Source organism: Anticarsia gemmatalis, chromosome 9 (genome assembly GCF_050436995.1).
Source record: "Anticarsia gemmatalis isolate Benzon Research Colony breed Stoneville strain chromosome 9, ilAntGemm2 primary, whole genome shotgun sequence".
In the NCBI taxonomy this organism is placed as follows: domain Eukaryota; kingdom Metazoa; phylum Arthropoda; class Insecta; order Lepidoptera; family Erebidae; genus Anticarsia; species Anticarsia gemmatalis.
In genome coordinates, this window is record NC_134753.1 from 1,919,136 (window position 1) to 2,369,779 (window position 450,644).

Sequence of the window (450,644 nt, forward strand, 5' to 3'; positions counted from 1 at the left end):
ATATTGAAATTGTTTACATTATAACGTTACTTCAAAACAAGTTTATTTAAACACAAGTTTCTCCTCGCGAATTCACGACTAAAAACATCTTCTTGGTGTAAAAAGTATGTCTCGTGCTTAAGCTTTTGTGTTAATTCAGGTTCGAGATACTATAAGTGTATCAAATTTCATTAAAATTTAGTAGGTTTGGCATAATATTTACCATATTTGGCATAATATGATAACAAACTTCTAAACATTAAACCCATTTGCATGAAGTTTAATAAAGCAAAAAGTATAAGACTTAAAAGATAGGACTAACTCTAAAAATAGTGAAACGTTGACGTATTTCATACACCTCTTCTCAAATCTGTGGGTATAATGGTCGTAATATTGTAATATGTACCTCTAGATACTGTTGATACTGTTTTTCTGATACCCTTCGACACAGACTTCTACCCAAAACATTCCACTAGTGTTCAAGTTCGGCGTTTTCTACAATTAAAATAATTTTCACAAAGACTTTAAAAAAAAGTACCCAAAACACGTAAATTTTCTGAATATAGGTTAATAAGATACATTACGAACATTTAACTCAAAATAACAATAAAAATGTCAACATTGACTTTTAATTTCAGTATTATTATAATAATAACACGTAATTAAGTTCATTACCTTTTGTTTATATGCGCTGTATAATTTTGCATTAATACACGAACTTGCAGTAATTTATAACGAGAGTGTTGATCCAGAAGGACACGCATAAATAAATATATTAAATGCAAATGCAAATTTGCAAAATATAGGACAATTAAAAACGTTTTTTTTAATTATGTATAAATGTATTACTATCCCAGTGCTAGACATAGGATTCAGGCGCTCTTATCCAGTTGCGCTCACTGATCGGTAAACGGTCAGTCGGTTTAAGCAACCCTTGGCGCGGTTATTCTATAGGTGGGTGGCCGCATCGTCTCATTTGAACTGAGCGTCTCTGTACTTCAGAGGGCTCGTTAAACGTCGGTCCAGGGGGGCTATCACGTATCTCAGTTGACAGCCATTTGAAAGCCACTATGCTGTCCATTGTTTTCTCCCTAAGATTATAGTGATTAGTACGTTACGTCTAAGCAGCAATGTACTGAATAGTGACCATAGATTTGACGTATACTAGCTGTCAACTGAGATACGTGATAAGCCTGCTGGTCGTTTTCTGCAAAAATATTGGTCGTTAAGCCATACAAAAAGATGCTTTCGATCACTGTTAGAATAGGCCAAAAACTTGCATTTCTAATTAATACATAATTTTGAAAAGTCTTGAAAAACCTTGAAGATCAATGTTACCACCTGGATATCACTGCTCGACAAATCAATTTGTTCTTCTAGGAATTATGACAATGTCCTGGCTTCCTCTCACACAGCGACTCAGCCTCAGGACTTGTATTCAAATTTATAGACTCATAACAATCATGTAGTTTTTGTCGTTTTAAAACGGATGCATTCATAAAATGTAATAATATATTAACATTTTTGACATGTTATTATTATAAAGAGACGGTGTGATTCATTTAAATAAGTATATTATATTTATAATACTTATAAAGGGCCAGTTTTAAACTTTATAAAGTCACATATAACGTGTATTCTAGATAGTGATAAATGTATGAAGAAATCTGTCAAAATTATATGTGACTAGTGGACCCTCACAGCTCGCGTAAAAGTTAAGAAAAAATAATAAGATCCTTTTTAAGGGGTGCCTATATCATATGATAGTTATCCAAAAGTTGTGAAGATGTTAAATCTAAACTTAATTAATATTGCTACTACGATATTTTAAGTGGGTTTGTTTGTCCTTATTACATATCTTAATGTATTTCAGAATCGATTTAAATAAAATTGGGAAGGGATATTATGTTTGCCATAGCCATAGCCTACTATTATAAAATATTTAATATGAAATTGGATAGAACTTTTCATTTGTAGTAATAAAATATAACCAACATATTGTATACTCGTTTAATTTCATAAAATAGTACATTTAAATATTAATTTCTCCTAAAAATCTAAACCTAATTCAAAATACTAATATTGCCAAATAAAGTTGACTTATATCTACTTATTTTATTATTTTCATAATTATTATAACTCAATCAATATACAATTATATAATACATTCCATAGTCAATAACCATTAGCCTTTTGACTACACATGATTACTATAAAATATCGTACATTGGTGACCCCGAATTGTTTACAAAGACGTCTGCGAAAAGCAGTTCAGTCGTATCTTACTGCCATCTCATAACAGCTCTACGTGAGTGATAGACGCGACGCGAACTTTTGCGACGCGACGCGTGATAACATAATGCTACGATTCTTCTTCTTTTTCTTCATCTCGACGCGGGATCGCCTTAAGCAACATCCGTTGCGACGCGTCGTCTGACCCGAGCCGATACAAAGGATATTAATAGCACTCTTATGTCGCAGACATAAAGGCTTTTTTAACCAGCGTTAACCGATTCCGCGTCGATAAATGTGGAGAAACCCTTACTGACGCCATAGGAAGTAAGTAAAATTAATTCTTTAAAAAAACGTCTTCCAAGCTAAATGTCACCTTATTCGCATTCTGATGCGGCCATCGATCCATTTTTCGGGATATCTCAAACACAACTCGTCTACCCCGAATTAAATGGAACCACTTGGAGAGCATGATCTTTAAAAAAAAGCCGTACAATACAGTCGGTCTAAAAAATCAAAAGTAATGAGGAAAAACAATACAAACAATAATAATAATCATCATCATCATCATCATCATCATCATCATTTCTGCCGGGAATCGTCCACTGCTGGACAAAGGCCTCCCCCATCGAGCGCCAATAGGACCGGTCCTGGGCCGCCCTCATCCATCGGACTCCGGCAACCCTTACCAGGTCGTCGGTCCATCTTGTGGGGGGCCTGCCAACACTACGTTTCCCGGTTCGTGGTCGCCACTCCAGAACCTTTCTGCCCCAACGGCCGTCGGAACCAAAGTAACCGATATAGCCCTAAGAGTTGCGAACCTCAAGTGGCAGTGGGCAGGGCATATAGCTCGCAGAACAAACAATAATAAGAAACAAAAATTGAAATTAGAGAACCTTCTTTTTTTTGAAGTCGGTTAAAAAGGTAAGTCATTGTCAGTCATTATATGATCGAGTTTGTCGTTGATGCCAATTGCATCAGAAAACGCGACAAGATTAAAACAATAGCTTATAATAAAACCTGCTTCCTACGCAATCAAAAGACGTAAGGAAAGAGAGCGTATGATGGAATGTAAGGACAATGCCATAGTTCTTCGAATACACTTTTAGTATTTATTTTTTTGCCCTTTCCATAAATACTTGTTGCTATTTTAAGATAAGTACTTCTAGTGAATTGTCATGGACTATGACGTCAGTAAAGAGACTGCATTTTTACGTATGACGTCACGTCGTATTCGTCGTGCGTCACATTCATCAATCACTTTTATTACAATAACTTAACATAAGTAGTAATATAAGTAGTTTAGTAATAATAATAATAAACTACATAATTATATACATACATAAAAAAGTTATACCCGAAGATACAGGCAGCGGTGTTTGAAATACACCCATGTTTCGCCAAAAACAATGTTAGTCCCATGTAGGACTCTTCCATAAATTACGTGAACTGTTTTTTTAATTTTCAGCTAACACGCCACGTAATTTATGGACGACCTCTAATAGGGGCTGAGCCTGCTGCCAGCTAAATTACTACATCATATTCTTCAATTATTTTCTTCTCTCCAAGAACTTTCTGACTCCCCAAGAGTAATCTCTAAGGTATTCGCTCCAGTCAATAGTGGCTGGGTCGAAGGGGAACTGCTTCTTGTCTTGAAGGGAGAGAGAAGAGAACAGCTCCCTGGTGCGATCTGCCTTCATGATCCAGGAGTGTGTGGTGAAGTATTTCAATGCTACTCGCGTTTGTATGGCACGGGATTGAAGTTTCACGTAGCTGTGGAAGATTCAGTTATTATAGAATGGACATATATCACCTTCCTTTTTTTTTGCTTGCTTCTACAGATGATCGGAGATTTTTTGCAACCTCTAGGCGAGTACCCAATAACAAAAGATGAATATGTAACGAAATATTCCCACTTTTAACATTGAATCCATTTAGAGGGCGAGCCTACCGCTATATACTTTGCATGTAATCAACCTTGGACTAAATACTGAAACCATACCCAAATTAAATGAATGCTTGTTCTTTTTTCCAGTCGAAAACGTTAACGGTTGGTACTATTTTCATAAAATACATGCTGATCAAAATAATACGTTTAATCGACAATTTACTTAAGTGTTTATACTTATCCAAATAATTTAAATAGAAAGAGTTTACGATTAGAACTTATTTTCAAACAGTAAAGATATACTCACATAGCATGTTTTCCAATAACCCTACGAATGATATCGACAATGTATGCCGGTATAATTTGAAACAGAAATGTGACTATAGACACAATCCAATCGTATCTTGTAAAGATGTACCATTTGGGGAACGGCATGTGCACTGAAATGGACAATTTTGTTATTATTTGTTATAAAAAGTAATAAATTTAACCCATTAATGTCTCACTGCTGGGCAAGGGTCTCCTCCCGTAATGATTGGGTTAGGCCTTGAGTCCGCCACGCTGGCCAAGTGCGAGCTTTGCATACCTTCAAAAACTGTTCTAAAGAACTCTCAGGCAGGCAAAGTTGCATCACGATGTTTTCCATCACCGTTCGAGCAAGTGATCATTATTTCTAATACATAATTAACTTTGAAAAGTCAGTGGTGTGCTGCCTTGGGTTCGAACCTGCAACCACTTGCGTGGGAGATACCAAGTTATATCAGTCGGCTATCACTGCTCGTTTGGTTATATACTTAATACTTTTATTTTTTTGCCTTATCGTTATTTCCTAATATAATTGTTCTAAAATATAATTGTTATATCAACTTACAAATTTTTTGCTTGACATCGTCCTGTCCGAACAATGTGATGAGTCTACCCAATGGAAGAGGATTACATCCACTGCTGCAGCAGTTGTAGATCTTTAGATCTCTGGACCTAGAAGAAAGATATGTACTTAGCTTATATTGGTTAAAAAGTTGTATGACATAATGATAAAGTATAACACCAAAATGTAAACCTTTTTTTCTATTCTGAAAATTTGTGTGAATGAACAGTACTATCGATGTTAAAAGAATCATTCATTGGTATTTATATACAATAATTTTAACGATAGTGTTTTGTAACTGAAAAATAAAGGCCGACGCATATTTATGGAGTCACTGCAAAATATAAATTATAAACTTAAAAAAAAATTAACAACCTATTTATAAGTACCTGCTATTCTTCGCACCAGCAGCTATAACCAGGTTAGCGACATAGTCTACTGGAATCAGGTCTACTCTGTTGCTGTCGCGGCCGTAGACCACTCGGTTGAACCCTCTGGCGGTACATGTGACTAGTCCTGTAGCGCCGTACCAGTTCTGCAGCCAGCCTTTGATGGGGTCGTTCTTTATGGCAGCCACTGAATATTTGGGAATTTATAAGAGCAGTGATAACTTAGTATACGATACGTAAACGAAAGACAACAAATTCCAAAACCACTATTTGCATTTGTCTTTGTAATGCATCATCTATAAATTCTTTAAACAGTTCTTTATGAAAGGCTGAAGTTAGTCTCAATTCCCACGTCAGAAGTGCCTAAACCACCTACTGAACATGTTACCAAGCTCCATTTTGCTATTAAAATTGCATAATTAGATAAGTATGGCCAATTCTTTTCTTAATAATTTTTTTTATTTTATTCCGTATTTATTTCTTTGCCACAACATTTTACACTTCTTCCATGAGCTTTTCATGATCATAAATTTTGCAGGCTGATCGGCAAAAATGTAACACTATAATTACCAACGGAAGGTCTGATGATCACTGTAGGCATGTACGCTTTGTTCGCTGCAACTAAATGTTCCGTCAGCGCCTTCGTGAATGTGTATGTGTTGGGATGTTTGTCTGCAAGGCAAATAAAAGTCATTAGTATCACATAATTTGTATGTTTCCTGCTACTAAATCACTAAAATAGTTTTTTTCACGGATGCGCTCAAAGTAAAGACATTTTGAAGTTGTATATCGGATTATTCAACATTTAGGTTATAACGTGTTTAATGCTTATGAGGTGGAATTTGTCGGGTATTTTCATGCATTTACTGTTTTCGTTCTCACACTTCCATGCATAAGCTATGAAAATGGCCGATTGTCGTCTATATAGTCAGGATCTCGTTAACATTTTATTATCAAACAATGATATCAAAACAACATATAAACATTAAATACTGACGTTTACCTTAGTACTTATTTGTGGCATGGCTTAAAAGAAAAACTAGACGATGAATGTAGATACGAATATCATTGGGTAATAAAAATACACAACAAGTTACGGTCAGAAGACTTTGCCTAGAATTTGTGACATCTAACTTACTAATAATTTTCAAAGTTTCATCTTCAGTTAGATCTTGTTTGACGAGTTGATGAACATCTTCAATATTCGCCGGTGGTGGGTATAACATTTCTTCGATCACTTCTCGATCAGAATTGGAGTAAGCTGTTGATATGTGTAGGAGTACCTGTGTGAGTATAGTTTAATGCTTAAATATCATTATAAAAATAAGTAATAAATTAAAGATATTTTATATCTTTTACCCACGGTTTCTGAGGTACATTTAGCGGTAGTTTATGTATTCAATAGCGTTTCGCGTCGTTTTATATGAGAAAAACGCTATTTAGATATATATTAACTACCGCTAAATGTGTTTCAGAAACCGGACATTAGATAGTCTACATTTAATCGGTTCATAATTCGGAAATATGAAAAAATATAATAATATGTACAATGTGCTAACATGAAAAAGGGAGGAATTTGAAAAATAAACATATTAATTTGCTGAAATAATTAGTTAAGTCAGTTGTTATCTGTTGAGATGTAGCCCACTGGTACTTATGATCAAAACATAGCCACACTTGACTATCAATAAAAAATCAGTTCTAATAGAGACTACGGTTTAGCGGGGATTACTTCAATATCCACTATGTATACTGGTAATCCCAAAATAGCATCCAACTTAGTCCAATTTTAAAAATACTAATCCCTAATCTATACTAATATTATAAAGCTGAAGAGTTTGTTTGTTTGTTTGTTTGAACGCGCTAATCTCAGGAACTACTGGTCCGATTTGAAAAATTCTTTCAGTGTTAGATAGTCCATTTATTTGAAGGCTGTAGGCTATATTTCATCACGCTACGACCAAAAGGAGCGGAGTAGCAACGAAAAATGTTACAAAAACGGGGAAAAATTGGACCCATTCTCTCTAATGTGACGCAAGCGAAGTTGCGCGGGTCAGCTAGTAACTATGATAAAGCCACTTAAGCCCGGTTTCTGAGTACAGTTAGCGGTAGTTTATCTATTTAATAGCGTTTAAAGTCATATAAAAAACGCTAATGAATAGATAAACTACCGCTAAATGTACGCAGAAACCGGACATAAACGGGTTTATCATAGTTTCTGCAACAGAATTTGGCATAGCAATCAATCGCATCAACGCGTCAGCAAGCAGTTCTATACCGACATGTTCAAACACAGAAAAAAAACGGATTTTAAAGAGTGTGATCATTACATTTCTAATTCCTTATCCCGCTTACACATTACGGGTCTTCTAACACCAGCAATGTAATGTAATATTTGCGTCACTCTGCATAGTAACGACACGATAATGCTCCCTGTGATCTCGGATAGCGCGTTATGGCTTATTTGTTCAGCCTTTTGTGGCCTTTTGCAGGCCATTGATTTTCTTCTTGCGAGGTGATAATCGTTATCGCTGGGTTTATCGGAATTTCCTATATATTATGTCGATGATATTTTTTTTCTGGTAGGTATATATACGTAGATATATGGAAGGTTTGTCTAAAGATTATTTTCATATTGCATATACATATAACAGTCTTAACGTACTAGACCAATCAGACAATTGTTGTATATTGATACCACCGATACAGGCTGCGCCTAGTGGCAATTCCCAAGCACTCTAAAATAAGGTTTCCAACATGGTTACCACATATTTCTTCCTACCGAAACTGTTTAACCGACTTCGAAAAGGAGGAGGTTCTATTTTCAATTGTATTTTATTTATGTCGCTTTTTAAATAATGTTTTTCTTACTTCTATACGTTGCATTCTTCGAGTCAGTTCCAAGATTATTCTGGTGCCTTCGACATTGGTTCTCCATGCTTCTTTTAAAGGCATATTGAACTTAATAGTTGCAGCTGAGTGAATTACTACCGAAACCTGGAAATTTTCAAAACTATTAGACTGAGTACCTACTCATTGAAAAATATTCAATGTCATCTATTCTATTGGTAAGTTATAAATCTTATTGTGAGTCCTGTGCTTATATTCTATTAAAGTATTAAGTAAAGAAACAAATATAAGTTGGTATGTCATGTCTCACAGACAAAACTGCTGACTATTAAATAAAATGAAATAAATAAATAATATTGGACAACTCACACACGGTCATTTAATTTCAAACAAAGCAGAGCTTGTACTAAATACATACTTATATAGATACATTAACATCCAGGCTCAGAACAAATACTCGTGCTCATCACACAGGGATGTGTCCCGGGTGGGATTCGAACCCACCACACGCGGCGCTACGGTTGTTGGGGCGAGGTGACCGCTTAACCACTGCGCCAAACGTGCATTTCTAGTTATTCTTTCTACTAACTCAAAACTTTCCAAAGGTATGAGTGTATTTGAAAAAAAATAATATGATATGTGTTGCTACGCATTCGGTCCCTCTACTACTTGAGTAAGAAGCGAATGTTGTACTACTCGGCTATCGCTGCTTTTAAAGTAATCATGAATCATAGTCTAGGTAATTATTATAATAATCAACGTATAAATTCTAAAACTCATTGGTGTGGCTTGGTATCGAAACCTCGACCACTTACGTAGTTATAAGGCAAATTATAAAATTTAATTTAAATAAGACTGTAAATTATATTATTAGGTACTTACACTTAATAAAACATTATTTAGTTACAAATGCATTTGTTTTTATGCGTCATTCGCCATGAGAATGATTCATTCAGTTACCAACAAACTTATACTATAACGTCAAAGTACGAAAGAAAATAGGAAAAAAAAATATATATTTAATTATTGGTACATGTACAAGCGTGAGAGTTTTGTAAAATAAGGACAATAACCAGAATTTTGTTTTCGTTTCATCAGAGGCAACCGTTGATAAATAAACAATGAGTCAAGCAACCTTAGCGCGAAAATATGCGCAGTGGTTATCGATAACCTCCGTGGCGCAGTGGTTAAGGTGGTCGCGACGCCATTACCACTGCATCGGGAGGTCGTGGGTTCGATTCTCACACGGAACAATTATTTGAACTATGCACAAATAGTTGTTTCGGGTCTGTTTGTGCTTTGTGTCCCTTTTTGTATGTTTGTATAAGTTCCCGCGACACAAGAGCAAATTAGGCTTAGGCTCGTAAAATTTCGGTCTAGGATGTTGTCAGGATATCAAAGGCTGTCGGAGGGCTTGAACAACTGAATTGACACTGCTGGTATTTGCGGGTATTTTAATAAGACAACTCCCGTGCTAAGAATTGCTTTTGTATCGCGGGGACTTTTACAAACATACAAAAAAGGGACACAAAGTACAACAAGACCCGAAACAACTATTTGTGGATAGCACAAATAATTGTTCCGTGTGGGAATCGAACCCACGACCTCTCGACGCAATGGTAGCGGCGTGGCGACCTAAACCACTGCGCCACGGTACACGGCCACACAGGGCTGACCACAGTCACTAATTCTGAATGAATGATCGGAGCATCAAATCATAATGACGTAGTTTAATCATTACGTCATTTGAAATCATCATCACTGATTTTTATTCGATTTTATTTCTAAACCAATTTTATACAAAACAGTTTTATTCAAAAATCTATCGAAACTAACAATAATCTGTGCGTTACCTTTTCAATCAATGTTTGTTCATTTTCATATGATATTCCTAAATTAGGACTGTTGATGTCTCCCGGAATTGGTACTAGTTTTTCCATGTTTAAGGGTCTTTTCTCTTTTAGTCTTTCGAAGAGCTGAGGAAATAAAAAAACAATAAGTATCCAATAATAACAAAACAATACGCAATATAGTATGAAATGGTGAAATCATAAGAATAATAATTATGGTGCAATTTGGATTACGCTGTATAGTTTTAAAACGTTCTTGTTTGAACCTAAACCTATCCCAAAAAATGTCTGTAAAATCGTCCTTCAGAAAAGATCTCCGATATCTGAGTACGATTTGGTAAATAACAAACCTAATTATAGTTTTTCAGTCATTAATTACTACCGTGATAAACAAAACACTTTAAAAATATAATTAGGTACTTCAAAACAGAAAAATAATCTGCCGAAAACACCAAACATATTTGATATAAGCACTTACGGTATCATCAAAGAACGTCCTAATTCTTTGACTGATTGTTTCACCTTTTTTCTCACGGACTAGCATATAAATTTTATCTATATCTGGGCAACTGAATAGAAGCTTTTCTATAAAAACCTGCAATAACAAAGAACAGTTAGTTAAACCCACACATGAATCGTGGTGGGCTCGAGACCTCACCCTTCCCCTATTCCGGAAAGGATGATGCCAATCAATGACGCTTCCAGTTAATTAAAATTAATTGCCATAAAAACAAAAAGGAATATCATTGTTATTTATATCTTTACCTTCTATAAAAAAGCACGTGTTTCTTAGATAAATAGAAAAAAAGTGAAAGTAAAAATGACGTACTGCATCACCCTTTGTGATGTCGAGGAGTCCTCACACACGGCAAGGCATAGTTTTTTACAGTGTACACTTGCTTGTACGGATATCGAAGGATTATTTTTCTTGCTGATGCCGATAATGACTGTTAGGCCTTAGGATGCGCAAGATAGGAGCCTTCGGCTTGACAGCAAATCTTAGGTATTGGGTTACAGGCATTTTGAAAAAATAAGTAAATTGAAACCGACCTTTCCAAGAAATCCAGTACCACCAGTAATAAAAATGGATTTTCCCGCGTAAAAATCCGCAACATTTCCATGAGTTGCGACCACCATCCTGACCACAGCACTCAGTTGAGACACAGGATAAAATAAAAATTAAATTAATAAACTAACTCGTAACTGAACAAACGACAATGGCTTATTGACTGAAGTTTATTAAAGCAAAACATTCAGAAAAATGACCACTTTATATATGTGTCGCGGTAAAAGTGTTGATGCAGACATTTTGGTATATTACTGTTTTTGTATTCATCACTATGTTATTACTACATGTTGTACCTTAAAATTTAAGGATAAGTCCTTTGCATGGAACTTAAGGAAGTTAGAAAATTATCCAAAGGAAGAATATAGGTATACCTAATAATATAAGCCTATAGTTTGTTAGAGTGCGCTGAAGTATTGAATTAAATAATAAAAACAAAATGAGTTGAATAGTCCACATATTGAGTCACACCACGTCATGACAAATATGTATGTATTATGTAAATATCATTATTTTTTGTGAAAACGGGAAACTGACCTCCAAGCAGATGAACCACTTGACGATTATTGTCGGCTTATTAATATTTTACCATGATTTTTTTAACATACCATTAACATAATATTTATCTCTTGTTCAGCACATTTGATATTTGTTTTGCGTCAATATTAAATGCCGTAATTTTTAATGCCATTAAAATCACAGTGATTGCCCGACGTTGAGTTTAAGGTCATTGACCTTCGTACCTTGAGAGAGATCGGGGTTACACACATCTCACAATGAGAGGAGACCCATGTCCATTAAGAAAGTAATATATTTAATTACATAATGATAACAGTGATTGCCCGACGTTGAATTTAAAGTCATTGACCTTCGTGCCTTGAAAGAGGTCGGGGTTACACACATCTTACAATGAGAGGAGACCCATGTCCAATAAGAAAGTAGTATATTTAATTTTAATTACATATTATTTGCATGTAAAACACAGTCGAAACAACTTAATTTACTTTATTGCAAGGTCCAATAAAACTTAATTAGTTACTTTTTGATAAGTACAGTCAATTACCAAAATCGCTGAGCAACTCATTATATTCAAAACTTTTTTATTATGTACTTAACAAAGGAGCTTTAATTAGTCGTAATCAATATTAAATTTAATCAATTAATTTAGGTTGCTTTCCTGAAAGAGTAATACGCTTGCATAAGAGTAAAAGGTATGGAAAAGTTCAATTTGCTAAGCGATTTTTGTGGCTGACTGTATCTCAATATTTTGTGCCTTATAAGGATATATATGATACGAATGTAATTATAATTTCATAACCAGTCTTAAAGCGGTGTAAAGAGGGGATAATTATTCGTGAATATTCAGAACAGGTTAGCATCAATGAAATGACAAGTTTTATTATCAAAATAATGCGCGGCGTATTTCGAAGAGTTTGTCAAATTTTAGTGGTTTTAAATTCTCACGACTTGTAGCTCGATTCTCTACTACCATCGACTATCGACAACCGGCTTGTCATCGAGTTTTGTATGAAACTCTGACGGGCGTCGTAGGAATTATTTTGGCAGTACAATGTAAATGTCAAACTTCTAAAAGTCAATGTTGGCACATTTTTATAAAGAACCTACTTAATTATTTAGTTGTAACATACAGCCAAAGATGACAATAGGATTTATCTAAACAATGCGACAAAACAAAAACTGTAGGTGATCTAGACCTAAGACAAATGGCATTCTTAAAATCGTGGCGTCATAATATAAATAAATTATTATTTTATTATGATTCATCCATTATTTAAAGAGGAATTCTTCAGAAACAGTAATTTATTGTGATGTTTTCAACTTTATTCATATTAAATGTTCTGAATTGCGTATTTATAATACAAGGTATATCTAAATGTAATTTTAATATAATTAGTGTAATTTTTTTATCAATTATAATATATTCTACGTATTCTGTGAAGAATATTCACAGTAGGTATATAATATATAATATTAGCTACATTTTTCAAATTATGCTTCAATTTTTTTATGTCAATGTTTGATTTTCAGTATGTATGTAAATATATTTTCATGAAAAAACAACATTTTTGATTCTCATTAGTGTTTCATGTCGGCACATTGTATGCTTATAAAACTTGTTTGCAGTAATATAATATAATATTTTACTGCCAAAACGTCTATTCGAATATAAAACTCACTACAGAATTAACATAAAAAAATAATCTCAAATTAGCCTGCCTGTCTCAAGCTAGCCAATTTGAAAACTACCAATTTTTATTTTATTTACCGCAACATATACTCCTATTTTGAACATCAAGGTTTAAAATAAGGCCAAAATTATAAAAATAACAAAACCAATGACGAGTAAAAGTAGGCCACCATTAAACTCGAGTCAATAATTTAAAATTTTAATTACTTTTTGAGAAAGTTATAAATAAACTTCAAAGAGACTTTAAGTCTAAGGGTCTGTCAAAGGTCTTCAAAATCGATATGATTGAACAAACTTTGATTTCTGTTAACTTAATAATACCGGTCGGTGAGGATCTGCGTTAAGCAACCTTTAGTCCGGACGTCCCGTGGATGGGTGGCCAGTTAGGTAGTGGAACTCTTTTTGATCTGAGCGTCTCTTTCCAGTTACGTGGTTATTTATTCATATTTTCCTTCACGTATTAATATATAGACTAGTGGTCGCCCAGTAGTCGAAATTCGATTGTTCTTGAACTGAGCGTCTCCGTTCTTCGAAAGCACGAAAAATGCGGTCCATCTTGTTGCCAAAACACATACCTAACAGTTGTTGTGTAATATCCAAGGCCTTTGAGCGGCTGGACTGAACCACTTTAGCACTATTTTGACTATACCTGTTAGAAATAGTCATAGAAAAATTACAACATCACTCCTTTTATAGCCGAAAGTGTGGGCAGAGGAATATTAGTATGTTTCGCAACTGATATTGTTGGTCTCGTATAACTGTAATAACTGGAATTTTATTACGTACATGTTCCGTAGGAATCAAACCCACAAACAATGGTGCAGATATCAAAGTAATCTCGTAATCACTGTTCCACGTAAACTGTTATTGATTTTTTTTAATCACAATTCCATTGACAGTAATTATTGAATCGATTACTGCTTATCACGCAAAATGAGTTTATAGTACGCATATCCATATCACGTAAGTGTTACGACACACCAGTCGGTCGAACCTTTGCCGCCAAACGCTACAATGAGCGTGACATAATTACACAGGTAACTTAAATTTCACAAGGAGCGTGTGGAATGAAATGTTCGAACGAACATAGCGCAGGTGTGTCACTACACTTACTTGCAAATACTTCGTAATAGGTTACAATGTTCGCATAAACGATTCCCATGAACAATTTACTGTTTTTGTGGTCATTAAAAGAACTAACCCGGATAAATATTACATAGAACAAAAGCCAATAAAAATGAGTATCTTACAATCTATGTCTTGTTTATTGTACGAAAGTATCAAAGTATCAAGTATCAAAGTTTCTCAAGCCGCCTGAACGCCTTTGAAGTGACTTAACGACTATACTATCTTACAACCGGGAACAAAAAAATATTTGTGTAATCCGAAATTTGCTTTCATGGATGCCAATCTTTATTCATCTTTATGAATCGAATAATAAAACAGTTCTTTATTATATTATATTATTTTTACATATATTTTATTTATTTATTTAACTACCATAAATATTAACAGTAAAATGCGCTGCTGGTGCGACACTGAGCGTGACTGTACCGCTAGTACAAGTTCCTGCGACACGACGAACTACGCCTGCTGTTTCTGACTGTACCGTTACACATTGCATGCCGGGAAGGGAGAAGCCGATCTGAAAGAAAAACAATAAAATTACTATTGAATAACACTAAAACAATAATATCTCAACTAAAAACGATTTATTTAAAAACAGTAAGACGCAAATTGGAAAAACAGTTCATATGGGACTAACGTGATAAAAATGAGAAAAACATTGCTGCACTTTCAGAAAAAGGCTTTTCCCGTTTTTACCCCCTTCGGGCATTTCCGGGAATCTTCTCTTAGTGCCCCTCTACACTTCCTAAAGAATCTTCATACCGAATGGCATCTTTCTACGCTTAGTAGTTTCGGCAACGCATCAATTAGTCAGTCAGTAACGGAAGAGTTATATATATGTATATTGATTGATTCACTAAACAAATAGTATACTTCTTTCAGATTTCTCCCTCCCGCGTCTACTTCATTTAATTATATTTTAAACTGTACATACCTGTATATCCACAGATGTATCAGTAATCATGTTGTCATCTACTTCATTTACTTCAGTATATATCAGCTTGCTAGCGTCTATATTGTTGCAGTCGCCACACTTCCAAATACCACCAGATAGTACAGGTTCTTTACCTAGATGGAACAATTGAGTGTTAAAACTAAGAATGAAACGCATCATTATCGGTCCACTCGTTTAGAAGCTACAATTCCATGAACAGACATACAGATACGTCAAACTTATAGGACTAATCCCTGGTTTCTGAGGAACATTAAGCAGTAGTTTATCTATTCAATAGCGTTTATACTCGTACTAGCTGTGCCCGCCCAACTTCGCTTGCGTCACATAAGAGAGAATAAGTCAAAATTTTCCTCGTTTTTTTACATTGTTTACTGGTACTCTGCCTATACCCTTCCTCGATAAATTGGCTATCTAACACTGAAATAATTTCAAATCGGGCCAGTAGTTCCTGAGATTAGCGCGTTCAAACAAACAAACAAACAATCAAACAAACAAACTCTTCAGCTTTATAATATTAGTATAGTTAATATTAGTATAGATATTAGTATAGATAAAAAAAAGGTATTGTACGCAGAAACCGGGGGCTAGTGGTGACTCAGGTGACTCAAGACCTAGCCCCACCCTTATTACGGGAGGAAACCCTTGCATGGGACAGCAAAGGGTTGAACTTATTTATTATTTACCATCATCAACTTCATCGGAGTCTTCCAACTTACTGCTGTCACCATTCAACAACAAATCCATGATGATCGAATCAAATTCTTCATCACTTGTATCACAATCACCCAAACTAACCACCACTAACACGCACAATAATTTTAACAACATTATTATATTTTGTACAACATATTTTGCAGTGATTTTTGGCTGAGATCTTTAATATAATTAAACAAAGTAATTTATAGTTTATTTTGTTTAAGACCATGAATGCTAACATTTGTTAGGGATCGGCCATAAGATACGTGAGTAAACCGCGCGTAGTGGCGGTTGGTTGGTCGTAAAACGATTCTGATGATATTACCGACCGTTATGTTTACTTTGAAATTAATAAACGAAAGAATGAACACTTTTATCCAAAGTTATTTAAAAAACGTTTTATTAGATCTCGCTCATCGCGGCATCGCTGCATTGTTTCAAAAGATACATTTCATTATACGTTAATTGTACAAAAGTGACTGAAGATAACTAATTATATTAAATAAATAGAGCTTTAACCGTAGTCGGAAGCCAAAAAACGTTCTAGTCTCTATCTAAAACTAAAAGAACGTTAAAGGAAACAAAATTGAAGAAAGTGATTAATAAAATTTACTACTACATAAAATCAGAGTAAAGTAATTGCTAAACTAACACCGTCATACAATATTTAGTGGCCGCACCTCGAGAATGTTTTATCAAAATCATTGACCCCTCAGATAAGTAGCGTCCGCGCACTCCCGGGTTCAAGTCTGTGTTGTGTAATGTTATACAATATGCGTTGTAATGACGTGACGTGGGTATTATTGTTTATATAATTTTGTATATTGCCGTCCTATTGCTGGGCGTGGGATATAACTTTAAATAATATTAAAGGGGAAAATTATGGTTATTATTATGAATTGTACGTAGCTGCCACGCTGAGGTCTTGGGTTAGATTCCTGGACTGGGTAAAGTGTTACTGACCTTTTGAAATGTATATAAAAATATTTCTCAATAGAAGCTCGAAGATTTGTATAATTATTACATGCAGCTGACATTATAAATGGCGAAACGTGAGTGTGTTTGGTTCACCTCAGCTTACACCTTTGGTTAAAACGGGCATAATAATATGTGTAAACATTAAGAAGCATGGTCAAACAAACTAAATCCGGAACTTAAGACTTTGCTCTAAAAATACATCATGATTAAATTGTAACCCAATTAAAATAGTTTATCAATAGAATTGGGATCAAATAAAAACTTAGTTCCCTTACAAATAGTTGTAAACTTGTAACAACAAAAGATTTAGTTAAAGTTGAAAAACACAAATTGGCAAAGTTTTCACAAGATGAACTGATTTCTTTGGATACTAATGTTAACAATGTTGGGAAAGCAATCTGAGCAACAGTTATTTGCCACGATTTCTTGTGTTCAATACTCTGCGGCTTAAGAAATATTATTGTCAATATATTTTCTCCATAAGCTATCTGCAGCTATCATATGCTATCTATTATTAGCTATTTTTATTTCGTTTTTCTTTTTTGTTTAACCGTATATATTTGTGTATGCTGAAAACTTATGTTTTAAACTAATGCAGTCAATACCGTGCACATAACTGTTTTGTACCAAATCTTTTGTGTTGAAATAAATACATTTTTATTTTATTTTTTATTTATTTTATCTAAATGTATAAAATTTTATACACAGATAGTTAATAACCTAATTGACTCGTAGAATACTTTTTACCACGGGACATCTTTTCACGCGGACGCTAAGCTAGTTCATATATAATATCGTGTCATACAGGACCTTCGGTTACAAATACAATGCATCTGACCTTTTCCAATGACTTATGTTACTCGGGTTAAATATTATGACCCAAATACAAAATCCATACTTTAATTGCAAAAGAGTGTTTGTTTGTCCTTCTTTTGCGTCTAAACAGCACAACTATTATTATACGACATTTTACAGGGCGGTATATTATACTGTAAGAAAGAACGTACGCTACATTTTTCAGAATAATAACATATGGGTATTACTGCAGCCAAAAAAACTTATACAAAATAATTTCATAGCAACAGTTCCTTCAGTTCTAAGTAACTTCAATCTGTATACATTAATAATGAAGTCTACATATTAATATACTAACGGTGATGGATCACGAATATTTACGAACATACGCCATCCATCACAATATCCGAGCCTTAATCTTATTCAAATAGGCGTAGGAAACATATTTGATTTTATTTCTCTACAGCATATAAATATAGAAGTGTTTTTGTACTATAATGTCGGGGCAAAAGTCTTTTCGCATTATAGTATGTATATTGTATAAACTTGTAATAAAATCTCTTTAGCTTCAAGAATCACAAATAAGTACACGGGACATTGGGTTTCTTTCAGTGAGCTCGTGTGGTACCCAAATATCGAGCTTTTTTGTGTAGAGAAAAGATTTTATTACAAGTTCATACATAATATAATGAGAAAATACTTTTTCGCCGACCTAATATTTAGTACTACCGTTCAACTGTACCATACCGTATTACTGTTCCTGTAATTCGGACATCTACCTTAATGTGATTAATATAGCTTTAAAATCTATACTAATATTATAAAGCTGAAGAGTTTGTTTGTTTGTTTGTTTGTTTGATCGCACTAATCTCAGGAACTACTGGTCCGATATGAAAAAATATTTCAGTGTTAGATAGTCCATTTATCGAGGAAGGCTATAGGCTAAATATCATCACGCTACGACTAATAGAAGCAGAGTACCAATAAAAAATGTTACAAAAACGGTGAAAATTTTGACCCATTCTCTCTTATGTGACGCAAGCGAAGTTGCGCGAGTCAGCTAGTATTTTCTATGACGCGTTACTCAGTTCAAACTTCTAAAATAATTCATTTTGCGTCGATATTTACAATCGTGTAAATATCATAAAATATGGCACCCAATTGTTTCGCTATTTATCAACGCATTATCGAAACTGCTTAACCATTTTCTTAATGTTACTGTTTAATAAAGATACTGTACTTAGTATGATTTATGTTATTCATAACAATATGAAAATGTTCTTCTAAGTATAATGTTAGTAATAACTTTATATTATTTACACATGATCATTTACAATTTACAAGGCATTGTGACTAAACTAAACTTATAAATATACTAGCTGACCCGCGCAACTTCGCCTGCGTCACATAAGAAAGAATGACAACATATTTTTTTTTACTGCTGCTCTGCTCCTATTGGTCGTAGCGTGATGATATATAGCTTATAGCCTTCCTCGATAAATGGGCTATCTATCACTGAATTTTTCAAATCGGACGAGTAGTTCCTGAGATTAGCGCGTTCAAAAAAACAAACTCTTCGGCTTTATAATATTAGTATAAATACGTAACTAGCTTTTGCCTGCGATTTCGTCCGCGTGGTTTGTGACTTAGGACAGAATTTTCATGCAAACTTTCATTCCTTATTTTATCCCGTTAGGGATGAATTGTATCAAAATCCTTTCTTAGCTTACATTTATTTATCTGCATGCCAAATTTCAGCTCGATCTGTGTTGTGGTTTGGGCTATGCGTAGATAGATCACTATGTCAGTGAGTCAGTCACCTTTGAGTTTTATATGTAGGTATATGTATATATGTAGATTCATATATGCAAAACATAAAATAACTTGGAAAATTGTACAGCTCCTTTATTTCTACGAATAAAGCAAATAAAGGCCTAAGTAAAAGTTAATTTACTTAATCTACTTAAATCTAGTTTTACTAAAACTTCTCGAATAACTTTTATTAGATGCAGTGGGACTATTTTGAGTACTCATTAACTCTATCGTCATTGAGATTGCCTTTCTACAACTCAGAATGAAGCACTCAAAGTAAAATGAAAATTTAAATTGGCTTTCTTTGGAAAACAGATTTAAGTTAATGTTCAATTGTAATAATGATTGCCCTGAGTCTGATGAAATGTGTACTTTGAAATCGTAGATTTTTTTTATTTCAAGAACCGTTTATAATTATATTCTAACTAGCTGACCCGCGCAACTTCGCTTGCGTCACATAAGAGAGAATAGGTCATAATTTTCCCTGTTTTTATAACATTTTTCGTTGCTACTCCGCTCCTAATATCCGTAGCGTGATGATACATAGCCTATAACCTTCCTCGATAGATGGGCTATCTAACACTGAAATAATTTTTCGTATCGGACCAGTAGTTCCTGAAATTAGCGCGTTCAAACAAACAAACAAACAAACTCTTCAGCTTTATAATATTATTAGTATTAGTATAGATTTCTAACCTCTTATTATATGGCACTAACATTGTTAATGGCGAAACGTGAGTGTATTTCTTACACCTATGTCTGTTTACTGTACATTGGGCTAACATTGTTAATTGCGAAGCGTGAGTGTATTTCACAATTCACATACTTGTGTCTATTATAAGAGACTTACATTGTTATTGGCAGACCTGGGTGTATTTTTTACATCCGCTTACTCCTGAGGGCATAACAGGCGTGATGTTATGTTTGTATGAAACGCTTAAGTAATAGTCAGTCTTGTATGTTTTTCTCACGATATTTTCCTTTACCAATAAAGCAAGTGATGCAATTTCTAATAACCACATAATATGCAAAGTTTCCTGAATTATGCATCTTAATATTGTGTGGTGTAATAAAATTGTAAAGAAGGGAAAAGTTACGCAATCACGCAGCACTCAGTCTGTGATTCAGCTATATTATGTCTAACTAACTTTCAACCTTGACTTTGACGTAGAAGTTCACTTATTTGCATCATTCTCATCCTCTCTTACAGCATATATTACACTCTCTAAGGTACATACATGCCAAATAGTAGCTTTTTTTAGGTTCAATAGTTTCGGCTGTGCTGTCTTCTAGTCAGCCACTCAGTAATGAATTTTTTTGAACAGTTTTTTTTAACATATTTTTTTTAGACATCTCCCACACTAAGAATCGCTCTTGTGTCGCGGGGACTTTTACAAACATACAAACAACGGACACAAAGCACAACCAGACCCGAAGCAATTATTTGTGGATCGCACAAATAATTGCTCCGTGTGGGAATCGAACCCACGACCTCCCGTTGCAGTGGTATCGGCGTGGCGACCTAAACCACTGCGCCACGGAAGCAGACATACATTGTTATTGGCAAAACCTGGGTGTATTTTTAATATCTGCCTACTCCTGAGGGCATAACAGGCGTGATGTTATGTTTGTATGAAACGCTTAAGTAATAGTCAGTCTTGTATGTTTTTCTCACGATATTTTCCTTCACCGATAAAGCAAGTGATGCAATTTCTAATAACCACATAATATGAAAAGTTTCCTGTATTATGCATCTTAATACTGTGTGGTGTAATAAAATTGTATAGAAGGGAAAAGTTACGCAATCACGCAGCACTCAGTCTGTGATTCAACTATGTTATGTCCAACTAGCTTTCAACCTTGACTTTGCCCGCGTAGAAGTTCACTTAGTTGCATCATTCTGATTCTCTCTTACAGCACTATTACACTCTCTAAGAAACATACATGCCAAATTGCAGCTTTTTGCGTTCAATAGTTTCAGCTGTGCTGTCTTCTATCAGTCACTCACTAACGGAAGAGTTTTATTTAACTGCATAAATGACTTGGTTTGTACGAATTTGCCGATAAGTATCCGTTTTTAAGATAGTCTACAAATAAATAAATAAATAAATATTATTGGACAACTCACACACGGTCATTTGATTCCAAACTAAGCAGAGCTTTTACTATGGCAACCAAATAACTGATAAACATTTTTTTTTTTTTTTAAATACAACTCCCGCACTAAGAATTGCTCTTGTGTCGCGGGGACTTTTACAAACATACAAGCAACGGACACAAAGCACAACCAGACCCGAAACAATTATTTGTGGATCGCACAAATAATTGTCCCGTGTGGGAATCGAACCCCCGACCTCCCGACGCAATGGTTGCGGCGGCGTGGTGACCTAAACCACTGCGCCACGGAGGCAGTCAAAACAAAAAAACATACTTATATACTTCTAAATACATACTTAAATAGATACATTAACATCCAGGCTCAGAGCAAATACCCGTGCTCATCACACAAAGATTTGTCCCGGGTGGGTTTCGAACCCACCACACGCGGCGCTACGGTTGTTGCAGCGAGGTGACCGCTTAAACCACTGCGCCAAACTTGCAGTTAATCACCCACTCCTTTGAAATAGCAAAAGAGGGGGTGATACTAATAACCAAAAGTGGTCGAAGTGACAGCTAACAACTAGCCAGCACCTCCTACTCTAAGATAAGATGAGATAAGATACTCTATCCGTAAGAAATCAAGAACAGAAACAGGTCTTCCTAAATCATAAGAATATATCCCATGCATATTCAAATCAAAACTTTTTTTATACTTAAGATGAAATGAATAATTCAAACTAGGGTCCTGATATTCGCTCAAGTTTGTCGCAAAACTATTCTCTAGGGTCCTATAATGCCCTAGTACTATGAAGGTCGGATATAGCAGTATTTTATATGAAACAGTTTTATATGAGCAGGAACATAGTAATAAAGTTGATATTGAATTTGACATGTTTGTATGGGATTTATGTAAAGTGATTTTAAGAATTGATTTGTGGAAACTTTTGGGCTTATTTAGAACAATTTCTTGAAGATGTTTAACTACTGAAGTAATGAGCTTTATCAAATCTATACTAATTTACAGTATTTAAATATCATCGCCAAACGTGGTGCACCAGTGCCACGCACAGGCAAAAAAACAAAAAACAAAACAAACAAAACAATGGCAGCGCAGCTAGTCTAAGAAATTGATTTACCTATGTTTGGCGATATTTCTTTGTATCAAATAAAATGGGAACCTGTCGACAAGATAATAAGTAACTGCTGAAAGTTGTTAATGTAAACGAAGTTTATTTATAAAAGTGTCGAGTTATAGCCAGTACAGGATATTTTTATAGCAAAGCGTTTGACATAGTTCTCAAAGTTTGTACACAAAGTCATCCCATATTTACATATTTATAGGATACCCCTACATAAAAAAAACTAAAACAAAAGTAGGTTAACGATGATGAAACCTTCCTACAACCTCTTAAGCTTATGATAGAATACAACGATTACATAAAATTTGGTTTCCCACAAAATATAAAAGTAGAACATTTCAGAGTAAAACGTTCATAAAAACAAGGGATCATCCTAAAAGAATATTCCTTATAAAACAGGTTATAACCTAATGTCTGAAATGAGATCCACTGAATCACCAACAAACAGCCATTTGATTTTGAACCTTAAGCTTCCGTGTTAAGGTTCCCACCGACTGAATTTGTATCGTGGAATTTATGATTTTAATACAGATTGGTATTCTAAACAAATCTTTTAATTCCGTATAAAACGTTTTACCATTTTAATACGAGGGCTTTTAACCGATATTTGGAATCTTCTTGCTTCTTTATCTTAAATGAGATGAGAAAATCTACAAAGGGGATTCGAACCTGCTAATAGTATTGCTTTAAATCAGATTACTGCGTTTTAAGCTTATTGAGTTCTATTGGACTAGTGGATCGATTGAAGTAATCTATTAGAAATATTTGACTGTTCAAACAATTGGAATAAGCCCCTGAGGGCAATTTTCTGATAATATAAATTGGAGTTATTGAAATAGTCGGCAAGATATTATTATTGTATTTCGGTTATAAGCCTGAAATAGATCTTTATATTACTAAAGCTAAAAGTTTAATTCTGAGCCTAATTTGTCGAAGCTACATTTACATCTTCTCAAACGAACTACGCGCGATCTTTTCTTAAGTAATAATGTTGTAGAGTTATTTCTTGTTTCTTGGTTTTGATGCGCCGATCTTTGAATCTATTTATAATCATAGAGAGACTCTTCAAACCTTCCTGTTTAATTTAGTAACGTGGCCGGTATGGGGCAATAGGCTCGCCTTTCTATTACTTACATGAGACTATAATATTGTAAATGACGAAACGTGGTTATATTTTAAACACCCTTGACTACACCTTAAGCGGGAGCTGAGAATAATAGGTGTGATATTATGTATGCATCATGTAGGTACGTATATATGAAAAAGTAAGAACATAACGATTCCTAAATTACAATACGAATGAAAAAATCAGAATAATCACACCCACATTTTTCGGTGACTGCCAGTTTTATCACAAAATCAAACCCAAAACTTTCAGGAAAAGGAATTATTCAAACAAAATAAATTGAATTTGAATTGAGGAAGGTTTGAACCTTACATTACGTTGGGGTTGGCTGCACCTTTGTGCTGTAACTGACAGTTTTCTACCACAAAAACTTAATTACTTTGCCTTTTCCTTCACTATTCTAACTAAGATGAGCTGAGAATAAAGCTGCTTGGTTTTTATAAGAAGTTAAAAGAAAATGTAATCCTGGGATTTTGTCTAGATTATTCTTACAAGTATTTTTCTTTCACTGGAAGTTTGCAATGAACACCCAACGGTTACTAGAGCTTAGATAACAAATTTATCTTTTTTAATTACAAAAATGCCAAACAAATGTGTTCATATCAATACAATAAGATGTATGGATGTGAATAAAGCAAATTAAGTTCGTATGGATCGTAACTAGAGGCGTTGTCTTGTCTCTGCCTACCCCTATGTGAAGAAGGCATGATTTATGTCTTCCTTTGAATCTAATACAATAATATTTAGTATTAGCAGATGTATTAATTTCATACATCCATAAATTCACGCCTTTTTCCAATAGGGATAGGCAGAGACCGCCACTTGGTACGATCCCTACAAACTTACGATGCTTCATTCACACCCCTACAACTTGTCATAGGTACTTTATCATCTGTATTAGACAATAAATTATACATTTCAGAACTTTAACTATTGCAAATGCGTAATTTATTGCACTCAACTTAACCTGCATTGCTGATTTTAAGGTCTCAAATATACCTACATAAATATTTTTTCAAGCCTCTCATGATGAATAAACATCAAAATAACTGAATACTGGCATTTACTCTGCACAAAGGTTAAGCTTGCCATTCAACGTGGCAAAGCTGTCAGCATGCGAACGTTCCCGCTATGTACAAGAATATTACAACATATAGAGCACTACGTTTTGTTGAAACGTTTTATACAGTTTTTATTTTTACTAGCGGTCCTTCCCGGTTTAAAACAGTTATTTTACCATAAATATCCTTACATTTTACACATAAACAGTCCTCTTGAATGAACCCTATCTATTAAAAAAACCGCATCTAAATCCGTTGCGTAGTTTTAAAGACCTAAGCATAAATTGATACAGGTATAGAAATAGGCGCTTTTGCTTTATACTATGTAGTGATTAATTTTAAAAAAATACATATTGATATCGAGGATATGAGGCGCTCGTACCTAGTAGCGCTCACCGGTCGGTAAACGATCTGTGGATTCAAACAAGCTTTGGTGTTTCCAGGTTTCCATAGATGAGTGAACGCTAACTGAGCGTCTCCGTGCATCGGAGAGCCATAAAAAGTCAAGCCTGGTTGTTATCAATTAAGATAATAGTCGTTAAGCTATTTCAGAGGCTTTTCCGGTGGCTTGCTACTAGATTGATCACTAATCATATATACGAAAAGTTAAGTAGAAAGAGTTCGTTTTTGTTTTTATTTTATAAACAGTTTCATTCACAAACTTGCAGTAGCATCATTTAAGTCCGTAACGTTATAAAATACTAGCTGACCCGCGCAACTTCGGATGCGTTATATAAGAGAATGGGTTAAAATTTTCCCCGTTTTTGTAACATTTTTTACTGGTATTCTGCTCCTATTAGTCGTAGCGTGATGATATATAGCCTATAACCTTCCTCGATAAATGGACTATCTTGTCTGTGTTGTAACACTGAAATAATTTTTCAAATCGTATCAGTAGTTCCTGAGATTAGCGCGTTCAAACAAACAAACAAACTATTCAGCTTTATAATATTAGTATAGATACGGTCAAAAGCAAAATAAGTGTCTTTTTCGTACAAAAAAGTGCCAAGAGAAAACCAATCTTTCTAACTTCCCTTAATGTAATATTACACCGTTCTTTATCTTGGAACGAATCCAAATATCTATTAACATCTTAGTATATTTTGGCTTCATATTTAGCTCCTATTTTTACCCGACAGATGTCACCACCATCGGTTAAAGGTCGGAGTAAGTGACCTGTTTCTAAAACCACTTGTGTTTAAGAAAAATGGAGCGCCTTAATTGCTGTTAAATGTATTGATTTTTTTACTGGTGACGTTTTTTTGTTTATTAAAAGTTTGGTAATATGAGTACTTTTGCGTTTTTTAAAGTAAGGAAAATATTCTCTTAGCCTGAAGACATTTTTTGACAATTTTGAAACTGTGTTCGCGAATTCATTCACGTGGGTTCTATTAGATTCAATTGAGACTTAGTTCGACTTTTGATCTTAAACTATATCTATGCTTAATTTTATTAAAATCGGATCAGCGGTTTTAGCAGTGTAGGTAACTGTCAGACTTTTATATGTATGTATAATATGAATGATATAGTTGTATGCATCATAACTCGAAAAATTATTCGAATAAGAAATATGTGTCGTTTTGGTATCTACATTTAAAAAATGACCATTCACTTTTCAAACAAAAAAAATATTTTTTTAAACTTTTCTTCATAAAAAGATTGTCGCTAGATTCTTTACAGCATTTTTCAATACTTCTAACAAAGAAAGTCTATAAATAAAAATCACTCCTTAAAACCTATTTTTCAGCATTAAATCGTCTGAAATATACCCTAAAAAGTATAATAAACATTATCTTCTAAAAGAAGTGTGTTGCTACATTTATACTAAAATATTCATTAGTGCGAGATATTTATTCCATTTATACGTTTATTTGGACGTCAGACCTTCGTCTGAGGAGACAGCTAATATGTCGGGGTGTCCTTATTCTGTGTGATGTTTTTATTTGACGAACAATTTTTCTGAATATTACTGTAAAAAAATACTGGCATAGAATTTGAAATACATGCTGACAGAAGGAAATAATTTATTGATATTAATGTATAATAGAATACGGGAATTAACGCGAACACGCATTTTACCTTAAAATGCCTAACGTTTCGGCGCAGGTTGCACTCGCCGAAACGTTAGGCATTTTAAGGTAAAATGCGTGTTCGCGTTAATTCCCGTATTCTATTATACATTAAACATGCAACGCGAGAGTTTAAAAGTTATTATTGATATTATAATATATGATCGGTATGATGATTAAAGTTGGCACCTCTCACAAAAGTGGTCGACGGTTCGAACCCGAGGCAAAAAAATATTTAATATTTTCAACCTTACACTGTTGTTGTTGAACTTTTGTTACCTATTCCCATTGCAAAAGCGAAAAATGTGTAAGTATAATAATATTAAAAAGAAAATAATTTTAATGATGCACTTAAAATATCATTTTGTAGAGATCGTATTAACTGTCGTTCGCTTTTACATACCCTTGTAGAAAAAAGGCGATTTTATGTATGTCTGTATGTGTGTTTTGACTATCACAATCCACAATCACCCCCATATTCAACTAGATAACAAAAAGATTATCGTATTAACAGAATAGGGGTGTCCTGTCCGCCCTTCGACAGTCTATTACGACGCTTAGTTAAGGGTGCATTCACATGTAACTGTAGACGTGTTTCTATTTTATTCAATTAGAAGATTTGGCTATTATTTTATGTTTTGCTTTGGTATAAATATTTATTTTATTGGCCTTATATAGGCAGTGTACTTGCCCGCCTTGTTTTCGCCCGGCTTAATAAGTTATTTTACAAAAAAAAATATACAATTTTTACACATAAACCTACGCCTTGGATAATTTTGTCTATTTAAAAACCGCACCTATTCCGTTGCGCTGTTTTAAATATCTAAGCATACATAGGGACAGACAGTGGAAAGCTACTTTGTTTTATACTAAGTATGTAGTGATTTCATTATAGATAATTATCACTTGTTCTAATGGTGAAGGACAACATCGTGATGAAACCTATAAGCCTAAAAAGTGTTTAATACATTTCTTGAGGGCATGGAAAGTTCTGAACCAGCACTTGGCTCGAAACCTAAGTTACCTAACCCCACCACATACCGGTAGGGGAATTGCCAAGCGGTGGGAAGTAACGGGTTTTATAACTTAATTTTAGATATACAACGCTTGCCACTAATAGGACCAGACCAGTGTAGAAAATCGCTCTGTAGAAAATTACATAGTTCTAAAACACTCCTACTTTTCTTTAGAAGTCTTATATCACATAATATTATAGCACCTCAAGATTGACAGTATAATACATGTCAGAGATGTCATAGTAAATGTACTGATGGCCGCTAATGGGTCCAACGTGTGACGCCATAATGTGACGTCATTGGCGCCGAGGTGACCTGACAAAATATTGTATGGAATTTGAGAAAAAATAAGTGGCTATTTATGTGGTTTTATTAAATAGAATGAGGGGTTAAAATAAAATGTTATGGGGTAAAGATAGATTAAAGGTAATAGTAGATAGTCACCAGCTACATCAGTCAGCCCATGACTAGAGTTGACGCAGTTCCATTTTACAATGGAACTGCGGTAGGTACCTTTTTGTTGCCCGACGTCAACAAAAAGGTATCGTTACCTTATAATTCTCATCGCGTTCAAGATATGTTCAGCAATATAGTATTACGTGTACAGACCGTATCAATTCAAGAATTTAGATAATTTCTATGTTTTTCAGCTAAGGCATTATTGTCCTCTAATGTAAAATACCACTATCTATAACGCGTGCAAGTGTTAGCTTTCCATCCTGACACATTTTTAATTAAACTTAATCCACGATTTATTTTATTTCAACGCATTTTGTAATTTTATGTGGGTACGTTATTATGACTGAAATATACAGCTATAGTTAACTATAATAAATAAATCGTCGAGCCGAAGCCCGCAGATTCAGTAGCGAGCGGCTTGAGTTGGACTGAACTTGACAAAATTACAGACACAACCAAAAGAAAACCTATGAAAAAATTACCCAATCCAACCTCCAAAACAAAAGAACGATCTCCAAATAAAAGCAATATCCAACCAATTTGTTCAATATAACCATGAGTACGACCAATCCACTCGTCTCCAAGTGAAACATTTCCATAAGAGTACTTTATTTATTCACAAATACATTTCAGTTGCGCAGTTAACATGAAGATTGTTCAAAGAACATTACTGGCTTTGCGTTCGAGCCGCTTTGTTTTATTTTGAGGCCTACAACTGGTTTTAGAGAGTCGATTCCGAATGAGTTACGACAAGATTTTGATCGTACGCTAGGTGAAGTATACCTACTTTGGATAAGTCTCTTACCAATTCCTGCAAAAAATGTCAAGACTTTGATTCGAAACAGTACAGCTGCAGTTTGACTGCTACAAGAGATAAATGAGGACAAAAATATGATAATGAAGAATTTGAGAAAAGACTTAGTTTACCAGGCTCTTCAACGAGTTTTTTAATTATTTTAACTGTGATTTTCTATGTAGATAACTTTATCTTGTGTTACGTAAGAACTCTTTTATTTTTACCTTTTACCTGTAGTTTCATGAAACGAAAGCAACACAATATTTAACTCTATCTCTACGTCAGTGAAAAATTATTCTGTTTTTTTTTAGATTCTTTTCATCGTAGTAGTCCTCTTACCTCAATTCAATTGATGTTCGCAAATTCTTATAAAGGTTACGGATTTACTTTATATTGCTTCAATTATATGGAAAATGTACGCTAATTTTTTGGTGACAAAAAGGCTTGTAGTGCCTTCGTTTTTTCGTCAAACACAAAAGAGAATTCTTGAATAAAACATAAAAAGAGTTGTTAAGTACAGCACGAGGTAATTTAAGTCAACCAGGGAATTTTATTGAAGGGTTTTTGGAAAAAGATATCATTACAATAATTAGTATTTTACATCTCCATAAAATACTGGAATTGTCAAGCCAATTCTTTAGTTTCAAGTTTGTTATCCTGTGGCTTACAGGCTTATTTCTAAATTAATTATCTGGTCTCTGACTATCTCTATGGGAAGAGGCATGTGCGATTAATTCTATTAGGACACAAAAGATTTTTCCAGTTCGAAGCAACACAGTAAAAATCTACCTGGGATCCATGTAGATTTTTATTCCATATCACAATATTAGTTTGACAAAAAAATATTTCGTATCATTATTTTCCCAACCGTCCCCTTTAACCCAAAATAACTCGATTCAATTCTTCATTAACCCAAGTTAAGGCAAGTGGACTTCCAACATTCATTCCCAAAATTAAAGCAAGCGTAAAGATTAGTCCCGAATTCGAATCCATTGAAACGCTAATTTGATTTGAATTGGAACTCACTCGGCTGGTTTTAAGTAGCCACTAGTAGTGAACTCCTAATAGGTTTTCATTGCAAATGGAATGTCACGAACATTTTGTACCAACTGAAGCGATGTCCAACGCATTCGTTTGAAAATTTTGCAGCGTTATTCTGTAAATGTTATTTAATAAAGAAATACTTTTTCTAGTAAGCCGTGAGTTTCGTGCCGTTTCTTCTCACGAGCAACAGCTTTTCCGAAACGGTAGTAGATAAAAAATATTTTGACGATTTCAAATACTTGTTAAAGTTTGTGAAATAAAGAATATTTGACTTTGACTATTTTTATTTTATTTTTAATGGTGTGTTGTGATCTCAGACATATCTAAAACTACATTATCATAATAATATGCTAACTAATTGAAAGTGTACAATTATGCCACTTACTGGTACATTTTCTTAGCCTAGATCACATTTTTTGCATTTGAAATTAAACTTTAATTTTATATAAACTTAGAAGGAACCAAAAAAAAAGAAGCCACCAAACATTACACATTGGTCCAGGATGGATTGATGCTTAGATTAGTCAAAGATCTGTGTGTGTCTTTTCTTTGTCCAGTTTGAGAATAGCTCATTTTCTATGCTAATAGAGAATGAACAATAATTTACATTGGATAATTTGTATAATAAAAACTATCGGAATAAGCCTGGATTACTGTCGCCCTAAATTTCACCTATTCAGAGCTCGCTAAGGACTGTTTTGTGGGTTAAGCGTTCAGTTACTATTCAATCCTCTTGATTATGTGTTATGGCTCTTTGCAATTTGATAATTGCAAAATAGATAATATATTTTTTGGTGTTGAGTAATTTGCAGCTTTAGTGGCCAAAGCCATTCTAGATGTCTCTGGTTCGATCCAATATTTAAAGTTTACTTTATTTGTAAAACTCAATAGCAGGAAATTATTCTGTATTGATCTTGAAAGATTTTTTCGGATCTTTATTCGAAAACCAACACAACAAAAAAGAAAATTATTTTTAGGGAAAATCCTCCTAAATCATTTTATTTCTTCCCTAAGAATTCTGCATTTGATTTAATTCTGTGCATGCTGTTATGGAAACTAAGTATCGTGCCGAAATTCATTCCATAACTTTTTAGTTCCCACAGGAAATTAATTAACATTAAATTATTCAATTGTAAGTACCTGAATTGAATAAAACCAAAACTATTAATCCGGTTTCAATGGAACTGGTACGTTTGAATACTAATACGGGATTCGATTCCGACCACAATCGGACCCAACTTGTTGGAATGGGAACATAATATTTGACGAACGTGATTACACGGTCCATTTTGAAGTTATAATTTAAATGTTTTGATTTAATACGCTGAATTTATTGTTTTGAGAAAAGATATGGCGGAAGTATAAAAGGAGGTTTTTGACCTTTTACTGTCGCATAGATTAAGGCAAAGTTTCATCCTTTTTTCGATATCTAAAATAATAATTTACTAGCTTCTATCTATCTTTACTTGCATTGCTTATGAAAATATTCTGTAGGCGACTTTTAAGCGCCTTAACGACGAAAGATGTCTAGTCTTATCTTATTGATGGGGCCAGGACCCATAATACTGTAAGTATGATACTTATTAGTTTCGATTAGCTCTCCTATGATAGTATCGTGCGAAAGCTTGACATACAGACATACCGAGAGTCTATCTGTTTTTAATATTAGTATATATAAAACTGCCTCTGTGATGCGGTCGGTTTGGTAGTGTGTCCGATTGCTGATCATGAGGTCCCGGGTTAGATTCCCGAGTCGGTCAAAGTGCTATTAGTATTATCTAGTTTACGTATATTAGAATATTCTTATCAGTGACCCAGAGTTTGGTAACGTGCCCCTAAAATGACAAAAATCTTGCCCCCTATTAATGGCAAAAATAGGAGTATTTCATACAGTCCTGCCTATAACTTAGGATACAACAATATTATTTCTTCATCAAATTCAATATCAATAATTTACAAAGGTCTGCCATTTCTATTGATCTTCTAACGAATTGTCCAAAATTAATTATGTTCAAATTACAAATTGATTTCAAATTATATCGGTGTCTATTGTCAATCAATCGGGAAATCTAATTACTAAGGATAATTACTTGGCACTGTTAGTAAATTTAAATTATATTGCTTATTGATTTTCCTTGAGAAATTCAATTACGCGACTACCACAATACTACCATTGCGCATTGCGTCGGGAGGTCGTGGGTTCGATTACCAAAAGGAAGAACTATTTTGTAAGATCCACAAATAGTTGTTTCGGACCTGGTTGAACGTTGTGCCCGTTTTTTGTATGTTTAGAAACCGCGTCCCTGCGACACAAGAACAATATGAAAAATGAAATAAATAAAAGGCAAAAATTCTTTCAGCATTCTGGGATCGCTGCCGTTTGACAGCGATGTGGAAGAGTACTACGACGCGTAGAGCGCTTCCGATACTTAGTTCTTTTTATCTACTTTTATATATAGTGTAAATTTAGTTTAATGTTGCTGTAAAAAATATATCATTGTAAATATTCACGAGAAGTAAATAAATATATATTATTTTTAGAATTGAACAACAGATTTTATTACTAGTGAGAACAAAACAGTTACTTTTATTGCTATATACATTATACATTGAATGATTCACGGTGCGAATATAAAAGCAACGACGTACAATAATTACGAACGTTCACACATTGTTCTAGCTCGAATTCAGTAGTTTTTTGTATTGTTCACATTTACAATGCTACTTTCGTATGCATTTTGAATTGAAATGCTGAATAAAGTAATTTTGTACCTTTATCATTTCTATTTAAATTTCAGATTTTTTGCTCTTATAGATAAAATCTGTCAAAGATTTATATTTCATCTCAAACAAAGCTAATTTGCTTAGAATCGTAATGTTTAGTCTTACTTGTAAGTATATAAGATTAAGGTAAAGATAAAGTGTTTGAATAAAGAAATTTAAATCTAATCAAAATTAATTATTTAAATTTAATTAAATTTTAAACTTCAATTACTTGCGTTAGGCAAGTAGGTATACTTTAGATTGATAAATATTGTTGGAGTACTCACACGCGACTATCTGATTCGAAATAAGCAGAGCTTCTACTATGACAAACAAACAACTGATAAACATACTTATGTACTTCTAAATGGATTGTATAAATAAAAAATTACCGCCAAACGTGTTGAATTAGAATTCGACATATTATTTTTGTAAAATATACTTTCAGACACGAGAAGGGTTTAAAATTTGTGTACGGAGGTGCGCGGGTCAGCTAATACTTACATAGATTGACAACAAGCTACTTAGACTTTTACTGCAAATAATTAGGTTAATTATAACGATAGAACTTTCGAGCCCTCCAAAAGAAAATGCCTTTTTGTTTACTAATTGTTTGGTTCTACAACAAACCGTAGCCTAAATTATTATTATTGATCAAACATTCAATCACAAAGCAAATACGTTTCAAAAACTAAAAAATACAACAAAAAATAAAATTGAGAAGCGTAAATATCAACATGAAAAAACACTAGTGTATTACTCGACCACAAAAGAAAAGTTGTTCTAAAAATACAATGCCTTGTCGACAATGGAGAGCCACTCGTATGAGCCATTGTTCTGTATGTATGAAGCATACATGTATGGAGTGAAGTGTATGGAATAGTGTGAAGTAAGCTTTAAAGATTAGAGGGATTAATGGATTGTAGTACCTTTTGAAGAAGCAGTGTTTTCAGAAAAATGTGTGTGGTTGTATTTTAAGTAACATTTCATAAGACATCAAACAAAATGGTATCATACACAATAGTACCATGTAAGCTAGAAATTACTCATAGTGTCCTAACTTTCGTCATTGAAAATCACATGCGTGCATTTCATTTTCAAAGGCGAAAAAAAGGCTTCTTCTATTAGGTTTCAAATTGTGCTTTCGCAAATTCTACAGTTATAAAGTCTGTTTTGTACCTATTAGTATAATATGTCTTAGCTGAGCACAAACTATTTAATGCAATAATTTGAAGCCAATCTTATAATTAAACAATTACATAGCTACTATCGATTAAACAAAATTTCATAGAACCCTCATCAAAATTACACAAATTATTAATATCTCGTTGAAAATAATTAATTACTTCACAATTAAGTAGTCATCAGCCGTGATACAGATAAGGCGCACCTTTATCTCAAATTTCACGCTCCGCAGCATCCCTTATCGTGAACAAGCTCATTCGAGATTATTATCTCAGATTATATACTTGAGTGGGAATGACGTGTTGTGAAGGCTGGTCGATATTCGCAACTATTTTAAAGACTGGTAATAGAGTATTCTGACATTATAGTTACTCACATTCAAATTCATACCTATTATAATCGCGACGGTTTGTCTGTTTGTTCACATGAAGACTACTGAAAATCTATGATCCTGTATCTTTAACCGTGTCCCTGGTTAAAGATTTTCAGTGATTTCAAACTTCATAGTCTTGCTAACTAATTATTAAAAATAATTGGTATTTTTTTTTACTTATGTTGGGTTCCGTCAAAGCCATATAGGCTCTAAGCTATAAAGCCTTAAAAAGTTAACAACCATTTTAACCATTCTAACTGTCGCCCATAGCCAGTTGCGCTCACCTGTCGGTAAACTGGGCGTCTCCGTGCTTCGGAGGGCACGTAAATAGTCGGTCCCGGTTGTTGTTAATTAAAATAACAGTCGTTAAGCCACGTCAAAGGCCTTCGGGCGGCTTGAACAACTTTAGCACTAGGTTGACCACTCACCATACTATAAAAAGAAGAAGTCCATTCTAACAATCTTAACTTTTCAAAGGTTTCAGCGTAATGACATTACATTATAATTTTATTAGAAGTGTGTACGTCTACGCAAATGTGTTAGCTCATGCACTCAAAGTAATTGAACCTTAATTTGGATAAACTCAAGTGAGTAAGTCCTTTAAAAACATTGGTTTATTTGTAGGTTGAGTTAACAAGCATCTTTTCAATATTATAGGCTTTGCAATAAAAATTTTCGTTGATAAAAGATATATACATTTGATATAAATCTTTGACTGTCTCCGTGGCGCAGTGGTTTAGGTCCCCACGCCGATACCACTGGGTCGGGAGGACGTGGGTTCGATTCCCACACGGAACAATTATTTGTGCGATAAAATTCCCGCGACACAAGAGCAATTCTTAGTACGGGAGTTATCTTTAAAAAGAAAAGAAAAAATAACTATAACACTATTCATAACTTTTACACTTATTCTTAAATGCGTGTTCGCGTTGTTTACCGTATTCTTGTTAATCTATACTTACTAATGTTATAAAGCTGAAGAGTTTGTTTGTTTGTTTGTTTGTTTGTTTGTTTGTTTGAACGCGCTAATCTCAGGAACTACTGGTCCGATTTGAAATATATCATCACGCTACGACCAATAGGAGCAGAGCACCAGTAAAAAATGTTACAAAAACGGGAAAAATCATGGCTCTCTTAAAGTCTCTTATGTGACGCAAGCGAAGTTGCGCGGGTCAGCTAGTACACACATAAACATACATAGTGTCATGCCTGCTGTACCCGAAGGTATAAAGAACGTACAAAGGTATATATATAACAATGTTGATGGCAAAACATGGATGTATTTCATAACACACCCATGTTTTGCCATCAACAAAGTTATTATTCAATTAGAAATCCTAAAGTACATAATAATATGTCTGGTTGTTACGCATTCACAGCCAAACTCCATATCTAATTTCGCTGAAATTGATCACATGAACTTTCGGCTATCGCAACTTGAAATGTGAAAGGTTAAAGTATAATCTCAATCCAATAAATCAAGGCTCAGTCTTCAAATAGTCGGCCATTTTCCAACTATTTTAAGCTAAGACATATTATTCTCATTATCCCCTCACTGAAGTGATGAGGGTAATATTTTTACTTTTCTATTCGTAATGAGAGCCGCGATAATAAGGGTCTATTGTATGCCCTATTTCTTTCAAATAATAAGGCTAAATATTGAATGTTGTTTTAAGCACTAAATGATTTTGTATGTTTGTGGAAGGAGCAATATTTTTCTTGTCCTACCCAAGTTAGTGTGAAATATTATTTTTATGTGGTGAAAATACGGAAAACAAAATTGGAGGCCTATTAAAGTCAAGGTTCTCACATCTATTCCACCTTATATTTATGGTTTTGTAATCTACCAAATTGGCATTGAGATAGTCGTTAAAAAAACAGTTCTGTAAAAATCCGATAGGGGCGCTGATCTATATTTATCAATCATAATAAATTGTCCAAAGCTGGATAAGTTTTCTGTTTATACTCTAGCTATGGCACACTAACGGACAAGATCTTAAGCCAGGATAGTCGAAGCAGAGACGCCGATATTTTGACGAAAAGGGGCTATTGCACGCGCCTATCTAACAGACAAAAAGTATTGGCTTAGTTTTTGTTAAAACAGGCAGAGGCCTCTTTCTTACCACTATAAAGTGTAAATATTATTTCCTAAATGCAGAACTTTCAACGTGTATTAGAATCCCCGTCAGTTTCAATTCACGTAGTAACATCTCAGGAAGTAAAGCAGTTAAATGTATCACGAGTGTTCTGTATCCAGCGGCAAGTTGTAACTCTGTTAACGCTCAGAACAGACAGTACTGATGAATAGCGTGTGATACAAGCTCTTGTTAGCGGGAGTAGGGCTGAGGCTTAGTTGAGAAGCTGTTTAATGTCAGGGTTTTTGTAACATTTAACACTGGTACTCTGCTCCTATTGGTCCTAGCGTGATGATATATAACCTATAGCCTTCCGCGATAAATGGGCTATCTAACACTGAAAAAAAATTCAAATCGGACCAGTGGCTCCTGAGATTAGCGCGTTCAAACAAACAAACAAAGAAACAAACAAACAAACTCTTCAGCTTTATCATATTAGTATAGATTTCCTAAATGCAGAACTTTCAACGTGTATTAGAATCCCCGTCAGTTTCAATTCACGTAGTAACATCTCAGGAAGTAAAGCAGTTAAATGTATCACGAGTGTTCTGTACCCAGCGGCAAGTTGTAACTCTGTTAACGCTCAGAACAGACAGTACTGATGAATAGCGTGTGACACAAGCTCTTGTTAGCGGGAGTAGGGTTGAGGCTTAGTTGAGAAGCTGTTTAATGTCAGGGTTTTTGTAACATTTTTCACTGGTACTCTGCTCCTATTGGTCGTAGCGTGATGATATATAACCTATAGCCTTCCGCGATAAATGGGCTATCTAACACTGAGAAAAACCTTCAAATCGGACCAGTGGTTCCTGAGATTAGCGCGTTCAAACAAACAAACAAAGAAACAAACAAACAAACTCTTCAGCTTTATTATATTAGTATAGATTTCCTAAATGCAGAACATTCAACGTGTATTACAATCCCCGTCAGTTTCAATTCACGTATGAACATCTCAGGAAGTAAAGCAGTTAAATGTATCACAGTGTTCTGTATCCAGCGGCAAGTTGTAACTCTGTTAACGCTCAGAACAGACAGTACTGATGAATAGCGTGTGATACAAGCTCTTGTTAGCGGGAGTAGGGCTGAGGCTTAGTTGAGCGCCGATTAATGTCAGGGTTTTTGTAACATTTTTCACTGGTACTCTGCTCCTATTGGTCCTAGCGTGATGATATATAACCTATAGCCTTTCGCGATAAATGGGCTATCTAACACTGAAAAAAATTTTCAAATCGGACCAGTGGCTCCTGAGATTAGCGCGTTCAAACAATCAAACAAACAAACAATCAAACAAACAAACTCTTCAGCTTTATAATATTAGTCTTGTATAGATTAGTATAGATATAGTATAGATTTCCTAAATGCAGAACTTTCAACGTCTATTAGAATCCCCGTCAGTTTCAATTCACGTATGAACATCTCAGGAAGTAAAGCAGTTAAATGTATCACAGTGTTCTGTATCCAGCGGCAAGTTGTAACTCTGTTAACGCTCAGAACAGACAGTACTGATGAATAGCGTGTGATACAAGCTCTTGTTAGCGGGAGTAGGGTTGAGGCTTAGTTGAGAAGCTATTTAAAAGGATAAATAAAAATTCTCTGGTCTCTGCGTACGCGTATGGAAAGAAGACGTGATTTTATGTATGTAAGTTTGTATGTATGAATAGAATAGTAGATTGGTTGAAATATTGCTGACGTATTCGAACACAAAAACAATTAGTAATTTAACGATTAAAAAATAACGATTAGTTATTTTAAGCCAACTTTAAAGGAGAAGAAGGTTCTATATACCTTTACACAATTATTAATTGCTATTAAACTTACGTATCTTGTGCTATTCTGAAATTATAGGTAACTTTAAGTTTATCAATAGAATTAGCCAATAAAACATAATTGTTGAATCTTAAAATTATAAATTGGTTCTCAAATTATTTTTCTAATAGAAACACAGGATTATTATCAGTCTTATTGACCCTATTTTTGCTCATTCATCACCCGAGGTCATTGACCCCAAAAGCCTTACAACCATCCCAAATATTTCTTCGCCCTAACAAAATATTATCCCACACCCTGTGTACACATCCCAAGTACAATCGAGTTAGTTCCCCGATAGGTTCGTATAAAGGCTCGGTATTAAACTACGAACAACCGGCGGTAAATAACTTACTGTACTCAGATGAAGGTACGTTCGAGTTGAAATCGAGTTTGAAATGCGTTTTACGAACGTTTTGGCTTCGAGATTGTGATTATAGTATATAGAGTAACAGTCTACTGTTACTCTATATATATTGCTGATTTGTAAAAAAATACATAGCGTAAATATTTTTCAAAGTGCGTTAGGGCTAGTTTTGACAATTTGTAATTTCGCACATTATACGGTTTATTAAAATGGTTTAGTCTACAAACATGCAAACAACGAACACAAAGTACACCAGATCGGAAACAATTATTTGTAGATCGCATAAATAATTGTGCCGTGTAGGAATCAAACCCACGGCCTCCCGGCACAATGGTAGCGGCGTGGCGACTTAAACCACTGCACCACGGCAGTCAAAACCAAACAATTCTTTCTTCAAATTTAAATTCCAACCAATAATTAATTCAAAATTGCAGCTTCATCATTCAATGCTCAAAAACTTTAGTTCCCAACTTCACCGCCAGATGGCGCTGCAACAGTTTCAAGAGGAGTCGCGTGCAAATGCTAGTGGCACAATAATACTTGGTACATAATCCTCTCTAAGATGGCAATAACCGGCGGTAGTACGTACTAAACCCGGATAATCCGTGTACGACGGATATTTAGTGCAGCCAGCCAACTGTAATTAGCTGAAAGTAAATAGTGCAAGTATTGGAAATGGAACAATAGGTTGGAATTGTCTGGAAATAGTTGGAAATGGTTGGAATTAAACCGTTTTGTGGTCTTGTTGTATGTCACTGTGTATTGGTATTGTAGTTTGTATTTGTTGATGGGTTGTGGAGTTATATTGAAATACACGTAATTTTTCCAGTGCTATTGCAATCTAAGGGCTGCGAATATTAATCTGACGATGTAGTTAATGTTTTCTTATACTTATCTGTTTTTAAAATTTATTTTTTAAGTTAACAAGATTGTTATACCCGAAAATATAGGCAGAAGTGTAGAAGATATCTACATTTTTAGCAATGAATATTGTTGACCACGTGTGATAAAGCCTATTGCTGTAAACCCAAGCAAGCTACCCAACTCTGGGCAGTTGAGTTTTTTTTTTCGATTTATTTTATTATTTTAATAGAAATTAGTAATGCCCAAAAGCACTTTGCCTGATCAAGGAACTCGAATCCAAGACCTCGCGATCAGCAGTTACACTTATTGTTACTCTTACAAAAAAATACATACGAGCAGAGCTGCAGACATAAGCTAGTCTTGAATAAAACATCAATTTAGATGTATAGAAACGTCGAATCTAGTTCACGGATGAATCTAAATTGCGAGCTAGCTCTTATCTCAGCGAGGTGGGATCTGGAGTCTGTGCCAAAACGGATGCTGCACCCTCAAATACCCGGATTCACGGTAGATATGTAAATCACATATTGAACTAATAACGTCCCGGTTTGAATCTAGTCTGACATACATTTTAGTAGTATTGGCTAGGAGTATTTTGGTTAATAAGATCTTTTTTTGTTACTACCTTAGTTAGCAATGTGATACAAATTTCCAGTAATTATAAATTATTGTACAGTAAAATACTTTAATTCTTAATGTATAATAGAATACGGGAATTAACGCGAACACGCATTTTACCTTAAAATGCCTAACGATTCGGCGCAAGTTGCACTCGCCGTGGTCGCAGGCTGACAGACTTTAATTCTTGTGTACTGTTTTTTTTTCTGTTTATAGCCTGATTTGCATTAGATATTACCTGTTTGAGAAATTCATCGCATTCAGGGGGTTTTAGGGTCGGTTCATATCTGACGAAACATACGTCGCGTGTGGTCACGTTACACCAACACACAAATATGTGGAAAAGCACACGACGGTTTACACTCAACGGATGATGCGTCGGCGTCGGCGCGAAGCCCATACTAATTATAAATAAATAAATATCATTGGACAATTCACACGGTCATTTGATTCCAAACTAAGCAGAGCTTGTACTATGGTAACCAAATAACTGATAAACATACTTATATACTTCTAAATACATACTTATATAGATACATTAACATCCAATTATGTTACACCCGCCGCATATTTCGTCAGATGTAAATCGACCCTTAGCTTTTACATTAATTTTTACTGTTAATTTACTTAGGAGACAAAAAAGATATTAAAAACTACGCAATAATTTAATATTACTATTTATGTTTTCTAGTTATATAGTACCTAATACATAAAACTATATTTCAAAATACATACTTACATCTAGATTTTCTTATCGCAATTACATGATATGAGATCAATAATTTTAAAGATAAATAAATGTTCCGTAATAATATAAATAATATTTCATCTATAAATACTTTCATATTTACTATTTAGGAGAAAGAACAGTAACATAATCTACATAAAATAATAATAAATTTAACCCATTAATGTCCCACTGCTGGGTAAGAGAATCCTCCCATAATGAGGGAGGGGTTAGGCCTCAAGTCGACCACGCTAGCCAACTGTGGGTAAGGATAATCTACATATCACCATCAAAGTATTTTTTATATATTTCTACTACCTATCTAATAATTTGGTACATTAAATTTTAATCTTTATATACCTATAATTCTTCTGTAAGTGTGTATGTCACTGAACTTTTCTTAAACAACTGGACCGATTTTGATGAAAATTTTTGTGTGTGTTCAAGGGGATCTGAGAGTTTAGATTCACAAATTCGTCCGCTGGACAATGTTTTTTTTAATTGACTTTTAATTTATTAGTAATTGTTGATTTTGGAATGTTATACATTGAATCCGACAGACGGCGTGTAGACAGGACAACGTCTGTCGGGTCCGCTAGTGCCTATATAAAAGGAAAATTCTCATTCTCCATTAATTTCTACCGTCTCACTGTTATATTCTTCATCAGTCATATCTTTACATCTTCAGTCTACATCATTAGACCCAAGTTCTTCATACACATCTTCGTCATCGGATGGCAAAACGTCAGATTCTTGCAGTAAGTCATTATCTTTCTCTCTTTGAAGCATCTCGTGGCGTTTCCTTAAGAAGAATCCTCGCTGTGAAGTAATAGTAATATAGACTTTAATTATCTGACCATGTTTTAAACATAGTTGAGCAAAAATATATGTCTTTTAAATTATGCTAGAAATGTGCATGCATTTTTATCATTTATTATATTATTATTATTATATTGCCCCTGGATTTTGTCTAAGAAATAAATAGATGGTATTACTATAAAGTGTAATCTATACTAATATTATAAAGCTGAAGAGTTTGTTTGTTTGTTTGAACGCGCTAATCTCAGGAACTACTGGGCCGATTTGAAAAATGATTTCAGTGTTAGATAGTCCATTTATTGAGGAAGGCTTTAGACTATATAACATCACGCTACGGCCATTAGGAGCGGAGTAGCAACGAAAAATGTTACAGAAACGGGGATAATTATGACCCATTAGTATAGATTCTCTCTTATGTGACGCAAGCGAAGTTGCGCGGGTCATAAAGAAATATAGTTTAATAGTAATATAATAATATTGTCTTTCAACGATTCTTTATGTCATAGTTCGGCCATATAACTTACTTTATGAAGAATCCACACAATGATTGATAGAAGCAGTAGTCCTATGAATATACACGGTACGACTATGTACCAAATAATACATGGTGGCTCCAGAAACATTGCTGTAGTCACTTCAAATGACCTGTAAAATTATGTAAAAAATGTTGATCAGATTTCCAAGTTCATAAAATAGCTTAATACACAAATGAAATGAAAGTGAAAGCATACTTGAAAACAAAAAAAAAATTCAACCGCTCATCCCCGAACCAATAAAGTACTTAAAAGTGGGATACAACATTAAACAAAAATATTTCCGACCCTAAGAATCTATTTATTATCGAAAAGGTACACGCGAGCCAGGCAACACGCCTGGCTCGCGTGTACCTAGCTAGAGTTGACTCATGAGTATTTTAAAATCGCGTGATGAATTACTTACGTTTGGTTATATCCATAGCTAGATTCAATCAGTATAGTAGAGGTAGCATTATACGTCATATTCCGTAATAAATATTCTCCTGTAACAACAACATATTATATAATATTCAAGACTGCCGAAATAAAACTTATATAAAGCAATCCCAGACGATTGGATTGTTTTTAATATAATAATATTAGTGGAATGTTTTAATGCTGCTCTTTCTAAAAAAGCTTTTTCCCGTTTTTACCTCCTCGAGGGCATTTCCGCAAATGCTCCCTTAGTGCCCCTCTACACTAAGACTTACTAAGAAATCATCATACCAAACAGTTTGCGTTTCAATTCAGTTGCGCTGGCCAGCCATTTCCTTTGCTTGAACAGTGCTCAACACGCTACCACGTGTCTAGATAAATTTCGTACTTTTACGCTGAGTGGTAAATATCTTTGCTTACTAACCTTCGATGCTCAGATCCATCAAGAGAGGAATTGACACTGGGAAGGAAACCTTTGCTGGTACAGACCAGACGCATTTGTATCCAAAATCTGTAATTATACAGCCTGCGATGTCGGCTGAAATATTAGTCTGAAAATAACAATACATATTACTTTATTAAAATACTAGCCATTTGCCCAGGCTTCACCCGGATTCGCTTTTGAACACACATACGATATGATAAAAGCCTTGGTGTCAAGAACCTTTCAAATGTGGAAAGATTTTGTTAAATTCATTGGTCCTTATATTTTTTTATCCAAGATTTGAACGTGAGTACCAACACCACCTACTAGTTAAATACGAAACAATGAATTATATTGAAATAATTAGAAGTAATAGTAAATATATACCTTATCAGGAATCCGTATGTGAACAACTAATGATGGACAATCCGAAGGTCCCAGATTAGTTATCTGAAATAATAACCATACATTAGATGAAAGCTCATGCATAGAGGAATTCATTTACAAATTTACAAATCATCATCATCAGCTTAAACTTTCTTTCAACTATAATTGGCTTCTGCCTCCAGTATCTTATATGAAGCCACTGCCTATCGGACCTCCACAGTCCAGTCAGAAACTTCTAATAACGTATGAAATAATAGTCGGACTTACTTCAAAATCATGTTTAAATACAACATTGGTTCCCGCGAATAAATTGTCTCTTAAAACCATCATAGTTGCATTTGGCATTGATTTTCTGAAATAAGTAAATAACATAACTTTAGCTTTTTAGATACGGGTTCTAAACAAAATTTTAGTCTTTTTGATACTTTAGTAACAATATTAAATAGTTATGAATTTTGTGGAAATGAAAATCTAGTACAATGATACGTTTTTCATAATAATATGAATATCAAGACAAATTACAGAATTTCCCGCAAAATAAAACAATTGCACATAAAAACAAACTATTAAAATCGTGAACCTCGTAACTCAAAGCAAAAACAATTTTGATCAAAAATATTTATTTTGTTTATTTGTAAACCATAGACATCTGTATAAACTTACCCACTAATACTTAAACTAGATTCAGGCGTAACTTGTATACTCAACTCCTTATAATTCTCATCTGTTATTTTCCTATTAAACCGATCACTAAGTTCTGCACTCACAACCAAGTCTTTATCAGTGACATTCATATTATACTCCAAGTCTACCTCCCATAAAATTTTCTCGTTCCTTGAGAATGGTTGAGGGAAGTCGCAGGACATCAGAAGGTCTTGGAACGAACAATCACTTGGTATTCTTTTGGGGTGCATGGGTAAAGAGATGTTGACTTTGATGCCATAACCTGGTTCTTCTTTATTGAGCACTGTGAGTCTGAATCCAAGGCTTTGATTACTTCCCGGTATGTAGGGGCTGAAACAAAAGATATTGGCTATTTTAAAAGTGGCTTCATTTTACTATCAAATTGTTAACCATATAAAAAAGTGTGTGTACTTATAATGAAACATAAATTGAATAATGATAAAATTTGAATGTTGTGTAGTGGAGACTTTTACAAAATAAAACAACAAACAGATAAAATATTTGTTAATTAAACGAATATCTCATCCATGTACAAATCAAAAGTATATGACACGGCAGCAACATGGTGGCCTCGACTGCATAAAAATCTTCAATACCTTACTACTAGAAATTGGCCCAAAGGCACAATTTTCTACAGTACTATCGATTATCGAGAAAAAAATTTGAACTATTTTTGCAAAAATAGTTCCAACGGCGCCCGCTAGTGGCGCTTATCAAATTTTTGAACAAAATGTCTTAATGGCTAGCCATAATTTGTCGATAGTTTGAGAATCGAATCAAAGTATAATGTTCAAAGATGACGGTATATTATATTCAATAGAATAATTACTTACTTATCCAAAGCCTCTAAAGTCATATGTAACCATGGATTACAGAACAGGTCTTCACCACAATCCCTCATCAGCTGTACTGGTACTTCAGTCTTCAGCAACGAATCATGAGACATTCTTGCAGCGTTCATTAGAAATGTTGATGAGCTTTCTAAAACATGAAACAACAGCTTTAGCCCACGACGTCATCCGCGTGAAAATACTCATTTATTTATTAGATTCACCAACGGTTTAAACAATAATACAAACAATATGAACTTAGCCTAGGGAACTTATCTAATTGCTTAACCAATTACAGGTGAATACAACATGCACATCATATATTATAATACATAATAACGAAAACAAAAAATATTATAAAATCTGTTGGAAAACTATTTAAATCTATTAAAAGTGTACGATAATATTAAATTATTTTCGCAATAAAATACATTTTTGACTATTTAAAGATATGTACATAAATACATACCTACGTAATTCACGCGTCTTAAACCCGAAGAAGTAGGCAGAAGTGAATGGAATATACCCAAGTATACCAAGACTTGTAATAGGGGGCGACCACGCTACCTAATTCCAAACTACTATCGAGGATAATATAAATAAGAAAAATACCCATAGCACTTTGTCCGACCTGGGAATCGAACCCGGGACTTCGTGTTCAGCGGACGGGTACACTAACAACCGCGCACAGTGTTTCAAACAGGAATAGAATATAAGTATTAATTTATTATATTGTTGAATTTACCTTTCATCAGTTCATCGGCTTCAAGTTCAAATATTAAAAGTATTGGCTTCAGTAGATCTGCAGTTTGCTAAAAAGATAAATAAATATTTTATTTAATACATCAAGTAAGCATAAAGAGATTTTACAAGCTAAATAATTTATCTATCAGCCTTGCCTGTCTTCTTGTTACATGGAGCGATTGATATAACGTTGAAATTCAGACAACCAGTCAGATTTCAAGCTTCTGACCCACCACACCCACACACACCACATTCGGACTTTCGGCAAGCGTAGCTTGACCTGGGAGATCGATGTTTTGATATAGCCGAGCTCTTTTATAAGCCAAATTATTTGTCGACTAGCTGACCCGCGCAACTTCGCTTGCGTCACTGAAGAGAATGGGTCAAAATTTTCCCCGTTTTCTTAACATTTTTCGTTGCTACTCCGCTCCTAATGACCGTAGCGTGATGTTATATAGCCTATAGCCTTCCTCGATAAATAGGCTATCTAACACTGAAATAATTTTTCAAATCGGACCAGTAGTTCCTGAGATTAGCGCGTTCAAACAAACAAACAAACAAACAAACAAACAAACAAACAAACAAACTCTTCAGCTTTATAATATTAGTATAGATTGGAAGAATTTATCTCTTATCTTTTACTTACGTTGACATAAATAGTTTTTTGGTCACATATTTCGTTGTCAGGTGAAGCTGTTATTGTGTACTGTGGATCACTGAGCATCACGGCTCGGTTGTCAGCAGGGTCGGTTTTTATATTTCCAATTAAATCTGAAACAAGTATTTCAATCAAATAAAATAATAGTATTTCGAATAATATTTTTGAGAGCTTGAAAAAGTCCGCAACCCGCACTTGGCCAGCGTAGTGTACTAATACTTATCATTTGACTAGCTTCTGTCTGTATTTTTGCCTGTATCTAAAAACTTCTCTTTTTGTAATTCAAATAATAAGTTAGACGTATATGTCGGCCAAAATTTATCAAAAACCATTCATCGATTCCTGTATATAAGAGTAAAAGCAAAGATATAACAAAAATTCGTGTTTATCATATTAGAAGAATACTTACTTAATTCAACATCAGATCGAAATTTAATAAAAGGTGCAGACACACAGAACATAGCAGTGAATGTTGTCTCATTGTGAGGTATGTTCACCGCGTTTGGTACCCGTATGAAAGCGGTCACACGCATGGTAGGAATACACCTGTATAGGTATGATGAGGCACTGTTAAATGCACCTATAGCCAGATCTGAAAGCAAGAAATAAAGAGGATTAATGGTATCGACTGAAAAAACATCTTTGAAAATGACAGGAAATATTTAAAATTTACGTTTTGTCATAGGTAAATTACATAAATAAGTCGAAAACGAATTAAATCTATTACAGTTCCACCGATATCCAAGAAAGAGAGAGAGAGCAAATGATGCGTTAAAATACCAATAGCAAGATGAGTAAAAAAATAACAAAGTCTTGGACACGAGCGGCATAGAACGGGGAAGATTGGCGAAAGCGGGAAACATAAATATGCATATTAATGATTATCTCACTGCTTGGCCCGAGTCAGGCTCCGGTAATAAAAGGAAGATTAAGCCTCGGTCTATCACGTTGACCCACGTGGAGGATGGGGACGTAAATATGATGATTAATGTAACTATTTCAAAAGATTAAAGTAATTTGGATTGCATAAGACGTCCTTAGTGCGGAAATTGTTGATTAAAATTCACCAGGGCACCATCGTTGTCAATACACAAAAAAAACATACAGAGTATTATTAAAATTCTTACCATTGCATTGATTATTATCTACATCGAAACCTTTAGCTATCGACCAGCCAAAGCCTCTTGCATCAGATGGCTGGATTCTTTGAACATTGTCTTTCTTAAAGCCTCCAGCGTAACCCATGTAAATGTAAACTGCTCCAACACCATCGTCTTCCCAAGGTGCTCCTATAGCTATGTCTGGAATAAGATCGTCAACAATTATTTTATTGAATTAATACAAAAGACCCCGAAAATATTAATTTTGTTGTAATTTTTATAACTCCACTACTAGACCATCGATAGGATCTCATAGTTTGTATTTTTGTTTTTAATATTTGTGCGATCCACAAATAGTTGTTTCTGGTCTGATTGTAATTTGTGATAGTTTGTATGTCTGTAAAAGTACTCGCGACAGGAAAAAAGTCTTAAATTCTTAGTACGGGAGTTGTCTTAAAGAAAACAAAACAAGTTAACTTTCCATTTTAGTACGACAAGAGACTATATAGTATTTACCTCGGAATCCATCACCGTTGACATCACCAAGATCTGCTATCGCTGTTCCAAATCTTGCACCATCAGCCTCAGAGCCTGTTACAAACCCAGAATCTTCTAAAACGAAACCAGATGAGGTCTAGGGAGAAAATAAAAAAATTGCCCAATTATATTAATATTGTCGCTACTAAAAACACGGCCATTTTTTCGCAAAAGCTTCTGTCAGCAATGTTAAGAATACTTTGTTTCAAATTTTTATTTAATAAGGTCTTTTGACTCCTTGAGTTTAAGTGAGCCCCATAACAAATTTTACGTACTTACGAAAAGATAAAACCATTCATATTATTATGTAAGTTTTTGAGTACAAGATTTATCCATTCATACTATCCATTATTATATCCATCCAAATAATCATACTATCTCTAGCGTATTTTTTTGAAGTTAAGCTTTGTTAAACTTTAAAACTAACTTACCGGCTTAGTAATATAAATGAACACAGCTCCTTGATCGTATGGAAGAGCCCCATCATTTTTGACGAAAGTCGGAGCTCCTACAAGTAGATCATCCAGTCCATCATTATTGATATCCGTGCGACAAAGTGTTGCTCCAAAATATGATCCTGTTTGAGGTCCAATAAGCTTGGCTTTTATATCCAATGGATCCGTTTCTCCAATAGGTGGTTTGAATAGCAAAACCTGGGGAAATAAGATGAGTAATTTTTATTTGAAGTTGTAATTATGCCACCATCAAGTTAATTCTGCGGGCTTATCATGTATCTCAGTCGATAGCTAGTGTACATCAAATTGATGGATTCAGTACATTGCTGCTTTGACTTTTATTTTGAGAAGGCAATGTAAAGCATAGTAGCTTAAAATAGTTATCAACTGAGATACTTAATGGCTCCCCGGCGAGTTTTGATTCGTTTCGAAAAATACTGTGAGTAGATAGATTTCTAAAGCCTCATATAAACATTTCATCGTGGTTTGTATCTTACTATAAGAATGTTTGATTTAAAGTAAAATTACCCCGTAAAAATGGGACACACATGAAGGAAATAACATCGATTGGGATAACAGTAAGGTGCAACTGATAATAAAAGATATTCGGAAATTTACCTTTCCACGAGCTAAACTAGACCGAGGAGCACCTGCAATATAAAGTACGCCACCATTTTTCTCAAAAGTGCCAGATTCAACGCTGTATCCTGAAATAACCATTATCAATCAATGTATAGAAGATATAGGTTTGATATAAAATATAAACCTCAACCATTTGGGTTTAAGAAAATGTATTAAAATAATAGCGTCCATATTAAGAATTACCTATGTGTCGCAACTTTTACTATCGTGCAAACATCATACACAAAGCAAAGATCCGAAACAGGGAACGCGCAAATATTTGTTTTGCGTGGAATCGAACCCACGAACGCCCAATGCGTGACGGCCACTGAGTATTGCGCTAAGTTAGCTAGTCAAATTCAAAATATTCACATTTTTATGCAACATTCCTGTTCATACAATGACAAGGCAATACCTTTGCCGAAAGAGTGAAAAACAACCATTATGAAAAGGAAATATGCCTAAAATATGGTTTACTAGAGGCCGCCCGCGACTTCGTCGCTTCCCGTGTGAATTCCGACCCCTCGGGAACTCCGAGATAAAAAGTATCTTATGTGTTATTATGAATTTCATCTGAATTTCATCGTAATCGGTTCAGTAGTATTTGCGTGAAAGAGTAACAAACATCCATACATACTCACAAACTTTCGCATTTATAATATTAGTAGGATTGTTTTGCATTTATTTGTTTTTTTTATAGCAAAATTTTGCAAACCGTTTGTGCTGTTTTATTATCAAGGATCATTTTATATGATAATATAAGTCATATACTTGAAATCTTACCAAAATAATCATCTGGTTCCAATTCCCTTGTATAGTAAGGATTTGCTATCGGTTGTGGAGTTGTAAATGGAAGGGTGTCATTTGGATTAAACGTATAAGTCACGATACCTCCTGAAAATAAAAACATAAAAATAATTACAACTGTAGGCGTATAAGATAAAACAATCTTACTGATCGTGTCGGTTTGGGCGTCCTTAGGGTTATGAGAGAATAGCGGTACTTTATCAATTCAATAGCTTTTTTTTTTAATGAGTTTGAACGCTATCAATTAAATGAATACCGCTAAATATACTTAAGAAACCGGGGGTTAAACACTTTAAGCAAACTCCTGCACAATTGACTGGTTTCAATGAAACTGGCCGCCGTAGCCAAATATCAGTGTGAAAGAGATAATAGCGTAGGTGTTTGTATATTTGTAGACGTTGTACAAGTAAAGATATTACTGTGTGCGAAAAAGTCCTTTCAAAATCTTTTCGTGATTGATAAATAATATATGCGTTACGCCTGTACGCGGTTGTACTGTGTGCATTGTAGTAACAGTACGAATTCGTGCGAATCGTGCTACTTACAATCAAATAGCACAGAAGTCTTGAAACAGAAACTGGTGAAGAACCAGCCCCTTTTCACTAACCTGTCCACTGCAATAATCCTGGAGCTCCCATGACCACGGTGTTCATCTTAGTAACGGCCATGGAGAAACCAACTTGTCCATGAGCGTAGTAGTACAGGTGCGTTTTACCAGATCCATATTCTGGTCTTAGACCATCTGTCACGAATGCTTGGTGACTGCTTCTACCTTCTGGTGTAAAGAGAAATGGTTTAGTTTTAACGATATTCTGATAAAATATGTCATATAAAATCTATTTTCTTTTAACTTTGTAGGGTTGTTCATTTGTTCTCTTTGTTCGATTCACTTTTCTCAGTTTTTTTATAAGACAAATCCTTCACAAAAAAATTCTCTCGTGTCCCGGGGACTTTATGAAACTTACAATCAAAGGACCCAAAGAACAATCAGATCCGAAAAAAATATTTTTAGATCGCACTAATATTATGGGATTCAATCGAACCTACGACCTTCCGACGCACAGATGGGACGAATATCCAGAAAGAGAAGAAGAGAGAGAGAGAGAGAGAAATAGAAAAAGATAAAAGAGAGTTACTTACCATCAGCCAAAGGGTTCAATATTCGATTCCTTCTTGGTGACAAAAGATAGGTCGCTCCATGCATTAGTAAGTTCTTTGAATCGTATTGTGTTTTTGATCTTGGTGCCGATACCTAAAAAAAACAATGCTCTTTTTCAAATAATAAACTAATTGGTAATAAAACTATCCTATACAGTCTTACACTTAAGTAAATTTTCAGACATCACAATTTATATCAAAAGTACGTGTATAAATTAGGTGCTTAGCAAAAAATAAAAAAGCTCGGCACCAATTAAGGAACATGATAATCAGTAAACGTACTTGTCTCTTCTCTTTAACCCATGACTGTCCCACTGCTGAGCAAGGGTTAACATTACTGTCCCACAGAAATATTATTTTGTTTTGTTTTAAAAAAGATAACTCCTTAGCTAAGAATTTCTCTTGAGTCGCTGGGACAAACAAACGAACAACGAACACAAAGTGCAACCTGACCCGAAACCGTTATTTTTGAATCGCACAAATATTTGTTCCGCGGGAGATGCAATGGTACCGGCATGGCGACCTAAGCCACGGAATCAGTCAAAATTAGGGATTGCAATCCGGTCCACCGGATCCGGTGTTTGTATTTGAAATATTTTCGTTAAGTGAGATAATAATTAGTATGCTCTCCTCTAGTAGGTAGGTACTTACAAATAATTACATTAATAACTGAGACCGATTATTTGAATACTTAAAATTATTATATCTTAATTTCATTTTAATTTCGTCGGACCGGATTGCAATCCCTAGTCAAAATATTCTACTTACCAATAACCGATCATTTGAAACAGATTCCATGGATGCACCAAACCACATGTCTCTCCTCAAGTCGTAAGGGGTCATTAACCTGCTTTTCTGAAACCTGGAGCCTAAATGCTGGCACGATACATTTCTGACGGCCAGTTCTTGAAGGGAACATATAAATACCAGTCCAGTCGGTTCCTTTACTCTATTGGTTGCTTTCGGTGCACCGACGTACAGCCTGTTTGATTAAAAGGTTTGATAAAAGGTCAATGTTTTTAACAAATGATAATTATTGTATCGTGAAAATGTGGTGTCGCGTGCGATAAATATGGACGTTATATAATTTGTGGATTTTGGCATAAATTTAAGGATGTGTCTCTGAAATATTTCTGTTGGACTTTAGGACAAAAAGAACATACACAGAATTGAAAACTTCCTCTTTTTTTTGTAGTCGGCAAATTAATTGAAGGTTACAACGTAAACTTTTAAATTAACAGAGTATTAATATATAAGCTCAAATGGGGCTGAGAACGAGCTGATTTTTACTTGAGTTAAATGTTGACTAAAATTAACTCTTTAAGTTAACCTCACATTAAAAAACTACATAAATAAAAATAATGTAAAAAATAAATCTCTTTTAAAACAATATAACGTTAGTACTGTTACTCTAGTCTCTGCCTACCCTAAAAGGAAGAAGTCGTGATTTTATGTATGTATGTTATATAAAGTAAATAGTACTATACCCCTCCGGTCTTAGTAATGTTGAAAATCCAAAATATTCATTCGACAGTCCATTTTTTTCCGGAATAAATTTTATATTTGTATTTTCGTGAAATACAAAACTTTGAAAAGAATACCGTACAACAAAGCATAAAAAATATAATATTGTATCTCTGGCCATTGTATTTTTGTTGAATTAGTGTGTTTTTGTTACTAATACCTGAAAAAAAAATACTTAACTTAATTTCATTATACTTAATTTATTTAAACTATAAAACTATCATCTAAATAAAATTGGTGGTTTGCTTTTTACGTTATCAAAAAATGCCTGAACACTTAAACTTTATCACATATCATATCTATGACATATGGCTTATGTTAAACTATGATTTTAACAAAGTAATTGTCATTTGCAGTAACAGTAAGTGGAATTATTTTGAGGAAATCTACATACTACTTACTACTACTACTACTACATACTACTTTTTCATTCAATGTATTTTCGAGAGTCCCTTATTATTGTTCCGGCGTTATAAGTGCCTACTTCATTTGAATTAGGTATCCTCGACAGTATATTATTATAAGAATTTAAATCTAAGTCTAGCTTTAGTTATAGATCAATCTCTGTCTTTTCTTTTGAGAATGGTTTCTTAACAGCATTATAGCCTAGCATAAGTTTTCTATTGTAAGACCTAGACCTAAGTACCTATTGTGGAGAGAAAATAAATATATTATTGACTAGCTGACCCGCGCAACTTCGCTTGCATCACATAAGAGAGAATGGGTCAAAATTTTCCCCGTTGTTGTAATTTTTTATACTGGTACTCTGCTCCTATTGGTCGTAGCGTAGCGCATATATAGCCTATAACCTTCCTCGATAAATGGGCTATCTAACACTGAAATAATTTTTCAAATCGGACCAGTAGTTCTTGAGATTAGCGCGTTCAAAAAAAACAAACAAACAATCAAACAAACAAACTCTTTAGCTTTATAATATTAGTATAGATTATAACAATGACTAAAAAAATAAATACATACATGCACTTAGTTCACTTCATTGAAAATTGTCTTTTAATCAAACATTAATAATTTTACTGTAAAAATAAATCACTTAAACATTACTTTCCTTTGCACAGTCAGGCTTAAACTGTCATCACTGTTATTAAAAAAAATATTTACTTAAACTTAACTTTAAAATTTTAAAATGCCTATTAAATGTATCCCAAGACACTGTTTTTTCAACTAAATTTGTACAGTAGCAAGTCAAACTGCATTGTACGAATGCATTACATTACTGCAGCCCAACTTTAATATTAGTTTATATTTACAATGCATTAACAAATGAGTGGACAGATAATTAACTCCTTCCATATTACTCATCTCTCTCGCACCTATTGTTTTAAACATAAGTGCGAGAGAGAAAGAGTATCTCTCCCGTTATCTACTCACTTTCCTGGATACAATTGGGGTTAATGAAGCTTTCTATTATTAAAATAACACTTAAAATGGGTTAACTGTTCGACATATTAACAGAAATTTGGGCTTTCCTACAATTCTTACAATTATTGGCACTTAGAAGTTTTTTTTTGCAAAATGTTAAACTACGAAACTACTTTTTTTAAGCTTTTGTTTTTTTTTTGTATCTTATTAATATTCGTTCAAGTTTAAAAAGCGCATTTTTTTCATAAAATTTTCAAATATTGGGTTAGCTTATCGCATGTCACCTAACTAAAGTCTGCAACTGAGTATATCCCAAAAAAAATTAAAACACCTTTTATCACTTTGGTTGAGCTGGGTATCGAACCTACGACATGATCACTTGACAACCACCGGGATCGACTCTTTACGTGCCCTCTGAAGCTATCACGGTCACCCATCTATAATAATGACCGCGTCAGGAGTTGCTTTACCCTCAGATGCACGTCTCAATATGACTAATAGAGTATAAAACAAATTGTTATATTTTTTAATACAAATGCTCATTATATTATAATATTGTAAGTAATGGAAGCTGTGAATGACTCATGTTATCTCACTTCCCGCGCGAGATAATGATTTAAATATCATTGAGTCTTTGTTGCTGTGTTTACAATACATTGTTTTTAATAAAACCATTCTTTAGACTATTATCTTTGTCAAAAAATATCTTCTATCTGACATTTAAAATTACTCGACTTTGTGTAAAAACTATCATATATTTTAGTTCTTGTAAAATACGCTAGGGACGCTGATCGACTTCAAAAATAAACGAAAAGGTTGTCAGTTCGTTTTTCTCACGTTTGTTGCCTCCAAATTTCTTACTGGTTGAATAGTTTGGTATGAAAGGATCGTTACATACATATATGCAGGTCATTATTACAAGTGCATTGTAATCTATGTATACTTATTATAAAATTTTAGAGTTTGTTTGCTTGGTTGAACGCGCTATTCTCAGCAACTACGGGTGCGAATTGAAAAATATGTTAGTCTTAGATAGCCTATTTATTGAGGAATGCTTTAGGCTATCTAACATCACGCTACGACCAAAAGAAGCAGAGAACCAGTAAAAAATGTTTCGAAAACGGGGGCAATTATGATTCTCATTCTCTGTTCTGTGATGCAAGCAAAGTTGCGCGGATCAGTTAGTTTAAGTATATTAATTTACATATACTTGCCTACTCGGGATAATTTTAATCCTAACGAGAACACATTAGATTTTATTGTTATTTTGATTTAACATTTAGAACGATAACAATAGGATTAAACTTTTGTACAAAGAATTTGAACCCATTAGTTAATTAACTTTTTAGAGACTAATAGAGTCTTTGTTTGAATATTTATTTAAATTAATTACCTTCTTTGTTACGTTTCAGTTTCCACAAAAATATGTATTTAAGCTACCTGACATTTATCATTAAATGCACGTTTGACGCAGTGGTTAACGTGGTCACCTCGCCGCAATAACCGTAGCGCCGCGTGTGGTTCGAATCCCACCCGGGACAAATATTTGTGTGATGAGCACGGGTATTTGTTCTGAGCCTGGTTGATAATGTGACCTATATGAATAATTATATATTTTACAGTATAGGATTTTTTATCTATTATATGGTTACCATAGTGCAAGCTCTGCTTGGGGCCATATCTATATAATAAGTTAAATAAGGAACTACACATTTATAACTTTACATCTAAAAAAGTTAGAAAAATTTTGTCTGAATACTTAGGACAATACGACTACTCAGATACAAAAAAATTACTAGACATTGTACAGTAAAACCATTGAATACTGTTAGTTTTAAAATCTACACCTAGTTTATAGTTTACCACTGTATATAACTAACTTTTTGTATTGTAATCTAGGCAAATAACCAAAATAATGTCGAATAAAATTTCTTTCAAAGTCGCGTCAAGTGAAGTCCTGTAACACAGGTTTTTTTTAAAACCTAGCTCAGGTCGGTCACAATTAATTATATTTAGAATTAATAATATTGTATCTCTAGCGCATGTTATAAGTATAATTATTCCGTTCACTAACAATTAAAATAGTCTTTCTTACTAACTCTCTTATATACTGTATAAAACTCAAATGTAACATTATACTATGTAACATTATAATAAGTTTGGAGCCAATAAATAAATATATTTATTTAACAAAAAAAAAAAAAAAAAAAATTTACAAAAAAAGTTTGGATCAACTGACCGTGGGCCAATAGTATTTATTTATTTATCCGCCGCCGTCCGCCACCTGAATTTTCCCATGGAAATGCGTTATTTTCCCGGAGTAAAAAGTAGCCTATGTCCTTTTTCGGGTATCGAAATATCTACATACCAAATTTTATGCAAATTGGTTGAGTAGTTTAGGCGTGATTGAGTAACAGACAGACAGACAGAGTTACTTTCGCATTTATAATATTAGTATGGATTATGTATGATTCTATTCAACTGTTCCATACAGTTGAATTTTGTGGAATGTAAAAATAATAAAGTCCTCAATCTGCGCTTAGCCAGCGTGGTGGACCCAATTCCTTATTCATCCTTAAATTTGGGAGGAGACCCTTACTCAGCAGTGGGACAGCAATGAAAATACATATATAGATATGTCCCAAAACAATTGAAAGTAATAAAACTGCATTTATATATTCATTTAATATTTATTCTTGATTAATACTGATAATGAATGATTGATACTTAAGTTAAACGCTAAAAATACTGTACAAATAATACAACCAGAATAAAATAAAGAACTATAACTACTAACTATAGTCGATCTACATGATTGTAATAAACGAGTTATAAGCTCTGATTAGTTAAACAGTGTTTTGTATTTTCCACTCATATACAGTTTTAAAATTGATTGAAAGTGTCACAACATTGCATAACTAATCAGAGGGACTATCACTCAGTTGTGAACTATTTGAAAGCCACTATGTAATACATTGTTTTCTCTATTCGAGTATAGTGATTAGCATATTATGTCAAAGCAGTAATGTACTGAATAGTGACTATCAATTTGGCATACACTAGCCGTCAACTGAGATACATGATACGCATACAGAGTTTAAACGACGTTTTTAAGTAGACATTAAATATTTTAGTCTTTAATCTCCGCGTAAGTTTCCTCTTCGTTCAGTTTTTCTTCTTCGGATTCAGAAGATTGCAAAGGGTCTGTTTCTGATACATCTTGTAAAGGAATATTCTGTATCTTTTGATACCTCACACGAATGAAAAAACCCGTCTGGAACAAGAATAAATTATTTATTTTTGGGTACTTAAATAACACGTGTCAATTCAATATCTCGGTCATTTAAAGCTGTAATTGCAGTTTAAGTTGCCTGATAGTCAATTTGTCACCATGGCCAATGTAACCTGTACCAAAACTTCCAGTAAAAAGTCAAGAAAAGATCAGAAATTTAAAGTTATCTATGGTATTGTTTGAACGCGCTAATCTCAGGAACTACTGGTCCGATTTGAAAAATTTTTTCAGTGTTAGATAGCCCATTTATCGAGGAAGGCTATAGGCTATATATCACGCTACGACCAATAGGAGCAGAGTACCAGTGAAAAATGTTACAAAAACGGGGAAAATTATGATTCTCTTATGTGACGCAAGCGAAGTTGCGCGGGTCAGCTAGTGATTTGATAATCTTAGGTAGTCAGTTGATTTTTTTTAGGATATAAATTCCTACGAAATCATAAATAAAATATACTTACACTGTGCAAAATAATGACGATTATAGCTAATATTAGAAGACCTATGATCACGCAGCCTCCAATGATGCACCAATAATTAATCATTGGTTCTAGAATCAATTTCGTTGTCACTTCACAAGTGCTGTAACAAAATATAGTAATTAAATTAGATTTGATTAAACCCGTAGCTATCCCACTGCTGGGCAGGGATTTCCTCCAAAAGGAGATGCTAGAGGGCCTTGAATCATCACGCTGGCCAAGTGCGGAGTAGGGTCTTTTTGTTGCAAGAAATGTGTCAAACAATTTTTAGGCCCACTAGGTTTCATTTTCAGGGCTCTTAGCCAGCATTGTGGACTCAAGGTCTAACCTCTCCTCCGTTTGGAAGGAGACTCTTTACGAGAAGTAAAACAGTAGTGGATTGAAAAAAAATGTTTTGAAATTCTGGATGCTTCAGTGAAAGACCTGATATAATTTTAGCCTGCATGTTAAACTCAATGCTTTAAACCCTTTTTAGGACTCACGTCCAGCACTTGCAGAAGCTTCATTTGTTTATTCTATTACAATTATAAACAATATAAATGTTTGAGACATAAAAGATTTGTTTGTTATTTAGTTTATTCATTGTTAAATATTGGGAACCATCATGCTTTTTACTTACGTGTATTCGACAGATCCGTAATGATTCCGAGTCCGAAGAGTGTATAATAATGAAGTAGCGTTGTATGTTTTATTTTGCTTTAGAAAATCTCCTGAAAAATCAAATTATACTGATATGAAGTTGTCGCATCTACACAACACTTCTGCTCAAAAAATCCGGGTTAAAAAACTTATGATTTAATTCGTTTATTTATGTTTATGCATATTGGGAAATATTCTTTGCCCTACTTATATCAAAACCAGCTGACACGCGCAACTTCGCTCGCGACACATAAGAGAGAATGGGTCAAGATTTTCCCCGGTTTTGTAACATTTTTCGTTGCTACTCCGCTCCTAATGGTCGGAGCGTGATGTTATATAGCCTATAGCCTTCCTCGATAAATGGGCTATCTAACATTGAAATAATTTTTCAAAACAGACTCGTAGTTCCTGAGATTAGCGCGTTCAAACAAACAAACAAACAAACTCTTCAGCTTTATAATATTAGTAAAGATTCATTTGACACAGTTTGGAGAGCCAGTTGAACTAACCTTCGACTCCTAAATCTATTTGCAACGGTAAAGAGACTACCAACGAAGTCTTGGCTGGGATTGACCACACGCAATCCAGGAAAATATCGTATTTTGGAGGCCCGCAACCTTGGATAGGAGATGTTAAATTAGTCTGAAAAGAAAATTTTCAAAGATAAAAAAAAAACATTTGTATCACCATTTATTGTTCCAATGTTTAGAAAATTAAATCAAAATAAGAGATTACTCTGAATATTGTTTGGAAAATTTGGAAAAGAGGAAGATCTGTTCCCTGCATTGATAGACAAAAAATATTAAGGACAACGTACCTTACTGGGTATCCTAATAGAAACGTCAAGAGCTGGCCAGTCCAAAGGTCCAAGATTCCTTATCTGAAAATATATAAATACATTTTTTACAATAAATCACATTTTCCCACTAAAATATTTGAGCCATCAAATCCAAAATTATCGGGAAGAAACATCTCTTTCTCAGGTTTCGGCTTGAATTCCTACACCATAATATTGTTATTTTAATTTACCTCAAACGTATGCTTGAATGACACAATATCACCAGCAGCTAAACTTTGTCCTAATATTGTCATAGAAGAATTTGGCATGGAGTTTCTGAAATCAAAAGATTATGTCAATTTTTTGGTCAAAATTATGAATATATAAGGTTTGTGCAATGTGTGTAAGCTGGTGTTTTGTTCGCGGACAAATCCCCACAGAACGCAAACGAACGTAATGCTAGCAAGTGTTTATAAATTATACGTTCTTAGGTTAAGGTATTTATAAATCTATGCTCAATAGTCGTAAATAAAGGATGAATTTGAAAACAGTAGCTCGATTTTCTACTACTATCGACTACCGACAACCGAACTGTCATCGAGAAATGTTGTATGAAAATCTGATCAGCGCCTCTGACGGGTGTCGTAGGAAGTGTTTTGGCAGTACATTCTAAATGTCAAAATTTCAATAGCTAGCCGGTTGTCGGTAGTCGATAGTGGTACAGAATCGAGGTACTGAAGGTTGTTGTTAAGTGACGTCCTTTTGGTCACTTCTTACTGTTACGACAAAACACAATTCTATAAAACATGTTTTATTGCAAAATAAACTTACCCACTAATTTTGAATTCAACAACAGGCTGAACCTCAACAACCAATTTCATTTCATATGCTTCAGTTATGATTTGTTTAACAGGATCATTTGTTATCAATTCTGCAGTTACATTCAAATCAACGCGTTCTTGCACTATCATATCATTTTCCAGTTGCACTTCCAATAACAAATCTTGGTTTCTCAAAAACGGTTGGGGGATACTACAGTTCATTGTCAGATCTTCAAGGTCACAGGCCCTAGGGATCCTTTTTGGGTGCAAAGGAAGTGTAAACCGCACTTTTAAGCCGTAAGCCGTTTCACCTACATTTTTGATGGTGAATCTTAATCCTAGGGTTTTATTTGTGCCTGGTATATATGGACTGAAAAGGAAATAAATGTAAAAAAATACAACATATATCTATACTAATATTATAAAGCTGAAGAGTTTGTTTGTTTGTTTGAACGCGCTAATCTCAGGAACTACTAGTCCGATTTGAAAAATTCTTTCAGTGATAGATAGCCCATTTATCGAGAAAGGCTATAGGCTATATATCATCATGCTACGACCAATAGGAGCAGAGTAGCAATAAAAAATGTTACAAAAACGGGGAAAATTTTTACTCATTCTCTTATGTGACGCAAGCGAAGGTGCGCGGGTCAGCTAGTACGTTATAATATCACTCCCATTACGTGATACCTGAAGGTGTATGGAAAGGTATATGAGATACAACCCCGTCTCTATTATATGTCTCTCTGTATGTATTATATGAATATCTTTTAAATGTTAGTCCCCGCGACACAAGAGCAATTCTCGCAGCCTCCGGTAGCGGTATCCTGTCTCAATCACAGCACGAACCCCCGTCTTAACGTAAGAAATACTTAAGAGGAAGTAAAAGTAACGGTTGTTGTACAACTTACTTTTCATTCAGAGCCTCCAGATTCATGACTAACCAAGGATCGCAAACAAGATCTATTCCACAATCTTTCATTACACTCTTAATTACGGATGTATTTAATATTGAATCATCAGACAGTCTTGCAGCCTGAATGAAAAAAGTTGTTGAGTTGTCTGAAAATAAACATTGTTTAAAAATTAATATTACTTTTAAGTCAACTCACTCTTGACTAGACTGGATTTCCCCATTTCAGAAGACCCATGTCTAAAAATAGGACAGAAATCGGAGAGAAACATGATAAGTAAAAAAACACATTGTTCAATACGGCACTTTAAAAATGTATGATTAAACAGAACGATGAAGATGTGATGTGTGACTTATCAAAAAATTACCAGAAATTTGATATACTTTTTATCTTACTATCTTCTTCTTCTTCTTCTTCTTATCGTATGGTTAGTGGTCAACCTAGTGTCAAAGTTGTTCCAGCCGCCCGAAGGCCTTTGACATGGCTTAACGACTGTTATCTTAGTAGACAACAGCCGGGACCGACTTTTTACGTGCCCTCCGAAGCACGGAGACGCCCACTTCAAATACCACTATGCGGTCACCCATCTATAGAGTGACCGCGCCAAGGGTTGCTTAACCCACAGATCGTTTACCGACCGGTGAGCGCAACTGGCTATGGGCGCCTACTACTAATCTTACTATTAAGTAATAGCATATTAAGTTGTTTTATTATATTTGGACAAATTTCAATTCACAAGCCAGTAGCTGTAGCCAGCTGTAGCTGTAGCCAGTAGGTTTTTGTGCGTGTACAACATACTAAAGAACCAGCTACAAAATCAATATTTCGGGGCAGGGAATCACAATTTTCGAGTGTTATTTTTTAAATAATTAATTACTTACTTTTGTTACTATAATAATATATTATGTAAGTGTGTGAAAAATAAGTAAATTAATTATATTATTATTACTAAAAACCTTACCTTTCATAACTTCGTCAGGTTCAAGTTCAAATTCAAAGAGCATCGGTTCTAATAAATTGGCTGATTCCTGAAAAAATATAAAATCAGTTTTATTTCTGTCAAGTTCTTTATTTTGTTTTGTATGAAAGTATAGGTTTATTTACTTACATTAACATGTATTGTAACAGTATTACATAGTTCTTGGTCTGGTGATACAAGCGTTCTGTACGACGAATCTTCAATAATCGCCCGACCATATTTGACATCTGCTCTTACTTTTGCAGTTACATCTGAGAAAGAAAATACCTGTCAGATTTTTGTTTGATAGTCTAAGACTCAATGTACGGAATTAAAATCGTTAGAAAATATTTCGGTCTTAATGTATACCAGAAAAACTTAAATTGTCTAGTATAATTGCGTTTGTAATATGCATTTTGAAAATAGTTGCCTATTTTGATCCGGATCTTCGGCAATAACCGTGTCAAATTTAATGACAGTCTGCGGGCTTATCACGTATCTCATTTGACAGCTAGTATACGTCAAATCTATGGTCACTATTCAGTACATTGCTGCTTTGACGTAACGTATTAATCACTATAATCTAAGGGGGAAAACAATGGACAGCATAGTGGTTTTCAAATGACTGTCAACTAAGATACGTGATAGCCCCCAGATCAGCATCAAAGCATGACAGGCAGACAAGTAAACGTTAGCGTGTACATAAAAACTGTAAGATAAGAATTGTAAGAATATAGATCAACTTACACATCGCTACATTTGTATGAAACTTAATCGGTGGTGCGGACACACAGAATTGTGCCTCAAATGTCGTCTCATTGTGTGACAAATTGATAGCGTACGGCATCTTTATGACAGCGCGCACTGACATTGTTGGAATACACCGGTACAAGTAAGATGTTCCGCTTACGTATGCACCAATGGCTAAATCTGAAAAACAAACCAAATCGTTATATCAACGATAGATACTTCACAATAGTGGTCAAATTTTCGAACCTAGTGCTACGCATTTAAGAAAGGCAAAAGTAACACATAAGAAATTAAGTATCACTTGTTCTGACGGTGCCAGAAAACATCGTGATAATTAACCTTGTACACCTAAGGGTTACTTTGCAAACTGAGATATAATATCTTTAATCTAAATTTTGTCTTCGTGGTGGATTCTAGGTCTAAATCTGGATGGGCCTTTGGGATATAAGTAGATTTTTTTTTAATTATCATATTTTGAAGCATGGATGGGTGATGGTATGAAATTTGGGTCTCTTACCATTGCAGTCGTTTTTATCAATATCAAATCCTTTAGCTATGGACCAGCCGAAACCTTTGGCATCAGATGGTTGTATTCGTTGCAAGTATTTGTCATTCAAGCCATTGGCTTTGCCGCTGTAAATGTATACTGCTCCCATACCGTCGTCTTCATAAGGTGCTCCTATTGCTATATCTGGAATATGATTACTTTTGTAAGTTTTAAGTCATTTGAGTTTTGTCAAATTTGAATTGAAATTCAAATAAAAAAAACCATCAAAAACAGTATTCGGAAGTTAAATAAAGAATTAGACGTTTTGATTGGTTTGGAAACCCTTTGATTTGCTTATAATAATCAGCAACTTCTCTTTGAAAAACTAAATACCAAAACAAAACAACCCGTGCCCGCTTAGTTGTGTTTCTAACTATATCATTAAATCATTTACATAACATATATTCCAAAAATATGGTTCAGTTCTTTACCTCGATATCCATCACCGTTGATATCTCCAAGATCAGCGATAGCGGTTCCGAATCGAGCTCCAGTTTTGGCTGATCCAATCACATAACCAGATTCTTCAAGGACAAAACTCGAGCCGTTCTAAAAGCAATTAATATTATAATATAAAGTCAATTATAATAATATGTACATTGTACACTATATACAACAGAAAATACCTAATTGGGAAGGAATAGAAGAAGCATTTCAAGCCGCGAGACATTTAAGGCTCAATGTGTAGAATTACAAAATGTACAAAATTATACTCCTATAGTTTGCTTCCACAAACAATAATAAAAATAAATTTATTTCTGGTTCAACAATAACTTCTTTGTTTACAAAGGCGTTAAGACTATCAATATAGTTAAAGTGTTACTAATTTAAATATCTGAGGTTTACGCGACGAACAGATCACAAAGTTTTTGATTTTCAAGGGATTTGATTCTCGAGTCACTAGAATTGCTATTATAACACGGGATCAATAGTTATGCACTATTACGAGGGACCGATATTGTAAATGGAAATATTATGTATACATACACATGAATAAAGGTGGATATTTTAATTGTACCTTACCATTCTTGTCATAAAAACATACACAGCCCCTTCATCATAAGAAAGACCTCCTTTGCTCGTGTAAGTCGGTGCTCCCACAAGCAAGTCATGAATACCATCTTCATTGATGTCTGCACAGCAAAGAGTAGCCCCGAAGTAAGACCCGTACTGAGGGCCCATGAGCTTAGCTTTTATCTTCAGCGACTGCCAGAAATAAGTCGATGGTTCGTATACCAATACCTGAAAACAATTGATAAAATTGTATTGATAAATACGTGAATTATTTGTGTCGCAAGGTTGACACCAATCTACGTGGACTGAGTATTATATGCTTTTGATTATGAAGTCTCGGATTCGATTTATGAGTCTCTAGTAAAGATTGGGACCAATAAATAATGAACCTTGAATGCGTTACATAATAATATTCCTTTTCTGAGATATATAATGATTACAATAATATTAAAACCCGGCCAAGTGCGAAACGGACAAAAGGTATTTGTATGAAACCCACCTTGATTTTTAAAATTATTTTTAGCATTTTTTGTTATAACGGCGACAGAAATCTGGGGGCACGGAAGTGCCCCCGCAAGTCGAGCAAAAAAAAGCGGCACGGCCGTAACATCCTTTTCTCGAAGCAATTCGGGCTATTTTTGACACCCCTATAATTTCGTTGTGGATAAAACAAGAAGCCTGGATTTTCAGCAACTAATCAGTCATTGTATAAACACGGTATGTTTAAAATTTCAGTCAATTTGAACCAGTAGTTTAAGAATGACAACTTGTTAAAATTTTGAATTTTGTCACTCACTGATTCACTGACTCACTGACTCACTGACTCACCGATCATCAAAAGTCTAAGGTACTTCTAGCAGACTTAGAAGCTTAACATTTAGAATACAAATAGGGTTTAGTGTCTTAATCATGGGAAAATTTTATTTTTTTCTAATTTCGGTCCAGTTTTCTAAATACACCAACTGTAACAATAACTTTGTAATCCCATATAAATGTATAAGATTACAAGGTTACATTTGCAGTTAATGAATTTTTATTACTGTATAAAATAAAATAAATAGGTACCTACTATATGAGGCATAACGGGAGGGGGTATAGGGTGGGTAAGGGTGTTTAGCCCATGAAACTGAACAACATTCCCATAGGAAAATATGTTGAATTATGAAAAAAAAACGTCTTTCCATACAAATTGGACTTATGTTCGCTCTACAAAAAGAAGTGAGATCCCATCAAAAACATTCTGTAAAAACCTCAAGTCTCGCCGTAAAAAGTTGTGAGATCTATATAATACCAAGTCGATTAATCTATTTAGTCTCTACTTAAAGGACCTTCTGTCTTAAGTTATTACGTATGTTATTATCATGCCAATTTAAAAAAAAACCTTTAAAACAAATAGATCGACTTGGTCATCGCAAGAAAACACAAATTCGCCATTAACATTTCAGAAGCATTAACTTCTCGTCGAACTGTGTAGTGTGATACATACTAATAATCAAATCATGCGATGGCCAGGTCGGTCTATTTGTTTTAAAGGTTTTTTTTTAAATTGGCATGATAATAACATACGTAATAACTTAAGACAGAAGGTCCTTTAAGTAGAGACTAAATAGATTAATCGACTTGGTATTATATAGATCTCACAACTTTTTACGGCGAGACTTGAGGTTTTTACAGAATGTTTTTGATGGGATATATAATTTGTGAAAATTTCAACTTCTTTGCTATTACGGTTTATGAGATACAGCCTGGTGACAGACAGTCAAACATGAAGGCTTAGTAATAGGGTTCCGTAGCGTATTTACCCTTTGGGTACGGAACTTTAAAAATATTCAACAATTCCTTAAGTATCCTTAAACTAAAATTATAGATTACCATTCCTCGTCCTTCCGACCTAGGTGCACCTCCAACATAATGCATTTTACCGCTTCCATCGAAAATCCCAGTCTCCACACTATAACCTATAAACAATAAGAAACATTTTAATTATTTATTTCAAACTTTATATACAGGGCTGTATAAAGGCGGACTTAATGCCAGGGGCATTTTCTGCCAGTCTACCTTGGGATGATGCAGAGATTTTTATGTAGGTGTTAAAAAGAGGAAGGAGAGTGAGTTGAGAAAGGGTGTACAAATAAAGAATAATAGGTGTTGACAATATGAGGTGTAAATAAATAATAATATGAAGTATATATGTTACTGTAAAAGCCCGAACTGTGGTAAATCCTAAGATTTTCCGGTAAAACCTAAGATTTACCAACTCTCAATGGTAAAAGTCCGAACAAGCCAGAGTTTAAAAACTATGTTACGATATATAAAAAAATCCTCCTTCATAACTATGTTTATAACTATTTCACGGTATAATTATATACTGTGACATTGTTATAAAGAAGGAGTTTTGGGCATAGCGACATGGGTAGGTTAGGTTAGAAGGCTAAGGTGGGAGCGAGCGAAGCGAAGCTCCCACCTTAACATTCGTGGTTTTTTTTTTTTAACCACCCACAAGGATGAGCCCCGCGAAGCGGGGCTCCGGCGACATCTCGACATCATCAAGTGAATATAGGTAAAAGTTCGAAATAAAAGAATTGTTCGGACTTTTACCATTGCGAGTTGGTAAATCTTTACAGTAACATATACACACAAAATAAAAAACTTATTATTATTCATTTTATTTTGTCGTATAATAATTACCAATTATTATTATAATTATCTAGTAGTACTTGAAGAAATTATGTGTGTATAAGAAATAATTATCACTCGTCCTAACGGTGAAGGAAACTATTGAGATGAAACGTTGCATACCTAAAGTTTGTTTAACACATATAGGGCATGAGACAAAGTACCCAACTCGCACTTGGCCAGCGTGGTGAAATCAAGCCCGATAGGTGGTAGTTCCTCTACGTAAAATACTGGTATTCAGCTGTATCCGGTGAGACTCAAAGCCAAGCCAACATAGTTGGAAGAAAGCCTAGGCTGATTGAATTATAGATGATAGTCATACAACACGAATTCGAAAGCTATGTTTTAATTTATACCTACCGAAATAGTCGTCTGGATGTAAATCCCGTGTGTAGTAAGTGTTGACTATCGGTGACAAGTTTGTAGAGCCGTCCAAAGGTTTGTATCTATAACTGAGGAATCCTCCTGAAATATATTCAATGAAAATAAAAAATATAAAATAACTAATAAAAAACACCTCAAGATGTATTTTTGTTGAGTTCGTATCAATTCCTTCAAAAGTTTAGGCAGTCAAAAAATATTTGTTGCGACTATCTGCACTACTGAGCCGCGGAAACGGTGACATCGACTATATTACGAATTAAGTATTTTTTTGTCGACTATACCAAATCCATCAAATATTAAAGGCACTACTGATTTTATACCTGAAAGAAATAATTCACGACTGATTGACTGACAAATCTCACAGCAAACTACAAGGATTAGTAACTAAAAATCTAGCATCAAGCCTCATTTTCATCAGCCCAAACTGCATGCAAGCGGCTACGCTTGCTGTATCGCGATTCTGTACAGTCGGTACTGTCGAGTATCAAAATTTTGACACTTAGAATGTACTGCCAAAATATTTCCTACGACGCCCGTCAGAGGCGCTGATTAGATATTCATACAAAATTTCTCGATGACATGTCGGTTGTCGGTAGTCGATAGTAGTAGAGAATCGAGCTACTGGTTGTATAGCTTAAGATAAAAGTCAGATACTATTTACATACCTGTCCATCCGAGCATTCCTGGCGCTCCGAAGACCATAGTGTTATTTCTTGTAGCCATTGAAAACCCAAACTGTCCTATAGCGTAGTTATAAATTCTATCCCCCTTATTCCCATATTCTTTTCTGAGTCCATCTAAAGTAAAAGCCTGGTTTTCTGCTACCCTGCCTGTAAAATACATTATTTTTGTTTGTAAATATTAAAAATTCTTGAACATATTACGTTAGAACATGTTACGTTACTGTACGTTACGAAACATGATGGAAATACAGGAAAAGTCCAAATATGAAATTTTGTGTTATTTATAATTTAGTCAGATTTTTGTTTAAAATTAGACATCCCGCAATGAGTAATTGCAAAAAATATATTATTATGTTGATTCAAAAGCTAACGCCAACAGTGTAAGGTACGAGTTATTTTTTTAGGTACAATAGGGACTAAATGCTCATCGGGTAAGTCCTAATGAACATTAAATAAGTCTTGAATACACACGCTGATATAAGCATTTAATTTAAATAAAATAAATACAGTCAACCACAAATGCCGGTTAGCAACTCAATATTTTTAAAACCTCTTTACATCGTGGTTTTACTATAAAATTGAAAAAATATAGTTACCTAAAATCTGCAATTTAAACCAATCTAATTTTTCTCCTAGAGGATCAGTATACATGCTGTAGAATAAAGGGTATTAAAAAGTTCCATATGACAATACTTACGGTCTGCCAAGGGTTCCAAGATCCTGTTCAATCTCGGTCCAATGTAATAGCTGGCTCCTTGCATGACGTTATCAAATCCTCTGTTATGATACCGAGTTGTGAATCTAGGAGCTGTTACCTAAAATAAAAGGCAGAAAAAATTCAATCAGATTATCAGGTGCCGTGGCACACTTTGGTAATTTATGATTTCACCGTTATAAAAGTGTGTCTGAAACTTCTTACGAAATTGGGCTACCATCTGGTAAACCAAAGCCTATACTTCGATCTCTTTTCTTCTTATCGTATGGTTAGTGGTCAACCTAGGGTCAAAGTTAATCAAGCCGCTCGAAAGCCTTTGACAAGGCTTAATAACTGTTACCTTAATTGACAACAACCGGGACCGACCTTTTGCGTGCTTTTCGAAGTAAGGAGACGCCAAGTTCAAATATGCGATCACCCATCTATGAAATGACTGCGCCAAGACTTGCTTAACTCACAAATCGTTTACCGGACGGTGAGCGCAACTGGCTATGTGCTTCGATTATAGCAAGGGTAACTAGGCAATTCGCAACAGTGCTACCCGTATCCAACGATAGAAAACCGAAGCGTGTATGTGTCACTTGATTTACGCAAAGGAAATCTTCTTACCAAGAGTTTCTGGTCTTCAAGAACAGCCAAAGAAGCCCCAAACCAGCTATCAGCGTATAAATTCTTTGCCATGTACAATTTGGTATCAACTGGCTTTGCGCCAAGCCGGTGACAAGAATTGTTGGAGTCACTCAAATCGTGTAAATCACAAAAGTACACGTAACCAGTTCTTTGTATCCTTTCCACAGCTTTTGGAGCTCCTACGTAAAGCCTGAAGATAGAATAATAATTAATAATAAATGATAAATTTAACCCATTAATGTCCCACTGCTAGGCAAGGGTCTCTTCCCGTAATGAGGGAAGGGATAGATCTTGAGTCCACCGTTACCGTTTACCGTTGGAACAAGCTACGATTTCTATAGCATATCTTATATCTTAACATTATAAATGCGATTTTGATGGAATGTATGTAGTTTGGAGTTAAAGACTGAATGTCAAACAGAGGTTACTTTCATGCGTAATAGAATATGGGAATTAGCGTGAACACGCATTTTACCTTAAAATGCCTAACGTTTTGGCGCAGGTTGCACTCGCCGCGGTTACGAAACGTTAGGCATTTTAAGGTAAAATGCGTGTTCGCGTTAATTCCCTTATTCTGTTATTATATACGTTAAACATGCAACACGAGAGTTCAAAAGTTATGAAAGGTTACTTTTGTTTTGACAAACAACTCATAAGTGGTAGATAAAAATACTAAAAACGGGTCTTAAACCCGACATTGCGATCGAAATTCATCGACCGTGGTCACGGGGTGACTGATCGAAACATCGGGTAAACAAATAAGGTATTCTAACCCTTAATTTTCAATCGCGTTTAAGACCCGTTTCATTATAATATTATGGGTACAAGTCGCGAGAGTTGAAAATCGTTGATAAACCATATTTGACTTTAACTAAACATAAACCAAAGTACGGGATAAAACTAGTATCTAATGGATTTACTCCTAACTGCGATCTATTCGACTGCGTTGACTATTTCCCGTGATAAAGGTGTTATCATAATTCAGTAGTCAAGGTCATGAACTATCTGAGTTGTCATATATATGTCGATCCTTTTAGCTATTTATTTATTGACTTTACATACAAAAACTTAACAGGCTGACTTAATATTTTTTTTTAAACCATTACTGTCCCACTGCAAAGCAAGGTTCTTCTACGACGGAGGGGTTAGGCCGTGAGTCTAACACGCTGGCCAAGTGCAGTTTGGGGATTTGGAAGCCCGAAAAAAATATTCATCAAGAACTGACTCTATTAATGAGCATATAGTAGTGTAGCCTTTCTTCCGAACTATCTTGGAATCGGCTTCTAGTCTCACTCGATGCAGCTGAATATCATTGTTTTACATGGAGCGACTGCCTATCTGACCTCCACAACCCGATATTTATAGCACGATACCCTTCGGTAAAATTGGTCGATGTCAGACTTTCAAGTTTTTGACTACTGTTAACCACTGTCAGAGATCTTTAAAAATGACAGCCGGGACCCGCAATTTAACGTGCCTTCCGAAACATGGAGGAACTCGATATGTATAAGATGGTCACCCATCCACAACAAGCTGTTGTTAAGCCACACTTTATAAATGAGTAGTATTATTTAAATTATAAACTTACCCATCGTTCGTTAAAACATTAGAATATCCAAAATAATCGTTAGAAATCCTGTGGTCTTCTCTCGGTGTGAAAGATATGCGCGTATTTTCATGGAACACGCGACTACATACTGATAAACGCATACAAAGCGTATACATTAAACATATCACTACTCTTTGAAACATTGTGCAACAGTTACGTAATGATATTTCATCTGTAATTAAAAAAGATATTTTTTTAGTAATAATATAGTGTACTTTCAAAGGCCTATTTTATTTTGCAGACTAATCTAACAGCCCCTATAGAAGGCTGTTTGGAAACCAATTCTGACTTCGAAGGTATTTGGACTATCAAAGCTAAGGCTTCCGTTCTTGTGTCACTTTCATTGAAGTTGGATATCAGTCTTCATGGATTGTTTTTTTTTAAGATAACTCCGCACTAAGAATTGCTCGTGACGCGGGGACTTTTACAAACATACAAACAACTGACACAAAGAACAACCAGACTTGAAACAACTATTTGTGGATCGTACAAGTAAATTTTTAATGTGGAAATCGAACCCACGACCTCCCGACGCAATAGTAGCAGCGTGGCGACCTTAACCACTGCGCCACGAAGACATTCAAAAATTATTTTTACTTCCATTAAAGAACTCGCACATAATATTGCGCCTGTCATACTCGACGGTGCAGACAGTGATGTAATACACAAGTAAAAGATTATAAATCAAATTACAAATGTCCAATTAATAGTACTTTCCCCACCTAGGATTCGAACCTGGGACTTCGTATTTAACAATAAAACTCCACTCTTATAATATATTACCGTGTATTTGTAGAAAGTTTGTAAAATTATCACTAAAATAAATATTTTATTCTCACACGAACATACTTACATTATTCCTTGTAGGAATCGAACCTACAACCATAGCGAACAGTAACAATAGGTATTAATAACTTAATGAGTTTTTTTTATTACTGAGCCATTTATTTTATTAATAAATTTAACCCATAACATCCCACTGGGCAAAGGTCCCCTCCCGTAATGAGGGAGGGCTGAAACTTTAAGTCCACCACGCTGGCCAACTGCGGGTTAAAGACTTTACATACTTTCAAGAACTGTTTTCTAAAGAACTTTCAGGCATGTAAGGTTACATCACGATGCTTGTTTCATCGTTGGAGCAAGAGATAATTATTCTTATACCTTTATAAAAACAAATAAGTATAACTTACCCACATCAAAAAAATAATATTCAAAAGTTAACAAGAATTGTATAATCTCACATTCTATATAGTACTGCTTGCAAAACTTTACTGAAAATTACTTAGAATCACTTTATCAACAATAAGAACTTGTTTAACACATTTCTAAAGAGCCCTTTGGCAATAAGACATTAGACACTTGCACAGTATAAAATATTAAAAAAATACGATACAAAATCAAGTAACAATTATAGCGAAAGTAAAAAACCATAAACGATTTCTTCAAATACTTTGTACGAAGTTTACGAAATAAAGGTTATTTCTAATTTAATAACCCACTAACAACATGTGTGTCAGGTCGCAGCCGAACACCATAATAAAATAAATGTCACTAAACTATAGAAAACCTCTCATAAAGAATGATAATACAATATTCAAAGGAAAATAGTCCTTATGGCATGTATTTTATGGTTTAATTTCGCAATTTCCATCAATAGTTGCTCATATGAAAGATAAAACGACTTAGTTTATTTATGGAAAATAATTGCTAATTCTTTGTTATTCCCCTGAATTTATTTTGAGCATAAATACTCCAAAGGCCTTCGGGCGGCTTGAACAACTTGACGTTGACCACTAACCATGCGATAAGAAGAAGACTTGCTACATTTACGCGCGTTTGGCGCAGTGAGTAACGGTGGCCACCTCGCCGCAATAACCGTAGCGCCACGTATGGTAGGTTCGAATCGTACCCGGGACAAATATTTGTGTGATAAGCACGAGCAACCAAGCTACGTGGGAGATATCCACTTATACCACCCGGCTATCACTACACTATTTAAAAATACGAGACTGTAAGAAAACAAATCAATTCTTAGATAGGAATTAATTAAATAGAAGAGCTTATAAAGATAAAAATTGTATTATTAAAATTGTAGTTAAATCATCATTGCCTTTTATCAGTGCGATGGCATGAATAGTACGATAACTGATTCAAAAAATTATTTACATGAATCATTTCGAGGTATAACTATTGGTTACTAAGAATAAAGCTCATGGTTATAAACCCATGTACAAAAGGGAGAGGTGTCACCCTGGAGTCAAACCCGGGACCTCATGATAAGTACCTCGATTCTGTACAACTATCGACTACCGTCAACCAGCTAGCTATCGAAATTTTGACATTTAGAATGTACTGCCAAAATGTTTCCTACGACACCCGTCAGAGGCGCTGATCAGATTTTCATACAAAATTTCTCGATGACAGTTCGGTTGTCGGTAGTCGATAGTAGTAGAGAATTGAGGCACAGTTGACGGTTATTTAGTCTTTTGTTTAAGTGTTTTCGTGCGATAGTGATTCGCGCGGTCGGTAGTATATGCGACTGACTCTCAAAAGGTCTCGGGTTCGGATCCTGGGTCGGGCCAAAAACCGTTTTCTGAGTTTTTCTGTCAAGATTTTCTATGAGGTTAGACTATCTTGCGTCTTGTTACTAGTCGTGTCGGTTATCCGTCCCACCAAATTATCTGCACTGTTGGGGAGTTTCAACGAAATTGCCCCGCGAGCCAGCCTTTGGCTAGGAGTTTACAAACTTACAAACACAGGCAATAAGGACAAAAAGTATAATAATATGCAATTAACAATAACTTTCTGAACATTCCAAATTCCCTATGAATCATTAAGACTTTGATAAGGTTATCTTCTCGTATTTAATTCTTATTTTTATTAAACAAAATGGTAAATAACCACTGGGATCTTAGGCGATAAGGTGACCTAGACGACATTGTCACCTCTGTGGGAATACCCAACAAAATACTGGCCGATAATTCTTATCGGGAACATAAGGCACCCCGTGTATATATATACCAATCGTAGCTCTAATTTCAGCACAGTTGTTGTTCGTGCACTCCAGCATCATGTTCAGTAAAAGTTTTATCTTGTTCATCGCTCTGATTGGAACCTCATGTAAGTATACGTTTTGACAATTATCTGAAAAGTGCTACCTAATGGCTTGTAGCTCTAATTTTGTACAAATTCTTATACACATAGGGGTAATCAAATTATGATTATCCATAATTATGTAGTGATCGGTAGTATATCCGACTGGCGAAGTCCGATTCTCTAACACTTTCTATCGAGCCTCCTCAACCAAGTTGGGTTATAATCCTGTTGAAAGGGCTGCTACACACAGTGCCGGCGGCCTTATCGCTACGGGTACCGGCGGGATACGCTGCTTGACGGCGTCATTTGTTCCTAACATTCGAGCGACCGATTCGATCATTTGACAACTCAGCGCGGCATGTGCCGCCGGCATGTGTGTAGCAGCAATTAGACTGGTTGTTAGACCTTCTGACAACTCGTATAGTTTATGTTAAATTTTATCTTTTCAGTGGTTCAATCGTATCCATCTGATGGTTCTTACTACAACACTGCGTCAACGGGATTCCCCTGCGGTATTGTAACTGAGGGAAGTGTTGTGCTCAGAGACCAAGTATATTCAGAAATATCAAAGTCTTGTAAGATAAAAGCAGAGAGCCTTATACTGATCAACAACAATATTTCGGTTATAGATGGAAAATTAGAATTGGAAGCCAAGAATATTACACTAAGAGGTAATACATTCACTGGATCTCATCATAGTCAAAAGCTTGTGGGAAATGAAATAATTTTATATGACAATACTTATCGTGTAGTTCAACTACATCAGAAGGTCATTGGGAAAGATATAGATTTTGTGCATAATTCTTTTTTGGGTGGTCAACAAAACCAGGAAATAGTAGGAGCCGATATAGGACTACAACGAAACACTTATGAGGGAGAACAACAGAATCACGAGATCAAAGCAGTTACTAGCAGGAAGCTTCGAGATCAATACATTCCAGATTTACCACAAGAAGAACTCGTTGCAGATGAATCTATCGTCCTCGTAGAAGCTAATAAATACAGAGGCAATCAACAAAGTCACAACATGGAAGGTATTAGCGTTGTGCAGAAACAAAACACTTACGATAGTTCTCGTCAAAATCACGTTACGACAGGAGTGCTTATACTACAGGAATCTAATACTTATCGCGGTGAACAGCAAAGTCATACGACAACAGGAACTTTGGTCATACAGAACACATGCACCTTTGCCGGTTCTCAACAGAATCAAGAAATAACGGCCACAACTTACCTACGATCCGGAAACATTTATAACGGAAACCCACATTTTAGTGTAATGCAGTTAATTCCATCATACGTTAAGAATTTGTGAGTCATTGAATATAACCAATAAGTTTAAAATGCTTTGCATTTTACTTAACAATAATCTACTAACAGATCTTATAAGAAAATAGTTCCATGCATTTGTTTTTATTCGGTTGGACACCAAGAGTTGGCTTACAGTCTCACCGGATGTAGCTGAATATCAGTATTTTACATGGAGTGACTACCTATCGGACCTCCACACTCACACGATACCTTTTGGTAAGACTGGCTGTCAGGCTTTCCAGCTTCTGACTACTGTTAACGACTGTCAAAGATCTTTAAACATGACAGCCGGGGCCAGCCACAACGTAACGTGCCTTCCAAATACGGAGGAACTTGATATATTATTATGTTTAGGATGGCCACGCAACCACAGAACAACCCCGGCAAGAGTAGCTTAACCTCAGAGATTGAGCGCGGCTGTTGTTAACTAAGCCACTGTTGTTGCGCGGCTGTTGTTCCTAGATCGCGCTATCGAAGTTTGCACTGCCACTGACTATATATACAAGTTCCCGACTACAACAGTCGGGCAGCCTAGGCCCACCAGGCACGATCACCTCGCCTGGTCGGAGGATCCTCCCTTTGGTTGGAGGAACATGAGCACCTCGTTCCTCCACAGTGGTGACCCCGACGTGATTAGAAGCAGCCTTCACGAAGATCAGACCAGCAGCAGCAAACCTTCACACCCTCATCACTCCTCACTCCTATAGCAGCAGTCGAACAACTCCAGCCAGCATCTTCGGCTACACCAGGGCACTCCACGAACATGTCGCTTACGCACATGACTGGCATACCCTACGTCCTCACCGGCATCCAACCTGGGCATCATAGTCACGCTACTCTGACGCACCCAGGGCACCGCAACGCTTCGTCTCGACTCACCGCAGACAACAAGCACCTCGCCCCGACTCACTGGGGACACTTCACCGCACACCGCACCTCTCCGACTCACTGGAGTTAGCGGCATACAGTTCCGACTCACTGGGACTAGCGGCATACAGTTTCGACTTACTGGAACTCATCAATGCATGGCACTGGAGAGACTGACTGACATGAAGAGAAGATCGACCTACGGTCTGAGGGGGAGTGATGTAGCGGCTCGCTACATACAGCGACATCTACTGGGACCAGCGCGTAACCAACCACCACGCGCAGTGTGACTGACGTCACAAGTCCTAGATCGCGCTATCGAAGTTTGCACTGCCACTGACTATATATTATACAAGTTCCCGACTACAACAGTCGGGCAGCCTAGGCCCACCAGGCACGATCACCTCGCCTGGTCGGAGGATCCTCCCTTTGGTTGGAGGAACATGATCACCTCGTAACTCCACAATACCACTAATTATTATTTACTTGTATAGTTTTTAAACAATAATACCTAAACAGAGTTGCATAAGTTATCTTATTATTTACTAATAAATAATAAGTTATTATTATATTACAATTTAATAATATACAAACAAAGGATTTAAATTGTGGTCAAGTTTACCTATTTATGTAAACCACATAAATGTGCAAAACATATTGTAATAAATCAGTCTATTGTATACTAATATAATATATTATAAAGCTGAAGAGGTTTTTTTTTTGTTCCTTTGAACGAGTTTATCTCATGAGCTACTGGTTCGATTTGAAAAAAAATTGTGTACCTACCTCTATAATATTAGGTCGGGAAAAAGTCTTTTCGCATTTTACTATCTATGAACTTGTAATAAAATCTCTTTGGCTTCAAGAATCACAACAAGACTTTCTCCCCGACCTAATATTTATTACAGCAATTGGGTGACTGGGTTCACAAACAAATATTGACCTTGCACTCTTAAAAGGTTTACCCAAAATGCTGACGCCGTGCAGATTTTTTCGTAAATAATATTGAAATTGTAATTCTGGCACACTGAAACATTTTATTAGGCACTCATTTGATTTTAACGAAAATAAAGCACTGTGACGTCACTATGTCATATTTCATTACTAAAATGTGTTGTTGGCAATTTTGACATTTCATAAAGAGTAACTGATTTGATCGGTTGTCAACCATCGTTTTCAACTAATTTCATTTTTTAACTTAATACAAAGTGCAGTGACAGCCGAGTGGTATAAGTTGACACCTCCTACGCAAGTGGTCGCAGGTTCGAAGGGAACACACCAATGGCTTTTCGAAGTTATGTGTGTATTAGAAATTATTATCACATGCTCCAACGGTAAAGGAAAACATCGTGAGGAAACCTTGCATGCCTAAAATTTGTTAAAAACATTTATTGAGGGCATGCAAAGTCCCCAACCCGCACTTGGCCCGCGTGGTGGACTCAAGGCCTAACCCCTCCCTCATTACGGGAGGAGACCCTTGCCCAGCAGTGGGACATTAATGGGTTAAATTTATTTTATATTTAAACTTAAAACAAAAAGTCACGGCACGCGTCGTAGTATTTCTCCTCATCATCGTCGACTGGTAACGTACCCAGAATGTTGGCAGCATTCCCATGTTGGATCGCAATATATATATATATATATAAATATATATATACTAGCTGACCCGCGCAACTTCGTTTGCGTGTATCCCGCTACTTCGACAAATACAGTCAACGCACCAACACATATTGGATACTAATTTTCAATTCACAATAACTTCTCTTTCCCTTAACCGCGTTTAAAATATTAAAATGTTTTTTGGTTTCTGTGACTCTTCTTTGATCGCCCCCCCCTATCAGTTTTTGGAAAAAATATTTAAGTAATGTACAGATTTTTTTTTGTCTTATATGTATAGATCAAAGTCGTAGTACCTACTTTTAAATATTATTTATTTTTTATGTACCGTTTTTTTATATTTTTTGTTTTTTTTCATGTACTTACCTACTTTTGTTATATACATCTAACTATTATTTTCTTGTTTACTTTTTAAATTATTTACATTTTACATTTTATTACTTTTACTTATTTTTTATTTACATTTATTTTTAGAAGATTAACTTTGTCTTCATTTTTTGAAATATAATATAAGGTATACATACATTTTCATTTTAACGATGAGAAAGGTTTCCCATATATTTAAAATTAAAGACTATCTACAATTAAACCCGCCGCCGCGGCCGGCCCGTACCGTGCCGCAATACTAATATCGTGATATCTCCTAAACTATATGTCTAAATAACACACTGTAAACTGCAAAAATAATCTAAATTAAATGCTCGTGATGATGAACTTACTTATTTTGATAAGGATATATGTATTATTGGTTATATCACCAGTTAAACATCACCCAACGAATTAAATGTTTTTTTAATACAGAAAAGTAGTTTTTGTGACTTAAATAAAAAAGCTGGATATATGTCATCGCGGACTTTTTTGTAGAACTAATAAAGACCAATGTTTTTGCTATACATTGTTCTTACTTGTATCCAACGGTATAAGCGGCGCACGCACAAATGCAATCTTCAATTAGATTTTTTTTCTGACTTCTTGGACATAAATCGCTATATACTCAGCTAATATAGTTTCAATGTATTTCAATTATATATAAAAACCTGTCGGAGAAAATACTCTTTCTATTAATGAAAACCGCATCAAAATCCGTTGCGTAGTTTTAGAGTTTTATGCATACGAAGGGACTACAGACAAAATGGGCGACTTTGTTTTATACTATGTAGTGATATATCCTTTGGCCTACGTTAAGGCCAGCACCCTGGTCATATGATTTTTTGTTGTGTTGAATAGTCTATTTACCGAGGAAGGCTTTAGGTTAAAATCACTCTATGACCAATAGAAGCAGCAATAAAAATAGTGTTGAGGAAACTCGCAAATAATTAATTTTAATTGTAATTGCTCGTTGCTAGATTATTGTTTGCCATTAATAAATAAACATTGATTTATTATAATTTCGAGGTTCAATTAAGTATCTTGTTCATAAATATATTCGTATTGTAAACAAGCGATGGGTTTCTGAAAGATTAATTGCTTATACAAAACAGATGAGTTTCTTAGTGTTTTAACTTACGCAGTTCTTACACAAAGTACAAAATTGCTAACGGGTCTTAAATACGATGAGAATTTTAAGGTTTTTTTGATGAAAGGCAACTCCCGCACTAAGAATTACTCTTGTGTCGAAGGGAATTTTACAAACTTACAAACAACAGACACAAAGTAAAATCAGACCGAAACAATTATTTGTGGATTGTATGAATAATTGTTCCGTGTGGGAATCGAATTCATGACCTCCTGGCGCAATGGTACCAGCGTGGCGACCTAAACCACTGCGCCACCGAGGCAGTTAATAATGTGACAAATAATGTGTAAAAAATGTATAGACATTAACCTATATTTTATACTAGCTGACCCGCGCAACTTAGCTTGCGTCAAAATTTTCCCCGTTTTTGTAACATTTCTTACTGCTGCTCTGTTCTTATTGGTCGTAGCGTGATGATATACAGCCTATAGCCTTCTACGATAAATGGGCTATTCAACAGTAAAATATTTTTTCAAGTCGGACTAGTAGTTTCTGAGATTATCGCGTACAAACATACAAACAAACAAACTCTTCAGCTTTATAATATAAGTATAGATATATAAAGTAAACCCATTAGTTTTGTTAGGTAGTTCGGAAGTTATCTGCATTGAAAAAAATTGAGGAAAATGATGATATAATTAAGCATTTAAAAATACAAAGTGTCGAAAAAAAAACCATGGTTCGAAAATATATTTATTTTTGTAGTAAGTGCAAGATAAATAAGCTCTATATAATAAAAGTGAAATTTATCATTAAATACCTATATATAAAAAAAATAAGATAACGAAACCTTCATCACACAAAAATTACACAATTGGAAATCAAAAATGTACTTATTGTCTTTCCACAAGGAGCATGAGCTTCGCGTGTATTTTGGACGCGATGTGTGGGTGCCTCGATAACGCGCGAACGATTCGCAGCGAATTCGCCCCTTCTAGACACGTTCTTAGTAATCTGACACATGTCTCAAATCTATACTAATATTATACAGTTGAAGAGTTTGTTTGTTTGTTTGAACGTGCTAATCTCATGAACTACGGGTCCGATTTGAAAAAATCAGTGTTAGATAGTCCATTTATCGGGGAAGGCTATGAGGCTATGTATCATCACACTACGAACAAGGGGTAGAGGTACCAGTAAAAAATGTTACATAAAGAGGTAAATTATGACCCATTCTCTCTTATGTAACGCAAGCGGGATATCTGGAGTCTGGATCTACTGTGGAGCCCACTAAAAACCTGACAAGTGTCCAACCGCTTCCGCAAAGACGTGCGCCGGGATAACCGCTATAAGCTAGTACCGCAAGACGCACGCCATGCGCGGTTCGCCCTCCTGCAAGGGGCTCCTAGTGCGGAACCCTAGCGCTACTTTATTATGATCAGTAGACCTATTAACAATACAAAAAATCGGTCACATACTTTAAGATGCAAACAGCTCTATGGATATATTTTATTTACATAAATATTTTTAAATGCGGTGGTTATTTGCGCCGCCAGGTTTTGTTTCGTTACATGTTTCTATGAAACGCTCAACCGCGCGGCGTAACTTTCATTTTATCTCCAGACCCCCTGAGATAGGACCCAAGGTCTTGCTATTTAGCGCTCATAGCCGGGTACGCTCACCGGTCGGTACGTTTACCGACCGGTGAGCGCCAAGGGTTGCTTAACCCACTGACCGTTGTCTGTGGGTTAAGCAACCCTACACCCTAGGGACACTCTACAGATAGGTGACCACATAGTATTATTTGAACTGGGCGTCTCCGTGCTTCGGAGGGCACGTTAGAAGTCGGTTCCGGTTGTTATCTACTACGATAACAGTCGTTAAGTCAGTCAAAGGCCTTCGGGCGGCTTGAACAACTTTGACATTAGGTTGACCACTAACCATACGATAAGAAGAAGACTTGCTATTTTTACGCGCTTCGTGCGCAGTGAATAACGTCGGCCACCTCGCCGCAATAACCGTATCGCCACGTATGGTAGGTTCGAATCTTACCCGGGACAAATATTTGTGTGATAAGCACGAGCAACCAAGTTGCGTGTGAGTTACCCACTTATACCACCAGGCTAACACTGCTCTACTTTAAAAAGAAAATATATATATTATATACGATTCTGTTATGAAACAAATCAATTCTCAGGTAAGAATTAGTAAATGAAAGAGCTTATAATGTAAGAAACAATTCAATTGTATTATTAATATTGTAGTTAAATCATCATTGCCTTTATCGGTGCGATAATGTCCTCCTAGCCGATATACGGCTACGGCGGTCAGTTTAATTGAAATTGGCCATCTGTGCAGGACTTTGTTTATAGTGTCCAAGTGTGTGCACAATACACAGGTACACTCTCTATTCCATCACTCTCATAGTTTGGTGGGACGGATAACCGACATGACCAGTGAGAGGTCAGGCGCAGGACCGACGGCTTTACGCGCTCTCCGAGGCACGGAGGTCTTCGACCTCAACTTCCTAACTCCGGGCAATCTCTAAGAAATTCTTAACAGAAAATCTCAGAAAATACTTTTTGGCCCGACCCAGGATTCGAACCCGAGACCTCTCGCACCGCAGTCGCATATACTACCGACCACGCCACAGAGGCAGAGAAAAAAATCGGTGCGATAACATTAATATTATAGTATGATAACTGATTTACAAAATAAGGTTTTACATAAATTATTTAGAGGTATTTAAACTATTGATAACTAAGAATAATCTCATGGTTATAAACCCACGTACAAAAGGAGTGTCACCCCGGAGTCAAACCCGGGACCTCATGATCAGTTGATGGTTATTTAGTCTTATATTTAAGTGTTTTCGTGCGATAGTGATTTTCGCGGTCGCGATTCGCAAAAGGTCTCGGGTTCGAATCCTGGGTCGGGCCAAAAACCGTTTTCTGAGTTTTTCTGCCAAGAATTTCTCTGAGGTTCGACTATCTTGCGTCTTCTCATTAGTCGTGACGATTATCCGTCCCACCAAATTATCTGCACCGTTGGGAAGTTTCAACAAATACGCCGCGCGAGCCAGCCTTTGGCTAGGAGCTTACAAACTTACAAACACAGGCAATAAGGACAAAAAGTATAATAATATACAATTAACAATAACTTTCTGAACATTCAAAATTCCCTATGAATCATTACGACTTTGATAAGCTGGTTATTTTCTCGTAATTAATTCTTATTTTTATTAAACAAAATGGTAAATAACCACTGGGATCTTAGGCGATAAGGTGACCTACACAACATTGTCACCTCTGTGGGAATACCCAACAAAATACTGGCCGATAATTCTTATCGGGAACATGAGGCACCCCGTATATATATATACCAGTCGTAGCTCTAATTTCAGCACAGTTGTTGTTCGTGCACTCCAGCATCATGTTCAGTAAAAGTTTTATCTTGTTCATCGCTCTGATTGGAACCTCATGTAAGTATACGTTTTGACAATTATCTGAAAAATGCTACCTAATGGCTTGTAGCTCTAATTTTGTACAAATTCTTATACACATAGGGGTAATCAAATAATGATTATCCATATGTAGCGATCGGTAGTATATCCGACTGGGGTAGTCCGATTCTCTAACACTTTCTATCGAGCCTCCACAACCAAGTTGGGTTATAATCCCGTTGAAAGGGCTGCTACACACAGTGCCGGCGGCATTATCGCTACGGGTACCGGCGGGATACGCTGCTTGACGGCGTCATTTGTTCATAACATTCGAGCGACCGATTCGATCATTTGACAGCTCAGCGCGGCATGTGCCGCCGGCATGTGTGTAGCAGCAATTAGACTGGTTGTTAGACCTTCTGACAACTCGTATAGTTTATGTTAAATTTCATCTTTTCAGTGGTTCAATCGTATCCATCTGATGGTTCTTACTACAACACTACGTCAACGGGATTCCCCTGCGGTATTGTAACTGAGGGAAGTGTTGTGCTCAGAAACCAAGCATATTCAGAAATATCAAAGTCTTGTAAGATAAAAGCAGAGAGCATTATACTGATCAACAACAATATTTCGGTTATAGATGGAAAATTTGAATTGGAAGCCAAGAATATAACACTAAGAGGTAATACATTCACTGGATCTTATCATAATCAAAAGTTTGTTGGATATGGAATAGTTGTATATGACAATATTTATCGTGTAGCTCAACTACATCAGAAGCTCATTGGGAAAGATATAGATTTTGTGCATAATTCTTTTTCGGGTGGTCAACAAAACCAGGGTAGTAATAGCAGGACAGTAAAAGTAGGAGTCAATATAAGAGAACAACGAAACACTTATGAAGGAGAACAACAGAATCACGAGATCAAAGCAGTTACTACCAGGAAGCTTCGAGATCAATACATTCCAGATTTACCACAAGAAGAACTCGCTGCAGATGAATGTAACGTCCTCGTAGAAGCTAATACTTACATAGGTAATCAACAAAGTCACAACACGGAAGGTATTAACATTGTGCAGCAACAAAACACTTACGATAGTTCTCATCAAATTCACGTTACGACAGGAGAGCTTTTACTACAGGAATCTAATACGTATCGTGGTGAACAGCAAAGTCATACGACAACAGGAGTTCTTGTCGAGCAGAAAACATCCACCTATGACGGTTCTCAACAGCATCATGTAATAACGGCCACAAGTTACCTACGAGCCGGAAACGTTTATAACGGAAACCTACATTTTAGTGTGACTGCAGCTAATTCCATCGTACATTAAGGAGTTGTCAGTCATTGAATATAACCAATAAGTTTAAAATGCTTTGTATTTTACTTAACAATAATCTACTAACAGATCTTATAAGAAAATAGTTCCATGCATTTGTTTTTATTCCTTTGGACACCAATAGTTAATTAAATCCATTAATGTCTGACTGCTGGGCAAGGGACTTCTCCCGTAATGAGGGTGGGGTTTGGCTTTGAGTTTACTACGCAGGCTAACTGCGGGTTGGGGACTTAGCATACCTTCAAGAACTGTTCTATACAACTCTCAGACATGCAAGGTCGCATCACGATGTTTACCTTAGATAAAATTTAGAACTCTATTGAGATCGAAAATAAACATAAATACGGGCATCAGCTTTCCAACAAAAAATGAACCGCCAAAACCAATCAACTCAATAAAAGGCAGACATACAGACGACCTGAGCACATTCTTTGGAAGTTGGTCATATCACATCGGCCTAGCCTTTTTTCCAACTATGTTGGAGTTGGCTTCCAGTCTTACTGTATGTAGATTATGAATATCAGTATTTTACATAGAGTGACTACCTATTGGACCTCCACAGTCCAGCTACTGGGTAATAACACGATCTTGGAGCATGACAGCCGGGACCCACAGCGTAAAGTGCCTTCCGAATACAAAGGAACTCGATTTATGTTTAGGATGGTCACCTACCACAGAAAAACCCTGGCAAGAGTTGCTTAACCTCAGAGATCGAGCGCGGCTGTTGTTAACTAAGCCACGGGCGCGATAATGAAATATAATGTAATAAAATTTATGTCTTTAATTTATTATTACGACAATATTAAATCACTAATTATTTACTTGTATAGTTTTTGAAGAACAATACCTAAACAGAGTTGCATAAGTTATCTATTTAGTAATAAATAATAAGTTATTATTATATTACAATTTAATAACATACAAACAAAGGATTTAAATTGTGGTCAAATGTACCTAATAATGTATACCTACCACATAAATGTGCGAAATATGTAAAAAATCAGTCTATTATATACTAATATAATACGTTATAAAGCTGAAGAGGTTTTTTTGTTCCTTTGAACGATTTTATCTTATGAACTACTGGTTCGATTCGAAAAAATAATTTTGAGTTAGTACCTATATAATATATTATTACGCACTGAAACATTATATTAGGCACTCATTTGATTTTAACCAAAATAAAACACTGTGACGTCACTATGTCGTATTTCATTACTAAAATGCGTTGATGGCAATGTTGACATTTCATAAAGAGGGACTGGTGGTCAAACATCGTATTCAACTTATTTCTTTTTTAAACTTAATACAAAAAAGTCACGTCACGCGTCATAGTATTTCTCCTCATCATCGTCGACCGGTAGTGTTCTCAGAATGCTGGCAGCATTGCCACGTTGGATCGCAATGTTTATCCTTTGGCCTACGTAAAGGCCAGCACCCTCATATTATTATGATTTTTTGTGTTAAATAGTATATTTACCAAAGAAGGCTCAAGATTATATCACATCAATAGAAGCAGCATTAAAAATAGTGTTGAGGAAACTCTCGCAAATAATAAATTTTAATTGTAATTGTTGGTTGCTAGATTATTGTTTGCCATAAATAAATAAACATTGATTTGTTATAAGTTCGAGGTTCATTAAAATATCTTGTTCAAAAATAAATTCGTATTGTAAACAAGCGATGGGTTTCTGAAAGATTAATTGCTATACAAAACAGATGAGTTTCTTAGTGTTTAAATTTTTACAGTGTTTAAGTTTGTACACAAAGTACAAAATTGCTAACGGATCTTAAATGCGATGAGGATTTTAAGGTTTTTTTTTGTGAAAGACAACTCACATACTAAGAATTACTCTTGTGTCGCGGGGAATTTTACAAACTTACAAACAACAGACACAAAGTACAACCAGACCCGAAGCAATTATTTGTGGATTGCATAAATAATTGCTCCGTTTGGGAATCGAATTCATGACCTCCCGGCGCAATGGTACCGGCGTGACGACCTAAACCACTGCGCCACCGAGGCAGTTAAGAATGTGTAAAAAATGTATAGACGTTAACCTATATTTTATATATATATAAAGTAAACCCTTAGTTTTGTTAGGTAGTTCGGAAGTTATCTGCATTGAAAAAGATAGAGGAAAATGATGATATAATGAAGCATTTAAAAATACAAGGTGTCAAAGAAAACAATTATGGTTCGAAAATATATTTATTTTTGTAGTACTTAGCTATAAGATAAATAAGCTCAATATTATAAAAGTTAAATTTATCATTAAATACCTATACCTATCTATTGTAAAAAAATAAGATTACGAAACCTTCATCACGTAAAAATTACACAATTGGAAATTAAAAATGTATTCCAATTTTTCTTAAGGAGAATTTTGGTTTCAAATTATGCAAAATACTAAGCTAATTTATAGCTGTAATCTCGTGTGTACCCAGTTTGATAAACGTATGTAAAGAAAACCATTGCACGCGAGTTTACACGAGGTTATCAACGATGTAGATATATCTTAAGATATGCAAATACACTCTCTATTCTCCTCTTCTATCCCGGTGGGATGGCTAAGCCCGACTCGACTTCGTAACTCCGGGCTATTTCTGAGAAATGGTTAAAACTCAGAAAATACTTTTTGGCCCGACCCGGAATTCGAACCCGAGACCTCTGGCGCGACAGCCGCTCTCACAAGATATTATCATGTATAGCACTAACCTTTATTGCAAAATCACATTGTCATATTCTAAATGCTACACTAACTCATATTTATTTTTGGTATATACTAGGAACATTACTTTTTCTTTAAGCTTACAAAAAGTAGATAAACTAAATCTTATCGAAATAATGTTTAATTTGAACAAATTTTATTGTATTAATTACTAAACTATAGAATCTAATACTAAGAAGACTATGGTCTGCCACTTTCCACAACTTTTAGTAATATTAACGCAAAATCTTTGGGCTTGCTATAAACATATTAGGTCGGGGAAAAAGTCTTTTCGCATTATAGTATGTATGAACCTGTAATAACATCTCTTTGGCTTCAAGAATCACAAATGAGAACACGGTTCATTAGGTTTCTTTCAGTGAGCTCGTGAGGTACCCAAATATCGAGCTTTTTTGTGTAGAGAAAAGATTTTATTACAAGTTAATATATGCGAAAAGACTTTTTCCCCGACCTAATATATATAAGTTCGGCAATATTTATCGAACAACAAAACCGACTCGACTCACTGGTTCGATTTAGCTGAACGGGTTTAACTACATTCATATTAAGTTTTGCCGAACCTTCCTTTTTAGATAATACTAGCGCAAATGTATCCAGTAGTTTTTGAGTTCATCGTATACATACAAACACGGTGGGTACTTCTTATAAAGGGATTAAAACTACTATTTCCTCGAAATATATTAGAATAGTAGATACATGTATGATTTTAATTTTTTACCATCTACCAGACGGACAAAAATATTAAAAATAGTCGTCGTCCTTCTTCATCAACATTTGTTTGTTTATTTTATTTCCCGATTATGTGTTTTAGGTACATTATTATTTAGAGTATTTCATTTTCACTATCTTCTTCAAGAGGTGCTGAAGGTACTATTTTTAATGGCGCTGATAATTTTCTGTTCCTCTTGCTCATTTTAAGTCGGTTGTGTTTTGTTCTCGCAAAGAAACCGCTCTGTAATAAAATTTATATCTAAATAAATAATTTGCATCATATGTCACAGTCTGAATTAAAGACTGATAGATGTGTATTTTTTGTGATGTCTTTAAGAACTAATACTTAATCAAAAAGAGAAAACAGATATAATGGAATTTTCTATTTCTATTGATATTATTTATTGATATAACTGCATGAGAATGTTTTCCTCTTTTTTGAGTTTGTCCCAAACAAAAAAGCAGTCAGAGGCGGTCGAGGATATACTCGTAGCTAAACATGATCATTATCCACATGTAGCCTTTCTTCCAACCATGCTGGAGTCGGTTTCCAGTCTCACCGGATGCAGCAGAATACGAGCATTTTGCACTAAGCGACTGCCCAGTGGCGTAACGATACCGTTCGAGGCCCACTTGCCACACTGTAGTTACGCCACTGTGACTGCCTATCAGACCTTCATTGCCTAGTTGCGTAGGTAATAACACGATACCCTCGGTCTAAAAGTATTGCCTTTGGTAAATAGGTAGTAATTATTATCTCTTATGAGGTACTTACTTTGTATAACATAACTGCAATGATCACTAGGACAAATATTCCTATGAGTATACATGCTCCGATGATACACCAAACAAGGTTTAGTGGTTGTAGAATCAATATTGTGCCAACTCTGAAGGTTCTGTAAAAACCAAATAAATGTATATTTTTTAATAAGACAATTTTAACCAACAAAAGCACTTATCTTCTTAAGGATTTTTTTAAATGTATGTATGATGTATATATTCAACTGTCTCTTTGCAAAATTTCTTTATAATAGGTTCAGCAGTTTAACCGTGAAAGCGTTACAGACTTTACAATAAGCAAACACTTCACAAATCTTACCTAAATTGTGATGTGTATCCCTTCTTACTCTGTAGTATATAAATAGATGATGTTGCATTATACGCCATGATATCCTTTAGAAAATATTCTGAAAATAACAATTAATACATAAAACTGTTATTTTGAAAACCTCGCACAAATTGGACGAATCGAACTTGATTAATTATCAGCAAATTATGTATTTATGACATAATTTGCAGATAGTATCATTCGTAGAGCTGCTGAGTAGACTAGAATGAAGCGGACCGCGAAAAGCAAATGTACAGTGTCTTAAAACGCTAATTAATAATGTCACTTAGCCGATATCTGTCTACGGCGGCTAATTTCATTGGAATCGGCCAACGGTGCAGGACATTGTGTTCAACACTATAAACAAACTTTCTGCTTATAGTTTCATTGTCGTTGGGCGTGTGCACAGTACATAGTATGTGTGCCTGACATAAGCAATCGCAGTGGTTTAGTTCGCCACGCCGATACGCGTCGGGAGGTCGTGGGTTCGATTCTCAAACGGAGCAATTATTTGTGCGATCCACAAACAATTGTTTCGAGTCTGGTTGCGCTTTGTGTCCGTTGTTTGTGAAAAATAAATAAATATAAATTTAACCCATTACTGTCCCACTGCTGGGCAAGGGTCTCCTCCCGTAATGAGGGAGGGATTAGGCCTTGAGCCCACCACGCTGGCCAAGTGCGGGTTGAGGACTTTGCATGTCCTCAATAAATGTATTAAACAAATTTTAGGCATGCAAGGTTTCCTCACGATGTTTTCCTTCACCGTTGGAGCACGTGATAATTATTCCTAATACACACATAACTTCGAAAAGTCATTGGTGTGTTGCCTCGGGTTCGAACCTACGACCACTTGAGTAGGAGGTGTCAACGTATACCACTCGGCTATCACGTTGTTTGTATGTTTGTAAAAGTCCCTGCGACACAAGAGAAATTCTAAGCACAGGAGTTGTCTATGAAAAAAAAAACAAACCATGGAGACTGATATTCAACTTCAATGAAAGTGACACAAGAACGGAAGCCTTAGCTTTGATAGTCCAAATACATTCGAAGTCAGAATTGGTTTCCAAACAGCCTTCTATAGGGGCTGTTAGATTAGTCTGCAAAATAAAATAGGGCTTTAATGTACACCATAAAACTTAATTTATCATAACGTATTTAATTAAGGAGGTTCAGATCTCCCGTGCAAACTGTGAAATCGACCTTAAGCAAATTTATTAATGTTTACCTTATCAGGAATTTTTATAATTGCAGTGAGTGTGTGGAAATCTGATGGCCCTAAATTCGTGATCTGAAATTGAAATAATTAAACATTATAGTAAATCAACTCAAAATAAACCAAGGCAATATCTTGAAAGTTTCCAAATACACGCTATAAGGAAAGACGATGCATGACACATTGTCAGGAATATGCTTAGGTAAAGCAGTGGACGTGGTGATGGCGATGGTGATGATGATGATGATGATGATGATGATGATGATGATGATGATGATGATGATGATGATGATGATGATCATGATGATGATTGCAGCATAGGATTTTGTGTTATGTATTTTACAATAATAACTTTATGAACAATTTTATATATAAGCTACATTATGTTTACAATCAAGATTCATAATAAAACTTACCTCAAAATAATGTGTAAATGCTATTTTACTACCGGCCGCGAGCGCATCCCTTGAGATAGAAATAGAATCATTGGGCGCAGACTTTCTAAAAAACAATATTAATTGGAATGTAAGTATTATATAACAATATTTTCTTATTGTCTTGATGACAACAGCTGTCGATCGTGACGCTTAGGTCTGACGCCTATTATATTATCGGCAACCAAAAGGATTCTAAGACCTCAAGCATACATAAATGGTAGTTTGTTACCATGACTATAGTATTTTAAAATGTATTTATTAAAAAAAATTCTTTATTTATTTATTTTTAAGTATGTATTAAAAAAGACAACTCCCTTACTTAGAATTGATCTTGTCTCGCGGGGACTTTAAAAACATGCAAACAACGGACAACGGCTTCACATTTTGGAATTAGGCGGTTAGAACTATTAATCAGCTTACCCTCTGACTTTAAAACTCGCTTCAGGCGACACTTGCAGTTTCATTGTTTTAACATATTCGCTGGTCACATTACTATAATTTTCATCTAACACTTCAGTCATGACAAGCAAATCAATGTCTCTGGTTACTTTCAAACCATATTCCAGTTGTATTTCCCATAACATTTCCTCCTTTTTAAAAGGTTGTGGGAAACTACAGATCATTATCAGGTCTTCATGGGAACAGGTACTCGGGACCCTTTTTGGAGGTAGTGGTAAAGATATTTTGATTTTAAGACCGTAAGCTGGTTCCGCTGTGTTCTTGACTGACAGTCTTATTCCTAATGATTGGTTTGTGCCCGGAGTGTATGGACTGAAAACAAATGTTTTAGACAAATTAATATCATTGGACAACTTACATCTGATTCCAAACTAAACCGAGCTTGTACTATGGTAAGCAGATAACTGATAAACATACTTATATACTTCTAAATACACACTTACATACATACGTTTACAAACAGGCACAGAACAAATATTCGTATTTTTTTTTGCCAACGTAATACACATAGTGACGTTACTATGTCGTATTTTCTTAAACAAAATTAGTTTCCAAATTTCTTAAAGAGTAAATGACTTGACGGGTAGTTAACTTTGCTATTTAAATTTCTCAAAGCAGTCCTTAAATTTTTATTTAGCCTGAACTTGAAATGCGTAGAATACTACATTACAGTGTTTTCATTTAAAGTTTCTTTATTTATTACATGTTTTCCGATACTTATCCGGGAACTAAGCTAGAATAAAACTTATACTTACTTATCCATAGGATTCAATGTTATATGTAACCAAGGACTGCAAATAAGATCATCGCCACAATCTTTAACAACGTGTACTGTAGCCGAAGCCTTCAATGTGGAATCTTCCGACAATCTTGCAGCTCCGGGCAAAAATGTCGTGGCATTTTCTAGAACGAGAGTATTTTGTATCAGATCACTTTTAATAATGTATAATAGAATACAGGAATTAACGCGAACACGCATTTTACCTTAAAATGCCTAACGTTTCGGCCACTCGCCGTGGTCGCAGGCTGACTCAGCCTTACATTAAACATGCAACGCGAGAGTTTAAAAACTTTTAATAATATTACGATAGGTTGCGCTTGAAATTATTTTCTGGACTTATCAATATATTTATAAGTGAAGCAAAAACTTTGGGCCCTTTTTATGAAAAACGTGCGGACGCAGAAGTATGAAATTTGGCACATTTACAGTATATGTAATAGGATAGGTAGGATATTATTTATTAACAATGCTTATAAAGTACATTCAATCAATAAAACATTACACACACTACACTACCACGCATTTGACATTAATTGTCGATATATACATATGTATATAAAGCACTGACATAGACATAGAGTACAGTCATATGTTTCCTGAGGTCTTACTGATTGTCATAGATTTTGATATTAAATAACTTATAATTTAAATTAATTATAGTCGAATTTCGACTACTAGGCGACCACTCGTCATAATAATGTCCTCCTGAGGGGCTATCACGTATTAAAGTTGACAACAATTTGAAGGTCACTATGCTGTACATTGCTTTCTCCCTTAGGAAATAGTGTGTAACATGTGATGTCGAAGCAGCAATGTACTGAATAATGCCAATCAATTTGACGTGCACTAGTTGTCAACTGAGATGAGTGATAGCCCCCCTGGCCGATATTCGGCTACGGCAGCCAGTAAAATTGAAACTGAAAGACTGTGGCGCGCTCAGTAGTGTTTGTGACTACCGCCCAAGAGGTCTCGGGTCTACATTATTATTACTCGAATATGAGAATTGAAAATACTCACCTGTCATAAGTTCGAAAGGCTCCAATTCAAACGATATAATCATTGGCTTCAAGAAATCATGCGTAAACTGTCAAAAGAGAAGAAGAAAGAATTATTATATTTTTTCCATTTTTTTTTTCATCAAATTATATTAAGTAAGTGATGGCATGCTCAAGAAACAAGTGTTTCTCCAATGCAATCGGTTTAAGCAGCAAACCTGAATTATCAATGGCTTTTCTGTAACATACACAATTATTTTAAGTTTGTAAAAGTTCGATTTGATATTAGATTCTGACAAAAGTAAGCCAGTAGATCTAGAAAAATACAGTCTCCAATCTACAATGAGACTCAAAGCCAAACCCTTTCTACATTAAAATTTTAGAAGCACACGTCTTATAAGCTTCTAGGTTAAATAAAATACTTACAGTCACATTAATGGTCTTTTCAGTAAACTCTTCTTTGCCAGGTACAGCAATTATATTGAAAACCGCGTCTTTTGTTATAACGGCTCGATTGTATTTTGAATCTACTATTATCCGTCCCGTGAGTTCTGAAATTCAAAACAAATATGTAGGAAAATCATTTTAGGCTTTTACAACTTTTAAGCGCAATTCAATACTTCAAGATGGTCGGCGGCGACATGGAAAGCAAAAAACGGAGATGGTGGGATGACCTGGTCGCGTTTCTGGATGGATGACTGGACGCAATGATTGGCCGAGGGGACTGGAAATTCGCGCCAAAACATAGAATACACCGAGGCTGTGCATGATCACATTGGACATATTACATATGTTAATAATGTAAAATGTTGATGTCCAAAAATACGTAAGACTTGACACACCTATTTGTTTCGGCTGAACGACTGATTCTTCTTTTAAGAAATAAATACAATACTTACCTATCTTAACATCAGTTTTAAACTTAATAGGCGGTGAAGAAACGTTGAAAAATGCAGTGAAAGTAGTAGCGTTACGTTGCAGATTCACTGTGCTAGCAACTCCTATTGTAGCGTGTACCGACATCGTTGGAACACAACGGTAAACGTATGATGTCCCTGTGACGTACGCGCCAACAGCTAGATCTAGAATCAATCAGAAATACGATCAAACAATAAATTTTACTATAATAATGCCCTCCTAGTCGATAAGAGTTGCAGTCTAAGTGACAGTCAACTTAATTCAAACTGGTCATAGGTGCAGGACTTTGTTTAAATTGGCCACGTTTGTACACAATTCACAGGTACTCTCTCAATTCCTTTAGTTTCATAGTCCGGTGAAACATCTAAACTGGCACGACCAGGGAGAGCCACGGAGCCACGTGCGGTTGAGTGCTTCCTGAGGCACGAAGTTCTATGACCTCGTCTTTTTAATTCGGAGTCGGATCTCGGGTTTGATACCCAAGATCTCTTGCGTGACAATCGCATACTCTACCGCGCCACAGAGGCTAATCCGACGGCTAATACCTATAATGAACGATTCTCACCAAACGGGTCGCGCTAGAGGGCAACGTACCGCATTGCAGCGGATGTGCGAACACGCGCTAGTAGCTGACGTCGTCCAAATCAGCTGGAACCCGCGCACAAGCGCTAATGCTCGCAAATGCACTAGTATACCAGCAGGCACTAGTGATGTTTTAGTAAATACCATGCAAACATGAGACGCTATAAACAAAGTCCACAGAAACTGGCCGCCGTAGCCGAAATCGATCAAAACACCTTTCGGGCGGCTTGAACAACTTTGACACTATGTTGACCACTAACCATACGATAAGAAGAAGATTAGTAGTAGGATTATCAACGAATAATATCTCACCATTACAATCATTTTTATCTACATCAACTCCTTTAGCTATAGACCAGCCGAAACCTCGAGCATCAGAAGGCTGTATACGTTGCAGGTAATTGTCGTTTAAACCGTTAGTGTTTCCTTTGTAAATGTACACTGCTCCGATACCATCGTCTTCATATGGTGCACCTATTGCTATATCTGCAAAATATTTAGAATTTGTTAAGGTTTTGCTGGCCTATACCATCCTACTGATAAGTAAAGACCTTTGTCATCTCTTGCCACGTCATATTGTCGGAGCTCGAAGTTACTTCAACCATACTACCCTATCTATCACGTATCTTAGTGGACAACTATGTATTTGAAAGCCACTATGCTGATCATTGTTTCTTCCTTAGATAGTAGTAATTTACACGTTACGTCAAAGAAGTAATGTATTGAATAGTGACCATCAATTTGACATAATAATATGTAGATTAGTTGTCAACTGAGATAAGTTATAAACCCACTGGTCGTTATTTCAGGAATTCATGGGACTCCTCAAATGGCTACATAAATAGGGTAGTTTACTCTGTTTTTGATATTTTAACAAATCTGGATGTTGGGTATCAATTTTGAGAAGCCTATTTCGTCTCTTACTGCAGCAAATTATTATAAAGCTCTATATTAAACTTTACCTCTAAATCCGTCACCATCGATGTCACCAAGATCAGCAATAGAAGATCCAAACTTTGCAGCAGACTTTTGTGATCCCAAAATGTGCCCTGACTCTTCGAAAATAAAGTCGGAATTTGACTGAAAATGTGAATTAATGTAGATAGCCTTTATTTCAAGATATTAATTTATATGCACCGCAATTCTCTACCACCTACCACTATCGACTACTGGCTAGCAATAGAAAATAATTGTGTGACATTCGTTTCAGCGCCTCTAGCGGGCATAGTAGAAACTATTTTGGCAGCACATTTCGTATGTCAAATTCTCGATACTCGATGGTTCTAATTGGAGAGAATCGACACTAATCGTCAGTCGTAAATATTTTTTAAACACAAACTCATTCACAATTTCCTGCTTTGAACGGTAAAGAAAAACATCGTGATGCAACCTTGCATGCCTTATAGATGTTTAGAACAGTTCTTGAAAGCATGCAAATTCCCCAAGCCGCAATTTGCAAGCATCTCCTATACTGGGAGGTGACCCTTGCCCACCAGTGACATTAATGGGTTAAACGTATTTATTTTATTACCTCTCTCGTCATAAAAATAAATACAGCTCCTTCGTCATGTGACGATCGGTCTAAATTTTCGACATAAGTTGGAGCTCCCACAAGTAAATCATCCAGCCCATCCTGATCGATGTCCACGGTACAAAGAGTGGCTCCAAAATATGATCCCACTTGAGGACCTATGATTTTAGCTTGTATATCTAAAGATTCTGATTCGTTTTTAGGTGGCTTGAATATTAAGACCTGAAAAATGATAAAATAAATTATTTTTTTAAAGGTCGTAAGGACTCCAAGTGAACTTTATGATAAATTTTATCAGCTTATTCTCTCTAAAACAGTTTCTACTAAATTATTATAATGTTAGTTAATTAAAAGGTGATTAGCTTTCTTTTGATTACATGAAACAATTACAGGAAAACTAGACATTTAATTGATTTAATTCTATATTTCTAGCTTCTATAATTCTAAAACTGTCGATTACGCGGTTTTACAAAATACTATAAGGCCTTTTACGCACTAGCGGTTAATCGCGGGAGCGGCGGTACTGTTGCCAGTGGATAAGAGAGCTGAAATGGGATGTTATACAATTTTTTAAAGTCAATTCGAAAAACGAGTTACTGAGATTAAATCATCGGCATTAATTAGTTGGAGGGTTAAATTAAATGAAAATTTTGTACCTGTCCTTTCCCAAGTCCGTATCGTGGAGCTCCGCCAATATACAAAACGCTACCGTTCTTGATAAAAATACCAGACTCGACACTATATCCTTTAAGCAAGAAAACAAGTTATTCATTTTCAAATCCACGATTGCCGATCGCAGGTAATAACTACTAAATCAGCTCGCAAACATTATGCAATGGAGCCGCCATTCATAAAAATACGAGTGAAAAAAAAGTATTTTTAAAAAGTCTTCTTGAGTGTCAAAAATTATGCAACATACTAAAAAAATGGCTGCACGCGCCTAAATTGTACACGAACCTTGGTATGTCACAGATGCACAAATATCACAATTATGTATAAAATAAAGTAAATTAACATAGTATCAGTAGACTAATATTGTCATAAAATAACCATTAATCATAGCGATAGCTCTATTACTGAAAATATGAAATTAATCAATATGTTTTACCGAAATAATCGTAAGGTTCCAAATCCATTGTTTTATAGCTGTTTGTGATTGGTTGCATTTCTGTCTCAACTGCACTCGTGTTGCTGTTAACAGTATATGGCACCATTCCTCCTAAAAGTATACAATATAATTAAAAACCCTTGAACCCTTGAGCCTTGCCCAGTTGTGGGATAGCCATGGGTTAAATAAAAACATATTAAAACCGCATACGCACTCAGTTCCTCATAAAGATAATTAAATATCAAACTTATAACTTTATCAAAATTGATGATTATCGAAACCGGTCTATAAATCGGTTACGATTTTAGACTTGCTATTTTCATATTCTTAAAAACCGAATAAGTGTAGATGAACTCGATCGGCACAAACCAAAAGCAGTGAGTTTAGTTGGTTTTGTAGTTCAGTAATTTTGTCGAACTGTAGCACGATTCACTACAATTGGAACCATCGAGTATGGAGAGTTGGATATTTGAAATGTAGGTACTGCCAAAATAGTTTCTTTGACGTCTGCTAAAGGCGCTAATCAATTTTCATACAACATTTTACTATAGCTACCCAGTTGTCGATACTTGATAGTAGTAGAGAATCGGGCTGCCGAACGTGCCGAATATATTTGCATCAAGCCTTACGCACAGCGCCGACAACGTTTCAGCAACTTTTTTAAACTTTAGAAGGGCGTATTACCTGTCCATGCTAGCATTCCTGGGGCCCCAAACACCACAGTGTTCATTTTAGACACAGTCAAAGAGAAGCCAGCTTGCCCATGCGCATAGTAAAATGCACCAGATTCATTCCCATACTCTTTTCTGCTCCCATCAATTTTTATGTATGGATGCAATCTGCTTGCATCTGCAATCCAAATTAAGATGAAATTAGACTAAAGTAAAAAACTAACTAGTGAAGAACAGTAAAAAAAATATTTTGTACTAGAAGAAAAAATACGTGTATGATATTTTTTTTAATCTACCAAACGGGCAAGAAAAGTCTGTTGATCTCCGATAAATATTCGGCGAATAGTCGTCGTCCCTGTTGTTAACAACCAGAACCGACTTTCAAGGTGAATGTTTATATACAGACAGGCTCAGCTCAAATACTACTAAATGACGATCCATCGCCGGAATGACTGCGTCACAGTTTATTCAACCTACTATATATAGCGCGATTATCTACGGTCAGTATGAGCGAGTATCGCGAATTTGACAATTAAAATATACTGAACTATTAGTATTAGTGGTATAAGCTGATTTTGTGGCGCGGTCGGTAGTATATGCGACTGCGGTGCAAGAGGTCTCGGGTTCGAATTCTGGGTCGGGCCAAAAAGTCTTTTCTGAGATTTTCTGTTAAGAATTTCTTAGAGATTGCCCGGAGTTAGGAAGTTGAGGTCGAGGACCTCCGTGCCTCGGAGAGCACGTAAAGCTGTCGGTCCTGCGCCTGACCTCTCACTGGTCGTGTCGGTTATCCGTCCCACCAAACTATGAGAGTGATGGAATAGAGAGTGTACCTGTGTATTGTGCACACACTTGGACACTATAAACAAAGTCCTGCACAGATGGCCAGTTTCAATGAAACTGACCGCCGTAGCCGTATATCGGCTAGGAGGACATTATAAGCTGATACCTCCCACGCAAGTGGCTGCAGGTTCGAACCCAAGGCAACACACCAATGACTTTTCGAAGTTATGTGTGTATTAGAAATAATTATCACATGCTCCAACGGAGAAGGAAAACATCGTGAGGAAACCTTGCATGCCTAAAATTTGTTTAATACATTTATCTAGGGCATGCAAAGTCCCCAACCCGCACTTGGCCAGCGTGGTGGACTCAAGGCCTGACCCCTCCCTCATTACGGGAGGAGACCCACGCCCAGCAGTGGGACATTAATGAGTTTTTATTATTAGTTCATACGGCAATCGTTAGGGGCGCTTATCTGGATTTCATACAATATTTCTCGATAGCTAGCCGGTTGTCGACAGTACACATAGCAGAAGAGAATCATGCTACTGATAGCTGATCGACTTTGAGCACTAATGGAAGAAAGTCAAACTGAGTACATACCTTTAAAAGGGTACATTTCCCTGTTTCTGTTACGGGTTGCTAAATACCCAGATCCTTGAATATGATACTCTCCTCCAACTTCAACTACTTGTCTGGGGGCAGTAATCTAAGAAGTAAACCGAAAATACTTTCAATATCAAATTTTATATCTCCAACGAAAGCAGAAACAACTGTCTGTATTACATTGGTAGTATCATTACATAGTATAAAGCACAGTCGTTTTCCGCGTATGTGCCTATGTTTGTATGTATGTATGCTTAAATCTTTTAAAACTACGCAACAGATTTTGATGCGTTTATATAGATATGGTGATTCAAGAAGAAGGTTTATATGTAAAAGTGTAAGGTTTTTTGTAAAATTATTGTTTTAAATGAGGGAAGGCGGGGTGGGCCGTTAGTAGATATATAAATTATAACTGCCGCGTGGAATTCGGCCCAAGTAGTAATCCCCAACTTTTACTTGGAAAATTTATCAGTGATCCCGCAACCCGCACTAGGGCAGGGTGCTGGACCCAAAGCCTAAACCCTCCTTTATTCCAAGGAGAGACCTTAGCCCAGCAGTGGCGGATTAACGTGTTAAATTTATCCCTCTCTCGTTCCAAGAGGAGAACCTTGCCAGGGAATATAAATGTGTGGCGTGCGGCTTGTGGTACATGCTTCGGCAGTTAAACCGCCGCACGTGGTCACCAACGGCCGTGAGGACACACGTGGCGGTTTAGTGGGTATGCCTACCCTTCTGGCGGGAGAGCCCCACATAACCCTGCACTCCACCCAGGGTGCAGGTGAATGCTTAATGCATTAGCCACGTTAAAAAAAGGGTCATAAATGTGTAAAAAAAATTAGCATTCCTCACCAGCAATTTATCTTTGGCAAGTAAAGCCATTGAAGCACCAAACCACGCATCATTCCTAACATCAGGGAATTCTATATACAAATGATCTTCTGCTTTCTCACACTTTACTTCTCTTTCATCAAATTCTGTAACAGGACAGATGAACACATTTCCTGTTCTTATATCTACATCTGATTCACCACTTTTTGGAGCACCGACGTAAAGCCTGAAAATTACCAAGAATCACATCTTAATTCTGTAGCGCGATTCTTTACAGTCAATATTACTATGCGGTCACCCATTATGGAATGACCGCGTCAAAGTTTGCTTAACCTATCGTTTACCGAATTAGTTATATCATCAGCCAGACGGACATATCCCAAAATGAATTAAGGCACGCATTTTTCTATTTCAATTGATTGAATCCCCTTTGATTTGTTTGAGATAATAAGGAAAAATACAAAAATTATATTTTCAATATTTTGCTAACCGAACCTCAATTATAAAATTAGTCATCGTTACTATTAATTAATTTAACTATGATAAAATAACAATAACACGAGACAATACAGTAATAATGAACAATACCAAATTATTTTTACGATAACACATTCAATTACAGCTTGACGCAAAATTTATGTTTGATTTGATAAAATCAGAAATTAAAATCTAATTATTTATTTATTTATTTCAAGTACAGACACATATTACTCCGTTTCCGAGCTAGTGGTAGACTCATTTTATTGTATCGACTATCATAATTGACAGCGTTTGACCTAAATTAATATAATGCACTGGCACATAATATATTAATTTAAATGGAATAGTTATAATGGAGTTAATGAAATTTTCGCCAGTTCAAATAGGGCGGAATAAGAAGACAAAAAAAGGTTAAAAATTTTCAATAATTTTTATTACAAGCTTTCATTTTCCTATACATTATGGAAGTACTGATTACTTAACATTTATAATGGCAAAACGTGAGTGTGTTTTATACACCCCTGCCTACCCGTTCGGATATAGCAAGCGTGATATTATATACATACTACGTATAACTTACCCGTCAGTAGTCAGTATAACAGAATATCCAAAATAATCGTTTGAAACTTTTAAATCATCTTGCGGTGTGAACATTATATTCGTATTTTCATGAAACACGAAACTTGCACACGAGATTTTGATGGTGAACAGCAAATACCATAGTATTGACAGTTTATACATTTTCATACATTTAATCTGAAATCAAAACAGGTATTTTATTGCTTAACATAATAAGTTCTACTTTTAAGTGGATATGCAACTGTCGCGCAGAGGTCACGGTTACGAATCCCAAGTCGGGCCAAAAACTTCATCATTCTATCTGTCTATTAAGCCTATTTCCACCCACTGTTGGGAATAGGCCTCCCCCTCAGTAGCTCAATTTTTTACTACTATCGACTACCGACAACCGACCTGTCATCGAGAAATTTTGTATGAAAATCTGATCAGCGCCTCTGACGGGCGTCGTAGAAACTTTTTTGGCAGTACATTCTAAATGTCAAAATTTCGATAGCTAGCCGGTTGTTGGTAGTCGATAGTGGTAGAAAATCGAGGTACAGTACGTATTATTTAGCGATCCTGCGATTGTCTCATCCATTGCAGTCCTACAATTTCACGATATCATCCAAACATCAGCTAGTCAAAGGCCTTCTTTGCCATTTTCTGTTCCATGTTCCATCCTAAGCTTTTCTATTATCATGGATGGCCATTTGGAATTGTACAGTGTTTAATGATAAATAAAGTTTCAAAATAAAAGAATAAGTTCCTAATAAAGTTATATTTTATCAAAAATCAAACAAAAGATAGTGTTGATAATCTTACCTTTATTTAATAACTAAAGAATTCAATAAAATCCAAATTATTTATAAAAGTGATAAAAAATTTGGTGCGTATGTAATTAATATTTTAACGGCTGTAAATTCACCATCACCTTTCTAGTTAACATTATACTAGCTGACCCGATTAGGTTGTTTTGCCATATAAATAAAAAAAAAATAGTGTCACTAAGGGGTATGAAAAATAGATGTTGGCCGATTCTCAGACCTACTCAATATGCTCACAAAATTTCATAAGAATCGGTCAAGCCGTTTCGGAGGAGTATGGCAACGAAAACTGTGACGCGAGAATTTTATATATTAGATTATGTAAGTATTAATGATCAGCTTATCTTAGAGATAAAATAACTGATGTGTGAATCACTTAAAATTCAAATTACTAGTCTATCTGACTGTCAGATGAGAAGTGTCACACTTAACACATAAATCACTAGTTAGTCAATATCGAATAAATGTCACCTCACGACTTCAAATCTCATACTGGGGGGTTTTTGCGAAATAAAGCTTTTATATACTAGGAAAACATAGTTATTTAGTGCATGAAATACAGATTTAATAATCGCGCACTTCACTACACATTTCGAGTGCTGTGATTGGTCGATTTACGGTTCGAATTCGATGCCGAACTTCAATTTCGTGGAAACACCCTGAAATTTCTTCAATGTTCATAATTTTATATCTTTTTTTTATTAGCTCCTTATGTGTCCCACTACTGGGCAAGGCCTCCCCTCTTTCCTCCCAAATCGGTCAGTAATTTAATCTGACGTCTTAATTTTAATGTCATCATCAGCCTAGTCTTTTTTGCAACTATGTTGAAGTCGGCTTCCAGTCTCATCGGATGCAATTGAGTACCAATATTTTACATGAAGCGGCTGAATATGCTCATGATCTATGTTTTTTTAGGCTCAGAATCGAACCTACACTGTGCTACGGCTCATATTTGAGCTTTGTTTGAACATTGCGCCATAATAGGATACGTATATCATACATCTATGTGCATTATTGTATGTCAACTGAGGGGACATTAGGGTTATTCTCTACCATTTTTGTCGTTACTGTGACAGTATTTGTAAGAATATTCAATCATGCATTGAATATTTTTACAAACAAACTATTGCAGGAAATGCACGGTCTCGTTATGCCCTTAAATTTTGCTTATAACATGCACGTGGATAATAGTTATATGGTTAATTACCGGAAAAATTAATTAGTACTGTTACCTTCCTTGGATTTTCCGGATAAAAACCATCGTATTTCCCGGATACTGTGTACAAATATTTCATCCAAATCGGTTTGGTGTTTATCGGTTGTTTACTTAAGAAGAGGAAGTTGCAATATAATTTTGATACCGTGATGGAAGATCACGAAAAATACAACGTAAGAAACGTTTTGTGTCAAAAAATTGCAGAATAACCAAACACGTTTGGTCCCCCAATAACAAAATTGTGCAACTCGTAACAGTTCGTAACATCCAACCGAATTAAACACACTTTCAAAAATGGAACGAAAAAAAAAACAAATTCGATGAAATAAAATAACAGTGACCATTATTTATTAAAAAAAAAGTTTGTGTAAAAGGAAGCTGTCATATTTTAAAATTAGAATGAGTTATAACAAAGCTAATGATTTTGTTTCAAAATGGTGGATTTAAATTTTTAAAACTGGTTTTTGCTTGTGTTAATTAATATTATTACACAAATGTGATCATTTTAGAGGTAAGGATGCTTATTTTATTGCTATTTTTAGATGCTAATTGACAAAATACGTAATAATATATGAGTAGCATGTAATAATAATAAACACTTTAAATTACAATACTATATTATCATAAGGATAAATTCCTTTATATTTCGAAGGGAATTTACTCGCATCTGCAATTCTTTGTTAGATGTATGACGGAATTGCATTTTTTATCCGACTTCATGAAACAGGAGTGAGACTTAATGCATCTGTACTTTTTTTGTAAAACATATGAGTTAAAAATGCATATATTTAATAAAATATGGGAGTCTCTCTTAAAACGTGAGCATTTTATCAATGGAAAAATATCTGTATATAACTCTATCACGGTTAAACCACTGGAACGATTTTGATGAAAATAAGCAAAATTATAAGTTGCATGTTTTTTCTTTCTTCTTCTTCTTAAAAAAGACAATTCTAATAATATCGCGGGGACTTTTACAAGCATACAAACAACGAACACAAAGTACTACCAGCCCTGGACCAATTATTTTGTGGATCGTACACATAATTGTCCCTGTTGGAATCGAACCCACGACGTCCCGAGGCAATGGTAGTGGCGTGGCGACCTAAACCTAAATGTACGGTCTTTGTATGAATCGGTCTAAATAAAATAAAGCAAGGCTATATGAAAGCATAAAATAATTCATGAGACATCAAAGAGCGTTTTCAGTTTCAGTATAAAGCTGTAAAGGCAAAAATTTCCACTAACGGCTAACAACCTGAAAATCGCTGAAATCCAAAAGCGATTATGTATGTGAGATACGGACTATTAGAATTTCATTCATGTTGGCCAACTTGTTGGCAAATAATTGTTAAAAATTGTATTTTTATTTTTTTCCGTGTCAAGGCAAAACCGCAATATAATCGCACTTCCTCCGCATAACTTTGACAATAGAACTTTATATTGTTCTTACATCAAGGGGGTTCCATAAAAATAAACTTGTTGATTAACCCCCGGTTTCTGAGTACATTTAACGATAGTTTATCTATTCAATAGCGTAAAAACTCATATAAAGAAAACGCCATTGAATAGATAAACTACCGTTAAATGTACTCAAAGACCGGGCATTAGTTAGAAGACCGATTCCCATAATTTTGAACCCACAATGATATTGTACTGGATGAAATTGGAATGAGTACATAATTTATTTAACATATTTTCAAGACGCGGATCAAATCGGCACTAGCTTGATTATCTATAGTTAGTTTTACCGATAATGCCTTTTTCTTCTTCCATGGGAATAGGGAAGACATTTATTACGCCAAATATAAACAGTATCACGAAATCATATTATTATGATTTACTGTCCTTCATAATAGAAAAGAGGAGATTAATTACCAAAGTAGCTAAGAACTTGTTTATAAACATATAGTAAAACCTAATTACGCGTACCTAATAAATTATTTGTATTATTAAATATTAATGCATAGGAAGTTAATATAAATATTATTAATAATATTAAATTGATGATGAATAATGTAACTGCTTCGGTGACGCGGCCAACAGTGTATGTGAAATGCTAGAAAATAGTTTATAAGTTTTTCTATTAATAGTTTCTCAGTCTTGTATGACAAGATGTATGGATGTGAATGAAGCAAAAACAGTTTGGAATGATCGTACCAAGTGGCGTTCTATGGTCTCTGCCTACCCCTATCGAACGAAGTTATTTGTATGTTTGTAAAAGTCCCCGCGACACAAGAACAATTCTTAGAGGGAAATGTCTTAAAAAAATGTTGTTCTTTGTTCTTTTCGTCCGTGTGTAACATCCGTTGTTAGCACGGCAAATGCATTTCGGCGGTGTCTGGCAAGTCCCGCAATTTTAGGGATTTTCGAACTAGAGCGGAGAGATTCCCGGGATTTAAATGTTATATGAATGTTATTTGTTGTTATTGTGTTAGCCGTAATATCGCGGGATTGTTTTTGTTTACTTTTTGAGAGGGCTGAGTGTGGTACAGTTTCATGGCAGTTTTTATGAAAGTTATTGAAGTGTACTGCAATTTTATTGTGATACTGAAGCACAATTCTGTACAGTCGGTACTGTCGAGTATCTAGAATCATTCTTACGGCTTAGACTTAGAGCGCTGATCAGATTTTCATACAAAATTACTCGATAGCTAGCCGGTTGTCGATAGTGGTAGATAATTGCGTTACTGGTGTCGCGTCGGGGGAAATATTTAATTGGGAAATAAAATAATGGTGAAAGTAATTCTGTCTGTCTGTCTCTTATTATGGCAACGAATAGACTTGGATGAAATTTTGCACACCATATCTTGAGACCCGAGAAAGGACAGAAAAATCCATCTATTACATTTCAACGAAATAAACATTTTTAGTCGCCCAGAAAAAAAATAAGCAGCAATTCAGTAGGCTGAAGTTTTGAATGATTAAAGAATAGGTACTCACGATTATTGCCTATATTATTCTTCAGGCGTGTGACGTCATAAATGTCCCATAGATGCGGTTTTCCTTGTTGATTGCCTTTAAAACACGAGCAGTAGACGATTTTGCCTCCTCACGCCGAAAGTATCAATTCATAAGAGACTTTCCCAATAACATTTTGTTAGAAAAATCTTCGTAAAACACATCTATTATCGCAATCTTTGAACAACAATTTAAATTGTACTTTCAATTATTACTACCAAAATAATTTCAGTTAATTACTTTTAGTTAAATTCTGGATTGAACTGTCCTGATTTTGAATTACTTTTTATTAAGGTCTTGATTTTCTGACCCTTTATCTGATAAGACCACCAAACATGTGTCAACTGGCAGACTAAACAATACTGTTTACGGAACAGACAGACGGCTAAAACTAGAAGGGTCTACGAATGCCTACAGTGACCTGAATTATCATTGTATTCAACTATTATTATAAACATATATACCATTGTTAGACAACAATAACAAATTGTTATTTGATTACAATTTATAAACATACTAACAACGCCCGGCTTTGCTTGCGGTTGACTAATTAATACATAGACATCTGGACTTGTCAAATTTTCAACATCATCATGCTAAACCCAATTCTACCCACCACAGAGTACAAGCCTCCCTTTGTTAAATTTGAATTTCTTTTCAGTAAGTAATCACTTTCTGAAAATAAATTTTTAACACAAATATGATAAGTACTTTTGAAATTGCCCTTTATAACAAACAAATTAAAAAAGCCTTTCTTTCTCTACCATGTTTTACCCGATACCTACTTCCTTTCCAGAAATAATCATAATATTTATTATATTTGACAGAATTCACATCTTTGACAATTGTTTTGGAGTCTATAATCTTTTCCGTTCGACTAATATCCTAATTGTTGGTTTTTCTTAGTAATCTTTCTACCAAAAATTAAAGCAATGTAAAGATGATTATTCGAAGTATAAAAAATCTAGAATATATCTATAAAAGTCCAGCCGTGAAAGCGAATCATACAGACAGACTGACATAATTATATTGATAAGAATTTATAACATCAGTATTAACATATTAGTTTATTTTAAATTAATTCCTAATACATTATAGCTATTTTCCTCATAGATTTATATAATAATATCAGTGGACAATAATATTAGCTAATTAGATTGATAACATTACAATGATTGCCTTTGTTAATATATCATAGTTTAATGCATATATGGGTTATTTAATTTTAATAAAACAGCCCAATGTTATCCTTAATATGTAACAGATTGGTTTGACCTGCATTTAAATTACAAAGTTGGTTTCATCTACAATAAGGGTAGAGCAATTTAGCATTGAAAGTACTTAGCACACCTAAGTACTTCCACAGTCCTCGAGTAGTACTATAAAATCCTTCAGTTGCCTCTATATGCAACGTGCCTCAATAAAGCTGTGACCAGTAGCTCAGTAGCAATTCTCTACCACTATTAACTATGGATAACCGGCTAGCTATCGAGAAATCTAATATATAAAATTCTCGCGTCACAGTTTTCGTTGCCATACTCCTCCGAAACGGCTTTACCGAATCTCATCAAATTTTGTAAGCATATTGAGTAGGTCAGAGAATCGGCCAACATCTATTTTTCATAGCCCTAAGTGACACAATTTTTTTTTTATTTATATGGCAAAACAAGGTTTGGCGGGTCGGCTAGTATCGTATGAAAATCTGATCAGTGCCTCTAACGGGCGTCGTACGAACTATTTTGGCAGTACATTTTAAATGTCAAATTTCGATACTAGACAGTACCGACTGTAGAGTATTTAATATTTATTTTACCGTTGGTTTCAACACCAGTAAGAGTAGCATTTAAGCACTAATAGTATATAGGAGGGCCCACGATCCACAAAGCTCTAGGACTTACAAATCCCTCAGGTGTCCCCTCCGTCTGTCCCATTAGTCCCGTGATTTTCTGCAACGGGACAACTGGCACCAAAACAGTGTCACTTGTCCCGCCACGGGACTACTGGGACAAAATAATGCCAGTTGTCCCGTCACGGGACAACTCAACGGGACTAGTGGGATAGACCCAGGCATTTTCTGCCAGTCTATTTTGGGGTGAGGCAGAGATTAATTGAAGTAGGTGTTTAAATAATAAAGGAGGAAAATTAGGTTGAGAAAAAGGTTTACAAATAAATAACAATGTGGTCATGTGAGTGTACATAAATATAGATGAGTAAGTATATACACATAAATAACTATCAAAATATTAAATACAAATAAGTCAATATAAATAAATAGATGATATTAAAAACATACTATAAACTATGCATCGTGCCTTTTTGAAGCTGTTACCAGGAGGCTTTATGCCACTCTCTTTTATTCCTTATTCGTATAGTATGAATGTGTTGCTAAACTTGAAACTCGAGAGTTACTGTATCGATTTTGCTTATCTTTAGAATATTTCTTGAAGTACGGGGATAGTTCTTATGGAGAAAAAGATTATGAATATTAGAAAAAGAAATGAAAAAAAAGAATTACAGTCAGTTTAGCTCGCTCTCTTGCAACCTTTGTGTGTTTTTAGTTAGAACAGTAACTAAGATGTTTATTTAAAAAAAAAACAATTTCAAAGTGTTCTTATTTAAAAATTTGTTGTGCCTAATAATATACTAATTTACGACTCATAACAAAACTATGTTTTTTTTTGTTTGGCCTTGTTTAAAATGGTTTTTTACAAACATATAATTGTTATTTTATATAAGTAGCTTTTTCTTTTCAGCATGTTTAATAAAACTAACTAAGTTCCACTTGTTATAAATGCAAATAATTTACTGTGTGCAGTGACATCTATGTAAGGCAGCCTAAACCTGCTTCAATAACATGACTAACGGTTAACTATACCATAATGTTAGTTCAATTTTGCAATAGATGGCGCTTTACTAAAAATTCCAATATTGTGTTCAGTAGCAAAATAAAACACTTTGGTGGTATCAGTATGTATTTTAAAAACGATAGCAGTACTTTATTATTAATTCAGAAAAAAGTATTTATATACAAAATATACAACAGCTAAAAATGTAAACTGTTAAGCTTTTCTAAAACGTTTTCTGCAAGTTATAAGATGTGAGTACCTGCAACAAAATAATTTTTTTTGCATAAAAATAGTGGGAGTCTACATTTTCTACGGACCCATAAATCAGATTCACACATTCCTAAAATTACGTAACTATTACGCGACCCATAGTTCAAACGAGCCAATAATTGTCCCTACAATAAAAGTTCAATAAGTGCTAGCAGTCGATTAAAATAACCTTGGTGCAGATGCATCGTTAGTTGCCAAGAAAAGTCAGAACGCAGCACTGCTTTGTATTAGATTTAACACCCATGTCTATTCAGCCAACTGCATAAAATATTTTTAAATTAAAAATAAACCAGTGTAAAATAAATCCGAATTATTTTGGCATCGGCTGTACAATACGTTGCCTTTGCCTGATTGAAAAATTCTTCAACAATTCACATTCCTTATTTAAAAGATTTTTTTTATCTGTTCTGTTTTTCTTTAACGTTCGTTTTGGCGGGAAGGAGTGAAAAGCTGCCATTTTTGTTTAGTTAGTGATTTGAATCAGTCAAAATTAAGCAAATAAAAGGTGAGTTTTTTTGTTTTCTGTTGTCACTCAATTATTTATTCCTGCCCAATAAATTTAACATCCAGTAAAACTTAATTTCTTCCCAAATAAATTACGGTCGATTGCAATAAGCTACTTAACTATGTATTTTTAATAATAATAACTATGTATGCCGTTTATTTAGAAAAATATCTCTCTCTCTCGATAACAAAAAAAAAACTAACGCGTGCGTCCATAGAGTTTACAAAATATTAAGCTTGAAAAGTTTCGTGAAACAAACTATTATAGGTGAAAATAAATCCCTGATTATAATTGCTGTAAGTTTATAGATTGTGTTTATGCGTTTTGCGTTTTTGCGGCTCATGGCTCCCAAAACGAGTTTCCGTCAGGCAACCGAATGCGGTTCGATTACCAGTCGAGACATTCATGAGATCGGTTTTTTTGTGTAAATGTAGTTTTAGACTATATTCGTGTTAGTTAGTTAACTTCTTGACAGAAGACAGAAGAAAATCTGATACCAACGACTAAAATGATTGTCCGAAAAATTTATCGTGATAAATAAAAATGTTTTTATAGAAAACTTTTCTTCGCATCGGCACTGCCTTCTAAACTGGTGGTGAATTCACTAACTGTAACTTTTACTATCATAACGACCAGTTTCATCGCTGTCTGACGAATTCTTGTTGAATTTGTATGTCAGACATTCCTTACAAATTTTCTTCAAATAAATAAAAAATATATCCAGAAGTGGCGAAACCTGACCAAAGTGTCAGTATTTGGATGGATTTAGATATATCAGGTACCTATATAAATAAATAACTTAACTTTTGATTTTTGAATCCATAGCGGCGCCTAACTATTTTTTAATCCCAAGCTACTAGAAGACCGGCACGCTATCGTCACAAGTTTACCCCTACATAATACCTAACTTACCCTTTCCACTATCTATATTTAGTTCCCATTTTACGACTAAACATTTGTTAAACTACCCATCAACTGCGGAATCGCTTGCAATCAATTTGTTATGTAATAATAAGGTTCGCGTGCGTGCCATCGTTATGACCTGATCGATCGGCTTCATGTCTTTGAAATCAAGGTTGAACAGCTGATGATAAAGTATTGAAACAAAGAATTTAATGAAAAGTTTCATGTCTGGGCTTTTTCAGTTATCAAGCTCATTAGGAGGTCTCACTGCTGCGTATTTTTTACCTACGTCCCTTTCCCATGGGTGTGACTGTGACCTTCCTGAAATCAAATATGTAGACGTAGTAACAATTACTTTTTACTTAATACTTCATTGATAAACGGACCTTATCACTGCCACGATGGGTATAGTTCGATAGAAACGTCGGGTATCAACTAAGGTATACCTTTTAAATTCTCTTTACGTTTATGACCCGTTAATCAATTTAGTATTATGATACTAACAACGATAATATAATTAAAATATTTTTTCTTCATATTTGAATTTGATTTTGAAGAATCTATTGAGATTGAGTTTGGATTAAGTCTATTTCTAGGAAAAATCATGTTAAATTCGATTTCCGGGTAGAGCCAAATGCTAAGTATTCGTCGAAACTTTTTCTGTGAGTAGCTGTCCAAAAATAGCATTTATATTGTGTTCTTTGAATATTTAACTATATACCTCCTGAGCTATTCGACACCTATAGACACAGGACATATTATCTATACTAATATTATATCTATATCTATACTAATATTATAAAGCTGAAGAGTTTGTTTGTTTGAACGCGCTAATCTCGGGAACTACTGATCCGATTTGAAAAATTCTTTCAGTGTTAGATAGCCCATTTATCGAGAAAGGCTATAGGCTATATATCATCACGCTACGACTAATAGGAGCAGAGCAGCAGTAAAAAATGTTACAAAAACGGGGACAATTTTGACCCATTCTCTCTTATGTGACGCAAGCGAAGTTGCGCGGGTCAGCTAGTTTAACTATATACCTCCTGAGCTATTCGACACTTTTAGACACAGGATATATTATAACGTCAGTTAAAAAACAAAACAAACATTTTAAAACTTTTTAATCCATTTTCAACCACTTTGAACATCACTACGATACCGTAGGTGATGAATCAGTTCCTAATGATGTAAATATCAAGAATAGTTGTTTAATTTATCACGTGTGCTACTCAGATACAATTAGCGACTCATAATTCAGATAGTTGAGCCACACGTGATATGTTTAGAGACGTTTTAGGAGCAGCTGTGGCTATAAATATTTTGCGGAACAAAGCTAGCAAGTGGAAGAATTGGTGTATAGGAATGCCTACATGCCTTATTATAGACGTCATTTATGCCTAGAGATTAATTTAGAGCACTTTTTGGAAGCAAATAATATTCCATCATATTCTTATTTACTTAGATTTTAATCGTCAAATATCCACTAACCTAACGTTGTCCTGGTTCATGTAATTAATGGATTACATGAACCAGGACAACGATTTAATATGGTTTAGTTTTTTTTATTTGCTATGTGACTCTAGCTTGGATTGATGACATATTGGCATTAACGGTTAAGGATCGATTATTGAAATATTTAAATGTCAAAATTAATACTCATATTATCAAATAATAGAAAATCTGACAACGTTGCGATGCCATGAAAAATTAAAAAAAAAGTACTTATTTTATTTTGAAAGAAGAAGCTAAAACAGTTTTTCACAATACTTACATAATATAATTCAACGTTAAGACAATATTTTTACAAAATTTGACAGGTGTTTCAAACACCCCACTTTGGCAATCTGACATAGAACTCTGTAGAACAAATTGCTAATTTAAAAAGCATTTGCATTCTTCTCATTAACACTTTCACCTTTTATAAACATTTTACCTACATTGTATTCTTTTATCTCTCTTACTTTGTTGCTATCCTCTTCTCTTTGTCTATTCTACATATGTATTGCGAAGTATTCTGAAGCAGTTTGCCAATAGTTCACACTGTCATGGCTAACTTTTTTTTCTAACCAGCTCTTGATTGAATCGTTTGGTTTATTTTAAGATGGCTTGAGACTTCCATTTCAAATCTATCTTCGTACGTGCTTTAGTAGAAAGAGTGATAATAAGAAAATTTCTATGGTTGTTCATTGTACATTAGTGTCGGTTTCCTAGCAAAATTCTTATGAGAAATCAATGACTAAGTTTTGAAACAAACGTTAAATAGAACCTATTTTCTTACCCATTTAATATTGATTTTCGTAACCGGCTTAGTTAAGTCACGTTCTTTGTCTCTGTTTTTAATATTTTCTCGATTTTTTCTGGGTATTTTCGTTCCATTTAAACTGTTCTTAGACTTCTACAAATCTTTTTTGCACCTTAATAATTAAATTAGAACTGTTACATAAATCGAATTGATAAAAATCTTTTAACGTGTTTACATATTTGGAAACTCCAGTCATGGGTTACATGTATAATTAATTATTCTCTGTAGCTCATTCCCGAAACTTACAGAGTACTCATTATGTCTAGAATAAGGCAGGTGTCTAAACACCATTAAATTACAACTTATTTCATTCATCCTCACTTAACATTAACATTGATGATAAAAATCGGATCATTGATCCGTAAATGAGTATCAACCTGGCATACACCGATCTCAATATTGGCACGATCAAATCTTGGCACGTGCTTTTAATTATAGACTAGTCTTATACAGTATTTTCATATAATACAATGAGGTTTTACATAATGAGATTGGAGAGGAACGATAATGGTCTCGTGAGAAAACATTTCCGTGATTTTTTGTTCAGTATATTTTGATTGGTGAAAATGTGTGTATGGATCCATGTTGTGTGACTGTTTTGGTAGTTGCAGTAAGTGTATGGGTTTTTTACCTATTTTTTTTCATTTCATTCGACTATCAACATGTTTTGTACGGAGGGTATAATTACTAGGTATTTACTCATTTTTTTCCGGGTTTGGTAATGACATTCAAAGGTTTACTGCAAACTCAGTCATATTGAAAATTTGAAATATTGTATTTTCAAAAACAGTATGTGATATTCTTTATCATGTAGCATTCACAACTAAGATAACATTGTTGGTTTTCAATACCGACACAAGTGAAAAGAGTGTTATAAGTTGGAGTTTTATCAGTGTTTTATTGTTCCGGTCTTTCCCACTTGGAGCTCCTAAACAAATTGACGGAATTCGAAGCGTTTTTTGGAATATCTACTTACGTAGTAGCAGTATTCATGCATCTTCTCCAATCATTACCATATTCTTAAAGTTAACTATCAGTATTTTACTGATCTATTTCAAAATATCGAATCGGTGTGTCCCAGAAAAATACGTTTCCTATAGACAATTGAATAATTATAACAATTCAGTAGCCTTAAAATTTCGTTCTACATTATCATAATAATATGAATACAATCTTCTATACAAATGCGTCAATGCCGTTAACACTCGCGCAAACATTGTTAATTTTATACAGTTGTTTGATTTGGTACAAGTTATGTTCAGTTTAGTTTGTATATGAATCTGAAGAGACTTGTTCTGAGTGTTATTTCTATATAATAATGAAGAGCTGCTTTCTTCGTAAGTATTTTATTAATTTTGTTTATGGTTAAACGTAAAGTACCTAAGGATCGTCCCAAGTAGCGATTTTGGAATCTGCTTATGGTAAAGAAGCGCGATTTTATGTTTATGTGTATGTTATTTAAAGGCTTACAGAGCAAAATTTCAAAAATTCTGTTTTTGGTAATTGGTAATGTAATAGCTATAAAGATAGACATATAACTATAATAAGATGTAAATGATTTGAGTATTTTAACAGCAGCATCACAGCTACGAAGAGACAGACAGACAAACATACTTTAAAATGTATATTGAAGGAATATTTTTTTATCAAACACAAATATTGTTCTAAAAAAATGATGTGTCATCATTTGCACATGGTTTAACCTTCTGATAGTCTATCTTGATATAATGCAATTAACAACGGTTGCAGTTTTTAAGAACAAAAAATATATTTTACTCTTTGCCCAGTTTGCCCAGCAGTTGAACGTATGAACTGGACGTTAGTAGAATAAAACTGATTTATTAAAATTTCTGTGAAAAGTATTTTTAAATTCACGTTTTTATTTAGTTGTTAATCTGAAGATTCTGACGTGAAATATGACGACACGATCAAAAAGTTTCAGTGAGTAATATCTTCTCTTCAATTATAAATTTTAGTGGTCGGATAACTAATATTCTTATTTTTATAATAGTGCTTTTAATAATAAGTATATTTACAGTAAGGAATTACTATTGATTAGATTAGAATTAATTAGATAGAGATTAGAATTGGAACAGTTATAGAGAATAATAATATTACACTTCTAATTACTTGAAATAAACAATAATTGTAATGTTCATATGTACAAAATAAAAAAAAAAAAAAAAAAAAATAAGAATTGTGGTATCTGGGGGCACGGAAGTGCCCCCGCAAGTCGAGCAAAAAAAAGCGGCACGGCCGTAACATCCTTTTCTCGAAGCAATTCGGGCTATTTTTAACACCCCTATAATTTCGTTGTGGATAAAACAAGAAGCCTGGATTTTCAGCAACTAATCAGTCATTGTATAAACACGGTATGTTTAAAATTTCAGTCAATTTGAACCAGTAGTTTCAGAATGACAACTTGTCAAAATTTTGAATTTTGTCACTCACTGATTCACTGACTCACTGACTCACCGATCATCAAAAGTCTAAGGTACTTCTAGCAGACTTAGAAGCTTAAAATTTAGAATACAAATAGGGTTTAGTGTCTTAATCATGGGAAAAATTTAATATTTTCTAATTTCGGTCCAGTTTTCTAAATACACTAACTGCAACAATAACTTTGTAATTCCATATAAATGTATAAGATTACAAGGTTATATTTGCAGTTAATGAATTATTATTACTGTAGAAAATAAAAAAATAAATAGGTGTAAATAGGTTCCTACTATATGAGGCACAACGGGAGGGGGTAAAGGGTAGGTAAGGGTGTTCAGCCCATGAAACTGAACAACATTCCCATAAGAAAATATGTTGAATTATGAAAAAAAAACGTCTTTCCATACAAATTGGACTTATGTTCGCTCTACAAAAAGAAGTGAGATGCCATCAAAAACATTCTGTAAAAACCTCAAGTCTCGCCGTTAAAAGTTGTGAGATCTATATAATACCAAGTCGATTAATCTATTTAGTCTCTACTTAAAGGACCTTCTGTCTTAAGTTATTACGTATTTTATTATCATGCCAATTTAAAAATAAATACCGTTAAAACAAATAGATCGACTTGGTCATCGCAAGAAAACACAAATTCGCCATTATTAACATTTCAGGAGCATTAACTTCTTGTCGTGCTGTGTAGTGTGTGTGATACATACTAATCATCAAATCATGCGATGGCCAGGTCGGTCTATTTGTTTTAAAGGTATTTTTTTTTAAATTGGCATGATAATAAAATACGTTATAACTTAAGACAGAAGGTCCTTTAAGTAGAGACTAAATAGATTAATCGACTTGGTATTATATAGATCTCACAACTTTTTACGGCGAGACTTGAGGTTTTTACAGAATGTTTTTGATGGCATTCATTTTAGTAGAAACAATAGTTTTCTTAACAAGACCAAGAATTTATTTTAGGCAAAGGTAATTTGTTAGACATTTAAAGCTTATCATAAATAGACTCGTTAATAGTCCTTATTGATCTCAAAAATAATATTTAATTATAGAATTATAATTAAATTCAAACGCGACCTGACTATACTTAGGCCTGAACTATTCCTATATTCAGAAATAGTAACAAAGGGAAATTGACAAGCTATTTATAGCATGGTCGTAGGTGGGAAAACAGAACATCCTAGATATACACAGATCTGGTAGTAACTTCCCGTAAAATAGATGTAGTTTAAGGTACCTACTGTTAACGTAGGCTGAACTTGAATAACATAGCTTACGTTTTTGAAACAGCGAAATGTTAGTACTACTGTTCTTTTAGTCATTAAACGTATAAACAATCGTTTCAGAGCTAAGGCAATTTACTATCGTGTTTTTTTATTTATTTTTTACAAAATTAAATATAATATACGTAAGCATGAAATCTGCCTTTTCTATAGAAGTGGGTAGAGAGCAGATAACGCCAATTGCTACGATCTCTAATTATTTTGTACTATAAATAAATTGAGATGCTAAAATCATACTTATCATTCTTCTAATTCCAATTATATTTTCATAACTTACATAAAACTGAAAAAAAAACATAGTACAAAATAAAAACATTGGGTAGCCAGTATTGGTATCAAAGTTCAAAAAACCAGGGGCTAGTGAGCGTGGAACGAGTCTTAAATAATATTATAACGTACTTTTAAGATCACTGAAAGAACTCTCAACTGAAAAATTGAGATTGCATTCCTCTTTATTAACAAACATTTATAATATCGATCACAAAGGAATCTTGTCTTATTTTATTGCGTGCATTATTGTTCTCAATTGTCCAATTATTGCCGTCGCCGTCAATTGCAACACTACTTAACTATCTACTTGTTGATGCAATACTCTTAATAGTTTTTATTAGGCCCTATATTTGGGTATCGGTTTGAAAAGGTCATTGACCGAAATGAAGTTAAAATTTTCATGGTGAAATAATTTTGGTACTTTTTAGGAATGGTTAGGTTTCTGGGCAGAAGATTATTATAAGCTTACTAAAACTTATTTCTAACTTCAATATACTCAAAAAATAATGCATAAGACAAAAGTCTAATCATCATCATCAGTCTAGCCTTTTTGCTGACTATGTTCTCACCGGATGCAACTGAATACCAATATTTTATATGCGACTGGTTACCGGACCCAGTTACTTGTGTTATTGCACAAAAGTGGGTATATTAGGCTGTGACTACATTTAAAAAAAAATATTATTATACATTATACGGCAATTTATTAAATACGATCATAATTATTTCCAGAGTTTGCTTGACGTTTCAGCCATTTTGTACTCATTTGGTCTCAAGCTTAATGCAACTAGAGACGAAATACATACATACATTTAGCCGGGGCAATAAGTACTTTTGAACTTTTTAGGGGGAATTATGACGGTTATTTTTATCCATAAATAGGTTAAAGTTTTACGTCACTAATCCATAAGCTGTTAAACTGGCCTTTAGATAAGCTGACTTATAATATTTTGTATAGGAATTGAACCAACGACACTGTATGAAATATGACGTGGGACATTTAATCCGTTACACGCGCCATCTTAGCTCTGTAGTTATGCAGTTTTGATTTTAGATGACTAGACGGAATATTGTACAAACTAGCTCATGTTAATATAGCTACGTTTTTGCGTATTACGTAATAGGAAGTGTGAAAGAATTATAACAATATGCACTTTGAATTCACTTTTTACTAAAAATATTCAGACGAAAATCATTTTGTGTATGAAATTTTAGCCGTATTTTTAGTATATTTTTTTACAAATAATATGTTTCGAAATAAGTTATTCTTAGTTTATTTACTTACCAAAGTTTGTAAGTAAACAAATACTTATTCGAACTTTTATATGTGAGGCATTGTTTCTATCGAAAGTCCCCACCCCTCGAACAAAGGGAACTCCTTTAACCCTCTTAAAATAACCCCTAGTGACGCGAGCATAATTTTTATGGAAAATTACTTAAAGTGTCCATCGTTCATAGATAATACCTTAGCAAAACTATAATGCCCGCAATTTAATAATCTATTTATAGATATTTAATATAACTAAGTGAATGGAAGACCAATCGATGGGTGCGCGCGCATCGGTAAACATGGCTTCTTGCGTCACTTGAGTTGACACGACTCCTTTACGAATGCGATATACACCGCTGCTTTAGTAAGCGTAACAAAAATGTCGCCTGAACTAGAACAGCAATGGTTGCTTTATCGTTCGATGCGTCCGACGTCGGGTTCGGTGCAGTTGCCGTATAGTAGAGGACGAAAGATATACTGTGGGTTAGTGTACCATCGGAGTTAGTTGATCGCGGAACAAAAGCAAATGAAAGCGTATCTCTAAGAATTATTCTCTCAAAAAACATGTATGGAACATCATAACTGAAGAATAAAACGTTACATTTCCATACAAATAAAGTCACATGAATAATTCATAGCATCAGATAACCGGTACAAAATGAAAAACTAAGCTGTATTCGCTCGCGTTCGGTAGATAAGAATTTAAAAAAATAGTTTTTGTAAAATCAGTGACAGTAAAACGGAGTGCTAGACCATCACCAGGTCTCAGGATCTGGGCTGTGAAGTCCAATTTCGCCTGTAATGGAGAAAAGTGAACGCTTTTCAGAATATTTGTTTGCGAAGATGGGCCCCGGCGACAGGGGGCCAAAGACCACGGAAGACCGGTCAGCACCAGTCGAACCGACTGGTCTCAGGAAGTTCCTCGTCGAAAATGTGATGCTGGTCGTGACATTAGTTGGAGTGCTAACGGGAATCGGTGTTGGTAAGTGCTTTTCTCTTGTTATGTAGCTGTGCACTGAACCGTTCTATGGACTTGACCTATTTCGTGGTGCATTCATGGGTTTTATGTGATAGTTATATGTTCAGTACATTTATAGAAAAGAGAACATATATTTCTGTAATAGACAGTTCATAAATCAAATTGTGCAGCTAATTTAATAATGAAATTGTTCCATTTTCTTAATACAATAAACGAGAGAATGACTTGCATGAATGAAAAATCCATTATGCACTAAAAAATCCTAGACCCAATATTAGCATTTGTGGATAGACGAAAAAAATTAACAGTTTTTCATGACAGGTGCCCGTGGCTTCCTTAAATTCTCCCTTTTTTCTAGGTCTCGGACTTCGACCGTACCATTTAGGCCCAGATGCGTTGATGATCATATCATATCCTGGAGAATTGTTCATGAGGCTACTGAAACTTATGATTCTGCCCCTGATCATCGCCAGTCTGATTGCTGGATCTGCGAGTCTTAATGCAAAGATGAGTGGAAAAATTGCAGTGAGGACATTACTATACTTTATCCTGACGTCCATGTTTAACGCATTCCTTGGGATTCTGTTGGCTATGCTGATTCATCCCGGGCAGCCGGAGATGAGGGAGGAGTATGGATCGACTGTTGAAGGGAGAAGGGATCACAGTATATTGGATAGTATTCTGGATATTGGCAGGTATGTTTTTCGTTCCCTACTTCTTTATTAAGTTAAAATGAATACGGATGCAACTGAAATGCAACGATTTAAAAATTACTTCATATCAAAGCAAATGAAATAAGCTTATTATTTTAAAATATAATTATTCGCAGCGATTTTGTTTGTCCACCACGTGTTTCAGTAATTCTGTGATTTCTTTAAAATAATGAGGTTACATTTGGTCAAACAAAACAATTCGTTCACAAATTCGTAATACATTTTAACAAGGTTTATTGAATTCATAACCTAATTATTATGTACAGAGCTGTTATATAAATTTTGACAAAATAATATCAGCTATCACTTAAATGCGATCTAAATGGCGTCCATTTACAATAATACCATAAAATCCATCATTATCTCATTCCTGTACAAAGATCATACAATCCCATAATCTCTACGTAGTCCCGTTTAAGTTACCAATCTATCAGAGTAATCCTTAGGGGTTAGAACATTCCCGACAACTATTTACTTTATTCAAGGTTGTTGTTAAATCCAGACACGAGTAAAAGCCTTAAACAAAACTACCCACTCTTATTTGATTGTGGTTTGTGGTTTAAACTGCCGAAAGGTATTAAGCTTAGCAATGATTAATGGTAGCGATTCATATGGTATTCAAAAGCACCTTCAACCACCTTCCAAGCAAACAATGGTAATTTTTTAAACTATCGTTAAACATAGGTTCATATTGTATTGTCAGGATTATCACAAATCTTTTTCTTCTTATCGTATGGTTAGTGATCAACCTAGTGTCAAAGATTTTCAAGCCGTCCAATTCAAATACCACTATGCGGTCACCCATTATATGGAATGACCGCACTAGGGTTTGCTTAACCCACAGATCGTTTATCGACCAATGAGCGCAACTAGCTATGCTATTACTAATGATCAATGATCATATATTGTAATATACATGTGTTTCTCATGCTCTGCTTAAAAGATTAATGGTAACCATAGCAAAAGATCTGCTAAATTTGGTATTAGACCATGTGTGACGGATTCAAAACAGTTTTTTGTTCCTCCTCAAGTCCGCCAACTAAAATAATACTTTCCTTATCATACATACATAAAATCACGCCTCCTTACCACCGGAGAAGACAAAGATCAAAGAACTTCCATAACATATCTTTCGCTTAAATTGAACTTGTCCTACAGCACCTTAAAAAGCCTTCTAATATTACATAATCACTTCAAATCAATATTTCTTCCGTGTTTTACAACCACAATCAGCCGACGGCGTAGTTCACCGATTACTTCGTTTCTCCCCAAAAGGGTCGTAAAAACTCGTAATTTATTTTGACATGAAAACATCGTCTATTTCTGTTAAACCACTTTCCTTTTATAGCAGTTCGATTCTATTTTGAAGGTTACAGCTTGCGAACTGAAAGGGCTGTAAAGTTGTAGATATATTGAATACCTTAGCTTGATTTTGGCAATAATATTAAAGATTTGTTTTCTATTAGTAGCCGTTTTATTACTATGGTTGTGATAGATAAAAACTTAGGTATCTCCCCAAATCTTAAAGTTATTTCTATTAATAATCAGAATCACAGTCTAAAAAATATCTTTTTGCTCTTTCCTTGAAATAAAAATTAGCAAATCCTTTTTCCTCACAATCTTAAACCGTTGCTTGGTTTTTGATATAAAGTTGAAGGTATTTTTTGTATTTGTTTGTAAAGCATTTATAACAAAAAGTTAATAACTGTGGTATACTTTTATTAAATTAGTACAACTGTATTCATTTCATTACTAAATTGAAATAATAATATCGTCTAGTCACTAAAAGATATTGTATTTTAATTTTATTTCCGTCTGACATGCAATACATCTTTTAGTATATTTATATTCTCTTTTTTTGCAGAAACATATTCCCGGACAACATAGTACAGGCAGCATTCCAACAAGCTCACACGGTCTACGCTGAACCTCCGACAATGTTCGCCAGGAATGTCTCTGAAAATGACACAATGCCTACCTTGGTACGAGTTGTGGCTTATAGGTAAGTGTTTTAAACATGAAGACAAACTATATTAATTTTCAGGATCAATCGTGAACTTGAGTTTTTAAAAAGCTTAAGCTACTGAAATCACGCAGACCTATAATGAATAGACTGAATAGATAAGTTTCGCTCCTACTAAAGCTTTGGAAAGTAATGTAAATTTTAATTAGGTAGATAGTAGAATTTTGGGTACCATGGTTTATTTTTCTTCCAAGTAAAATTACTTAAACAGTTTTGTTACAAAATTGTCGGTTGAAAGAGTAAGACACAGGCTCCTTATACAAATTAATAGAATGAAACCACGAGTGAATATTTTGTTTAAACGTTTCCAGACTTCCATAACGATAATTAAAAAAGGGACATTATAAATACCAGCTCAAAACATCAGTTATTTCAGCAGTCAAAGTTTAAAGCGACCTGACTGACAGACTATTTTATATTTCTACAAAAGAATCAAAAGATTGTTCTTGACAGAACATTTCAACCCGTTTCAAAGCTTGTAATTTATTAAAGAATGTCTAATGACGAAAATCGAAACGGTCCTTTGTCAAGTGGCCAATTATGGGACCGACTGACCGCACTGAATGTTTAATGTACTCATTTTAAAGTCTGTAATGTTACATATCGGCTTGAAACCAAAGGACCTCGTTTGTTTGGTATGGTTTCTGTCTATTTAGCTAACTTGTACTTACTATTGAGTAGGCCTTTATGTAGGTAAACTGTTTTATAAGATCCTGCGCTGTCTTAACCATGTATTAATTACTCATAGATATACAATCCAACAATTGTATTGGTTAAATATTGACTTGCCTGCGAATAATATGTTAAATTTCATTACTTTTTTTATAATTTTAAACTGTTAAAGCATAGGCACAAGCTTTAATAACTAGAAAATAGGAACAAAACTATTCCCATGTTTCCTTTTTCCTCTTCAAATTACAAACGAGAACGTTTATCAACTTGTATGTCTGAATCTTTTAAGCAAAAGATTTTGATGAAGTCTAGTCGGTAGGGGTAGCCTGGACTAGATAGCATGATACTTTTTTTGTAAAATATTTCCATTTAGACGAAGAGAAGGTCAAAAGCTAGCTAGTTTTATATTCTAGTCAAAATGCTGCACTAATATAACACAAACCACAGTCATACCTACGATTGCACTGAAACACCGTAATCAGCATTTCCATCTAACCTATTGCGTCAGCACTGAATGTGTTGATATGGCAGAGATACTATAATATGCTTACAGTACAGTATATTGTACTGATTATACGAATGTTAGCATTCTAAGTATAGGCGTTGTTAATATTCTATTTCCTTTACAGCAAGATTACGAGTATTGTGTTGATTTGACATGAAAGTCTTGCATCAATAGAAAATACCGTTTTCTGAATCTTAAACATATCTAACACATAGAATAAAAATTTGGGCCTTACTGTCGATTGATACACATACATACATAGATAAAATTACGCTTTCTTCCCATACGGGTAGACAAAGACTTGAGAATGATTGATAGATTTATTGTTGATTGTTAACGCAAAAATTAATGAGACAATTTAATAAAGAAACTTCATCGTGATTTTGTGGAAGTAGCCGCCAGAATTAGGTACTTAGTTATACTTACTTCTCCAATTGAGAAGGTAGTTAATACTTCTGAAATATTTGATAACAAAACTTTAATTTCTTTGAAGGCAAATTTTTAGTTTGTATCTTTGAAAAGGTTCTATAGCTAAAAACATTCCATGCTTTTCACCGAAAACCTAATACACTCAATGGCTATTTGTCAAGTACACAACTTCTTATGGCTTTTAGTTGATGATACACCATCAAAGTAATTACTTGGTAATGAAAAGGCAACGTTTACTGTATGTGTTTGTATCTAATATGATTATAGAAGTTACGTCAGTGGATATAATAGGATCGAGATTTTCTTTCACATCATAGCGTCTCTTGACTTAAAGTGATAGGTAGAGTTATAACCCTCAGCTAGACATGCTTTTTAAACTTCTAGCTACTACTTAGGTTCTCTTACCCCCGGTTTCTGAGTACATTCAGCGGTAGTTTATTTATTTAATAGCGCTTAAACTCATATAGAAAAAACACTGTTGAATAAATACTGAACCCAAAGTTAGAACCAACTTGCCGTCGATGACACTTAAATGCGAAGCTTGCTCAAGAACAAATTAAGATTTGGAGATTTTTAGATTTATTATTTGATATTTTTAACAAACTGTCCAATCAACATATCCAGATGCATTTTTTTCTATTCGATTAGTTTTAACATTTTTGTTTTGACATAAAGGCTATCCCTAATTGTGCTAGACCAACTACAACTTGAAAAATTATCTTCTAGTGACATCAGTTTAATGCATTTCAATATTACTTTAGATAGTTTGTAAGGATCGTACCAAGAGTGGCGTTCTCTGGTCTCGGCCTACCCTTATGGGAGGAGCGCGGGATTTTATGTATGTTTTTATGTATACATGCTTTAGGCGTCTACAGATGTGTATGTCGTTGAATATTAATAAAATTATTTTATTGCTTCTTTCAGATCTGGCACCAACACCTTAGGCCTGGTATTCTTCTGCCTCGTGTTTGGCAGTCTTCTCGGCACCCTAGGACCTAAAGGCCAGGTGGTGATAGACTTCTTCCAGGCCATCTTCGAGGTCATCATGAAGATGGTGACAGGGGTCATGTGGTTCACGCCTGTGGGAGTCAGCAGTGTTATCGCTGGCAAGATATTGGGAGTCAATGATGTTGGTGAGAATTCATTCAAATTATATTTCTTTAAATTTTGTTTTTTAATGGGTAATAAATATGTTATTTAAATCTGCGAATTCTCGATATGCTTCTAACTTTGCTTCTTGTATCTAAAAAAATATTTCTAAAATTACAATTAATTCGGGTTTCAAAATATAGTATGTCATTTAAACCAGCAAATTTTCAATATGCGTCTAACTTTGCTTCGAATCTAAAAATACATTTCGAAATTTACATTTACTTCGGGTTTTGAAGTCGATAACAGGGGTTTAATAGGCCATTTTGAATGCCAAATATCATTGAACAATATTATTATAGTGTCATTTTCATATCGCTCTCTATAATTTTATATCACTTGATGAATAGCTAATCTATAGACAAGTGGTAAATCGATTTATCTTATCGGAAAATAAAACAAGCTGCGATATTAAACAACAGAATCACATCACTTCTATTCAAACTACTTTATTTCTTTCTATTTATATGGTAAGCTCGTTTAATTCTCACCCTTAACGACAATTGTCTTTATTGCTAATACCCAGGAGCCTTAGAGCCATATCCTCCGAATACTTTTCGCAAATTTGGACCAATTTACCAGAAATAAATTGAATATTCTCAATTCCTGTAACACCCCGTTTCTAGTTCTAGCGTTCTAATTAATGAAAAAAAAAATGCTATTGAATAGATAGACCCAAGAAGCGCTGGCGTGACGATCTAGACGCCTTTTATATTCATTTGACACGAATAGCAGGGCATAGAGGACATAGAGAAGAAAATGGGGGAGGCCTTTGCCCAGCAGTGGGACAGGACGGGTTAACAACAAAAAAAAATTGAATAGATATGCCACCGCTAAATGTACTCAGAAACCAGGCATTATTCGTTCATCTATCTATTCAATGACCTTGCCTTACTAGTTTAAAGTGCTTATCAAAAATACTAATATAATTTAATTGATACTCACATGATACGACATTGTGAGTCCCGTGACCGCGGTGTTTAAGATGTGTTTGTTAATCTTCTTGCCAATTGATTGCAGTAATTGAAACAATACGCGTTGATTGAGGGTCTGAGAGAGGTCTCAGTTTAATTATGGCATGTTTGATTGATTTCGTTTAAACGCTACGTTAAATGGATGCTATAGAAGTAAAGAAGTGAGTTTTCCATTTTGTGTAGGAAGGTCGTAATCACCAAACGTTAAAGAAAACAGTATTATTTTTGCTTGTGTCAACAATTTGTCGTAGAAAAGCTTTATAGTTTCTAAATACTAAGGAGAATTTCTATATCGGAGATATTTGTGGCAAATTTAGTCTATTTAGATTGGTAGCTAACAATTCTTGTATTAATAATATAATAAGCCGTTCTAAATGCTATAATCAAACAAGTACCTAAGCCATGACTGATAAAACAGTATTTTTTTTACTCTTCATAGTACATGGACATTTGTTTTCATTTTGTGAGTAGGTTTCATAAAATCACCAAAACAAATTTGACTCAACAGTATGTGACTTGCCACGTGGAAATGTAACTAGCGTTCAATTCTTATGCACCAAGTGGACTTTTATTACAACATGGTTGCTTAGCAGACGCAGTACTTTAAAATATTTTTGACATATTTAATTTCATACTTTAATATTAGCGGAATAAAGCACAAAGGGATCACACCAAGATCGGTACGAAACTAAACAATAATTTTAACCAAGTTTTTCATCAGTCTCCTGTCTCCATTTCAGCTCAAGTAATGTCCCAGCTAGCGTGGTTCATAGCAACGGTCGCAGTGGGCGTGTTCTTCTACCAGCTGATCGTGATGCAACTTATATACTTCTTGTTCTTGAGGCGGAACCCTTACAAGTTCTACTGGGGACTATCGCATGCTATGCTTACGGCGTCTGCTACTGCCTCCACGTAAGTTACACACCCATAGCCAGTTGCGCTCACCGGTCGGTAAACGATCTGTGGGTGAAGCAACCTTTGGCGCGGTCATTCCGTAGATGGGTGACCGCATAGTGGTATTTTAAACTGGGCGTCTCCGTGCTTCAGAGGGCACGTAAAAAGTCGGTCCCGGTTGTTGTCGATTAAGATAACAGTCGTTAAGCCATGTCAAAGGCCTTCGGGCGGCTTGAACAACTTTGACACTAGGTTGACCACTAACCATACGATAAGAAGAAGAAGTTACACACCAATACCTATTTAGTAAAGATTTATATAGTGAATGAGTAATTTTATATACCTACCCGAAGAGTTCTGATTTGGGTGGAATTTTTGTTTTGATAGTCGGTCCCGATGTTGCTCGTTGTCAATTGATTAGTTTAATTTACGCAGAGTAGCTTCTTCTCTATTAATTTAGTAAGTGATAATGAACAGAAATGATTTTGACCCTGGAAGCCCACTTTTGTCTTGCTTGATAGCACGATTTGGACCTGAATTATGTTTACAAAATTTACCTTAAAGTCACATATCCGCTAGCTAACATTTTCATAAAAAACGTTGAATACCACGCCAGGCTTTGAGGTTTAACAACCTAGAAAAAGATTTATCAACGTTGTTTAATGTGGGTCTGATACCGTGCCTATTAGGCTACTTTTACTACCACTTGCATGTTCTAAGCAAATATTTGTTTATTTCTACTTAATACTAATGGGTAATCGTTTCTCTTCTCCAGTGCAGCAGCCCTCCCAGTAACATTCAGAGCAATGGAAGGTCCACTACAGATAGACCCTCGCATCACTCGGTTCGTGCTGCCCATCGGCTGCAACATCAACATGGACGGCACCGCGCTGTTCCTAGCTGTGGCGAGCGTGTTCGTCTGTCAGATGAACAACTTGCATCTTGGCTTTGCTCAACTTGCTACTATATTGTGAGTATTACCTAGTGTTTTTTGTGGTCATTTTATGCCACTTGTAATATGCTTAGATTAATAATGAAAGAACTTTAGTAACGAGGAGCTAAAAAAAACAAAACTAAAAACTCTCGCATTTAGACTAGGAGTCTTCATTATCTTGAGACAACGATTCATTCCTTGAAACGGTCATTATGTTTTTTATAATAACGCAAGTCATTTATAACTATCTGATTTATGAAGTCGTTTATATCTTTGGCAAACTTCTGAAATAAAAGCATTACAGTCAAATATACCTTTAGTTTCCTAAAATTCTTTGAGCACATTCTGCACGAGGAGTTTAAATGCTTACAAAAATGTATTAGGCACCATTAGAACACTTGAAACACCTGTTAAATTTTTATAGAAAATGTGTTTTAATATGTTTAATTTTTAAATTGAAATTAACCATTTTATTTGTATGTTTCCAGTCTAACATCAACAGCAGCATCGGTATCGTCGGCGTCAGTACCATCGGCTGCTATGGTGTTACTACTGGTAGTGTTAGCAGCCGTCGATGCTCCTACACATGATGTTTCACTGCTCTTCGCTGTTGACTGGCTTGTGTAAGTACTGTACTGTACTGCCTTGCTCATCGTATAAATTGTTTGAACTATTTATGAAAACCTCAAAATTACTTGACCAGTGCGCTGGATTCAAGACTTAGCCAAGCTCGGTGTGGGAAAACGTTTGTCATTTTTTTTCTCAATGTATCATATGTTCCAGTGACCGTATTCGTACTACCAACAACATGTTGGGTGACTGCTACGCCGCGGCTGTGGTCGAGCACATGTCTAAGAACGAACTCATGGCTTGTGATGCACTTACACAGGTATTTATGTACTAAATTACATGTGTATTACAAGATTTGTTTTAGAATATAGTTTCGTCAGTTCTTGACCGATACGGTGTTCTCGTTATCGAAGTTTTACAAGAAGATATCTTTATTGCCCGCTTTTTCCTCTTTCATTGAAAATTATAAAGAGCTCCTACGGGTTAATAAAAGCAACGTCCCAAAACGCAATTGACTAACACGTGGCTATCAAATCTTTGTTGGGACTTCAATCCATCTTCTTGGTATATATCTTTTCACACCAAATTTCTTGAGGGCACGCAAAGTCTCAAACCTGCACTTGGCTGGTCTAGCAACTGGGCAAACACAGATTTTAAAAATAAATATTATAAAAAGCATTTGCTTATTGTGCCCACTCAATCTGAAACTGGACTATCTATGTTGTAATCCGTTAAGAACAGGATATCCTAGATCAAGCTTATTATTTTTTTATGCAGATCTAAAATGTATGTTGTCCATTTTACAAAGTGAATCCTTCCTATCTTATAATATAATTATGACACTAGCCCTCAAAATATAATTTCACAAAATATTACTCCACTCTTCCAGGACCCCATAAACGGCTTAACCCCAAACACGGACGTGGACATCGGCATCGTGACTCCAAGTAAAAAGTCTATCGGATCAGACGAGGTGATCATTGACATGCATTTACACAACAATCACACCAACCATATTGATTCTATCAAACGGATTTAGTTATGCAGCCGATTGCAGAGTTTGTTTAGCGAAATCTAGAAGGAGAGAAGTGTATTAGGCTAAGAGTTTGTGACTGACTGTAAGTAGCTGGCTGAGGTATTCTAAATGTGAAAGAAACTACTGCTGACCATAACTAAGTAATGGTTTCCTAATCAAAGAAAGAACTACTAATTTCAACTGCACTTATTTATGTCTCATAAATCAATGTTTAATATTATATTTATTGGAAGGAACTTTTATCAAGTTTTTATTGACCTCCTGATTTTCGTAATAAATAAAACTGACTGGCCTTTTTATATGACAAGGGGACAATTTCGATTAAACGATGGTTGATGAATTTTATTTAATCTTTGATATTTCTTACAGCAATTAAAAGAAGTTAAACATTGTACCACATAGAGTCATGATTTAACAACATCCATAAATGGCTACTTAAAGACGATAATAAAATATGATAAGAAAGTCAGCCACAAACCATCTGCCTAATATGAACGCCTAACACAAACACACATGCAATCAACACTAGTGCGACTAAAGTAGTCTACACTTGCCGATTTGTACCGCGTCGCACTTTACATATAATACGTAGATACACTACGCCGAATTGTTACATAGATTTCGCTGAATAGACGGTTTACACAGCGTTTGCGGTGGGCAATCTGTTTGCTAGCTAACTAACAGCATATGGCTGACTTAAATATATCATAATAATGTTCTACCTACTTCTTAATATATTCAAAAATGGATAGCCATTCAGCTGAAAATTTGCCACTTATTGTAAGCATCGGCGAACTGTTTGCTGCAAATAGATGGCCTGTTGTTTTTTGCTGTTTTAGGTGCATACCTTATCATAGCATTATTTTAACCGTATATTAAGTAGTTCGTAAGTACGTAGAAGGACAGGGTCAACCGGAGATGGCCTTACCTTTTGGTTTAACGCATAGGAATTGGTTTAGCGGTTTTGGAGTTTCGGATAGACATACATACATACACTAGTAATCTAATGTTATAATTGATGTGGAGTATTATTAGGATTTATTAGATACTTTTAATACACAATTATTAGAACTAATCGTAAGATTGGATATACCAGTTTTCGACTGCAAAAAACTTGATTAAAAATGACAATAATATAAGATCGAAAAATATGACTGTCTCATCAAAAATGAAATAATCAAATATGTGATTTCCACAACATTACTAGCATTTTCTAAATTATTATTAGTATTGGTTATACTCTGGTGTTTAATACCTGTCTTTCTAAGAGTTGTGTGTGAAAAGTTATTGCAATGAATTGATGAGACAAAATATCGAGTTGTACAATCTAATACTGGTGTACCAATCTACTAATAAATGTAAAATGTTTGGAAAATAATTGCTCAGATTTGAATACAAGATAAAAAGGGCTTGAAATAGTTCTTACAGAGAAATAACTTGCTTATTTTTAAAGTTATTTCTAAAAAACCTACTATCTACCTAACCTCACATATTATTATCAAGTTTATCTAAGTTTTATAATAAATTGTAATGGATTTATTATAATATTATTATTTAAAAATATCTCTGTTGTAATACGGATTCTGGTAACGTACTCGGTATGTATATAAGGGAACACCTACCTTCTATTAGGGCTCCTACACATAGTGCCGAGCAGGTCCAGCGGGTGTGCCGGCTTACGGCACGCTTCTTGCAGAGTCATTTGTTCCTAACCTTCGAGCGATAACGCTGGGTATTGATAGCACGGCGCGGCTTATGTGTAGTAGCCATTTTTTTTTTTAAAGACAACTCCCGCACTTAGAATTGCTCTTGTGTCGCGGGGACTTTTACAAACATGCAAATAATGGACACAAAGTACAACCAGACCTGAAACAATTATTTGTGGATCGCACAAATAATTGTCCCGTGTGGGAATTGAACCCACAACCTCCCGACGCAATGGTAGCGGCGTGGTGGCCTAAACCACTGCGCCACGGAGACAGTCGAATACATTACACGGGTCTAACATTATAAACACCAAAACATAGGTGTATTTTATACACCTCTGCCTAAACCATCGGGTATAACAGGCGTAATGTTATGTATGTATTATTTGAAATTGAGCAAGTATTTTTCAATAATATTGGTTATTAATCGTAAGCCCTATATCCTTGGCCACTATTATATCGACTGAACACCATTTTGACGATTATACCAAAACAACATTGGTCTAAAGTATTATAACACCTAACTATAATATTCCTAATATAATAATTATTATATTATATATTTTATATAATTTTCTTATCCTGTATTATCACTTTGTATTTATTTTATTGCGGGTTCACATTAAATAATATATTAATAATACTATTTAATAATACGTTTTCTGTAATAATATTTTCAAAAATATAATAATTTTGAGAATTTATTGCATTATAAGTACACTTTACGTGTTCATTTTATATCGAATGAAATTATACTTAAATAATATTATTTAATGTGGATTCGCAAATATTAATAAAGTTTTATAACGTAGAATTGCTATTGTAATTGCGGTTTGGGTAATAATGGGATTGAGAACCACAATTTTGATAAATATATTATGTTATAGTACTTATCACTTTTTTGAAAAACGTAAGTACCACCTATTGAAGACATTATTAAAGTAATCTTATTTGTAGTTGGTTGGTTACCTTTTTAACACACAATTTTAAAATAGTCATAATATTATTAAATATAAATTACATTAACATAATCAATTCTAAATAATTCTTTTGATAATTATATCCGCGTACTACTTAAATCAGTTGTATATCAATATTACCGTATTATTATTATACTATATTATAAACTTTACTGTTTCATAATTATATTTATACCAATCCCATTATTATTATAACCGCTAGTACCTAAAAAGTGTTTCAAGTAGATCCGCCACTAATATAATATTCTAAGCCATAGGTAAGCTATACAATTTTCCTTCATATCTCGATTACTATAGTAAGTAATCAATAATATTATTATTAGTAGTTTAGCTCCAACTGTGATAATAATATTTAATTTATCATTTTGTTGTATTTGTAATTATTGCTGAAAAATAAGTGATTTTGTAAAAATACTACAAAAATTTGCTATTCGATTTATATATTTCGGTTTGTCTTAATATCACTTTTCTGGTATATTATTACAATAATAATATCGTGTATTCTATTTGTGGTCCATTCAAAGATTTTTCAAAATCACTTATCAACTTATTATTTAGTTGGTATATAATTATTATTTCTTTGTGAAATAATCAATAAAACGTATCTTTCAATAATTCATCGTCTGGTGATTTTAGATTTAGAATACCTGGACTATCAATCTTAAAGCTTTAAACGTAATTATCACTCCTAACGGTGAAGGAAAATATTGTAATGCAACCTTGCATGCGTAAAAGTTTTTGAAGGAATGCAAAATCTCCAAACGGCACCTGTCCAGCGTGGTGGACTCAAGGCCTAACCCCTGCCTCGTTTAGGGGAGACTCTTGTCCAGCAGTGGAAGAACAATGTGTTAAAATTAACTTAAGATCACCACCTATACGAAAACTACAAAAGCTCCGATCATATCTTTTTGCGACTTTGAATAATTATTGTTAATCTATTGCATCTATCGCATTTGTTTACGATTGTACCCATTCGCAAAATTGGTCTGTAAGTAGGTACTTTCAGTTTCTTTATACTAACGTTTTTATTTTCAGAATATTTTTATGTTGTTTGTTCTTGTTTGTGAGTGTTTCAAGTGTAAGGGTATATGGGTATTTCAAGAAAAACTAAAATGTTTTTTAAATTTCATTTTTATTTCCACCTAAACAATATTCATACAGTCGGTGGAGTCTATAACTAAATATTAACATGTAGTTACATACTAGATATGTACAAGAATTTATATACTAGTTTAATTTGGAGTTTTTGTTACCACTTACTTTGACGTATACGAAACATGATTTTGGGGATAATAGCAAAAATAATTTTGATATAATGGGCCAATAAGATAAAATTGTATGAGGAATTTATCTTATAGTTAACAATTATTGTCATTATATTTAACTGTAAAATAGGAAGACGGTTTTCTGATATTTACAATGTTTATAATATCACGAAGAGAGTAACTGTATAGATGGCAAAATATTCGTCTGTAATAGTTCAGTAATAGTCAATTAAGAATTAAACTAAAGTAGTAACAAAAACACGAAACTATTTTTAGGCATTCCTTCAAATCACAGAGAAACGAAACTTCAACGTTCAATTCACTGACAACTAACATTACATTATATTTGCAATTGAATTTTACATAGTGAAGAATTACATACATCGGTGTAGTAGTCAAAGTACATTTTAATTTAAAAACTCTACTACAATCAATTTGAGACATCACTACTAATCGCAGTTCCTAAAAATAATACTTATAGCTTAATGTAAAGCTGTATTTTTGCTAAAAATAAAAAAATGGCAGTCTTTATATATTTTTTACAATGAGTAAGTAAGTATTTACACTTAAGAGTACACCCGATTTTTTTATTTATATACATTTACCGCAAAAATCGGTAATAAGCGCTTAATTATCACTTTGAGCATATCTGTCGAGTTTTTAAATAGTAATATGCGCAAAATGAGTTAAGCCGATCAAATCGGCCGAATAAATATTACTAACTACACTATAGGCAAAACAGTCGTTCATATATACAGTATTGAATATACTACGATTACAAAAATTTCATATCCTCATTGTGGAATGTGGTGGTTTCCTATTGGCTGGTGCTGGGGGTAAGCCGGGGCCTACCAATGGAGACATAGATGGTGATCTAGTAGCTAATGGTGATAAAGAAGGCGAGAACGAAGGCGACATGGCTGCTGCGGCAGAGAATCCGCCAGGAACATCGTGACTGATCGGCGACCTCGGTAATAACAACTGAGGTTGTCTACATGACAATGACGGTGCCGGACAACTTCTAGGAGCTACAGTAGTCAACAAAGGCGGTGGCACGCTCTTCCCTCCAGATATTGACGTCCCTTTACTCTTTGCACTCGAAGCTCCACTGTTACCACTTTGTAGAGATACTGCATCGTCTTTTAAACGGGCTATTTCTGAGAATACGTGAGCTAAGGGTTGGTATTGCGGGCCCCAGTCGAGTAAGTAATCCCAGTTGTAGCTACCTGTTAATTCTTCTTCTGAATGTACAATAGAGCTGAGACTACCAGTCATTGAAGGTCCAGCCGTTGGAACAGCGGTATTATCTCCTGGAGTACTCGAGAAAGCTCCTAAAGCCATAGCTCTGTCGACAGCCGCACTCGCTTCATCAGCGCTACTTGCTCTTTCACTGCCAGTAACTTCATTCAATTTGGCGTAAATTAAATTAGTTATATCATTCTCATGCGCTCCATCTTCGTCAAACATGTGCATAGAATCTATAGGTGCGTGATGTAACATAGTGTCTTTATTTCCTACATTTTCTGAACATCTTCTCGAAGACGTAGAAGCACCACCTCCAGTGCCAGTATCCACAATACCTAATCTTGCAAGGTATTCTTGAGTATTGTGTACAGATACATCAGAAAGATTGTCATCATCGGGACCTCTATGTATACCAGATTCTCTTTGCAAAGGACCTTCATTAATCATTCTGATTTCCTCATCCTCTCCATCTTCTCCGTCTTCAGCAGACCCTCGCCCACTGGATCCCGATTGGTCAGACCCAGACAGTTCCGAGGTTGTTGCTGCTCCGGAGTTAGAACTGGCTGTATGAGGTCCATATGGCGGTATTTCATCGTACTTAGGCGGAGCAAATTGATTCCCAGGATTCACAGCTCCAGTATTTCTTATAGGAATCGTATCAAAAGCACTTGGATCTACATAACTATTAGTAGCGCCAACGCCTTCGGAACTTAATCCAGGTTTGTTGACTTTCTTGTGTCTCTTATTTTTCATATGTAAGAATAGGAATGCTGCTGCAAATATGATGATAATGAATATAAAAACGATTAGCAAACCTAATGCCCAGTCAGATAAGCCTCCACTAGCGACAGCTGACGCATCATTGATTTGGTTTGCATCCGATGCCAATGCTACATCATTCATGCCAATTTCTACAGCAGTCTTATTCGTTAGTGATCCTTGCATTCCAGAACTGGCTGTGACGACCAAGCTTATAGATTTATCGGAGCCGAAAAGATTCTGTACAGAATCGACTTTCTTCTTCAATATTATAACGCCAGTAGTTCTGTTTATCTTGAAGTAAGAATGCGAAGTGGATAGCTGATAGACTATTCTGCCATCGATTCCTTTGTCTCTGTCCGTAGCTGTTGCTTGTCCCACAACATACCCAGCCGGTATAGACCCAGATTTAGGCACGCGGAATTTGTATGTCTTCTGTGTGAACTGAGGGTAGAACTCATCACGGCTTTCAATATCAATTCTTACTTTAACTGTTGAGCTTCTTCCACCCAAATCGGAAGCTTTGATCGAAAATTCATATTTGTTTTTCACTTCATAGTCAAATACAGCATTTGAATTCACTAAACCAGATGATGAATCGATGAGGAACATTTTATAGGAATCATCGTTTCTATTGTAGTTATTCGCTGATGGTACTATAGAGTAATTTAGTTTGCCGTATCGTCCTTTGTCCAAATCAGTTGCTCTGGCTGTGAATATCGAAGTGCCTACTCTTTCATTCTCTCCGATAGTTTCGAAGTATTCGTTGACAGGGAACGTGGGAGCGTTGTCGTTCTCATCAAGTATACCGACGCTGATGTACACTGCATTGCATAGTGAAGGTACTCCTTGATCACAAGCGACCACAACTAGTTTATATTCGGTATTACCGGTATCGTAATCTAGGCTTTTGTTTACAGTTAGAATACCAGTAGTTGGGTGAATATAGAACAATTTTGCATCGTCTCCAGAAGTAATATTATAAGTGATAGCGGCATTAGGAGTTCCATACAAATCGGCATCAGTTGCAGCTAATTGAGTAAGTGTGTAGCCAATTTTCACATCTTCGCTGATAGTCAGTTCGAAATCATTGGTCGAAAATATAGGAGAGTTATCATTAGCGTCTGCTACCGTGATGTAAACGGTAATAGAAGTTTTGTTTTGACTGTGTGTGAGTAACTTTCCTTGTTCAACAGCTGCTAAGCCAAGGACGTATGAATCTTGAGTTTCTCGATCTAATTTGTTCAGTAAAATGAGTGCCCCTTCGAGTGTGACGTCAAACGAGTTTCCTTCGTTGCCTGATATGATGTGAATGTCCAAGTTGTATTTCTTGAGTACGTCGTTGATTCCACCTATTTGAAGAAGAGATGAACCTTTCTCGGTATCTTCGTTCACAGTGATCCTGGAAAAAGAAAAGAAAACGCGTTATCAATATTGCTTTCGCTGAGATGATACAATTCAATTAGCTATAACCGCGGAAATAGTAAATTTAGAAGTTGGCGTTTTGTAAAACAAATAATGTGATATCATAGGTATTATCTCAGTAATTTGGACATTTTCCTGTAAAGGGCTTGATTAGATTCGTCTACAAGAACTTTACATAATTATTTGTATAAAATTTTACGTTGTTATGTACGATCTATAAAACTATAATTACCTGTAAGTATCCTGCCCAATAAACGGCTTAATTTCAGAAGACGCTCCGGTGCTGATTCTCACAGACGCTACCGCACTTCTATTAGGTTTCCCATGATCAGTAGCGACCACAGCCAGTTGCGTGTCCCTCTGATTAGCGGGCAAAGCGCTGTAGTTCACAAAGATGGCCCCAGATACCGCGTCGATGTAGTACCCTTTAGTTGGACGGAGTATTGAATACGCGATCTTCCCATTGTCCCCGTCGTCGCGGTCTTTTGCACTGACGGAGCCGATTTCGAGTGTATCTGTGCCTTCTGGAATTGAGAAATGTTTTGATTAGTATGTTTATGTCTTAGTTACAATTGTTATTACTGCCATATTTGAGTTATTACGCATAATAAGAAGAAAACCATTATGAATATACTGTGTTATACTAGTAGTAGCACTTTCTGTTTGTTATGAATAAAATGTTTACAATACAATAAAATGTTTACAAATAAAATGTTGACTAAGAGAGAGTATATCTTACCGGGCAGAATCCTGTTGTATGAAATATCATCAAATATCGGAGAGTTGTCATTGACATCTGTGATTTTGATCGTCAAAGTGGTCTTGGCGACATGCTCGCTGTCTGATGCCGTCACGTTCACTTTGTACATCTTCTTCGTTTCGAAGTCAAGAGGTCTGTTTAACACAATCTTCCCACTATATCGATCTATAGAAAAACTGTTGTCCCCTTGCATTATCGAGTATTTCAGAGCCGGATATGTATCAACGTCGTTCGCAGTAACAGATGTGAGCACTGTCCCAACTTCCGTTCCTAAAAAAAGAAACAAAATATACTGACGGGTCTCGTTTGACTGCCGTTTTAACGATCCGCCAAAATAAAAATTCTCTAAAACAAAACCTCTGTCGACTTACAATGATATAAAAAACGAATAAAAAGCGACGCGGACGCCGCGGACCGTCGGTGAACCGCTAAAACATGCACTCGGAAAAAATGTAATACCATCCAATAAATATTGATCCTAAAGGAGTCCCTTTTATTTAATCTCGGCGTCGGAATCGAAAAGTCGCAATGTTACCGAGTCGAGAATACAAATTATGTAAAATGCCTCCCTCTCCGTGGTACGCTTTTTGTTCTACCAATTTATTTCGAAAAGTCGATAGGCCGACCAACGGCAATTTAAAACCCGAATGCGAATACGGAGTAAACGAGTAAAAACCTACCTTCCGATACTGAGATGACGTTTGGCGGTGGGAATGTCGGCTGATTGTCATTCACATCCACGACGTTGATCCTCAGCGTGGCCGTTCCAGTCATCTGTGGATCGCCCTCATCCGTGGCTATAACCGTCAATTTGTAAGTCTCTCTTATCTCTCGATCGAGCACAATGTTCGTCTTCACCGATCCGGAGAAAGCAGGTTCAATAATGAACGCGTTGTCATGATTTCCGTCAACAATGTGGTATAATATGCGCGCGTTCACACCGCGGTCTCCATCCTTAGCTGCGAGTTGCACGACGAATTCGCCCTTAGTGTTCCCTTCAAGGACATTCGCGATGTACTGTTGTTGCGTAAACCTGGGAGCGTGGTCGTTCTGATCGATCAGATTTATTATAACGTCGCAGTAGCCGTATAGGACCGGCGAGCCTTCTGTGCGCGCGACTACAACGAGCTGGCGGCGCGGGCCCGGGTACGACTCATAGTCGAGATTGGCGGAGTTATTCACCCTTATTACACCGGAGTTAGAGTCTATTTCGAAAGCGTACTGATCGTTGCCGTTGCCGATTTCATAAATTATTCTCTGTCGCCGCCCGTCGCTCCGGACTGCGGTCACTTGGAGCACGTCCTTTCCGTACGACATATTTTCTTCGATAGTTACATTATACGTTGCATTTTGGAAGTTTAGTGTTGGCGTTTGATCTGAGAAGTCACCGACTCGTATTTCTATCAGTCCTATGGAACTTTGAGGAGGGTTGCCTTTGTCTTTCGCCATTACTTTCAAGTGAATTAATTTTCCATTTTCGCTTGCCAAACTTTGTGTGGCAGTTAGTACGCCAGTTGTAGGGTTGATACGGAACTTGTGATTGGATGTATCTAGGAGCTCGTATATAATTTCAGCGTTAGTTCCGATATCGTTATCATTTGCTGAAACCCTTAGCAAGCTTTGACCTGGTGGACTAAGTGTTGCTACTTGTTCTTTGAAGGGATATTTTGTGAAAATTGGTTTGTTGTCGTTCACATCATTGATGGTAACTTCGACAGAAACTCTTTGAGATCTAGTAATGTACCGCCCCTCATCGGTAGCAACTGCTTCAAAATGGTAGACACTTGTCTTTTCTCTATCAAACGTTCTGTAACAGAAATACATAGAAAATTATTGATTGTTTTATTCAGGTTATATTAAATACAAAATTATGAGGCTTTATATGTATCTGATATGTATTTGCCACTTACCCAGTAGTAAATATGATTCCAGTCTTATTATCAATCCTGAACAGTCCTTGACTCTCATTGGCCAATGAATATACAATTCTTTTATTGAAACCTAGATCAGCATCAGTCGCTCTTACTTTGATAACAGAAGTATCAATCATTGCATCTTCTGGGATCGCAGCAGAATAGTGACCAGTATCAAAAACTGGATCATTGTCATTCTGATCTTCAACTATAATAGTTATATTACAAGCTCCTTGCAAAGCTAGAGGCGACCCATGATCAAATGCTGTTATAGTCAAATGATACTTCGACTGCGTTTCACGATCCAAAGTTCTGGCAGTCAATCTTCCTGTAGTAGAATCTATAGAGAACTTATTTCCATTATTACCAGAAGTTATACTGTAAGTAATAACTCCATTTGCACCAATATCTTTGTCGGTAGCTGCTACAGTATGAATTACTTCTGGGTCATTGTTCTCTGGTACAGCTAAAGGATAACAAGATCCTGTTTTGAAACTTGGTGGGTTGTCATTCACATCCATTACACTGATTGTAACTGTTGCCACATCAAAATTGCTTGTGGATTGGAATGTACTAGAATCTGTAACGTAAACTGGGAATATATATTGATCTCGCTCTTCCCTGTCGATTTTAGTTTTGACTGTGATTGTTCCCAGACGTTCATCGATTGCAAATTTGTCATCAGCTACTCCAGCTGGTATCATGTAAGTTAGATTGCCTGAAACAGAACATAGAGTTTATTAGAAATGTTACATTTAAATACCATCTTATACAGTTGTTTATTGAAGTACATTTGCGATACTTACTTGCATTGCCTCTTGAAGATTTTGCAGACAGTCTTGTAACAAAACTACCTGGTCTAATATCTTCGCTTATATTTGCTCTGTAGAAAGAATCAGTGAATCTAGGAGGCACATTAGTCGATTCTTGTAAAATAAGATTCAACGTCATATGACTCTGCCTTGGGAATGGCACACCATGATCTGAAGCTGTCAGATTTAGTTTGTATTGCCCTGGTCTTACTCTAGAAATATCTTGAGCGTATTTATTAGAAAGAGTTAGTTTCCCAACGTCGTATTCCATAGCAAAGTATGCGTGGTCGTTTCCACCTGATATGTAGTAGGAAATTCTTCCATTATCTCCTGAATCTGTATCGACTGCTAACGCTTGGTATAAAGTGCCAGATAAAGTGTTCAAAGATACAGTAGCCTTTGTAGCTGAGACAAAAGTAGGTGTGTTATCGTTTGCATCAGTGACCGAAATATGCACGGTTGCCGATGTAGCCATTCTTTCAGTAGCGTTCACCGCTAAATCGGTCGCTTCTACGATCAGCCAATACTCTTTTAGAGTTTCATAGTCGAGCGTAGAAGTCAAAGTTAGAGATCCAGTGAGCGGGTCTAAGTTGAACACGTTTTTAGTAGGAGGCAAAGATGATACGACTCGAAAATTCAATTCTCCATTCGATCCCGAATCGGCATCTTTTGCTGTGAAGTTGTAGACTATCATTCCGATTGGTGTGAGTTCTGATATTTCAATATTTATAGGGTCTTGAGGCCATTGTGGTGCGTTATCGTTCACATCAACGATTTCAATCTTTACAGTCACTGCACTGCTTTGTGGATTGTTGGTTGCTGAAGTGTCTAATGCCCTTACTTCTAAACGGTACTCGTCTTGTATTTCTCTGTCTAATTGTCTCGCTACAACCAAGGATCCTGTTCGTCTGTCTATTTCAAATGTACCGGGAGAATGATCAGCTGTCAGAGGCATCAGCAAGTACGATATTTGTTTCTCATCTTCGTCATTGACTGAGTTTTCTGTGATGTCGCTGTCGCAGCAAGCTACTGTGCCTACAACGTGGCCTATTTTGGCATCTTCTTTTACCTGAAAAATAGAACGATTTCTTAGAAACTTGTATACTGCAGCTATGAACGTTAAAACCGTTTACATCTTTATCTTTATTAACATTGTAGCAATTAGTATAACAACTTACTTTGAATGATAAACTGGAGCTAGTGAACGTAGGTCTATTATCATTGAGATCCAAGACTTCCACTTTCAGCTGTCGTACAGTTTGCTTCGGTGGTGTACCTCCATCGGTTGCGGCAACAGTCAGACGGTAGATTGAACGCTCTTCGTGATCCAAGACTAAAAACAAAATAGAAGATACGTTAGTCTCAAATCAAATCACAATACTAAACGGTTCGAAAATCTTCTCTTGCTTTTGTTAAGTTTCTGTATCCTTTAAAAACTTACCAGTACTAGTTTTGATAACACCAGTATTAGCGTCAATAACAAATACACCAACACCATCCATGTCTCGTTCACTCAATATAGAGTAAGTAATACTAGAGTTGACACCATTATCTCTATCAATAGCTTTGACTCTTGCGACTTCTGCGCCAGGCTGCTGTTCTTCTCTAACGCTTACTACGTCTTCTCTGGGGTCAATGATTTCTGGTGGATTGTCATTTACATCAGTAATTTTGATAGAAACAGGCACTCTGCTAGATCTTGGTAGAGTGCCCTGGTCTTTGGCTTCGGCGAAGAGCGAGTAGGAAGATTTGAATTCCCTGTCTAGGTTTTCTTTGGTTGTTATTATTCCTGAAACAAACGAAACGTAGATAAGTATAGGAAAGTAACAAAAAAATATATCTTAATTCGTTTAAAGAACCTTTCTTGACTAAATAAAGGGAAAATAAATACAGTTCTGTTTTGCAAGCTACTTAAAATTTCTTCTAACCAATTTTACTCTACATACTTTTACATAAAACTGAAATACCCTATAACACATGACTTAAGAATTTTGTCAATTTCAAATCGATTATTTTGAAATCTCAAACCTAAAATTAGGAATACATAAAAAAGATCGCTTCGGGGCAGAATAACTATGATTATCCAACCTCCGAATCGGGAACCTAAAAATTGAGATTACAGTAGCGAGGAACGAAATGAACATCGATTCATAACTAGAGATCAAAGCATAATAAACTTAATTGTGATGATATTAAAGATGAATTTCGCATGAAATGTAAAGTCATAGGATGATAATAAGATGTGCCAGGAACCGCTGTAATGAGCGACGAGAATCAAGCTATAGGAAAAAATATTCATCGTTATATTCACCGCAAATATTGGACAGTCTTATGTTTAACGTTTGCGGTAAAACGGTAATATTCTTTACACTGCATGATGATTTATGTTTTTGTACAAAACAGAGATTATATCTTCTGTGGTGTAAGGTTCACCTCTATAGGCCAAAGATTATGATGGCACAGTCGTAAATTCTAGTATCTAGAAGTACTTGTATTACGCTGATCCAATCGATCTTTTGATTTTAGTAGCCTATCTAGTGATGTTAAAAGTGATGCCAAAGCTTTATTACCCAGAATTAAATTAGGTACATCAGTATTAAACTCTTTTATGGGTTTACCGTTCTAACTAATTACAATAGCAAAGGACACGTCGTTCCCATCACAGGAGTTACATTGCCATCTGGTGTGCAGTAAAAAGCTCATTTTAAAACGCAATTTCGTCTCTCCCAAACATTCCTTACTTTGTTAAGACAACGGAATCATTTACAATCGCGTCATCTCTGATCACAATTACCTTTTTTGTTCCACCCTGTTTGTTATTGCAGCAATTTATAGCACTCTGTCCAAAGAAAGATTCCAGCTACATTTTACACCTATAATTCATTTGAGAACATATGAAAATAAAAGATATCTGTCAACGAAACGAGTTGTAGAGCCAGTGCGTCCTACACGTACATTTGTAACGTACGAGCTTTAAATAGTCGACGACAGTATCTAGTACTGGTAAGACTTGTAATAAAACATGGGAGAGAATAGCGAGGCTCCTACATAGCAATATTTTAATAATAGTTAATGGTGGGTCACGGTGCATGCGAGAGCGTCGACGTTTATAACTCGCAATTGACGCGCATAAATTCATTGTGTGCTGCCTCCCGTTGTGGTCGGCCCGGACGGCGGGTGGTGACCTTTCAAATATATTTGTCGCCGACGTGATTGATCGCCGATATAATAATATGTACGACTATACGTAGAAATTTGAAACCTTTCTTCAGTGCCTCTAGAATTCTGTTAAGGTAACGGTTTGCCTTAACAAGAATTAGTGGGTTCTTTCGTAATTTTCAATAACATAACTACCATTTCATTAATAATGAATCACCTCATTATCTATCGTTAGATTTATGATGAATTGAAACCGGCAGAATAAGGAAATCTATTTCAGGGGTGATCGACCTCAAATTCAATGACTCAAACGCATCACTTATCCTTGCATAGGCAGATATTTGCTGCGCACTGTGTACAGTGTAGTAACTTGCATAAAAAAACTGGACTCAATATAGTAATTACTCAACTTTAACCCAGAAGGAAAGGATATATTATATAACATAGTAAGATGATCCGAGCTTATTTCATGAATGTTAAAATTGAGTAGTTTTTTGAAAAAAAAAGGTACTTCTGTAAAAGTTAGAACGTTGTGCTTTAAGGAATCATCTAGATTACAAATTGTATAAAGTTCATATACGTATATAATTTAAATATAACTACCATTAGCCTTATCAAGTCACGAAATTTTAAGCACAAAAATAACTTTTACTTTATGGACAAGAGAGCATAAAAGTTGATAAAATCACTTAAATATATTTCAGTATTGATGATTTCGTTAACAACATACTAGCTTATTCACAAGTGGTTTATGTTATTACATTGAAGACATTTAGCTTGGCCATTCATTCAACCATTCAATGTTCATTGATATTTTATAGTCCTGACATTATGTTACTTTTTATTAATGTTTATGTTTTCTTATTGTGTTGCTGTAATCTATCATGTTGTACTTATTAGTGGTAGGTAAAGAAACGAAACATCAAACGGAGATATTTTTAATCGTTGATTTTGTTTCATTCACGGATTGTCTAACGTATTTGGCAATAGAATAAATAGATCTTACGGGATGAATTACTAAGTTTACAAAGATAAACTTTACCATCCGACGTTGATTAGAAAATGTATTAACTTTTATTGAAAAGCGTTTTCTTCGGCTTACTTTGCCATTTATAACCATACGCGCCTGTATTTCTGTCGTAATGTTAGTATCTTTTATTCCGTAACAATTAGAATACTGTAGTTATGAAACAAAGTAAAGGTACTGTAATTTTCAATTTAAAACTAATTCACGAATAATGTTAAAACCTAAAAGCCAAACTCGGCATTAAATTAGCAGGCATCGATTTCAAAGATACGCAACGTAAATTCGCTGATTCAATCCATCGATGTCCACCCACAAATGTGTTGAGGCTTTTTATACGGACACAAGTTGAACTTTTGTCCCATGTCAGAATAAAAACATTTGTAATACTGTGACTCATTGAATCGCCAGCTGGAAGTTCACAGAAAGAAATGAATGCGAAAGAATACGAGTACTGATGTATCGTAAGGAAATTTTACACGATTAAGCACTTTTGCTGACATTGAAGAGAGTGAATTTCTGTAAAAACTTACTTTATTAGGTACTGTTTTGATAGTATAGAATTTACATGTAGTGTTTTAGTGGCTACATTAATGAAGATTAATCATTTCACTTCAAATCCGTGGAAAATTATTAACTTTACTACGAATGAAATACTCAAGAGAGAGGTACCTCTATACGCCTGTACATACATCTCAATAAATACGTTTTCTAAAGCGTCATTATGACAAGACTTAAAGCTACCTAATAACCAAATCTTCACCCTCTACCCTCAATTACCTCTAAATAATCCCTCTATACCGATCTTCGGTCGATCACAAACGGGCCGACGGCTATCGATGTTCATAAAAGGTAAACTTTTTGCCCCCGAACACATTGTAAGCACCTGCTGAAGAGTGCAATCTCCCAATCAGGACCACATACACATGTCGCAAATGATTTACGAATTTAGCTCTCGCGCTTTACCGCTTAGGGTCCGCACGAATGCTTCCGGCTATCGACCAGATGATTTGGAAAATATAAATATATATAACTCGATGGTGACTGACTGACAGAGTGATCTATCAACGCACAGTCCAAACTACTTGTCGAATCGGGTTGAAATTGGGCATGCAGGTAGATTATATTATTACGTACGCTTCCGGTAAAAAAGGATTTTGATACATTTTCCCCCCAACAGGATTAAAGTGTGTATAAAAATTCAGTCCTACGTCACAAACCACTCGGCGGAAGTTTCGTATATAAGAAGTTAGAAAAATCATACTAAGTGGAGACTTTTAGCCAGATGTAGGACAGTGATGAGTTATTTATTTTTATAAATACAGGCCGTATGTTTCTAGTTTCTACATGACAGCTGCTGTCTAAAAATAACTATATTTGTGCAAAACTTGAAGATGTTTATATATGCGTAATGTGAAGACAACACCTGCACACACAATAAATTTAATTATTAGCAGGCTTTTATACACAAACAATAGATCGAGAAAAATATGGAAACAATCAGAAACGTCATAGAATTTATGACGTAAATCATAATTTCACTACGCCTTAGACGCAATCCAGTAGCAAGACTTTCTGAAGCTAAATATTTAAGGCACTAAAGTAGTGAGTTAACTATAGTATTATTACCTTATTATTTCTGCTTGTAGATAGGATTACAAATAAATCTGTGCATAATTTACGCTATATTTATACATGTGATCAAACACCGGTCGCTAAAAGTCCGCAGCCCTACAGCCGCTAACTAGCTCGGGAGTGTTCGGGTGCGATCGCTGATAAGCCGAATTGAGACGAAAAGCTTTACCATTCATCAGTCAGTTATTGAGAATAACGAAGTGTCTACCACCCTTTTTATGCCATGTTCAATACTCACACGAATTCGACGATAAACATCGTTTTAGATAAGCATCAGGTATTTGCATATCTTATTAAATGCGATTTAAAAAGCTTAATATGGATGGCTTTTGCTAAATCGTACTTGTTTTTTATTTAATGTGGTTTAAGTGGTATATTATTAAGGAGTAAGAACGTAAAATAATTTGTTTCATTGGTTAACATGAATCTTGTGTCGGATTATGAAGAATTACAGTGATTCACAGGGATTAAAAGAATCATAAAAATGTTAAATATCCATTACGTTTATAAAAATCGCAGGTGTTGGTATTCAAAGTTACTACAGTAACTTCAGTGCCATTTATTACATGACACTAATGTTACAAAACTAATGGTCTCCTTTAAAAAGAATCACGGAATGAAACGCCGAGAATTTTCCAAACGTATCTTCCACCAAAACAGACAAAACTCGAAATAATTCCATAATTACACACCGGTCCATGGGAAGGTCCAAAACAAACAAAGCCATCGGATCTGCTCCCTATACTTTCAAATTGTGCAGGTATTAAAATGGCTCTATTTATCCAAACTGTTTACTCAATCAATGAGTTTGAAGGGACTTACATACTTTGGGTTTTAGCTTTCAAAAGAGCCGGCAAAGCAAACATGGGACAAGTGGCTTGCAGTTAAGTTCTCAGTGATCAAATATAAGAAGTATTTGGTATTACGGTAAAATTTCATTGTTCTTAGTTAGGACTGTACACGATGTAATGATGCATGTAGCGCCGGTGCTGTTTGTGAAAACGGATTACGATGATTTCGTCATTTGAAAAGCCAAAACTACAAAATCGTACGGAGCAATTTAGGTAATAAATATAGCCAATGAAAACGATCTTTGACCATTTTCTACGACTTATATAAAATCAAAAAGTAATTAAAAATTCTGTTGCAGTCGTCTAAAGGTCGATACGCGAAATAATTATATTTTTTCTACTAAAAACTCCACGCATCTCAAATCACAACGAAATATTAATACTTATAGCAAGTTAAAATACGTTACCAAAATGTACCTTACACGAGTTTGACCTTGGTTATATCAGAAGCTATTGTTGTCGGGTCAACAGTCGGAAGTTCTTAGTCGGATTAAAATGACAAATGGAGGCTTGACATCCACCCATGAAGGGTAAACAAAGTAATGTACATCATTAATCAAATATTATGATTCTGATTTAAAATGTCCATTGAACGCAAAAACTTGTAAGTTATTTAAGCAGTTCAAAGTGCAAGCTTTAGAAACAAGGTTTAGTCTGATTGATGGGAAATAATTTCTAATCACTTGTCGTAATTGTGGTTTTTGTTGTTTGACTGATGCATTTAATTTTTTATACGAATAGATATGGAATATCTACGCTCGATTTTCTTATACCTGCTATATGTCTATCAAGACTAAGGGCTAGTTTCATGGCCCGTGAATATACGCTACATAATCTCTCTGATAGATAAACTGGCAACAGTGTATTAAAACATCTGTCAATATTGCGACTGATAAGATAACTGATAATTATTGAAATTGGTTAAACATTACCAGGCTACAAAAAAAAAAAATCTTCGACATTTAAACTGCATTGAGTCAACTTAATCTCTTAATAAATTGTTAGTACTAAATTAGGTCTATTAATATTAAAATGCTACTCACCAGTAACAGGATTAACATTGAAGCTCGTATTCGAAGGGAACAGGCTGTACCTAACAACAGCATTATCACCTAAATCGGCATCCTTAGCAGCAATCTTCCCAACAAACGCTCCAGCCTTCTGATTCTCTTCAACTTGAAACTCATACGCCGTTTTACTGAACACGGGATCATTATCATTTGCGTCTATTACATTGACTACTAAGTTCGCTGTAGCAGAAAGCGGCGGTATACCGTTGTCGACAGCTATTATGAGCATTTTGTGTTTTGCTGTCGTTTCTCTATCGAGTTGTTTAGCGAGGTACACCCAGCCAGTACTTGGTTGTACTTTGAAGTACTCTTCAGTAGTATTAGTGGTTTCCGGTGCTATTTTGTACGTGATGCGAGCGTTGTTGCCTGTGTCTTTGTCTATCGCTTGGATTTCTAGTATCTGTGGAGGATAACAAGATAGTTTTAGTATATACAAGATACTTAAGTATTAAAGTAGATTTAAAATGTTACGTGGGATTGGAAATTTTAACCTTTTTAATAAAACGTTCATTTTTAGGACCTACTTTTTTAAAGAACAACTTGTTATTCAATAAATTATTTATACTTAATTGGTTTAGAAAGGTTCTTAGTAATAAAAGTTACAAAGATTTATGACAATTTTTAATTGCAATTAGTAATGAAATATTTTCGTGTATATTTTACTCCAATAATACTAAATGTTGTTAAAAATGTCACTTCATCAGATTTCGATTACATTGATATCAGTCATGGTTTAACTTTGCAGAATTTATCACATAAATCTGATTAAAGGACTAATCTTACCTTAGCATTCAAAGCTTCGGACTCCATCACATTAGCGCTATAAGACTCATGCTCGAACACAGGAGGGTTATCGTTGACATCTTGGACATCCACCACGAGAGTCAAGTTAGCAGCCAACGATGGTACACCGCTGTCTTTAGCTGAGATGATGAGCGTGTGACGAACTAAGTTCTCGTAGTCTAGGGACCTGGAAAATGTTTATGTTTGAAATTGCATAATTTTACTTCTAGTAGTTATGTCTTTCTACAGGATATTATCAATCATTGCGTTATGTTTTTAGCAAATTGGTACTCCCATTTAAAAAAAGACACGCAAACAATTATTAGTAAAAAACAGCCTAGTTAGTTCATTTATTTTTCTATCTATAGTTAAGCTTGTAATGTTATAGGCTCTAATGGTTTGTTTTAAAAACTGCACTGCATTCATAACGGTAAGTACAATGCCGCAGCAGCGATTAATTATTATCTTGTCGAATATTAAAACAGTCGTAAGGTTTTACGATAAACGATAGTTTAAAACCCTAAGAAAGATTTAGGATATAATTAAGAATGACCTATCCCAAATTGCAGTCTCAAGAATGAATCCTACACATACCTTAACAGCGTAACTAATCCATGTTGATGGTTCACAGCAAAAGTGTTAGAAGGTCCTGTCGCAGACACGAGGTGGTACGTAATCTGTCCGTTCTTTCCGAAGTCTTCATCAGTGGCTTTAGCTGCGTAGACTATGGAACCTATGGCTGCTGACTCCGCGACAGACACTCGAACTGATGATGTGCCGAATTCTGGCGCGTTGTCGTTCACGTCTTCTAGAGTTATTTGGACCTGTGGGTAAAATTAAGTTATGTTTAGTATGAATATATAGCTTTGTGGCAATTCTGGTTTCATGCCTAATTCCGCCAAACACAAAAACACAGTATTAAATTAAAAAAAATAAAGTCATATTATTCCGACTTCTAAGCAACCATGTTGAAATAAAAGTCCTATAAATTTATCAGATGTGGGTAAATTGAAAGTTTTTGACAACATGATTTACAGGTTACCAAATTAAAAATGTATTAAGTAAGTTAGTAAATTCAAAGTTGAATGTTTTGTTCAGCTTCGCCTTAGATAGCTAAGGCTATTTTATTCTACTTTTCGGATAGCCGAAAACTAGAATAAAATAATTTATAAATATTGTTGCACATATATGTAAATGTGCTGACTAGTTTCTTAGTTTTGTATTTTTTATGATCCTTTATGTGGTACAGAAATAAATGGTTTAAAAAGCATTGATTCTAATCTAATACATTCTGGTTATTAAAACCACATGAAATATCAAAAAATAATAAAGACTTTCGTCAATTTGCGCTTGTTATTCTACTATTACTATATTCTTACCTGTGTCTGATCAAAACTCGATGGATTGCCATTAGCAGCTCGAACATTCAACAAATACGAGGAGCTGGTCTCCCGGTCCAGTTGTCCAGCGGTTCTGATGGCTCCTGACATCGGCTCGATGGTGAAGCGGTGGTCTGGATCTCCGGAGACGATGCTGTAGCGGACTGGTGGTTGACCTGATGAAAATGAGGAAACTGTATAAGTATTTTTATTTAGTTATCTTCTGATATTGGCACTCTTCATGACGCATTCAAATGATGGAACTGTATAAGTGATTTTATTTAGACATCTTCTGATGGTGTCCGCTGGTCCGTGGTAAAGGTAGGCTTCATGTTTTTACCAAAGCGTTGGGAGGTTATGGGTTTTGTTTCCACAGAATACAAATAGTTGTGCGTAATTTGAATGTGCCCAAGACACAAGAAAGATTTTATTAGTGTGAAAATTGTCTTATAAAATCTTTTGAAAGTATGTAGATACACAGAAGTCTAAGTATTTCAACTTCGTTAACAACTTTTAGGTATAATTTTCTAAAATATTAAACTAAAAGGAATTCCGATTCTAAAATACAGTTGTAATGGTTCTATTATCTAAATCAGCCCATCGTGTAACATTAGAGCAACAATGTTGGCACGAATACGAAATAGGCTTGAATCATCCAAGCACCTTTGAATATCCTTATGATCTGTAATACTCGTACTAACCACTAAATGGAAGAGGGGAGGAATAAAATAGCATCGAGACTTTGAAATAAAATCCCTCACAGGCGAAACAGTAAGTAAAGGCTAGTCTCACGGCTATAAGGTAAGTGTTGGATAGTTTATGTGATAGATACATTAACAGTAACTTAAAAATAAGTGTCAAAATTTCACCTAACCTAAAAAGAAGTTGTGGAATTGGGGTTAAATATTAGGCCGGGAAAAAGTCTTTTCGCATTATAGTATGTATGAACTTAAGCTCGATATTTGGGTACCTCACGAGCTCACTGAAAGAAACCTAATAAACCGTGCACTCATTGGTGATTCTTGAAGCCAAAGAGATTTTAATAGAAGTTCATTCATACTATAATGAAAAAAGACTTTTTCCTCGATCTAATAGTATAGTATTAAATATTGCTAGCCTTATATTTTATTGGCAACGTTCAAAGTATTAGTAAGTTATTAATTATATAGTTTTATAACTATTGTACGACTTAAATTTTGAAACAAAACGGATCTTTTGTAAGTCCTCTACCTTCTATAACTATTGTACGATTTTTTTTAAAGAAACTATCTTTCTGAGAGTTACAATTGAGAAATAAATAGCCTTTTAATAAAGTCTTTAACTCCTAAATAACATAAAAGGACAGCCGATCATGCGACACATCCCACTAAAACAACTATCAATCTTTTATATTATAGCAATAACATTTTATCTATAACCGTTACACGTTACTTGAGCTATGACATCGCTTCCTTGGCCGTTCCATAAATCTTCGAAGCATCTTTATATCATAGTTTCACGACTGCTCCTATCCCGTTGTAGCTCTTTCGTCTCAATTTTCCCAGATTGTATGCATCTAAGCGAAATTGACCGCACCAATATTGATGACCCTATAAATATTTATGCTACGGTATCACTTTACTATTGCAGTTGTATTGTTCTTAATATATTTCTGTGTTTTTGTTGTATTTTATTGTTACTGTATGAATGAAATCACGATTTTTATAGTCAAAAATAACGAGTCACTTGGTTGAAATAAAATAAATAGGTAATTGGCTGGGAAAATCGTTGCTGTTGGATTATTATTGAAAACAATTTTTTTATCAGTCAACTGGCAACTATCGCAAGAAGGTATAGCCTGCGCCGAAACGTCAAGGATTTAAAGGTAAAATGCATACTCGATAATTCCGTTACAATAAACATGTTAAGAGCACAAACAATTTTTTTGTCAAAATTATCAAACAATTTTACACCTAAAATCACTTTTATTAAATACCATACTATCTTTCATCTTATCTTTAAAGAATTTAACAAAAATATACCTATTTATCAAATTATAAATCTTTCTTTTGATTATATTATACCAACATCACTATAATTTACCAGTAATTATTGTTATGCGAATACTTTTTGCCGTTCATCAAAATAGCTTCCTAATTTCGTGACCAGACCCAAACTAGAAACTCAAGCAATTTATATGCAAATGTAAAATATTAATTATTTAAAATCGTATCTGGTTCAGGCGTTCGTTGCGCTTTTTGTGGGTAGGTACTGAATGTAATTAAACATTATTCTCTATGTACAAAATGTACGAAATATTTTAGTTAGGTACTTAGTTATATGACCGTGTCTGAGTAATATTTCCTCATTATTACAGTCTATAATTTATCGTTTCATACCTCCGTTACTAACATTTTTATATTTCTATTTTAAACGTAAATAAAGTCTACGTTTATCATAAACCACTGATTGTCTTAAATACCAAAGATTTCTTTTTCTGAGAAGTATTTCTAACTTTACCCATGTTTGTATAAAAATGTGGTATACTAATTATACTATGCATAGGTATAGATTAGTCTATATAAAATTGTCGTTCAACAATAAAACATATCTTGACCTTTAACTCCACCTTACAAACTAACAATAATAATCATATAAGTCTATAATACCTAGGTTATTCTACTTTTTGTGTTCCTCTAACGATACAGACATTCGCATATCAGAATTCCTAGTCGTAACGATAAGAAAGATGCTCTGACGCGTATGGTCAACTGCCTATGGCTGTCATTACTATTTATTGTATTGTAAATTGAGCAACATAATATAGATATATTTTTCTAACGAAAGTACGTAAAATCAAAGTTGAAGTTACTTTTAGGATGACATTCCGTAAAAAAAATATTCACAACAGTCCTTTTGTAAAACTATATAACTAAATAAGGAATTTCAAAGGCTTATACTGATAGGTTAAGCTTAAATCCTTATACCATAGCACGTCATATCAAAAATATTCAAAATATGTATGAAAAAACAACGGAAAGCATTTGCTACGTATTGTTGCGTAAACATAGCAATACAAATGCTTTTTCTAAAACTGGCATTATTACTACCTTCTTCTAATGTTAATTTACTTTCAACGACGAACATAAAAATTGTATATACTGTGTATAATCTATATACATATTCAAATCTCTAAAGTATTCTTCAATAATAAATAAGAATGCAACAAACTCCGTGATCTATTTTCGTCACTCTAAGCTAATTATGCAGGTTAAATTAATGTCTGGATGTCTTGCCGCTCCTTGCAGTGTATTGTATTGTCCCTCAATAACCCTTTTAGGTTTATTTTCCAAAGCTTTTTATTGCTAATTGTCTGTTGTTATGTTTGTAACATTAACATACAAAAGTTAGTTGTGCGTAGGAGTAGGCAGTAACTCGTAATTATGTAAAACGTTGAATATTGTTTTGCGTCTGCTGATTGTTTTGTTAATACAAATTGGTATTTAGATAAGATTTTTTTAAATACATTTATTTTTAAAGCTTTGGGAAGTTCTAAATCGAACATGTTTTATAGTAAAAAAAAATTACCAATGCATTTTTGAGGATAATTTAAGATTTTACTAGAAATATTTCTTAGCCTACATTTAAATTAGAAAGTACACTTTAACATCATAGAGATAACATTTTTTTTTCACAAAGACTAAAATATTTAATATCTATAACAAAATCAATTATTAAAATAACAATATAATCACACATCAGTCACCATTTAATCACCCAACCACTGACAACGTAAAATTTTTCCCAAAATAAATAATCCACCGAAAACGGTTTTGTATCTATCAATTTTTAATTGGCAGCTCTCACAACAATTTAAAGGGGTTCGCTGTTGAAAAAATTTTTTTCCGGCGTTTCTTATTTTTTGCGCGGGCGGCGCGCTTTTTTTATGCCAGTCGTTTTGGGCAGGTATCCTGACATGAGATTGATATACAGTCGTATACGCGGACATGCTCTCCAGTCTTTGTTCAACTGGTCCGTATGCCGTCCCTCGGTCCTGGTCACCCCCGCGACGTCCCTTTGTCTCTCCTCTTTATACAGTTGCCGATGCGCAAACGCAGACTTATTTTCGGTTGGATTCACAGGATTTGGCGTAACTGTTGTTTTTGTGTGAATTGTCGTTATTTGCGCTGGTTTTTCGGTTCACTTTGATTTGTTTGACTAGCTCGTGATGGTGGTTTTTCGTTGTGGTAGTTTTGGTACATTATTTTAAGTTTTAGAAGGAATATAAATTACATTTAACTTGCTATAACTAGTTATTATTTAAGCTGCAAAATAAACTGGTCTACATCATCTTAAAAAAATGTTATAAACGCACCTCATAATTCCTAAGCTCAGACAAATCTGTAGGTACAAATACAAACAAAAAATACAACAATGAGAATCCTCATAATTTTACGGCCAACATCAAACTTTATTTAATCCATCCGTATCTAAAAGCTAAAATTCATGGCTTCTTTAAATTATCATAAGGACGGATTTGAATTGGCAAAAACATGTATATCAAAATTACGAGTAAAGGCTTTAGTCCTAACTCTCATAAAGTTATATCAAGCGCTTAAAACCTGAGTGTTTAGTCAATTCATTAGGGATCAGAATTGTGGGCAGGGTTGTTGTTTTTTGAACCCGTTTTGGGATCCTTTAATCCCTTTAGATCTAGAATTTTAAATTTGACTTCATTATTGTCTGTATTTAAAAGTTTTAATGTCAAAGTTTTAATTTGAAATCATCTCAAAAATGTTTAAAATAATTTTAATGCGAACGACAAACACATAATTACATTTATATTGCGGTTCTATTACATATGACAAATTACAAATATCTATGACAAAATGTTACAGTTCCTTCGATTGATACCATATTATATCAAAATCATCAAGATTTTTTTTTATTTGCTTATATACTTTGTTCTATATTTAGAAGCGTCACGTTATCACTAAATCCGATCCCAAATTAGTTCGTCTCAGCCCTGAGTGTCGTGGCATACCGGGCCACTCCGCATTACAAAATAAATTTGCATCTTAGCCCTTCTAAATTGAAATCATTAACGGCCAAACTGATTATCAGGCTCACGCGCAAGCCGCTTGGTTCAATTAAGCTTTGTTAATCTCCACCTATGAGAATAGTAGATTTTAATTCGACTGAATTAATTTATCTAACGTGATTATCTTTAGTTTTGAATAATACCTCCACGATTTTGATGTGCTGTTAATTGGCAATGCTGTAAATGAGGATTTTAATCTAAATAAATTATAGACTACGCGAATACCATTTAGAGTTGAAGTAATTAAATTAGGAATATCAGAAGAGCTTTAGATCTTAAAATTTGATTATAGTGTTTGGTTGTCTGCATATTTTGACATCATTCTTATAAACATCTTCGGGAAAAAAACGCATATTAGAAATTAAATACATTGCGAATAATGACGTCTCAAATAAGATTGATAATTAACTAACGATTGCAATTAAAACTTTGAATGTAATTTATCACCGTCCTACTTTTGGGCACGGGTCCTGAATCAGTGTCCAATATAAGATAGTCAATTAAACAGATTAAATGTAACAACTGTAAAGTAAAGAATTCATTAAAATCCGCACTTACAGCAGCCAAAATAAACAAGAAACTTGAGCAAAAACGAAATGTTAACACTCAAACGGATCTTACACATCATTTGACGTATAACATTGTCCCAAACAAAATTACACCTATTAAACACCTACATGAGAAAATAAGGCGAATCAAACGCGAACTCGAAATAACGCGGGTGTAAAAAGTCGAAAATAATTGAGGTACCTACAGAACCTTTAAAAAAGGAGGTCTAAAAATTTCCACAACAAAAACTGTCGCCGCAGTGAGGGGTCGCCGACCTGACTGGATTTATTTGGGTGTGCCAGAGGTAGGTACACCAACGATTTTGAGTTTTGTAAAGATACCTTGCAATAAAAACTCGTTTTACTAGAATGAAGAACTTCATAATCCAGTTTAAGAGATAAACCATCATCCCAAATTCAAGATCTATCAATATTTGATGTTACAAAATTTTATCATCGCCAACTTGTCTAACCAAAAGGTAACCTATTAGTTAGCAGCTAGAAAGCAAAGCCTCCTGGACTACATATTTCACAAAATATTTCTATTTGTTAATGACTTTGTTTAATTGACGAGTGTTTATTCTGAGCATGGTTGTTAATGTGTCTATATGTGTATTTGGAAGTATATAAGTATGTTTATCAGTTATTTGGTTACCATATTACAAGCTGCTTAGTCTGGAATCAAATGACCGTGTGTGAGTTGTCCAATAATATTTGATAATAACATCTTCTTCATTTAGTACAAGAATACTAAAAAATGTTGTATCAAAAATTCTACATACATTGTCACCCTACCTGTCGCTGCGCCAGCGCACACAGATCCGAACGTATCCTTGGATTTCTCCAGATTCGAATTTCAAATTTTCAGTCACTGTTCGATTGCGCGGGAGCGTGAAATTTTTTAACTTTTTTTGTTTAAGACCTATCATAAAGCAAGATCAGACTTGCTTTAATCCTTTAGTTAATAAACTATAGGTTTATGTTCACAGATTAGGACTTGAAGATCCTAAATTATTATAATTAGTTCGAGTAGGTTACCTGCGAAAAAATATCTTATATTGTCAATTTTGTCATTTATTACTTCAAAAATCATGGTATATTATTATTTTGATGTCTGATCTTTCCATTGTAACAATTATTTATTGTATATTCGTACACTGCGAATGTCACAAAACCCTTGTCTGTCCCATTCTTATCGTTGTCTTTATGTTCAAGCTATTTTAAATCACTATAGCTTATGTCTAAAGAACTAAGACAGTACCTGTCTACACAAAAGGCTCTGGGTCCTGCTATCGTCCCTAATTTGCGTAATGCTATTCATATTATTGCGCGGCCATGTTCCTCCATTTGTTTTTGTTTTTTTATACTGAACACTTTTTTATTTTCTATAAAATGCACATCGTGTTTTAGAATTGAAACTGTGTAAAAGGCTTTTGTTTGGTTCGGACCTATAAATGTTCCTTGCATGCCTCCAACTGTCAAATTTAAGGTGTGAGCATTTTTATTGTCTAACAAAGCGTGGGATACTGTAATATCTGATTGTAAATTCCCTTTAATTTTAATTAAGTAGTGATTAATCAAATTGAGGCTGTCCGCACCTTAAATATTATAAAGCCAAAGTGCACTGGCGTCTTTAAAAGTCGCTTGAAGCTATATATCTACCTTCGGCTGCCGTCAAATTACGACCAAATAATTCTTAGCAGAAGCGCACAGTAACGGCGAGGGAATTATTCAGAAGATTAACTGTCACATATGATAAATTAATATAATATGTACCTACGCATGTGTGGTCTAACGGTGATGCGAGTCAAATCGATATTTGATTAGACGGCAATCGAATGCTAATTATAGGATCGATAATCGTTACAGAATTTTCGATTGTTGAAGGTGAAAATTTCGGCACTTAATGTGTTAAAAGAAAGTTGTAAGAACATTAATTCTATACGAACTTAAATGCCTTTTTTTAACACCTTTAAGCAAATCATATTTATAGAACCAATTAAAACGGAATTCATTTAATACTGACCATTGATACAGTTCACTCATAAGATATTTTTTTACAATAATATCTATTGTTAACTACATTATTTCAACTCTATCATTCATTACTGTAAGCAGATGTGCAAGTAACATAACTTTAACTGAACATTCTATATTAAAAAATAATAATCACCTCTCATTTTTCTTCAAGTTATTACCTACAGTTATCACAGCATCGCGATATTTGGCGACTACATTTAAAAACTCGCTCCATCCATCCGTAAAGTTCAATATATAATATTTTTTTAATTAATGGATGTTTATCTGCGAGCCAGCAGCTATAAATCTGTGGGGGCGTGTGTCTGTATTGAACGTAAGCGTTATGGACCTCTTTCTAATTAAACTCAAAGCGAGTTCGGCTTGGGACTAAGTTGATAGTTGAAGCGATTGTAAAACAGAAGTAATTATAACGTAAGTGGAATTGTGTTATACATTATTTGTCACAACCAATGCTTATTCCTTTTTGAGTAGCCTACTTTTGTTTTGAGAAGAGTTTTGCCCTGACATAAAAATGATGAGTCAGTTTAGATGAATTGAAGCCTGAAATTGGAACAGCAAATTCACTTGACGGCTATTAATATTAGCTTAATGAATCTTGACCAATACAAGAAAGTATTCGTTAGTCTTCTTCTTGTGAATTCGTAATGAATCAATGAAGATGCCACATACTTTAAAACTATGGGAGTAGATAATTTTAACTTTTATTTAGTCTAATAATTGTTATCATTGGATCAATTTCCGTGCCTCGGAGAGCACGTAAAGCCGTCGGTCCTGCGCCTGACCTCTCACTGGTCGTGTCGGTTATCCGTCCCACCAAACTATGAGAGTGATGGAATAGAGAGTGTACCTGTGTATTGTGCACACACTTGGACACTATAAACAAAGTCCTGCACAGATGGCCAGTTTCAATGAAACTGACCGCCGTAGCCGTATATCGGCTAGGAGGACATTATTATTATTATCATTGTCTTGTAACTTGCACCAAACAACAAAAATACAATGTGATTTTTAAGATAAAATCAAACTCCATCTTCTGATTTGATTTGCAATACGTGTATGTTTGATACGAGCAGTGTGATTTAGCTAATTAGTTTAGAATTTATTAATATTACCACTGAGATGTTACCTCCCACCAAAATTATGGTTCACACGAAACTTATAACACATTTCAAATGGAAAATTGTATATCATAGAAAGTAATAGTTTCTATATTAGAATGTATTAGAAAACCGGTCCGTGTAGAAGAAATTCTTTCACTTAAATAGTACAAATATAGAAATTATTTTATGACGTTACGTTTACCGGAAAACGATTTTTCGATAACTTTTCTTACGATAAAAGTAAGTAAACTAGTAAAAAAATGAAAACTAGTTTGTTCAGCTACTCATAAATTATTTCGTGCCGAATTTACGAGTAGTTTAACAACATAGTAGGTACTTTTTGACTTTTTGTGACCTAGTTCATACATAGATATTTCTTTTTCTAAATATTCCTTTATATCTACCCATTAAACCGAGATTCACTAACAAATTTTTACCCACACAAATGTTTCAATTACGAATTCTCCGTCTTAAAACTTTCGCAATTCAGAAAATTTTCCATTATAACCTTTGCTCTGATTCTATTCTCGTTTTAAAACAGAACCGTGCCTAGGAGCGGAACACACAAAAGTTCCTATTAATTTCCAAAGCCTAATAAATCGGCAATATCTACTACAACATTGTTGCATTCACCAAATCAAAGCCATCACTACCTTATAATTTCCATTTAAATATATCCATAATAATATAAGTATAGAGTATTGAGACCCCATGAATCCTAAGCGGCCGCTATCTATGTCCTAACAATGGCGGACTCATGGAGTAGAATTTCTCAAAGACAAGTGCACAACGTACTATAACGGTGAAGTTTGCAATTCAGTGATTTACAGAGCTTGGCTTACAACAGAATACGTGGGTTCGTGTTGTGGATTACTGTTACACCGTCACGCAATGGACTTTGTTTTAATGACGATAAATCGCATTGAAAATGGAAGATAAAATCTTGTACTGATTGTATAAATGCAGACGTATGTATGTATTTCTTAATGTTGCTAATATATTTTTGTAAGGTAACTTAAATTATGTCTGAGTTGCAAAATAATTGAATAATTTTCAAGTCGTAATAGCTCATGATTGAATGTAAAGTGAAGTGAAACTACACCACACATGAATAACATAGCAATTTTTTTAAATCTTTATCAAAAATAAGTTAAGCTATAAGTTAATTTCAGCTTTTCTTTAAACATATATTCAAATATTTTAAAGTAAAGGCAGAAGGCCGTCTCTTACTAATTGTTAGTTGCGGTGATCAGGCTTGCGCAGCGAATTGTTTAGTAGATTTAAATATCAAATTCTTCATATTCGTTAATAACGAATGAAGAAAGTAGTGCTACAGTTCTCATTAAAAACATTCGTTTGATTTAATTTAAAATTGAGCATTCATCATAAAATTCGTATCGGTGTAACAACAACCCAAGAAACTTCACCAAGCTGTACGTATATAAATATTATCAAAACGCACTCGTCGCTAGTGAGATACCGAACATGTTTTATAGTCCATAGACTCCATGGCCGCTGTTATATACGATATAACAATGATACTACAAATTATATACCGTTTACTGTTATTCCCTCAGTATTTATGTATTTGGTGTTGTCGGTGATTTATGATTGTTGCGACTAGAACAGTTCGTTTTTATGTTAAATGTACATTTACAAGATGTGACGACAAAACTTACAATTTTGCATTTAGCAAAATTGTAAGTTTTGTCGTCACTTGTGGTAGTAGGTACTAACAGTAATAGTAAGGTCACTAGTGCGTTAATGGAAAGCCGTAAAATTGTTTTTAATCTGATTTAAAAACTCACAGACACAGCTTAGGTGCTGGTTCCTTACATTTTCTTTTCTTTTCAAGATTATGTCAGTATTGTGTTCATAGTTTTTGCGATACGTTATCCCGTTTTTAGGCTTTTTTTAGATATATCGCTTTGTGCAGTTTTGTGCAGTGCAGATATTACAGATTTTTTTGCTCCTCTTCAAATTATGGAGCAAATAATGGATTCAAAATTATGGAAAATTGACAAATATTATACGAGTACATTAGATGATAAATACATCATTGGTATTGTGGATTAATTGAAAAAAAAACTAGCAACTTTTTCCCGATATATCAACTCGTATTATTGTCCCAAGAATTCTGTTGCCACAGAAACCTACAGAGGAGATAGACCATTTTGTTCAGAGGAAGCCCGTGCCCAGCATTCAGACAGTAATGGGTTATAAAAATATATTAATAGTATCATCTTTACTAATAGAATTCTTAATAGCCACATAAAAGACTCAATTAGCAATGATTATATTTTTATGAGTTTAATTTGCAAGTAATTTTTTATTTTGCTAATTATGTTAGATTGCTGTATCAGATCACTTGATCCCATGGGTGGGAATCTATGGACATAAAAAAGTTCTCAAAATATTCACGTCGAAAACTGGAATTTGATGAGGAGCCTAAAAAAACAACAAAAATCTCAATCATCAAAGCCCTGAATTTTAAAATATATTGAAATTTTGACTCCACTTATATCGTAACTTTCGCTTACACTGACTGTTAACTTATCAACGCAAAAAAGAGATTAAACAAGTAAACAAAACCTTAAGGAACATAGGCGTGTAAATTAACTTAATTCTTCTTTCAAGTTCACATTTCAAAGGCATACTAAATTACTATTAATCTTCAATTCCCATAGCAACAAAATTCATCTTTTACATCCCATGACCTTGGTCATAACCTTCACACATAATAACTGTACCTAAGCATTATAACACGAGGCATCTACGTAAATAAACCAATAAAAAAACTATTTGAAGCATACATAATACTGTCATTTGCACTCACTTAGAAATTTTACGACCATTTAATGTACCATTAAAAGTAAAAAAGACACTAAAAATCTCCCTAATTAATTAAATTCTTTAAACTTTATGACGATTTTGAGTGACGACTGTCGAGAAAAAAAATGGCGATAATTTTTTTCTCATGTTTCGTTTCCGTATTAAGTTTGTAGTCGTGAGAAATATTAAAGGAAGTGAGATGAGGTTGCGGTACTGGTGCGATTGGTAATCAATCAACGATTACTGTGGCTTAGATTTAATTAGAATATACTAGTACATATTACTCTATGGGTGGCAGTGTATGCGACTTCTCGATACCTAGGGTTTTAGTCCCGCTTCGTCAAAAGTCTATCCTAAGGTAGACTGGTAAATAATACCTTAGATTACTATAAGTTAAGTCTGCCTATATACTGTTTAGTATATAAAGACGTATATGAAGCACTCAGCCTACACCTTTACGCATAACGGGCGTGATGATATAAATCAACTTAACTCTAACTGTATGTTTTTAGATAGTAATTGCGCAGTTTAATAAATATTTGTAAGATTAGTCATCTACTTTTAAAGGCCTTGAATCAGATGCCAAACAATTTGTTTACTTCACCGCCGTAAGTAAATCAATCGACGTCTGGTTCTTAGATTAAGTATCGATTATATTATTACCGTTTATATGCTAATTAACCATTCACTAAATCAGTTTTTGTATACAAAAGTTGAGAATCTATTTCAAGGTGGATCAACTTGTCACAAATTCTAAAGACTTCTGAATATATTAGGGGGAACACCTATTAAAAAAAATTATAAGCTATTTTAGCATCAAGTCAGATATTGTATGCAAACTTTTATCAGAAATTAATAGAATTAATTTTAAAAAAAAGTATCCTTTTGATATCCTTATTTCAATTAAGTATACTTAATATTCAAACATCAGAATCTAACCGAAATAAAATTTATACGAGCGCAACTTAAGATGATTTTTTCTCTAAGATCTTAATATGATTGACTCCAGACCAAAATATAAAGAATTCAACAAAAATTTGCTTTCAGAACTCAACACAAACTGGAATTTGATGAATAGCGTAATAAAATAACAATAATCTCAATCATTAAAGTCCTGGATTTCAAAATATATCGAAATGTTTACTCCACTTATGTCGTAACTTTCGCTTATACTGACTGCTAACTTATCAACAAAAAAGTTAACAAAATCTTAAAGAATATTAATTTATTTTATTCGTCTTTCAAGTCCATATTTTAAAGTCATACTAAATCAAAAGCGATCGTCATTTCCCATAGTAACAAAATTGATATTTTACATCTACCTTCCAAAATCCCATGACCTTCCCATCCCATCCAATCCCATGATTGACTCCAGACCAAAATATAAAGAATTCAACAAAAATTTGCTTTCAGAACTGTTCAATCTTTCACCGCGGAACAAAAAAACAAACCTTCCTCAAACTGCATATATTCCTTAGTGTAAATTATTAGTCTTGCTTAAGCATCAGCAATTCAAACCCGTTCATAAAAGTCGCCAAGTGGATGCACTGAGCACCAGCTCGTGATCTTCTAAGACAATGGGCGATTACGTATTGTTGTATCGGAATCCTGCCGTATGAGGGTGCAGTACAAGGTATGGACTGATGATGTAGCGAGTATAGGGAATATTGTATGAGGTGATATTGTTTGAAGTGTACGTAACGATAGAAGTACGAAATTTAGTGATGATGTTTGGAAATCGTTTTGTTCTGTGTAGTATATATTTTTGATAAAGAAGTAAGTTAAAGTTGAATATTTTGGAATATATAATATGTATTATTTTATTTTGTAGGGATAAAAATTACTGGAACTATAAAATTTAGATTTAGTCCAGCTTCATATTATCAAAGAACGCTTGCAGTGTTTAGAAAACTTTGAGGTTCTAATACAAAATCGCTTCGCCTCGGAATAACAGTAAAATCAAAATTTAGACCCACAACCTTTTCGAATGTAGCACACGTTAATCGCTAAACGCTTTTAATTTGAATAGAAACAACTTGGGCACGATTTCAATAAATTTGTTAAAGCAAAATGAAGTCATAGGGCGATAGCGGTCAACAGTAGTCTTAGCATTGAGTCGTTAGTAGGTTCCACGTACATTTCCGGCATCCATTAATGCGGGACATTTTCTTTTAAAACGATCTATGAGAATAGGCTATCGTCTTGCATGTATTGAAAGACTCTTCGTTATTGAGTACCGTTTTGTTATCTGCTAGCGGTTGCCTGCGACTTCGTTCACGTGGCCTTTTGATTTCTGTTCCACTGCTAGCCATAACGTTATGTTATATAGCCAACTTTTAGGCTACATAACATCACATTATGGCTAACAGGAGGCTATGTATAGCCTCAATAAATGGAGTATTTAAAACAATAATATTTTTTAAATTTGAACTACTAGTTCCTAAGATTATCGCATTCTAAGAAACAAACAAACTCTTCATCTTTGTATTATTAGGTGTAGATTAGTATATATTGACTAACAAAGCTCTAATGCGATAGTGAGAATAAATGCTACCGTCGATACCTACTTACAGTAATTCTTATTTAATTGCAACACAAACACTTGTGATAATTATCTACAGGGTTTAAGTGCGATTATAATTTGTTCAGCAAAATGTTCAGAAGAGAACTTTAAATAGAAACTTGTAAAATCTCGTTTTAGATAATTATATTTCTGGTATTGTAGATGGTGAAGATACAGTATTGTATATTTTTAAAGCACCACCATTCCTATTTATTTTAATAAATATTGGATTAAACTAGATTTGAAAAAACGTTTAGTTGACTAATTAATGTAATGTGTAAATAATTGACATTCAGAAGATAAGCTACTTTTCAGATCGCAGAAGACTTATATAAAAAGAAATCATAATCTTTCTTACAATTTTATTCTACTTTACACGAAGTAGTAGAAAAATATGTTTAAATATATTAGAATGGTTTCTAAGCGTCATAATATAATCTGAGTTATGTCGTTAGTGACCCGTTAGTAGTTCATGGTTCATTTTACAAACAAAACAAGAAAGCAATACTTTCTTTCCCGGAATTTTAATGAGCTGTTGACATGAAAATTGATCATGTTTTTGTTTGAACAACAATAGAACTTTCGGTTGAAAGTTTGTTTTTCTCTCATATATTTTTGTGTATGTAATTATACTCGCAGAGACTCTTGTTTTGCTAACTAGTGTGTGAAATCAAGTAAAATTGAAATTATTTAACCTATCTATGTATCTATTCAGTTGAGTATAGGCCTCCCCCTCTTTCCGATCATCATCACGTACGCCATTTTATACAATCTTGCGCTTGCAAAGATTTTTAATAGGTGCTTGGATAATTCGCAATAAAAACTAAAAAAATAAAATCAAAATTTTCACTTACCTCTATCACTAACTGTCGCCTTCAAATTTCCAACAATAGTCCCGATCCTCACATCTTCTTTGACCTTGAAATTGTATCTTGGTTTATCAAACAGCGCAGAACCAACTCCAGCAGGCATAACAGTAACATGTACTACAGCATTTTGAGGAGCTGATAAACCTCCACCATCAGTAGCGGAAATCTCCAAATCAAATTTCCCATTAGCCTGTACCAACGCTGGCTTTGTGACTAAAATCTCTCCCGTACTTCTATCAATCCGGAATACATCGTTCTCATTACCGCTGACAATTCTATAAGTGATGGTACCGAATCTTCCCGAATCAGAATCAGTTGCGGATACAGCAATAATCGGCTCAGTTGATATCCGTCCCTCTTTCAAAGACACGTTGTAATCCTTAACAGTGAAGGCTGGGACATTGTCGTTTATATCAAGCAGTTGGATCTTCACCATAGCGGTCGTCGACAGGCCTCCTGCGAATAAATAATTGGTATTGATTGTTCGTATTGTTTGTAATACTATGTCTAATTGGCAGGCACTTGATTTATGTGTTTGACAGTACTTAGCGACTATTGTAGTCTTAAGTTGGGAGTTTTATTGAAATTTAAGAGCTTTTGATGTTGTCGTTTTCAGTATGTAATGAAATATTGTTATGCCTACAAGAGGTATTGTTACTTGAAATTAGTGTTCTTTCATTTAGCATTGTTAATTTATTAATAACGAAGTTTTTAGTAAAACTACTGTTTTATACTTCTAAATGTTTTAATCAATTAAATTACTGACGCGAAGGCATAAGATATCTATTAAATTGCTTCGGCATTCGAGCATTAAACACATGCCTTCATAACAATAAAACAGAATTGCGTAATTGATTATACAATAACTAGGAGGTAATTAAAAAATAGTTAACTTGAAGATACTTTTACAAGAAATATCTCTAAAGATCTATTATTAATATATCTTTAAAGTACAGCTAGGTTTTACAGTAAGTAATTATTTTGTGTGACCACAAGTCAACTGTAGTGAGTAGTAAAACTAGAGAGGAGTGTCGTAAAGAATCAATATTCTTAAGGAATAAAGATGCAGGTATGGGGAAGGACATAATAAATGATAATAACATCATAGAAATGTTGCTGATTGCAGCCAGTGCAGTATTTACGAAACGTCTGGCAAAAGGTAAAAGTGCATGATTGTATTCATCTCTGAGTGAGTAGGTAATAACAGTTGATTTGTGTTGATAATTAGTTCCAAACCACATGTGGATACAGCAGGGAACTTAGAACTAGCCACTCTCTTCATCACTGTGATAGAAGACCAATGTAAAGTATTGGGATAGTGGTTGTTTAACATAATAGATCCAGGATTTAATTCTACAAATTCAAAACTTTCACATTCGACACCAAAACACAGTCGTCAGTATCTCGAAAAGTGGAAAAAAATTCGCCAAAATTCCATTTGGAGAGACAAAGTCGCCGCTCGGTTGAACGAAATAAAACGACGCGATAGTTGCACAGCTCCCTCTCCATAAATCAGGGGGGGGGGATGACTTTTGGACCGAGACGAACATCATCGGAATTTATTTCGGGACTCACCGATGTGACGGCTTCGAAATCTTTGGGAATACTCGATTTTTGGATTTTATTTTGATTGTAGTACTTTAATGAGTAAACAATTTTCTCATAAAAATATTCAGCAGTAATATTCTCTATCTAAAATATATGGGATACATAAACGTTTATAGTTTAGAGTTTGAATAATACAGCCTTTCCAAATTTAATATTGAATCCTTCAATGTCTACTTCTACACCTTTAAAATGTACAACGCAATACGATATTTCAATTTAGTCTGTTGCCCGAAATAATTGGCGCTTTAATAAATAATCAACAAATTGCGTTTGCCTATAAATCGATACAAAATATTCCTTAATTATTTACAAGCCTCTCTGATCGAGTGTCTCGACCTTTATATACGGGTTAAAGTGACAGAGTCAATCTATAACCATTTAATAAATGGCGAATACCTACTGTAATAGCTAAAATTTTAATTAAATATTCTACTACATAGAATATACTTCGTGACAACGCTGATATTAATATTAGCTGGAGGTAATTAATCTGTGGCACTGAATAACTTAATAATAGGCAAATAAACTGCCAGATTTTATTGTATATAAATACAAAGTGCTGAATTCATCACGATTTATCAAAATGACAACAAGGGTATGAAAAAAGGAATTTCACTTTTAATGTTAACTAAACATAAACTAAAAAGGGAGAAACTGACACTCAGAAACTTTTTTTTGATTAAAATGATTGTTTTTATTATCAAGTTTCTTACTCGCACTCAGCCAACGTGGTTGATTCAAGGCCTAACCCTCAGTTCAGGAGACCCTTGCCCAGCAGTGGGTTCGTAAAGGGTTGAAAAAAAAAACAAAATCAGGATTGAAAATGAGATACAAATTAGTACCTATTTATATTTTTAAGTGATCGTTGTAAATGAGAGTAGTTGCAATTTTAAGCTGGGAGGCGACGGAAATTACAACATTATTATAAGACAAAGTCCAAACAATTTCCGTAAACCGAAACTACACATATCATTGAAACAAACGATGTGAACCAGAAATCACTGAAACAAAATTAAATAAAGATGAAGCGAACAACTTGTTTGAAACGCGATACAATAGTTTATAACGACATGCTCATACATTTTCTATTTCCAACTGTCGTTTAATTCGTACAAGTTTATTGAAATGTTAAAATTCAGATACAGTTTCTAATAAATTACTTTGTTGTATACAAACATTCCAATTATGAAGCAAATTTATGAAAAGATTTGATTAAATATGACTTTGGTATAGAATTTCATAATTCTAACAATCAAACTATGCGCGGTATTTATATAATTTGGGTTAAATAAAATGAAGAAAAACGTGATAAAACCTCACATGCCTAAAAATGTTTGATCACATTCCTTAAGGGCATGCACAGTCCTCAACCCACAAATAGCCGGTGTGGTGGACTCAGGGTCTACCTAACCCTTCACTAGTTCGGAAGGAGACCCTTCCCTAGCAATGGGACAGTAAATGGCAACAAAAAAATGAGAATGAACATAAGTATGAAGTTTTCAAAAGTGAAGGGTTCATGTAACCAATCCGCCTATAAATTGCATGAAATAGGGCCGCATTATAATTTAGCGTCAGACAATTTAAACTCACAATATTGGATCTTGGAGCTAATTATCAGAAAATTAATAAAGCTACTCTCAGGGAATGTTGTTAACCTAGTTTTGAGGTAAATGTGCGTAATGTTAATACTAAGATTGTAGTACAAGCTTTAGTAAGTTTCTAGGGAGGAGGAAGTTTTAATCGATGGCTTAGATCTTGCGTAGCGATTCTTTATAATCGAAACTATCGAGTATCGAGAGTTTGACATACAAAATTTACTAGAAAATAGTTTCTATAACATCCGCTAGAGGCGTTAATCAGATTTTGATTCAAAATTTTTCAATCTAAAAGTCAATGTTGGTTGTCGATACTCGATAGTAGTAGAAAATTGCCCTACAGTTTAGGTAATACAAAATTAATTTCTATTATTAAAGGCAGCCCTAACCTTTGGTGAGGACAACAACATTACCTCTCACTTCAAAAGTAGCTAATTTTAAACGCATATAAATTAATGTAGATTAGAATCTGAACTTAAGACCTGAGTAGTCTCAGAATTGCGACATACCTCTATCAGTAGCTAGGACTGGGAACTCAAAGTCGCTATGGACTTCATAGTCCAATGGAGCTGATACGCAGAGCTCGCCGGTGTCTGGTTTGACGGAGAACTGAGGCTTGACGAAGCTCTCGCCGAGGGTGTAGTTGACGATGGCGTTCACTCCGCAGTCAGGGTCGATTGCTGACATCTGTGGATGAAAAAGAATAAATTAGTTAAATTATATTTTCCTAAAATAATGAGCGTTGGTAATTTAACGCGTAAATTGAAAAAAATCTGCACTTAAGATACATTATAAATAAAAAATGGAGGCGGCTCGACACCTCTAAATAAGTTATCGTTAGTTTAATTATAGATGACGTGACAACCTAGATACCTTTGATAGGGATTGAACACGGAAATCAAGGGACAGGGATGACTGAAAAAAAATGGGGGAGGCCCTAGCCCAGCAGTGGGACTGTACAGGATAACAAAACCAAAGTTTAACTATTGTGTCAACATTATCGTTATATATAGAACTTTTTAATTTATTCGCACAACATATTTCCAGTTATAATTTCTCTTGTCACATGTTAAAACATCATAACATTTGTACGAATTATCTAGAATAACAACTTATCTGTTCAGGATTCATGCTTTACTCCAATGATTAGTAAACATGATAAACAAGACTAATAGGATACAGTACGAGAAATCAATTAACGACCGTTAACCCATCTTTCATCATAAAGATAACTTACTAAGTAAAGTATCTATAACATTACTAAGTTGAAATGAACCAGGTCTGCGAAACACGGCCATATTTCAACCAGCAGTCAGACAGGTGGCCAGCTCTTCGCCTACATATTGCTTGTTTTAGGAAATGTAACTCGTAACCGATATTTTAAAATTAATATCAACGATTATTCACTACTGTTATGGTGTACAATTTCCTGCTATAAATGCGAATACCAGAGAAAGCTGTCAGGAAACTATCGATACATTTAACGCCAATTATAACACCTTTAGAATTTGTTGTAGTCTTTACAAACAAGCAAATTAATTGAAACTTGATTTTAAAGTTAATGTTGTGAAGTGTAGAGTCGTTTAAACAAAAACCTGGTCAGATCATCTAAACAGCATTCACTGCTTGTAATCTTAGACGATAGCTAAACCAGGAAGTCTATAGCCTTCAAGTGACATCTAACAAAGGATGCCTGCTACGACTAATTGCCATCCACAATCCTAGTCGAGATAGCCATCGTAATTAATTAAAGGTATTTAATTCGATGAATTGATCAGAGTTCTGTGAGGTCCAGCTATTATGGGAAGTTACGGGACATTCGATTTGAATATACCGGTATGCGCTTCCAACCTCCGAAGTTATTGTTGAAAGGAACTAAGTTCGAGGAATTTTCTCAACAGAATTTATATGAAATCTTATGCAGCTTAATGTAATCGCAGTAGAAACTAAATAAATGACAAAGGTCCCATATTTATTATTCATCGAAAGCAATGAATAAATAAAACTATTCATATACCAAGCCACGTTTATTTCATCTACATAGTATGCAATTTAAATTGGAAGTGAATGAAACAAAGATATAACATAGCCCTTCATTAATTATTTCGCAGCACACCCCGTATAACGAGAACACGGCAACTGATCTTAAAAGTATTTAAGAAATAAACGCAGCCCAAAAAAGAAGAGTTAACACAAAATTGACCTTTTCGAGAGCTCATTATAAAAATAAACAGTCTAAATACAAGCGAACGATGATAAATGAGAGCTGGGAGACGTGTGAGAAATAAATCAACTGACTTTACATACGGTAGTCACACAATGCGAGACTCAACCCAAAAATTCAATACTATAAGGTAACAAGCGACAAATTGCCTCAGTAGGTGTTAAGTGGCAAAATAAAAGTGTAACAACATCAAAGATAATTAGCCTGAAATCATCTTTTTCTCTTTTACCTCAGTTATATTACGTACGTGACATCGGTTCTTGATTAATTGCATCCACGTCGTGAGCTAAGATAAATTGTTCGTACACCCGTTGTTGAATTCTCAATTCTGACAAGTTAATGGTAAGGCTCAAATTGGTTTGTAATTTATGAGATCGCGAAACGGTGTTAGTTTTAGCGATTCCACTAATGGCTTCATTCTTGTATCTTGTCTTATTAACATTGTTGGTCGATCATTGATATAAATTGCTTTAGTATTGAGACGTTTAGATTATCATTTTAATGTTGCGTAACAGGTCATTTTGAAATTAAAATCGTGTGTAAAAAAATAATCTCTCAGCCTTTTAGGCCACTTAATCTGAAATCCATACATCTTTATAGCTCTTACATGTTCTGTGGTTGAACAGTAAATCATTTTGCAATAAAAAATCTTCACCATTGATCATTTATAAAATATTATCTTTTTTATGTGAGTATTTATCATGTTTACACGTTGTTTTATGTAGCTATTAATAAATCTCACTGATAAATTTATTGTTATCCTTAAACCTGTATGTCTTCAGAGAAAATTTACATACACCCTAATCCATTTGCAAGATTCTGATAGCAAGACTTTTTCTTTTTCCCATTTCTGTCCCACTGCTGGGCAAGAGTCTCCTCCCAAACAAGGAGAGATAACGCCTTGAGTCCACTACGCTGGTTAGGTTACTTTTACGTTTAAGCAAAAGACATACTTTGTATTACAATAAATAGGTGACTACATCGAGCATTCAATTCAAAAAATACGGTCGTCAAGTCACAAATAAAATATTTAATTTCAAATACAGGTAGTCACAATAAAACCTTCAAAATATCGTGTCCCATCATCCGAATTCCCCACGATTCCCGACTTTCACCCGATACAACCTAATTAAGCTTTAGATAGCTTTTGTTTAAAACATTTACTTTTATTCAGACCATTAAGAGGACACGCAATGTTCTGAGAAACATTTGTTGCGATCCCCGAAACAGATGGGCTTACTTTATTATTATTGAGAATACGATTCAGTTGCTGATTGATTTGAACGAAGTTGCATGCAAACTCAGGTTTCAGGCTTTGAAAAGATCAACGGGATTGTTCTCAGCTTTGTTTTCACGTTTATTTTGTGTTCGTATGAATTTATTAAGCAATACATTGTTGGATTTAAGAGGTAAATTATATTTGATTGTGATGAAATGTTTCCTTATTCCTTTTTTGCTTCTGTTGTGAATCTTCGCCTTCTTCCATCCTTTCGTGTCCGATTCTCTTTAATTTAAAACATTCATGCCTATTATTTAATGTACATCTAAATTCACGTTTTGTAAAATGTATAAATGTATGTTTTTGGTCAGGTTTGTAGTACTTATAACCGGCAATCCTGTATGACAAGATGAATGATCGTACCAAGTGGCGTTCTTAGGTCTTTACCTACATTTAAATGAAAATGGCGTGTTTATAAGTATGTATGTGTAAATGTTTGTATTGTATTCGTGCAAATTCCAAACAATGCCTCAACAAATCAAGTTATTCGGATCACTAAATTAATTGCCGCTAACATTTATAGCTTTGGAACTGACATTTCAGTTTTAATGAAGAGATCATTGATAAGTATTCACTTACCACACACGTTGATTTCTTTCTCAACTAAAGTCATTTCGTAATCTTTTCTATCTTCATTTAAATCGCTTTTGACATTGATAACTTGTTTTATGTGATATAAAAGTGACATTTTTGGAATTCAGTCAATGTCAGTGTTTATTTTTATCTTGATTTGGTTAGAGTTATGGATGTACGGAGTTGAGGAAAAGATAGCTTGATTGAGGAAGTTGGTACAAAATCGATGGATCTTCGGTTCCATAGTAACTTACTGATTTTTAGAGTTTCCTGATTTTAATAGACCACCATGTCTTTACCGAAAACTACATATTATAAACTTACTCAATTCTTCAATTCGAATTTTGGTTTTCATTTAACTTATCAAAATGGTGAACAGTAAAAGAATCTTGCGGACCAATAACACGGTCTTAAAATGACAACATAAAATAACCAACAAAGTATCTTCCTTATTGACCGCACCAATATTGATATGACCCAGTGATGTCTTTATTTCTTCTAAAGTATTAAAGTGTTAAAACACTGACCCAGCATCTGTTCCATCCACGAAGCCCCACATACTTCAAAATATGAACGTCCCGATAAGGACTCGTGATCGTTTCGCGACACTACGTTTTATATTTAAATTTTCTTACAACGCCATATCGGCTACCTCAGTGAGGGTGCCAACAATGAGATTTATTGCACACTCCAGCCACTACTTAACACTTTAAAAACTCAGAGTTGAAATGGTAAGGATATCTCAATTAGTGACTTTTATGTGCCGCTAATGTTCAGATTATTGATCGAAGGTCCTCTGTCGGTGAGTGTAACTGGAATAAAAGGTGATTCCACTAAATATACGACCGTAGATATCAAAACGAACAAACATTTTTCAATAAATTCCTCCAATAAATATGTACGAGAACTGAATATAATCGCATGATACGCACATGTCCGTAAAGGGCAACGCAGACATAAAGTATTCACTTCCTAGAATCTCTAAAGTAAACTTGTCAAAACTAAAGACACATAAATTCCCGCAAAAAGGAGAAAAATAAAGCAAGAAGCACAATTTTCCATGTCCCCAACCATCCGTAAATTCAAACACGAGTTATTTAAATTCAACTTACGCATTCGACTGGCTCATCTAAATAAAGCGAACATCTGCCTTGTTTACTTTAAAACTAAAAAAGGCATAAAATAAAATGATTTGTAACAAAAATAATAAAGAAATTCTTACTCAGTTCGGCCGTTGGTAAAGGACATTGTAATTCAACCTGATTGGCACACAATAATGGTATCAAACATAAACCATTTAAAAATTGTCTGAGATAAAAGTAAAAAGGCGATCGGACGACAGTGGTGTAAGGAGCAAATAAACTTTTCAGGGGACAATACCTGGCCTGGACTGCCGAGGATTTGTAGTGCCATTAGTTCAACAGCAGGAGCGAGATGCCATTTCGAATTGAGCTTTAAATCAAAGGGTTAAAGTCGAAATTTCTTATAAAGAAGAAGGTGGATAATTAAAAAATGAATCAGAAGTTGTGACCTGCATACTTGGGCGACTATCACTTTCTTTTGTAATTGGTTTTAATTGATGATATTTGGAGCGAGCCTTAAAATGTGTAATTTCAACGACCTTAACTTTCTTTGTGAAATAAATGGACAAGTTTCGCTTGAACACGTTAGGACGACAATTTCTCGACCAATTTTATATTTGCGCTCCATCGATTAACTTCTGTATACGTATTTAAACGCAAATCCTGTTTATCTTTATTAAAAGCCACAGACCAATCATTTTCTATAATAAAACTCAAAAGTTCACATTATGATACAGTTTTATTGTAATCTCAGAAAACATTTACGATCAATCAAACAGGTGATTTGCATTTAAACTTTCAACACACGTCGTCATATTATTATCAAGTCAATAATCTCCTAGTATATCATCATTGAAAGCATCGATAAATAAGAATACCAGATCGAGACCAGAAATGTCTTTAAAAATAACATTTCTTAACTCATCGGTTATTTCTTTAATTGAAGGTGCAGACTTGCTGACCTTTTCCTCGGTTTCATTAAACATTTCATTGTGTTGCCCATCGCAAGTTATATGGGGCCTTTATTTTAAAGAATTAAAAGGATTAATATTGTTTTAAGCAACGCTGTTTCTGTATCTGTTTGGTAATCTGATTCTTTTCGTATCTTATTGTTTTGTTTAAATAGATTGGATTTTTCAGTTTTATCTGTAATGAGATCCGTTTTATGTAACCTTTGCTTGCATATGTTTGGTATTTCTGAATCACCATCCAATGCTCGCTATAATCCACGTATTTTTTTAGACGCACTAAGCTTATCCCAGCTTTACCAACTTGTTTTTTTTATGCAGTTACAGCACCTACATCTTTTTTTAGAGTACCACCCTATTTTAACGAAACAAAAATCAGTTTAAATATTCAGTTCTGTTCGTAACGTAGACAAACAGACAGAGCAATTTCCTTACCATTTGATAATAGACTAGTAAAGTAAGTATAGATAAATAATAATCCTAGCATGTTCTATCGTAGCTTATTAACAAACAGCCCTTTTATACCGAAGGGAATCGATAGTCTATAACGGTACAGTAATGGGCAAAATCTGTCATAAAACTACAGAGCCAGCACGATTTTCCACACCTCATAAACATAGATATTATGCTTAAATAAAGCCATTGATCTATGAATTGGCAACGGTTATTTCATAAATTATGTGCTATTTTAATAGGCAGGACGTTATAGGTTTCCTTCTTTTATTATATATTTAAAACCTTTTTCCTGTGCCTTTATCCTTGGTAACTGACTAAAATCTAAATCGATTTTATTTTCAAAGAAGGCTTGCCATTTTCAAAGAAGGCGTATGTAGCTATGGTTGTGAGCGCAAGTTATCTCAGCAAAGTCAAATGTAACCTGCGTCGAATCATCAACTGATTGGTAATATTAGAAGATATTCAAGCAACGCGAAAGGTTCAAAATACACACTATTAGAACTACAGTAGCGGGATATTCTACAGTGGGTACTATCGACTATTGAGACTTTAAAATTCAAAATGGAGTAGATTTTTTTTATGACGCTGATTAAATTTTTATACAAAATTTGTCGATAGTTAGTCAATAGTGGATAGTCGATAGTAAAAGCAAATTGTCTGTCAGTATAGTAGCACTATAAATACGTACGGTAAGCACAATTTTATGTATGGTATGACCATAAAGCGATATAAAAGGTCCAGTAGGTATTGTGGGTGACAATGAAGGTTGCAAATAAAATCGTTGAAGCATTCGAAGGTAATATTGTCATCGTGTTTCTTGACCATTTTGGTAATGTATTGTTATTTTTTTGGGTTTGTATTTTGGGTGGATTATTTTTATTTTAGAAGGTGGATGTATTTCATTAATATATTTGGTTATTTAGTGAATAAAGGAACTGTAGCGATTAACTACCACTATCGAGAAATTTTGCATAGAAATCTGATCAGCGCCTCTAGCGGGCGCCTTAAAACTTATTTCCATTTCAAATGTCAAACTCTCGATACTCGGTAGTACCGATTGCAGAGAATAGCGCTACTGGTGATTTTTAGAAGAAAAGCAAAGAATAAAATTCACGAAAATAACGATAGAAATTTCAAAAATATATCAAAGGATTGTATGTTACACTTGTCAATTTAATTAAAAGAACAAGTTTATCAATGGCATTTCGTAAAAGCGTCTTTAAAGTGTAATTTCACACATTTTTTGTTCATTCATTATGCAATAGCGCAACACTCGATGCTCATAACAAGTTGATTAGAAAAAAAACTTTACAGCCTTCTCAAGTTCATGACATTGACACCGAACAACCACAGACCACCTCAAGAGGGGAAAAATTGTTGAATGCTCAGAAAAGTATTAAAAGCGCGCGTGGGAGATGAAATGATAAACATATGGTTTTTATTGTGAATACGGTCATGTTCGCGAGTCGTTTGCAAAATGTTCATACGGAAACGATTTCGTACTTTAATTTTATTATCCAGATTTTTTGTGAATACCTTTTTTTTAGTTAAGTTTATAGTTGAGATTCTTAATGTTTTATTATTGATGTTTGCTAAAATACGGCTTTTCGTCCAATCGAGGGACAGTGTGATTAGTTAAACTCAAAAACTTTAAGGTAGATTTTCATGTAGTTTTCGTAAATGGACAAAGCAATACATAATACAAGATTTATAAAAATAGTAAATTTAACCCATCAATGTCCCAATGCTGGGCAAGGGTCTCCTCTCGTAATGAGGGAGGGGTTAGGCCTTGAGTCCACCACGCTGGCCAAGTATGAGTGAAGATTTATGTGAAGGTATAAATATAAATAATTAAAAACTTATGTAGAGTGTCTAAAATATCATAAGAATAACTTGCTAAAATGTGATGGTAACTGCCAAAAATTTTAGACCATAACAATGTCTCCTTGTTCTTCTTATAACATAACAAAATCACTCTAATTAGAGATCCTATCATGATACGAAGTGTCGATGCACGTCAACGGGCGGTGTGTGAACGCATTGCGGAAGGCGTTACTCGATACGCTTCATATAGACGTATAGGCGTATCAATACAGTGTGCGACCCGTGTCACTACGCTGCGGTCACAACGTGATTATCTGTGAGCTTTCACAGGTTAATGCTGTTTTAAGGTTGCTTGATGTTTTTTGAAATATTGTATTCACTACTGCTGTTAAAGATTGATGTTTTAGTATGTGATGCAGTATACAGTCAGGTCCAAATGTTAGAGCAGTCGTTTTATAGAGCTTTTAGATCTGACTATACTTTGCTTTTTTATATCTTCACGCTTTAAACATCTGTAGGGCAATTAAAATGCGTCGTCTATAGTGTGTTTGTTTTTGTTTTAGGTGTGAACTTACCTGTATATATGTTTCACATTACTGCGGATTTTGAGTTTAATAGAAATTAGAAAATCACATCTGACACTTCTTCCTCTCTCTCTCTCTCTCTTCCCGACCCCTCATTGGCTTTGGCAAGGAAAGTTAGTACTTTTCTTTTAGTGTCAATTTGAATAATAAAAGTGAGGTCGAGGTTATTGAAGACAAAAATTGCACTGCAATTTTGCAATTTGAAATTTATCTTTCGTTCTTTGCTTTGTTGAGTAACCAGTCATCACTTCTGGTTTTAAATCAAATACAACTTATGTGTACAAAATATTTGCTGCTTAAGTACTTTTATACACAAAAGTGCCTTCAAATATCACCCGACGGTGTATCTTTTGTTCGCGTTAGTTAAATTATTTACATTTCCAAATCCAAGTGTAAAAATCGTTGAGTGAATACAATATTTTTAAAAGAATATCCAGTTTCATTTGCTTTTTGGCGTCGATTGGTGACATTGTAATGTGTTAAATGCTAAATATATTGTGACACTAATTTGTTTCGTAAAGCTTAGGCAGGTAAATTATATTTTAAGAATAAAATATTCGAAGCAAAAATATCTGAAGTCCTTAGAAGATTTTTCTAAAAAATATTGATTATAATTGATCACTAATTCTCTTACATACATATTTTATAAAATCACGTTTACTTAGGGGTAGGCAGATTCACTAACCATAGTATAATATATGTTTCTTTTTTATTATATAAACGTACGTTTTTTTGAAACGTAATAGAAGAGCATTTCAATATTTCAGGTAAATAGTCCTATATAATATGAAAAGTGCTAAGTTCTTCTTAATTGGTAAATCTATACTAATATTATAAAGCTGAAGAGTTTGTTTGTTTGTTTGTTTGTTTGTTTGAACGCGCTAATCTCAGGAACTACTGGTCCGATTTGAAAAATTCTTTCAGTGTTAAATAGCCCATTTATCGAGGAAGGTTATAGGCTATATAACATCACGCTACTGTCATTAGTAGCGGAGTAGCAACGAAAAATGTTATAAAAACGGGGAACAGTGACGCAAGCGAAGTTGCGCGGGTCAGCTAGTTACTTATAAAATTAGGCAGTGAGATCTCAGCTTTATTTTTTTAAACGTTTTTGTTTCTGGCTATGTGTGTAGGTGTTTGAATTATATTAATTTTAATTACTTTTATAATACAAATAAATATCCTCGTATTATTTAAGTGTGTATGCAAAATTAACAACATTAATATGTATTTATTATGATTTAGATGAACATAAAAGATTATTGTTTTACGTGGAATTTAAAAATTAATTTGCAATAAATCTAACAATAACGATTTTTAAGCAAAACAATATTTTTTAAACTAGACACTTTTAATAACTATAGAAACAGAACTACTAATATGTTAGAAAAAAAATGGATGCTGTTGAATCTAAGTGAAATAGAAAAAAAATATCTAAAAAAGATTTAAAATATTAGCTGTAAGCAGTAGCGCGATTCTGTACAATAGGTACTGTCGAGTATCGATATTTTGACATTACGACACCCGTCAGTGGCGCTGATCAGATTTTCTAATAAAATTTCTCAATGACGGGTCGGTAGTCGATAGTAGTAGAGAATCCAGCTACAGAGAATACAACAAAGGTTAAGAATATCAAAATATACCATACACTTGTTTTGAGATTATATCATAAAAAATATCATTATGCAAAGTCCTGTAAGGTCAACCAAGGTGTAAGGACATTTACAAATCATTGAACTTCTCAATTTCACAAACTACACGAGGCCTATTCCGATAAAAAATATTACTACCCGACACTTAACAATAGCAATCCGTTACAAGGAATATTTTTAGGACATTATATCATAAATATATGACAATATATTACCAATAATATAACGAAAATATGCTTAATGATACCTTTTGACATTAGACGTCCCGCCGCGCATCTATTCACGTCAAACCAAATATCAAAATGGCGGCCGTTATTTTTTTTACAATTAAAAAGACTTTTACAGCCAATATTTTAGCCCGAATGATTCAATATTGTGAATTTTTACGACTATATTCGTGTGAAATTGTTATTAAATGGGTATTGCAGAAATATGGTTTTATTATAAAAATGTCTGACCTTGAGTTTTTGTTGAGATGCCAATATATTGCGAGGATACCTGACAATATTACATTTTATATCTTCTTTATGTCAATTTATCAGAAGATTTAAGTGTCTTCTTGCCCTACAATTGTAATATCAGTAAAATATGAACTAGCCTTGACTGTACTACACACACACACACACACATACTACACTACATATAAAATAACCATATAATTTTCTAACTATAAGTTTTGCTAAAGCTTTACTAACTATGATTGTAGACAAGTGATAGCTAGTTGTTTATCCTAGGGTAGATATTTTTTTGAACAACTTACACATGGCCGTCCAATTCTAAACTAAGCAGAGCTTGTAATATGGCAACCAGACAACTAATAAACATACTCATATACTTCTAAATACATACTTTTAATTATAATATCAGTAGTTATCTTTGGCAGGGATAACTGGAGCAATAAAATTGAAATATTTCTAAATATAGATAGGTATTATTAAAATCTAGACCACACAATGCCATACCAAAAACTTGTTAGCTCTAGGTCATGTGTGACTTAACGAAGACATTTAATTAAAAGAAAAATAATAAATATATTATGATTTTATAGATTTATACTGCAATCAAAATGGTTTTATAATAATAGATTTACAACAGATTTACATATTTTTATGTAATAAATAATATTTTGACATTTTGCAAATTAAGCAATTATTTGCATGTTTGATGTCGAATTTATTAGATCATTGGAAAACTATAAAATAAGATTTTATGTCGAAAACAGTGATCAATAAATATGCCTATGATATTTCGTTAGTCCGAATTTTTGTTTCAATTTCGATATTTGATAACTATCTCCCTCTTCCTGGCTATTCTTCCCATATGTTGGTGGGGTCAGCCCTCCTTACACTCTTCCTCCACTTCGCCTATAGCCTTCTTTGATAAATGGGCTATCTAACACCGAAAGAATTCTTCAAATCGGACCCGTAGTTCCTGAGATTAGCGTGTTCAAACAAACAAACTCTTCAGCTTTATATTATTAGTAATTATTAGTAATTAGTAATAGTATAGATTATAATACTTACTCAAATTCTTCAAACGAAGTTTAAAAGTGACTGAAATCATGGTAAAAATCACCAGGAATTTTGTTTGCGAAGTTTTATTGTCGTTAAATTATAGTAGGCGGTATTTATAGACATTTTGTGGTATTAGAAAATTGTTATTTTGCAAAGGTACCGCGGATTTCATGGCCCCACTTAATGTTACATCAAACGTGAAGTAACGAGGCTGTAAAGTCAGCGAGTATTAACACTTAGAACGGTGAAGGGAATTATGTTGATGCGGTTCAAAATGTTTGATAGTGAGATATATACCGCTAATTGACATTGTGTAGCTACGTTTTAGATATTAGAATTATGGGATAAGTTATGAGCGAAAACTAATTTATCAAATGTATCGATTGATGATACTGAAGTCTAGCTTGTAATGTTTTCCCATTGGTCCGTTAACTTAAGCTTGCTTTTAAATATTGCAAGTTTTATTTTTTAAATAGTCGACATTTCTCTTTGCTTTTGTTTCTTTTTAAAGACGGTGGTCTTTCGGTCCGCACTAATAATTGCTTTTGTGTCGCGACAATAGTTTAGGACTTACAAAAACGTATTTTTTATAATGCTCACTGTAGACTTTAACTTTTATGTTTTAGGAGGCAAAATAGGATATCTGCTACAAAAAATACATGTTTTTAAGCAATCCTTGTAATAAATAAACTGATGACTTTGCTTTGAGACTTTTACTCGTTACCTTAATAGGTTTGCTGTTTATCAACCCGCTCTCGCTACACTTTTACACCTTATTCCACAATATTTAATAGCAATGAGTTTCAACTGTACATCGCCACTAACTTAATTCTTTGAACTTCAAACGGTTCATACTGAAGGTCATTCATATCGTAAACATGATACAATGGATTGTCAAACAATCGTGTGGTTTTAAATGATACATATTTTCTATTTTTTCCATTCTTTGTACATGTTTCATGATTATTTTAACACACAAGTTGAACATTTACTCTGGAGTAAAGTCTGATCTCATCTTTTCACTGAACTTGCATAGTTCCCTTACATAGAATAACTTCGTTATAGCTTGCTTTTAAAATGTTGCTTCGATGAACTTGTTTCATTTCTCTTTCATGAGTTTAACCAAACTTTTATTTGCTCTCTTGTATTTTATTCAACCTTATCATCAAATAAGGACACTTATAATAACCACATATTTTAATACTTGGCGATAATACTCTACATGTTCAATCAACACATATTTTAAATATTAAAATCGCTAATACTCTACTCGTATAAGTAACACGGCGATTCCCACAAAAGCACTCAAGAACAAAAGGTACATAAGTCCATAATCCAATATTTCGTGGTAGCAAACGTACACTGCACCGACCCACACGTTGCAAAATGTTCATTTTCATAACAGGTCGCGCCGGTAGTTTTTCTTGTCGGTCTCATTTTGTACGTTTCGATATATACGTTTTTTGTTACGAATTTTGAACGAAGAAGTATCAAGTGGAATGAGGAGGTTGAATGTTTGCGAATTTGTTATATTGTGAAGTTATTTGAAACCACTACTTTATAAGATTCACCAGTAATTCTAAGATAATATTTTTGAAATTATGACCAATAAAATTTGCTTAGCAACAATTTATGAATCATTTCTAAATTGTGTTCTAATACCCAATCATCAAATTGCCTTTTAATTTCATGTTGTCAATATAAAAGAAAATTTAAACTGATTTTAAAACAATTTCTTTAAATTGAAATAATGCCGCTGCACTTATATTACTCGAAAATTTTATAACAACAGTAGCTCAAGCCCCTTTAAGTTTTTACCTCTTTTCCAACAGTCAACCATTTGTTTAAGTGATATCATTCTAAACTATCATCGCCTATTAAACATGAAATACCGAATCATTTTTCAAACTAACCTATCTAATCAGATCACTTTAACGTTATTTAAATTTGAGAGAGATCTCAAGTTCGTGTTCAAACCGGCGCTTACGCAATCTTTCGATAATACGACACTAATGCGATAGAGATTATTTGTTAATCGTCCGATTTAACTGTACTTTGAGATTAGTTTTTGTGAGAATTATTTACTTTTTTGTTTGTAATGTTGCAATTTGTAGGATTACTTACATACGTTATTTGTAGTGTGGGTAGAATGTATGAAATACACTCACGTTTTGCCATGAACAATGTTAGTCTCATGTAATAAGGCGAGTCTATTGGTAGTCTATATGAGGCGCCCGTAGCCAGTTGCGCTCACCGGTCGTTTAACGATCTGTGGGTTAAGCAAACCTTGGCGCTGTCATTCCATAGATGGGTGACCGCATAGTGGTATTTGAACTGGGCGTCTCCGTGCTTCGGAGACGAGGGGTACGTAAAAATTCGGTCCCGGTTGTTGTCAATTAAGATAACAGTCAGTAAGCCACGTCAAAGGCCTTTCGGGCGGCTTGAACAACTTTGACACTAGGTTGACCACTAACTATACGAATAGTAGTATTGGTATTCACCCGGTATATGGAGAATTACCCAGCTTGTTGCTAAACTCCAGGCTACTATTGAGGAATATTCTAACACTTTTTCCAACCCAGGAGTCGAACTCTAAACCTTACGATACGCAGTGAGATACATTACTATCGCGCCATGGTTATTTGAAGGATTAAAGAATTAAATAGAATTTGGTTCGCTGTTAATCGGTGTGAGAAAATTTGTTGACAGCTTGTTGATTAGCGTTAAGACTTGTTTCCGGTAACGCAATGTTGCTTGCTCAATTCACGGCTTTAAATTTGATATATTTGTTTATATAGCGCAAAATTAGCTTTGTTATTTAAACTAATATATTAAACAATTTAGCGAATCATGCAAACATAGTTTTCTTTTTGCAAAGCGTATACTAGCATTTCACAATGTCGGTGACATCTGTCAATTTTAAGATTTTTTTCAAAAATTAAGTTGGAAACTCGTCTGTCGTCCGTTTTTAAAACACACAGAAAAGCCTTCAAGATTAGACACAGTTCTTCAAAATTTTCATCAAAATTTTAAAAATAAAAAACGTCCCACAAACAAAATATCAACATCCGCATAGATTACTAAAAGAATTTCATAGCAAAACACGTGAGCGGGCACACGGCGCGCCATTAGTGTTATCTCATTATTCAGTACTAGGTATAAATCTCCCTAATGCCTCCATATCTTATAAATCTTTAGCTTGCTGCTTAATTAGAATGGACCGCCGAGCGTACGTCAATGGATGTGCTATGATTTTATTATATTTTATACTTATGCAATTTTCCCACCTAGTTGAACTTATATATTTATATGTATGATGAATTGGGGTGTGTGGAAATTATTTATTGGCTACTGGAATATTCCAGTTTACGCTACATAAGTATATAATACGTTAAATAAGTGTATGTCTGTAAGTAAGTAGTAATAAGCTTATTCGTTGTCTCAAGTTAGGGTTTGATAAACTATATTTTTACTTAATGGCAAAACTTGGTTATCGGCGGACGATTCAATTGATATTTAACTCAGTTCCGTAAAATGTTTCTCACTTTAATAACTTTTTCATAAATGTCGATCAAATCAAAATTGAGCTTTGACCAAAGAACACGGCTTATAGATAAGTATCGAATAGATTTTCCGAAAGATAAATAAGTACCAGCATAAATTTGACAATATTAACCAATATTCCATTTAATAAACTAACCAATACTTATCTGGAATTAGTAAAACCAGCTTTTATAATTCTTTAAAATAAATTGTCAACGTATCAAAGATTGCTAAAAGTCTACGATAGTTTAAACGTTAATTAGTACATCAAACTCTTAAAGCCTATTTTTTGCTATAAAAGATTATAATTAAGTACATGTATTTGTAGGTGTTGTAACAAAAAATCTTTGCATATTAAATAGAAATTAATCTGGTTATCTACATTTTAATTCGACGGTTGTCAGTTTTTAACAGTTGTAGAAAAAAATGTCACACTGTCGCCTTTAAAACAAAAAAGATTTAGATATTTTTATTGTGCAATTTATCAACAGAAAACTTGGAGTTATTACTTATTCTTAATTTATACCTTGAAACACTTTTATTGGAGAGTTAAATCTTGCTTTATCTTACAGTATTTGAAAAGAAAATCAAATTTTCAGTTTAATTCTTATAGAAAAACTTCATCTGTATAACAATTAGATCACAATTTCTTCAAAACATTGTTGTATGATAAAGTGTAATACAATTTACAGACACCTTTAATTTCTAGTATCCGATAAATGTTTGGGAAATGGGGACTGTATTTTTTATGTTCTCACATAAGATCGTTTCATACCATCTCTTTCACTATTACTAAATAAACTGCCTTTCAACCTAAAACACAAAAAATCAACAAAAAAACATATATCATCGAAGAACAAATCTACTCAAAAACCACATCAAATCTTCTCACTTCTCAGTCTACCCTACAATGAAACATTACGCAGTCGTATGAGCGATGGTGCGCGGCCACCATGCGGAAAGTCACCATTACTACTACCTGTATAAAGCCTCCCGCACATTTATACATACATAACATATCTACTACATCAATATCTAAACGTTAGACAGAAGATTGATATTCTTTTCCTTTGAAAGTAGACGCAGCAAATCATTATAAGTCAGGCTTTCGGTACTTAGAATAACGTACTTTACAAAAGTTGAGAGTGATTTTGAGTGCTACTATGTTACATGCGAGACAATTGATACAATGTTGTTAAAGTTTAACTATTGTATCTACGATGCAAAAGAATGATTCCTTAACTTAAAGGTGCTTATTGTTTAATCGATTGAGCAAAAACAAAACTGAATTCGAGTTAAATCAAATAAAATTGTAAGTCTATCTAATGGACTGGAAAAATAGAGGCTACATGCCTCTATTTTACGAACAATCTAAAAACACATCTAGGAAATAAAACGTTTCTATTCCAAGATTTACTACATAATAACAGTTACTTGTAGTTTTACCATTTTCGTAATTATTTCTAGTGCCATTCATCAAAAGTTTTTCATACACCGTTCTCTATTCGCAATCGAGAAAAGGGATTTTCATCTACATTGAAATCTTTATAATTCAATTAAATCCTTAAACTTTTTATATCTCAGGGCTCATATTTCATGCTTATAGCAAATGACATTACCGTTCTTAGTTATATTACGCACCTGTTAGGCCTTAATATCATTCTCTATTTACATCTGCTAAGCAATTACTTAGCTGAGCTGCCGATTGTAAAGCCATTAATCGTCTGCCAGTAGAAATAGCTTAGATTTTTGAGAGAAAATACCGCTTTTTGTTCAGAATAACTGTGTAAGTTGGAGTATGTCGGTATTCATTCTATTTTCTGTTGTAGGAAATGGTAATGTAAATAATGTATGATATAAACAAGAAAAAGCTGTTTATACATACTTACAAAGTAAATCGCCCTTCTAACACAGGGTAGGTAGAGACCAAGGAACGCCACTTGGTATAATACTTAAAAACTTCTATTGCCTCATTCACATTAAAATATCTTATGAAATTTAATGCTGTTTGAAAAACGAGTATTTTAGTACAATTGAACAATATTTGAACGAAGCAAGGTAAATTGTAAGGATCGTACCAAGTCGCATTCTTTAGTCTCTGCCTACCCCTAACGGAAGAACTTGTGATGTTATGTATGTATATTTGGCTTGTCTGCCCAAAATTGATTGACCCGTGGGGGTATAATAAGCTTTTTTCATTTAATATTTTTTATTTTCAATTATTTCACTCAAAATTAGTTATTATACTCTAAGCGCTATTCATATTACTTCTTCAAAGGTAGCTAAATATAGAACTAATACAAGTATCCTGTGGGTGTAAGGCGATACGTCAGGCGAGTGGACATCTGCGATGATTTATAACACTAGACTCTAATCACTGAACCCAACGGTAAAAATCTTGGATAAGCGAACTAGATGAAAGTTTATCAGCAAATGTATTGAAAAAGCGGTTTAGAAGGCTTTGCTTACTACTGAAATTAAGCTGCTGAAGTAAATTATTCTTATTAAAGCAATTTAAGTGGCTGCAATTTATGCTTATGAGTGAATAGACGTTAAAAATCTATGTCATCATCAAATCAGTCTGTAGACAAAAAATATAAAGATATTAATATGAAATCCTACAGAGATTTATTTTAACAGCCAGTTAAATACATTTGGCTACAATAAAATGGAATGCTGGCTTATTTTTGTAATGAGAAAAGAAAAACAAAGCATTATTTTATTTTTTGATGTGAAACAACATTGACTGAAATCTAGAATGCAAATAAAGAGAGCGGTTTAATACAGAAAGCAATGGATTAAAAAAAATTGCAAATTAGTCCAGCCGTTTCTCCTCCTCCTCCTTCTTTGAAAATTTAAATTAGCACTTCAATTTAGTCTCACATAACATCTGGCTAGATTTAAATCACTAGTAGTTTATGATTGGGTATAATTGACCGTTCGAATACCTTGCACTTATGAACTGCAATAATCTATACCTATTAATTATTCAAATATTTCACAAATTAATACGTGATTTACTACCAATTATATTGAACAAATAATAATTATTATTAACGCAATTTATTGCACATAATATAATTTGATATTTCGCAAAACAATTTCTTGAAACAATTAATTATATTAAAGTGCCAAATGTCAATCAAAATATAAGACAATGGTCATAACAATGAAATCGCAATCAGGACTACTATCAATCTTTACACGCCCATAAGGTGTAGCCACACTTATGCACTATGATCTAAAAATATATTTATCACATTAAGAGTGATAGCATAGTTAATACACAACATTTAAAAGCATAGCGCAATAAAGCTAAATATAACGCGCAATTATTTTATTCAAAGACTTCTGTAATTGTATCAAAGTAATTGAGTCAATCGCAAACTATATTTCAAAGTTAATCAAATAACAATAAATATACCAAAGTAAATCTAAGTTTTATCAATTTTTTTTTACGATTATTGCTATGACAAAGAGAGCTTATATAACAATTATATAACATGAGGATAGTTTACCAGGTTTATGAAGGTTCCAGGTTAGTGTCATGTCTTCTATTCAATATTTTTATCAAGCCCAAGCGCATGCTTAGTAGTAGCTGTAATTAACAAAAAACTACAAACTTTCATTACTTGATATCAATCAAAGTTTCCAAGCGTTTTTCACCTCAATCTCCGCTGCACACAGTACTTAAACTTTACGATTCAAATCGCACTAGTGTGAACGTTACAAAGGTTACATCACAAAAATCAACACACACTGACATTTGCAAGTGATCGCATCTTGTTTGTACAGATCACTGATAGTTAGACAATGTTCATTCATTGTAAATTGAGTTGCTTAAGTGGTAATCATTGTTTTAAGAAGAGTCTGTATCACGACTTTATAGCATGTGGGTTGCGAATAGCTAAACATTTCTTTGTTGTAGTATCCTGCTTTTCTTTTAGGGATAGGCAGAGTTTTATAACATAATTTAATATTATTAATAATATTATAAAAATCTATAGTTTTAAGGATGTATGTATCTCGGTTACTATATCACGCAAAAAATACTGAAAGGATTTTGATGAAATTTTATTTGATTATCAACCGAGATAATCGTCTTTGCGTTACTTAAATCACGCTTTTCCCAATAGAAATAAACAAAAACCTAAGATCGCCATTTATTACGACCGATATCAGTATAAATTAGGCTTACGTCTCTGTAAATGATATCTCAATATACAAAACTAATATTAATTGAATTAAATTCTCAACAGATTACTTAGTTCGTACTTAATAACTAACACTCACTATCACTTCTGATATATTACGCGGAAACCAAACTATCAACACATTTGATCTAAAATGATTGATTAGCTGAGTAACTAACGGCATATACTGAGACACTCGATAAAGATGAAGAGATTTTCTGTTTGTTTGTTTGAATGCATACATACATACAAACAGACATACAGACATACGGACAGATATACATACATACTTACATACATACATACATACATACTTACATACATACTTACATACATACTTACATACATACTTACATACATACTTACATACATTTTTCTCAAGGGGTAAGCAGAGACCAATGAACAGCACTATGTATGACCCTTAAAAACTCATATGTCATACAGGACCACCGGTTTTGTGTACTATACTGTACATATATCGCACCTAATCTTTTTACAAGACATTGCCAAATGCATATCTATGGAATTATAACAGCGAAACTTTGTTATATTTAAACTGTTAAGTTTGTTACATTTTCACACCAAAACGACCGAATGTAATTTGGTAAACATTGTCATGCAAATAGTGTATAATCTGGATAATTACATAGGATAATTGTTTTAACTCCGATTAAAAATATTTTACGTGGACAAAGTCACAAGTAGAAGCTAGTGTAATAATATGGCTGACTACTTTCCAGAACAGATACTAACGTCTAGGAAATTTCATTGATATCTTAGTTTCAGTTTATTTAATTAGGTTCACGTTAATAGATGTTGTATTGACTTCTGGTTCAACGGGTTTAAGGTATGTTTGATTTATTACAACATTCTAGGAAGTACGACTTTGTACCATTTCTTATACTAATGTTTTAAATGTCAATACTAGATAAAACTTATCATAATAACAACAAAACTGACATATTTTTTAAGTCACTAGCATAAGAGGAAGTGTTTCTAATTGACTTTTACAAGGAAGCCAATATTTCTTCATTAAGCAATACAAAATCTTGTAAAATTGATTTCGTTTCACGTAAAATGCATGCTCCTTCCTAGTAATTCATCATAATTAAATTGAGGTAGAGTAATATGTATGAGTAAGTAGGTAATGTGATTTCATACTTTCACATCGCAATCTCAAGCTCTCAAGCCTATCCCTCGACACAAAGACAGACAGGAAGGCAATCGCTATATTTAATTAATGTTGCACAATATCTAGTAATACTAGGAAATGTAGATGCATACTATCGGCATCGCAATAAATTATTGACAAGCAAAGACAGGAGTAAACCTCGATTTAATTTGTCGTTATATTCAATGAAGATTTACTTATGTAACAGTAATTGCTCAGTTCTTCCTGAATCTCTATTGAATTGTTACGTAAGTCACAATCTAAATGCTATTGGTTTAATTTGTCTGATTCAAATGATTTGCAATCATTTGTTGCATACAAGTTTAGTGTTTGCTACATAATGACTTGTTACAAAGTTGCATACTACATTTATTGGTTGCTGCATAAAGACTTACAAAAGTATATTCAACTTTTTTCTATATGGAAACTGTGTTTTGTTTTACATTTTATTTATTGATTGAATATCCAGTACATTTAAATAGGTACTTAATTTTGTAGCAAACTTGCGACATACCCACTTACACACTTCTGTTTCTTGTTATAATCACGTACATATATTTTCTTTTATAATACGCAAGATTTTTTATCGTCAACATTGCCTCAAATACTCTTATTTGAGGCAATGTTGACGATAAAAAATCTTGCGTATTTCTGTGTAATTATATTGATTGTTGATTCTCTATCAACAATCAAAATAATTACACAGAAAATACTATAATAAACCTTTTATCAACCAATTAACTTCCGTGTATTCACACTTATAAACACACAAATCAACCACACCCAAAGAAGCAGGAACCATAATCTTATAGAAAGTTTCCACCATTAGATTTTCAGGTAAGTCTACCGTTCACTTAAGAGGCCCCTCCATCACGGTATCTCTACTGTCATTTATAGATTCGCACCTCATTTGTTTTACTGTTGCCCGATGCCCTTAATATAGCTGCATTATTTTCTTCTTGTCGCAAGTTTGCGACACGTAGGTTTTGATTAATTAAAAGCCATTTTTTTCATCAACTTTGAAAAGTATGTTATGTTGTTTCTGCATAATGGAGTTTCATCTACATTGGCTAAAGAAGAAAAATGTTGGCACTTGAATTTTTATCATAATCTTTTCTTTTGAATAGCTTTTTTGTCAAAATTTATCATATTTTAATGCTTTATATGCCAGTAACGTTACCTATACGACAGAAATATTTTAACTTGATTTGATGATCCTAAAAACGGTTTTTTTCTCTTTACACAAATATGATTTTCAGCCTAAATAATAACAAGGAAGAGGCGGGAAGAATTAACAGTAAATAATGAAAGTAGTTTAGCTACTTGTGACACAGGCCTATGTACTTCAGGCGACAGTTACGCGTGCCCTAAATGCCTAAGAATTATGAGTACATTTGAGAAAGTGTACATTTATCTAGCGATATCCGTTATTTTGTATTTGATATGCGGTTTCCTTTAGTTTATTTGCTGTTGATTTAATAGATTTTATACGTGATGAATTGTTCGTGTAAGGATTAGATAGAGGTGGTAAGTAGAAATACTTTATTATTTGTCAGTATTTAAGATTAGTAAATTGGTTTAGCACTTTTCCAGTAGTTTGAATAAATGTGTCCGTGCGTGCGTGGTTACGGAGTTTTTGGTATGAATGTATGATATTCGGATGTGTAAAATACTGGTATTTTACTGCATCCGGTGAGACTGGACACCGACTACAACATAGTTAGGAAAAAGCTAGGCTGATGATGATATTGGAGCATAGAACAAAAAGTTTGTAAACTTAGTAAGGTTCGAATCAAAGGGCGTTCTTGGCCGAGCCATATGGAAAAAGGCGTGATTTAATGTTTTATTAACTATTAAATCTCTAAAAATTGAATCATCAGTCATTAGCGTCTACGTTACCCTAAAAAAAGGGGAAAAGAATACGGTTTATAGTATGCAAGTATATTATAAGTATAAAAGTAGTTTATCAATACATAGTCAAACCATAGATCTTCCAAGAGTAATCGCAAAAATGTCCATTAAACCAACGGTCTGAATTCTTCACGATCGTTGAAGATATATTCGCAGTACTTCCGCACTTAGCCTTTAGCGATGGATGAGCGTTTATATAAAATAAATGCTGGGATTTTATCCTACACTGTGATGCTAAATGGTGTATATTAGCACCGTTATAAACCTATTAAGGTATTCGTTTTGCTACTTATTTGTAAAAGATAGATAGCATTTAAGCATTTATAATTATTTAAATTTGTGTGTTAAGGTAACTATTTTGTTAAAAAGAAGTATTTACATATACATACATACACACATACAAAATATATGTACATACGTAAATTCCCGCCTTTTTTCCCTATGGGAAACCAAATGAAACCAGGAAGAGGCAGAGACCAAAGAGCGTCATTTGTGAGAAGATAATAAGTTTTTTATTTGGTAATAAATAGTGACAACGTATGTCACGCGGTGATTAAGTTAGTCAGCAGAGCATGGGGTTAACATAGTGCGGGGTTGATTCCCTTGTGTGTGAATAATTCTGTGATACTGTTGTTATCGTTCAAATTTAACATCACTAGCTAGAAATGATGTCTATCCTACGAATCAATCACGATTAGAAACTATCTGTGTATCTATGACGTCATCCCGTTCAGTAAGTACTTTTGGCGTAACAAACAAACATACAAACTTTCCTAATTACAATATTAGTACATTAATCAACTAATACAAAGCACATCTAATAAATACAAACAATAACAGATTCAATATTCAGTTCCGTTAAGTTATTAATGTTTCAGTTGCGACTTGCATCGCTGAATGGTTCGGCCCACAAACCTTTATAGAGTTAAGCCGAAGGCGCCGAGCTAACCCGGTCGGAGCGACTTTCAATAGATTAGAGATGGGGTAGCACGGGATTTTTGCGGGATCAGGCAGATTTTTTAAAGATATTTGTTGGATTTATAACCTGCTTCTATGTTCAAGATGTTCAAAGATCTCATTACCCACATATTGCTATGTATATATTGTTATATACACAGATGTCACATTTCTATGTAGCATCGTTATATTTTGATCTTTGGTTAAATTTGGAACGATAATATGAGCTAATTAATGCATAAGAAGCTTTGTCGTTGCTTGTTTCAGTAATTCAAGTTTCAGATTTTTTTTACCTTTGGCTGTCCCACTGCTGGACAAGGGTTTCGTCCCGAACGAGGGAGGGGCTAAATCATCAAATCATAAAGTTTATGTTTTTTTTTAACTTTGAAGAAAGCAATGTAAAAAGAGTTCTAAAGCAAAAATTTATGCGGTTAATTACATCTAGTCTATATTAAGCTTATCTAATCGATATTCATTGGATATCATCAACAATAATTTAATTGCAAAATACGAAAGCGGGAAACTAATATTTTCCCATCACTAGTCCATACCCACGATGTACAGCAAATTAATAACGCCGAAGGTGTTAGCAGATCTGGGACAGTAGTGTTGTAGCTAAATAAGGATGGATCACACTTGGCATAAACGGACCGTGAAATTTATGAAGAGTATGTTGCTGTCTGAAGTATTCTTCATATTATTATTAATATTAGAAATTCGAAAGTTATTCTATCTGATTCTGTAAACTGTCTACGATAACACTTTTACCAAAGTTGCATTATGCATTAAATTACGTTAATTTACCGACCTCACTATCAAAAAGTTTCATAAAATGCAATCAAAAATGCTACCTAAAACTTACATTTGTTACAATGAATGTGTACGAAGTTAATTTGTATAGAAAAAAATATCACTTTTAATCAAAATCAAATCCCTATTTAATCTATTACTATGAAGTACCCTTACTACATATATCATGCCTATTTCCTAAAAATGTGGGCAGAGACGTAAGAACAAACCATTTATTCTAATTCATTTCAAACTGTATCACACTAAAACACATCGCAAATCAAACAGAAATCAGATTCAATAGCAATAGCAAAGCGGCAGAATTAAAAGCCCTTTATAACAGTCGGTACAGTTATTTGTAACATAAAGTAAAATCTTATTAGCGAAAGTGTTAATTGATTAAAACCAGATATTCAGTACATTGGTAGATACTTTATTCAATCGGCAACCGTATTTATATAGAGGTAGAGTCTATGGAAATGGCTTGCAAGTGGAGCGTAGAAATCGGATAATGGTGAGCGTAGTTTGTAAAGTGATGACAAGTACGATTAATATTTGTGACAGTGGAAATCGTTTTATTGATACTGGTTAATAGAAACAATAAAAGTGGTCTAGAAATGGGGTAAACGTTTTTCAAAGCTTAAATTGTCGTTAATCCTAATGGATTTGATTATTTTTTGATTGTTTTAAGTATTTCGAAAATAGGTCACTTAACTGATAAATAAATAAAATAATGTTATGTGACCCTACTTATTATAATTTCATTCATCATTCTACATTGGCTAAAAGCTCATTGTCAGTTTTTAAAAGCTACGTTTTTTGAGCATCTTTATTTCACTGAACTATAGCTTAAATATCACGTATCGCCTCTTTTTATATTAAAAAACAGTATAACATTTATAAATATATATTTTCTTTATTATATTTCTATATCATATCTAGTATTTCAATACCCATGTACCAAAGCAGCCGTAGGTGGTTCAATTCTATGCCCAGGCCATGCTATTAACAACCAATGATTAATGCCGCAAATGCATTGGGATGCTTAATTGAAATCCAATTTTGATTTACAACTACAACTTTAATTGAAAATATTTGCCGTACCATTTAATTGGTAGGTTTTGTTCGCTTGCCGTTTGTATGTATGTTTGCTAACCTAGTTTAGTTGCGATTTGTTTGTTCCGTTTTGTTGTTAAAGGAAAATTGTAGGGTTTGGAATTTTTTTATTTGAGATTATGATTTATTAAACAACGTGTTCTTTGATCTCTGCCTACCCCTATGGGTAAAAAGCATGCTATGTATACATGTATGTATTATGTATGTAGATGTTTTGAAGACGTTTTACTTAACAACATTTTATAAGTTTTTCAGTTTGTGAATGTCTATTCTAAGAGCCAGTTTCACAGTTTATGATTAAGTGTCATATAACTGCTAGATAAAGTGACGGCAAACGCATGAAAAAATACTATTATTAAATTTATGTTCTTTAAAAGATATTCTCTTTATTTTTCCAAAGTATTTTAAGTTTTAGACGAGAAAAGCTGCCTTGTTCCTTGTAGTCTGCGATAAATTCATGTTAAATGATAAAAATTAATATGCCACATACTTTTACACAACCTAAGAATGATACTTAACTAAAACTACACATAAAACTTCTATCTAACAAAGACATCAAACTAACCCGATTTCTAAGTCAGGAACTAATCGAAACTACCAATCCGTACACATAGTTACAAAATAAAGTATCCACCTCACGTCCACATTATTTAGTTAGACATCGCAAAAAAGGGCTCGCTTGGATCATTAGTGACCGAAACCTGTATTGGATAGACAGATACGTCTTATTCAGGCTAGCCTGCATAAATGAGATGCCCAACAGTAAAATATTAGATGCAAAAGGGAAGCAAAAATGTCGTTGGATTTACATAAAGAAATGGACTCGCGGCACTGATGCCTTGAGGCCTGATGCGTACTGAATACGCTTTCGTTTTGCTTTTCAGGGTGTAATTTTTGTAAGGAATGTGAGAAATATTAGTTGGACTTTGTGGGAAGATTTTCTTGTATGCAGTGGTAGGGAATATGGTGAACTTAGATGTTTTGTTACTTGAAATTATACAATATGATCAGAATGGTATATGTTAAAATTTATTGTTGAAGTGCGTTAGTTTAATGCTTGAAGGTCCTTGTCTGAAATAGAGTGATGATTTCTTATACCTAATTCCTATCGACGCATTTTGTCGACATATCCACGCGATGATTGCAGTTTGTCTCATTAAAATAAATTTGCATTTAGGTATATTCTTTCATTAGTTTTATAATCTGTGTCTGTTATTCCAGTAGCGATATATAATCTCAAAATAACAACATTTAAGGAAGTCAAGCAGAGAAGGAATAATGTTACGTCATATCAGACTAAAGACTGTAAGTCACACAACTTTGTCCCAAGAAACCGGGAGGCATCTATTTCTTCCATAAATTACCAATATTAACGTCTTTTATCAACATTGTAACCGACTTATAAGAAAAAGGTCGTATAAATTATGAAAAAGTGCTTATTATATGACTCATTAAAGTTCGTTTGATTATACTTAGTGAGTTAATGTTATTTTAACGATTATTATTGGTTTTAACATTAATAGTGGAATAAATTTTGTATGAACATTACACATTTTAATGGCGGTGGGACAGAGCTTCGTTGTGTAACGGAAGACTGTGTACTTTGTAAAACATTTTTATGTACAGAGTGTTTGATTTTCACAGGCTTAGTGAAAATCAAAACACTCTGTACATAAAAATGTTGTTTAGCAAACATTTTTGATAAAAAATATGGTTTTCTTTATTTTATTTATAAGCCATGACACAGCCTCTTAACGACTGCGACAACTTTAACAAGTTATACCAAAATATAATTTTATTAAACCACAATTATAATCAAGCGAATATTACAAATTCCTGAATAAATCTAAGGCGTTTTCAAGTCCTTTAGCCTTCATAGTTTTTCTCACCAAAGTTTTACAGTCAGTTATCACTATCTATACTAAAAATAAATATTTCTACATTCCAAAATAAAATACTGCGCACTTTAAAGTAGCCGAACGCGTAAACTACAGAAGACAGAACATAAAAATTGTGCAGAAATACGTCTAGTCCTTGCTCAGAAACATCTGTTTTACATATAAAAGGCCTGGATTTATGAATAGAGTACGTCTACGCAATGAAATTTAATGGCAGTCGGCACAAGTTAATGTTTTGTTCAGATGTCTGTGCTAGTATAAAATGGGTACGGAAAATCTTGGCGATATTTTCCTTTTTGATTTACTTTGATAGGTGCTTGATCGAATGTTACGTTTGAGTTTATTTGTGATGGAAAATTACTGTGGTTATTTGATGGTTTCATGGATAAGTACTTATGTGTATTCAAAATCGTTTTACTCGGAACTCTAAAATTAATTTAGAATCATTCATCATTATTTTGTCATTGCTAAGCAAGAGTCTTAGAAAAAGCTCGCTCCTTGCTCCTCACTTTTTGGCAATTTAAGATATATCTTAAAACTATTTTGTTCACGGTGAGTGTTTTAAAAGATAGTGCATTTGCGTCTTTAAATCACAGTCTCAAGTTCAAATCCTGGGTCAGGTAAGTTGCATTCTCCAATTTCTATTGGAATGTCTAAATCTGCGTTACAACTCCCTAAAACTGTTTTACGACTTTTAAATCGTTTACTCAAACATTAACTTCACCAAGAGCGCCTATAAACGGAATCCAGATACAATTTTGTTTACGACCATCCTCGCGGTTATCTAGAAATTGAACGGGAACACCGCAGTGTGGAGAAAGTAAACATATGGTCACTATTAAACATTGACAATTATGTCTTAACAGCACAAAAGCATTTACATGTACTGTGATTATTGTGGCCATGGGTTCGGGAGAGATGAGGACATGTTGATTTCTTGAAAAATATTTTTGGAAAAAAAATTTTTTTACTGGCAACTAGCTACAATTTGTTTTAGGAGATATTTCAACCACTATCGGTCATCAACAACCGGCTAGTTACCGTCAAATTTTATATGAAATCTTGATCAGAACCCCTAGTGGGTGCCATAGAAAATAAATTCCAGGTATATTTTAAATGTTTAAATCTCGATACTCGATAGTATCGACTTTAGAAAATTGCGCTACTACGATTAAACATCAAAATTAAATAAATAAATGTGAGCTACATTAAGATTTTAGTAAAAGCTAAATTTGATTCATTGGTATTTTGTTTCGCATAGTGCCAATGACTTAAGTGATTAAAGTTTAGGTGCGACTCCTAGTTCAAGTGAAAAATTATTTTGAGTTTATATAAAACACTCAATGACGATGAGAAGAGCCGCTAATGTATCAAATACGATTCCCGATTTAGCTCAAAACAGATCCTATGCATAAAGAAATTGTAATCAGTCATGTCTTATAGTCGTTATAGAGCTTCGATGATATTAATTTCCTCGGACAGGCACCTGAAAGCACCAGTCATATCTGCCCACCGTAATAGCCATCAATATTAACTATTTGATTACTACCTATACCTTAAATAGAGCAAGAAATAACTGGAAATAATAAAAGGATGTTTTATTATTCAGTTTATATTTAAATGGCGGAAATCGATCAGTAACTGACTGACCCTGTTATGTTTATACTCCGTGATCATAAATATTAAAAAGGATATGTGTACTCTGGTTTTGTCTATGACTTGTCACGTTTTGCTTTGGAGAATACCGTTAGTTTGATTGTTAGGTACTTGTGTATCAAATTTCAAGTTATTGTTAAGCTACAATATGAAATATTATTTAAATTCATGTTTTTGTTATGATTCCTCACTACAACAAAGTCAAAAAATAACCGTATCAATACCACGATTCTACTACATACAACCGGCTAGCTATCTAAAAATTTTATACGACAATCGGTTCAGCGCCTCTATCTGGCGTCGTAGAAACTATTTTAGCAGTACATTTTAAATGTCAAACTCTCGATACTCGGCGGTTCCAATCGTGCTACAGTTCTATTATTATTATGGTTTAACCACCTTTGTGCAATATAATATATTGAAAAGACAATAAATGGTACACATATTTTTGACAATAGGAGGAGCTCGTGGCTTAGTTAACAACAGCCGCGCGGATCGATCTCTGAGGTTAAGCCATGCTTGCCGAGGTTGATTTGTGGATGGGTGACCATCTTATTCATATCGAGTTCCTCCGTGTTTCGGAAGGCACGTTAAATTGTGGGTCCCGGCTGTCATTTTCGAAGATCTTTGACAGTCGTTACCAGTAGTCAGAAGCTTGAAAGTCTGACAACCAGTCTTACCGAAGGATATCGTGTTATCCCAGGTAACTGGGTTGCGGAGGTCAGATAGGCAGTCGCTCCATGTAAAACACTGGTATTCAGCTGCATCCGGTGAGACTGGAAGCCGACTTCAACATAGCTTGGAAGAATGGCTAAGCTGATATATATATTTTTGACAATAACATTATTAAAAGTTCCAAGCACATTTTTGTATAAACTCTATCCGAAGTGATTTCGAAATCATTGCGCCCGTGCATCTAATGCGAGGCCGACCAACTACCGTGGCACCGCTTTCTACACTACAAAATAATGACCAACAATTAATATTGGGTCTCTTTCAGAATTGACATAAAGATAGGACTAACCCCAATCCCACGAACCAAACAACAAACCTTATTCCAAAGAGAATACAGTCGAAATTTGAACGTTCCAAGCTATCGCGTGAAAGAATCACACGTTGTTATCAACCTGCAATCAGAATTCAACCATATCTAAAAGATGTAAAGTCTGATATCCCATAACTGTTCTCAATAGACTTTTGCATCCGTTGATTCAGTGTGAAATACACTTCGATACTATAAACAAGAACCAGTTTAAATAGATCTTTAGATTAAGGAGGACGCGGAACTGGCCTCGTTCAGAATACGATGGTGAACGGTTTAGCCTTAATGGCGTATTTTTAATGATTCATAAGGGAAAATGGATGTAAATAATAGTGTAGATAGGAGCTGCGAATGTGAGTATTCAAACTGGTGGAATATTTAATGGTTGAACATCACAATTACAAATGACGACAAGTTCTAAATACGTTTAGACACAGACATACTTTCACAGTGATACGGAAGGCAATAAAATTATTAAACTCTAGTTTAGTTTCTAGAAGTGGTACAGAGGATATTTGACTACTGCTTTTTAAAATTATTTCTGGTAAAACAAACACAAATTGAAGGATAAGTCTATTGGCTATTTAATAGTATGTGTTTAAGCTAAAATTGTTCAGATATATATGTACGTGATTAAAATTTACATTTATTTCACTTGACATTTCGGCACAAGTTACAGCTGTCGTTGTCTTAAACTAACAAAAACTATTTACAAATTGCACTTCAAATATTGATGTAATGGTTGACGTCAGCCAAATAGACCAAAAACAAAAAGTAATTGGTAAAAAGAACTGTAGCGCGATTAACCTACCACTATCAACAACCGGCTAGCTATTATCGACAATTTTCGTATGAAAATCTGAACAGCACCTCTAGCGGATGTTTTAAGAACTATTTATGCAGTACATTGCACATTTCAAACTGTCTGTAGAGAAATACTGTAGACTAGAAAATCGCGATACTGGTCATAAGTGTCTTCGGCCATGGTGACCATTAACTATTGAGTTTACCACCACACTATGTAAGGTTATCTAAAACTTTTATTTATTTCCGTGCTAATTAAAACAAGACTAGTAATTCGTAGGCGTTATTATTCCGCTGATACACCAATGTGGGTTAATGAGGTATGAACGTGGGCGTATGGAGGCGACGTGTAAGCTATTATTTATGTTCCGAGTTGATATTGATACGGTATTTTGTATGGTGTGAGAAATATTGATTAATAAGTTGTGTTACTACTGTTATATTAAAAGTTTTTAGATGTAGGTATGAGGTAAGATGTAGTTGATGGCGTAGAGGTTAGAAGGTAATTGTTTGAGAATTGCGTAGTAGGCATTTTATGGTTTTTGTTTGAAATACAAAGGTGGAAAACTAAAAAATACTATTAATGACTTCGTCGAGAAATTACCAGTATTTACTATTTACTAGTAGTTTCTTAGCTCATAACATACCCGTACTTCATTTCAGTCATAAATACAATATAAACGGTACATTAGATGCAATTTTACAAGTTAATAATGCACACAAAATATCACGCCTTTTTCCCACAGGGATAGGCAGAACTTAAAGAACGCAACTTGGTACGATCCATTACATACACATTCTCATCCATACATCCCGTAATACAGGATCACCGGTTACGACTACGCACCTTACCTCTTTGTAAGACATCACCATTAGGATCCGTGTATGTCTTTCTAGGGCGTTAATAATGCAATAGTTGAAATATGACTAATGTAGCTAAATAATATTAAAATAGTGCTAGTTAATTGTACAAGGTGTGTTCATACAACTACACAAATACACTAGTCTTCGTAAATTACTTACGTTCTATAGTACGTCATAAAGTGCAACTCTTAACAAGCTAGAGAAACATTATTAGTGTGGCCATAAACAGTAAAAAATACATAATAATTCTCTCTTTTATAATTAAATTACTGTTTGTCGTATAAAGTTCAAAGAAACCAGTAATTAATTCTCACAGTAGTTAATTATTAATTATAATAAAACCTAATTATCGCCTGTCGTTACTCTTGTATTGTTTAATTACCGACTGTTCGCGTGTAATTGTTTAAATAATTAGATATTTTCTTGTATTTTGGCACTGATTGTAATCTAACGTTATAATCGTGGGACTGGGGTTATGAACTCTGGGAAGCTTGATAAAAAATATAATAAAAAATATGTATGTATGAAGTGTTTGTTATCTTTACCGATAGATGGCACTAGATTTTATTCTTAGTCAAATGGCTAGAAAAATGTTTCTTTTGTAACGTCTAAAGGTCCTCTTAAAGAAAACCCTTTTCAGTTAAGAACACAGTACTGTTAAGTTTTACAGTAATTTTGTATATTTTACGAAGGAATTAAACCGCTAAGAAACAAGATAAGAGTCCGTGTCGTAGACGAAGACTGTACTCAGCAGCAGTGGGTAAAATTGACCTTTAATTTATAAACAATTAAAAAATATATCAATACATTTACTATACTAATTGATAACATCGAAGTTCATAACTTTTCTAATCAGAGGTCACTAGGCGTCTCCTACCTATCAATAACAACACTAAATACTTGTCTAATTCCAAAACCCATTCCCTCATCAGTAGTTCATTACAACCTGCTTGTTATATACAAAACCTGCTATCAACAAACTAAGTAGCTACTTAGTATTTAATACGTTAGCGACATCAACTTAATATCATAACGGGTCTGCTAGCGGCTATACAGATGCCACACAACTTTCTTTGGTCTACCGAAGTAGGTTTTAATCACAGTTGTAAAATATAACTTTATTTAACTAGTAATGTTGAAAGGAAGTGTTATTGCTGTATTGGTTTTGCATGAATATTGAGATGTTATGGAAGGAAGCATTGACATACTCAATAGATGGTCGATAGATGATCGAGAGGAGAATCAACTTGTAATAAACAGTCGTTGGTTGGCTGGTTAGTTTCTAATTTGCACAAAACATGTTGTGTTAGAGTGGCCATTGTTTTTATTACAAGGAACACGGGGCTTTTGAAAAAAAAAACTGTAATGAATTTTTTATTTTTTTTGATACCTGAGCCAGTATTTCAGCTTCAAAAAAGTCATGAACATATATATAGAGATATTTCCTAATCACAAACCAATTTTTCGAATCCTCGGAGTGTAATTTTTTTATCAAATCGACACCGTTGAATATCTAATTTTTAAAATTGTGTTACAGTCTACTATTAAATGCAATTCAAAAGAATTATTTCCAACTAAACGAAAGATCAGTTATAAATAACAAAATCAAGTCCAAACAGATACCAAACTCTTTCTTTGAAGATACAAAAAAGCTGAACGTTATTCTTTAGCTACTTATAATTTTGATATTCAATTTGCATTACAACTGCCATTTAACATAGTTCAAATGATTGAGGACTGTAATTTGAGATCATTATTAGGTAATTAGAGTTTTAAAGTTTCCTCATGCGGTCGTGAACTGCGGGTAGAGTGGCTGTGATGTACGATTAGAAAGTACGGACAGATTTAAAAGGTCATATTTAATTCGAATTATTTGCAATTGATAAAACTTTTATTAGAGGATCAAATACACAAAAAATATTAAGTTTTAGCGAAAATTTTGAGAGAGCAAGCCTAGGCAATGATAAAATTACATTATACATACAAACATACAACGGCAATTAAATAACATTGGTTTTAGGTGATTTTAGACCCCCCATTTTATTGTAATAGTTTTAATACCATGTTAATATTTGCAAAATACTTGTTAACTGTAGGTTACCATACATACACTTAGTTGTTTTTTTAACATATTAAATAATTTATTAAAATTATTTCAATTTTATATCCGGGTTCGTCCCAGTATTTCAAGCTTTATGGTTACCCTAAACACCAAGTCCAAATGAGGTCACTTAATTCGATTGCTTAGAAATATTTGAATGAGTGTTAATTCTATATTATTTATGGTGCACGGTGGGAACTTTGAAGGCTCTGATTGAAACGAATGTACTGTGCCATGTAGGTGTAGTATTAAAGCCTTAATAGAGGTACGTTGGTAAGGTGACTTTTGTCTAAAGTGGGACTAAAAAGGGCGGTATTTTATCTAAAAAGTATAAGAATTATATAAAATACGCAAGACTCATTATGTTGTCAAACTTACAAAAAAAAATAATAGTTTCTTAAGTATAACGAATAATAAAGGCATAAAAATGTATTTGACCGATTATTCCAAACTTCTGCTAAGTATGATTTGGAATAATCAACAATATTTTTTAGCAACTGAAGTGGGAACGTTCTTTACTACCTGTATAAACAAGAGCATTGCAATTATAAGAGAGCAATTATCCCAATTAAATCTTAGGTGTTATTGCAAAAACAGTTTACAAGGTAGTATTAAAAGTTAATACCCCGTATATCCCAGGATAAAATCTTTATTCAAGTTTCAACGTGGGAAGTCATCTAATATTCAATAATCCACATAAAAAATAAGAAAATAATAGCCCCTGTGGGAGGACACGTTCTACTTACAAGGAGTAAGATCTATAGCGAGCGTATCCGAGTGAAGCCACTAGTTATTCCGTTTAGATCAATGTAGATAGAGACTTCGTCACGCCCGCGCATTTCTGTACGAAGTAGTGATGGGAAAGGTTTGGTATAAAGCTTGTAATTTTCGAATAAAGTTGGCAGTTTTATGCGAATTTTATAAATGTGTGGTAGCTTTTAGGAAGCAATTTTTATAAAGCACTTACAAAGTTTATAAAGCACTTTAAGTTTTAGTAAGCTTTTGTGTGGTGTATTGTTAAATAAATTACTTTATTCAAATTTTTATATATTTTATAATATCTTAACTTGATGTCATAAAATTATATTAAAAAACTATTTAAAGCATTTAACAAATAGAATTAATAAAGTTCATTTTTATTTAAATTTATTACTTATGACTAAAACTTAAGTATAAATTATTTATATAATAATATCATCAGTCACTTTTGTTATTCCTCACAAGAAAAAATCGCTAAAAACTCAAATTAAAATTCCACCTAATTTCGAAAACAAATTAAAAGATCCATTAACACTTGTCCAAGATTAAATCTACATAAATAATATTATCTACACTGCAATCTTTATCCACCCTCCATACGCCAACAAATTATGCCAAACTATTTTCAACTTTATTCCAAACATATAAAGGTATTATTTAAATAAGCTTGCGACCTTAACATATGGTAAAACTTCATACCATATTATTATAGTTTGACTGTATAATTTTATGCATCAAAATTATAAGTCTTATTAATAACTTTTCGACTGATTATAATTATTTATAAAAAAATGTGAGCGCATCCTCCGTATTGGCAACGCCATCTAAAAATATCAATTAGTAAGCGAATATTACTAATTTTATTATTAACTTCATCGATAACTGTGCTTTTTTATCTTTTAGAACTTACTTTTCTATGTATTTTTTGCTTCATACATAAATTAGAGAATGAGTAGAAGTTCCATTTAAACAAGCAACTTTATTAGCGCGATCCTCTCCAGTCGGTACTGTCGAGTATCGAAAGATGGACCTTTAAAGTTTTCGGCCAAAATAGTTCCTACGACTTCCGTTAGAGGCGCTTATCAGATTTTCATACAAAATTTCTCGATACTAGCCGGTTATCGATAGCCAATAATGGTAAAGAATCGAGCTATATAGCCCTTATCATTGCAATAATTAATTTACCAACCGTATAAAATTTGAAAAAATATGCCAGATTATAAACGTTAGAAATCGTGCAATTAAAACTTGTGCCACATAGTCCCATCTCTACAGGTTTAGTCTATGCAAGCGATGACAGGTCCACTGTGGCCCAGAATTATGACCAGAAAGCGGATTCAATTACCTTGCAGTACTTACTACTAAATTATAGCCTGCTTCTGTTATTATACTAGCGATTCCCTTTTGATTCTATGTTGTATTTTGTTAAAAATATTTTCTTGTGTTTTTTTTTTCTTCTTAAAAAAAGACAACATTCGTCGCGAGGACTTTTGCAAACGTACTAACAACGGATACAAGGTACAACTAGACCCGAAAAAACTATTTATAGATAGCGCAAATAATTGTTTCGTGTGGAACACAAAGTACAAACAGACTCGAAAAAGCTTTTTATGACTTGAACACATAATTGTCCCGTGTGGGAATCGAACTCTCCCGTGCCAAAAGAAGTAGCGTGGCGATTGCCGTAACCACTGCCCCACGGAGACCGTATACTTATAAAGAAAACTAAATACAATAAATCCAGACATATTAACATTTTCTTTCAACTTATATAACAAACGACAAACGCGTCAAATTCCTAATTAAAAACATGAACATCCAGTATATAGTAATAAATAAGTATTTTATCAAAGCCATGCTGCAACAGTGCTGTGACGTTGACTAATATCGCAAATCGACTTCTCCACAGCACCCACTTATTAGAATTTATCAAAACCTATTCTATTGACAGTAACTATAGCTAAATGTCTTTTTAAAAAATGAAACCAGGATATATGCGAAGAAATACCAGTATTGGTTTATGATTTAGTATCAAAGACTTGAGATTAATTCTCTTAGAAGTCCTTATTCATTTAGTTGTAAGGAAGACGCGAGTCGTACTGACTGGATATTTATTATTTAATAATCAATTTCCTTCATTTCATTCAGAATAATAGATTGCTCGTGCAAATTGTTTAATAGAGGTTGAGTAATAGGTTTCGATAGAAAAGTGTACAGTTATTTAAAAAGTTGAAAACTAAAGACTGAAAACAAATAATAATGAAATCAAATATGAAGACTGTTGCAATTTGAAATCAAAGATAGGCACGCTTTTTGAAAATAATAAAAACTGATAAAGTCCCAGTAGCGTTTTCCGTGAGAACCAATTTTTCAAGTAGATTTTAAACCTTGATTCCTTTTTAGTTAATACCGAATGACGGAAACCGAGCTATATCTAGATTTTTGGTCTTTTTATGCTTCATATTATTTACTACATACGTTACATCACGCATGATATACTCTGAGGTGTAAGCAGAAGTATGAAATACCCACGTTTATAACGTTAGTCTCATGCAATAAAATTGCCACTGCCAAAATCACTATAAGTGTCTTCAATTCAGTTGGTTTTATTAGTTTTAGTACTTTTATCGTATTCTTGATAAACATCGATTAATCTACAAACATTTTTCTGTCAAACATCGATATAAATACTTGTATCTCCATTTCTGTCTAGACTGAGATTATCAGCTATGATACTATAATTATAACTAGATTAAAATAATGCCACCAGATGATTTCATATCTACTATTAAGTTTCATTCAGCGGCAACTCAGTTATTAAGGAATGGCATAAATTTACATACATTTTGATACAATCGTGAGTTATAACGAACAGTCAAGTTGTCGGCAAATCAACTATACTCGTAATAATAAGTTGTTAGAACAAATTGTATATCATTTCGGTTTTCAACATGAATTTGGTTGAGCGTTAGTTTCTTGTACGATTTGTTGATTCATTTATCGCAGATTATTTGTAGTAGCAGTACTATGCTGTGGCTACTTCCAAGTATTGATATAAGCTAACAAATTTTATAGCATCACCAATTTATGTAAGTAAGTCTAGCCTAATTTCAAAGGATTTTTAAAGAGTGGGTACCGGAGAACTACCTTGTGAGACACCTAAAAGATGTAATCCGGATGATACGATCGAGGGGTATTTATTATTGACAAACTCGGACGGTGTAATAAAATAAATATGGTTTTTAAAATCATATGTTTTCGTATATTGTTGGGACAAATTCACAAGCAAATAATCTCACACACAAGCCGTCAAAGCCTTCTTAAAGCAATCCCATTTGAACATTGTCAATGATTCAAGCATAATCCCTTAACCGAATAAGGATTTAAACTCAAACCATTCGCTATCAAAGTCGGCCGAAAGCATTCCAGGTTTCGGCGATTGAGTAATTATGCGTAATGGCTGACGGCTGTTCGGGTAACATCGCCGACGCTCGGGCATCCTCGGAGCGAGATCGTCGTCGTTTTTTGTGCGCGAGCGATGCAGCGCAAGTGATTTTTAATTAAAATTTAGCGCTTTATTATGAAAACTATGCGGGGAAGCGAGTGGGGAAATGTGGACATTCTGTTTTTTCGTACGCATATTTCTTTTGGACATGCATTTTTGTGTTTTTATCGTGTTTATTAATAACAGATCTCTCTCGATTTTGTCAACACCTTTGATTCTTTTAGCAAAATTCACACAGCTTTTTATTTCCTGTTTCATTATTGACCACATGCATTGGTATACAATACAAAACTCAACCTTCCAATTTACATAGGATAATATAAATTGACACTACAAGAACAACAAAAGCGACCCAAAAAAGGGTAAAACATGCAACATTACCATACTTTATTCGAAAAACCCGTTACATCATCATTTAATAAAATTGAACTCTTGAATGACAACATTCATTGTTGGATTTTTTAACTTGGAAGAGCGTTGATCGATCAGGGGCCGTTCGTTGAGATAACGTTACAAGGTCCGAGCGACACCTTTAGGGTCTGAGAGACCTCTTTTTTTTATTTTGTTTACTTGCCGTTGTCACCACCCCACGCGAGTCTTATCGAGATTTTTCAACTTTTTTTTCTTAGAGTTCCTTACTTCATTGATGTTTTAATGGCGTGATTATTTTAATTATTTTCTTCTTTATTGGATCAGTATTTTTTGTGTTTTCTGCAGACGTTCGATGTATTTTACTGGATTATGATTATGAATAATAATCGCCTTGCAAAGCTAAATGATTTTTGTATGACACTGGACTTGTATTCAGGATATTGACGATAAACTATCTTACGTTTCTCAAGTTTTTATGATATTTTAATGACTGTTTAACGTTAGCCATTACTTTGGAACGTCTTCTTTTCCATCAAAAACCAAAATTCCATCAATAATAAAAACTGTACCTTCATCTTATCCAATCACAGAGATTTTATCCTTAACATTGACATTTGAAACATTTCAGTTCTTACACGTACGGGGCCCAAACGACCCTGTGTGTATTTTCGTTTCATTTTCGATACAATGCCGGCAAGACGTTTATGTGGAGTAATTGCACGAAGTTATTTCAACTGGATTATTGTGGAATTCGCGGGAAGCTTCGTACACGCCTATAAGAACGTGTTGAATAAAGTCTGTAACTTTCGACCGCTGTGTAGAAGAAATTAAAAGCTTATTTTTTTCTTGAGATTTATCTGATTCTGATAATAATGACAAATAAAGTTATCTTGATCGCACTTTATTTGCTTACCATGTAACGAATAAGGACAGGCTCTTTTTAAGACTTGAAAATGGATTTTGTGAGTTGTTAAATTAAGTCTCCTTGGGAACGTGTCTGTACCACATAAAAAGTCAGGGTAAATAAGAAGGAATATCAATAACAACATGATATAAAATTTCTCATAAGTTTTAGTATTACAATTTATTGAACTATATCCTGATTTAACAAATAATACTGAAGCGTTTAATAAAAAATCAGCTTTTCTTTTACTTTGATGGACAATCCTGTGTAGTATTAGCCAATTCCATCCATTACATACAAATTAAAGTCTGTCTGTTATACGATAACGGCTCAACTACTAAACAAAATTCGATTCATTTTATAAAGATATAGAAAAGACTGCAAAACCAAACAAAAAAGTTACAAATGAGCTCACGCTAGTCTGTTGAAGTCAGCCAGTTAACTACGTTAGTTAGTTAACATTATACTAACTAAAGTACTTAGCAAAAGAAATCACCCTTTCACGGAACCGGTGAATCCCAATATCACTTAAATCAACTATTAGCGTACGCAATTTTCACAAATGTTCACCAAACAGCTATGCTAATGAGGTTTTTAACCTATAAAATGTAATGTCTAAATCAAACTGTAGGCTAGCTTTCTAGGCTTTGCTGGACCGTTAGACTAGATAAGGAATCATAAATAGCTAATGTTATGCTGAGAAATGGCCGAGCCTGACCGTGTTCTCGTAACAATGAGTTGAGATACACTAGATCCGTATTGTATGAAGGATATTTTAGTTTTGCTTGTTATTTGTGTGGCTACGCGTGTGGCCATAAAATTTTTAGGTGTTGAATAGCAAACTAAGTAATATGCAGTAGACTGACTTTGAAATCCATCTAACACTATCACTATCTATATGTATTTAGTATAAATAAATATAAACAAATATCCGTATGTGAGTAATCCAATATAACTCACACACAGTCATTTGATCTTAAACTAAGCCGAGCTTGAACTACTTAAACTTCGAAATACAGACTTATATAGATAAATTTACAACCAAGCATAGATCACATGCTCATGCTCATCACTTAAATATTTGTCACGGGTGAGTTTCGAACTCACTCAAACACACGAGGCACTACCTTGAGTCTTGTATTCATGTTAATGTTTTTTTACATACCTAAAATTCTTCCAAATATGGAAAACTATTATCAAACGGTAAATTATGAAATTAATTTTCATGTATCGATTCAATTTCACCTTGTATATTTGATACAAACGTCTTGTTTTACAGTAACAAAATATAATCTTGAAAACTTATTAAACCGCTACATACGTAATCGTTTTAATTAAAAACATTTTAAAATATGATAATGCAGACAATTTGTGGCTCCCAAGATGGTTCATCAGCATAATATTACAAGATGCGAGGGAAAATTGAATTATACTTTCTCGCAAAATGTACCGAAATAATCACGCCTAAAATAAATTTTACACTTTATTTTGGCAGTCGATTTCATTATTTTTTTAGTAACGTAATTTTCTAAACTATAGAGTATCGAAAGTTCCATATGAATTAAAAATTGTGTCGCTGAAAGGTTGTCATATATTTTTTTCGATTTCTTGCTGGTTGTTGATACTTGCACTGCCTACGATAGACAACTAGGAGGTAACTGAAAATTGTAGTAAATGTAAATCTATCCGTCTAATCTATTTAAGTTTTTTTGGTTGACTATTTTATTGTAATGTGTCACATATTGGTTTGCCTTTTAAGTGCTGTATTATTATTTCTAAATAGACTTGAAGCGAAGAAAGCTGAACCTAGTCATTCCTTGTTATCATAGTTATAATTTGATCTTTTATTACTCATACGTATTGACAATATCAGTGGCAGCCATCAAAGACTTAAAATGAGACGCGTCTCAATCGCTTGGAAATCGAACCCGACAACGAAAACTATCAATTGAACTTCCTAGGTCTTAAAAAAACATTTAATTACCCTTTTAATTAGCATTAACAAAATCAGTCATACGATTTAAAAATCGGCCACCAACTTCCCAATGTGGACATAACCTAACATTGTTTACAATATGTGCAGAAACTATCTTGGCCGGAGTATGGGCATTTAAAATGTAGTATTTGAGTGGTGTGCATATAAGAATAGCTGCAAACGTCCTGATGGCATCCTCCATTCTGTATTTACGTTGTAAACGTGCGTTTTTATGGGTCCTCTTACTTCGCTGCTGTTGTGGCCCACCTGAGGCATAAGCGGTAGCGATTTTAGAATTAAAAAATATGGGAGTTAGTTTTTGAAATAAAGATTTCGTAACCGTTATTATTTTTACGGATTACTGACTTATTTTCTCTTCTCTTTTTATTGTAAACATAATTGGATTTTAAGTTGGGCGTTAGTAATAATTTTTATAGATATTTGATTTCAATATTTACCTTAAAATTGCTATCGGTAAACACTACACCAACTATAAATACAAATCAAATTGTCTTATTATGAACAAGGTCAAATACCCTCTTGCACATTTTAAAACGAATTCAAGCAACATGTTTCAAATTATTCCCTTTTTACCCAACTGCGTAAAACAGAAGAGAATAAAGTGTTTGTCACTAGACCTTAAATCTTGTTTCACTTTGTATCTTAGTTAAAACAGGTAGTTTAAATGTTCACGAAATTAAGCGGTTTTGTTAATTTATAGGTCAACAATTACTCACCGTGATATTTATTACTTAGTCGTAAGAAACAATAGAATTCCTGAAAGCTTATTAGCATTGTTAAATGTTAATAATTTGAATTTGCATACTTAAATATTGGTCATGCATAACAATTAAATTTTGGCGTACTAATTCAACAAGTGCTTGAAGGCAATAGATATGTAACGGTTATAATACGTTGTTTAATTCTTAGTATTAGCGAGTTTGTACCTACAACCTTAAACATAATTTATTCGCACAGGTGCAAGAAATACACTGGCCTTTTGCCGTCGTTAGTTGCATGTGGACTGTGAAAATCTATCTCGAAATAGGTACGAAATGCTAAAATACAGCAACTCTAAACTAATAAAAAAAATGCTTAACCGTTTCTCCTGAATATAAAAACTAAAAAAGCAATTAAGAATTTCAAGCTAACAAAGTTGAAAATAGTTAAAAATTGCATTTTTTTATTCTTTACCCGCTACTTCTTATGCCAAACACCTCACCACACAAGCCAACTACATTGACATTGTAAAATGGATGTTTAAAAGTCTTTATTCCGGTTGCGTACAAACCGAACTACGCATAAATATAATACACGTATATTTTATATAATAAATAACATTTTCAATTCCTTATTCATAAAGATTTTCGTTTCGAAAAGTGAATGTTCGCGTCTCGTAAAATTGAACATAAATCGCTGTTTTATAAACTGTGTGTGTGTTTGTTAGTCCTGCTCTCACGTCTCTATGGCTGAACCGATTTTGATAAAACTTAGTAACATGATATTCTATAATGCGAGAGAAGGCAAGGGTTACTATTCTCACAAAATAGACAAGTGAATAGAGCCATGAGCAGAAATTAGTAGATTAGTTTCAAGTGCATTATTAAACCCTACAAACTATTAAAAAAAGATAACTCAAAGTTTTTCATTTCTGTGCAATATTTATATGCAAAAAAGCCACAATGTTTCAAGCCTCACTAAAAGTTCCATGTAACTAAAAGCCAAAAATATTTTTTTTAAAACATATTCACTACAAGAATAACAAATACAAAAAAGTCACATTACGTACAAAAACTTAAGTCCAAAAACCCTACCACACGGCAAACTTCAACACCATAAAAGTATCGACAGATGATATTAATAACATCCTTTTATCGTACACTCAGACATCCGCGATCTTGTATCTAATTAATCTTATTTAACTAATTAACATATGTACATACATACATACACACATACATACGTACATACATACATACATAAATACATACATACATACACACATACATACGTACATACATACATACATACATACATACATACATACACCCACGTTTTGCTATCAACAATGTTAGTCCCATGTTGTTGAAATTGGCTTCCAGTCTCACCGAATGCAGCTGAATACCAGTATTTTACGTGGAGTGACTGCCTATCGGACCTCCACAATCCGGTTACTATAACACGATACTCTTCGGTAAGACTGGATGTCAGACTTTCAAGCTTCTGACTATTGTTAACGACTGTCAAAGATCTTTTAAAATTCACGGGACCAACAATTTAACGTGTCTTCCGAAACACGGAGGAACTCGATATGTATAACATGGTCACCCATCCACAGAACAACCTCGGCAAACGTAGCTTAACCTCAGAGATCGATCCGCGCAACTGTTGTTAACTAAGCCACGAGCTCTTACTTAGCTCAACTGTTAATTAAGACATTGTGTATAAATCTTGCGGTGAGTTTTTAAGACGTGTTGAGATAAGGCTCAGTGTTAAGGTGACGTATTTATCTTGACTGTCAAATATGAAATATAGATAAGGCTTTTTCATGTTATGTGGTCATCCGGTGCGAAGGTTAACATGTTAGTATACTTTTAATATAATTAAGTAAGTGACAAGTAAGTTTCAAAAAAATATTGGAATAGCAATTTTTCATTACTTGTTGTGAGTTTTTTTTATGCTGTGTCTGTTAGAAAATGATGTTTAAGCAAGGATGATTTTCGATTTCTGTACTTACTTAAGTCTGGCTTTTACCTGACTGTGTAAAGTGAAGAATAGTAATGTGTTTATTTCGCGCATACCTGTAACAAAAAATAAACATTAATCAGCATTCTTGGCATGGCAACATTAAGCAACATTACTTAAGAATTTCTTATTAAATAAAATTAAATATTTTACAAATTTACCAAATCACAAGAAAAATCTCTTAAGGTCTTCATCAAATTTGATATCGACGATTTTTATAACATAACCTAACCCCCTTTGTTAAGCATAACATAACAGAATAGTGAGAACCACATCATCACACAAATTATTTAACACTAGCTGACTCGCGCAACTTCGCTTGCGTCACATAAGAGAGAATGGTTGAAATTTTCCCCGATTTGTAAAAAAAAATACTGGTACTCTGCTCCTAATGGTCGTAGCGTGATGATATATAGCCTATAGCCTTCCTCAATAAATGGGCTATCAAACACTGAAAGAATTTTTCAAATCGGACCAGTAGTTCCTCTCAGCAGTAGTAATTTAACTCTTTAGCTTTATAATATTAGTATAGATTCTATGGATATTAGTTTTCATATCGCAATAGTAGTCATAATTCTCAATCTGTAAGCGTGTCTAAATATTCCTAATGCCTATCATTCGCATTCAGTTATCATTAGAAGCCTTCAGTTAGTTCTATTAATCGTGATAGGTCAATTATTAGTACTAGCTATATGCCTAAAGCTTAAGTTTAGCTGATATACGTCAAATTACTTGTATTGGTAGCAAATATGTAATTACTATTGAAATTACTTATATAAGATAGGTCTAAACTTGAGAATTCTATGAAAAACTGCACAGTTTTGACACTAATACTAAGTTATTAAATCCAACTTCCGCTACAATGCAACTTTATTCGTAATGTAAAGAATATAAAGCATTTTATAGCATTAACTAATAGTTTTCCAACCCTTAAAATTTGTAAATAAACTACATTTGTTTTTAAATATTAGAATTTATTTTAGTCTCACAGAAAATCGAAAAACTAAGCCACTTTTTATTGATTAAGTTAAGTGATGGCATAATATTATATAGGAATCTATTATATGTACATATACGTTACTACATTAAATGTTCAACCAACACAGGAGATTAAAATGTAAAAAATCCTAATTTAATAAAATATGTTCGTAAACAAAGTAATGTAAGTTTATCATTTAAATATCTTTATGTGATGATTATGTTGATAAGAGATATTCTCATCATGCCTCATACATGCATATGCGCATATTATAAGCTGTATGTCATGGGATGACGTCATTGTAGGCTTGTAGGCATAAGCCTAAGGTCGGTACTGGGGTTTGTCATTTGTATATTATGAATATATTCAGAAACGTGATCAGTCGATATAGCGAAAGCTAGGTATAAAAAAATATTTGTAAGCAAAGTTCTTGGGGAATACTTTCCTTCTTAAAAGTTCCTGGGCTTTTGTATCAGTTTTTTTATATAGAACTAGAGGCCGCCTTCCCGTGTTAATCCCGATCCCTCGAAAACTCTGGGATAAAAAGTATTTGTTTTATTTTGGGTCTAGGTATTTGTATGTCTAGGTCAAATTTCATCGTAATCGGTTCAGTAGTATTTGCGTCAAAAAGTAACAAACATCCATACATACATTCTCATAAACTTTCGCATTTAAAATATTAGCCGGATATTTTTTAGCTAAACGGTAGTCATAGTACCTAGGTACGCGTTGATAGTGGTGCAAAACGTTCGCTATGTATTGCGATTCCCTATATCCGAACCTAGGTGGCCTTAGTAGACGGTTATTAGCAATCGAAAAAACCAATAAGTGCCTTTTACAAATTCCAAAATGCCGAAGCTTATCATAAAGATCAGTATAATGTAACTTATTTCCAATGAAATGATATCAAGGACACAATTATTACTTTTTTCAATAAAAAATACACTGGAGTCCAAATTAAGTATGCATCCGTCGTAAAATCCCTTAACCGTTTGATGTGCCGCCTCGTGATGCTCTTATCTTGGACAAAACGTGCTTCAAATAAATTGGCCGAAAGTGTACCTATACGTAAAAGTATGTACAACTTATATCCTTAAGCCTGAGAAAAATTACTATATGAAAATAAATATGTACTTTATTACGTTATTATGTGATGAGCTCATAGCTTTAACAGAGGCTTAGCTACAACAACAAAGGATCGATCTCCGAGGTTAAGCTACGCTTGCCGTGGTTGATCTGTAGATGGGTGACCATATAATACATTCCATGATCATCACAATACATCATCATATTTCAATCATCTTCGACAGTCGTTATCAGAAATCAGAAGCTTGAAAGTCTGACAACCAGTCTCACCAAGGGGTATCGTGTTATAACCCAGGTAACTGGATTGAGGAGGCCCGATAGGCAGTTGCTCTATGTAAAATACTGGTCAGAAACATATTTTACTTAATTGAAACCACTTTATAAAAACAGAAACATTTAACTATAACCTAGTACTATATTGAAACAAGCTTTATAATATAATTCAAACATGCATCTATTTAAATCAAATTTCAAATATTGCAATAAAATAAAGTGTGTATTGAATAAAACTGTAGTGTATTCACACGCCCGCTACTAACGAATAGGTCAAGAGTTTGTACGGATAAGGATAACTGCACACTTAGTTACATATAGCTATTCGATTTGAAGTAGAGGGAGTTCTTGTTCTTGTTTCTTTCTTGTTGTGTTTGATCAACATTAAAATAAGATATTCTGTTTTTCTTTCATACCTGATGATGCAACGGACTTAAGGACTATTTTTCCTAAGTACTTTATTACTTTACATTGAAAGATGGAACGAAAGAGCGTAACTTTTTTTTAATGACAACTCCCACTATAAGAATTTCTCTTGTATAGCGGGGAATTTTACAAACATACAAACAACGGTCACAAATTACAACTGCGGCTTATAGACAAATAACAAAATGGCTATCATTCGACACCTACTACGCAACTAAAAAGTTGTGATTATTACACACATGTTGCCTAGTGCACAAAGAGCCTTAATCGAAGTCAAGACCTCCAATGAGCGAGCAGATTTCACGCCAATAAGCCCACGGCGTAAACAATATCGTTATAAAACGTAAGCAAACCTGCAAACAGTATTATATCAATTTTTATTAGATTCATGAACTTAGTTTATTTTGCATATGAATAAATTTTATTTTGTACAATACCCGTGACGTTTGTGCGAACATATTCGTGTTCAAAAAGGTATATTTTGTAAAGCAATTCTTCCTATGTTTGTTTCTCAAAACTAAGTTTTATTTTGTAATTTTACATTTTCTATCATCGATTAACTTTATTCCAGTAATAGTTTTAACGTATTGGCAGATAGTTAATTTGACAAACATTATATAAATATGATTGTGACAAACAATGACAATAAACTGCCAAAATGTACTTCCATTTTGTTAAGTATAACTACCAACTTTTCATAGTCCTATGTTCTAAGCAACATAGACATTTACATCAAAATATTTAGCAAATCAACTCACAAAATGTCTTGAAATTGAAACAGAACGCTTTTAAATTTATTCGTTTCAACAGATTAAATTATTGTCACCGACTAGTGTCTTATCGTGACGTTTGTACAACCGTTTTAAAATAAATCTAGCTAGTGTTGTCACGCTAGAGGAAAATATATCTTAAGTCGATTATGTAGAGTGAAATAATCGCCTATATCAATCGATTTCATAAAGAATCGAAATCTAAATTAGTAAAAATCTTGGAAAAAACAGCAGTTAAATTAAACATGTCGAATTTATTTATCAATTATTTAAAATATGAATAGCTATTTATAAACGGTTGGCCAAACACGATATTAACAATAATAACCAATGCCTCAATAATAAAAGTTCCTAACCATTTCATACCCTATCCCCATTTAAAATAGATTTCTCAACTTAAAACTTTATTTATGTAGAAAGGTCCTACTAAAACCCAACGATAAATTTTATTAGTTCACACATTAAGTGTTATCGAGTGGAAATCTTTATTACTAATGTGATATACTATTTAGGTACTCGACTAAACGTGGTACATCTCTAGCGCGAATACCGTAGTGCGGGACAAGTAAATGAGTGTAGTATTTCTAATGCGCCTTTAGTGTCGTACGGGTCGCGCTGGCCATCAATATCGATAGATCGAGTTACTCGATTTTATTATCGATATAATTTTTAGGTGTACTCGGTGCTAGGAGTTTATTTGAGATTTTTGTAGCGTTTTTATTGCGGTTGTGTTGTTTTTCTTAAATTTGCTCTGTGTGCAGTCGTCTCTATAAAATTGGCTATATTAATATTATACTATTACGATAAATTATATCTATAGTACTCATATTATAACAACTTTATTGCAGATCAGGTGACGACTGCTAAACCAATTGACGCTCTTTGAAAATATCTCCCAGCATCAATTTAAATATTTATTTAAAGGATGTTTTATTTTGATAACAAAATTATATTAGTATGTTTTCAATACCATAAATATTTGGTTAAAATCTATAACACTGATCTCAACTTTTGCCCTACCAATATTATAAATGTGAAATTGTGTTTGAATGTGTCTTCCTTTACAACATTTTGCAGCGAGGCGGGTATCCTTGGAAAGAATTTGGTCTGAATATTTTTTGCGGATATAGACGCAAGTATAATGTATAAGAAATATAAACAAATTATTCAATGATTCACTCTCAAACGCCTTAAGACGTAATATATTAGAGAATTGTTATTTTAACTCATATTTGCCCTATGTATGAGGCACGGAGCGTAAAGGGCGCCCTCTTTCGTTGGCAATCAAAATGAAATAGCATTGTATATTGTGGGGTGCTAGTGATAGCGATTCATCGTGCAGTTATGAAGGGAAGAGTCATTTGGTTTCTGTACTGTTAAAAAAAGATTGACAAATGAAATCGTTAGTAAACTTAAGAATTAGTTATCAAAAGAGATGATGTTATACAGAGATTTTGAGTCCTTTAACAATAATTCATGATTTTCATGATATTTCGGTACATAAGAAATTTAATAAAAACATGTCTTTTGTTCGTCTGAAACGTAATTTTGTTAGGTGATAAGTAAAGTATGTAATAAAAAAATCTTTAAACCATCGACAAAGCAAATAAATTTATGACCACTTACGTAGCGCAGTGGAGGTGGAGTGGAGGTCGTGGATTCGATCCCCACACGAAAAAAATATTTGTGCGATCCACAACTAACGGTTTCGGGTCTGGTTTTACTTTATGTCTGTTGTTTGTATGTTTATAAAAGTCCCCGCGACACAACAGCAATTGGTAATGCGGGAGTTGCCTAAAAAAATAGGTATTGTTTGAGAAAAAAAATAATTTTTAAAGGTTCATTACTCGCTGTAACTGAGACCGTACACCCAACACCAAAATACCGTCATCGTGCTTTCTGCAAATGCCGCCGAACAACCAATCTCGATGTGTTAATAATATTTACTGCACTTTCAACATCCTCTGTACAACCAAGTTCCTTGTTCACAAATACTTGGATCGTGTTTATTATAAGTTTATTCTATGTATATATACATATTGGAAATGTTTATGCATCATATTATAAGAGGATCTTATAGCGATATACGCTCACTGGTAATCTATTGTTGTGTTAAGCAACCCTTGGTGCGGTCATTCCGTAGATCGGTGACCGCATCAGTTTGTTTGTTTGAACGCGCTAATCTCAAGAACTACTGGTCCGATTTGAAAAACTCTACTCTCTCTCTCAGCGTTATATAGCCCATTTATCGAGGAAGGCTATAGGCTGTATATCATCACGATACAACCAAAAGGAGCAGAGTTAAGTAAAAAAAATTACAAATACGGGGAAAATTATAACCCATTCAGTCTTACGTGACGCAAGCGAAGTTGCGCGGGTCAGCTAGTGTTCAATAATATGAACCCTACCAATTCCCACCTCCAATATTAACCTTAAACTGACTCCACCTCCCTTTCTAACAAGCGGAATCATAACTATCATCAGATATAACCAATAGGCTCTTCCTAACACAATAATTGGCAACGTTAGTCCCATTGTTTCGCAGTACATTGTCTATACAGATCGATACAACGGGCTGAGTTCTATCTTATTATGGAGAATGGGAGCGAGTGTATGGAAACTTTCTCTAGCGCTTGTTATGAGATCATTTTAATGTTTGAGTGTGGGATTTGAGTTTAGGGTGTACTGTACTAAAACTTTGCTATATACAATATGTATTTAAGCGTATAAGAATCGTACTAAGTGGCGTTCTCTGGTTTCTGCCTACTCTTTAGGGGTAAAGGCGTGATTTTACGTATGTTATTAATGTCAGGCTGCTGGACAAAGTTTTCCTAATTTGAGATAGGGGTTTGGCATGTTCGTCATGCGGACAAGTGCAGGTTTAAGACTTTGCACTAATATGAGTCCTAATATGTGTTCATAATGAATATGTCTTACTAATATTTGTATTTGTATTTATTGGGCATAAATACAAAAATAACAAAATTGCAAGAAATAAATAATTGTTTAGGTTCATCATTGTTTAAACAACTAACTTACCACAATCCTAGAATTCCAACAAACGCAGTGACGCACGTAAAGTGGCAACACTCAATAAATCCTTACACAAACTATCCGCTTTCAGTGTTGCCAATTAAATTCAGCAATAAATTCAACGTCCCGCTACGTCCAGAGATCAAACAAGGAAAGGGCTGTACCACTAGAAACACCGATAATTATCTAGTATCGATTTGCAGGTGCATCACTATAGCGTAAATTTTACGGTACTATACGGTACGCCCCTCACTTGGGTGGTATTTTGGCCATATAATAGGCTCTAGATTTACAACTGTTGACAGATGTTTATTTGTATGCCCGATAGATGGCAGTGGGATTGCCTATATGAAAATTAACGAGACTGTAAATACGACTTAGGACTCTCAACAGTTTATAAACATTAGTATCTAGTTTATTGCTATCATTTCTGTATCGCATTATATATTTAAAAAGGGTAAGAAAGTTATTTTTAATTTATCAGTAGTCATCAATTTAACTATATTTTAGTATACAATATTATCGATTTAATAACATAAATCTGTATACGAAAAAATCTTCAAGTAAAACGACTTCATAACAACTCTTATATTTTGTATTAATGAAAGCTTTATTTCAAAAATTAATACCTGTCTCTTGAAAGCTGTTCACACGAGGCGTCAAAACATTTATATCTTGTTAAGTGGTTGTAATACCTACCCTTACTCGCGATACATTGAAACCCTCCCACAAGATAATTGCAAGCGATAGTCATCCGGCTTCCACCAGAGTATTATTCTAACGGTAACTGCGGATATCAAATAAAATTACATGCACCGACAATTAAATCGAAACTGGGGATGTTACAGAGCAACCGTAACCGAAACTTTTGAGTATCCGAAATAAAATTATATCCGAAAGTGTCCAAAAATTTAAACAAAATTTTACTTCACACTTTAACCGTAGTCAATATACATGTTTGGGACATATTTGAATATTACCAGGCTGAATTGTTAACCTAAAAATAAAATTTAATCATTACTATCAATTAGTTTTATTCGAGTACTAATAACCGTAAACAGATTATTTTTAATCGAAAATAACCTACAGCTAACCCTTTCTACAATTATGTATAAGTAAACGAAACTAATTTATAATCCGAAATATTATATCCGAAACCGTAATAATATTCAAACTATATCCGTACCGTATCCGAAACTGACTATAGTTAACGTATCCGTATACGGAATTGAATATCCACAACATCTCTAATCGGAACCAACGATTACGGCACAAACAAACTTCATAACAAGACGTGACATTAGTTAATACTAGGAACATTACTCATCCGACATTGTCTAAGGCCGGCTACAGTGGTACGATTAAAGATTAAAATATCCTTAACGGTACAGCGAGCCCACACGGAACCTTTAGGCCGGTTAATAAGGCCGTTTGTAGTGATGCGAATAAGGTTTTACGAAATTGATTTGCGTTGATGTCTTTTGTATTGAGATACATACAATTTAATATTATGTCAGCGATTTCGGGTGGCTCGATATTATTGACATTAAATTGATGATAAGCCTTACGAAAAAGAATAATTTAATTTCAGTAAGAGTTTCCTGTGGAGGTTTATTTTCATGATTTTTTTTTCACAAAATACTAATGATACTAATGAACGGATTTTGATGAATTTGGTACACATACATACATACAGTTTATGAACTTGGATTATTTCATGTGCGTAAAGTCGCGTACAGCAGCTAGTTTATTATACCTAGCACCTAGTATATAAATATTACCGATTTGCATATTTTTACATTACAATCATTACACCTAAATTAATCTCATTGTCATACTACACAACTACACAAAAAACACTTATTTAAGCTGCTCTCTCATAGTCCAACGACAAAAAGTCTAAAAGTCGCAAATCTACACAGTCCTTTAACTAAATGTGCGGGCGAGCGGCGCACTGTCGCCGTCTGTCGCCCGCAATCGCACGCGCGTAGTCATTTGTGTTTTATTATCAACACTCCGGGCTCCCATCTGCTTTGCTATTATTTACTGCTATGACGTTCAACAACATTTTGTGAATGTTGCTGTGAAATGCGACAAATTAATCTTGGGACTGTAATCTAGGAGATATGTGAAGAGTTGTATGTGATTCTTTAAATTAGCGTAGATGATAGAAAATATACTCTTTTAGCCTTTTTAAATACATAACTCGTAAGGTCTTCCATACGCGTAATGTATTACGCGTTAAATGCAAAAAGATATGGCATGATTTGCGTTCATAGGATTTCATTTTATAGGAAACAAAAATAGGGAAAAAAAGGCGATGTTTTATCACTTGACGGTTAAAAGTAGAAAGTAAGTAGTCAAGGGATGTCTTGACTTTTCTTCATATTTAGAACTAAAAAATACCCAGATGTGTCGTTGTTACAAAATACAGGAAAAAATTGTTTCTTAATGTTGTCGATCTCTAAGCTTTTTCTTCAACTATTCTAAATATAACCGAAAGTTTTTTTAGTAGTACACAAGCTTTTTTTTCTTTTATTCTAAAGAACGAAAGAAAAAAATATAGTAGTACATCATTCTTTTAATAGCAACCTTGAATCAAATATCAGTTAAGGACATAACTATTTAAAATAATTTACACCCTTTGAAGCACCGCGTTCAACACATGAACATTTAATTCGAGACTTCCTTCTCTTAATCGCGTTAATTAAGTTTGATAGAATCGTAATTTACTTCGAGAGAAACGTTACTGTGAAGGTAGATACACATTAGAGTGACGAATGTGTAACACGTGTAACATGTGGTAGAAACTGTAGAAAGAATGGTACGAGGGCAATGGTGGCTTTGTGTCTGTTGTTTGTATGTTTGTTAAAATCCACACGACACGAATGTATGCGTAAGAGCGATTACTTTACGGATAATTAAAAAAATGCAAAATGTTTCTCACTAAGCTTGAAGGTTGTTGAAGGCTTAGGTCCTTATATAAGAAATAGTAAATAGTGGTGGATGTTTTGTTGTAAATGAAAATATTTGTGATTGAAAATTGTGGGTACTATTTTTACCCACACAAAGCTGTAGTAAAGTTAAAAAGAAAGCAAGCATTAATTTTAAACTTTTGTGTAACGCCTGAAAAGTTTAGCATATTAATTTTGCATTGAGTTGTTTTCTTATTTAAAAAAATAGTAAATTTGTAGCTCAATAATTAGTCCGACCGATGGCTAAGACTTAATACTAAATGGAGCATCGTATATCGTGAATCTAATGTATCTTTGAACCAGTTCACAACTTCCGTTGCGTTCTCATTGCGCTTATGTATCTCTGCCTTTACCGTCGGCATTTGATTTGTGTATTAGTATAGAGTATGTGAAATTTGAAACAGGTTCGATTTAAACGGATATGGGACGTTTGACCTGTGTTATAAGTCTTTATGGAATTATTTATTGAATCGGGTCATATTAGAGACTAGTTTGGACATGTGAATGCGTTTTAGTTGGAGTTATAGACTACTAACTAAAATTATTCAAGGAGCTGACGGTTAGAGTCAAAATAAATCGTGTAGTGAATAGATTTAGATAGATTTTCTGTCGATTTCATCTGGTGTCACAATAATACTCAAAATAAAATAAAAAAAATATTGGATATATTATTTTTTTTTTTTGTGCGTGTCTTGTGTACTCGTTAGTTAGATTAGATATTTAATTTACGCTTAGATCACTAGATACAACTTTTGTCTAAGCTTTGACACGGCTCACACAAAGAGTTTTTTACTTCCTATTTCGACAAGTAATAAAACACCTAGCAGTGAAGCACTACAAAATAAATCTATGAACGCAACCCATCTAACGCCAGTCCTTTTCAACGTCACTTACCAGAAATCGATCAATAGCTCGAACATTTCTTTATCTACACCTCAAAAAGTACATTACACATCAAAGAACTGCTCAATATGACAAGACTCACGCCTCGGAACATTCATAGACCATATTACTATTAAACACAATACAGAAACAAAATCTCAAAAGAAAATGAACTCTATTTCGTAAGTAATAAAGGTCATATAGAAATTCTAGTGATGTAAAACGTCGATATTAAAATTGTTGATGCAAGATTGACGGCTGTAACCGTTATTCGAGGTCGTGGCACTACACTGGCCGAAAGCGTTATCGATAATGTGCACATCACTACTTATAGGCACGTTAATGGAATGCGGTACGAAAGAATTGATGTGATATCTGGTTTGGAAGTAAAATTGTTGCTTTTGTTCTATACAAAGGTTGAATTTGAAACTTTGTAAAGGATTTTTAAAAAAATCTTCATAGTCAATCGACATCGCTTATTAGTAGTTACTTATCAATCAAGTTATGAGGGACGTACTTGCGATTTTCGGCAGGTCAATGAGTCAAGCAATTTCAGCGCGGACAATCTATAGATTGGTGGACGCACAGTGGTACTTAAAAAGGCACTCCCGGTAGTTGCCCATTAAGGTAGCAGTCGTTAAGTCATGTCAAAAGCTTTGGGGGCAGTATTGAATATTTTTGATATTCAGTTGACAAATAACTATACGATGAAAAAATCTTAACAATCAAAGAGGAATCAATTTAAATTCTAGATAGTCTCATAGAAATTAGATTTTCAAGCTATGTGAAATAAATAGATTTTGTATTGGCTACTAGCATACGAATTATACGAAAACCTCTATCATAATCTAACCAGCAAAGGTCACCAAAATGCAGGGTCTACTGCGAAACGAAATGGGCGTAGGTGTCAAACATTTTTATGGCCTTGCATTCCTTGCAAAACTTATATCAGATTTGAGCTTAAAGGGTTTTATTGTCATGTAGGAAGGCAGTACTGTTGTCGATTTAGATAACTTTTTGTGTACATTTCTGAAAAAGTGCGGTAGTTTTATGAATGAAGATACCAACTTGGATGTAACGGGGCTTTTAATAGAGAGACTGAGATTATTATTTAATAGTAAAGCCTTCAGAGTAATAATTAGGCGCATATGATATTTTTTACTTTCATTTCTGGCGACTTTACGGTTCAGTTTAGTTACAGTATTTTTTGAATTTCGGGTATTAGATAATTATGCAGCAATAACAATAATTTCAGTCACAACTATAATAGTTCAAAATTCTAGGGAGAAAGATTTGGAAGGCTGACCCCACTACCATATGGGATTTAAAGAGTGAAAAACATTTCTCTCTGTCGAGAGAGAGGCAATTAATGTGATGGTAGAGGTGTATAGTCCATCAACTTGTAATTGAAAAACGTTTTCGTTTATTTAATACCTTACAAATATACTAAGTAGGTCCATCTGATAAAGATAATCCAATTTTAATAATAACTGTACAACAAAAGGGAACAAAACAAGATTAGTAACATTTTCTAATGTAGCGCGAATCACAAAACGTGTTCAAACCGATACTCTCATAATAGATAACAAAAACATTCAAAAATCATTTCTAAGCGCTTCCTTCCATCTCATTAAGTTTTCTCACAGCTTTTTATATTCGCACATAACGAAATTTCTTTGCAACACCAACTTGTTTATCACACTTATAATAAACCTTACTGCTTTGTAAATAAGGTTGGTTTTTCAGTGGGAGAGACAAAGGTTGATACGAATCTGTGGTAAGCACTGCGGTTATTGAATAGATATGGATTGTAGTCGACTCATAGTCAATTGGCTAGCTCATATTGACACGGCGGGGTGGCCGAGTGATGGGAATATCGATATGTCGAGTGAAACTTTGTTTTATTGTATCTTATAGTTATTAGTTATAATTCAGAGTTTTCTTAGGGATTTGTTGCCCATTGTATCAATGTGAGATATACTTTTGCAGACAGAAAATGAGTTTCTTATAAGTTTCCTGACACCCGGTTTCTGAGGCTCATTTAGCGGTGGTTTATCTATTCAATAGTGCTTTTTTACCGCTACCGTTTATGCTAAATGTTCTCAATGGGTAGTCAAGAGCTTGGTGATGTTTCCGGTATATAGCTATAGACTTACCCCCTATCACATACGACGAATTTGTAAACGGTGAAATGTTGGCTGTATATAAGCACTTCAGTCTACATTCCCCAGTATAACCAGCTTAAATTAAATGTATGAAAATACTAGGAATATTCGTACCATTGCAGTCACCTATTATTATACAGTAGAGAGATGAATATTGCAAAATAATATGGCAGAATACAGTCATGGTATTCATAGAGTCATAGTTCAAAAGTCAGACAAGCTGTCGGAATATTTTTGGTTCCACTTGAATATTCATCACAGCATGTCTAGGAAATAATAACTTGTTAGAAGCTTCATTCGCCTTCGGTGTGGTATGTCAGGACATACGACCGTATACATAGCACAGCTGGTGCTATGTTGGGTATCCATACTTAAAAATGTTAATGCAACAGTCTGACAGTTTGTCTGATACTTAAAAAATCAACAAAAAATGGTAAACTGGTAACCATGAAATTTTGATTACTGAAAACCAGGATGAAATGAAAGAGCTATACTGTTCTCCAAAAAATTGCGTTAGAAAGCTAAATAGAAGATGAACATTTTGACAGTGTTATATGAACGAAACAGCCTATTTTAAAATAATAAGTAATATAAAATGTTTTTTTTTATTGTTAAGGTATTCCTGGGATTAAGGTAATCGTCATCTATAATACCGGTTTGTACCTTAATCACACGACAGTAAAATAATTCTTAATACACAAAATAATTTAGTAACTTCTTTACTTAATTATCAAGACTGAACAAATATACATATTGTATCAAAATACTAACATTACTTCTATCATCTTTGTTCCAGTGATCTATTTCTTCCTACGCCCATCCCTAGCTCTGAATACGATAAGGTTGGTGTCAATGACCTCGGCCGCGGTGCCGTCTCATCATTTCGCTACAGATCATATCTATAACCTTTAGATGTGGTCCAACATATGCCACCTTTTGTGTTGTTTTGTATGGAATCATGTTAGGACATAGAGAGATGAGTGGATGAAATAATATTGTTATTTAAATATCAAAATTCTTGAATAAACAGGCCTATATTGTATATTTTTTTAACTTCCGCGTGAAAACAAATCCAGTAATATAGTAAATTTATCGAAAAATGGATATGTACATAATATATTATACACTTTTATATAAAATCATTTAATTCTACTTCTTTGAGCTGACAGCTCTTAGCCCCCAGTTTATATGACACCAAATAAAGCTATTAATTATAGACACAAACATCATTATTATAATCACAAATAATTACTTTATTACAGGGCAGGAGGAAAAAAATATCATTCTTTCATCTCTGAACAAAGTTTATCTACTTAAAACTAAGTTTCATCCCCTATAAGATTGAGTTTTAAAAAACCTCATTTAACTTATGAGTCTTTTGGAAAATTTAATTAAAATCCGTTTAATGTTTTAGTCGTGACAACGTAATAGACAGTCTTTCGCATTTATAATAATAAGCAGAGATAACTGTCACTTTCATCTTCAACAAAATTTCATCACCTATAGCTTAGTCTCATACAATTCTTTTATATTATTCATCTTGAGAGACCCATGCATATTTTTCATACAAAAATATACATACAAACGACCCTTTGGATGTAGGACATGACCATTTTGAATTCAATTTGAATAATTTAAAAACTTCATGGATAATAAAGTTTGTAATTCTCTTGTCTACGCTTTTTTGGCGTTATTCGTGTAAGTTTAAAGTTATCTTGTTAATATTAACATTATTATGCTTTATAAGGGCTATTGTGTTAATTAATTGGGTTAGTTTTTAGAAGAAAATGACTATTTCAGGTATTAACTACCTAAAGATTTAGGCTTCACTCATCATAGACACAGACAGTTAGCGTATGTTACCCTTATTAATGGATAGGTTATCTGGTAGATAAATTGAAAAAGAATTAACTATTTAGTCATAGTGACAGCTTATTCAGTTTCTAAGTTTTTAAATAAGTAACATACAATCCATCTACTAGACGAAGTGACTTCAAATATAACTCCAACAATAAATAAAAACAACAACAAAACGACAACAAACTTTCAAACTTCCAGCTGATAAGCTATCTACTACTTATCTAGAAGTGGTGAAACTGGGTCAAATATTATATCAAATTCTCTATGTTGTCTCACCTTGTATTAAAATGTCTCTGTCTCTACATTATATATAATATATAGAAAAAATATAAACTCTGTATAAGTATTTTTACCTAGTAAAATTTCGTGATCAAAAGAAAGTTTCAGAAAAACACTCTTCTAGGAACAAGACCCATTTTGATCTTAACAGCAGATAAGACTCTCAAGTAATTTGAATAAAGCTACCTTATGACATTCCTAAGTGTAACAAAGGGAACAACGTGACATCGATCCGAAAACCTTTATAAAACCAATCAGTTCCCTAACAGCTGAACACTTTACTAACACAATACTGATTGAAATTTTCTCATCGTACTCTCAAAGGAATGCTTCACTATTGTTATATACTTTCACCAAATTAGTACCTACAGTTAAATTCGTCATCATGATACTGTTTTCGAAGATATTGCTCGCGTTACCTGCCCTGGTTTTAGCAATTTAAGGGAAGAATTTTGAAAAAAAATTGGCTTGTGTTTGTTCGTACTTTTAAATTAATATTTTTTTAAATAATAAGTAATTTTTTTTTATCATAATTGGTGCAATGGTTAAGTATAATTAAAAGTATAAGTACAGTTGTGATAAAGTAATAGAAAAATATGATATTATTATTATAGAAGTGAGGAAGGCTCTTGCTTAAATATACTGTTTTTCTAACGAAGAGTTGAGTACGAAAGAACAGTTTTTCCAAAATTTGACCCTAACCTGAACCTTGCAGAGTAATTGATGCTCATTAGTCAAAAGTTGAAGTGCAATTAAAATAAATCTTAATACATTTATGGCTATCGTAGAACAAATTAAGATGTTTTTGCCACTCAAACTTATTTAAATAAACATTTTCACATGTTCCTCGTCAAATTAACTCATGAAGATAACAGGAGAGAAACTGCCAAATAAAATAAATTACACCACTAACAATAATGTTATTTCATTAGTCATTCCTAAATTAGCACTCGGGCACTCATTATTTAAAAAGCCACATTTATAAAACTAGTATTTTATAAAAAAGCAACACTTAAGCACATCTTTCCACATTGGTGCTATTACAATCAAAAGACGCCGCCGCCATGGAACATAACCAGTGTATAATTACTCAGAGTCAAGTCGCTATCAGCTGACGTCACAATTCCCACCATTCACATACACCGATACTCACTTCATAATAAAAGTTCAACGACCTCTCGCTAATCAAAGAATTCGAATGTATCGGAGTGCGACCGAATTCATATTCGCTATTTTTTGGTCTCATCAACGCTCCGTAATGCGAAACGCCATCAAGTTTTTTACTCCCCAACATCATTTTGAAAACAATTTTCTATCCCATATGATTATGGGTCATTTTCTGTAAGTATAAAACTATTATTAATGTATTACAAAGCGTAACCTCGTGCGGTCATTATTTTTGTGGTTTTTTAATACTTTTTAAGGATTCGACGTTTTTAATGTTTGCTGGGCCCTCGGATTTTGGGATGTGTGTAATTATTTTGACATTTTCGTTATTAATCCACGTTTGGAATCAAAGTCTGAGCGGAATGGTAACATTTTGGATTTGATTATGGAGGATAATGTGTCGAAATTATGGTATGTGACTTTATAATTCTAATGTATGTACGTAAAGAAATAATTTCTGTAGAAAAAGAGTCCATTACGGATGAGTAAGACGAAATAACTTTCCATAAAAAGCGCGCAGTCTCCTGCTACTTTGACATGAATTTAAATTGAATGAACACAAAAATTACAGCCGACAAGACAGATTTTAATTCTGCAAACAATTCATAATCCAATCTTATTTTTAACAGTACCGGTATCGTTCGCAAATTGATTAACTTAGTGAGGCCCAAAAAGGTCGGGTTCAAAATTTGGTAACATAAAGATAATTGTTTTGATCCCGAGCTCAACACGCCAGCGTCAGTAAGGATACACATATTTCTTATCGATACTTTTTGTCGATGAAAAATTGGTATCGGTATCCGAGATTTATGACTGTCCCATCACTACTGACGTCACTTTAGTGCTGCGAAATTATCGACATTTTTAATTAACTGTATATATTTTCATGATTTTAAATCCTTCTTCAAACACGGCAAGCACACCAAATTACATTTTTTTTCGCAAACCATTTTTACGATTTACCAATCACTTAACAGTTAAAACATACATTAAGTTTGAAACGATTCGTTTTAATTGAAACTGAGACTACCGTTTAAAATTAAAATAAAATCAATAACTAACGGTGAGGGAACTATCGACAAAAAATTATCGATATATTAGTGTTGGGACGTTTGATAAATGGGTATCCGAAAATTGCATGTCAAAAGGCAACAAGCTGTCTTGTTCGGACTTACGTTTTAATATAACGTGTCAAGCTCCGAAAGTAAGGATGCCTGTTAGTGCCATCACCTCGAGGCATTTTGAAAAAAAGGAATAACATTTTTTGGTATTCAATTATTTTCTTAAATAGATTTTGATTTGATCTGACAATTGAAGTTTGAAGTGCTTTTTAGAATTGAGTACGTGAGTTACAAAATATTCATGCGTTTTTTAAAGAAATTAGAAGTTTAATATTTGTGAAACACATAACTATTAGAGTTATTTTAACTCGTGTTTGTAGCACAGAAACAAAATACACAATTTTTCTATACAATTACATTCAAATAACATTAACTTCGGTAAACTTAACGGTAGCTATTACGACTAAACCACAACCCTTCAACCACGAAACCAATTCAAACTTATTACAAACTAAAAAAATATATACCTAAGTATTATTTTAGCTGGAATTCCGAGAACCATCACGTTGGGGAAGAGGAACCGCAATTTACCTGCCCTCCCCTCCTCTTACCTCCCACCTCCCCCCTCCTCTAGAAGTTAATACTTTACGACGCCTGCGCCCGCGCATCCGTGGCGTCCATGTTTAATTAAAAACGGGATCCGAAAAGCTGCGAGCTTTATTTGTAAAAGTTTAATTTTGTACAATTGTGGTTTAAGATAAAGGGGACTTCTTGAATGTATTGAGTTTTTTAAGTTATGGCCGAGGTTATTCATAAAAAATGTTTTTTTTTCTTTTCCTTTTATAATTACTCATGTTTATCTCGGTAAATGACTATATACTTTAGTACTATTCTACTGTACTCCAAAACAATCGTGAATTTAAAAAGCAGTGTAAAGTCGTCAAGTTTTTTACATTTTACTCAAAAAACACAGAATCACGACATTTTTGCCTTTCTAGAATCCAGATACGATCTTGCATACATTTGGCACAGAATCTAACTAGTTTCTTTTTGTCAAGCGAGATCTGATAATGTGACGTCACGACTCCAGACTTTGTATGGTAATAGTTTTGATAAAACCCCGTACTAGATGTGGGCTTGGCCGTGCGAAAATTTTCTACTTATTTTAAACTGCTTTTGGTGAAAACAGTAGCGAAGGTATTTTTGCTGACATAGAATCAAGATTCTCCCACTCAAGTATCTAATAAGGGACTTTGACGTACAATAGAAGCACGTTTTAAAACTCTAGAAATAAATTTAAACGAATATCATATAGTGAAATTATATTAAAATTAACGCATTATTTTGAATTGTAAATTACATAGTTACAAGAATTCCTAAAATCCTTGCAAAAGTACTTTTGTGTATCGAGAGTTTGACATTTAAAATGAACTGTAATAATCTCTACAACGCCCGCTAGAGGTGGCAAACCGATTGTCATACAAAATTTTTCGATGACTAGCTTGCCGGTGGTCGATTATGGTAGAGAATCGCGGTAATGTTCAACAAAATATTTGCTAAGTGGCCGTTATTATTCGTAAGAGCTTCTTCGTAATTATGTATAGACGTATAGTGTATTTCATTCAATTGTACTTTCCAGTGCTACAGTAATCATAACAGTCAACTACAGTTAAACAATAAAAGGTTATGGACGGAAATTCGATCATGACTGCCTTTAGCCGTCGTAGATTTTTACGACTACAACTAAATTATATTGTTGTTTCAAGTGTTTGGAATTCCTCATTTTTCTAATGGAAATTTTTTGAAAATTGTATGTCGTTTCGAGGTAGGTGGGCTTGAGTTAACTGTAACGTAGTAAGATGTATTTCCTGTATGAGATAACGTATAGTTTTGAATGAACCAAGAGAAATTTGCAAGGCTCTGCTTACCCCTATAGGAAGAAGGCGTGATTTTATTTATATATGTATAATTTAGGGGATAACAAGTTATTTGATTGCGTTCAAACGTATGCAGGATCATCTGCACTGAAGCACAAATAAACTTAACAATTTCAAAACATATCTTTATATTTCTACTACAACTATTATAACACATAAGTGCTGAAACGATACTTCCTTTAAATATAAATATCACTTCGAGATAGTTTAAAACAAACAAACACTATGGAAATACTAAGTATTCTAAACGCAGTTGTGATCTAGATTAACAATCATTAAGATATATTAAACTAAGAATTTCTTCACCAAACATTGTCTTGACCTTTCAATAAACAAAGAGCAGGAAACCTCACAGTTCTTAATTCTAATAAATCAGGCACCCTTCGAATTTAATATCTATAGTCCGACAACTTAGTAGGAACCAAATGCACGATTTATCTTTAATTTATAATTCGGTGTATTTCTAGAACATAGCAGCTGTATCACCAAGCCGCTCTCAGCTGCATAAGTCTACAGGGCACTGATGTCCTAAACTCTGAGTTTTGTATACCTTCACCAAGAGCAAATCTTGCTTACAAGGCTTTGTACTAATTCATGGACTATAGTAATCTGCGAATCTTGGTATCTGAGGTACCTACATTTAGCGATAGTTTATCTATTCAATAGCGTTTAAACTCATAATAAAAAAAAACAGTTTAGATACATAAACTACCGCTAAATGTGCCTCAGAAACCGGCGGTAAATCTAGAACAGTTGCAATAAACCGCCGATAGATGGCGTTGTACCGTCGAAACATCAATTACTTGATAACGAGTCGGCTTCCAACACCTGCCACTTTATTGATCTTAGTTACTTTTGATTGTGGTATGCCTACAGTTATTATACCTATGTATAATCGTTTAATAATTTATAATTGTAGGAAAACTTTTATTGGAATTTTGAATTTGATTTGATTTGACGTCAGTTGGGATCAAAGAATGACGTCAAGTTGATTTAAACTGATTTGATTGTGAAGTATTTTAAGCTCTTAAAATAAATATAAAAAAAAAATGGCGGACTCAACGACTAACTCCTCCCTAATTCGGGAGGAGACCTTTGCCAAGAAGTGGGACAGTAACAAATAGAGAGAGTATCTTTCAATGTGATTGTTGTACCAATAAATAAATCTTTAATTTATACAGAAACAGTACTAATCCGTAACACAACAAACCTATAATTTTTGTTCTAAGTTCGGAATGCGGCCCAACACAGAACACATCAATCGAAACCGATCGATAGAAAATTTATTCAAAACAAAATACATTGTGTTTGTGATTTTAAATCACAGTAACACTTAAGGCAACCGTTTACCAATAATTTAGCCCAACTTCATTATATTTCAATCAATTTCAAACCATTCACTCTTGAACCTTGAATTCTCTCAGCGGCCGATTAATTGCGTAGTGTCAAATCATTCGATATCATTCATTCATTGGCCAATCTTGCCAGTTCTCATAGCGCGAAATAGTTTTCAAGCTAAATGATCCAGTTTAATCGAATTAACGCTTAGAATTCACGATAACGTTAAAGATTGAAATTCAACTGGATTTTGCTGTAATTAGCTTAGTTTGTTGAAGATAAATTACATCTTATGTACCTCTGGATTTAGCTACAGAGTTATAGTATAGTATAAAATATCTTGAAACACAATCAATAATTTACGTGCAATATAAACTGCATTATTTTTAATCAAGCATTTTTATGATACCCCAATACGAAAGCAATGCGCACACTTCTACTTCCTATAGAATATTGCAGTATCATAATAAGTTTTTGAAATTTTACATAAGAAATACTACTTACACCTAATAAGGTTTTGGAAGTAATTATCTGACATGTAGTATAACCTAATTAATGTGAACATGCATTATACTTAGACCGTAGCGTTAAGCAATGCAAAGTAAAATGCATGTTCGCGTTAATTCCCGTATATGTCATAATAATAAACATGCCACGCGAAAGTTGAAAAATTACAATGTAAGTCAAAAGTAGAACAGATGAAATACTCAATTTAAAACCAAGATAAATGGCGTCTCACACCAACAAATTATAGAACACGTTTCTAATAAAATTAAGTACAGAATAAGTGCGAGCCTTAACCGTACAAGCTTAAAAGGAAGCTTGATAATGCTAATAGTCTGTGTAAACTTATCTATGAACTAGGCTTTTAAAGTAGACTAGTTTACGTCCGTGGACCTGTTTGTTGTAATATTTCCTTTAGAAGATAATTAATTTTGACAATATCCTTGCTTTTGTGGAAATATATACAGAAATAAAATCATGTCGTGCTTACGTAAAGATCTGCAGAGAATGCAGAGAAAAGAGAATACTTATGTGCCACACTGTTTATAAACACCGTGGTGAATTTATTATAAGATAAGATATTTTTATTATATTATAAAATATTTGTGCTAAGAACTTTTTATGCAATGTATGTATAAATGAAATCAGATTTAATATGGTATAAATTTCATAAAAATTGGAAGCTAATTTTTATTTTTTTAAATAGCCTAAATCTTATGAATAATTCGCCTTCCATGGCAAAATACAAATGCAAGTAAGTATATCCATGAACACACTTATCAAAACTTGTAGAACAGTTTAACAACAACAACATACCAGACAGATAGACAATCTTTCACAGTAACACAAAACCAGAAAACGTATCAATGCAATCAATATACAGCGTACCGAATATGGTGTTTGTAAATAAAATCACTCATTGGCTCTCAATAGAATCGTGATTAAGTAAAACATATAAATATTTATTTGTGTCTGATTCAATTACTTAGCTTTGGTAAGAGGTATTTGTAAATTTGTGGTAAATGACAGTTTGTGATTGGGCAATCTTAAGACGTGTTTTGAAGGTAGAGTGTGGTGTAGGTTCATTAAAATAGTTTCATACCAACACATAGTTTAATATCAATTAACGAAATTTGATTCTAATAGGATATTATCAAAGCAAAACTAATTTGTATGTCTGTTGTTTATGAAACTTGCATATAAACAGCTAATCTGATTGAGATGTACAGTAAGCATAAACTAGGATATTTCTATGTATTTTATCATCCTGTTTCCACCCTCTGTTTTGTATAGGCCTCCCCCTCAGTACGCCACTTTATACAGTCCTGCGCTTGTCTCATACATTGCAGCCCTACACATTTAACGATGTCGTCCGACCATCTAGTAGAGGGCCTTCCTTGACTAATGAACTACTAACATTTAAAAATAAATAAAAATTGTTAACCTTATTATTAGTTAATTCACGAAACTGCAAAAATTTTACCAACCAATTTAATCAATAATTATAATCACAGCAATAAAACGACCAATAAGCTTAAGTTTACCTAATATCGTAATAAACTTATATAATCAGTAATCAGGTCAATCATTATGAGTGTACATAAAGCAACAGTTTCCTAGTATTCGCTGGTGTACATAAAACGGCTCAGCGCATATAAATCTATGTGGAATGTAGGCCGACGTCAAGTGCCGGGATAGATAGTGGGACGATAGTTTTGCAATCTTTTTTGTTCAATCGTAGCTTCGTAGGTGTGAACAGAAGTATATAATTATGGAAAATTTTATTCTAATCGTTTCAACAATCCGTGGCGCAGTGGTTTAGGTCACCACGCCGCTAACATTGCGTCGGGAAGTCGTGGGTTCGATTCCCACACGGGACAATTATTTGTGCGATCCACAAATAATTGTTTCGGGTCTGGTTGTACTTTGTGTCCGTTGTTGGTATGTTTGTAAAAGTCCCCGCGACACAAGAGAAATTCTTAGTGCGGGAGTAGTCTTTAATAAAAAAGAAAAAATACTTTACAACTTTCACTTGCACATTTATAATTTGATGTTGATCGGGGATATTCGCGAACATGCATTTTTCATGCACTGACCAGTGGCTACATCGTGCCGAAACGTCAGGATATTCAAGGTAAAATGCGTTTACGCAATTAAAAGGAAAAACTTTTTGTTTGTAAAATCTTATTTATTCCTATAATATTATATAATTGGCTCGGAATATTCTTTGTCGAATAAAAACACCTGTGTAAAGAAAAATTATATCATAGTTAGTAATAACATATTCTGCAATAACTTGCGGATAATTAGTTCAGTACAAACATATAGACTGCGCAAGATTTAAATAATATCATAAATGTATCAAGATTATTTTCTCACGGGAAACGATCTCATTCCAAGACGCTTCAAGGAAATTAATTTTAGTAATTAATTGGTATTCATTATATATTTCTTAAAAGCATGTTAAGTCCCCAACCCGCACTTAGCTAGCGTGGTGGACTCAAGTCCTAACCCCTTCCCCGTTCGGGAGGAAAGCTATGCCCAGCAGTGGTACAGCAAAAATCTATCAGCCTAGCCTTTCTTCCAACTATGTTGGAGTCGACTTCCATTCTCACCGGATGCAGCTAGACACCAGTATTTTACATGGAGCGACTACCTATCGGACCTTCACAACCCAGTTACCTGGGTTATAATACAATGCCACTCAGTAACACCGGATGTCAAAACTTCAAGCGTCTGACCACTGGTACCTACTGACTATCAAGATCTTCGAAAAAGACTGTCGGGACCCATAATTTGACGTGCCTTACGAAACACGGGATAAAAAAAACATTATTTCTTTCCTTACTGAGCATAGTGGTTTAACCTCTTCACTCCAGTATATAACAGCTAGTTCTCTGTTCTAAAAACACGGAAACCTGTCAACTTTCTTACAAAGTGTCTGTAAGGCTCTTGTTAAAATAATAACAGCCGTGGTACATCTGAGCACCTGTTAGTCATCTCGTTTGTAAATCAGCTGTTAATTGTATAGGATTATGATCTCTCTTAAGTGCTTGACCTTGTTGATAAGTATGGAGACGTTTATAGGTGAGGATAAGCAGTGTTGTCGAGGATTAGTTGTCCTGACAACTAATCCTCGGACAAGGACAAAACGTTGTCCTGAAAAAATAAATCCTCGGTATTTCCTGATTATTCAGGACAACGTTTTAAGGACAAAACGTTGTCCTGAAAAAATAAATCCTCAGTATTTCCTGATTATTGTTCACGGCCAGGACAAATGAAACATTTCCCAGACGCTTAGCATCATGACATGTTGCTAATAAAATCGTGTTAACCCGTTAAATACAAAATTATAGTCATGTCGCGAAAGTTGTTGTCAACAAGCTTTTAAAAGAACCGTAATTGAATTTAACTACCACTGAAGTAACGCATCGCGTGTTTAAATCATACAATTTCCATACAAACAAGCATCAACTAGTTTTCTATCCGTTGCTCGTTGCACGATAATCCTACAATCTTAGTGACAGGTGATCATCAATGTATAACGTACAACGATATGCTGGATTTATGGGTTTTCCACTACCCTACTTCGGGCCCTCGTTTCACTATTTATCAGTAGTTGACAGATTTATTTATTCATTCGATAATTGGCTTCAATAGTTAGGTATTGGTGTTAGTGGGAGCGTGGAGCGGGGTAGTGTTATCCCGCTACAATCACTTTTGTGGTCCAAACGGTAATCTATGAGATAGTAGACTACGAAGTCTCTGTTTTGATTTATGGGCTTGCCAAAGATTAACAAATATACGTCTCTTGAATGTCTCAGAAACTATATTTGCGTGATGAGCATGAGTATCTGTTCTGAACCTGAATATGCTAAAGCTACTATTTGTATATAGGTACAAAAAGATACAAAAAATGCACAAGGGAAGCGCGCTACGCGTTGTAGTACTCCTCCACTCCAGAATGCTGGTATCATTTAAAAAACTAACCTATATTAAAAATTACGTTTATCAAAATGTATAGCTCTATCTGTTTATAGTGCAGTGCCTCGATTCTCTACTACTATCGACTACCGACAACCGAACTGTCATCGAGCAATTTTGTATGAAAATCTGATCAGCGCCTCTGACGGGTGTCGTAGGAAACATTTTGGCAGTACATTCTAAATGTCAAAATTTCGATAGCTAGCCGGTTGTCGGTAGTCGATAGTGGTAGAGAATCGAGGTACAGTCTATTGTTATTTACCCGCTACCGCTTATACATAGACCAAAGCTCTAGGCTTTCAGTAAAGCCTCGCAATGTGAAAGTTTAAGTGATTCCGTTGGTTATTTACTAGTGATTTGTTTTAAGACTGGTCGTTGTATCGCATTATTGTTTACGCTAGAACACTAACTGCTAGTTAGTATTTGAATAACTAGTTACTTCATTTGTATATTTCACATTTGTTTATTAAATTATGAACATGTTTTCTGAACTTATACGTTCTACGAAGTGACATGTTTATGCCATAAATATAAGTAAAAAATAAAACTATTTTCTGCAAAATCTTTCATGGAAACTCACAAACAATAGAAAAGACGACAGAATAAAAGACAATCAGACTAAAAAACTATTTTTTGGGGCTCTACAAAATTTGCCGGACAGATATCGAACCCCTACCGCGTAGCAAAGGGTAGCGTTAGCGACATTCTAAGTACGTCTCTCACTACGCCACCAGTAGTTTCTATAATATAAAAAAAAACTGTGCTTCTGTTGGGCAAAGGTATTTTCCCAGAATTAGTGTAAGATTAAGCCTTCAGTCCACTACGCCAGCCAAGTGCGGCTTTTCCATACTATATTAAGTAATTACAGTTTTGAAGACTGGTTGTATTACCATACAAGTTCACAACAAATTAACATATCCGTGCCATCCTCATATCAAATGATATCTTAATCACTTAATTACTCTGTGTATAACTAGACATCGCCTAGACAAGACCTAGGCAGCCTAGATCATCGCAAAACAGATAGTCTTTTATGTATATGTTGGAAAATAGAACAATTTTCTATGAAACTAGCTGACCCGGCAAACGTTTTTTAGACGTAGAAGTTTAGTCAATCGTCTCTTTCGTAATTTATTTGTTGAAATACGTATTAATTATCAGAAAATATATGTATTTGAGATACAGATATTTAAGTCTGGAATACTAATTCGGGTCGACCTATAATTCTAGCTGTCTAAGTAATAACTAATATGACCTAAGTTATACTACATGTGCAATAAATGGCACTAGGCTCACACGCTCTATGTAAAATAGTATTACTGAAATCAATATACGTATAGCATATTAAAACAAACGTGAAATTCCGCCTGTCTGCGGGCTTATTATATATCTCAGTTGACAACTACTTTACGTCAAAGTTACGGTCACTATTCAGTACATTGCTGCTTTGACATAAATTGTTAATCACTATAATCTAAGGGAGAAAACAATGTACCGCATAGTAGCTTTCAAATTGTTGTCAACTTAGATACGTGATAACCCTCTGGTACGCTTTCATTGCTAAACTACTTAACCATTAATCAAAATTGTTATAACGATAGAGATTAATATTTGGAAAAAATAAGGACACAGGTTAATAATTTTTCCAAAAATGTATCCCTATCATTATAAAAAGTTTCATCAAAACTTCTATTCAATTTAGCGGCGTATGACAGTTTGTAATTCTTGAAATGCAAGTCTAACATGGTTATATTTCATTGACAAGTTAGTATCGACGGATATGCTCTAAATTGAGTGTCAACCATCTTGAAAAATTCAACATATTCGCCATATATCACTCACTTAATAAGTATAAGGTTGATCACACATTGAATGGTACCGTTGAGACTATTACAGTTCAATTATTAAGTAATTTGAACATTCTTCAGACTCAGAAGTAGGTCGACACAACCAGTAGGAAGTCAGAAACATAGTTGATTTAAGGGCTTAGTATTTTGGATAGAGGATCAATCATCATAATTTGTGATTATTTATTTATTAAAAACATACACATAACATGACAGCTCTTAAACTACCTATCACTGATAATAAGACAAGAAATCAAAGTACCAATTTTTGTACAACACGGGACTTGAACCCTAGACTATATGTACGACCTGAGGATTTCAAATTTTTTTATAGACTTACGTTCAATTTATAATAGTAAAATATCTTGAATAAATATGACACAATTTCACCTCTTTCCCAACAAAACATAAGCACTCAAAGTCTCAGGAAAACATAGATTTTATTAATTACCCCCATATTTCTCGGCTGAGTTTCTCGCTAGAATTATAGCGTTACTTAAAAGTGTCAATGTGCAACCAGCTTTATATAACTCCTTATATATTTATGGGCACAATTATCCGCTATGCGTCTCATAGTCCAAATACCAAACGGTATTACTTCGTTAAAACACAATTTATTGACAATTACCACTTCCACGCAACTTTTTACATGCATGTTACGTATTAATTAACAAATGTTTGTCACCAATGTTGGATCAAACATTTGGGCCAATGTTGTTAAGTGATATTTTGTTTAGTTTGGAATAAAATTGCTTATTTGGAGCAAATTTTTAAGACAGATGCAAGATAAATTAATTGGATTTTTTAACCAATGATTATTTTCATTGAGATAAATATCGCACATAAATATTTTTACACCTGGCCAATATTTTGCTACTATTGTAATTATTAGCTACCAGTCTGCATAGCAAGGATTATAATTGCTTTTTGAAGCATTTTATTGTAGGGGCGGATTAAAACAATAATTAGTTATACACCTTTCAGAGTTCGAACTCATGAAGATCAGAGAGATATAAGTTTCAACCGGTAACTTACTACTTGCTTTAATAGTAAATAAGGAATATTAACGTTTATCTATATTTACTACTACTCAACATACTGATACCGTGATAGCCGAATGCTACCTCCCACGCAAGTGGTTGCAAATTCGGTGCCGAGGCAACACACCAATGACTTTTCCAAGTTAAGTGTGTATTAGAAATAATTATCACTTGTTCCAACAGTGAAGGAAAACATTGTGATGCAACCTTGCAAATATACCTGAGAGTTCTTTAAAAACATTCGTTAAAGGTATGCAAAAGTCCCCAACCCAATTTGGCTAGCGTGGTGGACTCAAGACCTAACCCCTCGCTCATTACGGGAAGAGACCCTTGCCCATCAGTGGGACAGTAATGGGTTAAATTCAACATTATATTCACTACTCAAGTATCGAACCTAAAAATTTACAGGAGACTAAATCATTAACTTTTATGTATCCAATCTTATGTATATTTTAATCACTGAATAAAACATCGTTTTATAATCTTTTGCAAGACAATGCTTTAATAGGGTTGTTCCCATCAAGTGACTCTAAGGTTCACATCATTCCCTTATTGTATGAAATAATCGATGGACTTCAAGGAATACTTGCTATTACGTACTTGGAGTAATTATGTAAAGGTGGAGTCTTAATTGTACAGATTTAGTCGCGAACGTTCGTTGTAACACTATTTTGTAGATGCGGCGTTTTTTATTAGAAACTTTACTATTTCAAAATTATTGTACTATTTGCCATATCAATAAACATAATATAATATGAAAATTGGACGTATTTTCTTGTGATAAAACTATCCTAAACCTAGCCTTTTATTTTTAATCATTAATTTAGTATCATGTACAATCTTGAAGAGCATTTTTTTACTAATTTCTTCCTGCAGTTGATACATACACACAATTTTATGCATGCAAAAGTCCTGACTGTCTAGAAAGCGTTAATTGCTGTCTAATATGAAATTTGTAAGTGTCATAGACATTACATGGACAAAACTAATATGGTAAATACGAAAATTATTAAAGTGTGACGGTTAAACTCTTAAACGAATGCAACTGTAAGATAAACTTACTCAAATTATTTTCAATTTGTAAACAAACTATTAACACAACAACAATGTTTCAGATTTCAAAGTGTTACAAGCCGTTCTGTGTTCTGTTACAAATAAACGCGCATAATTATATGCGTACCCACCTTTAGGCACAGCCCTGATTGCGTGTGACCGCGTTATGTGAAGTGCCTAGATGCAATCTAAATTGCTTAGGTATGTCAGATAGGGCTGGCAGTGAAGTGTTACAATCGTAATTGAAATAACTGGTACTTGGTGAGTGTTAAAATAATTGTTTTTACAATTTTTTATTGTTTTATATTTCTGAATAGCTTTCAATACAAAAGTAATTGCTCGTTATGCGAGAGCTTTTTATTTGAAATACGGATAAGTAAGGTAGTTTAAACGAACTAACCAATATTACCAATATAAATTAAACTTCGAAGTGGTTGAAAAAAGATAAAGTAAAAAATTATTTATTAAATTAATAGCACAAATATTTAGTAATATAATATGTGAGTGATCGTAAGTTTCGTGAAAAAATGTGCAAACAAGTCAAAGTTTCAAGCAAACCAAACTATATAATGCATGATCACAACTTTCTAATGACACAAATTAGGACGCAATGTTTATAATTACTATCAATTAAATTACCACCATTACCAAACCAGGAAAAAGTCAAATTGCTATTCTATTATTCTTCTTCATTATTCACTGGCAATACATACACGCTTACTACGCAATTTTAAATCCTGTAATAAAACTATAGGACCCAAAACTAACCAAAAAAAGGCATAAATGATTTGACATCAACATAATTAAAACAAACAAAATGACTAATGCCATTTCTGAGTATATTTAGCGGTAGTTTATCTATTCAATAGCGTTTTTTATATGAGTTTAAACACTATTGCATAGATAAACTACCGCTAAATGTACCACAGTAACCGGGGGTAAACCATTCACACCATCTTCAACATTGTAGACCTTCTATACCAACTAGTAAACCGATCAAACACTACATATTGCCATACAAAAACCCAACAGAGTTATTTTAACGAGTAACTTTAGCAAAAAATATATCAAGACATAATCGTACTAGTTTCCTATGAATGGATTTCCTCTGCAGTAGCGAGAAAAATCAACGGTATATCTTTTAATGACTTGTTTCTATGTTGTCATTCTATAATTATGTTCTTTACGCCTCATTGGACGTTTTCTAATTGAGTAGGATTAGTTAGAATTGTGTAATAGGATTATGAAGAGAGGTTTTTAACATTAATAAAAATTAAACATCATAATAATAAGTAACTTTTTAAATGCAAGATGAGTTTAGTCTTTACCTATTAAAGTTAAAGTGATTAGTGTTATTTTGTTACTTAACATATTATATTATATTCTTAAATACTTACAGATTGAAATTATATATTAATTATAGTAGAATGATAAAATAATGTGAAATCTTAAAATATACAAATTAACCAATGAATTTAAAATCTGTACGAGATTTCATATTAATAATACTTGCACTCTGCAGTAATTAGATTTTCCAGTCTAAGTGATATACAGCAATAGATTAGCAAATATCAGTCTCACTCTAAAAATTACAGGGATAGCTCAAAGATTGTATCTGTTTATACGTTTACAAAACAAATCTTTTCTATAAATTTGCCCCGAAATAGAAAGTAACACCACCATTTTCAATATTCAACCCTAGAATACGAAATCGACAGTTCACCTCACATTATACGATGCAATTTACACAGTACGATTCAAATTACATGATCAGTTAATCCTTAAAGGTCAACCAGTAATATGGTTAACACTTTCTAAGATGATTTAGTACTAGTGGAGTAAATTAGCGTTGTGTACACGTTGCCATGGCAACGTAGTTCCTGGTGTGTGACCTACGCTTTCTCTGGTGGGAATGGTGGCGATTTCTCGTGTTTTGGTATGGAGATTTCAGATTAGTGGTGTTTATTTCGAACTTAAATGTAGATCTGGTAATAATCTTGTTTATAGACTGTTTAACAAAGTGGTTTAAGCTATTCTTGCTGCTCTTAACAGCGGTTATGTCGAACATTGAAAATCGAAATTTGTGAGCACAGCTATATACATAATAAAGTTTCTGAAGGAGGTCTGTGCAAAAATGGCATGTGCAGACAACTTTTTAAAAAATAGGAGAAACCTTATGCCTCTCTTATTTTATCGTATCTTTCGATAACGGTGATACAGTGATATAATCAAAAAACTTAAAAATGAAGGACACCAAATAAGAAAGATAGATTGTCCTGCATGACAAGATGTATGGATGTAAACGAAGCAAGGGAAATTTTGTAAAATCCTAGCAAAGGTTCTTTTGTCTCTTCTTAGCACTGTGGGAGAAAGGCTCGATTTTATGTATGAATGTACATATGTATCAAAAAGGAAAAAGTGGAGTACGGGAGTAAGGCGTAATTTTAGAAAGAAGTAATTTTAAGAAATCACAAAAATGTTCGTAATGCCAGCCCTACAATCCAGTATGTTGTCAACCCAACACCAAAGGAACACCAACAGACACCATAAATTATTCCATGGCCGTGTTATTGCATAACCTCGCCGTTTTTATTCAACACAAAAGCATTATGCGCGGGCACTTACACTTGGCTATTTAAAAAAAAAGATTGCTAATCACTTTTGAGTTAGTATGCTCATCTTTTATGAGAGAAAGGGATAGATGAGTTTATTACTTATTAACATACAATGAATTGTGAAATTATAATTTTATTCGCCAAGTTTGTCTTGAGGCTTCTTTAGATGGAAAGGGATGGAGACCTACTGTCTGACTAATATAGAGTGCTTTGTCATTTTCAATCAATTTTGAAATTGCATATGAGTGAAAAAGTCTTAACAATGTACTTATATATCTTACACGAAATTTATTAATAAGAGAGTTAGTATATTCTATTCAAGTTTCAAAAGTGAGAAATGTTGTTCAAATGCAAGTAGTAAAATTTTCGAAAATTAGGGACAACTTTGCAACAGTGGGATTCTAAAATTTTAAAGATGGATGTATTTTTATTTATTACTAAGTTTTATAATAGTCAGGCTTAATAGGCCTAAAAATCACAAATTCCTACTACAAACTGCACGAATATATTGTATCTAGTGACAAAATGTAGAATATGTAGTAAATAATACATGCGTTTGCTTGCAAAATAACTGAAAATGTTTACTAAATTCACGGATAGGGCTCCAATCGACAGTTATATGAAAATATCGAGATACTAACTTTCTTAGTTCGTGACAGAAATAAATCCTGACGCGTAACGGCAAAGTTCACGTCTCGTAGACGATTGAGTTGACGTTTATTGAATAAAACAAATAACTATTCCTTTGCATTGATTCGGGATCGATGTAATAATAATTTTAACTTAAAGTGAAGTTATTTGGTTAAAAGTAAAAGTGAAAGTGAAGTTTGATATTTTAAGGGTCAAGTTTTTGCTAGAATTATTTAATCTGTTACAAGACACAACGCAACACAAAACCTTTATTTAATAAATGCTAAGCAAAAATATTAATTTCTATTCAATTTTGAGAGAAGTACATATATTCTGAAATTAGGTATATTATATTTGACTCAATTATTTTGAGTAGTCACCGATTTATCACTTGATCAAAGATTGCTTATTCTTGCCGATTACTTAAAGATAGATGCATCGCAGCTTAAATGTTTCTTAGAGGACCTATTAATTGGCAACAACAGTACTAATTTCTCGAAACCAAGCACTATTATGCTAAGCAATTGTAACGTTCTATGTCAATCTGTGTTTATAATGTCATTGAACCGAAGGAATTTGCAAATAACTGAGGTTATCGCTTAGTATGCAGCTCGCGCGCGCGGTGGTGCATCCGCCAAGTTTTTTGCCCGATAACATAGTATGAGTAGAATTAATTTTGATTAAAGCCTTTTAAAATTCGTAAATTCAGAACCGAGGTAAAATTTGCATGGCATAGTTTCGTTTTTTGTAGTAAAGAATGTGAATAAAAAGTTGATTTGAATAACTTACGTGAAGTAACCGCTATGTGCTGAGATTTTGTTCTTACCTGTAAGAAAAAAAACAATTTATTAGACATTTAAAAACACTAAAGATTTTATGAGCAATTAAAAAAGTATATATGCTATGAAACTGCCTAGATTACATCACAAACCATTAGTTTTAAAAACCGATAAAATTACCAAAATTTTTGTTAAGTACAATTATTCGTAATTGCATAATTTACACACACTCTTTTTCATAGGGATAGGCAGCGACCAAAGAGAGCATTCTTGGTCACATCTTTAGAAACTTCCCTTACTTTATGAACTGATATGATCCGTATAGGGCGTCCCCTCCCGGCGTTATCATTACGTTCCGTTGCGTAATTTGTTTAATAATAAAGGACTTCATTCATATTTTTTCTCTCTCTCACTCTGTCTATTCCATGCTACGAATTTCTTACGGTAGGGGAGTCAGCCTTCCAAATCTTTTTCTTCCACTTCCCTCGATCCTGGACATCTTCTTTGGAAACCTCACACTCACTCAATAAAGATAACTTAAACTACACCCACTTTCTCTCTTAACAATGTTACAAAAAAACCCCTGAAGTCAAAAGCCCGGATACGTAACAAACAAGCGGGACATCTACAATTCATATTAGTAAGCAAATACTGTTAATTAATCTTCGGGAAGGCGTGGACTGCAAAATATAGTGCCTTTGTTCTGAGCCAAGTTTTAACTTTGTAATGTGTGGTGTAAGGGAGAAGGGGCTTGGCTGATTTTGTTAACGTGAGTATCAATTTTAAAAACGATTATAATGTAATCGTAATCAAACATTTTCATGATTGTATTAATGGCTTTAATAAAAAAAAAAAGTTTGTATTTAGGGAATCACACGCACGATCGTGCATTTTGGCATTGTATGCATCTGTCATTGATTTTCTAATATGTGTCAGTACAAACATTTACGTATAAGGCTATAAGATTTATTCTAGGGAGGGCGCAGAATATTGGTTAGTAGTAGTAGTAGTTTTTAAATCACTAATCGATTAGATTGTCAAGTCAAACCTTGTTACTTAATGACTTCAAAGCAAGATAAACTGTTAATTCATGGCTGATCAAAATTCCTTTCATTTACACCACACGGGAACGCATACGCATCTGCAAATCAAATCGCGACGCATGCGCGCAAAGCAACGCCGGATGTCAGGATTAGTACTCGAAGCATTACATATGTAACTGATCGCTTGCAACAGATACTAAACGTCATTTGAAATTTGAATTATTCTTAATTATTCTAATTATTCCGTTCCATGCTGGGAATTATTCCTAACTAGCTGATACGAGCTCGCGTAGAAGGTTTAACCCTTAATTTTAGGCACGAGAGGTTGATTTTTAAAGACATTTATACACTTTAAATACAGCTGCCAACTTGATTAATGATTAATATATTTGGAAATATAGTCCGAGAATTTAATAGAGAGTCTCAAAACTGTTTATATAATAAAAAATTCTATGCCATTCCAATAAAAACTTTGCGGTATCAAACAGGCCACTGTCAACTGCGTAAGTCCGCAGTTTATTAATGTTCCAAATTCTAGTTTTTGTATAACTCCGGCAACAGCAAACCTTGCATTTAAGCCTCTCTACTAAGTTGTCGGGCTATATCTCCATTATTTGTTTTTCAAAATCTTTTCATTGATTTTGCCGCAAAATCGTGACAGGCAATCAGGCACTTTCGCATTGACAACATTAGCATGGATTATTCCTAATTATTCTGTTCCTCACCTATAATTATTCCTAATTATTCCAATTCTAAGCGTGTTTGGACTAGAAATATTAAAACGGTACTTTTTCCCGGATCTTAGCGTATTTTGCTTACAGCTTATACTACTTATGATAACACCATATTGCATAAAAAGGGTGTATTGATGAAGTTATTATGTTATAATTTATATGCAATTTAGTAACGATATTAACATGAATATTTATTTATTATTTATGATTATGATACTAGCTAATTCGCGCAGTTCTGCTCGCGCTCTTTAAGATCGCTTAGAGGCTGATTTATGATTGCTGATTGACAACTAACTATACGCAAAAAAGTTGAGTAATTCTTTGTTTGCAACTGTTGGGACAAGGTATGTATGTGATCGATGGGATCAAAACTCCCACGGGAATGTCGGAAAATCCAATGGAAAGAAGTCGGGCCAGTCCGCTAGTAAATAATAAAAAAAGCAATTTTTAACTATCAAAACAAAAGCATTTACGAAACCGACACTCCCTTACTATTACAAATACCTTTCAAACTATCGTTTTCGTATCAAACGTAAGATATTCATAGGACCAACACATTCTCTTCGAACTAACACCTTGTTATAAGCTAGCCAATAATCACGGCTGTCGTCACGAACTAGCCTCTTAAAACAATAATATCCATATTTCGTTGCGAATAAGGGAATAACGCGGGCCTCGACGAGAATTAGGATGGGGCTATGAGAACAGCGAAAACGGAATAAAAATATTTTGAATGTTTATGAAATAATACGGTTAAAATATCTTATACTAAAGCGTGACGTATTTATTTATTTTTCGGATGAAATTTCATATGATTTAAAGACAACTCCCGCACCTAAAACTGCTTTTGTGTCGCGGGAACTTTTACAAACTTACAAGCAGCAAACACAAAGTACAACCAATCCTGAAACAACAATTTGTGGATTTTACAAATAATTATTCCGTGTTAGAATAGAACCCACGACCTCCATCGCAATGATAGCGGCGTGACGACCTTAACCACTGCGCCACGGAGACAGTCCTTTATTTTACTGTTCAATTATCTGAAGCAATTCCTTTACAGACGATGTAAAAATACCAAGAGTATGACAATTAATGATAATTACACAATTCGTATTCATGTGGTAGAGAAACAATTGGTAATAAATTAAGTCGTATCATTTTTGAATAAACCCAATGTCAAGTTGCGAAGGACTTTAACAATGATATTATTGTGCAAACTAGTTATTACCCGATTGCGAGACGCAAAGGGGGTAATGTATTTTTGTAAATAAAAGCTTATTATTTTAATAAAAAGTTGCTTTAAAAATCATCTTGGAGAATGTCATAAACATAAGAAATTAATGAAACGACTCTCAATATAAATATATGACATGGATTTTGTGACTTTAAAGTTGCACTTAAAATTGAGAGACGACTTGGTCAGACGTACTTTTAGTAAGACTTCTGAGTGCAAAAGGGAATTGCAACCCAAAACCTAAACACGAGTAATTAACACAATATAAGTGACAAATATACTCATATAACTGTAATATTCTCACTTCATTTCACAAACAAGGTTACACCTGCAAATATTACATAACAGAATAAGCTTCGAACACTCTATTACAATATTTTGATAAATAACATCACATTGGCCACATTTATTTAAAACAAAGCCTTTTGTCTGTCTGTCTGTTCACGATAAACTCAAAATCTACTATAGCTCGAATCTCTACTACTATCGACTACCGACAACCGACCTGTCATTGAAAAATTTTGTATGAAAATCTGAGCAGCGCCTCTGACGGGTGTCGTAGGAAATATTTTGGCAGTACATTCTAAATGTCAGAATTTCGACACTCGATAGTACCGACTGTACAGAATCGCGCTATTGTACGGATTTTCAAGTTGTTTTCACCAAAAGATATGAGGAAGGTTTTAGTGCATTACTTTTAAAGTATCGTGTAAAATATGTTTTTATTCCGGACAAAGCCAGTGCGGGTCGCGAGTGTTTAGATACTGGCTATTACTAGCGTTTAAGCAATCTATTACAATATTTCGATAACTAACATATTATAAAGGCTATTATAGGCTTTAAATCACGATCATCCAGGAAACAAGACTAACGTGAGATTACATGGAATTCTCTCGCAATAGCCTCAGTTGCGTAAGATAAGTACTAGCTTGTATTAAACGTTACATAACACCCGTTTATTTATGTCATTGTTAACTGAATTAATGTTTTCTGTGAACGTCAAGTTTCATTTCGTTGATTTGGGGAGAAAAATGGTTTGGTACTTTGTTGTTCATTACTTTTCGTAGGTGGTATGCGACTTTATTTACTATTTTGTAATGTTAAATGTTTCTTAAATAAGGTATTTCGGTTTTATAAACAAGTGTATCAATGGAGAAAATTGCTGATTAACTTAAAATAATTTTGTCTTTTTTTAAAGTTCTGAATAGTCTAACACTCGAGCAGATGTCTTTTTTTAAGGTAGTGATTTTTTCGGATATCCTTAGATATAAGTGCATCAGAAAGGGCCTTAAAATTATCAACAAGCTTTAAATTTTTTTGTTGCAGTAACAAAAGATACTAAGAACAGCTTACTAGTTAAATAACTAACAGATTAAATAACTAGGTAACTTTCGTACATCTAGATGAAACAATAAAACAGCAGACATATTACAAATTCTATTCACATTCCTTTACAAATTCAGCTCATCTCAAGTTTTAAAGCAAAGCAGCACCACAGGCCAGTTTCATGGCCACACTTTGAAACTTTGTCGGTGCGCACGATTATCATACAATGGCCACTTGCGATGCGGCCGCGTTGACAGATACGCGTTTCCTGTAACCGAAATCGGCCATTTTGTTTTCTCTCCCCTCGCACAAAATGGCGGACGAGGTGTGACTAGAAGTCGCTGTTTTAACTTATTTCGTAAATTGTATTTATTGTTTCCTTGTTTTCAACAAATTGGTTGGAAATTCTTCTCTTCGAGTTTCTGTTGGGGATAAGGGTTCGAAATCTATAACGGGTAAGATTTGTGTGTCGTAAATTTTAGTTAGTCATATCGCTTGTGCGTGTTTCTGACATCGTTAGGTGACAGCTTACTGGTTTTGAGGCCTTCAAAGGCCAGTTGCTCGTAACGGACCGACCGTTATTTTAAATTTGTTAAACGTTAAGCGAATTTAAAATGCCTGTTAATAAATCCCTTGTGTTAATTCAGGTTATAAATTATCTGTGTATATTAAGAAAAAGACATTGCAAGAAATTCTATTTCATCCAAATCTTTCCAGTAATCATACGTGAAAGAGTAACAAACATACATCCATCCTCCCAAATTTTCGCTTTTTAATATAAGTAGAATCTTTGTATAAACTCTGTTCTACGCAAATTACTCATACACTTTGTTTGGACAAAGGCAGTCGTCTATGAACGCCAGTCCACGCTTATGATTATGAAATATCACGATATATTCGTGTCATAGGGACGTGACGGCGCACCGTGACTCCGTTACATCGTAGGGCTGGCAAAAGATCGCATAGACAATATTGCAGGTTGGATGTTGTTTTTATTAATTAACTTTTAGGAAGACAAAGAGGTATCATCTTAAGCTGTCGTCTACGACTAGAGTCAAAGGCAAGTTGAAAATGGTTGGTATAAATATATTGTAATTTTGAACGAAGGAGATGAACAGAAGGCAATTATTCTCAACTAATTTCTTTGTTATTGCAAATAGGTTAGTAAGAAACATTGCCAAGAAAAATTGCAATATTATAGAAGAAGTATGAACTAGCTAATATTAACATATCATGAAACTAGCACAAACTAAACTTTACTATACTATTACAACATACAATATTAAATCAAATACATTTATTGTTTCCACCAACGGTAAAGTTCACACATGATAGACGTACAATACTCGCGCCAGCCTTACACCTGACGCTGCTGTGCACAATTTGATATGGTTTATTAGGTAAACTAGCCGACAAACTGTGAATTGTCTGCCATTGTTCATTGTTAAGTGTGTAAAATTATATTATGCAACTTACTTAATAAGGAAATGAGAAGTAAAGTAAGGAATTTGGATAACGGGAAGGTCGTATTTCTACAGCTTTTTCTAAGGATTTGGGCTTTCAGAACTACTAGTAAAACATTTATTGTATTAAAAGTTTAACTATTAAACGCGTAATTTATGTAAAATATTAAATGAACTAGTTTTTATCTAGGTCCGAGGTTTCAATTACACTCACAAGTTAAAAGACTTAAAGCAAGAGGTCGACAGTTTTAAAAATGATCTAAATGAAGTTTATTGGGCCTATTACATTTATATTTTCTAGTAGTTCACAACTGATGAACAGGAAAGTACAATCCAAGAAGCTGAATACATTTATGTAATATTTATCATAAGTAAGTATTAAGTAAAATTTAACATAAGTATTATAAGTTCGCACTTTAAAACTTCCACGAACTGTCACAATGATTTCTTTTTCTGGATATCACACACAATTCACCTCAAGAGATCATAATATCATTTAAACAACCGAAAATGTCCAAATAATTTCGTCCTCTCAAGTTTTTCGTATCGCGAAATGTCTTTAACAAAAACCTTTGAATACGGAGATGACTGTGTACAAACAAAAACAGATTTGAATCCTCGAAATGTAAGATTTGATTACAAAACCACCGGCTGTGTTTATAATATCATTAAAACTTGTTTTAAGTCTACGTGGTATTGTTTTTTGTAGAACTGCAATCATTTTCAACGCTTTTGGTAGCTAAGTTTGCAATGAAATGACTAAGGCTTGCTATACACATAATCGCTTTGGCATTTCGGTCGATAAGTAGCTCAATTCTCTACAGACGGTACTGACGAGTATCGGAATTTGACATTTAAAATGTACTGCCAAAATAGTTCCTACGAAGCCCGGTAGAGGCGTTAAACAGGTTTTCGTGCGAATTTCTCTATAGCTAGCCGCTAGTCGAAATCCAATAGTAATACAGCACAAACCAAACAAATGAGTCGAGACGGTTTTGATGAATATTACCGAACCGAACGTGCTGACTGAATACGTGTGAAGCAAGCCTAAGGTAGATAGAAAAATTAGTCATTACACGGAATTGGCTGCCTAGAATTTGCTTTCAATTGAAATTTTTTTGATAGTTTCCAAGAAATTGACAAAAAGTATCGGATATTTTAAATTAGTTTGATTCTTTGTGTTTGGAGCTAAATTGTATTTTTTGTGCGATAATATTTGTTTGGACGTGTTCTACCAAAATAATGGTAAGTCAAGGCCTAATCCATCTTCGAAATACAAGCCTACAGCAAAAATATAATTGGGTATTTTACTACCAGCCAAATCAGCTACTCTTCATGAAATATCAGAAACACATTTTAGTATAGAAATACGGTGTAGTGAAGTCTTAGTTTAGTTTTTTCGTTGGTATCAAATGATTGCCTAATAAAATATTTCAGTCTGTAATAATTACATTTTCAATATCACTAACGCAAAAAAATACATAGCCTGAGCATTTGAGATGAAAATTTTACAAGTATAACCCAGTCAACCACCCAATTTAAAGGCCGTCAATATTACTTCATACTTCACATGCAATAGTATTCCTATTATTGCATGTGAAATATGGATTATCGTTTAAGTAATATAGAAAGGCTAGAGCATAATACAATTATATGAGTACTGTTACTTATAGAGTTCAAACTATTAGTACTAAGATGATTCGTATGGGAATCTCATGAAATCGTGACCACTGATAGACCAGTTCTATGTGAACAAGGGTAAGTAACTCGATCTAATCTATGAACTATAATTATAAAATTAAATCTTATGGAATTATCTAGAATTATGTTTACATACATACAGAAAATGACGCCTTTTTCTCGTAGGGATAGGCAGGGAATGCCACTTGGTACGATCTAACATACTTCCTTTGCCTCATTTACATTCATACATGTTGTCATACAAGACTCCGGGTGATTATTATGCACCTGAACTTTTTGTAAGAGTTTTTGTATGGACTTACCATGTTTTCCTTAACCCACATTAATTAATATTACAAATGCCAGCCCCCTCTGTTATACTCTCTCGCTCTTTCAGCCGCTGAACTGATTTTTATGCTGTAGGTACGTTACTGAATAATTGATTTAGCAACTCAGACAAATAGTTTTACTCTTCAAAGATTTGGGGTCCAACATAAGTTACTTCTTTTTCAACCAAGAAACTTTGTATACGAGTGCAACCGCGTTTCTCAGCTAGTATTAGAACATTCATCTCTTCAATATTTACATTAATTCCATCTACATAGTTGCACTGACTGTTACAAAATATCGAAACAACAAACGTATCTATAGCCAAATCATATAACTGTAGGGTCTGTGAAATTCTCGAGTCTTTGTCAAGTTAGTATGAAAGAGCAGAGGTGGTATATAATAAGTAGTTTTCATTTGAGTGATGAGGTTATTTGCAAGTAGACCTTTGCTCAGCAGTGGGACATTAAAACCGTCAGGAAAAAAATATTGGTAGCAACAAAGTATAAAAAAGGATGTCTAGATTTATTGAATCTGAAACCGTTTCAATTCAATTCCCGATTGAACATGACAATGTGTGTTTGCATTGCTCGTGTATCGATCTGATAATATAATTTAACATACAAGGATCATTATCATAATACGACAAGTGTTAAGACACATTTCGATGTAAGTGCTTGAGTTCGATCTGGTCAAGCAAAATGCTGTTAAACTTTATCAAATTCTGTTGAGATACTTTCAATTATTATTGTAGTACGGGATTTGATAACGAATTTTGCCTGTTCCGGTAACCCGGTTTCCAACACCTAATTGCAATGAAGCTCAGACAGTAGAAGCAGTCTATTTATAATCTTGATATTATGAAAAATAAAAATGTATTCTATTTAAACTACCGCATCAATACTTCATATTCCTAGCAACAAACATACATTACAAATAATATAGTACATCGACCCGTTTAGACGTGGCATTCAGAGACAAAATATTAAATTTTCATCGTAAGCCTTCCTACATATATTGTAGGAGATGTCCCACGGTGTTTTGCGATCACGACAAACATTTTTGTCTATAAACAATATCGTCGGTTTGTTTAGAATATTGTAAGGAAATATTTTAGTATAAATCTGGAAGGTAACAACAATCTGTGATATTTTTTAGATTAGATAAGACGTTGATAGTAAATGAACACTTTTGCTAACTTAGATGCGTTTAAATAGGTTATAGGGTATCATGTTCTAACAGTTTTTCTTCATTTCTGTATAAAGTTTGTCTCATTTTTGTCGTTCTCTGCCTAAAGAAAAGTTTTAATGGTACAATAAGTTTTCTTATCGGTCATGAAATTTGTCTTTTGCTGAAAAAAACCGTGAACTTTCCAACTAAGCTCGGAACTTAAACAAAAAATCAAGATTATTATTCAAACGCCCACATATTATTTATAGCTATAAGCAAAACCACGCGATAAGCTTAACTAATACTAATAACCCGATTGTTAATGCACGATTCCTATCATAAGTGATGTTCTAATGAGCTCACTTACATGGAAACTAAGTTTCTAGATAATATGCTATATTTTGTTTGAAATAATTAAATTAACAAGCGATTAAACACCGGTTTTAAGTTACAGATAGTCTACATAACCCCCGGTTTCTGAGGTACATTCAGCGGTATTTTATCTTTCAATTGCGTTGAAACTGATATAAAAAAAACGCTATTGAATAAATAAGCTACCGCTAAAGCTACTCAGAAACCGGGGGTTAGAGAAATGATAGCAAATGTATTTTTTTGACAGAATTCAATTAAGTCTAACCTAGAGATAAAGTGTAGGCAAATGTTTGAAACATTATTGGTAGAATTCAAATTGGCTAACTGATACATAAAGGTAAAACCATTTGTAAAGTTTGTGTCGAATATCATCAATCTCTGTTGTTTATTGGTCAATATTTTAGCAGAATACTTAGACCTACCTGTATAGGTAACTTTAGGTTAAACCTACCTGTATAGGTACCTAACTTTAGGTTATGTAAATGGTAACATTGTGTCACAAATTCACGTTTGTACCTACACAATATTCTGGTTTTTCACCGACTTTAAAAAGTGGAGGTTCTCAATCCGACCGTATGTTTTTATAATTTTTTTCTTTCTTTACGCAGTACTACAATAATTTTATCGCAAAATAATGATACCCTTGTACTTTTGTGCCGATTAAAAAACAAAAAATCGCTTGCACACAAAAAGTATCGAATAAAATTTTCGTCTGACCACCGAAGTGCAAAGACCTCGGCCTAAAACCACAATCTTCCGGTATTTTTACTGTAAATTGACTTAAGAAATTACTCATATTCTCAAGGTTTGTGCTATAGGGTCTATAATAACATAAAAATATATAGCAATAAAACAATCTACAGTTTACGACAACACTATTAACACATAACGATACTCAAATTAAAAACGCATTCGACTATCTTCGGGAATACGAAGGTTAACGAAGGGTACAGTTATAGACAAAATAACAAACAAACATTTTGAAAAACAAAACAGGCACTTTCAGTAATACATTATAATAAAACAAAAATAAGCTGTACTCATATTATAACACTCAATGCGTCTATATGTTACGTTTTCACAACAAAAATGTGATTTTCATGTAATTTGTTTTGAGATCAATGAAAGCCTAAGATTAAAAATAAGCTACCCTTTAAAATTAACCTTTAAAGCGAAAGTTTAAGTTAGAGTGAAAAGCAAATAAACTAGTTTAAAAAATGCTAATGCTGTATATTAAGTAAGTATCATGCCCGTATCACAGTAGTTTAAAAGCAAATTTATATTCAAACAAATAGAAATAATGTTGCTTATAAATTGATGTTCTATTGAATATACCTTTAATTTATACTGCACAAAGCTAACGCACAATATAGTCCAACAACTTAGTAGAGGGCCTTGTATGCAAGATTCGTAGATGACGGAAGGATACGAAATTAAGAATTGAGAACATAAGTGACCCACTGGCATATGCAGCTGTCGGTAGCCTGTCAGATGCAGCAAACTTAATTTGAAAAATCACAGAATTATTAATTATAATCTACATAAATCTTACATGGTAGGGCTCTATACAAAGTTGTCAGACTATAGTAGGAACGCATACACGCGTTTACTTAACTCTTTTGCAATACGATAACAACGTAAAGGAGATTATTATGACAGGTTACAATAAGGATGAAATACTGCCTCACTACTTACCTCAAAAGTAAAATAACAAAACACGTCAACCTTATTCCCTTGTCTTAAGGTTGAAATTTCATTGGCAATAGTTTTAGGGTGTGCAGTTATGTGTTTGTGCAATGTTGTCGGCATAGCCCAAGATTGTATGAATGATGATTGCAATAAGTTAAATCTCGCAAAATGACAAGTTAAATAAGTGTATTGTGCTACTGATGTCTTGTCAGGGATTATTTCAATTAATTTTGATTCGTATCGGAAATTAAATAAAAGTGCGGATAAACTTTTATTTATGAGTAGGTTATTTTAATCTGCTTGTGCGTTTGTTCAGTGGTTGATACGTCTGCTGACCAAGAGGTCTTGGATTCAAAGTAAAGCAAAGTACTTTTGATTATTTCTAATTTGAGGATAATTTTTATACTAGCATGTAGTTTGATAGAAGTTAACTTTGTTTATAGCGAAATATTTTTTTCAGAAATTACATGATGACAATCTGTTAAATGTATATTTTGCAAGTAAATTAAATGAGTTTCAACAACGTTTGGTGGTAATAGTAGTTTGTGTGTCGGGTAATAGATGGAGCTACTAGTCACGGCGCAATTATGTGTTTTTGAGATAAGTCAGATAAGTTATGTTTTGCAGTTTAGTAAGAATATAACTAAAATTCAATAATGTTTATTAGGGGTAGTTAAAAAAACCTTATACTTTGAATTATACGTGTTATAGACTTAAGAAATAAGCTTGTTTTAATGTTTGAACATATTATTACTTACGTTATTTATGATTACGTTTTCGAGGTAATATTAGCAATATTTCCGCGACTCTCATACAAAAAGCATTCTTGTTTCTGACAGATAAATGTTTGTGCAATATATTTTTTGTGTTAACAGAGATACATTATCCACACATTTTATAACAAATGATTTTTAACACTTGTGTAATCAACTGTACTGTAAAACGATCGATCATTACCGATATTTATTTTCTCTCATAATCTCCATCATTATATTTTTTATATCTTTACAAAGGAAACAATTGCGACTGCAGTTAACTATAATGACATCACGCATTGACAAAGGCTGTATCGATAACCACCGATTAAATTATACATAATAACACAAACCACTGGCAATTGTCTCGAAAAATCTCAAAGGAAAACATATAAAAACCAATTTGAGCCTGTAAAGTAAAAAAAAGGAGAAAAATTCATTTATTTCTTACGATTGTCGGCCACCATTACCCTCCAACGTACTACGGTTTCCGCCACTATAACAACCTCATACAACCTTCAAACACAAAGCACTGTGTCGCAACACAGTGTCTCATCACAAGAAAACTCTCCCGTCATTCTACACAGAAGAAACACTGTGTTCACAAATGGAATACCACCTAATGATAGTCTTGGTTGCGGTTAGACCATTATTAATTCTATCTCGCTCGCACTCAAATAACAGTCGTAAATTAAAGCGAGAGGTATAATCAGAGATCTGAGAGTACGTGATCTCCATTACCTTGCGCTGATGCCTTTTGGATTCTTTTGTTCATTTTTTTCTGGTTTTTAGATTAGTTATACGCGGTTAAGCAAGATTACAAGGCTTGGAAACAATTGTTGAATATTTCGGGTATATGCTAGACATGTTTGAGCCGTGAGAAAGAATAACTAAATTGAATTTTAACTAGGTATATTTTTGTGATTTGTATCTTTATTCTGCTGGATGCATTAGCTGCAGAAACTGCTAGATTTCTTTTCGATTCCCAAGTTACACAATAATATTAACAATCGCAATTTATTTGCTCAGTACCGTCTATATAAATAAACATCCAACAAATTTATATTCGAACGAGCTTTTTATTGGCGACTTTTACAAGTCTACTACTAGCTGTAAGTGATAATGGAATATTACCCTTTCACTTTTCAAAAGCTGCTGCAATCCAAAGTCCATAATGCTGTGCACAAAATAAATTTATTCTGTAATACTTCAGTGATCTGTAACGTTATTGATATTCGGTACTAGCAAGGAACTAGGGATCAGTACTTCATACGAAATTTCCCGATAACTATTCGGGTGAAGACAGTTGAATGCAGTATCGCCCCGGTGTTTAAACTTAAAAATGGTTCCATAGTAGGAATTTAACGTTATACTAAAGTATTTGATCTAAAATTAACTTATTTATGTCTTTTTTGCTTAACACAATAGCAAAAATCTTAATAATGACCTTGATGGTTCGGGAAGACCCATGCCGTAAGCCTCATTATTATTCTATTCATGGTCTTCAAATACCTTAAGAAAAGACCCATAGCATACTAATATGACATTATAACAAACGTACTTCCATACAAATTTGATATGAGTCAGTTACTCTGTTTGTCCTCTATACATATTATTAGAGGAAACGGCTAAGTCAAGATTGATGAAATTTACTACAGGAATAGTTTGAATCCTTAGGAAAATATTTATGCTATTTTAAACTACACGGCTTCCGTCCTAACCCACTCTTGTGCCTTGAGAACTTTTACAAACATACAAATAACATACACAAAGGGAACCAACTCCGAAACAACTATTTTTGCGCATGGGAATCGAACCCACGACCTCCCAACGCGAGTAGTAGAGCATCTAGATCAGTTTTAGTTCAGGTTTCATATGTAAAAATAACAGTCTTGGAGGTTTTCAAAATGTTCTTAAAGAATCAGGTTATTTTACTTTATTACTGACTCGTCATAAAATTTATAAAAATACGCTAATTTGTATGCAAACCAGACATAAGGGTGAGTAGTAAATAATTAAAATTCTATCGTAGTAGTATTTTCGGTGTTTTTTAAAGACTCTATGGCGCCTCATGGGTTTGCTCGCGTGCTATACCGTGACTTGGGTTTACAAATGTGTTTTTACTATAGGATGCCTCTGTGGCGCGGTCGGTAGTATATGCGGCTGCCGTGCGAGAGGTCTCGGGTTCGAATCCTGGGTCGGGCCAAAAAGTCTTTTCTGAGATTTTCTGTTGAGAATTTCTTAGAGATGCCCGGAGTTGGGAAGTTGAGGTCAAAGACCTCCGTGCCTCGGAGAGCACGTAAAGCCGTCGGTCCTGCGCCTGACCTCTCTCTGGTCGTGTCGGTTATCCGTCCCACCAAACTATGAGAGTGATGGAATAGAGAGTGTACCTGTGTATTGTGCACACACTTGGACACTATAAACAAAGTCCTGCACAGATGGCCAGTTTCAATGAAACTGACCGCCGTAGCCGTATATCGGCTAGGAGGACATTATAGTTTTTAGTCATTGAGAGGTTCTACAACTTGTTTATTTTAACACGGCAAGCCTTTAATTAACTCATTATAATGGAGCAAACAAGTCTATGTAACATTTATTAATATTGATTGTTATGTTTCAAATTTTTTAATTTTTTCTCCCAAAAAGAAGAAGTTTTCCATCAGTCCTAATAATATTTTATGACTTTAGAAACTCTAAACCTCGGTAGCTCCCAATTTTATTTAAATCTTCTTATGATGGTTCTTACGCACACTATCTATTATTCTGTAAAATTTCATTTCAAGGTTTCGTCGTAAATACGTAACAGGAAAGCAGACGAGTCGTTATTACTTTCAACACACCAACAGTCAGGTCTCAAAAAAAATATATAATATAATTTTACGAAAACCCACAATATTCGATCTTATTTTTTTTTCTAAATTTACTAAACTCTTTCAAACACGAAAGGCATCAACTTAGGTGTTCCTTAACTGAGGTTGTTCGGCAACCACAATTGAAGGTTGATGGCAACCATCGGCATGTAACCACACCCGTTGAGATACCGTGTAACATGAATTGCAGCAACTGATAAGGCTGTGCGTTCAACGGCGGATGGACTTATTTAAAGTTTACAATGGGCTTAGATTGTACTTGGGAACTAACATTACGTTGTACTATATGTATGTCTGTACTACATTTTATAAATTTTTGAGCAAAAGCTTCTGATCAGGTGAGGTTCATTAATAACATAATAAAACAGGCAAATTTATGAGGTTCTAGGGGATCGGGGTTTTAAAGACTTCCACAGTCATACATACATACAACATAATATCAAGCTTTTAAGAATTTGTATGAAATACTCACGCATTCTGCTATCAACAATGTTAGTCCCATGTAATAGGGGGCGAGTTTATTGCCACATACCGTTTACCAAACTTCGGGCTACTGTGAGAAATATTCTAATAAAAATCAGAAAAGACCAATATTAAGGTTTTTGTTTTAGCAAATCTCTAACATATAACAAAATAGGCTACAATGATTTCTATTTTCAAGAAAGCTAAAGGAATTTCATCAATATCACAGGCAGGAACTAGTCAATCTAATCATTCTTATTTAACAACTGTCGTCACAAATGGTGTTCAGTAAATTGTTCACTCAACTTTCTTTTAGACAACGGTATCTAAATTAGGTTTATATTGAGAACATTAAGCATTTCTTGTCGGACAATAAAATTTAACGGTTTTACGATAAAACTAAGCGTTGGACACAAATTCCAAGTTCGCTATAAAACCCTTGACGTCATTGGATGATTTGACTATAAAGTTTAGTCTTACAGAACAATATTCTTCCGACTTACTGAAGGCCGCGAAATTTAGAGTGTGGAGAAGGAGAGGAGAGTAGAGAAAAGGAGTGCATTACGCGTATGGTGTTAGCCTCAAGGGCTTCTGGATAACTTTCAGATAGTTTATCAGATGAAATTTTGACAGTTATTTTCGAACATTTGCTGTCACTTTATCTAAAGGAAAGGTTATCTGAAGCGTATTATCAAACCCTGAATTTTAATTTTTGTGGGCAGAATTGCCCAGCAATGGGACAGTATTGAGTGAAATCTATTGTTATTGTGATTTTAAAAGCGTAATAATAAAGTTTTTTATAAAGAAGTAAGTATGTATTATTGTGATGTAGCAAGAACATTCGATACAATCGTATCGAACTCTCATCGATCAAACGTCAAATACTCGATAGGGTTTCACAACTGATGTTTTATCAAAAACAGTAGCTTTGTTTATTCTTTAATTGCAAATATTACTCCACTATTCACTAAGACTTAAGTCTATTATTAATATATAGCAATAACTCAAGTTAACAAGGTTCAAAGTCATGCAAAAAAATATAATTAATAGAATCTCTATCCCTGCTCTACATCGCGAGCCGACCACAAGATAAGTAAACCAGAAAGATCATAAAAAAATTATAACCACTCACATTACATGTACACAAGGCTTTAATTAAAAAGGGGGTGGAGTAATAAAATAATTACGCACCGCCCCTTGTCCAATGAACGGGCGAGTTGGCCGAACTACCCAATTAGGCTTCGAGACATGTCTGGATCATGTGCGCAGGCGACACGCTTTTTGCGCGGGCAAAATGGCGCTGATGACGTCACCGCCAATGAGATTTTGGAAATTAAGGGGAAAGTTTTTCGGGGAAATGTTATTTTGGTATGTTTTGTTTTTTTGATTCGGATTCGTGTTTGTGGTTCTGTTATTGTATTAACGTATGACATTATTTAACTTTTAAATTAAGAAATCAAAATGTTGAAGAATTTAGTGTATTTAAAATTTTGGAAAAATATATTATGTTAGCGTAGTTTCTTCAAATATATTAGTATTTTTTATATAACACCAAATAATTATGCATTTAATTGCAATAGGCTCGTTCCCTATTAGATGAGACTAACGTTGTTATAGATGTACAAACAAAAAATGGATATTTATACACCTCAAACTACAAATTCAAATATAACAGACATGATTTTCTGTATGTACATTAATTGCATTTTAACTTTTTGTACATTGAAAACTAGGTGTAAAAATGCCAAATTAAAATAACTAAAATAGTACCTAATTCGATAACCCATATGACTAAAAATCTTATGTATGACAAGCTTATTAAACTGTCAATTACGTGGGCAGACTTGTAAGAACCGTACTGCCGTTATGTGGAGAAAAACTAGTGGACAGTGGTAACGAGCAATCAGTGTGGACTAGTTATAATATTGACACCTTGATGTAATTTTATACATACTTACGTAATATGATGACTGTTATACCCGAAGCTGTAAGCAGTGGTGTAGTTATAGTAAAACGACTAAATATGCACTGCCTTCCAGTGTTTGATTTAGCAGAAGAGGGGATGACAGGGGGGTGAAAGTGTTAGATGGCTACCGGCACCCCTACCCCTAAGATAAAATAAAGACAGAGGTGTATGAAATATACCCGTGTTTTGCCATTTACAGTTGAAGCCCCATACAACCGGAGGCGAGCCTATTGCAATATATCGGACAGAAAAGACTCGTTGCTCGACCCGGGAATCAAACCTGACACCTCTGCAAGGCAGATGAATGCACTACCGACCGCGCCACGAGGAACGCTACAGAGGAAGTTATTTAATTTAAAAAAGTCTTTGTATTCTTAGGTTGTGTAAAGAAGTAAAAAAATATTTAAGTACTTCAACCACGCCTGTAGTCTGTTCCTAAGAAAATGTCTATAATATAAGAAAAATGTAACCCGATATGCAAATACTAAAATCATATTATTAAGTAATTAAACGGAACGCTAAATCATACATAGAATATGTTACCATGATTAAACTCTTACTGAGCTAGTTTTAATACAAGTAATTTTATAAAACATACAATAAAAACCGGCTAAGTGGTAGCTAGACTCGTGAACGAAGGGTTCCGTACCATCTTTATACATAAATATGAACCACGCTTATAAACTTAACAACTGTTACTGGACTAAAACTAGAAACAGTTTTTTATATGTTCGTAACCGTCACAAAAGGGTTTGTATGGGATCGCCAGGATCAATATTAAAACGGGAATAGGATCAAAGGGTTAAAACAACTATACCCGGGCGAAGGCCAGTACTCTAGATATTTTAAAAAATGGCAATGAAATAACGTTTGTTGCATGAAAACCTCTGTCTAATATTTTTTTATTTGTTGTTATAGCAATACATCTGAAAATTACAAACAGAAAGCCCGTGAAGTCTCAGTAATAAACCCGTTTTCACCGTTTGGCTATGGAACCCTATAAAACAACAAATAAAAAAAGAAAAGATAAAAGCTCGAATGATTACTTATAAATATTCGAGTATGCTTAGTTACATAGCATCGAGTTTCAGTGGTTTGCGCTTACAAACTTAACACCACTACTAATGTCATATAACTCGATCTTATTCCTTTGTTATAAGGTTTATTTTTCTTTGATTTTTCGTTCGAGAAGTCTTGTATATGTTTGTATATAAGTGTCGGCAAAGATATTGTGTTTCTTGACGCGAATGTCCAGTGACATGTGAGTTCTGTTGGTGTGTTTGTAAACTCATCGGAGCTTGGTTATGGTGTTGTGTGTTTTCTTTTGTTATTCGAGATTAGTGACCTCCTGGGAGAGGATTTATATTATCGTCATTTTGTTTAGACTGTATAGTAGTAAATGAATTTAGACTACTTTGAGCGACTAACCTCCGGCTTCTGAGTACACTTAGCGGTAGTTTATCTGTTCAATAGCGTTTTTTTTTATATGAGTTTAACGCTATAATAATATAATAGATAAACTACCGCTAAATGTACCTCAGAAACCGGGGGTAAATGATTTTAAGCATAATGAAACTTTGACAGTTTCTGTATACTTTTTTTTCACCAATTTAAAAATACAGACAGAGGCGTAAATTATTATTTATTTGAAATATTGCTTAGTTTAATCACAGTATAATCAATAATAATTTATCACTCAGATGTCAAATGTGCCATTTTCTTACTACTGAAGCAGTTTGAATTCATGTTTTGGATCAATAAGGCTGCAACCACGGCGAGTGCAACCTGCGCCGAAACGTTAGGCATTTTAAGGTAAAATGCATGTTCGCGTTAATTCCCGTATTCTATTATACATTGAGTACATATTACTTGCAAAATTAAGTACTGAATTGTGGCCAGTCCCAAAAACATTTACAAGACCTTGATTTCGTACGGGTAAGTGAAACGATCACGATAATACCTTTTAAAATATTTATGTCACCACACAAAGAATAATCGTTAAACCAATATACGATAATCAACGTCTGAAATAACGAGACGAATCGATTGAATCGCTCTCTCGATTCCGATCTCTTATCGATTATTCTCTGATCGGATCGCTCAATCGGTGGTCATTGTCAACTTTGTATCAATGTGACATCTTTTATTATAATACCAATCTAATTTGCACCTTATTACAGGGAAATAGTGTTGCTATTTACTTATTAGTGTAGAACAATTTTATTATACAATTCTGCTATTCAAATTTGATCCTTATACCTTTGCAATAAGAGTTATGTTAACTGTTTGAATTTCTTTGTATTTATGAACAAAACCTCTTTGGAATTGAGAATGGAGTCCTTAATTAGTGTCGTGTACATGTCACATCAACGCCTGCGTTCGAAATTTAAATGTCGATATTTCTTTTTTTTTGCCTGCCAGTATCTAAAATATTAAAAAGTTATGATTCATATTTTTACATACATTTATAATTTATCTTTTGGTATCGATATATCATTTTTTTAAATACTGGTTGAGTCACCAAAGGTGTGTTGTTTATCATTGTCAATACTTTCCATAATTTAAAGGATATCACTAACCCCGCGGTTTCCAAGTTACATTTAGCGGTAGTTTATCTATTCAATAGCGTTTTTTTGTATGAGTTTTAACGCTGTGTAAATGTACTTACTTAGAAATCGGGGGTAAGAAATTCAAAACTTAACTTAATTATTCTACTAGCTGATACAAGCAGCTTTTCTTTTGTATAAGCTTTCAAGCTCTATTACAGTCCTTTTTTGGGTAGAACTTAGGCAAAGTTACCTATATTTACATTTGATACCTGGTCTTCAACCAACTCGAAGCTAATTTAAAAAAAAAGAACAGTAGCTTAGCAGTTAAGACACAAAATCTGTTTAAAGACTAAAATATGTACGTTCTTTCAAGTCATCATATTAGCTTCTTATTACAAACTACATAACATGAAGGTATTACGATATAATCAAAGATATACCATACCAGTTTTATCCAGATTATTTCAACCATGGTACCTACACTCAGATTTTAATGACACGATAACATTTAGAGTCGACTTTTATCAGCAATTCGCTTTGATGCCTTTTACTATGTATTAAAAATTAGTTTTATGAGCATCTGCAGGTTTGATAGTTTGTATAACCTGTAGTGTAACTGTTTTTTTTTCTAATATTAGTCTTTACAACTGAAATATACTATGGAGATAAAATTATACTGTTCAAATTGCTTCAAATCTTAATAATTGTTTTGAGAAGTTTTGGAAAAACTCAATTTTAAGTGGTATTCAAAAGAATTTTTGTTGAAACAACTTATGTATCAAAGTGACTTCAAAATATTTATTAAATAACATATATAATACTTTTGATCTTCTTATTGTATCGTTAGTGGTCAACCTAGTGTCAAAGTTGTTCAAGCTGCTCGAAGGCCTTTTTATGCGTCACCATAAGTTTCAGTTTTTGATGAAAATACGAAGTCAAAAAACAAATATCGAATTCAGACTTAGTGTCTAAAATCGATCCACCTTATTTATAGTCCATATTATTATATAATGTTGTTTTTTTTTGTTTTAATTTCATAAATATCGTAACACATTTTTCTCTGTTTTTTTTACGACTCATTTTTCCAAAAAAATATTTTTTCAACAATCAATCGTTTAATCTACCTCACATATCATTTCCTAAGTATATTCCATCTCCCCATCATAACTGCTCAATACCGCTTCATAATTCAAAATGGCCGGTCGAGGAAGCTCACGGGCGACTGTCATTGCTTAAGATTATCCTATAGCAGCACATAAGTCATAGTCCTGCCCACAGGACCGAGCTTTAATGCTAAGCTTCCATAAGCGATAGGAGCTTTCATCGACAAATTCACAGAAGCGTAACGGCTTATGTGTGTGCAGGATTATATGTAGATATGATGTTTAGTTTTGAATGGCTTATTTTTGGTTTGCGAAACGAAGTCTTTTGAGATATTCCTTGCAGGCAACGTGTTGATTGTCTAAATACATACATATTATCACGCCTTCTTCCCAAAGGGGTAGGCAGAGAACGCCACTAGGTCCGCTCCTTACAAACTTTCTTTGCTTTATTCACATTCATACATACTGTCATACGGAACCACTTTTTTATTAACATCAGAAATTTAAGAAGAGAGTTTTAGTGGGAAGAAAATTAATTAAGTTTAATTATTCCAATATTGTATAGAGTTAATTGATCTTATTATAAATATGCTAATATAATATCGTATTTTTGTTTTTGCTTGACAGATTTGAAACAGCAACATATCTCTAAGGCTTGTATTTGCGACTTTCAAACATGATTAGTAACTTTTGAGTATTTTTTAACAAAATATCAAATTTTATTATCGTTCTATCCCTAAAAATCTTTACTTAAAAAAGATGCAGAAAGGTTTTATACCCATTTCCTTGCAACTTTGTATCGAAATCTTCCCACGTCTGAAAATCACATAAGTCCGTTCCCGATAACATCTTATAAGCCCATCGTCGCGATTGCAAACGACATTGACATTAATAGTCCGATCAGTTGATCTTGTCCGTTTGTAGTGACCTTTAGCCCATAGATCTGACAGAGAATAACCAAAGGTAATATTCGCGTAAGGCCCGTCGCACACGTTCAGTTATGTTTGACAGTTAAGACGGGAAGTTATGGTGTCGTAGAGGTTTTGTGAAGGCTGTACTGTTAGTTGTTGATCGTTATATTTGAAGCTTAAGTAGATTACAGTTACACGCCCTTATGTTAAGAAGAGATTTATACTGAATAGGGTGACAGATACAGACAGAAATATAGGTAAAAATAATGACATAAAATATATTTCGATTTCTTTGAATTTGATGTAAAACGTTCCCTAGATTTAACAATTGACTAACCTACTTGCATAATCTTGTACACGAATTTTTCAATAGGAACTATGTCAAAGACATAAATATAGGCTACCATTAACCACTTACTCTAACAGTATCTACTGCACATGTAAAATTCAAACAATTTATAATAACTTTTTCAATACAACAAAAAACAAAATCCATAGTCACTGTCACTCATAAAAATGCACATTACACATCAGATTGAAACCTACAACAAACAACTGAAAAAGCACGTTATCACCAGCCTACGTCACAGCGTATGCAAATTCAGCTTATCAAACCCCCCGCCTAGCAAAAGTTATGAGAGACACGCATGTGCTGAGTTTACGAGTCTTGTGGAACAAATAGCATGCGGTGATTCATCTGTGATGTTTATGTTATTGCTTGCACCCTGTGGGCTGGGGTGTATTGCATGCGTTTGCTTTAATTTTCGGTACGTGATCGTTGGTGTAGATTTGTGTGGATATTTTGCTGGGAATATTTTTTTAGATGGTTATTTTATTTTTGTTTAGTTTTTAAGAAAGACTTTTATTCAACAATGGAACAGCTTGGGTTCTTAAGAAGTTCATAGAAACACACCAATTTTTTGCCGTTTAATTGTTTCTTTTTTGTTTCAGAAACGCAAATTGTGTTCAATCTAGAAGTCTTTTAAAAAATTGAACTGATAACTTTGACATTAAGACAGCATGTGCAATGGTCTTGGCACTCCCAAACAAATAAACAGAGTTCAGTTTTCTAAAATTACAGACCAATTTATTTTACCAAGAAACTGAAAGTCCATTTATACCACTTTTACAATACTATTTTGTGAACATACAAAATCATTAAAATTTCAATAGCAAAACGCATACCTAATTTCAGTTCACCCGCTGCGCCAACACACCCATACCGTCTTAGTTACCAAAACAAACCATTAACAATCAAACCATTATCTTTCCTACAAGCATCTTCACACATCCTGTGCAGCGCATGTCGTTTCATGTCGCATGCTCAATTCTAATATATCGCATGCTGAGCTTGACTTGCATATGATCCTATGTACTTGACAGTAATGAGCTATTTCTTATTGATATCTTAGAGAATCTTTTTGAAGGATGGACAACCACCTGTGTGTAGCCGATAGTGATTTGTATGTTTGTAAAGTTTATGATGCTAAGATTATGGCCAGAGTGAGAGGCTTAACAAACGAATAATATTCTAGAAATACTCAAAGTTCTACACGAGTTTAATTTAGTTGGGCAAAATAGATGTATCTATTTAATAATAATAAAGTAATGTAATGTATTAATATGTATTAGTGTGTTATTTAATATAGTATTACCATTATCTTTCCTACAAGCATCTTCACACATCCTGTGCAGCGCATGTCGTTTCATGTCGCATGCTCAATTCTAATATATCGCATGCTGAGCATGACTTGCATATGATCCTATGTACTTGACAGTAATGAGCTATTTCTTATTGATATCTTAAAGAATCTTTCTGAAGGATGGACAGGAACCACCTGTGTGGAGACGTCGATAGTGATTTGTATGTTTGTAAAGTCTATGACCAGTGCCAGTGTGGGAGACCTTATGAAAGAAAATGAAATGAATGAATGAATTGAAATTATTTTTTTTTTTAAATTATAATTATTTAAAAAAATACAATAATAATATCATTGCTTCATAATATTACCATCCTATCAAAAAAACATTACTTTGCATAATCACTATTTTGACGGAGAAATCCCTCAATTTTTTATCCATTACTCGTTTACACCTGAACACAAATTTTGTATCAGCTACATAAGCATCAATGGATCATCATTCCCAATGAATATGCAACACGCAGTACGCGATAGTATAAAATCGTTAATATGCAACATGTCCCATAAAAACCAAAATAACTTTAAATATCACTACACTTATCTACGAAGAGTAATTTCTCCCCATACTACCAATAAATAGAACACATTTAACCAAAAGGTATTTATTTCAAAACCCATAAGGCACAACTGTAAATTTACGATGTTTTTACGACTATAATGGTTAGAAAAAGTATGTTTAAGATCGTCTGGGTGAAGACACCTTTGGTAAATTGGTTAACATTCTCTCGTCGATTCTCAATTCTGCCTTGCATTTGTACTATTCAAATGAATTCGCATTGACTTGCCATGATAATGATGATTGCTATTTTGATTGATTGTATTTGCATTGACTTGATTTTGATATGACAAAACTCATCACCGCCTCTAGCAACTTCTGCAAGAACTATTTTTGGTTGAAATTTTGTGTGCTTAGCGGTTACTTACAGTAAAAAAATAACTGTACTGTGCGACAGAGATACCACTTTGTCAAAGAACATAAGCTAAAAAAGTATTTTTGATCTTAAATTTATTTTGGTTTTTAAATACATTTTATGGAAATAAGTTGATATTTACGTTAATAACTCAGTACAAAGATATCAAAACAATATAAATTTCAGGAGTAATTCAAACACGGTAATTTCTCACTTTGAGTTAATAAATACAGGCAGGAATGACGTTGGCGGTACCGTTTTTTATAAAACTCTATTAAAAGTGTAGAGGATATTTAGCACAAAAGCTTGCATCCACTAGACACCTGCTTGAGATATCGACTTAACAAGTTAATTACTTCTAACGTGATGCTGACACACGGTTAAGAAAAATTTACAACATTTTCTTTGGAAATATATTTAAGAACTAACAAAGACCAACACCTTAATAAATTATTATTCACATTAGATGAATATAAATACAGGATGAAACTTTGTACGTATGAAAACTTTCATCCTCTTTTTCATCTACTTAGGAGATGATCTAAAAAATGTAAGCTTTGTTTCATACCTTCAGCTATATGCATGCTTAATTTCGTCAAAAGCGGCGCAACGGTTTAGCCATGAAAGCGCAATAAATAGACAGCCTTTCGCATTCACAAGCTTAATATAAATACGGAAGTATGGATAGAAACCTAACTGTCTAATATAATCACCTAAGTATACGTAATGCCATCGCACAAGTTGTCAAACAAGTTCTACGATTTATCCGCCGGTGTGTCCTCATAAACCCATACGGGCTATTACGTACGGTGATATTTATAGGTGTCCCTTGAAGTGTGGACACTATACATCACTTTCATGCAACGACCAGTTTTAAATAGCTTATTATAGAACCTAGATATGTTATATACGCTATAACTCAAGAAACTAGATTATGAGACGTTATGGAGTTATCATTTTTTATAATTACTTAGTTTAGATTTGAATTACTGACTTGGTACAATTTCTCTATTATTTTTCTAGTTCATAAATACTAGTAACTAACCCGCACTTGGCTATCATGAGCTCAAGGCCTAACTCGTCCATCATTGCAGGTGGAGACCGTGGCTCAGCAGATGGAAATTATTAGATTAAATTCAGTACAAGTAGAGGTAGACTCCAAAAACTATAACGGAAACAGACGAACGAGTAGGACCATGGTTGTATTAGATTGCGAAGAATTGGGATGATGGAAAGAGAACTTTGATCCAACAGAGAGCGGACGTAAGCTAACAGTAACAGTAAATACGAATTGTACCTAAAGCGTAAAAGTCATTCAAGCACCCTTCACAACAACTATCATAATCGTTGCTCTACAAAAGCAGTCTCAAATCAAACGCATAACTAACACTTAAAAGAGAATCACGCTAAACAAATGGGCACCCATCTACTACCAAGCCTAGCAAAGTGCTCCTTGACTTCACAATCAATCACGCTCCTCAGTAGCCATTTACCCGGAAGATAAAAGCGTTTTCTGCTAAGATAAACTTAGTTAAAGCGCCAGTGAAATTTCCGATTCATTAATATTCCAGTCAGCATAATGATAAGGTACTATGAAACACATGATTATATGTATTTATTACACTTTATAACTCGTAAAGACTGTGTTTAACCCCGTTTTCTGGGTACACGGTACTTTGTAGCCGGTATCAGGCGCAACTAGTTGGTCTAAGTGTTTTGGACAAGCTCGGAAATTGATCAAGATTGCTTCGTTGGGTAAGTTTGGTTTATAGGGATGGATTGGAATAAGTAGATAATAAGGCTTTATAGGTATCGATATAAGGACTATCAAAAATCAACGCTTACCACCACCAAAAACTTAGTAAAATATTTAAAATACTGTGACAAAATTTCCAGATCAAGTAACTGCTGATGATAGGTCTAAAATTTTAGCAACCAATGTGTTAATATCTGCGTCTTTACCCATCGCCATACTTGTCCAACCAGCTTTGACTACGATATTTACCTGAAACAAAGAATAAACAATTTAGCATATTTCTAAGAACTCAAACAGTATTTTTATTTTACTGTATTTGTTACATTTTAAGTGACTACGATTTTAACTAAGAATGCTTGACGTGCTGGCGCAGGTTAAACTGACCGTGTTCGCAGGCTGACAGAATCAGCATTGACTGGACTCTGTGTATTATAAAAATGCAACGCGAAAGTTTATCAACTTAAGTAAATATAATAACTTACTTAATAACATCTATCTTTTACCGAAGGGGCTAATAAGGCATGTAACTTCTATACAACGTACATTAACGAAAACACGATTATTTATAATAATAATTGCGTTAAATATTTTTGCGTCCGCCATTTTATTAAGCGGCCATCTTGGTGTATGCACACGCACGTGTTGATGAAGTTTTCGTGTCGATACGATGCGCCCGCAATTTCCTTAAGCGAGGGATCGATATCGGAATTTAAGCTTCCTATAAGATAATATTTTTAATAGGTAAAATGTTATTTTAACGTTTATAATATCTGCCATAGTTTATTGAGTCTTAATTCAAGATCATTAACTTCATTTTATTGTACTGAAACGTACTGGGTTTCAGTGAAGTAAAATGAAAAAAAAATGCAAGCATTTAATCGACAATTTTAAAAGATCAAAATAATTAAAAATTCTTGGCTAATCTATTACTGAAATTCTGTAAGTACAACACAATTTTCACTTTAAATTCCATTTGCACATTATATGAGTTTTAATTTAGTTTCAGCCTAATTCAAATAATTTTGTAATATAGACTGTAAACATCCTTTTTAAACTAAAAAATCATGTACTTCTATCTCATTTCAATATCCCAATTGAGCAGTAAAGACTAATTAAAATTAAATGAGAATAACAGTGTAATCAGTGTTACTACCGGGGTAGTTATTCAGGCTAGATTCCTTCAATCTTAGTCATATCTCTCTTACTTACTTAATAATAACTTTACACTTATCTATTCTGCTTGTACCGCGACGGGTAACGGCAGCAGAAAAGCATAATTACTACTAAACCCTTTTTCTTATATCAACATTGTTTGTGTGTTATATTTTTTTTGTTTCTTGCTGATTGATTCAATAATATATCATCCCCAGTTAGACAAATATAGAGTTAAATAAGTATTTTTTTTAATTGTTACTATTGGGTACTAAGATTTTCTGGGCACTGAATTGGTAGGGTTTTGGACATCGATACCTACCTAATATTGATGGTACTGTAAATACTTGCTTTCTGAATTTTGTCAATAAAAAATCAAAGTTGTCTTCGTAAATTGCTTCCCTTTCTCTTTAAAAACTAAAAAAATGTTCCAAACTCTCGGAGAAGCAATTTTCTTCGCATTATATCCTTTACTGACTCACACTCCGTTACACGAATATCAAATACAAAGTATCAATGACTAATATTCTACATTAATCACACATTCTCATTTGCCAACCATACGTATTCTTCCGAGCACCGTATCTAATTAATTTCTGAAGCTGTACGACAGAGGGCACTGTCTGCCATTACCGGGAACGCTCCACTACGTTTATTAATGAATACCTATCTGTGTTGCGGACTGTACTTGTCAGAAAATTGCCTACAAAGTACCGTAAGAGCTTCTAAATGATTCTAGAGGACATTGTCTGACCCCTTGTTTATCGCATGTAAGTGTGTGAAGTTAGGGCTAGTTTTAGTTTATGAATAAGTGTCAGACAGAAAATCTGGTAGGTAATTTTTTTATGGATAGGTAGAAAACAACTGTCAAAATTCCATCTGATAATTATTTATTTAGAAGCTTAAAGACTTTAAGTATTTCACAGCTTAAGTGTCAGATAACCTATTCAATGGATAAAGTTGCAGAAAAAAATTTAAAGAATATGTCTAAATTCTATCTGATTGGCTATCACTCACTTATTCTGGAGTGCTGAAACTTGGCTTTAGTGTTTCGTCAATTTAGTACGTAGATACATGGTAGTAATGTTTTATTTGGTAAATTCAACTATTGTGTGTAGGATCAGGATATGTCGGTTTTTTCACCATTATTATTGCATTTATTTTTTAAATAAGTACCTACGTTTTTCCTTCTCAGACATTATACTTTAATAAAGTAATAATAGTCCGATCACTTATAAGCGTAAAAAGATATTAGGTATAAGTACTTAATACACTTTCGAAATAAAGTTATCTTGTAAATTATTATCAGATCAGATGGAAGCTCGAAAACAATTTTATCATAATAATACTACTATAATCATGTAGATAAAGTTCTTGCAAAATTGATCAATTTTTCATATAACCTCCATTGAGCTATTATAATTGGCACATTAAATTTCCAATCAAAGACTATTAATTATATCTCCGAAGAGCTGCATGGTTGCACAGAGCACTGCTGCCCTGTGCGATGCTCTCACAAATTATATGAATTAAGAAAATTATACCCTTTGCGAAAGTACCCTGATATGCCGGGAACAAAAATACCCGTCTCCGTAACACATTTTATATGTTTTTAGTTCGAAAATAATAGCTTCTGAAAGATATCGGTATTTTGATTGTGTTGTTAGACTTTCGTTCTAAATAGCGTCAAACAGTCTCTGCCCATCCCTATGGAAAAGGCCGTGAGATTATATATGTATGTGTGTATTTAATGCCTAAGTGAATGTGATACTATAACTACTTTCATATATTAGGATACGAAATCGTCTAAGCCGTTTCTCCGTTTGTAATTTTTTTTATATTTTGTGAAGACTGGAGTTTGTATTAGCCATTAATCCACATTATATGACAGATCAACATGTTCAACTAACAAAATGAAACCGGGGTTTCAAGAAAGCTTTCGGTGTTTAGGTGGTCAAAATAACAAAAAAATACTACTTATTACTACTAAAAATACAATACTTCAAGTAAATTTTAGGCTCCAAAAACCAGATTTTTGGAGTGGGTGACTATAAATTCATATATTACATTTAAAATACGGAAAGTTAAATTCTTAAACACGACACCCCATAATTTTATTTCTTATTTTGAGAAAGGACTCTATCACAAGTACCATCTTAAAGTCTTCGTAATTAAAAGTATTAAAGCCAAAAGTACTGATTAAAGATTGCTATTATACACTTGTAAGTACAGTTGCGTGCATAATTTCCTGAACACAATCCATTCAGATTACGAAAAATTCAAATTTCATGTTAGCATTTTCTTAATAAAATGCTACCATGGTTAATAATCTTCAAAGAACAACATGATGTTTTGCCAAAGTGTAAAGTCAAAACACTGGATGGAAATTAAGAATCATTCTCAGAGGCAAAAAAACTCTTTTAGGCTAAACATTTTTCCAATTTTACAGATGTAATTCTAGCTAGAGACAAATTTGAAGAAATAATTTATTGAAAGACTAATTTTGATTTCTTTTCCGGTGTTTCAGAAAATCTCTACTCACTACACTCTACGCCATAATGTAACAATGTAACTTTTTGAACGAGCTCAGGTGTGCAGCAAATTTTGCCGTCGTCTGTACCCTAAAATATTGCGTGGCAAGTTAAATAAATATGTTGGTTCAAAGATGGCCCTGATAGTGACTTTTGAACGGTAATGAGTTTGTATGATTTGAAGGTGCGACTTTCAGTCCGTAACACGAACTTGCATACATTAATGTTGATCCTATCTGAGTACATTTTTAGCAATTTATATGTTCATTTTGTAAGCCGGTTTTGGATTACACGGTTTATTTTTTTGGTGAATTTAACGGATTATACTTATGTAATTCTTTTATCCTATTCTTTTTTTTATAAGTCGTAATTATTGACCCACGTAGTATATACTCTTATGTTTAGAAAATATTTATAGATAATGTTAATTATTTGTCAATCTATTCTTAAATGTCTTCCTCTGTTAATATTTCAGTTCTTTATCATGAATTTTTATTAGGAAAATATACTATAAAATAATTTTCTCTTCCTTTTTGAATCAGAATTAAAGTAAGGCCTGGCAAAAAAACATATTTTCGATAGTTGTAGTAATCTCAGAGCGATACAAAAGCGACTTATTATTTTCCACACAATCAAACTATGACTGCGTATTTTGAACTGCAAGATAAGTAGGCATCAGATTAATATCATATAAAAACTAAATCAATTTCGATACCTTTTGTTGTCCATCAAAAATATCGTTAGGTACTTCCTAAATAGGTATAGATATCTAGAGGTATTGTCTATGAATGGTCTTGTATTTTAGCTCGTCATTCTATCATTATGGACAAGGTTACACGAAAAAATAAAATTTGGTAGCGCGAATAGAAATTGCCGCTATATGGTTCCGTAGTAAACAAAATTATTGAAATCCAGGTAATTAAATACTTGGAGCTTGAGTGCTAATAGATATTTCAATTATTCTTGTAATGTCTGTTAACTTCGCGATAATATTTGGAAAAGACAATGACTATTTACGAATCGTATGATAAACAAACTATATGGAGATGGATACATATTTTGCGGTACCCTGATAGTGTTTGTTATTTGTCTCCCAGATCAATGAACCAGAAATTCAAGCAAACAATTTTATATTCTAAAATACTAAAGTAACCGAACTCGCTGCATCTGTGGCCACACGATAACTTCTCTTTTAGACCACAAACCCTGTGCCGAAACGCTTCAAAGTAAAATGCATATTTGCGTTAATTCCCGTTTAATATTATATAACTAATATGCAACGCAAAAGCTAGGCAGATTTGAGAACACAAATGGTTACAGAACCCATAAAATGGTTTTATTTTGTCCCTGAAAGCCTGTTAAAAACAAAATCAAGCGTTAATAAGCCCGCTGTTTCTACGGCCTCTCGATCGCGCCTCTTTGAGCTACCGATAAACAACCTATTTGCTGTTATCTGATTGTACTAATATCAAATTATTGCACGCATAATGTTGCATTACCCTAATTAGTACGTTTCGTTTAATTAAAAATGTAATGGAAATAGATTATACTAACTGGTTTTATAAGACTACTAGTTTTGCTGTAGTTTTTTAAGACTTTTTGTATGATTAACGAAGTATTTTTGTTATAAATCGATATTTTTTTTAAGATAACGAGGTTTTTGCCTACAATACGAGTATTATTATGAGAATTATGTACACATCTTAAAGACTTAAGTTTAAGAATCAATTGGAACCCTGTTTATTCAAGTTCTGTAATTCCGTTTATTCAAGTTTGACAATAAAAAATTACATTTTCACAAAAATCGCCAAACTGGGTAACAGTTTGTTGGCAACAATGGCGCTCTATTTCAGTTCTGACATAAAATTAGTAGTAGTAAAGCTTATTAAAGCATATTTTAAAGCCCAATCAGATGATTTGAATTGTCACACATAACCTAATTAAATGCACGATCTAAACAGTTTTGGGTCATTAGATCCGTAAATAGTACACCCCAAGTAATTGTAAAAGAACTATCCCAATTAATTTTTAAAGTAAAAGATCATTTCTTTAACCGGCATACTTTGTAATATAATACACCACTTAAATATAAAGTCACAATACACTACAGTCTTGACTTACATAAATGTTTTGTCGGAAATTTGCTAAAACCCGCACTTGGCCAGCGTGGTGGACTCAATGCCTAACCCCTCCCTTATTACGGGAGGAGACCCCGGCCCAGCACTGGGACATAAATGGGTTAAATTTATTTATTTTATTTTTATTTGCTAAATTAAGCCTTTCCTAAGGCTCAGTTCACAACTAGTGTACGTCAAATTGATAGTCACTATTCAGTACATTGCTGCTTTGACATAACGTGCTAATAACTATAATCTAAGGGAGAAAACAATGTACAGCAAAGCGTTTAAATAGTTATTAACTGATACATGATAGCTCCCCTAATTTACCTAAAAGCGTTTTAAATTTATAATCGAGCGAGTAAAGTGCTTACTTTAACGGTAAAGTGTGAACGTGCCTCTATTCTAAGTTAATGTTCGAAGCCTGCCATCGATCAACATCATCTGCATGTGTTCGACCTTGCGTTGGACCAAAGAGGTTCTCTTACAAAAAAATAATACAAAAACTCTTTACTATAACTACACAATGAGAAAATGCCGTTTGAATGATAAGGCGAAGTTGAAATGCCTTGCTACTTGGTATAGAAACTGTTTAGGGTTATTTTGAACAGTTATTTGATTATTCATAACTTTTAAACTCTCGCGTTGCATGTTTAATGTATAATAGAATACGGGAATTAACGCGAACACGCATTTTACCTTAAAATGCCTAACGTTTCGGCGCAGGTTGCACTCGCCGTTGTTTAATGTATAATAGAATACGGGAATTAACGCGAACACGCATTTTACCTTAAAATGCCTAACGTTTCGGCGCAGGTTGCACTCGCCGTTGTTTAATGTATAATAGAATACGGGAATTAACGCGAACACGCATTTTACCTTAAAATGCCTAACGTTTCGGCGCAGGTTGCACTCGGCGAGTGCAACCTGCGCCGAAACGTTAGGCATTTTAAGGTAAAATGCGTGTTCGCGTTAATTCCCGTATTCTATTATATATTTGATTATTGTATCCTTTCCTGCTTACATTTATTTTGATATTCATGGCTACAGAAGATTTAGGTTCCTATATAGATAAGAAATAAGTGTGTGTTCCTTTTCTTAATAAATCTTATGAAAACAACTCCGATACCGACAAATTATCAATCATTGGACTTATACATAATATTGTACAAAATTAAATTAAGCGGCTCTTCGGTTAACATTTGTTTCATTTATAATGCCAATATGTAATCCAATTTTTCTAAGGCCATATTATAACATAGTGCATAGAAGCAGTAGAAAAAATATTACATAGAGCCAATTTTCCATAGTTATAACGTTATCCGACAAATAATAATATCGAATTCTTAAAACAATGTAGCTAAATCAAAGATAATTCATTATTATTTACATAAAGAAATTTTCAATTTACAAAACATATTTTAACTTAACGATATTACCTATTAAATGTAGCGAAATATTTCAAATCTCCAAAATATTCCTTCATAATCTGTTCTAATTGTTACAAATGACGTCATTGTACAACCTTCTCCTTAACCCCCAGCTGAGAGCTGTGCTGACTTACAAATCGTCGATTGAACTGATAAAAACACCATTAAATTAATATTACATATTTTTTACCCGCTATTATCGTTTCCTATTGATGAAATAGCATAAAGGTGATGCTAATTGTTTGAATTTTTAGTTAAATATCTGTTAATAGCATGTTAAATACTAAGAATTATTTTATATTTATGAAAAACGAGTGTATTCTATACTATGGATTTCATTTTATTTTAACCGACTTCAAAAAAGGAGCAGGTTCATAATTCGTTGGAATCTTTTGTTATGTATTGAAGTTTACAATTTAACCTTATTGATCTTTTGTAGTTGGTCATTTTTAACACTAAAGGATAAAGCTAAACTTATTAGCTTTGCTACGCTTCCTCTAGCATCTATTTTTAGACGATAAAATTTTAAAGATATTCTTATTTCTTATATTAACATGAAATCTACATATTTTACACATCACTGATCTACTATCAGGAGCTAATTTTAACACACTGCATTTTATTTTACAAGAAACATTTACCTAAATATTAATCTCTTCATATAAACTCGCACTCAGTAGCTCTAGAACATTAAAATCGATAAAAAACAAGCAAAAATGCAAATATATGGCCATAAAACTGTGGAACTTTGAATCATTAATTCTTATTCTTTTGTTTTACAACACCCAAATATATTATATTTGGCAAAGAAAACTTCCTATATAAAATTTATTTTTGCCCCAAAAATCTTACGTAATTTGATTTTAATTTATTGTCTTATTCAAAAATTAATGACTTTTGTATATATTTTGGGTTTGAAAGCTAAAGATAGACGCACAGAGGACCCTTTAAAACTAATTTGCGCCGTTAGTTTTTTTTCGCGTCCTTTACTTACAATATGTAAATATTTTTTTTACGTTCCTTCATCCATCCAGCACTAAGAATCAATTTTATTGACCACTTCAGTAATCAATGGTAGGTCCTGTAAATAAAAAATACACTCGAAAGCAAAAACAATGTACACAATTTTATGTTTTTAACATCATTTTTGTTAATGAAAATGAAAAAACCCTATCGTTTACTAACTCCAAAATGTTCCCGCAAACACTGGGTTTTGAAAATTTTGTTCATAATACAATATTTTTCCCTGTGATAGTCGATTTTTAAAGTAATGCTTTGAAATCACCAAGCATTTACTTAAATCGTGCGTAATCAATGTCAATGTGCGATCACCTTTACCCATTTTACGAGCAAAAATTTACCTCACCACTAAATTATAATCTATAAAAGTGAAACAACATTGTCCGCTGTAAACTGCTTGTAAATTCGATTAGGCTATTCTCCTGCTTTTAATAAACAAATTAAAATGGCATTAATAAATTATCTTACATCCTGCTCCCTCTGTTAGATTAAGATTACGTCATAACAATGTAAGATTAATGATTTAATTGTTAATTTTTGTTATGATCTATTTATTTTACGTAAATTACCGTGAACATGCATTTCGCATAAAATTGCTTGCAACGAAATGTCAGAAAATTCTAGGCTAAGCGCATGTTATAACAATTATTTTTTCTTATTAAGTAATTCTAGGCTAGACATGCAACGTGAAAGTTAGGTTTTTCCATTAGGTATTTTGTCATGACTATAAGGAACGGAAAATATACGGTCACCCATCCTATATGTGGCTGCATCAAACCTGCTTACTCACTACTTTGTAACTAGTCTTTCCTATGATTTACAAACCGGGAACTACAATGGCTGTATAAGCTCTAAGAGCATATAAATAAATTTAGTACCTGCTCAATATTGCATCGATATAAACAAAATAATTATGGGAAGCATCACCCGAGCATCGAACCTTATATTTTAGCATACAATCAGGCAATGTGAATAAAAGGACATTGTTTTGTTCACAGCTTTATTAACATACATATATGACAAATAACTACATAAATCAATTGAGCTTAACTTATAAAAATGTTAAGTTATTTCCTCTGAGTTGAGTCATCTATTTGACTTACTATTTAGGTATTTGTATTAAGGTTAAAACAACGACAACGCCATCTAGAAAATTCTGTATTTATGACTGTCATATGTGTCAGTATCTGACCTAAATGAATCAATGATTTGATTTTCTTAATACTATTTTAAAGCTTTCTTATACAAAATAACTTGAAAAATTAAGGTTACTCTTTAAAATTATTTTGCCCTGTTGCGACCATCTTGGTTTTTTCTTATTAAAATATTGTTTGATTAAGTACTACAGATATCAGTAAATATTGAATGAATTCGAATCGATAAAGATAAAGTCATGTAGATGAATGAAATGAATTCGACATATAAATAAACGAATAGGCGATAGAAAAGCAACAAAAAAAGTCAACAGCCAAAACGCTTAATTACGCAAAACACCTACTAGTTTATGCACGCAAAGTCACATGCATAACCATGTATACATTTTTTGTTACCGTAATCTGTTGAAATATTATTATAAGTTATTTTACTAATAATATAAATGCAAAAAATTTGATGTAAGGATGTTTGTTACTAAATTAAGGCAAAACTACTGAACAGATTTCGATGAAACATACAAAACTTGGCAGTGTTGTACCTTATGCACTAGAATAACACGTAAGTTATAGAAATACAAAGTTACTTCATTTGTCTGTGACCTACGATCTACCTATACATAAAAAACTCTTTCGTTGCTAAGTGACTGACAGACAAACTAAATCATATACTTCAGACGACGCGGACAAAATCGCTGGCAAGAGTAAAGTAATAAAATTATAAATTTAAGGTCATCATATGGTCAACACAGTTTTTGTAGTGTCATTTAATTCGCTACAAAAAGTTATGTACATTTCAAAATGGCAGGCCGTGTATTTATTTAAATCCTCATTTGTATTTTGACTTTGATTAAATAGGTTTTGTGCGGGCTTTAGTAATAACGAATGTTTGTATACTGTTCGTAATAAATAATGTGAATTGTCTAAAGTATCTCTGGATATGATTTCTGTGTAATACCAACCATGTCTGTAATTTTCTTGCTTAAAGAATTATAGCAAATATGAAAATACTATATTTTACCAATTGGCTAGCAAAAAGTGATGTGAGATCTACATTACTCCAATTGAAAAATATTATTAAGTTAAGTGTTTGCTTTGTAGCACTGAAGGCTTCGTAGACTTAATAAGTAAAAAACTAAATATACCTTAACTTATTGAGACAACATTTGTGTTTATCACATTGTTTCCAAATAATTTTAAGTTCTAAATGGTAGTACAAAAACAACCACAGTATTATCTTATATCAAACATAATATAAAAAAACATTATTAAAAAATCACATACATAGATATAGCTACAAGAAAAAATACCTCCGTACGTGCAACAAATACAGTTATAAATAGATATTTCTCATACTCAATATAATGATCACCATTTCCCGAACTACTTAACTGGATTGGCGATAAAACTTCAACATCCTATAAAGCCTATATACTTACGAGAAAACTATGCATTTATGTGAAAGAGTAAAGAAATAGGGTTACTATGTCAACTATAAGTACTGTCACGAGCAAAAATATGTATGCAATGTCGTTTTATCCAACGAGCTATAGATTTTTTGATAACACCTAATCTAATAGCGTCGTCTGACTGCCTGTTGCAGTGCTGTACCGATTGGATGAAATTGTATTTGGAGATAACTTGAAATTTCATTAACGTTTTTCTGTCCCACTGCTGGGCAAGGCTTTCGCGAATTGAAGAAGAGGTTAGGCCTTTAGTCCATCACGCTGTATTCCCTCAAGAAATGCGACAAATCATTTATTCGAATAACATTTATTCTATGTTAGTTGTATGATAATTTTGAAATCCAAAACCTTAATCATTTTACATTATAGTATAATACTAATACATTAATAATTATGATACTATACAAACTTTGAAAATAATGGTAGCAGTGTGCACATATTTTTGCTCATGATTGTTCAATACAAAATAAGGGCTTCATAAAGTTTAAGCTTGAATATGAAACTTTCCAAGTAACAAGTCAATTAAGTTTTGCAGGTCGGCAAGTTGCGGGTGGTGTAGCGCGTTGAAAATTGTTATTGAAACGTTTTGTATGTAGGTTTATTATGTTTGCGTTCAGTAAGATAGTAGCACTTGATTGTTTAGTTTTGCTTAACTGAATAGATTTTATGTGTTGCGAGTTATTGATTATATTTATCACTTAGTACGTTTCTCTTTTCTTTGCTAACTTTGTTTGTATGAATATAGCAACTAACCTTGCAGTAAGCAAAACCTTTAAAAGTTGATTGGTGCTTTCTATGATCATTATTTCACATTTTCATTTTCTTAATATTCATTTATGATCAGTATGGGTATTACGTATCTCAGGTGACAATTAATCTACTTGTCGACTAGTGTAATTGATGGTAAAAATTCAGTACATTGCAGCTTTGGCGTAACGTGTTAATCACTATTAAATAAGGGAGAAAACAATGTATAGCAGCTTTCATTCTTAGGCTGTTTAAATACACTTTACGCAGAAAATGTTTATCAAAATCAACATAATTTCTGTCGTACGGTCTGTACAAACTTCTTTGGTTGTATATTTTTTTGACATAACTATAAATAAATTACCCACGAGGTCAAATGTGATTAACCTTTTGCAATTTTACGTATAATTTGATTGACGTTGATGTAGACAAATTTGTTTTCTAAAACTTTGACTAATATTATAATAATACAAAAACTATGATGACCTTTCTTTCTCATGGTTTGTAGTTAATCTTATGTCAAGCGAATAATATTTAGAGATACTGAGATCTTTTTGAATGGGGAAACTTTACTTTGCTATTTCTGTGTCAATTCACAAGTGATAAATATACAAACGCAGATATCTAATTAAGTACTCTAACTACAAATATTTGATTTGTATGGGGGTTGAACCCCATACCCACGCAGTGTACCAGTGACCACTGCAACAACTTTGACTGCCTCCGTTTTGTCGTGATTTAGGTCACCATGCCGCTTCCATTGCATCGGGAAGTGTCCGTTGTTTGTATGTTTGTAAAAGTCCCCGCGACACAAGAGCAATTCTTAGTGCGGGAGGTGTCAGTTGTTTGTAGGTTTGTAAAAGTCCCCGCGACACAAGAGCAATTCTTAGGCCCGGAGTTTTCTTTTTTTAAGAAAAAAAGAGAAGGAACACATGTTTACAAAATATGACATTTTATTCAAGACTGTAATCTTAAAAGACAATTTTACCTATACCAGTAAGTAAGTATTTGTATTAAGTAATACGACTTAAATCCTAAGCTATTCAACTATCGCTGCACCCAGCTATTCTACAAAGAAAATGCAAGTTGCGTCAGTACCAATACTCGTAAAAGCAACTGAATATGTAAGCATACAAATAAACATACACTAGCTTTAACCCGTGGCTGCGTCCGCACAGAAAGATTTCCTGGGATTTTTGGTACTTCATGTGATAAACCAGACTGTCAACTTTACTATTTGTGTACCAATTTTCGCAAGAATTTATTCAGTAGTTTTGAACAGAAAGATTGACAGACACATAACTCAAAGTTTCACATAAATAATACTAGCTTCTGCTCGCGTTTCTGTTCGCGTGAATAGATATTTCAGGGTATAAGGTATTCTATCTAGGCTGAAAAGGCTAGGCATTGTTTGGTAGTTTTGGCATCAAAGAGTAACAAACATACATGCATACAAACTTTTAAATTTATAATATTAGTAGGATAAGTGTATACGTTTCGCATGTTTGCGCTAATGGAAAGATTTAACGCTAGTGCAATATTACTTTTGAGGTTCTAATGCACTTTTGATAAGTATGCAAGTTTTTGCAAGTAGTCGCTTTGATAGTGAGTGGGTTTGATTTCTGGTTATAAAAAGTTTTCATATGTTTAGAACAAATCATCTTGGTTGACTGGCTTAAGAGCCTACTTAGGGACAAAGATTAATTCTTATATACGTACTGAAATAACGATGGTGTAGTATACTAATAAAAGTAGTTTGAGAGTCTAAAGTCAGAATTGACGTTAAAAATCAATAAAAATTTGCTATTTTTATAACAGTCTGAAAGGTTAGAAAATTATATAAAGAATATTTTAGCACTAAACTATGCCTTTCCTCTTACAGGATAATATAATCTTTAGTTACTAATCAAAAAGTATTGCAACACCAAGCCCTCCAGTAACATTTTTAATTCAGGCAACACATCTTAATCAAACCATGACGACATTAACTTTTTAAGAATAAAAACAAAAGACCAATTCATTCCAAATTTAAACTCAAACAAAAGGTCTTTCAACACGTCAATACGTTTTAAAACATCAATGTATGAAGACTGTTCCAAAACCTTTTACCTACGAAATTGAAACATGATATACGAATTTGAACCTTATGTTTATAGTAATAAGGAAAATGTACAGGTAAAATGACTTTTGACACGTGTAAATAGATTTGAAACGTTCTATATCAAAAGGTAGAATGGAAAGGGAACTCAATTGTCTCAAAACAGATAGCACATTTGCGCTGTGTACTTGCGATACTGTATATCATCTGCCTGCGCCATAGATTTATCAACGAAACGAATACGACAGGCGGCCATTTGTAATTCGCAAAAAAAAAGATGAATGATTTGAATTTTGAACGAAGGATTAAACTAGATAGTACACGTGATATTGTTTTAGAAATTGATTAATATTAAAAAAAAAAGTTTTTTTTATTCTGTTGTTATTTATGCGTAGCCAGAACAAAAGTAAGATAGTTAAGTTACAAATTAAAACAGAATCATCCTTTTAATTTAAGGACATTTCACTGTCACCATTTGTAAACAGTTTTGTGGGTAACCGTTTGCGTGAACAGCAATTTAGTATGATAGTCCTCAATTTATTAATTGATATGCTTCTTTCTTAGTATAACATCTTGCTTTATTCAAAACATTTTTCCTCCTCCATTAAAATGTTTAGTCATTACTATTCTGAGAAATGAATCCATATTAAATCCGATCTGTTAGTTCGTGTTTAAGAGAACGATTTGTACAAAACCATTAGTTAATTAATAAATGATATCATACAAGTTCACAGATCAGCTGTCAAACAAACGTACCTTAATTAACCAAATCACTAACGAAGTGTAAAAACGCAAGCGCCATTTTTATACCAATTAATACCAATTTTAACATTTCACGAAAAAAAAAACACATAATTCATAACTCGATATAATTTATTATACATTGGATAATTAATAGAAATCATTAATATATATTTCAATTTATATTTTTGATGTTCTAAACGTATGGTGGTCTGTGAGAGGGTCAATGTGCCGACGGAATGCGGCCCCTCCCTGTGCAAGCGCACCATAGAAACGTAATTAGTGTTTTCATCTTATCCTCTCTGGGCTGATGCTATCGTTGAGTTGCTCATCCATTGAAGATTACTAAAGCATTTCAGGCAATGTACTAGTTCTAATTCGATGTAATTGTTGTTGTTTCTGTCTCTTTCGTTGACGTAAAGGTATAATTAATTTATATCTACTGTATAGAATTTTAGTTGTAATCAGTAGGTTTGATTATGTTAATGTACTCTTATCAGATCCGTGATTAAGAGTTCGCTGTATTTTAATATCTTAATGTGGAGTATAATATATAAATTTAATGTTTCAAATATTTTTACCGATCTTGTTGATCCAGTTTTTAATATTTTTATGGGAATATGTTGCAGTTTATGCATGTAGGTATGGGTTTATAATTATACAGACACTTGAATTTTGTCCATACACAATACACATGTTATCACTAGAGTATACACGCGGCTTCCTCCGCATTTTAAGCGTACCCTTGACGTCTTATCCCGGATTTTAATCTATCACTTTTCAAAATTGTATCCTAATATGTTCAGTCGTTTTGCAGTACAAACGTGACACATAAACATACAATCACATATTAATAGCGAAATTAAGGCTTATTTCTACATAGTATTCAAAATATAATAACCTTACAATGAATTATGTATTTCATATAACTAAAGTGATACATCCTCTTAAGAGAGTTGTATCTAACAGTGCATGGGTCCGGACTCGAAGTCACGACCTCCCGATTAACAGTTCACATCCTGATTGATGGATCGTTGGCTGTCTCGATTTATTTTTGCAAAAGTATAAATTACTTATCACTTTACTGTTTTTGTAGTTGATTTATGTTTAGGATATTATTTTTAGAATATTATTTTGAAGAGCTTTACTTTTTTCTGTTAATATGTGTAATTTAAATCTATTTGGAACAATTTATGATTACGCGAGCATTACTATTGATTTCTGAGTAATTATCGAGACAACAAGCAAAAAGCACTTTTCAACACCCGGATTTTGATTTTAAAGAGGTCAAAGTCAAGTCAATTTCAATCATAAAGATTCGGCTGTTATATGCAAAGAAAACTAATAACTATTCAGTTTCCAATACCATTAACGGTAAAACTACTCATTTTTCCTTTAGATTCTGTTGACACGTAACGCACCAAGAATTACAATCCCGACCAAAAAAAGTATAAAGCTACAAATAAAATGTAACGTAAGATTCCTTGCCAAATATATTGCATCACAAATCCATGAAATACAGCCTACCACCATTTGTCATAAGCGTGAATAATTCCAACAGGGGACTGATAAATTATTTTTGGCAGCAAACTTAATTTGTTCTGTGATCGGCAAAATATATGGAGTTTGGAACACCCAATGAGGTTTTAGGGGCCACTGAACGATTTAGATTATTGATTGGTATTTGTTTTAACGGTAAAGTAACAATGAGAGGTCAAAATATCTTTAGTAGAAGGTAAAGAATAGTGTGGTTTTACTTTTAAGCAATAGTAATTACATAACTAAGGAAATATTTGCTTTGTTTCTCTGGAGATAGTAGAGACTCGGAACATCAACGAACTTGCGAAGATCCTATCAAAGGTTTTTTTTTTGCTTCATCTCCATTCATATTATCTTGTTATCACGACTATTAGATCCTGCTTCTAACTGTCTGGTTAATTTTTATGTTCTATTATAACCACAGTTAGTGCAAAGTGTGGCTAATCGACATTAAGAAATAAGGGAAAATGTATGACGCATTATCGCCTATTTACTAGCTCAGAGGGTCTTTTGCGGGCTCACTTTTCTTATCATATTTTCTACCTTAAAAAGTAAATAAATCTATAAGATCTTTCCGAAAAAATAAGCATTATTGTTAAAACGCTGCTTAGTAGAAGTATGGAACCATTAGGCAGATCGCAAAGTTTTAAAAAACTCTCTACGGGTCCTCTCTCAACTCCAAATCTTTCAGAGCTTGTCGATTTATTAAACGGTTACCAAAGCCATACAATATAATGTTCGTTGACGTGTACAGCTGTATATCAACCGGTACACGGTACTTTTTGTTAACCAAAGTACTGCGAGGCATCGAAAGATTGTGATTTATTGGAATTGAAACATTGATGCCGTTATTTAATGTTCAATGTATTGTTGTAAGGTCGGATGAAATCTGCTTGAGCATTTTGTTACTTAGTAAAGTATTGCTTCTTGCTTTTTAGTAGTTAATTCAGATCGGAGATTTAGCACTAAGTCTACTTACTATTAGAAACCAAAGCAAAAGTGCCATATTTTGGGGCTATAGTTAAAGTAGTTATCAAGAAGACTGCGGCTAGGTGGTTATTTCAATACAAAGACAAAGCTAATAATTGTGTGATCCACTAAATAGTAGTCCTGCGGGTAGGTATACTAAAGGAAAAAAAATATTTTTGTTTTTTTAAAGCAACTTCATTATGTCATTAATGAACAATTTTTATTCGTATTTAACAGATTTTACTCAAAAATGTTTTGACTCTAACAGATTTTTTAAAAAAATACCTAATACATTTTGATGGCTTTTAATAAATATCTTATTTCTACCAACCACAGTACAATTATTATTTACCTACAATCCTCCACAAATTAATATCATACGAAACGCAATCTATACGGCTAGAACAAAGGTAGCTACTACATTACTATACGCTTTTAAACAAAGCGTCACAATTATGCGCGGGAGTTGCCTGAACACGCTCCATGTCATCGCACCTACGTTTTTATGACCAACATCGGATTGTCTTATCCCGGTTTTTGAGTACATTTAGCGGTAGTTTATCTATTCAATAGCGTTCTTTTTAAGTTTAAACGCTACTGAATAGATAAATTACCGCTAAATGTACCTCAGAAACCGGGGGTTAGTTCTATATCGGAGTTGTAATATACTATAGCAAAGGTTTTTATGTTGCAATATTCGACTTTGAAAATGTACATTTAATTTCTTTTTGTATTAAGAAGAAACTTCTTAATATATTTCATAACATAGAGCTGTTATACCCAAAAGTAAAAGTTATTTTAGTTCCTGAAATATTGCGAAATCCTTTCCCTTTCCTACCTTTTTTTAAAATGACATCCAAGTCGATTCACAAATATGTAAAAAATACTAAACTGTTTGTAAGTCAGACAGGCCACCATCAGCCGCATAGACCTGTGGGTCATTGGTGGTCAAAACCTAAATTTTGTATACCGCGAAGTTAGCATACAAGTCTCTCTACTAAGTTGTCAAACTATAGTTTATATTAATAAGTAGTTTACTTTAATACTTGACCTCTTTATTCCGTAACTATAAATATAAAGTAATCGGCCAAGTGCGAGTCGGATTCGCGCACAAAGGGTTCTGTACCAAAAAAAAAACAACTTAATATTTTACTTTTCTTAATTTTTTTGTATTTGTTGTAGTAACGGAAAGAACGGAAATACATAGTTTGTGAATTTCAGTTTTCTAGCTATTACGGTTAATGAGATACAGCCTGGTGACAGACGGACAGATGAATAGACAGACAGCGGAGGCTAAGTAATAGGGTTAGTATTTATACACTATGGGTACGGGACCCTAAAATCACAAAGTAAGGTTTTAAGATGCAAGTCAGAGTAAATCCGACCTCTTGGCTGGACACGTTTCTTTGTTCGTGACTTCCACTGAACCTCATGTAGGCACTTTAGTTTCACAGGTTAAATAGTGAAGGTTTACATGGTTATTGTGATTTAGCTTCTGCCTGTGACTTTGTCTGTGTAGTATAGACAGATCTACCGAAGTAACTGTATTATGTATTTACGATCTATGTAGCAAATTACCTTTTTTTTGAATCAATGAAGATTTCCTCGCGTGTATTTAGGACTAATCTCTCTCTCGAATACTGAGAAAATCTGTTTTTTATTTCGGATCGAGTAAAAGACTATTAGTCTTTTCTAATTGGTATAAGAATATTTTTCAATAGCAGCCCGAAGTTTGGTAATAGCCTCCCCCCCCCCCCCCATTACGTAGAGTTAACATTAACAAATCACATAGGGCTAAAATTTTAATGCCAAAACGTGGCTGTATTTTGTACACCTTCTACCCGCACCTTTGGGTATAAAAAGAGTGATATAATTTGTGTATGTAAGTATATTTAAAACAGGCTTAAAACTCGAATAGCTTTTGAAATACTAACACAAATATTACCCATCTCCAACACAAACATTTAGCGAAACAAAGTTAAACTGACATCACACTGACCGTACAATAACAAACTGTTGTCTGTCCGTCATTCAAATGGACTTATTTATTGTGACTCCTTCGCTTGCTGAATGAAGATGATTCTTACGCGTATTGTTGGAATGTTAACGGATGTAGGTAATAGCAAGATACCTATATTTTATACCTACTTTTCTTCTAGTAAGATTGACAAAGGTCAAGATAATAATATAAATAAGACTCGACCTTTGTCAATTTTATTCAAAGAAAAATACAAGCTAGTTACGCTCACCTGTTGATAAACAATAATTTGGTAAAGCAAGCAGTTAGAGCACATGTACTAGGAGATGAATAGCTGCAATCAAAGGACACGTCAATGAAGGTAATACTCGAAGTAGAAATCTTACTATCCACTGAATAAAACACGGCGTTCTTTGACTTATAATATGCAAGTGATAGGTCACAAGTATGCAGCCTGTCTGCTAAAATAAGCCACGGATTATGAGATGTAAACATTTATCTTTGCTAATCAATTCTACCTGATAATATAGTTACTTAACCTATATAATGTTTAAACCATCTCATCTTAAAAAACTTGTCACCGTCCAGAATTAAAACTTAGAACTTCATGATTGGATATCACTACCGGTTAGGTTATCGAGTGGTTAATTAACTTACATATTTTATAATAAAACCTTTTACAACATTAAATAAAGTATAGTTTTACCTCAGAAAGCCGCCACATAGCCTTTAAACCACATTAGAAAAGCTGTTAGAACCCTTTAGACCCTAAACACCGAACTAAACTATTAATCCTAACGGTACTGGGGTTAATTTCACCACAATCAACCACTTTGGGTTGACGCCAGTAACCCAACTCATTACCCCGTCACTCACTGTCTTCCAATGAATTGATGGTGCTAGTCGAAGTGTTAAGTATTTCAGTAGATATTGATGAATTGCTAGACTATTTCAAGGCTTATTATTTTCTAGAACGCTTCTGGTTTGGTAAGAAACAGTTTAATATCAATCTTTTAGTAATTATTAGCTGACCCGCGCAACTTCGCTTGCGTTACATAAGCGTTAAAATTTTTCCCCGTCTTTGTAACATTTTTCACTGGTACTCTGCTCCTATTGGTAGTAGCATAATGATATATAGCCTATAACCTTCCTCGATAAATGGACTATCTAACACGGAAAGAATTTTTCAAATCGAACCAGTAGTTCCTGAGATTAGCGCGTTCAAACAAAATAACAAACAAACAAACTCTTCAGCTTTATAATATTCAGCTTTATAATATTAGTATAGATTATGGTTTGAAATAGTATCAAGTGAATGGCAATTTCCTATTACTATAAAGCTATTGATATATTTTATTTTGAAAAATTATTAGCCGCTACCATTTTTGGAGTAATTACTTTAATTATAGTTATTTAAATATCTACGTTCCACTTAATAATTATTGTGAGGTCGATATGATATTAACTAGGGTAGGAAATTATGCAACTGATTTGCCACGATTGAATTAAAAGCCGCATTTCGTTATATCTACTGAGACTACGTCTTACCTAGCGATGTCTAAAAGTGAATACGAGAAATCTGTGGATATAATAAAATATACAAAGTACATATTACGTCAAACACGTCTCATAAACATAATCGCAAAGTCTTCAAACTCTAAAACCCTAATATCCACGTATAACTAAACGCAAGACATAAAAGGACCCAATAAACTCTTACGTGTGAAGGCAAAAGAACAACCAATTAAAATACAATAATTATCTATTAATATAATATTCACGAATCATTTCAATGAGAGTTGACCTTTATATGATGACAAGTAATCGGCCGATCAACGTATCTTAAGCCATAAAAATGCTATTAAAATATCTCTGAACAGTCTTTATAGTCGAAATAGTCGGATTCTCTTATCTACATAGAATATCAGATTTTAATGTGTGTGATTTATTGTCAATGGGGATTTTATTAGTCGACTACGGGTACGCGCGGTTTTGGCTGGTTTCGTGATTTTCTTTTTCAGATAAGAAAGTGATGTATTCGATAAGTTTAGAGTAAATGTTAATGTTGCATAACTGTCGAAACTAGATTTTTGTTGATAAATATTTGTCAAAAATAATCAAGTCTATCAATCGCAACACTTTGCTAATTCGTCTGTGCATCAACTATGAGGATTGCCATTATTAATTTAGGTCAATATCTGACACTTTTCAAACAAACATGTCATTAAAATGATCATTCTAGAAATAGCCGCCAATGTCTATTCATTTTTGATTGATCTTGAGTAAAAATTTAGACCAAACTTTTCATTCCTGACAAACGACTAAGCATTAAATAAAGTAATACCAATTAATTACAAAAGACAATACAGTCATAAAAAACTGTATCACTTCAAGTTATTAATGAAAATTGCTAAAAAACTAGCCAAATCTTATTTCACAGACAGCGGGAGGTCAGTTTTTAGAGCAATATTTATTAAAGAGAACATCGTAGTAAATAAAAGCGTAGGAGGGTGTTTTATTACAATCTAAAATAATATATTTTTGGCAATACTATTTTTATTAGTGTAGATCTTGAAACGTATTTATTTACTTATATACTTTTCAAGGAAAGATTAATTTTAAGCGATTTGATATACAACTTTCGTTTTCTTCTGTTCAGAGGTAAAAAGGACAGAATTTAAATATACAAAAAGCTGATACTAGTCTTATTATTATTTGAGTAAATATTATTAAACGTATGCATTACTCGGCTACATACATGTCAATATCAGGATTAGAGAAAGAAGCTGAACAGCCTTGAGTTTACCTCATTGGTCAAGTACTGGTTTTTGCTTCCTTTTAAAAACCAAGTTAATTTTCTTATAATATTATAATTATCCTTCATCTTTCATTCCTTTGTCTCAAGTGATAATTATTTTTAAAACACCTGTATCTTCGACAATAGACTACGCTTGCCAAAAGGTAAGGTAATAAACATAATACTCTCAGTGTGTTCTCAATGTCAAAAAAAAATAATTGATTCATTCTTCCGCACAAATAATTATGCCGTGTGGGAATTGAGCCCACGACCTCCCGACCCAATAGGTAGTGGCTTCACCACCATCCTAACCACTGCTTTATGGAGGCCCTCAAATGAGTGGTATTCGTTCTTTCTGTTTATGAATTCGCAAAGGTCGTTAAAGAAAAACATACAAACATATCAACCTAATTACAACATTAATGTCTGAAAAATGCCTAAACGTATCATTTACAAAATTTATTCTACCTTAAGGTTATAAAATTTTAATGCCACCGGATATTTCTTAGAATAATGCAATAATACTCATATTCGTTATTTATATTTTATACCTACATTATCATGGTTTATTTAATATAGCCACACATACATAATATTAGTTTTAATTAGGCATATTAGTTAACCATTTCCATATATTAAGGATTTATTACCGTGGTACTAGGTGCCGCCCGCGACTCTGTTTGTTTTGAACGACATCTGTTGGGATATTAATTCGAAATATGAAGTTGTTAGACTAGTCTTTGATAGTACATGGTAGTTTGGCATAGGTATCGTACATACATGCATAACTTTATGTTGCTAAAACCAATTATAGTAAAACTAAACGAACAGTCAACCTGGGTAACTTCGAATCATTTGGGTCAACTTTGGACCTTATTCTAAAAAATATAATTTTTATTTATGGGTTTAAAGCAATTGGTAGTCTAATAATAAAGGGTACATAATTTATATTAAGATGTACCCAAAACAAGAATTCAAACTTTGCGAAAGACGTAAATAGGACAGCTAGTATATAATGCATAAAATTCTAGAACAAAGAATCTGATGAATAAAAAAAGTTGTAATTGTAAATGCAATCTTAAATTTGCATGGTTTCATCAAAGTTTAAAGTCTTAGAAACGGATATTGACATCCACGCAAGCGTGAGTTGCGAACGCACACCAGTCAACATAAACATTGAAACAAGAGGTTTATGCTATCGGCAGCTAGACTTTATGCAAAACACTGTTAACCCGTGTTCGGCTACACCGCCTGCATTGTTAAACATCGCAATATTGGTTATTAGATATTTCATAGAAACCCATTCTACGTCCTTGCTTCATAAATCAAATATTAATATTGTATACATTACTGTTGTTATCCTAATAGGACGAATATGGATGTAACGTTTCAATCATGGTAAATGATATGCAAGATTTACTTAAGATGGCAAAGTTCTCGGGATGTTTACCAATACTTAAGATTTATGTGCATTATCTTGTGAATACGAATTAAACTACGTAAAGTTAAATCTAGTTATAGTCTCATGATAATCGTATATTAGTGCTTATCGTCTATGCTTGTGTGACTTTATAAGTAAGCATTTTAAGTACGTTGGATAATTTAAAACTATACGCTTTGACCGTTCTAGTGAGCATACAAGACTCTGCTTAGTTTAAAACAGTAAGCCGTGTGAGTTTTTCAAAGTTATGTCCTAATTTTATATTCAAGTAAATATTCAAAAATACCCATGATTACTTCACTCCACAAGAGAAAACAGAATCTCAAAAAACTACCAAAAATCCCGTAAATATAATTTCTATAAATTTTATTCAACAGCTTTAAGATATAGCTAAATGATTAGCGGAACCCACGAGTGAATTTCTCACAACACATGACTAACGACAATACTAGTTGAAACATTTTGAACACGTGTAACCTTCACCTCAGTTAAATCTTTTGGAAATTTGTAACGCGATTATGAGAACGATTCGATCTTCATTTGTTCATCATTCGATCTTTATTTCTTCTCAAGATACATGCTTCTGCCTAGTTTGGATATCAGTTTCAGCAATTATTATATAACATCCAGTCATTGTATTATGTTTACCAATAAGACTATAGCATGTATCTTTGGTGTCAAATAAACACAATTTTGAATTATTTATTTATAGTATCATCGGATTGCTAGTCTTGTAATGAATAGTGACATTTCACTTGTATCTATAGCCTAATTAATAAAACAGCTTGATGAAAACGAAGAACTTAGTAAGTTAGTTCCAAACATAAAAATATTACTTCGCGGAAAACACATACTTTACTTTTCGTTTTTTGTTTCCGAGGTATTTAAAGTATTACAATTTATTACTGACTTCCATCAACTTTCTAGTTTCGGCTGTGCGTTGTCAATCAGCCAAAGTTTGCCTAGTCTATCAGTCACTCAGCATCGCAAAAGTTTAATACATATTTCCTTATACAAATCAAGTTTCAAAAAATTTCGCCCAATCAGCACAAACCCTTGGCACTTACACAATCAGTGTAAGTTCATTAACACCGTAGTATTGATCATTAACAGCAATTTGTAGCAATTAAACGTATCATGCGCCACGACTGTGCGGGTAGTTATGAGGGTAACGAATTTATAATGTTTCCTACGTGTTTGAACCAGCCGCTTCTGTTAAGGCGATACGCTTGTATCTTGATCGAATCGTTTTATGATTTGAAGTTATATAGTGTTCAAGGATTAAGTTTTGCTGTTGAGATGGTTGTAAGGATTTAAAGTTAGAAGTGTAGTGTTTTAGGATTGAGTGTGAATTGTAAAGTAATGATTGAAATGCCTTTTCTTTTAAGAAAACTTTAGGACGATAATGATTCCCCGAATTAATGACTTGTACGTTTTTAATCTACGTTTTGAACAGCAACTAATATTGTTGACGATTTTGAATAGCAAACGAACGTATTTGAGATTAAAAAAAAGCTCAATACTAGCTAGCCTGATTCGGAAATTAGACCCGAGAGTAAAGTGATTGGCTATGGCTTAGACAGTTGAAGACACTATCGAGACTTTGATAAGCTCTTCAATTTTTATACTAATGTACACAAGCAATATGATTCCTAAAAGGATCAATCAGAATATCAAAGAAACTTATAATTAGTTTACTAAATAAGTTTCAAAATAATAGACAGCTATTGATATTACCTCTAAAACTCAATTCAATCCATCATAAAAATCATAGGCCCACAAAACTTCAAAAAAGCGGCATCGCCTTAACAAAACATAAAAAATATCAAAAACAATTTGGTCGTAAAGAAATCAATCGGGTATGTTACCGTTAACTAACGATCACAGCCAATTTCGTTGGTTCGATTCCCATGAAAGCTATTTTGTTGGTTTGAAAATATTTGTAACTAAGTGGCGTGACTGAGTTGTTAATTTCTGTTTGTAATACTGTATATACAAAGGTATGTGTAATTTGTAATTATTCATCACCATGAAACTTGGTATTTACAACAAACTGTGTGACCAATCGGTTGATTTTTGATTTGTTGCTAATAAATTAAGTCACACGGAACAACGGATATATCTTTAGAGATACAGCCAAGCAATTATGTACCTTATGCATAGGAATTCTGCATCCTGAGAAAATTTTAGGTTGTACATAGGTTAATAAACCCAAGACACAAGTGACTTTTGGAAGGCATTGGCATTGAAAACTATTCGTCACATACAAATGAAACTTATACAACTGAGAGTTCTTTACACAGTTCTTGAAGGAATAAATAGCACTAGGGGTCGCATTCAAATTAACTTTAAGGAAGAACTTATGTATAAACACGGCACACAATAATGTCAACATTAAAAAGGATATGAAAAATTTGCATTTACACACGTTCAAAGAAATAAAACCTGTTATAAATATTGCAAAAGTCAAACATAGACTAATAATTTTAGGCACATATAATCAACTGGCTTCAAGAACTCCCTTAAACTGACCATGTCAACAATTAGTAAAGGTCATAATTAGTACTAATCAATAATAAGTCCGGTTAATAATAAGACCCGGGCAATTATTAGTCCCGGTCAATAATTAGTACCTGTCTAAAACTGGCAGTGTCAAAAACTGTCTCAAACTCATTCATTTGAAAACGTCTACAATATTGTAAATGAAAGTGATCGCGAGGACATCGTAATTGCCACGTGGGTGGATCCAGTTTCGACTTAATATAGTTGTATCGCATATAATTTGAGTCGTAGACATGGACTGGACAGCTTGTTGTCTAATTGAAGTGCATATTATAAATGTTACTTTACGTAAAACCCAAAAATGGAAGGACCTTTAAGAATAAAAAAAAATCTCTACCTATCTACTTTGATTCTGCAATTACCAATATTGAAATTTTGTAAAAAAAAGGGTAAGAGGCATGATTGTAAGCATGCATACATGCATATTTTTATATGTATATGTATGCATGTGTTTCGTGTGTTCCTTACCACAATTCCGCTTCTTTAGTATTTCCATATAAATGTTGGCGTAGATGTATGGAAACAAAGTATATTACCGTCATTATAGAATATTTATTCTAAGTCGAAATATGGTGTTAACCCTCTAATATTTTTCTGTCGACATTTGCCCTCAAATAGGTTTCAAAACCCCTGACCATTACAACTTTCTTCACACATTTTCAAAAACTAGTTATATAGTATAAAAAACGTCCTACCTAACCCTAAATCCAAAAATATAATAGAATATATATCTTTGAACATAATAAACCCGTTCTTTATAGTCAGGTTTATTGCTCAACTGATGCATCACAAATGAGAGAGAGAGCTTAATTCGATCCTTCTATATTATTTAATATCCTTTGAAGTTATTTAATCATTATTTGGGATGTAAAAATGATTGGATCAGGTAGTGGTTTCGTATTGGGACGATAACGAATCTCAAACTTTGATACTAAAATTTTTGTTTGTTAACAGTGCCTCTAGTGTTAGTTATAAGAACTAATTTGAAAATTCTAAGGCCAAGTTTCAAAGCAAACAGAAATGACAGTATATATCTGGGCTGTTACTTACTTTCTACACACAGTGTCAGTCTATACATACGAACAATTTAATTGCGCAATTTCAAATATTTAACTCTACCTCTATATTAAATTCATTAGTTTCATCTCAATAAAATATTTTAATTAAAACCATCATACTTATAAAAAGAAAGAGAAAAATAAACTCGCAAAAAACGAAAAAGAACTCACCAATCGTACTTGGACATAAAACTACATTTGCGAGCTCACCGTACGTACCTGGAAAACACAAAATACATTAAAAACCTGTTCTACCCGGCCTCTAAATGTAAAGTCGTAATAATAAACGGGGATATTAAAACTGTATTAATGTAACCAACTAATCGATTTCTTAAAGTTAATCTTTGAATCACCCTTTTAAGTTTTGCGTGGTCGGCTAAATTATAATATTGGAGTTCAGAATTGGTCTGGTATGTGTTGTAGGGACTTACGGCTTTATCTTTTGATGTTGCTTATCATTATTGTTGATTAGTACTTAGTAGTTCAGTGTTGCAAGTGAACAAAATATATGCATTTTTTAATACACCTGCTGTTTCATGTCAATGCAACGTCGAGGGAACCAACGTTTGTAATACATTATGGTGCTAGTACTTGTGTAATATTAAATTATTACTATTATTGAAGCCATTTTTTTTATAAGTCAATAATTTTATCCCCTAAGAGCATCTTTCATAGTAGCCTAAGCCTAGGTTCAGTCTACTTTCTACATTCTGCTACGATACGTCATGATAAATACTTTCATCGAAATTCATTCAACAGTTAAGTCACAAAAACGTAACATACAAACAGACAGACATTATTTTTAATATAAAAGTACCCATAGAATAAACTACAGGTAACAGAAAAAAAGTATTGTTTGATTGCCTAATAGTTACAATCTTAAATCGTACAATCAACCCAACTTTACGCCACATTTGACAATAAGTAAAAAAGTCGTACCAAAATTTCGACGTACAATATTCTCATTGTGTATTCAAGTACTTTTAAACTGGATATCAATAAACACATTACGCTTTTTTATCATTTGTCAATCCTACATTGTGATTGTCCAAAGATATTTTGATTTCAATTAATTTATATGCAAATGGCCGCTGATGTGTTTTTTGCTGAGCGAATTAAATTCATTGGTTGTGATTGCTGTACTAAAAATAGTTGGACATTAAAGAGTAGCTGAATGTCGTAAAATTGATTGTAGGATTGTGACGTACGAATTAATTTGTGGGTGAAATTAACTAGTTTACAATAATATATTTTGCTCTGTTTGAGAATCGAACCTACAATCGCTTGTGTTATTAGAAATACAGCAGTATGATCGGAACCACAGTGACATACGTAGTTATATGGTTTTAGTAAGCGGTAAAAACTGAAAACTAATTATACATGACTTAGCAAAATAAGGAGGCATTAGTTGTCTGCTATAAGATAGTTGCAAAATGAAGCGGAACTGACTAAGCACAGTTCACGAATTAGCACACTTACACCTAGTAGCACCTAGTGTAAAACTCGCTCTATCTGCATTTATTATAGAAATAAGTTGGTTTTAAGAAAAACTAAACTGCAGTTAATTTAATGGAAACACCAAGTAGTACGGTTGGCCACTAAAGGTGGGTCTACGCTAGAGGAACCGAGCTCAAACCGAACACGAATTCGTGAAGCGTGTACTGACTTACAAGCCTTGAGCGCGCTTCTTACACCCGGTTTCCGAGGTACATCTAGCGGTAGTTTATCTATTCAATAGCGTTCAAACTCATATAAAAAAACGCTATTGGATAGATAAACTACCGCTAAATGTATTCAGAAACCGCGGGCTAAAGAAATTTGCTCGGTTCGTGTTCGAGTTAAGCTCAGCTCGTTAAGCCTAGACCCGCCTTAACAGGATAGATTTTTGAGATAAAGTTACCTAGAATTAACAAGCATATTTTATATTATCTTCGAGCATGAAAGCTACAATTTTTCTTCATAATTTTAACTATCTTTTACATTAGTTTCTCAACTATCTTGTCTGATGAACAAAGTCATCAACATCACAATAATTTCAACATTTGATGACAAATATTAAGCAAACATCTGACCACAATTCATACGATATTTGATAACTATAATTATTTATTTTCATTACTATAAAAGAACAGTAGTGAAATAAAAATATTGTAGTCAAAAACACATTTGCCGGTCATTTCTCGAAATGACAATGTCCGTTGATTGCTTTGCTAAGTATTTTAAACACGCGATGGTTAAAGTAAATAATGATAAAATTACTAGTTTCAAGACAAACTAGGTATGGTCTAGGTGTTTTTGTTTCATTAATTTCTTCCTGGGTTAAAAACTGAGATAAAAAGTTTGATTGTAATGTTAGTTATTTCTGAATATTTGCAACCGGATGAAAATTATTTGGTATTTAAGTCACTTTTTTATAGAATAATATAATAAAGGTGATTACGTAGTTATTATCTGTATAGCTGAATATATTATTATATTTTGGCATTATTGTTTTCATAAAATCAGAGATGCATAATAATATTAATTATTTTAAAACCCTGTCCTGTTTGAAACTTCAACAATATCGATACAAAACTTTTAAGCAAATCAGCAAATCTAATACTTAGTTTTCAAACCAATATTTTTAGATAGCATTTCTGGGGGCAGCTCCGCAATCTCAGGAACTAATATACTGCGATTAAGAGAACTTCCCCAATACTGACTGCTGTATTACGCTTTTCCCCAAGAAGCAGTAGAATATTATTCATCAGCCGAACAGTTATATCAGAAGCTAGACACAAACAAAACAAAAATGGAAGCTACTTCAAAAAATTGATATCACTAATTTATTCCCCTTTGACATTTGGACACGATACTCAAACATATAATTATTTCAACTTATTTTTCCAGTTTTTTATTTGACCCCTATCTACCCTGTCTCGGAGTCTCCTGATTTTTGGACCTCAAAATTGTTACGAAACGTGTCATTACAATGAAATTAGTGGTTTATTATTGTCGAATTATGATTCCAAGTAGCGGCCATGCTGGTCCGTTTTTTGTGAGACTCTGTTGAAAAAAAAGGTCGATCCGGAGATAAGCATGTAGGCGATTAGATGTGTAAGATACAGACAGCTTTGTTTGAAGGTTATGTGTATATATTTTGATGTATGATTTTATCAAATCTCTTGTTGATTTAGGTATGAAAACATTGAATAATAAAAACAATATGTTATGTTTCACTTATCGAATAAATTTTAGGAAAAATACACCGTTAACTTAACTGTTATAAACTGGATATTGTTTACGTTAACTGTGTAAAGAAACTATATCATATTTTTTACGCAATTACGTGCAATAAAGTTGAGCAGATTTTCACGAAATCCTTAAACATACTTTTCCACCAAAACCAAGCAAACAAACCCAAAAATACAAACATTCAAATGACAATACAATACATAAACTACCGTCATCAAAAAGCTCGCTAGAACAAGATGGAGCAGGCTTTTTTATAGTAATTATTCTTTTTTTCTTCGCCGCCATTATCCGTTCCCCGGCCGAGTAATGATATGAAACAAAATTATAAGGCAGAGTTTCGGCCACCTATTAACATACCTACTGATGTATCATTGGATATTTCGTGAAATAACCACGGCTCTACACAATTATCATGTTTTTTAGAATAGTCAGTCAAGGTTGCTTTTATAGTTTTGTGGGAATTCGTTTTTGAGTGTAGATTATTTTTAAATAGCCATTTTTTTACCTTAGTTTTTGAAGATCGGCTTAATACGGTAAAACAATGTCTGTTTAATTTCACCTTAGAAACCAAAGCTATAGGACCTCTTTATATTTTGACTATTCTAAATATGTAAGTACTAAATGTACAATTATTAATTTTGGTTTAGCTGTTTATGTGACTAAAGTAACAAACAAAACCAAAACTTTATGATCTATAATTACTTAAATGCTATTGAATCTACGAAACGTTTACACACTATGCGTAATCGTAACATCGAAATATCCAACAATAAGAAGAAACCTATTCCTTACACTTTCCTAAACAAAATACTTAGATAACTACCACTATTCAAAAACGCATAAAAGCCAAACTTTCTTAAGTTTTTTATACCGGCCCCTTCCCGACCTCTTCCATACAAATCCCATACATTTAATATTAAAACATCAAGTTGATGTATTTGACCGATTACTACGAGGTGCCTCTAGTATTAGAGACGTGAAATATTTGTAAACGCCCAAAGCTGTAGCTATTTTTAATGTTATGAGTAATGAGTGCACTGACTGATGTTTAAATGTTCAAATCTGGTGATAGATAGGCCGAATTAAGAATCTTTTTTGTTATGTTTTGAGGTTTTACTGCCTCCGTGCCGCAGTGATGAAGATCGTCACGAAGAGTCAGGAGTTCGTGGGTTTGATTCCCATACGGAACAATTGTGTGAGCCATAAGTTGTTTCGGGTCTGGTTGTACTTTGTGTCCAATGTTAGTATGTTGATAAAAGAGAAATAGGCGATGAAAACGTACATTTCAATGTCTTATAAAGAAAATTTCATATTTTCCATAAACAGACTTAGCATAATCGTTTTGCAATTTAAAATATGAGGAATCCATACTTTACATAATAATATCGGATTAGGGTATCTTGGTTAGGATCAAATTGATCAAAAATAATGCCTGTCATTAACATTTTTTACAAAAACCTACAAGACATTAACCTCTGCTGTAACTCAATAGCTACTGGGGTTTCCAAGTAATCGGAACTCATTAAAATCAGTCACTAACAGGAAACGTATCCATATCATTATGCATATTCCGAAAACTAAGATGCAGTATGACTCACGTTAAAGTATTAAGAAAGAAATCAAGCTAACCCTTAAGCGAAAACCTTCGAATTCAGCCAAAACCAAAGTTTCAATCAACACGACCGAAAAAAGACACGCTTTTTTTTCAATTTCGTTACGAAAATTAGAACAGAGATATACAGACAATGACACAGTCAGACACTATAATTACCCCTCTCCCCTCCCCGAATCTTGGAGCCAAAATTACCGAGCCTCCCATTAACCACCATCCCGTGCTTATAAAAAGCCACGGAAAGAAAAAAAACCCTGTCTTTACAACCAATAGCGGACATTCGGAATAACCCAAATAAATTTCAACTCTATTACAACAAAATAAAATACATTTTCGAAGATTCAAATACGGTAGGAGTCATCAGAGAATGACGCACGCATTTTAAAACTATGAAGATTTGTAGATTTTTTTTTTTTACTAAGACGGTATGTGAAATTATAGTTTCATTTATATAGATTTTGATGGTTGAGGATAAAAAAGCGTGCGGTAGTGTTACATAAAGCTTATTCATATAAGATTTATGACATAGGTTTGTAGGTGAGTGTGTCGTGTCAACGACGTTCAGGTTTGAAAAGACCACCATGTTTTAAGTTTTGTTGACAGACAGAGGATTATATCGTTAGGCTGTATGGTAGTATAAATTTAACCCGGCAGTGTTCCACTACTGGACAACGGTCAGCTTACAGAATGAGAGAGGTTATATTGCCCAAAACGCAGTACTTTATAATAATCCCAAATGTCCTATTCCGTTAAAGTTTCAATGTCAACAAAATAAATATTGATATTAGATATCCACATCGTCCGACTTTTACAAGCAAAGGAAGATACCAATTCTTTATTTTTTCGCTTATTTTACTTACTTCTGCATCCTTAAAGCACAAGTTTTTAACAATATCAATTAGCAATTTATTAACACAAATTATTTTTTGTCTGTCAAAAATGTCTGTACTAACCATGACCAAAATATAATTTAAAGAAATAATACTTTAGACATTTCCATCTGCCTTATCAATCAGTGAACAGACCACAGTCTGTTGTAAATAACACATCTCTTAAAAAAACGAAATCATTTTTATTGCCGTTAATACCTGCCTTGCCAACGAACCCTGTCTCACGTTATTCCGTGTTTATTACAGCATCTTTTATCTCTTTCTTTTATACCTTTCGAATACATCCGTCTCTCTCTAATCGGAATCATCATTTCGAAGCAATTATAGTATTGGTGTACGAATACTATGTCGGTACTGGGTTTTTATTGGTACGATTGTGAGGTTTCATCATGGTGTTATTAGCATTGGTTTCCTTGAAATGTAATTGCTCAGTGACGGAGTTACTTTAAGAAATTATATTCTACTCTTTATTTGGTGAATCAGTAACTTACCATAATGAGCACGAATATTACTTAAGTTCTGTTTTTTTTTATGTGTACAGAGCACCCGCACTTCGTCAACACTGTAGACGAAAATATGTCCAAAGCACATGCATTTTAACAACGTTGTGTTCCTAGGGACTACACCCAAATAAAATGTTGGAAGAAACATTGTGTCTGTAATCAAATGCAAGAGACGTAGCTGAGAATTGAAAAGACGCCACCGTGGTTTCATCTCCATCACTCACAATCCTTGCGTTTGTCTACTTGGCATTTACAGACTAAAGGAGACAGACAGGACAACTTAAAAGAGAGCCTTGCCTACATGATTCGTGGCTGGCGGAGGTATACAAAAGTCAGTGTCTAGAATATTAGTGACCCGCAAGCTTATGCAGTTCACGATGGCCTGTTTGATACAGATAGTTTTGGAAATGCACGGTATCATTAAATATAATTTAGATAAATGTATCATGCCAGTGTTCTCTATTAAGTTGTCAGAATATAGTAATACTAGCTGACCCGCGCAACTTCGCTTGCGTAACATAAGAGAGAATGGGTCAAAATTTTCCCCGTTTTTGTAACATTTTTTGCTGCTACTGTGCTTCTATTAGTCGTAGCGTGATGATATATAGCCTATAGCCTTCCTCGACAAATGGACTATCTAACACTGAAAGAATTTTTCAAATCGGACCAGTAGTTCCTGAGATTAGCGCGTTCAAACAAACAAACAAACAAACAAACAAACTCTTCAGCTTTATAATATTAGTATAGATTAGTATAGATATATTCAGACACACAAACTTATATGGCGCTACACTTAAATAAACCGTAACGAACACCGTTAGTAATAATACCCGGGTTTGATTCCCGCTCGCATTCACTAGAAACAAGATTGATGTCGTAAAGTGAGTAATAGCAAAAACTAATCCATCTAATTTAATATTTCATATTTCTGAGAAAACCTACAGGATATGATAGTTAAGATAACTAGCTATTTGCTTTAATATGGGTTTTTAAACTGTAATAAAAAATCTTTGAAACATACCCGTTCAGTGTTATTAAATATACATATTATTATATTTCTGTCGCACAGGAAAAGTCTTGTGACTGTTGTAAGTGCAGGTCGTCTAGAAATTTATTTTATATACAATATTACGGATTGGAAAAAATATGCCCATCTATCGGATTAATAGGACTACATCTAAAAAGGAAAATAAAATATTCCACATCTATCGGATTAAAAGCTCTATTCCGAAAAAAGTGGCGTTAGTTGATGTTTGTTCGTACTTAATTAATTCCCAATTAACTTTCTGCTATTTTCCCGACCTAATTCATTTAGTTTACTGCTAAATTGATTCAGCAAAAGGTTGAGGGCTACTTTTATGAATGTCATCATTAAAGATATAAAATAGAGTTTAGAACGATCAGAAAATTAAAAAATAAATAACTATTTTCCTCAAAGATAGTCGTAAAATAAATAATATCTGCATTTAATCTATACTAATATTATAAAGCTGAAGAGTTTGTTTGTTTGTTTGTTTGTTTGTTTGTTTGTTTGTTTGTTTGTTTGTTTGTTTGAACGCGCTAATCTCAGGAACTACTGGTCCGATTTGAAAAATTCTTTCAGTGTTAGATAGCCCATTTATCGAGGAAGGCTTTAGGCTATATAACATCACGCTACGGTCATAAGGAGCGGAGTAGCAATAAAAAATGTAACAAAAACGGGGAAAATCTTGACCCATTCTCTCTTATGTGACGCAAGCAAAGTTGCGCGGGTCAGCTAGTTTTGAATAAATTGCGAAAGCAATTTTTCTGTACGGACCAATTGAATTATATGTAATAAAGGTTTACCGATGTTAATTGACGGTCCAGTTTAGGACTGTGCCTTGAAACTGGTAGCCAATGTTTTATATAGATGACATACTATTGTAGTATACATAGATAAACCGTTTTTTTATGTTTTTAAACTGTCGTGACTCTAACTCATTCATTTTACTATTCGAAACGTAATTAAAATTTGTTACATGTTAAAAAAATCTTTATTGCGTATTACTCTAGGGACGCTGATCTATCCACAGTCGATAAGATGGCAAAGGTAATGTATAACTCTAGTTACTTATAGAAATCGAAAAATATTTTTATTAGACTCAAATAATTGAAACGATTAATAAAATGTATGCAGTCTTAGTACCGGTAGAACGGAGTTATTTTGGATACTTGGGTTACTTTAAAAAGAAAAGAAATGCGCATCTTTAAGTTAAATTACACTTTTGGAAATGCTACGATTTTAATCTGAGTGAAATTTTGTACCAAGAACTTACAACTGAACTCGACGCTAGCCTTTTACTTATTTCTATAATCAAATAAACCCCAAATTTTCCTAAAGTAACCTTCGGTATGGAAACTTGAAAAGTTGTATTTAAAAACAAATGTTTTACACAATTCTACTTCCAACTTGTATTAATAATAACCTTAAAATAATTTCAAAACAAAAAACAGCATGCTAATAACGATCGTGATTCTAGCTAGGCCTTAATTGTCGCTGCCTGCTAAATGGGCTTGCCCTCACCAAATATGGACGCAGCCAGGAGGCAAAGTCACGCTTACCCAGGGTTAGAATTGCCACGGGAATTATGGTCGAAAGGATAAGTGATAAAAAGTGTTAAAATGTTTATGGGGTGACTCGTAATAGGTTGTTGAAAGAGAATTGTTATTGGAACTTATTGGTGGAAGTTTGTTATTTGATACTAAAGGGTTTGCTATTAGTTTTGTTTATATAACTTCTGTTATAGAAGGAGGTTTAGTTAGAGGTGTTTAAAATACACTTGCGTTACGCCATTTCTAACTATAGCCCTATATCATAGACACGCCTATTGCTATACATCGGGCATGATAAAAGATTGTGGTCTTGTAATGACAATGTCCTAATATGATTTGAGAAACCCACTTGCTCCACCCGATATTCGAACCTAGAACTTCATAAAGTGTAAAGTGATGTAATATAAAGTACATCTACGTCCCTGTAGGTATTTGTGTAATATTAGCATACTCAACTCTATCGTCTACTAAGAATTTTCAATTAAAATCAAATAATTGTCTTAATAGGTAAAGATCATAAAGCATTTTAGTTAAATGTGACCTATTCTATACTTATTAGGAATTATACGTCTATTATTCACGTATTAGAATACTAAATATGTTACGATTTAATCAGAAGCTAATATTTTATCCGTTTCATTGAACGCGATCTAAGCATTAGGCCGGTTGCAACGTTGCGACTAAAATACAACTTTAAAGTACGTAACTATTTCGACATGTGCGACTATTTTTTGAGGATATTATATATAATTTTGCTTTAGTCTATTTCAGTAAATCTTGATATTGATTTTTTGCATTTTTGAAACAGGTCATGATTTTGTAATAATTTGAAACGTTATTTTTTTTTTATTATCGTTAGCTAATACTAACCACACGCTATAAGCACATCAATTGTTGTTTCAATTTATCAAAATAAAAAAACCATTCACATACTTATTATAGTCCATTGCTATCAATACTCATCGCACATAACCGCAAAAATCACCCAAAAAAAAGCCCAGACAGAAAAATCGTTTCTGCCCAATCGGCCTAACTTAAACCTACAATAGCCATTGCCCCAATAAGGCAGTAATTGGAAATTCTAGGGAAGGCACGCCATTACAGGAGACTACATGTTGCTGTGGCTCTACCGCGACATCTACACGTTCCCGGCCTATTTAAACCCCATTTAAACCCCATTTGGACCCCATTGCACCCATCTAGGGGTTATAGTTGGGTTCTTAACGGTATCACAGAATATTCATCTGTTAGATTCGTGATACGGTGTAATTGGTTTGCATCTAATTGTTGCTGTTTGTTCGGATTGGAGACTAGGGTATGAATGAAGATTGAAGTTTTGTTAGATGGTAACAGGATTTTCGTTTAAAATTATTTTTTATTATAAATAATATTGTCTCCGAGTACAATATTGACCATGAGGTCTCGGATCCTGCAAAGATTTAAATTAGGACACTTCTCAATAGAAGCCCGGAGTTTGGTAACGTGCCCGTTTAGTAGCAATAGGCTCGCCTTCTATGAAAAGAGATTATTATAATTAATGGCGAAACGTGGGTGTGCAACACCTCTGCCTTCACCTTCAGGTATAGCAGGCGTGATGGTATGTGAGTGACCCGATAATCGAATTAGGGACCTCTGAATCAGCAGTCAGACACACTACCGACCGCACCACAGTGGCAGACAGTTAAAGACATCTCGTTTGGAAAACTACAAATCTCAAATACTGTTTCAATAACCATTTGAATAATATACAAACCTAACATAAACTTGCACTACCAACAGCCTAACAACAAAGAATATAATAACATATAAAATGTAGTAAAACTACAAAAATAAATAGCACAGGATTCTAGAAATAGTTTCTCAAACGCACAAACAAATTACTTTTAAGAGAAATATTTTTAAATCTGCAACACTACTGCAACCGACGCAGTAGGCTTTACGACCACAAGGCACATTTACCAAACATCAAGCAAAAATGAACCTTATGGTTATAGCAATAAAGGTGAGTGATAGTGTAAGTTACATTTAATTCGAGAGCGCTCTCAGTAAGCTTTGTTGACATTTTCCAGTTTTCGTTTTTTCTATTGTAAGAAATTGTTTATTATTTATTATGTTGTGGCTAAGAGAAACGCGATGAAAGAATGTTTGTTGTAACTCGGTGACTCAGGTCTGTTACATATTAGTTTCTTAGATGTGTGTTGAAAATTGTTCTAAACCAAAAACAAGGCTTTGAAATTGCTTTGTTTTTGTTCAGGTATATACTGGAGGCAAGCTTGTGAACCTTCCGGGACTATTAGAATCAACTGGAAAGTGTACGGTAGATCTTCAACTTTTTTATATATCTCAGATATAATACGTAGATTTTTATTTTCACATCCAAAAATTATTTATTATTTGTGATTAGGTGTGCACTCGATCGGACTGTTTTATGTATCTCTTATACTACTTCGTTTTGTATTTCCCTTTAACATACATACATAAAAACACGTCATATTTCTCATAGATGTAGGCGGAGATCAGAGAATAACAAATGGTACGATCCCCATTATCTTTCCTTGCTACAGTTCCTCCAAACGCCTGTTAAACACATTTTTTTGGGCTTTACTTCCCTGACTTTCCGAGAGGAACTTTTGCCCCATATTTGATACCTTTAGCCTTGAACACAAGCCGCTTAGCATAGTTATATTGTTTTTCACTGCAGTACTTGACGTTTTTGAAGGAGATTCTTACGAAATAGTGGAACAGTAATGGGCAACTTTTTCACATATTTGATACTCTTAGCCTTGAGCACTCCGCCAATTTAGCAGCCACAAAACATAGTTCCAACGTTTATAGACTTAGGCCAGGAGTTCTCCGCCTTTATTATTTGCCACGGTTGTTAATGCGTATTGTTCATTAACTTTGTTTAATTTGTTAGAAAGTTAAAACAATGCTAATTATACACAAATATAACATAACGTTTGTAAATGAAAATTGTGAGTTTTTACATCGAGTTTCTGTGTAAAACTAGCATAATATTTTATGTTGCTGTTATTTAAATGTCTTAGAATAATTATATTCTGTAGTATAAAGTGTGGAAAACTGTAGTTCAATTCTAGAATTGAAACACATTGAAAACGAGAGTTTGACATTTAAAATGTACTGCAAAAGTAGTTTCTACGATGTTTGTTAGAGACGCTGATCGAATTTTCACGACACCAAACGTTCCTGCGCGCGTATGACACTAGACTGAAGTTGGTATTGATAATATTATATTATCGTGGAATAATACTTTTATTCCACGACAGCAATTATTAATTAACAGTTCTGACTATAGCCCTTTTAAACATTAATTACTTTGTTTTTTCGCAACCATAAAAGTACTTTTAAATAAATTTATTATGTAATAAAAGTTGAGGTAATGACAAACGATGAAACTAAATTCATTTGCTTATAAAAATGTATTAAAAATCCTACACTTTATACCACAGAATGTGATTTATTCAGAGGTCCAATATACGTAACAGTTTAGTGATTCTATATAGCAGGTCTATGTTTGATTATTCAATGATTTGATTGAACCAGGTCCATACAAAATTGTTTGGTCATTGATTTAGCTATGACCGTAAAACACTCTCTATACTTTAAGTCTTGCAAAGATTTATAGTATTTTTAAGGGATTTAATTAAACAAGCCATGTCTTTATTCCAGGGGAGAATAGTCTTCACAGTTAAGAGCTTAAGTTACTTTTAACTATACAAAATACAAAAGTATTATAATAATATGTATGACTGTATGTGCCCTGATTTGTGATACTTACACAATGAAGTATAATTGAGCGTTCAGTTTGTCACTGTTTCAAACAGTTGAAACCTTTCCTTCTGTATTTGTTACTTTGTGGTGACATGAACTAAATACTCAGAAATTTAATAAAAATGTTCGAATAAACGTAAAAACTCAGGGGACTTTTTCAATTGCCACGAAATTGGTTGTAAAATGTTTTTTTGGATTTAATTTCAAAGGCGGTTGCTTTAGTTTGGGCCTTTTTGCTTGAGGAGGATCGTTTTAATTGTTAATAGTGTCGTTGAGATGAAAAATAATGATGCTGTCTTACTGGATTATTGACTGGCCGAATATTTGTATTGGGATCTTAAGTAATATAAGCGGTTATTTATGTGATGTCCTGTGGTAACGAATTTTGATGAAATTAGCTACGTGTATCTGAGGTTTGCAATCAGTTCGCATTCTTGATTTTTTAGGTTTAGGAAGAAAAACTTTGCTTATTTTTGATTTGAGATCATCAGAGCGAGTTAGACAGATATACAAACAATGGATTCAAAATGTAACTAGACACGAAACAAACTAAAAATGGGTCATGTAAACATTTTTTGTAACTATGTGGGATTCAAACTCGCGACCCTTTACCTACTGTAGTGACGATTCTAACCATAGAGCAACGGACGTGATCTTTGACTGACTATCATCACACAAACATTAAAAACCAAACTCAAAATTTTAATACACGAACTCCAAATCGAAGATATCAAAAATAGCTGGTCTGAAGTACATTTGCCAACATACTAGCTAATGTTTGCCGCATAAATATCAAGTGGCTCTCCCATTACGAGTACCGACAGAGAACCGGCTGATAATGACGCTAAACGAAGGACCAGATAGCGGGTATATCTGTTGATCAGAAACTAGAAAATATAAGGAATAAATACTGTAATATTAAAAGTTTTTTTTTGCATTGAAGAATGTTTTGCTGTTGACGAAGCGATGCAAGCTAAGTAGCGGTTGACTTCTTTAAACTACCCCAATGGGAATAAAATGTGATAATATTATGTGTGAGTTTATGTAGAATGTTTCAATAGCTTGCGGATTTTGAAAAATTCCTTCGTTTTTGAAGAACAAAATTCACTATTGGTCGCTTATAGCTATAATAGTCACCAATATTTAATTCCGAGTCTTAACAAACATTTTTATAGTAGATACTTGTACTGGTTGCACTTTGGCTTTTGTCTGAATATTTAGCAAACAAAAACTGATAACAGTTTTATCAGCTAGTTTACAAGTTAATCAGACTCAAGTGCCATCCTCCATTTAAAGGCTTTACTATCAAAAGTTCGTAATCTCAAACAGCTTAAAATAAAGAGGATCTTAGAAAACTTTACCCTTTGAATATCTTAGCATCGACCTACACTCCATACAAAGTTGCAGCAGTAAAGCCTTATACTTAATATCATACGTTTATCTAAACTGGCGAGGAAAACTTTAACAACGTGCAATCCTGACTCGATTTGTTAGACCAAATACTGTTAATTTGGAGAACAGGTGCTAATTTTGTGATACCTTACTGTTTAATAGTTTATTTTATTTTCGAAATGATTTTTTGGATAGAAATACCGGTACATTGAACCTACATACTATAGCAACGCAAGTGCTATTCTGATCCTATATTGTTACCCTTTTCTTGCCATAGGTGGATTCACTTGAGCTTCCACGTCTTTTCATTAGGAAAATCCAGGCTACGTGACTTATAGTCAAAGAATTGGAACAGGACAGGTAGATTTAAAAGAAAAGAAGAGAGATCAGAAGACGAACAATTTAAAAACAATCCTAATGTTTGATAATTAGTACAAAAAAAAAATGGATAAAATATGTCTACTAAAAACTTATTTATTTAACAAATCCATTTTCTATTTCCTCATAGCGTTAACACACATAACTATTACAAAACAATTTCAAACCAACAAACTAATTCTACTTTTTATTCACACTCAATAGGCAGAAGTTAAAATAGCGGGCTAATGACACAGCTTCCGCGCATGCGCGACTTTTTGTCGACCAATAGCGACGCAGCGCGGGCGCCGCAGTGCAATTTGTCAAACGCGATAAAACGGCATTGCGGACCTATTAGGCTCTGGGTTTTTCTACTAATGCCATCTTTTGAACACGTGCATTTGTTGAAATTCTAATGGCAGTTTTTTAAGATTGAATGATTTTCTAAGAATTGTTTTTAGGTTAATTGGAGGCTAGTTTAAAGACATTTACTAGTAAAAAGACTACTAGATACGTTTTTATGTCAAAAAACATACATAAGGACTCTACTGGCGCAAAAGAGCTTGCCAGAATTTTTGCTTTCAATCTAGATTATTTTACTCGAATCCTTTAAGCCAAAGCGAGTTGATCCTAGGCTACGACTACAAATTAAAAATGTGGCTTATTTTTCTTTATTTACTGTCTTTTACTTCGATTGTAAAAGTTTCCGATTTTTCTTCTGTATGAACAACTATTTCAAAGGTCTGTAACCTAATTAAAACCCATCAAAATATGAACATAAAAAAGCAACAGACTATATTCTTAAACCCATAAAATTGCATCTCTAAGCCAAAGATAAATGGGAAGTAATGTTCGCTTTATGGGAGAGCAAGCCATTGATATAAAACGGGTGAATTCAGAAGTCATTGGTTCATAAAAAGATTTATTATGGTGTTAGCCTGATGTGCGCCACTGAGTGTCTAAAACACCATAAAATGGCTATCCAGAGGATTGGAATGTTGTTGCAGTTGATTTTTTGCTTGCAATTTTTCTGTTAGGAATTGAAAATATAGAGTTTGCTGTTTTTTTTTACTGATGGTTATTTTATTAATTTATGTTTTGGATATAGAGGTGGATTTATTATTATTTTTTTTTTATATAGCGGTGATCTTTTTTTTGTAGTTTTTGAATTTGTCGTCTTAAGTTGTTTTAAGATCACTAACTTTGTTGTAGGTAATTATTTTCGTCTATCTTCTTCTCTCTCCAAATTCTGGCATATTATTCTAGTTTCAGATCACATTACAAACAAGTTTTTATAATAATATAGCTAAAGTCATATTTTTACCAGAAAATCCGATGTCAAAACTGTTTTAAAATCATAAAGTACGTAATTTTAATATTCACAAATATATAAAGCACGTCATCTTTATTGTACCAAACTAACAATCCTAAAATTTCTAAAGCCAGCATTAGTACTCATCAGCTTATAGCAACTAACAGAGTAAACACACATTGACATTTGGCTCGCAATCGACTAGCCGATCGGCTGAATACATTAGAGTTAATAAAGGGAACAGGGTTCTTTTCATTAGCAAGCTACGGGATATCTTGATGGAGCCTGAAACGGTAGGGCTGGGAGGAATTTGACTGCAGGTGAACTCGTTTGAAGCTAACAAACTGGATGTTTTAAGGGGTGGTAGATACTTGAAGGTATTTGTGAAGACGAGGTTATGAGTCCTACTTATTACAATACTGAAGTGAATTCACAAGATTTTTGTGCAGAAATTGTATTGGATGGTTATTATAGTATGATTATTGCCAGTGATAATTAAGAAAATGTTGTTTCTAAAAAAATTAAATGCTTAACAGTGGGAGAAACAATCAAGCTAAGGAATAATAAGAACAGATTATTCCTTTTGTAATAATATATTATGTGTAATGTAATCCTTACGTTTTAATCAACTAGGCGAGATAATAGGATGGTACCAGTATTCCTCTTATAACTACCTTGAAATTAAAAACTCTTCCCAGTCTTTCCTGACTAAGTTATAATTATATTTATAGTACAATAAAATAATCAGTAAGATTCAATTTTTCGTTCAATACTGTAACAGTTCAAAACTAAACCCAATCACTTCTAATGAAACAAGACTAGCAGCCAAAGCCTAAAGTTTCTAGTTACATAGATATTTACGGCCCCACAGATTAACTCAACCAATTTAATGAGGACTATTTATCAACTGTTTAGCAGTAATAATAAATAAGTAAGTAAAAGTCGTACTTGCCTTACATAGGGAAGTAACCTATGAGAACTACATACGCTTCGTTAGCCAGTACCCATAGACAGTAATGTCAGGCTATTCAAAAGATGTTGCCAACAGTTGGGCAACGAAAGTGACAAGTTTACTAACTTGAATTGAAGACAGAGCTGGGAGTGAGAGATTTAGAAATTTGATGTATCGTGATTGGTATTGAGAAATATTTAAACCCTGATTGGCGATACAAAATGATTTTGGTTCACATTTCGTGTTTCCTTCCAATATCGGTTCATGTTTCTAACATAGTACTTTCTTTCAAAATATTGCTGCTAGGTGGCCACCCATCTAAGGAATGTTTGATCCACAAGTTCCTTATCCCAATGGTCGTTTGGGTGACCATACATTACAATTACTACTTTCTAATTTTTACTGTTAGAGTCCAATCTATTTTTTATTTTTACCTAGACAATAGTTTTATTGTATACTAGAGGCACCTATACTTAAGGTTAATTTATTTAACAAATGTTTTGCTTTTTCTTTTCACGTGTTTTTTAATTTTCAAGGTGTTAGTAATTTCATATTGTTTGATCTATGCTTCCTTAAAACAAGTTCATCATTTATGTAACAGATTTTAAAACTGAAGTTAGCCTTTTATAACAATACGTTTTTGTTTACAAATACATTGTACTAGTTCAATTTTTTATATATTTTCAGGAATGTGTTGTTCCGACAACCCTACAATCTAAGACTACTGGCTCTACCCGGAATTGTCCGCTACTGATCGACGTCTCTTCTTTGCTTTTTTCACTAATTAGTTTAATGAGGTGTTTTGTGTTTACTTAAGGGACAAATCGACTTTTTTTCAGCAGCTAATTGGTGTTCAGATAGTAAGGCTTTTTGTGCTATTATTTATTTGTTCATGTTTATTTAGATTAAAATAAAAAACTTTAGGATTGTAATGATGGAGGTACTGCTACTGAAAAGGCTTTAACAAAAGCTAGAGATAAGTTGTATTTTAAATATTTAATATTTCTTTCTGCCTTCTATTAGGTATGTACAGTTCGACTATAATTTTGGTATAAAATATTTTTTTTAGGTAATAGGAATCTTAATAGTAAAAATCAATTTTTAGATGTTACTGTCACCCCTTTTGGCGTACTGTCATACACTGCATTCAAATAATATGTTTAAATATTTTTTTATAACTTTTAAACTTTCGTATTGCATGTTTACTAATAATCTACTTCGAGAGTTAATCCCCTATTTAGCTAAATAAATAGTTTTTATAACTTTTGAACACTAAAAAATCACGTCTCTATATTCCTAAAATCGCAGTATCATATTTTCCTTCAAAGCCCCATATTCCCAGGATACCAGTAGCCCTATAGTCTTATTAACCGTGACCTCTACCAACTAGCAAGGTACCACGCCAGATTAGACCTCCTGTCGGTATTTGTGAGACTTCCTTACCGCTAGGGTCTTGAAACAGTTAGAATAGACTATACTTTGTTCCTTTTGGGATAAAATGAGATATTTTCTCTATGTTCCTGTTAAAATGACGAAAAACAGTGAACCATATTTTCTCTACACCTCCTTTACAATGACGAAAAATAGTCTTTTAATTATATAATGACTAAAAACTTTTAGATGCTTCTGTCTGCACCTTCGGGTATAATGGGACGCGAATTTATAAAAAAAAACTCAATTAATACATGGTATGTATCCATCAAATAAAATGCGAGTGGAGTTCTTTCGCAACTGACTTAATAAAATTAAGAGAAAAAATAATACACGTGTTTAAAATCGCCGTCTGAAATATTACGCTGTAGTTAAAGCAAGGCAACTAAACTTAGTTCTTTCCAAAGATTGGGACATATTCCCTGCAGCGCTATCAACGGAATTCAAATCTACTATGCTTTTTTGCCCGCCTCTAACCTACCACATACCGTCACACTTTCCGATTCACACTTCCCAAAAGTGAAACATTCAATAGATCCGGCTTCAAACAATTACAAACACGAACCTAAAAAATAACCGGCCAAGTACAAGTCAGACTCGCGTACGGAGGGTTCCGTACTATCATTCTACTAATATTATAAATGCGAAAGTTTGTGAGTATGTATGTATGGATGTTTGTTACTCTTTCACGCAAATATTACTCATCCGATTACGATGAAATTTTGGTATGTACGCGGACGGAGTCGCGGGCGGCCTCTAGTTTATAATAAATCACGTTTATTTTAGGTAAAAAAAAATAGGTAGGTAAAATACGTTTATTGTATGGGGATCCCCCTTAATATATATATTTTTTACATTTTTAGTATTAATTGTTGTTATAGCGGCAACGGAAATACATCGTTTGTGAAAATGCCAGCTTCCTAACTATCACGGTTTATAAGATACAGCCTGGAGACAGACAGCGGAGGCCTAGTAATAGTCTCGTTTTACTCTGTAAGGAACCCTAAAAAAGCCTTCAAACTTTTAACACAAAAGTACAGTCACCAAAACTGTAGGTAGACAAAATTATTTGCAACGAATGCAATCCACTCGCCGAAAATCGGATAATTGGATCGGAATCCACTGTAAATACGAGTATATAGAATCAAGTTTTTATTCGCGAATTTGGTAGTATCATAATTTCTTGTCGACTACCTTTTTTTTCTTTTCTTAAGTCGAGTCGGCCTTTTTTGATACCCGCGAAGATAATTCTGGCCTCGCCCGGCATTCGGAATAAATGCTGACTACTTATTGTACTGACTGTACCCTGTATGGGTTATGTAAGAGTCTTTTTTTTTTTCTTTTTTTGTGCCAGAATTCCGTTTATTGTTCTGTAATAGGGTGTGATAAAGCATTTTTATGAATTTAATTTCCTTTTATACTGTGTCGATGTGTGGAGATTCTTTGTGAATGTCTACGTGTATGGGACTCGTGATGTGGAATGATTGAGAAGGTAAAGCAACGATGCTGCGGTCAGAAAATGGATGGGTGATTTTTTTTATTTGTACGTCTCTGTTACCCGCGTTCCTATTTTTGACCGATTTTATAAAGATACTATGTTCACTTTTCATCGATTACTCTACACTTTGAGAACGGATTTTCAAAAAAAAAATCCTGCAGTTAAAGATACACAAAGTTAAATGGTACTATAATAGTTACATAAGTTGTACATAAGTGTTATGTAACAGAATCCAAGGCAAAAATACACGAGATTCTAGTGTAAACTTTAATGAATGGTTTGAAATTCCTAAACATATGTGAATGGAATAATTCAGCCATTTACGTGATCAATTCTGCGAACTCTTCAACTATTTCTACCTACCCACTTAAGGGATATGTGTGAATTAAATACTTGTAATTATATGTAATTACATTTGATACAGCTTTTTTAGAAAATAACATTATTTATCCCTTTTTAAGCTAAAATTGGTGAGGGTAAGTTTTTTCTAAACATTTGCTAAGCATTGAATTAAAGTGAGTTATTGAATGGGTGATTATTTATGTCCTAAGGCGTGAATTCCTCTTACACATATGTCGGTCTACAGTTAGTTAAGTTATTTAGCAATAATTGAGAATGAAAAAGGAGTCTTTGCAGTAAAAGCTCGAATGCCCGATTTGTGACGTACATTTAGCGGTAGTTTATCCATTCAATAGCGTTTTTTTATATAAGTTAAACTTCTAATACGCGTTTTTGAATGGATAAACTACCGCTAAATGTACCTCAGAAAGCAATATACTAGTGGTATACTAGTTATGTGAAGTAGATGGTCGTTTAATTTCATTTTTGTCCCTACCATGAGACTTGTATATTATTATGGGTGAGTTTTTCAAATTGTTCTTGAACTATCCTTTATACCTAGTTAAAATAGTATATCAAATAACGGTTTCCATCTTGCATTAATTGATAATTTTACAGTAAGTGCTAAAACATTAACCAGGGGTCACAAAGTGTAAGTCAGAAATAAAGAACCGCAAAAAAAGGATCGTAAACTCCGCGACTTAAGCGATATTAAATTACAAATTATAATAAAACAGAAGATACATTCTTTATTTATAATCATTGTTCGCTGATAAAACAAAATAGTTTGAGCTTCTTTACATTTTTATTGTCTTGATAAGTTTGTTTTTATGCTAAATAGTAAAGGCGTGTGTAGATAGTGACGCGGTTTGTGTTGCGATGTGTATGGGCGTTAGACACAAACAAAGGAGTGTCTTCCAACTTCAATACTTTATGAGCATTATAATAAATATTTCTATCCTAGCTATATGTCGACTCTCAAAGCTGGATCAAAGTATAGCCAAGGTTTTATTTAAAACAAATGTATTACCCCGTTTGGATTTTCAGCGTGTATAATAAAGGTCGAGTTCGTTGTGATCTACTTAATACGTTACTTAACTCTTAGCTAATAAAAAGAAAGTTAAAACAGAATTGCAGTAATCCCTCAACTACTTAATCTAATCGTCAATCATATTAGGGACTGCGGCAAAATTACAAATATTTTGAAATGCTGCATGATTTTGCCGCATGTCATTGTGTGTGAGTACACAGCTTAACACAATCGATTTGTGATCACTGACAATACATCGGAATGACAATAAAGTGCTAAATATGGAAGTCAAAGTTTAATTCATCTAATAACGTATTGATAAGTCTGATACTAATGTTTTAGGCCAACAGAGGAATTTGTTTCGCCACTCAAATTTATTTTGCATACACATATTTATTGAGAATTTTATGCGTGCCTTCTTTTTGGTTAAAAGTGTGTATGTGCCTAGTTTTCTTATATATTTTGTCTGTATAAAGTCATGTTGACTGTTATACATATTGCAAAAGAGCTAAGTTCTATTTTTCGTTTGTTTATTACATTTAGACAATTAAACATACATACATAAAATCACACGTTTTTCTTTACCACTGTAATGTTAACTTTTGAGACACTTTAAGCTTCAAACTACTATAAAAACCTTAAATACATCAATATACTATTAAACACATAAGATCAGACAGATAGTATTAAAAGACCTTAAAACATCAACAACGTCGTTTTGGCCCATTGTATTAAAAACCGAAAATTTTGCGAATTTAAACCCGAAAACTGTCACTCGCACTTGTCTTTTAAAACCTATACACCATTGTTTCTTTGATACACAGTTATTAACCTTTACTTATGAAACAATAATAAAACATTTGAAATTCGACTCTATTAGCTCAAATATAAGAATGCTTTTCGTTTGTGTGATATTGTACTTATGTCGTTTTAAATGTTTGGAGTAGTATATAAGTCGTGTAAGGTTTTCGTCTGTCTGTCACACTATTTATTGGTAACCGAATTGGAATTGTTAATCGTTTAGTTTCCTAGTCGAAATATAGAGTATCAGGTGATTGTTTATGAATGTTTCGTAAGTTGGTGTTGGATTATGGGGTGATAGAGTTATGGTAATTTGAATTGTCCTTTGTTAATCTGAATGCTCGACTGTTCAAATTATTGTAGTGTAAACGGTTAAACTTTTTACCTTTATTTTTATACATTTGATTTTTAGAGGTTCCTTATTACACATTATACCACTATACTTGGTATAATGAATGCGGTTTTTGAGGCTTTAAGTAGAGAGAAGAGAGGTTTAGGTACCACTTGTCACCACGCGACAGCATAAAAAGAAAATAAAAAGGTTTGAACAGTATTAACCACCCTTAGATATGTTTTGACCCTTTTTGGGGCATTGTACAGTATACCGTGTAATTAACTAAAAAGAATTTCATTTTCAAGAGGCATACTCTTACTAAATGGGCCTTAATGACCTTATAGTAGGTCAATAATAATATTGTTTTATAAAAATATTAAAAAGGCGATTCACGAATATCATGTATATTTGCCAATACATCCTCAAGCCAACAATGAACTAAAAAGCATTCTCAATTTCCGTATATATTTTTTTCTAGACCAAAAATTAGCTATTCATCCTTTGTCTAAAACTCGTTACATGCTTGAGAAAGAATGTCCGATTCACCACGCAGTGAAGTGAGACAAAAAATAAATTTGCTTGAACATACCGTGGTACATTCTGTTGTCCGTTATATTTTAGTTCTATATAAAATGTTTTGAGGTGCTATTCTTTTATAAACAGGTGCATAATAGGTATAGTAAAAGGATTCTTGTCTTAAGAGTAGGTATTAAGTAAAAAGACTTTACTTATTAATATTGATACATAAAAAAAAGCTGTGCTACAAAATAAAATATTAAGCTTCAAAAACAAGATACAAATAATAATACCTACTAAGCAAGGAACTATAACAAATACATAGAACAAACCCGGAACTTAAAGAAACTAAACATATTTTAACAAAGACTGAGGCGCCCATAGCCTGTTGCGCTCACCGTTCGGTAAACGATCTGTGGGTTAAGCAACCGTTGGCGCGGTCATTCCAAAGATGGGTGACCACATTGTGGTATTTGAGCTGGGCGTCTCCGTGCTTCGGAGGGCACGTAAAAAGTCGGTCCCGACGAAAATAACAGACGTTAAGCCATGTCAAAGGCCTCTCGGGCGGCTTGAACAACTTTACTAGGTTGACCACTAACCATACGACAAACAAAACATTAATGTTCTCTAACAAAGCTATCCAAAACAATACTACAACCAAAGCCAAAGTATTTAAACAATTACACAATCAATAAAACAACTCAACGTATCAAATTCCCTACCACCAACACCGAAAACCTTATTAACCCTAAAACTTTCACGTTAAATTTATGCAATTAACCCGTTGAGAATAAATGTTCGCATCGATATATCACGAACGAAACGAAGGTGCAACGGTAGCCGGGATTCGAACCGGGTATCCGATAGCCTCGGGTCATGAGATAATATCACATCGGGACATTCGCAAGCATTCAGCAGAGTTAATTGTGCCACGATTTAATTGACACTGTTGTTACTTGATGCCCGATTGTTTTGTTTGTGTTCTGTGCAAGGATTGGAAGCCGTTTTCAAGATGGTCGAAGTAACAAAGTTTACTCTTGATAATGATGAGTGGGATTTTTCTTTCTTAATTTTTTCAATCCCATTGCGCAATGCTAATCAATATTATTTGGCTAAGGGCCAACGCGCAACCGAAAATTAAAATTTGGGATGAAGATTCCTTGGGAGTCTAGAAGCACTGAGATAAATAATAAACAAAGATTATGAACTTGTATTCAGGATGTTTCTACTAAACTATTAGTCCCACTGTTCGGTTAGACAATCTATCACAAGCGTTTGATTTTATTAGCTTAATGTATTATTTATTTCAAACAATAATTGGCAGGCTCTTGTTACCTTACACATTACTCTTCTTTGTGTTGAGAGTTGGTTTAAAATGTACATTTTTATTGTATTGTTGAGGTTCAGGTTTGAGAATACTACGACATTGAACACAGAACTAATAATCTTTAATTGTCATACATATTCATACCATACGTATAAGTTCTACTTAAGTCTATACTAAAAAGAAACAAAGAGTAATCCAGTTCAAACCGGACAACACACTCATTAAACCACCATAGTTTATAAAACTATTAATATTCGCAAAAATGATCCAATTTATAAGCTATCTTGTATAACAAGACTTCTTGTGTTTAAACGAAATAACTAAAATCATTCGCTCGTATAAAGATATAAATATATCCTTATGAATAAATAAACTACAATATAGGCAATAGGAATTTAATAGATTGATATTTCAACGGCTTGCCACTTCATATACTGCATCCTTATTTCAAAGTAATAGAGTCTATTTTCCTGTACACATTTATTCAGAAGTATATTAAAATAATTTATGAAGATACATAGGTATATTTTACATATTAAAAATACGACAATATGGTAAGAAAGATTCACAGAATTAGATTGGTTAAAACAGGTTTTTTTTGTTTGAAAAGAATGTTTGAAGTGTTCATTATTTAGGTATGTTGGAGCTAAAGTATTGATTTGGACTTTTTTTTAATAATGGTTAGTATACGCTAGATAACAGAAAACATTATGGCAGGACGTACACACTCCGTGTAAACAGACTTTCAAGCATTTTGTCGCAATTGTTAGCTTGGTCGCCTCACTTACACAGGACCTATGCTAAAGTCCCTTATTGTGGCTTGCTACTACGCTAAAGCCGACTGTGTTGCGGGTTTGAATCCCACCAGGGTACAAACATTTTGCGATAAGCAGATACTAAGTGTGTTTTGGATGAGACTTTATCTATGTGTATGCATATTCAAAAGTTAAACCTATATGTGTACATATTTTAAGCTCAGCTTAGTTTGGTTTCAAAAAACCGTATGTATGAGTTGTCTAAATGTATTTTTTCTTTAAATTCTTATACCTGTAACTAGTCCTGTCATCCGCCAAAAATAAGTTAAGAACCAATATCTTATTCCACGCACAATTTTGTTCACCAAATCGTCAATAAAGCATTTATTTTTTATTACGTCTAGTATTTTCATGTATGATTTCAATTCCATTATAGCAGTTCCTGGTGGAATATAAAGCGTGGTATTATTGTAATGATTACAACTACATATTTGCGAGAACAATAGCGGGAACTATGAAACCATAACTTTTAATACTAGCCGGTATTTATACTAAAATACTGAGGAATATTTTAACTTTGGCTTTTGTTGTAAGGCGAGTTTATTAAAAGGTTTTTTTTTTAAGTAATTATGTTATTGGATATAGATGGGTATAAATTTTAAATTATTTAAAATACGGATACTTAATTTCCTATGTTATATAATCATTTTTTTATTTTTGTTAGCAGAGTGATCACATTATTTGACTTAAACTTTCTATAATTCGCTTTAAATATTATTGTCTTAAACTTTCTTTAATTCGCTACTTCATCCGTGTAAGATTTCTCGATGGCTTCCAATGGTAAAAAAACTATTTCAATATTTTCAAATTGTATGACAATAAAGCTGTCTTTCAGCTTCGTAATTATTGAAATTAGGTTCTTAGCTTCATCCACAAACAAACCACAATTACCTTTTAACCATCGACATTAAAAAAGAATAGGTATAATAATATATTCTCTGCCTAGCCCTTTTATCTCTACACTGAAGCATAAACATATATTTCCAATAACAACTGCCTATCGGAATCCGATAATTGCTCAATTCCTTAATTACATTTTATGACACAAAAAGATGTTAATGATTTTATTGTCGTCCACTTATCTCCGTCTTGCCTTTAGTAAGTAAAATATCAACGTGTACATACTTTTTTGGAAGTTTAAAAACAACACTTTTACTGGTTCGTTAATATTTTATTGAAATAACGGACTTGAATATTTCATACATTTATTTACAAAGATTTCAATTTGAAAAAAAGGTATAACTTTTTGTTTTACTTTATATTTTGCTTTTTTAAAGATCATTCGACTGCTTTAGTATTATAGAACACTGCTTTGTTAGGGGGTGGTCCTGTGGTACTTATCTTTAATAATACATTCACATGCTTATTAATTACATGTCGTAGGTAATTATTTACAAGAAATTCTAGGAGCAATCATTTACCTAACGCTTACTTTGGTTTACTTATATGAATATAATTGCCGATATAGTGAGTAAGATATTAATACATTGTAGTCATTTCCCAAAACGACTAACACGTTTTACTAACTACAACATACCAATTCTCTACGCATAAAACAGGAAACACAATACTATTATTATATTTTAACTTAACATTATAATAACAAACATTCAACAAATACCTCAGCCGGTGATCGAACCCGCGACCGTACTCTTTTCAATAACATTTTACTTATAAAAATGTTTATGGTAGTAAAATATAATACTAACCTTCGCAAGTGATTTCGTTTGTTTAGAATTAGAAATGGAAAAAATATGATTGAAATTTTGCGTTGAATATGTTTTCTAAACGGACATACAGACAGTGGCAAATCTATAATGGTTCTTTTATCTGTTATTTGAGTATGTAATCTCAAAAATGTGAGATTTATTGTGCTATAATATATAAACAGAAATGCAGCCAAAAGTTGCTTTATAAGGACTTGTAAAAAACAAATAGATTATGTTTAGGTACCTAAGTAGTTATGTTCTTCAAAAACTTCAAGTGCTAATACTTGCAAATTGCGATTATTTTTGTCTAATGTATGCATGAGTGAGTAGATGAAAGTTTATAGTACTATAACTACTATACTATAACTAATAAAACACTGTTATAGCCCAAAAAAACACAATATTGGAGTTCAAAAACAAACCGAAAACAAGTTTACAAGAGAAACACAAACTTCTACATTATACAAACGATCCGATACCCATTATTATTTTATTATATCCAGTTTTAATTTGGTAGCACTGGTCAAATTTTCAAACAGCACATGACGGACAATTCATTTCAAATCACGGCTCAAATCACATGTACCACCTCAGTCTATTCTTTCTACAAGATATAAATAACAAAAACCTACCTTATTTAAAAGTGTTAAAGTACATTTTCCAATACACACTTGATAGCATTCTAATATGTAATAACTATAAAATTATTCCAATACGAAACTACTTGGCGAAAGGTAGACCGTATCACATGGCGGTAGGAATCTTAATACTATTGTTTTGTACGACGAAATATGCACTCTATTTCAATTAGAATAGAATAGAAAATCAATTGGAGACGAATTTTATTCAACTTTAGAAAAAGTACATGTGAAATTAGACTTTATATTTTGTTCCATAGGGTTGATAGTTCAATGTGGGGTGTTATTACAGGGATATCAAGTTTCTTTCTTAGTTCGTCAGGTGTCGCTAGCGGCGCTTTGTTTTGCTCTCTGGAGTGTGAACTTGATAAAAGCAGAGAGGAAACGCTCTAAAGAATACCCTCTTTGTATTTTTTATAATTCAAATGTATGAAAGAAGGTGTTTGGGTATACCACTGGGTTTTGCTTGTTTTTTGTCTGAACGAAAGTTTCTTGGTGACAGGATTTTGAGGACAGCTGCCTGTCTTTTATAAGAAAAGGGGAGAAATGATTTTATATGTGGTTTTAGGCATTGACTACTGATTGAAGTATGGCGAATGTCATAGCAATAAAGTGCTAAGCTTCTGTAGTTCTAATTGAACTAGGTAAATTGAATTTTCTAGTAAAAGTAAGTATAGGTTGTAAAACATTCAGTGAGAATTACAGAACAGTCCTTTTCTTCGCCTTGTGTTGTAGGGCCTTAGAATATAAGACTGACTCAAAAGCCATTTAGATTAAAATGTTGAATATTTTAAATTGTATTACAATGCAATAAGCACGATTGAAAATTAAAAGTTACACTACCTTCTTTATTACTCGACATTTCAACCAACTTACATTGGTCTTGGTCACAGACTGATATGCCTACTAAGCGCCATATATAGTCAAAGACACAGGAAATCGAGACCACCCATTTTCAAAACAATTTTGAAACCTTTTCATGAATTTTCTCACGAAATTAAAAGTTCTATAACATGTTATGCAACATGTTAGTGATCAATCATCGGTTATCGAACGTTATCTGATCACTGATACGCTTGTGTTAAATACTATCCATTGTGACAGTTTAACTTTGAGCTTTAGGATCGTGGGATGGGTGTAGAGATAGCAGAATACGTTTTTAATTATATAGCTCCCTAATTTAGCTTTGTCTGCGAAGATAGAATTTTCGGCTTAGTAAGTGTAGAATAAGGTGTAATTATTTTACCTTTGTGCTATTTTGCAAAATTTTCGTTTTTAATTATATAGCTTCAGAATACGGCTTTGTCTGCGAAGAAAGAATTTTCGGCTTAGTAAAATTAGGTGTAATTAACCTGAATGCTATTTTTCAATATTTTGTTTCAACATGAAAAAGTAAGAAACGTAACATACTTTAACCCTAAAATATTCTTGATTAAGAACTATTCGTTGGTTCGTTTCGGTTTTGAGATGTTTAAAAGGGCTTCATGCTTGGTGTTCCAAATGGAACTGTTTTCTAATGAAACATATTTATTATATACAACACAGTCTATTTGCTTCAGATAAGACTTTTTGGTTTTGTGTATTTCTTTCAAAATTATATACTTTGAATACTACTTTTCATCCACAAAACCCACCCTCCTTCACACTACAAAAACTTTACTTCTTCAGTAGAATATTTCAAACAAAAATTCAACTCACGTCCCAACGGTGACATGCAATCCGTACATCAAAACATTCAAGTTTTAATCCACACTTCGTGTAAGTATTTCAACACGGTTGTCTAGCCGGTCGGACGTGATGTCGTCTCCCTCTAACCACACGTGTTAGAGCGAGAGGGAGCACACCGCATTCACTCCAAAGACTACTTATTAACATAGAAAGAATAGGTGCAGAGTAATGCATCCTATTGATAATGATAATACTAATCTCAAAGCCGGCTGAGTCACTTGTATTTGAAATTTTTGATAGAAAGTTTTTGAGTTAGAGGCTGTGGTAGATCGGTTGTGATGTCTTAGGTTCGATTTTTTGTTAATTGTGCTATATTTGTCAAACTTATAAACACATAAGCCTTTTTTGCCACAATCGGAGGTGCACTGATTAGTGACGCTTTAATCATCAGCAATAAATGAATACAGGCCAATGATGATGATGTGCCTACACGTGTAAGATCAGGTAAAGATCTTCGAAAAAACAACACTGCACATCTTTAACTATATCTATGACAGGATTGCATCGAAATCGGTTCAGTAGTTTCGTCGTAACAGACAGACTATTTTAAAAAATAGTATGGGTTATATGTTTAAAGTACCAATAAAAAGCGTTGAATCTTTTATCTGTTCAGTAGTATCTGCCTTACTCCCGTGAGAAAGCAGGCGTGATATTACGTATGTTTTAACCTATAGAAACAAGATAAATATTACAAGGAGCGGCTTCGGTTAATATTTGTAATATCGGATTGAACCCACGACCTTTCGGTCGACAGTCGCCTTTGGCCGTTGGACTATTGTTGCTTCAGAATTCTATTATTGAAATGGTGACTTTATAGTTGGATGTGTATGTGTTTAAAACTACGGGGTACCGAGTTTGATTCTCAGGCCGTGGAAAATGTTTTAAGGAAAGGATGAATCGGAAGACAGAATAATATGTTATGATTTTAATAACATCATAGTTACTTATACATATATAGAGGTGTATGTAATTCACCTACAAGTTGCCGTCCTATGTTAAAAAAAGCAAGAACAGTGCTGGCTGCTATTAAGGTTTGAAACACAAATTAAGAAAACTTATTAATATTTTTAAAATGAACTGCAACCCTTGTCAAAGATCTTTGTAAATATCAACCGAGACCCACAATTTAACGTTTCTTCTGAAACACGGAGGAACTTGGAATGTATAATATGGTCACCGATCCACGGAACAACCTCGGCAAGCGTAGCATAGCCTCAGAGAACGACGCTACAGTAGCCACATTTAAGTTAGTTTCATAAACAGTTAAATCAACACGATGTTATTCAAAGATGTGTTTTAAATATCAATTAGTAACCAACCTACTTTGCAATCGTTTGAAATTAAAAAGAATGTTGCTTTTAACGACTGGATGCAAGCATTTCGGTATTTCTGATTGGAATCCGTCGGAATTCCGATCGTAGTTTCACCACACTTAGATAACTAGAGATACATAGCTCAGTATATAACTCAGTAAATAGTTTAAATACCTCTTTGTATAAGCTGGTCAAATGGTTCTTACCTGAAAATAAAAGAAGAATAAATTAGTGAATGTTAAAAAAAGATACATGACACATGATAATATATATTTTAAACATTTTATTTTTTTATTACTTCTACAAAATATACTGTCATTCATATATCACGCTCTGTTCTCTAGGGGGTAGGCAAAAATTCGGAACGGCTCTTGAAAAATCTTTGCAAATTTTCTTTTCATTTTTCAATTTTGTCGATAAAACAAAATGGTGTGCATCTTACCTAAGGCCAATGACATAAGATTGCACAGCTTACACAATAACTAAACTTTACTTAAACAGGAATCGTAGTAACTTTGCATGTAACAATAAAAAAACGCGTCATCCGGAAATTGTACCAAAACACAAATCAACTTATTTCACAATGCCTTCACAACTAATTTACCAAATATGTCCCACTACGTATATTTAAATAACATTTCAATCTGTAACTCGTGACGGAGACATTACGAAGTCTTCAACAAAAAACGGACTCACGAATCTATCACACAGATAAAGAAATAACGTTTAGAAGTATTCAATTCTATATATTTCTTTCAAGTTGTTTACGTACTAAAAGCTGGTCTTATATGTACACACGCTTTTCTTCAGGAGTAGGCAGAGACCAAAAAAACTAAAACTTAATCATAAAATTCGTCTTGTGTCATGGGGACAAACATACATATAACAGACACAAAGTACAGTCAGCCACAAAATTGTTTAGAGTTTATTTAATCTTTCGAAAATCTGTATTCTGAAATAAACTTATTATTTTTTTTTCGACCAAAACAATTTTTTGTAGATCGCACAAATATTATCAAATTTATCACGCTTATCTTAGATGGAAACTTGACTGCCTGTTGAGTTTATAATAGCTATCCATTGAACATATTTTCATGTTAATCTTGCCTAGAGATAATTAAAAACCCAGTATCTTTCAAAGGTTTATATTTTCAGCAAAATAATAATGCAGACAAAGCCGTATTCATAAAAAATACATCAATGCAGATTCGAGTCAGCTCACCATTATTAAAAACAATTAAAAATTCAATAAAAATTATACGTAAGTCGTATTTTCAGTTTGTTACTGTTGATATGTACAGTTGGCTGCGAAAGTCGGATGATCTTTCAAAATTCTATATTCTGAAGTATGCATATTAACATTGATTAAAATGTTTACTTCCCAATTCTACATGATTCCGTTCATGTACTTATTAAACTCTGTGGCGAAGCCGGTAGTCTAATCGACTAGTGACCACGAAGTCCCGGATTCTATTGCCAGGGCGGACAAAGTGATATTGGTATTTCTAATCTATATAGGATTATTCTTAATAGTAGTCCAGAGTTTTGTAACGTGCCCATATATGGCATTAGGTTCGCTCCGTATTACACCTGACTAACATTGTTAATAGCGAAATGCGAGAGTATTTTACACAGAGAGTATATATAGGTATATGTAGCTACTTTTTTCTTTAGTTAATAAATAGGTTTTTGAAAATATGAAGTTGTTAAGCTACTTGTGTAGCCGAGTATACGCGTCGCAGTAAAACAGAGTGTCCACTTTTAATTACCCATTACTGTACGTCGGTTCCTTTGCAAATGCAATAATGCAGATAAATTAAAATGTACCCAGTAATTAATAACTGTAAAATTATTAACTATTTGTATTGTTACGTCCGTTTTATTTGAATGATTAGTACGAGTTTTCGTGTGAACATTTTGCCAACCGTAGTTGAATAAAAGTGATTAAACATATAACTTTTATTATCAAAAACCTGCTTCTGACCAAAGTGGCGGATTCAAGGTCTAACTCCTCTCTTAATCTGGGAGGAGACTTTTACCTAGCAATGGGTTTATCGAAAATTAACCCAAATAAAATAACCAGAAACTGTACGCAACATATTTAGTTTAAATTTGCATTTAAACTGCAATTTTTGTATATTTTTATTTTTATACATAATATATATAATTTAAATTAGTATTCTTGCTTGATATAATGAAATGCAGGAGACCTTTACCTAGATATGAGACAACATCACAATCAGCCTAGCCTTATGTTTTGACAATAATACAGACTAATAAAAATAAATAACGAATATACAATTAATAGCCTGATAAGAAATTAACACTTCATTTTCTTTACTTTTAATTTTTCATTATACATTAAATACCCACCTGGCTTACTTTTATAATATAAACAGTCTCAAGCTGTCCATAACTTTTTAATAAATATGTAATACATAAAATTTTATTATTTTAACGACATCTAACTCACTGGATCATTACACGTCGACTATTTACGGAAAAAATAATAATTCAACCCATTTTTATTTTATACTATACTATAAACTAGTCGACCGACTAATCTAGACTACGAGTCTATAAATTGTCAAAATGTCATCGCTTTAGACCATTTTATTTGAATAATCCGACTATAAACTAGATTTTTGTCTATGATATAAATGCAATAAATTCACATACTTATTACGTATCTATGGACGACAGTAGCCAAAATAGTGGTGAATTTAACATATTAAAGTGATTATTATTTTTGCATATAATAGAGGTTATATGCAAAATGATGTAAACACCTATCTTAATCCGGAGGCAATGAAAATTGATGTGCCTATTTAATTTTGTAGTTGTATTCAAGAACGTCAAAATATCAGGTGATTTAATAAAAATGTGTGATAAAATTCAAAATTATATAGCTTAGTAACAACACTACTATACGTAGGAGTATTTTTTTGAAAAAATATCAATAACTACACTTAAAGCCAATTCCTCCATAATAAGGGTAGAATTCAAATAATATATAAAAAAATTGTTAGTGAAATATAAATATACTAACTGACCCTCAAGCGAAGTTGCGCAACTTCGCTTGAGTCACATAAGAGAGAATGTGTCATCCTTATTCCCGTTTTTGTAACATTTTTCGTTGTTACTCCGCTCCTAATGGTCGTAGCGTTATGTTATATAGCCTATAGTCTTCCTCAATAAACAGGCTACCCAACAGTCAAATAATTTCTCAATTCGCAACAGCAGTTCCTGAAATAAGCGCGTTCAACCAAACAAAGTCTAATATTTTATAATATTAGTATAGATTTCAAAGCTACCTTTCCTCAACCAAACTGTTTTATAAGTAAGTAGCATTCAAAAGAAATCCACCGGCCTATGTTACCAGTTTATAATTATCCTAATTATAATGTACAAAAACAGGTTCGTATCATTTCATTATGTAGTTTGTTTGTGTATGAGCTCTATATTTATGGTACACATAAAAATATTACGGGTGCTTAATCAGTAGTCGATTAGTGGGCAAATTATTCTCTCTTATAATATAAATCAAGAGGTTTTAGTGATGTGCTCGAGTGATCTACTAGTTTGGTAGTCTATTAAAATATACCAGCTGCTGTTAGCGACTTCGACTATATGAAAATAATTTTCGAAGTAAGTAAAAAGTATCATTGGAGTTGAGCAAAGTTATAAACTATCCGTGTACCAAAGTTTACTAAAATCTATTAATTTGGGCGTACACATTTATAAATTTTTAGAAACCTTTAAAATACTCATCCTCATATTATTCTATATATATATATATATATATATTCTACCTAGGTACCCATGCATCATTTGCATCGCATCATGCATCCTGTTTAATATTCTATACGCTCTTTAAATTAGTAACCTTACTTTCTGATCCATGGAACTTCTCTCTCTCTCCATTTTCGCTAGAACATGTCTTATTCTGGTATTTACTATATACATTTGTAACATACCATCCAAATCTCGCGAGTATTCTTGAATAAAACACCGATTATTAAAATCGTCATAACATAAAATGGAAAAATCAGTCTACATAACAAAATATCTTAATCAACATCATATCGCATCACTATTCACGATTCAAGATAATTAGTTTCAGTTTTATCACACAAGATACAGCGGTTGATTGATCCATAAACTGCGTCCATCATAACTTTACTATTACAAACCTTTTAAATAACAGTTAAAACTTTTCATTTAATGTCGATGTACTTTGATTCGAGCGCTACTTGTTAATTGCCGAATTAAATGTTGGGAATAATTAATAATAACTATGATGGAATTTATTCCGGAATATGAGTGCGATGTTATTCCGGAATATGAGTGAAGAGATGTTATTCCGGAAAATGATTTTTATTCTGTACCATGTTAGCGTATTTAAAAAACTAAGTTGAAGGAATAGTCTCTATATATTTAATGTATGTGGTATGTGGAGTACCAAGTTTGAGTCTTATTTGTGTTAAAGATTTTTGGTTTAACGTTTCAGAATATTCCTGAGAATAAACGTAAATACGGCAGGTACTTGGCCGGCGTGGTAGTTTCAAGGCCTAACCCCTCTCTCATAACGGGAAGAGACACTCACCCGCCAATTTGTGAAATAAACTTGAAAGGTATAAAAAATAGTTCATATATTTTTATATCGACAATTTCTATTTAAGCTCTATATTTCTATCAAATGGAAAGCCAAGCGACCAATAAATATATGAACAAATTGGTTTCATATAGCACTAACACAACCAACCAGCAACACCATAGAAAATAATTGATTATACTAAAAATGCGCATTAACATAGTGGAATGGAGGTATATAATGAAAATAATGACATCATTAAGTGCACATTACAATATAACACTACAATTAATCCTCTCCCGTGTATTATGAGCTCAAATTCCAATGTCAAAACGCATTAACTACCAAAAAAGTTCAAAGAAAAATCGACTCTATATGTGATGAAATAAGTTAGACTTTGAGTCGAAGGTTTTATTGCAATATAAATTACACGAGATCTAAGCTACAGGCGGAATGTAGAAGCCTATCGATCGTTTTTGCTAATACAAGAGAAAAAGCGATTTATAAGTTCCGATTTTTAATCGAGTTGTCAATTTTAATGGTACTCCGATATTTAATCGAGATTGAGAGAGAATTATTACACCCTCGTTAAATACAAATTGAAACATTAAAAAGTAAATTAAGGAATGTTCTTTTTTTTAATAATGTTACGTCTTACTTATCTTTGAGTACTTATTTACTTGTTATCTTTATAAATATTTCATTTATATTATAATTCTGAATATAAAATATATTCTCAGTTAAAATAAATCGGTATACTTCTCACGGTAAACTTTAATAACTTAATGACTTACTAATTTAAATACCCGATGCTTGTAAAGACGCAAATCTTTTTTCGCAAATATTTTTTTTCACACAAGATTACCATATATTTCATTCAACAGACAAAACAAAAACAGCTTCATTTACTATAAAACGATTATTAAGTCACAAATCGAAAATCTCTAATAAAATTACAATGAAAGCGAAATCGTGTCGTGATCGTGTCGTTACGTCTAAATGTAACACTATTTCTTTAAGATGTGCTGTAAAAAAGTAATCTGTGGTCCCTGAAGAATGAATTTAATCAATTTTAAACCATATTGTGGTACATTAAGGTGCATTTTCGTATAAGAGGCTGCACAGAAGGCTTTAATAGAGTCTTGTAGAATGCGAAACGCGTTCGGAACGCAACTTTTTCGATTATTACGATTCGCGCGAAAGTCCAATCGTTTTGTGCTTATTAAAAAATTGCTGACCGAATTTGTTATTGTTCTTGTTTAGAATTTTATATTATTAAATATGAAAACAGTACTACATTTGTTTAGGCATATGAATATTAATAAAATAATAGTTAATAAAAAAATTGGATGGTAAATTAATTTTGCTAAAACATCATGTTCAAACAAAACGACTAATAGGCGACAAGGCTTTTGTCCGATTTAACATATTAATATCACGCTTTAAACACAAATAGTTTACCATTAATCTTAAAATATGTTATATTTATCGTAACAAGTGATATTCCATGTTCTCTGCCTAACCCTATACGAAAAAGGCTTGTACTGAGTAACATCCTTTGATTACAATGAAATCAAGGCATAATCTTACACAATTTAATTTTGTATATGCATAATATGGGTAGATATTAGACAGTACATCTAATACAAGTTTATGCATTACTATGAATGAAACCTTGCAATTAGCTAATAATATTAAAAGATTTTAACGATTTACAACATTCGTCCATATGCAGTTAATTTGAATGAATTAAGCTAAAACAAAAACCAGCCTCTCTGAGGTCAATGAACTATCAGTTTTATAGAGATTGTATAAGTCTAGACTAGATTACTGAGATTAGCTGGAAATCTAATATGGTTAATGGTTTTAAGCCGCATTTTATGTTTTAATTTTTTAGTCTAACTGATATTATTTTATGATAATTTTTGGTCATATTTATATGAAATTTATCGCGGGGTTTATATTATTGTTAGAAGATATTTAAGCCCCGGAACAAAATATGGTGTTAGTATGAAAATTTAAAGATTATGAAAGATTAATTTATAAAAGTTTTGTGGTAGACAAGTATAATAGTCATATTTTTAACTGGCTTCAGAAAAAGGAGGAGGTTCTCAATTCCTGTGAATTTTTCCAATCGATAACTTTATGTACAGTAAATACAATTTCGATGATTCTTTTTTATGAGATATTTTTTTAAATGCAGACCGATTGTCTTTGATACTGTTCCAATTTAAAAATGCCTTAAATAGCTGTAGTTTTTAAGATGTATTCGGCTATCATAAATATTATAATCCATATCTTATATTTAGCATTTTATCAGCAAGATAATAAACAACTTAGATTATCGTTAAACGCGGCCATAACTTAGCTCTCCTATCCTACCTATTAATACTAACCAATAGATAAATAAGATTTAAAAAATACACTTTATTTGATAGATAAAGGAATTTGAAATATGTTAATTTGGAAAATGTTTGAGTGAAAGCTAGCCCTTATAAGGGTGAGGTCACACTCCTTGAGGTCATTCGTCGTGACCTTAAGAGTGTCAACTACACGATGACCATTTTACAAAGAGCTGTGAAAACGCCTGTTAGAACCTCCTTTTAAAGGAGATTGGGAACAATGCGTGGGGAAAGAGGTCTTGATAAATTGGTCGGTGAGGCGCCTATTGAAATGAGACGCTTTGAATGGAGTTTGGATTTTGTATGGTATGTTTTACGAGAGGCAGCGATCACTATTATTTTTTAATCAAATTTCGTGTAAATGTAATCAAATGCTTTATATGAACTTTATTATAGCAATTAAATAGAGTTATAAACAAGTGGTTTTTATTAACTCCGATCTGAATCTTATTAAAACTAGACCATTTGCATCATCAGTGAACTGCTAGTAAGTTCATCATTAACTTTACATTATTTTAACCCATTACTGACCCACTACTGGACAAGGGTCTCCTCCCAAACGAGAGAGAGGATTAGGCCTTTAGTCCAATTCCAAAATCAATAATTTTTAACTTATACAAAAAACCGGTCCCCAGTTTTCAACTCTATACTTTAAATCGCTTCCCGTATTCAGCTGCATCCGGTGAGACTGGAAGCTGATTCCAGAATAGTTTGAAAGAAAGGCTAAGCCACGATGATGACTTTAAATCGCTTTCCGCTTCGCTTGTGACTTGTAATACCTATTCTCTACAATATTATGTTAATATGTGTTCATACCTTGTTGACTAGTAACGATATTTTAGTCTTCCAACATTCATTGTGTATTGTTTCCATATTATAAACAGTAGCTTCAGGAAAACAGACTTAAAGTACCATAGTAATTACAAATTACTTCACTAATTGTTTGTGCTGAGGGTCCCGGTAATTTTTTTATTAATATTATATTGACTGTAAAATTTTTAATATCATTGAGGATATTTAATAAAAATACAAGCTGACTAGAGCACTTTAATTAATAAATCTAGTTCAATCTGTTTTTAGTGGAAATCAAACCTACAAACCTCACATGAACAGTGTAGTGATCACCATAAGCACCACAGACATCGTCAAATGCTATTTAAACAAGGATAAATCAATAAATGTCCTAAAATCAAATAAGTTCAGCCGTTTTGATGTAAAAAAAATAGACAAAGAAACATAATTCATTAAAATCAGTAGAGATCAACTCTAAATTGCCTAAGGTAACTCAAAACCTTAAATAAATATCTCTATACAAACTCTACTAAATTAATTTCACTTTATATTCATTTACAAACAAATAAACACATTCTGGACTCTACCGTACCGACTCTACCGACTCTACCATCGAACTGGGGAACAAAGCTAAGCAATATTTAATTGCAACACTTACGCCTGAGTTATTCGCGTGCGCTTCACCGAGAGCGGTAGAGATAAACTGTGATATAGAGTATGCCGAGAACATTGTGGGGAAATGTAGAGTCGGGTGGCTGTAGAGGCGACTGGTTTTAGTTTTTTGCTTATATTTTACCTACAAGCTTGTATTTGGCTGTAAATCTGTGAATTTCTTTGCATTATCTTACATGAGACGTGAGATGTATGCTCTATCAAATTTTATGATCATTGACTTCTTATATTAGCCATAAAATCATGACAAATAGAGTTACTTTTTTGTAAGTATAGATTGTTAGTTCACGCAAATACTTTATTATAAAGGATATTATGTAGACTATAGAGTCGAGTTACACCTTATCTTTACCTTTATCATTACACAACTTCGTCTCTATCACACTCATCAAATAAAAAACAAAATAAAAATAACACTTCATTCTAAATCCTACAATGCAAGATACAGCACGAAAATATATTCTTTTAATTTTATTTAATTTTTACTCTTTTCTTTAGAACGAACTCTACGACGCAAATATTCACACTCTATATTTCTCGAGCTCTACATAACAGCCCTGTAAGAGTGTTAGTGGTCCGTAGCCAATGTAAAATGTGACCGTAGGCGTCCAAATAACAAGATTTTGTCCTTTAAACGACAACTATTGTAAGTATATCGCGGTATCCGATGGGATCTCAGTGTTTCTGGATCTTAGGATTATCTGCGCAGGGTGTGTGGATGCTGGGACATACGGGACTGAAGGATGGACAACTTTGAATCGAGCATGTTGAATTAGTGTATAAAATGTATGTGAGACTTTTATCTTTTTAGTATTGATGGATGGTAGTGATTTTATTGATGGGGATTTTGGTAACTAACTTTTTACTTTATATAAGTACGAAGTCCAGAAACTGATTGTTGTGAAAACCAATTAAGTCATGTTATAAAGCTTGATGTAGAGAATGTCAAATATTTGTCATATTAACAATGTCAACATTGAAAGTGACATACTTATTAAAGTTTATAGTATTTAACGTTGTGAGAAAGACTTCACATATTCTTAGTTATTTATCCCACTTTGGATCTTTGACAAATTTTTATCAGTTTAATGAGCAATCGATGTCTATTCCACATTCTTAATTATTACTTTTTAGTTAAGTGGTCATTTATTTTTGTTTAACATAATATTTACACCACGCACGGCATTCTTTCTACCCAACATCCAACTTCCCAACAAAACCACCAACATCCTCCATCCCATCTCCCCGTACATCACAAACAAGCCAGGATATAAGTCTGCGCAACGTGTGCGAAGTAACAAGCTCTCGGTACACGGTACACTCGCTCTAACGACGCATTTGTTCTAATACCGACCATACATACACACATGTACATGTAGATAATGTAAGATGAAGAATATTAATACATACATACAAATATATCTAAAAAATCATGCATTTTTCCCATAGGAGTAGACAGACTCAAGAGATCAAAGAACGTCACTTGGTATCCTTACAAACAACCCTTGCTTCATTCTCATCCATACATCTTGTCATACAGGACTTTCAATTACGAGTACTACGCCATCTGACTTGATTTGTTGTACTTAAAAATAGGCAGTAGCAACTTTAATCCCCTTTTACTTAAAATTTTAGTTTTTTTTGTGACACTATTTGAGCGTAGGTGCGATATGTATTAATCTATTAAGAAATACTTTAATATTACTTTAGTTTAGTATATATCTTTATATCTGTTTGTTACAATGGCTAAACCTTTGAACCAATTTTAATAAAATTTTGCTAAGATTTTGTTAAAATATAGACAATACTGACCACAATATTTTGGATTTGAGTCTAAAATTGGGTGACGAGTGAAGTGAAGATGAAGTTTTTTAAGAATTGATTTGTTAAGTTAAATTCGAATTTCGTACTTTGATAAAATGCAACAAACTTCTGCCTTTAGCGTTGATGCTAACGATTGAATATGCTTTAAGCCATATTAGCACATAATAGAACATTTAAAATGTGAATTACGAGAAACTACTCGTATAGTTTTAATGTCATCAATAGCCTTGGCACTAATTAGAAAGAAAGAAAGTAAGTAAATGACACCGCTACATTCATTTACAAGTAACGGTTCCTGAACTTGTAGTTTTCAATTAACATCGTAGGACAAAAGCCATGATTTTAAGTGTGTCTTTGTCGTTCGAATAAATCAGCCTCAGTAACGTAGGGTTGACACTTTTGAGTTTAATACTTGAGTTCAGATCATAACTTTTAAACTTTCGCGTTGCATGTTTATTATATTAGTGTCATCGCTGGCTCAGTCAGCCTGCTACCACAGCCATTGCAACCGTAATTTTACTTATTTTTAAATATTTCATTTTAATATGTTTATTAACTGACTGTAATTGTTGCAGTAAATAAGCTATTACAATATCAATGAGTAGACCTTAGAGTATTTTTATTTGATATTATATACAATTTTTAATTACCGATAATTTAAATGTGTTAAAAACACCAAAAGAAAAATCCCTTTAATTATGTATTTTTACAATATTTTTTGGCTCAGTGCCAAAAACTCTGCACATCTTTTCCTACACGCATCACAAAACAATACCAAAATTTCCCATTTTCTATTTTTCCCAGCCCTACCCGTAACTAGTTGTTTTGAGTTACACAGTCCGAACTAACAAGCTAAACCTAGTTATACAATCCTTATACAGGGTGTCGTATCCGCACTTATGTTTTCACGCATTATACAGCGTGTGTCGTTAGTGGGGTGCTTATTGAATTTGTCGATAAGTTTCAGTGCGTTGAATTTAGGATACGGTCACGATTTTTTTCCTTATATAGAAAAGAATGGGATGAAATCTGTTTGAATGCAGTGTGTTTGAATGTAAGATGGGAAGAGAAGATATCAATTAAGATGGAATATGGTGAAGCAGTTACCTGTATGAGGGAAGGATGTTATTAAATATATTGGAAATTATGTTATTTTTTGACAAGTTTAGTAATGTAAATGGGTATGACAGAACCAATTCACACATACTTAATATCATGTATTTTCTCATAGGGGTTGGCAAAGACCAAATATTAATTACCGACTGAAAATTAATGAAAATTATAATCCGCTCGGTTTTTTTTAGTGTAGCTGTAATTTGAAAAATTATGATTCTAATGACTGAAATTAGGGCATACCTAGAAATTGTTCTTTTAAAGGCTTCGTAAGTCTTTAAAAGTCCCAGTAATGTCTTGACAATAACTTGTTATTTAGATTTTGTCAGAATATCGTAGCAACAACTTATAAACATGCCCTTTCCAAGACAAAATATTGCCAAATCATTGATAACAAAACACCTACATTCCATCAGAATTCCATTTTGGAAAAAACATCAAATTGAAAAACCACAATCAAATCTATGGCCGTAAATTTTTGTCGAACATCACTTTGTACGCAGTTGCATCACTATGGCATCAGTGATGCGACATTCTTGAGCGTTTATCGATAAATAACTCGATTACCGCATAAATAAGTGCCGATAAACAAACAGTGATGGGTAAGCATTACGCCTACGATGTAACGGTGAAGGTACAATACTGCATTGTTTTATAAAACATCGGTACAGTTCATTTCAAGACTGTGTACTTCTGACTACAGAATACGATATTTTATAGATCTCTTATTATAAAATGAAATCCTCACGCTTCGACTGTCAGTCCTCGCGATAAACTCAAAATCTTCAAATCTGAAGGCATTTTCAAATAGTTTTATACAATATAGGTCTTATTTTTGGAAGAGAAATTTTGGTTAACCCAATGTAACTCAGGTGAAGCCGGGATGGGCTGTTAGAAGTAAAGAATCTAACAACTTGTTGTCTTACAATCAATTACTTTGAAACAACGCATATTTTAGTGAAACTTCGCTCGCGTTTCGTACCTAGTTTTGGCAGTTTAGGGATTGTATAAAAAGTAGCATCTACTGTAAAGTAATAATACTACTGCAAATAATGTTATTTTGCATATTATTCTCTCAATTAAAATTTTCAAAGTAATTGCCTTTCTTAAAATAATTTCATGCTAAGATTGATTTCCTCATAAACCATACATAATCCTAATTACCCTTTAATCGATGCACCGTTAGTGAGCGATCGTAAATGCGCAATTTTAATGCAGGGAGGCATTAAAACTTTGTAATTAGATCTCAAGATTTGAGTAATAAAATTACTATTTAACGCTAAATCGTAAAACACTACTTAACAATGAGTTCTAACTCAGTAACCCGTTATTCAATGTCACGTCGCATTAAGTGCAAATTTGTTATTTAACAAAAAATATACTGCAAGCGTTTGCAGATGAAACAGAAATTCTTTTCACTAAACATCGTTTGCGGTCGAGGTCATAAATGACCTTTGCAACTGTGGTTCAAATATTCTACATGATTTTACTGACACTTGTAAAACAGATATCGTTTCATGAAATAGAATACCACTGCTCAAATGTAACATTTAACAACCAACAAACCACGTTATAAATGTTCTAAGAAAAGATATTAAGAGTCAAGAATATCTCGTCGACACATTTCACACTTTGCATCTTTTAACTGAAACCCTAGCAAAGCTATCTCCATTAACCTCACAAAGGACACATTTCACAAAACTATAAAACCCATTTTTATTCCCCCACAACATACAAACGCTTAAAATCTCAACACACGTATTAAAATTCGCATCGACCGCGCAACAAAACTAATGAGAAATGAGAAAAAACATTTACAGCGCAAATGTCGCTAAATCCATTAGGAACTTACATCACTAAGGAATTGAACCCAGTTTTATGCATTCATATTTCCACGTTTATTTGGTATAGCCAATTAGTATGATCATAAAATCACCTCGGCTTTTACGGGAGGTCCCTTTATCGCAGACATACGGGAACGCAATGCGCCGCGCCGAGCGTTTATGGTCAGTACGGATAGATGGAAATGCATTTCAAAATATGCATAGTGATGAGTGATATTTTTACTCTTTTATTTAGTTTTTGAATAAATATATCACAAGGCATTTTGTAAAAAACTTAGTAATTTTTTGGCCGTATTTTACTTATAAACTTATTGAACAATTGAAAGCATATAGCATTGTTTTACAAAATTGTTGATTATTTTGTGTAGGTGCATGTGTGAAAAATTAAGTGTTATTAATATAAAAAAAAGAACTTCAAGCATTAATAAGATTCAATGAATAGTACAAAGTGTAAACAAATATGCTGGCAATTTTAAAAGGCTCTATACGCAATGCATCTCCTCAGATTCCAATAGTTCGTAAAACTGTAAATTTTGCTGCCTCCCGAGGGCAAAACATGACTACGTATTTAATTATATACTTACAAGCTTCCCTGATGGGCTTCCTTTATGCAAGTTACAATAAATTACAGTGAATTTATATGTCGTTTGACAAACTTCAGACGCTGTCTTAAACGAATTCTAAACATTCCTTCCTGCTATTGGACTGTTAGTACTTTATTGAATAGTTTTTTAACTTTTGTTTGTAAATTAAAGTTTAAAGACTCGATTTGATTAACATATTTATACACATATTATATTCAATAACATAAATATCAATAATTTTATAAAGATTTCAATATTTGTTGTGTTCCACCATGTTCTCTGAAAGAATTACTTACTACATAATAAAAAAAAATTACACATCTAAAAATCATTTTACTAACTTATCATTTATATCGAAAGTTTTTTTGGTTCTACATATGTATTTATTATTATTACACAAGCATATTCTCAATTTTCAAAGACATATTAAAATTTCAACTAAACTATATCAAAAGTACAGAAAAAATCACGTAAAATTATTAACCAATTTCGTTGATTTTGCAGCCAAAGTTCGTCAAATTAACTGCACGTATATTTCCAAATTGTGATCATTGCCACGCTTATAACATGTTCTCATAAAATAACCCTGCATTGTTGTACGGTTAAGTGCAATACACACTACAGCTGATTTTAATTAGTTTTTTGATTGATTTACGACACCCTTGCCTTTTGGGGTTAACTTTTAGGACATTTTTAAAGTACACTCAAACGTTAGGGTCAATTATTTTCAGTGTTAAATGTGATATTGCTCTTTTTTAATGTCTTGGTCATATAATAATATACTCGATTTCTTTTAATTAAAAATGACAGTACATTTTTGTGGGTATATTTTACGCATTTAATTTAGTACCTTCATAATATCACAGAGGTAAATGAAATACACGTATTGTGAACAATGGAAGAGAAATATATATTATTAAAACAGTTAAAACTGTAAAAATCAATGGCAGTTTGCCTCACCCGAGAATTGACCCCGACACCTTACTGCGCTACAGACACATTTAAGATCAAGTATTAGCATTTTAATCAAAACATTGAACTAGCAATAATATATATAGGCATGGCTTACTATTGCACAGAGTTTTGTGATTCCGATAACCATAATCGTATCTTGCGATTCATCGATATGCTAACTTAATTACCTAATTACATTATTCAGGATTTAACTACACACTTTACAGGCTTTTATGACCTTCACAAGGGCTTTTAAGACCTCAACATTGGTGGTTAATTTAGCGTCATAGGCCTTAGACACTAGGCATCAAAGATATTATGGCAATAAAAGATCAAATACAATGAGAATGCAGATTCAAGATTCATAAGAAAAGATCTTAAAATTTGATATTTTAATGACTTTGTATTGTCAGTTGTTTTTATTGTTTTGTAGAATTAGTTGTAATAGTCACAAATAAAAAAAATCTGTTTTTTATTTGCATGTCGAAACCACAATATTAATTAACCAAAATAGATAGACATACTTAAATGACAATAGTTCAGATTCCCTTCAAAACTTATTTTTGTGCTATTCACCTAGATACAAATATGGTGCCAATATTCTAGAAGTAAGTACGTTTGAAAAAAAAGGTCAAGGTAGGTTAATCTTATGAAATATATCAGTATAAATATTAAGTAAATATTTACAATCAGTTTCCACTTCCTACCTTATGTACCATCTCTCTGAATTACTCCCCCATTAGTCAAACTAAATTTATCTAATTCTTCAATAAAACTGGCAATATTATGCAAAATTCGTCTCCATGGCAAAGCCATCAGTGCCAGCAATATAGTAACCCAGCCTTCGATCAGAGACTAACGGGACGGACAATGCAGTGCTAAAATATTCAAGCACTTAATGCTCAATGACGAGGGCCCATCAAATCGTCCGCATGTTTAACTTATAACCTTTATTGAGGCTGTATGCGCTGAACTTTTAAGTTAACTTCCGGGTGGTGGAGAATAAATTTGAGATTTACTGCGCTTGAAATAATAAAATAATCTGGCTTCGTCTTTTATTGGGTAAATACTGTCTTTTAGATGTATACCAGAAAAATAATATCCTTCACATGTACAGCTGTTGTAAAACTATTTGTTCAATATAAAAAAAACCTTTGCTTAACTGGACTACTGAAAATTGTTTTATGAGGTAAATACGGCAATTTTATTTAAGTGGGAAGGTCATTTACTGACTTATATAGCAATTCAAATTGAAACTTCGTTTCCAATATAAAATCTCATTGATATGAAGCCGAGATTATGTCAAGTTACTAATTTAAAAAATACAACATCGCAAATAATAGCAATAACAAATAATAGTCATTTCCTCAATCCTCCAATTCCTAGGAGACACTTTGCCTAGCAGTGGCACGGTAACGCCTAAAAAAATGGCCAAAGATAGATTTACGATCAAATACTTGATAAAAGTACCTAAGATAGTATCAAAAATTAAAATCTTTCTACAACAAAATGATTTACAATCGTTACTTTATCTCAACCCAATCGTCCATTGTTAACATAATCATAAACTTTATACATCCCAACTGTCACATAATTGGCGATTGTTTACTCCTCATCGAACACATTCAATGAGAAGCAACAAATGTTTTTTTGTTCCGCGACTGGAACGCAACATTGTTGCGAGACGTTTTTAAATTAATTATAAGGTACCCTGTGGGTTACCAATGAGCTTTTTAATTGTATATTAAACTTACGTTACGTTGTAATAGTAAATAATTAATTTCGGATTGAATTATAATTACATTTTTGCTGCTGCTGTTTTCAACTCTGCAATTTTTTTCACATAGAAAGAAAAAGACCAACGGTAATATCCATAGAAATATTTATGTGAAAGTGATTTTTGGTCCTTCTTTCATTCCAAAACGGATGAACAGATTAAGTCAACAAATTGACAGGAAGATAGATTATATACCGAGGGTAGACAAAGGCTCCTTAAGTAATAAAATGTCGATATACTAAAACTATTACTGAACAATAATAACCAAAAATTCAACATCACACAATACAACTCGCTTTGCCGCAACGAAAGAAAAAAGTCGGCTCTCCAAAACCGCGAATTTATTTAACAATATCGGACCAAATAAGTAAATATACATATCGGGCCACTACCGCATAATTCATATGAGAGAAAGAGATAAACTTATACGCTTATTAAAGAGGGAAAGAGACGACACGATGTCGTAAGTTTGGTTTAAAATGACATGGAGCACTCGGTTGCGGACTTGTGTCGTTGTTATTTTTATTTTATAATCTTAATACGACAAACTGTGAAATTCTCATTTTTAAAAGTATTTCTTGAAGATTAATACATCCTTTTGTATGTTTGTTTCGAGCTTTACATTCTTACTCTGCTAAGCTAAGTTAAGTTTAACTTATAAATTTTGTAGCATAAGTAGAAAATCAAAAGAATTTGACATTTTGAAAAAATGTTGCTATACTAAACTTTAATATACAAAAGAAGACCACTGGAGGTATAGTTTCATAAATAACAGAATAACCGCAATAATATCAACGTTACCAAAGTCACGACCTAAAATATTCCAATAAAGTTATAAAAACAAGCAATAATACCAATAAATATTGTTAAATTAAACATAAACATGGATTTAAAGTTGTTCAAAAAATAATACAAATATCTATTAACATGAAAACTCCATTATATCGTTTGACATTACTTTATACTCATATTTAAATGTTGCATAAAACTATTATAATGTACATGAAATTCTTTAAAAGTTGCGCAGACGCATCTCCGGGCATCGGCGAAGATTCCCGAAGCTGCAGGGGTCCTGACGGAGTCGGGCCACGAAGAAAGCTGGCTTACAGTACGAGAAAGCGCTATGCTATTGTTGGTCTGAAATTATATGCATTGCGACTTCTTCCGTGTGGATTATAGTTATGCATGGGTTTTAGTTTTCGGGGGATTTTGGGAATAAAACCTATTCTTTATCCTTTCTCTGGTATTAAACTATCTTTGATCTGAATTACAAACAAATCGGGACAGTGGTTTAGGCACGAAGAAGAGACACACAGGCAGAGAGAGTTCCTTTCGCGTTTATAATGTTAGTAGTGCAGTAGAGATTATCAGCCTGAAATGTGCTATTTCAGGGAAAAAGCCTCCATACTTATGTACATCTATCTTTCTCTAAGGCTATTCATCGCAATGTTTTTGTGTCAAAGTCGAACTTTCTGTAATTATAATTGTAAATAACTAGAAATTAACATCTTTTCTATCTTCAAGGCAGTAATTATATTAATAAAATGAGGTCTAAAGCTAAGCTAATCTAAAATCGAGTGATACTAAATTCGATATAATTATTCAGACACGATTTGAATATTATCTGATAAATCTTTATTATAAACTGTCATTTTACCGTACATTTTGTTTCCTGTCGTTTCAATCGAGAAATTCCGTACTTCCGCCTTCTTCTTATTTATATTTAATTTAAAGAGCTGACCTGTTTCTAGAACAACGCATCAGTATTGCCATAAAACGTGGCAATGCGGCAAGCCTTTAAGGCACAGTACGACAGCGATGTAGTCGAATTCTACGACGCCCAGTAGAATAATTTTCTTTTATTGTATTAAATTGTAAATATTAGGTCGGGGAAAAAGTCTTTTCGCATTATAGTATGTATGAATAAAATCTTTTCTCCACACAAAAGCCTCTACCTCACGAGCTCACTGAAAGAAACCTAATGAACCGTGAACTCATTTGTGATTCTTGTTCATACATACTATAATGCGAAAAGGCTTTATGTATTTACTGTCTAATTATTAGTTATACTTGTACGAACTTAAAATCACGCCTCTTTCCTAAAGTAATAGGCAAAGACTAAAGAATAGTTAATTAAGTATATCAATCTTACAACTCTCTCTCTCGCTCTTTTCATGGCTCCACAATAACGGTCCTATGGATTTATGAGTCGGTATCTGCGAGCGACGACTGTGCTAATTGGTGCGTGTTCGAAACCCAGCCGGTGCATGCGCGAGCATATAGTACGTGCTAATAGTGATCATGATCGCTGGACAATTGACTGCGTTCTAGGGATGCTGTTTATTGATCTGTGGAGGTACTTCAAATGTTATGTGATGAGATGAAGGCTTAGGACGAGTAACTTTTAAACTCTCGCGTTGCATGTTTTACACGGATTTTACCTTAAAATGCCTAACGTTTCGGCGCAGGTTGCACTCGCCGTGGTCGCAGGCTGACTGAGTGTAATAAAATGCGTGTTCGCGTTAATTCCTGTATTCTATTATACATTAGGACGAGTATTTGAGTGTAAGGCGTTATTGCGTAATGCGTGTGATCGTTTGGTTATTGTTTTAGGCAATTTAAGCTTTTATCAGCAGTAGTTTGTATTGGTGATTTCAAAATTTGTATTTTAGATTAACTAAAGACACTATAGAAGCTATCAGAAAAATGCTCAAAATTTAGATTTTACTGCAGCAAGTGGCAAGTTTTCTGTTACTCATTATTTTTAAGTTTACTAATATTTTGTGTTAATTATTTAGAAGCCTCCAAAGTCAAAGTAGGCTTGAAGGCGTGTCTTGAGAGTGAGCTCAACCCGTAGTAACAATTAAAATGGAACCCACAGCACTTAATTGCAAGTAATAACTTTACGATTATAGACCTACTGCCGCTTTAATTCACCATATAATTACTAGACTTAAATACTAACTTCAATAAAATGTATAACTTCCCCAATTTTCAACACGCATTAATACCATAACAACCACCTCACGCCACACTGTAAAACCAACTTTAAAACTTCACCATAAGGACCAAATTTGAATGGCAAAATTTGCAATTCTAGTTCCCTAGATAATCAAGATCAGTGGTCCACGATAGCTGTTCATGTTTTCATCTTAAATCTCTTTCTACGCGTTTATTAGGATTTGTGCATACCGTTATGCCTTTAGCACTACCAGTTTCATAGATAAAGTATATTGAGGAATATAAATTGTAAGTTTTGAACCAATGTTTGTAGCGAAGTGGTGACGGTGGTCAATCATACGAGAGTTGGTGATTTGATTTCTTAAATAATTTGAAATTGAGTGATTTACAAAAAAGTTGTTTTGTGTTTGGTTGTACTTTGTATGTTTGTCAAAGTTCCTACGATACTAGATTAGTTATGATGGGAGTTGTCTTCTGTTTAGAAAATAGTGATGTTATACATACAGGTGTAGTATGCGCTGCCGTCGTTGTTACAATATCTCGCTTCAGGATGTAAGCTTTCTACCTACGTAAGTAAAATAAACTACTTATTGAAAGGACCTTTGAATCCAAAAACATCTGTAGATTTACCCAAAAAGCAGTCTTGTTAGTAATTGGAGCTAAAACACTTAAAATAGCAATGTAACAAATACAGAATTGTAAGCGAAGGCGGTTCCAAAACCGTCAGAATCTTGTTTCTAACAGCTATAGCGCGAAACTGGACCACAATTAACAACCAGTTCTCGAAATATTTCGCTTTCAGTTCGTTTAATTACACTCTAAATATATAGAAACGAAACACTAAAATACATAATTATGAGTTCCTCCGAAATGAACGTGTGATTTCTAAAAAGGGCGTATGTGTTGCGTTTCTAATGTGAGATGTGCCCTTTTAAAATTGTAGGTCTTTGGAACTGTTTTAGTGGTTTGTTTAGGAAAGAGATAGGATAATTTTGTCTCTTTCACACGCTGTAGTATAAAGCTTAAATATTCTTAAGTTGTTTAGTTGTTAAGCTTTTCCTATGCTTTCTTGATTTTATGTTTTGTAGCTAATTGTAAGTCTACACCTAACATATTAACTAACGTTCTTTTAACTGCTAAATATTTATATGACAAATAAAAATTCCTTGACCTTACAAGAAACTACTACTAACTAATTTGATAATCATAAAATGATCACCTGAAATGTCTCTTAATTGTTAAGACCCCGCCGTTTTACCACTTCCTGGCTCTACGTATAGTCTCTACGAATATAGAATGACGGAGTGAGAATCTGCGAATTCCATCTAGAGTATTATTTAATACAGAAATTTGTATTAGAATCGTAAATCTTATTGTGGATGTTTTCGTTTTGTTTGTGGGTTAAGTTAGAAACATTAGAGGGATGAATTCCAACACTCTAATAAGGAAGATCAACAAAACCTTTTGTAATCTGTTTTTATCAGTCAGTCAGTCAGAGCCAGAGAAACACCGCGATAATGGACAAGTACTTAATCGATATAAAAATAAACAGCCAGAAATAATTTAAGCATATACGTTTTTACAAATTCAGACGAAGTAAATTTGATCATAACTTTATAAACTTAAGTATAAATTATTTTAAAAGTAAACTACTTTTGAACCAAAATATGGCATTATAATATTTAATGCCTGGAATGTCAAATTAAATCGCTCCGCCTATGACTTGGGCCACTCAAACCGCAGAGGAATACACCCGGGCGATATAACGCGGTACAATTGTAGATGCACCGCAAATTATTTCCTAAATTGTTTCAGACCCCAAGACCCTTACATTGTTGCTTTCATTTGTATCTCGAAATATGGAATATTTAAACTGATACCGTATAATTAGTTTACAGTATTATTAGCTTTAATTGAAGGGGTTAAAGAAAGCCTTATGAGTAAACAATAGGCTTCTGCCCTAGTTTGAAAATATATTTTTATGTACGTTCTTTTCTAGAACACATTCTATCACCCTTTGACTAAATTGTCGTAGCAGTTCTATCGGAATTCTTCCTAATGTGCTTTCTTTTCAGGAAAATATTCTTTTAAAGTTTCAGCACCATATATCAGTTTAACATTGTGATCTCAACAGACAGTTCAGCTTTTATGATATTAGTATGAATTTTGCTAAACGCCATCTATCGATCACAAATGCAGACTCTGACCTTAACACAAAAGTTATTGGGCAAAAAACACAATTACCAGCCATAATCAAACACAATTATGAAATCTTTGCAGTGAGCTGACAACCTTATAAAAGCCTTACAAAGACCACAGGCTTTTCATCGCAGTTTAATTACAAGTTTATCCTCAAGATCCGAAGTCAGTTGTGAACAATAATCATTCAAAAAGAAAACGGTAAGTATATTACGTGCAAAATCCCTAAGCATTTTTACTGTAGGCGGTACCTATATAGCCACTTTACATATCTAAATTAAAATCTGAGGGCACGATGAATCTTATTTACCGACGGCTTAAAGAGTGCTTTAGGAGCAAAAACTTTGATTCAACTTGTAGCCAGTTGCAGTCATCGGTCTTGGCAAGCTGTTCCGAGCGATACCATAGACCGAGCGCCTATCTATTTTAATATGTAACTTGTATAGACAATGAAACTGTGGTTATCAATTGGCAAAGCAGCTTTGACCCGTTTTTTTAAATAGATGGGTGACCTATTTCAGTTGAGCGTTTAAAAAGTTTTTATTTTGTAAGCCGATTTCGACTTCGAGTAGTCTTTACATCAAAAGCATTCAGTTAACTTGAACAACTTTAAATAATTAAATTGATTCAAGCCACCCGAAAACCTGATTTTACATAGCAAAAGAAAGGATTCATCGATTCACACGATACCTTTTTAATATTATAAAAGTACTAAGCCTCATCTAAAACTAGCTACAGCAAGGCAACCGTTCCAGTTATTCAAATTCCGATACAGTGAATTCGCAACACGTAAACACTAGTGATGTGCACTTACCATATCGATAAACTATCATCAACAGCACGAAGTAAGTCGGGGGCTCGTGTGTACTCGGCTTAATCGCATTAAAACCGAATGAAGTCTATACGTTGCATCGTCGTTGGCAAATCATATTAGTGTATGCTAATCCTAACCGGCCGGCCGACGTAACTTGGTATTAATAAGTTAGGGTTGCAAATGAGGCAAAAATACCTCGTGATAAATGCTTTTGTATAAAGTTTAATATAATATCTGGTTTTACACACAATTTTGTATAAAAAGTAAATAGGATTTACTTTAGAATCGAAGCGATTCTGTACTAAATATTTATCATTCCCACATCCCATTCATTTGAAAACGTACCATAAAAGGGCGCACAACATCCTCAGACACCCAATTACACATTAAACAACCCACTAAAACTTAACAGCAACTGAATTACAATTCACTACAAATAAGTAAAAAACCACCCTTCATCACTTGTCAGCCACTAACGCCAATTAAAAAGAACTAGTGTTGTACCACTGATATCGATAAAAAATGCACGCCTCTCATTCTGACATAACGCGACGCGATTGGCGTAAACGCATTACTAAGTTTCCCTTTTAAGCGGCATCCTACAGTGTTGAGTTACCGGTCTGACGTAAAAAAATAACTTTCAGATTAGCAATTACTATATGCGTTGTGAAACGGGATAAAAGGATGCCTCCCAGGATTATATCAAGACGATGCTAAAAGCCGGCGCAATTATACCTGAACTTAAATAGTCAAATGGATCTACTAGGCAATAATAATTTTATTTTTACGATCGCTGGCTCTCTTAATACGACATGTTGGGATGCACTTCGTTTTTTACTATAGAAAGTATTGCGATTATATTTTCCATTCAATTATCGCGATCCATTTACATTTAAATAAATGTTTAACCATGTTAAGTGCAGGTCTCGTTTCAAAGCGATTTTGTTTTAGTTTTGAATGCAATTATCTTGGATTTAAAGATTCATATTGCAAAATAATTAGTTAAAAGAGAGTTAAATTAAAAGCGAATGCTTGTGAGCGCAGATATAATGAACGAGTTAAACTTCTATGCGCATTTGAGCATGAAATTAAAATCATAAAGTTTATTCCGCTTCCACATGCTTAGTTCGCGGAGGTTATAGGCAATTTCATTGTTCACAGTTGGCTAGCGGCCTGTCAATACAAATTACTAATTATTCCAACCCATTCATTGAGCCGAGTAGCCTTTAAATCTAATATTTAATTACTTCGGTACCCACCACACCTTTTTTTGGTAGCATTATAAACGAAGCAATTTTATGATAATAAATATGGTTATTAAATGACGTCACGCTATAACTTTGAATATGATTTTGAATGTCAAAACAGATGCGACAATTATAAGTTTTATATCCGAGTGTTGTGCCTAAGAGCGGAGTCGATTGATCGTAAAAGTTTCGATTCAATCAACACATGTCTAAAATGTAATTTATGTAATGCATAACAGACAAGTCAGCATCGATTCAGGCCGTAATACCTCAATTTGATTTGTGGTCTCTTTAGCATAATTTTATTGATCCGCCATTTGCATAAAGTATTTTTAGAACTGGTACCTTTGTCATATTTACGATATATTTTATCCAAAAACTTTTTATTTAGTTACAATGTAATGTTGGGTAATAAAATCTTTTTTTGGATGTTACAAAGTTACGTCACAGTTTCGCGTGTTTTTTACTATTTTATTATGCATTAATCAATTTGAAGTGATGTTTTATGACATCTTCAAGTTGTCTTGTAATAATAAATTAAATAATTGCTATAAATTAGACCACACAGCCTGCCTAATCATTAAAGTCTAGATCAAAAACGGATAATACTTCAAATGCTCACTTCAGAGCTATTAAAGATAGCATCCTTTTCAACTGGTATTTGGTATGCAGCAAACACTCATCAAGCAACAAAGTCGTATTAATTTCTGCTACTGGTTTTTCATACATTTCATTTAATGCTATGAGATTAGCAAAGCCTACAAACGCAAAATTTTACAATGAGGATTCAGTCCTATAAAACCGACTTACAATTAACTATTTCACCAATACTAACTTACAAATTTTTCCTAACAAAATACTCACAAACTTAGGTTTAAATACTTAACCTGAGAATCTACCTCGGAACCTTATAATCAGCAGTCGTATTCATCACATGAACATCAACACTCAATTGTAGAGAAATATTTCTTGTACTAAAGTTCAATCGATAACAACTGCTCACGTCAACACAATACACTGACATAACATATTTCGTAATCAGTAATCGATAACTTTCTATGTCACATCACTAGATCCGTTACAATATACGTGAGGCGTGGCCGGTATTATCGGTATTGTGAATATTGCACAACACTAGTGTTAGTCATCTGCCTTGATTGTTTGACATGAGGCTCTTTGTAGGTACAAATTGTGTCTGAAACGAATTATACCAGATATTTTTTGATAGAAGAGATAATTTTACATAGGTACATACGTAATACACGCGTGATATGCCCAAAGGTTTAGGCAGAGTTATATGAAATACAGTTACTGTTAGTCTTATGTAATAGGAGGCAAGACCATAATCAAACTGCAGGCTAATATAATATCTCATATTATAAAAAATCTTTATAGTCAAATTATCTATATAGTAGTTAGAAAAGACCGCCTGTCCCTGGAATCGAACAGAAGATCTCATAATCAGCAGTCGGATACATTACCGAATTTTAGGCTTCAGAAAAGTATATTTTTCCTACTTTATAATGTCATTTTGTTTGTAAAAACAGTACATATTTATTTCGGAGAACAGAGAGTCGGTCTCAACTCAAAGTTGTTGTCAATAAAGATAATCAGTTGCTACGTCAGAGGCCCTCGGCCGACTTGAACAATTTAGACACTTGAATTTCTACGATTCAGTAACCATTATCTACCTAAGTTATTACTATAAGTATTCAAATGTCTTTATTCCTCATAATAGGAAAACCAACACATTAAGATTATTATAATTAGTTTTGGATATCCATTAATTTTATACGAAATTAAAGCACTATACATATTAGTATGCAAAATTTCGATTGTAAATATTGTTATGAAAATAACAATAAAAAATAATGTTTTACCGGTCAAAACTTCTTATTATTCATAGGTCGTTTTGAAATCCGATATCTAGATTTAAAATGACGGATGGATCTAGATTTTTTGACTTTAAAGGTTAAACGTTCCACCCACTTGGAGTGTTCAAATTCGCACATAAATCCTTTTTTTTTGTGGTCATTTTGAATCTATTTTAATAAAGAATTGTATGTGTCATGTAGCACGTGTATTTTCGAACGATTAGGCAGAGGCGTTTTTAATAGGTTAGGTAGTTTAGTAGCTAAATTAGTTCGATTGGAATAGGATACGATGTTTAAAATCAATATTACATTCTATCCTAATACAAAAATTGTTAAAGTTTAGACATTTTTTTGGGCGTTTGTAACTCAATCACGCCAACAATACGGAACAGATTTAAATGAAATTTAGTACACAGATAGTTTATAGCCTAAATTAACACATAGCATACTTATTGACCCGGGAATCCGATTAACACTGGCGAAGTTGAGGGTATGCTCTCAATTTCGTCAGTGTTATAAAATAAAATGGTTAAGTCTTGATGTATTGTTGAAATAATGTTAAAAAATATTTTGATAGATAACATTATTTAAAATTGTAAGATTTCACAAAAAAGCAACTAAATAAATCATAGAAAAATGACCTAAAAGTCTATTTCTAGCACTCGCTCCATCGTCGTTTGTTACATTTTAAAGAAGTAGCCTAAAAAAACTGATACACATTCTCACACATACATTAAATACAGTATAACAATCATAATATTATAACATTCCTCTTTTACAGTGTTTAGTGTACAGTCTATTCAATAATTCATAATTTTAAGACGTGCTAAGACTCGCATTAACACTTCAACAGGACAAACAAACAAACATACAAATGTAAGGACTTGAACATACTTAGCATATGTTATGACAAGCATTACGTCCGGTATTCATAGTAATGTCTGTCCGTTTGTAATATTGTAACTAGTGACTATCTAAGGTCATAATGATGACTGATGAATTTCAAGCAAAGAACTAAAATCTGGAGCAGATTGATTACACGACGTAAAAAATTGATAAAATTAAGAAAAGATATAGAAATACGTATCACAAAATACTTAACCTATTTCAAATTTTCAATGCTCAGGAAAGTTAAAAATTATTAAATTTAAAAATAGTTTTCTTACTAAACTTAAGTATGTAAACACGAATAAAGATTTTTTCAGAATCACTTTCAGCTGTAAAATATAATAATTCCTGAATACTTTCTTAAAAAATATATTTAAAAAAATATTTTCTACCCTCAGTCCGAAAAAGGGAATCCCATATCCTTCCAAAAGGAAACTACTATTATTACAGAAAATTGTACTTTATGCATAATTTGAAGGAAGGAGGCGTGGACGTAAGGTAGTGGAATAATAAAGGGACAGGAAAGTCTGCATCATCGCATCGGAATGCGGGAAACGGACACACAATATATTCACTGAACGGGAAACTGACGTTTCACGTTTTAAATGAAGATTTGATTTGTTTGTATGTTTGTAAAGAGAAAGGTATCGTTTACGTTGTGAATGTATACTACGCTAATTATTTATCAGCTAGTCTAATTATAAATGTTTTACAGTTTATAAATAACTGTCTAATAGCTTACATGTAATACGTCAAAATTCCATCTAATAAGCAATGTTATTGGTACTTTGAAGTGATAAAACCGGGGCTTACTTTCGCTCAAAACACATCTCCCTATTGTTACTGAAAATAAGTAAATAAACAGATACGAAAACACTCAAAAGCACTACATTTTATTACTTAATTTTAAAAACTCAACTATAAAAATATCTAACACCATGTAACGTAACCTAAGTATGTCAACGGCTTTATTATTCCGAACACGTAAACTCCCCAAAAGGAACGATATACACTTTTTGTCCCCCGTTTCGGCGTATTAGACGACAAAAATACGTGCCCAGTTTAAATAGAACTCTCGTCTGAGATATTTCTTTAGAAACACATTGAAGATTGGATGATCCGAGAGGTCTGTATGTCTGGTTATAAAGTATTAATATAAAGAGCTAATGTAGTGATGTTTGTACAACTGCATCTATGGAACAGCTAATGCTTTTCAAGTAACGTTTTGTTTTAGTATGTGTCATTTATGGTTCCTTTTGAAAGTAGTGACTGTGTAAAGTATTGTAACTTTAAGAAGCAAGATTCTAAGGTAATATTATAAATAAGAAAGTATATTTGTATTTTAAGCTCTCACTTTTAAATTACCGTACTCCTAGTGGTTACCTAGGAGGTCAGTGAAAAAAAAGAAAACTTTTTTTCAGGAATAACAATTAAATCATTTTTTCACGACATAGTTTTACAGTGCACTTTGAAAAAATTAAAGAATATAAATTCTTCGTGTAACTGATATCTTATTGAAAAACGTTAGTCACCGATAGTATGTAGGTATGTATGGATGTATACGTATATGTATGTATGTACGTTCGTATGTATGGTTGTATGTATGTAACATGTACATCAAATAAAGTAATCTAAACTACAAAACAAACATCCCTTAATGAACCTAACTGCTTCAGTTAGAAAGAATAAAAACTTGTACAATTAAATCTCACGGTGAGCTTCTACTTTTTGTTCTCATATCGTCGAGCATGTAAAGGAAAACACACTGATATTCCCACGGCTCCACATTTGATGAACTGATGACAGATTCACGTGTAATTCCGTACAATTGACTGCCTTCATGGCGCAGTGGTTTAGGTCGCCACGCCGATACCATTGCGTCGGGAGGTCGTGGGTTCGATTCCCACAGGGAGCAATTATTTTTGCGATCCACAAATAATTGTTGTGGGTCTGGTTGTGCTTTGTGTCCGTTGTTTGTATGTTTGTTAAAGTCCCCGCGACACAAGAGCAATTCTTAGTGCAGGAGTTGTCTTTTTAAACGACATCGACGATAGAATTATACTTAGAATAAGAGGAAGTACAGCTCTTTACAACAAAGTAATTTGGACAAACATCTCAGCACTGCTTACTCTCTGCCTACCCTTAAGAAAACATAGCGTGATTACTCAATTTATTTATATTAACACTAGCTGACCTGGCAAACGTTGTTTTGCCATATAAATAGAAAAAAAAATGTTGGGAGTGACAACCCTTTTCACTAAGGGGTATGATAAACAGATGATGGCCGATTGTCAGACCTACTCGATATGCTCACAAAATTTTATGAGAAACGGTCAATCCGTTTCAGAGGACTACGGGAATGAACATTGTGACAAGAGAATTTTATGTATAGGCGTGAAGGCGTGTTTGTTTGCTTATCTTCTCTTAAGACCTATTTTGTAATGTTAACTTAAATTCTCAATATGAAAGATATTGAGAATTTAAACCAAATATTTAAAAAATATCATTTTAATTTAATAAGCAATGCCTATTCACTTTCCATAAAAAATATTTAACAGCAACATTTCATAGTGGCTCCAACCGAGAAAATGTTCTTCGTTATCGTTAAAAGACTATTTCAATTCGAAATAAAACTGCAAATACCAAATCTTAATAAAACTAAGTATCAATATAGTTTAAACTAGAAACTCCTTCACAAGCTGATACCCTATAATCCTAATAAAATGACGTCACAGTTTGCAAAACAACATCTTAGTACTATTTCTAATAACACGCATATCATTACAAAATAGGCGCCCATAGCCAGTGGTGCTCACCGGTCGGTAAACGATCTGTGAGTTAAGCAACCCTTGCGCGGTCATTCCATAGATGGGTGACCGCATAGTGATGTTTGAACTGAGCGTCTCCGTGCTTCAGAAGGCACGTAAAAAGTCTGTCACGGCTGTTGTCAATTAAGATACCAGTCGTTAAGTCATGTCGAAGGCCTTCGGGCGGCTTGAACAACTTTGACACTAGGTTGACCACTAACCATACGATAAAAATAAGAAGTACTATTTCTAATAACACGAATATCATTACGAAATGTTAAAGGTCGTAAGAATGCATCGATATCGATGTTATTTATCGATATAAAATTCATGGTGCCATCACTACGCTCATTCGATTAGAACAGCTACATCGTATATAATATAGTTTTAATGTATTATCTTTGCAAATTTGCCGCGAAATTACCAATGCTCCTATTAGTAGGAGGCTTCGTGGTCGTTTCTATACATTTATTATAATTCTTTGATAAGAAACTGTTAGGCCGGCTGCAAAACGACATCAACGATTTTTTTTGTCGCAGGAAAAACTATATTTACATATGTATATTTTAACTTTTGTAAGAGAAATTGACGGACTTAGTGCTTCAAGGCATTCTCTAACAGCCAGTCATTGGGTTAAATAGACTACGTTGTGTAAAACTCTAAAAAACGTAAACTTTGAAAGTAAAAACTCTTACCTAAATATTACTACACTTTTAATTGCTAATAAGTATGTCCTGCTACTAAATATAACATTATAAATACTTTTTAAACAGGTTAAGTAGTTTTAGAGACCACAGCAATAAAAAATCATGACGTCTCTATTCAACACAATCTACGCAAAAATAATCGCATAATTTAGTCGTACAGTCTGCAACCAGCCTAAGAAGAAGCGTATTCTCTAAGTGATGTCATTTAACTGATCTGAGATATCGATAAAGGATTTACGATTTCGAAAAGATCGTTTACTTATTCATTCAAATTTTGTCTCGAATATGGGAGCAACGTTTTTTTTAATGTTTTCGAGCATCTGGTTATGAAAATAATCACCTATTTAGCGAAAAATTAGAAATATATTTATACTTGTTGTATCCGCATTCAGAAAGGCTAAGTTTTGCGAAGATTTTAAATTGTGTGTTGTATATAGACATGTAGATTTTTTAGACTAGTTTATATTTATTAATTATGAATGAATAAAGAGTTAGCAAAGTAGATCGTGGGAACTAATCATGCCAGATTGTGAATAAAGTACACATTAATCTGGATTTACACATATGATACTCCTGCCTTCGTGGCGCTGGCTTGAGTCGCTACGCCGGTACCATTGGTACGGAAGGTTGTGGGTTCGATTTCCACATGGCACAATGTGCGATCCACAATAATTGTTTTGGGTCTGGTTGTACTTTGAGTCCGTTGTTTGTATGTTTGTAAAAGTCCCCGCGACACAAGAGCAATTCTAAATGCGGGAGTGGTCTTTAAAAAAACAATTAAACATCCTGTAGTTAAAATTACCTACAGCATGAACACTCTCTACCTATAAAAATCGAAATAATTATGAACAAAACGTGATATAAAGATTAATTTTTTTTTTTTAATCCCAAATGGCGCACGCATAGAATATTAAAACTTACAAAGGACTTTTTCTTTACGTCCTTTGCCTCACCTTACGAAGAAATCGAGATATGTAATAAATCCTCTATGATCGGGAGCTTACCTGCAAAAGAGAAAAGTTCTTATTAATATTTGTTGAATTTTATTATAGTTTTTTGGAAATCGATAGTGATCAGATTTGTACGTATTGTTTGTATATCAGCTGCTGTATTTATGATGTTTTCGCGGGAATAGTTGTAGCCAATTGGTATAACTGAATGCCTCACACGCAGAACATTTGGGTTTTAAACCAAAATTGCTAGACTTTCAAAAGTTCTGTTTGTGTGTATGAAACATGTATTTGTTTATTTGTTAAATACCTTTTTGAATGTGAATCTGTGCCAGCAGTAAGACTTAAAATATAATAATTGATTAAACTTACATAATGAAAAGAAAAAAACATTATTATTATCAAAACCTACACTGTATTGGGAAATCTCCAAATCCATTACTGTTTTGGAGACAAATGTAGTCTTATTCTTTCATGCAAGGATTAGACAGAAGCCCACCAATTGGAAAACTATAGGTCAAACAATTTTACTGTTAAAGTCTGTCGATTAACTAAAGCTTTCTCTCTAAAGCTAAAATCTCACGTATTTTCCTTTAAATCCTTTAAGCCTGATACACACAGTTGGAAAGGCTCGATGTCATCACCATGTCGGAATTCTCATACTAGACCAAGTGCACACGAGCGGAGATGAACGTGGGTGATAATAAGTAAGATACGGCTTACTGGGAACTTTGTTGAGGATATGGGGTGCAAGTGATAGGTGATAGCGGGTAGCGGACAGATGTAGCAGCGATTTAACCGATAGCATTGCATTACAACAGTCAAATTTTTTAGGACTGTTTCAAATACTTTGCACAAATAGTTTTTTTATGAAAAAAGTAATATTTCGAATTTGAATTATAGGAAGTAGAAATGTAATATGTGATAGAAATTTTATATAAGGTATCTTGCAGTAGTAGTTTTAAAGGACTGTTTTTAAGATTTATTTTGTTATTGTGCCAAAATAATATAATTAGTAAAAAAATATGACTTTGTTAAAAGTTGCTTATGCTTATTATCTAATAATTTAACTTACTAACGGATGTTTGTTAAAAATCGCTCCCGCGACCGTTTCTTACTTGCATAATCCAAAAAAGCATTGTTTTAATAAAAATATTTCGGTGCCACGAGTCTCCTGTGAATAAGTCACGGACGTGAATGTACCAACGACCTACATACACGTGGGAGGGTTAAACTTAACGTTTCTTTTTAATATTAACTTGTGAGTATTATAACTGTTCGTTTTCGAAGAGTACGTACATTTATATTTTGTCCATTAGTAAACAGGTACCAAAACATTGATTGAAATTAGACTTTTTTTACTTTCTCGATATGGTCCTAATTCATAATAAATAACAAACCACTTTCTACTGCAAGACCCTAAAGTTTTAACTCATCTACCAATCAACCCTTTTTCAATATTTTCTTGACATCAAAAACTTCTATGACAAGTGCAGAAACAATAGCTCAAGACTTTAAGCAACTGTGTATTAATTGTCTTGCATCGATAGAAAGCATTGATTATGTAACTAATCTAAGATAACAATTAGCTAAGATCCTCATACCTAACAACCAAATTATCAGCTTACATGTACATAAACTTCTCACTACCCATTCCCTTAAAACAGTAGTTACAAAATACAACAAAACTTTCAACACACAAATTAAACTAGTTTTAATTAGAACAGACAATGCGGGGTTAAAACAGTTTTTATTACGGCTCCTATATCCCGGCTGCTCTCAGCTTTGAAAGTGTTAATAGGAGAACAAATATAGGCTACTGTGGTTTTTGTGCTTAAGAAACGGGAGCGATAGGGTTTTTTACGTGGCTCAGGGTTTGTTTGGCGCTGATTGTGACTGTTGAAGTGAATGATAGTGGAAGAAGGGATAGAGTGTTGCAGTTATAAAACGTATGAACGATAAAAAGGTAATTGTTATTTCATATCTTTCGATGTATGTTTTAATCAAAATTGGATAAGTAATGAAGAACAACTCAAAATCAAAACCCACTACCGCGTACCGATATTCTAATAGTATTGGATGATATATGTAAGAGTGTTTTTCATAATGATTAAAAAACATTTCAAATTCTTATTTTTCTGGAATCAGGGCCTAACTCATCCTTCATTCCGGAAGGAGACCCAGAAGTGAGACATTAATGGTTTAAATATATTTAATTAATATTTAGATAAGTGTCACGTTACAATAATCCCTTTTAACTTAAATCTAAAATCCTTAAATCTAAAATCCAAACCTTACAGACAAAAATCTCATAGCTAGGTATTATCTCAAGTCTTCTAATAGTGTGAATGAGTTCGGTAACGTCTCGCCCTCGACATCTCGTCACCTATGCGCAGACGCAAACGAACAATTAACACGTAGAATTTTACTATTACTGAAATTTTACAAAAGATTTTTGGTTTAAAAACGGATCAAGATAAGATAAGATCTCAGTGAGATGAGCGCTATTCGCAAGGTGGAAAAAAAGCAAGGTTGGATCACTTTCTCCGATAGAGAGAGAGAGAGAGAGAGAGACAGAAAGAGAAGACGTCGCTTCTTTGATAAAGTTTTGTTCACAATTTTGACAATTGATATCGAATGTAGTAGACTCTAAATCAATTTCTCGTAGAAAACTTGTAGAAATGTCATTTGATCGAAGTTTCGAAATAAATGAAATCATCATCAATTTCATTTTCCATTGTGTTTTTGAGCCTAAGAATGATAGTTAAAGAACTTTAAAAGCTAAATCAATGTAAAACAGTGGACAGAATAATAATAATACGTTTTATAATATTTTTTGTGTATACTATATCTAAATACAATAAAATTCGGCAGTCAGACAGTACGGTAGATGAATGATGGAATTTCGCACGATGACATTGTAAATCATGTCGCGTGGCGTATGCGCGCCGCATGCGTGAGCATGCTACTATAATATGTTTAAACGAGTGCTTATCAAATAATATTACAAGATCCTTTTATTTAAAGTGAGATAATATAAAAGAAAAAGGCAAAATCATTCATAACGACTTAAAAAAACCAATTTGATTTTCTTTTATTGGATCGAAAGCCTATTTATAAAAAGGACAAGAGCGATTTTTTAACTGGAAATCTCTATATATTGCTACAAGAGATTTTAGCAGAAATTAGTAAAATGATTATGTGTTTTAATGTATAAGGAGGGTTTTATTGTGTATATGTTACTGTAAAAGCCCGAACGGTGGTAAATCCTAAGATTTTCCGGTATAACCTAAGATTTACCAGCTCGCAATGGTAAAAGTCCGAACAATTCTTTTCTTTCGAACTTTTACCTATATTCACTTGATGATGTCGAGATGTCGCCGGAGCCCCGCTACGCGGGGCTCCTCCTTCTGGGTGGTTAAAAAAAAATAACCACGAAGGCTAAGGTGGGAGCTTCGCTTCGCTCGCTCCCACCTTAGCCTTCTAACCTAACCTACCCATGTCGCTTTGCCCAAAACTCCTTCTTTATAAGTATGTCACAGTATATAGTTATACCGTGAAATAGTTATAAACATAGTTATGAAGAAGGATTTTTTTATATATCGTAACATAGTTTTTAAACTCTGGCTTGTTCGGACTTTTACCATTGAGAGTTGGTAAATCTTAGGTTTTACCGGAAAATCTTAGGATTTACCACAGTTCGGGCTTTTACAGTAACAAATACACGTATTTTTGTCTCTACATATATTTCGCCAACTATGTCAAAAGTACAAATTAATAGTATTTAATAATACATTCATTCCGGATGAATGAAGCTCTTGATCTATCTTCTTCTGGTCAAACTATCAGATATACTCATATTTGAAGAACCTCTCAATAACAAGTGGTCAAACGTGGTAAATAAACTCGATAGTTTACTATTACTTTATATCGTAATATACTCGGACTAGTATTGTGTAGTGTGGACATAATACAGTCAACAACAGAACTCACTGAAAATATGATACATTTTCTAAGTTCCAGTTTCATATAAAGTGTTTGATTAAAGAATCAAAGTGTGATGACATCACAATGACATGTTATCACAAAAGATACGAATTGAAACTTTCTTAAAAGCCCAAAATTCCACCCAGATCTAGAACGTACCCAGTATATGACAAGACTCACTCCCTACGGAACCAATATTCTAAATAGCAAACAATCAATATATTTATGTAGGTATAATTTAATCAACTTTACCTACCTAATCTATACCTTCGGATACAAAAAGCGTGATGTTAACTATGTACCTATTTAAAACAATATCTGAAGACCATACTGTGACATAGGATCGAACCTACAACTATCGACCAATGCAAGAAAAATGTAACTTTAACACCAGATACTCTTCTACCGATCGATCTTTCCAACCTCCAGTAACTTTTGCTCCTAACATTACTTCAATACAAAATACTTGCATTACGATACAAACTGATAGTAAAATAAGTCTGCAAGTATCAAGAGTGTTATTTACAGCGTTTAGACGCTAAACCTTCGTGACGTCACCGCGTTTCATATTTATAAGTAAGGTTCGTTTACACTTGATACTTGCTGGAAGGCGGTTTAAACACCAGTTTCCAGCTTCCAGCTGACTGAAGTCTAGATTATTTTAATAATAATTGCAGTTCACAATATTTGATGCCATCATGGTATCTCTTAACAGTCCTATAGTTTCATCATCCACATTCATACATACACTTTAAAAACACCTAGCAAGAAACGCATCATCATCATCAGCCTAGCCTTTCTTCCAAATATGTTGGAGTCGGCTTCCTGTCTCACCAGACACAGCTAAATACCAGTATTTTACATGAAAAGGGTGCCTTTTGGACACAACCCATTAACCTGGATTATAACAATACACTTATTAATAAAGCTACTAATCATAAATAAGAAGTGTCTTTTTGTCCCTTTAGACAAAATAGCTGAACCGATTTGGACGAAATATTGCAAGAAGAGGACATAGCTCACTATCCAACTAAAACACCTATGTGAAATGTATAAAAAGACCTTTGACAAAACTGAGAAGTATTGTTAAAACGTATATATTATTATAGTCCAGGCTGTTTCTAATACATAGTCTAGTTATATGTAGACCAGACTTTAGAACAACAAAGATATCATTGTCAAGATAAATAATGAGTTTGAAACTAGTGCATGTTTATCTTTGACTAAGCACCGGCTGTGATATCACAACTTGTATTTCTATTATCTACACCTAAATTCTGTAGACCTAGAAATGAGAACAAACGAACATTATTACAACCTCAAAGAAATATTACTTAAAGCAAGCTTAAGTCCATCGTCTTATCAAAATTTATTTAATACTTATTCATTTTTGAAGTATTTTCCTTATACCAGATAAGTTGACTACCAAATCTATACGTCTAAAGTCACTATTTTTATAAACTTATGGTCACCCATCTAAAGGCAAGCCTTGTCGAACGTTGCTTAACCTTACGTTCATCAATTCTAGTAACTAGTACTAGACAATCTCCAAAATTCGAAATTCAAAAGCAATATTTTTAAAGACAAATCCAATTCTATAACGGAATATCCAGCCAGTCCGAAAAGCCAAGCATTTCGCCATCCCTTGTTAAAAAAATAACATTTAAAAAAGGAATATGGTCGTCCAAAACCCCGAAACTCGTGCATGCATCACGGGGCGGAGGCGAAGCAAGGAATTTCGAACGGGCCGAATTCGAGTTGTCGGCTCGCAGTGCCTGTCCACGCCATCTGGCTGATAGGGAGGGGAAAATGTATCGATAAATTGGGATATTTTATTTTTGAGTAAGTAAAGATTTTCTAAACAGAGGTTAGAGATGAGAGATTCTATAATAATAATCATTTATTTCAGCCAAAACACCCATAATTTTGTTTACGTAAGCTATTACATGGATATACCTATTAACTAACTAAATAAAAAACGTCAATGTAATTTTGATGATATCCTTTTGTCAATATTTGATATTTGTTATAGTTGAATTATCAAAGTATTTTATAGAAAAAGTAGCAATAGTATAGGTGGGCTTTACTAATATGAGGTGGGTTTTGTGTTACGTATAGAGAGGAAATCAGTATGCCATTAATTTGTCTTATAATAAAATAAAAATATAAGAGTTTTGAATGAAATATCAAAAGGTCTATCAAATTTTATGTAAACGATAATAGCGTATGATATAAATATTATGCTTATCCTTAGTGTACTGATTTATTTAATGTTATACGATATGGGGATTAGGATTCTCATAAATATTCATTAAATATTGCTCTATATTGTCGCAGAATACGACTAATCTCAATCGCGCTTGTTACATTCATTTGTTTCCGACTATATCAGTAGCACGATACTGTACAGTCGGTACTTTCGAGTATCGAGAGTTTGACATTTAAAATGTACTGCTAAAATAGTTTCTACGACGCCCGCTAGAGACGCTGTACCGATTGTCATAGAATTTTTTTCGACAGCTAGCCGGTTGTCGGTAGTCAATAGTTGTAGAGAATCGCTTAAATGTTTCGTGTGCCGCTAAAACAAAATTTATTGTTATATTATTTATAAAAACATAACAAGTAATAATTAATGAAACAGCTTGTTATGACAAAATTCTCATTGTGTAGAATAATATAAATTAAAAATGAATATATCAAAAACATTCTGTATACGGACATGTCATTAACGTCTAACACTTAAATGGTAAGCTATTCATAAGCCATAGAAATGCACATATTTCGACACTTCATATTTCAAAATGTAGTATTTGGAAATATCTATTCTAGGTTTTATACAAAAATATATATTTACCAAAATTAATTCAAATTATGTTCCTATTCTCAGTCGTTTAAACTTTAGCATTTATAAACATTATTAACAATGAATCACATCTCATTATATTTACAAATTATTTAATAAATTCCGTTAAATACTTTCATAGACATAGGAATCCTCTAATTTATATCAATTATTTATTCATTCTATGTCCTCTGAATTCATAATTTCTATATATTAATGTTCTTACATCCTTACATGGTTTTGTTTGAACTAAGAGCGATATAATTATTATATCAAATACAAATATACTTAAGAAGGTATTTAATAGTACAAAAGTAAACATACTTCGCTAATTTATAACTTCATTTACATTTTAGATATATAATTGGCGATGATATCAGTGTCGCCTTAAAAAGTTAGTAGGCTTATTTATAACATTATAATTCCTAATTTATAAATTCGAATAAATAATATTAATAATGGCAAATTAAATCACAAATATTTTATGGAATATAGAAAAAATATCGACGTTTCCCAGCACTATCAAAAGCGCGGCAACATCGCTATCCTGCATCCCTTTCGCACGCATCCCTAAGATTTTCTGTTTCTCTCGCACACCGACTACCTTATTTAAATAAGAGTGAGCGTGGTTGCGGCGTGTATCCCGTTAGAATTTAGGCTCTATCGTTATCAATTTAGGGTGTTTTTTTGTTTGTTGGTGGTGTTAAAAGGTAAAAAACCTGAGGAGGCAGGTTACCAAGCGAGCGACTCTGAAGACACTTGACGCAAGCGAGTGCTTTGGCCGGAAATATGGTCCAATTTTTGATTGGATCCTGGCCTTGACATACGTTACCACTTTAAGATTTGGGTTAAGTAAGCAAATAAATGAGGTTGCTTTAAAATTTGACCCAAAACTTTAAATTGTGTGACAGTTTTTTCGCCGCTGAAACTTTTACTTTTATCGTATATTTTTAGAGCTTTTGGTCTCGCCTGATAATCTTTTGTAGTAGCAGTGGAAAAGACACCATGAAAAGAAATTGAGAATTGAAAGTTTGTGCATTTTAGATACTTCCTTTCGCGTTAAAAAATTAGCGTATGAAATTCTTTTTAAATAACTAGGATTTAATATTAAGCGAGGACTGACTAGAAATGTATTTAATTTGCTTATGTTTTCCACATTTTACTAAATTCCAAGAACCACTTAAAGATGACAAAAACCAGTAGTTTCCAATAGGTATAACTAAAAATCTACAGAATATATATTTGATACTTGATCTTAAATTGCAAAAAGCAAGTATCAAGACTATTCCTGTGTTGGAAACAAAACTGTCCGGTTGTAGAGAGCTATGTTGGCTATGTATACCGTTATTATGACATAGTGAGGAGCGCAGTAGCCTGATCTACGCGCGCAGCGATATGTCATACTGTGGACATTCCTTATTTTATATGCTAGTGATCGTTTTGAGAAGTTAGTAGTGTAAAGTAATAGTATAGTGAAGATAGGCATATATGAATAACTCTGTGGCGCGATTGTTAAAATATATATTCGACTGTTAATCATGACGTCGCGGGTTCTGTTCTCGGGTCTGGCAAGGTATTGGTTTTCCAAATTTACTTGTAAGTAAACTACAATAAATTTGATTGATTATGGTAATGCCTGGTATATGGCATCAGACTCTACTACATGGGATTGATACTGTTAATGTCGAAACCTAGGTATATTATACACCTCTGCCTACACCTAAGGGTTTATAAAGCGTGATATTATGACATAGTGAGGAGCGCAGTAGCCTGATCTACGCACGCATCGATATGTCATACTGTGGACATTCTTTAGTTTATATGCTGGTAATCGTTTTGAGAAGTTGAGGTGTGGTGAAAACAGTCGTGAATGAGATATATCGATATATGATAGGTTTACAGATGGGCTTCTAGATTGAGAAGGGCTAACGATTGGTGCTTTTAAAAAGCAGCTTTTAGAAAAAAATATGACTGACAAAATTTTAAAGAAATAAAATCTATGCTAACTTGATGGTTTTATGACTAAATGTTTGCTTAAAAGAGCTAAATTTCTATAAATTGAATGTGATAAAGAGTAAGTTTGGAATTAGGATCATTGTATAAGAATTGTTTGCCAAGTACGTTTTCCATCTAAACAACTCAAATACCATTTAAAATCGTCCAGCCACAAAACACCTATAAGTAAATAAGTAAGTTTAACAATAAGAAAAGAAGTACTAATATTCTTTAATAATATAAAATTTTGTCATTAACATACACAAAGGTTAAAAAAATACACACTTAAACTAAAATCGTCTTAGTTGTTAAACGATTAAGATAAGCAAAGCCTTATCTGGACCGGAAATTTAAAAAAATGTGTACCTTGCTACTGTTCTTCATATTAGCTTTACTAACTGAATGAAGCTTAACGTGCATCCGTCTTAAAATCCTGAGGTCGAATTCCAAACATATTTTATTTGTACTAACGTGAGTACTGTGGCGCGGTCGGTAGTGTATCCGACTAGTGACCACAAGGTCCCGGGTTCGATTCTTGGGTAAAGCAAAGTACTGTTTGAGTCGTGCTACTATTAAACTCTGGGCTACTTTTGTGAATATACATACATACATAATATCACGCCTAACATACGCGAAGGTGAAGACAGAGGTGTATGAAATACACCCAAGTTTCGACATCAATAATATTGGTATTATGTTATAGGGGGCGAGCCTATAGGCATTTACTAAGCACGTTACTAAACTCCAAACAACTATTGAGAAACTATTAAAAATATTTTTTTTTGATATAAATAAGAAAAGACCAATAGCACTTCACCCGACACGGGAATCGAACCCGACATCTCACGATCAGCAGTCAAACACTACCAACCGTACCATAGAGGCCAGTCAATACATGATTTATATACTAAAATTACCTTCAAACATCACAATAACCAGTAGCGCATATAAAAGTGCCATAAGTTAACGCCACGCCATATCTCAGTTAGACTACTGAAGTTAATAGATAGCGAACTGAACAAATGATTGGCTATCTTTCAACTTAACTCCGGTAATTTAGCTTTGACTTAGAATGTAAGGGTTAATGTAAGGTAAGTCGGTTAGTAAGTCGGTATTTAGATTGTTTAGGTGTGAGAATATATTTTTGAGTCTTTGCAATTTAAGTATATAATTATATATATATATATATTAATAAGTTATTTATTTTGGTAGTGGATTATGATTAACGTTACAATAAAATTTTATATAAAAACACAAATATTTTTGGTCAAATATCATTTATCTATTGATTTGAATTTTGTTACAATATTTTATGATTCATAAGTGTAGTGTACATGTTATGCAATTGGAAGTTATTTATAGTTAAGTTATGTAATTTAAAGTAGACAAAGAGTATAATTAATTGACAAATTACTCTTATAAATTGAGCCCCATTTACTGAAATTTAATTAATAAAGCATTAATAAACTAACGGATAAAAAATAGCCAAAAACAAAACAAGCAAACTTAAAGACCACCATATTAAAATCTCAGGCCAAAAAGTTACAAAAATCGAGCAACAAACTCTAAAGTCGGTCCGCTACTAAAGTTCAGTAATGTAACCCTACACTGCGGTCGCTACGTAAACGATTCGACGCCTAGTAAACCGACTCCGACTTACCTTTGTGTCAGTAGGTTATAGGTGCAGTTTGTAACTTAATATGTGCAGGGAAATCGGTTAGAAATGTGGTGTTAGATGTGAAATATATAGTATAAGGAGGAAAGATTTGTATGTACGTTTGTAACGAGTATAGGACCAATTTTAAAAACTCTTTCACTACTTGAATGTTTTATTTTACTGATTAAAATGGGCTATTTTGACAGACCGTTAGCCAAAATATATATAACTCAAAGATGACTGACTGACTGACATAGTGTTCTATCAACGCACAGCCCAAACCACTGGACTGATCGGGCTGAAATTTGGCATGCAGGTAGATGTTATGACGTATGCATCTGCTACGAAGTCGCGGGCAAAACTAGTGTAAAATAATATTGGTATATCTGAAGCTGTGTGAGTGATAAGATTCAGATTTACAGTTGGGCTGCGACAAATATAACTAATGGTAGAGTTTGCATATTTTACTAGTGGTATTTCTCTATTAGTTAAGATAAAATATTAACATTCGTAACTGCCAATAGCTGTACTATTAAAGAATTAAGCATACCATTACTTTGCACTGAAGTCTTCATTCAAATAATGTAGATGGGAAACCGCATAGTAGCATTTGAGCTGAGCGTCTAAGTGTTTCGGAAGGCACGTTAAAAGTCGGTTCCCGTTGTTATCAATAAGATAACAGTCGTTAAGCCATGTCGAAGGCCTTTCAGACTTTGACACTAGGTTGACTAACCATAATATAAATAAATAAATAATTATAAATGCTATCAACTTCAAGTATTAGGTACTTTTTATAGGCACAAATAACCATAATACTACCTAAACTCTACGAAACTCAGTAGTCAAGAACATAAATAAAGCGACGCTATCTTAACCGCGGGGAGAGCGTCATCAATTCAACACAAGCTCGGTACAGGCGCACTTAGACGTTGACTACCGATGCAACATTAGTCAAAAGATCACCGTTACTAATACTAGACTTGCCGACTTTACTTGTTTGAGAAAATTTTATTTCATTTATTGACAGTAAAATAATTACATTAAATCGTGCCTATTTCACATAGTGGACCTAATAGAAATTAATAGTGCTAATACAACTTAGTGAAGTGTAGGTCTGTTAACCCATAATATTATTATATAAAAACTTAAACTACTATGAGTGGGTTGACATCTTTAACACAACAGGAGAGTCTACCTTTTGATCTCCCATGCTTAACTGCACTAGTGCAACTTCAAACTTCGGTTTAAACAACTTGAAAACCAAAACAAAGTAGAAATATGCACAAATTAACTAAAAGGAACATGTCCAGTTACATCATCAACACAAGTTATTCATCCTGACAGTTTGCAGCCGAGTTCCGAACCACTTACCGCTCGGGTCATGCAAATGAAAATGCCTACCTTTTCCTACTAGTAAATATTACTAGCGCGGACATAAAGTACTGCTAGATACCGCAAAATGCGAGTTAGTCTGTGCTTTAACTAAGGGCTAGTTTTGAAGCCTATGAATAAGAGTCAGATAAACTATCTATTAGATAAAGTGACGGCAAATGTATGAATACGAATGTCAAAATTCCGTCTCATTACCTATTTAATATTTATTTAGTGGTGGATATCAGACTTATAACAACAGTCTAAACTAAAAACTAATAAATATGTTTAATTCTCCAACAGCTTGACAATAATCTCCTCCCGTACTAAAAGAGGGATAATACTTAAATAATAAAAACAGTTTAATCAGACTTTAGGTATGTATTAAAATACAGTAATTTAGGAAGAAATAAAATATTTATTACACTTTTTTGCTCCTACTCTACTACTAACTACTATGTTTACTTACTGCTAATAATATAACATTTTCCCTTTGACGTCATTTTTGTCAATCAAAACAACATATTCACAATTATTGTAACGTAAAAGTATCTAGTAAATTATATGTCCGTGTGTAGTACAGTGAAATGAGTCCGCCTACGTACACCGTTGAATTATTTAGCCGTACTTGACAATCGTGTTTAAGAATTTGTTATTGAATGTCTTTTGCGTTCCAACTTAGATGTTATTTATGTGATGCGGAAAGCAACCGATATTGTGGCTGCTTTTAACGATTGTGAATGTCTTTGTATGTTTGTTTGCTTGTTTGTAGTTTCGTACGGTACATTTTCTATTGTAATAGTTAGTAATGTATATTTACATACATAATATATTTAAATGCACGTTTGACGCAGTGTTTGACGTGGATACCTCGCCGCAATAACCGTAGTGACGCGTGGGTACGAATCATATACAGGACAAATATTTGTGTGATGAAAATGAGTGTTTGTTCTTGTGTTTAGCAGTTACCTGGTTACTATAGTATAGGCTCTGCTTAGTTTGGAATCAAATAAAGTTGTCCAAATATACATTTAAATTATGCCTGCTATACCCGAAAGTGTAGGCAGAGGTGATCATTGTTAGTCCCATGTAATAGGGGGCGAGCTTATTGCCATTTACCAAACACTTTAATAAAGAAATGTAATTATTTATGTACGTATGTTTGTAAAAGTCCACACGACATAAAATCTCTTAGTTTTTTCATGCAACTCTTACACTAGATTTATAAGACCTACATTTCAGTCTAGTTTTGATATCCAATAATCAATTTAACTACAGTAATCAAGTCAAGACACTACCTCTAATTTACTCATCAACGCAATTAAAATTACATTTCCTTGCAATTTTATGTATCCAACATAACTGGGAGAAATCTTTGATGAAGTGCGAATGCATACAAAATGCAAATCCCTAATGCTTTCCAATAAGATTTGACAGGGGAGTTGAGACAGCTCCCACAGCATCTTGGATTGAGTTACGATTGCTTTTACATAATTACACTCAAGGCCGATTATATTGATGTAGCTGTTAACTTATTTATATCCTTATAGAAATTAGTTGTTGACCTAGAAAGTGTCTGATAGAGTTTTCATGTATTACTTTCGAACTAGAACTTACAGTATTAAAGTAGTAGTAGTATAATTATTTAGTACCAATTACTCACTTAGCTAGAGATTTTTCTGTAAAACATAAAAAAATTGTTTGAACGCGCAAATCTCAGGAGCTTCGGGTTCGAATCCATTATTTGATAATCCATTTATTGAGAAAGGTATATAGGCTATAATTATAGCATCACGTTGTGGATAATAAGAGTGGAATAGCAATAAAAAAATGTGAAAACGGGAAAAGTAAAGTAAATGCAGACGAAGTCACTGGCGACTACTAGAAAACATAAAAATTAAGTTAAGAGTTTCATTTACATTTTGATACGTCAAATGAAAACCAAGACCCAAATCAAGTCATTAGCTTACTTCAAAGAGCTTCAAATAACGCTAAAGCCTCCAAATCAAGCCTTATTAGGTGGTCCGTTCGGCATTCGCAACCAGCAACCAAAGGTTGGCAAAAAAAAACAAAAAAAAGGTTTCTAAAGCGTGGTCATAAGAAACCCTACTAGCCCAATTCATTCAACTGTGAATTCTCAAAACAACGCGTCCGATAAATTTATACGATACAAAAAATAAGCCGAAAATTTTCAAAGGACCTTACGATATTGTGTTACTGGCGCGGTGTAGTTTGTGGAGATTTTAAAATTGAATAGTCGTTTGGTATAAGAGTGAAAGTGAAAGCTTATTTTAAGTATAATATCAATTCTTAATACATAAATCCATAAAACAATCTTTGGGAGTAGACAAATTCAAAAAAACACTATTTGAGACCAAAATTATGTAACGAGTTTTATCATAAAAAAAAACACTTATGTTAACTTTTGAATCTGAAGTTTACAAAGCAGAAATTACTTAAAGTCCTACAATTCTTCCTCTTTTTCGTCGTGTCAATGTTTTTAAAGTCTTAACTACCTCAATTTTTGTACAAACAAATAAATACAATCCCTACAATTATGTCTCTATTTTTAGCATGTTCAAAGGTCTATCGTACGTCCTTCACAAGGCAAAGGAGGGAAAATGATGGCATAAACTTCCAGCGTTAAGAAAAGATATAGGTAAGTCAGATAGATCACAGAAGCTTAGCAGTCAAAAACATTCACTCTGGGCACAAATATTCGCAATAACGGAACATTTCTTAAATATAACAATTTCTAAAAGCAGTACACTTATAATGCAAACATTAGAAAGAGATGGCTACAGTCGTAAATAGCTGACAATAAATAGCGGAGACCGAGGCATTGTATGCGTGTCTGTTGAACGGCTGGTGACATAGTAAGGAACGCGGCGACGAGCGACAATACTACGAAGATATTAGGAACTTTATATTGTAGACTAGCTGACTCGCGCAACTTCGCATGCGTCACATAAGAGAGAATGGGTCAACATTTTCCCCGTTTTTGTAACATTTTTTCAGCTCCTATTGGTTGTAGCGTGATAATATATAGCCTATAGTCTTCCTCAATAAATGGGCTATCTAACACTGAAAGAATTTTTCAAATCGGACCAGTAGTTCCTGAGATTCAAACAAACAAACAAACAAACTCTTCAGCTTTATAATATTAGCTTCAGCTTCTACTATTTTAATGTTTGTTAAAACTGGCATAAGACATCGTCTACAATAATTCTCCATTATTATATTTCACACAATAAAATCAACATTTCGAAAGTAATTTTCCCATATATAACTATTATTATTAAAATTTTGAAAGTAACACCGATCATAGCGGTATCATAATGATATTTAATGAAGAGCATATGCGTATGGGCATCGGACCTGCAATTGAACTAGAAAGCCTACCAATACTTTCGATGCAATTATTTTTATTACAAACATATACTTTACCGACGAGATTACGATTGAGTGGTGTTCTGAAACGGGTTCAGTAGATTAATTGTTGGGTTGGAATTGCTGTAGTCTTTTATACACTTCGCATCTTCAATAAATTAGACAGACGTAGAAAACTTAAAATGTTCAGGATGAATTAAATCGTTTATACAATTAGACCTTTACATACATTCGGCTTCTGATTCGACAAGATTTTGACAACAGAAATATTATGGCTGTTTAGATTTAAGCTAGAGATGTTATTTTTTGTTAATTGTCTGAGCTATGAAGAATCATTTGACTATTTTACATGCGTTTATAAGCGAACCTTGCGTGTTTTACCATAACATAATGTCCAATGTGTTTTTAAAGAACTCCCCCTTATTTCAAGCATTATCAAACAAAGAAAAAATAGATAAACGACACATAGAAATCAGAAGTCCACAAACGCATTTTCAATTATCATTTAACATTTTCATATACACAAATAACACGTGTCCTGTACTAAGATTAGCAATAAACATTTGATGAAAATATACTACCGTTTTAAACGAGGCTTTAACAACCAGTATATCCACAAAGCCTACATTTCCACCCGCTATTGCGCATAACATGGCAACACCGTAACGTCTGTCGTACCAATAAATAATATCTGGCAACAGTATCGCAGAATAGTAGAAAGCTGTGTTAAATATTAACTATATCGTTAGCCGGACTGTACATAGCTCGCTCTCGACAGTTCGCTATGAACTATCGTCTACTTAAACACCTTTGAAATAGCTCTTCAAAATATTTCGCTTCAAATTTTAATAAATACATTCATGCCTAGATATAACATACGTTACAATTTATTCATAAAATCACTCCATTTTCCCATAAGGATAGGCAGAGGAAAAGAAATGCTTTCAGCGATCCTTACATACTTCCTTGCTTCATTCAATTCCATACATCTTGTCATTCAGGACCGCTGGTTACGAGTACTTTGCACCTGACCTCTTTGTAGGGTTTCAATAAAGATACTAAATCAATGTGTTTATTTATCCTTTCTTGATCTGAACCTAGGCAACTAGGTAACTGAACCGAGGACTTAGGGTATGCTACAAGTAAAAGCTAGTTCGAGATAGTTCGAATCCCAGTTTGGACAAAGTCAAACGTGTATAGTTTTCTCATTTCTATTAGAATGCTTTTAATAGTTAATCTGACAGTGAAAATTTAAAATGATTATAATACTTCATCCATCTCTGCCTATACCTCTGGATATAAAAGATGTGATGGTACATAATTTCTATGTTTCAAGTTATATAATAAAATTAAAATATTACGTCTTTATCTGCAGGAAATGATTAGAATAAAAATAGCTTAGCTATTTCTTGAAGGTTACTTATAATCATAAATAATGCTCTACTGTTTCTTCAACGGTACTTTGATTTGAAAAGACATATTATTACTTGTTATCCCTTTAAACACTTTTTATGTGACTACTGCGAATTTAATAATCTTCAGTGAGGTAATTTCCTATGGACTATGAATTATCGAGAAATTTTGTTAAGAACTCATCAGCGCCTCTCGGCGGTTGCGGAAGGAACTAATTTTATGAAGTTACTATCTGTCAACTGTCACACTGGTACCGAAGTAGAAGTGGAAGCAATACCCCTGCTGATAGTAATTTAGCTATAAAGAAGCGTTCTTTTATTTATATGGCTATTCCTTTGGAAATATTATAATAAAAAAAACTTCATGAACACGAATAGAAATTCATAATTGCTTTTTATGATAAAAAAACAGATTTTCGGTATTTTGAAAATATACACGTATCACCTCTGTTAATGGGGTTCGACAGAGACCAAAGTACTTGTTATACACAACCAATACACTTTTTATTAGGTCATTAATAAAAACATGACGTTCTCTTGTCTCTGCCTACCTCTGAGGTATGGAAAAAAGATTTCAGAAGTAGATTTTTCTATGGGATGAAGGCGTTTAATGTATGTTTGTATGTATGTAATACAAACATACTTCATCCAAATGGTCCATATGAACAGGAAGGCAACCACACACGCAGCGCAGAAGGGGGTAACTGTAAAACTTGGAACTCGGCCGTATCTTGGATCGGAGGCTCACAATAGCTACATGTCCGTTGCGCACTTATGCAGTGTGCCCGACGGCCATGTAACTGTATACGGTTCGCTCCTATTTAATATATTGCAATTATGCAATGGGATACACGTTGGAGTGTGTTTGTCAAAGGATTTCAGGCTAGTTTACTTTCTAAGGTGGGCTTTTGACACTACAAATAGCTTTGTGGAACATTCAAATGTATGGTTGCAGAAGGATGGTATCGCTATTGGCCATCTTATAGTTGTGGCAATATTTTGACTAGATCTAATGATGTCCACAGATGTCCATGGCAACGGAACTACTTTTAGATCTCTTCAGAAACGGGGTGGGTTCTTAAGTCCATTGAAATTTCAAGCCCAGGCTTAGCGGAGGGTTACAAGTTACAACTCAAAGGTGACTGACTGACATAGTGATCTATCAACGTACAGCCCAAACCACTGGACGGCTTGAAATTTGGCATGCAGGTAGATGTTATCAAGTAAACATTCGCGAGAAAAGGATTTTGATAAATTCTGCCCCAAAAGGACAAAATAGGGGATGAAAGTTTGTATGAAAATTTAGTCCTAAGTCGCAAACCACGACGATATTGCGGGCAAAAGCTACAATATATAATAAATTTAACCCATTAATGTCCCTATGCTGGGCACGGGTCTCCTCCCGTAATGAGGGAGGGGTTAGGCCTTGAGTCCACAACGCTGGCCAAGTGCGGGTTGGGGACTTAGCATGCCCTCAATAAATGTATTTAACAAATTTTCGGGCATGCAAGGTTTCCTCACGATGTTTTCCTTCACCGTTGGAGCATGTGATAATTATTTCTAATTAAATCAAAAATCTATCAAAATCGAATCATTTATTCATATAGGTCAAATGCTGATACTTATGATAGTCAATGATACAGAGAGTGAATTTAAACTCCAGGCCACTCATTTTAATCGCCAATTACTTTTAACAATCTTTCTATTAGGTATAAATCTTTGATGATGTAAGGAGCTGCTACCAACACTACCGAACACACATAGGTCATAATATAAATAAATTAAATCAGTATAAAGGTGCTCATAAGTAAGATAACAAGTGTATTGGAAGCATGATGGGAGCATCTTAAAAGCTAGTCTAATATAAATTATTAGATATATTATTATAAAGCTGAAGAGTTTGTTTGTTTGTTTGTTTGTTTGTTTGAACGCGCTAATCTCAGGAACTACTGATTCGAATTGAAAAATTCTTTCAGCGTTAGCCTGTTTGTTGAGGAAGGCAGGCTATGTATCATCAAGCTACGAGCAATAGGAGCAGAGTACCAGTAAAAAATGTTACAAAAACGGGGATTTTTTTATCCATTCTCTCTTATGTGACGCAAGCGAAGTTGCGCGGGTCAGCTAGTCTAATATAAATTAGATATTTCTCTACAATATATAACAATCAAAATGTTCAATATGTGGTGCTACGTGCGGTATTACCCGTCGGGATGTGCGGGCGCGTACGTCGCGTGCCTCAGATACGGATCAGGCGCAAACTTTACAGTTATCACCCCGTGTCATTAGCCGCTTGTACCTAGGTTCGGTCCCGTGCCTTGTTTATAGGTAGTGAGTTTGATTCCTGGTTAAACATGTAATTTGAAAAAGTTTTTGTATTAAATGTAAGTCAAATATTATAAATTAAAGACAACTCCACATTTCCTAGACTGTTTTTTTGGGTTCGATTACCAATTGGTTAATATACTTAAGTATGAAAGTATTCACAAACTAGCTACATAAGCATTTGGGTGTTTTGTCTCGACCAGGCGTCAAACCTAGTTACATATCAAGGTGACAAGTGTCTCAATGCTTAAATAAAATTAAGATGTCTAATGCCCAAACATAATTTATTCCACAATCGGTCATCAAACCCACTATCTACACATAATGCTATCAACACAATTTATCTTCAACCCACCTATAAACCAGGGGGTAAATAATTAAACAGGTATTGAATAGGACACTAAATAAGGCCGGCTACGTGATGTCAACTTCCGCACTATTCATAAAGTGTGCAACGGGCCTAATATCAGAATTTTCATGGGAATTCTCTCAATATGGTAATTTTGAGAAATATGTTCGTGTCAATAATAAAGGCTGGTGAATAAACTAACTTTTTGTCGCGGTTTTGTGTATATAAAGCCATACTAATATTATAATTACGAAAATGTATTGCCTGTCTATTTGTGACGCTTTTGCGGCTAAACTGCTGAGTTAATTTTCATGACATTTAGCAAGCAGGTAGTTCAGATAATTAAACAATAGCCAAATTAATTTAATTAATAAAAAATTAATTAAGTTTATAGGAAAAACAACTTTTTGTGGGTCACATGAGTTTGACTAAATTGACAATCAAAACGACGCTCGCTTAAAATGTTGACCATCTATTTTACACAACAATAAAAACTTTAATTTGCATATAACTAAACTTTTCCCATTTTTAAATGTATTTTGAACACTTAAAATTATGAACCGCTATTAGGGTAAAAAGTGAACATTTTTAGCAAAACACGTCGGTTTAATAAAAAGTAGAGGATCAAAGGCGCCGCTGTTGCTCCATAGTGGTTACTCGGCTGTAATATTTTATTTACAGCTTTGAAAATATTCAGAAGAATAGGGTTGCCTTGCAAAAATATTTGTACGAGAAAGTGCGTAGGACTAAGTGTATATCCCTGTGAGAAAGTATATTGGGAAAAGTTTGGTGACGTTATTTTTTATTTCTTAGAAGGTATAATTATGTTACAAGTTAAATATAATAGGGTAGAACTAATACAATAGCGTGAATGATATATTTTTTCAGCATTTCGAACGAAATATGGGTAGTTCATATATAATATGCGTATTTTTTTTTATTTTCTCTTTCTACAAGTTTACTATTTACATTTAAACAAAGCTTTAACTTGTGTTGACAACCCTAAGGTCAACCTGAGAACAATATCATTCAAGACTTTAAAAACTATAACTTAGTAATAAAATTTGAATCCTAAAGCAGAATTATAGGTTTCAGTACTATTTAGGGGTTACATTGTATTATTTATGTTAAAAATGAAACTATTTCATTTAATTGTTGGTCTTTGAAGACTGCCGATTGATATTCTCACCCTTAAACGTCTGATACAATTATACCTTTACTTACAAAAATACTGTGTATAGGTCACGGAAACGATTGATTGAGAATCGAATCCATGACCCTCGGTGGAAATGTTGACCATCTTTTCTTAAATACTGCGCAAAAAAATCGACAAAATTTTAGATGTATTGAATTAGATTTTGACACGTTCATCATACATCATAGGAAAAAATTGTAGATAATATCACAAAAAAGTGTTGCATAAATATATTGATGAGAAAATAAACTATTTCCTCAATTTAATTTCAAGGGCTTCAATAAACCACCTGGCATGTTTTAAACAAAATCATGATCAAGAGAAAGCTAGGCCTAGCTTTCTACCTAGGTCTCATTTACTGAGGCTAAACCTAGATATACTGAGTTAGAGCCCTAATAGCTATTAATATTTTATTATAGATTTTAATTTATCATGACTTTTATACATAATACAGTAGCTCGATTCTTTACTACTATCGACTACCGACAACCGACCAATCATCGAGAAATTTTGTATGAAAATCTGATCAGCGCCTCTTACGGGCGTCGTAGGAAATATTTTGGTAGTACATCCTAAATGTCAAATTCTCGATAATCGACAGTGCAGATTATACAGAATTGCGCTACTGAAACTATGCCACCATTAATTGTTGATGTTTGATTTCTGTCACCAGAGAAATAGGTTTTGTAGTAGAATTCTTTCCGAAACTAATAATATCAAAGAGAAAGAACGGCAATAATACTATGGGCCGGTTTTTATTCGGCATTGTAATTACTTAATTCGTTGTAAAAATATTCATGTTTTTACAGATATATACACAGCATTGGGAAAAAATATATACTGTAATGTGAAATTATTACATCTTATGAAAATGAATATCAAACCTCCTAATCACAAAACACCCGTTTCACAAGCAAGATGGCACAAAATCACCCGACATATATCGTAACATATCTTAAGTCAAAATGAGCGTCAATTTTTAATACAGGACTAAAACTAGTACTATAACCTCACTACCTCAGTTCTTGACCTCAAACACAATCATCTACATCAATGCAGAAAGTAATTTCGACTAGTTATTTCCCACAGGTTCACTCGTTATTATGTGAACATTTATTATTAATTACCTATTCACTTGTTCCGCTTGGGAACTGAGGTTTATTCCGTATGAAATTTTAAGTGGGACTTGACATAGTTTTCTTTTTATAAATGATTTGAAAATTGTTTTAGAAGAAGAAGATTAATTTTGAGTTTTGGATACCTAACCCGTATCATAACTTCTGCTATAATGATTTACCCCCGAGTTTCTGAGTACATAAAGCGGTAGTTTATCTATTTAATAGCGTTTTTTATATAAGTTTAAACGCTATTGAATAGATAGACTGCCGCTAAATGTACCTCATAAACCGAGGGAAATTATTTTAGCAGTAGTGTATCTTACATATGATTTCCAAATACGGCAAAAGAATTTCAGGAATAATTTATTTATGTTGGAATGTTCCAGAATATAGCCGAGAGTTTGGTACACTTATCCTAGTGGTAGATTGCCATCTGTAATTTAGATTGCTCAAAGATTATGGAGTCAAAATCGGACATCTGGGTGACATTTTTCTATTAGAAAGTTTGGAAATTCTCAACAAGTGTCAATAATACTTGTATTTATATTGATTGTACTGCCTGCTACATCTAAAAGTATTCTTAGGAAGTTATAAAAAAATATCTCATACATATAACAGTGAAAATTATTGACCAACTGGACCGGTCAATAATTTTTAATGAGTCAAAAATGATGTCTATTCAATGTGACCTAGTGAGCAAAGTTTATACACTGTCATTTATTTAAATATACTTCTTGTTTTATATGGCTTCCGCCAATCAAAATAATTTAAGCCTTTTAATTATTTCGAACGTGATTATAAGCTACCGGTAACAGATTATTTTAATTGTGCTAGAGAAATTTTGCCTAGTTTTTGCCTATAAAGCTCCCCGGGTCAGAACAATTAGCTTGTTAACACAACGTAACCTGCAAGACTCCGTACTTAAAGAAGTTTTCCACATATCACATCACATCTATCCACATGAGATCTTTTTTAAATGGCCTATTTTTATATCGAATCTTACACTATTTCCGCAATTTAAATACTTTTCAAATATACAAATCAGATCATCGTCAGCTTAGCTTTTCTTCCAATTTTGCAGGAGTCGGCTTCCAGTCTTGTTGGATGCATCTGAATACCAGCATTTTACATGGATTGACTGCCTATCGGACCTCCACAACCCAGTTACCTGGGATATACCCTTCAGTACCTAAGACTGGTTATCAGACTTACAAGTTTCTGATTACTGGTAACGATTTTGACAATAAGTCTTTACATTAACATTTACTGTGAAATAAACAATATGATTTTAAAATATCTTAAGGGGAACTTTCTTACTGTAGTATATTATTACTACTGTATACTACAATACAGCACATACCAACATATTTTTAAAACACTACAATGTTACCGGTTAATTACGTTTTTAACTGTGGTCCATAATTGGTACAGCTTAAAATAACTTTTGGGACAATAGGCAATGTATCAAAATTTACAGACGAGGTCGGGCGACCGACATAGGCTTACCACCGACTTTAAGTCGAACAAAATTAAGTTGTAATTGTGTGTGATGATGGAAAGTTTTACTTTCATATATGATTCTTTAATACCGTATTGTTCATACAATTGTTAACATTAATGAGTTTAAAATGTATTACATATTAAAACTGCACCTTTATTTTTTTGTTGTATAGTTAGTAGCCAACCTATTTGTCAAAGTTGTTCAAGCCCCACGAAAGACCTTTGCCATAGCTTAATAACTGTCATCCAAGCAGATAACAGCTGAGACCAACTTTTTTGCCCTCTGAATCACGGAGATGTACAGCTCAAGAAACACTGCGGCCGCCTACCATTTTTAAAATGACTGCGTCAAGGCTTGCTTAATCCACTATTACACTAAAAAGTTACAAAATAATTGTTCGTTGTTTAGGAATAGAATTACTTTTATAATAAAGCATAGGATACAATAATGGTATATTTTGCTCCTACTACGTCCTAAGCCTTTTCTATCCTAACCAGAACATATATAGCAAACCCTTAAGACCTCTTTGCTCTACCATCCTTATAAAGCCATGTGCACACGCGCGCCAACGAACCAATAAATCTCCCCTTCATACATCTATCATCACTAATCATTTTTTGCTTAGAAATGTGAAAGCAATAAATGTGACAATAACTGGTACAAGCCGGTTTTTAATGCGTCCCTATTGGTTGAATTTACTATGGGAGAAGTAATTTGATATAATTATTTTATTATGTACTTATGTCGTATTAAGTAAGGTAAGAAAGTGCAGGAAAGATTTAACATTCCATTGAAAGTTTTTACATACTTAGGTTAGTAATTTTCATCTGGGATTTATATAAAACTGCATACCATTTCGATTACCTTTCATTACACCTGGCAAAGATCACAAGACGAGTCTTTTTTAATTTAAAGGACACATTAGAACTTTCAAATCGGTAAAAAAATCTATCTCTCACACAACCAGTAAAACTAGTCTTACAAACTCAGGCTGTTAGCGCAAAACTAGACCAATTCAATTTCATCACCTTAAACTCATTCAAGACATCTAAACACAGGAAGCCACAAATACTAACAATCCAAGCAAACATCAAAGGAAATGAAACGATAATCAACATCGTAATTCCGAGTAATCACGCGAATAAGTGCCAAGAAAACATTCGCTAACGAGATGACGACAAAAACGAACCTATTTGCCACATCCAAGGCTTTCTAACTCAAGGAATGCAAAGTTTAATTGTGGTGAAAACTTAATAACATCGGCAGTTCCGCAAATGGCCGGGTGGAGGAAAAGTTGGTTGTTGGTGAATAAGGTTGGTGTGGATGTGGTATATCGGCCTGTTATGTTTTAGGAGACCAGTCTCGTGACTAAACTAGTTTCGTTATACGTATTAGTATATTATATATAGCTTTATTTTATGACATTTGGAGTATAATATTGTCTGGAATTATTTATTGATTTTATTTTTAAAGTTGATGACAGACATAAAATTTATTTCAGTACGGATTGATAAGACCGATTGGTACAAGTCAAGAATAAATTACATATTTTTGTAGTAACCTACAAAATAAATGGGTCAACTGTACCAATAGTTGTCACCAAATCGGCATCAAGGATCATCACTCATAGACATACATAAAATCATGCTTTTGTGAACGGGGTAGACAGAAACCAAATACACGTTTTCTTATTTGAGACATATTATATAAACTTTTTGTAATTGCAATGCCATCAACACAGTATCATCTGGTTACCTCATCCGATTCTCACGTTCTCGGCTTACAGTGTTAGAAACTAAGTCGCAGCAAGAACATTCGGTTCAATGGGTGTCTGTCGCGCGCTGACACCTTGACGCACTGAACTTGATCTTGTATTGAGATATTAGTGGTATTTGGAGTGTTTTACAAGAATTTGTATTTGTATGTTCGTTTTGATGTGTAGTATGGTTGAATTTTAGTACCTATCACGGGCACTGATTAAAAGTGGACCATTATTGGTGACATTATACTATAAGAGGGTGGTCCATTTGTCGCCAGTCTGCCTAAACCTAACATGTTCGTAATAATCCTTATGTAACAGACTTGCAATAGAATTATTAATATTATTAAAATAATTATTTTCAGGATACTCTTTAAGAAAAAAAACCTTGCAAAATTTAAAACAGGTTACTAGTTTTTGACTTTAATCAGAATATGATGTTATTTGACAAAGACTACGTTGAAAATCAAATCATTTCAAACTTTCAAATAAATACCGCGTATTATAAAACAAATGTCTCTCTTCAACTACTGAAAACTTCCTTCAAAGTGAGAAAAACGCAAGATAAAAAAGTCTTCTAAGTAATTCCCCACAGTTTTTCCTATACTCATTAATCTATTACAAAAACGTTTATCTGTCGGCAGTCAGACAAGTCAATGCATGTGTCGGGAGGATGGCAAATTACATAGATTACCTTTTACGTCGCCGATCGAGAGCGATTGACAGTACTATGACAATAACTGGAGACGGCATGAAGAAACTAAGAACCAATTTTCAAACACTATCGAGTAACTATCGAGAGATTTAAATGAAAATCTGACCAGCGTCTCTAGCGTATTCCGTATGAACTATATTTTGAACTATTTTATTCTTTGTTTAACGCGCACACAAAGTTATGTGGAACGTAGTATTTAAAAAAAAAAAAATTTAACCTCTACTGTCCCATTGTGGGCAAAGGTCTCCCTCAACGTAGTTTACTCAATAGTGTCTGTAATTATATGTAATTTAATTTAATAGCGTTATTTGATAGAGTATTAAAACCGTTTCTAATACATACATAAAATCACACCTTCTTCCCATAAGGGTAGAGACCAAAGCACGCCACTTGGTATGATCTTTACATCTGTAGTTATTATTCCATGGTAAGAATTACCTTCTGTTCAACTTCATAACTTCAAATATCACACATCAGATACCCGAAGTTAGCCGAAAAGTGCCGAAGCATCACCGCTAATGGTGTATTTCTGTTTTACGGCCATCATAAATGTATAAAAGATGGGATATGCTCTTCAACCCTTATAAAAACCACCCCTTTGTCCTAGCGACGGTACATTAACACGTACAGGTACAGTCGCCCGCATAATCGGCCGTCCGTTACTGGTCAGTAAAATTAAAAGTGATTTTACGTATTTTAAAATTTTGGCAAAGGATAACTATTTTTATTTCAGCTTTTTAAAACATAATAAAAAAAAATCTTAGAATATTTAATTTCTGTGATTTTGATGTAGTAATTTTTATTTTATAAAAGAAATTACAACTGGTTTTAAAAGTAGAGTTGAATAATTAGACACGGCAAGAAACTTAAGCTTTATCTACGCAAGATATTATCAATGTTTTATCAAAGCATTTTATCGACAATCTAATGACAGACAACTTAGAATTAACGGTGACGTAAGGGCACAGAACTGTTAAATACAGGTTAATATTAATAAACACAGTTGCACTATACATTCTCAAATATTTAATTAAAAATGCTACCTATTGTTTATATTTAACTTGCGGACTGACCCGACTTTGTCCGGTTATAGTCAAATTTAATCCCGTTAATTCCATTCCCATGAGAATTTAGATCCCATCGATCCTATACAAGCCTTGTCGCGACGGTTACATTTAAAAAAATCCAATTTAAGTTAGTTGTTCGTACACGCGTAGATATATTTCAGTGCTTAAATTTTATTTATAGACATTACTGACCCGAAATATCAACTTTCACTAAGACAAATCGAGCATAATAGACAAGTATTTTTGACTTAAAACTTCCTCAAGTTTATCTCGCTAACTGTACATTCCTAGTCGAATGCCCGAGGGTACAAATCTCCTGTTCCAAACACAAAAACTCACAGGTACTGGCTGTATAACTATATACCATGACGAATATCCGAATAAAAAAAATAAGACGCCATTTTTTAAATGCGCGCGAAATTGAAGCAATGATTTTGTAGATTTTGAATTGTTATTGTTGATTGTCTTGGTTCTTTTTTGCGGTTAATTTTAAAATAATGGAGAAAGTTTACTATACTTCAAACTTTGAAACAAATATTTTATCATACAAAAATATTTTTTCTATAGATCTCGTATAGAGCTAGTCCAACAACTTAGAAGAAAGTGTAGATTGCTAGATTCGCAGTTGACGGAGCTATACAGAAATCTGTATTTAGAACATGACTTATGCAACTGATCTTGGATTCTTTTCATATGGGCATTTTTTTGGAAATACCCAGAATTGTTAATTATAATCTGGATAAATCGTGTGTGCCCATTCTCTTTGCTAAGTTTTTGAACTATAACTACGACTTTAAGGAATAATATTAAAACACTAGATTTCTCTTCCAGCGATAGAAAAAATAGATTATTTGATTTTACTTTTTAATTTTTAAAATCGAACAAGCAGTTTCGGAGCGTTAAAACAATCTCTTACATTAGTGTTTTAACTTAAACGGTAACAAGCAGTGTTGCCAACATCAAGTAAATAAATTACTAGATTCAGGCAATTCATTCAGGATAACACTTTGACAGTATTGATTGCAATAGATTATGCTTTACAAGTTTGCCCAAGTTTGGCCACTCACTTTGACCCACTTCCATAGATAATATATTATATAGACGAATAAAAAGTAATTTATATTAGTCTATGAATGAAAGTAGTGTGTAATAAAATTGAGATGTAATTAGTAATTTAAAATAACGGTACATTATACTTACAGATAAATAATATAATGTTAGAATATTAATTTTATTGCAAGTCAATATACATTGTATTCAAACTAATTTGCAATCCAGCATTTCTATACAGAAAATCATTACTTAAAAACATTTTATTTTCTTTAGAAATTGAATGGTAAGTATACTCATATTGAGCAACAAAATCATGACGTCTTAAGTCTTCAAAAGGACCGTAAGAACTAAGATTAATAGACAATAATATAGGTTGAACACTGACCCATAGACAACGCTTATATATAAACATAATCACATAAAGCCTCAGGCATACCACTGACCAAAATTACGGTCACTCACACACTCAAGTCAAAACACCATCCGTCTGTGTCCAAAACAAAAACGATCTAACTTGACGATTTTATAATAATACCGAAGGAGAATCTACGCTATAACTACTAAAAAAAAACTTTATTCCTCTATTCGTCTGAGCCTACGCCCATCCTTGTGCTTTTATTACAGCCTGTTGCACCGCCTTCAAACAAAAACCAACCTTATCATTTGTACTCTAAGGTTTAAAATTCATTAAACATGTTGTCGGAATACTAAGGTAGTAATCTCTGAGCTTCATCAATTATCTTCAGTCGGAGTTAATTACTTTTATAGAGCAGCCGTACATTTTTTTAGGATTCCGTAGTGACTAGGTAACCATTCTCGGCCGAGTATGGTGTTGGACTCGATTTTAAATGAAGTAGAATTTCTCTTCGGAAAGTGTTTGAGGCAGAATGTGGTTTTTTTAAGGTTCTTGTACTACTGATGGTTGACAGACGGTTGGACTCATTGATTTGATGTAACAGACTATAAGAAAGAAGATCTTAGTTGACTTGGTACAGAAAGTTACCTTACATCGTTTTCTAGATACTTTTTAATGCTGTGACGTTTCTATACCAGTTAAATAATTGACTTTGTGGTCTGTAGGGCAGTAGTAGTAACGACCCCGGATCCTCGGGATTCTATTCCCGGGATGGAAAACGTTTTCCATGGTTTTAAGAAGCAAGCTTTAGTTTGGTCGCTTGCTTAGTACATAGCAACGTATGTTCACAGACGTGGTGTAAAGTACGTTTCACGAAACAACATAATTAACAGCTGAAATTTATATGTTTCTATTCTATGTTCAGAAAAAAGTACTGAACCCTAGGCTACGTTGTTATAAATTACATTGCAACGTATTCGATAGTAAAACCTCACGTGTATCTTGGAACCATGTCTCATAGTAGCTAGCAGATTATTTCTCAGAAACTCTTATTCAAAATTACTTATTGAGATCTTTTTATTTGTTAAATCAATGTAGGAATTTTAAAGGTAAGCCATTTGCGGTTCATTATTATTAAAAAATAGATTTTTTTGAAGGTTTTGTTCAATGAGTCAATGTGATTTTGAGTCACTTTATTGAGGTAGTTAATGACTCAAAGTGAGTTTGAGGCTCCTACTATAGTTTTAGTCTAAGTCTACTCAGGTCTACTGTGACCAAACTCGAATATAACATTCGAATCATTGTTAGACTCTATGGAAATTGTAAGCTATTTTGGTGACTGTTTCCCTTAGAAGTTTGTTGTATGAATCAATAATTATCGAAGGGTTCTAAGAGACTTCTTAAAAACAGAGGTTTTCCACACCAGATAACTGATTTAAAATGGTAACATAATGGATACATATGTAAAGCAGATTTATTTTACTATCAGAGAATCACTTCTCTTATAATAACAGCATGAAACTACTTATTTCCTTGTAACTAAATTATCGATTATAAACTATCATAATCATCCAATTAATTAGGCTTACAAACAAACACACATAAAGCTTGTGTAGTAAATACGGCACGTCATAACAGCTTACAGGTGAAACGCGAGGAGAGGCACGTTAGTGCGCGGCTGCATGCGATCCATGCATATCATATCATCGTTTATTACAGAGGTTCTCAAATGGATTGTAACTTTAGTTTTTGACCGTTGGTATGTGGAAAAAATCTTTGATATATGCTTTACTTTAAGAACGCCTACCTAATGGTAGCAATGCTAGGATACATTAAAATTAGCAATTTATTTATGTTTTCTTTTACAGGAGTAAAGTAAACCTTTAAAAAAATATGATTTTTGTAAAGTGAACATTTTTCTATTTTTTCCTTATTCCCTTAGGCTTTTGCAACGTAATTTGTTTAACGCGTGTTATTTCTAGGGGATAGAATCAAAAAGATATTTAATTATCAACCTGCTTAACTCATTACATATCAATGTAGAAAACATTGATATGTAATGAGTTAAGTAGGTTAGAAAGGAAATTTTTTATATTTAGTAAGAAAGTTTTTATATTAGGTAGGTAGGAAATTTTTTATATTTAGTAAGAAAATAAAATTGAAAAAAAATGCTAATTGCGATTAATTTTAAATCAATTGACATGTAATATGGTTCTAAGGTCAAAACTGTTGAGCATCACTGTCCACATGAATATGGAGTACGCGGAAGACAGGGTCAAAAAGTTAGCTACTGGTTATTACACGCACTTTTAAATTATAGCCGTTTCGGTTTCTAAGCTATGGGACCCATAGGTGATGTAAAGTGTATCGGCTATGCATGCAAGGGCTTACGGTTTATAGCCTTTAGCCTGTCATTAGTTTAGCCGAGAGTGCTATATAGTACGGAATCCCGGGATATATTTTTTAGGGTTAAAAATAGATGACGATATTTTGCGCTATTTCTGTTTGGTGGAGTTTTAATAATTTTGATTGCGTGGATTTTTTCTTTTTACTTTTATAGTAAGGGTATTTCTAGGAGTTATAACCAAGTACTTGCTTATACTTCTTATTTTTGATAAATATATTGAACACGTTTCGAGTACATTGCATATAACATTGACCAAACTATGATTTTTTTTTATTATTTATTCTTTTTTGTAAATTACTTAGGAAATATTGTAATAGTTACTTTCTCATGTCCCTTTCTTTGAACAGAAAGCTCAAGCAAAATTCAATTTTATCTACCAACTATTAGAATGTCTTTTACACCATCAAATATATCATAACTACAAAAAACTAACCTTGCAATATAATTGTATAACATACACAACATTCCATACAACTTTTGTGAACAGTCAAAATTCTCAAAATAATGATCCGAAATGTCTTTTGTATGTCAAAATGCAAGTCGTACATACATACATACAATAGTAGGAGTCACAGTGAATGATACACTTGGATGTAATAGAAAAACTGTGACCGGCTGGCGCCAATGTCTTTTAAGTACCTGCCGAGAACTGCGGTGCTCAAAGTTTTAAGGGATTTCGGTTTAAATACTTGATGTTATTTTTGGAATATGATAAAGAAAGTATTGTGTAAGAATTGGATGTAGATGCCATTTAATTGTAAGTATTGCATTATGAAATATACCTTTGTGTTTTGTAGTTAGCTCGTTTTTGATTCGCGAATTCCTATTTGTCATTATTACGATTTGTTCTTTTGGATAGTGTTTAGTACATATGGTTAGTTTTGTATTCTAACATTAACAAAATAATCACTTCTTCACACACCCAACATTTCTTATAAACCCAACAAAATGTTGTAACATTTGAACACTATAAACACTTTAATTAAAATTTAAACATTTACAAATACAAACGTACAGCCTTTTTCAACCAAAAAAAACCGAATACTATGGTTATAAATAGTTATAATAGCTTACAAAACAAAATATCCAAATCATTAACTCTAAACCTTATAAGGCTTAAACTTTGAGCACCACAGTCACCTCTACCTGTACTGTAGAGCAATAATTGCCATTATTACCTGCAGGTAGTAGACCCCATTGTTACAATGTTCCCAAATTATTATTATTGTTACATTCGCTTCGGAACCACAACCAAAGTAAGTAAGATGTGCATGTCTATCAAAAATAATTTTGACTTTTGATTACATATAATTTGAAAAGGGGACAGTCAAATTAGAAATTGATTGTGAAGTTTGTCACATAAGTAATTGTTTTTTATAAATATTGGACAACTCACACGTACGTTCATTTGATTCCAAACTAAGCAGAGCTTGTACTAAGGTAATCAAATAACTGATAAACAAACTTATATGCTTCTAAATACATACTTATATAGATACATTAACGACCAGGCATTGAACAGATTCTCGTGCTCATCACACAAATATTTGGCCCGGGTGGGATTCGAACCCACCACACATGGCGATACGACTATTGCGGCGAGGTGACCACTTTAACCAATGCGCCAAACAGTTGAATAAAATTACATGTAATCTAGTAGCTCATAGGTTAAGACTTTGGACTTGCGATGCAAAGGTTGTGGGTTCGAGTATCATATATTGTTTCGATGTATACGAAGTTCAAGACTTAAAGCAACTTAGAACTTACCAAACGATTAAAAGCTTACTCTAACTCGATATCTGGATGATTGTTCAACATACCTGAAAATAATAAAATGATGGATTAGAAACAATAATATTATTAAAGACTAAAAATAAAATAATAAGTTTAACCCATTAATGTCCCACTGCTGGGCAAGACTCTCCTCCCGTAATGAGGGAGGGTTGAGTCTTGAAACCACGCTGGCCAAGTGCGGGTTGGGGACCTTGCCTGCCTTCAAGAACTGTTTTTTAAAGAAATGCAAGAAAAGCTCAGAAATGACTGCCTCCGTGGCGCAGTGGTTTAGGTCACCACACCAATACCACTGCGTCGGGAGGTCGTGGGTTCGATTCCCACACGGAGCAATTATTTGTGCGATCCACAAATAATTGCTTCGGGTCTGGTTGTGCTTTGTGTCCGTTGTTTGTATGTTTGTAAAAGTCCCCGCGACACAAGAGCAATTCTTAGTGCGGGAGTTGTCTTTTTAAACGAAAAGTTGTCTTTTTAAACGAAATGCAAGGTTGCATCACAATGGTTTTCTTCACTATGGGCCATGCTTTACTTAAGCTGCTAAAATCAAGTCTACTTCAAAAGCACAGTTAGAAGAGTCGCCCAACATTTTACTAAAACATAAATCATCTACTCATGAGAGACCAAACATAGTCCAGTTGTTCCATAACACTACTTATTACGAGTATTAAACTAAGTTTAACGTCAGTAACGGATCGGTGGAGCCCCGGTGCCATAATTTGAACTCACGTTACATCATTAAACTAGGTTTACTTGACAAAGTAGCGAGTAATGATAATGCTTGTGGTTGGAGTACAGTCAAGCAGGTAAACATATAATAGGAATACAAGTGTTTGTTCTTCTTGCCAAAGCTAGTTAGCAGTAACCAGTGGGTTAAGCAAACCTTGGCGCGGTCATTCCATAGATGGGTGACCGCATAGTGGTATTTGAGCTGGGCGTCTCCGTGCTTCGGAGGGCACGTGAAAAGTCGGTCCCGGTTGTTGTCAATTAAGATAACAGTCGTTATAGCACGTCAAAGGCCTTCGGGCAGCTTGAACAACTTTGACACTAGGTTTGACATACGGTAAGAAGAAGAAGTGTTTGTATGATTGTTGCTAGTTTCGTGATTTGGATTACCAGTTGAGAATTGGAACATTATGGCGATCCAAACACAGTCACCTCAAAGGTCTGGTTGTAATTTTAATTTATGATATCTATGTAAAATATATCAATTGCATAAGATTTAGGCTATTACAGTAACATTGATGTCAATGAGCTTTACATATTGTGATGTGATCATTTACTTTGGATGTCAACTGTACATAGTACCGTAGTAAATTGCTTCAGAATTTTGACGACAGTAATATAGCTGGTCGTCCTGTGGCTTAAAGTACTACATATTTAAACGTTTTGTAAATAATAGGAGTCTGTTCAAATTTGCGAAAAACGAATATTAATTTCTGTCTTATTTTCACAAAGCTTTCAGTTAACACCAGTAAAGCATTCAACAAGTACTGCTAGAGAAGTGAATAGAAAAAGGAAATTACTTCTCACATTTAACAAATCATGGATAATTTTGCACCCGAATAAAATCAAACCTCCTCCAAAGAAAAGCCAAATCATTGACCCGAAGTATTTTGAAAAATTATTACAAAATTGAATGTAAGCCATTCTCAAAAGCCACAGTATCCTTAAGCCGGTTGAATCAAAGTTTTCATTAATAACTGGAACGTAACAGCCCTGTTAAGACTACACAACCTGTTGGCCTTTCATCTCGCATGGAGGTATGTACGATAATTTGCCCTCCATTGTATTGTTAGGGCTGTCACTGAACAGTTTTGATGACGGATTCTTAGATTGATTTTGGTAGTTATTGCCATGTTAATTGTAAACTTAAACCGTTAAAAACCTATGTAATTTATACATTTAATGTACTTTTTCATTTAATAATTAAACAATTTTGTACGAAACTATTTGCTTTTTGGTATGTTCTTCAAAATAGAAATGTAATTTCCTTTGGAATTGTATTCGAAGTCCAAGAATTCTAGTAATTAAATTTAATCATTTTCAGATAATTAAATGTGATTGATGATATTTGATATCAAAGCTGGAATGCTGAATATGACTGCCAATGTATCTTCAAACTAAAAGCTCATCACAAAACTATAGAAACAATAGTGCTATTTTAATCACGCAGCTTAAAATACACAAAAAAACGATTATTTAGTAAAAACCCAGACATATAAAAAGCAAATCCGTTCAACCCTATTCATAAAGACCAATGATTAATGGTCTCGTAACGTTACCACGTAGGTATAGAAGGAATTATCAAAAATGCCCCCATTATTTTACACTTAGCCGTTATAATGTTTTATTCTTATTTAGATATTAAATGTTCGTTAGAATTAAATAATGAACATGCGGCTTTAAAAAAACGGCTTAGCATTTTAGATGGTGATTATGAAATTTTGGCTAGACTGTTAGACATAGTAGTAGTAGGTAATATATAATATTTAAGTTAAGAGCCACTAATCTATACTAATATAATCTATACTAATCTATACTAATATAATAAAGCTGAAGAGTTTGTTTGTTTGTTTGTTTGTTTGAACGCGCTAATCTCAGGAACTACTGGACCGATTTGAAAAATTCTTTCAGTGTTAGATAGCCCATTTATCGAGGAAGGCTATAGGTTATATAACATCACGCTACGGTCATTAGGAGCGGAGTAACAACGAAAAATGTTACAAAAACGGGGAAAATTTTGACCCATTCTCTTAGGTGACGCAAGCGAAGTTGCGCGGGTCAGCTAGTAGTAAATAAATAACACAATTGTTAAGTTACCAATGCTACGACTTAAAGATCACAGGTTCGAATCTTACACAATACATGCCTCCAAATCGTTTTGGTTTTTATTTTTGAAATTTTAGTTACTTTAGCTGCTTTATTTTAGTAATAATTTAATGACTGGGAGTCAAAAATTATTAAATTATGAAAGATCAAATTCACGATTAAGCGACTGTGTTTTTGAATTTGAATCCCAGTAGTAGCTTACTTAATTTTGTTTAATTTTTACTCATTAATATGCAATGGGCAGTATGTACACGAAAGCACTTTCAAAAAGACAATACACATATTGTTCTAAACTCTTGGTTCTAAGGGTTCCTTGACCAACCACTTACGACCTTCCAAAACCACAATGACCAATTAATCAACTAGCTAAAACAATACTTGCTTAGTTGCTCACATTCTAAGGGTCATAACAGCCTCGGCTGTCAATCTAACAACTTTATTAAGCAACCAGTCTTACAAGACCTGTTATTGCTTCGGTAATGTTGCGAAATGAACCGCCTGAGGGGTCAAATGTAACTGGCAACGGTAGCAGTAATTACTGTATGTGTTATGTTGATTAATGTGGGCAGCATTGTCTTAGTGGACTTGTTTGTTGTTCGGTTTTTGAGTTTGATACTTCGGGTATGTTCGGCTACATTCGGAAATACGAACAACTTTCATTTGTTGACTTAAAACATAAATAAATTTAATTGATTACTGTCTACCTGCTAAGAAAAGATTCCGAAATGTGGGAGGCGTCATTCCAGAATCCTTGAATATCTTGGGACTAGAGTCCTTATCCTCCTCGGGTTGCTGGGTTGTATGGTATTAGTCCACCATACTGGCCAATCGCAAGACTTTGTATATCTTCAAGAACTTCTAATCTAATACGAAATAAGTATTGATATCACTGGTAAGGCTTACTTCGATTTTTTATATTATGATGGATTCCCTTGTAACCGAAATTTTAATTTTAGTGTGATTTTTCTTCATACATAATAATATATTTTAAAGTCGGTATGTGGTGTAACCTTACGGGAACTCTTTTGAAGCCGCAAGGTGCTTTACTCTACCTGTACTCTACATTTACCATAAAACCCTTCTATCATATCAATATCAAAGAGTTGCTGATCTGAATCTAGCTAGCTGTAATTGGCGTGAAACATTCAACGGACTCTACATAGAGTTAGATCGTTGTTTACTCGACTTATCTTAATCCGGCGCGGTCTTAGCTCTACGCCCACCGCTACTGTCAAGCGTAGGGTCGCCATGATATCCAAGTAGAGTTTGTAGCGACGAAAATGTAGAGCATTTTAAATTTTCTTTAGAATGAAGTAAACAGAATTAATTATAGAATATAAAAGTAGAGTCAATATGAAGTAGAGTCACCAGTAGGATAGTTATAAGTAAACTCTCTAATTTACTGGAAAAATCAAAAGCAACACATGTATTACAGATTTAGATATTTACGACAAATCTTTTCATTTATACCATTTTTAACGACATCAACAAAGGAGGAGGTTTTCAATTCGAACGGATTATTTTTTTTAATAAATTGCTACATTAATTAAAGAATAGGTAAGAAAGCATTTTAGTTCTCGATATTTAGTTTAACTTACGAACTCTACTGACTTAATGCTTAAAGCATAAAATACCTTAGAACGTGGGTTTAATTAGCTCTACCGTTCAAGGTCTAACAAGTGTAGCATAAAATTCAAATATATAACTACTAACGTTATATCCACAATTTAATTTTACAGTTATATACGTGGGAATTTATAACATGACTAACTTATATAAAGTTTTATATATTTATAAACAAAAGAATTATAACCTATTCCAATTATTTATGGTTTATCCATAATTCATCATAGACAATAAAACTACTAGGTGACTTTGCTATGACGTGAGAACTATGCTTTTCAACTAAAATGCCTGTTTCCCCGGCTTCTGGTTATTTTTTGGCTTTTTTTATTCCCCTGTAAATTATCTCACTGTCAAATTTCATTAATATAGAATTAATAAAGAAAGAAAAAAATATTTTTGAGGCAGTGTCTACTAAAATAAATAAGTACAGAACAAAAAATAGCAATAACAAAACTGGAAAAAGACAAATATTTGTGTGTATCCTGTCATAACGGTGAATAAAGTCTTGCTTCAGCATTTTGTCAGTCTGAAGGCCTAATAATAATAATCTTCAGCCAAAACCTTACAAACGTATAGTTACACGGCATGAAAGCCTTTCTACTGCTTTAAAATACTAATAAATAATTTAAGAAGAATTATCATAAAATTTTTTAACGTATAAATAATTTAATGATAATTCTAAAAGGACTTTAGGGCCAAATAATGTTCAGTATTGTGTTCTATACGTTCCACAAGATAATTTTTATTTTAAAATATATTTCTAAAGACCATCCAAGATTCTAAAACTAAACGCGAAATCTCCCGTTAATCAAACTTAATACCGGTTAGTACCGTTTAAATTAATTACAAATGAATACACCTGTCTATAAAATTAAAGGCGAACTAAGAAAAGTGACAATATCTTAACACTAACACTCACTAAGTTATTAAGCAAATACCGGATGTCAATATTTAAAGTGTTAACTTGTCACTTCCGGTGCACAATGGAGCCTGTGTTTGAAATTAGAACAAGAACTTTGTGGTAATTATTTGGTTTGTCTATGGGTTTTAAGATTTCAGATGATGTTTTGAATGGGAATCTTTATGATAAGATTTGAATATTTTGGGGCAGTCATTTATTTGCTGGAACTCGAAGCTTATTTGCAGCGCTGTAGTTTATATTGGCATCTTCAACAATTATCACAATGTTTGAGTCAATTTACACAAGCGTTAATGAATTACAAACTAAATTGATTCTTGCTTGCTTAAAGCTAATTTAAAATCCTAGACAGATATGCCTTTTCGTTGAAGTTAGTAACTACTGCTACGCACGGCGTGAAACTTAGTTTCCTAACATAATTTTATCTCAATGCTAATTGCTATTTTTTTTATATTTCTTACATATTGTTACTTATTATTATATTCAGTTAAACTCAAAATACGTTCTATAAAATCCAACAGTACCTTACTCAAATGTCAATTCAATAAAGAATAGACCCTAAATAGCACTTAATGAATATATTAATAGCCAATGGTCACCCTAACGTTCTAAAGACTGGGACCTAAAGTTTTACAATCTGCCAATTTATTATCAACTTCCAACAAGCCAAATACTACTTTACGCCCTTATCTCAAAGTTTAAATTTATAGTACAACAATATCAAGGTATGATAATCTAAATTATGATGTCAATAGTATTGTATAAAGTAATTTGGCATTGCCAAACGCAACTTTGTAAAGATAAGGACTTATCTAAAGGCAGGTTTACAAGGATTTTTGCAGATGTTAGTAATTAGTATTAATAGTATAGTCCCAAGACTATACTATTGATATAATTAATTGAGTCGGATTTACATTTTTGTATGTTCGTTGAACTATCGAGTAGTGTTTGACGTTGGAATTTTTTGGAAAATGTGGAATTGGGTAGGGGCACTGTTCAGATTTATTGATACAAAATTTCTTAACTGCTTAGTTGTCCATAGTTGATAGTGATAGAAAATGGCCTCTCTGGTAATATTGCAGAAGGTTTCAATGCAAATAGTGATCAGAGAAGCAACCTACATAACCTTATCATACGGAGAATTTTAATCGCAGATACAGCTTACAACCATGGTAAATGCAGTAAGACCCGAAATTTTCAGCCAACTGGATATAATTAACTAGCTGACCCGCGCAAATTCGCTTGCGTTACATAAGCGTTAAAAATTTTCCCCGTTTTTGTAACATTTCTCACTGGTACTCTGTTACTATTGGTAGTAGCGTGATGATATATAGCCTATAACCTTCCTCGATAAATGGACTGAAAGAATTTTTCAAATCGGACCAGTAGTTCCTGAGATTAGCGCGTTCAAACAAACAAACAAACAAACAAACTCTTCAGCTTTATAATATTAGTATAGATTATGATCACATTTATTTACATAATGTACATTGTAATAGTATTTAGCTAATACAAACCTAAGCTTTGATTCCACCCAAAATTTCACATCAACCCACCTGCAGCAACTTATAATCATAACTCAGATAACCGCGCCCTAACTAAGATAAGTTTATTAGGATAACTTAGCTGTTTTAATGACTGCTACATGCGTAGGTTACAAACATGGCATCTAACGATATCTATTTGTTTTATTTAATGACTTTAGACAATGATTACGCTTGTTGTAATTTCTCAATTAATAACTGATATTTTAGGTGAATTTATTTAGAAATTTGGTTTCAGCAAATGTTTTAAATTGTTTCTTTTAAAATGATTGCCAAATAACAATATTAGTTTAGGTGATCCCTTTTTAGAAATTAGAATTTGCCTTAAAAGTATCAACGAAGAGATAAAAGGAAAAATAGTTCTAATTTATTTCTTGCTTTGTAAGTAAGTAAAAATAGTAAAAAAAATAACCTAAATTTACAAAGATTTTTATAGCGCTAACTGCTAAACCACTGAACCGACTTATAATAATATGTATGTTAAAAATTCTAATACAAACCCTCTTCCACTATTTAATCTCCTTACGGATAGAATTGATCAAAATCCTTTCATAACATCTACGTCCATGCCAAATTTCAGCCCGATCCATCCAGTGATTGACAGATCACTATGTCAGTCAGTCAGTCACCATTGAGTTATATCTATTTACATTAAGCAGTCCATAGATTATATTTCGGAGAAGGACAGAGTAAACCGTGGGCAACACTTAGTCAATATAATAACAAATTAACGCTACATTGTACCGCAATAACATACTTAGTACATTGTGCAAGTGGAACATAAATTTAATTTGTCAATAGACTTCGTGGGCTGTGAATATAATTTGACGTGCCAAGGTTGCTTGATGGCTTGTCAGATGAATGAAGTTCGATTCCCTGTTCGTTAGATATTGTAATTATTGAATATTGAGTTGAATGATATTGTGAAGACATTTATGCTGGTTTATGTTAAATATTTTGTTAAATTGTTTGTTTCTTGCTCAACTTTTGAAATTTACCGAAATGGACAAGTTTTTTAAATTTTATGTCTACTTTTAAATTTTAAATCATACTTGTTTTATTTAATATTTGTACGAATATGATTTTGTCATCGTAAGTAATCTTTTTTGAAATAATGTTTTTATGCCTGTGTCAAAATCGGTCTGGATTATGACTACTACTACTATCAACAGCTATGAAAGTGAAACCTAGACGGATTTGAAGAGTTTCATCTATCTACCTATTAATAATAAAATTGTATGCTTGAATGATTTTAGGGTTTTTCTCTCATGCTAAGAATTACCTCTAATAACAAACATACAAACAAATCCACAACTAACAGCGACAAATGTAAATCTGACAGATCAAAGCTATCTATCCTTTTCCACCCACTAGTCAGAGCGAGACAGAAAGCCTTTTACCTCTCTTACCAACCCCACATGAAAGAAAGAGACAGAGCGATGTGAAAACAAAACGAAAGATTCGCAAAGGTGGCCACAGTTGTATTGTAACGCCAATATTCTTTTTGTTAAACTATTTACACCATTTTAATCTCTACATGTTACATTGTAATCGATGTATGCAAATGTAACGTGTTGTGGTTAATGTGTGAAATGGGTGAGATGCTGGGATTACTAGAAAGTTTTGAGAATAACATTTTATGGGTTTGTTTGTTTTGACAAAGTAAGGTCTGCAGGATAAACGATATTTTTTCGATGATTTCTTAATTATATTCGGTCGAAATTAGATTATTTTCAACTTAAGATGTTACAAAATTGAAGCTTGAAGGAGAACGTGTAAGTTTATAAAAATAAATGTACTCGTGTGTACTTTTCTCGACAAATATATATTACATTACTTCTTAACTACTATAAACCTGATTCTTAATCAAATTTAGCAATTTAATAGTTTCAGCACTTTAGCGTTATAATAGTAATTGTCATACATACAGAGTTATGATATAAGTACTCAATACCTTCGAACAGTATAGTCCTTTCCAAAACGTATGACTTTCAGTAAACCTAAAACACATGTCACCTCTCAACAGTTTAACAATAAACCCGACTACTAATTCTGTCTGCAACAACCCACATACTAGTCCGCCGCACGGCTTCACTCGTGCCTACGCCGCCTATGCTAATACAACAATGATCAGAAACATAATGGACACGCCGTTCATTGTTTAAGATTGTGATGCTGTGAATTACTTTTATTAGAGATATGTGCTTATGTAAAGATGTGAATGATTTTTTTCATGTAAGATCGGATTATTTAGTTGTCACTGTTGATTTATGTAAAAATGAATTATCACGATACATCATTAATGATAGTCATAGACATTGGACTCGATTTAAGACTTAAGCTTGCTAATTTAATCTAATAATATAATGTATTATAATAATAGCGCTATTAGACATTCGACTAGTTTCAACACTTTAGCCTGATTATTTAGTCTAATATTATAATGTTCATCGCAAATATCAAATTTACCATGGATAACTGGACATTTCAGCGCATGTCATGTATGCGATACAAATATGCCAAGTATAAATGGCCGAAACATCAAGCAATGCAAAGTCGGACTATTCCTACGTAAAAAGGACTAGCCAAAGAAGACTTTAAATAACACGGCAATCTCTATCGCGTTTTTGCTATCGACAATCGCAGTCTAATTTAAATATTTAATTAATTTTCTACTGCTCGAAACTGAGAAAAGCTGTCTTCCTATCAAACTTCTCTTCCACTACACATAATAAATACATACAAAACACATAAGATGAAACAAGCGTCTCCACGTGTTCGTACAAATCCCTACAACCGGCGATGACGGCTCCAGATACCGTGAAATCATAAATATAACTTTGCAGACCACCGCTTTGTCTCCGGCGTCTTTTTGCAATGTTTGTTAACCGGGCCGCGGCGCAGTGCCAAGAGGATTTACCACCCTTCTCGATTTTGTAGGAATATTTCCGATTTAGAAAATACAAACTATTGCTTGAGACTTTTTTTCAGGTTTATGATATGACGCTGCTAAATATCTTCAGCTTTCCTAAATTAGACTTTCGAAAAAGAAAAGAAGGCAAAATCTAGGCAACTGCGTATGCATGTTATACTCCTAAAATTCGAACCCAATTAAATATTAGTTGAAAATGTAGATTGTTTCTAATCCTTTAGCTAAGCTTTGGTCTTGGAGGTTAAAATATTTTGTATGCCTATGCTATTTCTGACATTGGCTCACACAAGACAAGGAATACAAGCCATATTGACGTTCTTGGGATTCAATTTTCACAATATTGCTAACTTTATTGTGCAATCAATCAGCCTAGTCTTCCTTCTAACAATGTTGGAGTTTGCCTCCTTCATTTTACTGTAAGTATTTTCATGATTCTGCCACATTTGACAGTTCACACCACTCCACTTTTTCCTAACAGTCAGTCCCCTCTTTTCCCCGCTGACAGTCCATTAACTGTCCTAATATTTCAACAAAAGATGGCAGCACTGGTGCCAACGTTTAGTTACACTCGCGCACTAGATATTCAATTCTGACACTTATATTTTTGTATGATTCCTTTTAATCGCTTTTTGAGGCTGTGCTTTTAATTTTATGCTTGGTGTCTCGAAGATGTGTGCTTGAATTAATACGGCTTTAATGTGTAATTCTTTGTGATATATATTTTTTAATTTATCTTAAGCGACAAATATAGAAATACTTGGTTGCAAGCTGCCTTCGAGTAATTGAAATGAATGTATAGTGATTACTATTTGTAAAATTCTTGCTAATCCGAAGTCATAACTGAATTTTTAGTTTATCTAAATCTTCTCTATTTTTAAAGTTATTAGCATCTGTAGCTTATGGTACCTATCTTCAGCAATAGATATACTTACACTTTAATAATGATAAATTATTGAGATAGGTCGCCAATCGTATTTAAAAAATGTCACCATGAGCCGCGATTTTACAGTTAAAGAACACAAAAAATCAAGTTAAAATAGTATGAAAACATTATTATTTTCAATTCACCATATTGTAAGGTGTAGATTAGATATAAATAGATTACTGTTTAGTATTATATTATTGTACCTACATAGTTAATGATTATGATGTACCTCCACTATTGTTTAGTATAAAAATATCCTCCAGTATAAAAATATTAAAGTTGTGAGGATGATCAAATAAATAAACAAATCTATTATCAGTTCAGCTCAAAACATATCACCCAAAAATACCTCAAAACGTCATAGAATTATATTCTCACAGTGATGAGAGTGTGATTGGTGTGCGATGCGCGTGCGCACGGCATGCGTTGCTGATCAGTTGATTTGTACTCACTGTACGTTCAACGTATGTGACAGTCGCGGTCTAATGCTACTGGCTTTTAGTAGTTAGTTTATTGAGAATTTAGGTACCGGAGATTGGGACAATTCGGATGTTGCATTCTTGCAAAAATATTATTTAACCATTTCATAGTTCCTGATTTATTTAAAAGAACGATTTAAATTTTTGATTGATCTTAGTTAGATATTATTTTTAAAGGCTTGATAAATATTTAAATTTTGGACGAACTTCCCATTAATGTAAAAAAATGGCCATATTTTTGTTAGTAATAATAACTACAAAATTTACGAAAATATTGTGTTTCATTATTACCAATCGAATGATAAAAGTGACAAAAAATACGGCAATTATTAGTTGTGGAATTATTTGCTCACATAATGTCTGAACTTAAATAAGAAACTTTATATAAAAACGCAGACTATCAGAATAGTCGTCAAAACAAATCATTTCTCATCCTTTCCTAAAGCAGCATTTGCGATATTAGACCAATTACATCCCCACTAATTACCACATCACCACGAGCTCGAAATCCATAAATTACGTACTCTTTCAGACCACCATGGCACTGTAAACTGAACATATAAATATATTTGATTCACTCGTTAAGAGTCCTGCACTGAGCGTCTTTTTTGTCGCAGTGACGGCACTCAATCACGGGCGCCCACATTCAAGTTTAATTAAAATATATTACTGTGCCAGCGATCGATGACTGCGGTTAGAAATGAACAAAAAATCATTGAAATTGCATCGCTTTTACTAGTTTTAGTAAGCTGTTTGCTTTGTAAGAGAATGTGTAATGAAATAAATATACTAGTTTTGTGGAGCTTATTGGCAGTGAAACTTTTGATAATGATCTACCAAATCTATTTAAGAATAATAAGTATAATCTTTTAATTATTATTGGTCACTAAAAAAAGATTTTAATGACAAGTCGTGATCATAATGTTAGCAAGAGTATTCCGAACAGCAAAAATTTTGAAAAGGGCAACTATTGCAAGAATTAATTTAACTACTTGTAAATAGCACAAATATTGTTCCGTGTGGGATTCGAACCCACAACCTCTGGACGCACTAAAGCTTGGAAACCACCTTAACCGTTATGTCACGGAGGCCGTCAACGGCAATATACAGCCTTCGTCCAACTGGTACGAGATTATATAACTTTTAACCGAGAAATACTTTTCCAAACACGTTTATATATTATGGAGCTCATTCCCTACAAATTCTCAATATCCTCAAGCTCTTTATAAAAACGATTAAATTACATTTCTAAGCGTGAAGTTATTACTAAATCTCTCCAATTTATCATAGCTGTAACCTAATTTCACTGATTTGCATTACTTCATTCAACTTTATTGGAAACTGAATAATGAATATTGACAACTAGTATATTAGTTATCGGCTGTATGACAGCTTACAAATAGCTAACCTAGTCTAGAATCTCAAGGTTTCAAGTAAATATTGAATATTTTACGTTCATATTGTATATTTATAGCTTAATAAGTGGTGTACTCGAGGCCTAAATTCTGCATCGTTCGGGAGAAGACCTTTGACCTTGACCTTTAAAAAAGTTAATAAGTACCTTTACTGCTTTTCATAGGGGAAGTGTAAACGACAGCTGATCCCAAAGTTACGAGTTCGATTCTCGGGTCAAGCAAAATAGTATCTTTAATTTTTTTAATACCAATTAATATATTTTAGATGGCGACCTAAACACCTGGGAGGCTGATTAGCTTTTCATACCATGACAAGTGTAATGGAAAATCCCCTCACAGTAATTCTAATTATACAAGCTACTGTTAAGCTACTGATTGGTCTCAAATAACGCAGGTTACAAATATTTATGTAAACATCAATAACAAGTAGTAATAAACCTACTTGCTGTGCAAAGTTATGCGAAATTGCCCAATCGAATAATTCCACAGCATTAAATATTATATTATAATCTCTAATCGGTATGTTTCGACGATTGTTCAATTTTGTACTGTTTACCGGGATTTATAGTCGTGTCCTTGTGTACAACACACGCGAAAATAAGTCTTAAAACTTAACCATAGAGTTGAAAATTCATTGGCAGTTGAGCGATGCTGTTTACTGTTATGAAGAAAATTGTATGCAAAATTGTCTGTGGTAAAAAGTTAACAATGGTCTTTGGTTTTATCTCATTGTTTAATTTGATACTTTTTTGTGCGTTCGTTCAAAGTAATTTTACATCTAATTTGAATTTGCTATCATGGCTTTACCGTTATCATTACATGATCAGTATATAGTTTTATGAAATTATGTTTGGGTGCTTTTTTTGGAACTACCAAACAACTTTTTAAACAAAAAATCTAGATTTTATGAAAAGCTTCATTGATTAAGTCGATCCATCTTACCTTCCCCACTTTTTATCAGGATATTATATCCTGGTCAAAAATAGAAGCTACGTACATTATTTTGAATTCTTAATATCTATTAAACTCGTAAATACGAAAGCATCTTTCCAAGCGGCTAAAAGCTTTTATATTAAGATGTGCAAAGATACTTAAAAAAACGTCTTAAATACATATTTCATTTAGTTTTAAACAATAATATTTACCAGTAACCTTGCATTTGCACCAAAACGTGTAATAAACAATCGTTTAAAACGCAAGATTAGTTGACATTTAATCTTACAAATAGCTTAGATAAACTTATTGTAAATTCAATCCGGTAGTTGTTATCGAACCAAAGTTAACTCTAAGTAAATTATATTAGTTACTACTTATAATATACTGGGACTATTGTATAGGCGTGAGCATGAAAATGTACGTAATCAGGTTTTATAACTTTTGTTTTGGTTTTTTTTTGGAGAAGATACATTTTGTGCCGAAAGTCACTTAACGACAGAATAAGGAAAGAGAAGAAAACAAATCATACGTTATATTACACAATATTATACTCGAAAGTCTGGGCAGAGGTGTAGGCAATTTACCCACATTTCACCATTGACTAAGTTAGTCCCGTCTAATAGAGGGCGAGCCTATTGCCATATACCGGGCACGTTACCAAAATCCGGGTTACTATTAAGACATAATCTAATAAAACTACCGCAGTTATGTATTATAATGTTGTAAATATATACGTTAATGATGGTGAATGTAAATGTATACATAATTATGCTCGTGACTGTATTAGAGTCCCTCGTGGGAAATGTCAAGCGCCCAAACTAATAATAATAATTGGCTCAATTTAGTGTCCACATAATTTCAAAGGTAATGTTCTATAATATAATTAATAATCACCATTAATAATAATATAAGGTAGCTAAAATAATATCATTAAAAGTTATTTATATACGCTGTAGTGTTTTGGACATAATTATTTATATTTTAATAACATTTCGTACAGGTAAAAGAGACAAATTTTATCACGTCTTTACGAAATTTTTATTGCGGTAAGATGATAATCGGTATTATTTTTATAAATTCAAAGTCTGAATGTTTCGATCAATAGATTTGAATGGATAAGTGTATGAATGTTTGTTCCTTAGTCACGCCAAAACTACTAAACGGATTTTGATGAAATTTGGCACACAGATAGTTTACAACCCGGATTAAAACATAGAATACTCTTTAACTTCGCAAATATTTTCGCGTGGACTAAATTGTAACCATAAGGTCACTAACCCCCGGTTTCTGAGGTACATTTAGCAGTAGTTTATCAATAGCGTTTAAACTTATATAAAAAAAACGCAATTGAATAGATAAACTACCACTAAATATACTCAGAAACAGGACATAAGCAACTTCACAAATTAATTTTTATTTCATAATCTAATATGGGAATTAACGCAAACACGCATTTTACCTTAGAACGAGTATTTCGGCGTAAGCCCATTCAACCGTTACTAAAAGCTACTTTATAAAGCATCCACTTTTTACTCCCGAAGCTATTTCCATCGAAACTTAATCTAAAATAGAATAAACTTTCACTACCTGTACAAAAAGAGGCTGTGGTGTTTGGCATCGTGCTCGCTAACGGCTGAATAATTGAGATGATAGATAACGACCATCTTACTATCAGTGACCTATATTGTAGCACAGTGGATGCCAAACTTTATATCTGATTGGAGATGATATTGTTAAGCGGATGCTGTACGCGTTTGAGTTTGCGAAAAGTGTTTAAGGATGTTTTTTAAGGTTTTAGTGCTTGGTTAGAGACAAAATGTTAACTTTTAGGACAATTTATGCACTGGTCAGGTGATTAAGAATGGGTGATTAGAATCACGAAATCAGATGATTCAAAACTAGGCAGTGTTGGTTATATTTTGACATTTAAGTGTATTTCTGAGTAATATTTATTTTATTTCAGATATTTAGCTATGCCGTTACTTATATAATACAAATTATGGTAACCTGCGTAATGAAACACATGATTAAAAAGGTAGATTTATAATTAATTATACCTACAAGTGTAAAAAGCTTTAGTAAATTTGTTATATAAGTACAATCAATTTTGGAATACATACATCTAAGTATAAGATAGTAAACCTGAGATATTTAGTAACTTAAATTCACAACCAAATTCAGTACATGGTCTTAAAAAATATAAACTAACGCTAAACAAATCAATAACACATTGAGATCCGTAGTCCACCGTTCACAATTGAACTCAGAGGTCAACCACGATACGGATCAACCTACGGGAGGTTGCTTATCGATGCTCATAATTAATTCTAATCCATAATATTGCTACTGAAACCACAAACAATACGATTCGCGGCAAATTACTCAAATTCACATGTCGGTTTTATATTTATTGAATGTTTACCACGATTTATGAAACTTGGATACAGTGTAATAGTTTCTGAATGAACAATTGTTTTTATATTTTTACTTGTTGCTGTATCTACTTAACAGTAAGTGCATGCTGAAAGTAGTTTGTTCAAAGATAATGATAACAAAGATTTATGAACTTAAACGTTTAATCATTTATCTAGTGTACTATATTATTTGATACATATTTGAGTATATATTTTTGCCTGAGGCTGTATTTACCTAACTGTAAAATCTTTACTTCTATGCTAATCTTACAAGTATTATAGATGCAAAAGTCTGGATGTGTTTACATTTGTAATATAGCATTCTAAAACTATAGTACAAATTTTGCTGAATTTCGGCACGCGGTCAAGATTGCATACTTTTTATCTCGAGAAAACTGTTCATAGCGTTGAAGTCGCACACAGAATCTAGTGTGTTAATAAAGGTTTTCAAAGATACTAAACAAAGATATAGGATTTGAAAGGACAAGCAGAAATAAAAAATAAACGCAACTTGAAACGATCCTTTCAAACTTCCCTTCCCCTCTTAAATATATTTGACAAATATGTAAAATTCCGAGCACGAACTAATTCGAAACTATTCTCAAGGATCTTTACCCTAAATATCTCTCAACTGGTATTCGAACGCACTACCTATGGTATGTTTATGGCGATCAAACCGCTTTTCCAATGTGAAACTTTCCACACACACGCATTCTCAAGACGAAGTAGGCATTAGCTTTGAGTCGATCAATACCGGGCTCTATTCCCGGTTAGTAGATACACTTTTTTATATCTAAGTAGTTAATTAAATATATTATAGTAATAATTAATCTATTTTGAGCTACAATTTTTGTATTTTGTATGATCCAAAAGTGTGAAAGACACATATTAGACTTTAACACTTTGGGAACTTTAATGGGCTCTACTTAATTTAGTATCAAAGAGGCAATTGCAGTAATAAACTTTTGACTGACTCTCTAAAGATGCATGTGACTTACGCCCAGTAATACCATTTCGTTTAACTAATAAAATAGTGACAAACATTACTAAAATAGTCCTTCAGATGACCACGTGCGAGTTTTGTAAAGCAATATATTCATCATAAAATAAAAGTTATTTTAAAGTAAAAGTAAATACACATAAATATACGTATAAATAAATTTAAAACTCATGAATAGTACCAGAAATATCCACGTTTACACGTCACAATCTTTTAATAAGCGACAACAGTTATTGTGTAGGAGCGCTTCAACCACTTTAATCTATGGGATCCACTATCCATCCATAAAAAACAATATCACAGGGAACGGCCAACATGGCCCTTAATTACAAACTTCACAACCTCAAATAAATGAAAACCAACCTTATTTCTAAGAGAATAAAGTTGATATTCCAATGTGATGTGTACACGTTGGTAATAAGCTTTCTAAAAAAATGATTCGACCGGTGTTACATGGAATGTGGATCGCTTGGAGAAGGCACTAAATCGAAATGTATAGCTAATGCTTCGTGTTATGAAAAATTTTGGAAATTGACGCGTTTTGTGGCTTTTTCTTGAGCTAAAGAGATTGTGGTAAGACTTTATTAAAACGATTAAAGCTTTCTTTGGCCTCCTTTATTGGACTGGTAGTTGATTTTCACTTGAAATTACTGAAGGTAAGCTTATTGAGCTTTAAGCAAAAGGTTTATATGCAAGTCAGGCAGAATTATAATTATAGAGTAAATGTTCTAGAGCAAAGTTTTATATTATAAACTCTATAATATAAAACTTGCTTTAAAACACGCAGTGATATCCTATTTTTCCATTTAAAACACATAGTCATATAAAAAAATACTTATAATTACGTCACTACGTGCGTAATTCGTAATTCTCTATAAAAATACTATACATAGCTTTTTGTCAAAAGTAGAATGCAATATTGAGTGGCGAACAACAGACTTTACAAATTCTCTACGTAAAGATCTAAATAGTTTATTAAGGATCACAAACTCAACGGGGCTCTATCATATTTTTTATTATGAAGTAAGATAGTAAACTAGTTATTTTATGGTCTAATCGATACTTCGAACTAGGGCTAGTGTATATTGTAGGACTAGTGATGTTCTATTAAATATGATGAAAACTTTTCTTTTATGCTTTAGAAACTTTGGAATTTATTTATGGTAGTAAGATAAGTAACTAAAATCAGGCAAGATTTTTCAAGCTTTATTTCAAGGAATTCAATAAAATGCTTGGGGACTTGATTTAATGAAAAATGATACCACCTTCAACACGCGATTACGTCCGCCTAAGAAGAATCTCTAGAGTAAGAAACCTGTACACTTTTTATATTAATCCGTATTTATACTATTGCGTGAAAGAGTAACAAACATACATGTATCCAAATAAACTATCACATTTATAATGTTACTGGAATACGATATTTATATTACACTACAAAACAAAAAAAACACAAAACTATAATAGCATATAATACTCACCCTTTCAAACTATCATATTACTATACATTCCAAAGTGCTAAATCCCCTTTCATAAAAACATCTAGGATAAACCTACACTTTAATAAGTTAGCTTGACCGATAGTATTGATCCATCATCGGACGGTAAACTGAGTTGAAAAGTGTTCATACAACGACTTTGCATTTAAATCGACCTATTAAGTCTACATCTTGGTGAGGCAAAAGAGAGCTTACTTATGTGCAGCTAAGTTTTACCCGCGGTTTTGTTTGCATTAAAAGATTTAAAAGGTTAAAATTGCCTTACATGTTCATCCGAATGTCATCAAATCCGTGTTGTAATTTTAGCGACATTAAGTAACAAACATTCAAGCATTTTATGCAGCAGTCGGGGGTTCGAATCCCGGTACGTGCTAAAACATCTAGCAGATGCATTTAAAGATTAGTGAGGATTAATATAATTAGGTATCGCTAAAAGAAGTGACATAATCTAATTTTAATGAATCAGTGACATTATCACTTAAGTTGGCTTATCTTAATCGCGTACTCTACACAGTGCTAGCTTTATGTAAAATCACTTTTCCTGAAATAGCCCTTTGAATAGTCTTAATACGTTTTTATGGAAAGAGACCTTAGTGATTAGAGGTAATCTAAATGTTGAGCCAAACTAATTTTGCCTTAATTTTGTACCATTTTAATGGTAAAGGTAATAGCTCTGGCATTACAGATTAAAAGACAACGGAAACTCGTGATTCATTAAACGAGATTTATTTCCGATTTAAAACGACATAAACATGGGTTATTTCAAATAAACTGTTGTAAAACCGCATATTTTCTACAAAGATTTTCTTGTTTTCAATATTAATCAAGTAGTCGACGTATAAATTCTTACCGACTTATTTTATATCGAAAATAACAGAAAGAAATACCATTAAACGCAGGAAACCGACGCCATTTAATCGCCGATAATTAAAAAGCCTAATTAATTAAAAAGAGAGTTGGTATTATAAAACACTCTTGTCTATGGTATCTCAGTCGATACCCAAAAGGCAGCGATTCAAACTAATTGACCTCGATCCCTAGTTTAACTTGAAATTATAAAACTTGGCGGATTTAAACAGGCAATTAACAGTTTTAGACAAATTGATGATCGTTATCTTTTTAACCTAATTCGCGAAAGAATTTATGTACTACAAGTAGATGCACCAAACATTCAAATTATTACGGATATGTACCACTTTTATACTTGCTAACAGCTTCTATTATTCGGCATTTAAAATGTAAAGAAAATCTCTCTTACAGTAGCCTAAGCTTTAACTATTCTATAGTAATAAACAAGCTCAATACTTTAATAAAGCAAATTACTCTCCTTTGCGTCGTGCAGTCCGGTAAATAGTAATAATATTTTTCTATCTATTTATCCTTAGCATCGTATAGTATTGCTAGGTAAAGTGCCTGGTATATGGCAGATTCAGCCCCCATTACATAAGGCTAACATTGTAAATGGCGAAAGAAATACTACATATTCCTCTGTCTACACCTTTGGATATAACAGGCACAAAGTAATAAATGGAAGATATAGAAATGTATGTCCGAACATTTGTGCCAAGATGGTAAACCTACATAATACTTCTCTCGATATACTTTGAGGAAACAATTAATAACTCAAGTTTGTTTAAAACGTCGGCAACATGTTGCCGGTCCAGCGCAACTTATTGCTTGACATAAAAGAAATCTTGTTGTCGTGTCAAACTACTCGTAATATGGAAGTGAGGTTAATAAAGATGTTATTTTATTTGCGAGCTATTTTTATATACGTTAATGTTGAAATATTTTTTAGAAAAGGATGTTAAATGACTAAATAGTTGAATGAATAACTAGCGCACCCGCGATTTTGTCAGCGTGGAAACCCTTCCCGTGTTAATCCCGATCCTTCGGGAACACCGGAAAAAAAGTAGCCTATGTGTTATTCTGGGTCTTCAGCTACCTACATACAAAATTTCATCGAAATCGGTTTTGTAGTATTTGCATGAAAGATTAAACCGGGGGTTAAGGCCAGTTTTTTATAGTTAAGCATAAATGCCAGTTAAACTATCTGCTGGATAAAGTGACTATAAATGTATGAAAACAATGTAATCCAAGAGAAACCGAGCTTTAGTGAAACTTCTTACACAAATGATAAAATGTTCGTACATGCATGAGACAGTATACTTACATATAAGAACTCTAAATTAGCACAGCTGCAATCAAATATTACGGTACACATAAAAAAGTAACGCGAAAAAGAGATATAAAAATCACAATTTATATCCGCAATTGATATTATCCATATCAATGATTCAGCGAAAGTCGCGGCACTTTTTAAATGCACCAATTTTAATGTACCACTAATTAGCATACCTGCCATACGAAAACAAACCTTATTGACTACAAGATAGAGTTTTATAGCCCAGAAATCAGTAGGAAAGGTTGTTTGGTATTAATGTTTTGCATACTAATGACACATTCACATTTTGACCATCAAAAAAACCAGATATATACCGTTCAGTCGTAAAATATTAACGCTACTATACGCGCTGATATCAGAACATTTAGAATTAATAGGCCTCAGTTTTGAACACTGATAAAAAAGTAATTGCCTATTATAAGCTCACTACCGCTTTTAGCGGGATTCTGTTACTAGAGAACTTTAGAAAGAGAGAATTTTGGTTTCAAGATTTTCAATTTTTAAATAGTTTATAGTAGGTAGTGATATTATTTCTAATCTGTAGGTGTTGAATTTAGTTTCCTTTTCTTGTCTTATTTTTTTTTATCTGGCAGACAGGCAGACTGACAGCGCATTGCTGTCAAATTAATTCCTAATTCAAAACGCTGTTGACAATCCAGTTTCGAAATCTCTCTGTCAAAATATAGGCTTTTTAAAGTCAGCCAGTGTTACCTTGACATTATTTGTTCTAATTCTGAAATCATGATGTCATTAACGCCATAAATATAAAATTGTCATCACAAAAATATAAAAGTGTTATCAAATTTAATTTTATATCAAAACCATTATTTTTATTACATATCTCAGTTTTGACACAAAGATTTATACACTATAAATGTCTAAATTAAAATTAATCCTTTTGTCAGTTCAATAAATCATAAACAAGGAGTCTAAAAAGTCTATGTCATAGACACCAAAAGAATAAAACCAGGAACCCGTGGAAGTAAAAACTAGTCTGAGTTGTCTCTGGTCAAGTTGTAAGTCCCCTGTAGCGAGCTTGCGAAGTCGCCCTTCAAAGGGTTTTTGCCTCTGCTTACCCATTTACAGGCAAGAGTGATGTTTATTTATGAGTAAGACTCAATGTCTATTAGCGATGAGCGAACCTTTTTTAAAAAGAATTGTCATTTTTTGCTCGCCGAAGACGTGTTTAATCTGGTATTGTCTAGCCATAAATGTACTTCGCAAATACGAGATGTTTAACAAGAAATAACAAATGGCTAATTATGTATATTTGAGAAAATGGAGGTGCGAGAATTTGGACTCATTTATCTAAACATTGGCATGTTAAATATGTCGTTAACGTTGTGGAACATTTGTCTGTTTTTTATGCTCCTATATTTAACGTTTTTAGACCCGCAATTGAGTTCTATAAACAGAATAGTTTCGTGAATTTAGTTCACAAACAACCGCGAATCGTCGGCCACCTGTTTCAGTAGCGAGCAATAAAACAAAGATTCATAGATAGCAGAACTGTGACCTCAACACTCAGCTGATTTTACAAGCATTCGTACGTAAAAAGAGAAACACCTAAACCAGAAATATGCGACCTGTCTCACCAAGAATAAATAAAACTTGAACACAAACCCGTCTGTAAGCAAGACTTAAAATTAAGTCCAAAATCTTCATCATTTATCCAAACGGACGCACACCTAACGCCAAAGACATTAAAAAAACTAAAACCTTTTTTCCGGTCTTGCAAACTTGAAAAATACTTTAAGCTAGCAACATTATCCTTAATTCTTATTGACAGCCACAGCGGCCAATGTCGTACAAAATTCGAAATGATCTTATTTGGGTCAGTTAAAGGGGCAATGATCCCTATCTTAATCCTTTTATTTTTAAATCGTCGAGTTGTTCATTTGCATATTATCAATCCTATAATCTAAGAGGTAGGGCAACAATCCTGTGAAATATTTGCCGATGAAATGTTAAAGTATATCGACCCATAGATGTTATCAGTTGCGAAAAATGTTTGCACAATGCTAAACGTTTTGATCGTGCACTTTCGATGTTATTTCGAGGTGAAGCCGTTTGAGTTCGTTAATTAAAAGTGAATACCTTATTGTTCTCTTTACATCTTGTTTGTGAAGTTAACTTGAAGTCTATATTTAAATCATAAAGTAAGCCTCTGCCACAAGAATACTTATTCTCAGTTATTTCATTCCATAGACAAAACCATATGTAAATTATAAACCATCAACACTAATTCCGTTTATAAAAAACAAAAAAGCTGCCTACATCGTATTCCAATTTTAATTTAAATCCAGCCTTTAATTACGACAAGTTTTAATCGAATCCAAATCGCTTTCCGATTCGAATAAATCAATAATTCAAATTTTTATTTGTAGAACGCCTACAGTTAGAGTAGTACTAAAAATAATACCTGCTAATTTCGTAAGACAAAATCGCTTGCATGCTACGAGTACTCGATACTTTTTACTTTATTTTAACGATTCGTTTTGTATCGATATCTTTTGTGATTGTTGGTTGCGTCGGATCGATGCGAAATTTATGATTTAATTGCCTGTTGCCAGTTTTAACGGGTTCAAAGAACTCGGAATGTTTCGTAATGATAATGTTTGGGTTATATGGTAGCGGGTTTGGAATTAAGCTTAGCTGTGCGTAGTGATACTAAGGTTTATTGATTTAGATTGTTTGTAGACTTATAGTATTACTTTCGTGTTTATATTGTAGCGCATTCCTAGAGATGTTAGCTTTTGATATATATTTATAAAAGCTTATGTAGTCAATATTTCATTGTGACTTATGCCGTTCTTTATTTGTTGTAATTCACTTTTATAAAAAGAAGAGCTTATGTGATTTGATATTAAGTTTTACTTACGCCCTTTTGAAGTTGAGACTTTTACATATCTGCGTGTGGTCTTTTTCGTAATGTTTTAAACATTGCAGTAACTTTGCACTATGGATTTACATAAACACTTTTGTATGATGTACTTCGGAAAATGCAAGTAAACTATCGATTTAGTAGGAATTGTGTTTATTTATTTATCTATGACAAGACTCATAGGCCGTTCAAACAATTATATTATGTGTTATATGTATGTATGTATATATATTATTATTATGTCCAAGCTCATTTGAAACCTCATAAGTCATAGGCAAGCCGAGCATTGTGGAAACTGACTTTAAAATCCATATATCATTGAGGTTAAGGTATTCGAGTTTTCAAAAAAATAAGATCAAAATAGATTTTCCAATCTATCGTCGCAGCCAATAAAATTATCATAATAAACAAATCTATCAGGATTTTTATGATTTAAACGGATTTAAACGTAGGAAGAAAACTGCTCGGTTTATGGTCTCGCGATTATATTTCCTAGAACACATCTTAAATGACATACGTAAAGTCTGCATCGTAAATACATGCAGAGAGGCACTAAGGGACTTAGGCGGGGGTGAGAATACTAGCGGGAGAACAATTTAAACTTACCTTTTACCACAAAATTATTGTAAAAAACAAAGACATTACAGCTCCTACTGACTTATGCAACAACAAAAGATAAATGAACTGGTTAAATATCGAAAGTGCGATCTTAATCCTATTTTCCTATGTAAAAAGTTCTTTAAACCCTGCATATAAATTGACACTAAGGCAAGACTTGACAAAATATAAATAATAGTATTGGCTGTTTCAGCACCACATAATGATTGTATAAAATATGAAAAAAAAAACTATGTATAAAATAAAAAATGAATCCGTCTCGCTCTCTTCGCTCATTCTATTCCGCTAACACTCAGACGGCTGACATAGGACGAGGAAATTCTAAAATATATTGAATCAGGATATAGCAATAAAGACGACATTTATTACCGATTTACGAACCTATTCATTTCACGAATAGATCCACTATGATGGACTCTATTTTATTTTTTATAAATCCTGAATATTCCTTTCAGTTCGAGGAAACTTCATTTGCAAAGGCTTGTGTTGAAAGCAGCTTTTTTTATAAAAAGGGTTGAGTAATTGATTTAATATATTGGAAAAAAGAGTTCTTATACTTTGTGGAATCATATGATTATAGTTTGTATGGTATAGCAGTAGTTGTTTACTATCATGATAGGCTGAGTTTACAAGTCCTCTTGCCTAAGATAAAAAAAAATGTTTTACTTATAAGTTCATGTTCATTGTTTTATTAGGTTTTTCGTGGATCTTTAATACCTTGTTAATGTCTAAGTAAAATAAATTTAATTTGTTTTAGATTTATCTTTTTTTAGGCTCGGAAAGATGAGACTTCTTATTAGTTCTATTATAGTTCGATAACCTAAACTTCTATAACTAAAATAATTTTGATTGAAAGCCAAAAGGACCCCTGCAATAATTAAACAATTTAATCACAAAGCGATATTAATACCAACGTCATTATTTCTTTATCATTACCGCAACGAATTAGGGACCGCAATTTGTTGACATTAAAAATAAAATCCTGATGTTTCTGATCCCTTAGTCATGTTATAACCACCGCGACAAGAATGCTGTACGTATTCTTTACAATATTATAACTAAACCATGACTGTACCACACGGGTTTTCCTTAAGAATAAGATAATTCTCCATCATGCTGCCTTTTGCGCTGCCGGGCACGGGAGTACTCTTAGATATTCATGTTATTACCTTGTTTTTGTAAACGTCACGTTATGAAGAAACTGTAATTTTCTTAAATTCAGTTTTACTACTGTCCTAAGTGTAGCTAAAGCTGTTCAAAAAAGGATAAATTAAGTCTTTTAACTTGCACGTGACGGTCAAAATATTCAGCAAGTTTAACGGCTTGTGGAGGGTGTAGCAAAATTTCAACTTATAAACTAGCCATTACTTATCCAGAAGTAATGTGCCTGAAGCTCAGTTTAAAAACTGCATTGTTTTTTACCCGGTAGTATATCATTAGCCTATGCAATAGACAACCATAACAAACTGAAAAAAAAGGAACTATCCAATATAAACTACACAAAATGATTACCAAGTTTACCAACATAACAAAACAGAAAACTTCCAAACAAATTTTTAACAAAATTCGCATTCCAAAATTTATCGCGAACGTGTCGAGTCGTAACTTAGTCGATATTCAGTATCGCTACGATATTGTTTCGCTAAGTTTTATCACCGGGAATAGAACCCGGGACTTGTTAGTTATGTTGCCGAGCTATCGACTTACGATAATGTAGTGTGCACTCACGGACTGATAGTGTTGGGCTTTTCGTTTATTTATTCCTTGAATGTTGATTAAATACGGTTTAGAGGGAATCGTTGTTTGTTTACGATAAATAACACTTGTAAGACGCTGTTGTTTATTTGAAAATCCTTTTTCTCTACTTCACATACCTCTGGGCAATGTTTTTTGTTAGTGATAGTACAATGCCCTTATTACGTATCTGTTCTAAGCCATCTCCCAATAATGTTTGTTCTATGTTAATATCTGCATTACCCGCTAGTGCTTTCGCAAAACTCCGTACTAAAACTCATTTTCAAAAGAAATTATCAACATTTTATATTTTCTCAAATAATGGTCCGCAACCTCACGTCAACACATAAAAACCAAACGCATCATTAGATAAAAAATAAAATAGTTCTAAAATTAAAATGCCTTATCTCAGGGCTGCCATTCTCATTAAGCGCACCGGTCGTAGTCGCTCTCCATCCATCATTACGAACCGGCAAACGCGTACAACCCTATAATTTCCCTCCTCCCCGCCTCCCCGCGGCCTCACCCCCTCACATCTCCTGCTCCCGCGCATCGCTCGCTTTTATTAAAAGTTAAAACAAGACGTTCAGAAATTATTTTCGACGAAATTTCATCTTAAGTTCTGAATTAACAGTTTTACTGGTGTTTAGTTATCGAAAATTAATGATCAATGCATGTTTCGTAAGCTCACTTTGATGTCAAGTTGTAATTTTGTAAAATAATTGTTGATTGGTTTATAACTAATCGCGAAATAAGTATACGCTTCGGAAATGAGTTTCACAGATAATGTTTGCGCTATTTTTGCATCGTAATGTTCATTGCGGAGTCACAATATGCACCTTGATCAGGTAGCAAACTAAAAAGGAATTTAATGAAAAAACCTTTGCAGTCGATTGAATGCTTTTACACGTGGCTTTGGTTAAATGCTTGAAGCGTTTGAAGCAAAAACTTGGAACACTTAACATTCAGTATCATTGATGTAGAATTAATTTAACATCAAAACCCAGTCGCGTCGTGCTATGAATGCATTATATTGTAAGCTTCATACTTCACTCATCTATATTTTAATCTTTGTCCTTTGGAAATGCCAATGTGATTTCGTTCAATGAATAAATTAATTTGGAATATATTTCAAAAATATTGTTTGTACTACAGATCCTGCTTGACTAGAAATTATGCGTGGAAGGTGGTCGGCACCTCGCAATGGTAACCTATCATTTGTGTCCATTCTGTTCAGCTTGTTTATACTACTTTAAGGCTTTATAAAGACCTATTAAATCACAGCTATATACTATTTGGTCGCGGCTAGTCAATTAATATAACAGTCGCTAAACCTAAAATATTCGTGCGGCTTGAACAACTTTGACACCAGTACGATAAATAAATTAAAATATCAGAAGGACGATTTTCTACCAATGGAACCATCGAGTATCGAGAGTTTGACATTTAAAATGTACTGCCAAAATAGTTTCTACGACGCCCGCTAGAGGCGCTGAACCGATTGTCATACAATTTTCTTAGATAGCTAGCCGGTTGTTGGTAGTCGATAGTGGTAGAGAATTGCGGTACAGCGGGCTTATCACGTATCTCAATTGACAACTCGTGTACGTCAAATTGATGATCACTATTCAGTACCTACATTGCTGCTTTGACGCAACGTGTTTATCACTGTAAAAAGAGAGAACACAATGTACAGCATAGTGGCTTTCAAATAGTTAGTTCTCAGTTGACAACTAGTGTACGTCAAATTGATGATATTCAGTACATTACTGCTTTGACGTAACGTGTTTATCACTGTAATCCAAGAGAGAACGCAATGTACAGCATTGTGGCTTTCAAATAGTTATCAACTGAGATACGTGATAGCTCAGAACAGACAATCCCAGGAGTATTTTACCTACAAAGGCCACACACGATGCTGAAACAGCTAATAGCTTTTTAAATATAGGTGTAATTTTTAGACCCACTCCTTTTGTGAAGTTAAAAGCATGACTTCATTTTACGATGCGCATGGTAACTAGCTCTTTCAAATCCATACTAATATTATAAATGCGAAAGTAACTCTGTCTGTCTGTCTGTCTGTCTGTCTGCTACTCAATCACGCCTAAACTACTGAACCAATTTGCATGAAATTTGGTATGGAGATATTTTGATACCCGAGAAAGGACATAGGCTATATATCATCACGCTACGACTAAAAGGAGCAGAGTACCAGTAATTAATGTTACAAAAACGGGGAAAAATTTCACCCATTCTCTCTTATTGGACGCAAGCGAAGTTGCGCGGGTCAGCTAGTCATTGTATAATCGGAGGTTTTTCACCTTGCAAAACTTAAGACTTTATTTTTAAGTCTAACTAACTAGATATTTACAGGATGCAATCTTTATGATAACTAATTGGATAGAATGATATAGTTATGAATGGAAGTCAAAGACTGTCTCTGCGGTTCAGTCGATAGTATCCGACTGTTGAGCATGAGGTTCAATTCCCAGGTCGGGTATAGGACCTTTGGTTTTTTATTTTTATTAGAACATTCCTCAACAGTAAATCGTAGCCCGGATTTTGGTAGGTAGCCCCTTATTATATGGGACTGACATTCTTAATGGCAAAACGTGGTTGTATTACAACTCTGCCTACACCTTCTAGCAAAAGAAGCTTTACATTATGTTTGTACGTATGATGTTACATGAGACAGAAATACAAAGATTTACAAACACAAGCTTACTATACCGTCCTAAACATACAAGTTCGCAAAAAGATACGATCGCTTCAAATCTTCAAACTCATTTCTTAGTAGCATGACGTTTGTAAACGTCAACCCGTTAGTATCAGACGTCTACCTGTTCGTTCAGAAACGATTATCATCTGAGTTCGCACAAAGGTTCAACATTGGTTTAATTAACTGGCATTGGTGAATGCAGCGCAAATCTTAAGTTCAAATCCCGGATCGGGTCAAAAGTAAGTGAATGTAATTTTTTGTGATTATCAAGAATGTCGAGAGAGGAATAGTGTTTTGTATGTAGAGAAAAAAAGTTTTTTGTATGTTATGTATACAAAAATATGAATGAATCAAAATGCGTGTTGTGAAATTTAAATTTCACGATACGCATTTTAATTCATTCATTTTCAACTATATTAGTATAATATATTTATTTATATATTTACATATTTATGAACAACGATTTTTTAAAAAATATATATTTATTAATGAACTAATTGGACAAATATTAGCAACATTTTTGTTAAGAGAATAAGAGCAGATAAAGAAGAACAATAAATTGTACAGTTTTTGGAAAGTAATCCTAAAATACTTTAAATTAATACTATTATGAAGCCAAACCAGAATCTGGATCACCACTTAAAACAGAAGCGAAATACAATTTTGTAAATACATTCGAAGGGTTCAGTACCAAAAAATGGGAAAACACGTTTTTTGTATGGAGACCCCCATAATATTTATTTATTTTTTAATTTAATTGTTCGTTGTTATACCAGCAACGGAAACACATAATTAAATTTCAGTTCCCGGTTCATGATATACAGCCTGGTGACAGACAGACAGGCGCTTTACCCTTTGGGTACGAAACCCTAAAAACTACTAAAGTCGGATAAGGCTGCATTTTTTCATCTTTACTGGAGTTCATTACTTATATCTTGTATATGCATAATTATAGTATGCAAGTTGAACAGAGAGCTAATTGCTCGCAGAATCCGTTGAGACCGTACTGGGATATAAAATGTAGTGTTTACGACTTTGCGTATAAGTACCGCTGTAAAGAATTCTTTTGACGATATTAACTGGATTACTTTTTGGTTGAATACTTGGAAAACAGTAGTTTTTGAACTGATTTACTTTTATAAATATAGTTTTAAGTGATTGGGAGTACAATGGGAGCAAAAGAGAATAGGTACTATAAGTTCACGGTTGATGCGAAAGTAAAATTGAAATATTTTATTAGTGATGGTCAAAATTAAGTTCATACGTGTTTTGTTTCTATAGAAAAGTTTACCTTAATTAAACTTTATCTAAATATATCCTATTAAAGGCATAATAAACATGCATTATAAAAGTTATGAAATTAACCTGATATCAAAAGCTTAAGATTAATCCTAAAACTAAACCAATACATTTAAACTAAGCGGAAAAATATCTTAAAATATATAAACGTAAAAAACATTCGTGTTAATTTTATACTAAGTACTTATCTAATGTTCCGAATGGTTAGTTCCCAATTTTTTACCAACCAAATAGATTTGAAATTCTCATGAAACATCGGCGAATCTTAAGTCAATACAATAATAAAAAACACTACATTTTCCACTTAAACATCAGTAAAACGAATGATTCATAATACGATTCGGTTCTTATAATGACTGTGATTATTCGTTGATGCGATTTTTGAACCGAATCGAGACTTCAAGTGTGAAATTAACACTCGTTTAGTTGCGATACATCGACTATTGTGTATCGATTCCGAGTCGATTTAAATATCGATTCGTTGAGTGAATGCTTTTGTTCATTTTATTTATTTTTCGTTTGTAATACTTTGTGTGTAACCAGTATTACCGTTATGTATCGCAATGCGTATAAATATACAAGGTACAATTTGCGTTGTAAGAATAAATTGTTCACTAGTTCTGTACGTGTTTGTAATATTTATGTGGAACAATAAACTCTATGTGAACTCGTCATTCAGACGGTCAACATTACGTTTAGTTTGGTAATGAGTCTTTGATTACGAAAACTGCTTTTTTTAAAGACAACTCCCGCTTTATTTATTTCTCTTCTGTTGCGGGGACTTTTACAAATATACAAACAACGGACACAAAGTACAACCAGACCTGAAACAATTATTTGTGGATCGCACAAATAATTGTTTCGTGTGGGAATCGACCCCACGAATTCCCGTCGCAATCGTATCGGCGTGGCGATCTAAACCACTGCGCCGCTGGTTAGTTCTTCGACCGATTAGAAGTGACGCTATCCGTAAGATGTAAGTTCTATTATGTCCAGAAAATATTGCAAGTGTATGAAAAATCATGGTAAAACCTTATTTTAACTGGCTGTATCACTACACAGTATAAAGCAAAGTCGCTTTCCGCGGCTGTCCCTATGTCTGTATGATTAGATCTTTAAAACTACGCAATGGATATCGATACAATTTTTTTCAATAGATAGGGTGATTCAAGGGGAAGGTTAATATGTGAAAATTGCAAAGATTTTTTTGTAAAATAACTGTTTAAATCGGGCGAAGTCGGGACGGACCGTATTTTTATTTTGATATTGTTTTTAGTATGTTCCCATATCATATTTTATCGATGGTAATAATCGACTCGGCAACTATCTGATGCCGAATGATTGTACTCATTGCGAGTTAATTGAGGCGCGACCATTCCATTTACATATCGAGAATCGATTTTACGTTAAGTAGCAAGTATCGATTATAAATAAAATTTTCTGTATTTTTTTCTTTAAAGTGCAAATCTATATTTACTTTTGTTATAAATGTTGACCCAGATTATTGCCTTAAATTCATTTGTATGTACTTATTTCAAGCCCCTTTTTGAATACTTTCCAAAACTGTAAAATTTATTTATAAATTTATCGGTACTGTTGTGATTTAACTAAGAATGTTATTAATAGTTAGGTATTATTTTCTTTAAAAACATTTTAAAATAAAATTAATTACTATACTAATATTCTTTTCGGTTTTATGAATTTAACAATAAGCAATTTGTTTAATTCATATTTTTGCCTAAAGAGGCGTCAGAAAATAGCTTTTGCATAATTCAGTTGACATTTGACAATATTTTACGAATCCTTCCGAAGAACAATAATTCATAAACAAAATTCAAGCAATATTCTAATTCTGATTGATTCATCCAATTTATTACGATATTTAACACCACATTTTAGTGTGTCTCCTTTTAAGGAAAAAAGCTATAAATATTTCCTTAATTAAATAACGACTTTACTGCACAATAAATAAGGATTATTTTTCTTTAAAACAAAAGCTAACTAATCATAAAATTAATATCTGCATCTTCAACAACATTCCAAATTTAAAAACCGCAGTTTTTTTTTAATCGTTGGATGCCGTTATTACGTTTCGTTTGTCTCAAAAAAGGTTGGTTATTACATGACGTCTAAAAAACCTTTTAGGGTCGTTTATATTGTAATATACATGAAGTTCAAATAATGTAAGCGCTACTGTGCGTGGAGCAGCGAGTGGGAGGACTTACTAAACAGCGTGCTCTTATCAGCATTCAATCGAATTCCAAAAAGGTTCTCTCACAATGTCTCGCATTTAAACGATTTCTGATATTATATCTAAATATTTTATACATTATTGGAACTGTTTACGTATCCTGTTCAAGTTTTCATATAAAAATACTATGTAAATTAATATAGTTAGCCGATTTAAAACCTTACTGGTTTGAAACGTGAAGTACCTAGATATGTGCAAATATTCACCACTAAGGATGCGTAAGTCTATCTGACTGTTGCGCTTTGCGGCTAAACTGTTAAACTGACTCTGATAAAATGTATCATAGAAATAACTTAATGCCCAATATCAAACCAAATCTACTTTTTTCAATAACAAATCATTTAGCAGCTGCGGGTCAGCTAGTGAAACATAAAAATATTCAACAACATTATAAATACAAACATGAAAAAGGTAAAAAAATCGCTGGTCGTGCCACTCACCGCGCTACCTTACAGCCCTCGAGCAGTGGGTAATCGAGTAATCGGGCTCCCCGCGGATCGATGTCGCGTAATATTTTTTTAATAATCGATACTTCATTCGAGCACATCACTAAACGCGACCGATGACAGACGAACAATATAAGGACGATGCGTTTTGTTTCTTTTAAAAGTTTTATAAATATTCTTGAATAACATTTTATAATGACTACTTATGTGTTAAGTGTCTTGTAGAGCCCTTGAGCTTCACGACAATTAAAGGGAGTATTTTATTTAATAATAATAAATACTACACAGTATATTATGTTATTAAGTTGCCTCACGCGAGACTGGTATTCTGCGGTCAAACTTTCCCATATTGGTTTACGCGTAGCTTAATAAGAAAACACATTGATCTCCTTAACAATAATTTTAAATTAATGAACGAAAACTAAAACAAAATTATATTAAATAACAAAAAATGTAACAGCATCTATCAGAAATGGAACGCAATTTAAAAAATATAAAAGGTACATACGATCGCGGTCGGCCTAGACACTAGTAGAACGACTTTTTTTCAAAATGGCTGCTGACTTTCCCGCCATGCACTCGCTGACAACATTGGATACGGCCAGCCACGTGCGAAGTAGACTAAATGACGTATAGGACTTAAGATTTATTGGACATTCTATTATTTTATTGTTCAATCAATGTTACTAGACTCTATAGTTCTATACAACTCTGACACACATAATATATAATATCGCGTATGATCACGTATATACGTAGATAGAATCCTATTAAATACATCCGCGTTTCGCCGTTGTTAGTCCTATGTAATATAAACAACTTCCAATAATAATATAGAAATACTAGAACAATAACTTATTCTGTAAGAATTTATAATTTGCCGTCGTATTATAGTAAAAATATTATCTTATGCTAATGTAATTTTGATTGGATAAGAGGTCAAGAAGTTCAGAAGTAGGTTGGTCTAAACTTAATCATGACGTACCTACTCTATGGCTATACTTCTAGGCACTGAGAAGGCTTTTAAAACTGGTCAGTTCCCATACATTTGACTACTAATTTGACGTTAATACGGTACTATGAAGGTTAAAAATGTATTTTTTCTTACTCTAATCATTCATTCTACTTACAAGTGGATTACCATACTAACTTCGGGTAGTAAATATATTTTTATCATACACATTATTGCCATTAATTACCGTAATTAAGTGTAAATTAAAACGCAACTGGTTTCAATCACTCAATTAAGTAAATAGTATTCTTGCAACCATCGTCTGTTTGCAAAAAACTTATATACTGTGGGAAACGTAATGCAAACTTTTTACTATGCATTGCCAGACAGAGTTACTGGCTGGAAATTACTTTGTTCGATTTTAGAACGTAAGCAAAATTCATTCTGCATTCCATGGATATTTAAATTAAAAATAAAATACATGACGGAGTAAGATGTTGACATGTATGGATAACTGGTATTACGTTTTTCATGAATTATTTTATTCTTATAAATAACATTATCATCTCAGAGTAAAATACCGCGGGCGTATCAACATCAAAATTTATCATTTAATAGCGAAATGTAAATTTGGACGTTGAGAGATGTTCGGACGTAAAAATCGACTTCGAGTCGCGTTATTGTCGTTAAGATAAAATAGGTAAAGTTTCTAGTAAACAAGTTAAGTAAAGTTGAAACTTAAAGAGCGCAATGGCAGATGTAGTGACAGGTTACTGTACCATACAAGCACCTCTATTATTATGTACTTATCGGACACACAAATAAGCAATATCAAACAAAGTTCCACTCTACTGCATAAATTTTAAGGTTTTATTTCCAACACAGATGGTCGTCGTGATCGGTGGAATAGCAAGATTTTGAATTTTAAATCGAGAACTTGATTTTTTTTATAAACAAGAATGCACTGGTAAGCGACAACATTCAGCCGGCTTTAATATACTTAGTAATCGCACACTTATTTAAATAATTCTACGGTCACCGTGTAATGAAAAAAGACAGTTACTGTCGCTTTGTAGCCATGTCGTTCTCGTATAAATAAAGATAATAGTATTACTTGGAATTTGTTGACATCCTTTAAACCAGAAAATGTATTTAAATCAAGCTACAATGTAGATCATGCCTATAATAGATTTTATAATAAAAAGTTGACAGTCAAATTCTTTCAATTAAACATGTCCTCCAAATGACTCCAAAATAATGAGATCATTATATAAATAGAATTAATAACTCAATCTTGTTTTTCCTAAGTCTCAATTAAACATAAAAGCGGCATCAGAATATATAAGATACTTAGTAAATTAATGAGTCGATCCACGCACGATCGATCAACGACATTCAGGGCGCCATATTGAAAAAAAAAGTAGAAAATCCTTTTATTAACTCCAATAATGTGTTGCATATTCATTGATGTGGAATAGCGTATAATTACTACAAAGTAGGTTTCATATGACAGTCTTGAAATTTATGTTTAATTCAGTTAGAATAGCAAGCATCGTTTAACTTGTAGAGAAAATAGTCTCGCTTTAGAATTAAATATATAGATTTCCTTTTCAAGATGATTTATTCAGTTGTCTGACATAAAAGGCATTTTTTTAAGTACTAGGTATTATACTTTATATGTGCTTGCTTATATCTCATATGTAAAATAAGCATTATAGCGTTATTAAGTTGAAGGTCTGTTTTCGTTTAAAAATCATAAAAAAATAATTATAAACGGTAAGGTCTATTATTTATTTATTTATTTATTTATTTATTCATCCTTACAACTATTTTTACAGGTTTACCCCAATACAATAGTGTAGGTACATTATAATAATTATCTAATATCTATTATTATATTTTGTCCATCCAAGTACACAGGCCTTATAAAGACTTATTAATATTAAAATAATATATATTCATATTATTATACCATTAAAGTATAAAAAACCAATGATAATGGAATCCCGAGTTTTATAAAGGTCACAAATAATTATAACTTGCTGAATTGACAAGACGTGAAATTATTGCAGAAACCCACCCAATTATTATGAATACACATTAAATTATATATTCGCAATATAATGAGTTTATGTGGAAAACTTAATTTTATCGTAAAAAACAAGATTTTTTCTACCGAAAGGACATTTTTGTGAACATACGTCAATACATAAGAAAATAAATGAATAGAAAAATTGTTTAATGGCATGCTAAGTCCCCAACCCGCACTTGGCCAGCGTGGTGGACTAAAGGCCTAAGCCCTCCCTAGTTCGGGAGAAGACCCGTTGCCTAGCAGCGGGAGAATAACGGGTTAAAAAAGCCACCTCAACTACCCACAACTTTTAGTTCTATGGTTTATCTTAAACCATAAAGACTTTTGAAATTATTTAAATGACTTCCGTGTCAAAAAATTCATTTATTAAAATGCTACCTTTGCCCCCATTTGCCTATAAAACTGATAAGAATTCGCGCGGCACTTTGAAAGCCCGCGATATTTTTATTCGAATATTAAAATCTAATAAAATCTTTCTTGCAAATGGCGGTCGTAAAATCTTAGTTTTATTTTGTTGCATCTGTAAAACGGCTAATAAGGAATCTAGATTTTAAATTAGATAGAACTTTAATATCTGCAGTCATAAAAGTAAATATCATCAACTTTTTAATTTCTTTGTAATATAATTATTTTATAGTTTCTAAATAGATTTTATTAAAACTGTTTATTCATAACTAGTAAAGTACGCGTCAGCTAACGTCAGTTTCGAAGACGAACTATATATTTGTGTCTTTTATCTATTGCAGTTTTAAGGAAAAAATGGAATTAAAATGATAATCCAAGTAAATTCAGCATATAAAAAACAGTGGCTCTCAAAAGTATTCTTACGTTTCTTGAGATTTAGATATGAAAAGATCAAACCACGTATTTATTTATTAAATGTAAAACACATGAACCGAAAATATCTATCTACAGTTTTGTAACATTAAACATATTAATCAATTTCTAAACGACGAAATGTAAAAAAAAGTTTCGCTTGCTGCCACGAATGTCGTTCTCTATTACATTTTCCAGATAATTTTAAGAGCATTCAAATGGTATTTTCATTAAGATCGACTGGGGACATCGAGAACAGTTTAATGTACGGTTTTACGATGTAAAGGCGGAGTTCTAGTGCAAGCGAGTTGCTAAAAAGCTTCGATAAATAGCGAATAAGAGGGTAATTTTATGTTAAAAGATATTTTAACTTAATAAATTCCATTTAGTTTAAACACTAGCTCTTTTTTCTTCCTTCCTTTGCCAATCCAGCGGGCTTTTCATGTATCTCAGTTGACAACTAGTGTACGTCAAATTGATGGCCACTATTCAGTACATTGCTGAGCTGGCGTTACGTGTCACTATAATCTAAGGGGGAAAACAATGTACAGCATATTTATATATTATTTCCTTGCAATATATTGTTTCAACTAGAAACAATTGTTTTCTTTCATAAGATTCGCTTATAAGCAATCCCGCTAACATAAAACCCCATCCCTTTGGATTCAATGATTGCTTTAATAAAAAACAATTTTAATTATCGCATACTTAATGCTATAAACTCTCAAATAGTTGGTTCTACATGAATATGCATTTAAAATAACCTTATCCGCGTACTGGCCACACGCAATGTTGAATATTAAAGTTGATGTTTATACACGCCGCCATCTTCCAAATAGGTTTTTTTTAAATTTTATGCCCAGGTATTCGTATGTCTGCCTAATCCATGCTTATTATTTTAAATGCTAAGGTCTGTCCGTAATAATTTTATGCCTGAACTTTTAAACTGACTATTGTGAAATTTACTTTGAATATAGTTGTAGATCTAGGATGAAACAGAGGCTACATTTAAGTGTTAACAATGAAGCTCTAAGTATAAATATAAATAGGTTTTACGGATTAATTGCTTGTGACGTAGAAGCTAGGGACAAAGGCCAAATAAAATTGTAAATAGATCTAAAGAAGATAACTTATTTCTAAAATAAATTAAATTCTACCCGTTAATATAATAAATCGATAGACTTAATGGATAGCGTTTTCAACAACCGAATAACTGAATTTAATGAATTGTAATTGTTACATTACTGAAAATGCGTGTAACATGAATCTCTAAATTCTTAAAGCGAAAATAGGAATTTCTCAATCAGCTATTACAAAGTAATCATTACATAAATACTCACATGAAAACGAATTTAACTTCTTTTTACATTTTAAATTGCGATAAAAGCGTAACAATTAGAGAAACATCAATCACGCATGCTTTTTTTACTACTTTATCTGCTATTATCTGCTATTTTAAGCTACAAAAACGTTACATAACGAATAACGTCACGTTTCGGTGCGTTTGCGTGCCAGTGCGATATGGTCGTTAATATCGAAAGAGAAAATAGAAAATGTATTAGCTAATTATAATTTACGTCAATTACTGTAATACTTGTTAAAACGGTCGTAAAAAAGATAATAGCATGTTCACTTTTCAATAATAGATTAATTATCCAATGATTAATCTTTTTAGGGAGAATTATGAGATGTTTATGAGATTTCTTTGCTTACCTATATGTTCAATGCAGTTTAGTTTGAACACTCGTTTTAAGTAAGAGCCAAATTATGTGACCATCTGAAACTGTAGCGCGCTTTTAAATAGCTAACGTTTAATATTTAAAACCGATAAAAAAAGTTTTTACAGAATAATGTATGCTAGAGTATGTGACAATTTGTTATAGAACATCACTCAATCCTTGATAGGGCTAAGAAACCTCCTTTAAGATTAAGAAAAAACGTCAAAATGCGCGGGAATGTCAAACGTTTTTTTTTATTCAATATGCTGCCTAATGCCATTGACTTCTAAACTCGTCTCGAAGTCTTTCATTTATAAATTCGGTGTAATAAATTAATTCAGTTACATAATTAGCGGTCTCGCGTGACTGTGAACCATAAGAGAACTTGTCCCCGACTGTTTAGCAACTATTTAAGTTTTGCTCCAACCGATTTATTGAGAGGCACTCACTTTTATTATAGACTCAATACAGATAATATTAATCACAAAACGATTAGATATTAAGCTATTTTTAATAACGGCAACTTAAGTTATGACATAAAAGTCCACAAAATATCAAATTTACGGAATAAAAACTTCAACGACAAATATTTATGCTTATTTAAATACTTAATAGCTGGATTGAATATTAAAAGGTATTAATTTCACCTAATGCTCAGCCTATGGAATTCAAAATAAACGAAACTCGTTTGGCACAGATTAAAAAGTCCCATTAATTAAAGATAGAACATCGAGAGATACTAAGATAGAGTTACGCAAAAAAACTAACGAACATAACATACTAATAATCTTATTAAAACAGTACATTAGTAAAGCGACAGGGCAAAAATGTCTCTGGTGATGAACCTACGCACGCAACGAAGCGGTAACCATGGCGACGGATACCGGAATCCAAGATGGCCGACGCGTCTTATCAGGTTATTGGAGGCCTGCACAGTCCCGCTACTGAAATATGTAGGGAGTAATGTAATAACTGACGTAAAAGGTAAACTATGTGTCGTAATCAATTTCAGATGAAATCTAATGAGAAAAATGTATTGGTGATACGAGCTTGTAATGCCTGCATGAATAAAACGACGATTATTGTTCAAGAGGTGAGTAGAAAATGCTACCTGTTAGCATTTTTGTATTAGTGTAAACATTTCCTTTTTCTTATATTAACTACTATAGAGCTAAAAAGTTGTTTAGCAAGTAAAGAAAAAATCATAAATTGTATTGAACTAAGCTGGCTTACTATCTATTTATTATACATGACGTATTTATTACGTCTCATTTAATTTGACCTCTTGTCTACATAATTTGTTGAAGATTATTACACAATAGAACCCACGCAAATAATTCTAAAAGATCTATTGCCGATAAGTGTATACTTAAGTTTAATAATAATATCTCTAGCACAAGGACAAGTAATCGAAGATAGTCTCACGTTCAAACACGGATAACTTCAAAGTAAATGTTATGATATAACCTAAAACGAAATATCATAATATCAACCAAATGCTTTTTTTTATCGTGTTATAGCAGAATAGTTAGAATATATCTCACATCTCTAACGTCATTATTAAAAAAATATAATCTGACAGATGTCAAACATTTCGCGCCAAAAGTTTACCGCGAATTTTTGGCACTTCAGAGAAAGTAAAAGTAGTTTTTTAATGAGGCACAGGCAAGATGTCAAAGTTCATTTGTCTGCCTTTAGCGGTACTTAACCTCTATTAAAAGCGAAACACATAGAAGTTTATGCGAATAACCAAATAACAATCGGTGGAGTCGTGAGATCGTGACGGTGCGCAGGTGACGAAAAATCTAACAATTCAATTGTGCATTCGGTACTTTGAATTCATAGACTAAAGACTATCATCAGATATCGAATTGAATTGTTATGGCCTGTAGTATATGGGACGCTATTTAGTTTAATTTGTCAGTTTGCGCGTCTGTTAATTTATGCTGCGAATTAATTTTCTATTTAGATACGTGTTTCTAGACAGGCTAAGAAACTACATTGAAAACACCTATTGCAAAATTAACAACAGCAACATCAATGTTGCGTAAATTTCATAATCAAATACAAGATATTATACTTCTTCACATTGACCATAAAATAAGCAGTAATTCTACTCGAGGATAGGCAAAGGCACACGTTGAGATGCCTGTTGATTCTCATTCCTCTCGGCAGCGGGCAGTCCGCAGCCCGGCACTGTTTAATTTTCAATTTAGATCGCAATTCGCGATGGTGCGCGGCGCACGCCCAAACTCGCATCACTCCAACATATAGATTTATGAACAGCCACTTAAATATACGTGGAATATATTAAAAGAAATTAACTCGTGTAAGTTACGAGCCAGCCTTTTTCAAGATAAGAGTTAATGAAAATTGAGATTTTTTTTTTACTCGACAAATTCGTCAAGCGCGGGTGTGGCCGACTGAGATAAGCGGAATTGATCTGTCCGTTGTAACTAATTGGTACCGAGTTTGCGGACTCCACTCGTTTATTGTTCCTGTTTTTGCTCGTATTTTTAATGTAATCATATTTTATAAAGATAACTCTTTAAAGAAAATTATCCGTTGGAGGAAGTCGTTTTAAAGAAAATATGAAACGCGATACTCAGTAGACGTACACATAATAATGCAATTCTAGTATTTTATGGTCACTTAAGCCGGTAAATGGCATGTTAACACAGAAACAGAAATATAAAACCGTCGGCACCACATTAAGAATGAAAAAAAATGGGTTTCAAATGAATGAATCTGTATATAAACAGCTTATAGACCTAAATTCATATTTCTCGCATATATTTTGTCGTGGAACAAAAATTATGAGTGTTTTTAATTGAAAATGTAATTAACATATTAATATGGGCCATTTTTTAGCTGTGAGACATTTTATAGTTGCTTTTCCGTTTAGAAATTGAGCTCACACGGTAAGACCGTGCTTTCATATCTAGGCGAGAGCTGTCATCAACGTATCAAGGCTTTAAAAGAGCTACAATTTGTATCCATTCTCCCCAAATAGGCGGTAATGTATAGCCATATGTCCTAGTTATCGTATATGGACAGTAAATGGCAAATCATACGGAATCATCATCTGGCATTTGCCATTTCACTGGAAGGTAATGTCAGTACTGTAGTTTACTTCTAACAAATTGGTCGGCGGCAATTTTATAGAACTTTCACTTCGTAGTTAAATTTGATTTGTGGTAGGATCATGTTTTAGTGGTCGTTAGTAAATTAATCTATTCGTTGCCATGGCAACGGTGTTGTTTATGAAATATATGCAACCTTTTGGGAACTTTTTGATAATAGTTTGTAGTACGGCAAAGAACATTGTAGCGTTACGACATTATACCGCTTTAATATCGATACTATTCGTTGCAAATACTCGAAAACTCAGTGTTCGCAAAGTGGCTCTCTTTAAGGGACAATTTTGGTCTACAAGCCGTAAATTTTCTTGCAGATAGCATTAGGAGGATCATTAGACGTCAAGGCCTAACCCATCCCTCATTACGAGAGGAAGCATTTGCCCAGCAGTAGTGGGACATTAATGGATCAAATTTATTCTTATTTAGCAGCCAAGGACCTCAAAGTCAACAATTACGCCATCACTTACACCACAGGCTATGAAATAAGTGTATCAATTTTATAAAATAATAATTAATTATTATATAAAACATATTTTACTCGATATAATATCGCTTTAAATATTTTAATATCATTATTATTACAAATGCAGTAGTTACAGAATGTTGACTATGCTAATATAATAATTATGCAAATATAACACCCCGGGCAACACTTGTTGCGGCTTTAAATATTGTGTTATACGTTTGTGTTGAAATACCAATAATATATTATTCAAAACGATACAAATGTACGATCTATCGAGAAAATGGTCTTTTGGATTGTTACACAATATTTTAAATCAACTGTATACTAGTCAACTTACTATGTTCTGGCCGAAATGTCAAGCAAATCAAGATACCAAGCAATTTATGATCACGACAATCTTTATGTTATATAACCAAAAATAAATAAAATATCGTGCATGTTTAGGATTTGCACGTGTCACTGTAGTTTTAGCGGCTGCAAGGGCTAGCCGTCTCTAAGAACAATGTTTATTGCTAAACCAATGAAAATGATAAAAACTCACCTTTAAAATACAGCTGCCGACGGCTTCACTCTCCGACACGGTGACATTGTAGAACGACTGGTCGAAGATCGGCTCATTATCATTCACATCCAACACTGTCACTACTAACGTCGCCGTCGACGACATCGGCGGGTTGCCCCTATCCTGAGCCACCACCGTTAAACGAGGCATAGGATTCGTCTCACAATCGACCCTAGACTTCGTCGTCACTAACCCCGACCGCTCGTCTATCGCAAACCAATCCGACTGAGGAGTAGCCAGCAATGAATACCGAATCTCAGAATTCTCTCCTTCGTCAACATCGATCGCAGATACTTGCACCACAGGTGTACCGGGCGCCGCTGCCTCCGGTACACTCGCTCGGTACTCCAATTCGGCGAACTGTGGCGCGTTATCATTCACGTCAGTCACTCTAAGACTGATGATCCTCGACGCGTGCAGAGGCGGCGACCCTTTATCAGTCGCTACCACGTTCAACGTGTAAGACGAACGAGCCTCACGATCCAATGGTAACGCGACAACTACCAAGTAAATTATGTTGTCGTGAGTCCGCAAGTCGAAATGCCCGTCCCCGCCGCTCAGAGTAACGTTTACGTTCGCGTATTCCGTTTTGGAATCTGGATCGTGGACCGATATTCGAGCCACGAACTCGTCTAACTGCGCAGACTCCGATATTTTTGGTGTAGCGTCGTCACTCAGGAATATGACGTCTATTGTCGGCTGGTTGTCGTTAACATCGGTCACTCTTATCGATACAAACGCCGTCGTCTCTAATGGCTGGGCACCTTTATCCCTCGCCACGACAACCAGCTCATGCAACTCTTTAGTCTCAAAATCTAACGCCTTGTTCACTGTAATTTCACCAGTTTCTGGGTCGATTTTGAACATATTTTCTTTATCACTCTGTCTTCTATTTATCGAGTATTCTATGACACCGTTTTCACCAGAGTCTGAATCTGTCGCGAACACTTTTAACACGGGAGTGCCAACGGTGGCGTTCTCCGGAATAGTGGCAGAATAAACACTTTCAGCGAACACTGGAGGATTATCATTTACGTCTAAAATAGTGATATTCACTGTCATAGTACCCCTAAGTGGTGGCGTGCCACCGTCTAACGCTTCTATAACTAGCTGATAATGATCAGTCGTCTCCCTGTCGAGGAAGCCATTAATCTGTAGGTCCAAGTATAGGACCCCATCTCTTTCCCTATGGGAAGACAGTCTGAATGCATTATCAGTGTTTCCTGACACTATGTTGTATCGTTGCGTGTTGAACGCTCCTAGGTCCTGATCTTTGGCAGGGTTAAGTTTTCTTTTGACGTCCCTGGGAGTGTTCTCAGAGAACTCAACGTTCATGATGGGGGTGGGGAAGGTGGGTGCATTGTCGTTCTCGTCTAGTACGCGGACGACTACGCGGATGTTGTCTCCGCTGGCGGGGATGGCGACTAGAGCGTAGTGGTCTCTGTTCTCTCTGTCTAGAGGTACTCTCGTCCTGATCTCTCCCGTGTGAGGGTCGATGCGGAGGTCGTCGTTGACGGCGCTGCCGGGGACGGGGACGATGGTGTAGGGCGGGGCGGCGTCGGGGAGCTCGTCGCCGAGGTGACCGACGAGGGTGGAGGCGCGGGCGTTCTCGCGGACCGTGAACTCGCGCACGTGCTCCGCGGCCGCGGTCGCGACCAGGAGGCAGGTGACCACGCGCAACATCGCGCGTTCTTATCACTCACCGCACACACATTGTCACACACACCTGCAAACAAATAACACACATATTAGAACTAGAATTTTAAACTTAATGCTGCTTACAAATATCAAGAAATGTGTGTTCCGAATGAAAAGTCCATCACGCAAAATTTGTACATGGCTTAGGTGTTGCATATTATAATACTGATAAGTATGAGCGAAAATAAAATCTTTTGTGATATCCCATCAGAATATTATGAAATAGACCACTTAAACATTGATTCAGACGCCCATAAGTGGGGAAAGTAAAAAGATTGAAGCACAATGAATCATAGCTATCTGTATAACATCTAGTGTTCATATTCTCACGTGTAAGAAACTGTTGAGTGACGTTTAACTTAGTCTTCTAATGCATCGTATTGAGAAACGAATGTTTGTGATTTAAAACAATGTTTGTTTGTTTGTACTTGTATAAAACTTTATGTGTACAGTATTTTTCTTGAATTGTAATGAAATTGTTTCGCTAATATTATAAATGCGAAAATATGAATCTTCGTATGGGCCGAGCCAAAACTATTGAACGGATTGATGTTGTTTTAGGTTATGTTTATTTATTAAGTTTTGATGAACACCTAAACTATACATATACAATATCACGCCTGTTATTATATACGCCTAAGTTTCACTATAAGCAATGTAAGTCCCATGTTATAGGGCACTTCCTATTAAATGGGAATAACATTGCTTAGAGAGGAAAGGCGCTTGACAAAATGACAATAAGCTCACTAGAATATTGTCATTTGTTTTCAAACCCCGTACACTATAGAGAAGTACTTTAATACTAGCTAACCCGCGCAACTTCACTTGCGTCACATAAGAGAATGGGTCAAATTTTTCCCCGTTTTTGTTACATTTTTTACTGGTACTCTACTCCTATTTGTCGTAGCGTGATGATATATAGCCTAGCCTTCCTCGATAAATCTTACACTGAAATAATTTTTCAAATCGGACCATTAGTTCCTGAAGTAGCGTTTAAAAAACAAACAAACAAACTCTTCAGCTTTATAATATCAGTATAGATAAATAAAAAAGTCCTATAGTTTTTAAAAACTACGTATAAATAAATTTCCTGAGATTATGTACAATTTAAGCCTGGATTAACTCCTGTCAGTATATGTAGCATCTTAAGCGCAACAAAAACTTCATGCATTGCATATCAAATAGAAACTGGTATATTGCATATTTATTATAATTAAAGTATATTTATTCATATCTAATAATGACAGGACACTGTAAACGCATTAGTTTAATGTAACCAACTTAAGCAAGATATTTTAACTTTGTTATAACTAGTGGCCGCCCGCGACTTCGTCCGAAGGACTTTTTTTGTTGTTTATTCAATTTCAACAATAAAGTTTACATTTTCACAAAATTGCCAAACTGTATAACAGTTTGTTGGCGACAATAACGCTCTATTTCAATTCTTACATATTATATAGTATGTATCTATATCTACGGATTTTTTTCATTGTTTGTGCACATAGTATTACATTTATTAGATTACTGCTTATTTATGTCCTCCAGTTTTCATATCATTTTTTAATGTTACTACACTCTTTTTACTAACAGCGCGATCATATATTTATAGCCTATAGCTTAATTTCCACAATAAACGTAACAATATAAAAATATTTCCTAAATTCGAACCAAAATAGATTACAGAATACAGAAATTAACGTGAACACGCATTTTACCTTAGAATGCCTGTTAAAAAAGTTACAATTATCACTATTTATTCGTATGAATTTGAATGAAATAAAAGCAACATCTTACTACTTATACTTCTCATAATATTTAACATATAAAAATTGCAAGAAAACATACCATAACTTATATATAAATTGACACTCTAATCTAAGTACCTACTTAACCTTACACAAAATGTTACTTTACGAAATTCAAAACGTCAAAATGCCGCCGTAATTTACTTAACAGAACAAACAGTTTTGCTTCAAATAATATTATTACATACAAGTGTTGTCTTTGTTGAAAGCCTCCCTAAGCCCAAGGGCCAGGTAGGCCACAGGTACCCGCAGGTAGGTATACCCTACGAGGATACGAACTTAATGAGATTTTGATGTTCTCAAACATTTTTTTGAGAATTCCTTCCAAATGTATAAACCAAAGTTATTATTAATCATACATAATATCATGTCTGTTATAAGCGAAGGTGTAGGCAGAAGTGTATGAAATATAACCACGTTTAACTATTAACAATGTTAGTCACATGTAAAAGGGGGCGAGTCTATTGCAAAATACCCGGCATATTACCAAACTCTGTACTACTAATTTAAAAATTTCTGAAGTTAATTACAAAAGATCTACAATACTTTGTCTGACACTGTAATCAAACTCAAGACCTCATAAGCTGATGGTTACACTACCGACTGCGCCGTTAAGGCAGCTTTTATTATTATTAATCATATAGATTATTATATTATTTATTTAGATATAATATTAAAACATAATTAATTGGCAATCGAATATCGAACCATAAATTATACAAAATTAATATCACCAATTTAAATATGCTCCATTTTCAATTTTCACAAAAAATACATCTAAAATATGAAGTTATACGTAATATAAAATTAAATTTACATAATAAACGAATTATTGGTAAATTTATCTAATTAATTTACGCGAGTGTCGGGTCTAACGATTAGGCAGACACATGCATAAAATCTAGACTTTATTTTAGACTAAAAGTTGTAAATTAAGTCGCTAAATTACATCAACATAGATTTATTGTGCGTCTATAAAGTGCAAATTAAATCCATTCGATGACACAAAAAATTTATAATCATTAGGTCTGGAACACATTTATGATTTTTATTCCAGTCTTGAACTACTGAGTTACTCTGTCATGGGTTTGGCATAATTATACGAATTGGCATAAATTATACGAGGCACTTTAATTACGTTATAGATCTTCTTTTTGTAAAAAATATCGATTGATCAAAAGTATTTGTCGGTAAATCATTATCTACAAAAAATCTAGATTTTAATTATGCAATATTATTTGAATTTTAAAACTTTTTTAGATCTTTCATAAAATAAAACATACATACATACATAGAATCAAGTTTTTCACCACAGTGGTAGACAGAGACTAAAGCACGCCACTTGATACGATCCTTACAAACTTCTTTAAATATACACTACTATTAAACTAAACATTAGTATTGTTTAGTTAACATAAACATACCTTATTGTAACTTTAAGAGCCAAAATTACAACTCCTTATAAGTAGATACCGGTTAATTTACCATTTTTTCAGAAATCAGACAGTTCCTTTCATTCATCTACCGACTACTTTATGTGTACGATAATTTGTCTTATACTTATTAATAAGCCTAATTACTGGCCATAACAAAATGAAATGCTAACTTTTAACTTCTTTCTCTTACAAACATTTTCAACGTTTTACCCAAACTGCGGAAAAGTATACATCTTCGAGGAGCAATATTCTCATTTAAACCGAACGTTATTACAATATCTGTAGTGAAGTTAAAACGGCATACATTCCATGTATCCGAAGCTTTAATAACAATAAAATATACCATGTCAACGGATTAACAAACAGGTTTTACGATGGCGGTGACAAAATGCCCCTCCTCAGGCCGAATTCATATTTAAATATGTTTTTATAATTCACATTAACATATTTTGGATGCATTTTGATATATTAGTCATTAATTAAAACATTTTTTTTTATATTATTCTTTACAGTTATAGGAATTCGCCTCCCACGAATATGGGCGAAGGTTCAAAATTCAAACAACACACAAAATAATGTTATTATGTACATTACAAGTAATTTTCACTTGTTTTAACGGTGAAGGAAAACATCGTGATAAAACGTCACATGCCTGAGAGTTCTTTAAAACAGTTCTTAAAGGAATGCAAAGTCCCGCTCTTGGTCAGCGTGGTGGATTCAAGACATAACGCTTCTTTGGAGGAGATCTTTGTCCAGTAGTGGGAAAGTGATTTGTTATATAGAACAACTACTTAGTAAAGAGTCTTGTATGTATGTAAGGTTCGCGGTTGGCGGATATGTATAACATTTCATTTAGTAATTGCAAATAATTCTTAATTACAATATACATATGTCAATCGTGCATGCCTAGGTTCTTTAGTAAGTTGCCGAACTATAGTGGGTATAGATTATACTCGTAATTAAAATAAATAAAGGTATTTTGGTATAAATATAATAATTTCCTTGTAAAAGGATTGTTTAACCTTCTGACTTCCATTGATCAAGTCGTGAGATCATTTTTAATATATACACGTATTATTATAATAATAAGGGACAGATAATATTGTATTTTTTAAATAAATTTCCACTTTTAACTCGCCGTGATCAGATACGAACACAATAAGGAATGGTTGCAATAAACTGCTTTTGGAATTTTAATTTAACATTAATAAGAATATGCATGCCTAAAATTGTTTAATACATTTATGAGGGCATGCAAAGTCCCCAACCCGCACTTGCCCAGCGCGGAGGACTCAAGGCCTAACCTTGCTACTGGAGGAGACCATAGCCCAGCAGTGGGAAAGTAACAGGTTAAAAAAGTGTCAACCATTATTTTTATTTCTACTACTACTAGTAATAAACAACAAAATGTGATTACAGACATATTAGGTTCTAACAAAACCTACTGTACAGATTTGAATAGAATTTGACACACAGATAGTGTATAACCTGGACAAACACATAGAACACTTTTCCACTCATTATATCTTTCCAGACTAATAAAGGAGGTTGTAAACTATAATGTGGATGCGACATATTTTTCAATTTAAATACGTACAACCAGTTTCAAAATGACTCTACAATAGGACATAACCTGAAATTGGGAACGACTTAAGACCTGTTCACGCAAATTAACTCAAAATGGACTACGAATAATTGCACACTTATTTTTAAACTTTACGAAGTATTTAAAATAAGATATTAAAAAATAAACCTTAAGAATAGTGGCATTAAAATTCTTTACTTTAGTTTATGATAAAAACCAATTATTTTTTCATCTTTACTTCGCGATTACTGCAGTTTAATTAGTTTTTTTCTTGAAAAAGAGGTTATAATTACTTTTGACAAGATGTATAGATGTGAATGAGGCAAGGGAAGTATTATATATTTGTATGATCGTACCAAGTGGTCTCTATTTAAGTCCAAGTTACATGTATATAAATATTAAAATAAGGGCTTCTACAAGCGTTTAATGAGTAAACTTTACGTATACTTTTACTGTAACTATTTAGAGAATGACCAAATTATCATTCGTTGTAAGCAAGGTCCACGGCTAGTGTTAACACCAAACTTCAGACTTTCCAAGGTAAAATGTATTAATTATTATATAACAAACGCGAAAGTTAAAAAATTGAGAACTAAAAATGATTCCTATAAATAACGCGTTTTTAAACCTTTCGCGAACACATACACACAAATTATGTGTGTGTTCTCGAACACAGAATATGTGTGTGTGTCAGTATTAAAAGTGTAAAGCTCGTATAGCCGGCCGTCGGCTCATAAAAACTTAGTCTTCATGTCGATGCCTCAAATGTAGATGAAATGCTCTTTGCGCATCTTTCTTTACCTATTAAAATGTAAGAATTTTTATGTTTTTAAGTTATATTTGTATTTTATGTGTGGTCACTCAATGTATTGTGTTATAAATAGTTTGTCTGTGTGTATGTCTAAAGATGAGTGAAATATATGACTTGTTATTGTTAAAAAAAACATTTTTGTCAAGTTAAAATATGTATTTGATAACTAAGATCATATTATCTACTAGATATATTATATAATTAACTTTGAAAACCTAATTATTTCATATTAATTTTCTTTTTGAAAACAAAATAAATCTTCTATAATCCTTTTTTACTCATCTCACTACTAACAAAGTTAAAAATACTAATTAAATAACAGAAAAATCGTAACAAAAAGCAGCAACAGTGATTTCTAAACGAATTAGCTACAAGAATGTTGGGTACGCGAGCACCGCGCGGCGGTGAACATCAAAAATTCTCAATTCCGTGCCCAACACCGACCTGTATGAGAATAAGTTATACCCAAGAGAGGGAACGCGATAATTTTAGCTATGCGCTTTTTAAAACCATAAAAGCACCTCCAAAATACTTTTGGGTAATTATATTTTTGTGTCGTACTAATATTATAAAAGAACTGTCTGTCTGTTGCGTATTCACATCTAAACCGTTGAAGCGATTTTGATGTAATTTTGCGTAGAGATATTTGAAAATCTACACTAAGATAATTTATTTAAAGGGGCTTCCATACAACAGGCATATTCTTTTTGCCGTTTTTAAATATGATTGTATTATTTCTTAAAATGACTTTTAGGAGAATTTTAATACAGTTTTATAATTGGCCTGTATTTCTCCTTGCAGATGACTATTAACTACCAATAAACCTCTTAATAAAACGTGAAAAAAATATAATAAAATGTGAAAAAAGGGAGTGAAGTCGAGCCCCTTTATACACTTGTTTTCATTTAAAATTGATTGTCAATTATGATCTGGTAAACAGGATAATGCCTCTCATAATTTCATATTTGTAATTAAAGTAAAGATTAAAGTAATTGCAGAGTAATGAAAGTGTATTAAAAATGTTCCTTACTGTTTTTTTTTTTAATTGTTCTTGTAACCAGTTTCAGTGAAAACTCATTTTGAAGTTGTCAATTTTAATGCTGGTATCATATATTTCCAAATTCCTGCCTTTAAATTCCACCGACTTTAAAATCCATGGTTTAAAAATATTACTACATGTTTTAATCTAAGTTGTGAACAATCTGTGTCTTGATTATTTATCAAAATATATTCAGTAGTTTTTGCTTTGAATTATATAATCTTTAGGATTTGCAACTAAACTCATTTATGAGTTTTATATTTAGGCTCTAATACCAACACTATTTAGTATAAAATAAAGTCTTCTCGTCCCATTTGTTTGTCTGTTCGCCATAAACTTTAAGCCTACAGAACGGATTTTCATACGGTTTTCACCAATAGACACTCGAGGAAGGATTTGGTGTTCAATTTGTTAAAATACAGCCCGGGCAAAGCGAGGCCACTAGTACTTTATAAATACAAAAAAGATAATAATCTTCTCTAAACACATATACATTTATAAAGACAACTTTTTTTTTATTTTTTTTATTTATAAAGACAACTCCCGCACTAAGAATTGCTCTTGTGTCGCGGGGACTTTTACAAACATACAAACAACGGACACAAAGCACAACCAGACCCGAAACAATTATTTGTGGATCGCACAAATAATTGTTCCGTGTGGGAATCGAACCCACGACCTCCCGTTGCAGTGGTATCGGCGTGGCGACCTAAACCACTGCGCCATGGAGGCAGTCATATAGACATACCTAAGCTTGTACATACATTATTAAACATTATACCTTTTGTATTCATTGCGATTGTTATCACACAATGTTTACGCCCAGGGTTTAGGCACTCTATTGAAAATTCTTATACGGCTATGTCATTCTTTAATACCTATTAATCATTTATTGTTTTGTGGCCTGTGATTCCCTACCACTATTGACTATCGACTATCGACTACCGGCTAGTGGCTAGTTATCAAGAAATTTTCTATCAATTATTAACAACCGGCTAACTTACTCATATGTGTACTTTGTTAAAATATCAAAAAAGGTGGATGTTTTCCATCTTTTCATCTGACTAATTCTTGATCATGAAAGTTTGACAGTTGTATGAAAGATATACATATTTAGAATTGTTGATACATTTTTATTTACTACTAAGTTATCTTTTTGTTTTATATTGTCCCTTTTTCCAAAATAATATCAAGATTTTTATAATACGCGTATGTGTGATATTATCAATTAGATAAATTAGATTATCTGAATCATTCCTAACTATGCATTTAAATGGATTCTATGTGGCTCTTAATTTTCACTTTATTAAACGTCATATCAATTAATTTCATATAAGTACTAATAAAATCACTTGCGGCTAAAGGATGAGATAAATAATACATGAAATGTATTTATAGAATAATAATTCTGTTATTAATTACTTTTATAATACGATTTAATTAATGACCTATTTTCTGGAATAACTTATAAAGAATTCCCGAGATATTACGACTATTTTTCAAAGATTTTTATGTTATTTTTCAATTGTCTTTTTATCAAGAAATAAGTGGTTTTCCTTTACTATAAAGTTAGCCTTAATAATGCCTAAATAATAGTAGTTCGAAAGTTACTAACTGTATAAACGTTTAATTTATTTAAATAGCATATGATTTATTATGATTCTAAATATGTATTTCTAATAATAAATTAACTTTCCTTATCAGTAGGTAAATTATAGAATATAAAGCTGTCGACGTTTAATATCCTCTTCAGAAAATAAACTCTACCTAGATTTCTAAGGTCGACTGTACCTAGAATTTTCTCTTTATAACTATTAATAACGCTATAAATATAGAAGAACAGAAAATATTCTCATTCCTACTCTACCATAAAGAAGTTATAAGCAAGACCTTATTATAATTTTTAATCCAGGCTATTCTATTTGTGCCAGATTTCAGTCGGTCAGTCTTTATTTATTGATTTGTAAACTTAAATAAGATGTCTTGAAGTCAGTATTGCTTAAAAGATTGACTTACATATATACTTCTTGCAATAGTTAAAAGTACCAGAAGGGTAATTTATAGACTTTACATTACTGTCTTGATTTAATGTTGATTTTTGAAATGGAATGCATGAAAACTGTTGCTAATATGAAGTATAGTAGGCAGTTAGGAAAGTAACTATATGAAACGTTATTTATCTACGTTGTATGACATAGAAACCTTCATCCATCAAGTACGAAAATACTAAACATTTTATATTTCCTTATTTCCCTCTTGAAGAATCTCTAACATCTAAAATGCAATTAAAACTTGACTGCGCCAAAGTGTTGCATGTTTTCTCTCGTTTCCTACTAATGTTCACTTTTATACGACGCTAAATTATCTCTACCTTCGAGCAACATAGAGTTAATCAAACCTAGTGCAAATTATAATGACTATAAAATGACTCGTATCATCATACATTAGAGCCTTCTAATAAATGGGATGACTAGTGAAACGCAGGCAGCGCCGCGGGCTAAATATAGTTAGAGACTCTACTTTATAATGTAGAGTCGACATAGCCTACGCTTATTCAGCTTAGCGTGAGCTTAAAGATAACTTTCTAGGAAAATTGTTCAAAGTCACACACTGGCTTGAGATAAGATCTTATGATAGAGACAGTTTTTGAAGTATTTCAAGATTATAAAGCCTATTGTATACTTCATGTGTATGCCTATAGAAACCTAAGGTACATATTATGTGATAAAATCTTAATGTCACCAGTCGTAATGAGGAAAAGTTGTGCGTAGAGTTCTAACTCCACATTAAATGTGCTTTGCAGCTTTTGATAGAGCAAACAGTAGTTATTCTAGTCGTAGAGCAGGCACAACAGTGTAACACTAACATTAGCATTCTCTACCAAGTATTTCAACACTAAATTCTACAATTAGGTGTTTTGAAACTGGAATTTTCGTCTAGATATGATAACGGTAGAGCTTTTGACTCTACAGAACAGATTAAAGCCTTCATTACCTCCAAAATCCTTTCGACACAAGATCACTGAGACATAATTCTTTTCGTATATCACTGTTTTCACACAAGAATATATATTAATATTGCAATAACACTACACTGCAATCCGATAATCACACTCTCTATCACAAACTAACGTGGTTTTTTTTGTGTGGGGTGGTATGCGCGCGCGCAGGTGAGCACTACGGAGGCTCGGATGGCACTGGCAAGGGACGCCGGGCGAGGGGCGCGGGGGGACGCCCCCCTTCAGAACAGGTTGCGCTCAACCGTTTTGAGCGCCAATTTCTACGTTCTTTAGTTTCAACGATTGATACTTTAAATGTTGATAGATGCTGTGAGGTAGAGTCGGTACAGGTATTTTATTTTGAAATATTTTTGTGAGTTTTGGTTTTAAGGTTGTGTGGGGATTTTGAGGGTTGTTTACATTGTTGCCGGTAACACAAACTACTAAATATTTTGGAGTAATCTGTATTGTAGAGTCTTTGAGATAAGAACCAAAAAATAACTGAGTTTTCAACTTAGTTCATCAAAACCCTTCAAAGTTTTATCGCTTTAGATCATAATTTTTAAACATTTTTTTACGACATTACAGCCTTTTAAGTTCAACATAAAGTGTAGAAAAGTCTCATATACGTGTACAGTCGAAAATGACTGGCAAGCAAACAGAATACTTTGTAACAAGTTTACGAAATAAAGGATATTTTTAATTGAATGTACAAGTAAATAGGAGTAGTTGTTTCTTTTTGTCTAAAAGTGATTCTACGATAAATTAACGCACATGTATTTCTTGATTGGTAGTCAACATCGGGAAAGTGGACCTTGCCATATATATCGTGTATACCGGATTCGATTTCCCGGTCGAAAAAACACTATAAGAAACCTATAATAAATTATTTCGAGGAAAACGTAATAGCAATTACTCATACTTATTCAATTATACAGAATTCGAAAATATTGAGCGAAGGGTGACAGAGTTATTATGAGATTACGTAACATTACGCCTGCTGTAGGCAGAGGAGAAAAAAAATACCACCACGTTTCGTTATTCACTCATTCATTCAGTCGTATGGTTAGTGGTCAATCTGGTGTCAAAGTTGTTCAAGCCGCCCGAAAGGCCTTTGACATGGTTTGACGACTGTTATCTTAGTAGACAACAACCGGGATCGACTATTTACGTGCCCTCCGAAGCACGTATGCTCAGTTCAAATACCACTATGCGGTCACCCATCTATAGATTGACCGCACCAAAGCTTGCTTATCCCACCGATCGGTGAGCGCAACTGGCTATGAGCGAACGAAGAACTATGTTAGTCCTATGATATGAGGGCGAACCTATTGCCATGTACCGGACACTTTACCAAACCCCGGGCTACTATGGAGGAATATTAAGCAGAAAAGACCAGTAGTACTTTGTCCGACTCGAAAATAGAAACCAAGACCTCATAATCAGCAGTTGGATACACTACCGACCGCGCCACAGAGGCAATCTTCAATTCTCAGGCCCTACTTATAATATAATTGCGAAGTTTGTGTGGATGAGTGTATGTATTTTTAACAAAAAAAACTATTGGACGGTTTTAGATCAAAATTTAGTATACAGTTAATAACCAGGAGTAACATATAGGATTTTTACTACTGAAAATATCTTTATGCGGACAAAGTCGCGGGTAGAAGCAAGTATAAAATATAGCAATTATTCATTATACTGGAACAAGATCACTTTCAGCCTGCAGTTATAAAGACAAGATATACTAAAGATAAAGCTTTGATTAAAACGAAACTTACTTTTACGTGAAGTAGAAAAACGGGAAAAATAACGCTGCTAGTCGTTGTTTAGGAATTTCACTTACTCTTTGAACAATTTTTGAGACTGCGTCCATGTCCCACAGATGGACTATGGCTTCTCCCACGTATAATCTCTCTTTTAGTTCACCAGTTTTGTTTCATTTGTGACTTCACAAAAAATAAAAAAAATACCATTATTTTTTTACCCATTACCCAACATACCCATTCTACATTGTTGGTATTTACAGCTTTACAACAAACAAATATGTATATTTTTCTTTTTACCCATAACTGTCATACTGCTGGGCAAGGGTTTTCTCCCGAACGAGAGAGGGGTTAGGCCTTGAGTCCACCACGCTGGCCAAATGCGGGTTGGGGACTTTGCATACCGTCTAGTGTAATAAAGATTTTTTGGCAAATATATTTGTAACAAATTATAACAAATTGTACGTAATTTAATAAAGAGTCAAAAAGAAATACATTAATACTGTATCAAAAGAAATACTCAATTGGCAATACAGAGCCACTTATCGTATAACCGCTACATAAAAAAAACATATTTCACAAAATCGTAAAATGGAGATCGTGTGATCGATTTTCCCCACAAACTACATCGACAAGTAATGAATATAGAAAACGACAGACTTCATATTATACTCTCTAATAGTTTTAATGTTATAGAAAGCTTCTATAACTATTCTATAATGTGCGAGATTATGGGAGGCTGTCAATGGTTTTTCTGAGTTCAATATATGCCTTAATTTAAATAATAAATTGAATTATGTTATTTTTTTAATACATCGCATCGGTCTGTTTTAAGAAGCTGAAGCTGTAGGTAAAGGTATAATTACTTTTTTATTAATTCTGCCCGACACGGAAAGCAACCTAAGACATCCTGATACATACTGAAAAAATGCAGAGTCAGTAAAGTAAAAGAAATGTACTCAGGTTGAGATTTTGATAGTCGCACACACTATGTATAAACATTAAACGTGACTATAATTCTATTTTGTTACTTTCTTGCCTCTCACGCACCGGGTAATTTTGAAAACATAACAAATGAACATACAAACAAACAAACAAACGCAAAATTACCTACGACAATTGTTTTGTTCTGTGTGGGAAGCTAACAGAACACCCGTTGTCACCTGACCACCACAATGCTGCACATAATTACCTATCATTGCCTTTTACATAAGAATACAATGTTAATTATACATTTCTAAGTACTAAACATCAATAAAAATTCTAACAAGTTAGCTACTGATTGAAACGACAATTAAGTTAAATAGTAATGAATGTTTGAACCGACGTATCGCGTTGATGTCTTTTGTACGTGCGTTAATTTCTTATGGTTGAATCACGGTGGAGTTAATATATTGTTGTAAAAAAGCGTTTTTTTGTTCAAAATTGAAGACGTTTGTCTAAATATCTATTTTATAAGGGTTTTAATATTGAATTATATGCTCCTATAAATTGACGTTTTGTGATACCTACTAATGGTGTTAAAAAATATCACTGTGGTTTTAGCATCGGTAAAACCTTATTGTGTCAATTCAGTAGCTCCAATATGATTTTCAATACATATTTTGGTGATCAGATGTAGCAAAAAATGTTCAGCTTATAGTCAAATTAAATACATGAAAAACAAGCTAAATCAGGTCTTTTAAGTTAGAAATCGATTTAACTAGCTGCCTTAGCTTAGCTGAGTCTTAGAATCTTTAACAGATAATAATAATTTGTATAAGACACGATAATAAAATGTGAAATAAACTGCATTTTACTTAGCGCTTCCGTGATAATTAAACATAGAGCCATTTAAGGTAGAGTTTAAGACGACAACTGAAGAGTTTCGATGTTTACAACCTTTTTAATTATACATTATTATAAATTATCCTTCAAACTGGTGTTAAAAAGTATGCAGATGTAGGAAGTAGGAATTCTATGAACAGTAAATCTTTGGTTATAAATTGTTTTTCTCATAAAAAGTTATTAAGTAGTAAGGGTCTTGTGATCTATGACATAATTTATTTCTTGACTGGTTTTTTTCACAATGCAGGTGTGCATAAAAGCATTGAACCTGTTCGTAATAGAAAAAATAGCTTTTATTTCAATTTTGATTAAGCTATGGTCTGTCGGGCTCTCCCGCCGGCTAGGTGTTCCGGCTTTTAATTTGGGCATACCAACTAAAAACCTGACGGTGTTCCTTCAACTGTCACCATAAAGTGGCCAGGACGCGGTACCTCAAATTGGATACTCCACGTCCAACCGACCTGGTCCGCATGAAAAAATCACGTTAAAAGCTATATCCTACTTGTTAATTTAGGAGATAAACTATGAGTTAACCAAATTTCATCAAACTGTGTAGTTTTTTTGGCATGGTTGTAAACAAACATGATATGTTATGTACATTACGTCCAGAACAGTCCTGGATATAACTATGTATATAAAACTACACATATCTAAATTTATATTACATAACGGTAACTGACTGACTGACATAGTGATCTATCAACGCGCAGCCCAATCCGCTGGACGAATCGGGCAGAAATTTGGCATTTGACTTAAGCATCCGCTAAAAAAGGATTTTGATCAAATCTTCTCCCAATGGGATAAAATAGGGTTGAAAATGTGTATGAAAATTCTGTCCTCAAGTCCTTCAGTCATGTCCTTCAGTCACAAGCCATGCGGACGAGGTCGCTGGCAAAAGTTAGTCCCTGAATAAAACCACACATATTACTTATTAAGTAAATCACGTAAACATTAGCGTGCCAACTCTATCAATAAACAATCCACGTCAACTAAGCTCTGCTTCTAATATCGACCACATCAGTAAATAACGGCTGACAGGTTATATATTACTATTGACGACACTTGGCCACCCTACTGAGGACTGACATGAATATGATTATATTTTTACCCTATCGCCCTGCTACGATTTCGTCCGGGTTACACCGGGCTAACGTTGAAAAATCATAGGTACACTGAAACTATCCACGACAACCATCCTAACTATTAATGAAAATGTATGAAAATTCGTCCAATAGATTTTGAATTTGTTGTGATCAGACGGACAGACGCGGAGAGGGAACTTTGTTTTATAATATGTAGTGACAAGCTAAAGTTCGCGGTTACGCTCGCGTACAAAGTGGCCGTGGGATGTTTCAACTCGACTAAGATAAGCTTTTTCAAAAAGATAACTGGAAATTAGTATACGTGATGCATTTTTTGTGATAGAATCTTCCATAAGGGGTTGATTCGCTTATTGCCATTCCATACGCCGGGTAGGTTTCCGACTCAAGCCAAGAAAATAAATATAAAACCGGACAAAGTTTCACAAATTTTAACATTCAATTCCAAGCATCCCCCTTGCCTAAACATATCTTACCTCTGCCCCAAACATCCCATACTTCTACTCGCAGAATAGCAAACGCCATCTATCGAAAGACACAAACATCCATACGACTAGAAATGACAATCAAATTAAATTATTATTATTATGCAACTGTTACAACGACTAATTAACTAGTGGAGCTTCACTCGCATGATTTATGCTAAGCCTTTTATTCTTATGCCCCTTGAATCTTCCCGGCGTAAATCCATACTAATATTATAAATGCGAAAGTAACTCTGTCTGTCTGTCTGTCTGTCTGCTACTCAATCACGCCTAAACTACTGAACCAATTTGCATGAAATTTGGTATGGAGATATTTTGATACCCGAGAAAGGACATAGGCTACTTTTTACCCCGGGAAAATGACGCATTTCCCGGGAAATTTCAAGTGGCGAACTAAGTCGCGAATAGTCAATATTATAATGACATTG

At 33.6% G+C, this 450,644-nt stretch overlaps 9 protein-coding genes across 13 annotated transcripts; 3 read left to right on the top strand and 6 right to left on the bottom strand.

Annotated features, from left to right (window-relative positions):
* Nucleotides 1–1,985: 1,985 nt before the first annotated feature.
* Nucleotides 1,986–11,264, bottom strand: LOC142975410 (putative fatty acyl-CoA reductase CG5065). The gene is made up of 10 exons (XM_076118224.1): nucleotides 11,107–11,264; nucleotides 10,535–10,651; nucleotides 10,060–10,182; nucleotides 8,228–8,353; nucleotides 6,495–6,639; nucleotides 5,927–6,028; nucleotides 5,357–5,543; nucleotides 4,971–5,077; nucleotides 4,407–4,539; nucleotides 1,986–3,984 (listed from the first exon to the last, which is right to left on the bottom strand). The coding sequence occupies exons 1-10, from the start codon at nucleotides 11,191–11,193 to the stop codon at nucleotides 3,762–3,764; spliced, it is 1,350 nt and encodes a 449-aa protein (XP_075974339.1). The 5' UTR covers nucleotides 11,194–11,264; the 3' UTR covers nucleotides 1,986–3,761.
* Nucleotides 11,265–14,759: 3,495 nt separating this feature from the next.
* LOC142975411 (uncharacterized) lies at nucleotides 14,760–16,287 on the bottom strand. Its single transcript, XM_076118225.1, has 3 exons — nucleotides 16,098–16,287; nucleotides 15,394–15,527; nucleotides 14,760–14,976 (listed from the first exon to the last, which is right to left on the bottom strand). Exons 1-3 carry the CDS (start codon nucleotides 16,240–16,242, stop codon nucleotides 14,824–14,826), a joined length of 432 nt encoding a protein of 143 aa, XP_075974340.1. The 5' UTR covers nucleotides 16,243–16,287; the 3' UTR covers nucleotides 14,760–14,823.
* Nucleotides 16,288–41,280: 24,993 nt separating this feature from the next.
* On the bottom strand, nucleotides 41,281–54,251 carry LOC142975470 (integrin alpha-PS3-like). The gene is made up of 21 exons (XM_076118324.1): nucleotides 54,017–54,251; nucleotides 53,002–53,198; nucleotides 52,283–52,496; nucleotides 51,497–51,608; nucleotides 50,964–51,131; nucleotides 50,333–50,443; nucleotides 49,547–49,635; nucleotides 48,905–49,126; nucleotides 48,453–48,570; nucleotides 47,964–48,137; nucleotides 47,246–47,428; nucleotides 46,825–46,949; nucleotides 46,180–46,246; nucleotides 45,438–45,585; nucleotides 44,584–44,934; nucleotides 44,188–44,272; nucleotides 43,921–43,983; nucleotides 43,534–43,660; nucleotides 43,099–43,177; nucleotides 42,684–42,804; nucleotides 41,281–42,159 (listed from the first exon to the last, which is right to left on the bottom strand). Exons 2-21 carry the CDS (start codon nucleotides 53,157–53,159, stop codon nucleotides 42,025–42,027), a joined length of 2,850 nt encoding a protein of 949 aa, XP_075974439.1. The 5' UTR covers nucleotides 53,160–53,198; nucleotides 54,017–54,251; the 3' UTR covers nucleotides 41,281–42,024.
* Nucleotides 54,252–57,088: 2,837 nt separating this feature from the next.
* Nucleotides 57,089–72,812, bottom strand: LOC142975427 (integrin alpha-PS3-like). Of its 2 annotated transcripts, XM_076118249.1 has the most exons (21): nucleotides 72,492–72,812; nucleotides 71,281–71,473; nucleotides 69,672–69,882; nucleotides 69,045–69,162; nucleotides 68,330–68,494; nucleotides 67,641–67,745; nucleotides 66,477–66,562; nucleotides 64,614–64,832; nucleotides 64,022–64,139; nucleotides 63,561–63,734; nucleotides 63,041–63,223; nucleotides 62,444–62,565; nucleotides 62,297–62,363; nucleotides 61,333–61,483; nucleotides 60,435–60,794; nucleotides 59,855–59,939; nucleotides 59,643–59,705; nucleotides 59,335–59,467; nucleotides 58,806–58,896; nucleotides 58,169–58,289; nucleotides 57,089–57,692 (listed from the first exon to the last, which is right to left on the bottom strand). In XM_076118249.1, exons 2-21 carry the CDS (start codon nucleotides 71,442–71,444, stop codon nucleotides 57,549–57,551), a joined length of 2,880 nt encoding a protein of 959 aa, XP_075974364.1. In that variant the 5' UTR covers nucleotides 71,445–71,473; nucleotides 72,492–72,812; the 3' UTR covers nucleotides 57,089–57,548. The 2 variants fall into 2 exon arrangements, with proteins under 2 accessions (XP_075974364.1, XP_075974365.1); XM_076118250.1 differs by lacking the exons at nucleotides 58,169–58,289; nucleotides 58,806–58,896.
* Nucleotides 72,813–74,311: 1,499 nt separating this feature from the next.
* Nucleotides 74,312–77,226, top strand: LOC142975451 (uncharacterized). The gene is made up of 2 exons (XM_076118293.1): nucleotides 74,312–74,421; nucleotides 74,847–77,226. Exons 1-2 carry the CDS (start codon nucleotides 74,373–74,375, stop codon nucleotides 75,710–75,712), a joined length of 915 nt encoding a protein of 304 aa, XP_075974408.1. The 5' UTR covers nucleotides 74,312–74,372; the 3' UTR covers nucleotides 75,713–77,226.
* Nucleotides 77,227–83,066: 5,840 nt separating this feature from the next.
* On the top strand, nucleotides 83,067–85,318 carry LOC142975517 (uncharacterized). Its single transcript, XM_076118427.1, has 2 exons — nucleotides 83,067–83,129; nucleotides 83,551–85,318. The coding sequence occupies exons 1-2, from the start codon at nucleotides 83,081–83,083 to the stop codon at nucleotides 84,423–84,425; spliced, it is 924 nt and encodes a 307-aa protein (XP_075974542.1). The 5' UTR covers nucleotides 83,067–83,080; the 3' UTR covers nucleotides 84,426–85,318.
* Nucleotides 85,319–87,539: 2,221 nt separating this feature from the next.
* On the bottom strand, nucleotides 87,540–106,150 carry LOC142975493 (integrin alpha-PS3-like). Its single transcript, XM_076118348.1, has 21 exons — nucleotides 105,913–106,150; nucleotides 100,952–101,127; nucleotides 99,913–100,117; nucleotides 99,061–99,166; nucleotides 97,691–97,855; nucleotides 97,007–97,117; nucleotides 96,555–96,643; nucleotides 95,899–96,120; nucleotides 95,330–95,447; nucleotides 94,680–94,853; nucleotides 93,767–93,949; nucleotides 93,294–93,418; nucleotides 92,890–92,956; nucleotides 91,847–91,994; nucleotides 91,053–91,403; nucleotides 90,612–90,696; nucleotides 90,208–90,270; nucleotides 89,953–90,079; nucleotides 88,974–89,061; nucleotides 88,650–88,770; nucleotides 87,540–88,115 (listed from the first exon to the last, which is right to left on the bottom strand). Exons 2-21 carry the CDS (start codon nucleotides 101,116–101,118, stop codon nucleotides 87,987–87,989), a joined length of 2,844 nt encoding a protein of 947 aa, XP_075974463.1. The 5' UTR covers nucleotides 101,119–101,127; nucleotides 105,913–106,150; the 3' UTR covers nucleotides 87,540–87,986.
* Nucleotides 106,151–109,308: 3,158 nt separating this feature from the next.
* Eaat2 (Excitatory amino acid transporter 2) lies at nucleotides 109,309–132,217 on the top strand. 4 transcript variants are annotated; one of them, XM_076118754.1, is made up of 10 exons: nucleotides 109,309–109,551; nucleotides 118,860–119,015; nucleotides 119,371–119,707; nucleotides 121,590–121,727; nucleotides 124,279–124,487; nucleotides 126,218–126,389; nucleotides 127,147–127,341; nucleotides 127,794–127,928; nucleotides 128,089–128,194; nucleotides 128,765–132,217. In XM_076118754.1, the coding sequence occupies exons 2-10, from the start codon at nucleotides 118,877–118,879 to the stop codon at nucleotides 128,912–128,914; spliced, it is 1,581 nt and encodes a 526-aa protein (XP_075974869.1). In that variant the 5' UTR covers nucleotides 109,309–109,551; nucleotides 118,860–118,876; the 3' UTR covers nucleotides 128,915–132,217. The 4 variants fall into 4 exon arrangements, with proteins under 4 accessions (XP_075974869.1, XP_075974866.1, XP_075974868.1 ...); XM_076118751.1 differs by lacking the exon at nucleotides 109,309–109,551 and adding an exon at nucleotides 113,275–113,369; XM_076118753.1 differs by lacking the exon at nucleotides 109,309–109,551 and adding an exon at nucleotides 114,044–114,096.
* A 66-nt stretch (nucleotides 132,218–132,283) lies between these two features.
* On the bottom strand, nucleotides 132,284–445,253 carry ds (dachsous cadherin-related 1). The gene is made up of 16 exons (XM_076118750.1): nucleotides 445,035–445,253; nucleotides 433,646–435,392; nucleotides 168,422–168,599; nucleotides 164,695–165,165; nucleotides 149,678–149,853; nucleotides 148,893–149,122; nucleotides 148,299–148,485; nucleotides 147,489–147,915; nucleotides 141,218–141,565; nucleotides 140,955–141,109; nucleotides 139,771–140,845; nucleotides 138,962–139,682; nucleotides 137,732–138,858; nucleotides 137,031–137,321; nucleotides 136,524–136,815; nucleotides 132,284–136,268 (listed from the first exon to the last, which is right to left on the bottom strand). Exons 2-16 carry the CDS (start codon nucleotides 435,347–435,349, stop codon nucleotides 133,649–133,651), a joined length of 10,002 nt encoding a protein of 3,333 aa, XP_075974865.1. The 5' UTR covers nucleotides 435,350–435,392; nucleotides 445,035–445,253; the 3' UTR covers nucleotides 132,284–133,648.
* Nucleotides 445,254–450,644: the final 5,391 nt, after the last annotated feature.

Bases quoted from the DNA above. Each gene is read 5' to 3' on its own strand.
- LOC142975410 (XM_076118224.1), bottom strand. From the start codon at position 11,193: ATGGTGGTCGCAACTCATGGAAATGTTGCGGATTTTTACGCGGGAAAA. The intron at 10,652-11,106 runs GTCGGTTTCAAT...TTGTTATTGCAG, and splicing joins GTACTGGATTTCTTGGAAAG to GTTTTTATAGAAAAGCTTCT. The intron at 5,078-5,356 runs GTACTTATAAAT...TCTTTCTTCTAG, and splicing joins GCTGGTGCGAAGAATAGCAG to GTCCAGAGATCTAAAGATCT.
- LOC142975411 (XM_076118225.1), bottom strand. From the start codon at position 16,242: ATGTTGTTAAAATTATTGTGCGTGTTAGTGGTGGTTAGTTTGGGTGAT. The intron at 15,528-16,097 runs GTAAATAATAAA...TGTTCCATCTAG, and splicing joins CTCCGATGAAGTTGATGATG to GTAAAGAACCTGTACTATCT. The intron at 14,977-15,393 runs GTATGTACAGTT...TTTTTCTTTCAG, and splicing joins ATACATCTGTGGATATACAG to ATCGGCTTCTCCCTTCCCGG.
- LOC142975470 (XM_076118324.1), bottom strand. From the start codon at position 53,159: ATGGCCAGAGATACAATATTATATTTTTTATGCTTTGTTGTACGGTAT. The intron at 49,636-50,332 runs GTAAGATTTCAA...TGGTTATTTCAG, and splicing joins GGAACCAGATGATTATTTTG to GATACAGCGTTGAATCTGGC. The intron at 46,247-46,824 runs GTAAGTAAAAGA...TTATCTTTTTAG, and splicing joins AAAAAACTATTTATGTCAAC to CAAACTGCAGATCTACTGAA.
- LOC142975427 (XM_076118249.1), bottom strand. From the start codon at position 71,444: ATGTTTCAAAGAGTAGTGATATGTTTAATGTATACGCTTTGTATGCGT. The intron at 62,566-63,040 runs GTAAGTTGATCT...TTTCTTTCTCAG, and splicing joins TCATACAAATGTAGCGATGT to ATGTAACTGCAAAAGTAAGA. The intron at 57,693-58,168 runs GTAAGTATATTT...TTCTTGTTCCAG, and splicing joins TCGTCATTATTTTGCACAGT to ACGGGTTTTTTCATTCGTGT.
- LOC142975451 (XM_076118293.1), top strand. From the start codon at position 74,373: ATGTTCAGTAAAAGTTTTATCTTGTTCATCGCTCTGATTGGAACCTCA. The intron at 74,422-74,846 runs GTAAGTATACGT...TTATCTTTTCAG, and splicing joins CGCTCTGATTGGAACCTCAT to TGGTTCAATCGTATCCATCT.
- LOC142975517 (XM_076118427.1), top strand. From the start codon at position 83,081: ATGTTCAGTAAAAGTTTTATCTTGTTCATCGCTCTGATTGGAACCTCA. The intron at 83,130-83,550 runs GTAAGTATACGT...TCATCTTTTCAG, and splicing joins CGCTCTGATTGGAACCTCAT to TGGTTCAATCGTATCCATCT.
- LOC142975493 (XM_076118348.1), bottom strand. From the start codon at position 101,118: ATGAAAATGTATAAACTGTCAATACTATGGTATTTGCTGTTCACCATC. The intron at 93,419-93,766 runs GTAAGTATTGTA...TTTGAATTTCAG, and splicing joins TAAAACTGATGTTAAGATAG to AACTCACGGGACGGATAATA. The intron at 91,995-92,889 runs GTGAGTATTTTC...CTCTCGTTCTAG, and splicing joins GCCTTTCGAACTTATGACAG to AAAATGCCACGACATTTTTG.
- Eaat2 (XM_076118751.1), top strand. From the start codon at position 113,342: ATGTTGTGTGACTGTTTTGGTAGTTGCA. The intron at 124,488-126,217 runs GTGAGAATTCAT...TCTCCATTTCAG, and splicing joins ATTGGGAGTCAATGATGTTG to CTCAAGTAATGTCCCAGCTA. The intron at 127,929-128,088 runs GTAAGTACTGTA...CATATGTTCCAG, and splicing joins TTCGCTGTTGACTGGCTTGT to TGACCGTATTCGTACTACCA.
- ds (XM_076118750.1), bottom strand. From the start codon at position 435,349: ATGTTGCGCGTGGTCACCTGCCTCCTGGTCGCGACCGCGGCCGCGGAG. The intron at 149,854-164,694 runs GTAAGTGAAAAT...CATTTTCATCAG, and splicing joins GGCGACAGTTAGTGATAGAG to GTCAACCACCAGTCCGCTAC. The intron at 139,683-139,770 runs GTAAGTATCGCA...GTTCTGTTTCAG, and splicing joins ATCTTCAAGAGGCAATGCAA to GCAATCTAACTTACATGATA.